This window comes from Oryctolagus cuniculus, chromosome 4 (assembly GCF_051225735.1).
Source record: "Oryctolagus cuniculus isolate XC-2025 breed Fujian yellow rabbit chromosome 4, ASM5122573v1, whole genome shotgun sequence".
NCBI classification, from domain to species: Eukaryota; Metazoa; Chordata; class Mammalia; order Lagomorpha; family Leporidae; genus Oryctolagus; species Oryctolagus cuniculus.
The window spans coordinates 99618606-100074505 of NC_142870.1; the positions used below are offsets into that span (position 1 = coordinate 99618606).

The 455900-nt window shown below is 41.5% G+C and overlaps 2 protein-coding genes and 1 pseudogene across 30 annotated transcripts; 2 read left to right on the top strand and 1 right to left on the bottom strand.

Annotated features, from left to right (window-relative positions):
* The first annotated feature begins 43513 nt into the window (after nt 1-43513).
* PEX5L (peroxisomal biogenesis factor 5 like) lies at nt 43514-308509 on the top strand. Of its 29 annotated transcripts, none has more exons than XM_089332126.1 (17): nt 116590-116802; nt 117622-117649; nt 119099-119170; nt 212563-212628; nt 215055-215159; nt 223816-223927; nt 234078-234272; nt 238516-238642; nt 240952-241048; nt 252024-252119; nt 289872-289988; nt 291881-292024; nt 295059-295129; nt 297541-297738; nt 298429-298594; nt 298981-299138; nt 302504-308509. In XM_089332126.1, exons 1-17 carry the CDS (start codon nt 116777-116779, stop codon nt 302706-302708), a joined length of 1983 nt encoding a protein of 660 aa, XP_089188252.1. In that variant the 5' UTR covers nt 116590-116776; the 3' UTR covers nt 302709-308509. The 29 variants fall into 29 exon arrangements, with proteins under 29 accessions (XP_051674771.1, XP_051674758.1, XP_051674759.1 ...); XM_089332127.1 differs by having other exon boundaries at nt 116590-116798; XM_051818798.3 differs by lacking the exons at nt 116590-116802; nt 117622-117649 and adding an exon at nt 43768-43925.
* Nucleotides 112875-112957, top strand: LOC149127061 (U2 spliceosomal RNA; annotated as a pseudogene).
* A 6969-nt stretch (nt 308510-315478) lies between the features above and the next one.
* USP13 (ubiquitin specific peptidase 13) lies at nt 315479-438226 on the bottom strand. The gene is made up of 21 exons (XM_008266542.5): nt 437671-438226; nt 410352-410477; nt 402302-402362; nt 394149-394270; nt 388486-388628; nt 386735-386919; nt 376056-376150; nt 373750-373937; nt 365881-365952; nt 365429-365522; nt 354114-354239; nt 352387-352540; nt 348587-348761; nt 342806-342894; nt 340629-340751; nt 338386-338412; nt 336293-336436; nt 333044-333210; nt 330988-331141; nt 323816-323900; nt 315479-320338 (listed from the first exon to the last, which is right to left on the bottom strand). Exons 1-21 carry the CDS (start codon nt 437836-437838, stop codon nt 320245-320247), a joined length of 2592 nt encoding a protein of 863 aa, XP_008264764.3. The 5' UTR covers nt 437839-438226; the 3' UTR covers nt 315479-320244.
* Nucleotides 438227-455900: the final 17674 nt, after the last annotated feature.

Here is a 455900-nt window from a genome sequence, read left to right on the forward strand (position 1 = left end):
GGAACAATTACCTTCATATACTGAGCATCACAAAGCAGGGATTTCAACAGGCTGCACTCACACAACCGAACCAGGTATAGGGTATTATTCGACTAGTAGTGTTGTTTTTGAGTTTCATAGTTAAACACATTAAGGACAGAGGTCCTACGTGGGGAGCATGAACCCAGTGACTCCCGTTGTTGATTTAACAATTGGCACTATTATTTATGATGTCAGCAATCACCCGAGACACTTGCTATGAGCTGTCTAGGCTATGGAAGCCCCTGAGTTCACCAACTCTGAATTTGTTTAGTCAAGGCCATATCACAGTGGAGGTTCCTTCCTCCCTTCAGAGAAAGGTGCCTCTCTCTTTGATGGCCTGATCCTTCTGCTGGGGTCTTGTTCACCAGGATCTTTCATTTAGATTGTTTTTTGCCACTGTGTCATGGCTTTCCATGCCTGTGAGACTCTCATGGACCTTTTAGTCAGATCCGAATGTCCCAAGGGTTGATTCTGAGGCAGGAGTGCTGTTTTGGGCATTTGCCATTCTATGAGTCTGCTGTGTGTCCTGCTTCCCCCACAGGATCATTCTCTCCCTTTTGATTCTATCCTTCATTATTTGCTTACACTGGTCTTATTTGTGTAATCTCTTCGACACTTACCCTACCTTTTTGATCGGTTGTGTATTTATACTTGTCACTTTACCAAGTATGCTGACATTGGTACCTGCCTCCTTGGTAAGGTTGAGTTGAAATCCCCTGGCACATTTCTAGTTCCACCATTAGAGGTAGGTCTGAGTGAGTATGTGCTGTCCTATATATCTCCTCCCTCTCTTATTCCCACTCCTATGTTTCACAGAGATCAATTTTCTGTTAACTTTTAAACGCTTAAGAATGGTTGTGCATTGATTGCAGAGTTCAACCAGTGGTCTTGTGTAGAGCAAAGCGAGCAACAACAACAACAACAACAACAAAAATACTAAAGAAACAAAATAGTAAGTTGTTCCTCAACAGTCTAGACAAGGGCTGCTCATGTCATTATCTCTCATAGTGTCCATTTCACCTAATGGGTATCATTTTAGGTGCTCGTTTAGTTGCCATCGATCAAGAACATGTGATATTTGTCCCTTTTGGACTGGCTTATTTCACTCAGCATGATGTTTTCCAGCTTCCTCCATTTTGTTGTAAATGCCCGGATTTCATTGTTTTTTTACTGCTATATAGTGTTCCATAGAGTACATATCCCATAGTTTCTTTATCCAGTCATCTGTTGATGGACATTTAGGTTGATTCCATGTCTTAGCTATTGTGAATTGAGCTGCAACAAATACTGAGGTGCAAATGGCTTTTTTCTCCCCTTTAATTCCATTTGGGTATATTCCAAGGAGTGGGATGGCTGGGTCCTGTGGTAGTGCTATATTCAGGTTTCTGAGGATTCTCCAGACTGTCTTCCATAGTGGCTTTACCAGTTTGCATTCCCACCAACAGTGGATTAGTGTCCCTTTTTCTCCACATCCTCGCCAGCATCTGTTGTTGGTTGATTTCTGTATGTAAGCCAATCTAACCGGAGCGAGGTGGAATCTCATTGTGGTTTTGATCTGCGTTTCCCTGATGGCTAGGGATCCTGAGCATTTTTTTCATGTGTCTATTGGCCATTTGGATTTCCTCTTTTAAAAAATGTCTGTTAAGGTCCTTGGCCCATTTTTTTATGGGGTTGTTTGTTTTGATTCTGTGGTGTTTTTTGATCATTGTGTAGATTCTAGTTGTTAATCCTTTATCTGTTGTGTGGTTTGCAAATAACGTCTCCCATTCTGTTGGTTGCCTCTTCGCTTTCCTGACTGTTTCCTTTGCTGTTAAGAAACTCTTCAATTTGAGGTAATCCCATTTGTTTATTTTATTTTTGATTACCCATGCCTGTGGGGTCTTCTCCAGGAATTCTTCACCTATTCCGACATCTTGAAGGGTTTCCCCTATGCTCTCAATTAGTTTCATGGTGTCGTGGTGCATCTCTAGTTCTTTGATCCATGTTGAGTGGATTTTTGTATAAGGTGTAAGGTAGGGGTCTTGCTTCATACTGCAACATGTGGACATCCAGTTTTCCCAGCACCATTTGTTGAAGAGGCTGTCCTTGTTCCAGGGGTTGGTTTTAGGTCCTTTGTCAAATATGAGTTGGTTATAGATGTTTGGCTTGATCTCTGGTGTTTCTATTCTGTTCCATTGGTCTATCCATCTGTTTTTGTACCACTATCAGGCTGTTTTGATTATAACTGCCCTGTAGTATGCCTTGAAGTCTGGAATTGTGATGCCTCCAGCCTTGTTTTTAGTGTAAAGGATTGCTTTAGCTACTCTGGGTCTCCTGTTTCTTCATATGAATTTCAGCATCATTTTTTCTAGGTCTTTGAAGAATGACTTTGATATTTTGATTGCTATTGCATTGAACTCACAAATTGCTTTTGGGAGAATGGACATTTTGATGATATTGATTCTTCCAATCCATGAGCATGGCAGGTTTTTCCATTTTTTTGTGTCATCTTCTATTTCTTTTTTTAGTGTTTTGTAATTTTCATCATAGAGGTCTTTGACCTCCTTGGTTAAATTTATTTCAAGGTACTTTATTGTTTTTGTGGCTATCGTGAATGGGATTGATCTTAGTAGTTCTTCCTCGGCTCTGGCATTGTCTGTGTATACAAAGGCTGTTTATTTCTGAGCGTTGACTTTGTATCCTGCTACTTTACCAAACTATTCCATGAGTTCCAGTAGTCTCTTATAGGAGTTTATCGGGTCCCCTATATATAGTATCATGTCATCTGCAAATAGGGATAGTTTAACTTCCTCCTTTCCCATTTGTATCCCTTTAATTTCTTCTTCTTGCCTGATGGCTCTGGCTAACACTTCCAGGACTATATTGAATAGCAATGGTGAGAGTGGGCATCCCTGTCTGGTGCCAGTTTTCAATGGAAATGCCTCCAACTTTTCCCCATTCAATATGATGCTGGCCATTGGTTTATCATAGACTGCCTTAATTGTGTTGAGGAATGTTCCTTCTAACCCCAATTTGCTTAGGGTTTTCATCATGAAATGGTGTTGTATTTTGTCAAATGCTTTCTCTGCATCTATTGAGATAACCATATGATTTTTGTTTCTCAATTTATTAATGTGATGTACTACATTGATTGACTTTCTCATATTGAACTATCCCTGCATACCAGGGATAAATCCCACTTGGTCTGGGTGAATGATCTTTCTGATGTGTAGTTGGATTCGGTTTGCCAGAATTTTGTTGAGTATTTTTGCTTCTATATTCATCAGGGAGATAGGCCTGTAGTTTTATTTCTCTGTTGTGTCTTTTCCGGGCTTAGGAATTAAGGTGATATTGGCTTCGTAGAAAGAATTTGGAAGGATTCCCTCTCTTTCAATCGTTTTGAATACCTTGAGAAGAATGGGGGTTAGTTGTTCTCTAAATGTCTGGTAAAATTCGGCAGTGAAGCCATCCGGTCCTGGGCTCTTTTTTTTTATTTTTTTTTTATTTTTTTATTTTTTTTTTTTTGCAGTAGTGCGTTTATTACTGATTCAATTTCTGTCTCAGTTATGGGTCTGTTTAGATTTTCTATATCTTCACGGCTCAGTTTAGGAAGGTTGTATTTATCCAGGAATCCATCCATTTCTTCCAGGTTCCCCAATTTGTTAGCATATATCTCTTCATAGTAGTTTCTGATGATTCTTTTTATTTCTGTTGTGTCTGTTGTTACATTTCCATTACTATCTTTGATTTTACAGATTTGTGTCTTCTCTCTCCTTTTTTTTTTTTTGGTTAGTTGGGCCAATGGTGTGTCGATTTTGTTTATTTTTTCAAAGAACCAGCTCCTGGTTTTGTTGATCTTTTGTATTTTTTTTTTGTTTCAATTCTGTTAATTTCTTCTCTGATCTTTAGTATTTCTTTCCTCCTTTTGGATTTGGGCTTGATTTGCTGCTGTTTTTCTAAATCCTTAAGGAGCATGGAGAGTTCATTTGTTTGGTTCCTTTCCAGCTTCTTGATGTATGCATTAATTGCTATAAACTTTTCTCTTAGCACTGCTTTTGCTGTATCCCACAGGTTTTGATAGGTTGTGTTATCATTTTCATTTGTTTCTAGAAATCTTTTGATTTCTCTTTTAATTTCTTCAATGACCCACTGTTCATTTAGGATCATGTTGTCCATTCTCCATATATTTGCATATGGTGTAGAGATTCTTGGGTTGTTGATTTCGAGTTTCACTGCACTATGGTCTGAGAAGCTGCATGGTATAGTTTCAATTTTTTTGAATTTGTTGAGGCTCCCTTTATGGCCTAGCATATGGTCAATCCTAGAGAATGTTCCATGTACTGGGGAGAAATACATGAACTCTGTGTCTGTGGGGTGGAAGGTTCTGAAGATATCTATTACGTCTATTTGGTCTATGGGGTCAATTAGCTCTGTTGTTTCCTTGTTGAATTTCTGTCTGGTTGATCTGTCCATTGGTGAGAGTGGGGTGTTGAAGTCCCCTGTGACTATTGTAATTGAGTCTATATCTTCCTTTAAATCCTTTAGTAATTCTTTCAGGTAGCCAGGCACCCTGTAATTAGGTGCATATACATTTATAATAGTAATGTCTTCCTGTTGGATAGATCCTTTAATCATTATATAGTGCCCTTCTCTGTCTCTTTTAATAGTCTTTATGTTAAAGTCTATTTTGTCTGCTATTAGGATGGCCACACCAGCTCTTTTTTGATTTCTGTTAGCTTGGAGTATCTTTTTCCATCCTTTCACTTTCAGTCTGCGTGCATCTTTGCTGATAAGGTGCGTCTCTTGAAGGCAGCATATAGATGGATTCTCTTTCTTGATCCAATCAGCTAGTCTATGTCTCTTTGTAGTGGAATTAAGACCATTCACATTCAGTGTGATTACTGGTAAGTACTGTCTTTTCCCCTTCATGTTTCCTGAAACGAGCTGTTTATGTATTTTGAACTTTGTTTGTGGGTTACTCTACATTCACTTTTTTTAGCAGTGAAGTTCTTGTTTTTGTATTTCTGTGTGCAGCACGTCTTTGAGCAAGTGTTGTAGGTTTGGACGTGTGGATACAAATTCTTTCAGTTTCTGTTTGTCATGGAAGATCTTTATTTCCCCTTCATTCATAAATGATAGCTTTGCAGGGTATAGTATTCTAGGTTGGCATTGTTTGTCCTTTAAAACTTGAAATATATCATGCCATTGTCTCCTTGCCTGTAGTGTTTGCGATGAGAAGTCTGGGGTGAGTCTGATTGACTTACCCCTGAATGTGATTTGTCGCTTTTCTCTGGCACATTTTAGGATTTGTTCTTTGTGTGTCACTGAGCTGAGTGTTGCCACAATGTGTTGTGGTGAATTTCTCTTCTGGTCTACTCTGTTCGGAGTCCTGGCTATCTGTTTTATTTGTGTGTTGTTATCCAGCTGCCTTTGTTTGAAGTTTTCTGATATTATTTCGTTGAAGACACCTTCCAATCCATTCTCTCTTTCCACCCCCTCAGGGACTCCTATTTTCCGAACATTACACCATTTGATTGAATCTTGTAGGTCTTGTATTGTATTGTATTATTTTTTACTTTTTTAATTTCTTCTTCCTGCGTTTGAACTGACTGTATTATTTCTGGAAGTTTGTCTTCAAATTCTGATATTCAGTCTTCTATTTCGTCTGTTCAATTTTCAAGGGATTCCACAGTGTTTTTTATATGGTCAATTGAGTTATTCAGTTCTAGTATTTCATTCTGTCTTCTCTTTAGGATCTCTAATCCTTGGGCTTGTTTTTCATTCAGCTCTTGACACTATTTCTCATTATTTCTAAGTATTCTGATTATTAATTTTCTGAATCCTTTTTCTGGCATGGTTTCAACTTCTTCTTCTTCAGCCTCTGTTATGGTTGGTTTAGCCTGCTCCATTGGCAAGTTTATATGTTCTTCTATATTCTTATTGTGGGTTTTTGTTTTGTTTTTTGGCATTCCGTCTGGGTGGTTTTTCAGGTTGATTTCCCTCTGCTGCTGTGAGTCTGTACCAATATCCAGTATAAGCAGGCTGCTCTACACAGCCCGAACGTAAACAGACAGGATGGCTGCTCTCTGCCTTCTGCAGCTCTGATTATGGGTTGGGCGGCTCCTGTTGATCCCTCAGTTCTGGATCCTGCCCTTTTACCGCAGGCGCTATTCAGTTTTGTTTTTTTTTTCTTGTAACTTGAGTAGACGGGCGTCTGGGCTTTGAGGTGCCCTCCTTCAATACCCGCCCCTGCGCAAGAAGTGTCCTGTCACTCCGCTCCACCTTTGGGCTCCGCCTCCGAAGGTTAGTGTCGAGGCAAAGACAGTTCTCCTTTAAGCCCGAATGTAAACAGACAAAATGGCTGCTTCCTGCCTGCTGCAGCTCCAAGGAGGTGCCAAGAGATACTGGCTTACTCAGTCTCTCAATTAGTACCCTTGAATCGCACACTCTTTCCACAGGCACCACTCACTCTGTTCCATTTTCTATTTCCTCCCCCTCTCAGTAGTGTGTCTCAGTGTCCGTCCCAGAGTGGGTTGGGGGAGGGGTGGTGGCAGCTGTTGCCTCAGTGATGGGCAAGCGCCCCGTCTCACCTCGGCTTCCAGCGCTGGTGTGTACACACTCCTGCTAGTGTCCTGCGCCTCAGGCGTCTGCGTCCTCCTCGCGGGTCCACCCTGTCTCCCCAGTTTCGTGAAGGGCTTCTCGCTCCCCCAAACTACAAATTCTCACCCCTCTTTGAACCTTCCCTTCCCGGACTTTCGGTGTGCTCCCTCCCTATTCCGCCATCATCCCTGCCTTCCGTAAGTTTTGATATGTTGTATTGTTTTCTTCATTTGTTTCCAGAAATTTTTTGCTTTCTCCAGTGACCTACTGTTCATTCAGGAGCATGTTGTTCAGCCTCCATGTGTTTGTATATGTTCTAGAGACTCCTGAATTCTTGATTTCCAACTTCATTCCATTGCGGTCCAAGAAGATGCATGGTATGATTTTAATTTTTTTGAATTTGCTGAGACTTGCTTTATGGCCTAGCATGTGATCAGTCTTAGAGAAAGTCCTATGTACTGGTAAGAAGAATTTGTATTCGGCAACCATAGGATGAAAAGTTCTGTATATCTCTGTTAGGTCCATTTGGTCTATTGTGTTGATTAACTTTGTTTTTCCTTGCTGATTTTCTATCTGATTGATCTGACCACTTCTGATTGTGGGGTATTGAAGTCCATCATTACTATTATATTGGACTCTATGTCTCCTTTTAGATCCCTTAACATTTCTTTTAAATATCCAGGTGCCCTGTAATTAGGTGCATATACATTTATAATAGTTACATCATCCTGTTGAAGTGATCCATTAATCATAACATAATGTCCTTCTTTTTCTCTTTTAACAGTTTTTGTGCTAAAGTCTATTTTGTCTGGTATTAGGATGGCTACACCAGTTCTTTTTTTGTTTGTTTTTGTTAGCGTGAAATATCTTTTTCCATCCTTTCACTTTCTGTCAGCAATTATGTTTTTTGGTAAGATGTGTTTCTTGTAGGCAGCAAATAGATGGGTTTTGTTTTTTAATCTTTTTTGCCATTCTATGTCTGTTAAGTGGAGAGTCGAGGCCATTTACCTTCAGGGTGACTATTGATAATGACTTTTCCCTGCCATTTTTCCATAAATATTCCTATTTTTTATTTTGTATTTCCTTTGAATTTTTACTGGGAGATTTTCTACTTTCACTTTCTTCCATAGTGATGACCATGTTTCTGTTTTTCTGTGTGCAACACATCCTTAAGCATTTTTCACAAGCCTGGATGGGTAGTAACAAATTCTTTCAATTTCTGATTGTTATGGATGGTCTTTATTTCACCTTCATTCACAAATGAGAGCTTTGCAGGGTACTTTATGCTGCATTCACAATTTTTTTTCTCTAAGACTTGGAATATATCTCACCATTCTCACCTAGCCTATAGGGTTTCTGATGAGAAGTCTGCTGTGAGTCTATTTGTAGATCCTCTGAAAGTAATCTGGCATTTCTCTCATGCACATTTTAGAATCTTTTCTTTATGTTTTACTCTGAACAGTTTGATTGCAATATGTTGTGGTGAAGATATTGTCTTGTCATGTCTATTAGAAGTTCTATGTGGTTCCTGTAGTTTGATGTCTCTTTCTTTCTCCAAAATAGTGAAGCTTTCTGTTTTATTTTACTAAGAAGACCTTAATAATTCTTTCTCTCTTCCCACACCTTCAGGACTTCTATAACCTGTATGTTGGGTCATTTGATAATATCCTGTAGATTCCCAACAGTGCTTTTTTAGCTTTCTAATTTCTTCTTCTTGTTTTTTGTCTGACTGTATAATTTTCTATGATTTGTCTTCTAAATCAGATATTCTTTCTTCTGCTTCACCAATCCTGTTAAGGCTTTCTACTACTTTTTTTCATTTGTTCTATTTAATTCTTCATTTATAAGATTTGATTTTGATTTCTCTAAGATCTCAATTTTTGTGGTATAAATTTTCTTTCATATCATGTACGTATTTCTCTAGTTCATGCATTTCTAAGTATTCCATTGTCAATTTTTTGAATTCCATTTCTGGCATTTCTTCAATCTCTTCATCTAGTATTGAAGTGTTGTGTTCTTTTGGGGGCATCATGTTGTGTTTGTAATTCTTGTTTCTTGAATTGGTGTGTTTCTTATTCAGCATTTGTGGAACTACTCATTGGTTTCTTTGTTTTTTGTTTGTTTTGCTGTGGCAGCTTTTATCTTTGGAAAATTCCTCTGTAGATTAATGGAGTGCCTACCGTTTCAGTGAATATCTAAAGGCATGTGGTGGGCGTGACCGGGGAGCTCTGTTCAGTGCTCCAGGGTGAAAGGAGTGTTCAAGGTGACACCCAGGTTAGGAGTGGTAAATCTATTTTTTTATCAGATGGAGGTTTGTTCTGCTCTGTTGTTCTATATTCAACTCACCTCTTCTCAAAGGAAACTAGTGCCTGGGTGAGAGCCCCTGTGGGTATAATATTCATCTGCACTGCCACAAGAACCACACAAAGGATCTGTGCAGCCCTCAGTGTAAACACAGCTTCCACAGTAATGTCCCTCACCGGGAACCAGGGAGTTCTGAGCATGTGGAGCCTCTCACAGTGACTGCTCAAAGTCACAACCACACCCTGAGGCCTCCCATGCTGCCTCAGTGGTTTCAGAGTCCTGCAGCCCCAGTGTTTTCACCATTTAGGAGCACAAGCCTCCCACAGTCATGCACATCCAGCCCCTTGTCATTACTCCCTACCAGAGTCAGGTGTCTCCACTCGGGTTGTTGCTGGGAGCAGACACAAGCTAGTACATTTGTTACATATGTCCAAAATGGCACCCACTCTGTATCCACTTGTTACAGGAGATTGAGGAGAGAGAAAGGTGTCCCCTGCCTTTGTTTTTCTCTTCTGGTTTGGAAGGTACACTATTCCCCACAGGGCTCTCATCAGATTCCCTCCAGGCTTTTCCTGCAGCTTTATCACCAGTGGCTTGGGCTGCTGCAGTCTGATCTCACCTCACTCTCTAAAGCTGGATGGAGGCTGTTGGCTGCTGGGGTCTTGAGTTGTGCATGGCCACATCCTTCAAGTAGATCCTCGGTGCCTCCTAATTTGCATGGAGTTTCTTCTGCGATTATCTCCCTAACTCTTCCCTGAGACTGCACTCTCTCTGCTTTTTTTAAGCTATCTTCCAGACTAGAGCAGTAAGCTCCCTCTCTACTCTGTCATCTAAATACAATCTCCTTGCATATCTTCTATTGATCACCTATGTGACCATTGTCCATTATACTTATTTTTATGGATCTCATTCTTTTCTATTGATTTGTAAATTTGTAATGTTTGTAATATTACTATATTCTCATTATTACCACCCAGGAATAAGTTTTGTTTGATATTAATATAATTACTCCATACTATCTTTTTACCTATATTTATCTGGTATACTTTTGTCATGTGCATTTTTCTATCAATCTCTCTAACAAACTCTAAAGTGATTCAGCTTTTCTAACCTCTCAAATACAGATCTTTAGTACTTTTTTATCCTATTTTTCTAGAACTTGTTAACCAGATTCTTTTGTTCCACTTTTTTTAATGCCCATATAAAAATATATCTTACACTTAGCAACTAAATACCTATATCAATATGTTTATGAGTTTCTAAACTCACTAGGTCCTTGCACCCTATTTCTTTACTTCAGATGTGTTGTTGTAGACTTGTATGCAAAAATCTCTGAGTGGTAAAATTTCTAGATCATGTGTTTGAAAACAATGATATATAGGCCATTTCTGGAAGGATGTTTTATCTGTATTTAGAATTCTAGCTTAATGGTTTTTATTCCCTCAACTATTTGAATCCATTCTTCTTTTGTCTTCTGAAAACTCTTGCTGCTAATCAGAATTCTGCCTCTCCTTTATGCTTATCTAGCTCTTTGATTTTCTGAATTTTTACTTTATTTTTCTGATAAGTACATGGTGAGGGTTATAGATTGAATTCTATCCCTGCAAAATTAATTGTTGATGTCTTAACACATAATATCTCAGAACACGGCTTTTTTTGAAAATGGGATCTTTACAAGGGTAATCAAGTTGAAAGATTACAAGTGTAAATACTAATGTAATATGCCTAGAGTCATCAAAAAGGGAAATTTCAATAAAATTTCAATAAAAAGATAGATATGTACAGAGGAAAAAATGTGAAGAGACAGAGAAGAAGGGCAAGACCATGTAAAGATGAAAGCAGAAAGGGTGATGCATATACAAGACAAAAAGCATAAAAATTCTAAGCAAACTTTACGTTGTTCTACCATCTTTCATGTATCTGATAATAGTCAATAAGCCAGTATGTGGATTGACCAGATCTGTTTTTGGTAATTAAGTCTTTCAAGAATACCCAACACTGGGAAACTGGTAAACTAGGAAATTGTTGGTTTTCTCTTTTCTAATCTGTTTCCATGATTTACAGAGCTCCAACACATCCTCTGTTTTTAAGCCATAAGTCTTGCCCTAATCTCCTGTCTTACAAGAGCCATGCTTAGTCCCTGTTGCTCCATCCCAGTTTTTTTATGTCAAAATCCAACAGCCTACAGTCTACTGTTTGGAGTTTCCCCTTGGAATTTTAGATGCATAGATAATCCTTCAGTTGGTCATTTGTTTCCATTCTATTTTTTATTTTAGGGTTAATCTATTGTTAACATACCACTAGAGTGGCACTCATATCATCTTGAACAGAGGCCATGAATTACTTTCCAACTTTACACATTTACTAGCCATATATTCCACCCCAATGATCTTTTAACTTTCAATACACAAGGACTCTCCTCATGAGCAGGGCTTGGTTACTTGATGTATATCTGACTAATCAAGGTCAATTATCCTTTCTCCTGGAGTGGAAGAAGTAATGAAGAGAAGCCTTTATTTACTTGCTTAATGAGTAACAATATCTGTTTTCCACAGACATTTTTAATGTTGTCCTATTATCTTACAACTTCCAATAAGTCTAAGACTTAGGTCATACTGACTTTTCCTTCATGATAAATGTCTTATTTCAGCCAACCTTACCAAGGGACTTCCTATTTGTTATTACTGAACTTCAATAAGAATCTGTGGTTTATTTATTCCCCCTCACACTTTGAACTGGAAATCTAGCATTTAAGCCTACAGTCCTTGTCAATCAGTTACTAGAGACCATGTGAAGAGTAAGCTGGGGAAACTGCATCTACCTACTTCTGCAAGAATTTTTTCATGACCTTGCTAAGGGAGCTCTTAAAATTCTAAAGAAATACTTTCTTGTGTTCAGGTATTCTCCCAGTTTGGATACCCTAACCAATCTTTTACAGATTTCACGAAGTAGCCACAAATCTACTCCTTCCTCCTACCAAGAAACATTACTTATTATCTCTTTTTAGACTTAAACTTGTCTCCAATTGTGCACCAGATTCCTATTAAAAACCCATCTAGGAGGTTAAAATGGTAGTAATATACTTTTCCCACTAGATCTGCTCCTCTCCTGTTCTCTGGAGAAAGAACAAGTTTCCTTATGTCCACCCAAGGGAAGCAGCCAAAGATACTAAGGAGGACTCAAGATATTTGGTTCCACTAAAACATACATTACATCTAAGTACATCATATTTACTTCTTTTATTTTAAAGATTTATTTGTTTTATTTCAAAGAGTTACAGAGAAGCAGAGGCAGTAAGAGAAAGACAGTGAGGTCTTCCATCCACTGGTTCACTCCCCAAATGGCTGCAAAGGCTGGAGCTGTGCCGATGTGAAGCCAGAAGCCGGGAGCTTCTTCTGGATCTCCCATGTGGGTGCAGGGGCCCAAGGACTTGGGCCATCTTCTACTGTTTTCTCAGGACATAGCAGAGAGCTGGTTGGGAAGTGAAGCAGCCTTGACTCAAACTGTTGCCCCTATGGGATGTTGGCTCTGCAGGCAGCAGCTTTATCTGTTATACCACAGAGCCAGCCCCCATACTTACTTCTTAGCACCTTATAAGAAGGAATCATAAACAAAAATAATAAATATCAATATTATTAGACATGTTATTGTTCATTTATCATAGGACATTGCATTTGGCAAAAATAGAACATTTTTCAGAATTGTTTATTTATTTGAGAGGCAAAGTTGTGACAGGGTGTCTTTAAGTTTGAGGTTTTCCCATAGGACATAACCTGCCTGAGTGGTTATGGGTTATCTTGGTTGGTTGTTTCAGAGAAGGGACTGTTTCTCTGAGAGAAACAAGTTATAAATATCAGTCTGCTCTTCCAGCTGTAACCAGAATATTTCTGGCTCTTGTACTTCTGCTTGCTTGATAATGGTCAAGGCTACCAAAATGTAATTTCTGCCTTTAAGTTCCCCCCCCCCCACTGCAACTCGGGGCTGTCTTCTCCAGAATTGCTCTATGAGAGGGCAGTCGCCAGCTGGCTAATAAACACTCTTAATTTGACTTCAAAGGTCTCACTGTGTTTTAATCCATGCGCCCCACAAAGACAAAGTTACACATAGAGATAGGGAGAGGCAGAGAGAGAAAGATTTCAATCCATTGGTTCACTCCCCAAATGGCTGCAACAGTCAAAGCTGGGCCAATCTGAAGCCAAGAGTCAGGAGCTTCTTCTGGGTCTCCCACATGCACAGGCCCAAGCACTTGGACCATCTTCCATTGCTTTTCCAGGTCATTAGCAGGGAGCTGATCAGAAGTGGAGCAGCTGAGACTTGAACCGGTGCCAATATGGGATGCTAGTGCCCCAAGTGGAAGTTTAACCTACTATGCCACAGTGATGGCCCCAATAGAACTCTTTTTTGGGGGAATAGACAGAAGCAAAGGTGAAAGAATCATGGGAACTTTTTTTCACTTTAGCCTGGAAACAGTTACTGTTATATCATTGTTATCTCACAATGTGTGCTTAAATGTGACCCCCTAACATATCTGGAGCTCATTTGCTGAAAATGTCAAATAAGAGATGCTCTCTCTCTTCTAGGATTACTTCAGGATGCATTCATTTATGCACAAATGTGGACAAATGACTTTTTCTTCTAGGTGAAGACATATTCCTGCAGACAACATATTTCTATCCTGCCAAGATCCTCTCTTCAGAATTTTGGCATCCATGACATCACAATCAACTACAAGAAAAGTAATTGGGAAAACTTAATTGAACACATTCAAGCCTCTTCAAGCAGAACCTAGAAGAGATTTCAAATTACACTCAGATAAAAGGTTTATCTTTTTTGAAAAACTTCTATTTAAATGGAGTTTGAAGAAGAGCTGTGTTTTTATTCAAAAATAGAGTCAAGATGGTCATGATTAATATTGTTTGGGGAATAAATCATTATAACAAAAAGTTCAGAAAGGGCCTTTGGTAGATTCTTAAAGATCCTTTCTAATTATTTTCTCCTACTCCTGAAGTGAAGGGAATTTTACATCAGCACAAAATGGGAAAAATTATAAGCAACCATGGTTATTAATAGAAAAGCAGATGGCATTGATTAAAAGAAAACATTAAAAGATGACAATCTTTGGAAATAATTTTATAATTACGTGCTATGGATTAATTTAGTGTGGAAACGACTATAGGAGAGTAACACAAATTTTTCTGAGCTTTGTAATCATAAAGCATTTACGATGAAAAAATAGCAGCCTAATCACATGATCCTATACACTGGAGTATATGGATAGATATTCTTGCAGTTGAATTCCTCCTCAATTGGTATATACTATCTTCCAAGCATTGAAATTTACAAGAGGTAAATAGCTGTGCTATTTGAAATTCTATTCTGTCTTTCAAATACCTACTCTACAATGAATGTTCAAATCCTGATCAAGAATATCATTAATGAAAATTCAGATTAAAATGAATGTTTTATTACTAATAATCTGTCCTTTGAGCACAGTGGAGTTAGTAGTATCAATATTTATATATAAGTCACAAATTGTGCAAGCTTGGGCAATTAGCTTATATCAACATTTATATTTTCAATGTTGTAATGAATTTTCCTTAGATTAAAAAAAGTAGGCTTTTGTTAAAATGCAAACCTTTCTGACATATTATAATTCATTAAGTGGAAATATTTCAGATTTTTAGATAATATCACCTTTGGCCAGGGAAATGACTGGATAGCAGAGAAAACAAAAATCTCCCCATTTTGCTCATCTTTTGTAGGTCATTCACCTTTGCAAAACTATGCATGCCTAGTTCTAAAAATTAATTGTGAATAAGAATCATCTAAGAATATTGAAAAAAATTCTGATTCCTGAATTTGAACAAAACAGAGTCTAATCAAGTAGGAGATTATAGCTCCTTTGATCATTTCATTGGACTATGGAATAATAAATGTAAAAGATTTCTTTTCCTTTTGAATTATTTTTATGGATATTAAAGTATATTATTGTTGTTATTATCAACACCTCAAGAGAGAGTGTTTAGGAAAAGCATCATTTCACTATTTTCTAATTAAAGGAGTATTATATGCTCATCATATAAAATCTGGAAAATAACAAAGGGTATAAATAATAATCAAAAATTTTCCCATACTCCACTATAAAGAAACAGTATTAACTTTTTTCCTTATTGCAATTTTTTAATTACATAGACATACAAAGGAAATTTCAATGATCGTATGTATTTAGAGCAGTGAATTTTCACAAAAATCACCTTGTAACAGAAATCAAGCTCTAAGATCAAGAAATAGTAAACTACCTACAACTTAGAAATCTTCCCAATAAATATGTACATATATATATATATAAATTAAGTAGAGAGAACATGGGAGCTTATGATATGTATTTATATTGTTCTATACAGTTATAATTCATTCAGTCTCAAAGAGATGAATATACCACTGATATGTCTTGACATAACTAAAAATAATTCCACAATGAATATTCTTGTATATGTTTTGTATTCAGATTATATACATATATTTGTTTAAATTTTTTTGTTTTATAAAAAAGAAACAAAATATATTTATTAAATATATACAGTTTTAAGAATATGATACATTCTACCCTACCCTCCCACACTCACTCCAACCCTCCCTCTTTTTTTTCTTATATTTCTTTTATTTTTTACAATGACATACTTTCAATTTTCTTTATGATCACAAGCTTAACCCTCTACTAAATACAGCATCCAACAAGCACTAAATAGAAAGACCATTGTTCCTCTAGAGTAAAGACAAGGGCTATAAATAAATCTCAAAATGTCAATTTCACTGACATACATTACATTTTTTGTCTTCTGTATGTTAGTTACCACAAATCAGGGGAAACATATGCTATTGCTCTTTTTGGGACTGGCTTACTTTACTAAGTATAATGGTCTCCAGTTATATCTATTTCTTTGTGAACGACAGGATTTCATTCTTTTTATGGCATAAGTAGTTTCCATCATGTATATATACACCATAATTTCTTTATCCAGTGATCAAATGATCGACATCTGGGTTGATTTCATATGTTAGCTATTGTGAGACAAGATTCAGTAAACATGTTGTTTGTTTTGCTGTTGTAGAGTTTTTTTTGAACTCTTTGTATATTCTGGTTATTAATCCTTTATCAGTTGCATAGTTTGCAAATAGCTTCTCCCATTCTGTTGGTTGCCTCTTCAGCTTCTTGAGTGTTTCTTTTGCAGTATAGAAACTTCTCAATTTGATGTAATCCCAGTTGTTAACGTTCCTTTGACTGCCTATGTCTCTGGAGTCTTTTTCAAGAACTAATGTGCTAATGTCTTGCAGGGTTTCCCCAAAGTTCTCTAATAATTTGATGGTGTTGGGTTGTAGATTTAGATCTTTAATCCATGTTGAGTGGATTTTTGTGTAAGGTGTTAGGTAGGGGTTTTACTACATACTTCTGCATGTGAAAATCCAGGTTTCCCAGCACCATTTGTTGAAGAGACTGTCCTTGCTCCAGGGATTTGTTTTAGCTCCTTGGCAAAAGAAAAGTTGGTTGTAGAGGTTTGGTTTCATTTCTGGTATTTATATTCTGTTCCATTGATCTATATAACTGTTTTTGTACTAGTACTAGGCTATTTTGATTATAACTGCTTTGTAGTAACTTTTGAAATTTGGTATTGTGATGCCTCTATCTTTTTGGCATAAGATTGCTTAGCTATTTGAGGTCTCCTGTGCCTCCATTTAAATGTCATATGTCGCTCCCCCTCTTCATGGAGGAACAACACTAAACCCTGCCTAGGCTTCATATCCGAGTCAGAGCACCATTATGTCGTTCCCCCTCTTCGTGGAGGAACGACACAGGACCCTGCGTTGTTCTTTCATCTGCTCGGCCCTTCCCGGGTTTGCTGCTGGTTCTTCCCGGGTTGGCTACCGTCCCTTCCACCTCCGTGGAAGGGCGGTTCCCCCTGCCACTTTCCCCACTTCCGCGGGGGAGCAGCACACAGCCGGCCGGCTCTCTCGGGGGCTGCACAGGTGTTCCTCAGGTGTTCCTGGTGCATGTTGTCTCTCTCCTCCTTTATAGTCCTCTTCCACCAATCCCAACTCTGCTACCCACACGCCGAGTACGCTGCTCTCCTCCAATCAGGAGCAGGTCCTACAGTTTATTGGTTGAACTGGAGGCAGCTGGGTAGAAGCTGTTTCCTCCTCTCCCAGCGCCATATTGTGGGAGAGCAGATGCATAGAATAAGTCTTAATTCCAGTAACTTAGTCTAGTCCGAGTTGCTCCCAGTTGCTCCCCGCAGTCATAATTATTTTTTCAGTTATGAGAAGAAAGTCTTTGGTATTTTAACTGGTATCACATTGTATCTGTAAATTGCTTTCAGTAGTATGAACATTTAGATGATATTGATTCTTACAATCAACGAACATGGGAGATTTTTCCATTTTTTGTATTTTCTATTTTTTTCTTTAATGCTTTATAATTATCATCATAGAAATCTTTGACATCCTTGGTTAAATTTATTCCAAGATATCTGATTTTATTTTGTAGCTATTGTGAATGGGAATGATCTTAGAAGCTCAATCTCAGCCTTGGCATTGTTGGTGTATACAAAGGCTGTTGATTTTTGTGTATTGATTTTATATCCTGCTACTTTACCAAACTCTTTTATGAGTTCCAATTGTCTCTTAGTGGAATCTTTTGGATCCCATATATATAGAATCATGTGATCTGCAAATAATGATAATTTGACTTCCTCCTTTCCAATGTGTATCCCTTTGATTTCTTTTTCTTCCCTAATGGCTCTGGCTAAAACTTCCAGATTATATTAAATAGCAGCAGTGAAAGTTGGCATCACTGCCTGATACTGGATCTCACTGGGAATGCTTCCAACTTTTCCCCACTCAGTAGGACACTGGCAATGGGTTTGTTATAAATTGCCTTTATTGTGTTGAGAAACATTTCTTCTGTACCCAATTTGCTTACAGTTTTCATCATGGCTGGGTGTTGTATTTTATCAAATGATTCCTCTGCATCAATTGAGATGATCATATGGTTTTTCTTCTGAGGTTTTAAATATGATGTATCGCATTAATTGATTTGTGAATGTTGACTTGTCCCTGCATTCCAGGGATAAATCCCACTTGGTCTGGATGGATGATCTTTCTGATGTGTTGTTGTTTTTGATTGGCTAGAATTTTGTTGAGAATTTTTGCATCTATGTTCATCAGGGAAATTGATCTGTATTTCTCTTTCTCTGTTGCATCTTCTTCAGATTTAGGAATTAAGGTGATGCTTGAGTTCATAGAAAAAATTTGGGAGTATTTCCCTCCTTTTTTAACTTTTATTTAATGAATATAAATTTCCAAAGTACAGCTTATGGATTACAATGGCTTCCTCCCCCATAACTTCCCTCCCACCCGCAACCCTCCCCTTTCCTGCTCCCTCTCCCCTTCCATTCACATCAAGAATCTTTCATGTCCTGTAAAGATTTCAGTAGTTCATACATTTGCTTCTGATTACTTCTATGTAATATTATGATCAATTTTTTGAATTCCATTTCTTACATTTCTTCCATCTCATCATCTTCACAATCTATTACTGAAGCGTCACTTTCTTTTGGGGGTGTCATGTTGTCTTCCTTATTCTTGTTTCTTGAATTGGTGCATTTATTTGGCATTTGTGGAGATACTTGTGGGTTTCTGCTTTGTTTTTGCTTTGGTTTTTTGTTTGTTTTTTGGTTTTTTGCTGTGACAGCTTTTCTCTTTGTACTATGCCTCTGTAGATAAAGGGAGTGTATGCATTCAATGAATCTCTAGAGGCTTGTACTGGGTGTGGTCAAAGAGCTCTGTTCTGTTCTCCAGGGTGAAGGGCATGTCTAAGGTGTCAAACCCAGGTTTGGTGTGGTAAACTCCTCTTTTTTTCAATAGGAATTGAAGTTTATTCTGCTCAGCTGAGCTCATCTCCTCAAAGGATACCAGTGCCTGAGCACTAGCCACAGTGTGTTTAATATTCGTCTGCTCTGTCCCAAGGATCACACAAAGGATCTGTGTAGTCTTCAGTACAAGTCCAGATTCCCCAACAGTGATTCTCACCAGGTAATCAGGAATCCCTGAGTATGTGGAGTCTCCCACAGTGACTGTCCAAATTCTAAGTCACACCATGAGTTCTCCCACACAACTTCAGTTTTTTCAAAGTCCTGAAGCAGAAGCCTCCCACAGTCACAGCTCACAGCCACCTCTTAGTTCTCCCCACCAGAGTCAGGCATCTCCACTTGGCTGGTTGGTTGGCATGGACACAAGCTGGCACAGCTGTTATGTATGTTCAAAATATCACACACTCTATTGGCTTGTTATAGGATGCTATTCTTTTATTTTTTTTGATATGCAGAGTTAGACAGTGAGAGAGAGAGACAGAGAGAAAGGTCTTCCTTCCATTGGTTCACTCCCCAAATGGTCGCTATAGCCAGCAGGCTGCGCTGATCTGAAGCCAGAAGCCAGGTGCTTCCTCCTGTTCTCCCATGCGGGTGCAGGGCCCAAGCACTTGGGCCATCCTCCACCACCTTCCTGGGCCACAGCACAGAGCTAGACTGGAAGAGGAACAACTGGGACAGAATCTGGCACCCCAACCGGGACTATAATCAGGGGTACCAGTGCCACAGGCGGAGGATTAGCCAAGTGAGCTGCAGCACTGGCCCTATAGGATGCTATTCTAAAATGATCTGGGAGAATGAAACATATCCCTCTTTTTTTTTCTCCTCTAGTATGGAAGGCACACTATCCCCACCAGGCTCCAAGCTGGATTGCCTCTAGGCTCTTCCTGCAACTTTAAAGCCAGTTGCTTGTGCTGCTATGAACTGGTCTCACCTTGCCTTCCAATGCTAGTGCATAGGCTCTCAGCTGCTAGAGTCCTGAGTTGTTGGTATCCATGCCATCCACATAGGTTCACCATGTCCCTCTAATTTGCATAGTTTCTTCTGCCATTTTCCCCCTAACTCTTTCCTGATACTGTACTCTCTCTACTGTTTTAAAGTATCTTCTCCTGGACTAGAGCAATAGGCTCCATTCCTATTCTACCATCTTGAAAACTGACCACAACTAATCTTTGACAAAGAACTAAAATCATCCCTGGAGAAAGGTCAGTCTACATAAAAAATTGTGCTGGAAAATTGGATCTATGCACCCAGAAATATGAGTCAAAACCCTTACCTTATACCTTATACAAAAATCAAATCAAAATAGAATATGGATCTAAATCTATGACCTGATACCATCAAATTACTAAAGGGAAACATTGGGGGAAATTCTTCAAGACATTGCCATAGGCAAAGATGCATTGGAAAATACCCCAAAAGCTTAGACAATAAAAGCAAAATAGACAAATGAGATTGCATCAAGCTAAGAAGCATCTGCACCACAAAAGAAATACTCAGTAAAGTGAAGAGGCAACCAATAGAATGGGAGAAAATATCTGCAAACTATACAACTGGTAAAGAATTAATATCCAGGATCTATAAAGAGCTCTAGAAATTCAACAATAACAAAACAAACAATCCAGTTAAGAAATGGACAAAAGTCATGAACAGGCATTTTTTTTTTACCCATTTATATTTTATTTCACTTCTGGATAACCATAAATTCTAGAACACCTTTTTTTTTAGAAAAATTTCATTTAATAAATATAAATTTTGAAAATACAAATTTTGTATTATAGCAGTCTTTCCCACCATGATCACCCTCTCACCCGCAAACAATCCATTCTCCTACTCCCTCTCCCATCCCATTATTCATTAAAACTCATTTTTAATTATCTTTATATACAGAAGATCAATTTAGTATATACTAAGTAAAGATTTCAATAGTTTGCACCCACACAGACACACAAAGTATAAAGTATTGTTTGAAGACTATCTTTACCATTAATTCTCATAGTACAACACATTAAGGACAGAGATCCTACATGGGGAGTAAGTGCACAGTGACTCCTGCTGTTGATTTAACAATTGACACTCTTATTTATGATGTCAGTAATAACCCAAGGCTCTTGTCATGAGTTGCTAAGGCTATGGAAGCCTCTTGAGTTCACAAACTCTGACCTTATTTAGACAAGGCCATAATCAAAGTGGAAGTTCTCTCCTCCCTTCAGAGAAAGGTATCTCTTTCTTTGATGGCCTGATAAACAGGCATTTTTCAAAAGATGAAATTCAAATGACCAACAGACACATGAAAAAATGCTGAGGATCACTAGCCTTCAGGGAAATGCAAATCAAAACCACATTGTTTCAGCCAGTTAGAATGGCTATAATCTGAAAATTGAAAGACAATAAATGTTGGTGAGTATATGAGGAAAAGGGTGTTCTAATCCAGTTCTGGGAGCAGGGGTATGTAAACTAGCGCAGTCATTGTGGAAAACAGTGTGGAGTACCTCAGAAAGATAAAAACAGATCTACAGTATGACCCAGCAATCCCACTTCTGGGAATTTTCCCAAAGTAAATGCAATCAGCATATGAAAGAGTTATCTGTACCTTCTAGTCCCTGCTGCTCCTCTTCTAGTCCAACTCTCTGCTATGGCCTGAGAAAATAGTAGAAGATGGCCTACGTCCTTGGGCCCCTGCACCCACATGGGAAGACTGGGAAGAAGCTCCTGGCTCCTGGATTTGGATTGGCATGGCACCAGCTGTTGCAGCCATTTGGTGAGTGAACCAATGGAAGGAAGACCTTTCCCTCTGTCTCTTTCTCTCACTGTCTGTAACTCTACCTAAAATAAAATAAAATAAAATATAAAATAAATAAAATATATAGAGGCAGCCCACATGTCCATCAAGTGATGACTAGATGAAGAAAATGTGGTGTGTATATAGGTGTGTGTGTGTGTGTCTACACATACATGCACATATTTTATACCTTTAGTGGTTTGTTTTTGTGCTTCACGAGTTTACTCTTAACAACCTGTACTTTCTTACGTAAGCCTAGGTTCAGTTACTATCAGTCTGCTTTTTCCAGATAGTAAATGCTTTCCCATTTTTCCACTTTATTTGTGGATTTTTATATAATTTTGACATTCATATTACCTATTGATCTAGTACATGCAACTAAGCCACATGGTAATAAGATGTTGGGACCACCTAGGTTTACATAGTGACATTATCAGAGCTATTAATATATGCTGTATGTCACAAGTCACCCATAACTCACTAGAAAAGATAAGACTATCAGACCAAAATCCCAAATGCAAACATTTCTGAATTTGTAGCAAAGATCATATTTACATTCTTGCTTATCCCAACCCTCCTGAAACCTTCTAATACAGTCAGATATGTATTATTATGGTGACAGAGGACAGAAAAGAGTATAGTCAGTGCTTCTCAAAATATGAATCAAAAATCTCCTGTATTATATCACTTGAAATGCCCCACCTGGAACTTCATAGTGAGAATCTCTGCAGACTAAGGCAGTAAATCTAGATTTCTATTAATTTCCCACAGTGGTTATTATGCATGCCAAGTTTGAACATCTCTTCCATAACAATATTGATCAGAATTAACTCCATGAAGCTGGGCTTCAAACAACACTTGGACTACTAGTATAATAAGCAGGGAGCATTATGAGCACAGGACATAAAATTTTCCCAACATTCTTCAAGTCAACCTCTTCTCTGTCATCATTACTTTGCTCAGATACTCCCTGGAGAGCTAGACTATTAACATCACATCCTGATGTTAGTAACAATGCATTCCAGTAAAACTCATGAATTCATTTGTAGTATAACTCTCCTTTTGGAGTACATGTGGAGGTACACACATCTATTTATGTATAAGGCTCTATGAGGCAGTGAAAAATAATGTGGAGTCATTAGAAAATTTGACTTTAAGTCTTAGATTCAGTACTTAATGTTTAGTTACATCATTCCTTACTGCCTCCAGTCCTAAGTCTTTTCTATGTGATAATTTAAATCTATAAACCTTATTTTCCTCACTAGAGATGCAGGGATTCATAGAAATCACTTCACAAATAAAAGGAGGGGCTGGCACCGTGGCACAGTAGGTTAAACCTCCACCTGCAGCACCGGCATCCCATATGGGTGCCAGTTCTAGTCCCACTGCTCCTCTTCCAATCCAGCTCTCTGCTATGGCCTGGGGAAGCAATAGAAGATGGTTCAAGTGCTTGGGCTCCTACACCCACATAGGAGACCAGGAAGAAGCACCTGTCTCCTGGCCTCGGATCACTGCAGCTCCAGCCATTGTGCCATTTGGGGAGTGACCCAACGGAAGGAATACCTCTCTCTCTGTTGCTCCCTCTGTCTATAACTCTACCTCTCAAATAAATAAATAAAATCTTAAAAAACAAATGGGGGATTAAATGAATACCAAACTCAATTCCTGAAATTCAGTACATACTGGACAAGTCTTACTCAACAAATTCTCACATAAACACATGTGAGATATAGTGTGTGGAGTCAGAATTAGCTGAATGCATGACAAACTAGCAATAGAGTTCCAGCTCTGGAAACATGTTATCAAATTATGCTAGGTAAGCCTCAACATTTCTAAGCCTGTTTTCTCATTTGTAAAATGGGTATCATAAAAATAACTATCTTGGGGCCAACACTGTGGTACAATGGGTGAAGGCCTTGGCCTGTAGCACCAGCATCCCATATGGGCACTAGTTCAAATCCCAGCTCCACTTCTGATCCAGCTCTCTGCTAATGTGCCTGGGAAAACAGTCAAGGATGGCCGAAGTCCTTGAGCACTTGTACCTATGTGGGAGATCCAGATAAAACTTCTGGCTCCTGGCTTCAGATCAGCTCATCTCTGGCCATGGCGGCCATTTGGGGAGTAAGCCAGTGGATGGAAGTCCTCTCTCTGTGTGTCTCTACTTCTCTCTGTAACTCATTCAAATAAATAAAATAAATATTGTTTTTAAAAAGTAAAAGTAAAAAAGGCATTTACAAAATCCGAATAAACAAATATATGTAAATCCCTTTGTAAAGAGTCTGATACATTTTAAACAGTCAAGTAATGTTGACCATGTTTATGTTAGTAGTATAAAATACTCAGTGATGATTGTATGATATAATCATTATGTTAATTGATGTTCATGATGACTCCATCAAACAAATCAGAACTTAATGTCCTCATTTTGCAGATGAGAAAAGGCTCAAAGGGTCTAAGAGCACTGACCATCATCGCACACCCAGTAAATGGCAGTGAAGATAGGAACCTTAGGTCTTCTGACTCTGAAGTGGTTCTACCTTCTTCCCTGCTCCTTTACCTTAAATAGCAGAAAGATTGCTTCAATTACCTAGACACTGTTTTCCAGATCAATTTTACTTTGGCTAAACCTAGTTTAGAACTAGTAAAAAAAAAATTTAAAAATTATTTTCAGAAAAATGTTTTTCATTAGGAGGGTAGTGAGAAAATCCTTAGGACTAGACAGAGGGTGCCGGCGCTGTGGCGTAGTGGGTAAAGCCACCGCCTGCAGTGCCGGCATCCCATATGGGCGCCAATTCAAGACCCGGCTTCTCCACTCCCAATCCAGCTCTCTGTTGTGGCCTGGGAAAGCAGTAGAAGATGGTCCAAGTCCTTGGGCCCCTGCACCCACATGGGAGGTCTGGAAGAAGCTCCTGGCTCCTGGCTCCTGGCTCCTGGCTTCAGATCGGCGCAGCTCTGGCCATTGTGGCAAATTGGGGAGTGAACCAGCAGATAGAAGACCTCTCTCTCTCTCTCTCTCTCTCTCTCTCTCTCTGCCTCTCCTCCCTCTGTGTAACTGTGACTTTCAAGTAAAATAAGTAAATCCTTAAAAAAAAGACTACACAGAGCAAATCAAATCCCTAATTTGTTTTAGAGACATTTAATCAACATTTCCATTTTTAAAGAGTCTAGGCGTTATCTCTATCTTGAAGGCTTCCTACTTTCCAAGGACCTTTTGTAAAACTGCATTTATCAGGTTATGTCATGAAATTAGTGTTTCTTACACACAGCTCTCTCCACTTCCATTGTCCCTACTCTGAGTATCTCATTGTAACTCCCCAAGACTAGTCTTGGGGACAAGTCTTTCTGTCCCCATCATTTCTCTACTCCACTCCCAGAAATATTCTAAGAATTAAATCATGCAACTATTTGTTTTAAATATATTCAACACTTACATTGTCTACATTAAAAATTGATATTACCCTAGATAGCCATTAAGACCTTCATAACCTACATGCTCTCCCCTCCTACCGTAGCCACACTGAACACACCAGAAGTTTTTACTTGTGTTCCCTATGACTGAAATGCCCTTCCCTTCAAGACCCCTTCATCTGGAAAACTCTATTTATCTGTCAACTCTCGGTTCATATAGAATCTTCTTTATAAGGCATTCATGCAGGACTTCATTATACATGGTAAAATGTAAAGTGTATCATGTTGCTTTAGTGTATATGATAATTCCTTCCCCTTCTGCCCTATGGCCTTTCATCTCTTGATACAATCCCCTAGTAGCTTTGATAACTCTGTCTGCCACTTAGTAGATGCTCCACAGATATTTAACACGTAAATTATTAGGCCCTGGGAGCAAGTTTGAGCAACACCTTACAGAAAAAGATCTCAGGATTGGAGAAAGAGAAAGTCAAGGATGCTGGAAACAGGAGGCAAGAAATAAATTGATTTTGTTTTGCTGGCATTCAGCTCAGGGCTTATAATCAGTGAAGGCACTCCCTCATTGTGTACATAAATCTTCTTGAACTCTGGTTACATGCTTACTTTCCCCCACCTCCCCCCAGGTAGATTTGAGTTATAAGTGTTTGTTGAGAGTCTCTAAACAAGTTCCAAAATTAATAGATGGGAATAATGTTGAAAGGTTAGCATAGAAAGTAGTTGCATAATTTAGCAAACAAAAACACAGAAAATCCAATTAATCTGAATTTCAGATAAACAGTTAATAAATTTTAGTGTATGCCTGATACTTATACCCTGTATATTATCTGCCAAATCTAATACAAAGCCATAAGTTTAATTTGCAATAAAGCATATTTTGATGAATTTATTAATGTCCCACTTTGCTTCATAAAAGATTTATACCAACTTACATGAAAAGACATAAAATAGGCTAGCAAATTAGAAATAGAAAATCATGAACAAATAAAATCTATGATTAATGTACTTATGTGTTAAATTTTGCCCTAAGGCTTCTGAAACTGTGACAAGTTATAATAAACTGCACAAATTTCTGGATTAAAAAGACTATTCCTTAGAGAGAAAACATTGCTACTATAAAGGTTTGTGGTATATAGACAATATTCTAGTAAGAACATTTGGATTCAAGTCCTGAGCCAAGCCACAATAGCTCTCTGAAGTTCAGTTCATAGTTCATCTACAAAACAGAATTATTATTGCCTGTTCCAGTTATTTACCTATACAAATTAGTGGCTTAAAATAACAAGCATTTCATTATAACTCATGACTAGGCAGATCAGGAGATTAGGCAGGCTTGAGTTCTTGTGGCATTGACGGAGGTCACAGAGTGGCCTTCAACTTGGGAATGAGTTAGTCTGAAGATGCAAAGATGCTACCATTCGTATCTGTCCTTAGCAGTGTTGTAGAGAAGACCAGGCTCAGCTGATACTGTGGTCGAAAGTTTCAGAGCACCTGGATTTCTAAAATGACACTTCAGTGGCCTCAGAGAGAAATTGTCCCAAGGGACAAGAAAAGAAAACTGCTCATTGTTAAGGCCTGGGCCAAAAAATGGATGCAGCACTATCTCCTTCGTGTCTTAGTGGTTAAAACTGTCACAAGGCCAATCTAGACTAAAGAAGAAAGGACAGAGATCATGTCACCTCTCAAAGAAGCACTGCTAAAGAAAATAAGAAAAGTGTAGTCTTCTATGATCTGAATGTTTCTGTCCTATCAAAAGCCATTGAAACCCTAACCCCCAAGGTGGTAGCATCAGGATGTGGGACTTTGGGGAGAGGGATTTGGCCATGAAGGTAAGACCATCATGAATGAGATCAGTGCCCTTAAAAAAAGGCTCACAAGGGAGCTTGTTTTCTGCTCACACCAGTGAGGACAAAGCAATAAGGCACCAGCTATGAAGCAGAGAATAGGCCCTCAGCAGACACTGAATCTGCCAGTGTTTACTCTTGGGTTTCCCTGCCTCCACAATAGTAATGAACAGATCTCTGTCCTGTAGCAGTCCAAAAGGACCGAGACACCATTTCTAATCTGCCGCTCTGTCTCTTTACCAGGTTCCTGGAAAGATAAGGTAATGTATACAAAAGTGTAGATAAATTAAATGACCCTCAGATTCTACGGTATCTGTCCTGTCAGAGTTTCTCTTAACTATGGCCATGCTAAATATAATCCTTTAAGCCAGGGTGGCAAAGGGCCATTTGGATATTTATAACATCATTCATTGGCCACAGAAAATTATCGACTTAAAAATTAGAGGTTTACTGAATTTTAATTCTTGCCTGCAGTTACCTTGACAGGGCCAAATTCATTTCCCAGGCCTTATACAGCCTGTGGTTTGGATGTTCCCTACCCCAGTAAGCCAAGGAAATATTATAAATTTCCAGGTAAATCAGATGATTAGGACCTTCCCATATACTGTGTGGAAAAAAAGAAGAACCCTAAATAGTAACAGTTCCTGGTAAGTCAGATAGGATTTACAGCTGTTTCTAAGGTGCTATGGTTGGGATCTATTTGAAGGTGTCCCCCAAGGTTCATGTATTGAAGCTTTGGTCCTTGGTGTGCAGTGTAAGGAGGTGATGTAACTCTTTAAGAGGTGGGACTTAGTGGGAGGTCTTGGGTCAAGGATGCTGCCTTCAGAAGAAACTAAAATAGCTCTTGGGAACCTTTTGGTTAGTTCTCACAAGATGATTCTTATAATAGGATCAACTCTGACAGCGAGATAGGAGGAAGCCAAAAGAGGGCCATGTCCTGGGAGTGGGATGAAAGAAGTATTTTTAGAAAAAAATACAGGGGGCTGGCGCTGTGGCATAGCAGGTAAAGCAGCTGCCTGCAGTGCTGGCATCCCATATGGGTGCCAGTTCGAGTCCCAGCAGCTCCACTTCTGATCCAGCTCTCTGCTATGGCCTGGAAAAGCAGTAGAAGATGGCCCAGGTCCTTGGGTTCCTACACCTGCATGGGAGACCAGGAGAAGTCTCCTAGCTCCTGGCTTCAGATCATCACAGCTCTGGCTGTTGCGGTCAATTGGGAAGTGAACCAGAAATGGAAGACTCTCTCTCTCTCTCTCTCTCTCTCCCCCCTCCCTCTCTCTCTTTCTTCCTCTCCTTATCTCTCTGTGTAACTCTGACTTTCAAAAAAATAAATAAATCTTTAAAAAAAAAAAAAGAAGAATACGAGGCAATGTGTATCAAAAGCTGCCAATGGGTTGAGTAATTTGAGGATTGAGACTTGATCATCAGATTTGGTGACATAGAAGTCACTAGTGACCTTGACAAAAACAGATCAGGAGGTCAATAGGAGGACAGAAGCCTGAATAGATTATATTCCAGAAAAATCAGAGAAAATAGAAACAGCATACTCAAATCTCTCAAGGAGTTTAACTGTAAGTTATCAAAGAAAATGATTGGTAGATGGAGGACAATGAAAGAGGAGGGGAATGTGGTGTGGTGTTTTAAGGTGGGAGATATTATACATGTGATTAGGCTAATGGAGATGAACAGTAGAGAGGGCACAAATTATAAGGCAGAAGAGAATGGAAAATGAGTAGGTATGAAGTGCTTCAGAGATAAGAGGAATGGGATATAGTTCACAGGAGGAAGGGTTGACCTCAGGAGAAAGAAGTTTGTCTTTTGAAATAAGAAAAGGAAAACCTCCAGGCATGGATATGAATATATTAATGAATGTAGTGGTAGGAGGGCACGGAAAATATCTTCTCGGTTTTTTCAATTACCCAGTGAATTTGGAAATGAAGTAACTCATTGAGAATAAGAGAAAGAAAGAGTGCTTAGGTCAGTAGAGTAAGACAATGGATTGACTAAGGTAATATAGATGATTTGCTAAGAGCAACATCACAATATACTTGCAATTGGTGGTCTTGAATTTAACATGAGTCTGGCAATGTCTTACAGGTATGAAAATAGTAGAAGTTTGAAACTAGAGATATATTTTTGCCAAATGATTATGACAGAGGAATAGAAGATCAGGGGAGTTACAGGTCTAATTTTCATCATCATAATTATAATCACAATAGTCATAATTTATCTGTCATCTATGACGTACAAGACACCATGATCAGTACTTTATACAATTTTCCTATAATCTTTGCAACAAATCTCAATGTTAGACATAGTTATCTCCATTTTACAGATGAGGAAACTAAGGCCCAATGCGATTATGTTTAGTATGTGTAAGATCTAACAAGCAATGATATTTTCTGTATATTAAATTAGCAATAATGATAATAATATTATTGATTTTAATTTCTCATCCAAGGCACATTAGAAATTAAAATTTAGAAATTACAATCATAATAGGGGAAAAGGAAAACATGACTGCTGGAGTCTGCTTTGGAAAATATCACCTCATATGTACCTACCCCAACCAACCAACATTAGGAGTGCTATGGACATATTAATTCACATGTTTAGGCAAAGTTTCCTCTTCACATAACTTTTGAGAGAATGAGAACAGAATAGAGTGTATGACCAGATTATTTTTTAAAGATTTTTATTTATTTGACAGGTAAAGTTACAGACAGTGAGAGAGAGAGAGACAGAGAAAAGTCTTCCTTCCATTGGTTCACTCCCCAAATGGCCGCAATGGCTGGAGCTATGCCAATCCAAAGCCAGGAGCCAGGTACTTCTTCCTGTCTCCCACGTGGGTGCAGGGGCCCAAGCACTTGAGCCATCTTCTACTGCTTTCCTAGGCCACAGAAGAGAGCTGGATCAGAGGAGGAGCAACCGAGACTAGAACCAGCTCCTATAGGGGATGCTGGTGCCACAGGCAGAGGATTAACCTAGTGCACCATGGCAACAGCCCATGACCAGATTCTTTAAACTTGAGTTAACCCAAATTATTGTAAGAGTTTTAAAACTTTTGAAAGATCTCATAAACTCAGCTTCAGAAATTCGTTACTCATTGCGGGATGGGGGGCTTGATTTTATCCTTAAGGCTCAGGGATCTGCTTTGAGAAAAAAAAATAATTCAATGGGCCTTTGGCTAGACAATGATTAGAACAAGATCCTGATTTAAATAGGCAACAAGGAGCTATACTGCTCTGTATAACAAATAAAAGGCCCTCCTCGTTGAGTATCATTTCTGGAAGCCATAATGTGTCTAGATTTAGGGACTCTGGGCTCCAGAACAGAAAATAGCTTGTTAAAGTCACCCCTAAATGATGGGGAAGAGCAGTACCCTCTACCATGGTATTAAAAAGGAAAAAGGAAGAATGCTCAGTTAGAAATAGTAACATCCAACCACCACCTGTGTTTTCCTTCTCCACTTTATGAACTTCACAAACTCAATCCCTTTAACCTCAAGCCTTTGATAAACTTTATTTAAAAGCCTCAACCTGGAGGAGGGCATCTCTCATGGTGATTATGATGCTGCCTGGGATGCCTATAACCCATTTTAGAATGCCTGATTTGAACCTTGGCTCTACTCCCAATTCCAACTTCCTGTTAATGCAGACCCTAGGAGGCAGCAGGTGTTAGGGTGCTAACTACCCTTGTGGGAGACATCGATCAAGATCCAGACACCTAGTTTTGTCCTGATCTAGTCACAGGCACTTGGGTGACTGAACGAAAAGAAATGGGGCTCTCTCTGTGTGTCTCTCCCTTTCTACCTTTCAAATAAATATTTTTACAAGATAAAAATTACAACCTTGTCTTAAAGGTTTGGGGGATTTAGGATGAAAACTATGTCCATGTGTAGGACAAAGTGTTGTGTAATTTCTACAGAAGCCTGAAGAAATGGTTTTGAGAGAGCAAGAAGCCTTCCAGATGAAGAGGAGAAGGTAAGTATTATACGGAGAACCTCAGAAAGAAGAGATAACAAGCAGGACTTCCTATTGATCAAGTAAGATAAGAAACCTCCACTGCTGTACCTATAGGCAGAGAACTGAAAGCTGGGAACTTGGGGATGGATGAATTACAAAACTCTGTATTTCTATACTACATGGTTTTAATGATATTTGCCAATATTGGTATCTGGCCCTTACAAATAACATAAATGTAGGACATTCATGCTAAAGTTAAATGCCTTTGTGAAAATTTGTTACCTAGAACTATAGATCCTATCCTCTGTCTCACAATGCCACTCGAAAGACTCAAGTGACATGAATGCTTAAGATGAGAAAAAAGGGTCTTCTTACATAGTTATTAACAAACTCCTTTCTCAGAACTCATGTCATATACTCTAGGTTTTTACCATGATAATTTTCTGGAAAAAAAAAAAAAAACCTTCCAACATCCCTTAAAAAATATGCCTCAACTTCTCATGTCCTAACATCATGAAATAAATTTCTGAGGCCTTCATTTATCTCTCTCTTCACTTATTTTATTGGCAAAATTTTATGACAAGCCTCATTTTATCAAATTGGGGAATAGGGTAACACAATGTAAAACTCAACATAAAATCATAGTGTCAAAGTGAAGACACTGGTAACATTCCACAGATGCTTAACTCCACAAGAAAAATCAACCACAAATACTCTCTCACACACAGAAGCACCTTTCATTATTATGTGTATATGATCTGCTTGTGTTTTTTTCTTTTTTTAAAACTTTTATTTAATAAATATAAATTTCCAAAGTACAGTTTATGGATTACAATGGCTTTTTCCCCACCATAACTTCCCTCTCACCCGCAACCCTCCCATCTCCCGCTCCCTCTCCCATTCCATTCACATCAAGATTCATTTTCAATTATCTTTATATACAGAAGATCAATTTAGTATATATTAAGTAAAAATTTCAACAGTTTCCACCCACACAGAAACATAAAGTGAAAAATACTGTTTGCTTACTAGTTATAGCATTAATTCACAATGTACAACACATTAAGGACAGAGATCCTACATGAGCAGTAAGTGCACAGTGACTCCTCTTATTGACTTAACAAATTGACACTCTTATTTATGGCATCAAGTAATCTCCCTAGGCTCTAGTCATGAGCTTCCAAGGCTATGGAAGCCTTTTGAGTTTGCCGACTCCTATCTTATTTAGACAAGGTCATAGTCAAAGTAGAAGTTCTCTCCTCCCTTCAGAGAAAGGTACCTCCTTCTTTGATGGCCCGTTCTTTCCACTGGGATCTCACTCACGGAGATCTTTCATTTAGGCTTTTTTTTTTTTTTTTTTTTTTTTGCCACAGTGTCTTGACTTTCCATGCCTAAAATACTCTCATGGGCTCTTCAGCTAGATCCGAATGCCTTAAGGGCTGATTCTGAGGCCAGAGTGCTGTTTAGGACATCTGCCATTCTATGAGTCTTCTCTATCTTGTTTCCCATGTTGGATCGTTCTCTCCCTTTTTAATTCTATCAGTTAGTATTAGCAGACACTAGTCTTGCTTATGTGATCTATTTGACTCTTAATCCTATCATTATGATCAATTGTGAACTGAAATTGATCACTTGGACTAGTGAAATGGCCTTGGTACATGCCACCTTGATGGGATTGAATGGGAATCTCCTGGCACATTTCGAACTGATGAAAAGATGAACATTTTGAAAAGATGTTGACTAGCAAATTTTCAGTTAACTGGAGCCTATATTTCATTGCTCTCAGAAAAAAAAAAATTTAATGAAATATCTTCTCAGCACATCAAAACCCTCGAAAGTAATTACCTCAAATATCACTAAAATACTCTTAAATATCAATGTAGCCTGCCTTCAAAAACTTCTGCATATTGCAAAGCATTTAAAACACTAATTACCTAATTATTAGATTTTTAATGAATTCATTAGCATGCACATTTGCATTCAGTACACATGCAGACTATACACTGGAAAATACAAATTACTTTTTCCCTCTACAGCACAGGAAATATACATGGTAATGCAAACAATGAAGGAATGAATCACATAATAAAAATAACATCTGAGTTAAACCTAGGCTGGTAGAACACTTAGGTAGCTTACAAAAGAAATCTCTGGTACCCTTGAAAGTCTACAACCTCAGGGAACACGTGGGGAAGATGACAGCAATAATGTACACATGTTTTGACTCTTAAAGAGAACAGGTAAAATAAGACTACAGTGTTCTATTCATCCTCTTGCCAGAGTTCAGGGGCAACTTAAAAAGTTTTCTCTAGCAAGGTTGCAAATTCCTCATATTTTTTAATTGAATAGTTAAATTGGTAGTCAGTTTTCAGTCATCTCTTTTACCAGTGATTAGTGAATATTCATATAGGGAGAATCAGAGAATATATATATATCTATGTATATATATGCACACACATATATATATATAGATAAATACATAGTACACATCCAATCCATAAATGTATACACACTTCAGTTCATATTTCTTTTTAAAATTTTATTTAATGAATATAAATTTCCAAAGTACGACTTATGGATTACAATGGCTTCCCCCCCATACCGTCCTTCCCACCCACAACCTTCCCCTTTCCCACTCCCTCTCCCCTTCCATTCACATCAAGATTCATTTTCGATTATCTTAATTTACGGAAGATCAGCTTAGTATACATTAAGTATGGATTTCAACAGTTTGCTCCCACACAGAAACATAAAGTGAAAAATAATAGATGATTTTTTAAATGATGATGAAATCAGATCAGACCTATTGTCATGTTTAATCCCAGTGAGAGTCAAGTTGGGAATTGATAATTTCTTTTTTTTTTTTACAGAGGATCAGTTTAGTATGCATTAAGTAAGGATTTCAACAGTTTGCACCCCCATAGAAACACAAAGTGAAATATATTGTTTGAGTACTCGTTATAGCATTAAATCTCAATGTACAGCACATTAAGGACAGAGATCCTACATGAGGAGTAAGTGCACAGTGACTCCTGTTGTTGACTTTACCAATTGACACTCCTGTCTATGGCATCAGTAATCTCCCTATGCTCCAGTCATGAGTTTCCAAGGCTATGGAAGCCCTCTGAGTTCTCTGACTCTTATCTTGTTTAGACAAGGTCATAGTCAAAGTGGAGGTTCTCTCCTCCCTTCAGAGAAAGGTACCTCCTTCTTTGAGGACCTGTTCTTTCCACTGGGATCTCACTCGCAGAGATCTTTTGCCAGAGTGTCTTGGCTTTCCATGCCTGAAATACTCTCATGGGCTTTTCAGCCAGATCCGAATGCCTTTAGGGCTGATTCTGAGGCCAGAGTGCTATTTAGGACATCTGCCATTCTATGAGTCTGCTGAGTATCTCACTTCCCATGTTGGATCACTCTCCCCTTTATTTACTCCATCGGTTAGCGTTAGCAGGTACTAGACTTGTCTATGTGCTCCCTTTGACTCCCAGTCCCTCCACCATGACCAACTGTGAACTGAAATTGATCACCTGGAACAGTGAGATGGCATTGGTACATGCCACCTTGATGGGATTGAATTGGAATCCCCTGGTATGCTTCCAACTCCACTACTTGGGGCAAGTCAGCCTGAGCATGTCCCAGATTATACATCTCTTCCCTCTCCCATTCCCACTCCCATGTTCAACAGGGATCACATTTCAGTTAATTTTCAACACTTAAGAATAACTGTGCATCAATTACAGTTCAGTTCATATTTTAATAGGAGCTTTTAAATTATTTACAAACACATTTTCCATGCATTAGTTTCCAAATCATTATTTTTAATAATAAGTAGTGTCTCATTATTCCAAATTAATAAATCTTCATTTCCCTCTGGTTGGTCATTTAAGTTGCTTCATATTATCCTTTATTATAAATCAGGGTTTGTATACAAATCTTAGTGAAACCAGTGATTATTTTTAAATTCTTAAAAATGGAAATACTAGGCATAAGCATGCTTGAAGCTCTTGATTCCTTATTGCCAAACCATCCTCCAGAAAATTTGCATTAATAAAAATATGCCCCTAAAATGTCAGAAAGGGTATGTCTCAAAAGGCTTTCCAAAACTGAGCATTTTCTTTCAACAGACTTTGCCAACTTGACAAGTGACAAAGATATTCTTTTGTTTAATAACCATTTGTCATCTCATTAGTTTGCTAACTTCTTAATTTAATTAATATTTTATATTTATTATCCATGTATACTTCTTCATTTTATGAATTTACTGTTCACGTTTTACCCACGTTCCTGCTGGATTGTTTATCTTTTAAAGTTTTATTCATAAAAGTTATTTCTATATTAACAATAATTGCTCAATGCCTGTCATTTATGTGGAAAAATATTTGAGGGGCTGACATTGTGGCATAGTAAGCTAAACTCCTGCCTACAATGCTGGCATCCTGTATCAGATGCTCTGCTTCCAATACAGCTCCCTGCTAATGTGCCTGGAAAGGCAGCAGAGAATGGCTCAACTGCTGACCCCTGACACCCATGTGGGAGACCCGAATGGAGTTCCACACTCTTGACTTCAGCCTGGCCCAGCCAAAGCCACTGGGACTACTTGGGGAGTGAACCAACAGATGGAGTTTCTCTCCCTTTTTCCCCCTCCCTCTTTCCCTATTGAATTTTCATCTATCCCATACCACCTCAAATCTTCTCTTGTTCACATTGAGTAAGTAAACTCCATCTTCCACAGGGATCTAGGCTTCTCCAGGAAGCTGGAAAGGAAAGTCCAACAAGGTGGTCAGGTGTTCCTTTCTTTTTTTTTTAAAGATTTATTTTATTTACTTGAAAGTCAAAGTTACAGAAAGAAAGAAGGAGAGGCAGAGAGAGAGAGAGAGAGAGAGAGAGAGAGATAGGCCTTCCATCCGCTGGTTCACTCCCCAGATGGCCTCAACAGCCAGAGATGCACAGGTCCAAAGCCAGGAGCCAAGAGCTTCTTCCAGGTCTCCCATGAGCGTGCAGGGGCCCAAAGACTTGGGCCACCTTCTACTGCTATCTCAGACTATAGCAGAGAGCTGGATTGGAAATGGAACAGCCGGGACTGGAACCGGCGCCCATATGGAATGCATGCACTGCAGGTGGTGGCCTTACCCGCTCCGCCACAGTGCTGGCCCCAGGTGTTTCTCACTCCTTTTCCTGCAGGACACAAGCTCTGGAATTCCAACTCTTTCCAGTTGGACAAGGAAAGTTGGCCAGAAACAAGGCTCTCATCAAGTTAGTTGCCTGAATTATCTATGACTCAGATACTTCACTCTGTAAGGCAAAGTGCAAGATCCAAGTGATTTCCAACATCCTTTCTGGGAAATCTTTCCAAGGGTCTCTGAGTTAATAGTGCACATGCCTGGAAAATAGCTCTTCATTAGAATTTAAAAGATTGCACTGATTTTGAATGATGAATTTCCCATTTTTTTCAAGTGGATAAAATCATTATGTCTTTTTTTATAGTTAACATGTCTCTTGCATATTTTCTCCCTAAAAATCGACTGTAGCACTTTAAAATGGCAGACATATGGAACCATGGCTGTTACTCCCACAAGATACACACTCTCAGTGTGCCAGATACTGTGCCTATCCCTGAGGAACAATCGTCTATAGGAAAAACATCTTTGCTTGCTAGAACCTCACAGCCTAGAGGAAGAGGCAGATTTGAAGTACATTATACTCTTGTGAGGTAATGCTGATGACACATGCTTAAAACTACTATGCAATCACGAACAAAGCACACAGAATAAAGGAAAATTTCACAGTGCAGCTGACACTTGAGCCAAGGCTGAAGCAAACAAATAGATCCCCTAACACCTGAAGAAGCAGCAAGGAGGAAAGTAGAAGGACAGAAAGTACAAAACCCAAAGATGTGCTACTGTGACCCAGTGTGGAACGTGCCTGAGACCGCGATCAGCTAAATAATCCTGGATGATACTTGGGGATTTCTGGAAAGAGAAGTTTGGAAGCAAAAACAGTGAAGAGCTTTGACTGTTCTGGGAAAAAAGTATAAATTACATCCTCCCGCCACTGGTGAAAAGTTGATTTATTTTAAATACATAATTTAAGTGTGTATATTCTATTTTAAGTGTTTATTTTTACTAATTTGAAATACAGAAAGATAGAGAGAGATCAATCTTCCATCTGCTGGTTCACTACCCCAAATGCCTGCAATAGCCAGGCCTGAGTCAGGCTGAAACCAGGAGCCAGGAAATCCATCTGGGTCTCCCACAGTGGTGGCAAGGACCCAAGGTACCTGTCTTCACGGGTTCTCACATTCTTTATTTACCAAAGAATGAACATTTTGTGACTCCACGTATAATCAGCAATAGCTTCATTAGTGTTTTATTAACAGAATTATATCTGAAATTTGTCTTCAGATATTTATTTTCAAAGTTTTCATATTGTTACAAATACTGCCAAATCATATATGTTCTCAATTATTACTGAGGATTTTCTACATATAAGATATTACAAGTTACTTAAGAGGAAAAAGAGAATGAGAACAAAACAATGTTCTTGTCCCCATCTTACAGGGAGTAAAAAAAAGCACAGAACTCATTAACAAAGGAAAAAGTACTAATGAAGAGAAAGTCATAGAATAAAGACTTCTCAGCAAGGGTCAAGAAAATCTTCATGAATGAAATGCAATTTGAGAACAAATGCTCTCTCATTCAAAAGGAGTGTGAAAAGATAATCCATCTTAAGAATAAAGAGCATGGGTATTCTTGGGCTGAAGTTGGGGTAAACACTATCAAAGTAGAGTTATTGTAGAAGTTTGGGAATTCACAGAACTGAAAAAAGACAGGAATCACTTGGTGGAAGAGCATTGTATTCACAAACATTCCTTTGGTTTTAAGGGATGAAAGCTACAACTCAGCCAGAAAAAAAAAGTTCAGCTAAAATTAATAAAATATTACTTTAGGCTTAGCTTTAGGTGTGATTTATTTAATGGCTCAAATTTTGTCCCCTGGAGCCTGTCCAGACTTATCCTCCCCAGGCTGGTTTCCTTTTCAATTTGGAGTGCTAGATGCTGGCAGCTTCAAGATTCCATCATTACATAACCCACGGCAGAAGAGGAACCAGTCTGTTCCCGGACAGTCCTGGGGCTGAAGCCCCTTTACCCTGATTAGCTGACTTGGATCATGTGCCTATCCCCAACTGTGACCAATGGGGTAGGAGTACACCGGTCATATGCTCTACTTACAAAGCCTGGTAGCAGAATTTTTCCCATCATGTAAACAACCAGAATCACCTCTCAAAGCAAAGAGCCCCTGAGGGAAAAAGGCCTCCTGCCAACGGAAGAGGACATGGCTTTGAGTAGAAAACTAAATTCCACAGCTATGAATAAAAAGCCAAAGTGTATGGATATTAGTAGGCAATCGGCATCCATTAAAGACTTTTGAGCTGGGCACCAATATAATTAATAATAGACTTCATGAAATTAATCTGGCTGTTGTGTATATGATAGGTTGGAGTACCAGATGGATGGAGGTGATAAAGCTAGCTTTGGGTGTGGTAAGAGATTTAGGGAATCTGTGCTGTGATAGTGGTGGTAAGAGGAGAAGGGAGGAGTAAAAAGCAAGAGAAATTTTTGTTTGCAAATGTCTTCTCACCAGGACTAAGAAACTCTGGAAAGCACATTTAATATTAAAAAGCAATATTTGGTTGCTGAAAGAACACTGTCATAAAGAATAAATAAAAGCCAATTATTTTACTGTAATTTCTCAAATTGGCTTAACAGGAGGCTAAACTCTGAAGCACCCAGCTTGTTTGTTCATTTGGAGGAACACTGCTGCCATCTCCTAGTCACTTGAATCCACAGATTTTTCTTCATTCACAATTCCCTCTGGCAGCCTGGGGTCTGTTGTGTGGGCTTCCAAATTCTTTCCAGGCCTAATGTTCTGAATACCAGCTAACCCCATTCAATGTGCCAGAGACAAAAAGGGCAAGCAGACAAACTCTCACAAAATGTTCCTCCCTCTGACTGAACAATAAAAACCAATTAGTCATTTTAATTTGGGTCTACAGTTATTTTGACTTTTATTGTCTCCCACACCATCTTTCGGCAGCAGGGTTTGAATTGTACAGATTATAAAAGAATGGTTGAATCACCAAAAAACTATTATCTCTGATTTTTTAAGTCCTCAAGAACACTAACCTCATTATTATTCAGCTTTTTCAAATATTTAATAAATCTTGAATTTTCAATACCCATTTAATACCATTTAATATGCAGGAAGAATCACTACCTAATAAGCAAAATTTAATTTGGTCAATACAAAATAGATTCTACTGCTACTTTCCAACACTTTAATTTTATTACAGTGATTAAAATTGCAGTGGTATTAGCACATTACTGCAAGAAATCTTGGTGTTCTGTTATTTTATGTCAAGTCCACTGGCAACTCAAAAACAGTAAGATTATTTTATAAATGGACCAAGAGTTGCATTCTGCCATTCTGTTACTGTTGTTGCCCAGGTACTAACACTGCAAAGCAAAAGCTAGCTTTGCTATATCTTTCTATAAATGAATAAATGTTACAGACTATAACTCTGCTCAAATTCTATTGTGTATACAAAACACATGAGGATCTTGTTGAAATGCAGATTCTGCTGCAGTAGGTCAAGAAGTAGGCAGAAGGAGGCCCAAGAGTGTGGATTTCTCTTAGGAGACGCCAACTCTAAGTAACAAGAATCTTTAAATCTAATTACAAAATGAGAAATATTTTATGGACTTGGGATCTGGAATTAAATCATGTCCATTCTAAATCTGTTTTTATTTTTGTTTACCTATCTATTTTACATATTTAAAAGTCAGAAAAATAAAGAGAGACAGAGAGAGATCTCCCATACTCTGGTTCACTCTACAATGTCCCCAACAGCTGGGGACTCCAATTTTGGATGCAGACATCCCAAGCAGTGCCTTACTGCCATGCCAAACACCTGTACCTATATCATATCCATTCTAGGCTGCAAAACAACAACATAAAATAAATAAGATATATATTATATTTACTTTCCAAATAATGGAAGCCTTAGTAATATGAATTACTCTATGTTTAGCTTTGCAGTTATAACCCAGCCACTTTTAAATCTGATGGCCACATTACAGCCAGTGAGATACAAAGCTAGGCACAGGTATAATTTTAAAAAATTCATTAGCAACTTTTCCTTCCATAATGTATGTGGTGACATTCTTTTCTTGATTCTCATTACAGCTGCAATTGTTGAAGTTTGGCACATATTACAAATTCATCTTCAGAGTTGTTTTTAAGTGATTCACGTTATTAATATAAAAATCAGAAAATTCTATGAAAGGTCAAATAAAGTAGTTAGATGTTTGGCATAGATTTTCCTTTTTATTCAAATATTTCTGGTGCAAAAAAGCAGACATATAGCTGCTGTCACTTGTCTTTGTTCCAAGTGAATCACACCTTTTCCTTACTTTTGTGTCTCCAGTTAGTTTGCCTGCCTTCTACTAGTTTAGCAAAAGGATTCCGGGGATGGGAGGAAGGGTGGACAGAAATTACACAAAAGGTGTTTTTCTATCATTACGCAGGCATAGAATAAAGTTATGCATATTATTTTCTTTTCAAGAGCTGTTACAAACAATCTAATTTGCAAAAAGGATTATGACCAACACAATTATATCAACCAATAAATATATTGACCTATTGAATCAGAATCTGCATTTCAACAAGATTCGCATGCGTTTTGTGTGCATGATAAAATTTGAACAGCTTTTTTATTTCGTATACCATAAAAATCACAGGATTCACCAGAATCCAGTTCACACCTAATCATTTTTCCCTTTGGTATATCTATTTTAATGTGAGGCTTCTTTTTGCACCCAAACACCAAATTCCTTGAGCTAAAAGTCTAGATTTGAAAGAACATTTTCAGCGTAAGTAAATGAGATGTGTAAGTTTTTTGGTGGTTTTGTGAATCAACAGTATTGGTACACTGACCCTGGAATTGAAAATCAGCAAAGTGGCTTTGCTCACAAAGCTCATATTTATAGGCTTTGCCATATGTATTTGTACCACAGACAAGATTAAAGTTCAGAACTGAGGGGAGAATGTTTATCAATAAGTGGTTGGATGCAAACTCTAAAATAGGGGAATTGTGAAATCACTGTAGAGGTTATTTGTTTTCCCCTGGGAAAAATAAAATATCCTCCTGTCAGGAAGCTTAATTGTGGGTTTCATGGGGATAGAGACCACATCTGCCTTATTCATCAGTGTATTTTATCACTTAGCACAGCACTCACATATACTAAGTTCTCAATAAATGTTAGTGAATAAATGATTAAAGTAATTAAACTGAGGCAGCTCTAATGCACTAGGAACCTACACAAGCAAATCAACACCAGACTCACCATACACAGTCCTATTCTAGGAAAGTAAATATAAGCTTAACCAATCAGAAACCAACCAAATCTAACCACATATGGACTTTCCATTGGAACAATCCAAATAAGGACACTGTTCCACTTTAAGAAATCACATCATTTTTTGTTCTTCTTCCACAGTTACCCTATAAAAGTTTTCCCTCCAAACACCTCTGGCAGAGTCCCCCACCACTTACCTCTGCTGCTGCCTGACTCATGAATAGCTGTTTTTTCAATCTTTTTAAAATTCTAATGTGCCTCAGTTTAACTTTGAACTGAATGAACCAGGAGAGAAATGCCTTCACAGAGGCGAGGTTCTTGTGAATGTAAAAACTAACTAAATGAGTTACTTGTAAATAGGATATATTGAGTTAAATAAGGCACATTGATTTCTAGCTTCAACACCAAGTGGTTGCCCTACTAGTACAAATACACCTATATGACTGTCTCTCCTTGAATCTGTCATTAGATACAATAAACATGTAATATTTTTAAAAGTTTGGCCCCACTGTTACTTCAAAGTAGTTTCAAATCAAAACATGATAATTTCTCCAAAGTTTTTATAGCAACATGCTAGTGTTTTATAATAAATAGCTTCCTTTAAAAATTTCAGTGCTTGAGTACTCATGCTTTCTATATTGAAAAACAAGTCTGTCTACCATTACAGCTCCCTTTGCATGCATCAAGTCAACAGCCCTGGGCAGAAGACTGGGCAGATATCCTCCTACTTCAAAAGTGAAGATAGAATCAGTGAGGTAGTGAGATGGAACCAGCATCTCTATTGGTTGATTCTGTCGGTGCACTGTTTAGAGAAGATGGAGAAAACAGAACGGGATGCTACTCTACAGTTTACAGTGCCTATGAGCATGTCTAATTTTCAGTACAAAACAATGAGTTTATCATGCTGGGTTTAAACATGAGAAAACCGAAGTCCACAAAAGCCAAAGACAATTGTTCATGGTTAACACCTGATGAAATCTTATGAGTATTCATTTCTCCTGCCTGCAAGTCTCAGTCTTTTTGTGTTTATTTGTTTGGTTTGTTGCTTGAGGACTAGAGAGTCATTGAATTAAATATTTGTTTCGCATTCTCACTGTACCATGCATGATTCTGTTGTATTTTGTTGTGTAATATCATTAATATGTTGTCCTACAAATCATCACCCATCACCAAGTCTAAGGCTTTGACAATACACCTTCATGTAAAAGTCTTCCCCATTCCTCTCCCTAGCCTTTCCTCACCCAGTGTCACTGACATTCTACCATATTCATTGGTCCACTGCTTTCTTTTTCTTTTTCATACAGATCAATCTATATGACTACTTGAATGCTTATTTATATGCCTAAGGAGTGTATCATTTCATTTTTCAAGTTTCTGAAAAGTACATTATGCAATATTTAGAAGATTTTAATGCACAGACTACATCGAACTATCCAGCCTCATCAACTTCAGACATAATTAAGAGCACTCTACCTATATATTATGTAGCAAAGGCCTATTCATTCAACAAATACTTATTGAGTGCCTGTCATGGCAAGGAAGCACTATACTGTACTGGAATACATCACTGCAAAAACAGACACAATACCCCCTCCTCTGACTAAAAAAATAAAAATAAAAAAGTCCCTAATCTCATGGAATCCTATAAGAGGAGAGGACAATATATATAATACACATGGGAAATACACAGCACGTTAGGTGAGTGCTAGAGACACAAACAAAGCATGGAAGGACCTTAGATTAGGTACTGTGGGTTGCAATTTTGAATAAAATGCTCAATGATGAACTGAGGTGGGGTGTACAAAGTCCTTCCTGAGCGGGAGACACAGAGGTAACTTGCGAGCGCTGATCAGAACCGAAGTAAACTCTCCGGATCCCCTACCCCCCAACGCGGCGTGCCTGGGATCCTTGCGAAATCCCAGCTCCGGGTCCATGTGAATGGCTCTCCGAGAGACCATGCCTTGGCTTCCACTTTTCTTCCCATTGAGCGTCCCCTCAGCTGGCACCAATGCACTTGGACGCACCAAGCGTTCCACAGCCGCACGACCACCGCCCGTGGGCTCTTTGCCTAGTCCGGCGAGCGCGCGCCGCCGGGCACACGCGTGGTGGAGGCGGGGCACGCGCCGCCCGAGGCCGCCCGAGGCCCGCTCCCAGGCCCGTCGTGAACGCGCGCGCGTGCCCGGCCGCGCGGTCTCTGGGCTGGGACGCGGCGGGCAGGGCGGCGCGCACTCCGCTCGGCGGCTGCGGCGGCGGCTTGGTGTGGGCGCTCACGTCAGGGCTAGGAGGAGGAGGGGGTTCTCAGCGAGTGGGGGAGAGAGACATGAGGCAGCCTAGCAGGAAGCGAGGAAGAGTTGGGCAGAGGAGTGAGTTTTAGAGACGCTCGGCGAGCAGGACCTGCGCTTGCAGAGAGCGTGGCCGGGCTCCTCGCCTCCGCCGCGCGCTCCGCGTGTCCGCTTTCAGCACCGGAGCGGAGAACAGTTCCCGGCAGCCTACGGAGCTGCCCAGGGCCGCCGCCGGCACCTGCCGCCTTCCGGGGGCTCGGGCCCCCAGCGAACCCGGCGAGCACACCGCCCTCTCCTTCTGTAGGTGCGCTGGTGAGCACCGGGGGAAGCATCTGGCGGCCGTGGGGAACCCTGAAGAAGTCGAAGCAGAATGTACCAGGGACACATGCAGGTAAGGATTGCCCGGGAGCTGGGGGCTAGTTCAGAAGCCAGGCAGGCTACCAAGTGAGGGTGGTCAAGCGCTGCCTTCAACAACTCAACAAGTGAAGTGGTGCACCATGACCCCGGCATTTCTGTGCGCTGCTCTCTGTGACACTAGACGGGCTTCCGAGGGTGGGAGTGGGAGCGAGAGAGTGGAAAGCAGCCCTGGGAACTTGGACTGGGGAAGTTTGGCGTCTATGCCTTCTCTGCGCCTGTTTCTTTAAACAGGCTCAAGGAGCCCCAGCAGAGGAAACCCCGAGCCAAGCGGGTTTCCTTGTAATCCTATTGATGCATCTGGGCATGTATGTCAGCTGAAGGGCAGACAATAACGGGAGAGACAAAGCTCTGCCTCTACCTAACTGCAAAGGTCCCTTAACAGAACACTTTGTCATTTAGTGCTATTTTTTTAAGTGCTACATTTTTTTTATGGTTTTTGCTATTCTTACCCCCTCCGGTTGATGGGACTTGGTTATCTATCTTAATAGTCACAGGGTGGATTTGAGGAATAGATTTCAAACACAGGTCTCAGGGGCTCTAATGTTTTTTGGAGGGAGGTTCTTTCCCTGGTTGTTCCCCTGGTTCGTCTGAGCTGAGCCGCAATGAGTCCAATGCAAACAACCGACTCTTTTGGACAAGATTTCTTTAACCTTGATTCCAGTTCTCATTCACATGGTTGATTCTTCCTTACAAAGGCAGGGGTATATGTTTTGGGAGACAAACGAAACCCTAACTTAGCTTCCTAAAGTAAGAAAGGAGCTCTTTCTTGTTGTCCCTAAACGCTTTGGTCATCAAGTTTGATGTTAGGGCTTTCTTTCCATTCCAAAGATAACCAAATGCAGCCAACACCATGTGGTACCTTCACTCTAGAGTGTAATGTGTAAATACTAGGAATGTTGCTTGTGTGTCATTAAGGGCCACTGAAAATAGATAAATGTGTTGTTGTATTCATGATTTAGTATCACTCAATATTTAATTTCCAGGTCCTGGAGAAATTCTTTTGGATTATTATTTTTATTAAAAAAAATATTGTATCACATTCCTAAGTTTTGTAAGAATTCTGAATCAGTACTACCAGATTTTCAAAAGCATTTCCCACATTACTGGTATAATGTCTTGAAAATTATTAATGGTATTAAATCACATTTGATTGGCAATAATTAGTGACTGAAGTATATTTTTAAATGTATGTATAAAAAAGATCTGCCTTGTTCATATAAAATCTACACTACTTGGACAGTTTAGTAACAAAAAAGAAGCATTTAAACAATACGCAAAAATTAACAAAAGATTATTGCTGAGTTTTATGCTTCAATTTCACCAAGAGTGATATTTAAATTTTTTATATTATCTATTTATTAGCCCTAAGCAGTTTCTTCACAGAAAGGTTTTGAGAGAGTCAATTCTCAGAAAATTGCTCATTCACACAAAATTTATAATTAATTACTAAAGGACATTTACAAAAACTTTGCCCAAATATTTTTGCTTGAAAAACATGTTATTGTGAATGAAGAGTTGAAGCAACAATCTGGTAAACTTATGTCCCCCAACCAATTTAACTCAATTTTCTGAATATTTCAAAGGAGGGTGTTATGAGATTTTGAATCGTCTAGACAATGTCTGAGGGTTTAATTTCATTTTGAGAGAAGAGACAAAATACAAGACTCTGCATATGCTCCCAACTTAATGTTTTTTGCTTGTGCACTGCTATAACAGCAAATATGATGCTTGCAGTAAAACTCACAAATCTTTGCTGCCAAGCTTAACTTGAAAACGTTGCTAAATAAAGACTCCAATCAATATGCTTGCCAAGATTTCAGAGCACAATACTTTTTTCCTATATATTATTGACCATTAATGTTAAACTTAAAGCTCCCAAGGCTTTAGTCGGTATGTTTAGTAAACATTCCATGATATGACCACCTGAATGGGAAGTCCCATCCCCACAAAGAAACTTGATTTATAATATGCATGTTTGCTTATGTTTTTGAACTCCAATATATTTCCCAAAGAATATTATTAATCCTGTAAATAAAATGCCACTATGTTGGTCTAGTTTGATTAGATAAAGAATGTTTTCCCATCAGAGATAGCATCACCTCTGATGTGTATCTGACTAATCAGACCAGAAGAAACATAGTCCAAACACTCCAAAATGTTTGTGGTTAAAATTGTAATGCATATTTGGTGGACCAGAGATGAGACTATTTCGTAACATTTCTGCCAACTTTGGAGTTATTTGGAAGACTGGTGTTATTTGGCTAATACCTTAAAAGAGGAATGAAATAGAAAATATTTTCAATCATTTGCTATGCCTTCTAATTCTTCTCTTTTCTGTATCCAAGATAATTTAAGAGAAAGTGCTTTGTAAATAAGCAATCTGGAGTAGGGGAAAGTGTTCAGATGAAGCCTCTAAAATAGTCTAATGTAAAAGGTCTGTGTTGCCTTTTTTTCTTACAACTTAATGATTTTGTAAATAAAATATATTAATCTTTATGCACATGGATAATCCATATACTTTATGGTAGAATTTAAATTCATTTTAGAAGCCATAAACTTTTTAAAAACACACATTTGCTTTACTCTGCTAGGTCATCAGAAGATAAAAATTGGCATCTCTTACAGATATAACATAGAGTAGCCACGTTTACTTCTTGGCTTCATAGTAAATGCCACAGGTATATTTCTTACAAGCAAAGTCCTGGTACTGTGTTGTTTTCCAACTGCCTCATCAGTTATTTCCAAGGGGAATTAATCACACGAGCAACTAAAGCAGAGGTTATTTATTTAGAGACTGTTTTAGATATAGTCCTCTTCCCCTTTTGACCAAGGGTGCTGTTAATGATTAAATAGACTTTATCACCAATTCTTACAAAACCCTAGTACTCAAGGATGACTGTGACCTAATCCCACCAACACCTCTGTATGCTCCGTACGTGAGCCTGAGATAACACTGCCTAATAGAGCAAGCTTATTGTGTATCATTGAATACTTTCTTAACTGAACTATTATTTCTGGGGTGGTATAAATACAGAGAAATATAATTTCAATTTTAAACTAAGATTTTTTATTATTAATGAGGAGTCCATAGTATTTTTTGTTATACAAGAAAAGTTATTTCATAATGCTATCAAATAAGAATCCATTTAGAATTGTAACTGATCTTTATTTTAGGCCTTCATGCAGGCTTCTTTTTTTTACTTTTTCAAGCCATATGAGGATTATTTGATACCTTCTAGTTTCACAAGATAGAAAATAAAAAATGTTTAAGTGACAAAAATTATATCATTTAACAGCTCTAAGAACTAGTCATTTTATTGTATTTCCCCCCAAATAGATTTTGTATTTGTATTTGGTTTTAATAACTTTACATAAGCTTTTAGTTAAAACTTTTCACAAAGGGGAACAGCTTTAGTAATATAAATTATGTGAATGCATTAGATCTGTCCACAGGGAATTCATTCAGATTCACTAGACACAACACGTAGAAGAAACCAGCCCAAGGTATGATTATAGAATGTTGTTTTCAGAGTTGTTAACAACAGCCTGTCATAATGGAGATGATAGTTACACCCGGTACTTCCATCTCTCTAAAAGGTGCATTTTCCCCTCCACACTTTTCTATCCTGTGTCATTCTTTATTAACTCTGGAAATACGTTAACTGCAAACAAAGACATAACTAATACCATTACATCACGTGTGCACACACATACACATACACACACAAACACAAAAACACACATACCAGAGTGGTATTTACATTCTAAAAGGAGAATATTTGAGACTAGTTTGGAGCTGGGGGGAAGGAGACATTTAGGAGAATGAAAAATGCTGGGGTTTGCTGCATTGCTTTTTGTTTGTTTGTTTGACAGGCAGAGTGGACAGTGAGAGAGAGAGACAGAGAGAAAGGTCTTCCTTTGCCATTGGTTCACCCCCCAGTGGCAGCCAGGGCCAGCGCACCACGCTGATCCAAAGCCAGGAGCCAGGTGCTTTCTCCTGGTCTCCCATGGGGTGCAGGGCCCAAGCCCTTGGGCCATCCTCCACTACGCTCCCAGGCCACAGCAGAGAGCTGGATAGGAAAAGAAGCAACCAGGACAGAATCTGGCACCCCGACTGAGACTAGAACCCCGTGTGCTGGCGCCACAGGTGGAGGATTAGCCTATTGAGCCACAGCACCAGCCTGCTGCATTGTTTTGATCAAGGGTACCTGCTGCCTCTCCCTCTGCCCCTCGGGTCACATGGCACCCTTTTAAAAAATTTCCTATGAATAATCATGAGAACAAGTAGTACAATGAATATATTATCTTAAATATTACCTAGAACTCTCTTCGAGGATATTAGTGTACAATTAAATTAGTGTTCAAAGAAGCTTCAAGGGGCCAGCATTGTGCATAGTGGGTTAAGTTACCACCTCGACTCTGACATCCCACAAAGGTGCTGGTTTGAATCCTGCTGCTCCTCTTCTGATCCAGCTCCTTGCTAATGGGTCTGGGAAAGCAGTGGAGGATAGCCCAAGTCCTTGGGCCCTGCCATCCACATAGGAAACCTGGATGGAGTTCCAGGTGCCTGACCCCGCTGTGGTTGTCGGGGCCATTTGGGAAGTGAGTCAACAGATGGAGTAGCCATCTCTCTCTCTCTCTCTCTCTCTCTCTATCTCTATCTCTATCTCTATCTCTATCTCTATTTCTGTCTCTCCCTCTTTCTCTTCATCTGTAATTCTGCCTTTCAAATCAATAAATGAATCTTTTTTTAAAAAAGAAGTTTGAACAAGACTTGCTGTGTCTTACTATATATACACAAGGAAATCATGTTTAGTTAGCTTGGGTATAATATTGAGCTGTTATCATTTATAAATTACAACAACCATGATATAATATTACATAATATTTATTTAACCTGAAAATTTCCTTCCCCAGCCAAACTGCCCAATAGATTATATTACATAGTTAACAAAAGAAACATAACATGGATTTTATGGATTTTTTTATTTATGGCTTATAAACATTCTTCCTAAAAACTTGCATTTGAAAGTAAAAATTCCAACATATAACTGTTTTGACTATAAAACATTTTAAAGTAAGAAATAAGAAAAGTTAAAATAGAACTTGTTAATTTTAAAATCCTGAATCTCTAGTATCATTACTGCCAACATTGGAAATGAGAAGATGTGCTGCACCATATAGTCACAACATCTGGCAGGCTGCTTTGTTATGCTTTTCATTGCAATCACATGTTTCCAACACAGGCATAAGCTAGAGCTGTTTAAAGGTTTTATATTTTAGAATTAATTTCTTGATAGGCTTATAGAATAACCAGTATGTATTTCCTTTATCAAAAGTGAAGATAAACTCCAGCCTAGTGTTTCCTTAAGATACTTATATCCAATCTGAGTGTGTGGGACACCTAAAAAAGATTTAATTTCAAACATGCTGATAGAGAAAAAGAGTTGGCAAGTTTCTGAAACATTCATCAGCTTTTTATTTTGAACTTGAGCGTGGAACCCACGGATGTAGAGACCACAGTGCTCTCAATTTAGGCTAAACTTCTTCTAGTAACTCCTTTCATTTCCTCCATCTCACTTATTGGTTCCCCACCTCAAAGAAGTTACCCCTGTTAGTAAAAGAATACTTCCTTTCCTAGTCTCTAAGAAACATTATTATATCTTATAAATATGTTATCTCAATATAGGAAGATAGCTCTACTGGCTAAATATCAAGACAACTGCTGATAGTTCAGAGTTGAAAGTATAATACAACATATGCCAATATTGCTTTATACGGTCATGTTTGACTGATCCTTATTGTTAACCAGTGTACCGCTTCTCCTATTAAAAATTCATTAAATAAATAACCCATATCATACTCCACATGAGGTTCCATTAAATAAATCATTTGCATTGTTTTCTTAGACAGTCACTGTTAGAAATTGCACAGATGAAAAATAATGAGCTAATTTAGATAGGAAGAGACTGTTTATCCACCATTTCACTCACAAGAAACACACAGAACTCTGCCAGCCCCTCTGAAATGGGATAAGCCCAAGCTGAGTGGGATGGTTTGCATTGCAGGTGCATAAGCATCTCCCTCAAGTCCTTGCTCATGTGTGCAGATACCACTGGAAAACCAGACAAACCTTGTAAATGAGACTGGGTGTAGCAACATTCCCCTCTCCCGCCAAACAGAATGCCATATGGTGATCTATGAATCATGGAGATTCTAAGAGAGGACTGGTACTGTTGTGATGCCAGAAACCTACCTTGGGAGTTACAATATTCCCACTCCCAAACACCCTCTTAAATATCATGTTCAGCTAGTTTGGTAGAGGAACGCATAACCGTGTTATATGAGTAATGATTAAAAGAGCAGAGGATATTTGTCTTAGAATGCAAAAGCTCAAATTTGATGACTCATCCATGTAAGTATGTGAAGGGCTGCTGTTTAGGAAAGGGATAGAACTGTTCTGTACAACCTGAGGGTTAAACATGGAATCATATGATCAGGGTCAGGTAAAAGTGTCCTGAGGGGTGGATATGCAGCCTAGTGGCTGAAATGCCCATATCCCATTTCAGAGTACCTGGCTTCAATACCCAGTTCCACTCCTGTTTCCAACTGCCTGCTAATGAAGAGCTAGGGAGGCAGGGGTAAAGACTCAATGATGGGTTGCTGCCTCACACATGAAAGACTTGGACTAAGTTTCCAGCTCCTAGCTTTTGAGAAATGAAGCAGTGGATCTCTCTCTCTCTCTCTCTCTCTCTCTCTCTCTCTCTCCCTCTCTCCCTCTCTCCCTCTCTCCCTCTCTCCCTCTCTCCCTCTCTCCCTCTCTCCCTCTTTCCCCCTCTCCCTCTCTCCCCCTCTCCCTCTCTCCCCCTCTCCCTCTCTCCCCCTCTCCCTCTCTCCCTCTCTCCCTCCTTCCCTCCCTCTCTTCTTCTTGCCTCTTTCTCCAGTTTTGGCATGATGCCCACATGGAGATGAAAGAAACTTAGGATGAAGGGAGAGCTGTTGGCTGAAAGCAAAGCATGCTTCCCTGTGCACCTAGAGGCCCCTATTCTCAGACCATAATATCTCATGGAAAAAATCCAGTGAAAAGCACCATGAGAAAGACCCTGAGCACTAGGTATATGTGAATTTGTCACTGTATGTCTGTGTGCATAAAATGATTGTAGTTGACTGAAACAATGACCTAAAAGAAGTAAAATCCAAACTTTCTTAAAGAAATATTTCTTGGTTACTTGGCAGTATGGGGTGGGCATCAGACAGAGCCCTGCCAGTATCATGATTAAAAGTGAACAGAAACAGTAGGTCAGAAAATATGGAACCCTAAGGAAATAAGAAAGAGGTAAAAATTATACTGTGAGAAACTGAAGTAACTAAAGTTCACATGAGTATTAACTGTCACAAGCCTGCTGGCCCCCCAAAATATGCCCTGATCATGGAGGGATAGAACATTTCAACAGAGTATTGTATACATATGAAAAACCTAGGCATTTTTTGGAAATGCAGAATCTCAGATCACCCTTGACCCACTAGAGCAGAAACTGAATTTTTTCAAAGTACCCATTGATTTATATGCACATTAACATTTAAGAAACATAGGTCTGAAAAACCTCCGCATAGAAAACAGTAAAAATATGTTGAGCAGCTGCTTTCACAAAAACCATGATTCTTGGGTAGCTGCCTGACATCACAGAGGCATGATGGGGGTACTTGAAAGAGGAACTGAAAAGAACACTGAACTATCACAAGTGTTCTTGAATAAAATATTCCTGTTATATTGACATTCAGTTTGTTGTAGGTTTTCCTTCTGGGTAAATGCACAGCAAACATGTTAAGTTCCACCTAAGTAAAACAAACTTTCAAATATTTGGAGAGCTATTATTGTCTTCATCCCCTTAAATCTTTTCTTCTGCAAGATAAACAGCCCCGTTAATGCAGTCATTTCTCATTATGACATTTCTAATGTTTTAATGGCTCCATGAAAGTATCATCCTCCAAACAAGATATCCTGCTCAAGATCTGACCAGTGCCAAGTAGTATGAGATGATTTCTCTCTCAGGAAAGACATCTTTTCAGATAGCCTAAAACTATGTTAGCCTGTTTATGCTAAATTGTCCTCTAAATTGTTCTGCTGTTTCTATTCTCTGAATCACTTGAGAGTTATTTCACAGGTGTTTGGTTTTTATACCAAAATAATGTTGGATACAAATGTGCTGATTAGAATAGTCTAGGTTAACAGTTCCTTATGTCTCCAACAATCATGCTACTGTTTGGGTTTTTAAAATTACTCTTTTATTTGAGAGGCAGAGAGACAGAGAGAGAGAGCCATATCTACTGGTTCACTCTAAATGCTCACAATGTCTGGGACATTGCCAACAGCCAGCAATGTTATCTGGGTCTCTCACATAGGTGTCAGAGACCCAACCATTTGAGCCATCACCTGCTGCCTCCCTGGGTGCACATTAGCAAGAAACTGGAATTGGAAGCTGGGTCAGGCACTTCAGTATGGAATGTGGGTATCCCAAGTAGCATCTTAAACACTAGGACATACAATTGCCCCATAATGTTCAGTTTTCAAATAATAGAAGTTTTAGTTTAAAAGATGCTTGATAAAGTTTTGTTCAACTAGCTAACTTCACAGATGAAACACTGAGGTTTGAAAAAGTTAAGAGACTTTGTCAGAAAGGCCACACTTATTAATCTGTGGATCTAGCATAGAAATGAAATCTACTTTTTCCTTGTTTACTATTTCCAATATCCTTTTACCCTTTATTTTGAGTTTATTTACATTCAAAAATCTAAGTGAAAAGTAAACATCGTATTAAACCACTAGATGTTTCTAAATATCCAGGTGTTTGGCATTTAGTCATGAGGAATCATATTTTTCTGCCTTTTGGTTGTGCTATAACTATTTAATATTTTATATAATCTATTCACCCACAGTGGGAATGTTTTGAAGAGTGCAATGAAGTGCTATGAAAAGTTGCATCATTTCTTTTCTTAACAATGTGCACCACTGGCAAGACTGACCATTTGGAAGAACTGAGTTGACAGATTCTTGGAAGCAGTTGCTTAAATGTACAAACAAATTGATCGGTAATTCCTAGCAGTGGATAACAGAAACCAACTCCGGCACATATAAGCAAAATGGAGATTTATTAAAAGTATATTTGAACAACTATTATGCAAAGAAGGAGTTATAAAGATAGAAAAATGATTTTACAACCATCATAGTAAAAATTGATTCAAATACGAATTATAAATGGAAGCTAAATTTGAGGATGAAGGCAGTTTGACTGGGAATAGGATATTTTTACAATGTCAAAATATCATTCTTAAGTTAAAAGAGAAAAAAAAAACAGTAACTTTTCAAGGGTAAATTGAACAACATTGAAACTAAGTAATCAAAAGCAACGTCACCAATAAGGGACAGAAGGATAACATGATGATGTGGCATCATTTGGATAATTTTTATGCCCAAAATGCACAACCTTAATCTAATTATGAGAAAACCACAGATAAATGCAAAATGAAGGGTATTCTATAAAATCAGCAGATTGTGTTTTTACAAATAATCAATGTCATGAAAAAGCTAAGAAGTGTTATAGATTTAAAAGGACACTAAAGAGATATAGCAGCTAAATGTAATACACTATTCTAGACTGGATTCTGGACTAGGAAAGAATATTGCTGCAAAGGACACCATTGACACACGCTACTAATAAAATTTGAATAGGGATTGGAGATTCGAAGAGCATTATTTATTTCAGTGTGAAATGTCCTGAATTGAGTAACTATATTGTGGCTCTGGAGAAGAACATCTTTGTTGATAGGACATACATGCGGCAATATGAAAGGATAAAAGGGCATAGACTGTGTAAACTACTCTCAAATGATTTAGAAGTAGTTATAAGAAGAATGTGTGCAAAGAAAGAAAGAGGCAAGGGAAAGAGTAAAAATAGGAAGAGAATGATAAAGCAAACACAGCAAAATGTTAAAAATCAGGGTAAAGGGTTTATGGGAGATCCATTGTTCTAAGTTTTTCTGTAGTATCGAGAGATTATTTCAAAAAACAAAATTATTTAAATGTAAAAAGGAGGGGCAATCATTGGACCCACCAGTAAAGATGCCCTCATCCCACAAGATAATACCTGAATTCAGACTCCCAACTCAGGCTCCTGATTCTAGCAGAACCTGGGAGACAGTAGTGATAGCGCAAGTGATTAGATCCCTACCATAGACGTGGTAGATCATGAACTCCTGGCTCCTGTCTTCAGCTTGGCCCAGTCCTAGTCACTTGGAGCATTTGGTGGTGAATCAGTGAATGATAGCTCTATCTCTTTCTTTCACCTTGTCTGTCTGCCTTTTGAATTAAGAAAAAGTAATTTTAAAAAGTACATTAGAAAATTAACAGATTCCTAAAAAGGCTAGGGATAGAAAAACTACGCATCAGGCAGGGGTCTCACCAAGTCAAACCCTGAACCAAGCTAATGTGGACCTCTCCATTGCTCTTACAAAAGAAGAAATATCAGAACTTGTCCATAGCAACATAGACTTAGACACTGGTTCAGCCACAACACCACTACTGCTGTTACCCATGGAAAGCCCATATTGGAGCTTCAGTTGATGCCCCTCACTGACGGGATAGATTCTCTACCATATCTGTTTCTATGTATCCCAAATCCCATGTCAAAGAGACAGATGTGTACAGTTAGTGGGATCCATTCCTTAGCTGCAAAAGTGTGTATCTACTTCCAATAAAACTCAAAAAGTCGATAATTTACCAGATTTTCAAAATGATATTATATTTGGAAAAGTTGTTTTTTTTTTAAAGCTAAATGTCCACTGTACCATGTTATATAGTAAAATACTTAGTTCTCTGTGTTGACTAGAGTCTAGTCTGCCCAGAAGAATATGAGTGAAAATAAATAATTCTCTTGAGCCTATGCTTATTTAGTACTACTTGACCTTACATAGAGGCCTCTAGGAGAATATGGTAAAACTAGAGTTATTGGCTTATTAAATTATACAACAAAGAAGAGCCAAATGAACCCTTCTGTCATTCATCAACGTCCATCTATTGCTCACTCCTATTCTTTTTGAGAAATTGGAGAGAGCCTTGTGAAAAATTCAGTAATTAATCAAGGAATTAAAATATATATCATGTACCTCAGTGATAAGAACATCTTTTTCCTCCTTGTGCAGGAATTTAATGTGGAAAACTGGACACATTAGTGTTTCATATTCATTCGAAACTTGATTATAATCAAGATGCCCTGTGCTTTTGAGTCATTAATATTGATATGAAATTACTTATATAAGTCTTCAGAAGACTTATGTAAAGCAAAATAGTGTTCTTAAGCTTGGGGGAAAATTAAATTAAAATAGAATCTTGGAGGCATAAAGGTCTTTAGAGTTCACATAGCACAGCTTTGTCATTTGACATATGAGGAAATTGAGGGCTAAGCATTGATGGCCCAGAATTCTTGAATTAATTGCCTCTTCCTAAAATTAAAAAATAAAGTAAAAAGAAGTTGATAGGATTTTTATGATAGTCACCACATATCACTTAATAATTCCTTACATTTGAAAAACAGCAAATCATATTGGTTAAGAATTTCTGCTCCAAGCTCAGAAAGTTCTAAGTTCAAGTCCTGGCATCACCACAGAGTATCTGCATGATATTGGTCTAATAAACTTATTTTAGCTTATATTTTTATTTGAAACCCAGAACAACAGAGAGGTAGGGTTGAGTGAAAGAGAGAGAAAGCATTCATTGTTTTACTCCCCAGTGCCTCTAAAAGTCAGGGCTGGACCAGGCTAAAGCCAAGATCCAGAAACTCCATCAAGGTATCCTACATGGGTGGCAGTGACTTAAGTACTTGAACCATCATCTGTAGTCTCCTAGGGTGTATATAACAGGAAGCTGAATCAGAAGCAGAGGCATGACTGGGTCCAAGGCATTCAATATAGAATGCAGGCATCTAAAGTGGCAGTGTAACCCATTGAACCATAATGCCTTCCCCTTGCTCCAATAGCTTGTCCTCTCTAACCCTCACTTCCCCTGCCTATGACATGGAGATAATAAAGGAATTCACACACTGTAATGGCATGATAAGGATTAAATGGGATCATGAAAAAGCATATAATAATAATTTCCCACTTGATGCTAATTCTGATGTTTTTATAGAGTTGGTAAATTATTCCCTATATGTCATGCGTGGAAGAGGAAGTTTAGTCACAGTGGTGCCTGTTATACCAGGATGGTGGCAGAGCCTTATTTTTCTTGTTCTCTTGTAGTTCTGGATTTTTTTCTCATTTCCTCATCCTCAAGCCTTTGCCTCTACACACACTAATTATTCCACTCAAATATTACCTACTCAGTGAGTGTTTCTCTGGACCGCCACCACCCCTTGCCCAGCAATGCATAATTAAGGATGTCTTTCTCAATGTTAGGATACTAACACTTTATATGCAATGCTAATACTGTAATTAACATAGAAATTTAATTGATTATCTTTGTCAGAATCCCCAACTACTTGTCTATGGCAAGAATTATATTCAAATAGATTCGTTTTACATATTTAAAGTCTAGGAGTGCTAGGAGCATTATATTGATGCAGTATTTTTGAATATATGAATAAATGGATGAATGGATGAAAGAAAGAATTATTGAGTGAATGAATTAATGAAATACTAAGAGTGCCTTAAGAATGAAGATTCCAAAGTACAGTTAGGATGGTATCCCTGGTCCTAAGACTCACACAGACCCAGGATCTGGTCTACTCTCATGAACTTTGGGAGCAAGTTAATATCAAGTGAAGTTTCCCCACACCTGAAAAGGAATCAATTAAAAGGGAAACCTTATAAACCTTATAATCAGATTGCCACTGTAATTAACCAACACTCCACTATGAAACAGTCTACACAGTTTAATAATTTCAACCTCTGTAATACCTGAGGACAGTCTAGGGCTGCAGACTTAGAAATATAATAGATAATTCCAAGTTTCCAACTATATTTCTAATCAAAGCCATTTAGAATTAGAATGTGTCCCTCTAAAGTTCTAGGCATTTCCTCATCACTTCAGCTAATGGTCACTAATAATTTGATAAGAATGCTAACAGGAGGTCCTTAAGACTGCAGCAAAATATCAGTTGAATCTGCTCTAAGAGGAACCATTTCTTTACACCCAGTTTTACAGGTTTCTTACACCTCCAATCCTGACTTCTACACACACACACACAGAGTTTTCCAAGGACCTAAGGAAGGAGCTGCACTCACAAGGGACATCCAGTGGATGTGCCTATTTGTGAGTCTAAATCTCGAGGTCTTCTCCTTAGGCTGCCACAGTTTCTCCATGTGAGTCTATGATGCAGAGGAGGAGTTCTTCCCACTCAGATACAGGTGAAAATGATTCGAAAACCACTCATCAAAGCAGAAGTCTCTTTGACAGGAAAGAGGAAATAACCATGACAGTGATGTGAACCATCTCTGGTCAGATGATGAAACAGCACCCTCTCTGGGTAACCGAATACACAAGGATGGCTGTTTTCCCGGGAGGACACAGTCCCACAGGCTACAGATAGGGCAAGCAGCCTAGGGGATTGGAGTTCAGACCTAACCCTTGCACAACCTGTCTTCATAGCCATATCTAGGGCTCTGAAGGGAATTTCCTCTACTAAGGATCTAGCCCATGTGTGGCTAAACTCAATGAAATCAGTTCTGTTTTATGGACTACAGAGTAGACATATTTGCTAAGGTCTTTATGGAAGTTGATCGGTTTAAAGGATTACTGGCTTTCCTTCTAGCTCTAGGATTCTGTTATTTTCAAGCCCTTAATTAGTGATATAATACATTTGGGGATGCATGATCAGGGCAGAGTTCCCAAGTTTACTACTAATCATATTATGGAATATAAATGTTGAAACTTTCCTAATATTGAAACACTTGCTATTTCTACTGAATTCAAAGCTCAACCATTCCTAATTCTTCAAACAATACTTTGGTTGGAAGGATCCTGTTGTTCTTCTCTCCCCCATCCATCACCACCCTCATTCTGCAAATAACAAGAGGTACTTTCCTATCTCTATAGCTATGCCTGCTATAGCAGATCCTTGGTTCTAACAAAATACAGATATCTCTGCTGTAACAGTCATTTCTAGTAGAGACCCATAAAAGTTCATCTTTACACTTCTTTAGTGAGGTTAACAAAGGATAGATATTTTACCTCTGTCTTGCTGATAGAATACAGCACACAGAGTTTGACTGTGTCACCAAAGTTGCTTGTCAAGCTGTTTTGGACTGAGGACCAGAATCTGGGTCTGATTTTTTTTCTCTATCATTGAGCTTCAGCAAATTCAGGCCACATCCCCATGCCAGTACCTTAGCTACTGCAAAATGACTCAACTAACAGGGACAAGAGATTTTTCAAGTTTTCTGACACATTGTAGTACCCTTGGAGGGTAGAAATCTCTGATGCATTCTTTCTACCATTTGCTCAACACAGATGCGAAACCCATGCAGCTTTGTCAATTCTCTGAACTCACCATCTGTCTATTTAGTATCTTCAGAGTACCTTTCTGTGTACTTTAGTGGAGTACTGAAAAGCAATGAAACATTCATCTTTTCTAAAAAAAAAACCTTCCTGGAATCAGAAATTCCCAAGAGGTCAGAACAATATTGAAGCTAGAGAGTTAACCAAAGCTCATAAGCCCACAGTAGAGTCACTGTATGTTGTGTATGGAGAAAGAGAGCCATGAGTATTATGTATCAACTAAGCCAAAATATGATCAGTCCCAAATCTGTCACTTACATGAATATTTTAATTTTCTACTTTATTGTGTACTTTTTTTTTACTATTAGAAAACATTCAGAAATAATAAGGTGCTGAATCAACTATTTCATGTTTACTCTAACATTTAGCTTCCATTAAATCTATTTTTAAATACCTGACTTTACCATTGAAAAATTATTTGATAGTTATCTGAAGGGATTTTCTTAACTTCTTATGCTTTTAGACATCCCCTTTATGCAAGGAACAAGAATACACAAACTTTGCTGAAAATAGACAACTTATCAATGGTAGAATCAGGTTTACTGTGGTGAAAATATGCATAACTCTTGCTAATATCAATTCATATTAAAATATCTGTTTAAATTGAAAAACTTTTCCATAATTTTTAATTTAAACTTTCAATTAATTTAAGAATTAAAGAACCAAGAAATAACAGTATAAATATCAGAATGTGATAGATGGACCAGCTAACCCAATATAAAATTTTAAATACCAAAATAAATATGTTTTCTTTCATAACTGACTTTCTTAAAATTAACATTTTAGGTATCAATTTCTACCACATTTATCAGTTTATGTCCTGGTTTTGGAATCAATGAATAACAGAACTAAAATGTTCTATATTATGTCAAAGAAGCATTACTCTAACTATTCTTCTATACTAAGAACTAAGGTACAAATATTCTGCACATCATTTGTCAAAACTTATAATTTTAGCTTTGATTTGTACTGTAAATAGTTCTGTTTTCATAAATGTTTAAATAGATAGTCAACCTGGGGCCAGTGTTGTGCCACAGAGGGTAAAGCCACTGCCCGTGACACTGGTATTCCATATGGGCGCCGATTCATGTCTCAGCTGCTCCACTTTCAATCCAGCTCCTGGTTAATGGCCTAAGAAAAGCAGTGGAAGATGGTCCTGTGTGCTTGGGTCCCTGTCACCCATGTGAGAGACCCAGATGAAGCTCCTGGCTAGTGGCTTCAGTCTGGCCCAGCATGGGCTGTTGCAGCCATCTGAGGAATGGACCACTGGATGGAAGATCTTTCTCTCACTCTCTCTCTCTTTCCCTCTCTCTTTGTAATTCTGACTTTCAAAATAAATAAATGTTTTTAAAAATATAGAATCATCTTGTTTATAGGTAAGGAAATGTTGAAGTAATTAAACTGGCAATATAATCTAGCACTTATGCTCATTCTCAGTATTTATCTACAAACCAGTTACAATCTCCCCAGCTAACCATGACTGCCACTAATTGACCACTTCTACTTGTTCCCACACAGTCAACATGTTCAAATATGGACTCCTTAGCACCATCACCAACCTTCTCTCCTGGATGATTCAGTAGCACCAACACTCACTGAACCATCCTTCCCTCTTTCTCCCTCACTTCCTGCATCAAATCTCATTACTCTGCCACTTGCTTTCTTTTTTTTTTTTTTTTTTTTTTTTTCTAATTTTTTTTTTTTTTTTTTTTTTTTTTTTTTTTGACAGGCAGAGTGGACAGTGAGAGAGAGAGACAGAGAGAGAAAGGTCTTCCTTTGCCGCTGGTTCACCCTCCAATGGCCGCCGCTGCAGCCGGCGCACCGCGCTGATCCTGGCAGGAGCCAGGAGCCAGGTGCTTTTCCTGGTCTCCCATGGGGTGCAGGGCCCAAGCACCTGGGCCATCCTCCACTGCACTCCCTGGCCATAGCAGAGAGCTGGCCTGGAAGAGGGGCAACCGGGACAGAATCCGGCGCCCCAACCGGGACTAGAACCCGGTGTGCCGGCGCCGCAAGGTGGAGGATTAGCCTATTGAGCCACGGCGCCGGCTTCTGCCACTTGCTTTCTAATTCACTCCTGCTCTGCCCTCTGTCTCTAATCTCATAGCTACCTTTGTAGATCACTTTAGCATCTTTCCCTGAAAAGCCACTCTAAGTTCCCAGTTCTTTCAATGCAGGGATCATGTGGATCTCATCACCTTCCTTGCTATAATATTAAGTTGATCATATCACTCTTCTATTTAAAATCCTTTCATGATACACCATCATCTATTAAAAAAATTAGGTGCAATGCTTAGAATAGTTATCCAGATAAAGCTTGTTAAAATGCAGATTCCTGGGCCCCACTGCAGCTCTGTTGAATTGGGCTTCCTGAGGACCAGGCCTCTACATTTTAACTCTTTGCCAGTGAACTCAATGCACACTGAAGTGTGGAAAACGCTGCCTCCAGGATGAGATAGGATTTCTAAGGCCCACCTAGCTGGCCTTCTCATCTCCAGTGTCCCCATGTGTGCAGTGGGACTCCAGCCTTACTAAATTTTGAATTGTCCTCCAGATGGAACCAATCATTCCATGCCTCTGACCAGAACACCCATCCTCACAACCCCCTGTATGACCCCTGCTTAGCCTTCAGAAGACTGGGTTAGACACCTTTCTTCACACTCTCCTAGGGCACAGAACCCAGGCAGAGCTCAGCTGCAGCTGCTCATTCATTCTCCACAGAGGTGGTTTCCATGCCTGTACTTGCTCGCTCTGGTGCCGAGCACAGGGTCAGCTCCTGGTGGGTGAGCAATATGTATTGGATAAAATCATGAATCGCTGAACTACTTCATCTTTTAATTAGTCTTCTCAGTTGATTTAAACTTCTGAAGATTCCCATAGACCAGTATAAATTGAGTATTTTATCTAAGATCTTTGAACATGAAATTAAATTATCACAAATAATTACCACTCCCTTTAAAAATAAAATTTTCCTAAGAAATGCATTCATATTTCTGTCTGGTTAAAAAAAAAGGCTATGTGAGTGACCAAACAAAGAACATGAGCCAGCAGGTGGGAGACTTGAATCCCAAGTTGGTTTCTGCCCTAACTGGTGTGTGACGCAGGGAGCACCACATAATTAATCTCTGTGGTCCTGATTTTCTCACCTACAAAATGACTAGAGAAAATCCTCCTCTTTCCCTGGCAGGATAATTTGATTATCTCAAACTAAAATTTTGTAAATTAGCATTTTGAGATATTTAAAAAGCAGTTTTAATAAATGATATCTAGCATTTATCATGTTTACAAATATTTTTAAAAGATGTTATTTATTTATTTGACATGTAGAGTTACAGAGAAAGAGAGGGAGACACAGAGAGAAAGGTCTTCCATCTGCCAGTTCACTCCCCAGATGGCCACAACAGCTGAAGCTGGACCCATCCAAAACCAGGAGCCAGGAGCTTCCTCTGGGTCTCCCACATGGGTACAGGGGCCCAAGCACTTGGCCCATCTTCCGCTGCTTTCCCAGGCCATGGCAGAGAGCTGGAAAGGAAGTGGAGCAGCTGAGCCTCAATCCAGCACCCATATGGGATGCAGGCACTGCAGGCGGGGGCATAGCTCACTATGCCATAGCACCGGCCTCCATATTTACAAATATTATAAACATAAATAATTGGATTTTGGAGGACAAACTGTTCATCCAACTTTACTATAACATTGAAGAAACATTTTATTTATTCTAATGTTTTCTACTCAGCTGTACTATTTTGTTGTATGAGTTTGGATTTTTCTTTTAGCAGTTGATTTCATGATTTGCTTATTACATGAAATGATAATCATCTGTTATTCATCATCATGAATTATATTCTTATAAGTAAAATTAATGTCATGGAGTTATTTGAGAGGATGGTCTTCACACTTTTCTTCTGGCTTTGAAAGACATGAGGAAAAAATGAGGATGAAAGTTTAAGCCAAATTGTGGCACTTCCTACCTGTATGTCCTCAGACAAGATTTTTAGCCTCTCTGAGCAACTCAAGTTAGAAAATTAAAATACCAGCAATTAATTCCAATGCTTTAAATGAATTTCTGATTCACGACAATAAGAACACAGATTAGTTGCCAATTTTTTATAAAAGATATATTTATTTGAAAGGCAGAGTGGCTGAAAGGGAAAAACAGAAAAAGAGAGATCTTCCATTCACTGGTTCACTACCCAAATGAACACAATGACTGGGCCTGGGCCAGGCCAAAGCCAGGAACATAGAATTCAAACTAGCATTCCAATATGGAATGCTGGCAACTCAAATGATAGCTTAATCCATTGTGCCACAACTCCAGCCCCTATTGCCAAATTTTAATACTGGATTCTCTGCTTAAAAAACACCTTTATAACAGGTGGACAGTAGCTTAGCTGTTAAGACACGCACGTTCCACATCAGAGTACTTGTGTTCAATTCCTGGCTTCCAGCTCTTGACTCCAACTTCTTGCTAATGATCCCTGAGAAGCAACCGTGATGCCTAAAGTAATTATGTCCCTGTCGCCCACGTGGGAGGCCTGGATTGAGTTTTTGGCTTTGGGCCCAGCCATTGGAATGTTTTGGAGAATAAACCAGAAGAAAGGAGTATATTTGTTCCTTCTCTAGCTCTTTCTTTTTTGCTATTTCTCAAATAAAAAATGGAAATATCTGTAAGTTTATATAGGGTAACCATTATTCAGTTAATAAAGGTTATATCATTAAAACACTGCCCATTGTTTAACATTATATAATAAGGTGTTCATAATGGAGATTATACCTTTAAGCTAATTAAATAAATTAGTTGTGATAGAAAGCATTTCCATTTCTTTTTATCTATCTGATTTCCTTCGTTTCAAGGAAATACAGATATTCTCGTAGAAATCAGTATCAGATACAGGCTCTTTGTAAAGTGCCTTTCCTATATCCATGTAGAATCAAAGGGAGATGATCAATGAAAATGGTAAACTTGAACCTAAAGTGATGTTTCTTCCTAAATCTCTAACATCTTCTGGTTGAGAATTTAAGTTAGATTTAAAATAAGGTGGCTCATAAGTCAAAGTTAAGACCAGAAACTAAAATTCTAACCAAAGTCAAGAGAACCTTCTTACTGCATACTAGAAAATTTAATGTCTTAGGGGCAGTGAAAGTTGAATTAACTAACATTGAATTACTAGAAAACAAAAATTCCATCAGGGTAGGGAGGAATATTTATGCATTTATTCATGCATTTTTTTAAGGTTGTATTTATTTGTTTGAGAGGTAGAGTTACAGACAGTGAGGAGAGACAGAGAGAAAGGTCTTCCATCCTCTGGTTTCCTCCCCAAATGGCCACAACAGCCAGAGCTGAGTCGATCTGAAGCCAGGAGCTAGGAGCTTCTTCCAGATCTCCCACGCGAGGGCAGGATCCCAAGCACTTGGGATCCTTTGCTGCTTTCCCAAGCCACAGCAGAGAGCTGGATAGGAAAAGGAGTAGCCAGGACTAGAACCGGCGCCCATATGGGGTGCCAGCATGCAGGTGGAGGATTAACCTACTGTACCACAGTGCCAACCCCTATTCATGCATTTTTAAGAAAGCAGGATTATGTGTGAATCACAATGTATATAAAAAACTAAAATCATAGAGACTTGAAGTTTAAATTATTGACATTATTCTCAGTTGTTACCCCATAAGACCTTAAATTTCCTATCCACTGCCTGTCAGATGCTAACCCACTTAGTAATGGAAAAGATTGTCTCTTCTTCCTTCTCACTCCTCACTCTTTTATGCACGCAATTAAAATAGACATCAATATATAGAGCAAGGAGGAATAGCTTTCTACATATTGACCTTTCACACCTGACTATGAAGTGTAGCTGTTTGAACTGATCTGTGTGGCTCCAAGGTGCCTAACAGAGTTGCCCAAAAACTCAATTGCTCCTCTCCTGGACAGCAAAGAATACCAGAGCGAGCTGAATCTGCAGCAACCTTTGAGAGCCATCCCAGAGGCAGGGGGAGCCCTTTGAGAAGCTTAGCAATTAGATGTTACTAGGCAGACAGGCAGGGGTGGATGGCAGGCTTCCTGGGAGCTGTCAAGTACTGTACTTCAAGCCTTCTGCGACTCCATGTGCTTCTCCGCAGAGCAGCAGCGCCTTCCTCGTAGAGTGGCCAAGGTTCCCAGGCCAGCAGAAGCTGTCCTCTCCAAAATCAGACCAAACAACAGGCAGTTTGGAAATGGTTGCACAGCTGCAAATACTGGCATTCTCTTTCATCCAAGCTTCTCACTTCAAAATAGTCATATTTTATTTATTTCGTAGATTATATTCATGATATCATTATCAAGTCAGAAGGACAGGCCTTATCAACCAACCAAGGCATAGGCTGCTAGTTACTCAGTAGTTACTAACTAGTTAATACCAGTTACAACTGGTTAAGAGTAAAACAGGACTAGCCTCCACTGCCACATTTGGCATTAGTTCTTTTAGAATATCTGTACAGGAGGTACACACTGGCCAAAATGGGTTCAGTTCACTGTCTAGTAATATTAACACAGACCAAAAAATGCCGGAAAAAATGCAAGCATAAAACAAATCATAAGATAGCCCATATGTGTAATAATGTAACATGAAGCAGTGTAATGTACATGCTTTGCTTTTACTCATATGAGGTCTGTGGTGCACAGGTGAGGAATCAGAACGCTGTCTTTGGAGGGAAAGGGCATTCTAACATAATGTCTATGTTCTATACAATGCCTGACACACTATACAACCGTAATAAATATAAATCACTGAAATCCAATTTGTTTTCTGGCCACACTCCCAGGAAAGCTTATCTGATTTCCAAACTGTGAGTGCTAAAATAAAATCTGAGAAACACAGAGCAGAATAAGAAGTAGATCTCTTCAGGGAGTGGGCAATTGGCCTAGCAGTTAAGACACCTACATCCTAGTCAGAGTGCCTGGGTTCAATTCCAGCTACAGCTCCTGCTTCCTGCTTCCTGCTTCCTGCTAATGCAGACGCTGAGAGGCAGCAGTGATGACCCAAGTAATTGGGTTCCCACCATCCACATAGCAGACCCGAATTGAATTCTGGTATCCCAGCTCCATAGCTCAGCCCTTGGCCATTGCAGTCCATTTGGGGAGTAAACCCTTGATGAGAACAGATACACTTTCTCTTTTTCTCTCTCTCTCTCCTCACCCTAATCTCAAATAAATTATTTTCAAAAATAGGTCTCTTCAGTGTATCTGGTATCAGCCCTGCCTGAGTTTTCATTCTTCATCTATTTTTTTTATTTAAAACCTGATGCGTTTCTCTGAAGCTGAAAAGTGCTTATACAAATCACGTTTATATAAATAAATATTCATTTACTTAGTATTATAAACAAGGCTTTATGCTATTCCTCTCAACAGGAAATTTAAATTTTAGTTGAAAAGACACAAGCAAGCCTATATAAGAAGATAAAATTTAAATAAAATTTTCATAAGATAAAGTAATTAAGGTAAAATGTATGGAAAAACATTTAAAAATGTGTGTCAGTTGTACATGGATTTTAGGCTACTCAGTTTGAGAGTAAATATACAGATCATACATACAATGTTTTGAATAAATGGTGAAAAACAGCCCCAATCAACTAGAATATATTTTTTAAATTTCCTCTATTGAAAATGCCGGCTTTTCTCGTAGTTCAAACTGACCCCAGGTTTAAAATACATTTTAGGAATGTATAAAAGGAGAGAAACTTGCAAAGGCATCCTGGGGCTTCAATCAGTAATCCATATATTCCTTTTTACAGTGTTATTTCATAGCCTAGATATTATGTGAGAAAATGTCCCTTTCCCAAAACAGCAGAGAGAAAATCATAAAAGATATTTCCGTCTGGGGATGGGTAAACATTTAAGTTTGCTAAACAGCCATTTGAAGCTATTCATAAGTCAAAAATATAGTGGTATAGTGATTCTCCCAATTTCCTTCATGCCAAAAAAAATTTGCCTCAAATCCATAAACAGATCATTTTTCCTTTTATCATGACATAGCAATTTACCCAGCAGAGAAAATCTTTTATAGATGTTAATCTAGTCTAAAATTTTGTAACTTCATGTACAAATATGCCATGTTAATGAACATTACTCACACATTTTACAAAAGAGATTTCATAATAAAACCATAACCTAGACATTTGACTTCATAAATCAGTAATGCTTCCTTTTTCAAGATCTCCATGGACTTAGCTGTGTTTGTTAACAAAACAAATGTCCCAGAGCAAAAATGGAAAAACATTTATATTTATAAAAAAGTTCAGGCATTGATGCAAATAAGTTAACCAAAATAACAGCAACATTTAAGAATAATGCTTTATAAGTAAATACAGCTTTTACATCAGAAAATAATGAAATCCACCAGTAACCTTGTGGCTGAGGCTTTGGAAGCTCAGCATTGTTCACTTCATGGATGATCAAGGCCACGTGCTTACTGAAAACATTGTCACCTTCGATCTAACTCTGTACCCAGCTACTCTCGTGGTACACTACTGTTGACAAAGATCAACAAGAATTTTCTGCATTTTTCTTTCCTGCGTGATAATCCACTGAGGTATACTCAAGGACAAAGCAGAGAAAATAAAGGTCATTTGAGGATAGTAGCTCTGTGATAGTATCTTGTGAATCTCATCTATTTTAAAAGTTCCTTAGAAACTGGAGCAGGATCTTAAAAATTCGACTAGAGAAAGACAGATATAGATATATAAAAATATTTCATAGCACCGAGCTCACACTAGTTAGTAGGAAGTTAGCTTAAACATTAAAGATAGCAATGAGGATTTCTATCAAACTTTCAATGCTATAAATTAACCATCCATCAGAATCATTCTTCTCCATGGTATGATCTGACCACATTTTCCTGGGGAGGAGATTGACACAGTAGAATAAAATAAAGGATAGAGTTAAAGACAAAAAATGGGATATTGTGTGCTGTTAGTGGCACTAGTGTTTGTTGCAGTACTTCCTTGCTTTATACAGAAGGTATTGTTTTTTTCTCATATTTCTCATGCCTATTTGTTGTGGCCTAAATCACTCTCATCTATTATTTTACCATCTCTGTAAATATAAGCCAAAATATCCTATCACACCTTTGTATAATTTCATACGTTGATTGTTCATTCTACATTTTTTTCTTGTATTTATTTGTTATACATTAGTTGAGTACCTACTAGGTGTTGAAGGAAGTCCAGACAAATTAGTTAAGAATCTCATTCCTCATCACCTTCCTCTCTTCTGATCGGATCCTCCTTACAGTTTGCCCTCCTCAACAACAGTGAAGAGAATAACCTACAGAATGGACTGAGGGTTCTTCTATCTCTGAAATTCTACTTCATGAATAATCGTTGCCACCTGAGTTTATGTATTTTGGGAACACACAGAAGTCCTTGAGAACAGTAAGAACAATTTGCCATGATTAGACATCAAGGATATTCCTGTATTTTGGCTTTTAAGAACACAGGATGATCATTTTAAGATTTATTGATTTATTTGAAAGTCAGAGTTATACAGAGAGAAGGAGAGGCAGAGAGAGAGAGAGAGAGAGAGAGAGAGAGAGACTTCCATCCTCTCCCCAGTTGATTTACTCCCCAATTGGCTGCAATGGCCAGAGCTGCGCCAATCCAAAGCCAGAAGCCAGGAGCTTCTTCTGGGTCTCCCACATTGGCACAGGGGCTTGAGAACTTGGGCCATCTGCTACTGCTTTCCCAGGCCATAGCAGAGAGCTGGATCGGAAGTGAAGTAGCTGGGACTCAAACCAGTGTCCAGATGGGGTACCAGCACTGCAAGCAGAGGCTTTACCTGCTACGCCACAGCACTGGCCCCAGGATGATCATTTTAAAGAATATCTCATCATATGAGACAATTATGGAAGTTCCTACCATGACTGGAATCCTCAGTAGAAAACTTGTTTCCTTCTGTTAAACTGAGAACATGATATCACAATTCTCACACATTCACATTTCAGTACTTCATTTTGGAGAAAACAAGTTTCCTATCCATTGTAATTAAAATATTGAATTGAAATAGCTCATTCCCTAACATAAGCCAATAAAATTCCTTAACATAAAGCCAATAAAAGCATTAACATTCCCTAAGATTTCAAAAATGAGATTTAAACTCCAAAAAATAGTTTCTAGAATGCATTCATTTGTGCACAATACTATTTTTTAAATGTGTGTGTTTTAAGTATTTATCAAAGGTTGACTGGACAGGACACAAAGTGAATAAGGTATGGTCCCTGTCTTCAGGGGATCTAACAGAGCCCACTCATCTTTCAGCAAAGCAAGTCTATCAGGATCTGCTGAGGAAGAAAGCAGAGCCCTTTCTGCTTGGAATTCCAATGGCACATCTATCTGTTCCTTCCTCACAGCACTTACACATGTGTGGTATTTCCATTGGAGATCACTTCTCACATCTCATTCTTAATAGGGATATACCTTTTTCAGGTTTCTATTTTATGTTGATACTGAATAAAATGATTTTAAAATAATTGAAATAAAGCCCTGATGCTTGCATGTAGCAAACATCTTATGGTAAGTACAGTGCAAGGTATAATAGCTACAGCTACAGGCTCAAAATCAACTTAACAAAACCAATTCAGATTTCAAGGCTTCTTTGTGTTTATTTTTTTTTCCTCTATAATAAGAAAAAAGAATTCTTCAATAAGTACATATAAAATGGGGCACATTTTTTGTTAAGAATTTTTTTTTACCTTTTATTTAATAAATATAAATTTCCAAAGTACAACTTTGGGATTATAGTGGCTTTTTCCCCCCATAACCTCCCTCCTACCCTTAACCATCCCATCTCCCACTCCCTTTCCCATCCCATTCTTAATCAAGATTCATTTTCAATTATCTTTATATACAGAAGATCAACTTAGTATATACTAAATAAAGATTTCAACGGTTTGCACCCACACAGATGCACAAAGTATCAAGAACTGTTTGAGTAGTAGTTGTACTGTTAATTCACAAAGTACAACACATTAAAGACAGAGATCTTACAAGGGGAGTAAGTGGTGACTCCTGCTGTTGATTTAACAACTGACACTCTTATTTATGACGTCAGTAATCACCCTAGGCTCTTTCATGAGCTGCCAAGGCTATGGAAGCCCCCTGAGTTCACTGACTCTGATCATATTTAGACAAAGCCATGGTCAAAGTGGAAGTTCTCTCCTCCCTTCAGAGAAAGGTACCTCCTTCTTTGATGGCCCATTCTTTCCACTGGGATCTCATTCACAGAGATCTTTTATTTAGGGTTTTGGTTTTTTTTTGTTTTTTTTTTTTTTTTTTGCCACAGTGTCTTGGCTTTCCATGCCTGAAATACTCTCATGGGCTTTTCAGCTGGATCCGAATGCCTTAAGGGCTGATTCGAGGCCAGAGTGCTGTTTAGGATATCTGCCATTCTATGAGTCTTCTCTGTATCCCGCTTCCCATGTGGATCGTTCTCTCCTTTTTAATTCTATCAGTTAGTATAAGCAGACACTAGTCTTGTTTATGTGATCCCTTTGACACTTAATCCTATCATTATGATCAGTTATGAACTGAAACTGATCATTTTGACTAGTGAGATGGCCTTGGTACATGCCACCTTGATGGGATTGAATTAGAATCCCATGGCACATTTTTAACTCTAACATTAGAGGCAAATCAGATTGAGCATGTGCTGAACTGTACATCTCCTCCCTCTCTTATTCCCACTCATATTTAACAGGGATCACTTTTCAGTTAAATTTAAACACCTAATAATAATTGTGTGTTAATTAAAGAGTTCAACTAATGGTATTAAGTAGAACAAAAAAAATACTAAAAAGAATAAAGTAGTAAGTTGTTCCTCAACAGTCAGGACAAGGACTGATCAAGTCATTGTTTCTCATAGTGCCCATTTAACTTCAACAGATTTCCTTTTAGGTGCTCAGTTAATCCTATCTTTACATGACTAAAGAGTTTTGCCTCTATTAAGCCAAACTACTTTCTATTTTATTTTGTTTGCTTGAAACAAACTCTCAGATTCAAATCTTAGACATACTTTCTGGAAATTATGAACCTCTAAGTTTGTTTTTAAAGTTTTGATTAAAGTAATAGCTCTCCTTGCCACTAATTTGGGAATTTTGTGTCTGAATTCTCTATCTTTTCTTAGCTCTAGAGTCATATGCACCACACATTGTGTCTTATTTGAAGCACAGAATTCAGGAGGGTGGTTCCTTCCTCAACTAATAGTTTCTTAAGAGAGACCTGCTGCCATGTCACAGGAAACATAAAATACATTTCATTAATTTTCACTCTGCCCTGACACTCTTCAAGGGCTTGAGCTTGGATGCATTTATCCCAGTTCCCATCTGATAGTGCAGATTCCTCAGAGCCATACATCCACAGGGTAATTCCGACAGCTTGTGATAGAATATGGCAAACAGAACTGCTGAAAAAGTTAAATGAAATTTCAAACACAATGAAAAAATTTTAATTTAGTTTTCTTCTGATTATTAAAGTCACCTGTGTTCTTTGTAGAAAATTTAAACAATAAGAATGGTGAAAAAAAGTTTTAAAACCATCCATAATATGATAACCATTAATATTTTCCTACACTAGATTTTCCTGGGATTTTTTTTCTAAAAATGGAGGTATATATCCTCAGGGAAGCATGAACTACAAATTATATTTTATTCTATTATATTCATAATGATCATAATAGCTAAATTTTATTGAATGCACTTTTCAAAAGATTCACGGAAATGCATATTATGAAAAAAATTATAGATTTCTACATTTTCTGAAACATTTTTAAGAAGTCACCTACCAGGCACTCTACTAAGCATTTCACATTCATTACTGAACATAAATGCTCCCTGAAAATGACATCAATTCTAAAAATATGGTGGAGCATATCAGGTAGAGTGAAGACTAATGGGGTCCTTAGTCACAAATGATCCAAATATTATGGAAAATAAACATTCAAGTAATAAATTAGTCATTGAAATGTTGATTTAATGGAACTGTTTTATAATAAAAGTAGGAATTCTAAGCATAGTAAACATATTATTGTTACCCAGATATGTTCTCTGACATGATTTTGATTTACTGAGACTTAATCTGGGTGTGAGAAAAAATAAAATATTGAAGGTTAAAAAGCACACACGCATGCATACACATATATGTATTGTATATAACACTTTAACATTATTAAATATATCATGAACAGTCATTGCTGTTGCATTTGCTTCATTGAAAACCAATTGTTGGCCGGCGCCGCGGCTCACTAGGCTAATCCTCCGCCTAGCGGCGCCGGCACACCGGGTTCTAGTCCTGGTCGGGGCGCCGGATTCTGTCCCGGTTGCCCCTCTTCCAGGCCAGCTCTCTGCTGTGGCCAGGGAGTGCAGTGGAGGATGGCCCAGGTGCTTGGGCCCTGCACCCCATGGGAGACCAGGAAAAGCACCTGGCTCCTGGCTCCTGTCATCGGATCAGCGCGGTGCGCCGGCCGCAGCGCGCCGGCCGCGGCGGCCATTGGAGGGTGAACCAACGGCAAAGGAAGACCTTTCTCTCTGTCTCTCTCTCACTGTCCACTCTGCCTGTCCAAAAAAAAAAAAAAAAAAAGAAAACCAATTGTTGGCCGGCGCCGCGGCTCACTAGGCTAATCCTCTGCCTTGCGGCGCCGGCACACCGGGTTCTAGTCCTGGTCGGAGCGCCGGATTCTGTCCCGGTTGCCCCTCTTCCAGGTCAGCTCTCTGCTGTGGCCAGGGAGTGCAGTGGAGGATGGCCTAAGTCCTTGGGCCCTGCACCCCATGGGAGATCAGGATAAGTACCTGACTCCTGCCATCGGATCAGCGTGGTGCGCCGGCCGCAGCGCACCAGCCGCGGCAGCCATTGGAGGGTGAACCAATGGCAAAGGAAGACCTTTCTCTCTGTCTCTCTCTCTCTCACTGTCCAGAACTCTGCCTATAAAAAAAAAGAAAGAAAGAAAAAAGAAAACCAATCGTTTGTAGTTCAGCACTTGTATAAAATAATTCATACATGTTTAATTTAATAAAAAATAAACGCTAATTTTCTCTAAAGAACAAGACTAATCATTTCTCCTAAATGAAAACAGTATAGAAAAGTATTGCTATGAAATCTACAGAAAGCTCAGTTGAGAAGCATTAGCAGATTTTCACTAAAGATGAACTATTAAAAGAAAAAATATCTTTGTAACATAATTGTGAATACAATTCTATTCTTTTTAGTTCCCTAAGTGAATACTTGTGTTTGCTGTGTTACTCACAGACACTTTTTAAATTATGTTTTAAAGATACTTTTTAAATTAATTCTGAATCCTGAAGAATAGTGATTACATAAAGTTAGGAAATATTTAGTACAATAAAAGCACTAAAAAATAATTGTTATAAGTAGTCTACTTTATTTTTTCCATATGCTATATAATCTATATGCTGGAAGTTATCTTTCTCTTCTGTAATATATATTCTATAAAATAAGTATCATTAACCTTTGTATTTCCTCCTTATTGTTGAAATCCTTTGTCTATTACCTTATTCCAATGCCCTATTAGGTGGATTATGTTCAAGATAAAATTAAACATAATTTAATGGACAGGAAGAGAAAGTGCTGTGCCTGGCCTTGTGGGAGGGGCTCTCATATTTACATAAGTTTAGCATAAAATTTCTCACATTTATATGAATTTAACATAAGATTAAACATAATTCAACCAAGTTTTTGTAATACCTGAACCAAGATCAATATTGTAGACATCAGCTTTTCTTGCTGAGTGCTATAATCATATAATTCTTCTAAAGAAATATTGGGTTTCAGTTGCACTGATTACCAGAGAAATCTGCCAGTTGAAAACTGCTGCTTTCTTTTTTTCCTCAATGAAATCTCTATTATCAGTTCGCTGCCATAAGATGGGAGAGGGATAGTTCTTTGTCACTTTCCCATAAAAAGAGAATGTACAAAAGTACTCTGCTTCTTGGAATATTATTTTATATTAGTGTTCAGATAACCCTAAATGGACTGTGTGATAGATGTGAGCATAAGCATAGAGAAGGCAAAATATCTATCCATTATAATAATATTAACAAATAAATTAATTTGGAAACCTGTTCCTCCTTGATCGTCTCAGAGTAGTTTTTCAAAGCCTAATTACAGATTGTATCACTACTCCGTGAAGGGCGATTTACCAAACCAGGGGCAGATGGGGTAAGGATGATATAAAATCATTTAAGGATTAAGTTATTTTAGGCTCCATGAGTCCCTTCTACTAGGCAAATTGCCATGAGATGATAAGAAGGGAAAATAAAATTAAGGGGCAAGTTTGCTCTCCTTCTTTAAGGATACCAACTGCCAAGTTAGATATTGAATGTTAGAGTTTCCTCTCACACAGGCAGTGCTAACAAGCTGGGTTCATAGTCATTCTTCCCTTTCAATGTTCAGTGCCTGGTTGTTTTCTGTCTTTGAAAAAGTCTTGCTTTTTTCCAGCCTTCTAGAGTTTAAAAAATAGCCCTCTAAATGTGGTGTGTTATCATTTCTTTGAAAAATATAAAAAGAGGAGGGAGGAAGAGACAAAACGAGTGAGGGAAGCTCCCTACCTGGTCCTGGGGGAGAAAAGTGCATTGGAAAACTATGTATTATCTGTCTTCAAAACCAAACATCCTGTTTCCTTTAAAGTCACTTAAGCAAATTGTGGCAAAGATCTACACAACAATGCTCTTTGTAAGTCTCTATAATAGTAAAAGATGGGGAAGAAGGAGGTCACCTTATAAAAATGTCAGGCAATCCCTGAATAATTAAGTATATTAGTAACCAAAGTCACATGTGTTTCCCCAGTCCTCTTTCCAAGAGGAGGATGCTACTGTTTTCTTAAAACATAGCTTACCCTGCCCTTTTTGTTAATTAGCGTAATTTGGCACATCTTCAGATAATGAAGCTACCTGTTCTGAATAGCTAAATCACCATTAGTGCTTAGACACTTTTCTCTCAGCAACCAAAAAGATACACACACACACACACTCACACACACATACACATGAACAAAGGAACTGGTGATCCAACTTTGCTTTTGAGGTTTCATCTCTCAGAGAATTTTTAGAATCATCATGATTTGAATTTCAATAATACATTTTAATTGACAACCAACCTAGTTTGTAGATGATCCCAAGGAAATTGTTCAAGGTGTATCAGTTTCATGTAATTCATAGTGTGTTGATGAACAGGAAGAGAAAATGCTCTGCCTGGCCTTGTGGGAGGGGCTCTCACATTTACATCTCATTTACATGGTACATCTTGCTCAAGACTACATAATCAATATGAGACCCTGTATTTGAACACAGGCTTTCCACTGACCAGTGCCCTTCCTGCTACTTCTTGTCAATTTTCTTTTTATGTGTTAATTCATTTCATAAGTGAGCTTTTTAAGTAATAATATCAATTTGTTTTTAAGGACTTCAACAAAACAAACTATTGATGCTGCAAAATTTACACAAGAAAAATGTCAGTTAGGGCAATGGAAAATGGAAAAGATGAAAAGAAATTACTTTATTGAAGTGTTTTATTAATGAAATGACAATTTTACGTAGATAAAAGTGTAAGATTGAAACTGGATAAGAAAAAAAGTGCTGGGATATGTACATTGGCTTACTTCTTTCTACCCATGGTCGCTGCCAAGGAAGCATCATCACATTCTCTCTTCCTACTGCTGTTGTGTCTAAGTCTCCTGAAGGGTCTGAAAAGCTGCAGAAGTTCATCATTGGAGGGCTGAGTTTCGAAACAACCAATGAGAGTCTGAGGAGCCATTTGAGCAACAGGGCACTCTCATGGGCGGTAATGAGAGATCCAAGCGCTCTCGCAGTTTTGGGTTTGTCACCTATGCCACTGTGGAGGAGAATGCAGCCAGGAATGCAAGGCCACACAAGGTGGATGAAAGAGTTGAGGAACCAAAACGGGCTGTCTCAAGAGAAGATTCTCTTTTTTTTTTTTTTTTTTGGACAGGCAGAGTGGACAGTGAGAGAGAGAGACAGAGAGAAAGGTCATCCTTTGCCGTTGGTTCACCCTCCAATGGCCGCCGCGGCCGGCGCCCTGCGCTGATCGGATGGCAGGAGCCAGGTACTTCTCCTGGTCTCCCATGGGGTGCAGGGCCCAAGCACTTGGGCCATCCTCCACTGCACTCCCTGGCCACAGCAGAGAACTGACCTGGAAGAGGGGCAACCGGGATAGAATCCGGCGCCCCGACCGGGACTAGAACCCGGTGTGCTGGCGCCGCAAGGCAAAGGATTAGCCTAGTGAGCCGCAGCGCCAGCCAAGAGAAGATTCTTCTAAAAAAAAAAGATGCCCATCTAACCTGAAAAAGATCTTTGCTGGTGGTATTAGGGAAGACATTGAAGAGCATCACTTCAGAGACTATTTTGAACCATAGGAGAAAATTGATGTGACAGACACGACTGAGGCAGTGGCAAGAGGAGGAGTTTTGCCTATGTGACCATTGAGGACCATGACTCTATGGATAACATTATCATTCACAAATACCATACTGTGAATGGTCACGGCTATAAAGTAAGGAAGGCCTTGTTGAAGCAGGAGATGGCTAGCATTTCATTCACCCAAGAGGTCAGAGAGGTTCTGGAAACATTAGTCGTGGTTGGAGCAATGGTATTGGTGGTAATGATGACTTCGGTCATGGAAGAAACCTTAGCGGTCATGGCGGCAGCTGAGGTGGTGGTCGTTATGGTGTCAGTGGGGGTGGTTACAATAGATTCACTAATGATGCAAGCAATTTTGGAAGCAGTAGAAACTGCAATGATTTAGGCAGTTACAACAACCAGTCTTCAACTTTTGAACCCATGAAGGAAAGAAATTTTGGAGGCAGAAGCTTAAACTGGTGGCAGCTAATATTTTTCCAAACCAGGAAACCAAGGTGGCTATGGCGGTTCTAGTAGCAGCAGTAGCTATGGCAATGACAGAAGGTTTTGGTAACTGCCAAGAAACAAAGCTTAGCAGGAGAGGAGAGATAGAGAATTAACAGGGAAGTTACAGGTCACAACAGACTTGTGAACTCAGCCAAACACAGTAGTAGCAGGGCCCAGCTGTTATAAAGAAGACATGTTTTAGGCAATACACTTATTTGGGCAAAAAACACTCAAGGACTGTTTGTGACTACTTGTGTATAGGTTATTTTAGCTTCTGTTCTTTGGAAAGTGGAAAGCATTCCAACAAAGGGTCTTAATGCAGTTTTTTTTTTTCTTTTAGAGCACCCATGCTGTTGATTGCTAAATGTAATAATCTGATCATGATGCTGAATAAATTTCTTGTCAAAAAAAAAGATCCTAAAGAAAATAGGTTTTAGACTTCTTTTAATTTTACATACTATAAAAGTAAGTGAACTTGGAGCAAACACTGTAATTCAGTTTGGCCTCATGAGACTAATTTGTTGCGTTTTCTCAGTCAATAATATAAGTAGATGATAAAACAGGATTTCTCCATCTAGGTATTCTTCACATCTTAGGACAGATATTTCTCTGTTGTGAGGGGCTGTCCTGGGCATTGCAGGTTGTTTAGCAGCATCCCGGGTGTCCACCCACTAGATTCCAATATCATCATACTTACTCAGACAGTTAAAAATATCTCTAGACATTGCCAGATGTCCCCTGGGGCAAAAATCACTCCCTTTTGGAGTGATTATTGACCACTTACTATGGGGCAGGCACTTAGAACTGAACTAAACAAAGTCTGTGCATTCATAGAATTTCTTTCTTAATAAGGGAGGCAGAAAAAAAGAAAAAAATACTATACAATGCAGTCATTACTGTTGAAAAGAAAAATAAGACAAAGGGAGTACGTAAAGAATACTGTGGAAAACATTTAAATATGCTCTTTTGAAAGAGGTGCCTTTTGAGCAGAGATCTGCAGTGAAACACACACACACACACACACACACACACACACACGAGCATCAGTGTTTCGGGTGGCGGAACAGCAAGTAGGTGAGGGCCCTGATGCAGGACCACTTTGGAAGTTCTGACCACAGCAAGGGGACAGTCCTTGTGACAGCTGATTGAGAATGATGAAAAGCGAGGTGCTGGAGGGAGATAAAGGTGAGATGATGCAGAGACTTGTAAATCAGCTCTGCCCAATAGAACTTTCTGCCACAATGAATATGATGTATAATATTGTGCTGCTCAAAACAACAGCCATTAGCCACATGTGGCTATTGAGCACTTGGAGTGTAACTATAGTGACTGAAAACTAGAACTTTTAATTTTATTGACTTAGTATGTATAATTTGTAAGTATACTTAGACACATGTGGTGAGCACGTGACCATAATGACATGGGATAGAAAATCATCAGATAGTTTTGAGCAAAGGAGAGACAATCATCTTCCAAGCATTAAAATGACAGTGAAAAATAGAAAATCCAGTAAGATTCTTTTTGTTGTAAGAGATCATACATAAATCTAATAAGAACCTCAGCTGAATGACTTATCCTGGTTTCCCACAATCTACTTCTGTGATCCATTTAATTGATTTCCACTCTATTCATTTTCTAAATTTTAATTGATTAAATTTGTGAAACTCACATCCCTTTTGGAGGCAGTCTGAATTTAATGTAATACATGGCAAGATACTATCTAAGCATAATTTCCATTAATTAGTGATTGGAAGACAAGAATTAAGTAGGCTATTATGCTTTGCGAGAACGTATGAGAAGATACAACCAAACATTGAAAGATAGAAGAGAAGGAATATGATTAGAAAACAACCCTCTACATCTAAACCATTGTAATTTCTTATTATCAGTTTAGTAAATAAACCCATAATGAAATGCAGACCACCTCAACTCTTGTGACCAAGAATATCATGAAAGTGAGCATAATATGTGAAGGTGAAGCCCCTGTGGGTGAGAAAAATAAGTTATATAAATATTGGCTCTTAACAAACTGGAAATCACAACGATGAGTAAAATTATCATTTACCCATCAACACTATGTTTGTGCAAAATGAAATGAGGTTAAGCTTTGGCAATTTGATTAATCTGAAGTATATAAACATATTAATCAAAACAGTTCTTCTACTTGTCAATCATTTGAGTGAAGAAAAAGCAGAGAATGGTTTCAAAAGAAACTACCCGTTGGTGAACGTGACTTGAAGGTTCATTTCTCCTTCCCATATTCTCCTTCCAGTGGCTCTCACCCCACCTTCCTTTAACACTTTAATTTTTAGTTGACACATAAAATTGTACAGATTTATGTATGATATTTCAATTCATTTCAATTCATGTGTACTTTATGTATTATCCAGTCAGGGTAAACATACCTAGCTCTTCAAACACTTAATATTTCTTTGCTACGAAGACATTCAAAATCCTTTTTTTTTTTTTAAGAAAAACAGTGCATTATCATTATCTATAGTCCCTTTATTGTGCAATGGAAGGTCACAATTTCACACTCCTATCCAAATTCAGAAATAGATATGTTTGTTTTGCACAGGTTTAGGGCATAATTTTGACCTCATGTAATATTTCTTAACTATTGCAGGGCTTGGGTTTATCTACATTTGTAACAAAAATAATTGATAAGTAAGAAAGGTAGTGATGAAAGCAATAGAAGACCTTGGAATGAATGGAAATGAGGTTGCTGAAGCAATTAATAAAAAATGTCACAGACTGCCGTCATGGGAAGGCTCAGCAATTAAAGCACAGAAGTTTTGTTAATTACTCAAGGTTGACACACAGAGTAATCTGGGAGCAATGAAAAAAGTATTGTTTCAGTGGAAAACTGAGTATTTTTGTGTCACTTGATTGAGGTTGTACTGATAACAGCTGGCAGCTTCTAAATTATAAACATGGTAAGATAGATGCTCATATGCCTAGATATTTCATGTCCTGTAGTGACATACCACATTTGTAAAACTTTAAATTTTGATCAGATAAGAAAGGAAAGCATACTTGTGTGAGGAGTAAATTAAGACTCATCAACTTGTTTAGAGTTAGCTGTTCTGAACTGTATATTTCTGTCCTAAGGAATAATACTTTAATGCAAAATAATTTATTTTCATTTCACCATTCTCTATGCTATTTTTTAGCTTTTTAAACTTTTATTTAGTAAATATGAATTTACAAAGTACAGTTTATATATTACAATGGCTTTCCCCCCCATAACTTCCCTCCCACCCACAATCCTCCCATCTCCCGCTCCCTCTCCCATTCCATTCACATCAAGATTCATTTTCAATTGTCTTTATATACAGAAGATCAATTTAGAATATATTAAGTAAAGATTTCATCAGTTTGCACCCACATAGAACATAAAGTATAAAATACTGTTTGAGTACAAGTTATAGCATTAATTCACATTGAACAACACATTAAGGACAGAGATCCTACATGAGGAGTAAGTGCACAGTGACTCCCGTTGTTGACTTAACAAATTGACACTCTTGTTTAAGGCATCAGTAATCTCCCTAGGCTCTAGTCATGAGTTGCCAAGGCTATGGAAGCCTTTGGGTTTGTTGACTTCGATCTTATTTAGACAAGGTCATAGTCAAAGTGGAAGTTCTCTCCTCCCTTGAGAGTAGGGTACCGCCTTCTTTGATGGCCCATTCATTCTACTGGGATCTCACTTGCAGAGATCTTTCATTTAGGTCCTGTTTTTTTTGTTTGTTTGTTTGTTTGTTTTTTTTAAACTTTTATTTAATGAATATAAATTTCCAAAGTACGACTTATGGATTACAATGGCTTCCCCCCCATACCGTCCCTCCCACCCACAACCCTCCCCTTTCCCACTCCCTCTCCCCTTCCATTCACATCAAGATTCATTTTCGATTATCTTAATATACAGAAGATCAGCTTAGTATACATTAAGTAAGGATTTCAACAGTTTGCTCCCACACAGAAACATAAAGTGAAAAATAATAGATGATTTTTTTTAAATGATGATGAAATTGGAGCAGACCTATTGTCATGTTTAATCCCAGTGAGAGTCAAGTTGGGAATTGATAATTTCTTTTTTTTTTTCTCTATGCTATTTTAACATTATTTCTCTTCCAACCAGAGAGATTCCAGTCAGATAGATTACTCCTGCAATATATTATGGAATCATATTACTGTCTTATCCTTTAACATTAATATTATGGTAGATAAACTATTCATGAACTAAACTTTTATTTTAAAAATATTTTTAAAAACCTCTGGCAAATTTTCCGAAATTATTTTAAAACAATGTATTGTACATACCACATTAACAAAACTTTTAAACAAAATTTTGTGAAAGACTTATTTATCTACTTGAGAGGCAGAGTGACAGAGAAGGAGAGAGAGAGAAAGAGAGAGAAAGAAAGAAAAAGATCTTCCATATGTAGTTTCATCACCCAAACGCTGCAATAGCCAAGGCTGTGCCAAGCGGAAGCCAGAAGCCCAGAACTCCTTTTTTCTAGTTTCCAACATGAGTGGCAGGGACCCAAGTACTTGGACCATCATCCAGTGATTTCCCAGAAGTATTAGCAGGGAGGCAGATCAGAGCAAAGCATCAGGACCCCAAGCAGCACTAGGATATGACATGCTGATGTTGCAAGCCATGGCTTAATCTGCTGTGCCACAATGCCATCTCCAAAGCAAACTTTTAACTTGTTAGATTAATAAGAAATACCAGAGCCGGAGCTGTGGTGCAGAGGGTTAAAGCCCTGGCCTGAAGCGCTGGCATCCCATATGGGCACCAGTGCTAGTCCTGGTTGCTCCTCTTCTGATCCAGCTCTCTGCTATGGCCTGGGAAAGCAGCAGAAGATGGCCCAAGTCCTTGGGCCCCTGCACCCACGTGGGAGACTCAGAAGAAGCTCCTGGCTTCGGATCATCGCAGCTCCGGCCGTCGCGGCCATCTGGGGAGTGAACCAGCAGGTGGAAGACCTTTCTCTCTCTCTCTCTGTCTCTACCTCTCTCTGTAACTCTGTCTTTCAAATAAATAAAATAAATCTTTAAAAAAATAAGAAATACCTAATTTTTAGTTCTAGTTTGTATTTCACCTTTCTTTTATTCAAATTCTTATAGTGTGATTCAGCTCAAACAGTTGATGAAAGCAACTAGATTTTCTGCTGTGTCTAGATCAGGAATGTTCAAATTTCACTGCATGAGTGAATGTCACTGCAGAGGCTTTTGATGGTGTTGTTCCTGAGGCCCCATCCTGGAGGCTCAGTTTCAATCCATCTTGGGTGAAGATAGGGATGTCGTAACAGGTAGTTCTGGTACCGCAAGACTCTGAACCTGTGTGAAATCCTCATGTTAGCTAGCTGAGTACTAAGACCCTATCTCATCTTGTTTGGTACATGTTTGGGTCCCAGAGTAGAACTGACACCGTTTTATTCATATTAATATTCTCAGCTGTTCAGACATCAGTTCAATATTTTGAGAAAGAGATTCAGCTTCCATTATTAGCTTGATCAAGAAGCTTTATCTACAGTTTGAATCTGATTGCCACTTTATTTCCAAACTTCACTAAATTGTAATGATAAAGTAAATATTTTTATTTTTGAGATAGTTTATTTTTAATTTGCATTATAATCAAAGGCTTAATGCTCTACTAAATAAAGAGTTTGACAAATAAAAAGTAAAAAGACCATAATTAAGAAGGAATATAGGCAAGAACTATAAACAGCAATCAAATAAAAATATGTTGATTTCATTCAAATTCAGTAAATTTTTAAATAATCAGTTTAAAATTATAGTAATGGGGTCAGCACTGTGGTATAGCGAGTAAAGCTGCTGTCTTCAGTGCTGGCATCCCATATGGTCTCCGGTTCAAGTCCCGGCTGCTCCACTTCCTATCCAGCTCCCTGCTATGGCCTGAGAAAGCAATGGAAGATGGCCCAAGTCCTTGGGCCCCTCCACCCATGAGGGAGACCTGGAAGAAGCTGTTGGCTTCAGACTGGCCCAGCTCCAGCCATTGAGGCCATTTGAGGAGTGAACCAGCAGATGGAAAGCATCTCTCTCTGCCTCTGTAACTCTATGAAATAAATAAATAACTCAAAAAAATCTATAGTAGTGCATCATTTTTTATTTGACAAAAATATAAAATTTGACAAGCTATATTTGCAACAATACTGTTACACCAGGCACATTGTAAGAATGATAAATATTCTTAACAACCAAAAAGGAATTCGGATTGCCTGTTGTGAATATGAAACTGCAAAAATATAATCTGAAATGTTTACTAACTTTGACCACATTGAAGTAGCTAGCAGCAGAGGTCTCTAAACATTAAATATGAGGACCATAGACTCCTACTGGTAAAATATTCAGGATTTCATTTTCCAATCAGGTTTCTTTTAGTCAGCTAAAGAGCAAAAGACAAATTTATAGGATGACCTTTCTAAACTCCTACTATGCAAATAATATTGCTTCTGTTTTGGAAAAGGGTATTCCAGATATCACTCTCTGTTCATAGCTGAAATTGTCAGATCTCTTGGGAAAGGGAAAAATATCAGATGTCCTGTATAAAAAGTCAACTGTAATATTTATGCCTCATTCATAAGTAAAAATGACTATTGTGCAAATCCTCTTCATTTATTTGTCTTACAGATTTCTGCTGGATTTTAAAAGTTTAAACACTGTTAATACCACTTAGCAGTTGGGGCCGGCACTATGGCATAGCAGATAAAGCCACCTACTACCATGCTGGCATCCATTAAGGGCACCAGTTCAAATCCCAGCTGCTCAAATTCTGATCCAGCTCCCTGCTAATGCACCTAGGACATCCCAAGTGCTTGGGCCCCTGCACCTATTTGGCAGACCTGGATGAAGTTCCTGGCTCCTGGCTTCAACATGGCTCAGTCCTGACCATTGTGGTCATTTGGGGAGTGAACCAGCAGATTGAAAATCTCTCTCTCTTTCTGCCTCTGCCTCTCATTCTCTGTAACTCTGACTGTCAAATAGATAAATAAATCTTATACATATATATATATAGAACCTTGTATATATAATCTTATATATATATATACATATATATATATAATATATATTACGTGGTAGCCAAGGAAGCCAGGATTGCCCTTTAAGGAGCATTAGGTAAGGTGTAATTATTATTTAGTTGCTTTTATTCTTCTTGTAATTTTCCAGTTTAAATTTGTAATATTTTCATTTAAAATAAGTAAAAATATTTTCCAAATTGAAGAACAGTTACATCGTAATTAAACTTGCATCAAAAATGACTCTGGAGCTTTTAGATATGTGAGGCGAAGGCTACTTTCATTTTATTAATGTCTTTTATTTTATTAGTTTAAAGATTTATTTATCTATTTGAAAGGCAGAGTTACAGAGAAGCAGAGAGAGAGAGAGAAATCTTCCATCCACTGGTTCACTCCCCAAATGGCTGCATTGGCCGGAGCTGAAATGATCTGAAGCCAGGAGCCAGGAGCTTCTTCCGGGTCTCCCACATCGATGCAGGTCTCCAAGGACTTGAGCTGTCCTCTACTGCCTTCCCAGGCCATAGCAGAGAGCTGGATCGGAAGTGGAGCAGCCAGGACAAAAACCAGTGCCCATATGGGATGCCAGCACTGCAGGCGGTGGCTTAGCCCACCATGCCACAGTGCCGGCAACTTATTAAAGATTTTTAAATAAGAAAGAACTACACCTATGATTTCCAAGCTTTAATCCCTTATTTAAGGGATTAAAATATCGGTAATATAAATTTGTTTAAATGATTGTATTTTGATTCTCTGCAGTTTGCTATTAAAATATGTGGCCAGTTTCTTTTTCCTTTTCTTTCTTCTTTATTTAGTTTCCAGGCTACATAAAGCAGACAGTTTTTTGAAAAAAATTTAACACACTTTCATTTAGTACTACATAAGCTAAGGACATAATTCAGATTGTTCAAACAATTGATTAAAACTCAGATGATTTCTATGTTTCTCATGGTAGAATGGAGTAAGCTGAGCTCCCTTAGAGATTGAGTTTTCTGAACCAGCTTGTTTACAGAGCTGTTAGGACTTCTGGCTTTATTTTAAAAAGTCTCAATAGGGTATTTGATGCCAAGCCCCAAATCCTCACTTGAATTGTGTCATTTTTCATCTCCATTAATAATCCAGAATGGATTTGATTTGTATCACGTTTCTCCATTTGAAAAGAGAGCCTCTTTGCTGTCATCTATCAGTTTCCTTGCCTGTGAAATAAGAATTTATCTAGAGATAATACTTAAGCTCCCTTCCAGATTGAACCTGCTATGAAAGCATAATTTCGATTTCTGTGGGATATTCTGTACTGCTATTGCAATTGTTTCCTAATTTAGTGAGATTATTAACTACACTTATCAAATTTGTCAGAAAAGAAGAGATTAAGTTTGCCATTACTTCAATCATCCTTTGTAAAATATCTTTACTAGGAGTCTCTCCATATTTCTGGCAGTGACAAATTTCTAGTAGCAGTAGAAGCCGAAGAAAATGTATTTCTTGATGGAAATCTCAAGAATGTGCCCCTCAAAGAATCATATTCATAGACAAATATAGATTTGGAAAGATCTTCCCAACGTAGCTGACTAGGGGTTAATTGTCCTCACAAATTTCCAATAACCAGACCAACAACCCAGTTAAAAACTGGAGATGAGATACAAGTGGGAGTTTGCTTGGGGCAAATTCCAAACCATCACCAAACATACAAAAAGTTGTTCAAATGAACTTAAAGGCAACACAATGAAAGATACCTTTTTACACCCATCAGACCAAAAAAATTAACAATTTAAAAAAATTAATTGTTGGCTGTGAAGGATTGAGGAAAAGCATAGCTATATATTGCCCAGAAGCATTGTATAGCAATTTAAAAATGAAAAGTGTGTATACTCCATTAATCAGTAATCTCACCCCTAGGACTCTATCCAGTGGAACTCAAACACCAGAACTTAAGGAAGCATGCACTAGTTGGTTCACTGTAGCATTGTTCAGAGTTAGGATAAAACAGAAGCCAAGGGTATATCCATTTGAAAAATGGTTGGAAATGTCATGGTATATCCATGCCTAGACTAATGTGTAGGCATTTAAAAGAATTAAATAGAGCTATGAAGGTTGACTGAGGTGGTTGTTTATGAAGTATAGCTGAGAGAGAAAAACAGGACAAAGAACAAGCATAGATCTTACTATTTCTAAAATAATGTCATGTAATATATATGGTTAAATGCATTTCCCTAGAAATATGTGTGTATGACTATGTATAAAATAGAGAAAATGTACATTACATTCATAATTATGCATGAATGGATAGAAGGTGTATTTAATGATATGAATTTATTGAGAAGCAGAAGAGGTAGGCAACAGAAGACTCACAAGATATTAGCACATTACAGTATTTATGTCAAGTTGAATATATGTATAAAATATATGCATAAAATATTTAATCAAATTTATTAAAAGTCAGTGATTCCAATTATATGATGTGTACATAAGGTTTAGATAGAAAGATGGGACGTGAAGCTTTGTTTTATGGGCAATGACAACAAAATTTCTTTTTACAGATTTATGAATAGTTTACTGACCAGACTAATTCTCACCAGAGAGACGATGGTTCTGGGTAACAATAGAGAAGTGACAGATCATAAGACTGTCTTCACATACTTCCCTAGAAGATGTGATGGAGTGGATTCCCACAGCCTGAAGACTTTAGATGCTAGAAGCTAGCAAAGGCCTCATAGAGGGTCAGAATTTGCATCAGTAAAATTCTTGCTGAGTAACAACCCATACAAAATTGTATGAACTTAAAATCTCACACATCTGTTAACTCCCTTATGTTTTGTGATTGAGTCAATAGTTCTTCTCATCTGGATCAGCTTATCTTGTAGCTTGTCTTGTAGCCTGATGGTCTTTGAAGGCTATACTCACTTATGTGGCAGCTGGACAACGAAATTCTCTAAAAACCTAAATGTCCACCATTAGCAAACAACTAGTTAACACTACACAGATGGACAGATGGTGAAAATGTTGTTGTGGATGTACACATATTTACAGGAAGACAAAGAGTAATATATCAGATTTAAAAGTGAGCTATAAAAATATATATTCCATATTATATATTTCAATATATATTTATATTCTTAAAATGTCCATGAAAATGGAGGTTTTCTTCATACAAAGAATTTCAAAATTATGACAATTTTTTCGTAATATACATTTTTGTTGAGTGTTTTGGAGACCCACTATATGCATGGATTTCAAAATTTTGCATCAAAATAAACTACTCTTTAAATCCCACCTTCCATGAACTTTTTGAAGTGTCCTCATATACTACTTTTATTTTTTAAAATATACAGAATTGGTAATTAGATAGCAATCAGAATAAAGCCTAGCATTGTTTTGTTGTGCCAAACACAAATTAAAGAGGGGCAAGTGTTATGGTGCAGTAGATTACATCGCTTGGGATGCTTACATCCCATATCAGAGTGCCTGGTTCAAGTCCCAGCTCCCTCGCTTCCAATTCAACCTCCTACTAATGTATCCTGGGAAGCAGCAGATGATTGCCAAAGTATTTGTGTCCCTTTCACCCATGTGGGAGACCCAGATGGAGTTCCAGGTTCCTAGCTTTGGTGTGGCTCAGAATCGCAGATGTGGGCATTTGGAGAGTGAACCAGTAGATGGAAGATTCTCTCCTTCTCTCCTTCTCCCTCTCCCTCTCTCCCTCTGCTCCTTTCTCCCTCTGTCCCTCTGTCCCTCTGTCCCTCTCTCCTTCCCTCCCTCTCTCTCTCTCTCCCCCCTCCCAAATAAATATACATTTTTAAGAACGTAAAGAAAGCCACTAGCATCCAATAATGAAGTGTCAGTTTGAGTCCTGGCTGCTCTTTTGCCAGTCCAGTTCTCTGCCAGTTGTGCCTGGGAAAGCAGGGGAGTGTGGCCCCAGTACTTGAGCCCCTGCCACCCATGGGTGAGATCCAAATGGAATTCCTGGCTACTGGTTTATGTCTGGCCCAGCCCCAGCTATGTGGACAATGGAAAGTGAATCAATAGATGGAAAATTTCTGTCTCTCCCTCTCTGTGTAACTTTGCCTCTCAAATAAACAAATCTTTTAAAAATATTTTTAAAAGGTAAAGAAAGTATTATTTTTATGTTTTTGGTATTATGGAGGATTGTGAACACTTCTTTAAAAAGAAAATACTGTGTGTTTTAGAGGAAGGAGGAGAAAGAAATAGGATAGGATGGCATAGTCATAGGAGGTAGTTAGGCAAGAGAGGAGCTGCACCTGTGTAGGCACAAGGGCAAGAACTGAGGGAAAGGGAGAGATTGGAGATGCTGGTGAGTAATTAGTTAGGCAAAGTAGCAAACACAGTGTGAAGGAGAAATGAGATCCAAATGCAGGTCAAAAGTTTCCTCCTCCCATATAAGGTTTCCTCCTAAAAATCAGGCTAAAAGGAAAAACCAAAGAACGAAGACAAGTAGAATAGAAGGGGGAAGAGAGATTGCTAAGTCCTTGAGGATCTCAGCAAAACAGCCAGGGCTTTCCGAAAAAAGTCCAGTTGGAAGAGGATCTCATTCTTTGTGGTAAGAAACAGCCCAGCGACTATGAGGACCGAGCTACTCCACAGTAGCATAGGTTGGCTGTGGATACAATCACATTGTCATGGTGACTGTGCTTGTAAAATTTGATGATCTGGAAGTTGCAATGTATCCAGGATGCAGTAAGCTTATCATTGCAATGACTTACGGGCATCCCTGATGCTATACAAAAGGATGCCAGAGGTTAAATGGACATGTCCAAGGCTCCAAGTCTGATTGAAGACAGAGTCAGTTCGGTGCTGCTTCAGTGGATGCAAAGAAACAGGCTGGCCAAAGCCCAAGCTGTTATGATGCAGGAGAATCCAGGAGGAGTTCACACTGTTCGCAGATCCACCCGGGATTGCACTGAGGATTCCAGGAACCAGTTTTCCCCAGAACCCAGATTTTTGTCCAGAATCAGGAACTACAGATCTTCTGTCCATTAGGACTATTATAAAGCTGTGAATACAGGGGACAAAAATTGTATAAATGGCTTTGCATTATGTATGCAAAACTGACTAACCAAGTATACTGATGGAAATATACCCAGTAACTTTGTGTGGTAGTTTCCTCATCAGTAAAATAGAAATAACAAGAGTGTTTATCTCGGAGGTTATGAACATTGAATAAAATAATGTAAACAAAAATGCTTAGCAATGCTTTTAGTCCAAGATAAGCACTCAATAAATTATTATTACTCACAGCAGTGAAAATACCAGAATTATAGAATGTGATGAGAAATAGGAACTATGGGAATGATAAAAGATGGAGATGGACATTTAGCTAACAGTTAAGATGCCCATTAGGATGTTCATGTCTCACACTGGTGTGCCTGGGTTCAATTCCTGGCTTCAGTTCCTGACTCCAGCTTCCTGCAAGTGCAGACCCTGGAAGGAAGCAGCGATCGCTTAAGTAGTTTGATTCCTGCCACCCACGTGGGAGAACCTAATTGAGTTTCCAACTCCTGGCTTCAGATCTGTGGCACGCCTGGCCATTGTAGTCCACTCTCTCACCCTACCTCCCTGCCTACCTCTCCCCTCCCTCTCAAGTAACTAAATTAATTAAAATTAAAACAATTATTTTAACAAGTTTAGTATTACTTTAAAATATAAGGAAAATTTGCAAGAAAGAGGACAAGATCTTTTTCTCTGTTGAAAATAACTGGATAGTAAAACCTGTATGAAATGTCTAAATGCTATTAAAGAAATGTTCCTGGGTTGGATTAAGATGGCAGGGTAGGGAGAGAGCTTACCACTCTATTCTAGGACAAGATAGTTTAAAAGTGGAAAGAATGCAATAACAGGGAAGAGTTAGGGAGAAAATGGCGGAGGAAACTCCATGCAAATTAGAAAGACACAGCAGACCTATGTGGAGGCTGTGGACAAGCAGAAATCAGAGCCCCAGCAGCTGAGAGACCACCAGCTTTGTACAGTGAGGTGAGACCAGACTGCAGCAGTTCAAGCCACTGGCAGTAGAGCTACAGGAAGAGCCTGGAGGGAATCTGGCTTGGAGTCCTGTGGGGGATAATGTACCTGCCAAACTAGAGGAGAAGAAAAACGGGAGGACAAGTTTCTCTCTCCCTGATCACCCTGCAATGGCATCCTGTGACAAGCCGATAGAGAGCAGGCACCATTTTGGACATAGGTAACAGCTGCACCGGCTCATGTCCATGCCCAGCAATCAGCTGAGCAGAGACTCCTCAAACTGGCAGGGAGAACTCGCAGGGGGCTGGGTGCTCATGAATCGAGGAAGCTCGTGTGCCAGAACTGTGAAAACACTGAAACTGCAGGACTATGAAAACACCCAGGCTGCATGGGATGACACAGGGTGTGACTGGGACTTCGGGCAGTCATTGTGGGAGGCTCCACACACTCAGGGCTCCCTGGTTCCCTGGTGAAGGACATCGCAGGGGAATCTGCTAATATTGAGGACTGCACAGATCCTTTGTGTGGTCTTTGTGGAAATGTGGGCAACTATTATTCCCACTGGGGCTAGCGCCCAGGCACTGGCGTCCTTTGAGGAGAGGAAATAGGATGAGTCTACACCAACAGAACAGAACAAACCTCCCCTCTGATGAAAAACAAAAAAGGACATTGACATTTACCACACCCAACCTGGGTGTCACCTTCACACTCCCTTCACCCTGGAGCACTGAACAGAATGTTTACCCACTACTTGCCTCTAGGTATTTACTGAAAGCAGACACTCTGCCAATCCACATATAGTCCAAACATAAAAGCCACCACAGCAACAACAACAACAACAAAAAACCAAGTATCTACACAAATGCAGAATAATAAATGCATCAAATCAAGAAACAAGAATAATGAACACAGCAAGCATGACACCTCCAACAGAACAAAACACTTCGATACAAGGTTGTGAAGAAGAGTTTGAAGAAATGCCAGAAATGGAACTCAAAAATTGATCATAAGATTACTTTAAAGTAATCAGAAACAAATGCACAAACTAATGAAATCTGTACATGACATCAAAGACAATTTCTACCACTAAATTGAGATCTTAAAGCAAAATGAAATCTTGGAAATGAAGAATTCAATAGAACAAATAAAAAATGCAGTGGGAAGCCTTAACAACAAAATTGGTAAAGCAGAAGAAAGAACATCTGAATAGAAGACAAAGCACAGGAAATTATACAGTCAAGCAAAAAATAAGAAGAAATTAGAAAACTAAAAAACACTAATGGGAATCTACAAGATACTACAAACAAAATACATACAGGATCACAGAAGAGCCATTCTGTGTCTTTTAACTGGAGAGTTGAAGCCATTTATATTCAGGGTGACTATTGATAAAGCATGACTTTTCCCAGCCATTTTTCCATAAATATTCCTATTTTTAACTTTGGATTTCCTTTGTACTTTTACTGGGAGATTTTCTTCCCTTACCTTCTTTTGTAGTGATGACCCTGTTTCTGTGTTTCTGTGTGAACACATCCTTAAGCATCTTTTAGAGCTGGATGAATGGTGACAAATTCTTTCAACTTCTGTTTGTTATGGAAGGTCCTTTTTTCACCTTCATTCATCAGTGAGAGCTTTGCAGGGTACAGTATTCTGGGCTGACAGTTCTTTTCTCTCAAGACGTGGACTCTAGCTCGCCATTCCCTTCTAGTCTGCAGGGTTTCTGATGAGAAGTCAACTGTGAGTCTAATTGCAGATCCTCTGAAAGTAATCTGGTGTTACTCTCATGCACATTTTAGAATCTTTTCTTTATGTTTTACTGTGATGAGTTTGATTACAATGTGTCGTGGCAAGGATCTTTTCTGGTCATGTCTATTAGGAGTTCTGTGTACTTGGATGTCCCTTTTCTTTCTCCAAACGTCAGAAGTTTTCTACAATTATTTCACTAAAAAGGCCTTCTAATCCTTTCTCTCTCTCCATGCCTTCAGGAACTCCTAGAACCCATATGTTGGGTGTTTTTATAGTATCCTATAGGTTCCCAACAGTGTTTTTTAGATTTCTAATTTCCTCTTGTCTTTGGTTTGACTGTATATGTTCTTTGTCTTCTAAGCCCAATATTCTTTCTTCTGCTTCGCCAATTCAGTTTTTAAGGCTCTCCACTGCATTTTTATTTGTTCTATTGAATTCTTCATTTCATTTTGATTCTTCTTTAAGATCTCAATTTCATGGGAGAAATTTTCTTTCATGTTCTGTATGGATTTCAGTAGTTCATGCATTTGCTTTTGATTACTTCTGTGTAATCTTATGATCGATTTTTGAATTCCATTTCTGGCATTTCTTCTGCCTCATCGTCTTTACAACCTAGTATTGAAGTGCCGTGTTCTTTTGGAGGCATCATGTTGTCTTCCTTATTGTTCAGCATTTGTGGAGATATTCATTGGCTTTTTTTTTTTTTTTTTTTTTTTTTTTTTGCTGCGGCATCATTTATCATTGTACTATGACTCTGTAGATAAGTGGAATGTCTGCTTCCCGTGAATCTCTAGAGGCTTGTAGTGGCTGTGGCCAGAGAGCTCTGTTCAGTTCTCCAGGGTTAAGGGCATGCCTAAGGTTACAGACCCAGGTCTGGCATGGTGAATCTTTTCTATTTCCTTTTTTTTTTTTCAATCAGAAGGGAGGTTTATTCTGCTCAGCTGAGTGCCTCTCCTTAATGGAGACCAGTGCCAGAGTGTTAGCCCCAGTGGGTATAATATTCATCCACTCTGTCCCAAGAACCACACAAAGAGTCTGTGCAATAGTCAGTCTAAGTTCAGACTCCCCAGCAATGTCTACCAGGTAACCAGGAACCCCAGCTTGTGGAGTCTCTCACTGAGACTGCTCAGACTCCCAGCCACAGCGTGAGTTCTCCCACACACCCTCAGTTTTTTTCACAGTCCCGGTACAGAAGCTTCACACAGTCACAAGCTTCTGGCCCCTGTTAGTTCTCTCCACCAGAGACAGGCATCTCCACTCAGCTGGTTGCCAGTTGCAGACATGAGCTGGTGCAGCTGTTACGTATGTCCAAAATGGCACCCGCTCTGTCAGCTTTTTACAAGACACCATTGCAAAGTGATCGGGGAGAGAGAAATATGTCCATCCCGTCCTTTTTTTTTTTTTTTTTTTTTATTCTCTAGTTTAACCTCGTTCCCTCTATGCTCTTCTGCCACGTTTTTGCCAGTGGCTTGGAGCTACTGCAGTCTGGTCTCACCTCATTTTCCAGTGCTGGTGTGTAGACCCTCAGCTGTTGGAGTTCCGAGCTGTGGGCACCCATGCCCTCCACGTAGGTCCACCGTGTCCCTCTAATTTCAGTAGAGTTTCCTATGCCATTTTCTCCCTAACTCTTGTCCAAGACTACACTATCTCCATTTTTTTTAAACTATCTTCTCCTGGGCTAGAGCAGTAAGCTCCCTCCCTGCTTTGCCATCTTGGAACTTCCTATGATGTATGTCATAATATAGTTACTTTGATAGGAATACTGTGTTTTGTAGTTTGATTTGGTGTACTCGTTGTTTGATATTTATGTTTTAATTTTTTCTACTAAAAATAAAAGAATATGTGTTCCTCCTCATATCTACTTAATGAGAAATTTGTAAGTAGAATTTTGAATATATAAACAATATTGGGAGCATTTTTTTGAAAAGTTAGACATAAATATAGCAGCTCTGTTCAAATAAGGATTAGCTATAGTCTCATTTTAAAATGATATCATGCTCACCTAGCAGATTGTAGTGATTATTTATATAACTCTATAAAACATCTATACTTTCCTGGATATGCAAATAAGATACCAGACACCATATATGGTTCTTCTTTGCTAAGATTATTGGATGAAAATTGTATTTATATGAAGATTCTTGGGTTCAATTCATAGCATGATGACATAGCATTAGAACAATGACACTTAAAAATTTTAAAAATTTCATTTTTTATGATGTGGGGGCACATCATTTTTGAAGAGTAAGATGGTTGAGGGGCAATGGGTAATGGTAGCTGTGGCACCACTAAGCTTTCATTTGATAATTAAATTATAATCCGCACCTAGATGCTCATGGCTCCCTCATACTGGGATGCCATTTTATTGCTCTGGAGTGTAGGAGGGGGCTCATTCATAAAATCCAAGGTAAAGACATCTAAAAATATCACTTAGCCCTCTCTGGACTAATCTGGTTTCTGGTACTTTGGTTTGGCCAAATATTCTACTGTAATTTATAATTTAGGATTGTTCCTCCTTCTAACCTAAATAATGAAGAAAACTGAAGACCTTGGATGTAAGAATTACTAGGGGTTTCAATGTGAACACAGTCCTTCAAATGGGAAATACGTATGAATCATGTTAGACCTAAGAAATTTTGGCTGCCTCTGTATCTGAATCCTAGGTCCCCAGCTGAGACTCTTTGCTTATGTCTGTGCTTGTCTCTGTGTGCAGGCAACCCAAATCTGGCATTCCACTCAAATTTCCAGAGATGAACACTCTGATCTCCACATTTGATTTGGTTTCCCCCTTCTCTGACCTACCATGACAGTGCCTTATTTTCATAAAAGAAGAATTTTATTTCTAGCCACTGGTTCACTCCCTATATTCTGTGACAGCCAGGGCTGGCCAGGTGGAAGCCAGGAGCCTGGAACTCAGTCAAAGACTCCTACATGAGTAGCAGAGACCCAATCACTTGAGTCATCATCCATTATCTCTCAGTGTGGACAGCAGCAGGAAGCTAGAATTGGAAGAGGAGCTAGGACTCAAACCCAGGCACTTCCGTATGAGACATGATTATCCTAAACAATAGCCTAACAGCTAAGTCAAACATTCACTCTGACAGTTATTCTTATTTTTTTTTAAATTTATTTATTCAGTTCAAAGACACAGTTAGAGAGAGACAGACAGAGAGAGACAGAGAGAGAGAACACAAATAGAGAGAGATTCCCATCTTCTGGTTTACTCTCCAAATGGTGGCAATGTCTGGAGATAGGCCAGGCTTAAGCCAGAAACAGGAGCTTCTCCCCGGGTCTCCCAGATGAGTGCAGGGGCTCAAGTACTTAGGTAATCCTCTGCTAATTTCCCAGGCCATTAGCAGGTAGCTAGATTGGAAGTGGAGCAACTGGATCTCACCCCATATGGGATGCCAGTGCTACAGGAAGCAGCTTTACCAGCTATGCCATAGCACCAGCCCCAACAGTTATCCTTGACAACATCCTATGTCACAACAGATAGGAGCACCCTCAAATTGCACATCCCCAGAGTTAGGAATATGTGTCGAGAATAATTTAGTATGTCAACTTATAATTTTTTGGACTGCTATTATATAGGGAGCAGTTGGACCTAAGGACTTCAAATGCTAAAGGGGACTATGCACTCCCTTTTCCCAGTTTTTCAGCTCTTTACCATAGGTATTAGCCAATCTTTGTAATTCATAACATAGTAGACTTATATAGTAGACTCCTGGATTAAATGAGGTCTCTGACATGATCTTATAGATTTCCCTAGATTTAATCATTTTCTACTCAATTGGGGGCACTAGTTTTGACCTTGTAATTTTCAACTTTTAGAAAATAACCTGAGGAATTTTTAGCTAATCACATATTTAAAGTAGTACTGATGTCTGAGCCCACCCCAGATCAATTGTATTAGACTTTCTAGGAGTGAGACCTGAAAATTTGTATATATTCCAACCTTAGATCTTCCTTGGGAAAGTTGCTCAACCTGTTTTTTCTTAGTTTCCTCACCTATACCATGAGAATAATAAAGTTTTCATATTTTTATAATAGAAAATAAATGAGTGTTATATATAAAACATTTAGAACGTGCCTGCTCCATCATACTCAATAAATGTTAGTTATAATTATTACAGATAGAGTCATCATGAGAATAAAATGACTACAAGTACTCAATAAGCATTAAACAGATGAATAAAGGAATTTTGTAAATATAAACTTGCCATTCAAATGCAAAATATTTATGATATTTTGTTTTGTATCTAATATATTTCTGAATATTACAGAAATTAGGATTTATTTAAACCTTGCATGATTATCATGACAAGCAGAAAATATCTGCTTAGTAACAATTTAAAATTGATGTGGGTGCATTTAAAAGGATTATGACCACCAGAAGTAATTTTATAAAGACTGTTGACAATCTCTGAACAATATATGGGAATGGTAAATTTTTGCAAATAGCTACAACTAGATAGTGAGATCTGTGAGGGTAGTGGATTGATTCACTTCTATGTTTCCTGAGTAGAGTGACTAGGACATATTAGGAATTCAATAAATAGAAGGAAGGAAGGAATTGGGAGATGAGGGCAGAGCAGGTGTAGATCAGTTAACCCATGCACCCAAAAGGAAAATTTAGAGATTTGTGCTTAAGTACACATAGTTTCCATTTTTATTAACACTGATTTTGAATGAGTTAACCTATGTGATTTGAATGCTTCCCTCTTAATGTTAACATCAGTATATGTTATTAGTACATATACTAATCAAGTAGTACAGCTGTTCTACTTGATTTAATGAACTTGAATGTATTTTTAAGTTTAAATAGTAGGCGATAGCATCAAAATAGAGGCTACACTGATTTCATTTAATTTTGTTGCTCTTCATCAAATACCACAGGGTTAGTTCAGCTGGGATGGATGGTGCTGATCCCAAATGATCAAATAATTAACTTAAATGATTTATTGAGCAACTGCTTTGTGCCAAAACTCCCATGAGTGCTGGTTGGACAGATTAGGCAAGTAGTAGCCTTGGTCTTTTACTGCACTTAGTACCTACAGTGAGACACCTTTCTTCCATTCTATGGTTCAAAATTATTCTGAGCGCTGATTTCTGTTGCTGTCTTTGAAGGCTTATGTAAGAAATTACTCATGGATTCAACCAATTCCAAGCCTAATTCAAGAAAAAAACATTCCAAGTCTATCTCCCATTCTTTGTGACATAAATGTATATTTGTGACTTAATATTTTATCTTGATAATGGCATTTTATTGTTTTTTCAGTAAAGACTCTTCCAAAATAGCAGAAAGAATATTTACCCATGTTTATTTCAGAAGAATCACCAACTTGCCAAACTGGAAATTCTGTTCTTTTTACTGATGCCTTCTTTTAGGTTTGTTACTGTGATTTGACCCCTAACTACATTGGGGTCTCCACTGTTTTTGGTAAAATCTACCCCTTGTGGTCCAAACAGAGTTCTTTTGTCTATTTTTTAATTGTTTAAAGTAAATAAATTTCATATATTTCATATATATATGCAGATTTAAGATCATAGTGATACTTCCCACTCTACTCTCCCTCCTGCCCATGCTTCCACCCTCCCTCCTCCTTACTTTTCCATTTCTTGTGTTATACTCATAAGAGATTAACCCTACACTAAGTAAAGAGTTCAATAAATAGTAAGAAGAAAGAAACACTGGTCCTCAACAGTAGAGACTAGGGTTGTGACAATCATCAAATATCAAAATGTCAATTTCACTCCTATACATTCTGTTAGTTGCCACAGATCAGGGAAAACATACAGTATTTGGTGGGGGGGGGGGGGCAGTGAGAAGAGATGTATAACCCCAGATCAATGACTGGGGTTTGCCCACAGTGGGTACAATTCCCATCCATTCTGGCACATGGACCACACAAAGGGTCTGTGTGGTCCTCAATGTGAACAAAGAACCCTGTAGAATGATTCACCCAATTTCATCAAGGAGCTCTGAGCCTCTGATGCCAGACACAGTAATTCCCCAGAGACCTAGCTACACCCCACACCCTATTGTGCAATCTCAGAATTCCCACAATCAGAGCATGCAAGGCTGCCACAGTTTTGGGGTGCAGATGACCCACCCAGCCCTGTGAGCCTGCCCCATCCACAGAAAGAGCAAAGACGTTCCCAGAGCCAACTGCCTATGGATGCTCTGACTTGGCTGTTTGAGCCCCAGAGCCTGTGACATATTGAGATGATGGGGGCACCTCACAGCCCCCCCTCCCAAACAGATTCAGTCAGTGGAGAATGTGACTTTTTCCCTCTGGTAAAATCCTCTGTTTATATATGGGCACAATAGCTTCTGCAGCCTCTACTTGTGTCAAAATGTCACCTTCCTCCCACCAGTTGCTGGGCACCCTTGTAGGGAAATGGGGAGAAAGAAACATGCTTTTCTGTCACTGGATTAGTTGGGTATACCCTGTTTCTCTACTAGGACCCCAGGCCAGACTCAAAGACAGTGTGATCCACTAGACTCTCCCTCCTGCAATATCACCAATGGCAATATCTGCCACAGTCTACTCTGATACCACCCTCCAAAGCTGGTGTCTCCTCCAGTTCCTGGCTGTGGGGGTCATGGGTGGTGTCCTTGCTTGTTGTTCCATGTCCACAGCTTTCATGCTGCTCCACGATGTCCCTCTTGTTCTGTAGAATTTCCACTGCAAATTTCTCTCCCACTCTCCGCTGGGAATGCGCTTCCTTTGCTTTTCTTCTGCTATTTTCCCATGTTCAAAAGCAACATCTTTTCCCTATTCAGCCATCTTTGAATTCCTGATTAGTTTTCATGGAGCAGGTATTTGCGCATTCACTGTAAGACAAATGAGCATCAGTATATTCCTTCCTGAGAAATACATTTTCACACTAAACTTCAACTACTTTCAACTGTTGCATTAGCATGAAGACTTAAGTTTATTGTAGCCATTTGAGTTGGTTTTTAAGAAATATTATGTTTAATGTATATAGGGAAAGTATACTTAGAAGCTTGTAGAAGACACTAAATTCTCTTCAGTATTTTATTTAATGATAAATGTATATAAATCAGTTAGCTTCTTGCTTTAATGAACAATGGTCCTCTTTCTTTTTTTAAAGATTTATTTATTTATTTGAAAGGCAAAGTTACAGCGAGGGAGGGAGATCTTCCCTCCACTAGTTCATCCCCAAAATGGCAACAATGGCCAGAAAGCCAGGAAATCCATTCAGGTCTCCCCTGCTGGTGCAGGGCCCAAGAACTTGGGTCATCTTCCACTGCTTTCTCAGTCTATTAGCAGGGAACTGGTTCAAAATTGGGGCAGCCTGGACTTGAACTGGTCCCCAATAGGATGATGGCATTACAAGTGCTAACTTATCCCACCGCATCATAACACTAGTCTCAGTGGTTTTTCTCTTAGTCACTATCACATTACTCATTGACTGACTTCCCAATGGTTAAAAAAAGACATCACAGAATTTAGCAATGTTAAAGATCACCTAGTATAAACCTTTGAAAATGAAAAAACTAAGCTCAAAAAAAAAAAAAGTTGAAATGACATGTCCTATAAGAAACTGTGATAAAAACCAGATGTTGACACAAACCAAAGTCCTCCCTACCTACTTTCCAAATGTGCCATCTGTGGTCATTCTTTTTCTGTATCCTTAATATCTGGCACCATCTCTAAAACATATTATAAAAAAAAATCCAGTTTGTGTTAAAAAGAAGATTTAACAAAGAGGTGAACTTCAGAAGGGCTAGCAACAGAGGCTCGCTGTTGGGGTTCTGCTCCATTTGGTTGACAGCAGCACCTGAATTTGGTTTGATTGGCTTTTGTAAGGTTGGGGGTGTGGGGCTGATCAGGCCAGAACCCTTACTGTGGTTCAGTGTTAGTTCACAAGAAAGCCAGTCATCTAGGGGATGCTCAGATGTAACCATGAACTGCAGCTAAGCCATTCAGGGTCTTCTTAAAATAAAGCTCTGCTGGGTTTTCTCAGAACAGCTTTCTAAAAGTTGACACAGCAAGATTGCTTCTCACCAGGCTCTATTTTTAAATCCCACTCAAAAAAAAATTTGTTTTAGCTTCAAGATTGAGTGCCCGAGCCATCATTGGTGAATTTGGCCATCTTGTTAGAGAGATTGTTTTGTGGTTACACACTGTCTACTCAACCTGTTAGGAAAAGGACGGGAATGAGGAAAAGGAGGAAGGGGAAATGGAACATACCAACTAATAGCATGTATTTAGTATTACTGAATATGGTGAGTACTATTATAAGCACACATACTAATTAAATTTTTTCCTCAACAACTCGAAGAGGAGTAAATTTAGGCTAGGAAGGGTTAAGTAACTTGCATAGAGCCATACAGCTGATAAAACTGCAGTGCTTGCTTTGAACCCAGCAGTCTTTGATTTCAGAGACTGACCTTTTATCAGCTCACTACATCTCCAAACTGGATGTTCGTTTGAAAAATTGCTAAAGGAATGTTGGCTTTTTTAATTTTTCCCCTTTTATTAGTTAATCAAACATGCAATTTTGCATTATGTCATCCCAGTTTTCTAGCAAATGGAAATGTGGCTAGAGGCAGGAAATTGAGCTGAAAGGAATCCAACCTTTGGGGTCAGAATATCTCAGATTCCCATTCTTCTCTGCCACTTACAGGTTGTGTGACTAAAAACTTACGACTTTTCATTTCCTCATTCCTCAACCAGGGAAAATATAAACAAACTATCACAGTATTATTGTAAGAATTAAATGTGATAAAATATGTAAAATCTTTATTCCAACCCAGGCAGATCATCATCCCCAAGGAGGATGACTTACTCTAATAAACCCAAATATTAATGGCTCATTCTCATTTTATGATTGTAACATAAAACTGTACAGAGCTATGTAGAAAACAAACCCTGAGATCATTTCTATGAGTGTTATTGTTGTTATTATTATCTTATTTAATACCCTTGCATATGAGTTTTATGTTGGGATAAATTTGTAATGAGACCTAAATGAATACATTAGAATTCCTTGGTTGATCAACTGTTTCCTTCAGAAACTCTTAACTTCTTGACTCTTAGAACTTGGTTCATCTTCTATGTCAACCCCCAAGCCAAATTTTACCAGCGTAGACCCTTAATGTTAGGTAGTTGAAGGGCCCTACCTGACCATCAGGAAGTCTGGCTCCCTGCTTTCACACTGTGGGCCTCCTTTTGGCCCTAGTGCTGAGTCTTCTTGCTTTCCTCGTAAGACCCAGAAGCCTGGGTCAGAAGTAGGAAGCCTTGTGTGGAACCAAAGTGGGACTGAGATAAGACAAAGTGCCTCAGAGTGGCAATAATCAACATCCCACAGTAGGGAGGGAGGGTATCATCCAAATGGCACCTCATTCTGATGGGACCGGGCAGAGGGAAGTTCAAAGTAGGAAGCCAGCCGGCGCCGCGGCTCACTAGGCTAATCCTCCGCCTAGCGGCGCCGGCACACCGGGTTCTAGTCCCGGTCGGGGCGCCGGATTCTGTCCCGGTTGCCCCTCTTCCAGGCCAGCCCTCTGCTGTGGCCAGGGAGTGCAGTGGAGGATGGCCCAGGTGCTTGGGCCCTGCACCCCATGGGAGACCAGGAAAAGCACCTGGCTCCTGGCTCCTGCCATTGGATCAGCGCGGTGCGCCGGTCGCAGCGCGCCGGCCGTGGCGGCCATTGGAGGGTGAACCAACGGCAAAGGAAGACCTTTCTCTCTGTCTCTCTCTCTCACTGTCCACTCTGCCTGTCAAAAAAAAAAAAAAAAAAAAAAAAAGTAGGAAGCCAACAAAGTCCCAAACTAAGAAAATGTGCAGAAAATCAGGTTTTGAGCTAAGACCTGAGAATTCTCAAGCTTTTTTAAATAGCTCCACCAACTCCAAATGGAAACAGAAGATGCCATTAAAGTTGGTGATGACAAGCCTTGCAAGCCATTTTGGACCAGTGCTGGACAAGCAGAAGAATGATGTGTTGACCCATCTGGTCCACCTCCAAATTTGAACACTCAGTTGAGGTGTAGGTCAATAGCATATGTCGCTCCCCCTCTTCGTGGAGGAACGACACAGGACCCTGCGCTGTTCTTTCTGTCTGCTCGGCCCTCCCCGGGTTTGCTGCTGGTTCTTCCCGGGTTGGCTACTATCCCTTCCACCTCCGTGGAAGGGCAGTTCCCCCTGGCCGCATTCCCCACTTCCGCAGGGGAGCGGCACACCGCCGGCCGGTTCTCTCGGGGGCTGCACAGGTGTTCCCTCAGATGTTCCCCTTAGATGTTCCTGGTGCATGCCGTCTCTCTCCTCCTTTATAGTCCTCCTCCGCCAATCCCAACTCGGCTGCCCACACGCCGAGTACGCCGCTCTCCAATCAGGAGCAAGTCCTACAGTTTATTGGTTGAACTGGAGGCAGCTGTGCGGAAGCTGTTTACTTCTCTCCCAGCGCCATATTGTGGGAGAGCAGATGCATAGAATAAGTCTTAATTCCAGTAACAGTCTAGTCCGGTTTGCTCCCCACAGCATATATAGAATGAACTTTGACTTCCACCTTGGAAAAGACTGCAGTTCTGTTGTTCAGACCTTCAACTGTCCCAAAGCTTTTGCATATGCCATTCAGCTATTTCTGGTTTATTGACTAAGCCCTTTCATATTTGACCTAAGAGTTGGGTAAAACCAAAGCTCTTCTAGCCTTATGTAGGATTATGTTTTTATGCTAAGTAGGAAAAATAATAATAATACAGACTACTATATACCAAGCATTGTTCTAGATGCCTTGGAATACATTATTTCCCACAGTCCATATAAAACAGAGGAAAGAAGTCTGGAAGAAATCAAGAGCTGTGCACAACTCCAAAAAGTATCTCAATAATCAGCTCTTCTATTGCACAAGAGCTGAAGTGCATTGTCTATGTTGATGATAACCAAAAGGCTAATTTTTTTTTCATCTAAAGTTAAAAACAAGCACAGAAACACAAGGTCAGCAGACCTGAATTTGATTCTGTGTTCTATCTCTTTATAGATGGACAAAGCACTTTTCCTCTCTTAGGAGCTATTTCTTCAGCTATAAATGAGGAAAATAATACCTACCTTCATAGGATTGCCAGAGACAAATGATGTAATTCAAATATAAATGTTTGTAGACTCTAAAGCTTAAACCATTAAATATAATTCATTAAATATAATTTAGATATATACTGAGTAACAAAGCTATTTATCATAAGATAATTGTATAAATTTTGACATTATGGAATGTTCCATCATAATATAAAAAATTGACATTATGTTTATTACAAAGATGAAAAAGGAAAACAAATTTTCCAAATGCAAATTGTGCTACTACCTCAGAAAAAGTTTGCATTCTTTCTAGTGTAATGGTTTAAGTGTACATCTCAGTGCCTCTGTATTCTCTTTAGAAATATTGATGATGTCCAGGAGCTTGCCTTTGTGTGGATCATTTTCCTGGATCATAATATATTCAATATATTAGAAAAGAAAACTAAGGAAAAATTTAACTATTATGTATTAATGCATGGAAAATACCAACAGTGAATTCATTATATAACACAAATACAGTATTCAATTTTTAAAAATTTACATCTTCAAAAAAGAATTCCAATGAGAAATTTGGCATTGTTTTACATTTTGCAAACCAATTTAATAAAAAGCTTAATAAAAGAAAATTAGATTCTCATCTATTTCTGCATTTAATGTCTTGCAGTATGTTTTTTCTCATTGAAATAAAAGAAAAATCTATCTTTACACAAATATATATGCTTGAGAAGGAAAGAGTATTTTAACAATCTTACATAATTATGGATATTTTTTGACAATATACCAAAGCTTGGCAAATGTGATTTCTAAATGTTTGGTAGCTATATGAAATCTGAAATCATTTCAATGTGCTTAGTATACTTTTCACAGTATGTTGGTCTGCCTTACACTTTGACTGAATCTTTAACTCATGCCTGATTTTGGTAGCCTGTCAAATATTGTTCATTTGGAAAATATTGGTTCATTGAGGAATTGGCGAACTGATTCATATCTTCCAATGTTGCCATATTTCATTAGATAATAATAAAAAACTATCATAAATATTACCACTGCTGTCATCAGAAATGCCTTTAACTACACAGAAGCTATCAAACTCTCAGTGGCAGATAAAGTTTTGTGAATCACTGATTTTCATTGAAATCTTGAATTTTGGCAAAAAAAAAAAAAAGCTGATTGTTTTCTTTGAAATAAATAACTTTCATTTTCAGGAGCCAAAAAAAATGCCAGATTCCCAAGTCTTACTCAAATATCTGTCAGTTATACTTCCAAGTTGAAAAATGGTATTGTACTGTTTCTAAAAAAGAATGTACATAAAAGGCACAGTAACAGGTGAGGGAGAGAAAGAGAGACAGAGCCAGAGAGACAGTTCGGCCAAGTTGAAGCAAGGAGCCCATGTGGATGGCAGGGACCCAACCACTTTGGCTATATCACCTGTTGCCTCCCGGGATCCCATTAGCAGGAAGCTGGATCAGAAGTGGAGTAGCCAGGACTCAAAACAGGTAATCCAATATGGGATGCAGGTATCTCACATGGCAGCTTTTAATCTGCTGCACCATAACAAGTGCTGCAGTGTTATATTTTTCAAAGTGGTTAGTCAGTTCAGTTTCCAACTAGTATAGCTGATGCCACCACCTGGATTTGTGCTAACATGCTCACAGTTTGACCAGCATTGTTTTTATGCCATCAATACAAATGTCATCACAGTGAAAAAGACAGTAACAACTTAGTACTATTATAAAAACAGCCTTCACTTCAGAGGCCCCTGAAAGATTCTCCAGACCTGCCAGGTTTCTGCCGACTTTTGTGTGCTACTGTTGTCTCTTACATGTTAAATGGATTCTTCATTCTGATGGTTTCCAAGATCTCTTACACTTTCTTAATAAAAATGCTAATGTAAGGTGGGCTTAGATGTATGAAGACAATCTGGGCATGTATTTAGATGAAAAGGTATTCAAAATCTATTATTGAGTAAAAAGAATAGTTTAGTACTTACGCTACAATCACAGGTATTTAAAACATATATGCACCGGCGCCACGGCTCACTAGGCTAATCCTCCACCTTGCGGCACCAGCACACCAGGTTCTAGTCCCGGTCGGGGCGCCGGATTCTGTCCCGGTTGCCCCTCTTCCAGGCCTGCTCTCTGCTGTGGCCAGGGAGTGCAGTGGAGGACGGCCCAAGTATTTGGGCCCTGCACCCCATGGAAGACCAGGAGAAGTACCTGGCTCCTGCCTTCGGATCAGCGCAGTGCACCGGCCACAGTGCGCCGGCCGCAGTTGCCATTGGAGGGTGAACCAACGGCAAAAGGAAGACCTTTCTCTCTGTCTCTCTCTCTCTCACTGTCCACTCTGCCTGTCAAAAAATAAATAAATAAATAAAAATAAAATAAAAAAACATATGCATGGATATATTTATGTATAAATATAAATACATACTCATGGATCTGCATATAAGCACAATAGTTTGAAATGTGTTATCCAGCTTATTTGGTGGTAATGGCACAATCAGAAAACAGATAGGGGGATTAGGGCTAATATTTTCCTTTTTGTTATAAAGCAAAACACCTACTGGGACCAGTGCTGTGATGTAGCAGGTAAAGCCATCGCCTGCAGTGCTGGCATCCCATATGGGCACCGGTTTGAGTCCCAGCTGCTCCACTTCCAGTCCAGCTCTGTGCTATGACTTGGGAAAGCAGTAGAGAAGGATGGCCCAAGTCTTTGGTCCCCTGCACCCGCGTGGGAGACCCAGAGGAAGTTCCTGGCTCCTGGCTTCGGATCAGCACAGCTCTGGCCGTCACTGCCTTCTGGGGAGTGAACCAGTGGATAGAAGACCTCTCTCTCTGTCTCACACGCTCTCTCTCTCTCTCTCTCTCTGCCTCTCTGTAGCTCTGCCTTTACAAATAAATAGATAAATCTTAAAAAAAAAAAAAAAAAACATGATATGAAAGGCAAACTTTTGTATTTTAAAAGAAATTTTAATGTTTCTTATAAGGAGAAGCTGCTACTTCTGTAATTTTGAAATGTTTTCTCCATTTGGGCATGGTTCTATCCATGGCAACTTAGCTGTTCTTTATGAATGCCTTGCTTCATATCTCTTTAAAACCCCCACACTCGCCTACCCAGGACAGTTTTACAGGAATGCTGAGTTCTGGAAAGACTTTCTGTTAAAGTCTGCATGTACTTCCCAAGGATGCATTTGAAGTAATTCAGTGCCTCAGCCATTCTTCTCTCTGTCCGTACTCTGTCTTCAATAATGTGGGGTACTCGTCAAAGACAGGAAGTAGCCTTCAAAGGAGCCCTCGTAGTGTTCTTGACTTAATAGGAGCTTCATTTTCTTCATCACTGAAAACTCTCTGTATTGTTCAAAAATTGTTTTCACTATCTATAATTTTGTGACAGCCTCCCTAATGGAAGATCTACAATTTGGGATTTTATTCTTAAAAAAGGAAATAATGCATGGATTAGAATTGCAGGTAGAAGGAGACTGTAGTCGTCTGTACTCAATAGGTTGCTGTGGTCTTGAATAAGTCTATTTTATACCTCTGACTTGTGTTTACATGATTCTAAAATCTTCCAAAATTCTGCATGTAAGATGTGATTATTTTTTATTTGAATAAGACAAATGTTTCACCAAAGACCAAGAATCCCAAACTTTGAGTAACGTGATAAATATGATCAAATCTCCTTTACTCTACCTTATCTTACTCAAACTTTTCCCCCATTGTAAAGTTTTATTCTCTGACAAATTAAAAACAAGTAAAATGCAATAGAAGCAACTTACATTTTAAACCAAGCCCCAGATCTGCCATCTCAGTTCTTGCACGAACACATTAGATTTAATGATATCTTAAATACACTTAAGTAAATACATTTCAATATTTTATACTCCCTGAGCTGCTCAGTTCTTAGATTTGCATAAAGAATTCCTGTTGTTGGTGTCCAAAAGAACACAGTAAATCCTTTCACATGTTCCATAGCAGTGAACAATTCCACATTGTATCTTTTTAAACAGATTCCCTTTGTTTGGTCAAATGGCAGGAAACACAAGAAAAGTTTAGATATTGCTTTAGGATTTTTACAGAATGCAAAAATATGTATTCTTTAATAAATACAAAATGTTTCCTGTTAATCAAAATCCCTCTCTCTCTCTTCTCTTTCTCTCCCTCTCGCTCTCTTTCTCTCTCTCTCTCCTTTCATTGACTTTATCCTAAATATTATTATGTTAAGTGAGTGCTTAGGTTGTGTCCTTTGCCAGCCTGTTCACTGCTCATTTAATCCCTGACTATAGAAAATATGGACGCTTTTACCACTTAGAGTAGCCAGTACTGAAAAAGTCGTTTCACAATACACAAGTGATGAATTAAATGTGTCACCATAGCATTGGTGTGTGAGCAGCTATCTCTGTCAACTTGTGCATTAGCAGGCCCTGGCTGTCAAGCAATGACCACTTCAGTAATTCCCAGCTGCTTGCCTTGCCTCCAGCCTTCTGTCCTCCAATCCATTTCCCACCCTTTAGCCAGAATGAGCTTCCTACAGCACATATTTAATAATGTCTCTTCTCCTGCTTAAAACCCTGCAATGGCTCCACATTGCCCTTAACAACAAAAACAAACTCTTTAACCTGATTTTCAGGATCCTCATCTGGCCTCAATTCTCCCAACCCTAGCTCTGCTGCAGTCGTACCATCCTTCAGATGCCACAAAGCCCTGCCATCTCTCACCTTAAGGTCTTTCTTCTGTATGGCTTTTCTCCACACCTACCTCCCAAATCCACACACAGACACACACTAACCCCCTACCCTACCTGAATAGCTTCTACTCTCCATTCACATGCCAGTGTCTCCTCAGTGAAGCTTCTCCTGACAAAGGCCAGCACATTCTTCACATTCCTATTCCTTTCTCATGGGTCCCTCATGCTTTTGTAATTGTTCATTTAATTACATGCCTTTCCCAGGAAGCATAGAGCTTTCTGAGGGCTAGGACCATGCCTGCCTTTTAAAGTGTAGGGCCCCGGGGCCAACGCTGTGGTGCACTAGGTTAATCCTCCTCTTGTGGCACTTGCATCCCATATGGGCACTGGTTCTAGTCCCTGGTTCTAGTCACTGGTTCTAGTTGCTCTTCCGAACCAGCTCTCTGCTGTGGCCTGAGGAAAGCAGCAGAAGATGGCCCAACCGCTTGGGCCCCTGCACCCATGTGGGAGACCTGGAGGAAGCTCCTGGCTCCTGGCTTCAGATCCACTCAGCTCCAGCCATTGCAGCCATTTGCGGGGTGAACCAGCAGATGGAAGACCTTTCTCTCTGTTTCTCCCTCTCATTGTCTCTAACTACCTCTCAAATAAGTAAATAAAATCTTTAAAATAAAATAAAATAAAGTTTAGAGCCCCAGGATTTATCATGTATATAGTTGGTGATCAAAAACATTTATAGAATAAATAATCAGTCTCTGACCTAAACCTTACAATAAAGACATACAATATACCAAAAGTAGGGCAAAATCTGTTTCATTATCACCTTATTCATGGCACCTGAGTCTCTCCTATGGGGAGAAAACAGCTATTTTCAGTCTATAGGATGCATTAACAAATAAAGGTTTGGTAATTCATGTTCACTGTAAAACAGAAATATATAAAATGCTTAAAATACAAGAATGAAATAAATATAATTCATATGCATGCCAAAGGAAAAAATGTAGTTACTATGTTTAAGAAGTTCCCCTTATCTCTTTATCTGATCACCACTAAAAGGAGGTTTTCCATTTGTTTGTTTAAGATAATTTTGTGCTTATTAAATCCTCTGGAATTTCCTATAAACATCAGCAAAGTACCAGAACGCCATGTATATTCAAATGCATTAGTGTTTATTGTTTTTTAGTAATGGGTGTTACATTTGCTCAAAAGTTCAGAGGAAACCCACAAATTACGTTTTTTATGATACTAACACATAATCATACTGAATCTAGCATCCTGAGTGATCATGTATGAGCAGGAAGCAACCCTTATTCCATTTTAATATAACTTTGCCTAAACAAATTCATGAGATACTTGAACATCTGACACTGTGATCCACTCCACTTTGCATCTTCTCAGATTATTCATACCTTCATGACTCAAAAGCACAATTTCAAGGCATCAAACAAACTCCTTTTTATTTAAGTCAAGAATGCTCAGAACATTTTAACTCAATCAGTTGATGGCAATACTTTATATAAGTGAATTTATTTAAATTTTGCCTTTAGCTTCTTTTGATTAACAGTAATATTAACAGTAATATCAAGCAAGGTGTTAGTTGGTGTTTCTGAAAAAATAGTGTATGTGACCTGGATTTGGCTGGACTCTGTTGTTTCAGTTTTTTAACTTACTGTCCAGTGGATAAGCAAGCTGTCTGTGGTCCCAGACTTCCTTGTCCCTGTACATCCTGTGGCTTACAAGAGCTCCCTAGAAACCCTTGTTCATGTTGACGATGAATAGGAACCCCAGACGTGCTCATCTTCCAAGAATTATCATGTCTAATCTATAACATTTTCGTCATGAATTTCTTAGCCATTGGAGAAAAAGGATGTAGAAAAGAATCATGGATTCTGTCCCGGTTGCCCCTCTTCCAGGCCAGCTCTCTGCTGTGGCCAGGGAGTGCAGTGGAGGATGGCCCAAGTCCTTGGGCCCTGCACCCCATGGGAGACCAGGATAAGTACCTGGCTCCTGCCATCAGATCAGTGCGGTGCGCCGGCCGTGGCGGCCATTGGAGGGTGAACCAACGGCAAAGGAAGACCTTTCTTTCTGTCTCTCTCTCTCTCTCACTCTCCACTCTGCCTGTCAAAACAAAAATTAATTAAAAAAAAAAAGAAAAGAAAAGAATGATGGAAACTCAGGTGGAGAAACTATAAGAATGGTGGTGCCATGAGAGGAAGCCTGTGAGGCCATGGCGATAGTGGTTGGGGGAGGGTGAGATGGGACAGGTCATAGGGGAGAGTAATGAGGGTTAGGTTATAACACCAGGAAATATCTTCATCCTCAGGAACAGTCAAGATTTATTGCAAGATGTCCTGGTTATGTATAGGTCCAAATGAAATTTTAAAATAGTAATAATAATCATCTTCAAAAATCATTTGAGTCATAATGGAAATACTGATTAAAAGACACTCTGTCACACAGGTAGAGCTTAGAAGTAAACAACTTTAACTTTCTCCATGAATTTTATTGCTGAATTACAAAAGTTGATTGATGCTCATCAGAAACAAGATTTCATAGGCAATTTTTTAAGCATGTCTCAAAATGTCAAAAAAGGGGCTTGCTCTAAGGAGATATGAAAATAGTAGAATAGTATATTTGATAAACAAAATGCTTATAGAAATAGCTAGTTTCTATTTTATTCAAGAAAAATATGACAATTTTATTTCACAAGGTCATAAAATCATGCTGTCCTGATCAGTTGTTTAAAATGTCAGCAGCAGGTGTGGGATACCAGGTGTGCTGACTGCCAGTGAGAAGGAAAAGGAGCCACTGGAGAAGCCAACGATAAGTGCACCTGTGTTTGAGATTGGTATGACAAGGCTTCACCTCCATCTGACAGGGCTAAAACTTAGCAAAATAAGGAATAATATCAACAAGGATCAGAAACAGAGCATAGGGCATTAAGTTTTAACCTTAAATACATTATTTTTTTTATTTTTTTCCAGCTGCAAGGGTACAGAATACACAGTTTACCCTTTTTTTTTTAAGTTCCTTGAGGAATGGAGTGTGCATTTATGTGAAAATAGTGTCCAAAACTGTAAATCAGTTGTCTTACAATCCTTCCTATCTTACTGCAACAACTACTTCATTCCTGTTGTGTGTGTGTAAGGATAGGAATAAAGCCACCAGTGGGAGTGTGTGCTGTTTCATTTGCCTTGGAAATTTCCCCAAGACTCCATGATGCTGAGATTAGCAGATGAAAATATACAATTTACAATTTTTCAACCATTAGTGTCTTCATAAGGCAGAAAACAACTTGTATACCAGTCATTGCACACTATACTTGTACATTTTACAGCTTCTAGAACCAAGTCTAGAAGAAATGAGAGGTTGATTTTTGTAGATAAAAGAAACTTCCAGTTAAAAGGAAAAATTGTACTCTAAATTTTCCACCAAAAAGATCATTTTTTGGCTTGTTTTTTTATTGGTATGTGGTCTTGTTTAGTTCTGAGGACACAGAAGGCTTAAGAAGGGTTTGTTTATTGTCCTCAAAGTAATGTGGAACATTGCTGAATCTGTCAAAATTGACGTTTCAAGTTATTTTTGTTTTCTGCCTACTTGATCTCTATATGCCACCCAAATATAAGCACTGTTCTTTAACCTCTCTGGGAGGCCACCAGCCATCCTAGCCCTGCCTGTTCTTAGGCTACCTTTCTTGCATAAACCGGAGGTGAATACTTCATAGGCAGCCTAAAGTGCAGTTGTTTCCTGTTTTTCATATATGCAGGAAACACTGATGATCAAAGGATATAAAATTGTAAGATGGAGTAATTAACATTAACTTCAACTCCCTGTCATACCATGGATTTGTCTCAGAAAGTTGAGTTGTTTGATCACTTGCTTTTGATTCAGAACTATAAAAATCCCAGCCCTTTGATCAGAAATCCTCCTCCCTAATCCTAGGGATAGGACTGATCGCTAGCACTTAATGCTGCAAATATAGCTCACTGATTTCTTTTTCAAATGAAAACAACGATTTGCTGTAGGAAAACAAATCCTGAACTTTTAGTACTGTTATTTTGGAAGCTTATTGAAACAGTGGCTTTGCTATTCTGAGTTTCTAAAGTAAATCAAATAAAATAAACCTTGGAGGAAAGGATGTGTAGAAAAGTCACAGTATGCACTATCCTTTAAAAAACGTATCACAGCAGGGACTGGCCTCGTGGCCCAGTGGGTGAAGGTGTTGCCTCTGACTCTGTCATCCCATATTGTACCTCTGGTTCAAGTCCTGGCTGCTCCACTTCCAATCCAGCTCCCTGTTAAAGCACATGGGAAAGCTGCAGAAAATAGCCCAAGTACCTAGGTCCTGGCCACCCACATGGGAGACTTAGATGGAGTTCCAAGCTCCAGGATTTGGCTCAGACCAGCCCCGACCATTATGGCCATCTGGGGAATGACCCAGCAGATGGAATCTGTCTGGGAATCTGTCTCTCCCTCCCTCTCTGTCACTTTGACTGTCAATTAAATAAACTTTAAATAGGTAAGAAAAAAAGCAAGCATAATAACATTTTAGTGGTGGAATCTAGGTAGTAGATATACAGGGGCTTACTGTAAAATTCTCTTACCTTTGTGATTTTTTTCAAAAAGAGTTTTGTGATAAAATTCTAGAAAAGATACGTAAGAAGTTTCATAACTAAAATTGTATTTGTGTGCATAAGAAAATGTTGTTGCACAATGACATGTTATTAACTAATCGTAATGGATTTTGATGTTGGGGAATTCTTATTTTTAGAAAGTTTGGAAAATAGAAAATATTTTTAAGAAACCTTGTAAACTCTTCGGGTTATTATCTTACAGACCAAGAGTCACTCCAAAGATAGAAACATCAGCATGAGGAGGGACTGCCAGACTAAAATTATACTGTGCATCCTTGCCATTTCTTACCAAACTAGGAAGTAACTGGGTTATCTATTTTCTTAATTAGGTTTAACCTTAAAGTAAAAAAATTCCTAAATATCATGGTTCATGCATATGACATTTCATGTAGTTAAAATAACACAAGACATTTTTTTGTCTTTCAATTTCTTTTCTCACCCAATAATATAACTTTCAAACTGAGTGTGTATCAAACATGTATTGTTTGCTCATGCTTGACTCAAAACTACAAAAGGGAACCCTCTGGCTACTGTTTTACTGTAACATAATCATGGCTAAAAGGGGAGGAAATCCTGTGAATGTCTTTTTAAAAAGTTCTCAAAAATATCAGATGATATTATCAAGTCCTTCTACAAATGATTTTTCCTGAAGGTATCATTTTTTATTTTTGCTTTTGTGGTCATGAAGACTTAATGTATGCTTTTTTTATTAATTAGAGAGTAAGTAATGACAGATACTGTTAGATGTATTTTGAATTTTGGGAAGGTCACTTGTTCAGGGTTACTTTTGACAACAGAGTAGAGAACTCCAAGTTTTAAGCTGGTATTTTCTTAGAAGAAAATAGAATTGTGGCAACTCTTCCCATGACATAACTGGTCTTATGACAGTATCCTTCATCTACTCTAACCAGAACACCCACTCATGAAAAACAACACAAGACTTTAGTAACAAAACCTTTGAGTTACAATTATTGCAAATATATTGTTATTTTTTTGATGAACAGTTGGAAATTTTGAAAATTGTCAAATGTATACAATATACTTAATATATGATATGGACACTTATTAAGTATGTAATATGTATTACTTATATACTATAAAAATAATCTCTAGTGTTTATTTTGAAACTGGAAAATTATGGAAAGATAGATTATTTTTCAGGATAAGGAGTAAAATCACCATTTCAAATCATGGTAGTCCTTGTTTAATAGTAAAAGATATTCACCATTTATCCTCATAGAAAGCAAGATCAGGGAATTCCCACTAAGGTCAGTGGGCACCGGTGAGAAGGAAAGGCAGGCCTTTGGCAGATGCTGCATGCGCCTGAGCTCATACAAGGGCTGTTGTTCATTTTTCAGTTAAGCTGTCGTTTCTCGGCCTTTTGGCTAAGATCAAGTGTAGTATCAGTGAAGCTAAAGTCAGAAGAGAATTTTTGTTAACGACAACATTGTCCCTTCCGGAAGCTGATTTCCCCTGTACATAAGAGAAATAGAATGGAACACTTGCAAATTGCCCTTTTAACGGTAAGACAATTACTCTCTATTTAAAAGGTCTGTTCAGAGTTCTGTCCTAAAAAGAGGGAAACACGCAAGGTGCCCTTCCAGGCCATTTGGGAGACACTTGTCTTTCTCCTTTAGTTCCTGCTTTCTCTTCTCATTGCCTCTTTGGCTTCCACCGCAGTGGTGTCTGTGGCTGTGCTGACATAGTGGATTTTTAAGAAAAGAAGAGCTACGGGACCAAAATGTTGTCAAACAACTGAGAAGGTTAATATTAAAAGGGGCATATTAAATGAAGTAAACGATACATTCATTCCACTACCCGACCACTCTTCCCACAAGGGACATAAGTAATAGCTGTAGCTTGAATCTCTACTTTTTAAAGAAATACAAGTTTATTCCCAGAATCATAATAAAGGAATAAAGCCCTGACCCAGTCCTTTTCCTGCAAAGTAGTCTTCCAATGAGTCATTTTAGTGGCAATTTTGTAGCTCTCTAAAGCAATCACACTTTATTTACTTTGTTTTTAATTATAAAAGAAATTCATTTTTATTTCAAGAAGTACTGCTAAGTATAAAGAGAAAAGCATAGATCATGCATAATTCCCTCTGCCAGGGGAAAAAAAGCCTTTAGTATTTGATATGTATTCTTGCAGATGTTTTGCTATGAATATATAGCACATAATTTCAAATCTTAAAAGAGAAGCACACTTTTTTTCCAAAGGGCCTTTGGTCTTACTTTCTTCATTCATGAATTATCCTCCTTCACTCTCTGGTATCTCCATTTTCACTTCCCTTGTTTTTGGTTTTTCTTTTATGAGTGCCTTCTTGAACTATAAACCTACTCGATACTTTTACATAAGGGCAAGAGGGAACAAACTACCATGTTCCTATTGTATTGCCCTGAATTGTTTTGTTTCCCTTTTCATTCCAGGTTTCCTAAGGAAAGTTAGTCTTTTCTCACTATATTCACTCCTAACCACCAGTGAATTTCATGATTTACTCTGACTCCCAACTTCACACCTCTGCTCCTAACGTCATCAATGATGATTTCCACAATAACCCATACAATGAAAGTTTGCTGTTCACGTTACTGTTTAGCCTCTCATCAGTCTCTGACCCTGTCTGAAACTCTCTCTCCTTTGGCTGCTTCCATTGGTTCTCCTCCTGCTCTGGCACTCACTCCTACCATCTTCCTTGACTGAGTTCTTTTATATGTTTCTTCAAATCTAAACATTCTCCAGGAATCTAACCCTACCTTTCACCTCTTCTATCTCTACTTTTCTTCTTTCATGAGCTCATCCACTCCTGCAATTTTAATTATCCCAGCAATCTATATGCCCCATCTTTGCATTTTTTCTTATAAATCCATATATCCAAATGGCTGACTCATCTTTACGCTTGGATGAACTTTCCACACTCAGAAAGTATCTGCTCAGCAAATTATCTTCCTTCTCAATTCTCCTTATTGCTACTGTATTTAATTCCTTCTAGGAAAGGATTGCTAGAGAATTTGGTAAGTGAGAATTCATTGGTGACTATTAGGAAAGCAATTCGATTGTGAGTGGTTTAGAAGGGAAGAAAAAAAATAAGAAACTGTTGCCTATGACTGTAGATCCTTTCTTTCAAGTTTAACAATGAAGAGGTAACAGAGGGATTGAAGTTGTTACTGGTGAATGGCAGGGTTCTTGTCTTCGCACAAGAAAGAATTCAGGCGTGAAACAGAGTAGTGGAAAGTAAAAAGTAGCAAAGTTTATTAGGGTAGGGACATCCGTAAGAATGGATGGGCACCTCTCCACACAGGACCTGAGGGAGAGTGCCCAGTCTACATTTAGGCCAGGGGTTTTTAAGGAGATGGGTCTCTGTCTTCACACATCTCCTCCTGAAACAAAGGATTTTATGGATGTAAATATTAAGAAGCTCCTATCTGAGTTTTCCCTTGAAGGTATCAGACAGGAGGAAGCCTAGCTGGTGCCATCCTGGGTTTAGAGGAAGGGTGAGCAGGACCCCCTAGAGAATCCAGATCCAGAGCAGGGTGTTTGAAATGCAGATACTGGGCTCCATCTGGGAGTTTGTGGAAGATTTGTCAGGCAGAAGGGGCGGGGACCCCCACCTGGCAGGTTATCAGGTAGAAGGGAGCAGGGCAGGATGCGAATACCAGGCTGCCCCTGAAACATTATCAGGATGACTTTGAGATGCAGATGCATATGCTGGACATAGACGTCTTCTCTTTAGGCCTGTTACACACACATAAGCTCATATCTGACTTCCTACCTAACAAAGTCATTGAGGAAACGAAATGAATAAGTCACCTTTATGTCAGGAAAACCAGGGAAATTTTGCAAGCTCTGGAAAGCTGCATAATGGAGAAGAGATTTAAGATTTAAGATAGGAAAAATAAGAAGATAGCAATTGAATTCTGACAACTATGAAGACAGTAGCTTCTTCCAGAAGCTAAATTATATATTCCGTATGTGACATTTGCTTTAATATATTCATGTCTACAATGTATCATTCATGGAAGCATTGAATAAATCATTAAAAATCACTAGCAATATTTATATGCAATAGTTAACCTTTACATTTATTTTGACATCTTTAGTTAGGCAAAAATTGCAATTGGTGCTAATTTGTACAATTAAATAAATCAAGTCTTCCTTTTCATTTCAATACTCCCTTTATAAATTCCATTACTAATGAGTGTGAAGAAATCTTTTAGTTGAATTCAATAGAACTATCTTAATAAACTAAGATTCTGAAATGAACTTAAGTTGCTTCATTTTTCAGATATCTATCCCATCAGATTTTTGTCATTGTTTTTTCTTACTTGCAAAACTCTCCAATAATGCATTTTATATCTGTGGCTCTATAGCCATATACTGTTTTCCTATACAACTTTAAAGTGTCATGGCTTAATTCAAGCGAATAAACTCACCTTTCTGTTCTACTTCTATGGAGGACAGAATGAAAGGGAAGAAGACAGGAAGAAGATAGGGTTAAGGAGAGATGGTCAAGTCTTCAGTGAGGAAACATTACTGCCAAGGCTCAATGCTTTTAAGGAAACTTCAGATTTACTCCAGCATTTCAGAGTTATAATTTAAAAAAATTATCAGCACTAACAAAGAACTAGATAATTCTCTCTCAGGTTGGTCAGAAAGGATTCAGAATGGTGCAGGAGGATAGAAGATGCTGCGTTAAGAGTTTCAGAGATAGGACACAATACCCAGAGACAAAAGCTTCTTCCAAAGAGAGAGATACTGTTAGTAAATGGTAACTACTTCCATTCTGTCTTCCCTCATTTCTCCCACCTTAAAGCCCTCACCAGTTTAACCCCATTGCACTAATACTCCCTCCTCTGTTGCACACAGGTGTACAGTACACAGAATCGCCCATAAGCACCAGCACGCTAGGGCTGGGGTGGAGAGGGGCCTAATCTCGTTGCCTCAGTTCAAATCCTCAGCTCCAGTGTCTGGCCAGCCGAGGTGGGAGGAGCACAGGAAGTGGTTACCCTCTGGCTTCTCCTCCCACAGAAGCCCTGCCCCCTCACACTTGGACAGTGAAAAGACTGGCTTGCTTTCTCCTTCTAGTTCGGTCCTTTGGCTAATAGGAAAACCACGCAGAAGCTATGGACTTGCTTTTTTGTGCTTGAGAAAAGTGCATAGATAGAAGACAGGGCTTCCCGGCTGGGAGGAGGGAGGAGAGCTGAAGATTCCTGCCTGGGTTGGCTGAGCTAAGCAGTCCAAGTGGGAAGCTGAGTGCTTGAAAGAGGATTATGCCCGCACTAGAAATAAGCAGTAAGTGAGTGAATGCCATTATGACTTAGAAAAGGATTAATCCCCCCGGGGTTATGGGGTGAACTGGGAAATATTGCTTGATTCTAGAGGAAAACTGTAAGGCTTCTTGCTCTGTGTCTGTCTGTGCTACTTGGAGACGAGGGGCTTCGAGTACAAAACAAGAGCTCTAAATAGTTCTCCCAGTCTTGGAAAATGCCAACTTCTGTTTAGAATAGTTGGGAACAAAAGTCTCCTTCCCTGACCTAACCCCTTACCCAGAAAATTCACAGCTGAACTGGATCAGGAGTTGCACTTAAATTGGAGTCACTGATTTGGGCATTGGCAGATATTGTAATATTAAATTATGTTCTGTGAGTGCTGACATATCTATTAGTAATGATGTTCAAGGAAGTCTGAAGTGGGGGATTAAAGAGAGAAAAATCAGAGCTTTTATGACAAGAAGACTGAGTAGCACATATGCATGGGGTTAAATACAAAAGTTATATAATTAGTAATAGATTTTTTTTAAATATTATATAGGTACAGCATTTAGGAAGACTGAAAGGGCATAGACAAAAATTAGAAAAAGAAATTTTCACTTCAGTACTTTCTGTGGCAGCCAAAAAAATTTCAGAGTGTTTACAAAGTCAAAACAATGATTCAGGAATACTTCAATTATTGTTGTACATTATTAATACTGTTGCTGGGCAAGATCTGTGGTTATCTGGTCAGCAAGTTCTGGCAATAAAGCCACTGCCGCCGGTGCAAAGAATTCTGGGATGTCTGACAGTGAAATGGATGGAAGGACTCACATTCCATCTCTGCTTAATGTCCTTTTGTCCAGAAATCGAGTCATGCAAATGAGCTACTTGGTACGTATACAGATCAATATTTGGAAAGGTATTTCTAAATGTGCTGCATTACAGGGTCTGTGGAAAATATCTTATGGCAACCAATGGACTAAAAGGATACAAAAGCAAAGTGATGGGAAGGAAGTCAGCTTGATTGAAGCCAACCTTGTTCTTTTTGTTTTCTATCAATCCTGAAATGGAATCTCAAATGAGGACAAGAATAATAGTAGAGAGAAAAATGCTGTGGCCATCTGTTCTCTTCTGAGTGGCTAAGTTCATTAATGTATGAATGAGAACTTGGATTTTACTTATGCATCCTAATACAGATTCAGAAATCTCTTTAATACAGTTAAAAGCATAAAAACAAGAAGTCTGTTTGTTGGGGAGGAAATATGTATATCCAGCTTTAAAATGTTATAAGGGGAATAACAGATAAGGGAAAAGACAATTTATCTCATGTTCACTGAAGGATGTATTTCTTCCCCCACTAAGATGGGGATACTAATATGAGACTGTAGATACAAGCATAAGAAATAATTTGAACTATCTTAACTCTAGTTGATGTAGCTAATATCTAAAACAAGGACTTTTAAAATAAGTTATTTTGGACTAAAATATATAGGAAATTTTATTTTCCCTTTGATAGTGATATGAAGAAGCAATCTGACATTACTAGTATTCCCATCAGCCATTGCATTGGGAGGTAAAAAAAAAAAAAGATATGTTATATTTCTCCTGTAGCACAGCTCAAAAATGATTATCATGATCTGTGTCCTTATCTAACGTTGGATCTTATAGATTTTGCTATGGGAGACATAGATGGAGAATGGTTATAGGGACAAATATGACAAAATGGCAGCAAGTCCGTTTGCAAAGATGTTCTGTACTCTTCCAACTTCTCCAACTGTCTAATTTTAAAATTACTTATCTTTTTAAAATTATTTCTAGGTTCTGTTTTCCAACATTTGTATTCATCTGGCTTCTAAACAAATGTTGAAAATTTGAAGATTTGTTGTGTAATAATTCTGTCTTAAAATATATAGCAAGGCACTGAAATAAAACATTTAATAGCTGGAAATGTAAGCATAGCATAATACCAAATGAAGTTTCAGTCTTTGAGAAAAATGTGCTAGGACTTTTCAAGGAATTGCTTATTTATATCAAAGTATTAAAAATCTTTTCTGAAACTTCAGAATAAAAAAGAAACATAAGAATATGGAAAAAAGAATTAAAGGCATAATTCAAATGGGAGAGACTAAGTAGAAAGACTTAATGAAAATTATAAGCCAGCAGTTTAACAATAAAAGCATTTGACTGGTGTACATGAGAGACTGACGTAAAGACTGATGCATCATGACTCATGAACAAGGTTAAGTAAATAATGGTATCTTTAAAAGGCATTAAGTGGGAATTAAGGCTATGTTTAACGAAAAGAAACTAAATGATCATTTAAAATTATTCTTTCACAAGAAAAGTAAAGAACAAGGATATGGAAAGCTAAGCAGTGATGAAGACCTCGAAATAATTGTTGATCAAAAACAGGTAAGTGAACACTTACATACATTTTCTGTTATTGCACTGTACAGTTTTGACAACCGAAGCCCTCAGGGGTGTTCAGCCTTTCCCTGGCAACTGTCCTGGCCTGGCTAACTGAGCCTGTACAACAAGACAGATTTTTTTAAGAGCAGTTAAGCCTCCACGTATGATGATGCCTGTGATCCACTGACTTCTGCATGATGCCAACATATATGTTCTGTATGTAAGAATGTTATAAATAATGCTGGAACAGGATAAGAGAGTTTCTGGAAAAATTGGAAGCTCAGCTTGATAAAATCGGTCAAAACAGCAATGATAATTTGATTGAAATAAAGATTTAAAGAATAAGATAGTATATTATTTTGAAAATGAGAAACACTAAAATTAATGCATCATGTGAAACTATATGAGTGTGATTTAGATGGAAGGATGTAAAAGATTGAAAAATTGTCAACTTTAAAACATACATATTGCCCAATTTCATTTCTCGTATTGCCATTTTGTAAACAAAACAGAAAGGCTATGTAATAGTCTGTAATACTGCCCGTAATTTGAGAAGCCACTAGCTTGGATGTTATATGGGCCCATAAGGTGAAATGAAACCTGCTTAATAGACCATAAACAATGACATTCCAGGTAATGGAAGGTGTCCAGACTACACCATTGAAATGGCATTAGCCCTTAACATCCTTGTTAATTGTGAAGAAGACAAAATAACTGCACATTTATTTAGTGTATAAGTGGCACTGAATCTGAGAGTGATGTAAACTCAGGTGTAGATAAATAAAAGAGAGTAGAAAAAAAAAGCAGGCGCTCATTTACAGAAAGGCAGCCTAAATTTGGACAATCCCCTAATCAGGCAGTTTGTTTTGCATCATAGTGATTGCATTGTGTCCATTTCTGACAGAAAGGAAATGGCCATCAGAAGGCAGCAACCAGAAATAACTGACTGAGAGACTTGCTTTTTAGGCCTGGAATAACTGAGATAACTGAAGGGATCTTCTGTACAAACTGCCAAACACAACACCTCTGTGGAAGGGCAGAATATATTGATCTTTTGGGGTTCACACACACTGCCTCTGAGTATTTCTTGTCTCCTAATCACTCTTATGCTTCTGAGTAAAACAGGGTGGGGGTATATGGATTTGCCCCCCTATTTCTGCAACTTAGAGCCAAATTTTCAGTTTAGTTAAAAAGGTAAGTGGGGCTGGATCCCAAGTGCTCTGCTGGACTGTTAATTACCACTTTAATAGTGCCAGGTTTCCTAGGACATGCAATCCATGTCTCCCATTAACCCTACCTATCAACTGGTATTCTGATTACAGGACTGTTCCCACCTGGTGAAATAAACTACTCATATATAATTGAGTATATTATAGGAACACACATCTGAACACATTTCTCTATTAAGGTGAAAAATGCGTTATTTCTTTATTTCCTCCTTAATCATGTAACATAATTTTTTTTACTCTTTATTTGTCCTTACTATCTTCTTATCACAAAGTTTTTATTTTATTACTTTTTTTATTCAATGTTTGTGTTTTAAGTACATGCTGGTGTTCAGAGGTGTGTAAAATTGTCTATTGAGATCTTCAGGGTAGGCAGCCCAAGGAAGTTATTGTTCTTTTTTTCTCATACTTTCCCCAAAATTTATATTGTTGTGACTAAGTGAATTTTATTAACTGCTAAGGAATCTTGAAAAAAAAAAAAGTAAACCAACTTTCCTGCATCTTCAGGAAACATCATGCATAGCGCTTTCATTACGCCTACCAAATGAAGGTGGGTTCAGTTTTCTTACAGTCATGGTTTCCTCTGTAGCTGCACGTTGCTTCCACTCCCATTGCCCAAATTGCTACCCTGTCACAGTGACCCAGCTTTGCTGAGTCATCCATGCCAAAACTTTTTGTTTCAAGTGATGAGTAATTATGAAGACAAGTTGGTTTTTGTGTTTACTGTTTTCCTTACAGAGTCCTTCCTGTTTCGACAGGTTTATTTGGTGTTGACGTGAGCAAATCCTAGTTGAAACAAAGTATTGATACTTCAAGAAGAGTCAAATATTTGGGAAAACACTGTAGTCTTTATAAAACATGGTCTTTAGGAAACTTCCTTGCTATTCTTTCAAGAATCTATATGTTCAGTTTATTCTCCCTATATCTTTTCAGAAACATGGTAGAAATCTGTTAGTCGATCTGCATATAATAGCAAACAGCTCTTTTAGTGAGCAATGCCAAAAGAAAATCTGAAGAAGATAAATAAAATAATTGGAATGATGTGATTGGCAAGAATCTGTTGAGTCTCATTAAATTTGTCATTCAGAAACTGTCCCTCTATAAAAGCAGGCTACATGCCCGTTTATCAGTCATGTGACTATCAAGTCTTGTACTTCTACTTCCACAGAAAGCCCGCCATCCTGCTTATATACGCACATTAAGAGCAACAGTAGCGCCAAGTTTGTAGATTTTGTTCTTCCTGGCTGCCCCATTTAATGGGATAATATCTGATTTCTGTGTTATTTCTACATGAAAACTACATGAAGTTTGGAAATGTGTGACGTTTTATTCTTTTTTTTAATTTTATTAATATAAAGAGAATAGACTTCATGTATTTCATAGATAAAATTCTTAAAATAAAAACCACACTTCCCTCTCACCCTCCCTCCCTCCCTCCATCTCCCCTCCTTCCTTCTTTAATGGCAGTAGTATTGTGCTTCTATATTTCTGAAATTTTGTTTTTCAAAATTTATCTGAGTGGTATATTAAAATATCCCAGAGAATCCTTAAATTAGCATTGATTCTTACAATAGTAGGTGCCATATAAATATATATACAGGTTGAGTATTCCCTATCTGAAATACTTGCAACTAGCAATGTTTCAGATTTTGGATTTTTTCAAATTTTGGAACATTTGCATACACATAGTGAAATATCTTGGACAATGAACTCTAAACACTAAATTCATTTATATTTCATACACATTAGCTTGAAGATAATTTTATACAATATTTTTAGTGCACTTGCATCTTGAATGCAGTCTGTCACATGAGGCTGGGTATGCAAATTTTCACTTCTCATGTTGGTGCTCAGAAAGTTTCAGATTTTGGATTTTCCAATTATAAATACCATATATTTATATAAAATCACACATTTATATATGTACATGTATAGTCATTTAAGTGCAAATGGATCACATTGGAACAAAAGTCTACATTTTTCACCAAAAATCCCCAGGATTTTTAAAACTTCAAACATAGGAAATTAAAGGCAAATTATTGGATTAAAAACTTAATGCCTCTAAAACCCAGGCACTTGACATAAAAAAAAAATGTCAAGTGTAATTAGTGAATACTTTGGCTTTCTAGGACAAATATTGAGAGACAAATTTTTAAATACACATTTGGATCATTTCTGTTATTTATGAGAATATTCTTCCCTCTTTGGAGGAAGTGAAGATCTGTTTAGGACTAGGTTTCGTGGATATGTGAGTTTCCCTCTGAAGTTACTGGCATTTCAGGGTCAGAACATTGGAATAGTCAAGTACCTTAAGTAAGGGATTAAAAACATTAACACTTTGAATAAATAATAAACTTGTTCTATTTTAAATTGCTATTTTTAACGAGAGTCAACTCAAGGCTTATGATATGCTGGGTTTGGTTTTTTTCCTAAAATACTTCAAATTCCAAGTAGGCTTAAATGCAATAACAAAGACTAACACAAAATTACAGAATACTATGATTATATGCAGGATACAGTTACAGCTTCAAGCACTGCAAAAATGAGTTTAGCATACATCCTGGATGTTGCTGCTTACAGAACTCAAGGTTGTACCTGTGTATCCTTCAGTGCAATAAGGTGGGAAAATGCCGAATGTGAGGCAGTTATCAGGAAAACGTGTCTGTTAGGTAAGAGCAATAGTTTTCCAGTGTTAGCTGCCTCCAGGTCTTGCTGGGACGCCAGTGGCTGGGCCCTGACTTGGAGGTTTCTCAGTCTGTCGACTGGGGTAGAGTTAGAAAATGTGCATTGGGAAGTCCACAGCTGCTGCAGCTGGTTCCAGACCACACTTTGAGAATCCCTGGGTCAGGCAGATAACGAATGCAATTCAAAGGGAACCGGGACGGAAGAACAAGTGAGTTGTGGCACATTTGACATTCTACAGCTTGGCATTACCCAGTAATCTAACAGCTAGAATTCTTAGACACTTGACGTGATGCTGCTGAAACAGAGTCACAGCCACTTACAAGCAAAGGTGCCTTTAAAGGGCCCATGTTTGCAGGTGGCTGAATTCCGCAAGGTAGCCTTGTGATCTTGAATCTGTCTGAGCTCAGTTTCCTTATTTGTAAAATAATAATCTGTTCTTCCCATATCCTAGAGTTTCTTTGAGATAAAATATGTGCAAGTGCTTTATAAAGTATAAATCAAATTTGTCATTTTAATTAGCTAGTATTCGTGCTCATGCTGCCTTCCACCTCTCCCATACCCAATTTAGCAAGCAGGAACTTTGAGATCTAGAAAGGCAAATGGAGTTGTCTGCATCTCTGCTTAGGTATAGAGAGAGCACTGGAAGCCAGCCCTCTCCTGACATTCAGGCCAATGCCGTCTCTGTCATCCCATTGCCCATTATTGGTGATCCTATAAATGGGTTAAGAATCTATTTAGGCCAGCACCGTGGCTCACTAGGCTAATCCTCCGCCTTGCGGCTCCAGCACACCAGGTTCTAGTCCCGGTCGGGGCGCCGGATTCTGTCCCGGTTGCCCCTCTTCCAGGCCAGCTCTCTGCTGTGGCCAGGGAGTGCAGTGGAGGATGGCCCAGGTGCTTGGGCCCTGCACCCTCATGGGAGACCAGGAGAAGCACCTGGCTCCTGCCATCGGATCAGCACAGTGTGCCAGCTGCAGCGCGCTGGCCGTGGCGGCCATTGGAGGGTGAACCAAAGGCAAAGGAAGACCTTTCTCTCTGTCTCTCTCTCTCTCACTGTCCACTCTGCCTGTCAAAAAATAAAAAATAAATAAATAAATAAAAAAGAATCTATTTAGTCTCCATGCTCTCATTAGATAAAATAACCTCCCACTGGAAATTATCATAATTTCCAATATTCACTTCCTGAGCTTCCATGAGGATAAACTTTTTCATAAATATCCCTTAACTGTTTACCTCCCTCTTTGCCCCCATGATTTTATCAAAAGAGAAGTGCCTTTCCAATCAAATATGTACAAAATTAGACCTCACAGATGACTGTTGACGCCCGCTGGCCTTTCTCACAACCTCCACATTGAGAACCCCTTCCAGCTATGAGAAGCACCATGGAGAATGACAACATTTTTCTCAGCCTATAAACTTCCTGAGAGTCTCTCTTCAAACTTGTATGAATATCCTGAGCAGAAAGCAGCAGTATCTAGATTTTCTGTGATCTTTTTTATAAAGAAAACAAAGAGACAAAGTAGAGCTCCCTTTGGACCTGCATTAGCACATAAACAGTTGCGTATGATGGCAGATCTCTCCTGGTGGTCTTTGTGGGAGTGTATCTAAAGAGGAAATTATAGGCCAACATCAAATAAAAGTGGAAAAACAAGACAACAGATCAATGTGAAAGATACTCAGCTTCCTTCTGGTATTAACAGACAGGGCGGTCCTACATCTAGGCAGCTGATGTGAGTCTCAGACTCATAAATGGCGAAAAAGATGAGGGCAGTACATGTCACTGCCTTGACCTCAGCACCATCTGGTCCCTGCTGGCCACTGCTGGCTCAGCTGTAACAATGTGGTGACTTCATGTAAGTATAATTCAGATCCCATTTACCTCTGAGATTTATAAGGTATGAGAGCCTGTCTCTCAGCACTCCCCCTGGGCACCTTCTTGGAACTCTGTACTTGGTCAGCAAGAACAGAAACCCCTTCTAGAGTTGCAAGAAAGAGACGGCCTGCGCCGCCTGGACATTGTGAGGCAGGGCACTCGGACTCTCAGAGGAGAAAGCAGGATATGCAGCCGCGGTTGCCCTGATCATTCTCGAAACAGATGTAGGCTCATTAGTGTTTTACTGGAGAAAGACACAGATGAGAAATGGTTCTATGAAAAGGAGCCAGATTTATTTGAGACAAGATCAAAGCTATTCAAATTTGCTATCTGAAATCAGCATTAAAGTAAACAGATTTACTACTGTAGCTCAATCAATTCCATCTTATCTGTGAAGCTTTTTATCATCAATAAATATTGAACAAGCAAAGGGGAAAGTATTTCACTAGGTTAAATTAAAAAACTACTGAAATGAAAGCATGATCACTCTGTATTTTATTGCTAAATATTCACTATTCATATCAAGTAATATGAAAATAACTGTTACTAATACTTTAGGGGGAAAACACATAGTAATGCAAAATATCTTACTTTGTATTTTCCTTGTAAACTCACAATGGTGCAAATTTTTTTTGTTTAACTTCATGTATTTCAACTTAGTGTATGATTCCTCTAAGCATCACATGACCCTGGGCCGATCTAATTTTTTTTTTAATTTGCAAGGTAGAATTACAGACCGAGAGAGGGACAGAGAGCGGTCTTCCATCCACTGGTTCACTCCCCAAATGACCACAATTGGGCCAATCCAAAGCCAGGAGCCAGGAGCTTTTTCTGGGTCTCCACATGGATGCAGGGGCCCAAGCACTTGGGCCATCTTGTACTGCTTTCCCAGGCCATAGCAGAGGCTGGGTCAGAAGAGAAGCAGCCAGGACTCGAACTGGTGCCATATGGGATGCCAGTGCCTCAGGCGGAGGCTTAGCCCACTGCGTTACAGTGCCAGCCCCCAGATCTAATATCTTAATTTCAGAATCTTATGACAGGTCGCTAAGGTCTGAAGGTCAAAGGTCAGAAAATCTGGAGGGTTACTATTCATAGGCTGACTCAGAGGTGGGCGAAAAAACTGAAGGTGGAAGTCGTTGTCCCGGTTTTTAGTGTTAGCTTTGCCACTTACTAAACAGGAGATTTTGGAGAAGTCTTTTAACTCTGCTAAGTTTCTGCTTCCTCATCGGTGCGGTGGAGTCATACCATCTGGCTCTGATAGTTGTGGTGTGGCTCAAGTGGGATGTCTCCTTGGAGAGCCAAATGCCCCGCTCAGCCTGCTTTGGTCAGTGTCAGGAGTAGATTCCAAGGCCACTGCTGCTTTGCCTGTGGCTCTTCCCATTGGCATCGCATGCCTCCTCAATGGTGAGTTGGAGGTGGTCTCTTCATAATGTTTCTGCTTTGGGTATTTCCACTGCCTTACTGTTAAGTCCTCTGAATACCTTCTGTGGGACACTTTCAGGTACTCCCATCTAGTGTGTGTTCAGGGATGTCAGCTCCCCCACCATGCCGGGAACTCTGTAGCGTGTCACTCCCACACAGCTGTTAAGAGGGCATGGCCTTTGCAGTCAGAACTATGAGTAAAAACAGGCTGTGGCCATGTGGTAACTGTGTTACCTTGGAAAAATCAACCAGCCTCTCTGAACCTCAGACTCTTCCACTATAAACTGAGGAAAATAAGTTCACTTCCTATGCTAGTTGGGAGAGTAAATAAGTTTCTTTATACAGATGCTTAGCCAAATGCATGGCATGTGATAAGAGCTTCCTACATGGCAGGTGCTAAGGTGAATGGGTGCTGAGAGTTGATGACAATGCCCTTGGATTTTTTAGTGTAACCCACCATCCCTTGGATTTGTGGGGACTACACTATAATGATTCCAAACAATAAAGTCTGTCTTGGGGACATAGTGGCAACCACCTCCTACAATTAGCCAGATACTGAAATGAGGGAAGTAGATTATATGTGAGAAAAACGGGGTGAGGGAGAAGGAGGGAAAGTGACTGGTTCCCGAGAGCTGCTCCCGTCGGAGGGGCTGCACCTCCCAGCTCCAGCTGGTGGCCCTCTTCCTGACGGTGGGCTCACATCACAGTACACACTCACTTTTCAAGAAAGCAATTAATCTGATGCTCTTTAAAATTTTGAAACAGCATATAATCTAAACAGTGTGAGTCTGTGCACAGTTTTGGGGTTCCAGTTTGTGACCTGTTATGCTCATGAGAGTCTAAGACCTAAGGAGAGCAGGGTGTTGACATGGGCATAGGCAAGTCTCAGCTCTCCTCTGGTTTCTCTCCTGTGTCATATTTTCCGCTTCGAAAATGAAACTAACACGGTTGATCTAATTAAAATAATTGCCATTAATGTGGAATTGGTATTAAGTCAGCTGGTATTAAACAGTATTTACCAAAGTGTAAAAAAAAAAAAAAAGTCCCCATTTTATGAAATGAGCTGGGCAGATACTTATGAGCAGGAGATATGTCTGATGTTCCTTTGTCAGTTTAGGACTTTTATTTTCCAGCTTCTACTCCTGCCAACCTAGCATCTCCTCAGTGAATAAACAAAGCGCCCACATTGGTGACTAGTAAGCATGCACCTGACTTTCCTGTAGCAGTCCTTCTTTTCCCGTTTTCCAGACAGTGCTGCAACTTACAGGACTCAGTAGAAAATTAATTTCCAAGAGAGAGACCATGAGTTACCTGAAGTTCAACAGATATCTGAAATATCACTATACAGCTTCAAGATATTAATGAGAAGCCTATGTTCATTACATGCAGCACAAAAGTAAAAGGTGGACTTTCAAGTTGGAAAAATGTGTGGAAATTAAGTCATTTTCAAATATCCAGTGGGTTTTTTTTTCTTTTTAATCTAGTAAGGCAAAGTGATGGCAGCATGTTTAGTCAGTGAGAAAGTGAATGCATAATTGAAATGACGTGAGCTGACACACTGAGTGTAAAAATGATGTGAGAGATGAAAGTAACAGGCAGAGACAGTAGTGCTTAAAAGTAGACTTAGCCATTTGGAATGCAGTGTGAAAAGAAACCCTCTCAACTGTTCATTGGGTTTCACTGTTTAAACTTTTTATTTTTTCTTGTTTGGAGTTGGTTTAGTTGATCAATATGGAAACCATAGACATTAGACCTGGAAGGAACTTTAGAAGGTAATCTAATCCAGAGATTTTAAAAATCATGCTGTATGAAACCCTTCCCCACCTACCTTAAATGGGGGAGAGGTGTCTATGCACAAGTATATGATTCCACCCTTCAAGAAGCAACTCAGGAGTGCAGGCAAGTTTTGTTAGATAAAAGGGTGTTTCTTCTAAGTTTAATTACATTGATTCTAGTTAAGTAAAAATAAGCTAAGTAAGTCATAGAATAGGGAACTAAACAGATAATACTAGCAATAGGGAAGTAGCTTAAATGTGCACACCAAGTTATTAAATCCCCGTCTATTAAAATGTGGGTGTAAGGGCTATAGTCTTGGGTTCATTTGTCCACCCCTGTAATTGGCTTCCTAAACTACAATGCTCTTTTCCTTTCTTCTAAAGTATCCCGTGTTATTAAGTATACATTACATTTAGCAATCAAGCCAGAATATTCACTTGAGAATTTCAAGTGCAAGCTGAAAGTCCATTTGTCTGATAGATTTTTTTAAATGTCATTAATATAAAGAGAATAGATCTCATGTGTTTCATAGATATAATTCTAAGATAACCATCATTCCCTCCTTTCTTCCCTCCCTTCCTCAATGCCCCTCTTCCTTCCTTTCTTTGTTTTCTTGAATTTTTGAAAAAACATAATTTCAACTTACTTTATAATCACAAGCTTAGTGCCACACTAACCATAATGGTCAAGGAGTAAAAAGCAGAAAGACCACTCTTCAACAGTAATATAGACAAGGGTTAAAAATAAACAAATCATAAGATGTAAGTTGCATTCCTACACATTTTGTCAGTAGATTTTTACTAAAAGAATGTTTATGTGAATACTTCCTAAGTCCTCATTAAAAGGTTCTCACAAACCTCACAGTTTCCCAGTATACATGAGGATGCAGTTATTAAAGATTTTAAAAGGTGACTTTGAAATCTCCTAAATTATCTCCAGTGAGATTAGCAAAGGCTTCCAGTGTGTTGACGCAGACAGGTTTTCTGCAGTTCACCTCCTGGGGCTTCTCCACCTGGGAGGGTTTCTCATCTTCCCTGTAGACTGTGAGCTGTATCCCCCATTCCACATCTGCCTCTAGTCCATCCATTGTGAAGTCTTCGTTAAATGAACCCCGCAGGTGACCTCCCTGATGACTGATTGAATCAATGCCTATTGTGATAAAGGCTTTGAAAACCAGTTGTAAGTGGAAATGTTTGTACTAGGATGATTTATGTTACAACTTCAAAACCTGGGAAAGATAACAAAAGGAACAGGCAGGTCGCACTAAATTTCTTTCTTATTTTTCTACTTAAGCAGCAGGGAGAGTTGAGAGAGTAAACTTTGTTCCTTCTCTTCTGTCTTTGTACCTGGGAACCTGCCCTGCCATTGCCTTGACCTTGTCATGTCTGTGGTTCTGCTTTGTTTCCCTTCCATCCACACTTTGCAGTCATGTCTTTTCTTCCCTGCTCAGCACCACTCTCTGATCCCTGCCTCTGGAATGTCTCTTATTCTGACACTGCATATATAAGGTTTGACAGAAATGCAGTTCTTGCAAACCTACGTTTTAAAAAATGCTTAATTGCTTCCCTTCTCTTCCTCCAAAACAACTCAGTATTCTGTCATTTCCATTTTTAGTCATTAATATTTCACATGGTCTACTCCCAACCAGAATGGGTAACACTTCCTTCCTATCTTGTGATCTAGGAAAAACACACACACACACAAGTGATCATTCAGTACAATTTGTTATTTATTCCTCATCATAGTATTTTTTTTTGCCAAATGATCTCATTCTTGAAATATATGAATAAGTGACTTATTAAAGAAATGGTGAGAGAAAGTACCATCTCAGCTTTGTGCTGGGTGTTCTGAATAGAAAAAAACATTCATTCATGACTTGTTTCTAACAAAATTATCTCATTTGTGTAATTTGTGAATAATTAATGATTTTTGTTGTAGAAAAACAGTAATCATAGAAGTGGTTTTCTTCCAATCAAGGATTGTCCAATTATCTCTTCATTCTCAGATTCTGTTTTTAAATTCTAAAAATGCCCCCAAAATTGACATGTTAATTTTTGTGAACTCTGAGGGTAGTTCCAGAAACAAATAAGTGCTGGTGCATCTGTTGATGAATTTTATTAATCAAGTCAGAATAAAACAAATCAAACTCACAAACATGGTTGGATACCCTAATGCTTCAGCTAAAGGTGTCAAACCTTGGAAAATTTAACTTTTGGGGGGCTGTTTTGTTTGTTTTTTACTTTTATAAACTTTTATTAATACAAAGAGAACAGATTTCATGAATTTCATATATACAATTCTAAAAAGATAATCATACCCCCTCCCTCTTTCTTTTCCTCTCCCACCTCCTTCGTTCCTTTTTATTCCTTAATTTTTGCAAAAACATTATTTCAGTCCACTCTATAATCATAGGCTTCATGCACGACTACCCATAGTATTCAACAAGTGAAAAAAGAGAGACACCACAGTTCCACAGGAGTATAAACAAGAGCTGAAAACAACAATTAAAATTCAAGGTGGCCGTTTTGCTCCTATACATTTTTTGTATTCTGTATTAATTTCTCAGAGAAAACATGTGATATTTGTCTTTTGTGTACTGGCTCATTTCACTAAGCATAATGGTTTGTTTCTTTTTTAAGATTTATTTATTTTACCTGAAAGACAGAGTTACAGAGAGGCTGAGGCAGAGAGAGAGAGAGATCTTCTATCCACTGGTTCACTCCCCAGATGGCCGCAATAGCCGGATCTGCACCCATCCCAAGCCAGGAGCTTCTTCCGGGTCTCCCACGCAGGTGCAGGGGCCGAAGCACTTGAACCATCTTCCACTGTTTTCTCAGGCCTTAGCAGAGAGCTGGATTGGAAGTGGAGCAGCCGGGACTTGAACTGTTGCCCATACCTGCTCCACCACAGCACCGGCCCCAGCATAATGATTTTAAAAGGAAGCTATCTGTGTATAAATGAATGAGAAATTTGACCCTTCCATTCAAACTCCACAGCACTTAGTTTAAACTCATACCTTACCCTTGCATTCAGGACTTTTATTAACAGCAGTGTCTAGGCCCCATGGATCAACACTGCTTGGCTTAGTGGTGAGCACCTAAGACATGAAGGGAACTGACAGTTGTAACTGTTCCCCAAATAAAATGCAAACTCCATGGATGGGCTGAGAGGTCATGCATGGTTATCTAGCTCCTGCCTACCCCATCATCCTCAGGTCATACTGTCTCAACTCCATGTCCATTCCTGCTCAGTACGCAGTACCCAAGGGGGTGATGTTCTTCCCCCCATCATGCCTTTGTCCTTTTTCTCCTTCGGGGCTAACATATAGAAAAATGCATCACAGACATTTTGGTGTATCCACTGGGAGTGGAAGGCCCTAGAGTGAAGGGAAGGAGGCCTCTCCACAGTTCTGATTGAGAATCCAGGGATGAGGGAGTAAGAAGGGAAAGAGCGATTTCCCTTGGCTCTGCAGATGAGTAGACTTCTTAAACCTTCCAAGTGTAGGTGGAAATCAGAAGGAAGAAACAAACAAAAATAAAACCTGCTCCTGAAGAGAGAGAAAATGGAGATACATTAAAAAAAAACCTGATAATCTATTATCTACAGAAATTTGACACATAAATAAAATTTTGCTATGTGTATTCTGGGGCATGTTTAGAAAGTATAATCATATTTCATACAGTAATACTTCTTGCAGTTCTCAAGAAAAAATGGGCTGCATTCTGCCCTGTTCCGCAGGTCTTTCTTCCCGTGTGGCAAGCTAGGGAAAGCAGTGGTGAGACCGCAGAGCAGTTCAGGGGACGCTGGTGACATTCGACTTTCAGTTTTCAACTAGAGAACTAAACAGGGAATCGTATTTTTAGAAACTGGTTCTAAGAGAAACTGTGTGAACAGGATTAAATTTTGTCTTATTTTTCTTTATTCTTAAGTAACTTAAAGTACTTCAAGGGAAAGATAAGACGCTGCTTTTGAAGAAAAAGAACATAGTTTTGATGGAAGTGATATGACCTATTCCTTTCATTTATTTTACACACAACTTATTTACCACCTAGTGTTTGGAAAGGTGTTTGCTAGATGCAGGCACACAGAGATGCCATAACCACAGTCAAGGCCCTTCGTAAGCCCACAGCAGTGTGTGAACCTGCTGTTAGCGGACAGCTAAGCTGCTGGTGCCATCAGGAGCTCCAAACTCTAAGATCTCTAAGTTGTGCATCATTTCCTCTGCTGGTCACAGTCCCAACAAAGCTATAGGATCCTCCTAGCACACAGAGTATTCCCAGGAGGAGACGTGGCATCGGGAACATATTCCAAAACTGTTCTTCAGGGCTTGCCTATTCCGTGAGTGCCTCCTGGGCTGGAAGCATCCCCATCACCTGGAACTCAGGAGAAAGTCCAGCTCCCAGCTGCAGACTCAGGGCCAAAGCCCAGGAATCAACTTTAACAAGCCCTGCAGGGGAACACACCACACTTGGTGCCTCTGGAGAAGCACGATTTCGGATTATTCCAATTTTCAGTGTCAGGAGAGGATCATTCTATGACTTTGGTAAAGACATTAACCTTTTGTTTTTTAGGCCTACAAAAGAAAGGGAGTTGAGGCAAATATCTTAAATCTGTTATCTGAATATCTCTGATTGCAAATATTCCCACCCAGCCACATTCATTAAAGCGAACTTGCACAATAATCAATCCAAAGTGTTCAGAAAGAAAGTATAAATGATGGAGACCAATAGGAAAACTTACTAACTCTATCTTTGTCTTAAACTTTTCTAATCTTAAGACCTGTTTTATTAAATGACTATGATGACACACATGTATTTAGCGTATGCTATTTGCTATGTCTCATTCCAAAGGCTTTTTGTTATCTATTGTTCATCTATGCCTCCATAGCATAGGTACTTTTCATCCCCATTTACAATACACACCAAAGCATAGGAAACTTTTTTGCAGGCAACCCTGGGTGCTATGCACAGCCTTTGTGGCAGGACACAGCAGCCCTGGGTCAAGGGAGCATCCTTTCGTTATACTTCCCTGATCTATCAGAGAGATCGGTTACACCCTTGACTATGATAGGAAATAATGGAATATGGTAAAGTCTGAGAAAGACTCCCCATCTGTATAGAAAATATATGCAAGCTTAATAAAAGGAGCAAAAACTGAGATGGGTGAACTGGGAAGTAGGTTTCCTTAAAAAATTTTTTTGAATGTCTATGTGTGTGTGTGTGAGAGAGAGAGAGAGAGAGAGAGAGATGGAGAGAGAGAAAAAGGGGGGGGGGAGAGAACATAACCAGACTAAATAGCCATAAACATATATCAAAAGCAAACCTGCACAAAAGGGCAGTTTCTAAGTCCTTGAGGCTGTGGGACACTACAAATACTAAACAACCAAGACCAGGCAGCCAGACAGCCCTATAAGGTGATCAGCATTTCACTGGGGTTGTTCTGTGTGTTTTGAGACCTCACATTTGAGGTGCTACTTACAGTAAGTTAAATCCTTACTTTGCACTAGAATTTCCTCTGTACCCATCATTGAAAATTCCCACACCTGGCACAAAATCAGGAAGTCCACCTCTTCAGCATTTGTCAAGCAGCCTTCTGTTATGGGAGTGGATCACTGTGCTCTGAAAATGTCACTCCGCCAGTGCCCTACAGAGGCTGACCTTTCATCTCAGGCTGAAGTCCCACCTGAACTGCTCACAAATATGGTACATCCCACGTCACTGGCGGATCTCCAGTGTCACTCATGCTCATCTAGAAAACTGATCTGAGAATTAATATTCAGCCTCCTCTATAGACTTTCTCCTGACACAACTCTGCCACGACTCCCACCCCCAATGCAGCTGGGGACTCTTTTTGAGACACTCCCCAAAGCAGTGCTCCAGCCTTCCTCCATTTCCCTGGCAGTGCTAGAGGACTGACAGTCATCCTTGAGGCCCCCTCTCATTGGATGTATTATGCTTATGATTTTACAAAGTCCTCCCCCAGAAATTCTGGACAAGAGAAAAAGTATAACCTATGATCCCAAGGACTCTTCCTTTTTGCATAATCTCTCATTTTTGTACAATTGCACAGATAATCTTAAATTTTTTGCCTAGTTGCAGTCAATATCATTCAATTTTGTATATATTTCTTTGTGTAACATTATGGCAGGCTCATTTTTCCACAATACAGTTTAGTTTTCATAAATTTCATTTTAATGATTGCCTTATACTAAATCAAGGTGATCCTCAGGCATTTTTTTTCCCAGTGATTTTTCCTGTCAGTGACCATTGAAATCTTTCCATTCTTTTAGGATGCAAGCTACCAGATTAAAAAGGAAAAGAAAGAATTGCAGGAAAATCATGTCCATTACTTTGATTAGACATATGCTGATTGTCCATGAATTATGCATGATCTTTATGGGAATTCGCACCATGTCATCTTTTCAAATACGTGCCGCACCTTTAAGCTTCACTGGAGATGGCACCGTGCATATTGCTTTGCTCCGTAAAACCTCTGGTTTAAACCACATTCCACGAGGCAGTTACACAGCATTCTGCTTCCCAAGGCTGATCACAGCCAAACCACAAACATGGATTTGAATAAATTCAGTTTGCATGAATTTTTAAGTTTGCCCAGAGAGGAAACTGACTAAATATTGTTAGGGCCACGAATAACTTAGGAGATAATTTGCTTTGCTACCATGTACGAGGATGATGCAGATGCTTCATCTAGTTGATGCATATCAACTAGAGTATTCTCATGCAAAAAAAAATGAACTCTAAAATATTGAAGTTTAAGGAACTTACATGATGTAAGTGCCACAAAAAGAGTCATAGAATTAAGCTTTCCTTTACATATAAGAAGCATTATAAAAAGAAATAAATTTGAATGTATTTTTGAATATATAGTTTTATAAATATTCTAGATTTTAAGTATTCCTAGGATCCCAAAATGGAAAATTCTTAAATACAGAAGCAAGGGTACAGGGAGTTATTAAGTTCCATGAGGCAGAGCTAAAATGCAAGTGAGGGTGGTAGGATCCAAGTTCCTGACTCTCCAATGACTTTCTGTCTGACCTTGAGCAAATCTCCAAGCCTTGACTTCCCTATCAGCAAAGTGATGATAGTTTGCCTATGTCTATCTCACAAGAATTCTGGAAGAATTTTGTAAAGAAAACTGTAAAAATCCTTTGAGCCACTCGATAAGATTACTTCCTGCAAATAAACCCACGATGGTATCATCTGTAAGGAAACCACCAATGCCCTGGGGTTACAAACATCTACTTGTGTGGAAGAGGAATTTAAAAATGCAATCCCCTATAGAAAAATGAACACATCCACAATGGTTACTTTGATGTCAGCGTTACTTGGGGAAAGGGACAAAGTATGGCATGAGTTTATGAATTTATAAGTGATAGAGTTACATTGGATTTCTTTTTTTGAGAGGTTGTTTAGATAACTTCCTAATCATAATGGGAAAAATAGTCACTAAGTACTTCTATTTGTATTTTAATGGCCTCAAAAAGATTATAATGCACAGTTCTAAAGAAATAATATTCATAATTTCTTCACTGTTGATTCTATTCTTTATGGACAAAATTTTTTCTGGAAAAGTGGAATATATGCTGAGGTTTCTAGGCCATACTTAATGTACAGAAAATTGTGTAGTTCAAATAAAAACAATGTATTTGTCCCCCAAGACTAGAAAAATGCCTCACAGATTAATTTTTCTTAACACCTGAGTCTTTTTGAAAAAAACTGAAAAGCGTGCAGAATTCATAGAGCCTTTAGCAAAGTCACAAAACATCTCTCCAAGCACAAAGAAACTCAATTAGCTTCAGCAAGGTGCCAAAGAAAAGAAGCTTTTCTCACAAAGTGAGTTGACATTTACAACCACTCTGTATAGTTTTTAAAAGGAATTAGGCCCTCTATCAATAAGCTGCCGTCAGAGAAATTATTTCAGGCTGCACTTGTCCCAAAAGTTTGTAACCGTAAATGAGTCCTCATTATTTTCCCTACTTAGAAATCTGCTTCTGTGACAGTGCAGGGAGGCTTGCACCCAACTTTCTCAGAACCTCCAGCCTATTAGGAAGGAGAAATAACCCCAAAATACAACTGCTAAAGTTCACGATGGGGCCAGATGATAGAACAGGGAACATGGAGGGGGTGGGGAATGTATAGGTTATTTTAAACACATACAAAAACATTGTAGACAAGATCTTGGGTTGAATCAGTCAAACTTCATGATCCAACTGTCCAGTTTAGTCATTTTATAAGAGGGGTGGGAGGAGGTGAGTTTTTCATGGTTTCAGTTATCCATGGTAAACCATAGTCCAAAAATGTTCAATTGAAAGTTCTAGAAATAAGAAATTCATAAGTTTTATGCTACTCATCCTACTGAGTAACATGATGAAATCTTACATTATCCTTCCCTGAACATGAATCATCTCTTTGCCCAGTGTATCCCCAATGCATACACTACCTGCACGTTAGCCACCTAGTAGCCATGTAGGTTATCAGATGGACTGTCACAATAGGGCAGGACTTCCATTCAAGTAACCCTATTCTATTCAATAATGCCACCATAGTGATGGTGGAAATTTGGATATTCTAAAGAGAAATCATAAAGTACTTCCCTCAAGAGAAATGGTGAAAATTTACCATAAGGTGTGTATGTGTAGGAGAAAAACGTAGCATGTGTAAGGATCAGCACTATGTGGTTTGGGGTATCCGCTTGGGGTCTTAGAACATATCCCTCAAGGGTAAGGGAGGGGCTACTGTAGAGGGAATTCACATTTTGAGTATCTACTGTGCACCAGACACCAACCTGGGAGACTTTACCAGTATGCCAGTTTTTCAGAGTGGGAAAAAGAGAAGGGGAGGGGAGGGGAGGGGAGGAGGGAGGGAGGGGAGGTAAAAAGGAATGGTGGGAAGGAAGGAAGGAAGGAAGGAAGGAAGGAAGGAAGGAAGGAAGGAAGGAAGGAAGGAAGAAAGAAACCTCAGAAGGATTGAGAAACGTGAAAAGAATCCCATGATGAGTAAACACATTGAAATTGAGTTTGTCTTCCTCCAAAGCCCATGTTCTCCTCTGTCATCTGCCCTCCAACAAACCATCAGGAAAATTAAACTGAACTGCATTTTGTATCATTTGAAATACAGTCAGTAGCTGCTGATCAATGTCCAACACCCATGGGAGTTTAAATAAAAGGGCCTTCTTTAACTCAAAAAAACAAAAAAGTCACAGAAAGCAAATAGAAAGGTGACAGTGGGTTGAAACAAACCTGTCACCTGCTGCCACTTGCCGGTTCCTTCCTGGTGACTCTTTGGAAGAAACCAAGTGCTGAATAACGGAACAGGGCAGGCAGAGGGTTCTCTTGAAACATAGAAGCGAATAAAAATGAAGAATGCATTGTCTTGTTGCCTACTTTGCACACAAATGTGACTGTATTTCACTCATAATTGGCCTAGAGACAGATTCCATGGAAAACAAAATGCCTTATATTTCACCAGGCCTTTCCCCCATCCTAAGGGGGCAAAAATCTCCTTTATTCATGGCAGTTTTTTCACTAGCGGTTCATTCCTGGGCTTGTTTCGTAACACATGAACAGTGAAGGTATCCAAGCCAGTGGCAGAAAAGACAAAAGGCATCTCTTTGGAACTTGAGAAGCAGCCATTTCCAGTACTCAGATGAGTTCATCTTCTCCTCCCTTCCTGGATGCACGGAAAGAACACTGGTGACACCTTTAAGAGTTCAAACCTGCTCTAATTTTTCCAGAGGACTAAGGTAGAGGGGAACCTGAGCAAAGCATTTTACCTTTGGGGACATTTTGATTTCCTCACCAACTTTCAGTGGCATTCGTTACTGAACATTTGTTTCCTCACTGTATTTGTGTGGTTGATCATGGTCTCTCTTTTCAGCTCTTCCACTTACATTGTGATTCACCCACATGCTATCCTGTGCCTCTGCTGTTCTATCTGGCAAGAGAGGCTGCTTTCCCCTCATTTTTTTTTTTTTTTTTTTTTTTGGTGAGACTGCTTTTCTAACGACATTCCACCATTTCCATGCTAAGTCATGGCGAGGCTGCCACCCACTCTTCAAGGTGGCTCCGTCACTGAGGACGGACATTCACAGACATGTTTCACAGCACCATGGGAGCTCACTTAGTGATAGTCATGACTGATCCAGACTTCCTGATTCTCAAAAAAAAAAAAAAAAAAGCATAATAATAATAATCTTTTAATGTTAAGTTGACCAAGAATTTTATTAAGCAATATAAATCTCAGTGGTTGTATCAGCATACAAATCAATTGAATATAGCTTCAGCAACAGAATTATTAAATAAAAATAACTATGCACAACTATGCACAGAATTTAAAGCACTTTGGTTTCTTGCTTTTCATTTCATCATAGTCATTGTCATCATCAACATCAATGTTAAACGCCCACTATGTACCACTCGGCATAAGCATTGTTCCTGCTGTTGAAGAGTGTATACTCTATGTATTTATGAAAGCAATGCCTATTCAAAGTAGCTTAAACAAGGCAACAGTTTATTTCTCTCATTTAAAAGAAATCTGGTATTAAACCATTCAGGGCTGCTACAGAAACCCCCAAAGCCATCTGTCAGATGTGTGAGCCTCTTCCAGCTCTTTGCTCTGCTGTACTTTAGAAGTTATCCTAGTCTTCATGGTCCAAAATAGCTGTCGAATCTTCAGCCATCATCTCTGAGGCCAAGGCAGCAGAGTGAGAAAGGTGAGAAAGGAAGAAAAGCGCCAAGGAACATCTACCCTTCCGGTTTTTTAGGACACTTCCTAAAAGTCCATAGGAATCTTTTTTTTATTTCATTGTCATAATTTAGTTGCATATTCAAAGCTGATTACTAGAAAGGGGTTGATCTTGGTGAACAGAATCATTGATTCTGCCTGGTACTGTATCTACCCAAAAAAGTATTTCACTAAAGAGGAAAGACTAGGGTAGAAGTCTAGCGATCTCAGCCTTAATTGTCATTCTCAAACTATTGAAAATTAATTTCTCTTCTAAATTCAGCCACAAAGGAAAATAACTGTACATCACACATGTTCCAGGTTTTTCTTAACAATTTTATTTTACAGAGTCACAAAGCCCAGTGTTGTTTCATCAAGGTAAAGGAGGGGGTAGGGGTCAGGAAGAAATGTTTGAGGGGGATATGCAAAGTCTCTGTTGTAATAATCTTCAGCATTTAGCTGAGAAAGGGGAATAGACCGTGCATTTTCTAAAAGAAAAGGACAACAGGACTTAGATTTTGTGGGATTAATAGTTTCTGTACAGCCTAATACTCTTCCACTGGGTACCACACGTACGCCTCCCACACACACTTTGTTCCAAGCCCTTTCCACTTTCACCAGCTCCCTGCCAGCCTTTCATATCCATCATTCACTTAGCCAAGAGTCCTTTAAATAATCTCCCCTGCACAATAGCCTCCCCTGCTTTGATGTCCCAGGATTTGCAAGCAGTGTCAGTGAGACGCATGTTATCATGATCAGACTTTTGTTTCTAATACCTTTATTGTGTCTTTTGAGCTAGACTGTGGGTGCCTCCACATCATTCCAGTGTTTACTGAGCATTAGCCTCACGGTGCTCTCAGGGGCTACTGTGGGCAGCAGGCCTTCAGTCAGCGCTATCACATCAGACAAAACATGGGAGAAGTCAGGAAAGAAGGGTTGTGCAAATAAGGCTTCCCTAATGCCCAGCACATTTTACTAGGAGGCGTGCCGGCACCCAGCACCACATGGTCGTGGGAAGGGACTGAGTTGAGCCTAACCATCAAGAGGCTGTCCCTGCAATGCCATTCTCACTGACCAGGAAAGTCCAGGTGACTCTGGATTTCAGGCAGTGTGCTGTCCTTATGCCACCGGACGGGGCTACCAGTCCACTGAGGCTGACAAGTGGTAGTTGAGGTGTGAGCAATCTCAGCCAAGATGAGAACAGAGCTTCAGAGCGACTGAGGTGAACCCAGTGGTGCAGGCCGGGCCAATATTGCCAGCCCTTGTCATAGTTCATTTTTGTATTCCAAGTACCTGGCATTTTCCTGCTCATAGTAGATATTTTTACATCACCTTTTAAATTTATTTATTGTAATTTTCAAGTTTTTAACAGATTCAATATAGTTTTTAGATACACTTCTAAAGAATATAATGATATGGCCTCCCTCTCTTTCACCCTTCTTCCTCCCTTCTTTCTTTTTTTCTTTCTTTTTTGATGTATTTTTTCCTTTTTGAGATAACATGTTTTTAATTTTCATTACAGACAGGGCTAAAAGCTCCACGAGTAAAGAGTTCAACAAGTGAAAAACAAAAAGACCCTAGTTTAGCAAGAATATAGGCAAGTTCTATAAACACTAATAAAATGGATTTTAGCTGTTCTGACAGGGGTGGGGTAAAATCTCATTGTAGTCTTGATATGCATTTCCCTAATGGCTAGTGACAGTGATCATTTTTTCACATATTTGTTGGCCATTTGTATTTCTTCTTTTGAAAGCTGTTTATTAAGGGCCTTTGCCCATTTATTAACTGGATTGGTTGTAGTTTTGTTGCTGAGTTTTTTAAGTTGCTGATATATTTGGGATGTTGATTCTCCATTGGACAAATAGCTTACAATTATTTTTTTCCCATTCTCTTGGGTGTCTCTTCGCTCTGTTGATAGTTTCTTTTGTTGTACAGAAGCTTCTGAGTTTTAAACCATTCCATTTGTTTGGTTTTACTTTTGTTGCCTGTGTCCTGGGGTTCTTCTCCAATAAGTCATCCCCTACACCAATGTCTTGGAGTGTTTCCCTACATTTCCTTCCAGAAACTTTATAATCTCAAGTCTTAAATTTAGGTTTTTGATCTATCTTGAGTTAATTTTCACATATGGTGAAAGGTATGGATCTAATTTCATTCGTGTGTGTGTGTGTATGTGTGTGTTTAGTTTTGCCACCACCATTTGTTGAAGAGATTATCCTTAAACCACTGTGTGGTCTGAGCACTTTTGTCAAACATCAGTTCACTGTATGTATGTAGATTAATTTCTGGGATTTCTGTTCTATTCCATTTATACATGTATTAGTTTTTATGCCAGTACCATGCTGTTTTAATTACTATAACTTTGCAGTATACTTTTTAATGCTTTATTGAGCTTTTATTTTCATTTTACTATAGTAGAGGCAGAGTTTTCCTATAAGTAAAAATTAACATTTTAATTTTAGATTACCTAAGATAGGTAATTACCTAAGATAGACAATTTTAGATTACCTAAGAGGTTTTATGGGGTATAAGCTGACAATAAATACCTTATATTTACTTTAAATGATGTTCAGTAATATATATTATGCTACAGTAACTCTCCAAATAAATAGATTTTAATGTTCTTTCCCTGTATTTTGATAAAATTTACATTTTTTTTAAAAATGAGCTACCCATAATTCGAGTCACCAAATAATTGTGTTTCTTTCTGGTTTTTCTTCAACAAATGTTCCTAAATTTTGGTTGATCAAAAGGGGAGTTTTGAATATTAAGTAAGTATGCAATATTTCAATGATGTGGTTCATTTTGCCAGACTATTTACTTTCATGTTACATAGAAGTAGTAGCAGGTCTATAGAACTTCTCAATGATATTTACTGCTTCCCTTGCATTTATATATTTGTGTTTGTTTGTTATAGAAACAAACAATTTTAGTTATAGGAACCATCAAACAGAACAGAGGCAGCTTTTCATTAATCCCTGTTTAATCAACCTCCTGTATTAACAAACACTTTCCATTTATTTAATATAATATGGTAAATTATTTCTCTAGTGCAATAAACTCTTTTTGTTAGCAGGCTACTCACTAGATTTTCTGAATAATTTTGTTCCTATTTAATTCAATGTCATGCTCACTTATTGTCAGTTGTATTTAGTCCAAACTTCTTAGAGCTTTGGAATTAGAATTTATGTATTCATTATTTATTTTTAATTATACTTGAATTGCAGAGAGACAGAGAGAAAGAGAGAGAGAAACAGAAGTATTTTCCATACCCTGGTCCACCTGCAACAAGGGCCTGCCTGGACTTAGGCCGAAGCCAGTATCTAGGAACTCACTCTGTGTCTCTCATGTGGGTAGCAGGAACCCAAATACTTGAGCCATTATTAACTGCCCCCAAGGGTACACAGTAGCAATAATGCTGGATGAGAAGCAGAACCAGGCTATCCAATATGGGATGTAGACATTCCCAGCAGTGACTTAACTGCTGCACCAAATGACCACCTCTAGAATTGGCTTTCATACTTCTATGTATGTATGTAACTTGAAGAAATGTCAGTGAATAAGTGATTTGTATAAAAATGGACTTGAGAGGCTGGCCTTGTGGTATAGCAGGTTAAATTGCCAGCTGCAACACTGGCATCCCATACAAGCACCGATATTCATCCTGGCTGCTCCTCTTCCTATACAGTTTCCTGCTAATGTACCTGGGAGAGCAGTGCCAGATAGCCCAAGGTGGTGGGCCCCTACCACCCATGTGGAAGATGCAGAGTTCCAGGCTCCTGGTCTCGACCTGGCCCATCCCTGGCCATTGTGGCCATTTGGGAAGAGATCCACTGGATAGAAGACCTTCCTCCATCTCTCCCTCTCGTTAGTAACTCTGCCTTTCAAACAAATGAATAAATCTTTAAAAAGAACAATAGAAACACAAGATAAGCACTTTAAAATTGAAATCATTTAGCCAGAATTGTTGAATCTTACTCAGCTTCAACGAACTTGGAATGACAAGAAACTATGCATCAAGAAATATGTTTAAAGACATAATGATATATTTATAATTGAAATTGTTGGGTGTTTATTTACAGAAAAGTCCTTGTGCCCATTTTACAAAATTGGTCAGTAAGTATACACTTATAAATCTTATATCCTTTTATGGAGTATTTGATATCATGCTTTAATTAACTTTGTGGATTCAGAAATGAATTCTGCTCCCCATAACATTGACTAAAAACACTCCTTCTAGAAAACATGTGTGCAATTCTAGAGGCATAAATTCCAGAGTTACAACATTACGTATCAAAAATACGTGGAGGGCAGGGTACATATTTGGCTTAGTGCTTAAGACCATGGTTGGAACACCTGCAACCATATCCGAGTGCCTGGTTCCAGTCCTGGCTCTGCTCCAATACTACTTTCCTAGTAATGTGTACCCTGGGAGGCAGCAGGTAATGGATCAAGCAGTAGGGACCCTGGAACCCGTGTAGGCTCCTGTTAGTGATCCAACAAGATCTCAGTAGAGTATTGTTACTTGACAAGAGATCACACTGAATTGTCAGAATTGTGTAGAAAAGAAACTGAGATGAAGAGCATTAGCAACTATAGGCCTTGCTATTCTCCTTGATACAGTGGCCCCAGGAAGTTTTAAATGAAGGTTCTCCATGCAGTACGCTTTGAAATCAGGTAATATGATGCCTCCAGCTTGATTTTTCATGCTCAGGACCACTTTGGTTATTCTGTCTTTTGTGATTCCATATGAGTCTTAGGATTGTTCATAATTCTGTAAAGAATGTAATTGGTATTTTGGTTGGGATTGCTTTGAAACTGTGTAGATTGCTTTAGGTATAGACATTTTAATGATAGTGAGTCTCACAATTCAAGAGCAAGGAATGTCCCTTTTTTGTGTATGTCCTGGCTGGCTTCTTTTATTACAGGTTTTTAATAGATGTTTGTCCCTTTAGATAACTTATCCATGATCACATGACTGTTCAGATTCTACCTGCTTCTCGGATTCCTCCTGCCTTTGAGAATTTGTTTGGTCTCGCATTGCATGAGGAAAGTGGTAGCTTGGAGTGGGACCATTTTGGTTTGGTTCTTTGTGCTTGGAAATAGAGTATGATACTCCAAGCTCTGCACAACAATTCAGTGTTGACACAGGCAATTTTGTGTGCAGTTCTACCAGATGTTTTTTTATAAAAATAATATTTAATGGGCTCTATGCTTAAAAAGTAACAATGGGTTTGTCTTTTAATTTTTTAAAGGGAAATGATTTCTAATGCATACATACTTCGGAATACTAGGTACGGCTTAAAATCATGCTGCCAGAATTTATATTGATATTTTAAAAGTACTTAAAATATATTAAGTGAAAAAAAAGGCAAGACAAAATTTTGGAAAGATCCAACTGTGTTAAAAATATGGTTAGCCAAGGCTGGCGCTGTGGCTCAATAGGCTAAGCCTCTGCCTTGTGGCGCCAGCACACCGGGTTCTAGTCACGGTCGGATTCTGTCCTCGTTGCCCCTCTTCCAGTCCAGCTCTCTGCTATGGCCTGGGAGTGCAGTGGAGGATGGCCCAAGTGCTTGGGCCCTGCACCCGCATGGGAGACCAGGAGAAGCACCTGGCTCCTGGCTTCGGATCAGCGCTATGCGCTGGCCATTGGAGGGTGAACCAAAAGGAAGACCTTTCTCTCTGTCTCTCACTCTCTCACTGTCCACTCTGCCTGTCCAAAAATATATATATATATGGTTAGCCAAAAAGACTAAGGGAACATTTCAGAATGCTAGCAGTTATTATGTATGGATGCTCAAATAATAAGTGATTTTTAAATTTACTTCTTTTACCATTCTGTACTTTAACAATCATTAATTCTCCCAAAAGCAATTTTTCTTTTTTATTTATTTCTTGTTTTAAAAGATTTATTTAGTGATTGATTTTAAAAGCAGAGTTAGAGAGAGACAGAGAGATAAAGAGAGAGTGAGAGAGAGAGATATCTTCCATCTGCCCTTTCATTCCCCAAATGGCCTCCACGGCCAGAACTGGGCTGATACAAAGCCAGGAGCTAGGAGCTTCTTCCAGGTCTCCCGCATAGGTTCAGGGGCCCAAGCACTTGGACCATCCTCTGCTGCTTTCCCAAGCACATTAGCCAGAAGCTGGACTGGAGGTGGAGCAGCCAGGACTAGAACCAACACCCATATGAGATGCCAGCACTGTAGGCAGTGTCTTTACCCACTATGCCACAGCGCCAGCCTCACCAAGATCAATTTTAAAAAATAAAATATTGCAAAACTGACTAAAAGTAAAAAATAAGATGTGGAATTTATCAGTTTAGAAATAATGGTATTTCATAAATCAGCAACAAATACAGCATGGGTTTCATCTACACAGAAGAGACAGTGAAATTACAACCAGGAAAGCTTGTCATGGGATTTGCTTACTCTTGTGTGGCCTTTAATTAAATATTATTGAAGACCTTTCCATGAGTGTCAATGTACTGAGTGCCTGTATTGAAAATAAACAACAGAAAAAATGCTCTAAAAAAATCTTCATTGCCCATTTATGCAACTGTGTTAAAATTGCATTTTAACAATGAGCATCTGTAGCATTAGAGACTTCAGATTAATAAACAAGTCCAGGGCTTCCACAGAAAGAAAATCTGAGGTAGGCATTCTTTTTGTTTATCCAGTGCTTTGTTTTCTCAGCGGCTGATAGGGACTGGGGATTGGGCAGAAGAGCAGAAATGTAGTATGCACCTGCCCAGTTTTAAAAGTGATAGTCTCATTTATAATTTTACAAGATTCAATTGGTAGCTTCTGCAAGGAGGAAATTTTGCTGAGCCGTGATCCCCTCCTTGGCGTCACACATCTAATTGTGTTCTCCCATGCTGCTTTCCTGTCTGTCTGCCCATTCATCTTCTCCAGTCAGATGACAACTCTGTTAGGATGCATTTCCAATTCTAATGCCCCATCATAACTTCTCACCTTGCTGACCACAGTCAAACAAGAAAGAAAGCAAGGCTGGTGTTGGCAGAATCTTTAGATAAATTCCAGATAGATGCTAACATCATACAGGAAGGAAGGCAGTTTGCAAGCAAGGATTGCACCTGCGTGTTCGTTTGTTGCTTCTTTGGTGAAGGTTGACCCTTCAATTACTTTAGGAGATGTCTGCCTCAAATGGGAAAACAACAATATAAAAATGTGGACCACACCTCAAGGTTCAGAACTGTTGACTGTAACATAAAATTTATTTATAGTCATAGAAAGTGAAATACCTTTTACTGATTATTGGATGCTAAAACTTTTTTAAAAGATTTACATATTTATTTAAAAGGCAAAGCAACAGAGGGAGAGACAGATAGAATCTTCCATCCATGGGTTCACTCCGCCTAATGGCCACAATAGCCAGGTGTTAGTGAAGCTGAAGCCAGGAACTAGGAACTCCATCCTGTCTCCCACATGGGTGGCGGGGACCCAGGCACTTGGGCCATCATCTGCTGCCTTTCCAGACATGTTAGCGGGAAACCAGATCAGAAGTGGAACTGTCAGGACTCAAGCCAGCACTCTGATACAGGATGCTGGGGTTACAAGTGGCAGCTTAACCAACTGTGCCACAACACTGGCCTCATTATATTTTGAATTAAGAAAATGTATTTGATGAATAACAATGTTCTAAATAGTAGATCTGAGTCCTGTTCTTACCAATCACCTTTTTCTCCTTTAAAAATAACTTTTAATCATAACATTTAAAATTTTGCTATTATAAAAGACAAATTGCAAACCCACACAAAAAATGTGTACTTTTTATCAGTACTGTCATCATTTCTTTCCTCCTTTGTTTTGGAGTGTCAAGCTACAAAGCAGAAGAAGCTTGTGTTGTAATATTACTATGTTATATATATATACATATATAAAAACCTGGATTTTAATTCCAGCTCTTTCACTTCTTAGCTGTTATTATGAACAAGCTTCTTAACCTCCCTAAAACTCTTTTGTTGAACTAAAAAGTAAGACATAAATCTGCCTTTGCAGTGTTGAATTTGAAATAATGTATCTTTGATACATAATGGGTATTCAGTTAATGGTAATATTAATAATTATTTCAGCTAAGGTAACTTTAATATTTATTACGCTTCCTATCTTTTAAATATCTGATTAAAGTCTTTGGTAGCATTTTTTACTGCTTTAAGAATCTCAGAGCTGCTTCTGAGAGATGAAGGAACATAGTCTGTGGAACGGAGGGAGGTCACAGCATTCCTGACATGAGCACAGGTTCTCAGGGCCTCTGTAGGGTGCCTGCCACCTCTGCCTGTTCATTTAAGTATGAGAGCCTCCATTAAGCTCAAAATTGCCCAACTAGCAAGGGGGTCCATGTCTCATACACTGTGAAGCCCCAGGTAGCCACACTGCTCAATACATATCCACTGCTACTGGCATTGCCCACAGAGTTAATAATACACATTAGATATTGTTCATTGATTTTTCTGTTACGTGAAGGCAAAAATCCATGTATATTGCAGTTCTACTTGACAGCATTTAGAGGTGGGGTCTTGGTGTTCAGGAGAGCTGCCTCCGCGAATTGAGAGTGTTTCTGGCTGTGCAGCTGTGTGCTATATGAATGGAGCAGCCCCCAGTTCCTGGGTTCTAAATTGTAAATGCACACTGGAATAATATGAACATCTTTCTCTAATACTCATGCCTGGGCCCCAACCCCAGGAACTCTGACTTAATTGCTCTGGAGCTCAGCCCCAACTCACATCACGCCAAGCTTTGCCTTGTAAGTAGCCATTGAAACCTAATTACTGACTTTACAGAGGTGAGTGCATGTGTGCTTCATGGGTTGGTTGTTTTAGCTGCTTCTCCTTCTCATCACTCTTAACATAGCTCTTCATTGAACTTTTCTATCACTGATATTTTTGTTTCTTCACTCTCCACGTACAACCTGCACACAAGGAATTTTAATTGGGAAATAAGGACTGTTATTCAGTGAATTAAGGTTCCTGATGTCCCTGCCCTGTGCCCTACATTATTCTAGGCTCTTGATTTCTTATAATCTTTGCAGCAATTTTGGAAGGTAGTGGTGGCACCCACCTACCACTAAGGAATCTGATTCGTGGAAGTGCTTAGTTCACTCACTCTGTATTATACAGCCAGAGAGCACCTGGATTCAAGTTCAGATTTTTCTAATTTCAGAATGTTTGTCTCTTTCCACTCTCTGTGAATCATGAAATCTGATACACTCGATGAGGCTACGAGGTGCTAGTGGTGGTCACACAGCAGAGTGAAGCTGGCCTGTGCACAAATAGCAGGAAAGAGAAATATGGACAGTGGCAAACGTAGAATCCATGTCCCTAGAGCATTCAGAAGCAAAAAAAAAAAAAAGAAAAAAAGTGTTCAATACTACAGGCCATCAAAACACATCTACTTCTACACTGAATTTGGCTTGCATGCCACTCACTTTTAGCCATTTTTTCCCCAACTTTGAAAAATAAGTCATGGAAGTTCACTCTGCAACCACGAAGAAGAGGCAGAAAATATACTGTGGGACACCGAATGGCTTAAGTGAAACCAGTGGGAGGAAGTAACTAGAAGGGAATTCTGGGCCGGCGCCACAGCTCAACAGGCTAATCCTCCACCTCGCGGTGCCGGCACACCGCGTTCTAGTCCCGGTCGGGGCGCAGGATTCTGTCCCGGTTGCCCCTCTTCCAGGCCAGCTCTCTGCTGTGGCCCTGGCCCGGGAGTGCTTGGGCCCTGCACCCCATGGGAGACCAGGAGAAGTACCTGGCTCCTGCCATCGGATCAGCGCGGTGCGCCGGCCGCGGCGGCCATTGGAGGGTGAACCAACGGCAAAGGAAGACCTTTCTCTCTGTCTCTCTCTCTCTCTCTCTCTCACTATCCACTCTGCCTGTCAAAAAAAAAAAAAGAGAGAGAGAGAAGGGAATTCTGATCTCCTATGTTTCATAGACTTTCTGAGCTGCCAGGAAGGCATGGACCAAATGACTCTCAGCCCTTCTGAGGGAAGTTTCTTCCCCTGGATAGAAGGGAGAAGTCTGTCTGACATTTCCTGAGCCCCCAGTGTGTGCCATGCACTATCCTGGCCTCTGTGGGAGTTGTGCAATCTATAGTCCCGTGTGATGCCTGGCATCATGCTTAGAAGCTCATGCACACCGCTTCTTTAACCCTTATCATAACCTTGAGTGGTTGGTGCCATTAACCTCAGTTAAGTGAGGAGGAAATTGACACTTGGAGAGATTGAGAAAGTTGTTCCAGGACACAAGATATTAAATGACAGAAAATGGACTTCAACCAGGAATTTAAACTCTGTTCTCTTAAATGACTGTTCCAAATATTCTCCCTCTATGTGGGCACCAGCACGGAAACCTAAGCCATCACTCAGGGTGTCTGTCCCAGCCCTGGTGTAAGCATGCTCAAGCTGCAGGCCATTACACACTCTCCCAGCCAAATCAGGAGAGAGTCAGTGGGGAATCTCCATTCTACCAGTCCCACCCCAGTTAGGAAGATGTGACTTAAGGGCTGCTGTTAACTTGGCTCCATCCATCAATTTTTCATGAAGGGACCGACTGCAAACTGGCTTCTGTTTTTCACTCTGTTATGTACAAAGCAGACTGTACAGCAGTAAATGTTCTGTGTGTAAGAATTGCATAGCTTACAGCATTAAAATTAGATATCAAGAAAGAAACAAATGGAGAGCCAGCCTTGCACAGAGATCACAGAGGCAGAGCTGAGGCCCTCTCAGGCCCAGTCCTGACTCTGTGCTTACTAGTTTTGTAATCTCACATTCCACTTCACTCTGGTGAGTTTCTGTTTCTGTGTACACACGGGGCTCACAGATTGTTACAGGGAAGCACTTTATGTGTCATAGGTGCTCAGCAAATGTTTGCATTTCTTTTTGAATAATGGAAAACTGCTAAATGTGCCTTACAATGGGCAGGAATTGGAAACTTAAGATTTACAAGAATCGGTTTCTAAGTTCAATATAGAGGTAACATGTGAGAAGATCATCTTAAGAAATACAGTTTTTTAAAAAAATTTAAATTTTATTGGAGAAGAATAGGAAAGCAGTTGACATTTATTAAGCTCCTAGTATATGCCAGGCTGCATTATACTTTCCCAGACATTTTATTTAATCCTCATAATATCTCTGTGCGATGGCCACTTTTATCTCTACTTGTGTAAATAATGAACCATAAGACTGAGTGTCTAACACTGAATTTGAACTCAAGTCCCTAGAATGCTTGAACCTTTCTAGTAAAGACCATAGTGCTTCTTGATTACCATTGAGTAAGCTTTTTTTCTTAGAAGGATGCTTTGAGTATAAATCATCCATCCTTGATACATCTCTGAAGGTAGCAGTGAGTTATTAGTTAACTCAGGGAGTTATTAATGATTAATTCCTCTTCCAACAGAGGAATACATATTTATTTCTAACATTTCTGAGGTATCCCCTCCACTCCCTAATATTTGGAATGTCTCCTGGTACAAATACACTGACGTTATAAGCCCCTGTTTTTTATATGAAAACATACATGGTTCGCACTGCAATTTGAGCTGTTTCCCTCTTACCATTTCTTTGGGAGGGCGTATTCTTCTGATGAGCTTGTTGAGAGAGTCCCATTTAAAATTAGCATCTCCTGCCCTAAATATTGGAGCTACCCAGTTTTATCAGGAGCCTTTTTCTGATCCTGTTTCCTTCTGCTTTGCATAGGAATTTGAATAGTTGGTGTGGAAAGGAAAAAGGAGATGGAGCACAATTGGTAGAATTAAGCATTGTGTTGAGGATTGTGACTGAGCCCTTCAAGAGACCTTTGTCTGACTTAACATCTAAGAATTCAAGCCTTGTTTTTCTCTCTGGTATAAAATGACGGCAGTTGGCCACAGAGGTCACATGCTTAGCACTCACCGCCTCTTCTGTCTTATTGTGATTTTCCACATAGTAGGAAAAGCATTGCTCATAAAATTCAGGCAGCATCCAGCTTCCTAGAGAATTGGTTTCCAATGAGCAGAACTGAGTTTTCATATCTAAACATTATAGCAAAGAATTTGACTAATTGAACATGAGTTTTTGTTCTCCTCATAATAATTCACTGCAGGCTAATTGTTACACATTTAAATACTTTGAATAAATGAATTAAAAGCCAGTTTTCATCTCCATTCACCCAGTTCATTAGATGATTTCATTTTAGGAAACAGGGAAGTAGATGTGAATCATTGTGCCACAAATGAGCAATTCACTCATTTATGCAACCAATGAGTATTGACTTGGCTACCCTTGTGCTGAGAGATGGAATGACTTGTTTTCCCAACGCCAGGATGACCACTAGGCACTCCATGAGTGACAGCCCAATACAAAGATGATTGCTGGAGATTCAGAGCAGACTTCATGTACCAAAAGTAGAAAATCCAGCGAGGTTCTAAAGCAGGCGTGTGTTTTTCTGAACATGGTAAAACACAAGCAACTCATGTGCAGAGCTTTAATTTTGTAAGTGCTTTGGTGTATGTTACATCACTTGATTGCCCAGTAGCAACCCTGGGTGACAGTATGATCACTATCCCAATTTTACAGATGACAAAACTGAGATGAAGGTGATATTAGCACATGGCTCAAGGACACAGCTCATAAACAGCAGAGCAAGAATTGGAACCCAAGCCTCCTGAGGCCAAAAAATCATTCTCTTCCCATCGTATCTGCTATAATTCAGATAAAAGGACATATTAGAGAGGGAAAGAAAAAGTCAGCCTAAGGCTGTGTCCTTTGGTTGCTCTAGCTTATGTGATCACATAAGTTCTCTCCCTGTTCTCATCAAGAGGCAGCTGGCTTCAGGAGACTGGTGGAGGGTGTGGTAGCTGGAAGACTTAGTTGAGAGAGAGCTTTGTCCTCGTCCATTGCCTGCATTTTGTGTGCCCCAGGGTAGGCAGAGTGTTGGGAAGAAAGTGTCCATCTCACGTGCCTGGGTATAGAAGGAGAATCTGGGCGCGGTGTTTGGCAGGCTACTCAAGAGGATTCAAGAGGGAAGAGAATTAGGGAGCCGGCGGGTTCAGCTGCCTTGCACACGGGCTGGGAGCTTTAGGCATGCGCAAGGAGGCAGCAGCGGCTCCGGCCCCGCCCCTCCACCTGCGCGGTCCCTGTCGCGCCATCATCGCTGGCTCGGGTGGCTGCGGCCACAGCTCGCTTGAGAAGGACCAGGAGGGGCGCGCCCGAGCGGCGCTGCTGCAGGTGCAGAGTGCCCTGAAACAATCAACACTTCAGAATCAGCGGCCTGGAAAGGAGCCCTTGTTTGTTCGTTGCAGACGCAGGAAAGGCTGGCACAGTCCTTTCCGGTGGAGCAGCCTGGCTGTGAAGGGTTCAGTCCGCTAAAAGACGGCCCACAAAAGCAGCGGTGTTCCCCTCCCTGAACAAAGCACAGTGAACCCCAGATCCAGGCCCTCTTCCTCCTGACAGTTTCTCTTTCAGATTGCTGACTAACGATCCTGTTATTTTTTTTTTTTTTTATTTTTTTTTAATTCTTGACAGGCAGAGTGGACAGTGAGAGAGACAGAGAGAGAAAGGTCTTCCTTTGCCATTGGTTCACCCTCCAATGGCCGCCGCTGCAGCCGGCGCACCGTGCTGATCCGATGGCAGGAGCCAGGATCCAGGTGCTTTTCCTGGTCTCCCATGGGGTGCAGGGCCCAAGCACCTGGGCCATCCTCCACTGCACTCCCTGGCCATAGCAGAGAGCTGGCCTGGAAGAGGGGCAACCGGGACAGAATCCGGCGCCCCAACCGGGACTAGAACCCGGTGTGCTGGCGCCGCAAGGTGGAGGATTAGCCTATTGAGCCACGGCGCCGGCTCGATCCTGTTATTTTAAAAGGAGAAAAGTTCCTATGCTTTTAGCAAGTGTGAGCTACACCAAAGTTTTCCATTTCATTTTTTAAACTACTCCCGACTCCCCACTTTTCCCTGTCAGATTTGTATTGAGCACAAGAGCTGGTGCGTTGGTGCAATAGGTACTAGGGTTCAAATCCAGACTATGCTTTTTATTAACTGTGATTTTTGAGCAAATTACTTCTTTGCTCCTGAGCTGCGTCCTCTGTCACCCGAAGGAAATGTTATCAACCTGATTGAGTTGTGAGGATTATGTGAAGTGCCGCTCGGCCAATTCTTGACAGAGCATCCTGCCAAGTGAAATAAGCCATGCACAAAAGGAAAAGGACTATGAAGCCACATAGGTGAGGGGCCTCGAGAAGGCAGATTCACAGAGAATTGGGGGCTGAGGAAGAAAGCCATGGGAGTTCTTGTTTAATGGCTGCAGAGTTCCAGTTCGGGAAGATGAAAGCGGTGTAGACGGATAGTGGTGACTTTTGCACAACAATGGCAGTGTATTAATGCCACTGAGCTGTACCCTTAAAAATAAAATACTAATGTTTTCTGTGTATTTTCCATAGTAAAATAAATAAATTTTCAAACATTTAGCATAGTACTCGGGCATGCAGTATGTAATAAATAAATAACTCTTCTAATCCTGTGTCCCACCCTTTGGATCCATCTAACATGTCCCTTTTCACACTCTTTTTGATCTTAGGTGTCTACCACTACTATTATACTTCAATCTACTTGAAAGTAAAGGTTCAGGGATGTTGTATGAATTATTTTTCCCACCTCCAACCCAGCAATGTCTGGCACAAGGTAAATACTCATTAAATCATTTGGAGGAAGACAGAATGTTGCTAAATACCCTTCCCCATCCTATTTTTTATGTCTGGAAATCTCTAAATGTTATAATAGGTCACTTATTCCTCCTTGGGTGCTAGAAGATCGTTATTCTGATGTTAGCCAAATAATGAGCCCATGCTATGGTAGTAGATGTTATTAGATTCTTCCAGCTTCAATAAATGAGGGGGAAATTTCTCTAAATGAGGTCTCTAGTGGTTGAATCCATGTTGTTCTTTAGGAATTATATCTTGCTCTAAAAATACAGCCATAGCAGGAATGGAGCATAAGGTTGCTGTTCCTTTAAAGGGAAATGAATACTATTTATTCCTTAGCCAGGATATAACTGGAGCCTCAATCCAGTCTATGTTCAGTATCATTTCAAGGAAACACTGGCAGATGCCATCTGCTTTGAAGAATATTGCAGATCATTAATGCAGCTTCCTGACAGTAGTGACTGGGGATGGGGGGCTCCCAAAGCACCTCACTCAGGAGACCTCTCAAAAGCCTGCTGTCAATCTTGTTCACTCTCATTAAACTTTTCCACTCACAGTAACGGCTCAAGTCAATTCCCCCCACACACACACACTTCTACTTCCAACCTTCTCTCTTTCTCTGCCCATCTGCCTCCCACATGCTCTCTGTTCATCCATCTCTTCCTCATGCACACTCCATTTCCAAAGTCCAGGCTCTTTGTGCATGGTGGTCCCCTCTGCACACAGTCCCTGGAAGCAAAATCAGGCCCCCTGCCCTATGAACAACCAACAGGAACAACATGTATTTCATCCATCTCTGAAATTCTTGTGAAAAACAAATTAGAATTGTGCACTTTGTGAAAACCTGAGGAGCCCCAAGGTTAAGACTTTCTGGGGTGCAATCATGGAGAACTGTTTGGCTATCATCTTACCACTCTCATTTTACTTTTAATCCATGCTCACATATAGAATTGTGAGTTGGTAGAAATTATAAGTGCACACTGTCTCCCACTTTGCTCAAACGATGTGCACCACCAGACTCTGCTCTTCTCAGACCACCAAGAGAAGATATGACCACCCAGACCTGCCTGGTCACCCAATGGGGATCAAGGACCACTCATGGCACAGCTGTATTCTCTTCATGGCTCAGGAAGCAGTTAGTTGAGATGCATGACTCTGGGTAGCGGTAGAAGGCTATGAATGTGAATTGTCAACCTATGTGACAGCTATGCCACTACATAAATGAGGGGCTTAACTAGGCTTGCATGTTCTAAGTCTCTTCCAGTACTAAAAGCCCACGTGCTGTGGTTAACACAAAAAGGCATATGCAGTCACACTTGCAGCCCCAAGCTCCCCTTCCTTCATGTTTCCTTTGCAACTTCTATTTCTAAGACCTAAGTATTTTATTTCCTCTCTTCTGAAACCTTACTTCTCAAGGATGTCCATCAGCAAAAATTACAGGACTCCCTCCCAGAGTTTCTGACCAATAGAGAATTTGTATTTCTGACAAGTTCTTAGGGATGCAGGTGCCTCTGATCCAAGGATCACATTATCATAACCACTGAACTGAGAAACCTGTTCCAAAGTTTTTTATGAGAGATATTACTCCAGTTCCTCAGAGAGATTATCACTGCTGATTTCTTTTGTAAGTATCCTCATTTTAAAATACATCTATTCAATCAAAGAATATTATCCTGGAACTCCCACCTGCACCAAAAGGCGGCCATCTAGAAAGCCCAATTTTCAGGACAAGGAAACTCGAGTGTAATTTTTAGGTGTAGTTTATTTCCCAAAGGAATTCAAATGGCACAATTCAAATGAGGCCCAATTTCAGGGGCACAAAGTAGTGTTTTCCCCCAATCCTAAAACCATTCACTAGACCAGTGCAGACCTTTCAGGGCTCGTGTTTTAAGGCTTGGGTGAAGAAACTACTTCTGACAATCACTATCTTGGAACTTAGCCTCTAACGCAATAAATAGACAACTGTACGCTGAAGTGCAGAAGAGATTTAAGACTGAGGTCTAATGGTTTCAGACAGTCCGGCACTGGCGTCACACCCTGCAGGTCCTAGAGCTCTTATAAAACGCAGCATGGCTCTTGAGTCAGTTTTTGAAATGGAGAGATGTTTTCTGTGCATTTGAAACACTCTAGGAAAGGAATTTACAGATCATACTCACATCCTCTCCTTGAGGCATGACTATATTAAAAATTTCTTTACTCTGGCTTAAGCATTCACCTTTTTTATTGTCTTTCTGTATAACACTTCCCCCATACACTCCTATTTTGTGTGGGTATGTTAATTCCAATACCAATTGATGCAGACAGTTTTATTAAAAATGCTATTTCCCTTACCCACCAAAGCATTAAATGATGATTTAGAGGTTTGGATTCATCCTGTTGACCTAATTACACTAAACAGCTCTTGTTGAATCTCCAGAGTAACCAGATTTGAAGGCCTTCTGGGGAGATGCACAATTTTAAAGAAATTAGTAGATTAAATGCCTTCTAACCTCCCATCCATCCACACAGGAATAGGCACAGTGCATCTTTTAGCATCTAAACTCCACTAAACATAGTGGGGAAAAGTGGAGATCAGCTTGCCCACATTTTAAAAAGTGAAAGAAGAGATTTCTTACGTGGATAGTAGGAGCAATTTCATCTTCTTTATTCTTTATTTAAGAGAGATTGCCCCCACTTTTTCTGCTCAGTGTTACAGAGTTCATCATAAAGGTGTTTATGTCTTCAGAATCAATCTTTATAATATCTAGTAAGCCTTCTGTTTTTATAGTTGTGTGTTGATGGGTATGGTAGTGGTGGTGGCAGCAATGAAGATGATGTTGCAATTGCACCTCCACCAATTGGGGCAGTTGGTTCATGGTGGTGGCAGTAGAGGTAGTGGTGAAGGTCGAGATAAAGGAGGTCATAGGGATGCTGGAGGTGTGGGGGATGGAGCTGATGGAAGTTGGATGGAGTTGGAGGTGCAGGTGCAGGTAGTGCTGGCTCTATCTTGGGCATAATCAGTGGGAACCAAACAATGCTAGAACTAATAGATACCATTACCTTTCTAAATAAGAAAATTTGAAGCCCAGAGAGGAGACAGCTGCATCATTTAACACATGAGAAACCACAGTTTCCTGCCTTCTTCCTATTCCAAATGCACAAACCCTGGTGACTATTGAGTATTTTTGAGAATTAATGCCAAAATTGTTTAACTAAGATCCCAGTATTACCAAATTCTTAGAACCAGATACTCAGAAATGTCAAGGGCATCTTGTATTCAGTTTCTCTACTGTTAACATCTTACATGACTAGAATACCTTGGTACCATGTAACCCAGCTATCTCACTCCTGGAAATATATCCAAGGGAAGTGAAGTCAGCATATGAGAGAGCTACCTGTACCCCCATGTTTATATAAGCTCAATTCACAAAAGCTAAGATGTGGAATCAAAGTAAATTTCCATCAACTCATGACTGGATAATGAAAATATGGTAGATATAAATGATGGAATACTACTCATCCATAAAAAAGAAGAATCTTATATTCTGTAACAAAATAGATGAAAACTGGAAAGCTAACATTATGCTTGGGGACATAAGTCAGACCCAAAAAGACAAATACCACACTTTCTCTGGTTTGTGGTAGCTAATATGTAGAATACAAAAAATTACATGAGTGAAATTAGCACTTGAGATTTGATTATTGTTTATAGCCTTTGTCTATATTTTTGCTGAACTGTGATCATTCTACTTTTTACTTGTTGAACTTTTTATTTAGTGGACCATTAAGCCTTTGATTAAAGTAAATTAAAAATTTATCACAAAAATTTAAAAAGAAAGGAAAGAAGGAAGGGAGGAAGAAATGAAAGAAGAAAAGAAGAGAAAAAAGGAAGGAAGGAAAGGATGGAGGGAGGGGGAGGAGAAGGGGGAGGGAAGTATCATTATATTCTTAGAGTTTTACCTGTGACCTTCATGAAGTCTGTTCTCTTTATATTAATAAGAAAAAGGGGAGAGGTAACCAATGACCCAGTACTGGTCCTTTGTGCTTTACTATTAAGTAGACTGCATATTTTCTTTGCATTTCATTGGTCTCTCTAAATAAGAAACAATATGAACTTTTTACTTTTGCAACTCAGTAAACTCTATCACACAGGATTGCTTGCAGTTCCTTGAGGGTAGGGTTTACTATTACACATCCGTTTATGTCCTTTCACCACTATTTATAAATTATATATAATATGCATGTATTTATGTGTATGTATATATATATGTATATATATATATATAGACACACACACATACATATGACCACAATTGTATGTGTTCCTTCCATTAAGAGGCACCATAAACGTGTGCTAGCTGCTTAGGTTACTGTAGTATCACATTGATCCCATTTTAGTCAAATATAATTCACCAACCTTACTCAGTCCAGTGATAGTTTTATATGCCTGGAAGATAAGTAGATAATGGGCTAACATCAAGTGTGTTCCAATTACCTTTGTTTCAGAAAGGCCTGTCCATGTTTCAGAGCTGAGGACAGTGCTGACAGCCGTGGTGGAAGAGCTAAGCCTTTCAAGATGATGTCAGAGAGAACACACAGAGAAAGGCTGCCAGTTCAGAACTATATAAATCCCTATTCTTCTTGATTGTTTTTCTTGGTCATTAAGCTCTTGGAAAAGCATATGACAGCCTGTCCCTTCTCTTTCCAAGCAAGTGCACCTACACATAATTGTGTCCAGTCCTCCTAGGAAAGGCCTAATTCCTTGGGAGCTCAGCTTCTTTTGCAAATTGCAGATTTTCTTGAAAGTTAACAGGGCAAATTAGATTACCTGGAAAGGACAAAAAGGGGAAACTCATTAGAGCCAAAGCTTAAGTTAGAAACAAGAAGTAGCTTCTTTGGATTCCATAATAATAGTTAACATTTCGTGACTACCAGGGACTGTTTTGTTTGATTTATTAACTCATTTTATCCTACAAGAATCCAAGAAGTAAATTCCTTCTTACACAGAAACTTGCTCTAACATATGTTCAAATGAGTAGATGAATCCCAGATGAAATGTATTAGCATCTTTCATCTTGAAATATGGTGAAGTACTTTGCCAATGTGTGAACCTAATCTCAGGACCCTTGAAAATAATGACAAGAGGAAAATGTAAGCAATAAGGAACTAATGGCCCATCTCTACCACCCTCATTTCCTGGCCCTTCTTCCACTCTTTTATCCACACAGATACAAACATACATACCATGGAAGTTGGGATACATGATGGCTACAAAAACAATTTTACTGCAATTTTGAATAAATAATTTGGATAAATCGTTTGCAAATGTTGATAGGTAAGGAAAGAATTAATAGGCTAACTAATATATATGTATTTCTTGTTACTAAAATATGTGCTCATAGTATAAAATAAATGATAAATACATTCAGAATGCTAAAATAGAAAAAAAAGATACATAAGCAAATCCCAAATAGTCATCACTGCCATTTTGTTGTAGTTCCTCCAAATCCTTTTTCTATGTACACATATATGTCGTTTTTCTTAACTGAAATTACACAGTATATATAGTTTGATTCTGACATTTTTTCACACACCATTATAAATTATCTTTTCTATATCATAAATTCTTCAAAAGTATCATTTGTGATACGTATCACATTGTAAATTAGAGTTCAAGTAAATCTCCTCGCCTCAGTAGATCGCTCAGATCCTCCACTACCATTCACAACCCTTTTTATTTTTAATAACCACTTAGTAACGAGATAGAGCACTTTCATCAGCTTGGCTTCCCTTTTGAGTTTGATTCATGGCCAGGTTGCTTCTGCCAACATCTGGCCCTCTGTTATCCAAAATCATTTAAAATAAACATCTGATCACTTATAATAGATAAGCACATGAACATAGAGATGCTTTAACTTATAAAATCACATGGGTAAAAAAACACTACTTTTTAAAGATTTATTTATTTACTTGAAAGTCAGAGTTACACAGAGAGAAGGGAGGCAGAGAGAGAGAGAGAGAGAGAGGTCTTCCATCCAATGGTTCACTCCCCAATTGGCCGCAATGGCTGGAGCTGCGCTGATCCAAAGCCAGGAGCCAGGAAATGCCTCCCGGTCTCCCACGTGGGTGCAGGGGCACAAGCCCTTGGGCCATCCTCTACTGCTTTCCCAGGCCATAGCAGAGACCTGAATCAGAAGAGGAGCAACCAGGACTAGCACTGGCGGCCATATGGGATGCCAACACTTCAGGCCAGGGCTTTCACCCTCTGCACCACAGCTCCGGCCCTGGTATTTCTTATTAATCTAACAAGTTAAAAGTTTGCTTTGGAGCTGGCATTGTGGCCAGGGTGTGAACCCACTGCACCACAGTGCCAGCCCCAAAAAACACTATTTTTTAAAAGTACATTAGTGCAACCCAGTGCTACTACCTAGGGCAATCAATGCTTTAGAAATGATGGTTTCCAAACCATAAAGTATTACTACTGAGCTCTTTTGTGCACTCAGCAACCATATAATCATAGTAGCAAATGGTCTAGAGAATACAATTTGTTTTTAAATTCATAATAATATTTTTGGTTAAGTAATTTTTACTGTTCCATACTATATCAATGGTAATAAAGTGAAGAGAATATAGACTTTAAAGACAGATGTAACTGAATGGAAATTCTAGGTCATCCATTAAGTAATTTCATTTTTATGAGGCAGATGGCTTAACCTCTGATATTCAGAGAACTAATCCAAAAAATAAGGATTATAATCTCTACCTCATCGTGTCATTTGTGCTAATGATTAACTGAGACAATATGCATGAAGGTTTTTAACAGTTCAGGGAACATACAGGAGTCTTCATAACTACTAATCAGCATGACCATTTCTTTACCTTAAATAGCATGGTTTACCCAAAAGACGTCTTTCTTAAGTCCCTGGTTCAATATACACAATCTTTCCAATCTTCCTCCGTATCTACACATAGACCTTGCCATACCTACCTGCATAGAAATACACTATATGTAAATGTAAAAGTTATTCTGTTGCAAACACATGTAGGATAACCTCCAGAGTGGCAGTTGTTCATATGTGTGACTTGTATGCCAGTCTGCTCGATCTGGGTAGAGCTGGTGCAGACTGGATGTGAAAGATGTGAAAGCAAGCTGGCCAGGGCATCTGCTATGCTCATTGGTTGCCAGGCTGGATTTGGCGGATCTGCCTTGCTGATCTGAGAGGACATCCCCTTCTTCTGTTGTGTCCCGTTGGGTCCTTCTGAGTTCTTGAACAACCTTCCCAGATAGAGCAGTTCTCTGCATCCGCTGCACATCAGAGTGGGCCACAATTCAAACTCTCACATTTTAGATAAGATCAGAAACAGGCTGAAATGTAAAGCAAAGTAACTGAAGGTGCTACTACGACCAGTAAATCAGAACCTCCTACAAGCAAAGTCAGAGACCCCAAGAAAGCCTACTGAAACAGGTTTTGTGGGTGTGCAGCTCTTCAGGCAAGCCTAACACAAAACTTTAACAAAAAGTGAAACTACATTCACTCAGCAAATGTCTTTCAAGCTCCTGCTCTCTATACGCCTCACTAACAGCAGACACACTGGCCTTCTTGCTTTACCTTGAAGCAAGAGAGTGAAAAGCAAAGACTTTTTCAACATAATTAACTAAAACTAAGATTCCATTTATATTTTATCAGTGTCCTTCATTCCAATTTTCAGACTACTTTCCCATTTTGATCATTCATTTGAAGTGCTTGCTTTTTTGATAATACATCTTCCACTAGTGTTGAAATTAGGTTTCTCAAGAAAGGGAATTGTGCATTGCTCCAATGCCTGCAGCCACTTAATCTAGGGCAAGCTCTCTGCAGCACCAGCATTAACAACAACAGCTGATGCAGTGGGTGACAGCTCCTGCGTAGAAGGCACATGTGCACATAGCAGTTATGCAGCAGGTAGCCAAAGTCATTTCCATGACTGGCCATAGATTATCTGGTAACAAGAGTCACTGGGTATGTGAGCAAGAACACACTTGGCTCAGAATAGCCATCACTGCTGAAAACAAACACAAGATGAAGGTGGAGAAAAGTCTGGGGTCCTTCATAAGCCAGGCACAGAAAGACAAATACAATATGATCTCATTTATATGTGGAATCTAAAAGTTTCTCTCATAGAAGCAGAAAGTAGAATGGGGGTCATGAGGGACTACAGATTGGGATAGATGGGAAGATAGAAGTTAAAGGAGATAAAATTCCAGTAGATGGGAGAGTAAGTTCAAGCAGCATACTGAAAAGCATGATGGCTCTGGTTAATAACTATGTATTGTACTCCTGGAAACTGTGACGAGACTAGATTTTATGTGTTCTCACCACAGAAAATTGTAAGTATGATAATAATGCATTGTTAACTAGCTCACTCTACAATGTATACATGCAGCAAAATATCATGTTGTACATATTCCCCACAATTTTATTTGTAAATTTTAAAAAATAGCTAAGAAAAAGTGTGGTTTCATGAATTATTTCATCAAAGTTATTTTTTTAGAATGTTAAGGATGTAAACGGAGCCTCATTTATCCTTTGTTTTTCCAGCTTGGAATACAAATCAAATCAACTGATATTTGAAATCCTTTTCTTTTGTGGCTTTTGAAATATACTTGAATGCATTTACCTAGGACTCATTCCTCAGAATAGCATAAAGCAGAATTTGGCAATACTAACCACACATGGGGGCTTCAAAAGTACATGGGGAGGGGCTGGCGCTGTGGCATAGCAGGTAAAACTGCAGCCTGTGGTGGTGGAATTCCATGTGGGCACCAGTTCATATCCTGGCTGCTCTTCTTCTGATCCAGCTCTCTGCAATGGCCTGGGAAAGCAGCAAAGGATGGCCCAAGTGCTTGGGCCTCTGCACACATGTGGGAGACGTGGAAAAAGCTCCTGGCTCTTGGCTCCTGGCTTCGGATCAGCCCCAGCTCCAGGCATTGCAGTCATCTGGGGAGTGAACCAGCAAATAGCAGACCTTTCTCACTGTCCCTCTCTCTATCTGTAACTCTACATCTCAAATAAGTAAATAAATCCTTAAAAAAAAAGTCCATGGGAAAATGGATTTCAATATAATGTGAAATTTTCATGAAATTTTGGAGTTCCTTTGTGTTATTTGGATTCATTTTATTTAAAACACGAAGATAGATCATTTGAGTTTCTTACTTTAAAAGGTTATTTGTTTAAAATGCAGATCAACAGAGGAGGGGTGGGAGACAGAGAGATCTTCCATCTGCTGGTTCACTACCTAAATGCTGGCAACAGTTGGGGATAGAACAGGTTGAAGCCAGGGCCTGTGGTGGCAGGGCCATCATCCACTGCCTTCCCAGGCACATTTGCAGGAAGCTAGATTAGAAGCAGTGTAGCCAATAAGCAAACGTTTGCTGCAATATGGGTCACCAGTGTCACAAGTGATGGCTTAACCTGCCGCAACACATTGCCGGCCCCTAGGAGTTTTTCTTAATTATAAGGTTTATGCTTGCTCATGTATAAAATCAAGAAGACATACAGAACAAAATAAAAAGTAGCCTAGGTTCATTGTCATAGCTAAGTACTTGTTGCCATTTTTTTAAAAAGATTTATGTATTTATTTGAAAGGCAGACCCACAGAGAGAGAGAGAAACTTTTCCATCTGCTGGTTCACTCCCCAAATGGCCGCAATGGCCAGAGCTGGACTGATCCAAAGCCAGGAGCCAGGAGCCAGGAACTTCTTCTGGGTCTCTCACATGGGTGCAGGGGCTCAAGGACTTGGGACATCTTCCACTGCTTTCCCAGGCCATAGCAGAGAGCTGGATCAGAAGTAGAGCAGCCTGGACTCAAACCAGAACCCATATGAGATGCCAGCACTGCAGGCAGAAGCCTTACCTGCTACAGTGCCGGCCCCACTTGTTACCATTTTAAGGGACATTTTTACACGTGTTTCTAGAATCACAAACACACACACACACATGATTTTAAATAAGTAGGATCATACTATACCTGAGATTTTGAGCTGCGTATTTTTCCTCTCCTCCCTGTATTCTGGAGATCTTCCAATCTCAATAGATATTATTCATCTTTTTGAGTAGCTACATAGCATTTTGTTTTATAGATTATAATGTATATGATTAATCCCTTACTTGTAAATATTTAGGTTGGTTTCAGGTTGGTTTTTTTTTTTTAAGATTTATTTATTTATTTGAAAGGCAGAGATACAGAGAGAAAAAGAGAGAGAGAGATCTTCTACTGGTTCACTCCCCAAATGACCACAATGTCTGGGGCTGGGCCAGGCCAAAGCCAGGAGCCAGGAGCTCCTTCCCGAAAGTCTCCCATACAGGTACAGGGGCACAAGCACTCAGGCCATCCTCTGCTGCTTTCCCAGGTGCATTAGCAGAGAGCTGGATCTGAAGTAGAGCAGCTGACACTCAATCTGATGCCCATATGGGTTGCCAGCACTGCAGGTAGAGCCTCAACCATCTCCTCCAAGCACTGGCCCAGGTTCAGTTTTCACAACTCTAAATAAGACTGGAATAAAAGTCATTGTACATGAACTTCTTTGCACTCTTCTAATCTCATCATTTGCAGAAATAACTAGCAGTGAATTGGTGAAGGAAGGTGATATGCATTTAAATGTTTGATTCCCATCACTTTTCAGCCTTTTGGCTAAAATCAAGTGTAAAACTTTATTTCCCTCAGCAAACTTCCTCCAAAAACATTATCCTTTTTGTAATGTTTGCCAATCTGACAGACAAAAATTTGTATTGTTTATTTCTGCTTCTTTCATTACAACTGAAGTTACAGAAAATTGAGTTTAGGATACTTGTGAACTTAATTGATCATCTCAGAAACCCTCTGGTTAACATTTGAGTTAATTGGACTGTGCTGAATCCAGGAAATTTTTCATTTATAAGCTCAGAAACATTGCATCTTTGAACTTCTTTAGAAAAAAAAATAGCAAGTTCCTCCTAAAGGAAACAGATAGGAATAATTTAAATACATCAGAGCATACGGCTTTAGGCATCTTGTCATTTTTTAAAGATATTTATAATCTTGAAAAAAGTATTTGGGAAAAAGTCATCCTTTCCAATGCAGTTCTATCATTATAAGTAATTGCCAAAAGCTATTTCAAAAGCAGACTGTGAAAAGATGGAAAGTCAGGAAGCCTGGGCTCTCTGTTCTAGGTCTACCGCCAACCAACTCAGTGACCTTATAAAATTGACGTCACCCCTGTAATCCTCAGTTTTCTCTGCCAAAAACTGAAAGCGCTTGAATAGATGTTCTTTGAGGTCTTTGCAGCCTAAGAGTGATGACAGTCTGCATTCTAGGACACAGTTCCAATAGGCCCTTTCTTGACAAAGATCCCAACCCTGACGTTAATTAACTCCAGCTCCTCATCTTGAAGATACAAATAGGTAATTAAAATAAATTCTGGTCAGATATAAGTAATATATTTTATTTTAGTAATATTTAACAATCTAGACCAGCTGGAGCAATGTATCTTTTGTTTGTGTGTGAGTAGGTTGGAGGGGCTAACTTTTTGCATTAATTCATTTCTCAAACACTGATTGGGCATCTGCCCACTTACGTGCTAATAGTGAAAATACAAAATTTACAGCCGGTGCTGTGGCTCAATAGGCTAATCCTCTGCCTGCAGCGCCAGCACACCGGGTTCTAGTCCCAGTCGGGGCGCCAGATTCTGTCCCGGTTGCTCCTCTTTCAGGCCAGCTCTCTGCGGTGGCCCAGGAGTGCAGTGGAGGATGGCCCAAGTGCTTGGGCCCTGCACCCACATGGGAGACCAGGTGAAGCACCTGGCTCCTGGCTTCGGATAAGCGTGGCGCGCCAGCCGCAGTGGCCATTGGAGGGTGAACCAACAGCAAAAAGGAAGACCTTTCTCTCTGTCTCTCTCTCACTGTCCACCCTGTCTGTCAGAAAAATAGAAAATACAAAATTTACTTCCTTGAATTCAACCTTTAGTAGGAAAATGGACAAATAAGCAAGTAGGTGCCATTTCTTTCTCAACTTCACATTTGTATGAGATGGCATTTCCCTATTCTTCCATTTCACTACACAGATGAAAATTATGAAAGATTTGAGCAAGTACTAAATGTCTTTCCAAAAAAAAAGAAAAAAGTTGGGCCATTTTTAGAGTAAAATTATACACTTTGAATGACAGAATCTAAAATTTCCTCTTGTTTTAACTTCTCAAATATAATTTTCAACAACCTGGAAAGCATGCAGCATGTTTCAAAAGCAAAGAGGACCAGTTGTAGTATAGGACAAGTCTTGAGGGTTAAGCCAATTAACAGGGGTTCATGTACGTAGGTAAAGCGCCAAGTTCACAGGGCACCACCTCCAAGTGCAGTCGATACCAAGGGCCAGCTTCATGGGTTCTAACAGGTGGATAGAAGCTAACATTTCCGAACCCAGAGTGGCTGAAATTAGTATCCAAGGAAGTTAGAATTTGGTAACTGGGAAGTCATTCCCTACATAGCAGAGACCCCGCTAAAAGTCTGACATTTAGCTGAATTTTAAACTGCTGGAAAAGAAATGAGAAGCTATTCAGAAAATGAAGGTTCTACAAGGCTGTTAGTAACAAAATAAAAATCAAAGGAAAGGGGCAGGCATTTACTCGAGTAGTTAAGAAACTTACGTCCCACGTTGGAGTACCTGTGTTCAAGCCCCAGCTCCAGCTCCCAGCTCCAGTTTCCCACCAGTGCAGACCCTGGAGGCATCCGTGATGGCTCAAGTAATCGGGTCACTATCACACACGTGGAAGACCAGGACTGAGCCCCCAGCTTCAGCCCTAGCCTTTGCAGGCATTTGGAGAATAAGTCAGCAGATATGAGCTCACATTCTCGCTCTCTTTCTCTCTCTCTCTCTCTCTCTCTCTCTCTTTCCCTCTCTCTGTTTCTTACAGCATATTTTCTAAAAAAAAAAAATCAAAGTAGAAAATAAATTTTATGAGTTAATCCGATGACTCTCAAATTTCAGGATGCATCAGAATCAGCAGGAAGGCTTATAAAAAAAAATAAAAAAAAAAGGAAACAGGTTGCTGGACCCCATGCCAAGAGTGACTGATTCAATAGGTTTTAATAGCAACTAAAGATCTGACTTTCTTTCAGGTTTCCAGGTGATGGTGATATTTCTGGTCCAGGGACCACACTTTAAGAACCACTATACCCTAAGCCCTAACGTGAAGTCACAGAGTTCCTACTGTTACAGAGAAAAAGGCTCCCACGGTCCTGGGATGCAGAGCATCTGCCCCACCCTTCTAGCCTTCCCTGTCCATAGAGAGAGCAGAGACGCTCCCAGAGCAAGCTTGCCTGTGAATGCTCTACCTCAGCAGTTTGAGCCCCAGAGCCTGTACTATGTTGAGAGGATGGGGGCACCTCACAGTCCTACAAGGGTGTCCAGCCACTTATCAAACCTCCCAGCCAGACTCAAAGTTAGTGGGGAGGGGCCGGCGCTGTGGCGCAGCAGGTTAACACCCTGGCCTGAAGCGCCAGCATCCCGTATGGGCGCTGGTTCTAGTCCCAGCTGCAACTCTTCTGATCCAGCTCTCTACTATGGCCTGGGAAAGCAGTAGAAGATGGCCCAAGACCTTGGACCCCTGCACTCTTGTAGGAGAACTGGAGGAAGCTCTGGCTCCAGACTTCGGATCAGCTCAGCTCTGGCCATTTGCGGTCATTTGGGGAGTGAACCAGTGGAATGGAAGATCTCTCTCTCTCTCTCGCTCTCTCGCTCTCTCACTCTCACTCTCGCTCTCGCTCTACCTCTCTCTGCAACTCTGTCTTTCAAATAAATAAAATAATTCTTTAAAAAAAAAAAAGAACCACTAACAGAATAGACTACAAACCCACACAAAGTTGGGAACTCCAGACATAGAAACGTATAGGAGTGAAATTGACATTCTGAGATTCTATGATTGTTTACAACCCTTGTCTCTACTGTTGCAGAATTCTTCACTTAGTATATGATTAATCCTATGAGTGTAAAGTAAACTGAAATCATTGTAAAAATTAAGAGAGGGAATAAGAGAGAAAGAGAAGAAAGGATGGGAGAGATGGTAGGGTTGGAAGTATCAATATGTTCCCAAATCTGTACGTATGAAATATGTTCATCTTAAAATTTTTTTAAAAAAAAAAAAAGAAGCCTTGTATTCTAAATGTGAGTTCTGCAAAGGAAGGGAAGGACTAGGGAAGCCCACGATTTTACCCCAGCTGTGTTCTTACTGATGAGCAGTAAGAGGACAGGAACAGCAAGACAGGTACTCATGGGATACCAAGGACACAATAAAAACATGGCAATGGGGTGAGTGAAGCAGGAGATACTACTAGTTTGGGAACAGACATGATGTGGATTGAAAGTTATCTATGATCCCACTTGTGGAGACCAGGGAGTGGCAGGGCCAAGGGGTTTAGATAAGGATCTATCACTGTTCTACTGAAGCTAGGGCTGTTGCTGCGTGCAAACTTGTGCTTGTCCTTTATGTATAATTGAAGTTCTGCCTGCACTCTGCACCAAACTATTGAATTTAACCCTGTGAAACTGCCCATGCTCAAAGGTTTTGACTCATAAAAAAATGACTATTTTAATAGGTATAACCTAATACAGTATGAGCTGATGGATAAATACAATATAGGATATGAATTTAAAATAAATGTAAAGTTCCTTATACCAAACCCAGCTCTCTTCTTTTGTAAAAAATAAATTTAAAATGAGGCGTCAACTCTTAGGTTTTCCATATTTAGATTTAAGTACTTTGAGGATTTTTCCATCTCAAAATTTCCATCTCTGAAACACTCTCACAAAACTGGCTGATCTGCTGCCCCCTGCTGTCAGCTAGGGGAGATTTGATTTTAACTGCATTTAGGAGGCTAGAGCTATTCTTTAAAAATAAAATTCAGGATTTCTAAACATGTCATTTAGGATTATCCCTTGTTTCGAGTAATCCTTGCTGCTGATTTCCTCCATTAGAAGCTTATTGAGCCTTGATGGGATAAGTCATTATCGCATGAGCCCTACTGGCATGACAGGCTTCCCTTTGGATGTAACTTAAGAGTTAGAAAGGGATGGAATTACAATTGGACTCTCAGTAACTCACGCTAATGACAGGGACAACTGCTTACATATTTCAGTCTTCAGGCTAATATACTGAAAGGTAATAGAATAAAGGGACTTCAAGTCTGGATCTTGGTGATTTTGCTGGCATGAGTGAGCATTTAATTACCTTCAATAGAAACTGGGGTTTGTGCTCTGGTGGTTTTATTCTCTGTGTGATAAAATAGAGCAAGTGTAAGCTGACTCTAGTCCTTTGCCCTCAATTTTTCTCTGTCACATCAAAAGGGAATGCTGGGTTTTTATAAGAATCACTGCATTTTAGAGCCAATGCAGAATTGTGTGCTGCTGGGGGTAAATGATGGTTGCTTGTGGGGATTGAAGGAAAGTACTTAAAATTTAACCCAGAATCAGTTGGAAAGCAGAGATTGTAACTCAAATACACAACCCTTCAAATGCCATTGCCTTGCCACCTACCATTTGTTCTTCAATGTTTTAAAAAGTCACTCTCAACTGTTTGAAGCTTGAGGTGGGGAGGGCATGTGAACCATGAGGCAAGGTCCCTGTGCCTTACCCCAGGGTCACCAGTTTGTTGATAGTGCTACTTTATCCTGAAACAGTGTGCCTTGGAAAAACCAGAGGTCCAAAAGGGAATGGTCAGATGCTCCCACTTGGGTCACTGCTAAAAACTTTGAGAATGGTTTTCTAAGTTGTACTTGCAATTTTACTCAGCAAATATTATTGAGCATCTCTCTAATAAAGTAGGTTTGGAAAATACATGAATACAAAAACTATCCAAAGGCTCTCAATCCAGTTTCTTATAAGGACATATAGGTTGGTTTTTCCTGGCTATTACTAAAATAAAGGAAATTCCTTTTTTTAATTTTACCTTATTTTTTTATTTTTTTATTTTTTTAACTTGTATTTAATGAATATAAATTTCCAAAGTACAGCTTATGGATTACAATGGCTTCCCCCCCATAACTTCCCTCCCAACCGCAACCCTTCCCTTTCCTGCTCCCTCTCCCCTTCCATTCACATCAAGAATCATTTCGATTCTCTTTATATACAAAAGATCAGTTTAGCATATATTAAGTAAAGATTTCAACAATTTGCACCCACATAGAAACACAAAGTAAAAAATACTGTTTGAGTACTAGTTATAGCATTAAATCACAATGTACAGCACATTAAGGACAGAGATCCTACATGAGGAGTAAGTGCACAGTGACTCCTGTTGTTGACTTAACAAATTGACACTCTTGTTTATGGCATCAGTAATCCCCCTAGGCTCTTGTCATGAGTTTCCAAGGCTATGGAAACCTTTTGAGTTCACCGACTCTGATCATATTTAGACAAGGTCATACTCAGAATGGAAGTTCTCTCCTCCCTTCAGAGAAAGGTACCTCCTTCTTTGATGACCTGTTCTTTCCACTGGGATCTCACTCGTGGAGATCTTTCACTTAGGTCTCTTTTTTTTTGCCAGAATGTCTTGGTTTTCCATGCCTGAAATACTCTCATAGGCTTTTCAGCTGGATCCGCGTGCCTTAAAACTGTGAAACTGGGGCTGATTCTGAGGCCAGAGTGCTGTTTAGGACATCTACCATTCTGAGTCTGCTGCGTATTTCACTTCCCATGTTAGATTGTTCTCTCCGTTTTTTATTCTATCAGTTAGTATTAGCAGACACTAGTATTGTTTATGTGATCCCTTTGGCTCTTAGTCCTATCATTATGATCAATTGTGAACAGAAATTGATCACTTGGACTAGTGAGATGGCATTGGTACATGCCACCTTGATGGGATTGAATTGGAATCCCCTGGTATGTTTCTAACTCTACTGTTTGGGGCAAGCCAGCTTGAGCATGTCCCAAATTGCACATCTCTTCCCTCTCTTATTCCCACTCTTATATTTAACAGCGACCACTTTTCAGTTAAGTTTAAACACTTACGAATAACTGTGTGTTGATTACAGTATTCAACCAAAAGTATTAAGTAGAACAAACAAAAAAATACTAAGAGGGATAACATATTAAGTTGCTCATCAACAGTCAGGGTGAGGGCTGATCAAGTCACTGTTTCTCATAGTGTTCATTTCACTTTAACAGGTTTCCTTTTTGGTGCTCAGTTAGTTGTCACCTATCAGGGAGAACATATGATATTTGTCCCTTTGGGAATGGCTTATTTCACTCAGCATAATGTTTTCCAAATTCCTAACAGGGATCACTTTTCAGTTAAAATTTAAACACCTAATAATTGTGTGTTAATTACATAGCTCAACCAATAGTACTAGAACAAAAAAATACTAAAATGGATAAAGTATTACATTGCACATCAACCGTCAGGACAAGAACTGATCAAGTCACTGTTTCTCATAGTGTCCATTTCACTTCAACAAGTTTCCGCTTTGGTGCTCAGTTAGTTGTCGCCAATCAGGGAGAACATATGATATTTGTCCCTTTGGGACTGGCTTATTTCACTCAGCATGATGTTTTCCATATTCTTCCATCTTGTTGCAAATGACCAGGTTTCATTGTTTTTGACTGCTGTATAGTATTCTGTAGAGTACATGTCCCATAATTTCTTTATGCAGTCTACTGTTGATGGGCATTTGGGTTGATTCCAGGTCTTAGCTATTGTGAATTGAGCCGCAATAAACATTAATGTGCAGACCGCTTTTTTGTTTGCCAATTTCATTTCCTTTGGGTAAATTCCAAGGAGTGGGATGGCTGGGTTGAATGGTAGGGTTATATTCAGATTTCTGAGGAATCTCCAGACTGACTTCCATAGTGGCTTGACCAGTTTGCATTCCCACCAACAGTGGGTTAGTGTCCCTTTTTCCCCACATCCTCTCCAGCATCTATTGTTGGTAGATTTCTGAATCTGAGCCATTCTAAAAGGGGTGAGGTGAAACCTCATTGTGGTTTTGATTTGCATTTCCCTGATTGCTAGTGACCTTGAACATTTTTTCATGTGTCTGTTGGCCACTTGGATTTCCTCTCTTGAAAAATGTCTATTGAGGTCCTTGGCCCATCTCTTAAGTGGGTTGTTTGTTTTGATGTTGTGGAGTTTCTTGATTTCTTTGTAGATTCTGGTTATCAACCCTTTATCTGTTGCATAGTTTGCGAATATTTTTTCCCATTCTGTCAGTTGCCTCTTCACTTTCCTGACTGTTTCTTTTGAAGTACAGAAACTTCTCAATTTGATGCAATCCCAAATGTTAATTTTGGCTTTGACTTCCTGTGCCTCTGGGGTATTTTCCAACAAGTCTTTGCCAGTACCTATATCTTACAGGGTTTTTCCAATGCTCTGTAATAATTTGATGGTGTTGGGTTATAGATTTAAGTCTTTAATCCATGTTGAGTGATTTTTTGTGTAAGGTGTGAGGTAGGGGTCTTGCTTCATGATTCTGCATGTGGAAATCCAATTTTCCCAGCACCATTTATTGAATAGACTGTCCTTACTCCAGGGATTGGTTTTGGATCCTTGATCAAATATAAGTTGGCTGTAGATGTTTGGGTTGATTTCTGGTGTTTCTATTCTGTTCCATTGTTCTATCCATCTGTTTCTGTACCAGTACCATGCTGTTTTGATAACAACTGCCCTGTAGTATGTCCTGAAATCTGGTATTGTGATGCCTCCGGCTTTGTTTTTGTTGTACAAGATTGCTTTAGCTATTCGAGGTCTCCTGTGTCTCCATATGAATTTCAGCATCATTTTTTCCAGATCTGAGAAGAAGGTCTTTGGTATCTTGATTGGTATTGCATTGAATCTGTAAATTGCTTTTGGGAGAATGGACATTTTGATGATATTGATTCTTCCAATCCATGAGCATGGAAGATTTTTCCATTTTTTGGTATCCTCTTCTATTTCTTTCTTTAAGGTTTTGTAATTTACATCGTAGAGATCCTTAACGTCCTTGCTTAAGTTTATTCCAAGGTATTTGATTGTTTTTGTAGCTTTTGTGAATGGGATTGATCTTAGAAGTTCTTCCTCAGCCGTGGCATTGCCTGTGTATACAAAGGTTGTTGATTTTTGTGCATTGATTTTATATCCTGCTACTTTGCCAAACTCTTCTATGAGTTCCAATAGTCTCTTAGTAGAGTTCTTTGGGTCCCTTAAATAAAGAATATCATCTGCAAAGAGGGATAGTTTGAGTTCTTCCTTCCCAATTTGTATCACTTTAATTTCTTTTTCTTGCCTAATAGCTCTGGCTAGAACTTCCAGAACTATATTGAATAGCAGTGGTGTGAGTGGTCATCCCTGTCTGGTACCAGATCTCAGTGGAAATGCTTCCAACTTTTCCCCATTCAATAGGATGTTGGCCGTGGGTTTTTCATAAATTGCTTTGATTGTATTGAGGAATGTTCCTTCCATACCCAGTTTGCTTAGAGTTTTCATCATGAAAGGGTGTTGTATTTTATCAAATGCTTTCTCGGCATCTATTGAGATAATCATATGGTTTTTCTTCTGCAGTCTGTTAATGTGGTGTATTACGTTGATTGTTTTGCACACACTGAACCATCCCTGCATAACAGGGATAAATCCCACTTGGTCTGGGTGGATGATCTTTTTGATGTGTTGTTACATTCTATTGGCCAGAATTTTATTGAGGACTTTTGCATCTATGTTCATCAGGGATATTGGTCTGTAATTCCCTTTCAATGCTGCATCTTTTTCCAGCTTAGGAGTAAAGGTGATGCTGGCTTCATAGAAAGAATTTGGGAGGACTCCCTCTTTTTTGATTGTTCTGAATAGTTTGAGAAGAATTGGAGTCAGTTCTTCTTTAAATGTTTGGTAGAATACAGCAGTGAATCCATCTGGTCCTGGGCTTTTCTTTGTTGGGAGGGCCTTTATTACTGATTCAATTTCTGTCTCAGTTATGAGTCTGTTTAGGTTTTCTATGTCTTCCTGGTTCAATTTAGGTAGGTTGCATGTGTCCAGGAATCTATCCATTTCTGATAGGTTTCCCTGTTTGCTGGCATACAAGTCCTTGTAGTAATTTCTGATGATTCTTTTTATTTCTGTGGTGTCTGTTGTTACATTTCCTTTTTCATCTCTGATTTTATTGATTTGGGTCTTTTCTCTTCTTTTTTTAGTTAGTTGGGCCAATGGGGTGTCAATTTTGTTTATTTTTTCAAAAAACCAGCTCCTCATTTGGCTGATTTTTTGTAATGTTTTTTTGGATTCAATCCTGTTGATTTCTTCTCTGATTTTAATTATTTCTCTTCTCCTACTAGATTTGGGTCTGGTTTGCTGCAGTTTTTCTAGATCCTTGAGATGCATTGAAAGCTCATCTATTTGGTGCCTTTCCAATTTCTTGATGTAGGCACCTATTGATATAAACTTTCCTCTTAACACTGCCTTTGCTGTATCCCATAAGTTTTGGTATGTTGTGATGTTATCCTCATTTACTTCCAGGAAATTTTTGATTTCTCTTTTAATTTCTTCTATGACCCATTGTTCATTCAGGAGCATGTTGTTCAATCTCTATGTGTTTGCATATGCTCTAGGGATTCCTGAGTTGCTAATTTCCAACTTCATTCCTTTATGGTCTGAGAAGCTGCATGGCATGATTCTAATTCTTTTGAATTTGCTGAGACTTGCTTTATGGCCTAGTATGTGGTCAATCCTAGAGAAGGTTCCATGTACTGCTGAGAAGAATGTAAATGCTTTATGTGTAGGATGAAAAGTTCTGTAGATATCTGTTAGATCCATTTGGGCTATAGTGCCGTTTAAATCTACTGTCTCCTTGTTGATCTTCTGTCCTGTTGATCTGTCTATTTCTGAGAGTGGAGTATTGAAGTCCCCCAGTACTATTGTACTGGGGTCTAAGTCTCCCTTTAAGTCCCTTAACAAATCTTTTAAATAAACCGGTGCCCTGTAATTAGGTGCATATACGTTGATAATCATTATATCTTCCTGTTGAATTGATCCCTTAATCATTATATAGTGCCCCTCTTTGTCTCTCCTAACAGTTTTTGTGGTAAAGTTTAGCTAAAATTTTTTAAAGATTTATTTATTTGAAAGTCAGAGTTACACAGAAAGAGGAGAGGCAGAGAGAAAAAGAGAGGTCTTCCATCCACTGGTTCACTCCCCAGTTGGCCACAATGGCCAGAGCTGAGCCAATCTGAAGCCAGGAGCCAGGAGCTTCTTCTAGGTCTCCCACACGGGTGCAGGGTCCCAAGACATGGGCCATCCTCCACTGCTTTCCCAGGCCACAGCAGAGAGCTGGATCAGAAGAGGAGCAGCCAGGACTCGAACTGGTGCCCATATGGGATGCCAGCGCTTCAGGCCAGGACGATAACCCACTGTACCACAGCGCCGGCCTCTAAAATTTTTTCTTCCCATTCAAATCCATCAACTAGTATGAGAATGCACTCAAACTATTTGCACCTAAGTAAACTTATCTTTTAATGCCATTTCCACAAAATTTTTAGCCCTTGCATGCTAGCCAGCTACATGAGCATTTCCTGCAATTTACAAATTGATCTCACAAGGTGAAGACCAAAATCTTTAACTTGTTCACAAGACCTAGCCCAGAACCACACAAACTGTCTATGCTAAAGGTCCAGGGTGGTTTTTTTTTCGGGGAAGGGGGGAGCAGTTAACACCCAATTTCTTGCAAGTCAATAATTTTATAAATACAAGAAAAATCCATTACTTAAATAAATGAAATTAAAACAAAAGAACCATACAAAATGTAAGCCCAGGTGGTTTATTATTAGATTCAACAAACACAAAACTGCTTTGTGAAATTGCTATAAAATTTTTGCAACATTCACTTTCAGTGTCTATATTTGCTTTATCCACAGCATGACCAAAAACATTTCACAATCCACATACCACATTCAGCAGCACAGTCAGCCCCTGCCTGCCTCTCCACGTCACTTCCTACCAGCAACCACATTTCTTCTTCTTAGAACATGTTACTGTCTGTACACCGAAAGTTCTGTCCATTTGGCCTGGATGGCTTCCCAACCCTGCTGTGTCAGATTAACAAACCATTCTTAGTATCTTAAGCCACATGTTTCTCTGTTCTGACATCAAACCTTGATCAGGACCCCTGCTCTGTGTCTCATTGCACCGTGCACCTCTCCTTAGCACATATCTCACCATTTGGAAGAATCTGACACCTGCACTAAGCCGGAAGCTCTAAAGGTAGAGTGCTGGCACTTAATGCTGCCATCATCAATGATGCCGCATGCCTAGGACTTTCTGCATTTCCAATAAATACTTGCTCAGGTAGCAGACAAACAAGTTCAACTGTTCCACAGCATAGTTGGGTGACTATCAATGTATTATATACTGTATAAAGAATGGTATAGTCGCTGTAAATTTTATATTATATAAAGAACTGAAGAGAAGGCTGATAGGCTCCAAACACAGGGAAAGGATAAGGAAATGGAAAGACTGACTGCCTAGCTTGATTGTATTATGCTGTGTATGTGTACTGAAGTATTGCACTGTGCTCCGTAAAATTGCACAAGTATTGCATGTTAATAAAAACTTTCAAATAAAAAAGCAACAATAAAAAAACAGGAGTTTATTAATCAAACTCTTGCTTTACAAATGAAAAGACTGACCTATGGAGAGCTTAAGCAATTTTCCCAAAATTTCCAGACATGTATATTCAGAACTAAAATCCAGATCTTACAAATTCCAACCAGTGCTTTTTTGCTATACACACTATAATGGAACATTACACAGACATTATGAAAGCTGCCTTGCATGATAAACAGTTCTATGAATTGAAGTTATTTCCACACTATCCAAGAAGTTTGCACAATTGAACAAGATTGTGTTTATAATCCATGTATTTGTTAAGCAAACATTGACTGTCAAGTACCACCCTATGTGATATGGATATGGCAGTTTAGGAGAAAACCCAGGCTCTGAGAACAGAGGCTCATTCTAAAGCACACATTTAGGGAAATATTCATAATTGATGATAAGTTTTACAGACAGAATAAGCACAAGACAAAGGGATAGAGAGTTTTGGAGTGTTGGAGGCACTACTTTTGATGTGGTCAGGAGTCCAGTCTGACCTGATTCTTGAGTTGTGACCCAATATGAAAAGGAGTCACAAAGGTCTGGTAAAAAAAAAAAAAAAAAAAAAAAAAAAAAAAGACAACAATTGCACATGCACAGCCTTGAGGTGGCAACAAGACTGGTCATCTTCCAAGAACAACTACAGTGAATGGACAGGAGGAGGGTCTGACTCCAGTTTGGAAAGGAAAGTAAGAGCCAGTCATTTTGGGGTGGGATGAGAACACTGATGTTATCTGATTGGCTTTTTCAGAAGACAATATTGTTCTGGGAGTACAATGGGGCCAGAGATACAGAGGACATTTCAACAGAACAACTTCAGTAGTCCAGGGGAAAGACACGAGCAGGGAATAGCAGTGGTGGTGGTAAGTGGTCAGATTCAAGATGTATTGAATCTACTGATGTGTTGGATACTGGAAGTAAGGGAAAGAGATCACTTCAATGTAGTTATAGATTTCGGGCTTGAGAAGCTGAGTGAACACTAGTGCCTTGAGTAGAAATATTGGAAGATTCCAGAGGAGCACTTCATTGGCTTGAAAAGGTGTAAGACCATGTGTGGAGTAAATGATACAGATTATACCATAGAGGGACCACTGCTGTGGCGCAGCAGGTTAACGCCTTGGCCTGAAGTGCCAGCATCCCATATGGGCGCCGGTTCAAGTCCCGGTTGCTCCAATTCCTATCAGGCTTTCTGCTATGGCCTGGAAAGCAGTAGAAGATGGACTTTCCCCACATGGGAGATCCAGAAGAAGCTCCCAGCTTCTGGCTTCACATCGGCACAGCTCCAGCCTTTGCAGCCAATTGGGGGGTGAACCAGTGGATGGAAGACCTCTCTTTCTCTCTCTGCCTCTCCTCTTTCTGTGTAACTCTGACTTTCAAATAAATAAATAAATCTTTAAAAAAGATTAAATCATAGAGAGAAAAAAAGTCAATATAATCCATCATAAACCTCACAATGCTGACATTTTATAGATAATTTCATCTGTGTTGATATGCTACAATTTAACTATTACATGCATAAAAGAAGATTTTGAGTGTAATAGAATAAATTAAGTGCAAATAAATCAGTGTAATAGAATAAATTAAATCATAGAAACATTAGTACTCATAGAATATTGGTATAATTTGAAGATTTTGTTTTTATTTTTCCTAAAATCAAAATAATTTTCCTAAATTTAGGGATAGTGAGTTATAAATCTCTCCTTGAAAAGAGGTAGCAACAGATACAAGTTACTTACTATAGCAATGATTCTAATGGCAAAAAATAGAAAATAATTTAAATTATAATAAAGTACTAAAGATATATCCTTATAACTGAATATTATGTAGAAATAATAAAAAAAATTCTCTATGCACTGTCATAGGACAACCTTTAAGATGTATTAGGTTGGGGCCAGCATTGTGCCGTAGCATGTTTAACCATTTCTTGCAATGCCAACATCCCATATGAGCACCAATTCAAGTCCTGGCTGCTCCACTTCCAATCCAGCTCCCTGCTAATGCACCTAGGAAAGCAGTGGAAGATGACCCGAGTACTTGAACCCCTGCACCCACATGGGAGACTCAGATGGAATTCCAGGCTCCTGACTTCAGCTTGGCTCAGTTCTGGCTATTTTAGTCTTTGGAGAGTGAACTAGTAGATTAAAGAATTCTCTCTCTCTCTCTCTCTCTCAGTAAGTGCCTTTTGCATAAATAAATAAATTTTTTAAATGTATTAAGTGGTAAAGGTAAAGTGCAAAAAACTTGATATACTGTGTTGTCCCTTGACACTAATGGGTGAGAGAATAAATAAATATATATATATATATTAAATGTATTTGTTTACATAAGGAAGCTCTAAAAGGACAGACACAGGGACTTCAAAAGTTCATGGAAATTGGATTTGAAAAATAAGTTTATTTTGGTGCAAAAAATTTTGTAACCCATACACAGTTTTTTCATAATAGGCATTTCCATGAACTTTTTAAAGACCCTTCATATGCATAGATTCCAAAATTTTTGCATCAAAATAGACTTCAATTCTATTTTCCACTAGCTTTTTGAAGTGTCCTCCTATACAAATCAATCATAGTGGTTTCTTGTGGATTGAGCAGGAAGGATGGGTTAGCTAGGCAGACGTGGAATGGGGGTGTGGTGGAGATTTTCCACTTGGTATATTTTTTTATTTCTGAAGCATTCAATGTAAGGCCTTTCAAAAAGATATATTAAGAAAAAGAATATTAGGCCAAATTGAATGAATGAATGATACAATTGTTACTGAAAACACATTATGCTGCCAATGAAACTTCAAAGCAAGCCCTTTCCTAGCATCTAAGCATCCTCCCTGGATAAAAGGAGGAAGAGTTTCTACAGCGAACTCTTCCCTCTGCTGGATTCCCCTGACCTTATAGCTCAGATTCTGCATATAACCTTTCAATCTGAGTAAGAAAGAGAGCTAGAATGTCTAGCCTCCAGGATGAAAGTGATAAATAAGTCATCTTATTATATTTGCTTGATTGCTTTCTTCTTGCTTTACCCTCTTAAGTGCCTGTTCTTTCATTCATTTATTCAACAAATATTGATTGAGCATCTCTTAAGTGCAATGTACTGCCCCATATCCTAAAATATAAATCTTAACCTAATTTTCTATTTATCCTCTTGATATTTTTAAAGCCTAAGGGGCAAGGAACTACCATCCTCTTTGCCGATGGAAAATCACACAGGGCTTAATAGGAACAGCATGTGCATGTGCCAGTCACATCTAGGAGGGGAAATCCACTTGCTTCCATTGCTTTTTGTCAGTAATGATAGGGCTCATTTTCACTTCTGGAGAAGATAAAACAGTTTGTCTCTCTTTTTACAGTGAATGCTTGTCTACTGTAGTAAAAGTATGAAGTGCATTTTTTAGCTTCGCACTCAACTTTGAAAACATTCATTTACTCATTTCTTTATCCCAGGAGCTAGGTATTGATGGTTGGAGCTGATAGAAGTATGAAGGTGGCTAAGATTTGGACTAAGAAGGTACCCTTTAGTTGGAAAGTAATGACATGCTCATAAATAACTAAAGTGATCAGTGCCTTAGGAAAGGTTCAGATAAGGAGTCCTAAAGAAATAGAAGCTGGCAAAGCAATAAGGAAGGTCTCGTCTCAGAGTTCCAGGTGGAGGTCACTGATATGGTCTAGGGCAGACCTAGCCCAGGAAGACTTTAAGCCTGTGAGAACCACATATTTTGAAAGCTGCTTCTGTACCCAATGTTCCCAGTATCATATCCAAAGGATATTTCTTGAATGTGTTTTTGAAATACATTGATAGGCCTGGTGCCTATGTAAGTTTTGCTGCCTTGAGCATGATTTCATCTGATTAGAAATAAATATAGCTCTACTTTGTCCTGCAAGTAAACTGAACTAATAACCCCCATTAGTTCAATCACATAGATGAAAAACAGCTAAACCACATTAAAAATAACAGCACTTTTCAAAACTCTCTATGCTTACTTTCTTTTAGAAGCGTTGCTTCATTTAATCCTGACATCAGATTTATAAGATAGATGGTTATTAATGTGCCCATTATACATCTCAGGAAATGGAGGATTAAAGAGATTTTTTGTGGGTTCAGTGTTGCGATGTATCGGAGTTGCTGTCTGTGATACCAGCATCCCACATGGGCACCACAGTTCATGTCCCGGTTGCTCCACTGCTAATCTAGTTCCCCCTAATGGCCTGGGAAAGCAGAAGATGGCCTAAGTGCTTGGTTTTCTGACACTCACAAGGAAGACCTGGATGGAACTCCTAGCTCCTGCCTCCAGCCTGGCTCAGCCCTGGCCCTGTCATTGCAGCCATTTGGGGAGTGAATCAGCAGATGGAAGATTTCTCTCTCTCTCTCTCTCTTTCCCTCTTTCTCTCTTTCTCTCTCATTTTCCCTCTTTCTCTGTAACTCTGGATTTCAAATAAATAAACCTTTAAAAGATAGAAAGAGGTTATATATAGTCACACAGATAATAAGTGGTAGAGCTAGGAGTTGAATCTACATCTCTCCAATTCCAAATATGTGATCTTAACCACCATGTAAGTGCCTATGCCAAATGTTTTGTGTCTTTGTTGTTTACCTGAGTCACCCAGAGAGCTTGTTGAAACACAGCTTGATAACTACCCACAGAGTTTCTGACTCAGTGGGTTGAGACTGTAGCCCAAGAATTTGCATTTGTAACAAGTCCCCAAGTGATAATGCTGATGTTGTTGGAGCAGGTACTGCTACACTACTACCAATGGTCGCTTTCCCAGTGTTCACTGGAGGAATTTGAATCCAATTTCACTGGATAAATGCTGATGCCAATTCCTCCTTTATTGGAATATTCAAAAATTCACTTGAAGTCCTTGAACAGACTAATTCACTGAGAAGTTAAAGCAAATAACCAACATATTAAACTTCCTCATTATATAATTCACTTTCTATGAAATGAATATGCAGTTCTTTTTCATTAAGGACAAGGCTGATCTACCTACATGAATTATGAAGATTTTTTAAAATTAGCTGAATAGCATTCTGATCAGCAGCATAGAATAGTTTCAGTGAATATTTTGTCCTTCCAACAGACATATGGCATAAGAGCTAAAGGCAGGGAAACTCTCATACTCTAAAAGCAGCACCAGACACTCAAGATAAGAAGGTATTTTCCTGACACATCTTTGCTTTAAAGTTTATTTAAGTTATACAACTTTCAGGTATTTCATATATACAAATTGAGGAACAAAATGATATTTCCCATCCTAACCTCCCTCCTGCCATGTTCCAACCCTTCTTTCTCCTCCCTCTCCCATTCCCACTCTTAATTTTTACAAAGATCTATTTTCAGTTTACTTATTATAAGGTTAACCTTACACTAAGTAAAAGTTCAAAAAATAGTGTGAAGAAAAAAAAAAAAAAAACACTGTTCTTCAGCAGAAGAGACAGAGGCTGTAACGATTACTGAATTTTGAAATGTCTATTTCACTCCAATACATCACATTTTAGGTACTCCATTGTCACTCCCCCTCTTCGTGGAGGAACGACACCAAGCCCTGCCTAGGCTTCATATCCGAGTCACGGCACCATTATGTCGCTCCCCCTCTTCGTGGAGGAACGACACAGGACCCTGCGCTGTTCTTTCGTCTGCTCGGCCCTCCCCGGGTTTGCTGCTGGTTCTTCCCGGGTTGGCTACTATCCCTTCCACCTCCGTGGAAGGGCAGTTCCCCCTGGCCGCATTCTCCACTTCCGCAGGGGAACGGCACACCGCCGGCCGGCTTTCTCGGGGGGCTGCACAGGTGTTCCCTCAGATGTTCCCCTTAGATGTTCCCGGTGCATGCCGTCTCTCTCCTCCCTTATAGTCCTCCTCCGCCAATCCTAACTCGGCTGCCCACATGCCGAGTACGCTGCTCTCCTCCAATCAGGAGCAAGTCCTACAGTTTATTGGTTGAACTGGAGGCAGCTGTGCGGAAGCTGCCCACTTCTCTCCCAGCGCCACACTGTGGGAGAGCAGATGCACAGAACAAGTCCCAATTCCAGTAACTCAGTCCAGTCCGGATTGCTCCCCACACTCCATTAGTTACCCCAGATCAGGGAAAACATGATATCTGTCTTTTGGGACTGGCTTATTTTATTAAGTATAGTGGTTTCTAGTTGCATCCATTTTGTTGCAAAAGACAGGATTTCATTTTCTTTTTTTTTTTTTTTTACAGCTGAGTAGTACTCAATACTGTGTATATATATATATATATATCATATATATATATATATATCATCATTTCTGTATCCAGTTTTCTGTTGATGGACATCTGGGTTGATTCCATATCTTAGATATTGTGGGGACCACAGATATTTCCCTCCACTAGAATCTCTGGGTCACACATGTACACAAGAGCCACTGGCCAAATGTTGCGCTCTCCCCATCACTGCTGCCGGTACTGCTGAGATGATGGTGTCCTGTCCCAGCCAGTTACTGTGTGCATATACAAGGACTTCCGTAGCTGCTGCCCAAGCCCAAAATGGCTCCCACCCTCTCTCAGCCAGGTGCTGGGGCCATTGTTGGGAGGATAGGGTGAGAGAAACAAGCCCCTTTTGTTTCCACTGGGTCTGTGTGTACTCACTAGCCCTAGGCTAACCACTAGGGCTCCAGGGCTGGACTACGCTCTCCCTCCAGCTATATCACCATGGGTTGCTGCAGTCTGGTCTCATCTCCATCTCCAAGGTGCTGCTGCTCCTGCTCTCAGCTGCTGGAGTCACATGTTGTGTCCATGTTTGTGCTGTATGTGCACACCTTCCACAAGGTCCATGGTGCTCCACTTCCTTCTGTGGTATTGCAGTTCCTACACTTTTTTTTTTAACTATTTATCCCTAACCTAGCACAGATCAATGTTCCCTATTTCACCATCTTGGATCTCCTTCCTGGCACATCTTAAAGAAGTACTTACCTTACATCCTGCCCCTTCCCTTAGCACTTGTGCTTCTGCTTGATGCCATTTCCCACACTTGAAATCATGTGAGTGATATCTCTCAATCCTTTCAAATTTTAAGCTCCATGAGGACCATGTTTAGCTGTCCTATTGCCCATGATCTCCCCAGCCTTGTACAGTATTCAGCTAACTTGCTGATCTGTAATCCATCATCTTATAGGCAATAATTCATAATAGTAGTCACAATTCTGTCTAGCTAGTTCTAGAGGCAACTTTTTATAGAATATACATTGTGGGAAACAAAGTAGGGAGAATTGTGCGAATGCACCATAAGACAGAAGCAGCAGGCTTTTGTTACCTGTTCCTAAATCTTTTTTCTGAAGCACATTTTTAAGATGCCTTCTTCCTGTTAAATGAATTCTGGACTGGACTATAAAGAAAACACACATTGCTTAAGGGAAACTAGAATTTAATGAGCCAAAAATGTTTTTTTAAATCCTATGAAACCAATCCAGCTGTGTGGGTATTTTGTGCCAAAAGGTGTGGGAGCTGGAGTAGTAGGAGATGTGCATGAATGTGAATGTGAATGAGATTTAGAGACCCAGATGGGCTGTAGGCTGTGTCAGGAATATGCAATGACTGTTCTCTTTGTCATGCTCCAGGTGACACAATAGCCAGCCTCCAAGGGAGAGGATTCTGAGTCAACTCTCACAAATTCTTTTTCACATGTGTCTCTCTTCACTCTTGTTGCTGTTGTGATGACACTTGGTGGATTGGAAAGTACTGGAAGAATATCCATAATGATTGAGGGCATGGATGCTAAAATCTCAGAAGAACCCCAGGCAGGTTAATTTTTTTTTAAAGATTTTATTTATTTATTTGACAGGTAGAGTTACAGACAGTGAGAGGGAAAGACAGAAAGGTTTTCTGTCCTTTGGTTCACTCCTCAAATGGCCCCAATGCCTGGAGCTGCGCCCATCCGAAGCCAGGAGCCAGGTGCTTCTTCCTGGTCTCCCATGTGGGTGCAGACCATCTTCTACTGCTTTCCCAGGCCACAGCAGAGAGCTGGATTGGAAAAGAAGCAGTCGGGACTAGAACCTGCGCCCATATGGGATGCTGGTGCCGCAGGCAGAGGACTAACCTACTGCACCACAGCGCCGGCCCCCCAGGCAGGTTATTGAACAGAATATGTTGCAAGTTGCCAGCATCAGATAATTCAGTACCACCTATGCCAACTGATACCTTAAGAAAATGTCTTAATTCTGGAAGTTCCTTAAGTTCATATCTGATTGACATAATAATACTTGTGCGATGCTCTTGTGTGGTGCTATTGGCTAATGAGGAAAGACACACTAAGAGCCTGAGAAGACTCACTTATTATCCTGTCTCCCTTAAATTTATTCTTCAGGCCTTATTTGTTATAGTATCTCTCTTTTAAGGTAGAATCTAGAAGAGCTGTACATGTCCTGAGAAATTTGGAGTTTTTTTCCTATCTTAAAGAAGCTAAAAATTATATAACTGGTTACAATTGTGTTCTTAGTGGTACTAAAGAACTTAGGAAAATAGAGATTATGGTGTTCTTTTTCAAGACTTTTGGTTTTGTATTATACTACCTTGGTTTCTCCTTTGATTCTATGTAAATATATTACATGTTTTCCTTCTCTATATTATTAATTTTGAAGTCTAAATTTTACCATTTTAATAGCAAGTAAGTTCATTCAAATACTTTCTCAGCATCTACTAAGTGCCAGGAACTCTTCTAAGTGATGAAACTCCATGAAGAAAAAAACCTAATGTGGTTCCTATGTTTATGGAACTCAAGCTATGAATACATGAAAAGTTAATTAAGACATCTAGAGGATAGATATGTATTCTGCCAACGATCTTGGGCAAACAACTTAACCTCTGTAAGCTTATGTCCTTTCTATTAAATTTGGACAGAATAATACATTCATTTTGTAAGGTTTTTGTGACAGTTAAAATAGGTCAAGCACATAGTAGCGTATGCATGTCACATAACATGATCTTTGTTAATACCCACCCCTTTTACCACTTAAGATCATAATATAGAAAAAAAAAGATCATAATATGCTTTGTTGAGATGCCTCTAATTTAAACTCTGCCTCAGAAAATAGATGTATCAGATCTACCATCAAATCTAGGGGAAATGGATGCTTATGACAAAATCAAAAGAAGTTTAAGAAGAGAATAAGAGGGCAAAAAAAAGAAGGATTAAGAAATAATAATCCGTCTGGAAAACAAAGAGCTGATTCTGAAAGGGAAGAAAAAGCCCACAGATGAGCACCAAACTCCCCCAGATCAGAGCCTTCAGTCTCTTCCCACCCATTTTGTTTTTGCTTCCAGGGAATAAATTTGCAAGGAAGGAATAAGGAGGGATAGTTCCTCCTTTTTTCTGACGGACATTTTGTCAGATCTCTCGAAGGAGAGTTAAGAAGCAAACACTTCCAACACTTATCCACTTTAAGAAAATTATTTGTTTATTGGGGGAGGGTTTTTTGTTCATTTCAAAGATAAGACAATTGAGTGAGAGTGCCTTTCCCATTCATCACAGGAATATGATACATGTATGTCTTGGCTATGAACTCCTGCTCAAGGCACAGCTACTGCTCACCTAAGGCAGCCTGTCCTGTTTCACACAACTTACCCAAGAGAAAATAAACAGCCAGCTAAATGCAGGCCCCGAAGCCTTGACATGTGAGCAGCCGAGAGGGTAAGTCAGGAAGTAGTGTCCGGGCCTTCCTTGGCTCTTACAATTAACCATCCAGTGAGAACCACCGTCCAGGGATATACCCCCAATGACCTAAGGACTTCCCACTAGATCCCCTCCTAAACACCATGATAGGATTAATTTTCACCCTCTCAATACCATTAATTTACTCCCGTGTGAGTTCAGAGCCAAACTATGTTCAAATCATAGCACTAATTCTTCCTATTTTCTCCATGTATAAAATGGTGTTGATAAAATTATACACCTTGAAAAGCTGATTTCTAGATGCTATCAAAATACATGTAAAACATTCAGTAGAATAATTGATACATTTTAGATGTTCAAGAAGCTACTAAAGGGGCTGGCACTGTGGTGTAGCTTGTAGTGCCAGCATCCCATATGGGTGCAGGTTTGAGTCCTGGCTGCTCCACTTCCAAACCAGCTCTCTGCTATGGCCTGAGAAAGCAGTAGAGGATGGCCCAAATTCTTAGGAAGATTCTGCCTCCTAACTTCAGATTAACACAGCTCCAGCCATTGCAGCCATCTGGGGAGTGAACCAGTGGATGGGAAACCTCTCTCTCTATATCTCTACCTCTGCCTCTCTGTAACTCTGCCTTTCAAATAAATAAATAAATCTCTTTTTTAAAAAAAAGAAACAATTATAGTCAGCCCTCTGTATTCACAATTTGCACATTCTATTCAGCCATCCACAGGAAGATATATGAAAAGTAAACTGCATTAGTGCTGCATATGTGTAGATGTTTTGGACTTTGTTCCCTAAACAATGCAGCGCTGTAACTCTTTACATAATATTCATATTGTATTTGGTACTGTAAGTAATCTAGAGATGACTTAAAGTATACAGGACATTATGTACACATCCCTTACCATTGTTTTTGAAGCTCTTAGAACTTGTGGATTTTGGTATCTGTAGTGGGTCCAACAACCCATCGACACTGAGAAAGGGGCTGTACCAATTTTACTACCTATAACTTGCACCGGTCTTTGAGAAGACTATTCTTTCTGGATTGCAAATGCTTCTTCTGTAAAATGGGTACATAATTACATCCAATTCAAGGAAGTGTTTGTGAGATTCAACTGGAAATTGTTGGTCACGTACTTAATTCCGTTTTGGTAGCTACTTTTGTCAACTCGATGCTCTGATGCTCACCTCTTCCTTGGGCTATGACACTTTTCAAATAAGTTTACAGCTCTGGGTAGTTTCCTTAGAAGTAGAAATTGTTATATTCATTGTTACACATCAAACAAAAAATTCTGTATTCTGAGAGGCTTCAAAGTAGAGCCATTTTCTCCAGGGGTGACACTATAAACACTCTCCCTGCACCTCCCTTATTCTTATATATTGTTCAAAAGATTGTTTAACTCGGAAAGTCAGCTAATATTCTCTGCCTTCCTCTAGGCAGAACACATAATCACACTACATTTGCACATAAAACATCACTGCAATTTTCAACTTTTTCCAGTGATCTTCAAAAGTTGTATGACTTTTCTGCACATCTCTCATCCCTAAGTTAACTTGTGTTCGTCTCAATATCACTGAACATAAATGTACTAGCCCTTCCTTAAGCAATCTTTTATTAAAGTTATAGCTTCTTCTTTTTCTTTCATTTAACCTCTATGCCACCTGGGTCTCCTTCAATCTTAGGATCAGATAAGATTGACCGGAAGCACTCCTGCACCAGGACTTTCAACACCTTCCCTTCTTCAATCTACTTCACAAGATTCCTGTGGATTCTGGGTCATACACACTTCCTGGACTCCTGCTTCTGCTTTATCAAAGTTGATTGTGGATTTTGAAAAATTCATTCAATGATTATCTTAGTGCCTACTCTACACCAGGCACTTTCCTGGGCATTATGTGTATGGTATGGAGCAAAACATTGAAAGTAGTCACTTCTCTTCTCTTCTTCCACACCCTGTCAATTTGGATGTGGAACTTGGTTCCATTTCTCAATTACAGCCAAAAAAGCTGCATCTGACTGAAGATATCACTGCAAGTATGGGCAGATAATTAAGAGCAGAAAAGAGGGAATTGGACAGAAGATCAAATTGCCACATACACACACAAAAAAAAAACACCTTTTAATTCTATAGAGGTTGTTGAACTTTTTCTCTCATTTCTCCCTTTCTATATTGCTATTATTTTAATCAAAAGTATATGTGATTTCTGCCATGCTCACAAAAGCTTTACAAAAAATATATGCTATGTCTAAGCCATAAGCTCATAAAAGCCTTTCCCTTAGCTACAGAAATGAGATCAAAAGATCACTGGCAAGTATCCCACTAAATTCTTAGCCAGGCGCCATCACCATCCCTGGTCTGTGTCTAGTTCACTGCTGGAGAGGTTTGGGAAAGTGCTCATTTTAGCCTTCTGTAAGACAGGTTTGTAAAAAGCTTCAAGAAACGTTAGGCAGGGCTACATATCTAGCTATCCACCCATCCATCCATCCATCCATTCATTCTTCCATCCTTTCTCTCATTCAGACAACACACCCCCATTTAACAACTCTGTACCCTCAAGACCCTGTGTTTATGACAACACAAAGCAATCCAAGAAAATCGTGGTCTAGACTTCAATAAGAAAAGGTGGTGGTGGAGCAAATCTGGAAGAAGTAGAATTCAGCAGATAACAATGAGTAGGAAATCCCAAGGGACGAAAACACTCTGCAGAGAAAGACCCAGCAACCTGGATCTATAATCAGTATGATGAGTGGTGCAGTAAAGTGTGCAAGCAGGGAGCTGCAGGGGAGAAGGCAGAGAAGCAGCTGTGTGGCCCTCAGCCAGGAGAGGACCAAGTGCCCCTTCCTCCGTGAACATTCCATGGTGTCCTGCAGCTGTTGCAGTGTGTATTGCCCTCTATAGGAAGTTTGGTGACCCCGTAGGAGGGTTTATATTCTAACGACCATTTTGCATTTAAGGAGATCAGCTTTCAGTTCATCAAAGGAAAGATCCTGTCCATGTGTATTTGTCAGTCCTTGCTCTTGCCTCTGCAGCCGCATTACCAGATATAAAGAAATCATATTTATAAAAGATCCCAGAGTTCTAAAGAACTGAATTTCATTGTTGATTTTGTGTAAGAGGATAAAGATAAAAACAGATACATGGGTAAAATTATACAATATTAATTAAAAGAGACCTATAAAGGTACTCAATTTTGTGATAGAAGAATACAAGTTAAATTGCTCCAAAAACTGTCAGATTGTTTACTATGAAAAAGGTTTCTGTTTTATTATTATAAATGAGAGCTTAATGGAATAAAATATCTAAACTTGAGAAATATATTTCTATTTCCAATTAAATCTTCAGTAAGAAAATAAGATTTTTAAATGAGGAAAAAATACTAACAACTTCATTTTCACTTTTCAAAGGCAAGGTCAAACTCTAAAACTACTGAACAAATTGTATTTTAAGTTCTTAGCAAAGATAGGCAGAAAAAATATTTCCTGAAATATCTAAATCTTGGCTTTAAAAAAGCTCTACAGGGCCAGCACTGTGGCGCAGCGGGTTAACGCCCTGGCCTGAAGCACCGGCATCCTGTATGAGAGCCGGTTCGAGTCCCAGCTGCTCCACTTCCTATCCAGCTTTCTGCTATGGCCTAGGAAAGCAGTGGAATATGGCCCAAGTCCTTAGGCCTGCACCCACTTGGGAGACCAGGAAGAAGCACCTGGCTCTTGGCTTCAGATCGCCGCAGCTCTGGCTATTGTGGCCAATTGGGGAGTGAACCATTGGATGGGGGACCTCTCTCTCTCTTTCTCTCTTTCCCTCTCTCTCTCCCTCTCCTCTCTCTGTGTAACTCTGACTTTCAAATAAATAAAAATAAATCAAAAAATGAAAAGCTCTACAACATAATATCTTGGGCATTCTAAAAATTTTAAATTTCTAAAAATAATTTGCAATGAGGCCTTTAAACATATTTATTATAAATGGAAAACAGACAACCTTTTTGTGTTTTTTAATTAATTACACATTAAACATTTATAAGTTATAACTGAAGCAACTGTGATGGTCCAAGGTAAAAAACAGGATGTAACCTTTAAAAATAACTGATCCACAGGACAAGCATTGGAGCAGTGGTTAAGATGACACTTGGGCACCCACATATCATATCAGAGTGTCTGGTTTCAAATCCTTACTCTGCTTCCTATTCTGGTTTCCTACTTTGTGCATCCTGGGGGGCAGCAGTGGTGGCTCAAGTACTTGGGTCCCTGCTGGCCACATGGGAGAATCAGCTGGAATTCTAAACTCCTAATTTCAGCTTGCCCAGCCTCAGCTGTGTAGGCATTCAGTGAGTGAATTAGCAGATGAAAGATCTCTCTCTCTCCCTCTCTCTCCCCGTCTCTCAAATAAAAATAAATAAATGAATAAATAAATAAACTTCAAAATAATTGATACTTCTGTGACCTTGGTGGTAACATTTTCGAAAAAAAGCCTTTAAGTATAAGAAACTAAAAAGAAGTCCTTGTGTTCTAGTGTTTTAGATTTAGTGAAATACTATAACATTTCAATTAACTAGAATTTGCATTTTTTTAATTTTTTAAAAAAATTTTATTTAAAGTTATACAAGTTTCATGTATTTCATATATACAGATTTAGGAACATAGTGATACTTCTTCCCCTACCCTCCCTCCTGCCCATACTCCAACCCTTCCTCCTCCTCCCTCTCACATTCCCACTCTTAATTTTTACAAAGATCTACTTTCAGTTTACTTAATTATAGTATGGTTAACCCTACACTAAGTTAAAGAGTACAACAAACAGTACTGAGAGAAAAAAATTGTTCCTATATGGAAAAGACAAGGGCTCTAACAATCATCACATCTCAAAATGTCCAATACATTACATTTCAGGTACTCTATTAGTTACCTCGGATCAGGGAAAACATATGACATCTGTCTTTTGGGGACTGGTTTATTACTCTAAGTATATTGGTTTCCAGTTGCGTCCATCTTGTTGAAAAAGATAGGATTTTATTTTTTTATTACAGCTGAGTAGTACTCCATAGTGTATATATATCATAATTTCTTTGTCCAGTCAACAGTTGATAGGCATCTGGGTTTATTCCATATCTCAGCTATTGTGAATGGTGCTGCACTGAACATGGAGGTAAAGATAACTCTTTCAGATGCTGATTTCTTTTGGTTTGGGTAAATTAGGACAGGGATGGCTGGATCATAATATAGGTCTATATTTAGATTTCTGGATATTGCCTTCCACAATATCTACACCAGTTTACATTCCCATCAACGATAGACAAGGGTACCTTTTTCCCCACACCATTGCCAACATTTGTCATTTATTGATTTCTATATGAGAGCCTTTCTAACTGAGTGAGGTGAAGTCTCACCATGGTTTTGATTTGCATTTTTCTGATAGCTAATGATCCTGAGTATTTTCTCAGATGTCTGTTGGATATTTTAATTACCTCTCTTGAAAAATGCCTGTTCAAGTCCTTTGCCCATTTCTTAACTGAATTGTTTGCTTTTTGTTGTTGAATTTCTTTTTTAAAAAGATTTATTTATTTATTTGAAAGAATTACAAGGAAAGAGAAGCAGAGGCAGAGAGAGAGAGAGAGATCATCTATCCGCTGATCACTCACCAACTGGCCACAATGGCCAGAGATGTGCCAATCTGAAGCCAAGAGCCAGGAGCTTCTTCCAGATCTCCCATGTGGGTGCAGGGGCCCAAGGATTTGGACCATCTTTTACTGCCTTTCCAGGCCATAGCAGAGAACTGGATAGGAAATGGAGCAGCCGGGACTCAAACAGGCTGCCATATGGAATGCTGGCACTGCAGGTGGTGGCCTCACCTACAACACCACAGCGACAGCCCCTATTGTTGAATTTCTTGAGCTCTTTATAGATACTATATGTTACCCCTTCCTCAGTTGTTTAGTTTGCAAACATTTTCTCCAATTCTATTGGTTGCCTCTTCACTTTGCTGAATGTTTCTTTTGCAGTGCAGAAGTTTCTCAATTTGATGTAATCCCATGTGTCAATTTCAGCTTTGATTGCTTTTATTTCTTGGTCTTTTCCCAGAAGTCTTTACATATGCCAATGTCTTCCAGAGTTTCTCCAGTGTTCTCCAGTAATTTGATGGTATTCTGTCCTAGATTTAGGTCATTGATCCATTTTGAGTGGATTTTTGCGGAAGGTGTAAGGTAGAAGTCTAGTTTCATACTTCTTCACATGGAGATCCAATTTCCCCAGCACCATTTGTTAAAGAGACTATTCTTGCTCCAGGGATTGATTTTAGCTCCTTTGTCAAAGTTAAGTTAGTTGTAGATGCATGAATTTATTACTGGAGTTTCTATTATTTTTTAATTATTTTTATTTTGACAATTAGAGTTATAGACAGTGAGAGAGAGACAAAGGTCTTCCTTCCATTGGTTCACTCTCCAAATGGCTGCTCTGGCTCGAGCTACGCGGATCCAAAGCCAGGAGCCAGGCGCTTCTTCCTGGTCTCCCATGCGGGTGCAGGGCCCCAGCACTTGGGCCATCCTCCACAGCCTTCCCTGGGCCACAGGAGAGAGCTGGACTGGAAGAGGAGCAATCAGGACAGAACCAGCACCCCAACCAGGACTAGAACCTGGGGTGCCAGTGCCTCAGGCAGAGGATCAGCCAAGTAAGCCACGGTGCCGGCCTCAGCCAGTCTATCTTTTAACTAGATGGTTGAGGCCATTTACATTCAAGGAGACTATTAATAAGTAACGGCTTGACCCTGCCATTTTTCCATAAATATTCCTATTGTTTTCTGTGGATTTCCTTTGCACTTCTACTGGGGGATTTCCTGCCTTCACATTCTTGCATAATGATGGATATCTGTCTGTGTTTCTGTGTGTAGCACATCCTTAAGCATCTCTGTAAGGCTGCACAGGTGGCGAGTATTTCTTTCAATTTCTGTTTGTTGTGGAAGGTCTTTACTTCACCTTCATTTGTAAATGAGATCTTTGCAAAGTAAGGTATTCTGGATTGACTTTTTTTCTTTTAAGACTTTGACTATATCTCTCCATTCCCTTCTAGCCTAGGGTTTTTGATGAGAAGACAGCTGTGAGTGTAATTGGGGATCCTCAGAAAATAATCTGGCATTTTTAGAATCATTTCTTTTTGTTTTACCATGGAGTTTGACTACAATGTGTCATGGTGAATATCTTTTCTGGTCATGTCTATTAGGAGTTCTGTGTGCTTCCTCTATTTGAATGTCTCTTTCTTTCTCCAAATCAGGGAAGTTTTCTATAATTATTTCACTAAATAGGCCTTCTAGTCCATTCTCTCTTTCCACACCTTCAGGAACTCCTAAGACCTGTACGTTGGTCATTTGATGGTATCCCATAAATTTCCAATTCTGGTTTTAAGTTTTCTATTTTCTTTTTTGTTTGTTTGGTTTTTTCATCTGACTGTAAAATTTCCAAATATTAGTCTTCTTGTTCTGATATTCTTCCTTCTTCCTTGCTCATCCTGCTTTTAAGGCTTTCGACTGCATTTTTTTTTTAAGATTTTTATTTATTTATTTGAAAGAGTTACAGACAGTGAGAAGGAGAGACAGACAGCAAGGTCTTCCATCTGCCAGTTCACTCCCCAAATGGCCAGAGCTGCGCCGATCCAAAGCGAGGAGCCAGGAGCCTCCTCCAGTCTCCTACATGGCTGCAGGGGCCCAAGGACCTGAGCCATCCTCCCACTGCTTTCCCAGGCCAAAGCAGGGAGCTGGATCGGAAGAGGAGCAGCCGGGACCAGAACCGGCACCCACATGGGATGCCGGCGCCACAGGCAGAGGATTAACCCACCACACCACAGCACCAGCCCCTCCACTGCATTCTTATTTGACTATTGAATTCTTCATTTCTAATATTTCATTTTTTTGTTTCCAGGATTTTATTTCTTTTTTTAACTTTTATTTAGTAGATATAAATTACCAAAGTACAGTTTATGGATTACAATGGCTTTTTACCTCCCATAGCTTCTCTCCCACCCGCAACCCTCCCATCTCCCACTACCTCTCCCATTGCATTCACATCAAGATTCATTTTCAATTATCTTTATATACAGAAGATCAATTTAGTATATATTAAGTAAAGATTTCATCAGTTTGCCAAATACTGTTTGAGCACTAGTCATATCATTAATTCACATTGAACTACACATTAAGGACAGAGATCCTACACGGGGAGTAAGTGCACAGTGACTCCTGTTGTTTTCTTAACAAATTGACACTCTTGTTTAAGGCGTCAGCAATCTCCCCAGGCTCTAGTCATGAGTTGCCAAGGCCATGGAAGCCCCCTGAGCACGCCAACTTTGATCTTATTTCGACAAGGCCATAGTCAAAGCCAAGTTCTCTCCTCCCTTCAGAGAAAGGTACCTCCTTCTTTGATGGCCCGTTCTTTCCACTGGGATCTCACTCACAGAGATCTTTCATTTAGTTGTTTTGTTGTTGTTGTTGTTGTTGTTGTTGTTGTTTTGCCAGAGTGTCTTGGCTTTCCATGCCTAAAACACTCTCATGGGCTCTTCAGCCAAACCGAATGCCTTAAGGGCTGATTCCGAGGCCAGAGTGCTGTTTAGGACATCTGCCATTCTATGAGTCTGCTCTGTATCCCACTTCCCATGTTGGATTGTTCTCTCCCTTTTTGATTCTATCAGTTAGTATTAGCAGACACTAGTCTTGCTTATGTGATCCCTTGACTCTTAGTCCTATCATTATGATCAATTGTGACCTGAAATTGATCACTTGGACTAGTGAGGTGGCATTGGTACATGCAACCTTGATGGGATTATATTGGAATCCCCTGGCACATTTCTAACTCCACCACTTGGGGCAAGTCAGTTTGAGCATGTCACAAATTGTACATTTCCTCCCTCTCTTATTTCCACTCTTATATTTAACAGAGATCACTTTTCTTTTTTTTAAACTTTTATTTAATGAATATATATTTCCAAAGTACAGTTTATGGATTACAATGGCTTCTCCCCCATACTGTCCCTCCCACCCGCAACCCTCCCCTTTCCCACTCCCTCTCCCCTTCCATTCACATCAAGATTCATTTTCAATTCTCTTAATATACAGAAGATCAGTTTAGTATACATTAAGTAAAGATTTCAACAGTTTGCACCCCCATAGAAACACAAAGTGAAATATACTGTTTGAGTACTCGTTATAGCATTAAATAACTTTAAACACCTAAGAATAATTGTGTGTTAATTACATAGCTCAACCAATGGTATTAAGTAGAACAAACAAAATACTAAAAGGGATATAGTATTAAATTGTAAATCAATAGTGATGATAAGGGCTGATCAAGTCATTGTTTCTCATAGTGTCCATTTCACTTCAACAGGTTTCCGTTTTTTGTGGTTGGTTAGTTGTCACCAATCAGGGAGGACATATGATATTTGTCCCTTTGGGACTGGCTTATTTCACTCAGCATGATGTTTTCCAGGTTCCTCCATTTTGTTGCAAATGACCAGGTTTCATTGTTTTTGACTGCTGTATAGTATTCTATAGAGTACATGTCCCATAATTTCTCTATCTAGTCTACTGTTGATGGGCATTTGGGTTGATTCCAGGTCTTAGCTATTGTGAATTGAGTTGCAATAAACATTAAGGTGCAGACAGCTTTTGTGTTTGCCAATTTAATTTCCTTTGGGTAAATTCCATGGAGTGGGATGGCTGGGTTGAATGGTAGGGTTATATTCAGATTTCTGAGGAATCTCCAGACTGACTTCCATAGTAGCTTTAGCAGTTTGCATTCCCACCAACAGTGGGTTAGTGTCCCTTTTTCCCCACATCCTCTCCAGCATCTATTGTTGGTAGATTTCTGAATGTGAGCCATTCTAACCGGGGTGAGGTGAAACCTCATTGTGGTTTTGATTTGCATTTCCCTGATTGCTAGTGATCTTGAACATTTTTTCATGTGTCTGCTGGCCATGTGGATTTCCTCTTTTGAAAAATGTCTTTTGAGGTCCTTGGCCTCTAATATTTCATTTTATATTTTTTTATTTTTTATTTTTTGACAGGCAGAGTGGACAGTGAGAGAGACAGAGAGAAAGGTCTTCCTTTTTGCCGTTGGTTCACCCTCCAATGGCCGCCGCGGCCGGCGCGCTGCAGCCAACACAGTGCGCTGATCCGAAGGCAGGAGCCAGGTGTTTCTCCTGGTCTCCCATGGGGTGCAGGGCACAAGCACATGGGCCATCCTCCACTGCACTCACTCCCGGGCCACAGCAGAGAGCTGGCCTGGAAGAGGGGCAACCGGGACAGAATCCGGCGCCCCGACCGGGACTAGAACCCAGTGTGCTGGCGCCGCAAGGCGGAGGATTAGCCTAGTGAGCGGCGGCGCCGGCTCTAATATTTCATTTTGATTTCTCTTTAAAATCTAAATTCCATAGGAAAAATTTTCAATCATTTCATGTATGATTTTCTTTAGTTCATGGATTTGCTTCTAATTGCTTTTGAGTAATCCTGTGATTAATTTTTTGAATTCTGTTTCCAGCATTTCCTCAATCTCTTCATTTTCACATTCTAATATTGAAATGTTGTGTATTCCTTTGGGGGATTATGGTGTCTTCCTTATTCTTGTTCCTTGAATTTCTGCATTTATTTTTAGGCATTTGTGGAGTTGATTTTAGTTTTTTACCTCTGTTACCTTTTATCTTAGAGTGATGCCTCTGTGGCTTGGTGGGATATGAGTACTTCCAGTAAATACCAAGAGGTGGGTGGTGGGTGTGGCCAGGGAGCTCTGGTCAGTGCTCCAGGGTGGGGCGAGCACTCAGGGTCCACCCAAGTTGCGCATAGTAGATCTCAATGCCCAGGTGTTAGCACCCAGTATGTTCCGTGCCACTATATGAACTTTACCAATGATCTTTGCAGTCTTCACTGTGAACACAGTTCCCTCTGCAATGACCTGCTTTAGGCAACCAGTGAGCTCTGAGCATTTGGATCTGCACCTAGTGATTGCCCAGAGATACAGCTACACCCTGCACCTACTGATGTAACCACCGAGCCCCCACGGTCTCAGCACACAAGGCTCCCAAAGTTGCTGGGTGCAGAGATTTCTCTCTTCCCGCCAGCCATTCAGCAGAGGAAGATGTTCCCCGAGACATCTATGCCTTGGCATCTTGATCCTAAGAGGCCGTGGGAGTCTCGCTATCTTACGTGGTTACCCAGTCCCCTCCCAGCCAGGCTCAAAGTCAACGGGGGCTGTAGATTGTTCCCCCAGCTGGAATCTCTGGAGCACATGCACACACAAGAGCCACTGTCCAAATGTTGTTTTCTCCCAGCCACTGCCACCGTGTTGATGAGAAGATGGCGTCTTGTCTCAGCCAGTGCTGTGCACTTGCACAAAGCCTTCTGCAGCTCCTACTCAAACCCAAAATGGCACCCACTCTTTCTCAGCTGGGCAGCAGGTGCTGTTGTGGGGAAGCTGGGGTGAGATAAATGTGCCCCCTCTACTTCCACTGGGTCCGTGGACAACCACTAGCCCCAAGGCTCCAGTCCAGACTCATACCAGCTCTCCCTCTGACTGTGTCACTGAGGGTTGCTGCAATCCAGTCTCACCTCCATCTTCAAGCTGCCACCTGCTCTGGCTCTCCTGCATTTTTTAATTCATTCAAATGTTTCTTTATCTCAAGATGGACTAAAGAGGGGGAAACCTCTTTTTCATGGTAGCTCTTTCTAACATGTGTTGACAGTATTTTCTTTGAAAACCTGGGATACTATAGGCCTCCAGGACATCATTCAGTGTACCTTTCCTTATTCAGTCATTTCCCAGATACAGTAGTCAAAGATTGAGCTGAAAACATTTTAACTGAGAGATGTAACTTGAAATCTTTGCAGCCCTTCAGATGGATGTGTGTTTAAATTTTGTCTTCTAAATATGAGTTCTTTTTGGTCTTATTGTAACTAAACATGTTAGAAGTGGCTTGGGACCACAAAGCATAGCAGGTAAAGCCACTACCTGCAACACCAGCATCCCAAACGGGCACTGGTTCGTGTACAGCTGTTCCACTTTCCATCCAGCTCCCTGCTGATGGCCTGGAAAGCAGCAGAAGATGGCTTGAGTACTTGAACCCCTGCTACCCATGTGGGAAATGCAGATGAAGCTCCTGGCTCCTGGCTTCAGCCTGGCCCAGCCCTATCTTTGAGGCCATCTGGGGAGTGGACCAGTGTACAGATGATCTCTTTCTGTCTCTCCCTCTGTCTGTGTAATTCTTTCAAAATAAATAAATAAATCTTTTTTTTAAGTGGCTAAAGAGAAATATGGTGATATTATTAATAGAGGTGGGGGAATTGAAATAATTATGAATTTCAGACATAAATTTCTATAGGCTGAAACCATAGTGAATTCAGTATTTATAAAAATAACAAGTGGAATATATAAAATTCCTACTGAGAACCTTTTAAACATTTAATGAAAAGTAGCCTTAAAAATTAGGATTTTTAAATACAAGTAATTAATTTTTTATAAACCAGTGTGTCCATTTCACTCTAATATCTGTATCTTGTAGTTGCCTTTGTCTTTGGACTTAAATAGCCATGACACATTGTTTAGCAAATTGAACCAAATTAAGCCCACATCGCTTTAAAATGTTAACCTAATCACATAAGAAAAAAAAATGAGAATTATATATAATATATGAACCTCATAGCCCACTTAAGATTGACATTATCAAATTACTCTTCAATCTATTTAAGTAGCAGGGAACACAGAGTGTGGACATAGTTCCAGAACGGGAGATATAAGCAATCATGTGTGATTCTCGGTAGAGTGGAAATGACCCAGGACCTCCATGAATAAAATGGTCCACCAAACTGTCTTAGTTCTTCAGAGTGGGACACAAGATATGAATGTGTTGCCTGTTTATAATTCATCAAACAGATCTGCAAGTTAGTAGAAATGCGTACTTTTGGATCTGATGAACATGTTTCAATAATCTCAAATCTATGTTGAATTTGTTCTTAGACATTGAAAATTCCAAGTCATCTTTTTATTGTGATTATTTAACTTTAGTTGGATAGATTTATTAAAATGGATCTATATTTGTGACTCCTCAAGTACATAAAACAGTCTGTGAATTCATTAACAATTCTAGAGTAACTTGGAAGTCTGAAACTGCAATGACAAGGGGCCATATCCAATCTTGCCCTGGATTTCTACTGTTAGAAGTCCATTAACTTTTTCATTTCCTTGTAGTGTAGTGTTATCAAATTACTATTTTTAAATAACAAATAGATCTTTCAGATACTACAGACTCCAAAATATATGTATAGAAAATAATTTGCTCTGCTAATAAGGTTTTTGCTGGTTCGTAACATTATTAGAGCATATTAAATGCCCATTTTTACATATATGATGTATTTGATCCTCACAAAAAACCTGCAAAGTCAGTGAGACAGTTATTGGTAACATTCCCATTCTCCAGCTTAGAGAAAATCCAGTTCCCCACCCAAGGTCACACAGAAAGGAAAGTGTTGTCTCTGCATCTTAAATTCCCTAACTGTATGTCCCATGCTCTGTCAACACAGACCCCACTTAGCCACAGTAACCACATCCACATAAAGCTGTATTGTCACACATAGCTGGTTAGGGCATCCCTCAGCAACTCAGCGTTGATAGGCATAAATAGCAATAATGCCTGGGAAAAGGCAGAAACTTAGCATTTTATTCCCCTTCTGGTTTGTCTGCTGAAGGAGAGCATCCAAGAAAAAAAATATTTAGAACATTGGAGTGAGCATTTGGCAAAGTGGTTAAGATACTGCTTAGGATGCATACATTCCATAGCAGGGTGACTGGGTTTGAATCCTGGCTCCATTTCAACTCTAGCTTCCTGCCAATGTGCACAGAGGGAGTCAGCTGATGATGGCTCACGTAGCTGGGTCCACAATACCCACGTGGGAAATCTGGATTGAGTTCCCAGCTCCTGGGTTCGGTCTGCCTCAGTTCCAGTTAAAGTAGATGGAAGATTCTCAATAATCTACCTACTTTTGTAGACTAGCCTCTCGTCTTCATGGGTGTCTTAAATATGGTGGAGGGGAGAATTGGGAGGTGTTTTAGGTTCTTGTTTTACATACAATTTATTTGTATTCAAGGATAGTATAACTATAAAAAATTGTTAAATTAAAATTAGAATGCAGTTTCAGTTCACCTTCACTGGTTTTTTAACTCTCTTTTTTCTTTTATTATTTATTTATTTTTAATTCTCTTTAAGATGAACAAATTTCATGTATTTCATATATACACATTTAGGAGCATAGTGATACTTCCCATTCTACCCTCCATTTCTCCCACACTCTCACACTTCCCCCTCCTTCCTTGCTTATTCTTTATCTTAACTTTTACAATGATCTACTTTTGGTTTATTTTATACTCATAGGATTAACCCTGCAAAAGGTAAAGAGCTCAACAAAGAGTAAGAAGAAAAAAATCACTTCATGAACAATAGAGACAAAGAATGTAATCATTGAATCTCAAAATGTCAATTTCATTAATATATATTATATTCCTTGTACTCTATTAATTACCACATAACAGGGAATACATATGGTATTTTTCTTTGTAGGACTGGCTTATTTCCATAAGTATAATGGTTTCCAGTTGCATCTATTTTGTTGCAAAAGACAGAATTTTGTTTTTTATGTCTGAGCAGTATTCTGTATTTTATATATATATATGTATGATATAAATACAGTATATATGGTATATGTTGTGTGTGTATATATATATATATATATATATACCACAATTTCTTTATCCAGTCATCAGTTGATAGACATCTGGGTTGATTCCATATCTTAGCTATTGTGAATTGAACTGCAATAAACATGGGGGTACAGAAAACTATTCCATATGCAGATTTAATTTCCCTTGACTAAATTTCCTGGAGTAGGATGGCTGGGTAATATGGTATATCTATTTTCAGCTTTCTGAGATATCTCCATAGTGTATTTCACAGTGGCTCTACTAGTTTACATTCCCACCAACTACAGATTAGGGTACCATTTTACCCACATCCTTACCAGCACTTATTTTTTGTTGATTTCTGTATGAGAGCCATTCTAATTGAGGGGAGATGAAACCTCACTGTGATTTTGATTTGCATTTCTGTGATGGCTAGAGAACATGAGCATTGTTTCATGTGTCTGTTGGTCATTGGAATTTCCATTTTTGAAATGGAAATGCCTGTTCAGATCCTTTGCCCATTTCTTAACTGGATTATCTCTTTCGTTGTTCTTGAGCTTCTTGAGTTTGTTATAGATTCTGGATATTAATCCTTTACCAGTTGTATAGTTTGCATATTTTCTAGCATTCTGTAGGTTGCTTCTTCACTTTGCTGAGTGTTTCTTTTGTAGCAGAGAAGCCTCTTAAAGGCTTGATGTAATCCCATTTGTCTATTTTTGCTTTGATTGCCTGTGCTTCTTGATTACAATGTGTCATGGTGAAGATCTTTTCTGGTCATGTCTATTAGGAGTTCTATGTGCTTCCTGTACTTGGGCATTCCTTTTTTTTCTCCAAATTGGGGAAATTTTCTGTAATTATTTCACTGAATAGGCCTTCTAATCCATTCTCTCTTTCCACACCTTCAGGAACTCCTATCCCCTGTATGTCGGGTCATTCAATAGTATCCCATAAATCTCAAGTATTCTTTTTAATTTTTCTAATTTCTTTTTCTTTTTTCTTTTCTTTTCTTTTTTTTTTTTTTTTTTTTTGGTTTGAGAAATTTCCAAAGATTTGTCTTATAGCTCAGATAGTCTTTCTTCTGCATCACCAAATCTGTTTTTAAAGCTCTTCACTGTATTTTTATTTGACATATTGAATTTTGCATTTCTAATATTTCCATCTGATTTCTCTTCAAAATCACAATCTCATGGGAAAATTTTTCTCCCATGTCATGTATGGATTTCTTTAACTCATGAATTTGCTGCTTCTTGTTTCTGAATAATCCTATGATCATTCTTTTGAATTCCTTTTCAGGCACTTCATCAATCTCTTTGTCTTCACATTCCAATATTGAAGTGTTGTTGTGTTCCTTTGAGGGAGTCATGTTGTCTTCCTTAATCTTGTTTCTTGAATTTCTGCATTTATTTTTAGCATTTGTGGAAATATTTGTTGGTTTTCTCCTCTGGAGGATTTTATCTTTAAACTATGCCTCTGTGGCTTAGTGGGGTGTCTGCTCTTTCAGTGAATACCCCAAGGAATGTGCTGGATATGGCCAGGGAGCTCCGGTCAACACTTCAGAGCACGGTGAGTATCCAGGGTGACACCCAAGTTGGGCATGATAAATTTCCTCTATTTGTCAACAGGAGGAGAGTATTATCACCTTTGGTGGCGTAATCACACCCTCACCTCCTCTCTTCCAAAGTGATCAATGCCCGGGATTAGTCCACAGTGGGTACAGCCCTCACCCACGCTACCACATGAATCACACAAAGGATCTGTGCAGTCATCAGTGTCAGCATGGAACCCTCTGAACTGACCCACCCCTGGCAGTCAAGGAGCTATGAGCCTCTGGCACCAGACACAGTGATTGCTCAGAGACCCCGCTACACCCTAAGCCCTATCATGCAGTCACGGAATTCCCACAGTCACAGAGAAAAAGGATTCCCATGGTCATGGGATGCAGAGGATCTGCCCCACCCTTCTAGCCTGCCCTGTTCATAGAGCAGAGACGCTCCCAGAGCCAGCTTGCCTGTGAATGCTCTACCTCAGCAGTTTGAGCCCCAGAGCCTGTAATATGTTGAGAGGATGGGGGCACCTCACAGTCCTACATGGGTGTCCAGCCACTTATTAAACCTCCCAGCCAGACTCAAAGTCAGTGGGGAATGCAAATTTTTCTCTGTGGTAAAAGCCCCTGGTTACATACATGCACAAGGTCCATCACAGCCTCTACTTGTGTCAAAATGGTATCTTCTCCAACCAGCTGCCAGGTGTCCTGGTGAGGAGGATAGGAAGAAAGAACTGTGCTTTACTTTCAATGGATTAGGCAAATACTCAAAAGACATTGTGTTCACGAGGCTCTCCCTCAGGCAGTATCACCAATGACACTGGCTGCCACATTCTGCTCTCATCTCACTCTCCAAATAGGGCATCTCCTCTGGTCCCGGCTGTGGGAGTCATGTGTGATTTCTCCACTCATTGCTTTGCATCCATCCGCACCTTCCACACTGCTCTACAGTGTCACTCTTCCTTCTGTAGAATTTCTACTGCAGTCTTTTCTCTAATCCTCCCCTGGGAGTATACTTCCTCCACTTTTCTTCTGCTATTTTCCCCTCATCTAAAACATCACTTCTTTTCTCTATTCAGCCATCTTGGAATATGTTTGTTTAATAAGCACTTAAATGGTAGCTCCCAAAGCAAATTTCCTACATCTGTTGGTATTTATAACAAGGTCCCACATTTGGAACTAATCAAGGCTGTGATTATAGCCATAAAGTTTGATAGAAAAGTAAAATAAGTTGGTACATCATCTGAATACCAGTAGAAATGTGAGTTTTAGATTTGTGGTAATTAGGAAAAGAGAAATTGTCTGCATTTAAAGCATTCATCCACTCTAGTGTTCTAATTCATTTAAACTCCTTTATGGACATCATCCTAAATTACATCTTCATACATAAATCAAAACAGCTGAGACTGTGTTGGATGGCCAGAGACAACATGTAAGGCCTGCCCCAAAATATCCTGCAGACATATTATGTGAAGTTTTTTTAATTAAACAAAACACTATGGTACATGATTAATTTCCAAATATTTTTATTTTTAATCATTCTGTGTATATGTACCTATTTGATTTCTATATTAACTACTTGAAGTCTCTAAAATATGTGATTTAATAAACTTTTTTTTTTTTTTTTTTGACAGGCAGAGTGGACAGTGAGAGAGACAGAGAGAAAGGTCTTCCTTTGCCGTTGGTTCACCCTCCAATGGCTGCCGCAGCCAGCGCGCTGCGGCCGGCGCACCGCGCTGATCCGATGGCAGGAGCCAGGAGCCAGGTGCTTTTCCTGGTCTCCCATGGGGTGCAGGGCCCAAGCACTTGGGCCATCCTCCACTGCACTCCCTGGCCACAGCAGAGGGCTGGCCTGGAAGAGGGGCAACCGGGACAGAATCCGGCCCCCCGACCGGGACTAGAACCCGGTGTGCCGGCGCCGCTAGGCGGAGGATTAGCCTAGTGAGCCGCGGTAAAATATGTGATTTAATAAACTTTTAATTTGAGCTAACTTCCTTGGGACATTTAGATTTGGAAACTAAAAAAAAGAATTTTGTTTTTTCATGAAAAATTCTTTCTAAGGAGCTCCAGACTCTCATTTGAAGTCATGGAGCTTCAACTCAGTTCAATTTGGGAAAGCACAGTTCCTGTGATCACTGGCCAACCACTCCAGGCTCAGTCTTCATTTGAATTTCTTTGGGGCAACTCTCCTTGACAATCAAGTTATGGTCCATTACAGGTAGTGAAGGGCTCAGAATTTCTTGTTTCATTGTCTGTGACATCCTTTCCATCAGATTGGAAACCACATAAGGAATTAGCTGAGAAGACTCAAAATACAATGTTGTCAGTGGATTGTCTGGATTTTTCTAACCTGTTTACTGAAATACAACTGTCACAGATGACTTTGCAGTCATTTATAGGTGGTTGTTTGGTTCCTGTATTGGTTTGCTGAGCTTTTATAACAAAGTGCCACAACTGGGTGGCTTAGATGATAGAATTGTATTTTCTCATAGAGGCTGGGAGTTTGAGATTAAGATATCAACAGAGTTGTTCTCTTGTGAGGCTTGTCTCCTTGACTTGTTGATGAACATCTTGTCCCTGTGCCCTCACAGTCATCTCTTGGCACATATCTATGTCCCAATTTCCTCTTCTTAATTCTGGTCATACTGAATTAGGATCCTCCACAGTGACTTCCTTTTAACATAATTACCTGTTTAATGAACCTGTGTATGAATACTCACATTTTGAAGTACTGGGGCTCAGGATCTTGACATAAGAATTTTAGCAGACCACAACTCAGCCCATAACAGTTGTCAGTCACAGCACACTGGAAATTGGCTTCTCCTGGTGGCTAGACTCAACATCCTGGCCTTGCTTCTGATCCTTAATTTCTGTGCCCTGTTAGTGCCTTTAGATTTAAGTCTTCCCAAACCTGTCTTTGCTTATTGGTTGCAGAGTTTCCGACTTCATCCTAATTTACTCATGGATCACATCTTTCACCTATACTGTGATGATTCTCTGTCTCTGTTACTGGTGTTGAAGTCTCACTGCCCTTTTTACATCTATTTTTCAGTTTTTGTTATTTGTCCCTCTGATGTTCCCTTGACTTCTAAATTCAAATTCATTGCATTGTTCTCTAGAAGAGTCAAAAACTGGAACTACCCAAATACCTATCCATGTCTGTATGAGTATACTGTGGTGCGTTCTGATGATGGAATACTGTACAACAGTAAGAATGTAACTATCAATACTTACTCAGTGGAAGAATGTAAGCATAATATTAGATTCTACCTGCCTCATAAGGACCATTAGGCCAATAGACCCCTGGAACTCAGTTGTCACAGTTCATAGTCAATATTTATTGGGTACTTACTATGTGCTAGATGTTTCAGAGAGCACTTTCACATAGTATATCTTATTTCATTCTCATAAATTGAAGAAGTGTCTATCCTATTTCCAGGGGGAGTAAAATGGAGTCTTAGAATAATTTATAAAAGTAAAAGCTAGGGTTGAAACTTCTGTCTTAATTTTAGTCTCTTTGCCAACATGCCACATGGCCATTCTTCTTTTTCCTCCACTGAATATCGAGGCTGTACTGGCTCCATTAGCTGGTAATCACCTTGGTCATACCTGACTACACCCTGACTGCAACTTACAAGGTGAAACTATTCATCAGCTCCCAAGGAACCCAGTGGCATTAGGAGGAACCAACCTGTACATTGCCAGTGACACCCCAGGAGAATGCCAAGATAAGCAGAGATGATGAAGTCAGATCTGAATTTTAGAATAGGAATTCCCTAGGCCTCTGTGTCTCTCTTGGAGCTGTTTTGGGGAAGTCAGGCAGATGGCATACCTTAGCTTCAGACTTTCTTGGCTAATACCTGTGAATTTGGCCTAGTTTCTGTAATTTACTTTTCCTAAGTTCTGTCGACAAAACTGGAGCATTTGGTGATGGAGGAATAGCAGGGATAAACACTTGCACCTGCCAGAAAGTGAGGAAGGCCACAAAGAAGGCTGCTGAAGAGTCAGGCTCCAAAACTGCAATTCAGGCTCATCAATTAGAAATAGAATTTGCTTTAAATATTCATAAAGAGGTTGGGTTTCAATTCACTAGCTAATAATCTTCCTCTACAATGAAAACAAACACAATGTAATTCTACCTTATGACCTTAATGGCTATCCCATATTCAATCATTTGGTAGCATATTAAGCATTTGGTCTTTCCATATTTTTTTAAATAGGAACACAGTCTCCTTGCTCCAAGATAATGACCTTCAACATTTAAAGGTCCCCTGGTCTCTTCTACTTCCTTCTAGGGAAAGAGCTTGTTTCACTTCCTTATATCCTCAAAACACCATACATTAAGCAGCTCTCCAGGCTAATGAGGGCTGATCTCACACTTTACTTTTCCTCGAGTATTGGGTTATGGACCCATCTATGCAAGTAAAATACAAGCAACAAGGAGTGTTGGGCAGGGAATTCCTTGAAAAGAAAAAACATTAATATTTGGGTCTTTGTCTTTTTACTCATTTTCCTTTTCTTAAAAATAAATCATAAAAAGAATCTATTTGCTCTGCACTAGACTGCAAAAGAAAAATCCCTGTGGTTTGTCTTAGTGGCAGCTCAGGTTGAATTAGGAATTATATTTGTAGAAAAAAATATTACTGCAGTTTAAAAACCTTTTCTTTCACTCAATAAATCTCTTATCTATGTAAAAAAAGATACCTATTTGTAAAGTGATCTGAAATTTTTGACAATGAATTATTTGACAGTAACTCTTTCATTGAGGCCATATTTTTGATGACATATTTTATGGAATTATCAAAGGCTTCTAAAATTATAACATTTAGAATTTACAATACAAAAGAAAAAGCTCATTCTATATTTACTTCATATCAAGTGCTGTTTATGCTATCCTCAGTATAAGCCCCAAGTCAAAAGAAAAAATATATTTAGGGGCCAGTGCTGTGGTGTAGTAGGTTAAGCATCCACCTGCAGCACCGGCATCCCATTTGGTCACTAGTTTGAGTCCCAGCTGCTATACTTCCTATCTAGCTCTCTGCTGATGGTCTGAGAAAGCAGTAGAAGATGGCTCAAATGCTTGGGCCACTGCATTCATGTGGGAAACTGGAAAGAAGTTGCTGGCTCTGACTTCAGATTCGCCCAACTCCAGCAGTTGTGGCCATTTGGGGAGTGAACCAACAGATACAAGACCTCTCTCTCTGTCTCTCCCTCTCTCTGTAACTCTGCCTCTCAAGTAAATAAATAAATCATATATATATATATATGTATGTATTTTTTTAAGCTAGGCCACCCTAGAAAGAAAAAGTTGTTTGCAACTGCATAATAGAGAAGCTCATCCTTGAAATGAAAATAAAGAGAGGCAAGTAGTTTAGAGCCACACTGATCAAATTCAGTCTGATAGTAAAACTTCCCCAAACCAGAGCTTGTTGTGATGAATGGGGACTGCATGCTATTACCTTGACCATCTGTGATGAGATCACTGCTAAGTAAACTAGACAAATAAGACTTAGGACATGGTGAGAATAAGTGTTTGGTCTTCTCAGAAGAGCAAACACATAGTAAATTGTTTGTGAGCAAATGGAACTGTGAATCAAAAGAATGTCTTCATCTATCCTTCAGAGCCAATTTTAGGCATCTTTCCCAGGCAATGCTTTCTTGATTTTAATGAATTTTTACTTAGATGCTTGAAATTATTTCATTCCCTTAAAAGTATAATTAAACCTTTTGTTTACTTCAGAATAACCTTATATTAATCTTGGCAATATTATGTGATATCAGTAACGTAGATGATTCTTAAGATATACCCAATAAATATACATAATGAGTGCACTTGGGTGTCTGCCATGTGCCACAGAGAACTATGATATATGAAATAATGCAAAATGGTTCAACAGAAATAAATAGGATCTGTGCTGTCCCAAAGCAGCTCATTAATAAGACATAACCCATGAACATTTTACAAAATAAAAGATTAATAAACAAGGTTCCAGGGAGGAGCTTGTTCTTCATTCGCAGATTCTGGATGGTTCCATTCCTCAAGTGATCCACTGGGTAAATCAGGAAACATGGGCAAGAATGCTCTGGAACAAAGCTTCGATTCTAATAATTATAGATGATTTTTTTTTTTCATAAAAATGGAGACTTGGAATGACTCAGCTTCCTCAGAAGTGCTCCTTGACGGTCAGTAAAGAACCATCAGGCAGAGGGGAAGGAGTTGCTGAGGCCTGTCCTCTGGCACAGAGGTCACATCTGAAGACCAGTCCTGGATACACACACACACACACACACACACACACACCAGTGCTTTCTGCCTCTGGACCAGATGCTCTAAGTTTGTGACAGGGTGCTTTAGGGATTATAAGATGCTGCCAATTGAGCACCCAATAAGATTTGTGAATACTGACAGGGAAGACTCCCTGAATCCTTAACAAACAAATAGTGAGATGAGCAGCACAGACCCAGGGATCTGCTGGGGGAGAGCAGCCATGATGGAAATGCAACATATGGAAGCAGCCACCACCAAAATATCCCACCTAAGGTGACAGAGACAGAGTTCCAGGGACAGCACAGCAGTGGCAGGTGTGCCCCATGGACTTGAGAACACAAGAGAAGAAAGACCAATTGACCCACCAGGCACAGAGGTGACAGTACTTTCAAGGACCCAGGAAAATGTTTTCATATTAATCTGTCTTAAAGTCAGAACCTATCCCTTCAAAATAACTATTTGGCAGTAATTAATGTGTAATGTCAAGTGCGGTCTTGATTACTTTTCTCTTTCTATCAAAATGGTCATTAATTATGACTCCTTTTCTGAACAGCAGAGTGGGCCCGCGAAAGTCATGATGTCACCTTGCACCAACCAGGCCAACAAAAGGTAGTTTCGTGGGTTTGGGATCCCAGTGGCTTTCTTGGGTGGTGACTGAGAGTCAAACACCATGGAGATTGCTCTCCATGACTTTCTCCCACCCACTCCCGTATCACCCATTCACAGCATGGCAGGGTGCACCAAAAATTGCCAATTGGCACATAACACAAACTGAAATCACAGGAGTTGGAAAGTAGAATGTAATTTGAGCCATCCTCATTAATCACAGAAAATTTCTAACAAAGGTGATGGCTTGAAGAAGTGTGCACCTGTCATCTAGAAAAGCAACGCTGCAAAAATAAAAATAGTAACAGAGAAGCATGTGGAGGGCCAAGTTGAAATCTGCCTTTTAAATGCCCTGTATTGTTAATTTAGATAGATGGGCACCAATCTCTTGGCTGCAACTTGACTTCCCTTATTAAGGAATCAGAAATCACATAATTTCCCTCTGTAAACAGGTCATTGAATTCCACATATGAATCTCTGCTTAACAGAGGGGATACTATCCATTCTTCCCAGTCATTTACACCTGGGTCTGTGCTCCTTCAGATCACTTAGATACTCAGAAACAAGAATTGAGTGGTGTACCACTTTAAACACTTTAAAACATTCTGTGGGAGCGGGAATGAGTTAAGAAAGAACTAGCGGCCAGTGCCACGGCTCACTAGGATAATCCTCCGCCTGCGGTGCCGGCACCCCGGGTTCTAGTCCCAGTCGGGGTGGCAGATTCTGTCTCAGTTGCTCCTCTTCCAATCCAGCTCTCTGCTGTGGCCCGGGAGTGCAGTGGAGGATGGCCCAGGTGCTTGGACCCTGCACCCGCATGGGAGACCAGGAGAAGCACCTGGCTCCTGGCTTCAATCAGCACAGCGCGCCAGCCACAACGCGCTGGCTGTAGCTGCCACTTGGGGGATGAACCAATGGAAAAAGGAAGACCTTTCTCTCTGTCTCTCTCTCTCTCTCACTGTCTAACTCTGCCTGTGAAAGAAGGAAGGAAGGAAGGAAGGAAGGAAGGAAGGAAGGAAGGAAGGAAGGAAGGAAGGAAGGAAGGAACTAGGTACTAGCTTGGCCTGAACCCTACCTAGTTCACATTGGAAGACATCTACAGGAGTACCCTTAAAAGGAAAAGGACACAAGATGGTAGGCAGAGATTGCCAGCAATCAGAGGCTACTTAAAACATTGCCCTGACATTTTCCCATGTTGTGAGTTTGAAGAGAACACGCCACTTTCTGTGACATTTACTTTCCCAAGTGAAAGAAAGATATCTTGGTTGTGCATATGAGAGACAAGAACAGCCATCAGAAATTAGTCTTTTTGTGGCCAGTTTCCCACAGGTGCTTAAGTCCAGGGTACGGAATTTGTGATACATAATTTTTATATGCAAAACTGAATAACATTTCATTTAAAACAGCATTGCTAAAATTATGTAGAGGGAAGATATCTGTTTGCATATATGTACATATAAAGGAATATATGTGATAGATTGACACTTTAGAGTTTGGTGGTAGTATGCCTAGCCTTAAAACATTCATACTAAAAACTGCTTAATCACCAGTATTGCAAAATGAAACATAAAACATAAACATAAATTTGGGGGGAAATTCATGAAAAAATCAAGATTTTTGAATTTTCTTATTTTTTTGAATTTTGACAGTGTTTTTCAATTTTTGTAATTAAGACAAAAGGAAGATTACTTTTTAAAGTCATGTTATACAGTTTTTGGTTTGCAGAGCTATCTACTTTCATAGCCATTTAATATATTTCCATTTCTTCCATCAATATCTAATAAAGAGACTAGATTATTGTTGATAGATTAAGTATAGAAATAATTTTTAAATTACAAACTCCATGGTAGTAGTAATAAAATCTGCAAGTAGGAAATTGCTTACAAATGGACTTGTGTGACTGTGAAATTGCATACTTTAAGTATTTCATGAGACCAAAATAGAGCTGAGGAAAATCTGAGTAATGATGGCATGGCATTTAATGAGAATTAGACAGATGCTAAAGCATATAAACCTAAAAAGACCTATAAAATAAAAAAGAAGTTGTCATACATGAAATGCTTAAGTTCGTTTTCTGTGACGACAAAAGAGACAAAAACATTTTATTAGAAATGTGTTCATGAGCAAAGTTATGAGTGGCAGTGCTTACTGATGGTTGCAGATCTCAGGAAAAAACTTTTCTCAAAAAATGTTTGCTTAGAGCCACTCTGTGTGATTATACTGAAAAATAGCTGCCTCTGGAAATCGGAGTGATGTCATAAACAACCCACGTTTAAGGCAGTCAATGAGGGTGGCGAGGAAACCCTCAAGTCTCCAGCCTCACTAAGGCAGAAAAGCAGATAACGATGGCGTGCCAGGCAAATCGCACCAAATCTGAGCTTCAGTGTCCTCCACTGCCAGTGGAAGATAACATCTGCATACACAGAGTCATTATACGATCAAAAAGTAAAATTACATCAAACAGCTCACAGCATGCCTAGCACATGGTAGCTTCTCAGAAGAATTTAATTCCCTTCCCTCTGAGGCGAGCCTGGAGCCAGCATCACATTTGAAGACAGCCGGTGATTCCACAGCCTGATAACCAGCCTGAGAGAATCCTGTGATGTCCAATATGTCATTCTCTATTTCCTACATTCTATGTTAACAAAGAGAAAACAAGTGAACAAATAGAGTTTTCTTATTTAATGTTAATAACACAAAAACACTTCCTATTCATCACTTATGCCTGCTCTGATAACAGAACTTAAGAAAAAGTTATTCTCAAAGATTATTTGTATAAAAACCTATTGTGTTAAGCATTTCATTGATGAGGAAACAAATGATAAACAGAAAAATATTAAAAAATTTTATACAGTAATGCACCAGACAGATAGAAATTCCCCCCTAATATTGATGCTGTTTTTCAAATAGCAAAAAATGCCTCAAGAAATTCAGCAAGGAAGTGGGGGATTGGAATATTGATGTGAAAATAAATAGGCTGAAACAATTTCTGGCATATGTTATATTGCAATAATAAGCTTTAATGTTTTGCTCTTCGGTTGTTGCTAAGAATGATGTAGAAATGTATAGGTTTAATTAATATAATCAAAAGTATATAAACCACTTACACTCTTGAGTATTTTTTTTTTTTTTTTGCTGTCTTCATGTTGTTTGAAATAGTAGATCAATACTGACCCATTAGTGGGGTTATATTTAGATCATTGAGTTTGGAATCTGAATAATTCTGAATATGTATTTCTTACAATATCTTAAGCCAGTGACTTCAAAGAAGAAAGAAACCTGCATGGTTGTATTACTTTCAGCTCTGTTGCACTTCTGCTAAGTAAAATTGTAGTCTCATGAATTGCTGAATCAGTTAACAGCCAGGTACTGAATTCTATCCCAGAAGATAAATGGACCAGGATTTAAAAAAAAAAAAAAAAGTGATTAGAAGATACCGGGTAGAGGTGACAATGTGATATGTGAGTGTGTTCACTTGATCTGGCGGTGGTTTCAGAGGTGCTGCCTGGAACCATGGAGACGTCATTGTGGCAGACCTTCCTTTTTGTTCCCTGTACTACACTTGTGAAACGGTGAGGCTCATGGGGTATTATCTCAAAGCCAAAAGGCTGTAAAGAAAGAAGTTGCTAGCGGGCACTAACATGGGTGTCATGACTCTTTTCAGGTAGTAGGTGTAACCTTGAAGAAAAAGTGGCACTGTCTTCAAAAAAGTGACCTGACCCTGGCTTTGGTGGGTTTTTCTGCAAGAAATAAAAAGCACCGCATGTGTTTATTATACATCCTTTCTAGCTGACCACTGCTTTGTTCTAGAGTTCAGCATGAAAGGACTAATTTTTATTTTGTTTTTGTTTCTGTTTTAGTGAAATGGCATGTCCGTTGCTAATTCTAGCTATTATAGTTGCACCTGTAAAAAATATATATCTCTATGTAGTTTATGGATTGGTAGCATTTCAAATAAATGATATATTGAAAATTTGGCCTGAATTTTTTTGAGATGCTTATCAATTAACATTTTCTTCTTAGCCCAAAAAAATAAGAGTTTGAATTAATTTTAATTATATATTTAACATTAGGTTTGTTCTTTTAAATATAGTAGGAATTTGAATATAAGCATGCCACTTTGTTTATTGCTATATTATTAGAGCCACTTGGAGCATGGAAAGAATTCCTCACAAATGATTTTGCTCTTTTGAAAAAAATAAGCTGCAAGAATATTTATTACAAACCATATTTAGCCTATAAATGAGTATAGATTTTAAAGGTGTACTGATCTTATAACGTATAATGTTTTATCCAAAAAAAATTTTTTGATAAGATGCTAAGCAGTTTAACAGTACCATAGCAAATCTTTTTCTCTAAGGATTCAAGTTGTATGCATCCATATTTTAGGAAGTCCACTTGCTATATTAAAAAAAAAAAACCAGCATCATTATGCATCCCCGCTTTTTATGCAAGGAATAATTAATTTCCCTTTGTTTTTTAAGAAGACAGCTATTTCAAGCAGTGTGACCATGTAAACTTCACAAAGTACATATAGAAATCACTACCTGATAGACCTAGTGAAGAAATCTCCAGTATTTCATTTCTTGGAAATAGCACATAATCATTTAGCATGCTAGTTTAAAATCTAAAGAACGCAAAGAAACAAACTTTCAGCATTGTAAAACATTCACAAATTTTAAAATCTATTAACTGTATGGAAAATTTTTCTATGTTCTGATAAGTAAAAGCTGCCACTGACTACATTTTAGAAAGTTAACACCTGAGAAAATGGACAAGGTAACCCTATTTTCTAAAGAATAAAAGCCCTGGGAAAGCCCAAACTAATGATGCAATGTTATCCTTTTTTATTGCAAGGAAACTCAGTATTCATTAGGCTCTGTAATTAATTTTGACCCCATCTATTAATTTCCTTTTCAGACAAAGAGATTCCCCACGTGCTCATTTTTGTCTCTTTGCCTAAATTTCTCTGTATGCTACATGTGTGTTTTAAGTAGATTTACAAGGCAAATACTCATTTGTCCTCTTAGAATAAAATTATTGTTCTATAGAGACACTACCCAGAGACCTAAGAAGATGGAAGGATTTTTTTGTTTTTTAAAGAATTTAAAAGATGATTTAATTTTTACATAGAATGAGATATTTCTAGTTGGATTGGGAAGGTGATATTTTGTTTTTGTTTTTCCCATTATGCTATATCTACCCAAATTTAAAAATCTAGTGAACTCAAAAGACAGAGAGCCAATGTACTGCTTTACAATCCATGATTCAGATTGGATGAATTTATAATTCAGATTGGATGAGATGATGGAGGAACACATATACACATACACACATGCACAATGCACATAGATGTGCATACAAAAAATATCTCAATGTAGTTTATGGGTTTATAGCATTTCAAATAAATGGTATATTTAAAATTTGGCTTGAAATTATATATATATAATTCATATTTATTATATATATAATATCTCAGTGTAGCAATATTGATCATCCTTTACTTACATCTGGATTTATGAGGTGCTCCAATTAAAGATAATTCTACAATTCTATTAAAATTCCTTAATCTCCAAAACAGTGAGAGTTGCACACCTTTTTCACCAAAGCTGTGATCTCTCCACAAAACAAGCAGGGTGAATACTTGATATGTCAAGCAATTGAAAAATTTTTAGAGATTTAAGGACATTTTTATTCTTTTATGCCCAATCCACTCAAAACAACAAAGACTCCCAGCAAAAACCCGCTGTGCCTATCCCAAACTCCTCACTGCCATTCAAAAAAGTTAGGAATTATTTACATAGTAATCATTTGTAAAAGAATATAACAGACCACCCATAGTGTTTTTAAATTGATATTCATAAAAAGTATGTTCATGTCATGTTAATTGCCTTCAAACATATTATACATATAAAATACTATGTTAAAATTAATTTGTCAGCCGTAAAGATGAAAAAGAAGCTAACTAAAAGTTCACAAGTAATCTTTTTTCAGATTTTGTGTGTTTTCTCCTCAGCCAAAAGCCTCAAGATTCACTTGCAGCAGCCTACTTCTTCATTTATGTTGGATTGCTCTTTAAACATTAGAATATCTTGTAATAAATAATAAGTTAAAGATTTCTCCTGACACAAGTCATTGTTGATTTCACTGTTATAGGGAAAAGGCTCTAGGGCGGCAGATAAGGCTGTTGCCATGGTGATGAAGGAGATACCGAGGGAGGAGTCTGCTGAAGAAAAGCCCCTCCTTACTATGACATCACAGGTGGGCAGACCCATAGGGTTCCTGTAGGAAGCTGACATATGTTAATATATCAGACATTGTGAATTTTAACTAGAAAAAAACTAACTGGAACCAATTTTTTAAAAGATAGTGTTAATGAAATGATTATACAAATATAAATGAAAACCAAAATTGCTAAAAAAAAAAGAGAGAAAATTCATTTAGTTACTTATTTGGATATTAATTTCCATTACTCAACTTTAGTTAAAAAAGAAAGTGTACATGTACTTGTAAATAAAAGATGTTGCTTCTTTATAAAGGAGTCTTATTAACAACTTTGGGAAAGAAATAACAATTAAGCTAATGGTGCATTTGAACAGAAACAATCCAAAAGACAAATTACTATGAATAAATCCAAGTTTTATTGTATACATATGTCAGTTTGCCAGTAGAGTATCTAAATTTTCTTAAATGTTAAATATATTTATGTTGTGACTATGCATACTACATATATGTCTATACATATTTATGGGGATGACTAATTTACAGGGATGAGCCAGAAGTCCCTGATCCTCATGCAGAAAATGGCATTTTGACCTCTCTCATACTTAGTGACCTTGACAACAAAAATATCATCGCTATTACAAGCACATAAAGGCCATTTTCAGCATTTATTGTAACAAATATAGAAAAAAATTTGCACTTGTATGCAAAGACACACTGAGACTGTGACTCCTGTATGTCCTCAGGGACTTCTGAAACACCCTGTAAAATCTACATAAATATGTATAATATACTCATCACCACTCTGTGGAACTACCAGTTTTAAATTCTTAAATGGAAAATATTTTACTTGCATTTATCTTATAATTTAGATTAGATTGTTATTTTAAACATTTCATTTTTCCATAATGCAATAGTAAATGCAGCGATTCAGTCCCAATTATATGAACACAGCTAGAATTAGAAAAATGTCCATTTACAGTCCTCATGAAAGGCATTTATATCAAAAGCTAAATTATAGCAACTTATTTTTAGAATATCAGCAAATCTCATCCCCAGCTGCTGCCAACATGTGTGGTTTTATTTTATTCTAAATACTATGTTATAAGTAACAACAATTATAACATATAATATCAAATTGAATAATTTTTAAGTTATTATGGATTCCCAGAACTTTGAGATAAATTTTATATTGTTGGGTTTTTTAATGCATAAAGAAGAGATGCTGCTTCCCAATGACAAATTTTTGCTTGATATTTACCAAATGCTCCATTCTTTATGCAGTTTACACAGTAAAACATACACAGTTTTACACTGACCTTCTGCCTATCAGAGTTAGACCTTCGCAGAATCTCACATGCAGAATATTCAGTCCACACTCCCTCAGGTGAATGCTAAGGGAGGTGAGAACTGCTTGGAGCTCTGAGCTCCCCACATAGCCATATACATCATTTAGAAGTCCCTTCCGAATTTACAGTTGGCACAGTTGTGCTCCAACATTATCATCTCAGGATATTACAATTTAGGACAGGCTCCAGTCTGAAAATTCATTTTCCTCAAAACCATGCATTGCTACATACATTGAAGTAAACCATTTCAAATATCAAAATTAACCACGAAAATCTATGCTTGAATTTAAAATTTAAGGCAAAATGATATTTTTCATCTTTTAATTCAGAAAAGAAGTTGTGATATTACCATTTTCTCACATTCAGAGCATTTGTGTGTACCAAGTTCCTACTTTAATCCCTGTCTAATGTCGCATTAACTGTTTTGAAATACTAGTTACAATACTGCATGAAGATTAGATAATCCTTTCTTTGATGCATCATATTCTTGTTGCATACTGGCCAGTTTATGAATCAGTGAGCAGATTCATAAAATGTAATGCACCTATTGTGTTGGTCATTTTACAAAATTCAATGACAATTGTGATACAATTATTTGTCAGTCAAATGCAGTTTTATTAGTTGATAAACTTTTTCCACTATACACAAGTGGCTTCTTCCCTGCTATGCACCAGTGGCGTGCACAAGCCAAAAAGAAGCAGAATGATCTGAAAAAGTGAGTACTTCCCATGACAACCACAGTATCTGGTCCATGTACCATACCACATTCCTACTCGTTCTCCTGTGTGAGTGTATTAGTGTATGTCCAGTGTCTCCTGTAAAGGCCCTTATGACACGGTACTACATAATGCTCATCTTCATCATGGGTATGTTGATGCCAGCTGCTCAGGCCATAGAGTCCAGATACGTTTGAAGCTAATTGCTGCTCTCTCAGTAGTGTCTTTGGGAAAATGATAAAAGATAAAATAGAGGAAAAATCTCTGAAACATTGAGCCCTTCCCTTATTTAATAACTGTTCACTCATAGATTATAAGTACAGGTTAGTCTTTTTCCAGCATTTCTGTATTATGTGAATATCATGGTACATTCTTCAACTTTTAGAGGGATTTAATCAAACATACTCCCTTGAAGTCATCTGTAGTACACCGAACAAATTGAACCAGGCAGAAAAGCTGGCCAGATAACCTGAACTCAGAAATTGGTGGACCCCTCAGAGTTGTCCTGGCTGTTTCACATAATTATTAATTCTGAACAAAGAATGTGCAGAGAAAGAGTAAGTCAAGCACTTCATAGAAGCTCAAGTTCATGCTGTCTTAAGAATAACACGTAAACAGTGCATGAACAAGTGTGCATTGATGAAAGAGCTAAAGAAAAAGTAAGTGAATAATCACATCTTTGAGGAAAAAAGCTGCTCTAGGCCTGTGCCGTCCAATTTGGTGTCCTGCAGCCACACGGGGCCGTGGAGCATTTGTGGCAACTCCAAACTGAGATGTGTTGTAAGCATAAAATACACACTAGAGTCAGACGATCTAATCCAAGAAATTTTTGGTGTAAATTAATTACATTAATAATTTTTGTATAGATCACATGTTGAAGCAATAATATTTTGGATATATTGAGTTAAAATATAATATTACAATTAATTTCACTTGTTTCTTTTCACATTTTTACAAATGACTATCAGAAAATTTTAAATTATGAGGCTCTTATATTTATATTGACAGCACTGCTTTAAAATGTAATAAAATGTACAAGTCCAATTTGAGAACAGAATGGAAAACTATGTGCCAAAACATTGCCTATATCGTAGGAAAAGTGTATTATCATTATGAGAATGAAATGACTTTGGGGAATATTATTCTCTCATAAAGAAACTTCAGATATTTTCATTTTGATGATATCTCCAGGGTACTTTTCTTAATTTTTTTTTTTAGTAAAGTATGTCCCATTCATTTTGCCTTTAGTGCATAGTGTCTTAAAACTGTATTCCAGATCTCTTTCTGTGAAGGGACTTTATTACTTTTCAAATTCGGCCTTTGTTTTTTTTAATCTATTCCCACCCCTTCCACATCAATATTTATTTGATTTTTGTGTCTGATGAAGATCAAAAAGAGCAATGTCCTTGATGAGAAAAACATTCTCAAGGCTACTAAATATGGCCTTCTTTGAATTTCTATTACTGTTTAGAACAACTGCCTTAGGGTTAGTACTACTTATGCTGCAAACAATGGTAATCCATTTATTTCCCCATGAATGCATTCAAATCTTATATGTCTAACTATCATGTTACTGTGGGATACAAAAAATAATTGGATCATAGTCTAGCAAAGGGAAAAGGAGATAAAACTAAGATTCTGATACTGGCTAGAGCATGGGGATGGAGGTGCTATTAAAAAAAGCACTCACCTCCTGACACTGAAGACGGATCCCGGACAATGTGCTGTTTGTAATGGGGTCCCAAAAGAGAAATTAGAATCTGTCAAAATTAGAAGGGTCTTTGAACTGATCCAAAGATGGAGAAGAGGGCAGAAGAGGCTGAAAAAAAAAAAAATTAGGTGTAAATTAACTGATACAAAGGCCATTGTAATTAATGAAGTGATTTATTTTAGCTGAGCTATGATAATCTGATTAGGCCAAAATTGCAATTGCTCCAACTCAGTTATTCCAAAAGCAAAATTGGAAGACTTTGACTCTCCTTTTATTATATTTACAGCATCAATGTACTCTGTGCCCAAAGGATGAGGTGAAGGAAGTTCGTAAAGGACTTTCAGACTGGAGGAAGTAATTCTCAGAGAAGGCCAACAAACCTTATCCACTAATGAATCAGGGTAGAAGAAAGGACATGCAATTTGGGAGCTTTGTTTAAACTTTTCCTTTATGACCTTAAAGATTAATTTATTCTCATGTAACCAAAGAAAAAAATCACAAACTTATTTAAAAATGAGGGAGCATAAGAAAAGCTATTCTAATCTGTACAAGTAAAATTAAAATGGGACTTCCACTGACTAAAATACTCATATCTAAATTCATCCAACCAGCGACACGATTTAAAATTGGACTGTTCAAGGCAGATTTTTTTGTCTGCGATTTTAGCCATCATCGTCTCATTCAGTAGTCAGGTATTGAACCCTTTTTAGATGTGGACATTGTGCTTGAGACATTGTGAAGAAAATAAATATAAATAAGATATATAATCTCTGAACTCACAGCTTGTAAGAGGAAATTTCTTTTTCTTCACCATATCTCCTATTTCATCTTCCATATCTTCATCAAAGCCAAAAAGCTTTCAGTCTAGTGTCAGTAACCTTTCCATGCTAACCATCATCTGGCATTTCCTCCTCTTAACTGGTGAGCCCTGCCACTCTCCCAATGCCAAACTGTGCTCCAGCTCGAAAAACAGTGGTTCCAAAAGTGGTTGATTACCCTGTGACTTGTGGAAGGAAGTCACTGGAGCACCTTAGACAGAGAAATTGGACAGCCATGACAATTCTGTCGGTCCTGGTACCAACTCTAGGGTCCAAAACAAGACAGTCATGGGAGAGACACAGACCTCAGAGGACTAGGAGTTGGTAGGAGAGGCTGTGCCTCTGTCATGAGCGTCTCAAGGTCTCTTGGAATATGCTACTGAGTAAATCTGAGAGTGCACCCGATGCTTTCTCCAGAAACTACAACTAAAGGTTAAATGAGGAGACATTTAAAAAAAAATCCCATTATCTTTGACAAAGCAGACTTGCCTAAAATGAGACAGGCCTCACATTGAACCATGTCTTATCTTTTGTTTTTCCATTTTAATATTAATGGGGACAGAAGTCTGTCTTTCTCGAATTCTTTGATCAAATTTAGTTTTTTCAAGGTTCACAACTAAAAGTGTCTACAGCATTCTAACACCCCAACCTAAATACATACACAAGGCAGCTTCAAAATGTTCATGGAAAAATGGAGCCAAAAAATAAGTTCATTTTTAAAAAATTAAAAATATATATAGTTTTTTCACAATGCAAATTTTCTGTGAACTTCTTGAAGACTTTTCATATGTATACAGAGTTGGGATTTAGGGAAGCATTCTTAGTCCTTTCTTTTTAAAGAAATATATATATCTTTGTATCCAAAGTAAAGAAAGTGTAAGAAAACTTACAGAATATAATTTGGATTTATCTACATAACAATTGATATAGGTTGAGCATCCCTAATCTAAAAATCTGAAATCTGAAATGCTCCAAAATTTGAAACTTGTTGAGTGCTAAGATAAAGCCACATGTAGAAAATTCCACACCTGATCTTGTGTTCCAAGTCATAGTTAAAACACAAGTACACTAAATGTGCAAGTACTGTATAAAATTACCTTTCAACTATGTATAAAAAGTATATGTGAAATATAAATGAATCTTGTGTATAGACTTGGAACTCATGCCAAAAATATCTCATGGGTGTGTAAATATCCCAGAATTCAAAAAATTCCAAAATCAGAAAGACTTCTGACCCCAAGAATCTCAGATAAGGGATAGCTAAGAGAACTCAGTAATTCTTGGTTATCTGTCAATGAAATTAGATTTTTATTCTCAGAAAAATAATGGTTATCAAAGAGATAGTTACTATGTAATACATACGTATTCACTTTTCAAGATGCCATTGTTTTGTGTGATTTTGAGTTTAGAACCTCAGACACTTTAGCCATTGGGGTCAGCATAGGACCCATAGGCAGAAGCCAGCAATCAGAAGGCACTGCTTGGTAAAGGCAAGCAGCCTGTACAGAATTCTGTGAGTGCCATATTTGATGGTGACCTTCATCTTCATTGAATGCTTGTAACATGGCAAAATTGAGGTCTCCTTTCAGTGCCAAGAGAGTGCCACAGCCTGGATGTAGGTACTGTTTGTGAAGTTAGAATCACGTCACCATAGAGATACTGCATTAGAAGGGCTATTACAGTAAGCACATGTGATTAAAAGAACAAGTTTTACCAGTAAATACACATTAATGTATAGTTCCTTTGGAAACTATTATATGTCCATAGTCTGTATGTGAACTAATTATCAATGAAATAGAGATTCTGAAATACTGATTTTTTGGAAGAGCTCACAGATTCACTCATATTTAGCCATTTCTTCATTTTCTGGAGTATTATATTCTATATCAGCACTAACATTTCTAGATAATAAAAGTGACTTTTATGCCAGGAAATATCATGAATCATGGCTAAACTCAAATAGACCATGACATTTACAAGAATTTACATTTTATCTCAGAATCATGGAAGATTCAAAGTCCCCCAACATTTGAAAATATTTCATTATAAATAGAATTGGTGGCACCCAACAGTGGTCAAATTCAAAACAAAATGCAAAAGAACTCAGAGTTTTACTTAGGTTAAAGGAATAGCCTTTAAAAAGGTTAAAACTAAAATAGACTTTAGATGATTTTCTTCTTAAAAATCTTTGAGTCTTGATATATAATAACATTTAATTCATATTAATTGAAGAAATATCTATCAATGTAACTTGAACATTGAACATTGAGGATACTTATCCCTCAATAATATCTATAAACAAGAATGAATGAAAATCAAATTGCCAACTTATGTCAAAATCTTAAACTCTGATGGAGATCATACATTTATCCATGTTTAAATAATAGCATGGCTATCTTAAAGTACCAAGTGTGTTTCTTGGTTTCCAGTTTTTGAATGCCCACCAAATGCTTTAATGCTACTCTTCTGGAAATCATAGAATTACATTTTGTCTTTCCATACTTAACATTAGGTTCCTTACCATCTTCCATCAGCTCTAACCCATGACACCACTGACCCTGTGCCAAAGAAACAATGAAGTGAAAGTGAGTAGAGTTATATAATTATTTTGATTTGGCAATACTCCAAATAACTTCATTTGTTATGTTATATGTCTCCTAAAATAAAACTTTAAAAATGGGTACTTAAAAATCTGGAGATTTTGAGACATATCCTTTTCTTACAACACATAGAAAACTGGTGCCGGCGGTGCGGCTCACTAGGCTAATCCTCCACCTTGCAGCGCCAGCACACTGGGTTCTAGTCCCGGTCGGGGCGCCGGATTCTGTCCCGGTTGCCCCTCTTCCAAGCCAGCTCTCTGCGGTGGCCCGGGAGTGCAGTGGAGGATGGCCCAAGTCCTTGGGCCCTGCACCCATGGGAGACCAGGATAAGTACCTGGCTCCTGCCATCGGATCAGCATGGTGCGCTGGTCGCAGCGCGCTGGCCGTGGCGGCCATTGGAGGGTGAACCAACAGCAAAAAAGGAAGACCTTTCTCTCTGTCTCTCTCTCTCACTGTCCACTCTCACTGTCCACTCTGCCTGTCAAAAAAGAAAGAAAGAAAGAAAGAAAGAAAGAAAGAAAGAAAGAAAGAAAGAAAGAAAGAAAGAAAGAAAGAAAGAAAGAAAAGAAAGAAAGAGAGAGAAAACTGGATGGCTATGTCTATCTTAAGTAAGGTCAATATAAAAACTCCCAAAGAATTAAAACAATTAATTTAGGAATAAACCAATTATGTATCAAAAACAAATTTTCTCTCTTAACCATAGAAATGTAATTTGAACAAATCCAGATTCAAAGAGGTACAGAATAACTAAATAGTTGGCTGCCACTGAAAATCAGAGACCCACTAAAAATGAATCTGAAAGCCTGCTGAAATTAGAGAATATGCTTAGGGAAAATAAGATTGAATTTACAGGAACCTATTTTACACATAGGTTTCCACAAACATATTTACTAGGTACCTGTAGAGTTCATGTAATGATGTTTTCTACTCTCCCAAGATAATACTTGTTATGCACTACAAAAGCATTCCAAGGAGATATAGAGGGTGGGTTTTAGGTGACTTGAGTTTTCTGAGAGAGCAAGAAAAGGCAAGTGCTAAACCACAGATAGATCCATGTGCTTGCACTGGCTCACCACATAAACAATGCCTGACCAGTCTTTACCAGAACCTGCCACCTCAGAGTTTGAAGTCACTGTTCTGGGTCTTAGGAATTTTTTGGCCAAGTGAGGAATGAGATTGGCCCTTAGCTGCTATAATTCAGTAGGTATCATTTTCTGCATAATGGAATTACAAGGTAATTCTGAAACAGTTCCAGGAGGGGAGGGAAAGGCTTGGGCTTTGAGAATTGAGGTTGGCTGCGTCACAAATACGTTGACAGTGCTAAAAGGCTCATTCCCACGCCTTGGTACTTTTTTCTTTCTTGCCCCTCCCCATGATTTATTTATGTATGTGTTTATTTTGATAGGCTTGCTATTCTCATTTTGTTGCAAGGCTGCATTTTAACCCATCTTATTCTGCAGGTTAACAAAACCCTTTGACACCTGTGTTCATTTGTTCTCAGCTGGTGAATGAGCAACAAGAGAGCAGACCCCTCCTGAGCCCCTCCATCGATGACTTTCTGTGTGAAACCAAATCGGAGGCAATAGCAAGACCAGTAACGTCCAATACAGCCGGTAATTCCTTCACTTCTAACTGTTCCTCAAGGAGAGTTGACGTCAATGCACATGTTTCTCCTTAAGGCATTTTAAGTGGAGAATGATTTTTGCAACCAATTGAAACTTTAGAAAACATACTGTTCTGAGTACACCAATAAATCATTTTTCATTATATAAGAAACTGCCATGCATATTACCCAATCAATTCTGCTGAACGTAAGAGTACAACTATGAGCACTGAATCACTTTTCCATGCGTATTTTCACATTTACTTGTTTATATCTCAAGCCATATCACATTAAGAAATCTTTAAGACAAAAGCACCTATTTCAGAGTAAGGTTATTCGAGTTCTCACTGATGGCTCAGTTACTTCAGCAAATATGCTATATAAAAGAAGTCCAATAAAATAAAAATGTATCCATCTTTTCAAGTGGATTTAAATGACAATGTCCTACAGCTTAAAGATAGACAGGGTCAGTTTTATTCTGCCATGTAAATGTGTTACTTTCTCCCTCTTACTGCTGACTTGAACATTCTTCTAGAGGTAAAAATACTCCTACGGTGATGATCAGCTGCTCAGTGCCATGGCCCATGTAGGAAGAGGCCTTCGAGCAGGATCAACCCAGTGAGCGAGTGCAGGACACCACTGGCGTGGATGACGCTTCTCCAGCACAGGCTGCCTTTCTCCATTGATTTCACTTAGTCAACATTCACATTCAAAAGCATGTTTTTCAAATAAGAATTTCTGAAATGATGTTCAGAATCAAAGAACAGAGGTTATATTGGAAAAAGAAGAAGGTAATCACATACTGTCTTGTTCAGCTTGTTCCCTTATGACCTCATCTTGCTATGGGCTTGCAAATTTTCATTTTACTTCTAAGTAAGTGATGAAAATCACAAAGAGAAGGCAATTGTGACTTTTCCACAGTGCTGAAAATTACAACAAGAGTAACTAGCATGAGATTGAGGCACTTTATGTGGGAGTACAGTCTGAATTCTGGGGTCAAACTCCAGTAGATCAAATGCAAGCTTGTGTCTATGAGCAAGTTGTTTAAGCTTCAGTTTCTCCATCTGCCTACTAATGTCAAGATCTATATCTATTAGTTAACTATAAAGATTAAATGAAGCAATTTATGAAAGTGCTTAGAACACGTAAATTCTAACTGATGTGACTGTTTCCATTGGATATTTCAGGTAAAAACCATATTCTTTAGACTTTCCTTTTCAACTGTTCCAATTTTTTTCATCTCACACCAAAGCAATCATTCTCTATATTTTACTCTGGCGTTGAGTAATCATGGTCGTACATTCTAAGCAGAACAGTGAACAAGTTCAGATACAATCAGGTCAGACACATACTCCTGATCCATGAAACTGAGCTCAGCCTTGGAAAACTGCAGAGCTGCCCCAGGAAACAGAGCCTTGTGTTTCTATCCACAGGCAAATCTAAGAGATTGGGATGTACTGAGGAGCTGGGCTTCACTTTCCAATTCTCACTGATGGGAGAACTAAGTCACTAAAGTGCAGGCCCACACTGAGAGAGCAGCATGAGGTTTGACTGCAAAGCTACTTGTCACTGTGATTTTCTAACAAATAAAAGAGAAACTTAAGAAATATCTGGAGGAGAAAAAAAAGGAATGTGTAAGTTCTTGCAATCCCAGTACCTATGGCTGCTGTGACAAAGTAGATTAAAAACAGAAATTTATTGCCGCACAGTTCTGGAGGCTGCAAACCCAATATTAAGGTGTCAGCAGGGCCAGTTTCCCTCTGACAGTGCTTGGGGAGACCTGTTTCAGGCCTCTGACATGATCTCTGATGGTTCGTTGGCTACTGGCAGCACAACTCAATCTTCTCTGAGGGTTTGCTCTGTGTGCATCACCCTATGAGCATGTCTGTCCAAACTTCTCCTCTCTGAGAGGCCGCTGGTCAGAGTGGAGATCTCCAGTATGACCTTGTCTTTAATTACACCTCCAATGCTGTTATTTCCAAGTAAGGCCATATTGTGAGGTACTGGGAATTAGGACTTCCATATGAAAATTTCAGAGCAGGGAAGGGGTTCAAAAATCAGTCTAAAGAACCCTCTGGGGGCCAGCACTGTGGTACAGCAGGTTAAGCTGCCACATGCAGCACTGGCATCGCATATGGGCACTGGTTTGAGTCCTGGTTGCTCCATTTCCAATCCAGCTCCCTGCTATGTGCCTGGGAAAGCAATAGAAGATGGCTCAAGTCCCTGGGCCCTTGCACCCACGTGGGAGATCCAGAAGAATCTCCTGGCTCCTGACTTTAGCCTGGTCCAGCCCTGGCCATTGTGGCTTTTTAGGGAATGAATCAGTGAATAGAAAATCTCTCTCTCTCTCTCTCTGTCTGTCTGTCTGTCTCTCTCTCTTTGTCTTTCCTTTCTCTTTAACTCTGACTTTCAAATAAATAAATAATCTTTAAAATATTTTTTTGAAAAATCTTTAAAACAAAAACAAAAAGAACTCTCCAAAGTAGGGGATCTGGGAAAATGGTGTGCTGAGAGTAGACTTACTGTTCTCAGCCTTAGTATTCACTGCATCTGATTCACATGAATTTTAATCCTAAAGACTCTTGTTTAATCTTTTTTTGTTTCATCTTAAAAATATATCTCAGGGCAGGTATTTGGTGTAGCAGTTAAGATGCCAACAGAGTACCTGTGTTCAACTGCTGGCTCCAACTCCTGATTCTGGATTCCTGCTAATGCAGACCCTGGGAGGCATCAGGTGTTGGCTCTCAAGTGGTTGGGTCCCAGTCATCTGCATGGAGGGCCTGTATTGAGTTCTTGGCTCCCAGCTTTGGCCTGGCCCCTCAGTCACTGCAAGCATTTGGGTAGTGGACCAGTGGATGGGAGTGCCCTCTCTCTCCCTCTCTCACCCTCTCTCTTTTAAAAAAAAAAAGTATATCTCAAGGCAGAAACATTTTTTATATTTTTAAGGAATACAGTTTCTATGTATGAGTACTTCAAGAGTTCACAGAAAAATAGAATTCAAAGACAAGTTTATTTTGTTGCAAAAAATTTTGAAATCCATGCAGTTTTTTCATAAGATGCTTTCCATGAACTTCTTGAAGCCTCTTTGCAAATCAGCACATAATAAACAATATAGGAACTACAAGTATTATCTTTTCCTAAGGCCAGTTATATAATGGGATTTTTTTCCCTAAAAACTCTAAAAGTTTGTATATTTTGCCTCATAGAAGTTCTAAGTTATCTTTTTTCTTCAGTGTATCACTGATCTTTATTGCTTTCTCCTTGTTTCTCCATTAAGATGAATTTTTGTCATGTAATAATTATAAATAAATAGCTTCAAACTGATCAGTAAAAATGTTTCCCTTTTTCTCCATTAACATCCTGAATTCTCTTTAATTCACCTATAGTTCAGGTAGTCAACTAATTCCTTGGCCTTTTTAAACTTAATCCCTAGGTGGCAGGTAAGCTAGTAGTTAATATTACTAATTTCAAAATGGCAAATAAATCTGGATTATGCAACTTTATATAACAAATGCCCTGAAACTAGTCAATAGATATATTTTAAGACAGTGACTATTATGGCACAAGCAATACTATAAAATGTGTAGCAATGACTTGTTGCTCTGTGATGTCCCAGTAAATCTAATAAATGTCTAAATCAGGATGGATTCTTTTTTTTTTTTTTTTTTTTTTTTTTACAGGCAGAGTGGCCAGTGAGAGAGAGAGACAGAGAGAAAGGTCTTCCTTTGCCGTTGGTTCACTCTCCAATGGCCGCTGCGGCCGGCGCACCGTGCTGATCCGATGGCAGGAGCCAGGAGCTAGGTGCTTTTCCTGATCTCCCATGGGGTGCAGGGCCCAAGCACTTGGGCCATCCTCCACTGCACTCCTTGGCCACAGCAGAGAGCTGGCCTGGAAGAGGGGCAACCGGGACAGAATCCGGCGCCCCAACCGGGACTAGAACCCGGTGTGCCGGCACTGCTAGGCAGAGGATTAGCCTAGTGAGCCACGGAGCCGGCTGGATTCTTTTCTAAAGAGCAAAAAAGCAGAGGGTCCTTGGTTTTCCTTTATCATACATCATCTAAAAACATTTTATCCACAAGAGTCAGCCATAATGAACAGTTACTATAGAAGAAACACTTATCACAGTTTCAAAAACATGTAATCTCATTCCTTCAAATGCAGATAATATGAATCTATATCAGAAAATATGTACCTGTATGAAAAAAGCTGTACTTAACTACATTCACAATCCTGCCACTGCCAGCTAATGAAACATCGTAGCTATAAAATTAGCATATTTGCAAAATATATCTTTTATGAAATCCAAGTGGCCATGAGCTTAATGGCATGCCTCTTGAGAGAGATAGAAATTTGAGAAATAGTTTTAATTGCATATTCCCAATAAAGTAGGAAAGGTTGATTGAATCAGTTACATCTAATTTACCTATTTGACACCCTGGCAAAATTGTACCTAAAGGACTTAGCTTTGTAGCCACTGTGTTAGAGAATGCCGACTAAACCTCCTGAGATGCCAGGGTAGAGTGCAAAGCGGAACAGAGGCCCCAGCAGCTCCCTGAGGCCACATCCGCTGCCTGTGCTAGTCGAGGTTGCCCCAGCGACCAGTCTGTGGAGAGAAAGTCACTCCAACCTGATGCACCCTAACCTGTAGTGGCATTAACAGTACTGTGCATGCAACCAAAGGGCTAAGACAGGCCTTCCTAACAGTTGTGCTTTACTCCACCTCATTCAAGCGGCCTCACTTCCCAGGGCCCAGGTCATCAACCATTTATATACATTTCCAGTGCCCTGTGGGAGCCTTCCGGCTCAATAGGCTGCAGTCTTCAGTCAGGTGTTCTTGAAGAGTTGGAAACAAATGCTTTGGTGATGTATTATCTTTCCTCTTGAGGAGATTCCACCCAATAGAATTAGGTCAACAAAAACAGTGGTGCTGAGGTTGCCAGTGATTTAAATCATGCCTCAGCCTACCCAACATGCCCAATAATCAGGAGCTAAGCGTGAGCACCGTGTGGAATCAGCTCACTGCCCCAGGTTCACACAAGGTCCAGAGAGGAGCAGAGAACACAGGCTTTGGAGGGAAGGACCTCCATTTGAAGCCTTGCATGGACACTACAACACCAGCTGCCTCAGCTGAAACAAATTATCACAAATTCACTGGCTTTTAACAGCACAAATTCACTAGCCTCAAGTTCTGGAAGTCACAAATCCTAAAATCAAGAGAGCAGCCATAGTTCATTGGCTTATAGCTCCTTCCTCCATCTCTAAAGCCATCTCCAAGCCTCCATCCTCGGAACCAGCCTGTCTCTCTTTCTCTCTTTCTCTCTCTCTCTCTCTCTCTCTCCCTCCTTTCCCCTCCCTCTCTGTCTCTCCTTTTCTCCCCTCAATTTCCATCCTCATGTCTCCTTCTGTGACTCTCACCCTCCTGACTCCCTCTTACAAGAATACTTATAATTATATTTGGCCCACAAGGATAATCCAGATTAATTTCCCCATCTCAAAATCCTTAGCTTAATTACATCTGCAAAATCCTTTTTGCTGTGTGACATGTCACAGTCACATATCCACCAGCATCCAGGGGAGGGGGCATTATTCTACCACTCCTGCTACGTGGCTGTGGACATGTTACTTACTATCTCCAAGTCCCCCATTTCTCACATGTCAAATTAGAGTATTAGAATCTTTTTCACAGAGATGTTATATGGGTTAAACAAGGCATTCGTAAACACTTAGAATATTGTATATACTCAATAAATAATTTTTGTACTCATTTCCATTCTCATGTGTCTAGGACTGCCTCAAACATGAATGCCTTCAGTAGAGTCCCCTAGTAATAATGAATAATTATTTGAATTATTATTATGCTCCTAACACTGTTGGAAGGGCTTTAGTTAAACATCTCATTCAGTGCTTCACTCTGGGAACTGGAGTTGTGCCCTTTTTTTGGACAAGGAGAAACAGGCTTAGAGAGACTAAGTAGCTTTCCCAAAGTCACACAGCCAATACATGACAAGGTCAGGATTTGAATCCAAACTATCTTAACCTCTGATGTGTGCTGCCTTATTTTATGCACAGCAACTCCATAGCATAAAGACACTAAAGTGGGTCGGAGACACTAAAGTGACTAAGATAGAACAAAGCACTACAATGGGTGACTGGGAAATACAGATCTGTTGAGCCACCACAGAGCTGGGAGTCCCGCTTTTACAGCACCCAGAAGTAAACGGAACCCTCTGGGCAATGGGATCCCACAGCCGACGACTGACATGTGATCCAGGTAGAGAGGTCTGCATGGTGAAAATGAGATTATAACTGAAAGATATTTTATTGACCTTACATGTACTTATACACATTTGTGCATGCACACACACGCTAAAATGAAATTTGTTTTCCTTGAAGACGGAAAAGCTGCCTTACTCCCTCTCTGCTTTTGAAATTTGGGTCCCCAGGGACTGTCTCAGCTTCAAAGCTTTCCATTCGCCCTCCAAGCCTCCTCTTTCATCAGCTGGGTAAAAACCAAGGCCTCTTGTGTGTGCCAAGCATTCGCTTTACATTTGCAGAGAAAAGTACAAAGAGATAGAGAGCTCAGAACAAACACAGGCAGCATCCGTCCGGGACTCTTTGCAGGGGGAAGAACTATTACTGAGCCAAGTTTGAACTCACAATTCACTCTTTCAGAAATTCCTTTATTCTGAATAGTGAGAAGCACATGCAGAATTAAATTAGCACTCAGCAGTTATTGCTCTGTAAGAAATGCACTTATTATATACAAGCAGACAATTCCCATATCATTTGTTTCCAAAAGAAGTCCAGGGCAAGTGGTTGATTCTTCAGTGTTTGTACATTTATGGCATTCCAGAGACCATCATCCACCTCCTTCCTTCTGCTGCAAGGAAATCATATTGGGCCAGGAATCCTTGCCAACAGAACAGTGGTCTGGAAATTTCTATTTAAACTTTCAAGGGATATGAAGTGTGTGGCATCCTAGCCTGTCTTGGCTGCCTGCCATCCTAAAATTGTAGACAGAAAGCCGAGCGACTTGGTTCTGAAAGCCACTTCTCCAGCGCCTGCCGGCCACAGAGTGCCTCTCACGCCTCGGAGCACCTTGGCAAGTGGCTCTCACTCCTCCGTGAGACTCAGCTGAGAGCCACAGAGGATCCCAGTCTGTTTATGATACCTTTGCCCCATAGGAGCCGCTGAGAATCAGTGTCTTTGTGTGTTCCATTAATGCCTTCTCTTTCTGTCAGTGTGTTCATCTGATTCTTGACCAAGATAGAAAGGAATGGGAAAAATTGAAGATCAATATAAAGAAAAGGAAAGATTAACTTCACAGAGTGGGCACTAAAGAATGGAAATAATGTCTATTGAGTTCCTATTTTATGCCCGGCATTTTACACACATCAGGTCATTTAATCCTCATCTTACATCTAAAAGACAGACTATGAGGCCGGCGCCGCGGCTCACTAGGCTAATCCTCCGCCTAGCGGCGCCGGCACACCGGGTTCTAGTCCCGGTTGGGGCGCCGGATTCTGTCCCAGTTGCCCCTCTTCCAGGCCAGCTCTCTGCTGTGGCCAGGGAGTGCAGTGGAGGATGGGCCAAGTGCTTGGGCCCTGCACCCCATGGGAGACCAGGAAAAGCACCTGGCTCCTGGCTCCTGCCATCGGATCAGCGCGGTGCGCCGGCCGCAGCACGCAGGCCGCGGCGGCCATTGGAGGGTGAACCATCGGCAAAGGAAGACCTTTCTCTCTCTCTCTCTCTCACTGTCCACTCTGCCTGTCAAAAAATAAAAAAAAAAAAAAAAAAAAAAAAGACAGACTATGAATTCTTCATTTTTCAAATGAGGAAGCTGAAACTCAGAAAGGCTAAGAAACTTTCCTTAAGTCACACAGCTAAGCAGAGGTAGAACCAGATTTTCCTACTTCACCAACAGTGTCTGACACTGTGACTTGGACGTGCAATCAGAAAGTAAAATGTTTGTTAAGACTAAAGCCTAGGGTGGTTGTTAGGTGCAGCGGTTAAGACGCTGCTTGGGACACCTGCAGCCCATATCAGAGTGCTAGTTTCAAGTCCTAGTTCTTCATCTGATAAGCTTCTTGCTGATGAACAGCCCAGGAAGCAGCAGATTATGGACCAAGTGCTTGGGTCCCTGCCATTCATGTGGGAGACCGAGACTGAATTACAAGCTGCTGGGCTCCTGGCCCATCCCTGGTTTTGCAAGCACTTGGGAAGTGAACCAAAAAATGGAAAAAATCTCTCTCTCTCTCTCTCTCTTCCCCACCCCCCATTTTTTTCTCTCTCTCCCTCTCTCTATCTGACCTTATCTTCCTCTATGCCTTTCTAGAGAATAAATAAATACATTCATAATCTTAAAAGACTAAAGCCTGATGCAGCACTAAGGCTCCCAGAAGGGTCCTCCAGCCATTCGGGCAGTGCAGTACTAAAGAAATCCTGGTTGCAAGCACTGCTGAGCTCTGACCCTGCCTTGAGTGCAAGGCAGAAATAGATGGAAGAGTGGTGAGACATCAACAAAAATCGGTTCCCCCCTTGCAGAAAAACTGGGTCCTTGAGAAAAGTGATGCAATTACTGCTTAAACTACGCCAGAGAAGGTTACTGCAAGGAGTTTCTTGGTCTGGTCCTTCTTCAGCTTCCCTAAGCTACGGAGGTGAAGAGAGCCTAGGTCAGGGAGCCTCCAGGCCTGCTCAGAAACCAGAGGAACAGCAGGGGTTGGTGGACAGGTGGGGTTGGAGGGACCTTGTCGCATGTGAATGCTCTACCTCTCACCATGAGCTAGTCACTTCTACTTGCACAGTAAAAGCAACCTTGAAGATTGCAAAGCTTGTCTTTTTAATCTCATTTTCCCAGTTTGCATTTGAACGAATTATTTATTATTTGTGCCTTAGTTAGAATATTTAGTACAATATAAGCAATCTTCTAGGAAGCAAAAATATAACTGTTTTATACTTGGTTATATTGAAATTTAAGTTTGCTTATTAAACAGCAAAGGCAGTAACGTGTATACCTATTCATCAACTATGGTTATAAAATACTTCTCTAGTGTGAGACCAAACAGCATGCCATTCTCTGATTGAATTACTTAATTAAATAAAAGATTATTAACAGCATTCCTTTATGCCTCATATACTTGATCACTTAAAACCAAAACACAAAGACATTCAGAAATGTCACTAAATCCCTGAATATGATAGATTGACCATCCTTTGGAAAATCACAATCCAAAATAAATTTTCAAGCAAAACAGTACACAGTACATGAACTCAGATTCAATTTTATTTTCATTTTATCAAAGCTTCATCACTGCTGAGGCCGATCTAAGTCCCCTGTTCCTGGTTTGCTTCTTACCAAATGTAGGGAAGCATGCAGCAAGCTTCTCAGTCTAACACACTATCTTTTTAAAATTATTTCTTCATTTATTTATTTCAGCAGCATAGAGACAGAGGGAGATAGGTTCTGTCTACATGTTCACTTTTGAAATGCCCACAATGGCCATGGGATCCATAGTAAGGGACTCAATCTAGGTCTCCCAGGTGGGTAGCAGGCACTCCATCACCTCAGCCATCGCTGTTGTCTCCCATGCGCTGATAGGAAGCCGAAATCAGGAACTAAAGCCAGATGTCAAATCTAGGCACTCCAATATGGGACCCAGGCATTTTAACTAGTATAATTTTGTTTTTAAATTTACTTCTTCAAATTTTTTTATTTATTTATTTGAAAAGCAGAGTGAGACAGAGCTCTTCCATGTGCTGATTCACTGCCCAAATGCCAACAACAGCCAAGGACTAGACCAGGCCTAAACCAGGAGCTGGGAACTCAATCTGGGTCTCCCATGTGGGTGTCAGGGAGCAAGTACTTGAGCAATCACTTGCTGCCTCCCACATTGCACATTATCAGGAAGCGGGTGTCAGAAGCAGAGCCAGGACCTGAGCCTAGGCACTTCAATACACAGATGTGGGCATCCCAAGTACCATCTTCTCTACAAAATGCCCATCCCTAAGAAACTGCCTCTATAAATCAATAATGAGTTAAGTAGGTGTTTCCATCCTGTCCTACAAACACAAAATCCTTCTGTACTCAACTCCAATCAATTTTTGAAAAGTAATTGCAAAGCAGAAAAAGGGCTTATCTTAACCTTTTCCATTTCTGATAGTATTGACCACAGGCTTAGATCTCCTTGACCTGAGTGAACCAGTCTCTCAAACCCAAACCAAAGGCAAGAAGTCAGAGCCTTCATCAAAAACTTCATCCCTCAAGAAAAAGGCTGACGGACCCGACCTCATCAGTGCAGATGCTGAGCAAAGAGGCCAACCTCTCCGAGCTCCCGAGACGTCATCCTTAGATTTAGGTAAGGCAATAGCTTGCACTCCTGCTGCTCAACCTTGCCCTGCTGGGGTCGAAATAACAGAGACTTTCTGCAAATGGCACTAAAACAGTGAACAAAGGAGTACAAAAGATGAATTACATGTAGGAACCTGGGCAGGACATAGCTTATTCTGTGCTTTGATTGCATAGCTATTGGGGAGCTCAAGTTTATATAACTCATGTTGATTTGTTCACTTACTGATTCAACTGACACCTATTGCGCTCGATAGATACCAGGCATCTTGTTAGTCACTGGGGTCACAGATACAAATAAAATGTGAACTTTGCTTTCTAGGGGCACTCAATCTAGTGCAGGAGAGAAAAATGTGTGAGTGAACAACTGTGATGCAAGGCGTTGGGACACCAGACCAAGCAATAGTTCACAACACGATTGGGAAGGCAGGCAACACAATGATAACAGCCATTAGTGCTGTCTCACAATTTCCAGAGGCTCTGCTCCATGGTTTGCATAGATCACCCCATTAAATCATCACAACTCTTTAATATACATGTGTGATGAACCAGGCTTTAAAATTTAATAACTTGCCCAAACTCTCACAGTTTGGTTTTTGAGTCTAGCTCTAGTTTACTTCCAAGCTTATCCTCTACACCCTCCTGAGAAAGGAAAGCTTACACCTCAGCTCACAGAACCAGTCAAATAAAGATCTCCTTCCTCTGAAGACAGTAAGGAGCCAAGTATTTCAGAAAGCCAAGGCGAATCTCCTGGCTATGACTCACTTGTGTGTGGGGGGGTGGGGGCATAGATATGTCCATAAAATGAGCATATTAGTAACCTGCCCATAAGCTTGTGAAGAATAAATAGAACATATATATGAAAAATCACTTACCATTGTGATATATGTATTACATGGTCATAAATTAATTTATTCATTTGTACAGTAAATGTTCCTCTGAGTGCTTACTGTGCTGCAGGTAAATACTATCTGTTAAGAATACAAAAATAAACAGTGTAAGCTCTCTGACCCTTAACAAACTTACAGTCTACTGGAGATATAGAAAAATTATTAAATAATTATAATAAAGTATCAACTCTATGCTGCAAAAAATGGAAGCCTATACTGTTACTACCCAGCCAGGGAGATGGAAAAGGTGTCTCATAGAAATTACTGCATGAACAGCCTTAAGGGATGGGTAGGAATTTGTCAGATGAAAAAAAGATGGACCAAGAGAGATGTGGGGATGATGGAGCAGGGCATTCCTTATGTAGAGGAAAAGGGAGTCACACACAAATAGACAGCTAAACACAGGAAGATGTCTTCCCAAGTAAATGCAAGTGCTGCAGTGGTATCAAAGGTTGGTGGCATAGTGATCTGACCAGTAGTTAGATAATGGGACTCCTTGGATAGCATGTACTCAGGATTGGAGGAGAAAGGGTGAAGTTTGAAGGGTTTAACACCAAGAAATTACAACAACAGATTCTGTTTTGCAAAAATCCTTCTCTGGTGGATGTGTGAGGAAAGGAATTAAGGCAGAGAAACCAATACAGAAATTCAGTAGTGATAAATGGGATCACCAGGTAGAGACAGATTCAGAAAAAAATTAAGACTTGGGCATTGAATGAATGTGTGTATGTGAGCATGAGTGACATAATGAATGCATCTACCTCTGTGATGGAGGATACAAGAGAGGAAAGAGTGAGTTCCACTTTGGACCTGATGTAGTTGAGAAAACTGTGAGACTTTCCTGTGGATTCATCCAACAGACAGCTGAGTATGTAGGCCTAGGACTGAGGAGAAGCAGCTGAGCAGGACATGGAAATTTAGAAGTCAGAAGCCTCTGAATGTATATTGCAATCATGGGATATACATGAGACCATCCTAGAACAGATGCAGGGAAAGGGAAGAGAACAAACCGTTGTTCAAAACAGCTGGAAACACAGGATCCTCCCTACCCTGCCGTCTCCCTCTTTGAGGTCTTTATTTGGAGGAAGATTTTATACCTATCTCTATTATTTCCTCACCATTCATATGCTCTCACTTCATTCAATTTTACAAATAAGTAAATGAAATCTACATGATTATTTAAGGATATTTTACTCAAAATATTACAATGTACCACAATAAGCATATGAGTGAACATTTTTTTTCTCTGATTCTGAGATACATTTGAAGAGGTTGTAAAAATACTTAGTTTAACGTGCCATCAAGGTGGCATGTACCAATGCCATCTCACTAGTCCCAGTGATCAATTTCTGTTCACAATTGATCATAATGATAGGACTAAAAGTCAAGGGATCACATAAGCAAGACTAGTGTCTGCTAATACTAACTGATAGAATCAAAAAGGGAGAGAACGATCCAACATGGGAAGTGGGATACACAGCAAACTCATAGAATAGCAGATGTCCTAAATAGCACTCTGGACCCAGAATCAGCCCTAAGGCATTCGGATCTGGCTGAAAAGCCCATGAGAGTATTTCAGGCATGGAAAGCCAAGACACTGTGGCAAAAAAAAAAAAAAATGACCTAAATGAAAGATCTCTGTGAGTGAGATCCCAGTGGAAGGAACAGGTCATCAAAGAAGGAGGTACCTTTCTCTGAAGGGAGGAGAGAACTTCCACTCTGGGTACGACCTTGTCTAAATATGATCAGAGTCGGTGAACTCAAAAGGCCTCCATAGCCTTAGCAACTCATGACAAGAGCCTAGGGTGATTACTGATGCTATAAACAAGAGTGTCAATTTGTTAAGTCAACAACAGGAGTCACTGTGCACTTACTCCTCATGTAGGATCTCTGTCTTTAATATGCTGTACATTGTGATTTAATGCTATAACTAGTACTCAAACAGTATTTTACACTTTGTGTTTCTGTGTGGGTGCAAACAGTTGGAAGCTTTACTTAATATATGCTAAATTGATCTTCTGTATATAAAGATAATTGAAAATGAATCTTGATGTGAACGGAAGGGGAGAGGTAGTGGGAGAAGGGAGGGTTGCAGGTGGGAGGGAAGTTATGGAGGGGGGAGCCATTGTAATGCATAAGCTGTACTTTGGAAATTTATATTCATTAAATAAAAGTTAAAAAAATACTTAGTTTAAAATCACCTTGGAGAACAGCAGTGTCATTCACAATAGTCAGGAGGTAGAAACAACAATGAATGGATAGACAAAATGTGGTTTCCACGTATAATGAATTGTTATTATTTAACCTTAAAAAATAAACAATTGCTATAACATGGATTAATTTGAGGGATATTATGCTAAGTGAAATAAGCCAGATGCAAAAGAATGAATATTATGTGCATTCATATGAGGTAATTAGAGCAGTCAAGTTCATAGATAGAAGAAAGTAGAGTAGAAACTAAAGGGATTTAGGACAGGGGATGGAGAGCTGTTGTTTGATGGGTACAGAATTTCAGTCTAAGAAGTTGAAAAAGTTTTGGAGACACATGGTGGTGACAGTTGAAGGTATAAATTGCCACTGCAGCATACACTTTTAAATGGCTAAAATGGTAAATTCTGTTATATAGATATAGATACAGACTTATACATATAAAATCTAGCACAGTGTTTTAAAAGAAGGGAGAAAAAGGCCTTGGAGGATACCAGCTGCAGACCTACCTTTACATGAATGAAAACAATGTGGACCACAAGATCATATAAATGATAACAGTTACACACCTGTAAATGAGAGAAAACCTAGCCAATTCCTTATCTGTAAGAGTTAAGCCTCAGGGAGAAGTGGTTCTGCCATTCTCTTGGCTTTCTTCATAGCTTCCTTTCTCTCTATTCCCCATTATAAATTCCCTCCTTTGGTGAAAAGTGAAGTAGTCTATTAAAAAGCTGTGAAAATGTTCTGGTTTCTTCCTACCTCATTTTAACATCAGAGCTCATATTTTTAAACAAGAGTTTCCAGTTGACATGTGCCAGAAGTTTCCCCCGTAAGAAGCTACGTGCTTCATGTAGACTGAGAGGAGAGTACTCCACGTGCACATTCTACATCAGATCCCATAGCTATAGAAATAAATTAAACAAGTTGATGTTTTAACTGTAAAAGCAACCTGATTTATCTTAACAAATCTCATTTTTATTTAGCTGCGCAGACTTAATTAATTTCCAGCCTACACTGAAAAGATAAAAATTGGACTGGGAGTTTGAAGGCTTCGTTTGAGTAAAGTTCACTTGGAGAAAACTTCTCAGTCAATAAATGTCTCTTTTCTCTCTGCACTTCATGCTCTCCCTGAACCCTGTGCCCCTTCCTCTCTAGCAGACATTCAAACTCAACTGGAAAAGTGGGATGATGTGAAGTTTCATGGAGATCGAAATAGCAAGGGTCATCCAATGGCAGAGAGAAAGTCATGCTCATCCAGAACTGGATCAAAAGAACTCTTATGGTGAGACATTGTGATACCTGGAAATGTGCCTGTTTTATGGGTATTCCTCTCCATATCCTGAAAGAGCCAGTGAGTTCAGTCAGTCCAAATACTTGGTGTCAAGTATAATTCTCTATTTTTATTGTGACCTCTACAAATTCTAAATTGTTTCAACTGGATTATCAGAAATTAAGCAAATGTAGTTGAGAAGGATTTGAGGAGGTCCATGATTTAACATTTGTTGATAATTTTCTGAATGTGTAACCAAACTGATGTGTCAAAATAGGTACACATGTGTATTCATAGAGATGTACAAGTATACTTCAAAAGTTCATGGAGAATGTAATTAAAAGATAATGTACATTATACAGCAGACTCATAGAATAACAATCACTTTTCTGGTCTGCCTGAAAAGCCCAGAAGAGCATTTCAGGCATGGAAAGCCAAGACACTTAGGCAAAAAATGTCCTACATGAAAGATCTCAGTGGGTGAGACCCCAGCAGAAAGAAGTGGTCATCAAAGAAGGAGGTACTTTTCTCTGAAGGAAGGAGAGAACTTCCACTTTGCTTATGGCCTTTTCTAAGTACTGACAGAGTTTGTGGATTTGAAAGGCTTCCATAGCCTAGGCAGCTCATGTCAAGAGCCTCAGATGATCACTGACATCATACGTAAGAGTGTTAATTGTTAAATTAACAACAGGAGTCACTGTGCACTAAATTCTTATGCAGGACCCATGTCCTCAAAGAGTTGTATTATGAGAGTTAACAGTAAAACTTGTTCTCCAAGGTTTATTTCATTTTAGTGTATCAAGTGAAGGATATTCTTATGTCTCATAAGTTTTATTTATGCCTAAGTGTCTAACTCCATTGCATGTTTTCATAGGTGCTTCCTTAATTAATGATAAAACTTATTCTCAAGGACTTACTTTCTTTTAATGTATTAAATGTAGGATATTCTTATATCTCCTAAGGTATAGTTATGTCTAAGTGTTCACAAAAGATGTGGGTGTTACTTTAAAGTTAATTAAGTTTCTCAAAAAAAAAAAATAAAGTGAAATTAACTTCAAGATGCAATGACTTTGCACAACACTTGTCTCGACTGTTGAGGAAGTTTTTTTTTTTATTTTCGTGCAAATTGTTGAACTCTTTATTTAGTATAGAGTTGGTCTTCTGCATATAAAGTTAATTGAAAATGGATCTTAGTAGAGAATGGGACTGGAAATGGGAGAGAGAGGAGGAGGAGGGGTGGGAGGGCAGGTATGGTAGGAAGAATCACTATATTCTTAAGGTTGTACTTATGAAATGCATGAAGTTTGCATTCCTTAAATAAAAGGTTTCTTTGTGAAAAAAATAAAAATAAAATAATGTACTTTTTCAACGAACTTTTTGAAGTACCCTTGAATGTCAATGTATTCAGTATATTATGCAGATGATAGTTAACTTAAAATCTGTGGCTTTACATGTAACCTTTTCTGGTTTTCTCAACCATTCAGCATCAAGTAATGGAATAGTTTAAAACTATCTGTGGATGCCCATGAGAAAATCTGGCCCCTCTTATTATTGCAACTTTCTAAAGGGCAAGGTTCTATTTCGATCTCCTATTGCCCTCACCTATCTCCCTCATTTTCAAGTTCTATATAAAGATGACATTGCACCTGAGTATGTAAGGTCCCCCCCCCGAAAAACACAATATTTTTTAAAGATTTGTTTACTTATTTGAAAGGCAGAGTTACAGAGAAGCAGAGGCAGAGAGAGAGAGAAAGAGAGAGAGAGACTATCTTCCATCTGCTGGTTCACTCCCCAAATGGCCACAACAGCCAGAGCTAGGCTGATCCAAAGCCAGGAGCCAAGAGCTTCTTTCAGGTCTCCCACGTGAGTCCAGGGCCCCAAGCACTTGGGCTATCTTTTGCTGCTTTCCCAGGCACGTTAACAGGGAGCTGGATTGAAAGTGGAGCAGCTGAGATTTGAACTGGAGAACATGAGATGCCAAAACTGCAGACTGGAGTTTTAACCCACTGCGTCACAGTACCAGCTGCATAGTGTTTTTAATAAAGCAAAATGTTCTGTAATAAAAATGGTATTACATTTATTTTCTTTTGCATGTAACTGAATTCTCAGAGACAATAACACCTAGCATATTGTTAGCTACTTAAATTCCAAATGTGATCAGTGTTACATGAGCAAATCTAACACTTCTTTTTCATCGGGATTCTGATGAGAGCTTTCTTATGATGTCTTTCAATAATCCAAATTAATCAATTGTCTTAGCTGGATTTCTGGCTGAATTTGTCTCTTGTTGTACATTAATTTCCTCTGTGCCTCCATTCCAGGTCCTCAGAGCACAGATCTCAGCCAGAACTGAGTGGTGGGAAAAGTGCCCTCAACTCAGACTCAGCTTCAGAGTTGGAATTAGTGGCTCCAACCCAGGTAAGAAAACTGACTAAACTAACTATTCAATGAATTCCTGTTCTAATATATTGTATGCATCATAAATATTTTCTTTAAATTTTTCACAAAAATGAAGTATTTTTCTGAACTTTGCATTTCATGTGCTTTCTCACCTCATAGCTGTCTCAATGCTTAAAAATATACATCTGCCTAGAAAATGTGTTAATGAAATCCCAGTGTACTTAGCACTTTCTCCTTGTTCTACCATTTACTGTACCATTATTTTGAAATATAAAATCTGTTCTGCTCCAACATTAGCACTCTTTATGTAACAGAACACAAAGAAGAGGAAGTCACACCTTCAGTTTTCATTCACATCTATACCCTGTGGAACAAGAGACTACATACGCATCAGCATCTTGTAATACAAAGGTCAATTTCATGCTAATAAGTGTATTATTATAGTATTAGCAGTAATAATGATGATAATAATAATAGATAGTGTTCATGAGTGCTCACTAAGTGTTAGGGTCTTTGCTGTATGCTTCGTGTTTTATACGTAATACGTAATACTTAAATAGTCCTGTGAGTTATTATTAGCCTCACCTTAAAGATCCTTCAAGATACTCCCTAGAGCCATGAAGTCAAAAACATTTTCCTGGGGCACATGAATCATCGCAGGTTGTGAAGCCGGCTGGTCTGTCCTCCCACGTGACCCTCAATTCCAGCATAACTACTCTGTCTCTAACTGGTTCTGTCCTATGATAAGACCACATCTCCTACAGTTAGAAGAAGGCAAAAGACAGGCGCAGTCTTTTTTCATTCCCTCAAACATTTTTCAAGGCGACAGCCTTGATGTAAAGCCACAAGGATCTCTTACAAAGTGTGTTTTATTGTTTGCGTATTCTGCAGTCTGTATGAGGTGGGACCAAGTGCTTCAGGAAAGTAAGTGAGATGAAGTGAGCAAGAGAGATTCTCTTGCGGTCCCTGGGCGAAACGGGAAAACTCAGAGGAGAAATAGCTTACCTGAGCTGAAATGAGGAACGGGTATGAAAAAGCCAATGTTGCTGACTGCTGTGATTAGAGGCTGTAATGTGTGTTACCTCCCTTGATCTTGACCAAAAGTTGAAGAGGTGAGTTCTATTATTATTGCCATCTACAGAGGGGGACACTAAGGCACCATGAGATGGTGAGACTTCACCATGGCCTCACAGCCAGTCGGTGGCGGGGAGGAAGCAGAAAGTCTCTGGAGCTCTTCAGGCCGCCAACAGTGCCCCTGCCAGACCCCTCCCCCTCCACAGGAGAGGGCCTTACTCTTCCCAGAATCCAGCTGGAAAATAAGTCAGCTAACTTCCTGAACAAACGGCCCAGCAAACCTTAATGAATTGTAAATGTAGCATGTGAGCGTATTTTCTTCCTTTATGCTATTTTTAAATGTATCTTCTCAAAAGAAAATGTATAGCCTTTATTAGAAAAACATTTCTTGATAAGTGCATTAGAGACATAGACTCGGGTAAAGTGGTACTGTTTCATAAACTGGAATCCTTGGAACAATCTAATGTAGCAATAACACCTTGATTTCTAAAGCAGAGTGGGACTTGACATAGGTGGGTTGTTCTACCCTGAGCTGGGGGGCAGAGGGACAGCTGGGGTCCCTGGTTGCCATGGAAACCCACAGTGCATTTATCTTATTATTCCAGTGACTGCAACTCTCGTGCTGGTTGTCTGAGTCCATCCCACCACGCTGTCCTGCCGCACACCCCCAGCGTGCTTTGCTTTGAGCAAACACAAAGTCCTCTGGAAAATCTCCATGAGACTCCTTGTCTTCCAAAACATAGTTGAAGAAGCATCATGAGTGCTCTCTGCCAAGATACATCTTAGTGAATACTTTTAGAGGGTTGTCGCTTATTTGCAAGGCATTTATCATTTAATTTAATCATTTTAAAGAAATATTGACTGTATATCTAGATTTGCCTCAACTGTGGAAACTCACAGTCTCCTAGTTTTAATTCCACCCAGTGATCAAATTAGCAAAATTGCATAAATTGGGGATTTAATACTACATCTGGAAGATAAAATAACTCCAGCAGAGCAGCAAGAAAACAGGCTGATTAATCTCTTTGTAATAAGAGAGAAAAGGATATGTTTACTTTTAGAAGCATGCTACTTTGAGATACTGGTACATGATCTCTTTATTCTGGTACAGGATTATGATGATGAAGGTGATATAAAAATTCAACTTAAAACTGACTCACACATCATTCAAATAAACCAATTCAGCTCATCAACACTGCTCCACTATCACTCAGATGGTTCACTGGAAAATGAAGGAAATGTTTTCTTCTCTCTCAAGACAACACCAATTATCCTAGGTGGTAGTTCAACAGATGATAGGCTATTTACAAGCCCCATTTAAAAATAATACTTCAGGGGCCAGCGCTGTGGCATAGTGGATAAAGCTTCATCCTGCTGTGCCAGCTTCCCATGTGGGCGCTGGTTCTAGTCCCAGCTGCTCCACTTCCAATCCAGCTCTCTGCTATGGCCTGGGAAAGCAGTAGAAGATGCCTAAAGTCATTGGGCCCCTGCACCCATGTGGGAGACTGGGAAGAAGCTTCTGACTCCTGGCTTTGGGGTGGCTCCTGGCTTTGGATCAGCACAGCTCTGTTGCAGGCAATTGGGAAGTGAACCAGCAGATGGAAGACCCCTTTCTCTCTCTCTCTCTTTCTCTCTCTCTCTGCTTCTCCTCTCTCTCTCTGCCTCTCCTTCTTTCTCTGTGTAACTCTGACTTTCAAATAAATAAATAAATCTTTTAAAAAAAATACTTCAGAATCACAAGGAAAACCGGAAGATCACCATATGAAGAATTCTTATTTTTTCATTTTCATTTTCAAGATAGGAAAAGAGAAAAACATAAATACAGTCTCTTTCAAATAGGGTTTTGAAGAAACAATTCAGTGGCAGGAAATTATAATAAATATTTTAATCTCTGTATACTTAAGAATAAGCTTTCTTGACACATGTAGACTTTGTGATCAGTGTTCCCTGTGGTTAAATGTTTAAGGAAACCATGCGATCTGAAAAATTAGAATGTATTTGAAGAATTAAAGAAAAACACAGAAGGAATCATGTAAAATTAGATTTTTCCATAAGTAGGTTAAGAATCCAGCTCTTGCTGGAGCATGATAGTTCAACATTTCTTTTTCAAATCTGGACACTGGAAGAGTTGCTCCAAGATAGCTCTTGCAAATCTAAGTTAGATTTCACCAGAAGGTGCTGCAGCCAGGCTCTCCAAATGCTTAGTCACAATTATATAATTTGCTGATTTTGCTGACTTTGGCACAGCCAAAGCTTCCGTTCACATAGTCATAATTCCAAGCCTGAACAATTGAAACTTCAGCCCAAATCAGAAAAAAATAAGTTTTATGTACATATGCCTTCTGTGTTGTTTAATGAGTAATGTTAAAGGAAATACATGTTATTAGCTGTTATCTATTACATACTTTATGTGTGTAATATGAGATGATATTTCGTATGTATTATTTGAAATACTTACAATAACCTTGGGAGCTAATAATATCCCCCATTCCATCGGTGAAAAATGCATCTTAGCAGAAATAATGTCCCCAAGGTGATGCAACTGGAGAGGAGTGGCCAGGATTCAAACCACACCTCTCAGCTCTAAAGCCCTGGTTCTTAACCACAGACCAGCTCCTGTCAGCCACATCTTGCTTAGCCACCCGGAATGAGTCACAAACTATTTCTCTGCTCATTGCAAACTCTGGTTATTACTTACTACCTTGAATAGTGCTGGTATGAGTCAAGTAATTTTAAAGAATATTTGTCATTTTCTTCCAGAAACTTTGTAAAACAAATTATGATTATTATCTATTATCTATTATGATGAGGCCAGTCACAATTTTGTGCCTTCCCCTCCCAAGGTCATTCACCATCCCTTACTTTTAGAAATGCTGATGTCTTCCCTTTCATTCCATTTCAGTTCAACAAATGGGTTATATGTCTACTATGGGTAAAATCACAAGGAAGACAGTGAAAAAAGATGAGTTAGATTATAAGTATCAAGATCTTTATTCTAAAAGAGACAATGAGATACACTATTAATATTAGTTGTTTTGTTTGTTGGAAGACAGTCCAGGAAGCATATCAACACCCCTTTCCTCTCTAGTCCCCTCCCTCAAACACACACACACACACACACACACACACACACACACACATTGTGCTCTCAGTGAGAACAGAAGGAAACAAAGGCAGAAAGAAAGGACAAAGAAAAGACGGCAGTAAGGACAGGAAGAAATCTGAGAGATCATTCTCAGCATAGCAGAAAATCTGGACATAGTACGTCCTCAACAAACATTTGTTGAATAAAAAAGAAAAGTAAGGGAATGCTGACCAGAGGAGAAAATAACAACATTTGTCAAATTTAACAGTTTGAAGTAACAGCTGATGATCACATAAAGGGAAGGGGAAATAGGAGAAATTTTATTTTTGGCAAGTCTAAGCTAGTTTTTCAATAGTAGCTTTTAGTTATGACTGATAGTAGATTATCCATTGCTTTTTTGAAACAAGTACTTATTTACCTTGATCTTCTGCAATGTAGAATTTTGTAGTTGAATGGAGACAAGGATCCTGTGTTGCCACACCTTATGCAAAGCTCTAGGAATTTGCTCGTAACACATGAGGGACAGCTTTTATTGTATCCTTTCCATCCTTACACGTCTTTTGACTAAGAAAAAAAAATTCTGAGCATCTCATGAGGTAAAAATTTAAATTATCTGGTTAAGTATTTAAATAATCTGGTTCATCAACTAAGAAGCAAAAAATTCTAAACACAGAGATTTGTTAGTGATTGCTAGACACATCTAAGAAACACTAACAGACAGTATTAACCAAAGTCAAGTTTTATTGCACATTTATTATGTACCAGGCACATGTGTTGGCATTCATTATTGTACTTAGTTCTTATAGGGACTCTACTAGTGAATATGCACGTTGCAGATGAGAAAACAGAGATTACTTATAATTTGTCCAAGGACACTGGCTAGTCGTAAATAGCAAAGTAGGATTTGGCCTTTGATAATCTCAGCCCAGTTACTGTGCATTTTTTTATTTAAAAAAATATTTATTTATTTATTTATTTATTTGAAAGGCAGAGTTAGAGAAAGGCAAAGAGACAGAAAGAGGTCTTCCATCTGCTGGTTCATTCCCCAAATGGCCACAAAGGCCAGAGCTGGGCCAATCCAAAGCTAAGAGCCTGGAGCCCCTTCCAGTTCTCCCACGTAGGTGCAGGTGCCCAAGGACTTGGGCCACCCTCTACTGTTTTCCCAAGCCATAGTAGAGAGCTGGATCAGAAGTAGAGCAACCGGGACTCGAACTGTTGCCCATATGGGTTGCCGGTATTACAGACAGTGGCTTTACCCACCAGGCCACAGTGCCATCTGTCGCTCCCCCTCTTCATGGAGGAACGACACTAAACCCTGCCTAGGCTTCCTATCCGAGTCACGGCACCATTATGTCGCTCCCCGTCTTCGTGGAGGAACGACACAGGACCCTGCGTTGTTCTTTCGTCTGCTCGGCCCTTCCTGGGTTTGCTGCTGGTTCTTCCCGGGTTGGCTACTGTCCCTTCCACCTCCGTGGAAGGGCGGTTCCCCCTGGCCACTTTCCCCACTTCCGCAGGGGAGCGGCACACCGCCGGCCGGCTCTCTCGGGGGCTGCACAGGTGTTCCTTCAGATAGATGTTCCTGGTGCATGTTGTCTCTCTCCTCCTTTATAGTCCTCTTCCACCAATCCCAACTCTGCTACCCACACGCCGAGTACGCTGCTCTCCTCCAATCAGGAGCAGGTCCTACAGTTTATTGGTTGAACTGGAGGCAGCTGTGTAGAAGCTGTTTCTCCCTTCTCAGCGCCATATTGTGAGAGAGCAGATGCATAGAATAAGTCTTAATTCCAGTAACTTAGTCTAGTCCGAGTTGCTCCCCACAGCCATCCCCCTCCCCCAGTTACTGTGCTTTTAACAACCATGTTATACCGTCACCCAAGGTCTTTTTTTATGGTTAAGCATATTTCTTTTAAAGAACACTGGCCTTTTTAAATGTATTTTGGTGGGAGCTCTCCAGCAATAACATAAAGGCACTTGTTTAAGAAGCTGTGAATGACTGACCCAGTGGTTAGCTAACAGAGCTGTGCAGGACAACCACAGACATAAATACAGTAATTTTCAAATCAGAATTTTGATCACAATCATAATCTTGGATAAAGAGAATAGAACACAACATTCCTTTTAAAGAGTTATTAAAGTCTTTCTTCTTTCTCATTCCCTAGTGCTTGTCGTTCCCAACAATCAACAGCTGGGGAAGCTAACCGCTTTCTTCTTTGGAGAATGTAATACTCCAAAATCCAATTAGCTTGAATCAATTAAAGTGCCACTTTTAAAACCAAGGTATTTCCAGAAGGTTGCTATAGCTATGGAGCATTTTCCAAATCATGTAAGCGAGAAAAGAAATGTCCTCCTTAGAGGACGTGCGTGCACTCCAGCGTTTTGCCTGCCTGCACGGAATGCCAGTCTCCAGATCAGGGCTTCTCTGTGTGGTCCTGAGAGACACCAGCGTCAGTAGCACTTGAGAACCTGTCAGAAATGCAGCTGCTGAGGCCTCACCCGAGACCTTCTGATTCAAAACCCCGCGGGGGAGGCCCAGTGATCTTCATTTTTAGCAAGCTCAGATGATTCTGATGCCCTGACTTTTGGACAATGTGCTGTCTAAACAACTACAGTCCAAACTTATGGGTGTGATTGCTTTGTTCACACCTATATAAATCCTACACATATTTACACCTACTTATATACAACTATTTAAATGCTAAGCATTTACAAGCATTATTTACATGTTTTCTTGTATTACAGTTTTTCCCATAATGAAATTAGGTGAGCCAAAAATTATACATCCTGGGTGAAAGATAGGCTGATCTTTACCAGATATTATATAACCTAGATTTCATTCTCAGTTCACAACCAGCATGTTGAGGCACACCGCAAAAGTGCAGAAAAGTTTCCGAATTTTTGATTGCACACTAATCTCAGTTTGAAAACTGCCTCTGTTTACATTCAGTATTTACCTATATTTTATAGCATTTATCTTTTGCCTCCTTGGGCAAATCAGCGGTTTCAAAATGTGAGATAACACTTGTCTTAGTAATAACCTAAGGTCTTTCTAGCAATGCGGAAAATAGCATTTCCCTAAATAGTAATTGTACTATCAAAATAAAATTTCATTTGCACAGTAAGATTCTATTTGCACTTGCTGTGTCAAGTGTAAAGAGGAAATGAACCATAAGCCTAGAATCCTGAGTGAGCGAACGTCTGCCTCTTCTGCCTGATATATGGTGCCCTTTCTACCCCGTGATTCATAATCCTACGGGGTCGTGAAACTTTGATGAAGGGAAGAAGCCAGAGTCAGTAATGGACTTCTGTTAGGTCAAGCTTCATAAGAAAGGCAGGTCGTATTGCACTGGTGACATGTGCCTGCTGAAATAAGGAAGTGTCCTGGGCCAGAAATATTTTAGTGCTTCCTCTTTTTTTTTTTTTTGACAGGCAGAGTGGACAGTGAGAGAGAGAGAGACAGAGAGAAAGGTCTTCCTTTGCCATTGGTTCACCCTCCAATGTCCAATGGCCACCGCGGCCGGCGCACCGTGCTGATCCAATGGCAGGAGCCAGGTACTTATCCTGGTCTCCCATGGGGTGCAGGGCCCAAGCACTTGGGCCATCCTCCACTGCACTCCCTGGCCACAGTAGAGAGCTGGCCTGGAAGACGGGCAACCGGGACAGAATCTGGCGCCCCGACCGGGACTAGAACCCGGTGGTGTGCCGGCGCTACTAGGCGGAGGATTAGCCTAGTGAGCTGCGGCCGGCCTCCTCTTTTTCCAATGCCATCCATGGGTCACTCATGACATAATATAAATGCACAATGTTTACTTCTCTTTTTTTTTTTTTGGTTGTTTTTAATGGGCAGGTAGAAATTGTATGTATTTATCATGTACAATAAGTTATCATGTACAATATGATGTTTTTTGTTTGTTTATTTCATTTTTTAAAGAAAGCTTTTATAAATATAAATTTTGAAAGTACAACTTTTGGATTATAGCAGTTTTTCCCCCATAACCTCCTACCCACCCACAAACCATCCCATCTCCTACTCCCTCTCCCATCCCATTCTTCATTAAGATTCATTTTTAATTAACTTTACATACAGAAGATCAACTTAGTATATACTAAGTAAAGATTTCAACAGATTGCACCTGCACAGACTCATAAAGTACTGTTTGAATACTAGTTTTACCGTTAATTCGCATAGTACAACACATGAAAGACAGAGATCCTACATGGGGACTAAGTGCACAGTAACTCCTGTTGTTAATTTAACAACAATATGATGTTTTGAAATATGTATACCCTACCAGTGGAATGGCTCAATCTTAGCCAGTTAACATATGCGTTGCCTCACGTGTATTTTTGTGGCAACCACATTTAAAACTCTACTCTGATTGTCAGTTAGCTTAGTAACATTGCTGTTAACTCTAGTGACCACGTCATACAGTATGCCTCTTGGACTTAGTCTTCCTTTCCAGATGAAATTTAACATCATTTGAAAAACATCCCCCCCCCCAGCTCCTTGTAACCACCATTCTCCTTTCTGCTTATGTGACTTCAGTTTTCCTAGATTCCACATGTAAATCTCAGGTACTATATCATTTCCAAACAAAAAAAATTAGCCACAATCCAACAGTTGCATTAATTCATAGTATTGCTAAACATATGAAGGCATATAGCACCATTTACAAAATATGTCTCTCATAATTTTTCCTTATGATTTATAGCAACCTGTTGACATTTATCTTTCCATCCTATTGAACAGAAATCTATTTAGTATTGTTCAATTCAATTTAACTCAATCTAATTCAGGAAGATTTTGAATTAATTATTTACTCTGAAACTAAATATGGTATTCCTGGTTTCAAAAAAATTTAATTTTTTGGACTATATCAAGGTTAATTCAGCTTCTTTTACTTCTGCAATGAATATTAATTTGCTTCCACAAACTGGAATACAAAAAATCTATTATTTTTATTATCTTGTATTAATCTGGCTCTAAAACCCTGATTGCCAGGATGGTGTGTTGGTCAATCTCACTTTTGTTTTCTTTATTTTTATTTATTCCAAAGGCAGAGAGACTGAGACAGATACAGACAGATAGCGATCTCCTATCTGCTGGTTGAGTTCCTAAATACCATCAACAACAGAGATACGCCAGGGTGACACCAGGAACCTGGAACTCAATCCAAGTGTTCCACATGGGTGTTAGGGATCCGACTACTGGAGACCTCATCTGCTGCTTCCCAGGGTGCACAATAGTGGGGAGCTGGAACTGGACGTGAAGCAAGGACTGTTACCCAAGCACTCTGATTGTGGAAGTTAACTAAGCTTTCTGTGCCTCAGTGTCATCATCGTGAAAATGGAGTTGATGATAATGCCCGTCTCGTAGGTTTATGAAAAAGACCAGATGAATCGCTGGAGAGAGCAGGATCTGGTCCTGGTCCATAGTGAGCCCAGGGCCTGCTGTTGTGCATTGAGGACCATGAAGGTGGAGGCTGGGTGGAAAGCGGCTGGCTGTGTAGCTGCTTTGGAAAGGGCCATGTTTTGCTATAGAACAGCGATTTTCAAGCACGACTGCTCTGCAGTCACTGAGGATCTTGGCAAACATCTGATGCCCCACTCCGCCTGCAGTTACTTACTGAGTGTGTCTGGGGAGGGCTGGGCCTGTTCAAGCAATTCCCACTGAAGCCAACATGGACATCCCTGCTGTGGGGCAAGCTAACACCTGGGGGCCGTGAAGTCACCCACCCACCCCAGCGCATGCTGGCTTTACAATAAAACGGCATGAGGGATTCAGTCCCTCTCCTCCTGCTCCCCCAGGCCTCGCTCATAGGACCCTGTGCTAGGTTCAGGGGTACAAAAGTCACCAGAAAGAATCCTCAGCCTCATGGGTTCCACAGTGGAGTGGGAGAAAATCCCACAGAGAGCAGCTGGATTTTCCTTGATGGGAAATCCTGGGGGAAAGGACGAGGTGGATCTCTAAATACTAGAGGCACAGACTTGCTGAGTGGAGAGAAGCTGCACAATGGAATTCCATGTACATTTCAAAACATTTTTGAAACACATTACTAATATTCTCATTACTAATAACAATATGTAAATAGATGGGTAATTGCAAATAAAAGAATCTAGGAGTAAACCTCTTTTCATGATTTTTTAAAGACATCTGTTTTGTGAAATTAGAATTAATCCCATTTTTTCTTACAACAGACTATCAGGAGAAGTTCTTCTTGAAATGTCTGCATTTAGCTAAGTTGTGTATCACATTGCCTGTTGACTCTTATCAGAAATTACTTTCTCTAAGTAACTCATTATGAAACAGAGAGAAGTAGCCTGAGAAAGGGGGCAGAGGAGAGGAAAGGCAGAGTCCTGTGCTTGGGAATCTGCCGGATGCATTAGGAGAAGGGCCTGGAAGCTGCCCTTCTGCCCCAACAGCTCTCCTGTTTGCCTGAGGCTGTCCTGACAAGCTAAAGGCTCACATATCAATTTCTACATCAAGCTTCCCCATGCAGAGCCTCCGTCCTACCTGCGTATCAGAATCGTTTGGAGAGTCTACTAAAATATTGTGGCTGGAATCTGGACACTTCAAGTGGGCTCTTTGGGAGATGGGTCTGGCTTTAACATGAGAGGGCCTGGGAGCCCTTGCTGGAAGAATCTGGCACGCAGGCTCACACACGATTTGACACCACCCCAGTTTGGGCAACCCCATGGCTGCCACGTACTCCGAAACTGACACCAATCACAGTTGCTTCTTGAATTCTAGGGAACTGAGATGAGAAAAGGAAAAGTACTTCTATGTTAATATCATACAATTCTAATATTACACATTATGTATTTGGTTTATTTCAGGCTCGACTGACAAAAGAACATCGCTGGGGAAGTGCATTACTTTCTAGAAACCACTCCTTGGAAGAAGAATTCGAAAGGGCAAAAGCAGCAGTGGAGGTAACTCTTAAAAAAAAAAAAAAAAAAAAAAAAAGATGGTGTTTTCTGTTTCATGTTTCTGAGAGTGGCATTCAAAAAAAATCAAACGTTAGTGTATTATATAATGAGTCTTTATAGATGTGAAGTAACTGTGATTGTCAGAATGAGAACCTTTGATTTCCCACCAGGGATAAAAATTGGATGTCACCTCTTTCTCCAATTATGTGGTAGATTACCAATGATTGTCTGGAGTCATGGGTCAAACAGACTCAGGTTCTGGGGTGAATCAATGCCATGCATTTGCTGTGCCCCTGTGAGGCCAGAGTCCATGCGTGTCATTTTTACCTCTCTAGTATCTAGCACAAGGTGAAATGTAGAAAGTCTTGCTGCTCCTGAGATATTGTATATTTTCCTAACTGGGTGGGAAGGGGGCATGGCTGGAACATTCCATCAAAAGGTTAGCCTCTCTTGACTTCAGCATACTTTTTTGTTTATTAAGAATGTCCAGAACATCATTGGTAAATCAAATAAAATACTTGATTTTGATTTCAATTTTCATATTTTGCCATCTTTTTTTAAAGATTTATTTTTATTTATTTGAAAGACACAGTTACAGAGAGTGGCAGGGGGAGACCAAGAGAGAAAGAGATCTTCCATCCACTGGTTCATTTCCCAAATAGCTACAACAGCCAGGGCTGGGCCAGGCCAAAGCCAGGAGCCAGGAGCTTCTTCCAGGTCTCCCATGTGGGTACAGGGGTCCAAGCACTTGGGCTATTTTCCCCTTGCTTTTCCAGGTACATTAGCAGGGAGCTGGATCAGAAATGGAGCAGCCAGGAATAAAACCAGTGTCCATATGGGATGCCGGCATTGCAGACATCAGCTTTACCTGCTCAGCCGCAATGCCACAATGCCACAAAGCTGACCCTCATATTTTGCATTAGAGAGAGAGAGGAAAGGAGAAAGAAAGATAAGCCAAACAAAGAGCAACCTCTGCTGTTTGTGTTTATCCAGTTCCTCCCTGGTTGGAATGGGGGAGTGCATCACAGCTGCCTTCACCAACACTCATCAAAGCTTGCTAGATTGCTGTCTGAGAGCAGAGCTTTCCTCTCAGCTCAAGTGTGCGCTTGTTGGAACCTTCATGTCTGCTATTGATGCAAAATCTTGAAAATTGGAAGCACTCTTGGAATATGATTTATTTACATGGCTATCTTACCGCTGGAATTTGTATGAAATGGTTATACTATGGGTGGTCCTTAAATAATTCTATGCTTGAGGTGCAATAAAATCATACTCATATTCGCAGTTTAATATTAAAAGGATTCTTTCTTTACGAGGAAAGAATTCCAGTCATAATTTCATATCACCATTCAGAAATCCAATAAGAGAACACTTTTATGCCACCACAGTGAAATCGATTCCAATTTTTTCTATTATTTTTAACCTTTTTTAATTAAAAAAAAAGCTAATGAATATTTAGTACTCTTGAGCATGATCCACTAGTAAATTTGGCTGAGACCAGCTGAGTTTAATCAAATGATTTAAATGGAAGGAACTTGTAGCTCAATTTATTTTAAATGTGGATTTTCCAGACTTAAAAGCTAATTTAAATGTATTTTTTGAACTCCTATTGTGTGTAGCACATTGAACAGCACTAAAAAGATTATTTAGAAACATAGAATCTTGGGTCAGGAAAGACATTAGAATTTATATATCCTTGTTTGTAATAAGAAAGATAATGGATTCACACCCAACATACTGAATTAGGAAGTAATAGATCAGCAAGGAAAAAATACCTTTATCTCTATCAAGATACAAATATACAGATATTCACAAACTCATTTAATCTTAATTTTGGTAGAGCCCTTTAAGTCATCTATCCCTGCCAGGCACATAAAGTTAAAAAAAAAAAAAAGTTTCTTTTCAAACATTCAAAATTTTATTACCCTGTTGCTACTTAAACACACCCAATTAGGGACAACTAATTTTGTTTCAAGAAAACCCATTCCAGTTTTGGATAGTACTAATTTCAAAAAGCTCTTCTTTATATAGTACTGAAATTGGCCTACCACGACTTCTAATTTTGCCTGGTCTTGGTTTTGCCCTCCCTTGAGCAAAGCAAAATTGGTTTCATCCTTTCTCTACAGGATCCCTACCTCAGCCCACCAAGCCTTGTCTTCTTGTCTCTCTTGGGACCTGAGTGGTTATTCCAACTTGGCTCTAAAAGCTACAGGACATCATTAGCCAAGCTAGGTCCCAGTTTCCACACCTCTCTAGTCCTCTCTAGCCACAAAATCCTAGGAGGCTGTAAATTATTTGAGATTGCAATTCACTCAGCAAACATTGTTGGCTGCATACCCGTAGTGGCTGCTGAACTACAGACAATGAAATGAACCAGCCTTAATTAGCTGTCTGATCTGACAATAGGAGGGACCAGAGGACCAACTTGGACAAATCACCAGTAAGCTTTACTTTGGTTTCATGTCATCTATTAGATGAAGGGCTTGGATTTCTCATATATTAAAACGCTATGATTTCATGGCTTCAACTGAAAAGAATGGCAAGTACAAAATTCCTAGCAAATCATAAATCCATAAGCAAACTTGCTCAGCTGGATGCCTGGTACTGAGAAGGCTCCCTAAAAAAAGAGGAGAGATGATGCCTACCAGAAGGTGTGGACAAGAGTGAAGAAAAAGTGAGTTGCAGGAAAGGTAAAATATTTACACTAAGCTGATGATAAGTCATGCCCACAAAACTTCTCACATATGTTGGTTGTTTACTTCCATACATCATACCTACCCAGACTATTATCTAATTCACAGAAGAAGACATACTAATATGCATCAAAAGGTCTTGGAAACATACATACCTATTGACTCAACCACTTCTTAGAATTTACCCTCGAGATGTTATTATAAACATTTGCAAGATTTTATCTGCATAATTGTTTTAAATAATTGAAATTTGAAAAAAAACGCATGTGTTCCATAATAGAGAATATTTAAGATTTATTTATTTGAAAGAGTGACAAACAGGGAGAGACAAAGAGGGAGAGATAATCCATTGGCTGGTTTGTTCCGCAAATGCCAACAATAGCCAGGGCTAGGGCCAGGCCAAAGCCGGGGGCCAGGAATTCCATTCAGGTCTCCCATGTGGCAAAAACCCAAGTAACTTGCCCTATCATCTGCTGCCTCCCAGGTGAAATGGCAGAAAGCTGAATTGGAAGCACAAAGTAGCTGACACTTCAACTAGCATTCTGATAGGGGGTATAGGAATCCCAAGTGGCAGTTTAACCTGCTACACCACAAAACCTACCCCCATAGAGAACTTAACTAAATTATATTATGTTGAAGTTAAATGCTATGTAATCCTTAAAAATGATATTGTAGGTAAATATTTTTGATCTTATGAAAATGCTTAGTGATGAGTTGGCATAATAGCTTATATACTGACAGTTTTACAATATAATCACCACTATGTAGAATAATAGCATGATAGCTAATGTATTAGGCATTAAGTCATAAGCATCACATGGACTATTCCACTTAATCCTCACAGAAGTCCTATGAGGAAGGTATTATTGCTACCCCCATTTTGTCAATGAGAAAACTGAGGCTTAAATAGGTTACAGACACTTTGTGACATTTTATAAGCAATTAAAATAGATTAAAAAGTGAAGTGACCTGATTATCTTCTTAGAATTATACCTATGAAATACACGAAATCTATTCTCTTTATATTAATTTTTTTAAAAAGTAATCACAGTTAACAAGACATGATTCATAATCAGACCCCAGAACCTGTATTCTGAACCACTGCACCATAGAAGTATAAAATAGTCCATCCAGACTCATTAACAATATATATATGAGTCTGAGTAATTGATAAATGATAGATGTCTACTGTTCACAGTTTTGAGAATGGACCATCCAAGATCAAAACGGCAGCAGGTTTTGTGTCTGATGAACGTCCAGACGGTGCCTTCTTGCCATGTCCTCCTCATATGCTGGGAGAAAAAAATGGGCTCACAGGCTCCCTTGGGTCCCCAGTATATAAGCTTTGACCCATTCTCCAATGCTCCACCCTCAAGACCTAATCACCTCCCCCAAGGTAATTTGATACCATCTCCTTAGGGGTTAGGTTTCAACACTCAAATCTTGGAGAAAACACGTATTAAAGCCGTAGAAGTGGCCGGCGCCGCGGCTCACCAGGCTAATCCTCCGCCTTGCGGCACCGGCACACCAGGTTCTAGTCCCGGTCGGGGCGCTGGATTCTGTCCCGGTTGCCCCTCTTCCAGGCCAGCTCTCTGCTGTGGCCAGGGAGTGCAGTGGAGGATGGCCCAAGTACTTGGGCCCTGCACCCCATGGGAGACCAGGAGAAGCACCTGGCTCCTGCCATCGGATCAGCGCGGTGTGCCAGCCGCAGCGCACCGGCCGCGGCGGCCATTGGAGGGTGAACCAATGGCAAAGGAAGCCCTTTCTCTCTGTCTCTCTCTCACTGTCCACTCTGCCTGTCAAAAAATAAAAAAATAAAATAAAATAAAATAAAAGCTGTAGAAGTATTGATGCCCAAATATTAGCAATAACTGGGTGATTGCATTTGGAGTGATTTTTATCTTCCTTCAGCTAATCTGTATTTTCCAAATGTTCTGTCATAAACATGTGTTATATTGATAATCGGGGAAGTTATGGTACTATGTTGAGATGTAAATGTCTTAGGATTTTTTTCAAAATATAGAGAGGTACTGCAGATGGCCCTCGCCAGAGGCAGTTCTAGGTACTACAAGATCCAGATGCAAATCATGCCTGGAACAAGTTGAATTTTTCCAATATCTATTTGTTGTCTGTCTTTCCACTTTAAGATGTAACCTCCCTGAGGAAAGGGCACTGTCTTGACCCCAATATCTAGAACAACATCTAATACCTACTAGATAAATATTTGTTGAGTGAATGGATGGGTGGATGTTAATCGCTTGCTTTGAATAACGTTTTTTTCCATTTCTCTCTTGTTGAACATAGAATGCCATATAACCTTCTAATATAACATACAAGTATCTTCATTTTGAGAGCTGATGTGGACAAACATTGCAGTCTATGGCATACAGATTTCTTCCCAGGATTGTGCCAAAGTGGCCCCTGGTTGTCTTGGTTCCATGTCAGACACCCATGAAAATGCAGGTAGCACCACCAATCTTGCTGTGAATGAGCACTGGGAATGCTTTGTATTTGACATGGTATGAACTTAGTTTTACGTGTACGAAACATACCTGACAATATGCAATTCCACTAATTTTTGAGCTGAAATGCCCTAAAATACAATACCTATTACTGAAGAAAATATGATTAAAACTAAGTGCCCATTTATTACATATAGTAAATGACCTTGGAATCTGTGTATGTACAAAAACTGACATTGTTCAAACCCACATTGAATTGTTGGGTCTAAGGAACTCTGTAGGAGTGAGGGATTTTGCCTTCATAATTTATATTTCTCTGAAAAACCACTATAAATTCATCCCTGCCCAAGATACTGAGATTTTAGAACACAGAGGTGGATACTCAGAGGTCTTAAAAAAATGCAGCTCCCCTGAACAAAAGGGAGAGGAGCTTCTCCTGGTTTTCTTCACAGTCAGCATCCTGAACGCACTGTCAGCTACAGCGAATGCCCAGGAAGGGTGCACAGGAAAACACAGACAGGAGAAGCTGAGAAGGAAATCCAGAGCTCAGAAAGGCCCCAAGCTGCCTCCCAGAAGGCGATCCCTAGAGAGAACTGTGCTTCATCTGCAGAGGAGAGAGAAGGTCACACGGGGATTCAGTACACCTGCAACCGCAAACCAAAAATACTTCCTTCATCACCCTTATACACCGGGAAAGAGCCAACGTTTAGCTGTCAGTCTGTCTATGTGTTTCAACCTTTAGAATACATGATTTAGTAACAAATTCAATAGATATGCAATTAAACTGTTCAGGGTACCAGCAATAATAAAAACTAAACAGGACCATCTTTTTCCTTAAGGCCAAATTAAAGAAAAGAATCGCAGATAGGGGCAAATGTTGCAGTGCAGTGGGTTGAGCGCTGGTAGAGTCCTGGCCATTCCGCTTCCAATCCAGCTCGCTGCTCATGCATATCCTAGGAGGCAGCAGGTGATGGATCAATTGCTTGGGCTCCTGCTGCCCCCCATGTGGGAGACCTAGATGGAGTTCCTAGCTCCTGTCTTCAGCCTTGCACAGCTATGGCTGTTGCAGGCATTTAGGGAGTGAACCTGAATCACTAGTGAAGAGCTTGCTCTCTCTTGCTCGTGCACACACTCTCTCTCTCTCTGATTCTCTCTCTCTGTTTCTTTCCCCTCCTTTATTTGTCTCTCTCCCTCTCTCCCCTGTCTCACTCTGCCTTTCAATTAAATGAAAATAAACAAACAGTTTTATTGAAAGAGAATCACAGATAAATGCAGACTAGGAGTTCATTCCAGCTTTTCCCATGGTATGGTTGTTAATGGTTCACACCCTCGTCTCACACCAGATTGTGAGACAGGTGGGACCATGGCTCATCCTCCTTAATGTTCTCAGCGATGTCAGAGAGGCTGGTGCAGAGCAGAGCCCCACAGATTGTTGCTGGATAAATAAATGAACACATGAACGATGTATTCCTCTGATGCATTTTGTCTCAGCATCTCTTAGTGGGTGCTTAAGATGTACTGACTAATAGAAAACGAATTCCACCTAGTTCCCATGTTATTAACAATGCTTGTTTTGTGCATTTTAAGCAATGCTTTCGCAGTTCCACTTTTATCCTGAGCAAGTATTTTTGTGAGCATATTTTTAAAAGAAGGAAGGGAATATGTAAATGAGGAAGAACGGGGAGGGACAGACAAGGAAAAGTACAGTTGCCAGAGGGAAGCACAGGAAGCACAGCTGTAAATGCTTCGGGCTGATGTGCTGAGGCTGATTCCAGGGCTGTGCTGTCCTCCTGGCCCCCGTTCTCTTCCCTTTGAGCTTCACTTGGGGTGTCACTTGCGCTAATGTAAACATCCACAGGTTCTTTGACCCACCCTGCGAAATGTGGGCCTTAACTTCCCTCCTCTTGAGAATGGGCTGCACTCGGTGACTTCTAATAAACAGCTTGAAGTGGAAGTTATCATGGGTGATTTTAAAGATTAGGTCACCGAAGGTCCTCTTGCTTCCTCCCTGCTCTTACCCTGGATCACCCCCTCTGGGAGAGACCCAGCTGCCGTGTGGTGCAGACGCTAAGCAGCCCGCACGGGGAGAACTAAGGCTTCCACCAACAGCCAGAGAGGCACCTCCTGTCCACACCACAAGAGTGAGCCGTCTTGTAAGTGGATTCTCCAGATCCTGTGGAATCTACAGGTGACTGCAGCTCCACCCAGTGCTTAACTCCAGCCTCAGGAGAGACCTTATGAGGTCAAAATCCTCCAGCTAAGCCCCTCCCAAATTCCTGAAGCTCACGAACTGCCAAGATACGTTTGCTGTTTCTATTGCTACTTATTGATGTAATTTGTTAAGCAGCAACAGGTAACCATTGCATTGCTGTACTCCGTACAGTCCCTGGCCTCATTCTGCTCCACCGCTCTCTGCCCATTTCCATCCCCAACACATATGAAACGGCAAGATTACCTGTGGAGCACAGAACCATTGGAGTCATTCCTGTTCACTGGGAATTTTTCAACCCCCTCCCCCATTTTTAACTGGTCCTCAACTTGTCCCCTGTGAGCCCCAAGGGAGCTGGAATAAATGCTTTTTTTTTTGACAGTTCGTGTTCCTTAGGAACAAGAAATCCTTGAACCAAGCAAGGATCGGATCTGGAACTTGCTTTTCCTTCTGCACAGTCCCTAGACCTCTCTTCAGGACAGCTGCCTTCAAAGCTACTTTCTTGGCCAAGGGCACAGCCCTCAAGATAACATTTTACAGGGGGATAATAAGGTAATGAGATGGGGCCTTTGGGAGTGACCAGGTCATAAGGGTGAAGCCTCGTTAATGGAAGCAGTGCCCTACCAGGGAGGCTTAGCCTCGTGACGTCCTTCATGTGAGGACGAAGCTAGAAGACACCGCCAGTGAGGAACTGACCAGACACTGAATCTGCCGGCACCTTCATCTTGGACCTCCCAGCCTCCAGAACTGTGATACAAAAATTATTGTTTCTGAGTCACCCAGTTTGCATATTTTGTGTATTTTGTGATAGCAGCCCAGACAGGCTAAGACAGTGACCTTCTTTGTCGCTCCTTAATGAGGAGAGGCCATATTCAAAACAACACCACAGCTACACCAGTTCCAGGGACATAGACTTACAGCTGCTTTCCGTGTGGAAATTCTGCTTTCCCCTGAAGCTAGTTCCCATGTGTGTACTGTGGATCTGTCAGGCACCTTAGAAATATTAAATGACGAAGTTGGAGACTGTTCTCAAACTGCTTTCCTTAATACAGGATTGGGTAAGAAACTGCTGACAAGGTGCCCCCCCGCCAGGAAGATTATCTACCTCCTGCCCCGCCTCACATTTCCTTTTCCGGTCTATGACAGCATTACCTCCTGCAGGCAGGTGGAAGGGATTAAAGGATTAAACACTATTTAAATCATTCTGACTTAGATTCAATATCCAAAAGAGAGAAAACTCTCTGAAAATACATGAGCATATTCTTCAGGCGATATTGAAGGAATGTGAGATTAGCTACTTGAGATACAAATTTCCTAAAGCTTAGCTTATGGTTAGCTAACATGCTTCCCATTTCAAATGTGGATAGCTCACCTAAAGGTTGGGTGTATTATGGGTTCATGGGAAAATGCAAAGTTCCTTGCTCCACATCGATTAGATTTTCTCCCATTTTAAACAGACAAAATTTGACTTCCAAAAACATAAGTTATGGGCCGGCACCATGGCACAGTAGGTTAATCCTCTGCCTGCAGCGCTGGCATCCCATATTGATGCCGGTTCTAGTCCTGGTTGCTCCACTTCCAATCCAGCTCTCTGCTATGGCCCGGGAAAACAGTAGAACATGGTCCAAGTCCTTGGGCCCCTGCACCCATGTGGGAGACCAGGAAGAAGCACCTGGCTCCTGGCTTCAGATTGGTGCAGCTCCAGCCATTGCAGCCATTTGGAGAGTGAACTAACAGAAGGAAGACCTTTCTCTCCGTCTCTTCCGCTCACTGTCTGTAACTCTGCCTCTCAAATAAAATAAACAAAATCTTTAAAAAAAAAAAAAAACAAACATAAGTGATAGATAAGAATTATTGTATAAGGGGCCAGTATTGTGGCACAGCCTTACAACACTGGTGATGCTTATTCAAGTCCTGGCTGCTCCGCTTCCTATCCAGATTCCTGCTAATGCACCTGGAAAGGCAGTGGAAGATGGGTCAAGTAATTGGATCCCTGTTGCTGTATGGAAGACCAGGATGGAGTTCCTAGCTCCTGATTTTGGCCTAGCCCAGACATTTGGGAGTAAAGCAGCAGATGGAGGAGATTCTCTCCCCTCCTCCTCTCTCTCCGTCTCTCTATTACTCTGCCTTTCAAAATAAGTAAATAAATAGCTCTTGTTAAATGAAGAAGAATTAGTGTAGGAAGTGGACATTTAGCCTAGCAGTTAAAATCCCATGTCCTACCTGGGAATGTCTGGGTTCGTTTCCTGTCTCTGGCTGCTGACTCCAGCTCACTGCCAAACAGACCCTGAGAGACAGTGATGGCTCAAGTCTTTGCGTTCCTGCACCCATGTGGGTGTTTCTGGCTCCTGGATACTGCCCCAGCCCAACCCTGGTTGGTCAAATATGCTGTTTCTTGGTTCTTCATATCTCTTGTAAATATGCAGATTTCAGTTTGGGATAAGCCACCTAATCTGACTACAGAAGGAAAGTAGGTCGATCACACTATCCTTCAGCTTCAAAGTGGAAAACGTTTTCATTTTCACAGAACAAGTGAAACCCATCTGAGTTCTTTCCACCAAGTAAATTCAGATGTGTTTCTGGAAGCGCAGCAGGGCATTTTTTGAACTCATTTGCGTAGCCCCAAAAGTCAATAAAGAGCACACTTGAGAAAGCTTCGTTAAAGTTAACCACAGTTAACCACTTCTGTGTCTATGACCAACTTGGTCTTCTATAGTCTTCCTTTCCAAAATGAGCTATTTTTTGATTCTAAAGCATTTGTTCTGTACATATTATGAACACACATTGAAATGTAAGAATCAGTCTGAAATAGCACCTCGTATAATGAATGGTAGTTTTAATTAGCTAGTATGATGATGCAATATGGTCTTCAAAATTAGAACCCTTCTCTCATCAGTGAAGTTTAATTTTATGAGTCCACCAAATCACAGTGATTTTTTTTGGATTAAATAATAAAGATCTACCCCATTCAAAATAACAGTTTTGCATCTTTCAGATTTCCTGGAAAGATTGAGGACACTCCTACAAATGTATACACATGCATGTTCAAATATACAGAGACCCCTATAAAGGTAGAGCAATTTCCTAATTTATTCAGGCAAGGACCTAAGCATAGTAGAAGTGAGGCGACCACAAGAGCAGAAGCAGATGCAACTTCTCAGTCTAGCCACGGAGTTCTCCTGGGTGCACACCTGTTGGTAACACAAACCTCACAAGATAGACCTTTCACACTTGGGCACAGCCTCATTATCCAGGAATAACTCACATAGTCTGTCCTGTACCCATTTTGTTCTCAAGCTGAAATAAAGTGTCAGGAAAAATGGACCCTCCTGCTGTGTTTCCATTAAGGGAGAGAATGAAAAGGCAGACATATGACCCAGTATCCCCAAACACCGTCTGTACCTTAGCTCTCCAGCTTCCGAGGAAGCCTACTGTCATTTTCATAAGAGATGATCCAAAGTTTTACAAAGATTATAAAATTCATCAGGACTCTGAGAGAAGAGTAGAAGGAAATGTAAACCAACAATAATGATTAATGGTGAGATTTAGCGACTTTTTTTGCAATTTCAATAGTGTTTTAATCATATACAATGATGTATTAATATTGTAAAAATATGCTGTTTGCTTAATATGTTGTGCATGAGAAAGTGCTGACAGGGAAGCGCCACACACTCATAAATTTTAGAGTCCTTTATTTTTGGTGGCCAAGAGTAGGCTCATGCCCCAAAGAACTCTCAATCCTAAAGCCCAAACCAGAGATTATAAAGGCAAAAACTACAAAACTGGGAGGGGGAATACATGGTTGCTAGAACTAGGGGGAATACATGGTTACTGGGGTCAAGGAAGCCTAAAGCCTATGCGAAACTAATATCAACTATAATCTTAACAATACCAGTTACAGTCATAACAGTTCCAGTTACAATCTTTACATTAATCCAGGTATTGGCCTAAATCATATGTGGGACAAATTACAATCTTATCATTAACCCAGGTGTAGACTAGCTGTTTTTAAGCATGAGCGATCATGCTTGAGGGTTTCTCTGCTTTGCCAACTGTGCTATAGTGGACTGCTATTGTCTGAGCATCTTAGATCATAGTTTCAGACCAGAGTCTCACGGTGGAGTTTCAGAACAGATTCTCATGGTGGGGGGTGCTTTCTCTGAAGATGGAGCCTTAGGTGCTCCAAAATGGAGTCCCTACTCTCACTGTGTTACTTCTAATACATACCATATGTATTATATCAGTCAGAAGACTCGGGTTCTAGTCCTCCACCACGCCTGCGCCAGCAGTCTTAGAAGTCACCTTTCTTCTTTGTGCCCTAGTTTCTTCAAATGCATCGTGAGACCATGATATTTTATTAATGGCACCTTAATTTGCCTGCTGTTGGAACTACCTGTGATCTAATTGGTCCTGTCCACATGGCCTGGGCTTTGGAGTCTGAAAAGATCCATAGGTGATTTGATGTGCAGACAGAATTGAAATCTCTGGATGAGAAGATTTCTCTGGCTGGCTTCCTCTATGATGGTCTGTGCATCTGTGATTCCTCAGGATCGCCTAGAGCCATTCCTCTGTATCGGTTCTATTTTTAGCAATTGCTAAGAAAAAAAAATTCCAGAATGTCCTAGATGACCCATTTCAATGTCTCACAACCATTTCAATCAGAATATATTTTCTTGATGTAGAATCTAAACTTCTGCTGCAGCAATTTAAGGCATGATGGGAAAAGAGAGCATCTAGTACGACTGGATTTGATGTTAAGTTAGTCACATGAATCTACTTCACCAGTTTCAGTCATTTAGACTCCTAACTGAATTCTCTCATTCCCACATCCTTACCTAACAGATCCCTTTCCAGGGCTCAGTAGTGAGGAGACAAATGCACATTTGCACTGTTGCATTGTTCCATAGTATATTTCCAGTTTCTGCCAAAATCATTCCTAGAACTGTGAAGTTCTTAAGGTTGGGATAATTTCAATGCTCTAATTTTTGTTTTTGGTGTTGCTTCATTTTGCTTCTTCCCCAGATTTTTTTCTATTACTCTTCAGTGATTGTCCCTTTTTCATTGTATCATTACTATCATTTTTGAAGTTAGCAGATTTTAACAAAACTAATTACAAAGGACAAGACGTATTCTGGATAGATGCTCAAGATTCAACTAAAATTACTGAAAATACTGTGCTACTGACAAAGCAGTTATTTCAATTTACAATTGACCCATATTCAGGAAGGATGAATGATGTGAGCACGAACCTTCCTCTTAATTGTACATTAAATAGATTCCTGTTTTAGCTCTTAACACTAACGCCAAGGCTCAATTTGTTCCTTGTGTGTGTGACCATTCAATGTGAACCCTTGTGACCTCTTGCGATGCCCAGTTATTTGCAAATGAAATTAGAAACAGTTACTCGTTCTGGTTGTAGAACTCTGATGACAGTCCTGACTCAATCGGAAGGCAGGAAGGGCTTAATTCCACGTCATGGCTCTGTCACACCTGTTTTTTTGCGGCAGCTTTGAGAACTTAATGGTGCATGTGTAATGTTGCCCCTCCATAAAGACTGAGACCACCTAAGCAGCACCATGACTCAGTAGAATTATTCCAGCTTGTTGGGCCTCTTCACATTTTTCACAGGATCTTTGGAGCATTTTCAAAAGAGCAGGAGCATTTTACGTGAATCCACTAAACTGTTCTGACTGCCAAGGAACATTGATGACGTGCATTGAGCCGTGCCGTAGGCTATTTGTCTCCTCTCCACCAGTAACAGCTACTTGTTTCTGTGGGAAAATGGCTGCATTCCTAAAGCCCTGCTGAAGGAAGTTTCTCTTCTATAAAATATGTATGTGATACGTACAGAAGGTGTCTTCTGTTTCAGTAATAGATGCTCAAAATAGGAAGCTCTCAGTGCATTGTGCCACCTTGTTCTGGGCTTGGTAAACCCCTAGAAACTGGCTCAGAGAATTTGGGGGTAATCCATAACCAAGGCAGAACAACTTCAAGTAGTGTAGGAAGTTGAATTATTCCCCGCTAATTGAGTCAGGCATTCGTGTATTTGTTCAAAGATTGTTATGCTTGGGGCTGGCTCACTAGGCTAATCCTCCGCCTTGTGGCGCCGGCACACCAGGTTCTAGTCCCGGTTGGGGCACCGGATTCTGTCCCGGTTGCCCCTCTTCCAGGCCAGCTCTCTGCTATGGCCAGGGAGTGCAGTGGAGGATGGCCCAAGTGCTTGGGCCCTGCACCCCATGGGAGACCAGGAGAAGCACCTGGCTCCTGCCTTCGGATCAGCGCAGTGCGCCGGCCACAGTGCACCAGCCGCGGCGGCCATTGGAGGGTGAACCAATGGCAAAGGAAGACCTTTCTCTCTGTCCATCTCTCTCTCTCACTGTCCACTCTGCCTATAAAAAAAAAAATGTTATGCTTGTTAATTGGCTGTTATCTGTCAGGTCCCAGGTTAGGCATAAGAGATATGGAATTGAAAACACCATTCCCACCCTCCACTTGCTCAAAATCTGGTAGAAAATAAGAACCCTAATACTAATACAACACATTAAGTACTTGTAACACATGTAAGCCCCAGTCCTCTGAGCACATATAAGAGGGGGATTCACCCGGCCTGGTAGGGACAGAGAGGTTTCTCTTAGGAGCCAGTACCTGAAGGAAGAGCCAGCATCACACACATACTTGGAACGAGTGGGAGCAGAAAGGCATTCGAAGGATATGTGCAAATGCTCAGAGGAAGAGATGAACGTGTGGCCGGAGTGCAGGTTGGGATGGAGGTATGGGGGGAGATGAGACAGAGGCCCTCAAGAGGAGGTGGAAGCCAGTCCAGGCATGCTTGCCTTCAGCAGATCTGTCCAGAGCATGGACTGTGCGCTAAGCAATTGGCTTTTGTAAACACTGGCTTTTTTCCAGCCTCATTGGCCAGTCCTCTCCAGTCTCCTTCTCTGTCACTTGTGTCAACTCTTCTCCATCTACATTTCCTCCTTAGTCTTCCCTTTCAGTCCTGTGGATATAAACACCACCTAATCCCTGATGACTCTTAATAGAATTTTTCAAGCTTGATCTCTCCTCAGAGATCCCCAATTGAATTTCCATTTGCCTATTGATGCTGACACTTCAGTGTCCAATATCCATGTTGTACTTAACAAATCTAACACTGTTTTAATTTTTTATTTTTAATTTGAAAAACAGAGAGACAAAAAAAAAAAAACAGAGAAAGAGAGAGATCTTCCATCTGTGATTCACTTCCCAAATACCTGCAACATCCAGGTTTGGGGTAGGCTAAAATCAAGAGCTGGGAACTCCATCCTGGTTTCCCCTCTGGATGCCAGGGACCCAACTACTTGAGGCATCACCTGCTGCCTCCCAGGGTGTGCATTCCCAGGAAGCTTGACCAGAAGCAGAGGAGCCAAGACTCAAACCAGGCACTCTGTTATGGAATACAGGTATCCCAAGCAGCAATTAACCACTGTGCCAAACACCTGCCCCTCAAACTGAACTCTTGATGTCATCCCCCAAAACAGTCCCTATCCCCAGTCAGCAATAGCCCACAGTCTGGTCACATCAAAATCTTGAGTGACGCTTTTGCTTTCTTTGCTGTGTCACAGTCAACCCAGCAAGAGGTCATTTGGACCAACCTCCAAACTAAAGGAGTCCAACCCCACTGGTCGTGTCCACTGCTCAAACCTTCTCCCACAGCAACCTCAGGCAGGCTGGAACTGCTGCTGCCACAGCCTCCTGCTTGGTCTCCCAGCGTCCAGCCTTTCTCCCTTAGGGTCTACTCCCACAACACTCCAAGTCGTCTGACAGCGTTACCTAAAGTCTTATTAGTTCCCTGATGAAAATCTGCAGCAATTTTCATGACAAAATAATATACAAAATACTGACTTAAAGCCCCTGGGATATGGTTCTATCCCTGTTGTCATACCCTCTTGTTCTTCCTTACTACCCCCCGTGATGTTCCAGACACTTGAAATTATATTATTCTTTTTTATTGTTACATCATTTCCCTAGACTAGAAACTACAACAACAAGGATGAATGTCTGGTATGCTGCATATTTACACTCCCAAGAATGGCACACAGGTATATATAACCACAAACTGTGTTCACTGCCAAGGAAGGACAAGGGCAGAGGTCATGCAAGTTTCTGCCACATTGGAAGGTAGAATTCAGTCCTCTATGGATGTACTCAAAGAATTATATTTTCCCTTTTCGGTGTAAGATATTAGCCCAGTAGCTACATTTGGTTATTGAGTTAGTCGTCTAGCATTCATTTTGGACATTTCTACCCTATTTTCTTTGGCAGACAATGACTAAGTAACAATGCTTCTTAATTTGTGACCTAGTAGTTAAGTTTGCAAAAGCTTGACTAACAAGCTGGGTTTTTTTTTTTTAATTTATTCGAAAGGCAAAGAAACAGAGAGACAGAGGGAGACACAAAGAGACCTTCCATCTCCCAAATGCCCACAACAGCCAGGAATGAGCCAGACCAAAACTAGGAGCCTGAAACTCCATGTGGGTCTCCCAATGGGTAGAAGGGAACCAACTACTTGAGCCATCACCTGCTGCCTCCATGGGTGTGCATTAACAGCTGGAATTAGAAGTAGGTTGATTCCAGGCACTTTGATATGTAATACAGATATCCCAAGCAGTAGCTTAGCCACTGTGCAAAATACCCACCTCTAAATCATGTCAAGTGCTTTTCACTCTATGGCTGATTTTGTAAACTAATCTTACTAATCTTCTTGGAACTGGAATTTTTCCCGAATCCTTTTTTAGAGTCAAATTCTTATGTTTCCTTACCTCAAGGTCAAAGGGATAGGAAAATCAATAACACTGCGTCATAATAATATATCCCTCCTGCTTCCACCAAAGAGAGTCGATTTTCCCTTCTCAGATGAGAAAGCTTCTTCCCGCAATAAGATTATCAGAGAGTACATTAGCTGATTAGTTTAGAGACCATAGTCTCCATAACAACCAACATGTTTAACAGCCTGTGTTGAAAACATTTTTGCCTTGAAATCCTGTTATGGGGAGGAAACTATATCAGAACACGTCCTTATCATACTGGTTGAACTGGCCTATTTGGAAATCTGGTGATCTCGCTCTTGATTTCTTGGCAAGTCATATAAACAACTTAGTTTTGGTTTGGAATTATGGAAGGTTAACATGAGTGACTCTATTTTGATTTGGTCTCATGGGACCTAACTTAAGAACTCAGTCCAAGTCAATGGCCTCCTATCAATTTTATTTACCATCATTTAATATATTCAATTAATTAAAATCTTCCCACAAACTTTTAACAACCAATTTACAAACTTTTTAACAACCAGTAATACTTGCATTGCATTAAAGAGAAATTCAATTTCATTATTGGTCATGTTGGCAAATGAATTTTTTAAATGATAATGCTCAACACTGGTGGAAGAATCAACATATAGTATATTTCTGAAAGGCAATTTCATAATAAATATCAAAACCTTCAAAATGTTTGTGCCTTTTGACTTAGGAATTCCCTAATAATCTCAGAGAAACAATCACCCACATGCATTAAGATATATGACCAAGGTTTTTATAATAGCAATAATAGGAGAAGGTAGAATCTGTTAAGATAAATCTAGACAGTGGGATACTAGGTGATCATTAAAATGATGTCATAGTCGCATATTTTTTGACATGTAAATATGTCCCTAATAAAAAGTTATGAGCTCACATGCACAGTAGGTTTCCATTTTCACAAATTAAAAATAAAATAATGACAATAGCTAATATTTATTGAGCATTTATTATGTTCCAAGCACTCTACTAAATATTTTAAAAGTATTATAAAATGTACTCTTCATATTTAATTCCTTCGTGTATGTATTTTAATTCCTTTTTATAAATGAAAAAACTGGAGTTTAGAGAAGAAAAAGCTGGCCCTTGGACTTGGAGTGCATAAGCAGTGGTTTTACATGTAAACCCAGGTGAAAAAATCTAAACTAAGATCTGCGAAAGTACTCTAAGTGGTTTTATCTAAATAGTAAAATAGTAGGCTTATTTTTTCTCTTGTTCATGTATTTTTTTCTAAGTTGCCTATACCATAGTCATATTTTTAATGTATTTTTAAAAATTAGCATTTTATCAAGAAATACCAACTCAAATGAAATAAAAGTCCTTGTTCTCTCATATTTTGAAAGAGTTTTAAGAAGTCTGTAAAATAGACTCTTTTTTTGTTTTAAAGATTTGTTTTATTTATTTGAAAGGCGGAGTTAGAGAGAGAGGTAAAGACAGAGAGAGAATCGACTAGTTCACGCCTCAAGTGGATGTAATCACGGAGGCTTGGCCAGGCTGAAGCCAGGAGCCAGGAGCTTCTTCAGGGTCTCCTACATGCTACATGGGTGCAGGGGCCCAAGCATTTGGGCCATCTCCCGCTGCTTGCCCAGGCACATTAGCAGTGGAGCAGCGGGGACTTGAACCGGGGACTATATGGAAGACTGGCACTACAGGCTGGGGCTTTTACTCACTGTGCCACTGCACCATAGGATTGACCCCTAAAATAAACTCTTAAAACCCACTTAGACCTAGTTTTGAGAATTTAGGTGATCCCTAATTTAAATCTGCTTTGATCCTCCTATTCCCTGCCATCTGGACAGTTAGTAGGCTCTAGGGAGTTCTCTATGTGAAAACAGAGCATGTTTATAGTTTATTTTAATTAAATACTTAGTTAAAGTGTGGGACTACAATTATCTCTGAAAACAACCTTTTAATTATTCAAATATTGTGAGAGCATCGTTTCAGTGCAACAATTGACCTTTACATTTCTCTGGAGTCAGCAATGTTCTTCAGATTCTAAACATCCTTTTAAAAATAAATCACAAGCTTCGTCTCCAAGAGAAAAAAGGAAAGCTGCTAAAGCTGTTTCGTCCTCACGGAAGTTAAGCAGCCGTACTTTGTGCTTGGCTAGTTAGCAACAACCATTTTCGACTTAATTGTTACACATCTCTGGGGACATGCGAATCATATAAGAAAAATATTTTTATTTAAAAAGATAATGACACCACCTCACATGCATGTAGTGCTTCAAACTTCAATCAATTGGAAAATCCCCTCCAAACAGTTGGAAATGAGAAAAGGTCATTTGATTTGGCTGAGATCACCTGCCAGAGAATGATAGCTGCAAGACAAGTGTCCACATCTTTTCAATACCCCAAGCACTTCTTTCCACATGCCTCTGAGCCCCTTGGGATCAGCTTTGTAGCCCAAGAACATAGCACAGAGTCTAGGGTCTAAAGCATATGAAATTTATATCAGATATACAGATATTCTTGGCCTGATTTTCTATAGATAAATTTTCCAACTACCTTTCTTAAGAACCAAAATTACCAAGAAAATGTACTCTTGTATCCAAATTCATAGAAATCATTTCAAATGAGACATAGTTCTCTGAACCTGAACTCAAGTGAGGCCAGGGGTCATTGGATGCCTATCCAATGCTTCATGGACTTCTCTGATGATGGTGAGTGGAAAAGCATAGACTGGAAACCAGGCAGACCCATGTTCAAATCTCAGTTCTGCACTCATAAGCCATTTTTATTGGACAAGCTATTTAATAGATGTGACATCAGCTTTCACATTTATAAAAAGGGAAGTCATGCAGGTAAGCCCATGTGAGGAATTAAATGAGAAAGAACTCAAGAAAGGGCACATTTCAGCAATGTCAGGAAACCAGTCATTAAACAAGCATTTGCTGAGTACCTGTCAGGCACTGGGTTTTTTGGCTATTAGTTCACTTACGGCAGAACTTGATAGGATGAGAGCCTTTGTGTGTGTGTGTGTGTGTGTGTGTGTGGCTGCTAACAGGGGTTTATTTGTGTACTACTTTCCAGTTTGCTGTCACATCTATAGCCGCTCCTCTCTTGATTTTTTTCTTCTCATAGAAAACTATATTTCTTTTTTTTAAGATTTATTTTATCCATTTGAAAGACAGAGTTACAGAGAGAGGTGGAGAGAGAGAGAGAGAGAGGTCTTCCATCCGCTAGTTCACTCCCCAGATGGCCACAATGGCCGGAGCTGAGCCAATCTGGAGCCAGAAGCCAGGAGCTTCTTCTGGGTCTCCCACATGGGTGCAGGGGCCCAAGCACTTGGGCCATCTTCCACTGCTTTCCCAGGCCACAGCAGAGAGCTGGATCAGAAGTGGAGCAGCCAGGTCTCAAACTGGTGCCCATATGGGATGCTGGTGCTTCAGGCCAGGATGTTAACCTGCTGCGCCACAGTGCCAGCCCCAGGAAACTATATTTCTTAAGTTCCTTTGTCATCTGACTTTTTTTCCCCAGAAACCTTTGAGAGCAGAAGGTTTGTTTAACCATAGACAACCCAATCAGACCCCAAGCATGAGCGTAGTCTTACCCTAGCCCTCTGACTGAGATCATAGGTTCACTCCTTCATTGGTTTCCTGTTCAGCTATAACAAAGCATCACAAACAAAATAAACATGTTGCCTCACAGTTCTGAAGGCTGAAAATCAGGAATCAAGGTGGTTGCAGGGTCATGCTGTCATCAGAGCTTCTGGAGGAGGATCCTTCCTTGCTTCGTCCAGCTCCGGTAGCCCTCGGCAATCCCTGGCTTGTGGTGGGGTCACTGCAGTCTCTGCCTCCGTTTTCACAGGTCCTTCTTCCTTCTGTGTCTTCGCGTGGCCTCTCCTCCCTGTGTCCAAGTTTCCTTTTTCTTATAAGGGTAGAAATCATATTGGATTAAGGGCCAACCTAAGTACCTCATCTGAACTTGATGACATCCACAAAGGCCCTCTTACCAAATAAGGCCACATTCGTAAGTTCCAAAGGTTAGGACTTGGGGGAACACAATTCAACCCAAAACAGTACCAGGTTCCTCCAGTCACTATAAGATGATAAAAAGTCATTCTGACACTTTTGGTCTCAAGAACAGTATTGCTTCAAAAATCAAGATATCCAGCCCTCTGTGATAATCACATGACTCTTAGTTCCATGTCCACTGTTTAGAGCTTCCTGCCTCCCCAAGCGAGGAGCTCCATTAGGCCTGATCCTGCGTGGTAGGGAAGCTGCCCAGTGAGCCCTCTCTCTCCTGGCTTCGCTCCTCACTTCTGCTCCCCACTCACTGTCTGTAAGCCCGCCAGGGGCATCCAGAGCAGTAGTGTGCAGGGCAAGGAGTCCAGCCTTGTGTGGTAGGTACATATATGACGTGGCATAAGCCCACTGTGGTTGTGAATGTTTAACACAAGCATATCTCTCGTTCTGCTTTTGTGGGTCTCTCCAGAGGTCCCTGCTGGGAGTATCCAACTGTAAATCCAGTGAGTCTGTCATCAGTCTTCCTCCCAGGAAGGCATTGGAGGTAGAATCCAGGATAGACCAAGGTCACCTTATGCCTTGCTGACTGAAATCTGGTCCGTGAGAAACACATAACTTTTACCATTCTCTTCACAGAAAGGTTGTCTCATGGCCTCCTCAACTCTAGGCCTTTTATAAAGGTTGTAGGTAAAATGTTGAAAAACTTATATGTACATATGTGTCTACTCATATAAATGTTTTCCATTCCTTTAACAAGCCCTGCGTAGAGAGTTGGGCATCCATTGTTTCATTCTTTTTTTCTTTCATTCTTTTGGAACTTCAGCCAAAACTTAGACTGAAAGAGTCCCATTTTAACATTCCATTATAGTTTCCTTCAATCCTGATAGAAAAGGGACTGAGCGCAGTATCAGTGACCTTGTATTTCTGAACAGAATGAACTTGGTTTGTCTGAGAAAATTAAGTGACAAGAGGCAAACAGAAGGGCTCTGTTCTGCTCTTTTGGCTCAACCAGGATAATGTTTGCCAAGTAACAACACTGATTGATCCTTAAAGCTCAGGACAGGTTAGCAATGCAGGGAGGGATGAGGGGAAACAAGGCTGCATTAATGAGAAGAGTACAACAATAGGAATTAGAAAATAAGGGTTCTGGCCCTGGTTCTATTATTAACTAGTTAGTGACCTGGGACATGTCACTTGTGAAACTCAAACACTTCAATACACTGGATAGCTCTTTAAAAACTATACAACTTTAAGATGGTAATCCTAGTAAGAAGTAATGCAGTTTTGTCCTAAGTCATCTTATTTCTTCATTTAGCAAACCTCTCATATTCACCCTTTCCTCTCTATTCCCATTGCAACCACCTGGTATAAGCCATATACTACCACACTCTTCTGCTCCACTTCCCACAGTTCATCCCCATAAGGAGGGATTGGACTAGATTCTCCTAAGAGCTCTTTATTCCTTCCTACTTTCCTTCCTTCCTTCCTATGTTCCTTCCTTCCTTCCATGATATCCAATTCTATGAGACAATTAACAGGAAGAGAAAACATGGCCAGCCCTTTCCCCATTTCTCTCCCATACTTTATTTTAGCTACCATTTAAATGAGGCAATTAGCTTAACATTAAAGATTATGTATATAGACAAATAGGTAGATACACATATACAAACTTGAATGAGAAACAAAGTCAGTTGAGTGAATATAGGGGCCTTTTGAGCTACTTCATAGATAGTTTCAGTTACTCCACAAGCCCTGCAAAGATGTAATTTACTGTTACAATGGTGTGTGCCATCTTTTTATTCTCATTTGCTCTTTTTATTCTTTCTTTTTTATTGATTTACTTTTATGTATCTCATAAATACAACATTAATGTAGCTTCCACTCCTATTCCATATATGTTGCTTTAGACAGGATGATCGTGTCCATTACTGTGAATTCTCATAGACAGGCTTCTGCCTAATTTAGCTTCTCCCCAGCATTTGACACTGTTCAGTACTTTCTTCTCTCAATGATTCCCTTCCATAGAGTTTTCTGCCTATCCACTCTTCCCCCTGCCCTCTGATTTCTTGTCACTCTGCCTGTTCCTCATTGCTGGTATTCTTGGAGTACAACATGAGGATGTCTCCTCTTCCTATCTGACCTTATCTCATGGGTGAAGTGCATCCCTTTCATGATACCAGTCACTTGCTGGTGATTCCAAAATCCACATCCCTGGCTCTGATTTGTCTTCTGAGACCAAATCCCACGTAGCTCACAACCTTCTCAGTGTTTGAACATACCCAAGGCACTCACGAACACATCTACTTCTGAGCTCCTGCTCACAACCCTGTTTCACCTTTTTTGTTCCTACGTCTAAGAATGTGATCCTCTGTGAGAAGCCTCCTCGTTCATTCTCCACACTCCCCAGTATGCGCACATCTAATTAAACCCCAAGTTCTGTTGATGCTATCAAATACATCTCAAATCTACCCATTTCTCTCCATCTCCACTGCCAACAACCTACTGTAGTCACCATCACTTCTTACAAACACAGCCATAACTCTTCGTACCTGCTCTCTCTGCCTTCCGCATGGAGAATAGGATGGAATGGCTGGCTTTGGCCAAAGTAATCTTTCTGACATGGAGAACTGAACACTGATTTTCCACTTGTGTTTAGAATAACGTCCAAACTCATTGACCTAACCTTATGAATCCTTCATGATCTGGATTATTCTTGCCTCTGCATCTTCAGCTCTGACACCTTCTGCCTTGATGTCTATACTAGCATAATAACAAATTATCAGCTCCCTGAATAGCTCATGTAATCTTCTTCATGGCTTTTGCGCACACTGCTCCTCCTACCAAGAAAGTCCTCACCTCACCTCATTACCTAACTAATGCTGATCCTTCGAATCTCAGTTGGTTCTTACTGCTTCCAAGAAGATCCTGAACTCCCAAAACTAGTTTGGCTTCTCTCCTCCGCTCCCAATGCACCCTTACTTCCACTTTTACTGCCAGCCCTTGGAAAACTCCATTACGTTTGTCTCTGCCCCACCAGACTACACACTCCAGTGACAGGACCAGCATCTGTTCTATTGCTACACCCTGCTGACTAGAACATTGCTTGCCACTTAGAAAACTTGTCAGCAATGTTTACTGAATACGTGGATTAAATGTAAGAATATATGTAATACTTTAAGAAGGTATTAACCTTTTTTATTGATTTTTTTATTTAATGAATGCATTTTTACATAGATACAACTTTAGGAATACAGTGGTTCTTTCCCCCAAGCCCCCCACCCCACTCCCATCCCACCTCCCATTCCCTCTCCCATCTCAAAAGGTATTAACCTTTAAACTTCATAAATTACCCCAGTCAAGGAAGTTCTATATGAAAAAATCCATTTTATAAAGACATTAGAAAAGCATTACTATCTTGTACATATAAGTATTTCTTTTTAAAAGTGTTCTGTGTGGCATTTCAAAATTTTTTGAATCACTTAGTAGCTCTTGAGACCAATACAGGTATATATCATTTTGTTGAAGTCCAGCAAATCTTGCCAATACTGTTGAGTAACTGAAAATAGAAGGCTTTCAGTCCACACATAGCTTCTTCTCCTTTGTTTGTCAGGTTCTGCAGAAAACTGGGCTCAGACAGTGAATTTTTTCCTGGGCCATTAGAATCTCTGGCCTGGCATTTTATTGGGCCTCTCTTCATCTGTGTTTTGATGCTGGGAATGAGGCAATGGCTGCCAAAAAGCTAGATGCAATGCCTGGTATCTTTGGCAGAGAAAATATTTCTCTAATTCTGTCCAAATTAGTCCTCACAGACCAATAAATCAATACACAAGGAGCAGAATGTGGGATGATTTGGCCATCTGGAATTTTTTAAGACATTGGTGGGGATAACAGAAATTGTCTAGCTCCACACAGTCATGAACAGCTGGATGTTAGCTCAAGTAGCATGCACATGTTCACCTTCCACACGATACCAATACTACTAGATCCAGGGCTGGGGAACTCCTGGCAGCTTTTCAGAATCCTGCCCTGCTGCTGAGTCATCCAGTTTGATTTCGGTGTCAAAGAAACAGCTTCAGCCATTTTCCTAACCCAGTAGCCTCAGGATAAGAAATCAGTTCCATGCTGTATCTTCACATCTGGTCAATCATCGTGACAATCAGGCAGTCACAGAGAAAAAGGAGGCAGTCGGAATATCAGTGCAGAGTGAGCCAGGCATTGAACTTTTCCTGGCAAAATTACTGACCCCGTTTTTTTCTTTAAATATTCAATTAGGACCGAAGGGGAAAAAAACTGTTTCCACTAAGTGGAAGCTAGTACTTATATGAGCATTAGATATAGCCAATTTAATTCTTTTTGTTACAAAGGAGATCACATCAAAACTAATCCCTCTGGCAATCTTCCCCAGCTTCAAAGGAAGAGGAAGGAGGAAAGAAATATTTTATTCCTAAACATTCTAAAGTTGCTTTCCTTGTAGCTGTGAATGCTCCCCATAGGTGGCACTTTCTGCCTTCTAAGCCAAGTGTTTTTCTGATTTTGTGTTTGAAAGGCAGAATGACAGAGAGCGAGGGAGAGAAACAAAGAGATCTTCCACGGGCCACAACAGCCAGAGCTGGGCCAGGTCAAAGACAGGAATCCAAAACTATATCCAGGTTTCCTATTGAGTGGCAAGTGTCCAGGTACTTGGGCCATCTTCAGCCTTCAGCTGTTTTAGCATTAGCAGAGAGCTGGATCTGAAGCAGAGCAGGCAGGACTCTAAGGATGCTGGCATTGCAGCCACAGCTTAACCCACTGTACCACAACGCTGACCCCTAAGCCAAGTGTTGTTTTTTAAAGATTTATGTATTTATTTGAAAGGCAGAGTTACACAGAGAGAGAAGGAGAGGCAGAGAAAGAGAGAGAGATCTTCCATCAGCTGGTTCACTCCCCAATTGGCCACAATGGCCAGATCTGTGCCAATCCAAAGCCAGGAGCCAGGAGCTTCTTCCAGGTCTCCCATGAGGATGCAGGGGCCCAAGGACTTGGGTCATCTTCTACTGCTTTCCCAGGACATAGCCGAGAGCTGGATTAGAAGTGGGGCAGCCAGGACTCGAACTGGCGCCCAATATGGGATGCCTGCGCTGCAGGCGGCAGCTTTATCCACTACACCACAGTGCCGGCAAAGCCAAGTGTTTTATATTCATCATTTCACTCAGTGCTCACAACAGCCCCATCCGGCAACTTTAAGGAGAGGAAACTGGGACAGATTCAGTAATTTGTTCAAGGTCACAGGGCTTTCAAATGTCAGAGCTGGGATTCAAACCTTGTCTAACTCCAAAAACCTGCTTTTAAGCACTATTCCCAATACGTGGCAACATTTGGATGCTATTAGTTTTGCAAGTCCTGAAACAACCATAGAACTTAAAATTTGCTGGTCAACAGAAAATAATTTCTCCATCAGAAATTTTCTCTTATTTGAGTCATTTCAGAAGCAACAATATGGCAAATCTAAAAATTGGGGGAGAAAGGTCAGGAACTACCCAGAAATCCCACCACGCTGATAAATTAACTGTTTTCACTTTTTTATGTTTGCTCTGGTCTTTTTCCACTCTCTATACATAATTACATTTAGTTTCAAGGTCATTATGAGTGACTAGTTAGTATTGGAAAGATAAATATTTCAATTGAGTTGTCTTTTCAAACAAACAAAGATTTATTTTAATTCTTCCCTTCACATTCTGGGTTTCATTTCCCTTTCCGGACCAATAAAAACAACAAAATCTTGAAGAATTCTGATTCACACAGCAGATGTGAGGATGAGAAAACCTGCTGCTTAATTGGAGATGTTTCACTGAAAACAATCACATAAAAACAGTGTTGTAAACTCCTATCCCTGTGAGCCGGTTTCAGCATACACAAAATGTATTCTACCAAGTTCTCTATTCTTGTGAAATTTTAAATGCTCACATCCTGGGTCTCTGTATCAGCATTTCCCAAGCCGTATTCTATAGAACCCTGTACACATACACACACACACACACACACGAGAGCATACATACACACACACACACACACACACATATGCATATACACACATGGTTCAAGGCAAAACATACTTAGCACTACTGCATACATCCACCCCTTACATGTTCCTTGCTAAGGTCCTGGGAATTCACAAGTGAGCAGCTTGTTTACTTCTGTAGAGAAGTTACAAATTCTGTTACTGTCAGGGCCAAGCCAGGTAAAGATAAAGACCTGGTAGTGATTGGATAAAGTGGAGATCACATGTACCACAAACGCTGCTGTATCTAGAAATGTGGTAGCAGATCTTCATGAAATATCTGAAATCTGCATTTTTTAAAGATTTATTTTTTATTTATTTGAAAGACAGAGTTACAAATAGAGGAGGAAAGACAGAGAGAGAGAAAGCTTCCATCTGCTGGTTCACTCACCAAATGGCTGCAACATCTGGGCCAGGGCCAGACCTAAGCCAGGGGCCTGGAGCTTCCTCCTAGTCTCCCATGTGGGTGCAGGGGCCCAAGTACTTGGGCTATCTCCCACTGCGTTCCCAAGCTCATTAGCAGGGAGCTGGATCAGAACTGGAGCAGCCGTGTCCCCATCCAGCACTCCTAGGGGATGGCGGTATTGTAAGCAGAGGCTTAACCTTCTATGCCACAACGCAGGCCTCTGAAATCTGGATTTCTTTGTAAAATTTGGCACCCAGGATGAGAATGGAGAAAAAGTGACTCTTGACTATTGCTGCTAAAGAAAACAGAGCTGGAGAGTTGTTAAAATAGTGGACACAGATTTTACTCAGGAACTATTGCAATAGGAAAAAAAAGACCTCAGTGTAGAGCTGGGCTCAGCTCCAAATATAGCAGAGACAAATACAGACAGATTGCCAAAAGCAGGGTGGGGGCGTCAGTGGGTGGAAATGACTCAAAGGAAACGTCCAGGATAAGAGGGATTCTGATTAAACTGCCTTGACGGGAGTCTTGCTGAAGAAAGGCTGGGAGAGCAGGTGTCTCCTGGGTGATGGCAGGGAACGAGGAACCTGATCAGACATGAGGATGATCAGATACAGAGATGGAGACTTTTGTCTGCAATGATTGAGGAGGACTCTTGTTGAAACTGGACTCTGAAACACACGGAAGCCCACGTTTGAGACTTAGTTGAGAAGAGGGCTGGAGGAGACTGACTGGCATTTGGTCAAGGAGAGGCTGTGCCAAGTCTGGCAGCCTCTAACTCAACCCAGAGTATCTCAAACTCAGTTGACCGAAGAACTCTTTGTTCCTAGAAGACTCCTTTGGAAAATGCTCACATAGACTTCATTAGCCTGCCAGACTCTCAGGAAGGCCCCCGGTCATAGGGTCCCTTCTCTAAGTCCCGTCTTCCTCTTCTGCTCCAGTCCTCTGACTGTACAGTAGTCATAATTCATTCAGTTACTATGGAGGCAGGAGAAATTACCAATCCCCCTGTTTCAGTAACTTGCAATCAACCATGACCCCAAAATGTTAGTATTCATCTTGGCTCTTTGAAGAGACAGAGACCACATTTACAAAACTTTTGTTGCAGTATAATGATTCTATTTTGTGCTGAGTTATTGTTGATAAGGCTTTGTTGGACCCCATTTACAACATAAACTTACATGGTAGGTTTGTAACTATAGGAAAAAAACACAGCAGATCTTGAGCTTTGGTACTATCCATGGTTTCAGGCATCCACTGGGGGTCTTGGAACATAGCCCCATGGATAAGGGGATGCTGCTGTACTCCAACACCTGTTGCTTTTAACAGCAATATTTACTTTACTTAAAAGTATGTACTCCAGAAAGAGCTTAAAGAGGATGGCTCATGTTGTTCCATAAGATGTCAGGGTGGCTTGAAACCTGGGGTCAAGGTGACACTCTGGAGTCACTTGAAGAGATGTTCACTCACCCGTCAGACTGTTATGCTGGTGGTCACCTGAGATGACCTGGGGTTGACAGCCAGCACACCTACAGGAGGCCTTTGTTTGGAGCTTGAGCTTCCACACAGTATAGTAGCTAGATTCCAAGGAAGAGTTCCCCAAAGCAAGAGGAGGAGGCAACCAAAGACTATCACCCTCTGTGCCTACCCTCAAAAGTCACACCAGGTCACTCCCACTGCGTTCCGTTTGTCAGGGCAGGTGCTCAAAGACAGGGCAGCAGATTCCAGCTCTTCAGGGGTGTGGCAAAGTGTGAAGAAATGCTGCTGAAGTCATTTTGGGGAAGACACAATCTGCCAAACTAGAAAAGAATAAACTATTTTGAATTCTGGCTCCGTCATTTACCACTCAAAGTGTGACATGGAGCAGCAATTTCATCTCTTTTACATTATATTTTTCACCCTATCCTGAATTACAGTTATCAACTTTTTAAAGATTTATTTATTTATTTGAAATTCAGAGTTACACAAAAAGAGAATGAGAGACAGAGAAAGAGAGATCTTCCATCCACTGATTCACTCCCTAGGTGGCAACAGCCGGGGCCTGACAAGGCTGAAGGAGCAGGAGCTTCTTCCGGGTCTCCAGTGTGGCTAACAGGGGCCCAAACACTTGGGTCATCTTCCACAGCCATTAGAATAGAGCTAGATTGGAAGTGGAGTAGCAGGGACACGAACTGGCACCTATATGGAATGCTGGTGTCGCAGGCAATTGCTTTACCCACTATGCCACAGTGCTGGCCCTAATTATCACTATTTTTATTTCATCATCAGAGGGTGAACTTCTTGAGGGGAACATCAACATCTAGATGTTTTTATCTTGTTTTACTTAATAGTCCCATAATACAAAGAACAATGACAAACACTGGATTTAGTGGATTTGTCTAACACCTTATTTTCAAAAACAAATAGAGAATTTCCATGTGGCTTTTTCTTGAAAAGACACCCCTTCTGTAACTGAGTCACACTGCTGGAATTCACTGTCCACATGCTGGCTTCCTTTGTCACGTGACTTGTCATCACAGGGAGCCTGAGACGAGGCTCAAACCCAAGCACCGTCTCCTCATCTCTTCAAGCCTGTGGTAAAGTAGCCCTCCTTTCCCAGACAGCAGCCAGGAGGCCTGCAGGAAACAACCAGCCTCTGAAAAATTAGCCCCACAAAACCTTAGTCCCAAAGCAGCAGGAAACCCTGGGCATAGCCCAGTGCACATCGGCAGCAGTTCTGTTGTGTGAATGCAGACACCACTGGAGCCAAGACCGAAGATGTAATCATGCACAATGCCATTCTGCAAAGGCATTCATTAGCTACTGAGCATGCTGAAAGCCTTTGAAAAGTGATCCCTTCCCATTTGGACAATAGGTTTTGCTGTTTGTCCTTTAATCTCCATGCCTCTTTATCCCCTTGCAAGGTGAGGAAGAAGAGGAAGCAAAGAAGAGAATGACCTTAGACTCTATTAGAAATAGTTCTGATTTCTTTCCAACATCCTGCTCAAGCCTTGTATTGCATTATCTTCAGCCTCCTGTGCCCTCTCCTGCTCTCCCATCATTTCCAGTTTTTCTTCCCCATGTTTGTGCAGTGACCCTGTTGGTGCATTGTTTGGTGAGAGCCTCAGGCTTGCTGTCCAAGAACCAGCCGACATCTGCCACCATAGCCAACTATTTAAAAAAAAGAAGTGCATCACAGAGGCAACCAGAAAAATCTGTGTTGGGTACTGGTGACAGTATTCTTATTTTTTTTTTTTACAGGCAGAGTGGACAGTGAGAGAGACAGAGAGAAAGGTCTTCCTTTTTGCCGTTGGTTCACCCTCCAATGGCCACCGCGGCCGGCACGCTGCGGCTGGCGCACCGCGCTGATCCAAAGGCAGGAGCCAGGTGCTTCTCCTGGTCTCCCATGGGGTGCAGGGCGCAAGCACTTGGGCCATCCTCCATTGCACTCCCTGGCCATAGCAGAGAGCTGGCCTGGAGAGAGGCAACCGGGACAGAATCTGGCGCCCCGACCGGGACTAGAACCCGGTGTGCCGGCGCCGCTAGGCAGAGGGATTAGCCCATTGAGCCGCTATTCTTATTTTTTCAACACTCTGAATCTCATGGTTTCCTCTCTCCATCCTGGGACATACTCTTTTTCATTTACTACTAATAAAATACCATTGACTGCCAGATTCCTTAGCCTTCAAATGTTGCAAGTTCTAAGCACTTCATATACATTGCTTCACTTAATCCTTATGATCATAAGAGAAGATTTTTTGCATTTTACAGATAACTGGAGAGATGAACCCAGTTGCCTAAGGTCACAGGACATGGGCATAGCCAGGGTTCCATCCCATTCTCTTGAGGCCAAAGCCCATGTGTTTCCCTCTCTTTACTGTTTAGATGGAGAAAGGGAAATGCATGACACATCCATTTCTTATCCAGTGGGAAATTTATTAATTTTGAGCCATCCTGTATGATTCAGTAAATCAGTTCATTAATAACCGTGCAACTAGAGATACTAAGAGTTGTCAGGACCCATAGGATCCATCAAGCTTCCATCTGATCTGGGAATGGTCTTTCCAGCACTCCTCACATGGCTCCTTGCGTCCCTGTTTGAAGATATTGTAAACCAACTTTCTGAGAAGGAGGGAGCCCATTCCATTTTAAGGAAGTTTTGTATTGCATTTGATAAAAATCTGTCCCCTGGAAATGCCATTCATTCATCTGATTTTGCTGTCTGAAAAACCAGGCTGAGCTGGCGTGCCCAGCTCTCACCACCCTTCCAAGCTTCGCTCCAGCAGGCAAATTGCTCCCCTACTCATTCTTCGTCAGCGGGACTACACCTGCTCATGGTCACTCTTGCCTGACTGAGTAAACTCCAGTTTGTCAATGATTGTCACTACACAGGCCACTGAGGACTGCACACAGAGCTCAAACTCATTCTGACCCATCCTCAGTCAGGGTGCAGCCCCAAATAGGATGTGTTCTTTGGACAGCCACATGGGATCTTTCAGGATCCAACACGAGCTGGCCACTCCAGGCCAGCCTGGGCTACAGGCCCCAAAGGACAATGAGGCTCAAAACTAATGTGCACATAATTTATTTCAACAAAATATATTTGTGGTGGTAAATACTTTACTGGAACTTGTGTGCTGGTTTTCATTCCTGCTATATAACAGAGGTACTGTCTTCTGCATATGCAGAACTGGTTGACTTTTCTTTCTTTCTTTCTTTCTTTTTCAGTTTTGATACCATGACAGTTAATCAATAGAACTCTAAAGAGGCAAAAAGAAAGGCAAACTCCTCACAGGCAGAATTGGCATGTAATCTCACATTGATCAATTCTTTTATAACAAAACCCCAGGAACTTTCTAATAAACAATTATGGCTGAACACAAAATCGAAAATTTCCTCTATTGTAACTCAAGGGTAACTAAACTAAACTGGCAAATTGAAACTAATAACATGTTTCATTTCATAAAAATTCCCTTGTTCTAAAACTAATTGCTGTTTAATTGTTCTTTATATTTTAATTTAACTAATATTTAATTTTGCACTGTTCTTGGAGTATTTTATTTTCCAGTATTATAATCAAAAAAGTGAAGGAAATAATGTCAAATATGGGAGCTGGCATTGTGGCACAGCAAGGTAAGCCTCCACCTGCAGTACCAGCATCCCACAGGGGAGCACTGGTCCATGTCCTGGCTGCTCTGTTTCTGATTCAGCACCCTGCTAATGAGCCTGGGAGAGCAGCAGATGATGACCCTAATACTTGGGCCCCTGTGACCCACATGGGAGACCCGGTTGGAATTCCAGAACCCTGGGTTCTTGGGGAATGAACTAGCAGATGGAAGATCTCTTTCTCTGTCTATCCCTCTTTCTCCATCACTCTGCCTTTCATAGAAATTTTTAAACATCAAATATGCTTTGGAGGAAATAATTTGAACTACAATTTTCGAAACTCAGTGAACAGGCAAGAGGCACCCTTGTAAAAAGTGATCTTATGCTAAAATCTTCCCTCTCCCTTATTTTAATCTGAGTCCATCTGAGTAATAAAAGAATCTTGAGGTAGGAAACCCAGTCTTCTCACTTTACAAGGGAGGAACGATAAAGCACCCAGGGGCTAAAATGACTTGCCCAAGTTCACAGGATAATGGCAGCTCTCATTACATACCTCTCTTCTTCCACAGCATTGGTACAGAATGTCAGGGTTGAAAGCATTCCAAGGCAGCAATTGAGCTAATAAGGGGTCATTAAGAAAGACATCAGGGAAGAACTGAAATTGAAAGGAAGCTTCTCATTTTAACCAAGTCTTACTTTCCCACCAAAATAACACATCCTAACAATGGAACCTTTGGGAAATGCTGTAAAGTACAAGGAGTACGAGGGAAGTCCCCATCCCTTAAATGCAGTGCTGTTGGGGCATTTCTCTACAACCTTTTCCCCAGTGTTGTTTTTCTATAATTGACATCAAACTATTTATCAAAAGCCACTGTAACTCAAGGACTACTTTATGTTATAAAGGACTCTTCATAAATACTGTTTTTTTAAAGATTTATTTATTTGAAAGTCAGAGTTACAGAGAGAGAGAGAGAGAGAGAGAGAGAGAGAGAGAGAGAGAGAGAAGAGAGAAATCTTCATCTGCTGGTTCACTTCCCAAAGGGCCACAATGGCCAGTGCTGGGCCAGGCTGAAGCCAGGAGCCAGGACCTTCATCTGAGTCTCCCACTTGGGTGGCAGGAGTGCAAATAGTTGAACCATCTTCCACTGCTTTTTCTAGTCTACTAGCAGGGAGCTGGATCAGAAGTAGAGCAGCCACGATATGAACCAGTGCCCGTATAGGATGCTGCTGTCACAGGTGGTGGCTTTGGTACCGATTTTCTTATCAGCGTTTCCCATATTAATAAGCTTTGTGGGTTCTTGCCACGTATTCTGAGAAGAATTCTGAATACTGGTTCAAATCGACCAGGCAGCATGATAAGTTTTTAAGCTTTTTATTCAGTAAGAGAAATACATAAGAGAGTGAGGGCTTTAAGGGAGAAAGGAAAGTCTGGAAATTAAGTTGGGGCCATACCAAGCAGACTAGCAGGTCAAGAGCCATGTGCAGCTAGCGCTTGGTTAAGAGCAGTTGCTAGCAGCTTATCACAGGCAACAAAGTCAAGGCAGAGAGCATGGGCAGCCCGAAGGCCACAGGCCCCAAAAGGGTGGGGCAACAAGGGCATAATGGTGAAAAAGGCCAAAAGGGGAAAAGGGCCAGGCCCACCGTGTTTCAGGCCTTTTATCCACTTCCAAAGGGGCGTGGTCATGTAGCCTGATTGGCAGGCGGCACACAGGTGTGGTCAGATAGGGGGATGAGATCACACAGGGGAGTGGTGAAGGCATGGTCGTCCAGCTCACAAACCTTATCGAGTTTATCCCATATGCTTGCATACATCAGCTTTACCCACTGTGCCACAATGCCAGCCTCTAATAAAACCATTTTAGTTGCCATATAACAGTACTTGGAGAGGCTTTGACACAATTTTATTAACCTTGCTCCTATTTTTGAATAATTAGGTGTAAGGAAAAATGTAAATGAAGACAGGGAGAGTTTCTAGAAGAAAATGTATTGACAGCAAATTAAAACACCAGGATATTCACAGCATGTACATTTGACCTTTAGGATTCTGGGTAACCTTATGTTCATTCTTCATGTTTTTCTCAATGGTACAAAAACACCAGTGAGAACATCTGTTCTTCCTGAGCATCCCCCATGTGTTTGGTAGATACATTTTCTCATTTGGTCATCATAATAAAAAGATGTTATTTATTTTAAAAGTAAGCAAAACGGGACTCAGATAACTTGAACCCAGGAAAGAAACCTTCTCCCTCAACCTTCATACTGTGTACTTCATGTTTTTATGAGTATATGCTATTGTTACCTACAAGCTGTTCTGAAAAATGGAAAAGAATTGTAAGCAATCACTCATTTCTGATGTAACACCTAAGCTTGTTACATGCTGAGTATAAAAATAATCTACCAAAATCCCAGGAAAATTGGAAAATCATTAAAAAATAAAAACCCCTCAGTCATGTCTTTAATGTTTAAAATTCAAGTGTGTTTTCAAGGTTCTCTAAAATTGATTTAAAATAGAAAAAAAACACAGTGTTAATTGCAGCTACCTGAAGGAAATCTAGATTCTGAGACTGGATGAAAATTGATTATGCTAAAAGTAGTCTTCTGTAATTAAATGAATGCTGTGCCATGCACTTTAATTAGTCAGCAGTAACTTATTTGAGTAGTAACAGTGATTCCTAGGGTATCTCATTTAATGGGAGCCCAGCAGCCATACCTCAGCTGAGGCTCTGTTTTCCAGCCACTGCTCCAATCTGAAACCTTAGGTAAGAAGACATAATCTTTTATAACTCAGGTGTGTACAATATAAATACTTTTCATTCTTTCATTCAGAAGGCATAACTTTTGAAGATTAATTTATTTATTTGAAAGGCAGAGTTACAGAGAGGCAGAGGTAGAGATAGATAGAGAGAGAGAGAGAGAGATAGGTCTTCCACCCACTGGTTCACCCTGCAGATGGCCACAATGGCCGGAGCTCCGCCAATCCCAAGCCAGGAGCCAGGAGCTTCCTCCAGGTCTCCCATGTGGGTTCAGGGACCGAAGGACTTGGACCATCTTCTACTGCTTTCCCAGGCCGTAGCAGAGAGCTGGATGGGAAGTGGAGCCTGAATTGGTGCCCATATGGGGATGCCAGCACTGCAGATGGTAGCACACCACAGTGCTGGCCCCATACAATAGGCTTTAAACTGTGCTGCAAGCCGAAATCAGAAGTGGACCCTGAACTTGAACTGATATGGGATGCCAGTGTCTCAAGCTGAGTCTTAACCCTTATGCCAAACACCTGCCCTGAATTTCAAGGATTCCTAACAGGGGAAAGGATCTGCCTTAGGAAGTATGCAAAGTCCTCTGCCTCTACATCCCCCAGGGGGGATATAGGAAATTAATAAACAATGTAAAGTTCCCCAAATAGATTTTTCTTCATGTCTAAGGCAGGTAAGTTGTACTCCCAACTTTAAGAAGTTATAGAATAATCAGAAAGCATGAAAAGTTAAAAGAACCAAGAAAAACATCTCCCATCAGCTCCTTTCATCTCTTCAGAGTGCTATTAACACGGGAGAGTGTTGTCTCCGCATCTTTTATCTAGCCATTGCATTTATATATTTGAGATCATTCTGTCTGCACAATTTGACATTGTACTAGCAAGATTCATGCAAAAAGAAATCTGGGATTTTATTGCTGACCTTCACGGGACTGCCATCAGTCATTCCTGTGTTTCCAGCGTCTCAGTTACAAGTTGTCAAGGCCTTTGCTACCCTGAGCCTTCATGGAGGGAAGGCTCCCACCAAAGGGACAGAACCTACTTCAAGGCTAGCAGTGAACATTCTGGGCATAGGAAAGGAGGAGATGGAGACTGACTATTTATTTAGCAGCTTGGGATTAATCACCCCAGCGTGGTTCATACTCACTGCACATTGGTATCCATGAAAGATAGGTCATGGTTATCATTCAGAGCAATCTGGAAGGCAGAGTTCTTGCTTCAGGTCATCCATCCTAGAGCAGACCAGGAGGATTAAAAGGTCACATTGATAGGGTTGTCACAGGACTTTGAATCACAGAAATAGAGATTCCCAAGTTAAAAGTGTGAAACCCAGTCCTAGATACAGATATGCAAGGGATATCTCTTTTTTGTTGTTGTTGCTTTTTCTTTAAAAAATACTAATAAAGTTGTTTCCAAACATAACTCTCCGCAAACTGGTAGGTAACTTAGACTGCGGCATGGACTCTAGGAGACTCACAGAGCGCTGGAAAACAAGGGCAGAGTCGACCCTCTTGTCTGCACTGCCACTGCTAACTGCCATCCAAGCCAAAGTGGTTCACTGGAATTCAGTTTCTATTTCCCTGCCATGTGGGGGTCCCAAATTGCCCCTCCACAGCTATGCCCCCCCATCAACCATCCTTCTCTGAGGCCAGGCCAGCTGGCCTGGGAACCACCTATAAGTACCACTCAGCAGACCCCACCACCCTCCATCTCTTTCCCTATCCGTGGCACTGTTCCCTAGCTCTCTTAAATTCTATAAACACTCATTCCTACTTTCCCCCTCTGGGCCACCTAACATACTCTCTTCAGGCCTAACTGAAAAGGAACCAGGGACAGCTCTTGTGGAATTCTGCTTCAGTCTAGAAACATGTACCTCCCAGGAAGTAAAAAAATAGCCTGTTTCCCTTATAGATGATGTAATGGGGGAGGGGCCACAAAGTCATAGCTTTCAAAAGATCATTCTGCCATAGAAAAGGTCTTGGAGAGGCCGGCGCCGCGGCTCACTAGGCTAATCCTCCGCCTAGCGGCGCCGGCACACCGGGTTCTAGTCCCGGTCGGGGCGCCGGATTCTGTCCCGGTTGCCCCTCTTCCAGGCCAGCCCTCTGCGGTGGCCCGGGAGTGCAGTGGAGGATGGCCCAGGTGCTTGGGCCCTGCACCCCATGGGAGACCAGGAAAAGCACCTGGCTCCTGGCTCCTGCCATCGGATCAGCGCGGTGCGCCGGCCGCATCGCGCTGGCCGCGGCGGCCATTGGAGGGTGAACCAACGGCAAAGGAAGACCTTTCTCTCTGTCTCTCTCTCTCTCACTGTCCACTCTGCCTGTCAAAAAAAAAAAAAAAAAAAAAAAAAAAAAAAAAAAAAGGTCCTGGAGAGGAATCAGTCAAGTTCACACCCAGAGCCAGGGTTCTTAATTTTTTAGCACCAAGAGGTCAAAGTTGCCATAAGCTGTTCAGTGTGGATCCTGTGAATCCTGGCTTTGACATGATAACTCTTTGGGTCTGCTTTCTCCTAGCACAGTGTTTGGCACAGAGAGCAGGATCAACTGATGTTACTTTCCCTTTCCATAGCTGACTGGCTTTCCAGATCACTGCCCAGACAGTCTCAAAGCAGTCGTGTTCATTCCTCATTCCCTAGGAGCACCCTTCCCAATGTATGCCTGGGGCCCACACTTGAAACTGCCCTATTCAGATGGTGCCCTATTCAAGGTGGTTTTACTTAACAAATTTTCAACTTTGGGGTGGTGCCATGAAAATACTCATTTAGTGGGAACAGTGCTTCAAATTCTGAGTTTTGCTTTGTTCTCAGATTAGTGATAGGAGATACAAGGCTGTCTTATGATACTGGGCAGCAAGCAGAAGCCTCAGCTCCCAATCAGTCCTTGATCTGAAAGAGAAGCAACCGATATCCTTGTGCCCTGTGTTGCTAAACTGCAATGCTTGGTAGGGTAGGTGTATTAAATGCATTTCCAACTTACATCGTCAGTTGTCGATGGGTTTCTGAGTACATAATGCCATCATAAGTCTAGGAGCTTCTATAGTGGATTTTTAGCTGAATTGTACATGTGATCCTGAGTCTTCCATAGTAGTTACTTTCCAATGTGAGAAAGTCAGGACCAGTCCACTTCAACACCTTGAGCACTCTGTACCCTCCAGAAGCTCTTCACCCATGAGTATCCCTGGATGTGGCCACTCTGGACATTTCCCTTCTCCTCTGCACTCACTTTTTGATCTGCAAGGAAAAATATTTCTCTGGGAATGAACCACATGACGTAGCATATTCTTAAACTCACCTCTCTTCACTTTTCCTGTCTCCTAGTCAGATACAGAGTTTTGGGATAAGATGCAAGCAGAATGGGAAGAAATGGCCAGGAGAAACTGGATATCTGAGAACCAAGAATCCCAGACTCAAGTGACAATCTCAGCCAGTGAGAAGGTAAGAATCTGTTCTTACAAAAGCTCACCTATTTTCTCAACCTCTTCAGATCACATTTTATAGTCAATAACTACTTTGTCAAAAATCCGAAAATTGAAAACACAACTTAATGTCAATCTGACCTAGAGGAAATACTAATACATGGAAACAGAATAATCCAATGTGTGGAGGCAGCCAAGCTGGAAGGAAACACTCTTATTTTTATCAGCATTCAGATAGTTTGGCAGCCAACTGCAGCTTGGATCCTGACTGCTGGCCAGTTGCTGAACTGGCATTTAGGGTTGGAACAAGAATGGGGCTTATCCCACAATGCCAGTCATGTGAGTCCTGTCTGTGTGTTAGCAACAGAAGTGATGTCAGTGGCAAGGAAGGAATGGGGTTTACAGCTGCTATTTCACAGGCCATCATTGCACAGCCTCAAAGAAACTTAATGGAAAAGGCGCTGCTCCCACTGCCAGGTCAAGTCCTGAGGGGATTTCTCAACGAGTCTCCCCTGATAGGAGCCCCAGAAAAGGTCCAGTGCAGTGAGCAATCGGCCGTGTTATGCAGGAAGTCCCAGTGGTTCTGCAATGGTTGGTAGTTCTCCAAAGAGCATAATAATAAAAAGATGAACAAGGGGATTTCAGAAGTTTCATGGAAAATGCATATTATGAAAAAACTGTGCATGATTTCAATGTTTTACATTAAAATAAACATCTTTTAATTCCATTTTTCCACAAACTTACCGAAGTACCCACGTACAGTAGGTGGTATATTTCTGGGGAGTAGGTAGGCAGCACTTTACAAAAATATTTCTATAAAGAGTCAGTATTTTCAAAATATTAGGGGGAAATGGTTAAAATGAAAAGAATAAAGAAAGTAGGAAAGTGGGAAAACAGATTCCAAATTATTAACAGTGGTTATAATTAGGTGTGGCATTATGAGTAGTTTTTTGTGGTTTTCTTTGTAGTATTTGGTATCATCTAGAATTTATACAAGGTTGGGGGCCAGCGCTGTGGCACAGTAGGTTAATCCTCCTCCTGCGGCGCCAGCATCCCATATGGATGCCGGTTCTAGTCCCGGCTGCTCCTCTTCCAATCCAGCTCCCTGCTATGGCCTGGGAAAGCAATGGAGAATGGCCCAAGTCCTTGGGCCCTGCACCCACATGGGAGACCTGGAGGAGGCTCCTGATTCCTGGCTCCTGGCTTCAGATCAACACAGCTCCAGCTGTTGTGGCCATTTGGGGAGTGAACCAGCGAAGGGAAGACCTTTCTCTCTGTCTTTCTCCCTCACTGTCTGTGACTCTACTTATCAAATAAATAAATAAAATCTTTTAAAAACATTTTAAAAATTTATACAAGGTAATAAAATTTATACCATTAAAATTTACTACATTCATAATTAGAAACTAGTAATTTTGGGGGCCGGTGCGGTGGCGCACTAGATTAATCCTCTGCCTGCAGTGCCAGCATCCCATATGGGCGCTGGGTTCTAGTCCCGGTTGTTCCTCTTCCAGTCCAGCTCTCTGCTGTGGCCCGGGAAGGCAGTGGAGGATGGCCCAAGTGCTTGGGCGCCTGCACCCACGTGGGAGACCAGGAGAGAAGCTCCTGGCTCCTGGCTTTGGATCAGCGTAGCTCCGGCCGTGGCGTCCATTTGGGGGCTGAACCAATGGAAGGAAGATCTTTCTCTCTGTCTCTCTCTCTCACTGTCTGTAACTCTACCTGTCAAATAAATAAATAAAAATCTTTTTAAAAAAAAGAAACTAATAATTTTTTTAAAAGGAAAAGTACTCATTTAAGTTTAAATTGCATAAAATCATTAAATAAGTGAGTTAAAAGTTGAAGAGAACTTACTGAAGGTGAGAAAGGCGAGATGAAGCAGTGGGTTGTGTAAGCCCCCGCTCTGTGTTGCAGGGATATTACTTTCACACTGAGAACCCCTTCAAGGACTGGCCGGGAGCTTTTGAAGAAGGTCTGAAGAGACTAAAGGAAGGAGACCTGCCAGTCACCATCCTGTTCATGGAGGCAGCAATTCTGCAGGACCCTGGAGATGCTGAGGTGCCATCCCCCTTCTACCTGCTGCGTGTGCCAATGAGGGAGACTCGGTGGGCCAGGCTTGTGCTGGGAAGCCTTTTCACGGTGAAAAGGCTCCCAAAGGAGTTCACTGGGCTTAGTATACTTGTTTGAAAGTTATACATAGTCACTTGTTTTCTAAGGAAGTCTCTTACCTACAGTGCCTGCAGGGTCCAAAGATAAAGGTTGAGGGCAGGAAATGAAAAATCAAAACTGCCAACCTGAAAGCTAGCAAGTTGCTTTCGGGGGCAACGTGTAGCTTTGTCTGGTCTCAGGTCACACCAAGAATCATCCTCGGTTTACTCACTCAACATTTCCTGAGCATACACCGTATCCCAAAATATTGTGCCAGGTCCTGGCTTAAGATATTGAGAAGCTGGGAAAATATAACAGTTGAAAAGACACATTTATGGTCTGTCTGGGGGAAAAGGTAGCCAAGTCAATGAAATGTAATAAATGCCATGTCCCAGGATGCACTGGATACCAGCAGAGCAGAAAGAAGGACGCCTAACCCAGTCTTCTGTGCTGTGAGTCCAAAGCTGAGTTTTGCAGTGGGGAAGATCAAAGATAACAGGAGAGCTGGGTTGTTAAGAGAGAATGGTGCATGGGTAGGCAAAGGGGCAGGAAGCCACCTGTCAGGTAGAAAGCAGAGCAGTAGAGGGAGATGAGAAGAAATAGGCAAGAGTTGCATGCCATCTGAAGGTCATGAGAAATCACACAGAGATTGTTGTCAAGAGAGGCGTCCGGTCAGATTGCACCTTAGAAAAATCTCTTTCTTGAGATAGAAAGGGTGACTGGAGGCGGAGGTGTTCAAGGCTCCCAAAGAGGTTCTGTAGCTCTGTCTGAGTCTATTCAATTTCCAAACCTCTGCAGGCCTGTAATAAGATAGTGGCAAGGGTGTAAAGGCTTCTTGTTTGCAATCTTAAGGAATCATCCAATATGGGATATTCCCAGAGGAACCTGCAGAAATTTTAGGGACAGGTATAAATGATCCTGAGAAGACAATGTAGACCAGGGGTTAATTACACTTCTAGGCTCTGCTATCCTGAGTAGACTAAAATCCCTGTCCTGCCCATTAGCAGTGTAACCTGGGACAAATCACTGAAACTCTTCATGTTTGTTCCTCATCTGCAAAGTGGAAATCGGAATTGGTAACAATCTCATTGGGTGTTGTGAGGATAAATTAGTTCAGACAAATAAAGTGCTCAGCTCAGTGTCCGGCACATCAACAGTTAGGCTTCATTGTTATTGGTTTATTGAGTTTGCATATGAATCGTAAGTAAATTAATTACTAGTTAAAGCCCTAATGTCTTGTCTGTCAAAATGACTAGGGTGAAATGAAATTGAACTTTGACCTGAAATTCTGAACTAAAATGTTGGAATTTTTAAAAGATATATAAATAGGTATAGAAAAAAATAATTACATTAATATAAAACTACAGTCCACTCCCCCTAAAATAATGTCACAGCTGTCATCTTGGATTTGTGTTTTATGAAATGTTTTCATGTATATTGCATCACTTGATACCTTAACCCTGGGAGGGTAAAGTATACATTACTATCCCTGATTCATAACTGAGAAAATCAGAGTCCTTGGTAACTAATGGACCCCAGGCAAGGGCCCAGGACTCCTGAATCCATAGAGACCCCCAGGACAAGATAATGAATGCTCTGTGGGTAGTGAAGATGACACCGTGGCCTAGGGCTGGAAAGAAGCCCCTGAAGAAAGAGCGTCTCTTCAGGCTTTTCCTAAGCAGGACTCTAAGCTACGTGGAAGGTGAAATCAAAAGAAAGGCTGCCCTATGTGTGCTTGAAAGATTAAAAAGAACCTGATATTCCGGGAGGAAATGATCAGTATTTTATGAGTCAATATTGTATGCATAATAATAACCCAGGAGGGGAAAAGCTAATACAACTTTAATGACTCTGTGTGCCTTCCTATAGCTTTGTTTTAAAATGCCTGTAACTTTGATTTCTAGAATAGGAGAATCCTACCCGCCCCAAACATTTTGAAATTCCTAAGACAGTAGTACATCCCTACCCTTAGCAAATTTGAGGATGGTGTGTTCAAGGGGGCTTCAAAAAGTTCATGGAAAATTCATGTCATCTTTTAATTCCACTCTTCCAGAACTTTGTGAAACACTTTCTTATAATGAGGTTTTTCCCATGTATATTACTTTTCTAATGGTGTAAGTCATATTGCTCTCCTAAGTGTATAGACAGAATTATGCCATATTAAAAAGTTCCATTCTAGATATTAAAAACGGTTATCTGCTTGAAGGTGTTCTTCATAGTTTTTACAATAGCAAAGGATAGGAAACAACCTTAGCACAATATGGAAATTAGTTAAGTCACAGGATATCAATCCAACAAAATTTCAATTTAAAAAGATAAGGATGTTTTAATTTGAAAAAAAGTGCTTAATACACAATATAAAATATAAGTGAAGACTATAAAATTACATATACATTTTGATTATATTTTATATGTGCTTTACACATTTTAACTGTGATTACATTAGAGGAGTGAACTCACTGTGGAGAGTTTTGCTTTTCTTGGTTCCTAAATTTTTGGTGACCTTTTCTAATAACTGCTAGATTTTCATCTCTACAAGCTAATTTCATGTTGTACATCCTAAGATGTCCATTGTAAACTTTATTCAGCTACATTTTGGAGTTATGTTTCTACCCCTTTTCCTCACAGTTGTATATTTGTTATTTAGATTTAGATTTTAAGAGACCTAATGTCATGACATCTCAGTAATTCAGAGGTTTCCATAGTACTTGATTACAGGAAAGAAAAATACTGAAAGAGTTTGGAAATAATGATGGAGAATCTTGACTTATATGCCATAAGAGAGTTTGAAGGGAGCAATGCATGTAGTCTTTTCCCTTTTTGTAGTTCTCACCTCTGAGTCAGGCTGCTCTTCTTGGGGAATCTGTCACAGGTAAACACACCACCTAAAGCCCTTCAGTAATCCTGCTTTGTCTTGTAGTACTAACATCAGTTGTTTTCATAGGCATGGCAGTTCCTGGGGATAACCCAAGCAGAGAATGAAAATGAACAAGCAGCCATTGTCGCCCTCCAGAGGTAGATGAAGCTAAGTGCAAAATCTTGGGCCTGGTGGATACTTGTTAATGGATGTGCTGTGTTTTAAATTTGTCTTTTGACCCTTATTGAAGTACAATGTAAAGATTTTGGCCAAGAGGCTAGAGTTAACCTACAGCAGGTTAAGCCACCACCTGCAATGCTGTCATCCCATATCAGAGAGCTGATTCAAGTCCCATATATTCTGCTTCCAATCTAGCTCCCTTCTAATGTACCTAGTAAGGCAATAGAAGACAGCCCAGGTACCTGTGCTCCTGTCAAAATGACTAGGGTGAAATGAAATTTAACTTTGACCTGAAATTCTGGACTAAAATATTGGAATTTTTTAAAGATATAGAAATCATTACAGAAAACAATCATTACATTAATATAAAACTACAGTCCACTCCCCCAAAATAACGTCACAGTTGTCATCTTAGATTTGTAAATGCTGTGTTTTATGAGGTGTTTTCGTGTATGTTATATCACTTGATATACTAACCCTGGTAGGTTACTATATACAATTCACAATGAGAAAACCAGGATCCTTGGCAAGGACCCAGTGAGTGTCCAAAGTGGAGTTTCTGGCTCCTGGCTTCAGCCAGGCATTTAAGGAGTGAGGTGGAAGGACTCTCTCTCTCTCTCTCTCTCCCACTTTCAAATAAATAAAATTCTTATTTAAAAAAAAGAAAGAGACAGTTCAGCCAGAATAAGCACTGAGATGGCTGATATCTATTGCTCACCCTTAACTCTGGAAAATAAGAACTTATGATAAAATAATGTTCCTAAAGCAGAGTTTGCTGAATGCAAATGAATTAATGTTTACTACCACCAAAGGAAGCCTACATTAACAACAGTTAAAATGGCTATAATGAATTCTTACTAGCTTTTTAGTTTTCTGCAGCCCCTGAAAGTTTCCTTAAAGAAAAGTGTACTCAAAATACTGACTAAAAGTTCGACTACTTTGGGGTGGGGAGGTGGAAACAGTGGGTAGGTGTAGCAGCACACCTTACTTGATTAGAGTCCCTATTAAACCTTGGAAAACAGCCTCTACCAAATATACCTCTATTTTCCCTCCCTCTTTCCTGTAAGCACTTTTAATGCAGTTCTGTAGGAAAAGTATATGTGGGTATGGGTGTATGTGTGTGTGTGTGTGTGTGTATAATGCATATGTTCCATATATGTATCTCTGTGTGTGTGTGTGTGTTGTATAAATCCTAGAGTTTTGCAACTTAGAATGTAAGAATTCTATATCCTCATAATTCTAGAGCTTTGCAATCCTAGAATCCTAGATTTCAAGATTCCATTGGTATCTGGTGGTATAATGGCTCCTGGTGCCTTGAGAATCTTTTCATACAGAGAGAATTTGGGAACAGGAAAGGTCAAAGTCAAACAAATAGTATGTAACAAAGTCATAACTTATACCCTCAGCTCCTGTCTTCAAGTCTGGAACTCTCTGGGCCAGTGGTTCTTAATCCTGCATTAAAAATCGCAGTAGAATTTTAAAAAATGAAAAAAGAAGATGCCTAAGCACATAGCAGCAGAGATTATGATTTCATTGACTGGAGCTGGTGGCCAAGAGTTAGTAGATGAAAAATCCCCCCCCCCCAAGTGTTTCCAATGTACATTCAGAGTCAAGAACTTCTCTGCCCTGTCGGATAGTTTCTGGGAGGCTGGGACCTGCACTGAGGTGTTAGGTACTGCCGAGGGCTTGCTACTGCAGTCTTATCCTGGAACAACCAGGTCACCATTATGTGGGAGGTTGTCAGACCTGCACAACTTCAGACCCTCCCTCAGGACTACTGAACCAGAATCTGAATTTTGCATGGTCCCCAGATGATTTGCATGCACTTCAAAATTCAGAAAGCCCCTGCTAGGGGGCTGTAGAATGGAATGAGGCTGAGCAGTCCTCGCCTCCTTCAGTACCCCAGTAGTCTGGAAACACAGACCTTTCCCTCTCCTTTGCAAACATTGTACAATCTTTCACTTTAGGATGTCCAAATGTGGTTCAAGTCAGTTTTCTTTGGGGATAAGGGCATTTAATATATAAGTAGTAAAACAGAAATATTTTTAAAAAATGATATCCCCTATAACTCCCTAGATTAACTACTAATAAATTTTGTGCAGGAATTAGGCACAGCTCCTGTAGTTTTAAAGACATTTATTAAAGTTACCAAACCTGGCAATCATCAGGATTAGGTGTAACATTTTCAAAACTAAGCTTAGGTCACAATTCTCATATGGACAAACAGGGTGCTTTGCAGGGACTTGACATAAACAAACTTAACAATCCTTCTGTGATCTTTAATTAACAAAATCTTCACATTTTCTGTAGAACTGCTAGATGTTGGCTCAAAAGAATCTGAAGTTGATTCCTGTTTCTCCTGTTTGAGTCTGTTTTTGCCTTCTTTCAGGTGCTTGGAATTACAGCCTAACAATTTGAAAGCGCTGATGGCTCTGGCTGTGAGTTACACCAACACTGGCCATCAGCAGGATGCTTGTGACGCTCTCAAGAACTGGATTAAGCAAAATCCAAAGTACAAATACCTTGTGAAGAGCAAGAAAGGATCTCCGGGTCTCACCCGACGGTTGTCCAAGTCCCCGGTTGATAGGTATCCTTTCCACTGTATTACAGAGAGCAGTGAACCACCCATATACAGAATTCATCACCTTAAGGGTAACTAATCAGCCTCAGATCCCGCCACCACGCGCTCCCGAGGGGTTTAGAGGACCGCATTCTGCTAGCAGAGCAGTGCTGATTAGAAATAGTTATGCTGAGACCAGATCCAATCTTTGGACGCATGACCCACCTAGTGGGCACTTGCAAACATTTATCTGAGTCCCATATGTGAAAGCCAAATGCTTTAGACATATAATTCACCTGAAGTGATGCTTCAAATTTTAGAAAGCCAACGGATTAGGAATGAGGAAAAATGAAAGTCCTTTCTTCTAGGAATTGTATGCTCTATCACAGTAAATCCTGATGTTAAGTTGTTTCTCATGAAGGCCTTGAGAAGCAGCTGTGGGGCTTTTCACTTTGGTACTTGTAGGGTCAGCTGAATTGTCTTTGTGAAGACCTTACTTAGAACAGTCTGAATCTGTGCGTGACAAAATATTTCATGAAAATCATCTATTTTTTAATATTCAGTATTCATAGTTCTCCCATTAAGCAAAGATATTTTAAGCAAAATTTTCCAATCTGTATGAAGAGAGACTTCTTGAAATAGTGTCAAGAGATTTAATAGTAAATCATTTATGCCCAGGCTATTTGAATTGCAAATCTAATTTTTTTCTCTTGGTAGCTCCGTTCTGGAAGGAGTGAAAGAACTGTATCTGGAAGCTGCCCACCAAAATGGAGATATGATCGACCCTGATCTACAGACAGGGCTGGGGGTTCTGTTCCACTTGAGTGGAGAATTTAATAGAGCAATTGATGCATTTAACGCTGCCTTAACTGTTCGGCCAGAGGTAAGGAAGCAAGAGCAGCAAAACACCCCACGATTCTCTGTAGCATGTTTTCACAGGCCACACTCTCCACATTGCCTCTACTATTTATTTCCAACTCCAGTGGTTTAAAGTGATCAGTGCTAATGACATGCCACTTTGGCTGCTAATACTGAAATGCCTGCATTAGCAACATCAATTAATGACAGCATCAAATGGTCACTACTCTAATGAATGAGAGTCGTTTCACAAAGTTTTCTATAAAAAGTTTTGAGTAATTCACCTCACATGGTACCTGTCCATGAACACTGGCTCAGTTTCCAGCTATCTCCTCTCCTCTGCAGACATATGGCAATACTCTGTCCCCGTGGCTTGTCCGGGTTGCTAGAGAGTTCTCATTTTGTCTCCAGGACTATTCATTATGGAACCGTCTTGGGGCGACCTTGGCCAATGGAGACCGCAGCGAGGAAGCGGTGGAGGCCTACACGCGAGCATTGGAGATTCAGCCAGGCTTCATCCGGTCCAGATACAACCTGGGAATCAGCTGCATCAACCTGGGAGCCTACAGGTGAAATGTGGTGACAGCCTGAGAACCCAAAGCCTCACTCAGGGTTGATGTTGAATGAACAGAAAGAGTGTTTCCAAGTAAAAATTCCTCCTGCTGTAGGAGTGTTCCCCCTCCTTCCCTTGAGGGTGAACACCAGACTTTGAGACCCCGAGGCCTTTGTCAGCAGAAACACCTGCATCTCTGGGTCTCTAGCTATTTTTTTTTAATATTTATTTATTTATTTGACAGGTAGAGTTATAGACAGTGAGAGAGAGAGACAGAAAGAAAGGTCTTCCTTCCGATGGTTCACTCCTGTAATGGCCACTATGGCCAGCACTACACCAATCCGAAGCCAGGAGCCAGGTGCTTCTTCCTGGTCTCTCATGCAGTTGCAGGGGCCCAAGCACTTGGGCCATCCTCCACTGCCCTCCTGGGGCCACAGCAGAGAGCTGGACTGGAAGAGGAGCAACCAGGACAGAATCCGGTGCCCATATGGGATAACGGCGCTGAAGCGGAGGATTAACCAAGTGAACCACGGCGCCGGCCCCATCTGGGTCTCTAGCTTTAGAGAGCAGCAATCACCAGAGCTCTTGGGAAGTCTGGGTTCCCACACCCCTCCCCTGGGGATTCTGATTTGATCAGTCTGGGTGAGGATGAGTTATCTGAGTTTTTGACATCCCCACAGGCAGCTCTTTAATAAGCATGCACAGTACAATCTTTCATTTTTAAGTTAAGAATAAAAGGAACCCTGGGCATGAATGAGGAACACTGCAAAAGGGCTTAGGAAGGTCCCAGAACCAGTTTTTGGAAAAGCAAAGGCAGTAGTCCTGGTTTCTAAATCTAATGTATTAATAGAATTGGGGCTGGGGAAACTGGTAGGTTCATGGTTTAAACTGCCTTTCTCATTCAAATCTCACCGTTTGTCGATATCATGCAGGTACACATCTTTTCTTTCTCCCACTAACAGGGCTCTGTATGAGGTTTATTTCTTTGGGTAATGAAAGTATGATTTTTTTTATCTTCCTTTTCTACTTTTTTTATTTCCTAAGTAAACAAGTATTGCTTTCATAATTGGAAAAATGAGAACTAAAGGTTAGTTTTAACCCTACCAAAAAAATGTAATCCCTTTCTAATTCTCAGAAAGAACAATGCTTTGGTAGTAATCAAACAAGCTTCAGTTAAATCACAGCTCTGCCATTTACTGATTTTATGACTCTGGGTATACAACGTGGAGTCTCAATTTTTTCACTTGTAAAGACAGAAAGAGAGAGAGAGAGAGAATAATAACTCCCTTGCAGGACTGCTGTACAGGATAAATGTATTGCCTAACAGAGCAGATGCCCACTGCTTAGACAGCAATTCTTACTCATTCTTATTATGATTATTCATCACTAGTATCCTTACTGCTATGGTTTTATTTACTTAAGTTCCCAGAGAGCTACGTAAGTAGTTGGCATTCTTTTGGCATCTGAACAATTGCCTGGCTCAGCCCTAGCCGTTGTGGTCATGTGAATGAACCAGTGAACTGCAGTTCTATCCATCTGTCTCTATGTCAAAAAAAAATTTAATAAAGAAACTGTTCATACATACGTGTGTTAAATATTTGTAAGCCGTTCACATATACACATGTATAATCATCAGGGCTCCCCAAAAGACTCTGAGTTCACAAGTTTGGGAAGAGGTTTCAAATATCTTCATGCAAAAACCTGGAGTTGTTTGACAAGGCCAACAAGTCAGAGCCTTCTGTTACTCTCCAGTCTCTCTGAGACCACTGCCACAATCCAGGGGCTGGGAGCAGCCGGTGAATGAGGGGGTTCCAAGATCTTCCTGGCTCCAGAGTCTAGGATTAGGAGAAAAAAGTGAGGGAGAGTCTCATTAGAGCTGCCACCCTGTGAGGAGGGAGCAGAAAGGGTCTGTACAGTAGATTCCTGTGGTCATTTTCTTATAAATCCTCTCTTGCATGATCACAAGAAAACCAGAATAGAGGATGATTAGAGCACCCAGTTCACTCCGTTACTCACGTTGCTACAGACAGCACCCTTCTGCTTTTTGCTGTCAGGAAGATCTAGCAATGTAGATAAGCAAATGCCTAGATAATGTGCCCTGAAATTAGAAATCTGGCCTCTCTTTCAAGGTTTCTTACCACATGCTTAATAACTACCTTGCATGATAAGAGAGATCAAGTGTATGAAAAAAGTAAAGCAGATACAAAATAAGTGGTGTAATTGAATTTAGCCAGGATTAGTTTGTCACAGAATATGATGTTGGGGTTTCATGGAGGTGCTGAAGAGAACAGACCCAGCAATTACACCTGTGCCTGAGCAGCCTTGAACTATGGGAGTTGGAAGGATCCAACTCAACTCTTCTCAAACCTTGTGTTCTTAGAATCCCTTTCCACTTTTAATGAGTATTAGGAAACACAAGGGCTTTGTTTACATGGGTTTTCTGAAGGTACTTCAAAAAGGTTGTGGAAAATGGAATTAAAAGATAAATTTATTTAAAAAAAGGTAAATTTATTATGTGCTGAAATTGTTGAAATTCATTGCAAACAGGGGTCTTCAGAAAGTTCATGGAAATACTTATGAAAAAACATGCATAGATTCAAAAATATTTGGACCAAAATAAATTTATCTTTTAATTCTATTTTTCCACAAATTTTAAAAATACTCTCCTGTTTATGATACTAGAAATTAAACTGAGAACATTTAAAAAGATTAATTTAAAATTAATAAAACCTACTACATACTACCATAAAGAGCATCTTTTACTACTTTTCCTAGTCCGTTACTGGGGAGCTGGACTGGTAGTGGAGCCGTGTCCCAGGGAGTAGCTTAGCCAGCTACACCCCAACACTGGCCTCACTCACAAGGTTTTAATATGACTTCTGTTATAAGAAATTTGCTAAGACTAAATAATTGGGATTCAAGCCCAGATGCTCTGATAATAAGTCAATCTCACTCTAGCTGCATTCTGCATTTGTCACTAATAAGAAAAACAGACTGCTTTGTTTCTGAGCAGTTCTATAGCCTTTCTCCTAAGCTCTACGTGTAGAAATCACATCTGCAAAGGGATGAAGTCTGCTAATCATTCCTGGTGCTGGGGAAACCAAATGCATTAATGAGTTAGTGATTTTGCTATTATTCTTTTGTCTCCCACGTGAAATTCTCAAAATAAAATTTGCTTTCAGCTTTTTTCTTCCTGATTTCACTCCATTTAACAATGAGTGTTCACAAAAGAATAATAAATCAGAGCGTTGTTCATCTGACCATCCAAAGTGCCATGGAGAGATGATTTAGTATTTTACACTAAAATAATTTCACCTGTTGGGTTTAAGTGTCTATCTGTAATTTGTTGCAATTTTAAAATGTGTTTTTCTACCCTCTTAGAGAAGCGGTCAGCAACTTTCTCACAGCCCTCAGTTTGCAAAGAAAGAGCAGGAATCAACAGCAAGTTCCTCATCCTGCAATCTCCGGGAATATCTGGGCTGCCCTCAGAATCGCACTGTCTCTGATGGACCAACCGGAACTCTTCCAGGCGGCTAACCTTGGTGACCTGGATGTCCTCCTAAGAGCTTTCAACCTGGATCCTTGAAGGAGAAGAAACAAATAAAAAATAATAATCCCTCTTCTGTGTAACTGTACTGAGAAGTTAAAAATTATTTTATTAAGAATTTCAAAAAGGATAAATCAGATATTCAAAAGGCCAAGGTCATATAACCCAAGGGGATTAATTCCTACAGACAATGCCGAGTCTCTGTTCAGACCCAAAAGCACAAAATGTTGTATGTAGAGTTGAGGTCAGGTTCAAAAGAAGAATTGAGAGACTCGCGAATACTCGTCACAAGTGGCAAGCATTTTGCAAAACCGTTCATTGGGTGTTTTGTCCACAGTTGCAGCTGATGACTTATCTGAGGAACTTGCTCTCAGAACACATGGAATAAGCATTGCCTCAGATTAGGGAATCCTGGCTGTTTCAGAACTATTCCCTGAAACCCCCTTTTGCAAGACTGAACATAGTTTGGGCCATTGGTGCATGCACATATATTAACTCTTGACTAAAGACAGGCATTGCTTAAACCTTTTCCAATTTTAACTTTTCTGTAGCCCTTTGATTCCAGAGAGAGAGAGAGAAAGAGAAAGCTTTGCTGGCAAAAGCAGTTTTTGCACTAGAAATTTTTGCTGTTCCCATTCAAAACTTTTCTGGGAGTGTATATATGCACTTTAATATCTTATGTATGCCTTGCTGGAGTTTTGTTTTGTTGCTCCAATTTTTACCTTGGGGGTGAAAGATTTGAGAATTCAACCTTGTTAGATCAATGGACCAAATAAAAATTCCTGAAATCGTTTTTCATAGTGTAGGGTTTTGAAAGAGTGTTTTCTTAAAACTGGTATGACACAGGGTGTATATACATTTAAAACAGATCTTCTTATGCACATGCTTTCTGGGACTCTATGAACTTAAGTTAGAAACAAGGTACTGTCTGTCTTGCCGGGAGAAAGTTTGAAGAGACCATGATTTCGGTTGAGTTTGCATTAACTTGCTTAAGCGTCATATTTTACTGGCTTTCTAACTGCCCTGCACAATAATATTCCTTTTAAACTGTTAATATTTTAAATGATGTTTCTTAAAAGTGATAAATACATTTTCCTAAAAATTATGTGTTTTCTTAGCTCCATAATAATCTGCACTGTTCACCTTCTTGCATTCTAAGTGATAGAAGATTAACATTTTCTAACTGAATCTCGTTGAATGCCAGTGGTTTAATAGGAAAGATGCATGCCCATTTGGGTCTTATTATCTTGAACATTTAGCAAGTATCAGGAATTTTCTGTTGGCAGTGGTGTTTTGTTTCATTAGCAACCTTTCACTTATTTTTTTTTCAGAATGCTGTGTGTATTTGGGGCTTAATGATGTTGAAAGATACATTTTTTAAAGAATTAGAAAAAATTGTTTGCAAAATGCTAACCAAATTTCACCAGTGTTTGTTCTCATTTCCTACCTTGTCTCCTTCCTTGTTCCAGAACCTTCCACAGAGTAGTCTAGTCCCAACTTTTTCATCATGTTCTTTGGTTAATAGTTGCTCATTTCACTAATGGTCATAATTATGTGTGCACACACACAGAATCTGATCATAGCAGTTTGGAGAATTAGCTTCTACTAAGGGTGAAATATGCACACGTGCTGAGAAACTGAATGTTAAGTGCAGGTATAAATCCCCTCCTCTGCTGCTTTGAAGTCTCCAGGTCGTGAAGAGCTTCAAGTTAACATAAAACCACAAGTCCTTGAGGCTTCTATATATTATAACAGACTCTAATTTGTAAAGATAAAGAGTTGAGGCCCTGTAAATGGTGGGTACCAGGTTGATACTCATTGTGAACGCTCACAGGGGCAAGGTGACGGCCCCAGGTGAGCAGCAGAGAGCAGTCGCTAAGCATTCATCATGGGGCAAGGGCAGCCATCCAGGCTGGGCCCACAGATCCCTTAGATGCAAAGTAAGGCTCAACAATATTTTCAAGAATGGTGTCTTTCACATTTTAGAATTCTAGAAACCCAGACTGAGAAGGTCTTCCGGGGCCAGCCTCGAGGCCACAATAGCTGACTGTTACTCCTGGTAGATCAGAATCCCATCTCTGCCTGCCTCTGTTCTTCACAGCCTTTGTGTTTTTCCTGACTGGCCAGTTAGTTGACTTGAATCTAGTCCATTAGGAACCTCTGAACAAATGACTCAAAGGAGCCTACAGGTATCCTCTGTGTGACGTCATTCTATGCCTCCAGCAGCAACTGGATTTGCAGTAATGACAACAAGACGTTGTGTTGGCCTTGCTGGTACCACATACATGAGGTCAGTAACAGTTTAAAGTCTGAATGTAGTGTAAATAAGAAATAGCTTGGTTTAACTTGGTTGCTGCTAAGTAAAAACCAGTACTAAAAAGTGAGGCAAAGTTTATAGAAATACAGCACCATCAAAGATTAGGTAGCAAAACTTAGGACAGTATTTATTGTGAACAGCACGTACATCTTTTTTAAAAGTGTAGACACATTTTTAAGGCAGAATTGCTTTGTGCATCTCATCTTCATGGCATGAAATTGTCATTTAATTTGCTCTTACCATTTGAAAGGGAAGCTGTCCTTGGTTCCCTTAGCAGGAACTCTGGGCATGCTTTGAGTTCCTTTGTGTGTGTGTGTGTGTGTGTGTGTGTGTGTATAATGAATAAGAGCCTAAGCTTTTAGAGGGTGGTAGTCTTGTACTAGAAGAGCCATGCAGTTGCTTAGAAAATGCAGAGAAACCCAGGGATCATTGCTGAATTTTCAAAGTACAACCATTTCTGTGCTGCTAAGGAGGAGGAGGGCTAGAGTAGAGGAAGAGAAGTAAAGGACCCTCTTCCTGAGCCAATTATATTGGTTACTCCTTCCTGGACCTCCTTCCAAGGTCATTGTCCTTGATCTGAAAGGCAGATCTTGTCTACAAGGCAACTTTACTAGAAACTATGAACTGTGCTTTCCTAGCCAATCTGGATTCCCATCAGAATAGCAAATTAGTGATACCCAACCGGGTAGGAATGTCCAGAACACATTCACTTTCAACATTTTATGCCTCGTTCTTCATTCTTTTATTTGAAGAGAGCTATTATGTCGAGTCTTGGGACTAAAGACTTGTAGGGATAAGTCATAACAGCAAGACTTGAACACAATTATCGCCAGTCCCATGTAGGACAGGCATCCCAAACTCTTTACCATAACTGTCTGCAAGCTCATTGGGAATATTGGTGCCCCTTCTCCATTTGCCCCTGAATCTGTTTCATAAGACTGGACTGTATTTTAAGTTAGATGTCACAGTAATGGTTATTATTTTATACCGTGAAACACTTCTAAAAGCAATCTAGAACAGGGTATTTGGAGTTGGAGGGTGTGATTCATGTGCCATCTTTCTGAGCCCTCTTATTTTAGAAATTATTTTACATGCACAAGCATTAGTTCAACTTTATAAAATAATTTCAAATTCATCCCCTATCCAGATTTTACTGCACAATTTCCTGTCATCTCAGTATTTATAGAACTGGTTGAAATTAAACTGTTTTGAACAAAGAAGTAGATACATATATATTTTTAAGGAGTGTTCATAGATGAACTCTGGCATAAAGTTAGTTTTTAAAAAAATGGCAATTTTTAAAAACCTACATATATAACCTCAGGTACAAAAATACTGCATGCATCAGTACTTGCAAATCTGCTTACTTAAATATTAACCAAAGCATGCAAGATAACTTTACTGAATGTAAATTTACACAGTGCATGATTGATTCTCATAGGTTAGCTTATTTTTCCTTCTTCCTGAACAAGGGAACATTTTCACGAATTTTGTGTTATAGTTTTTCTATTTGCTTTTATTACTTTACTGTTGAGATTGTTTTCATGCTATCACACCAAACTTTACAGATATGCACACATCTGGTTGGACAGTGTTGCAGCCAGTGCCAAATTAATTTTTTAAACACCAGTTGAGTCACAACAGATCCAAATCTAAAACAAATCCATGTGTGTAAATGTTACTAAACTGAATTGTGTTGGTTGCCTCAGAATATAAAGGTTTGTGCTTCTAATTTCTCAATAATGCATTTCAGATTTTTTCCAAAAGTTTAGGAATAAACTAGAAAAACTGACATGCTAAATAAGAGGAGGAGGTTGGGGTAATTTCAGGCACATGAAGACCCTCATAAGGCAAAGTATAAATGGTGCCTTAATTTCTAAAAATGACAGACAGGGATGGTACAATGTTACATTGAGGTCTAGGGATATCACAGCATTGTTTGTGTTGACACTGCCCAATTTATATGGTCAGTGGACTTGGACCCATGTCCCTTGAGAAACGAGTTGACCATGGATCTAAATTGAAATTCAGGGGTGGTGAGGTGGTTTCATGTCGCTCAGAACAAACTCAGAAGTGCGCTCACTGCATTTTTTTTTGTAGCCACTATTTTATGAGGTGACCAGAAATGGAAAGAGCAAAGTTTAGTAAGACAGTGGAGTCTGATGTTAATGATAGCATTGTTACTTCCTTCACACACCCTTACAGTTCCCCACACATATACGTGAGCTCAAAGACAGAATTCCCCAAACACATAGCAAGGGCCCTTGTGTGGGGGCACTGAACAGTTAAGAGGAGAAAAACCAGAAAATTGAAGTGTGAGGTTTAACAACTTCTCATGTAGTCCTTTGCCTTGAGCAAGGTTTCCACTACCTGCAACCTCTGCAGAAATACCAAAATAACCAAGTAACCCGCTCTGGAAATAAGTGCCCCAACCTCAGAGCTGTTTTCTCAGGGCCTTCTCTGAAAGAAAAAGCTAACTTGCAATGTCACAGTGTCACAGCCAAACCGTGACTGATTCCAGGGGTCACTTTAGAAACCTGCACTGAAAGTAATATTAAGATTTAAAAAAAAAAAGATGGGGTATTTCTTTGCTCAACAATAAAATGTGTATAGTTTGGGATTTATTTGTTAATTTCCTGGGCAGGGAAATGGTATGATATAAAAAGGACTAAGAGGTGTCCACACTAAACTAGGCATGTGGCATTTTCTCTGAGATATGTAACATTTTTGCATGGATACTATAAAAAGAGTGTGCCATGTGAGAAACTGTTCATGCCTGTGTTACCAGCAGCTAAAGGAAATAGACAAACCTGAATTTTTACCAATTTCCTTTCATTTTCCCCATATATCTTCCCTTCTCAATTTTCATTGCCCAGATTTGTTTACATTGGTTAAAAAATACCTGATTAATTTAGTGAACTTTTTACAAGCTATGATAAGCATTTATTAACTATTTAGAAAAGACATTTCTATATATTTTATATATGAATATTGCATATCTAATCTACAAATGTTGCTTTGAAACTAATTCTGTAATTCTCTCTCATCATGCTCCTTTGAAATCTTGAGATTTCATATTCAAGCTAAAACAGATAACAGAGAAAAAAATTTAACAGTAAATGTTTATGAAATTCTAAATCAGTACCAACCCAAATTAAGTAACTTACAGTAAATTAATGGCAGTAGGGGATGGATTTTAAAGTTATTGGCATACTATGTGATACTGTAACTGTGACTTAGTGAAATATGTATCATAGCACAACTCTGTTGGGTATTAAGTCTTCATCCTAGCGTTTCCCTGCATTGCTCTTTGAAATAAAATTGCTATTATAAAAATAACCCCTGATCATATTGATGTGTTTAATTTAATCAGATGGCTTAGAATTTGCAAAGTACCAAGATTAAGGTAGTATTTTTGTACTATTATTGGAAGCATGCCTTCCCTTTTTCACCTTATTAAATTGTATTTATATTTGTGCAATTTTAAACTATGTTTTCAAATAAACTTTGTCTGTGGCTTCAAGGTCTTTTCAAGAATATTTCAGAATAGAATTTGGGGGTCAAAACTACAAATCCAATAGAAGACAATCTGTACTACTGTATAAAAGGTTCCTTGTTAAAAATATTTATTTATTTAATTGAAAGTCAGTTACAGAGAGAGAGGGAGACAGATCTTCCATCAGCTGGTTCACGCCACAGATGGCCGCAGTGGCCACGGCTGGGCCAGGCCAAAGCCAGGAGCCAAGAGCTTCTTGCAGATCTCCCACATGAGTGGCAGGGACCCAAACACTTGAGCCATCTTCTGCTGCTTTTCCCAAGCCATTAGCAGGGAGCTGGATTGGAAGTAGAGAACCCGGGACACAAACTGGACATATGGGATGCCAGCATTGCAGGCGGCAGCTTGACCCTCTACACCACAACACCAGGCCCAAAAGCTCCTTTTATGGAATATCATGACACATGATCTTGCATAAGTTATCTTGAAATCAGGAATGCATTTTTACATACACAGCACAACTTTTTTTTCAACTTTTATTTAATAAATATAAATTTCCAAAGTACAACTTTTGGATTATAGCAGTTTTTCCCCCCATAACCTCTCTCCCACCAGCAACCATCCCATTTCCCACTCCCTCTCCCATCCCGTTCTTCATCAAGATTCATTTTCAATTATCTTTATATACAGAAGATCAACTTAATATATAATAAGTAAAGATTTCAACAGTTTGCACCCACACAGAAACACAAAGTATAAAGTACTATTTGAGTACTAGTTATACCGTTAATTCACATAGTACAACACATTAAGGACAGAGATCCTACATGGGGAATAGGTGCACATTGACTCCCGTTGTTGATTTAACAATTGACACCCTTATTTATGACATCAGTAATCACCCAAGGCTCTTGTCATGAGCTGCCAAGGCTATGGAAGCCTCTTGAGTTCACAAACTCTGATCTTATTTAGACAAGGCCATAATCAAAGTGGAAGTTCTCTCCTCCCTTCAGAGAAAGGTACCTCCTTCTTTGATGGCCCATTCTTTCCGCTGGGATCTCACAGAGCTCTTTCATTTAGGTTTTTTTTTTTTTTCTTTTTTTTTTTTTTTTTTTTTTGCCAGAGTGTCTTGGCTTTCCATGTCTGAGAAACTCTCATGGGCTTTTTAGCCAGATCTGAATGCCTTAAAGGCTGATTCTGAGGCCAGAGTGCTGTTTAGGACATCTGCCATTCTATGAGTCTGCCACTGCACAATTTAAAAATCTCCCTCCTTGGTTAATTTTTAAGAATAAAATATTATCTAACCTGAAATTGAAACTTGTGATTTTTCTAAAATAAACATATTAAGATACATTTCACTTTAGGGTATTGTTAGGGGGCAGAGGACCAGTCAATCAATAGGCATTTGAATATCAACTATGTGCAGGCACTGTGCTGGATGTGAGATGCAATTTCAAGTAAAGGAAAAATAAACTTGTCCTTGAAGAATGTAGATTTCTGTGAAAGGAGACTTAGAACTATTTTAGCCAATAAGAATTCTGTGTGCGGCAGAGTGGAAAAACAGGTAAATGATGTATTCCAAGAGTGAGTGAGGGCTCCTTTATCTATAGGTAGTCAGGAAAGGGAATTCTTTAGTGACATAGGGGCAGAGATTTGAATGCCAAGAAGCAGCCAGCCAGGGAGAGTTGGGAGGACATTCCTGGAGGCCTGGTGTAAGATTCCAAGGTTGGAATGAGCTTGGCAGGTGGCCAGGGCTGAGAGCAGCAGGGTGAGTGGGAGCTGGTGGGGGCAAAGGACAGAGGTGTCCTAAGGACAGGAAGCTGCAGCTTCCATGTTCCTAAAACATTCCCCAAACACAGATCTTAAGGAGCTGATTGGTGACAGAGGGATGGGCAGACTCAGATGAAGACAGCAATGAAGGCACCCCTTTCTCACTTTTCAGCCCCTCCTCTGATCTGAGGCAGCACTGAGCCTTGATTGAGTCTGTTTCTTCCTCTGTAAAATCCATCATACATCTTTCTTGCTTTCCTGCTGTGCCATATGAAGTCAAAGTCCATCCATGCCTTCCCTCACCCCTGGGAGAACTCTAGTCTTTTTATGTCTCCTACCTCCTCTTCTCAAATGTGTATATTGATTTTCTGAAATAATTGCTTCTCTTCTGTGTATATAAAAGCAACCCAAGAATTCTTTTTTAGAGCAATATTTTTTAAAAAATATTTATGTAAATATTTATTTATTTTATTTGAAAGGCAGAGCTACAGAGAAGCAGAGGCAGAGAGAGAGAAAAAGGTCTTCCATCTGCTGGTTTACTCCCCAGATGGCCACAATGGATGGAGCTAAGCCAATCCAAAGCCAGGAGCCAGGAGCCAGGTGCCAGGAGCTTCTTTCAGGTCTCCCACAAGGGTACAGGGGCCTAAGGACTTGGGCCATCTTCTACTGCTTTCCCAGGCCATAGCAGAGAGCTGGATCAGAAGTGAAGCAGCCGGGACTGGAACCAGCTCCCATATGGGATGCAGGAGGCAGATTTACCCACTATGCCACAGCGCCAGCCCGAATGGAGCATTCTTTATATTTGTTTACAAGGCTCCTTAAAGTAACATCTTCCTTATCCAACCCTTGAGAGCTCACATTTCCTTGCTTTCTCACCTACATTCCCTAATAAATAATGTTGCCTGGTAATCATCTCAGTAAATCAGAACTAGTGGCTAATCTGAGTACTTTTTACTGAGGAGCTAAACTACTGGTCCTCCGTGTGCCTAGTGCTTGAGCTTGCTTGCATGAGTCCAGATGGGTGGAGAGCAGGCAGTGCAGCTTCCTCGGCCCAAGCTCTTTGAAGTGGACACAAGCTAATGTTTACCCAAACCTACCACGTGCCAGATTCTGAGGCTGCTTGTTTCCTGCTGTTTAACCCCAGTGGGCACCCATGTCCACTGGTTTTGCCTTATTGATAATTTTATGCAGTTTGTAAGTAATATTACCACAAATAATGAGTGTAATAGCAAAAAAATGCACAGTGAGGGGAAACATCTCATCTGAATTAAAAAATACACAATGAACACATCTAACACTAAAAGTTGGGAAATCTGGCCCAGGAAGAAGTAGGCTCGAGGGCAGTAACCAACAAGAGAGCTAACATGGCTCCACTGTTGATTAAAACTTGACAAAATAACAAAATCTATTTGACAACACTTAGATTTGCAAAATTTGACCTAGGAAGGCTGCACCCAATAGAAATAATGGCTGCAATAAGGAATTTGCAAACAGCCAACGATAATAAGGAAGATTCAATAAGAGCTGAAAACTACCTGAAAAGTGTCATAAAATTGACACAATTAATATCAATTACACAGATTTCATTTAAAAAAATAGAAAGGAAACTCTAAAAGCTTGGAAATGCATGTGTAGTTAAATAACTATTTCACATCTTCTCTCTCCTCAAATCCCCAACTGCCCTTCCGCCCGCTCAGCTGATGGTCGGGCTTCCTGCTTCACTGGGGAAATTAACCCGGCAGGCGGGCGCTCCTGGTCTTTGCCTGCCTTCCTCACTCTGCTGCAAGATCTCTCCACACCCCTGCCTCAATCAGCTCCCCACTTTGGCACCAGGTCCCCCACACCTTTGTATGCTCAAGGGGACCTGGGACCAGCAATTCTCTCTCCTATAGTGTGAGTTTTTCCTTTTTCTATTTGACCATCTTATTTCTCACATTTAGAAGCAAAAATCACATGGCCCCATTCCTCCTCCTCAACCAGCAACCATCCTCTGCCTTTATCGTTGGCAACTTCTCTCCTCCCATGGTCTCCTGAACCCGCTTCTACAAAACTGTTCCCGTGGAAGTCACCCATGAGCTCCAAATGGATCAATCTCATGGTCAACTCTCAGTGCTCATCCTACTTCACCTGTCGGAGTTAACCGACAGTCTCAGTTCTGCACGACACATCTTCACTTGGCTTCCACACCAGGCACCATTCTCCTGGTTTTCCTCCTCCCTGGTAGTCACACCTCTCAGTCTCCTTTGCAGGCTCATCTGCTCGCTGACTTTTTATGTTGAAGTGCCTCAGGGTTCATTTTATGGATTCCTTCTATCTCCTGTCTCCCTCCACTGGTGATCGTAAACAGCCCCATTGCTTCAAATATTCATCTAACCAACACTAACTCCCAAGTTTCTATTTTCAGTCCAGAACTCTCGCCCAAAATACAGATTTGTACACCTGGTTTCCTATTGAACACCTAATAGACATCTCAAACCCTGCATGTCCCAAACTGGACTTCCAATCATCTCGCTCCACCACTAGCACCCCAACCCTTCCAAACCTTCCCTACCTTAATTAACTGCAATTACATTCTTCAGTTGCTCAGGGCAAATATGTGAGGGTCAGCCTCATTCTTTCACACTCTACATCCTACAACATCAGAAAACCCCGCTGGTCTTAGCTTAAAATATATCCAGAATATCTGACCACCCTCACTGCTACCACCCCATCCGATCCATCATCCTCTGACCTTGCTTACCACGGAGTCCTACTTCTATCCTTGTCCTCCTACCACCTCGTCCAAACAAGAATTTAAATCAGGTCATTGCTCTGCTCAAGACCCTAGAACGACTCCCCACTGAACTCTGGAGTCAAGCTGTTCCAATAGCCCTCCAGGCTTGGGTGCTCTGGCTCCTCTTTGACCCTCTCTCCCACCACTCTCTCCCTCACTCCACTCTCTGGAGCCACGCTGGCCCCTTCATTACTCCTCTGACATACCAGACATGCCACCACTGTGAGGTCTCGGCTCCAGGTCGTCTCTCTGCCAAGCACATTCTTTCCCCAAACATCTACCTGTCTGACTCCTTCACTCCCTTCAACTCTACGTCCAAATCTCACCTCCAAATGATGCCTCCACAAGGACCCTTTCTCTTGTAATCTGTCCTCCACCCGTGCTCTACAATTTCTTTTTTCCATAGCACTCAGCATCTCCTAACCAGAACATATATATAGTTTACTGATTGTTTATGTTCAGCATGTGTCTCTCTGCTGGAAAATAAACCCAGCAAGGTCAGGGACCTTACCTACTATGCTTACAAATATATTCTTAGAAAAATGAAGATAGCACACAGATCCTAATATTTATTAAATGATGAATAGTATATAGAGAGTGAAAAATAAATTCATGGAATTATCTCCAGAAAAAATACTTTTGGAAAAAGTCATTAATACTGGTAAATTCTTTAAAAAAAAAAAAAAAACTTTTAAATTGAAACAAAGGGTCAATACCTCCATAGGGTCAAAATTTAGTATGAGCTAAATGGTGATGTAAAGATGTCCTGGCCGGCGCCGCAGCTCATTTGGCTAATCCTCTGCCTGTGGCGCCGGCACACCGAGTTCTAGTCCCGGTTGCTCCTCTTCCAGTCCAGCCCTCTGCTGTGGCCCGGGAAGGCAGTAGAGGATGGCCCAGGTCCTTGGGCCCTGCACCCGCATGGGAGACCAGGAGGAAGCACCTGGCTCCTGGTTTCGGATCGGCGCAGCGCACCAGCTGTAGCAGCCATTTTGGGGGTGAACCAACGGAAGGAAGACCTTTCTCTCTGTCTCTCTCACTAACTCTGCCTGTCCAAAAAAAAAAAAAGATGTCCTATGCCCACTGGATTGTCAGGTACTATTATGCCCACTGTACAGCTGAGAAGACTGAATCTCAGTATATTGTTGACTAAAGTCACATAGGAAACACAATTTGACTTCAGCTCTGTCTCCACTCTTTTCATTATACCACCCTGCCTCTTGATCACAATGATGTTTTTCTCATAGATTTTTACAACTAGTTACATGAGGGATGAGAATAGTTCAGTTTTATATCAAGGTTCCCCACTAATTGAAATTTGTCACTGACTATATTGAAAAGCAGGACCGACATTTCATCAGTACATACTCACACTCTCCCAGTAGAGTAGACACAATGGGATATACCATGTAGGTAGCAACTGATTTGCAAACATTGTCCTAAAATGATCACAGGTCTCTGAACAATAAACAATCCTTCACTGCCTGAATCATTTCCTTCTCTTCATATCCCTCTCACCAAAACATGACACAGCACTGAAGTCAAATATTTACTTGGATTTTTAAATACATATAGCTTCATTTTTTAAAAAAACTTTGAGCATTAAATGGGTACGTTTTTGAAAGCAATTAATGATCCTATGTGGTAGGCAAAATAATGCTCCCCAAAGATATCCACATTCTAATCCCCAAAACCTGTGAGCGTGTTGCCTTACCTCATAAAAGGGACTTTGCTGATATAATTAAGGAGCTTGAGATGGAAGAATATTCTGGACTGTCTGGATGGACCCAATATAATCTTGCTCCTTATAAGAGGAAGGCAAGAGACTCCACCCAGGGAGACAAGGGGATGGAAACAGAAGCTGTAGTGAGGCCAGTGCTGTTAGGAGGTCAAAAGCCAAGGACTGTGACCACCTCCAGGAGCTGCAAGAGCCTGGAATGGATTCTCCTCTGCAGGCTTCCTGCCAACCCTTTGATTTTGACCCATAAGACACATTTTCAGGCTTGTGACCTTATTAATAAACATATTATTTGAAGCCACTGAGTTTGTGTCTGTCAGAGCAGTAACAGGAACTCTGCGCTCTGGAAACATGGCATCCTGGAAATGTTGAAGTCTCTTGGTACAACATGTGTCCATGCTGCTGTTCCCTGTGTGAAGGAAGCCACCAGCACACTGAGGGCCAGGGAGTCACAGAAAGGTCTCAGTTTACCCCCCGATGTGACTTACCATCCTAGAGAAAGTCTAAAAGACATGCCCTGGCCACGCCCCCCTGCCCAGAGGTAACACTTTGCCATCACTGAGAAGCCACTGTTGACAGGGACCACGTAGCCACCAAGAAGCCCTAAAAATAAAATTAGTCATCCATCACCTTAAGTTACCTGTCCACTGATGGATGAGAACTGTCAGTGGCATTTTTTGAAAGAAAAAAAAAAAAGGAGTCATAAAGGGACATGAGATTGTGAGAATAGCTTTTAATTTAAAACAATCGAAGCAGTAAGTCATCCATCTCTCTTTCCAACACAGGCAAATAGTCTCCCAAAACAACTGAGATAGTTTAAACAACAACTGTGACTAGTGCAAAATCATACAAAACAACCTCTTTCAGGAGCCAGCATCACAGCCTACTGGGCAGGCGGCACAGCAACAGACTCGGCCTCTGCAGAGGCTGAGAGACGCGGCACGTCGAGAGTGCAGAGATCTGCACGAGATGTCAGCACACTCGGCTTTGCACAGAGCAGACAATACCTGGGGAGGGGAGACCACAAGAGAATGTTGCCTAGAATGAGGCCAATATGCCCAGCACCCTCCTGCGGCAAACATCCTTGGCACCTGGAAGAGCTAGAAAAGTAAGTGCAAAGGGGCGAGCTCCTAGGAAAAGCCGAAAGAAGGCAGCTCAGGGCTCACTGACTTTCGGCTTTTTAATTGGGATCTTGTATGTTGGTTTTTAGGTAGAAGACTCTCTGGCTTTCTGGGAGATGTTCTGTGCCTCACAGTCCTCTTGACTCCTGCAAAAATATTTGTGTTGCTTGGTGCATCACGGAATTCCCACTCCCACCCACTGCCTACCCACAAAGCATGGGCCGAGAGCAGCACCATCCAATAGAAGTGCAACATTAGCCACATGTCCAATTTTATAATTTTTAGTAGCAATATTTAAAAAGATAAAAATAGGTGAAAATAATTTTAATATTTATCAAATGTATTCATATTTTATCTAATTAATAAGTCCAAAATAGCATCATTGCAGCATGTAATCAAGATAAAACACTGTGAAATTTTTTTTTTTTTTAAGGTGCCAAGCCTCCAAGGTCTGGTGTGTATTTTTCATGTACACCAAAATCTCAGTTGGGACAGGCTCCATGTTGGCAGATCACTGGCCACATGTGCCTACCTCCATACTGAATAGCACAGATCTAGAGATTAGTAGGCAAACTTTGCAGGATGAGTTACAAGTGGGATATTTCTTGACGCTACACGAACCTTATGTGCTAACGGAAGAGTACAGAACCTTGTTATATAACCTAGGGTTTTTTACCTCACTTGAAGAATAGAATTCCATCCCCAGGTCCCCCGCCCTGGCTGGTACCATCAGTACAGCCTGCACTGATGACGTGACTTTGCAACAGTTATGCCTCTGAGATGCACAGCACATCCTTTCTGTAACAGCTCTGTCAGCACTTATGTGCTGCCACTGAATTTGAATGCTTAAATAGCCTTATAAAAGTTACGGATGTACCTGAAGGTAGTTCTGAGGCTTTTCTAGGAGGTGCTTTAAGTGGATTTTTTTGTTCTTGAGGGAGCCAATAGCTACGTACCTCATGAACTGGAAAGCTGTGACTTGTAAGAGGGGAGAAAAATGGGATGATTACCAAAGCCAATAAAGATAAGTGAAACAGGGATAGAAAGTGGGCAGGGACACTAAAAGGTCTCAGGTCCAGCACTGAGGTGTATAAACTCTAGGGATCCAAAAACAACATTGAAACCTCTGAGTGAACCCTCGTATCTCACAGGCCTGATCCTGGTATCAACCTCAGGGAAATGAAAACAGAGGAAGGGATTTCTGAGCTTATCTGGTCTAACCCACTTGTTCTAAAGAAAAAGGCCCAGAGAGGAAACACCTGAGCCCCCATCACCTGCACAGGTGGAGTCGGTGTACAAACCCAGGAGCGCTCCCTGTGAGCTGCAGGTAAGGCTCAGGCTCAGGTGAAGGACAGAAATGACATGAGAAGGGACAGGCTCCAGTTATTCACCCCTGCATTTCCCACAACCCAAGCTGAACAACAGGGACAGGCAGGCACATTCTCTTGTGGGGGCCGGAAGGCAGCCTCGTCAGTTCCAAAGCACTGAAGCAATGTTGACATAAAACATCTTTCAGCCCCGATTCTTCCAGTAGTCTTTTCTGCATACTTTCCCTTAGAAGAAAATCCCAATCTGAACCAAAGAGGACTTCGGATTAGTTACATGGGCATTTAGATCAACTGACAAAATAAAAACCTTGATACATCACATTTTCCAAAGACACATTCATTGGGATTCTACACAAATGGATATCAAAAGATATTTACAGGAAGAAAGTGCTACCTCTCACGCAGACACCTACATACAGTGAGGACTTCACAATTATACCACCGTGCCTCTTACTGAGGACTCCTAACAGGCATATAATCAGGTGACACAATCCACATAGTAATCCAGTTTCCAACCACAAATAATCTCAACTATACACATGTGTAAAATTAAGCAATACATTCCAGACTTTTATTCCAGCAAAATGTGCCTTATATATATTACGATACACATATAAACACATTTTTAACCAAGAAAGAAACCCGTTGTTTGCTCCAGTTTTCCCCAACTCTCAATCTGAAATAAAGAATCTCACATAGACAAAACTTAGCCTTGTAGAAATAGCCCTTTGTTTTGTGAGGCAGAAAAAAAGCAGCCATAATCCACTTTCTTACAATATGTTTAGGCATCAGAAGGGCTAGATTTCCTTTTCTACTTATTGAAATTAAATAATTTGTAGTCTATAATTTTAAGTACTGATTTTACACCAGTGATTTTGCTAAGTTTTATTATAAAATTTTTGTTCAAAATACACATGCTATCTTTTTCCACATTTCAATCCAAATCCCCAACCACCCCCACCCCCTAAAAAGGTCTTTGCTTTGTAAGATCATTGAAAACAAGCCATTTTTGATGTGTGTTTAGAGTATTTATTCTACAATACTCAGCCCGAAAGGGACTGGTATTTGTAAGGCTACTTAATGTGGGGATTTCCACAGGAGTCAGAGACTCACATAAGAGAGTGGGGCTGCTATGGGATCTCCATGTCAACACAAGAAGGTGACACTGTGGGCACAGCGGAGTAGAGAATTCCTGCACCATGAGCTCCCTCCTTCTGCCCATCTCACTTGTTTCCAATGGAAGAAAACTTCAGATGGGAGAAGGCAGGGAGCATGCTCTACTGGGACCCACCAGGGCACAACACCTTCTTCCTTAAGGGTTTATCGGATCGAATCTCACTGTAGCCTCAAAGCACAACTGGAAAGAGAGGGCAGGTGTCATCACACCATTGTACAGATAAGAAGAGGGAGGCACAGGGAGGATGTGGGACTTGCCCAAGGTCCACAGCCAGGTAGGAGCAGCACCCAGGTCTCTAGGCCACAGCCTCGGGCTTTACAACCCTCACTAGCCTGGTATAATTGATGTCTCGTGAGACAGGGGCCCAGATTGTAATGAGAGCCCTGATTTTCACAACTCACCACATGTTAATCTAATGTCTCTTGCTTTAATTCATCCATTGGCTCTGTCTTATTTCCTACGGCTTCTAGAAAGAGCCTTTCAACCAAACACATTAGACGTTAAGTAGACAGAAATAAATCCTTTTGCATTTGTCTGAATAATCTGAAACAGAAATTCCAGACTCTGAAATTTGAAGCAGAGCAGTAGGAAAGCTAGAGAATGCTATGGTTCCCTTCTCACTGCATTTGAAACTCTGATCTAATCCCAGGTTGTAACTAAAAGACTAAGATAACTAGAATGCACAGGATGGTCTTTCACAAGGTCGTGAGTTTCTTTGCAGCTGAAATCCTTAAAGTGCCCAAGATCTCACTGTTGGCCATAGGCAGAGAAGCAAAAAAGGCAAGTCAGGAGGTGATACACCAACAAAGATCTAAAAGTCAAGGCAGCAAAGAGCCTGAGATGGGAAAGCTACACATCTGGGGCACTTAACATGATTCCAGGCAGTCCTCATGTGGTATGGCGAGAACAGATTAGCTATTTTAACTGAAAATAAACACTCTACTTTTGAGAAAGGGCTGCTGAAAAAAACAGTTCATTGACCTTTGGCAAAGTACAACACCGCACTGCTATGGGCATCTGGCCTTGCACCATCAGTGTCCAAGCCAGGTGAATTCTTGATAGCTTCGCAAGGCATAACACAGCCCTCTTCAATCCTTAAAATCTAGGTGGGGAACTAATTTTTTAAACTGTTCCTGAGTTATAGTTTCATTAAAATATTTACTTGCCTTTTCTACATATGCTAAATACCAAACTATGTAGCCTTTACAAGCCAGCCCCTTACAGATTTTCTAGGGGACTACAAAGGTCTCACACACTCACACACACTCACTCTCATATGCATTCACACAATTTTATTATGAAGTTTGATATGATTTAAATTAAAAATACCTCTCATTGCAGGTGCTCTATTATACAAGGATAGGTCAGAAATTATTGTGCGCAATGGAAAAAAAAATATGTCACAAAAAAGCTCAGCCCAGTTGCTGATTCTCCTGATGAAACAGAGTGGGCTTTTCATGTATTGTAGCTGAGGCCACACCACTGGCCACATAGATTGATTTCTCTGGAAGCCACTACCACAGGGCCCCAAGCAAAATAGAGGGCTGGGGTCACATGGCCACTTTGAATTTGTCAATGGGAGATGCCTCACCAGCAACAAGAATACCTTTTTTTTTTTTTAATAACCTCCTCTCCTTGAACATTTATAAAAACTATCTACAATAGTGTTTCACCACTGATACAAATTTCTTCCCAGTTCTATTTCAGAAGGCGTCAAATGATCTTGCTCTTTAAATAAACTATAAATACCCCCATGTATTCATTCATGTTTGGCTATCCCTTTTTTTTTTTTTTTTTTTTTTTTTTTGGCAAATTAAAAAGTGTATGGCTTCTTCTCGCCAAGTCGTCTGTCTGAGGTTTAGCTGGGTATCCTGCGGTAAAAGTACATGTAGCCCAGGTCTTTAGGGGGCCTTTCAGAGGCACAAACTTTGTGGTCATTGTAGATCACCCACCTGCAAACGAAAGACAGAAGCATTGAAAGGATTTAAGTCAGTGTCAGGACACTAGAAAGTAGTTATGGCATCATATGGTGCACAATACTTAAAATAACCAAAATGTTTTCAGATCACCAAACCCGAGTGTGTGGTATAAAAATAACAGAATCTTGGTGGGAAATCACATGTGCTTTTTGATGTTTGAGCCACTGAAATGTAATAGGAGTCTCTAAACATGCTGAAGTCTTTATCTCAAAATTTCCTTTGTACAAATTCATAGTGGCCTGAGAAACCGAGGCAAAGATTATGTATACAATGTTTATTTCAATCTTAGGTAAAAACTAGCTAAAAGTCAGAACTAACATGTCTGCAGGGTTAGGCACTTGGCCAAGTGGTTAAGTAGCCAGTTAAGATGCCATATCCAGAGTCAGAGTGCCTGGCTTCAACACCCAGCTCTGCTCCTGACTCCAGCTTCATGCTGATATACCCCAGGGAGGCAGCAGTGATGGCTCAAGGAAGTGGGTCCCACCACTCATGGAGAAGACCTGGACAGAGCTCTCACACTCAGTTCTGGGCGCTCTCACTCTGTGTGTCTCCTAGGCAAATTAATTAATTTCTTTTAAAAAAAATTTAAACTATGACTCTTTTTTTTTTTTTTTTTTTTTTTTTTGACAGGCAGAGTGGACAGTGAGAGAGAGACAGAGAGAAAGGTCTTCCTTTGCCGTTGGTTCACCCTCCAATGGCCGCCGCTGCAGCCGGCGCACCGCGCTGATCCTGGCAGGAGCCAGGAGCCAGGTGCTTTTCCTGGTCTCCCATGGGGTGCAGGGCCCAAGCACCTGGGCCATCCTCCACTGCACTCCCTGGCCATAGCAGAGAGCTGGCCTGGAAGAGGGGCAACCGGGACAGAATCCGGCGCCCCAACCGGGACTAGAACCCGGTGTGCCGGCGCCGCAAGGTGGAGGATTAGCCTATTGAGCCACGGCGCCGGCTTAAACTATGACTCTTTAAAAAGAAACTATGCAGTGAATTAATATACAACTATTAAAATTTCTTCAAAGAATATTTGGTGAAGTGAGAAAGTAACCACAATAAAATATGAAGATAAAATATGGATCACAACATAATATGAAAAGCAGGATACAAAATTCTATGTGCTCTATAGATACTTTAAGCAGCTTTTGTTAATACATATGTGTATTTTAATATATATATAGTATGTGTATATATGGAAATATACACACCCTCCTCCAATGAGATCAAAACAAAGAAAAATATACCAAAATGTAGATAATTGTTTTCTTAAGATTTCTAAAGTACATATTCTTCTTTTTGTATTTTAAAAAATCCATCACCATGAATTTTGAAGCTTTTTAATTATAATGCACCTATTTTCCTCTTTAAAACATATTTTTAATTATTTATGTATTTGAGAGACAGAGCATGCTCGCATTTGCTGGTTCACTCGCCAAATGCCGGCAGTGCAATGGCCAGGGCTAGGCTGGGGCCGAAGCCAGAAGTAGGAACTCAATCCAAGCACCCTACACATGGGAATCCAATTACTTGATCCATCGCTGCTGCCTCCTGGATGTGCATTAGCAGGAAGCTGAAGTCAGGAGGCGGAGCTAGGTCAGACCTAAGCACTCTAACATGGGTGTGTCAGTAGGCATTTTAACTGCCAGGCCGATGCCTACCCCAAAAAGTACATTTTTTATTTTGAATTCCTGTTTAATAATATGCAGACTATTAATCTTTTTTTAACCTAGAAACCTTTCATTGAAGGTATACAAACTTCATGCACTTCATATATCCAAATTTAGGAACATAGTGATTCTTCCCACCCTACTCAAAAAGTATTTTTAAAATAGTTATCAAGCTTGGCAATGAAAAGAATTCACTGTAAATACAGTCACTGTGCTCCACTAATTTCACTCATCAAGTTGAGAAGACAAAACTAAAAGACACACCATAAAAGAACCCAACGGAATCTGTGGAAACAGACCATTTCTGCAACAGGGAGCACGGAGGGGGAGGGGCAGGCCAACATCTACCAGAAAAGGCCAAGTTGTATGTTTCTCCAGCCTCCACGTGTCCTGAGCACTGCTCTCATGCTGGAGGACTGACCCACAGGCAGCTCAGTTAGGCAGCTGCAGGAAGGGCACCAAGGGAGAAGGTTCTGAAGACAGCAATGGTCTTCCTTCCCATAACTATCTCATTCTCAAACACAAAATTAACATCCCACCTAAGAAGCAGGAAAGCTAGGCTGTAGAAGAGGCACAGCATTGACATTTAGGGTTGCCAGATAAAACAAAGGTTATCCAGCTAAAGTTGAACGTCTAGTAAACAAAAAAATGTTTAGTAGAAGTGTGTCCCAAGCAGTAATTGAAACATGTTTATTTTATTCTGTATCTGAAAAATCATTTGTTATTTATCTGAAATTTACATTCAAGAGTGCATCCTGGTTTTCTTGTTTTATTTTGTTGGCTAAATATGGGAATCCAGTGGAGGCTCCAAATACGATACACTTTCTCCTGAAGACCTATAGTTTTTGGAAGTCACCGTGTTATGATGGTTAAGGGTGACATTAAATATAAGTTCTGACACGGCTATTTATTAGGAAAGGCCAAGCTAGTCAGCTTCCCTGAATTTCAGTGTCTTGATGTATAAAGTGGCCTTGCAAGTACGCTCCTGGGGCCAACATGATAATTTAGCTGGTAAAGCCACCTCTTGCAACATAGGTATCCCATATGAGTGTCAGTTTGTGTCCCGGCTGCTCTACTTCCAATGCAGCTCCCTGCTAAGCATCAGAAGATGGCCCAAGTGTTAGCCCCTGCTACCCACACAGTAGACCTGGAAAAAGCTCCTGGCTCCTAGCTTCAGCTTGAACAAGCCCTGGCCATTGCAGCCATTTGGGGAGTGAATCAGCAGATGGAAGATGGATTTCTCTCTCACTCTCCCTCTCTATAATGCTTCAAATAAATAAATAAATCTTTAAATAAATATATAAATAAAACAAATTTTTAATATTTCTTTTTTTTTATTTGACAGGTAGAGTTATGGACAGTGAGAGAGAGAGAGACAGAAAGAAAGGTCTTCCATCCGTTGGTTCACTCCCCAAATGGCTGCTACCGATGACGCCGCACCGTGCCGATCCAAAGCCAGGAGCCAGGTGCTTCTTCTTGGTCTCCCATGTGGGTGCAGGAGCCCAAGCACTTGGGCCATCCTCCACTGCACTCCAGGGCCACAGCAGAGAGCTGGACTGGAAGAGAAGCAACCAGTACTAGAACCCGGCGCCCATATGGGATGCCAGTGCTTCAGGTGGAGGATTAACCAAGTGAGCCACTGCGTCAGCCCCTATAAATAAAATTTTTAAAAAGAGCACCCTCCTAGAAGGCCAATGCAAGAACCAAATGAGAAGCACCCAGTAGGGTGCTGGCATATAATATAGTAGGTGCTAAATAAATCACAGATATCATTACCTTCTGAAAGAAGACTCACCTTCCTTCCTTTTTGATATGGCAAACGTAATGACCACTCATTGTAGATGTTCCCATGTGACTGATGAATGCAAATAACTCATACACTATGAAAAAGGAAACAACTTGGTTACAAAGCAGCATTTCTAGGATCAAGAGTACTACAGACCAGAATTTAAAACCAATAATAATACTGTAATGTAGCAACTGCTTAGATTTGCTTTGCTATGCTGACCACACACACTCATACTGACACCAAATTCAACCTGCAAACTTGTAACAACAGAGGCAGGACATAAATCATCAAAGTACAACTGCTATTAAATTCAAACATGGAAGGGGATTAAAAATCCCACATCCAAAGTCTGGCAGCAAATTTGTGGGTCTAAAATGGCAGTCTTGGCGCTCCCCCGCCCCCCAGCATGAAAGTAAAAATTGCTCCATCTCCCTGAGCTTGCCTCTTCATGGAGATTTAAACAAACAAACAAAAAATCTATCTGCTTCACAGAGCTGTTTCAAACTTCAACAAGCAATTCAGACCAGAACACCATACAAAAAAGTCAGAACTACGAGAAACAATAGATACTTGTGATCAGTTATAGGAAGGGATAATGCTCCACATAATATTTCTGACTTGTTCCTGAGAATAATTTAAGTGGCACTGAACTTGAGGCTTCAGCGTTCTGAACAAGGAGATAATAAACTCTAGACAGAAGGTGAGACCAGCGTTCATTCACTGACAAATACCTCCTGCCATTAAGCACAGCATTCTGTATCAAATCCATGTGGAACCAATTTCAGTTCATGTTCCTTCAACTAATTTAGACCACACAGCACAAAGTGGGTACCACATACCCGCCCCAGTCTGCTCAGTAAGCTGTTACAGACTACGATGAGATAGAACAGAAACAGTAAGCATTTACAACCTTTTACAGTCATATGATAATATTCAAATATTGAATTTAATAAGAAAAATGGTATGCATATTCATTTTTCTAGTACTCAATTTTTATTACATTTTATTACATTATTGCATTATCCCAAAGCTGACTATTACATTTTCTCTCACTCCGACCCCTAGTTTTCTTGCTTGTCACCCATGCTCATTCACTTACTCAACTGTCAATCCTCAGGCTTCAGCCTACCCTTCGGCAGCATGGCACACTATTGATCACCTCCTTTTCCTCAAACATTTATTCCCAGGATGTAACTCCCTTGGCTGTCCAGCTGCCTCACTGTATGCTCCACCTCGGCTCCCTTTGCTGTCTCCTTTTTTCTCTGACCTCGCATCTTTTCTTCCCCTCTCTGCAGACTCCCCTTCTCAGTATTCCCATCCAGTTTCATGGCAGCAAATGCCACTGTTTTCTTAATTGCACTTCTCAAATGTTCACTGCTAGCACAGAGAAATATTGGATTTTGTAGGTTAATCTTCCTGCCACCTTGCTGAACCCACTTGTTAATTCTAATAGTTTCTTAACAGATTCTTTAGGGTTTTCTTTATACAAGATCCTGTGCAAAGAGAAATAGCTTTGCCTCTTCTTTGATCATCTAGATGCCTTTTACTTCCTTTTCTTGCATACTTGCAATGGTTAAAACCTTCTGTGCAATGTTAAGCAAAAGTGGCGAGAGGGGACGCTCTTGCTTTGCTCCTGGACTCAGGAGAAAGCATTCAGTCTTTCATACTATGTGTGATGTGAGCCGTAGGTTTTTGCAGATGTCCTTTATCAGACTGAGGAAGGTCTTGTCCATTCCTAGTTTGTTTAGCATTCTCCCTTCAGCCTAACCTAGCTCAATCTACAATAATTCAGTCCTCATTAACCCAAGACAAAATCTTGACTTCTCTCTCACACTCTTTACACCCATCCATTCCATTAGCATAATCTAGCAACATTTCCTTCAAAACATACCCAGAATTCGACTACTTCTTACCTCTTCCATTAGTAACCCCTCATCCAAGTCATATCTATTGTCTGAATTCTGACCACCGAGCTTTTAACTGGACCCCCACTTCCTCCCTCATCCCTAGCGACTATTCTCCGACGGCTGCCAGATGGGTTCTTCTAAAAAAGCAAGTCAAACGGGGGTCATTATTCTGCCCTGAAAGCGTACAGTGGCTTCCTGTATCTCAGAGCAAAAGCTGACTCTGGCTGTGGTCTGTGAGTCCCTTCACCTACTCTCATTCTGCCTCTTACTCCACTCCAGCCACCCTGGCTGCTCCTGAACATACCTGGCATGCTCTAGCCTCTGAGCATGTCCCTCCTGCCTGAAACTCCTTTCTCAGAGGCCCCATGACTCATCCCTCACTTTGTTGAGGTCTCAGGTCAATGTCCCTCATCAAAGAGGGCTTCCTGCAGCACCCTAATAAAACAGCAATGCTCCTTGTCACCCCCACCCTCACTCTTGTGGCTCCTCCATTCCCCCGTCCTGCTTTACTGCCCATGTGGCATGAAGTAACACCTGCATGGCACACACTTCCTGGTGCATTTATTTACTGTCTATCTCCTTTCACCCCAGGCTAAAATGGAGCATCATAAGCACAGGAAGTCTGCTTCATTCACTAAAATACGCCAGGTTCCTGACTCCAGTTTCCTGCTAACACAGACCTTTGGAAGTAGCAGTGGTGGCTCAAACAATTGGATCTCTATTACCCATGTGGGAGACCTAGATTAAGTTCCTAGCTCCCAGCTTCAGCTCTCCCAGTTCACTGCAATCATCTGAAGAGTGAACCAATGGCTGGGAGCACTCTCCCTCTGTGTGTGTGTGTTTCTCTCTCTGAAATAATACTTTTCAATCTACCAAAAAAAATAAAAATAAAAATATAAAAAGGAGCTCTCATCCTAACAGTGCATTCAAGAATGCAGCTGAAAATCCAGCCGTGCCTGGAACACGTGCAGGTCACCCTGAGGAGCACACCCAAGCCTGAAAGAGGAGGTGGCTATTCTTTATCACTACTGACCATGAGCAGAGAGTGGGCGGTGCCATCAAGCTCCATCCAAAGAAAGGAAACCCTACTGGTCAGACCCATCTCCATTTCAAGGCCAGATGCCCTGGCAGCTGGCCCACAGCCCATCTGTGTTTTCTCCTTCATCACCTCCAAAGAAAAGTACATTAAAGAAAACCAAAGAAGAAGTGAACTGTCACACTTATAACACATCATAAATGCTGCTCAACTTGTCCAGTACAGCTTTCCTTATTTTAGGCAAGAAGGTGACTTCTGAAATGTAATACAAGAGGCTTGCAGGGGTGGGGAACCTTTTTTTTTTTTTTGCCAAGGGCCATTTAGATACTTATAACATCACCCACAGGCCACGCAAAATTATCAACTTAAAAATTAGTTTGGGCCGGCGCCGTGGCTCAATAGGCTAATCCTCCACCTAGCGGCACCGGCACACGGGTTTCTAGTCCCGGTCGGGGCGCCAGATTCTGTCCCGGTTGTCCCTCTTCCAGGCCAGCTCTCTGCTGTGGCCCAGGAGTGCAGTGGAGGATAGCCCAAGTGCTTGGGCCCTGCACCCCATGGGAGACCAGGAGAAACACCTGGCTCCTGCCTTCGGATCAGCGCGGTGCGCCAGCAGCAGCGCGTCAGCCGTGGCGGCCATTGGAGGGTGAACCAACGGCAAAAAGGAAGACCTTTCTCTCTGTCTCTCTCTCTCACTATTCACTCTGTCAGAAAAAAAAAAAAAAAATGTAGTTTGGGACTCTGTAATTAGCACACGATTATTCTTAGGTGTTTAAATTTTAACTTAAAAGTGATCCCTGTTAAATATAAGAATGGGAATAAGAGAGGGAGGAGATGTACAATTTGGGACATGCTCAATCGGACTTGCCCCAAATGGTGGAGTTAGAAACGTGCCAGGGGATTCCAATACAATCCTATCAAGGTAGCATGTACCAATGCCATCTCACTAGTCCCAGTGATCAATTTCAGTTCACAATTGATCACACTGATAGGTCTAAGAGTCAAAGGGATCACACAAACTAGACTAGTGTCTGCTAATACTAACTGATAGAATCAAAAAGGGAGAGAACAATCCAACATGGGAAGCAGGATATACAGCAGACTCATAGAATGGCAGATGTCCTAAACAGCACTCTGGCCTCAGAATCAGCCCTTAAGGCATTTGGATATGGCTGAAGAGCCCATGAGAGTATTTCAGGCATGGAAAGCCAAGACAATCTGTTAAAAAAAAAAAGAAGAAGAAGAAGAAGACGACCTAAATGAAAGATCTCTGCGAATGAGATCCCAGTGGAAAGAACGGGGCCATCAAAGAAGGAGGTACCTTTCTCTGAAAGGAGGAGAAAACTTCCACTTTGACTATGACCCTATCGGAATAAGATCGAAGTTGGCAAACTCAAAAGGCTTCCATAGCCTTGGCAACTCATGACTAGAGCCTAGGGAGATTACTGATGCCATAAATAAGAGTGTCAAATTGTTAAGTCAACAACAGGAGTCACTGTGTACTTACTTCTCATGTGAGATCTGTCCTTAATGTGTTGTCCAATGTGAAGTAATGCTATAACTAGTACTGAAACAGTATTTTACACTTTGTGTTTCTGTGTGGGTGCAAACTGATGAAATCTTTACTTAATATATACTAAATCAATCTTCTGTATATAAAGATAATTGAAAATGAATCTTGATGTGAATGGAATGGGAGAGGCAGCGGGAGATGGGAGGGGTGCAAATGGAAGGGAAGTTATGGGGGGGAAAGCCATTATAATCCATAAACTGTACTTTGGAAATTTATATTTACTAAATAAAAGTTAAAAAAAAGTAAAATTAAAAAAAATTAGTTTGGGGGCCAGCGCTATGGTGTAGTAGCGCTGGTATCTCTATGGGTGCCAGTTTGTGTCCCTGCTGCTCCTCTTCCGATCCGGCTCTCAGCTACGGCCTGGGAAAGCAGTGGAGGATGGCCCAAGTCCTTAGGCCCCTGCACTCACACAGGAGACCCAAAAGAAGCCCCTGGCTCCTGGCTTCGGATTGGCTCAGCTCCGGCCATTGCGGTCACTTGGACAGTGAACCAGTGGATCAAAGACCCCTCTCTCTGTCTCTCCCGATCTCTGCATGTAACTCTACCTCTCAAATAAATAAATAATATATTTTTAAAAATTAGCCTGATATAGATTTATTGAATTTTGAGTCCCACCTGCAATTGCCTTAGCAGAGCCAGACCAAATGATTTTGTGGGCTTATATGACTCACGGGCTGGACATTCCCCATTCATGCTAGTATGGACACTAACAGAACTACACCTCACCCTTTTCTTATCCAGTTAGGATTAAAAGAGTTTCCAAAACCTCTGTTTTACATTTTTTTCAAAAAAGAAGAAAGTTTCCCTCTCCCAGCTCTAGATCAATTCATGCACATTAAGTCTGATGAGACCATTAACAAAGAGAGGCACAAATAGATGATTATGAAACATGTGCTGCCAATACAGATTTATTTAAATCCAATTGTTATTTACTCAGTACTTTTTATGTGCTACACACAATGAGCTTCATAAAAGTAAACTGGCCTCTGAGCCGGCACTGTGGCATAGAAGGCCAAGGCATCCCATATGGGCGCTGGTTCATGTCCCAGCTGCTCCTCTTCTGATCCAGCTCTCTGCTTATGGCCTGGGAAAGCAGTAGAAGATGGTCCACGTGCTTGCGTCCCTGCACTCATGTGGGAGGCCCAGAAGAAGCTCCTAGCTCCTAGCTTCTGATTGGCCCAGCTCTGGCCACTGGGCCATTTAGGGAGTGAACCAGCAGATGGAAGACCTTTCTTTCTGTCTCTACCTCAACCTGTCTGTGACTCTAACTCTCAAATAAATAACCTTTTTTTTTTTTTTGAAAAGATTTATTTATTTGAAAGGTAGAGTTACAGAGAGGCAGAGGCAGAGGAAGAGACAGAGAGAGAGGTCTTCCATCCTCTGGTTCACTCCCCAAATGGCCACAATGGTTGCAGCTGGGCTAATCCAAAGCCAGGAGCCAGCAGCTTCTTCTGGGTCTCCCACATGGGTGCAGGGGTCCAAGCAAATGGACCATCTTCCACTGCTTTCCCAGGCCATAGCAGAGAGCTGGATCAGAAGAGGAGCAGCCGGGACCCGAACCAGTGCCCATATGGGATGCCAGCACTGCAGCAGTGGCTTTACCTACTATGCCACCACACTGGCCTCTCAAATAAATAATCTTAAAAAAAAAAAAAAAAAAAAAAAAAAAAAAAAAAAAAAACAAACTTCTATGGCCCCATAATGATGCTGCCTACCATGCTCCTAAAAAAAAAAAAAAATTGAAAATGGTCTCTGTCCTTTACAAGTTCCCAAATAGAAGGCACAAATGTCAATGTACAATGATTGAATTTCAAGTTCAATTTGACACCTCTGAGACATAACACATTACAGTGGCTGTAGGCCTAGCCTCTCAAGGCAGAGTCTAGAGGGGCGTCCTTGTTCTGCCTACACCTACCAATGTGAGCCTGGCAAGCTCCTAGCCTTCTTTATCTCAGTTTCTTCATCTGTAAAAAGGGGAGAGCAGAGGTGTCAAATGCCAGGCCAAAGAGCCAGAACAGCATCCTGTAGGCTATGACAGCCAAAGAGGCAGGAGATCACAACGATGATCTGAATCTTGCCTCCACTTTTTTAAGAGCTGTGTGACCTGGAGCAAAGTGTTTAATCCTTCTGTGCCTCTACTTTTCACTGGATGTCTGTGGGGAGAGTTCCATGTGGAGACTATCTGCTGAGTGCTTAGAACACTGACTGGCACACAGTGATAGGAATGTGTCTGCTACTGAAAAGCAGGACATGGGCCTGGGGTACCTCTTCCTGCCATCCTGAGACAGCCCCTCGGGAAATCATCAAGTAGTTGGAATTGATCATGAGAAGATCAATTCTCAACTGTTCCACAACAACAGGAATATAAACACTCTTTTTCATAAACATTTTCATGGTCCATGAATAAATCTGACCTCAAACAAATGGATGGAAGTCAAAGCTGGTGCTAAACTTAAACACACACTCTGCTAGGCAGCAAGAGTCTCAGCGGACTAGACTTTATCAGATCCCCAGTGCAAGGTGACAAAATGCACCAGGCATGAGAGGATGGGACCTCACTAACTTCTGAATGACGGGGAGGCTGGCTGTGTCGTGGTGGGAGGGAAGAGCAGGAGCTGAATGAAAAGTCACGACCGCTCAGGAAGCCTCTCGGGCAGGAACTTACTTCCAGATCCATCCTTGACTCTAGGTCCTTCAGGTTTGGCCTCAGAAATAATGTTTGCATTGGCATTATTCTCCATCTCAATCACAAAGTCACTGTCTTCTTCAAACTCTGGGTGGCTGAAGATCCAATCCAATGCTCTTTCCAGGTTATTACTCTAATAAAATAAAACAGTTTTACAATGCACACAGTCTCAGGCTTCATTAAAGCCTGACCACTTGAACCAGACATTAAGCAGATAAGGGAGGAGGCTTGAGTTCATTAGTCTTAAATGCTCTATGTGAGAAGCGACTCCACATGTGATATGTATGTTCAGCTTGACATTCTGCAAGTCCTCCAGCTAACGTCCGTGATTGGATTCAGTGGGAAATAGTTCTGAGCAGCAGATTATCATTCCAAAACCCTTATCACTCTCAGCTCAGCATTTCCGGAGCCTGGTGCTGATAACGATGGGTGTAGAATGCCAAAGGGTATGGCATTTATTTAGGTGTAACCTTTCCTAGAGCCACAGTGATTGCACACACGACCCTCTCTACCAACTGTATTTTCTGCAGATGACTCTGCAAGATATTGAGGTGCCAATATGAGTACTATGTTAGAGGCCCTACTCTCCCTAAATGTTGGTAAAATAGGAGAATTGGAAAAGAAGCAAGATTAATGAATGCCTGGATTAATGATGCCAACATTGGTTACTTAAACACAACTTTTTAAAACTGAACCCAATGCAGTTCAAACCAATGGAACATAAAAACATTTCTCTCTTTTCCTGTTTCTGATTTCACTGATGGGTTACAGGATTTGCTTAGGTATAGTCAGAAACTCCCAACAAAGCAGTCAGACAAAAAATAATAAGGCCGGCACCATGGCTCAATAGGCTAATCCTCCGCCTGCAGCGCCGGCACACCGGGTTCTAGTCCCGGTCAGGGCGCCGGATTCTGTCCCGGTTGCCCCTCTTCCAGCCCAGCTCTCTGCTGTGGCTCGGGAGTGCAGTGGAGGATGGCTCAAGTGCTTAGGCCCTGCACCCCATGGGAGACCAGGATAAGCACCTGGTTCCTGCCTTCAGATCAGTGCAGTGCACCGGCCACAGCGGCCACTGGAGAGTGAACCAACGGAAAAAGGAAGACCTTTCTCTCTGTCTCTCTCTCCCACTGTCCACTCTGCCTGTCAAAATAATAATAATAATAATAATAATAAGGGGCCAGCACTGTGGCACAGCAGGTTAAAGCCCTGGCCTGCAGTGCTGGCATCCCATATGGGCGCTGGTTCGAGGCCTGGCTGTTCCACTTCCGATCCAGCTCCCTGATAATGTGCCTGGGAAAGCAGTGGAGGATGGTCCAAGTGCTTGGGCCCCTGCACCCACATGGGAGACCTGGAAGAAGCTCCTTGCTCCTGGTTTCAGATTAGTTCAGCTCTGATAGTTGTGGCCATTTGGGGAGTGAACCAGTAGATGAAAGACCTCTCTCTCTGTCTCTACCTCTCTGTAACTCTTTCAAATAAATAAAAAATAAATCTTTTTAAAATAATAATAATAATAATAATAAATGAGGCATATGAACGTTCACCATGTAGAACAAACTCTGGTTGAGATATTTTGAGCAAATTTGAAAGGAAACAGATCATTCCAGCCACATTCCCATTAGCCAGTCAAGGGCCACTGTGGCCTAGCAACAGACCCTAGTAGGTATCCAGGCAGGACAGGCAGGAAGGAACCAGTGGCATTTGGGTGCATTATGATGTGGCAAGGATGGGTAGGTTGAAAAAAAAAAAAAAAAGTACTGTCCTGCAATAACCAGATCTCCATTGCAAAAACATTTCTGTTTACTTTGTCTAGTCATTAAGACATTGGTTGTGGTTCCATACACGCTATCAGATCACCTGGGTTAGATACCTGGCTCCAGTTCCTGACTCTTTATGGACCAAGAGGAGGTTAAGAGTTAGATGCACACGATCCAAAGTGGATCAAAGCTCACTGGAAGGTCTCAACTGCTCCTGACAGAAGTGCAAACCATCTCTGGTAAGAGGAGGGTATTCACACACACACACAGTCTCTCATGCTCACCGTTGCTCGTAGTGCCTGAACAGCCTGATTTCGCTGGAATCCCATAGAGGTGATGATAGCTACAATCTCCTCTGGTGGTTGGTTATCCAACCCAGTAGCACCAAAAATAGAGGCTCCAGCAGAAGCTGCTCCTCCATAACCAGGCATTGTCAGTGGCTCAGCAAAATCTAGAGAAAATAATCATACTCAGGACTTTTCCTTTTCTTTCTTTTTGAAATAAACAATATCTTAAGTCTAAGAAGAAAAAACATATCCACAAAGTTAAAATAATCAACACAGTCTGGCAGTGGCACAAGGATAGGCATATAGATGAAGTGAAAGAATTGGGAGCTCAAAAATAAACCCAAATCAATGGTCAATTGATTTCTTGAAGACCACTCAGTGGGGAAAGTATAATCTTTTAACATATGCAACCAAGACAACTGAATATCCATACACAAATAATGAGGAGGGACCTCTACTGCACACCATACCCAAAATTAACTCAAAATGGATCACTGATCTAAGTGTGGGAACCAAAACTATAACACTCTTAAGAAGAAACACACAAGAGTAAATCTTTTTTTTTTTTTTTGAAAGAGAGAGACCTTCTATCCACTGGTTCACTTCCTAAACGGCCATAATGACCAGGGCTGAGACAAACCAAAGCCAAGACCCCAGAAGCTACATAGGTAGCTGAGGCCCAAGTACATGGGCCATCTTTCCATTGCTTTTCCCAGGCTCTTAGCAGGGAGCTGGATCACGTGTGGCGCAGCCAGGACACCCCCTACACCATGACACCAGCATACTCTCCATGCCATGACACTGGCCCCAGGAGTAAATTTTTATGGCATTAGGCCAAGCAATGGTTTCATAGATACAACACAAAAATACAAGTAATAAAAGGAAAAAATAGATAAATTGGACTTCATCAAAATTAAAAACTTTTGTGCTTCACCACCAACAATGTGATAAGACAATATAATGGAAAAAAATCTGAAAATCATACATCTAATAAAAGACTTTTAACCAGAATATAAAAAGAATTCTTGGGCCGGCGCCGCGGCTCAATAGGCTAATCCTCCGCCTGCAGCGCCGGCACACCGGGTTCTAGTCCCGGTCAGGGCGCCGGATTCTGTCCCGGTTGCCCCTCTTCCAGCCCAGTTCTCTGCTGTGGCCAGGGAGTACAGTGGAGGATGGCCCAAGTCCTTGGGCCCTGCACCCCATGGGAGACCAGGAGAAGCACCTGGCTCCTGGCTTTGGATCAGTGCGGTGCGCCGGCCGCAGCAGCCATTGGAGGGTGAACCAACGGCAAAAGGAAGACCTTTCTCTCTGTCTCTCTCACTGTCCACTCTGCCTGTTAAAAAAAAAAAAAAATAGAATTCTTGGAACTCAACCATAAAAAGATAAATAACCTCATTAAAAATGGGCAAAGAATCTAAATGGATGTTTTTCTAAGGAAGATACACAAATGGTCAATAAACATATGAAAAGACATTCAACATCATTAGGCATTGGAAAAACGCAAATCAAGGCCCCATGAGATATCACTTCACACCCACTGGAAAGGATAAATAAAAAAGATGATAATAAGAGTCAGTGAGGATGGGGAAAAGTTGAAACTCTCATTCACTACTGGCCAGAATGCAACATGGCTCACTGACTCTGTAAAAACAGTTTGGCAGGAGGTCAACACTGTGGTGCAGTGAGTTAAGCTGCTGACTGATGCTGGCATCCCATCTCAGAGTGCTGGTTCAAGTCCTGGCTGCTCCACTTCCAATCCAGCTAATATGCTTGGAAAGCCAGTGCAGGATGCCCCCATGACTTGGGCCCATGCCAACTATATGGGGGACCATATACAGTTCCTGGCTCCTGGATTCAGCCTGGCCCAGACCATGAGGGGAGTGAACCAAAGAATGGAAGATTTCTCTGTCTCTCTCTCTCTCTCTTTCTCTCTGTCTCCCTCTCTGTCATTCTGCCTTTCAAGTAAATCTTTGGAAAAACTAAAACAAAACAGTTTGGCAGTTCCTCTGGAAGTTAAACATGGAGTTAACATAGGGTATAACAATTCAACACAAGAGAAATGAAAATATAAGTCCACACAAAAGTTTGTATGGAAATATTTATAGCAGCATTATTCATAAAAGCAAAAACATCCCAAATGTCCATCAACTGATGAAAGGATGAATAAAATATAGTACATCCACACAATGGAATATTATTCAGCCATGAAAAGGAATGGAGAACTGATTTATGCCATAACACACATGAGCCTTGAAAGCATGACCCTAAGTGACAGAAACCAGACATAAAAAATCTTATGTTGTATAATTCCATTTACATGAGATGTCTAAAATAGGCAAATCCACAAATTCAATTAGGAAATTAGTAGTTGTCAGGGGCTATGGAGAGCGGGACATTGCGGATTGACTGCTGATGGGTACAGGATTTCATCTGGGTGGACAAAAATGTTAAACTAGACAGTGATGATGGTTGCACAATGCAGTGAATTTGCTAAAACCACTGATATATACCCTTAAAAATATAGCTGACTTGTATGGTACTGTAAATGAGATATTTTTCAATGAAGTGAACAAAAGAAAAAGCTAACAGGGTTGGCCCTATAGCATAGTAGGCTAAGCCTTCTGTCTGTGGCGCCAGCATCCCATATGGTTGCCAGTTCACGCCCCGGCTGCTCCTCTTCTGATCCAGCTCTCTGCTTATGGCCTGGGAAAGCAGTAGAAGATGGCCCAAGTCCTTGGGCCCCTGCACCGACATGGGAGACCCCAAAGAAGCTCCTGGCTCCCAGCTTCAGATCGGCCCAGCTCCAGTCATTGTGGCCATTTGGGGAGTGAACCAGCGGATGGAAGATCTTTCTCTCTGTCTCTCCCTCTCTCCGTCCATAACTCTACCTCTCAAATAAATAAATCAAATCTTAAAAAAAAAAAAAAAAAAAAAGAAAAAGCTAACTAAACCATCTCCATTTCTCCATACACACACACATTTCTATTTTAGATCCTCATCATCTCTTAACTGGCAATATATCCCACGTCTTTCTAATGGTCTTTAATTCACTGGAAAATATACTTGAAAGATTAATTATATCTCAATAAAAAAAAAAAAAGACAGAGATTGTAACTTTGCTACTACAGCACAATTTGAGCTGAAAAGTCATTTTCTGGTGACACTTCCATAAGAGACATGAAAGGGCCAAGGCTTAAATCCTTGAGGTCACCTCAGACCCCAAAGCATTCCATTGTCCCCACCTACCCGGCTCTTCCATGTGAACAATGATCCAGTTGAAGGCCACCTCGGCTCCCATATTTCCAGTGAAGTACACAGCCTTCCGACACGCTTCTAGAGGGAAGCCCATCTCGGCCAGCTGCATCACCGACGACTCATCGATGTCTGATGCTACAGAGCACAACAGGATATTCTGGTGTAAAAAAGTAAACTCTATGTCTCTTCTTGCCTTAGCTGCTCTTCACCCCCACCCCTTATCCACCTGCCACCCAAAGAAGGTGCTATTATGTTGGAAGTACAAATAATGGTTTTAGTTTGTTTTGTTTTGAGCCATTTTAAATGTTAAGCCATTTGAGCTGAGTTTATATCCTTGCTAGAAACAGGAATCCTGGGGATTACCTGCACAATACAAGCACTGAAAAACAATTCTCCAAGGTCCTAGGGGGAGATATACTGTATATCCAGAATCATTTCAGCCTCAGGTCATTCTCAAAACCTCTACAAGTAGCCTCACCTGAGATGGAAATTTGAAGAGAAAAGCATTGTCTACAGGCCAAAAAGCTGTTCCTTAAATTTCACAGGAAGCTGCAGCAAGGCCTTTAAATACATCCAGCAATCACAGGAGAGCAATCAGTTCTTGGAAATGTACAGCCCAAATGTTAAGTATAGAAGGGAAAAAACACCTTTTAAAATTCTATACACTGGGGCCGGTGCTGTGGCACAGCAGGTTAACGCCCTGGCCTGAAGCTCCAGCATTCCATATGGGCGCCGGTTCGAGACCCAGCTGCTCCACTTCCAGTCCAGCTCTCTGCTATGGCCTGGGAAAGCAGTAGAAGATGGCCCAAGTCCTTGGGCCCCTGCACCCACGTGGGAGACACTGAAGAAGCTCCTGGCTCCTGGCTTTGGATCGGCGCAGCTCTGGCCATTGCGGCCATTTGGGGAGTGAACCATCAGATGGAAGATCGCTCTCTTTCTTTCTCTCTCTCTCTCTCTCTCTCTCTGCTTCTCCTCTCTCTGTGTAACTCTGACTTTTAAATAAATAAATAAATCTTTTAAAAAATTCTATATACTTAAGACATAACTGAGATAGCTTTACAAACCCAACTTGAGCCAAACACGGAGGATTTCATTTTCTTTTCCTGATATCATATAGATTTTGATAGAGCTATGTGTATACATATGTGTGTAAATATATGTTCAGTGACTATATATATGTACATGTAGATGTGTACAACTATACATATACAGTGCTCTTAAACTATACCTAAAAAGGACAAAAAGCAGGAACACAAAATATAACCTTTATATTTTCCATGTCCTAAAAATTCCATGTCCTGAAAATTCTCCCAATTTCTTGGAAATCAGTAGAATTAAGGAATAGAGATATCTGTTCTACAAAAATTATACTGAAATGCATTTACCCAAGTTCCCTCTTGTAGAAAGATACATCCTATCAAGGTCAAATTTTTAAAACAGAGACATAGAACAACAGTGATTCCAATTTGTGCTCTGTGGCATATTCTATGAAATAAATTGTTGAATCACAAAATAGTGTCTCCAGGGTCACATAATTTTTAAATCTACATTCTCTATTTTCCCCTTAGAAATTTGTAATGTGCCTTAGCATAGTGAAGGGTGAAAAGCCCTGTCATAACAAATCCCACAATAAATAAACTATGAAATTCTTCATGTAGCAAACCTTTCAACATCTTGTGAGACTTTACTACTTCCTAGATTGTACTTAAATAAGAAAAATTAAAAAATAAAAAAGGCCTACACATGCGGCCAGTGAGGGAAGAAAGGGCATCACTAGCCCCATTCACACAAGTGGAAAGCAAATCACTGTAGGTCAGGTAGTCAAAAATGGCAGAGCCAAGTTTTCAACCCAAGGTTGGGCGACTCTCAGGAGGTTACTCTCCTGAGCCACAGGGGCCACCTAATCAGCAAGGATTCATTTACATTTGCTGCTTACTCAACCCACAGACAAAGCATCACTTCCGGCCCCTCCTCCCCGGGAAAAGCTGCCCATACACAGGAATAGAACAATAGAACCACACAGAAAAATGTGTCATGCTAATCACAACTGTAGGATACCAAGAAACATTTCAAAAGATACATACGGTCTATCAATTGGTTCATCAGGCGATCTGAAAAGTAAGAGAAGGAACAGAAAATGAGACCAACCCACATCCAAGAGTTTCAGAGAAAGAAAACTATCCATCCAGAGTACCCCCGAAACTCCCCCACTCCACACTGTCACCAACCGTGTGACCCACACACAGATCTCACATCAGCCCACGTAACACAAATTCATTACAGCAATGAGGGGAAACAACAAACCTAAGGCATTTAGAACTGACAAAAATGATGTTCTGATTAGCAACTTAATGGACTAAATAATCCCTCTCCTTGAATTTCTAAGAACTCTGGTTATTACAAACTAAGGCCCCAGTCAGGAACATCCAAGAGAACAAGAGCAGCATTCATAAAGCAGCCTGAATTTCTCGGATGCTTATTAACTCTCTTCTTCCTTTAGCTTCTTTAATGAGCCTGCCGTACTACAGGACCCAGAATGTCTCGTGCACAGCTCCCTTCTCTGTAATTTAGCATTTGACCCAGCATTAGATAACAACATAATGCAGACAACTTCTTGAATCCTACCTGACACCTCCTGGACTCACCTCACCCTTCTTTTGTACCTGAATAGAGTCACCCATAACACTCACCACTCAACTGACATGAAAACCTTTGGTAGAGGGGCCTAGAGTCCTATATCATTATCAGTTCATTCATTTAATTAACTCAGTAGGAGATAAAAAGCAAACATGTGAACAAATGGAACCAGAATGAAACTTACAGTGTCAGAATAACTGAGCCCATCATCAAACCTATTTTTCTCTGACATTGTTTCAGGGCTCAATTATGGTGAGGCGACTGTTTGTCTGTTTGTTTGTTTTTGACAGGCAGAGTGGACAGTGAGAGAGAGAGACAGAGAGAAAGGTCTTCCTTTTGCCGTTGGTTCACCCTCCAATGGCCGCTGCGGCCGGCGCACTGCACTGATCCGATGGCAGGAGCCAGGTACTTATCCTGATCTCCCATGGGGTGCAGGGCCCAAGGACTTGGGCCATCCTCCACTGCACTCCCTGGCCACAGCAGAGAGCTGGCCTGGAAGAGGGGCAACCGGGACAGAATCCGGCACCCCGACCGGGACTAGAACCCAGTGTGCCGGCGCCGCTAGGTGGAGGATTAGCCTAGTGAGCCACAGCGCCGGCCCATGATTGTTTGTTTTTTCTGGGAGGACTATACATTTCCTTAAGAATGTATATATTTTCCAGCGGAAAGAACAAGCCATCAAAGAAGGAAGTACCTTTCTCTGAAGGGAGGAGAGAACTTCCACTTTGATTATGGCCTTGTCTAAATAAGGTCAGAGTTGGTGAACTCAAGAGGCTTCCATAGCCTTGGCAGCTCATGACAAGAGCCTCGGGTGATTACTGACATCATATATAAGGGTGTCAATTGTTAAATCAACAATGGGATTCAATGTGTACTTATTCCCCATGTAGGATCTCTGTCCTTAATGTGTTATACTATGCGAATTAAAGGTAAAACTACTACTCAAACAGTACTTTATACTTTGTATTTCTCTGTGGGTGCAATCTGTTGAAATCTTTACTTATTATATATTAAGTTGACCTTCTGTATATAAAGATAATTGAAAATGAATCTTGATGAAGAACGGGATGGGAGAGGGAGTGGGAGATGGGATGGCTTGTCGGTGCGAGGGTGGTTATGGGGGGGGAAGAATCACTATAATCCAAAAGTTGTACTTTTGAAATTTATATTTATCAAATAAAAGTTTGAAAAAAAGGAATGTATATATTTTAAACAATGACCATTTTAGCAGTCACAGAGTGAAAGAGAAACTCAAAATACTCCCTTACTATGGAGCAGTGACAAAATTAGGCAGGTGAGATGTGGTTAAGGTTTTTCTAACTAATACCACTGTTGAATTCCCCTATCTGATTGTCCAAAAGTGCTCCCTGGAAGGACACAGCTCCCCTAGACTGAGAACCTACTGAAACACACACCTCTTCTTCCCAACTGAGGCTGTATACAGTCCCTCTCTTCTCTCCTGGGGTAAACAGAGGAACAGAGGGAGTTGAAGCCTAAAAAGTGTCCATTGCAAACATTCATGATGGGCCTGTGCCTCTCATGAAGTCCACTTAAAGTTCAGAGACACAGCCTTGCCTCAATTCTGTGTCTCTATGGTGGGTTAACATCCCAGGAAGGCAGCCAAGGGACCCTGATGATCCCTCCACAAGAGGTGGGCAGGTTGAGAACATTCTCCTGGCATAGATGGTACCTTTTGAGTCATCAGGGATGACTATGGGGGGGCTGATGTCTGGAAGTTCTTCCTCTCCTGGCTGCAGCCCCCTGGCTCGGAGATGGTTGATATCAAGTAGGTCTGGCATATCAATGGAAACATCTGCAAAATGACAGGGATTATATTCACTGAGCTCTCCAAAAACCAACCACCATTATCAAAATCCCAGCACTGCTAAGTCTACATGCACCCTAGGCAGAGCCAGCGGACGCTTTGCAGTTCCCTGGAATAGCCCAGTGGACAGGTAGCTTCATGGAGACTGTTTTGATGTTAATGGAGAACCTGGGCAAAGTACCAAGAATTTTACACAGGAAAGAACAAAGCCAAAGATCACAAACTGTGGCCTACAGACCATTTGTGGTCTAAATTTGTTCTGATTCATTTTTTTTAATGTTGGCAACAAATTCTAACTTTTAAATCAGAAGATTTAATTTTAAAATTCACATTCCCAGCTTATTTTAAAGAACACACATCTGTGGCACACTCTTGCATGGTAACCACAGTCAGGAGCTGATCCTTAGCTTCTACTCTGGACAGCGATGACCTCTGTAGGAGTTCGCCACAGCTCTCACAGTTCCCTCTTGCCCCATGCCCCCTGAGTGTCACAGCTTTGCTACTGTGATTTTTCTGATGGCAGAGAACTGTTTTCTAACCCTTGTCTGGCCAAAGTGGGACTACTCAAGCAAGACCAAGAGAGCAAGCCACATGTTCTTACACCTAGCCTACTTCTTTTCATTTAGTTTATCAGCCTGGATGTGTTGTGAGGCATCTGGGTTGTAGTTTATGTGTTTTCTCAGATCATGATAAGTACTGAGGTTATTCTTATTAATGTAATAAAGCAACAATGACTTTTTAAAAAAAATCAAGTTGTAGCTCGAATGTATTAGTCTTTGGGTATGTACAGTTGTTATTGTGTTGATTTATTCAAAGACAAAATGCATCTGTCTAATAGCACTAGATCTGGTATTGCACTTACTCGAATATGATAATAATGAAAAATGGATTCAAACACTGCATGGATATGAGCTAGAAAACAGAACTTGAAAAATACTGTCCCCAAACCACTTGTGATTCTTGGTATATAAATCCTATTTTAAAACAACCCAAAGAACAATGTTTGGTTAAAAAAATTTTCTTTTCATTCTAGAGGGCAGCAAAACCAAACAGAAAATCTGACCAACAAAATCAGTACAACTGTTCCTCAAAAGAAAAATTACAGGTTCATTAAAGAAAGCTTTGGGACTCCATTAATTTCAGCAAGTCAATAAAATCTGACTCAAATTGTTGTTACTTTGCAGAAATTCCAATAATTATGCAAACTGTTCCCGAAGCCATTCAAAGCCTTTAGAATAAGTTGGCTTTCCCTCTGAGGTCCTTCTCAATGTCCACGGCCAGGAAGCCAAGTGATCAGCATCTTGCCCTCAGTTCTGCCCCCTGAAACTGTACTTCTTTTCCCAGCACTGAAGACAGCCTAATAAAACCCTTCTATTGACTGACAATGGCAAAGAAAATGTTCTCATGCATATCTTATGCATATCTAACCATGTTCAAGGGCTTTTAATGTTAGCAAGAAGAAAGCCCAAAATCACATCTCTTTTCCAACTGCTCAATGCACCCCACTATTTGTTTTACTATCCCTAAAATCTGAATGATTTAAGTGAAAGTCATCAACCACATCTGCCTGCCTCAGTGGCAGAGAGAGGAGAGTGTGTCTCCAATGACTTGCCAATGAGGAGTGGGAGGGAGGGGGTTCTTTGGACTGGCAGCACCAGCATCAGCCAGGAGCTTACTAGAAATGCAGAATCTCAGGCCACTCCACACCTGCTGCATTAGTAGCTGCCTTTGGTGCAGATCCCAGGTCACATACATGAACAGTCAAGTTTAGGAAGCACTGTTTATTAGATAATGTGAGGATCCTACTTTCACTCCTAGAACCTGATTATTCCCAAGCCCATTACAGGGGAAGGAGGTTAGCACGTGGTAAGTTTTGTTGTCAGTGCTGATCCTATGTTCTGATTCAAAAGAGAAAAATGGAATTAATAGAAAAAGAATGAAATGGAACTGTCTGTAGCAGCCAAATACACGGCTCTTTCACATGCCATGTGTTTTAAATGGCTAATTTGATGTTTAAGCAAAAGCATGCAAAAGATACCTACCAAATTTTTTGGGAACCCAGTCAAGACCAAAAGTGAACTTCTTTATCTGCACTACCAAGTACTCAGGGAATGAGGCAAAGCGAGATGTTCTGGGAAACACAAGGGGATTATATCAATGAAACAAAGCAATAAGAATTGTGAACACAGTTCATGAAGCACCACAAGCTTATCTGAGGCACAACTGACAACCCCACTTGATGGACGCAAGAGGAAGAACATGCAAACACAGACATACAGTGTGCACACACTCACTCGCTGCTGCTCATTCATCCTGGCTTCTTCACAAGAAAAGAATGAGAATCCTAGAAGAATGTTGTCCCTCGAAAATAACCTGGGGTCCGGTTCAAAATTACTAATTGTACATTGCTGCAACATTTTGTATTTTTGAAAGTATTTTTCAACCATTTGTTTTTCTAAAATCCTCGCTGGAATTTAGAATATACAGTACATATTTCTGGGCATGCATTCATTAAGTGCCTTTATGTTTGAAAAAGCTCCCCAAGTCCTGAAACACTCCCACTATCTTACAGCACAGAGTTGACATAAGGAGGGTTTATGGGAACTTTGACTGATGTTCACTAACCAAAATGCCAGGGCCTCATTAACTAAATACTCCTGCACTGAAATCCAGAGTCACGTGGATGTATCCTAATGGTAGACAGATTATGTGGTAAGTATCTAAAATATCTAAATCCAGGCCTTAAACTTTAAAATTTGATATTTATGGGAAATATCTTGAGTCCTCTTTAAATCTTCAGGAAGGCTAAATTCTCTGGACTAGGGTTTCACAATTGCATGCATAGACTATTCAATTTGTATGCCAAATTCTTGATCCAGTTCCAGGTCACTGGCCCCATATTTACCATTGATGTTTTTTAACAAACATCTGTGTCTGATTGCCGATGTAGGTTTGACAGGTAAACCTAAGTTTTTAAATGAGCTGCAGACAGGTACTACAGGTGCCTTTCAAAAACAAGCAATTCTGGAAAACACTTCCCTAGACCCCACTTTCCAAATCTAAATGATTGTCTTTTACTTGGAACCCATCGTCCCAGAATCCAGGAAACAAATGCAAGTGCCTTGCTGCCCCCTAGTGTAAAAGAGAAGAAGTGTAGTACAGGGACAGAGCCTTGAACACAAAAAGGGCAAAGATAAGGATTGGGGTCTTGAATGGGCAACTTCACTCACTCAAAATGTGGGAATATCAATAATACTCCTTAGGTTCTGTCTTCACAACTAAAAAAAATGTATTTCCTAATAATGCACCACCAAGTCTGTGAAATGTGCATGAAATAATATGAATTCACTTGGCACACTAGAAAGTACTGTATGTACCTAAGGAATTGGCATGTCTATCTTGTCGTGAAAGAGCAAGGATCCATGACGCCTTAGACACGGAACTGACCTGTTACTGTATTTTACTCCAGGTCAGTTACATAACCTTTCTGTATTTCAAATTCCCCACCACGAGGATGGCAGAAGGGCATGTAGGCAGTGACAGGAAGAAGCTGAAAGAAAACAGCAGCTTCATCTCCCTGAGCAACTGATTTATTATCACCCTAGCCCACACACCAAAAACACACATCACCTCTGAGTAGCTTTTGTCCGTCTTCCGAAAAGCAATAATAAACATCTTTGTTTTTTAAATATGACCAAATCCTCAATTTCACCAAAACCCAACAAACTCCATCTGGAGCTATGATATTTTAATATGTTACCTTTCTGAACTTCTCTTACATTAAGATCTGGAAAATACGTGTCAGTAAAATCAACTGCAAGTCATTGATAAATGAATGTTTTCCAGAGGCTCCTGCAGTTGCTCTCTGGTTTGTAGCTGGGTATCTGCTGGTGATACTGAGGGGAGGGTAATGTGGGAGCCTGAGTTTGGGACGCAGTGGAGGGGATAACTCAACACAAAACTTGATTACGGGTAGCTACCCACCTAAGAGTGCCAGAAAGCAGGTTATGTGTGCCTACTTTATGTCAGTCAGTGAGGTAAGCATTCTTTATTCATTCTCGTCACCTCTATGTGGTTTCAAGATGGATCACACGTGTATTAACTGCTTACTATCCATCTGCTCAAATCAATCCCAACAGTGTACATTGTATTAGTTAATTGCAGTTCAGGCCACATCAAATTTATTAGTAAAATCCAGCAAAGTTATAAATGATGCTCTGTTGACTCTTTTATTCCTAAAATTAATTCATACAATTAAAATGTTCCTTGGAAAGCTATATATTTTTAATAAAGGCCATCAGAATGCAAGATCCACCAAGATGAGGACACCTCTTGCCTCCTCTGGTCTTTCAGGTTCTGGGTCCAACAAAAGAAAAGACCAAGGCACCAACTTAATAAAATGGGAATTAAAAAAATAAAGATCTTTTAGGAATCCACTCAACTGACTTCCCCGAAACTAATACTTGAGGCATGAGAATGCATGATAACAAACAAGCAACACAGGGGTTACTACTTTAAACTTTGAATTCAACAAAACCTGAATGAATCCCAAGTCTGCCACTTACTGATCAGTCCCTTCTTTGATTCACTCATCTGTAAAAGGGGGAATAACTGTACCCACCTCCTACTACTAAGAGGATGAAAAATGATAACTGATGGGAAATGTTTAACATAAATGTGCAATAAATGACAGTTGCTTTATTATCTCTATTTTTTTTTCCTTCCCAGAAGGGTTGGTATTCAATTATTAACAATTACACGAATTATTTTAGTGTATATAAAAAGCAAATACAAGGGCGTGTGAGTCTGCAAAGATGAAGGAAAAAAACACCTTCAATGTCTACCTTAAGGGCAGAAGCCCCTCTTCAGGATTAGAGACAGTGATGCCAGCACTGCCTCCAGCCACATACTTGTTAGCAGTTGAGGAGAAACACAGGTCAGCAAGCATCACTCCTCCATTGCTGATGGAAGGGCACTGGGCAGTGACTGTGGCCCAGGATAGATGATGGGCAGGGAGGTGGACTCGGGGAAGAATCCAGATCTCCTGACCACTACCCCAGGGTGCAGAAAATCTGCCTATCTGTGGAAAGTGAATACCTCCCAGGTCCACTTTAAAAATGGGACTTTTCCAAATGTGGAGTAGGCTCCTTCCTGGCAGGGCACACACAGGAGGAGGCAGGCCCGGACAGCACATCACACCTTGCACCTCTAAACCACCATGTCACTTTCTGAAGAGCAGGAAGGGGGCAGGACTGAGCAAATGCAGAACACGCCCACTTGCAGCTGACACTCCATGTGGGACACTCCATCAGACACTCCATCAGACCCCATGATCGCTTTCCACCTCCCACAGAGAGTCGGCATCAGGGCAAACGTCTCACTGTCAGTGACGAAAGAGACTGTTTCAACCACTCGTATACTGTGTTCATTTCTTACTGCTCAAAGACATTTCTCAATTGCAATGAAGTGGAGCCGGCACTGTAGCATAGTGGGTAAAGCCGCCACCTGCAGCACTGGCATCTCACATGGGCACCAGTTGGAGACCCAGATGCTCCACTTCTGATCCAGCTCTCTGCTATGACCTGGGAAAGCAGTACAAGATGGCCCAAGTCCTTGGGCCCCTGCACCCATGTGGGAGACCCAGAAGAAGCTCCTGGCTCCTGGCTTTGGATCAGCGCTGCTCCAGCCATTGTGGCCAATTGGGGAGTGAACCAGCAGATGAAAGACCTCTCGATCTCTCTGCCTCTGCCTCTCTGTAACTCTGCCTTTCAAATAAATAAATAAAACTTTAAAAAAAAAAAAAGTTTAAAAAAAGAAAAAAATCTCAATGAAATACATTTCTCACAATTAACATGCCAGCTAACTGACTGCTACCTGCAAGGCCACACACACACACACACACACACACACCCCTGAGCAGTTCTGGGCTGAAAACTTCCCCAACGAGGGGCAGCTGATGACTGAATCAACTACTATCAATCCCCATTTGAATATCAAGTTTTTCAAAAATTATTTTAAGAACATACGGCTTCTGTTTAGTCTTTGAAATAAATTGGTTATGCTTTCCCTTTATTAATATGTGAAGCCTATCATCTGCAACAAAGCGGAATCCTGTGGGATGGGTTTCATGGAGAATAAACGACTTGGGTGGGACTGCTACTCAAGGTCATGGTAAAAATACCCAGCAGTCTGTCTCCATCACTGACTCCCCTTTATCTGAGAGCTCAGCCTTAACCTTGGAGAAAGAAGGCCAAAGAATATCTACAAGCAGTGAAATTCACAGAGCCAGACTTTCAGATCTCCCCTCATTTCATGACATGATCAGTACTTCTCCAATTAAGTGCAGACTTATGAAGGATGCTGGGAAGCACTTAGACCAAAGTGTCAAGTGGAAAAAAAAAAATGTTATGTATCTGATAACCAGCCTCACAAAGTAAAAAAAAAAAAGGGATCTTCAAAAAGTTCATGAGAATGTATATTATGAAAAACCACATGTAAATTAAAAAAAAAAACATTTGCGGTTCCAGCACTGTGGCTTGGTGGGTAAAGCTGCTGCCTGCAGTTCCAGCATCTCATATAGGTGCCAGTTTGAGTCTTGGCTGCTCCACTTCCAATCCAGCTCTCTGCTGATGGCTTGAGAAAGCAGTGGAAGATGGTCAAAGTGCCTGGGTCCCTGTACCCATGTGGAAGACCTGGAAGAAGCTCCTGGCTCCTGGCTTCAGATTGTCCCAGTTCCAGCCATTGCGGCCATTTGGGGAGTGAACCAGCAGATGGAAGACTTCCCTCTTTCTCCCTGCCTCTGCCTCTCTGTAACTCTTGCCTTTCAAATAAATAATCTTTTTTTTTTTTTTTTTTGACAGGCAGAGTTAGACAGAGAGAGACAGAGAGAGAGAGAAAGGTCTTCCTTTTCCATTGATTCACCCTGCAAGTGATTGCAGCCGGCGTGCTGTGCTGATCCGAAGCCAGGAGCCAGGTGCTTCTCCTGGTCTCCCATGCGGGTGCAGGGCCCAAGGACTTGGGCCATCCTCCACTGCACTCCCTGGCCACAGCAGAGAGCTGGCCTGGAAGAGGGGCAACCGGGACAGAATCTGGTGCCCCGACCGGGACTAGAACTTGGAGTGCTGGCGCCGCAGACGGAGGATTAGCTTAGTGAGCCGCGGCACCGGCCAAATAAATAAATCTTTAAAAAAATTTTTGCACCAAAATAAACTTAACTTTTAATTGCATTTTCCATGACCTTTTTGATTTCCCCACATAGGGCATCTCATGACAATGTCCAGGAGTCCTGACATCTGTCCACTTGGAGATGCCCTGAGGCTCCTGGTCTCCAACAGGAACACAATCAACAAAGTTCTAAAGAAATCTTTAATTACAGAATTAAAATAGATCACAATGGAATTTAAATACTGAAGCCTGTCATGAGTAATTTTATAATTGCTTCATTAATATCATTCTTGCCATTTTGGGGTCAGGGTATCTCCTGGCTGTATCTCCCTTTTGAAAAAGAGCAAACTCCTAACAGAGGATAAATCACAACTTTACATTTTGTTTAAAAAAAAAAAAAAAAGGAACACTCAGTACATTCTATAAATTATAAGCCTCTCTTACTGGACAAGTCCTACATAAATGAAATCTATGACAACCGGGGTCTATGAATCTTAAATCCATCCCACCACACAGAACAAGCACGCATAGATTCACAGAACACTCGGCCCCTCTGCCTGGCCCCCAGTCCTTTCTCAAACCTCCACCCCACTACCATCATGTGCACATGCCCAAGTACACACACATACATACACACACACACACACACACACACTTACTTCACACCAGCAGACTTGGCTTGTAGGGCGCTGCTCCAGAAATCATCCACATTGTCTGGTTCAGAGAAGGCCTGAAGGCAGGCACTAAATGGTATTTTGGCTCGCACCAGCTCAGGAAGGGGCCTTCTGTTGGCTTCTGCCTCCCTTCTTGTTAATTCATAGGCAATCAGTTCATCTGAGTAAAAGAGCAAAAGAATGAACTTGCAATCACTCTGGTCTTGAAAGGAAAGCACTCTCTGTGGACAGTCTTCCCTGAAGGCTCCTGGGCTGGGCGATGGTGTCCCACTTGCTGCCCGCCCATCACAGCTCTGGATGAGCCTGCAGAAAGGCTGTCTTTGGAATAGCCTGAATAGGCTGCACTGAGCCATTCACGGTTTTGGTTTGTATGTTTTGTTGCTCACCTTTGGAGACTGACAGGAGAGAACCATGAGATTGGTTCAGATCATGTGTGTGATGTAAATGACACATATTAGGGATTTCATTAGTTCAGGGGTCAAGCCTGGGATTACCCAAATGTCATCCTCCAAACACAAAGCCTTCATAGCAGAGGGGTGCACAGCTAAGAGTGACCCAGGGCTCACCTCTTCCCAAGCCCTTCACCGCCTTGCTGAAGAAACTGAGGCCCAAGGTCAAACCAGCCAATCACTGGCAAAGCTGGACATCAAACCCCAACCAGCACTCCTTCCACCGCCCTGTGGAAGAGGCCAGAATGGCATGTTAAATTGTGCCAAGGGACGGGCTAGTGCTGTGGCATGGCGGGTAAAGCTGGCACGTTTGAGTCCCAGCTGCTCCACTTCCAATCCAGCTCTCTGCTGTGGCCTGGAAAAGCAGTAGAAGATAGTCCAAGTCCTTGGGCCCCTGCACCCACATGGGAGACCTGGAGGAAGCTTCTGGCTCCTGGCTTTGGATCAGGGTAGCTCCGGCTGTTTCAGCCAATTGGGGAGTGAACCAGAGGATGGGAGACCTCTCTCTCTCTCTCTCTCTCTCTCTCTCTGACTCTCCTCTCTCTGTGTAATTCTGACTTTCAAATAAATAAATAAATCTTTGAAAAAAATTGTGCCAAGGGAACACAGACACACATACATACACAAGAAAAAGTAATAAAAACATTCCTGCTAACTCTAGCTGGTCTAAAACAAAATGATCAAGGGAGGGAGAGAAAGAAAGAACTACCACTGAGTTCCCAACAAGGAGGAGACCCAGTGTTCTGTGTTGTCTGGTTCAGATCCTCCAGCAGCTGTGATTACAGGCAAGGGTCCTTAGAGCACATGTGGGCCAGGGAAGCTCGTGACTGTGAGGACTTTAGTTATCCACAGTCGCATCCATGACACCAACCAACACTGTGAGCACAACGCTCAGCTATCACGGGAATGGGTCTGGAGGGCTCTCTGTGCTATCCCTACTCAAATGAGTAGATGCTAAGGGAAAACGAGGCGCACACCATGAATCTCCCAAGATTCTGCAGATCTGCTCCTGGAAACTAAACTGTAGTCAAAATTTTATGAAGACCTTGAAGGTCCTTTCTGGTCAACTCCTTTATGTTACAAAACAAAAGATGATGGGACCAGCAATGTAGCGCAGCGAGTTAAAGCCCCAGCCTGCAGTGCCATCATCCCATATGGGTACTGGTTCGAGTCCTGGCTGCTCCACTTCTGATCCAGCTCTCTGCTATGGCCTGGGAAAGCAGTGGAAGATGGCCCAAGTCCTTGGGTCCCTGAATCCACGTGGGAGACCCGGAGGAGCCTCCTGGCTCCTGGCTTTGGATCAGCGTAGCTCCAGCAGTTGCAGCCATTTGGGGAGTGAACCAGCGGATGGAAGACCTCTCTTTTTCTCTCTGCCTCTGCCTCTCTGTAACTCTTTCAAATAAATAAATAAATCTTAAAAAAAATAAATGTTATTTAAAAAAAAACTCAGTAACACCCACCAAAAAGTCCTATTAAAACATGGGCAAATAATAAGAGAATCTTCTCAGAAGAAATTCAGGTGATCAACAAATTTATAAAAAGCCTTCAAAATCAATAGTCATTAGGAAAAGCAAAAAAACTACAAAGAGGGGCAGCCCTTTGGCACGGCAGTTAAGTCAGCCCTCAGGACACCCACATCCTATGTCACATGCCTGGTTCCCAATCTAGCTGCTCTGGTTTCAATCCAACTTCCTGCTAATGCACACTCGAGGTGGCAACAGATGATGGCTCAAATATCTGGGTTCCTGTCACACTCATGAGAGACCCAGACTGAGTTCTGGACTCCCAGGTCTGGCTTGGCCCGGTCCTGGCTGTTGTGGACATTTGGGAAGTAAGCCAGTGGATGGAAGATCTCTCTCCATCTGTCTGAATCAATCTCTCTCCCTCTCTCTCTGTAACTCTGCCGTGCAAATAAATAAAAAATAATTTTAAAAAAAATGGAAACCATTTCATCTTAAAATCATTATCATAATCACTTTCCAACTCACATAATACATTGACTCCTTCTCCCAAGAAACAGGAAAAAAGCAACCAGGGAGCTGATGAACTTTACAAAAATAGCAGAAATAAGCAATCCAGCAGCTATTTTGCTCTTTTCTGCTCTAAGGTGTTTATTTCAAGAAATACCTTTTAAGTATTCTGCCTGGGAAGAACCAAATTAGACTGAAGGAAAGAGAAGGAACCTCCCCAAGAGAGCCCTACACACTGCTGTGCCTCTCCAGTCCTCTCTGCCAATTTCCAGACAGCCTTCTAATGGGCCTCCACAATTTGTCTCTGGTGAGAGGCATCTGTATTTCAGATGCCGACATTTGATTATCTCAAGATCTCTGCTTGAATGTCTAACATTAGAAAAGTACTTCTGGGACCAGCACTGTGGTATAGCAGGTTAAGCCACCACCTGTGACTCCAGCTTCCTCTATGGGTGCCGGTTCAAATCCCAGCTACCCTACTTTCAAGCCAGCTCCCTGCTGATGTGCCTGGAAAGGCAGCAGAAGATGGTCCAATGTGTGAGTGCAAACTGTTTAAATCTTTACTTAGTATAGAGTTGATCTTCTGTATATAAAGATAATTCAAAATAAATCTTAATGAAGAATGGGATGGGAGAGGGAGTAGGAGGTGGGACAATTTGGGGGTGGGAGGGCGGGTATGGGGGGAAGAACCGCTATAATTCAAAAGTTGTACTTACGAAATTTATATTTATTAAATAAGCTTTCTATAAAAAAAAAGAATAAGATGGTCCAAGTCCTTGGGCTCCTGCACCCATGTGGGAGACCTGGAAGAAGCTCCTGGCTCCTGGTTTTGGCCTGGCACAGCTACCAGCTGCTGCAACCATCTGGGAAGTGAACCAGCAGATGGAAAATCTGTCTCTCCCTCTCTCTCTCTACAACTCTGCCTTTTGTTTTTGTTTGTTTGCTTTGCTTTTTAACTCTGCCTTTTAAAATAAATAAATAAATCTTTAAAAAAAAAAAAAAGGAAAAGAAATGCACATCTGGTCATTTCCCTCAGACTTATAGCACAATTTATGAGGGATGACTTAAAGAATCTTCTACACAGATCATTGTTGATCATTTCCTCCGAAATTATATTGACTTCAAGCCAACTAGTTGGCCAAATTTACAGGAACTGAAGTAGGTTTCATCCATAGTGCCTCTGTAGAACCTGTGATGCATGTGAGTCTTCCCAAAAGAAAGTCACATGGGGACTAAGGGAAACCTGGAAGGAGACGGGCCACAGACTTCAACCGTGTACTGCTGAGGTGACGTTTCAGTGCCTACGCCATATTACCCGAGACACGGGTCTCCCCCAAGAAGACACACACAGGCCCATGTCTATTACCCTTGTTGGTTGCTGCCTCCATGGCCACTGGTAGCTGCATCAGGTAGTCCACCCTCTCTGTGTAGCGGACTTTCCGAGTCTGACAGCACTGGATGCGTTCTTCCACCAGAAACCGAAAAACATCACTTGGGTTTTCTGAGCCGATGCGGTTCCTCTGCAGATCAGATTTCCTCCAGTTAGTAAATTTATGAATATTAAGTCACAAATAAAAGTTACAACATCAATTGTAAATCTACTGTAAAGATCTGACTTTATTAAACATGTTTTCTGGGCATGACAGTTCACCAGAGAGCTTAAATCACAACGCAATGGGATGTATCAAAAGTCTGAAAGTGGAGATTTGATTAAGTAAATACCAGATCATCGTGTGAATTAATATCATGTAGCCATTAAAACCACAGGAGGGAGAGGCAGTGTGGCATAGTGGGTAAAGCCACCACCTGCAATGCCAGCATCTCTTATGGGCACCAGCTCGTGTCCTTGATACTCTATTTCTGATCCAGCTCCTTGTGAATGCACCTGGGAAAGCAGTGGAGGATGGCCCAAGGGCTTGGGCCCCTGCACCAATGTGGGAGACCTGAAAGAAGCTCCTGTATCCTGGCTCCAGGAGACCTTGGTTCCTGCAACAACCTTGGTTGCAGCTATCTGGAGAGTGAACCAGCAGACGGAAGACCTTTTTCTCTCTTTCTCAGTCTCTGTCTCTCTCTCTCTCTCTCTCTCTAACTCTGACTTTCAAATAAATAATAAAATTTAAAAAAAAAAATCACAGAAGGACTGGCAAATAGAAGAAAGGGCAGGGTGAAAGAGCCAAAGGGAAGAGAAAGGGGAAAAAAATAAAGGACTGCTCTGGGAAAATGAAGGCTTGCAGGCTATCTAAACACAAGAAAATTCTATACAAAAAAGAAATCTTATTCTCCCAGCTTCAGACTGGCCCAGCCTTAGCTATTATAGGCATTTGGTGAGTGAACCAGTGGTTGGGAACTCACTCTATCTGGGTCTGTTTCCCTCTCTTTCTCTCTGTCTCTCAAATAATTAATTTTTTTTAAGTTTCAGATTTAGAATTTTTAGATTAGGGATGCTCAATAGGTAAAATTTATGCAAATATTCCAAAATCCCAAAATATTCAAATCCTGATATACTTCTGGTTTCAAATCTTGCAGGAAAGGGATCCTTGGCCTGTGACATGGGAAGCAGCTAGAGTGGTCCATGGACAAAATGTTAGCACTGGCCATTGGCAGGGGTTGATATTAGGGGGCATCTTTATTTCTCCTTTCTGTTATCTGCATTTTACACAAAGAACACTTTTATAATAAAAAAAAAAAAAAAACAAGTTTTTTATAGGATGAAAAAGTGCTCAGTGCCTTTCAAGCAAAGAGTGACCATCTCTGAGTGGTGGCAGGGAGGACACCAAACGCCACGCAAGGCTCTCAAGGGGCTTTGTCACAGAGACCAGATTTGATACGTACGCATATATATGGTGAATGACAAATGCTCCTATGACACACAGACTGAAAGGAGCACAGAGAGACCAGAGTGTGGAAAGCAGGGCATGCGGGGAGGTCATATCAAGTGGGCTGAGCAGGAAGGCCTCCGAGAGGCTGATTCTGAAGCAGCTCGGACGGGGGAGGACTGGGGTGTTCTGGCCGAATGGGCAGAGGCACCGTGACCCAGCCACGGTGGATAATGCTCACGACCCTTTGCAGATTTTTGTAGAGCGACTCACTCACCTCCACAAGATTCACCAGGTGCAAGAAAAACTCCTGGGCATCTTGCTGTCTGTTCGAGGAGAATTCCGGGTGGCTCTTGCTCACAAAGGCCTTAAACATGCGTGGAGAGATCCCATTCTGGTGAGGCTAGAGGAGAAAAATAACATGGACTTACAATACTTCCGTCCACAGTAACAGCCCTGGGTGGCAAGCAGAGCAGGGCTTAGCATAAACCCTGTGCTTCTGATGAGAAAACTGGAGCCCATTGAAGTTAAATGGTCACAGCCAACATTCACTGGCCGTTTAGCAAGGACCAGGCCTGCGCTACCCACCATATGTAAGAGTACAATGGGACTCTTCTTGTTGACTCAAAACTAAAGACATGGCCTGATGAATATCCCACCTTCAAAAGACATACACTAGGCCCATTCTCATAGGCCTTGTTAATGGTGGCCAAACTCGTCCATCACAGCCCAGGCTAGAGAGGTGTCAGGGAGGAGGGGCCTCTGAAGGCAGTCCAAGGTCAGGGGAGTGCTGCAGAGAACCCCACAACGCGAGAGTGTGCACAACAGGTGCAACCAGCACCCAAGGGCGCAGCTCGGGAGCCCATTCTGTACTCTGGTAGGACACTGATGTCAGTTTCCCCAGGGACTGAAAGGATAGTGCAGAAGGTGGTCACACTCCCCTAGAAAGGACCCTGCATACCATGTCCGTTTACAGAGGAGGCTCGGGGCAGGCACTTGGCAAAGGTCCTTATAAAGGGGAGGCCAGGGGACATCTCTCAAGAACTACTCTCATGTCCCCAGCAAGACCAGCCTCAACAGAAGACATGGGACACAGCCACCAGGGAGCCAAACTGCATCAGCCATGAGACAAGGCTCTCCCTGCTTGTAATCGCTCCACTGCTTGACCCTCAGCTCTGGAGCAGCCAGAAGAGGAGAGAAGGCAAAGGGGCGGGGCAGGAACAAGAGAACCAGAGAATGCTGGCACTAACCCTTCTGCACGACTGCTTCCTTAGACTCCCAAGCTCAGGCGGGGAGAGAAGCTTCAAACTGGCTCCAATGTGAACTGGACTTTCAAATACTGACAATCTATCAGAAATCACTGGAAATCTAGATCTGCCTAAGACACTCCAAAGAGGCAGTTTGGGAAGCTGAGGGCCCAGTGAGAGAGCTGGGCACCTGATAAAGGTATTTGCTGAGCACTCCCTCCAAGTGTGACTCATCTAATAACTCCAATGCCTGCTACCTTGTCACTACACGCAGTGCTAGGGAAACTGTGTCTGGCAGAGAAATGCCACATAGGTCTTTCAACTCCCAAGTGGTATTGGCAACCAGACTGTCATGTAGCTAAAAGAGAACCACAAGGGACTCCAGGATCAGCTCTGTTTATGGCAAATACGAAGAAGTGGGCCCTGTTGCACACACCAGGTCTCAGAAAATGAACCTCACCACGTTTGCCTAGAGGCAAAAGTGATGCCCTCTTTGCAAACACTGTGGCTTCTGCCCTTTCACTTGGCCATAAATCTCCCCTCGCTCAGCTTCCAGGCCCCATTCTCCCCCTCTGAAGTCCACAGAACCTGCCATTGGGGCCACCAGCTGGGCTCACCACGAATGCCTTCAATTTTCTTAAACGTTCATCCTTAGCAGGAGGAGGCTGTGCCTCAGGCCTCTGAGCTCTCTTGGACATTCAGGACAGTATCCACAGTCCGAAGACCACAGTGGGTTTGCAGAATTGCACAGTCAGACACAACAAACAATGAGAAAACTCCTTTATGTATCTCGCTGCAGCCAACGGGGTGGCTCTACATATAAAACCTCTCCAACACATATGTTCTAAACTAAGTTTTCTTACGAAACTCTGACGCACTTTCTCGTCTTGCTATAAACATTCTAGTTTAGTCATTTAATGACTGCTGACTTCACGCAGAGCACTATGGGGCTGCAGCCTTCCAGGAGCTTACACTCATATATGAGAGACACATACACTTAGCTATATTTTTTAAAAGATTTATTTATTTATTTATTTGAAAATCAGAGTTACACAGAGAGAGGAAAGGCAGAGGCAGAGAAAGAGAAAGAGATCTTCCATCCGATGGTTCACTCCCCAGTTGGCCGAAACAGCTGGAGCTACCCTGATCCGAAGCCAGAAGCCAGGAGCTTTCTCCAGGTCTCCCATGTGGGTGCAGGGGCCCCAGGGCTTGGGCCATCTTCTACTGCTCTCCCAGGCCATGGCAGAGAGCTGGATCGGAAGAGGAGCAGCCGGGACTAACTAGAACCAGCGCCCACATGGGATGCTGGCGCTTCAGACCAGAAGGAACACTACAGGGCTAGCCGCTCTTAGAAAATTCCCCAAAGTGATGGCATTTAGGCAGGTGAGACTTGGATCCTGCTATAAACAACCAGTTTACACACATACACAGCTTCAAATGTGCTTCCTGTACTAGGTAAAGATCAGTTTATATCTACAATTAATTTACTGCCCGTACATTTACCTCCTGGACACTATTTAGAAGTCATAACCTCCTTTATGCACAATGCTGATGTATATCTACATGGTATCTGCTGACATAGGCATGCAATAATAATGCCTTATCTTTGCATAATGGCTACATGCATTGAATGCAGAATATTTATTGAGTGTGATAAAATGTCAGACACCATTCCAGGTGCTTGGATGAATACTTACTAGGTGCTAGGCACAATTCTTAACATTTTATACATGTATTTTTTCTTAACTCACACAATCCTGTAAGGTGATGGCAATTCTCTCCACTTGGCAGATGGTGAAAATGAGGCACAGGGTTGTTAAGTGACTGATCCAGGGTTGCATAGCTAGAAAAGTCCCTACACCCACCTTCTAGAGTCCTAACACTACTTCTGGTTTACATGCTTGATTCTCACCTGATCCCATTCTTCTGGTTGCAGAAGAGGGAAGATAACATGTCTTACTCTGAGTGAGACTTCAGAAGTCAGTGTTACAGGACAGCCAAGCAAATATTCCTCCACTCTCAGCATCATGGAGGCACCACATGGAGTAAATCTTTTCATTTTTGTGCATGTTCTGTTTAGGCATTAACATATGGCAACAGCCACTGCCTGCTGCTGATGTGTGATTTCTTTCAAGCTGCAAGCCAAAGTTGATGTGGCTGCCAGTACCCAACATAGACCACAGAAAGCAGCTGCTCTAGAAAGTTCCACAAGTCAGTAAACTCTGAAGAGTTGGCTGCTGCTCCATGGCACCATGTGGCCCAACAACCAAGCTGGGAAGCTTCAATACAGATCCTGGTGACAAACACCACAAAGACCAACCCCCGCTTGGGCTGCGGCCTACTCTCATTCATCTCCTTCCCATACCTCTCCCCTTCTGTATCTACTCCATGTCTTTGTTTTCCCTCATCTGACTTTTCTCAATCCTTAGTTCAACAGCCAAGTTATTTCTTGAAAACTGTTGGTCATTGGGAAGTCATCTGAAAAAGCTTCCTAACCAGAGAAATGCTGCCCCTCCCTCTCTACCTATGCGTCCCTCTCTACACCAGGCTGCAGCCCAGTCCTGCGTTTGAACATTTTATCTCAGACTCAGCCACACCACACTAATGCCTTGTTCTTCAGCTGGCCATCTGCCTACATCCATTCTAGCTCTGATGTCAGAGGCTGGTCTTATGAATTCTCATGTTCAACTACTGCTACGTTCATATCATGTCTAACTAGAAATGCGGGTTCTGAAACAGGTGAGTGAGTGGAATCAAGACTCCAGATCTGATCTGTGGTTACTAATAGAGTACCAAAACTGCAATGTATAGGAGTGAAATTGACATTTTGAGATTCGATGACTGTTTACAGCCCTTATCTCTTCTGTTGAGGAACAGTGGTGGTTTTTCATTTGTTTTCTTACTATTTGTTGAACTCTTTACTTATGCGTATAAAGTAAACTGAAAGTAGATCATTGTAAAAATTAAGAGAGGGGGCCGGTGCCGCGGCTCAATAGGCTAATCCTCCACCTAGTGGCGCCACCACACCGGGTTCTAGTCCCGGTCGGGGCACCGGATTCTTTCCCGGTTGCCCCTCTTCCAGGCCAGCTCTCTGCTGTGGCCCGGGAAGGCAATGGAGGATGGCCCAAGTCCTCGGGCCCTGCGCCCCATGGGAGACCAGGAGAATCACCTGGCTCCTGCCTTCGGATCAGCAGCAGTGTGCCTGCCGGCCACAGCGCGCCAGCCGTGGCAGCCATTGGAGGGTGAACCAAAGGCAAAAGGAAGAACTTTCTCTCTGTCTCTCTCTCTCACTATCCACTCTGCCTGTCAAAAAAAAAAAAAAAAAAAAAAAAATTAAGAGAGGGAATAAGAGGAGGAGGGCCGGCGCAGCGGCTCACTAGGCTAATCCTCCGCCTTGCAGCGCTGGCACACCAGGTTCTAGTCCCGGTCGGGGCGCCGGATTCTGTCCTGGTTGCCCCTCTTAGACCAGGCCAGCTCTCTGCTGTGGCCAGGGAGTGCAGTGGAGGATGGCCCAAGTGCTTGGGCCCTGCACCCCATGGGAGACCAGGAGAAGTACCTGGCTCCTGCCATCGGATCAGCGCGGTGCGCCGGCCGCGGCAGCCATTGGAAGGTGAACCAATGGCAAAAAAAGGAAGACCTTTCTCTCTGTCTCTCTCACTGTCCACTCTGCCTGTCAAAAAAAAAAAAAAAAAAAAAAAAAAAAAAGAGAGAGAGAGAGAGAAGGAGGAGGAGGCAGGGTGGAGCAGGAGCAGGAGGGAGGGTAGGAAGTATCACTATATTCCTAAACCTATATATATGAAATACATGAAATTTGTTTACCTTAAATTTAAAAAATAACTCCAAATCTAACTACCAGCTCCAAAAAAACACAAATTAAACTATTCCTCCAGGAGACAACCCTTAGACAGTCTTAGAGCAAATAATCCTGCTCTTCAGCAAGTCAATTGCTTGCAAAAAAAAAAAAAAAAAAAAATGAGGGGGATTTAAGAAAGATATCTTTGATACAGCAGGAAAAAAATCTGAATACAGACTGGGAATTGGATGATACTAAGAAATGGTTGTTAATTGGCCAGTACGCTTTTAACACAACTTTTTAACAAAACCTCAATGTCAACTGAAAAATAGGTGATACTAACAAATGGTTGCTTATTTGCCAGTGTGCTTTTAACACATTAAAAAACTTTTAACATAATATTGATGTTAAATGAAAAAAAAAAAACAGGTAGCAGAGTTGCATAGTAAATATTTATAGGTGAAAAGGAACTTGTGTTTAAAAACTGAAGGGAAAGGAAAAATGGAAAAGGAAAGGAAGGATTGAGTTTAAGGGGACTGATGGATGGAACCAGACTGGCAGAACAGTCATTATGAAAGCTAAACAACAGAAACATGGAGACTCCTTATTCTATATACCAAGTTTAAATTATTTTTCTTAAAAAAAAAAAAAAAAAAGTCAGACTCTTAACATAGTTCCTAAAAAGAAAAAAAATCCAATATTTACCTGACAGGAGAGACACCACAATCATGGTAAAAAAAAAAAAAGACAAAGAACTCAAATAAAGTACATTTCCTACTTGACCATGGGTCAGTGCCATCACCTGTTATATCCCCTATGGGCCTAAAAATCTCACAAACTGACCACAAGTCAAACCCTCCTTTCAGGAAGTACACACTCTCCTCAGGGGCTGCCTCTTGGACACCTGCAGCCATGGCTAGCCCTGACCACTAACTTCGTAACAGGAAGGCCCAAAGAGCCTCCAAAATACCAACCACCTAGGGAACCTGCTGTATTAATAGGATACAGTACTTACTCTCTCCATCAGCAGTTGCAAAACAGATCAGCTAAAATTAGAGAGAGGACTAACGGTGTTCAGAATCTCTCCCAAATGCTTACACTGGACTTTCTGTTTAACACAGCACTCCGGGCAGACAGCCAGACACTGTCCACTCACAGTCCCCAGGGCCTAAAGCTTTAATTAATAAGCAAGAAGCAAGATTGAGGCCATTTTCACACTAGAGCAACACTTGCACAGATACTTACAAGAGCATAGGAGAAAAGGGAGAACACATCTCAGCCTGTTCCTAAAACACAGAAGTGCAGAGTCCATTGATTTAAACTTTTAACCTTAAACTATAAACCTTGGAACAGTAGCTTCTGCCCTGGTCCAAACGTCAAATCTCCTAAGCCAGTGAAATGGGCAAGGGACATTCCTGAACTACTACTCGTATTTCAAACTACTACTCCAGTTTCAAAAATCTGAAAAGTTGCATTTGTCCAACCTAGCAAAACAGAGGCTATAGAAAACAAAAGTCGTTTCTCTGAAGGAGAACATTCACTTTGCTTATGGCCACCTCAGGTGATCACTGACATCATAATTAAGAGTGTTAATTGTCAAAGGAACAACACAAATCATGTGCACTAACTCCCCATGTAGGACCTCCATCCTTAATGAGTTGTACTATGAGAATCGACTGCAAATCTTGTTCTCAAACTGTGCTCTGTATGTTGTGTGGGGGGGGGTGCAAACTGTTGAAATCAGTGCTTAACATGCAGTTGGTCCTCAGTATATAAAATCAAACAAAAAAATGAACCATTATGAAGAAGGGGATGAGAGAGGGAGAGGAAGGTGGGATGGGAGTCGGGGTCAGAGGGTGGGTATGGGGGAAAGAACCACTATATTCCTAAAGTTGTACCTATGAAAAATGCATTCATTAAATAAAAACTTTAAAAAAAAAAAGAAAATAGAAATCTGATGTTCAGAGCTACAATTATATCAACTCAAAGCAGAACACTGGTTATCTCATGCTAATAAAAAGATGAGACTGACAACTATGCATCAAACATCATGAAGATGGGAAATCACATTAAAAAGTCACTTAAGAAATGCAGTTTTGGAGGACATTTGGTGTGGCAGTTGAGACGCCACCTGGAATGCCCATGTCCCATGTCAGGTACCCAGCTTCAATCCCCAGCTCTTCTCCCAACCCCAGCTTCCTCCCAATGTAAACCCGGGGAGGGGGTGAGGAGGTAGATGATGGCTCAAGCAGTTGAGTCCCTGAGACACACATGGGATACCCAGACTGAGTTCCAGCCTCCTGGCTTCAGGCTGCCCCAGCCCTAGCTGTTGTGGATGTTTGGGAAGTGAAACAGCAGATGGAGGACACTTCTCTCTCAATCTCTTCCTTTCAATAATAAAATAAATAGAATAAAATAAAATAAAATAAATTTTTTTAAAAAAAGAACTACTCTTTGGAAAACAGAATTATTTTATTAATTATAAATAATATTATTTAGTATTCACCTTTAAAATGTTTGAAAGCACTGTTTTAGAATGCATAATGATCAGTAATCTTTTTTTCTAAAGATTTACTTATTTATTTATTTGAAAAACAGAATGAGAAAGAAAGGAAGAGAGAGAGAAAGAGGGAGAGGGAGAGGGAGAGGGAGAACATGCTTCGACTGCTGCTTCACTCCCTAAATGGCCACAATGACCAGGGCTGGGCCAGGATGCAACTGGAAGCCTGGAATTCCATCCAGGCTTCCCTTGTGGGTGGCAGGAGTCCAAGTACTTGGGCCATCTTCCACTGCTTTCCTAGGCACATTAGCAGGGAGCTGGCTCAGAAGTCATATAGCAAAGACTTGAACCCAAATAAGGGATGTGTGACAGGCAACGGCTTAACCCATTGTGCCATAGGAATATATTTTTTGAAAGAGAAAAAGGGTCTATTATATAGGGGCTGGCCTTGTGGCATAGTAGGTAAAGCCACTGTCTGTGACACCGGCATCCCATATGGGTGCCAGTTCAAGACCCAGCTTCTCCACTTCCCATCCAGCTCCCTGCTAATGTGCCTGGGGAGAGCACTAGAAGATGGCCCTGCAACCATGTGAGAGATTCAGAAAAAGCTCCTGACTCCTAGCTTTGGCCTGGCCTAGCCTCAGCTATTGTGGCCATTTGGGGAGTAAGCCAGCAAATGGGAGATCTCTCTCTCTCTCTCTCTCTCTCTCTCTCTGTGTCTCTCTCTGTCTCTCTCTGTCTTTTCCTCTCTCTATGTAATTCTGACTTTCAAATCAATAAGTAAATCTTTTTAAAAAGGTCTATTATATAGTGAGAATGTTTTATCTACTGCAAATGCAATTTAATATTAAAAGTCATTCAATAAATCCAAGTAGAAATGGCAGTACCTAAAACTTTTTACAGATGAAAAATTAAGCATGCATATATTAAAAAACAAATTTCACCTTGTTCTGTGGCAAATCAATGTAGTAGCATAGTCTCTAAATGACCCAAGATATGAGACACTGGTGAGAAATCCATGTCATCTAGTAATTATTCAAACTTTAACTGCTCCGTTTTGTCACCCACCCATCAACATCCACGCAGAGGCACTGGGAACCTGAAACAAGTCCTGTAACAACTGTTTAGGGCAGCAGGATAGGCTGGTGGCTCAAAGCACAGCTACGAGGGCACACTGCCTGTGCCACTCCCAGATCTGCACCGCTGGGCTCTGGCTCGTGACGCTAGACTCCTCTGCCCAAGTGGTTACACAGGCAGAGACTGGCCCTTTGCAGGCCTTATGTGATGCTGTGATGCGATCATTTGTGAAGGCGGGCCTGCAAAGACGCATTTCTGTCACCTGATGCCAACTCATCCTTCATACTCCCCTCCGTCACACGCTCTTCTCATAATCTAGCCCCATCTGCTTCAGCACCCCCACTCTCTTCTCTTGGGGCATTTCAGCTTCATCTGCGAGTCACAAACACCAGCAGTCTGGGACGGGGCCACCTGATACCTGAGAGAAGAAGAGTCCCACGCACGGGTTCCTTTACACCAACTGTAGGTGAAAATCCCAGCCAGTGCTTCCAGAAGTGGCTCCTGTGCCACCCAGGGGCGCAGAGACTTTTGCTATGAGTTGTTTGCTCAAGTGGTAGCTTGCAATGGATAGCCCCATGACCACACGGAAAATCAGATGGCCAACTTGAGCCCGATTTTGAATTTTAGAGAACCTTCAGTAAGGATTGGATCAGAGATCTGCACATTTCCCACCCGGCAGAATAAGCCCTCCCCACCCATACCAAGACGTGCATGGATGACAGTCAGGGTTCTCCCTCTGTGGAACTAGACCACGCTACCCCAGAGCCAGAAAGAATTTTACAATGATCCAGATCTAGGGTCACAAACCCAAGTAGAGTACTGGGCGGTCACAAGTCACATGCATGTCCCATGTAAAGGAAGGGCTGCTGCTCAGCTCCATCTGCCATCGTGGGCCCGGGACCACCAGGGCTTCTGACTGTTAAAGAGAAGCTGGAAGGGCCGGTGCTGTGGCACAGCAGGTTAACACCCTGGCATGAAGCGCCAGCATCCCATATGGGCGCTGATTCGAGACCCGGCTGCTACACTTCCAATCCAGCTCTCTGCTGTGGCCTGGGAAAGCAGTAGAAGATGGCCCAAGTCCTTGGGCCCCTGCACCCGCACGGGAGACTCGGAGGAAGCTCCTGGCTCCTGGCTTCGGATTGGCACAGCTCCAGCCATTGCGGCCAACTGGGGAGTGAAGCATCGAATGGAAGACCCCCCTCTCTCTCTCTCTCTAACTCCGACTTCTAAGTGAAATAAATAAATCTTTTAAAAAAAAAAAAAAAGAGAGAGAGAGAAGCTGGAAATTCAGATACTATGTGGGGGCCCGCCAAAGCACGGCTTATACGCCAGATGTGGCATAAGTTACATAGCTTACACAGCTGGAAATAGAGCATTGGTTCCCCCTGCTAGCCTTGGACCCTGGAGGTCTTCAGATCTGTCACACAAAGGCCACTGCATCCATGGGGAAAGAGGGACAAAGCCCCAGGCAGTCAAGATTCGAAGACTGAACATGTAACATGTTTTTTGTAAACAACAACAACAAAAAAAACTCTTTCTTTCCTACCATAAAAGAACCTTGTCATAGCAACAAAACCAAATGTAACTTCCGAACATCACTAACTTGACAATTTCTGATTTCACATTTTCTCCAATGAGGAGATTCCAAAAGCACAAGAACAATCATGGAACATACACAGATGTTATTACCATTACAGAGAGGCTGAAATAAAACAGTCCCAGTCACCACCAAGGCCAATTCTGCCATTTGAACATCTCAGAGGTAAAAGAAAGCTGGACAGGCCCTTCCTACAGCTCTGAAGCCAGCATGTCCCCCGCCACCTCCCAGACAAGGTTCTTCTGTCACTGGTGGAGGTGGATAGGCACCTCTCACCTTATGGTGCAGGGTACCAACGCACCTTGAGGACCTACGTCCTCCCTCTCCCGCTCTGCTCCACCACGCTGGACATTCAGATGCTCTGTTCCCTCTGGGCCCTCTTCATCACTCTCTTGCTTCTCCCCACTCACTGACACCGCCCCTGTATGCTCCCCTTATGGGTTTCCTTCTTCTGCTTGCTCCAGTTCCACAACTAGCTGCCTTCACTGACTTCCCATTCGCACTCTGTGAACAGGTATGAGTAAAGGATAAATGACTACAAGGCAACCACAGGAGTCAAACACATTGAACGAGCTTGCCCACTAAGTCAAGACAGGATATTCCAAAGGGAGAGCAGGGGACAGTGAAGTACAAATATCCTTCAGGACAAAGCCAGAAAAAGGAGCTGGGGCTGCCCGACACAGCTGCAGAGGCTGGGCACTGCAGAATTCCAAGGGCGCAGCAGATTACAAGTCGTGTCCTCCAGAATTACGCAACCAGTAGGGAGGATCCAGCAGCCCTTGGGGCAGGCACAGGGAAATGCAGGTCAGGAGATCAAGCAGGCTGCCATCATTCTAACAATTAACAGTGACTAGCCACTGCCTTCCCAGACCACAGCAGAGAGCTGGCCTGGAAGAGGAGCAACCAGGACAGAACCGGCGTCCCCAGCCGGGACTAGAACCCGGTGTGCCATCGCCGCAGGCAGAGGATTAGCCTAGTGAGCCGCGGCACCGGCCAGGGCTGTTTCTTAACAAGCAGCCTCTTGAGAAATCCCAGCCTCCAAGAAACATATTGTGAGGGCAATATGAGGTCACCGAGGGGAACACGTTTACACTTTCCTGAGGCTTATCCTTCTAGCTCAGCTCTACTTTGTGAAGAAGGGTGTTGCGAAAGACTGATCATGATGGCACATATATAAACTATGAAGCCACTGCCACTGCAAACCCCAACCTGGAAAATTCTTACAGCGATTTTTAAGAGCATGCAGACAGGCCCCTGCCACTCTGAAATGAAGCTGCCTCAACGTGCAGCCACCCTGTGCCAAATCACAGGAAACCCGCACTCTGGCTGGGAAACGCCCTCCTCCTGAACGCCCTCCCCGCCCAACCAGGGCACATACCTTCTGTTCCTCCTTCATCACCTGTTCAATGAGCTCGGATTTCATGGGAGGCTTTGAATACTGGCCTGAAAGAAGGCCGTGTCCTAACTTAGTCCTGGCCAGAGGGAGAAACAAAAGCAAAAGGTCATTGTTGTTTTCCACAGACACGTTAAAATTACCTGTGAATTTCAGTAAACGTATGGGCTTTTAGGTGAACTATTTTATCTTGATTACTCACAAACACAATGATTTGATTCTGTTTGATGAAGATTCCATTTTCAAATTTTCCTCAGTATAACTGTATTAATTTCTTTCTTATAAAAGTAACACAGGCTCCCCTTAGAGCATTTTTTTTAAAAAAATACAAAAAATGAAGGAGAAAAAAATAACTTTTCTTTCATTTTGCAACCCAGAGATAACCACTGTGATCTTTATTGGGTACTTTTACTTAGAAACTGCTGCCTGGCACTTACATCTGTGTATTGAAATCTTGTGTTGGGTCTAAAGGAGAGTAGTCGAATATTCTGGGAAGGTTTCCTACATACCTAGAAAACAAGAAGGAACAGTCAAAACACAGCACCTGAGACAAGAACACAACCCAAACAAGCCACCATTCTCACTCACTAAGTCCATCCAGCCTTTCTGTAGAAATTAAACCCCCCACCCAAAGAAACACACTTCCTCTACAGCCATGCTCACGACCCTGCTGGAAGGGATTATGCTTCCATCAGTGGGTGCAAGCCCAGGTCGCAAGGTCCCCACCAGAGCAACCTGAGATGTTCTGATTTGAGGCCTGGAATTTGGTATCCTTTCGCAAATTCCTCATGTGGTTCTAACATACGAGCCTGGCTTGTGCCATCATGACCACCACCTCAAAAACAAATGAAGGTCACTCTAAGACCCTTCTTGGGGCTGATGTGGCACAGCAAGATAAGCCACCACCTGCAATGCCAGCCACGCTTATCAGCACAGGTTTCACAGCTCCACTTCCAGCCCAACTCCCTGCTAGAACTCCTGGGAAAACAGTAGAAGATGGCCCAAGTCCTTGGGCCCCTGCACCCACGTCTGAGACCTAGATGAAGTTCAAGGCTCCTGGCTTCGGATTGGCCCAGCTCTGGCCAATGAGGCCATTTGGGGAGTGAACCAGATCTCTCCCTCCCTGTCCCTCTGCCTTTCTCTCTCTCTCTTTTTTTTTTTTTTTTTTTTTTTTTTTGACAGGCAGAGTGAGAGAGAGAGACAGAGAGAAAGGTCTTCCTTCCGTTGGTTCACCCCCCAAATGGCCGCTACGGCCGGCACGCTGCGCCAATCTGAAGCCAGGAGCCAGGTGCTTCTCCTGGTCTCCCACACGGGTGCAGGGCCCAAGCACTTGGGCCATCTTCCACTGCCTTCCCGAGCAACAGCAGAGAGCTGGACTGGAAGAGGAGCAACCAGGACAGAATCCGGCACCCCAACCGGGACTAGAACCCGGGGTGCCTGCACTGCAGGCGGAGGATTAGTCTAGTGAGCCGCGGCACTGGCCCCCTCTGCCTTTCTAAAAAATAAAATAAATATTAAAAAAATTTTTCATTTAACCAAAGCTCTGGTTAGGCTCCTCTAAGTCCTATGTTTGTCTAGGCCCAACTTTGGGCCACCATGTTTGCCCTTGTAATCCAGTCAGGGCAAGGATCTTGCTAGGTCAGTTTAATGAAAACCCTTCATTCTTGGTCTCTGACCAGCCCAGCCTGCCTTCAGCAGTAATTCTACCAAGTCAGTTTAGCCAGAAACCCCTTATCCATGAGGTCTCCTGTTTGTAATTTTCCATTCTCTGAGCCCAACCTGCTCGTTGGTCACGAATCCCTGCTCATCCTTGTTGGAATCAGAGCCGAGCCCCGTGTGTCATCCATTGTAAGACCCGCTGTAATGATCCCCATGCCTACCCACTTGGTCTCCCTTGAATAACGTCTGCCTCACCATCTTAACAAGTGTTCGAGTCATTTTTCTCTGTAACATTAGGAATTGTTCCAATAATTTCAAAGTGAATCATACTGACAAAAACAACCACCGCTTCTTGAGAGTCTCCTACGTTATCTAGCTGAGTCTTCATTTACCACCATGCAAAGAAGGGACTGTTTTTATTATTTTCTCCATTTGAGGGATGAGAAATTGAGACACGAATTATTAGGCAGCTTCCCAAGCCCAGAGAGTGAGTGATGAAGCCTAGAGTAGGCTGGAGTGACCTGGCTTCAGAGCCAGGCTCTGAACCACTCTGCCGGCTGCACCTGCCTATTCCCTGTCCCCTGAGTGGTCCCAAGTACTCCCTTCTGACTAGTAGCCCTGATAGAGCAGTGTTGACCTTAACAGGTCTCAAATGTTAGCACAATCATTCTTTTTTCTTCTTCAGTTCGTTTCCCATTTTACACCCTCTGCCCTGTGCTGTTCTTTCCCTCTGCAGTCTTTGATTCTCTAAGCCTGAAAGCTCTAGGAAGAAGAATCCAGAAGCAGCTCCCTTTCTCTGGCCCTTCATGTGCCCTACTCTGCCCTCTCCTCTGACCTCATCTGCCACCAGTCTCGCCACCTGCCCCTCCTGCTGCACCGGGCACTCCCAGCTTGCCGCTGCTTCCAAGCCAGGCCATCTGCTGCCTGTTTCCTGGGACACTCTCCACAGACCCTTGCTGGGTGGCTCCTTCTCACGTCTGCTGAAAAGTCACCTCTCAGACTCCGGGCCAAAACAGGAGTAGCCACAACTACCACTCCTAACTCCCTACCACCTGCCTTCGGCTGAATTTCTTCTCAACGTGCACCACAATTTGCAATTACAATGATTTGCTTTTTATTTTTTTAAAAATTGTTAATTTTTTCGTTTATCTTCCAGAAGTCCACGTATACACGAGAATGGTGTCATATAAAATGTTTCAGAACATAGTCCTTACATTTAAAATATGAATATACATTCAATCCAGAATAATTTCCATTGAAATGCAGGATGGTCTTTCTCGCAACGTTGGATTGGCTTCTGCTTGCGCGTTTCTTTGTTGTATTTCCTCCTCTTTTCATAAAACCATTTAATCATCTGTTTATCTGTCATGCTGAATAGAAATGACGGGGACAGAATGTCTTGTACTGGGGGGAACTTGTTTAATTCAAACTTTGCCCAGACACTGGTCATGAGGGATTTGCTAACTAATCTTGACGGTGGACACAGCGCCTCATTTCCCCCTTTCTCGTCTTTTTGCAGCTTCCTTGTAGCTCCTTTTCCACTTTCTCTTCTTCTTTTCCTGCTCCTCCTCCTCTCCTGTTCTGCTTTCTCTGCCTTCCGTCTTCACCGTGATCCCTATGTGATTGCTCTGGATTTTGATCCCAAGATGTAGCTGGTTGCTTTTGCATGGCAGGATCTGAATGGTGGGTAGGACTTGAGTTTTTGAGAAGCCTTTTCCATGTGTCTCTGTGTGTTGGGCTTGTTGCAGACAGTCCATGTACTGTGCATCTTGGGCTAAAAACTGTAGGACAGAACTCATAGTTGCTTCAAAGCTCGTGCTACCAACGATGGCATCTTCCACAGGTGAATTCACATAGTGGTTCAGGCCAACCCAGTTACCCCATGAGCCAGATGTGCCTGTGTGACCTGACTTCTCAGGGCCTTTGAAAGCTTCAGGAGCTCTCTCCACTTCTCGTGGCTTCCAGGACACCCTCTACCTTCCCTGTGGATGGCTTCACTTTCCTATTTTCTTGTTTATTATCTACCTCTCTAGAGATTACATGCTAGGGTATAAACTCCATGAAGGCAGAGACTTTCTCTATCTAAAAACTGCATCTCCAGCACGAGAACAGCATCTGACATGTAAAAGGCACTCAGTAAATATCTGTTGAATGAATATATTCATATCATATAACCACATAACCAATTTCCATGAATGACCACCAATAACCAAATGGAAAAGGAATTATTGCAATGGAACCCTGACAGAGAACTATAACACACCAGCAGTGAGCAACAGCCTCTGAGGTGATCTCTACTGTCAGAAACTCTGAAACACCTGCTGTCCACAAACTCAGAATTTGTATCCCAAATTGTCCGCCCACATCAAAATTAACAGAGTACACTTCTCTGGCCTGGTCCCATTCAAATGACTTTTCGATATGTCACTAGGGCAACAATTTTATCTAGAAATTTCAAATGCCAAGAGCCAAACAACAGATAAACCAAACCATGAAACCAAACTACTTAGTGTAAGGCCACACTGAAGAATTCTTAGCAGTATACAAGGTGATGTATTCATTGGCTCTCTTATGATCCAGTTTTTATCATATCTTGGAACCTGATAAGATAAAAGTCTTGCAGGAAAGATGAACACTAGTAAAAAGATTTATGGTTTAAGGCAAGATTGGTAGAGAAGGGCAGAGTTATGGGGATTGAATAATATCACATCAATGAGGCCAGTGCTGTGGTGCAGTGGTATAATGCCATTTGGGCACCGGTTCGAGACCCAGCTGCTCCACTTCTAATCCAGCTCTCTGCTATGGCCTGGGAAAGCAGTGGAAAGTGGCCCAAGTCCTTGAGCCCCTACACCCACATGGGAGACCCGGAAGGAGTTCCTGACTCCTGGCTTTGGATCTGCACAGCTCCGGCCATTGCAGCAAATTTGGGAGTGAACCATCGAATGGAAGACCTCTCTCTTTTTCTCTCTCTCTCTCTCTCTCAATCTGCCTCTTCTCTCTCTCTGTAATTCTGACTTTCAAATAAATAAATAAATCTTTTTAAAAATCACATTAACATAAGAATTGATGAGAAAAGCAAAACTATCATAAAAAGAGCCATTTTACTAAAAACTTCATTCCTTTTCTCATCAATGAGGAATAGCCTCCATTACAAAATTAAATGAAAATGCATAAGTATTGCTAGACAATTTTTAAAATTTATTTTATTATTTGAGAGGTAGAGTTACAGAGAGAGAGAGGGAGAGACAGAGAGAAAGTCTTCCAGCCACTGGTTCACTCCCCAAATGGCTACAACAGCTGAGCTGGGCCAATCCGAAGTCAGGAGCCAGGAGCTTCCTCTGGGTCTCCCATGCAGGTGCAGGGGTCCAAGCATTTGGGCCATCTCCTACTGCTTTTCCAGGCCATAGCAGAGAGCTGGATCCAAAGAGGAGCAGCTGGGACTAGAACTGGCACTCATGTAGGATGCTTGCCCTGTAGGTGGAGGCTTAAAGTGCCCACTATGCCATAGCTCTGGCCCCACTAGACAATTTTTAAAGTACAAATACCTTCATTTGCAATCTGGTGGTTTTCAAAGACAAAGATGTAACTTGGCAGACAATCCATCCTGGTTGTTATCCAATTTATATACCCATATATTTAGATGTCATCGTCATCAAGAATTACTTTTAAATGGGGGGCAAGGCATTCAACCCAGCAGTTACAAAGCTGGTTAAGATGCCTGAATCCCGTATCACAGTACCTGGGTTTGTTTCCCAGTGCCCGTTCCTGATTCCAGCTTCCTGGCAATGCAGACCCTGGGAGGCTTCAGTGAAAAGTCAAGTAATGCCACCCACATGGGAGACTTGGATTTTGTTCTCAGCTTCCACACAGCCCAGCCCAAGCCATTTTGGGCACATGGAGAGTGAATCAGCAGATGGGAGTTCCCCTCTACCTCTCTCTCTCTTTCTCTCTCTCTCTCCATGTTTCTGTTATGTGTGTTTATATGTCTGCCTCTCAAATAAATTTTAAAATTTTTCAATGTAAACTAGGTTCAATTGGCATGCAAGGAACTATCTTTCCCAACTTACACCATTCTATCTTTCCCAACTCACACCAAGGCTGTCTGTAAGTCATTTAATCTTTCTGTGAGTCGTTATTTCAACTTCCAAAACAGAGACCCTGCTCCTGAACCTAGCCCTCTGAGTAAGGCTTGCTGGAGAAACAGCAGTTGGAAAAGTGAGTGCAAGTCTTCAAAACTTCATCACAAATAGAATGAAAAGATGTCTATTTTGCCACAAAAAAAATTTGAAAACCATGCATAAGGGGAGTCTTTATTTAAAAAGTTCATGAAAATGTATTCTGAAAAAACTATGTATATGTTTCAAAAAATTTTCAACAAAATATACTTAATTCCATTTTCCCCACAGATTTTTTAAAAATATCTTTGTATTTTAATCTAGTGATATTTGGTCAAAGCATGATTAGGATAAGAATAAGAATGAGCATCAATAGTAAGCTGCTCACGTTCTAATATGTACAAATGTTTAGAAAATACAATATATTCAATAATATCACATAAATTTCTAAGACTGTTGAAGCAAGCCTAAGGAGAGCTTCAAATCTCAAATTCAAACCACAGATGTGAGACACATCTTTCATTAAAGAAAAGATTCGCCAAACTTTGGAGCCTAGGAAGGACTTTTTAAATTGTAGATTATAAAGCAATGAACACATTATTGGACTTTGTTAAGACAAGAACATATTCTGAAAAACTGCTATCATCCAAAGTTGTACTTTTGAAATTTATATTTATTAAATAAAAGTGTTCTATTAAAAAAAGAACATATTCTGCTGTAGATCAAAGGAAATAATAATTATACAACACCTACTGGAAGGATATTCCTTCAACATTTTCAAAAAAGATCTTAGAGCATGAGTCATATTATATGAAGCCTCATTGTTCCCCAATCAAACAGTAATAACATGAGTATAAAACACTACCATAAGCCGGCGCCATGGCTCACTAGGCTAATCCTCCGCCTTGCGGCACCGGCACACCGGGTTCTAGTCCCGGTCGGGGCGCCGGATTCTGTCCCGGTTGCCCCTCTTCCAGGCCAGCTCTCTGCTGTGGCCAGAGAGTGCAGTGGAGGATGGCCCAAGTGCTTAGGCCCTGCACCCCATGGGAGACCAGGAGAAGCACCTGGCTCCTGGCTTCAGATCAGCCCAGTTCCAGCCATTGTGGCCATTTGGGAAGTGGAACATAGGATGCAAGGCCTCTCACTGTCTCTCTCTCTCTATTTCTTTAACTCCACCTCTCAAATAAATACATAAATCTTAAAATAAAAAAATACTACAATGCAGCACACAAACCTTTGCAAAGGAGACACACTTGCTCTTCCCCCTGTCCAAGGCCTCTCCCCAGTCCTCCCGCCCGCCCATCAGGTGCATGTCCTCCCCTCTTCACAGGGTCCTCTCTGACCACCTCTTTCCCTTTTCCTTCACGGAACGTACCATGTTTGTGACAACACAGTTTTTACTCAATGTCTGTTTTTCCAAATAATTGTATGTCCCAGGGTGGGGGGTGTAGCTCATGTTTTTGTGACCCACTGACCCACAGATACACCCTGCACTCTCAAGAGCAGAGCAGAATTCACTCTTTATTGGCTGCGTGAAAAAATAAAATCATACGTGGAAAATTAACCAACCATTTTCAAAGCCAGAAAACAGCAAGAAGAGGGAATTCTTCAAATACCGAGACAGGAAAGAAAAGGTTATCTGACATCCTTTTGAACAGCCACTATCAAAGCCATGAGGATTTGAACTGCATGTGGGTAAAATGTTGGCCTGTGCTGTTCCTAATCTGTCCTGGTGCACATCTGTGCTCCTCCATACTCAAACAAAGTGAAAGAAACCTGCTCACTCCAGACACACTAGAGATTATTTTCTAAACTCAGCAGCTAAACACCAGCCACAGCAACTGAACTCGGGCTCCCTGTCTCAAGTACAACCTAAGGAAACAAACGGCCACAGACACAGCGACTGTGGCACTGGGCATGGAACAGGGAAGGCAGTTTGGAAAGTGCCCTACATCAGTGCCTTCTGTTGTATCTAGAGGGAAAGGCCAGCTTGTTCATTTAGTTCAACTCAGACCTTTTAAAAAACGCAATAAAAGGAAATTATTAGAAAAAGGAAATGCCACTTGGAAGACAAAGCAATGTCAAACTCAACAAAAAATTTCCACATGCTCACTCCCTGTTTCACTACCTATCTCGTTGCAGACCCATACCCACTAGTCCAGTCTGTGAACACTCTCTGAGTAACAGAAAAGAAAATCCTAAATGCCCTAGGAAACTCCTCCTCCTGAATGCAGACTCTAGCCAGACATGTCCTTGGGTCCCTCCTGGTGCATCTAAAGGATTGTTTGGCGGTTTGGCTGTCAAGATTCACAATTAATATATTCTTGGTACATCGGGTGATGTGCTAAAAGCAGAGCCGTTATGAATATAACAAACCCCTAGGGTTTTTTTCGTTTACAAAACTCTGCTTATCTCCCTGATCCCATAAGGAAGAGAGGGCACCCAGGATGTGGTGGGTGATGGAGACGGGCTTCCCAACGAGGGACGGAGGGTGGTCCTGGGTGCCCTGTCTGTGGGGGCGGGGGGACTTACGCTCTCTGGAACTCCGGGATGCTGAAGATGGCCTGCATGACAGAGCTGAGATAGCAGCTGTTGCCCAGGTTCTTCAGACCCGTGTACCCGGGGCCGTACATGGGCTTCAGCTTCGTTCCCGACTCCTGGATCACTTCCCACTCACTGACCCGCGGCTTGATGTCATTGTCCCGGAGCCCATTCTCTGTCTGGGGCAAAGTCATGGCAGAAAAACCATTTTAAAAGTGCTCCCAACAAAGATCCCATGAGCTACTTCTGATAGCAACAGCTCTTTCTGCCATTTTCCCCCAATCAAGTAAAGAAATAAGCAATCTAATTAAAAGAAACTGAGAAATGGTGATGGTTGCACAAAAATGTGAATATACTTTAAACTGTGATTCATACCCTTAAAAATGGCTGAAATACGGGGCTGGCATTGTGGCACAGTGGGTTAAGTAGATGCTTGGGACACCAGCGTCCCGTATGGGCACTGGTTCAAGTCCTGGCTGCTCTACTTCCTATCCAGTTCCATGCTAATGCACTTTGGAAAGCAGCAGAAGATAATTCTTGGGCCCCTGCCATCCAAGTGGGAGACCTGAATGAAGCTCCTGGCTCCTGGCTTCAGCCAGCTTCAGGCCTGGGCACTGCAGCCGTTTGGGGAGTGAACCAGCAGATCAAAGATCTCTCTCTCCTCTCTCTCTCTCTCTCTCTCTGTAACTCTTCCAAATAAATCAATCTTTTTTTTTTTTTTTTTTTTTTAACAGGCAGAGTGGACAGTGAGAGAGAGAGACAGAGAGAAAGGTCTTCCTTTTGCTGTTGGTTCACCCTCCAATGGCCGCTGCGGCCGGCGGATCCGATGGCAGGAGCCAGGTACTTATCCTGGTCTCCCATGGGGTGCAGGGCCCAAGCACCTGGGCCATCCTCCACTGCACTCCCTGGCCACCGCAGAGAGCTGGCCTGGAAGAGGGGCAACCGGGACAGAATCGGGCGCCCCGACCAGGACTAGAACCCGGTGTGCTGGCGGCGCAAGGCAGAGGATTAGCCTAGTGAGCCGCGGCGCCGGCCTAAATCAATCTTTTTTAAAAAATGGCTAAAATGGGGCCGGCGCCGCGGCTCACTAGGCTAATCCTCCGCCTAGCGGCGCCGGCACACCGGGTTCTAGTCCCGGTTGGGGCGCCGGATTCTGTCCCGGTTGCCCCTCTTCCAGGCCAGCCCTCTGCTGTGGCCAGGGAGTGCAGTGGAGGATGGCCCAGGTGCTTGGGCCCTGCACCCCATGGGAGACCAGGAAAAGCACCTGGCTCCTGGCTCCTGCCATCGGATCAGCGCGGTGCGCTGGCCGCGGCGGCCATTGGAGGGTGAACCAACGGCAAAAGGAAGACCTTTCTCTCTGTCTCTCTCTCTCTCACTATCCACTCTGCCTGTCAAAAAAAAAAAAAAAAAAAAAAAAAAAATGGCTAAAATGGTAGATTTAGTGCTGTGTATATTCTACTACAATAAAAAAGCAAGCACATGAAAAGGATGGCTATAAAAGGGAGAAAGAGATGGAAGGAGAATGAAACATGAAGAGGATTGGCAAAAAGAAGCAAGTAGACCATTATCAAATAAAGACCCAACACAGCAAACAAAAAGGCAGGGCATTTGGACAGGAATGTGGGCTAAAGCTACGTGACTTGGGAGTGCCTTGAAAAAGGAAGGACATCCATAGAAGGGAAAAGAAAAAAAAAAAAAGCAAAGGTGGGTCTGAGAGAAAAAGAGGAGAGAGAGAAAATAAAAACATGAGGAGACAGAGGCAGCCGGGAGGAAAGGACCAACACCACAAAATGCATATTTAAATGGTGCCTCAGAGGGAAAACTATTCCACAGTCACAGTCTCCCCTGGAAACCATGGTATTAAAAGAAGCAAAGCTTTTCCATCAACAATATGGTGCTGGCTTATTCTTTCCACGCCTAGGAACTCGGCTTCCCTTCCTGAAGCTAATTAAAGTGGTGCTGGTCACGGATCATTTTAAAGGTCATCTCCCCATAACTTCTCCCTGTGGTGAACAAAGTGATTCATGCAATTGTCTATCACAGGGGACAGAAATCCTGCAACTACACTCCAACTAAACAAAATGGTACTGGACCAGTTGGCCTTTTGCTTACAACACACAAAAAAATTCTAGGCTGTTAACCGAAACAAATGCTAATGAAGTGAATGCAACCATTAAAACATAAAATCTATAAAATAAAGATCTGTGTTACTGGAACTGTACATTAAATAAACCAAACAGCTGCCTCTCCCACTCACCCCACAAAATGGGATTAGAGACAAAAGTAGACCTTCTCACCCCATGCATGTGGAGCATATCGATTCCAAAATGCGCTAAGTGCTTGGCCAAATGAGGATCCAAAACAGGTTCCTCTTCTTGAAAGGAATAAACATCTGGAGGGTGAACAGAAAACAGGCACTGAGAAATGCAAGCAAGTCATTTAATATCCAACATATATTGACTGAGCTACTATGCACCAGGCTTGAGATATATCAATGGGCAAATGAACAAAAACCTTGTGATGTTCAACTGGGAGAAAGACAGATGATAAACAAGAAACATAACAAACGGGTGTACTGTATAAAAATACACACATATCAGGAAATGAAACACTTTCAGGAAATGAAACATCTCAATCAAGAAAATAAAGGCTATCTGAAGTTAAAATAATTTAAAATTGATAAATATAAGTCCCTAACACTTGATTTTTTTTCTAACCAGGAGCACAGTGGCATAGCTCTTAAGTTTAGGAAGAGGCAGGTGAAGGAGGAGGGTGGTGGCCATAGCAGGGAGAGCCCATGAGGGGACAGGGAGGACACGCGGTCCCTTACCATGCAGGTGAATGGCTGGATGGGGGTGCCGGATCCAGGACAAAACCAAACTCTGCCGGTGAAACCCTTTGTATTCTTAGACCTTCCACCTCCCCAGCTGCCACCCCCACCACAACTTCACCCCTTCCTTCCAACTTCAGTGTCCATGCCTCAGAGAACTCTGCAGAATGTGTGGGGCTTCTCAAACATGTCACCCCATGGCTCACACAAAATGAGTATGTGTCTGGGTTCCAGGGGACCTAGGGGGCTCCAGACACCCCAGACCCTGTCTGACAGCCCCAGAGCCTGAGGGATCTGTGCCTTGGCCAGACCGGAAACCCAGGAAGTTCTGTGCTGAGGGGGGCAGTTCCTCTCCTTGGGTTAACAGTATTCCACCTTTCAGCACACTGCTTTCAACTGAACCTGGCTTTTCATAAGGGGGAGCATGGCCCTGAAGCTGCAGGATCACCTGGGAGCTCGTTAGGAATGCAGGATCCGGGGCCCCATCCCAATCTCTGAATGAGAATCTTCGTTTTAACAAGATCCCCAGGTGCACAGCAACCTCGAAGTAGCTCAGAGTTTTCAAAGCTATCCCACCCCTGCCTTCTCTGTCCTCTAAAGCAATACAATGAGGGAGAGCAGAGGCCGGCGCCGCGGCTCACTAGGCTAATCCTCTGCCTTGCGGCGCCGGCACACCGGGTTCTAGTCCCGGTTGGGGCGCCGGATTCTGTCGGTTGCCCCTCTTCCAGGCCAGCTCTCTGCTGTGGCCAGGGAGTGCAGTGGAGGATGGCCCAGGTGCTTGGGCCCTGCACCCCATGGGAGACCAGGAAAAGCACCTGGCTCCTGGCTCCTGCCATCGGATCAGCGCGGTGCACCGGCTATGGCGGCCATTGGAGGGTGAACCAACGGCAAAGGAAGACCTTTCTCTCTGTCTCTCTCTCTCTCACTGTCCACTCTGCCTGTCAAAAAAAAAAAAAAAATGAGGGAGAGCAGAGAACATTCTCAAGCCCATCTCACAGGTGAGGAAAAGAGGCTTATAAATGCTAAATTATCTTGGCCTCATATCCTGCAGGTGGTCCCAAACCCCAGGTATCTGACTCCTGCCCAGTCCCCCTCACTCTATATGAGAATATTCCTTTAGGTATCTCAGGATACCAGTAGCCTTGATGAAGAACCATTTGTAGAAGACAGACTCAAGAATCGAAATTTCTTCACTCCTAGATTTGAAAAACAAAATCTATTCCAAGGAAAATAGATAAAGATACCCCCAAGACAATAAATGAAACCCTCTCCAATGAGGTCCCTCCTCCTGAGAAAATTACCAAAAGAACAAGTAATGTTCAGACACTATTGGGGCCAGTCAGCTTTACACAGGTGCATGGGTACCTACTAACCATACCCACATATGTGGAGATGTAGTGCCCTCCAAAGGAAATTGTCTTCCTATTATTTGTAGGTTAAACACTGGCCAGTGTTCTTTTCTACTCCTCTTCCAACAAGGCCCATTTTAACTGGGATAGCAGCAATCAGATATGTTTTTTAATACAATTCAGTGCTCTCAAAACCCAAATAGACAAACTCCAATCCAAATAATAAACGTTTCCAAAAAGTTTAAATACTCAAAAGGCTTTAAAAAAAAAAAGGCATGTAAACTAATAACTTGAAACAAATGCATTGCCAATATTCTTGGCAGGAAGTGAAAACAGCATTCTCCAGGCACTTTAATTTTGATTACTATTAACTAGGGACACAGTCTTGAAAACTCAAGACGTTAAGCATGAGATCGGCACTGTGGTACAGAAGGTTAAGCCTCTGCCTGCAGTGCCAGCATCCCATATGGGCACCAGTTCAAGTCCTGGCTGCTCCACTTCTGATCCAGCTCCCTGGTAATGCACCTGGGAAAGCAGTGCAACATGGTCCAAGTCCTTGGGGCCCTGCACCTACATGGGAAACCTGAATGAAGCCCCTGGCTCCTGGCTTCAGTCTGGCCCAGCCCTGGCTATTGAAGCTATTTGGGGAGTAACCCAGCAGATGGAAGATCTCTCTCTCTCTCTTCTCTCTCTCTCCCCTCCTCCCCTCTTTCTCTCTGTCACTCTCTCAATTTCTGCCTTTAAACGAAAAAATATTAAAAAAAAAAAAAAAGAATTTAAGTCTCTAATTATCAGAGCTCTATTGTAAAATAACCAAACTGGGACAAGTGTTTGGTGTATAGTGAAGGACTCTGCTTGAGACAATCATATCCCATATCAGAACACCTGGTTCAAGTCCTGACTCCTTCCCTTCTGATCCAGTTCCTTGCTAATGTACACTCTGGAGGCAGCAGGTGATGGCTCAAGTACTTGAATCCTGGCCACCCATGTGGGAGACTTGGATAGAATTCCTGACTTCTGGTTTTGGCCTGGCCCAGCCCTGGCTGTTGCAGCCATTTGAAGTGTGAACCAACAGATGGAAGATCTTATCTTTTTCTCTCTCAACTCTCTCTCTCTCCCTTTCAAACAAAGTGAAAAAAATAAATAAATGTAATTTTTTAATCTGTGGGCTCATTTAAAAAAAGAATAAAATTACTAGAACTGAACCATTTGTACTGGCCTAGAATTTTGAAATAAGTGAAAAATCTCACTGTCCTTTGTGGTTCTCAACTCATGAGGCTCTTGTCACATTGAGAAATTAACACTTTCTTCCTACTCCAAAGACAACATGATTTGGTCAGACTAGAATTATTTGTTACCCCAATGACAAAAGCAGTTTAGTGAGTGACATGTAAACATGTAAGAAATCTAAAAGTGAACTGTGATCCTTAAACAATGCAATCATGAAGCATTTATAATTGACACATAGTCAGAGAAATATTTTGAGTGGACTCCATAGCTGAAAATGCTGCCTTGTACTCATGCAGGAGCAGGCACTGTGGTAAGTGGGGGAAGAGCCACTTGGGGAGCCAGCATCCCACATCAGAGGGCCTAGTATTGAGTCCCACCTCCATTTCCAATGCAGCCTCCTGCTAACGCACTCTGGGAGAACCAGGCGATGGCTCAGGTACTTGGGTTCCTGCCACCCATGTGGGAGAACTGCATGGAGCTCCTGTGTCCTGGCCCTGACCTGGCCCAGCCCCGGCTGGGGTAGGTGTTTGGGGAGCAAACCAGTGGATGTTGCCTCATGCTCTCTGTGGTTCAGTTTGTCATTTAACTTGAAATGAGACAGAAAAGATAAAATAAAAGTTTAATAACAGAAATATTCCATCCATGTGATGGGCATGTACGTGCAGTACATTCAACAGTGAATTTAGGAAAAAGGGTAGAGATGAGGCTAAGGCAGGAACCAGCACTGAGAATCTGTAGGAGTCAAAATGGTGAGCATCTGTGACCTCTGAATGAAGAGATTTATTTTTTCTTGGTTTCCTGTGTTTTCTAGACTTAATACAATAAGCGACTGAAAAGTGTTTTCCCCCAAAGGTTAGCATGATTCTATCACATGGTTAGGACTAGAGTTGTTTCAGCCACACAGATTAACTTGCCCACTCATTCATTCATTAATGCATCACAGTCAACAAACATTTACTGAACACCAAACATACCCAGAGCCTGAGGACAGAACGTTAACTAAGATAAGCAGGGTCCCTGCCCAAGTCTAATATTCCAAACAGTCTCAGAAAGAAATGCGGTTTTGCTGTGAGGGTGCTCAGCAGACACCTGGCTGCGGTTCTGTGATGTAACTTTAGGCTAGTTTCCTAAACTCCAGAAAATCAGACAAGTTCAAATCTTCCCCTCAGGTTCAAAAGGTAACAATGTACCTCAACAGGGACAGGGGTTTAGCCAGGCAGTTAAGACTCCTGTGTCCCATATCAGAGTACCAGGGGTCATTTCCTGCTTGCAACTCCAAATTCCGACTCCAGCTTCCTACTAAGGCAGATCCAGGAGATAATGGCCTAAGTACTTGGGTTCCTTGCAACCATGTGGGAGACCCAGATTCCCATCTTCAGCACAACCCAGCCCCACCCAGCCCCAGCCATTGTAGGCATTTGGAAACTAGTGATAGTCGTTCGCTCTCTCTCTCTCTCTCTCTCTTTCTCTCTCTGGTTCTCTCTCTCTCTTTCTATCTCTTTCTCTGCCTCTCAAATAAATAAATTAAAATTTTTTTATAATGCACCTCAAGTTCTTATGTTGGGGGTTGGCATTGTACCACAGTGAGCTAAGCCACTGCCTACAACACCAGCATCCCATATCACAATGGGTTCAAGTCCCAGCTGCTCTGCTTCCAATCCAGTTCCCTGCTAATGTGCTTGGGAAAGCAGTGGAAGATGGCCTAAGTATTTAGATCCCTGCCACCCATGAAGGGGACCCATATGGAGTTCAAAGATCCTGGCTTCAGCCTGGCCCAGCCCTGTCTTGTGGTTACATGGTTATGTGGTTATTTGGTGAGTGAACTTGCAGATGGAAGACTCTCTCTCTCTCTGTCACACTGCCTTTCAAATAAATTAAATAATTTTTTTTTTTTTTTAAGAGAAGAGTTCTTGGGGCTGGCACTGTGGTGCAACAGGTTTGGACCCCGGTCTGCGGTGCTGGCATCCCATGTAGACACCAGTTCGAGTCCTGGCTGCTCCGCTTCCAATCCAGCTCTCTGCTGTGGCCTGGGAAGGCAGTGGAGGATGGCCTGGGTCCTTAAATCCCCTACACCCATGTGGGAGACCCAGGGGAGGCTCCTGGCTCCTGGCTTCAGACTGGCCCAGCTCTGACCATTGTGACCATTTGGGGAGTGAACCGCCAAACACTGAGGAAGAGAAATGAGGAGGAAGAAGGGTTCTCGCCAGATGCAGCTCTCATCCGCTGGGATCGGTCCGCCAGGCGTTTGTACTTCTGCGCATGAAGTGCATCTGCCACAACAGGAAAGGAGGGGAACTGAGAACGCCCCAGCAATTGCATTTGAAAAATAAACAGAGAGAATGGAGTCAGAGGCCTGGATGATCACTTTAAAGATGGAATAGAACTCCCAGCCCAGAAAAAAAAACCTACAATGCAGTCAGGAAAGGAAAACAGAGCACAAAGACATCAATAAAACAGGAAAAAAGAAAGAAAAAGGTGAACCGGAGGAGTAAAGTGTGCAGGTGTCTTCCTCCGTTTGTTTGCTCCACAAGTATTCACCAGGCACCTACTGTGTGCATGGGGGCCATACCAGATGCAAGAGACATAGCCTGGCCTCCCAGCCATGCTGTCTTGGTGACCACCATTAAACAGAGTCACAGGATCCCATGAGAAGTGCTACAATGGAAGAGCAGGAAATGCTACTGAGCACACACCAGCTGGGTCAAAGCGTTGACTCCAAAGGCTCAGGTTGTGAGGAATTCGCAGGAGTATGTGCCTGGGTCAGGGTGAAGATGACCAGGGAGAAAAACCAACTGGAGAAGCCATGGAGCCGGTGCAGCCACTGTCTGGGGCAACCCTGGAAGCTGAGCTACAATCACCCAAGGCACTGAGGCATCGTCCTAGATAAATAGCTAATTCCCCCACTGGAAGAAAACCACACCCCTGTCCAGGCGCCATCCTACCCAACTCCCTTCCCTAAAGGAGTCACAAAAAGAAACAAATAAATAAAAAAGGAGTGGGCACAAACATTTGGCCTAGCAGTTAAGTCGCTCATATCCCATGTGACAAGTGCCCTTGGGGCTGGTGCTGTGGCATGGAGTTCAGCTGCCACCTGCCATGCCAGCATCCCATGGCCAAGTGCCAGTTTCAGACCCAGCTGTTCTACTTTCAGTTCTGCTTCCTGCTCATGCACCTGGGAAGGCAGCAGAAGATGGCCCAAGTGCTTGGGTCCCTGCCACCTACACAGGAGACCCAGAGTGAGAAGAGACGAGCCTGGCCCAGATCTGGTGGTTGTAGCCATTTGAAGAGTGAACCAGTGGATGAAAGATTCCCTCTCTCTCTCTCTCAGATCTGGTGGTTGTGGCCATTTGAAAAGTGAACCAGTAGATGGAAGATCCTTCCCCTCTCTCTCTCTCTCTCTCTTTCTCTCTAATGTGGTTGTGGCCATTTGAAAAGTGAACCAGTAGATGAAAGATTCTCTCTCTCTCTCTCTCTCTCTGATCTGGTGGTTGTGGCCATTTGAAAAGTGAACCAGTAGATGGAAGATCCTTCCTCTCTCTCTCTCTCTCTCTCTCTCTCTAATGTGGTTGTGGCCATTTGAAAAGTGAACCAGTAGATGAAAGATTCTCTCTCTCTCTCTTTCTCTGTTACCCTGCCTTTCAAATAAAAATAAATCTTAAAAAGAAAAAAGCACCTCACTCTGCCTTCACCTAGACAGCTCTTTGTTTGTGTAGTGATCAGTTTCTTTGTTTGTTGCTGTACCCATGGGGACCCAGCATGGAATGTGATAAGGGCCCACTTTCACTACAAACGCCACCACCCTGGCAGAGCTGGGGGGATCAGGGCTTCCTGGGAGAACTCAAATCTGAGACCTCCCGGATGAGCAGGAGTTTCTCTCTGAACAGGTACCTCCTCATTGTGGGAAAGAAAACCAGGACTGCCAGATCACACCAGCATTCAGTCTATGAGTCCACAACCTTCTTGGATTCCATGTTCACTAAGCAATCTTCTAAATATAATTCAACTTCCCACAGGGAAGGAATGTACTGGTCAAGCTGACATAAACATCCCACTCACTGGCAGTTGTGGTTCTCACTATGAACTAAAAAACAAATGCCCTGACTTTGAGACCCTGTCTCCTTGACTGCATCAGCCTGGGGAGCCTAGCAAGTGTGGAAGGCGGGACCCTCGGCAAAGGCGACCCCACCAGGAGACAGCCATCCACCCCCAGACAGGGACACCCTGCCCTCTGCCAGCATACACAAGGCTCATCGTCAGACAGTTCAGGAAACTTTATGCATGTTTTTGTTAATTTATTTGGTTTTCAAATAAACAATAATTTGCAGTTATCAATCTATTAAACAGATTTAAAGGATATAAAAACAGAATTGGTGCACCCCATAAACTAAAATGAAATGACAAGTGAAAATAATCACTTCTATTAAAACCAACTCTTGACGTAACATACACAGGAAGGAAAGCTGAATTTTGTTCAAAATATTTACCATTATTTCAGTTGAATGAATTCAAGAGCCACATCCCAGAGTGTATGATCTGCATGGTTGTTGTAAAGGTTTGTACCGTTGATGACTTAACTGTGAGTATGTATTCAAATTCTCTCAATTATATAAGATAAACCCTTAAAGCTCTTCTTCTTTCACAAGGAGAAGTAAAGAAACCTAACAACTATGGCTGACAATGGGTTAATACTCTTAACAGCTGGAGATCTTATAAACCAACAAGAACACCTACGCATACACCTACTAGAAAGTCAGCCTAAGACATTCACAACAAGAAATGAACAAATAAAAATTTTAAGGGGGGGGGGGCAGACATTGGGCCTAGCAGTTAAGAGGCTACTTAAGTCATTCACGTCCCATGCCAGAGTGCCTGGGCTTCAGAAGCAGCCCCACTACCAATTCCAGCTTCCTGCTAATGTACACCTTGAGAGGCAGCAGGTGACGGCTCAGCAGTTAGATCCCTGTCACCCACGCGGGAGGCCTGGATTTAGTTCCCGCATCCTGGCTTCAGTCTAGTCTAGCATCAGCAGTTGTTGGGCACGTGGAAAGTGAACCAACAGATCAAAGCTAGTTCACTCACTCTGTCTGTTGCTCTGTCTGGTACCAGCACCTGGGACCCTCTTAGCTACTCTAATGAATTAAAATAATTCCATGAAATTTGGAAGCAGGAAAACTCCAATTTGTGAAACAAAGGAATTTTTTTATTAAAGATTTATTTTTATTTATTTGAAAGAGTTACACAGAGAAAGAAGGAATGGCAGAGAGAGGTGTCTTCCATCCAATGGTTCACTCCCCAATTGGCCGCAATGGCCGGAGCTGTGATGATCTGAAGCCAGAAGCCAAGAGCTTCCTCCAGGTCTTCCCACTCGGGTGCAGGGGCCCAAGGACTTGGGCCATCATCTACTGCTTTCCCAGGCCATAGCAGAGAGCTGGATCAGAAGTGAAGCTGCTGGGATTTAGCAGGCACCACGGCTCACTAGGCTAATCCTCTGCCATGCGGCGCCGGCACACGGGATTCTAGTCCTGGTCGGGGAGCCGGATTCTGTCCCAGTCGCCCCTCTTCCAGGCCAGCTCCCTGCTGTGGCCAGGGAGTGCAGTGGAGGATGGCCCAAGTACTTGGGCCCTGCACTCCATGAGAGACCAGGAGAAGCACCTGGCTCCTGCCATCAGATCAGCACGGTGCACCGGCCACAGCGTGCCGGCCACGGTGGCCATTGGAGGGTGAACCAACAGCAAAAGGAAGACCTTTCTCTCTGTCTCTCTCTCTCTACTGTCCACTCTGCCTGTCAAAAAAAAAAAAAAAAAAAAAAAGAAGAAGAAGAAGTGGAGCTGCTGGGACTTGAACTGGCACCCATATGGACTGCCGACACTGCAGGTGGCAGCTTTACCCACTACACAACAGCACCGGCCCCCAAAGGAATCTTGGCGTGACCTCTCAGTTCTCAATTATAAAACAAATGAGAAATTAAACCAGTTCAATGGAAGAGCAATGGTTAATGAGAATGTCCCACACTGAGGAGAAATATCTTGGTTTGTTAACCCTTAGGCAGACTAATTCAGACATAGAAAGATAGCAGAGAAGGGCTAGTGCTATGGCATAGTACGTTAAGCATCTGCCTGCAGCACCGGCATCCCATACTGGCATCAGTTCGAGTCCCAGCTGCTCCACTTCCAGTCCAGCTCCCTATTGACGGCCTGGGAAAGCTAGCGGAAGATGGCCCAAGTGCTTGGGCCACTGCACCCACGTGGGAGACCCCGAAGAAGCTCCTGGCTTTGGTCTGGCCCAGCTCCAGCCATTTCAACCATTTGGGGAGTGAACCAGCAGATAGAAGACCTCTTTGTCTCTCTCTCTCTCTCTCTTTCTCTCTCTCTGTAACTCTGCTTCTCAAATAAATAAATAGATCCTTAAAAAAAAAAAAAGATGGCAGAGAAAAGACAGATATCTTTACATTTCTCCTAAAAACATCATCTTACCTTAAAGCAAAGAAACAAAGACTAAAGCCTGGAAAAATAGAGAAGACTGGGTTGGATGTTGGCCCAGATCAGTGTTTACTGAATGCTCTCAGTGATGATACAATAAAGGGTTCTTACAGCCGCTGCCCAATATTTAAGTTTCTCATCATCTTCCTTTCCCTCAGAAAAAGAGGGATGGAATTAACTGGATAATAAGCATGATCAAAACTAGAACAAACTGTGTGAAAGCAAAAAGAACCAGACTGATTCTGCAGCTGACAGTTCAAGTAGGAAACCATTCTGACCCGTCAGTGTGAGCGCCACCACAGCCGGATGACGCCAGGACTCTTCTCCATGATGAATCCATCTGTTCCTAAAGTGATACTAATCTCCATGATGAATTCTAGGCTCCTCCCAGGACTCGAGTGGCGGACTAGATTGCGCACATCACTTCAAAATCCTGTGTCCTGCTCTGAACCCTCAGCCAAGAGACCCACAGAAGGATAATGACTGATTAAGACCTTGCCACGTGCATGTGCTAAACGCTTTATGCACATTAACAATACATGAGAGAGGTACTGTCGGCATCTTCAAGAGAATCTGAAACGTTACTCAGTGGGGCAGGCATTTGACGTAGCAATTAAGATGCTGTTTATGACGCCTGCACTTCATATAAGAGTGCCTGGGCTTTAATCCTGGCTCAGCTCCTGATTCCATCTTCCTGCTAATGCACACTCTGGGAGGCAGCAGACAATGGCTCAAGTACATGAGTCCCTGCCATGCAATCCAGAGAGACCTGGATTGAGTTCCCAGCTCCTGGGCCAGCCCTAGATGTCATGGGCATTGAGACAGTAGACCAGCATATGGGAGATCTCTTTCTCCCCCACCCATCCCCAACACACACACACACACACACACACACACACACACCCATGTATGCCTTTCAAATAAATTAAGCAAAAAAATTTTTAAAGAAAACTTACCCCAGGCCTCACAGCTAATTAGAGGCAGCATCAGGCTTCAAACCTGGGTCCTCCAATTGTAAGGACTTGGCATCTAGTTAAATCTAAGCAGAGGCCACTGCACATCCCCACATGCAGGAAAGGCACACTCACCTGCTCCATCAGGAGTGATGGTTCCCAGCTTCACGGCCAGTGGGTAGCCCATGTCTCTGTAATGCTCCAGCGCATGCCCGTTACCCCCGGAGCTGTCAAAGAACCACTTTCCACACAGGATGGAGCCATCGGTCAGATTCAACCAGAGGTTTTCACGCAGGTCACACCTGGCACACTTCCAACCACTGGAAAGTCGTTGGAGAGCAGTCAGAACAGCCGGAGCATAACCACGAAGCAACACGGAGCAACAGCACCTATCAAGCTGGCGGTCATAGGAAAGGCTCCACGCTTCCTCGTCTGCTCTCTCCCTGAGCAGCAGGTGCACTCAGCTCCCTGCCTGCCTCCCAGAGGGAACGGCCCCTCCCAGCATCTCCAGGGTAGCTTTTACTTCAGAAAAGGGATGCACAAGTTGGAGGTAGATGGGGAAGCAATTTCCTCACAATTCCTACATAGAGGGGACTAGGGCTTCAACAAATTCAAAATACGTGTTTAAAGGGGCCAGCACTGTGGCTCAGCTGGGTAAAATGCTGCCTGATCCAGCACCCCATATGGATGCCAGTTCATGTCCCAGCTGCTCCTCTTCCAATCCAGCTCCCTGCTAATGGCCTGGGAAAGCAGCAGAGGATGGCCCAAGTCCTTGGGCCCCTGCACCCATGTGGGAGACCCAGAAGAAGCTCCTAGCTTCTGACTTCAGCCTGGCCAAGCCCCACACAGATATGGCCATTTGGAGAGTGAACCAGCAGATGAAAGATCTGTCTCTTTCTCTCTATAACTGCCTTTCAAATAAATAAACAAATCTTAAAAAAAAAATACATGTTTAGTTTGAAAGCATTATCCATATAGACAGTAAAATTAGTTTAAACAAACTCCTACTGTACTATAAACCTAAATTAATTAGAAAGGTAACCAACCACACTGAATTAAATGCCAGCTATGTGTCAGGTGCCTTATAAAAAAAGGCAAACCTAAATCTAACAAACAACTCTAAGCACCAGTATTACCATCCCCATCTTTACAGAAGGATAAACTGAGGACCACAAATAATGCTGTTTTCCTAAGATCACCCAGAACATGAATGCAGTAAGGTCAGAGTTCAACAAGTTTGGACACAGCCCTAACCCATCTGCAATTTCCCTCCAGTACCAGCCTCTGTAAACACACCTGCACCCGGTAAAAGATGCTAATGTGGCCCAAAGAGCATTCCAGCCAAAATGTGGCAAGCAAAGACAGTTGTAAGTTGAGCTTCCCTTGAATGCAGTCTGAGACAAAGATTCAAATCTAAATGCTTGTTTGGGTGGTGATCCCAGGGGAGTAGAGAGAGCCAGCCAAGAGTCGGAAGCCAGTACGGAGTGTAAGCCCATGACCACTATGGACAGGTGTGGCTCAGACCAGCTGGGGAACCATTGGGACAGACATCCCACCTGGAGGGGCAGGCAACCAAGGTATTCACCCACCCACTCCACAGTCACAGGAGGACTCTGGCTCTAATTCTGCCTGCCCATGCACCAACACAGTGGGCTTCAGCAGGCAGAGAAAGTCCTCAAACAAAGAGTGGCAGGTGCAATGGGGATTAGGTATATGGGCTGAGAATATTCAGCATCTACTACAAAGGTAAAGAACAATTTTGAGTTTGTCTTTCATAAAAGGCACCTGGTAAAATATATAACTGTTAATTTTGAGAAGAGGTCGGAAGACAAAGATCCCTCTGACTCGTTCAAGGGGTAAAGTCCATTTTACTGCTTGACTCTCACCTTGGAGGAATTCTGACTCCATTGTCCAGTTGGGTGAGGTTATTGGCATATTTAGATACTGGCAACTCATTTTCCCATGTGTCTGGGTCCTGCTTTCTGTATGGCGATTTTGAGCTGAGAACAGCATCACAAGCAATTGTTACCTATAAGACAAACCCAGATGCACATATAAAAACAGTTTGTGAGGAGAAACTTCCAGCAAGTGAAATTAAAACCTTCTTAATAAATCCAGTTTAACTGGAGAAACTCAAACAGCATAGCTACGAAAGCTAGATTCTAATTTCCTGCACTTTCATGTGAATCTAGCCACAATCGTGGCACTGACCAGGACACAAGATTACAAGGGATCAGACTTCACAGTCTGGATCAGACTTCACAGTTTCTACCACTTAGTCAACAGGGTGAAAAGTCTGAGGCGAACAGTTTACAAGGAAGAAGTTAGGTCCATAAATGCCCAGGATTTACCAGGGTGGTGTGTTTTCCTACTAACAAATGAACACCCAGATATCCAATATCCTCCACTCATCACACAATGGCATGTGCTCAGCGAACTTGATTGGAATGTAAGCAGCATGGCTCCATTTCTTAATCTGGTGCAAATGTGACCCTGGATGGGGACAGGCCCAGGTGTCTTTGTGCCAGATTAGTTCACCTCACGAACAAATCTGTGATGTCCTGCTTAGCACCAACTGACCTCAGGCCTCTGCCTTCTCCCAAACACGACAGATCCTCGCCATACACTTCTTATCCCATTTGCTTAATGCAGCAAGCTATTTCTGGCTGACTTTAAAAACTGATGTTCCGTTAGGAAGTAACATGGTGCAGCCATTTTGGGAAAGTGTGGCCATTCCTCAAATGGTTTACCAGTCACCATATGACAAAGCAATTTCACTCCTAGGTGTGCACCCAAAGGAAATGAGAATCCATGTCCTCACAAAGGCTTGTGCAGAAATGCCCACAGCAGTAGTGTTTATAATAGTCAAAAATGCCTTACCAATGATAAATAGAACATAAAATAAAATGTATGTTTCTATAACAGAATGTTATTCAACAATAAAAAGGAATGAATACTGATACATACTACAACATTGATAACTTGAAAAATACATGCTACAAGAGTGACATATTCTATGATTCCATTTACATGAAATGTCCAGAAAAAGCAAACCTATACACACAGAAAGTGGATTAGTGATTGCCGGAAGCTAGAGGGCAATAGAGTGTGGGGTGGTTTGGTAGGGCAATAAATATATTCTAAAATTAGTGGTGATGGATGGTCTACTCTGAATACAATAAAAGCCAATGAATTGGTTTCATATTCTGTCAGTAATATTTTATACCACCTGTTGGCTATTTTCCCCTAAATAGCACTGACAAGTGATGCCTCAACCAAGCCAAGGAGGAAGTTCTTATAGCCACCATCCCATCTCCATGCAGTCCATGAAAAATTCGTATGAGTCCCCATTTCCATTACATCCTTCCTCGTCCCAGCCACCATCAAGGCTCATCTCCATGGCCACCCGATAGCCCCTTTATGATCTCTCCCCTCTACTCCTGCCCACTCTTCTCCTTACCCAGTGAGAGTGATCTGCTATGAAAATTAGATCCTATCCCTCCCCCGCTTAAAGCTCTTCATGGTGATGCTGACCACTACGGACAGAACTAGGCTAGGCACAGATGGAAACAAGGAAGAGGTCCCTGACCTTAAAACTCTTAGAATCCATTTCAGACCTAGATGTTTCCCATTCATTGCTTACCGCAAGTGCTGTTGTACAATCAACCTTTCCTTTCAATGGCGAACATTCAGCCCCTTCGTGCAGAATGTCCACACAACACAGGGCCGAGCTCACCACCAGCCCCTGCCACCCTAGCTCTGGCCACAGCATCCTAGCTTTTCAGTCTTGCCTGTTATAACCTCCCTGTTTACTTCACAGACTCCCTCGATCATTTCTCCGTACTCCTGTGGATTTTCTCCACTCCTTTTAGATCTCTTATTAGTGGTCTTGTTTGCAATGCACAGCAATTCTGAACAAGATTCAGATGTGATCATCTCTCCTTTCTTTGAATATCCTTCCTGGAAACATTCAACAAATGTCCCTACACTTCTAGGCCATAGATCTACTGTTTTCAGCATATTATCTAAAATCACTTAAAAGCCCTCTTTAGAGGGTATAGCTGAGGTCAGGAGACATCACCCTAGCATACACTGTGGATTAGTTTTCCTTGGATTTGTTATGGAGAGTGAAGAGACACAGGCGCTAGTCCTGGGTTCATCCCAGTCTCTGCCAACCTCATGCACCCTGCTACAACAGAGCTAACCAAAACTGCCTCCTAAGAGTTGACTGATAAACCGTTAAAAAAATTTGCAAAAAGGTCACTAAACATAGCCAATATGAAAAATTAAATTGTGCAGCTGGCGCTGTTATATAGTAGGTTAAGTATCTGCTTGCATCGCCAGCATCCCATATGGGCCCAGTTTGAGGCCTGGCTGCTCCACTTCTGATCCAACTCCCTGCTGATGTCCTGGGAAGGCAGCAGAGGATGGCCCAAGTGCTTGGGCTCCTGCCTCCACGTGGGAGATCTGGAAGAAACTCCTGGCTCCTGGCTTCAGATCGGCACAGCTCCAGCCTTTGTGGCTACTTGGGGAGTGAACCAGTGGATGGAAGACCTCTCTCTCTGTCTCTCCTTCTCTCTCTCTGTAACTCTGCCTCTCAAGTATATAAATAAATATTTTTTAAAAATTAAATTGTATATAAAGTCACAATTATAAAATATACTTTTAAAAAGGTAACATAAATTCAAAACTTCCTCAAGTCCAAATAGTCTTGGGCCCTTGAGATTATTTGTGCCTGTGTGGCTGAACAGTGGAAATTCCACATAGGGGAATTTCTATTGTACATCTCATCCCAGCACAGCATCCAGCGACGCCAAGATGGGAGTATTTACACCAGGGGAATCAGCACACACTACCAAACCAGGGAGCCCACTGTCAAACACTGGCAAGCACACCCCTGCTGGGCTTCCTGATGTCTAAAATGAAGGCATTGGATGTCAGAGCCCAAGATCTCTGCTGCTTCCACCAGGCTGTGCCTCTGGGAACCCCGGGTCTTTCACAGGTGATTTAACTTCCTGGCAACACCTATAAAGTCTCTGAAAATGAAGTTGTTCTGGCCTGAGACATTCGAGAGATGAAGGAAAAGTCACCTGTTCAGGTGTTTTGCAGTGCAATCATTTTTGCGATTTAAAAGTTCAAAAAGAGAATCATCAAAAACAAAAAACGTAGCAAAAGAATGGGAGGAAAACACAGCGGCCAACATCTTTTATGCAGACAAATCCCATGGGTGACCATCAGAGGAGGCTTGGTAGGCATTCTCCCTACCTGCACTTCCAAATAATCTTTTTTTTTTTTTTTCATTCCAAAACTGTTTCTTAATTCTTAAAAATCCTATAAAAATCATGATACATCTCACTGGATTTGGGTTTGTACGACACCTTTCTTTGAAGTAAAAGTATTTTGGATATAGGAATAATTTGAAAGATATTTTTATCAACTTTTTTTCACAAGACTGCTTCATGAGCAAATGAAAGATCACTTTTCATAACATTTAGCCGCAACAGGTTTCTTTACACCTTTTCTGGCAACAGAAAAAAGAGTAATATCAAACAAGGACAGTAAGAACTCTCAGTATTATAGAGACATAAGCTATAGTATATGATTTCAGGTAACGGGACGAGGTAAGACCATTTTGTCCACTAACATATTTCATCCTTGGTAACAGCCACATGAGTCAACACAGGGAACTGGAGAAAGCCAAGGTAATTTAATTCTGCATGGCTTACTGAACACCATGCACTTAGTGCCGAAAGGATGTGTCACAGTCCAATCATTAGAACAGCGACAACAGACAAATACACAAATTTCTCATTTCTACGGTCTCATATTTAGAGACAGAGTAGATCAAGGCAAATAAATTATATGGTGGAAACTCAGTTCCTAATGACATGAAACCCTCAGCCAAAATGTCCCCTCTTGGCAGGAGCAGGTGAGCAGATGGCTACAGACTGAGCCACGCCATGCCCAGAAGACTCTGGGACCTGAAGACCTGGTTGTGGTTCTGGCCGAGTGTCAGGAGGGAAAATATGAACTAACCCCTCTACACTCCACCCACCCACATCCCATTGCCATCTGTGGTCTGGCTCTGGGAGGTCAAGGTGGGCACGGAGCGGAAGAGAAAAAAAAAGGAAGGGACTTGAGTGACAGAGGCAATACAGGAAAGGATGAAAATGCAGGAGAAACAGGGAGGGTCCCTGCAGTGCAGGAGTGGGGAACACCCAGCCCTCAGGCCAAAGAAGGTGCACAAAATCACTTAGTCTAGTCCTGCTAAGGCAATCACAGGCATGACTCAAAATTGAATAAATCTACAGCAGGCTAGTTTTAAGTCAATAATTTTGTACGGTCTTCGAATGATGTTATAAATATCCAAATGGCCCTTGTTAGAAAAAAAGTTTCTGGGCCGGTACTATGGCATAGGGGGTTAAGGCATAGTCTGCAGTGCTGGCATCACATATGGGTGCCAGTTCAAGTCATGGCTCCTCCACTTCTGATCTAGCTCCCTGCTAATGCATCTGGGAAAGCAGTGGAAGATGACCCAAGTGCTTGCGTCCTTGCATCCACATGGGAGACCCAGAAGCTCCTGGCTCCTGGCTTCAGACCAGCTCAAGTCTGGCCTTTGCAGCCATTTGGGGAGTGAACCAGCAGATGGAAGAGCCCTCTCTCTGTCTCTCCCTCTCCCTCTTTCTGTAACTCTGTCTTTCAAACAAATAAATCTTTTAAAGAAGAGGAAGGAGGAAGGGGGGGAAATAGGAGATGGAGAAGAAGGAAGAGGAGATGGAGAAGAAAAAGGAAAAGGAGAAGGAGAGTAAGAAAGAAGAGGAAGAGGAGGCCGGCGCCGCTAGGCGGAGGATTAGCCTAGTGAGCCGCGGCGCCGGCACACGGGGTTCTAGTCCCGGTCAGGGCGCCGGATTCTGTCCCGGTTGCCCCTCTTCCAGGCCAACCCTCTGCTGTGGCCAGGGAGTGCAGTGGAGGATGGCCCAGGTGCTTGGGCCCTGCACCCCATGGGAGACCAGGAAAAGCACCTGGCTCCTGGCTCCTGCCATCGGATCAGCGCAGTGCGCTGGCCGCAGCACGCCGGCCGCGGCGGCCATTGGAGGGTGAACCAACGGCAAAGGAAGACCTTTCTCTCTGTCTCTCTCTCTCACTGTCCACTCTGCCTGTCAAAAAAAAAAAAAAAAGGAGGAAGAGGAAAAGGAGGAAGAAGGAGAGGAAGAGGAGAAAGAAGGAGAGATAGAAGAGGAAGAAGAGGAAGAGGAAGACAGAGGAGAAGAGGAGGAAGGTTTCCCCACCACTGCAGGGTTCAGGTGTCCAAGGGAAACCACCTGGCTTACCCATCGCATCACCACCACCAGGTGGTCGCAGGCAGCTATGGGTGTGCAAGGCACAATGCTGCAGGACCCTTGTCACAGAAGTCACATGCTCGCCCTCCCCTCTTCTCTCACTTGCTACCCTCCCAGTCCCCCAGAGCGCACACACACACAGCACACGCACACACACCTGACACAGAGAGTCACGCGCATCTAGCTAGCAGCCGTGCACACTCACTGACCAGGGCTGGCAATTCCTCAATATTGGGCAGTGCTATTTCATAGTGGTCTGGGAATATGACAAGTTTGGCTTCATCTTCATATTCATAATCGTCGCTATTTAAATCGTCGTCAGTATCTAGATCTGAGGAGGAAACAAAGACAAAGAACAGGAAATGAGGAAGACAGCACCCCACACAAAGGGAGCGCTCCCTGGAGGAGCCAGGAACCCACAGGGACGCAATGCCAAAGTCAAGGACAGATGCTTACCACTCCCTCCTCCCAGACCGTCCCTCGGCTCCCCAGGATGGCAGGTCTTTCCTTCTTCCCTAAGTCACAGATACTTATTTATCAGTGACACACATATGAAGAAGGCTGAGCCATGCAATAAAGCTTTTCAGTTATGCATGTGCCAGGTTCTGAATTCTTAGAGATGTTCTAACAATAAATGGTCAATTACGATTTGTCAGGTGCGTGGCTCCTGATTTTACCAGAATGAGCTGGAATTTTTTTTTTTACAACACTGTATTCTGGAAGAAAATGCATGGGTTTAAGGGTAGATAAGCCTTCGTTCAGTTCTAGCTCCAAAACCTAGAGTTACTTTGAGCAAGTTACAAACTCTAAGCTGCATCTTCCTCATCTGTAACATGGAGATAATAAAACTTACCTCGGAGCTTACAGAGCACATAAAAGAGGAACTGGACACAGAAGATCCAGCACATAATAGGCCATCTATAAATGGTTTGAAAAAAAAATGTTGGGGCCAGCACTGTGGTGTAGTGGGTAAGTCTCCACCTTTGGTGCCAGCTTCTCATATGGATACCAGCTTGAATCCCGTATGCTCCACTTCCAATCCAGCTCCCTGCTAATGGCCTGGGAAAGCAGTAGAAGATGGCCCAAGTCCTTGGGACCCTGCATGCACATGGGAGACCCAGAAAAAGCTCCTGGCTCCTGGCTGCAGATTGGCCCAGCTCTGGCCATTGCAGCCATTTGGGGAGTGAACCAGCAAATGGAAGACTTCTCTCTCTGTCTCTCCCTCTCTCTGTAACTCTGCCTATGAAATAAATAAACAAATTTTTAAAAAATAAATAATATGTATTTATTATTCAAGTTGGTAAGAACTGTATAAAATTATTAAATAAACAGATGAGTGTCACGCTCTGTCTCTCCACTTGTCTCCCTCTGCCTTCCTCTCAGTAGGAACTGCCAGGCCCCTGCACTCCCGTAAAAACCCGAGGGGGAAACCCTCCCGTGTGGATGGCTCTGTGGTCTTCAGGCTGCGAGAAGGATGAAAAGGACGAGCTCCTCCAGCTCGCATTTACTCAGCCATCACCTCTCTGCTTGGCTAATCTCTCCAAAAGGCTAGGTGAAGGCTCAAGGAAACGTCTTGTCACACTATTTCCATGGACCTTTCAGCCTCACATTTGTGGCCATGCCAGCATCCCAGATCATGTTTGTGTGTTTAGTGCTTGGAATCAAACTGGGTGCTGCCGCCATAATTTCCTGTTCCACACTGATTTTTACATGCTCCTTGCCCTCTGCTACAGAAATCATCCAAAAAAAAAGAGCTTCACAAAGAGATGTCATTGGAAGGAAATCTTAGTTCATGCAATGTTTGAGCATCACTGGACTCCCACTAAGACTTAAAGGATCCCTCAGCACCTCTGTGAGTTCACTGCAGTACACCAGTGTGCCTCAGAGCACAATTTGGAAACCAAAGTGTTAACAGCTCCCTACTGCCCATAGGAAAAAATTCTAGGGCCCATTGCTGAGGCTCTGGCATCCCATCATACCATTTTGAGTCCCAGCTGCTCCACTTCTGATCCAGCTCCCTGCTAATGCACCTGAGAAAGGAGTGGAAGATGTGGAAGATGGCCCAAGTGCCTGGGCCCCTGCACCTTCGTAGGAGACCCGAAAGAAGCTCCTGGCTCCTGGCTTCAGATCGATGCAGCTCTGGCAGTTGGGGCCATTTGGGAGTGAAGCAGCAGACAGAAGATTCTGATTCTGATTTATATTCTCTCTCTCTCTCTCTCTCTCTCTATCTATCTCCATGTGTGTAACTCTAGCTTCCAATAAACTATCACTGGGAGAATATCTTCACACAAGGATGTACAAACAGAAAATAGTACTTGAGAGGGGAGGCAGAGAAACTTACTATTCATTGCAGAGTGTTTTTTAAAAAGATTTATTTTTTATTTATTTGAGAGGCCGAGTCACAGACAGAGAGAAAGACAGAAAGATCTATCCACTGGTTCACTCTCTGATTGGCCACAATGGTCGCAGTTGAGCCAACTGGAAGCCAGGAGCCAGGAGCTTCTTCTGGGTTCCCCAGGCAGATGCAGGGGCCCAAGCACTTGGGCCTCTTCCACTGTTTTCCTAGGCCATTAGCAGAGGAAGTGGAGCAGCCAGGACACAAACCAGTGCCCATATGGGATGCCGGCACTACAGGAAGAGGCTTAGCCCACTATGCCACAGCATCGGACCCACTGCAGAGCATATTGTAACTTTTAATTTTTTTTTTTTTTGGTATTTCACAAAGAGGAGATTTTAATCTTTTGGTCTACATCAGCCAATACTTTTACATTAATTATATATTATTAAAATGTTTGCTTTAGCCCACTTTAGCCCACTTTCAAAATCTAGACTCTGAGGAAAATTTGAGTGTATTTCCAGGAGTATTGAATCTTATAAACATCTTAAAAGGTCAGTATCATCTCTCTTGCGGAGCTGCTAGAGATTTTCCAAAAAAGGGGCACTTGAACAGGTCAAGAATCATCTGATTCCTGTACAGCTCCGAGGCGCTCACAACTCCCAAAGAAGCCGCCATCCCAGGGGCCCTCGGCAGCAGCTTCACCAGTGCAGGAACTGTGGCACATCACTTTCTCAGCCACTGTTTGGCTATCACCAAAATGTTCACTCAGAGTGGGGAAAATTATGCAATACAAGTGTTAGGTATTCAAAAAATGGTTTAAAAATCCTAAACAAACACACACAAAAGTGTGACATTTGTTGGGGAAAAAACAACCAACAAAAGCTACAGCTGTACATTACAGTAATTGCAGAGAAGGGTGACTTGATTATGGGGCAGGTTGGGTGCTCAGGAGACTTGAGCAAGACCCTGAGCCCCAGCTAAAGCCTCAGCTTCCCTTATCAATCAGTACTGAAGGTCACACCCAAAGGATTCAGTGGTTTCAATGTCACTCTTGAGCCAAAGGAAAAGGAGTTATTCGCAAAGTCCTAAAGTGAGTGGGGAAAAAAAAAGCTATCCCAGATAAAGCACTGGCCATCTCCGTCTCCTTTATGAGGGAGAACATGGGGCACCATGACATTTCAGCACCAGTGGTTTTTTTCTGCTCAAAGAAACAAAGAGAGACTGCAAGAGGGTTTGGCATTCCCTTCCTCTACATGAAAAGTCGGCCCAATGTCCCTTAGAGGAGAGGAGTTGATGTCAGGGGCTGCTAGCTGCCTCCCAATATCCACACAACCCTTCTTCCTTGCTAACAGAACCCTGGCCTACTCAGTGCAGCCCACGCGTCCACTTTATCTTCCAGTCTCCTGTGCACAAGCATGTGGTCATATGATCAAGCTCCGGCCAGAGAGGTGTACACTAAAGGAGGACCTAAGAGAAGCCTGACCACAGGAAGGCGACTCTGCTAGAAGATTAGACTTTGTAAGTCCCTTCCCCCTTCCTCTTTCCTGCACTTCAGATGTAATGGCCAGAGCCCCCACTGCCATTCTGAACCATGAAGTGACCAAGAGGTCGGTCGGTCGGTCGGTCTCTCTCTCTCTCTCTCTCACACACACACACACATCCTGGCAGACCAGGATGGGGGCCACAGCAGAGACACAGAAGAGTCTGGGCCTCTGACAAACCTGAGGCCATCACATCAGCCTGGACTTGCCATTTCCCAACAACCCCTACAGAGAAATAACTGTCTGTTATGTTTAAAGTTACCAATGTCTTAGGTTTCCTGTTCTGCAAGCCAGATGGATTCCTAATACAGCTTGTCCCTGAAATTAATTTTGCAGCCACATCAAGTTGAACACAAAGCTGTGATCATGTGGCAAGAGGAAAGCGCCTGCTCCTAGGAGAGAAGAAGCACTGGCTGAGGGCTATGAATCAGGGCTTGCAAAACCAGTGGGAGGAAGGAGCTAACTAATTTGTAAAGTACCTGGATATAAAACAATAGAGAGAAATGGGACCTGGGGCAAGTCCCAGAATGCTGGTAGCATCCAAATTTAAATTTTTTAGAAAACTAGTACAATACAACACTTTTGCAGGTCTGTGATTTTTGGTTTTGTTTTTGTTCAGTGTTAGTTTTATTTATTTGTTTATTTATTTGAGACACAAAGACAAAGAGATCTCCCACCCACTGGTTCACTCCTCAAATGCCTTTGGGCCAGGCCAAAGCCAGGAGCAGAGAACTCAATCCAGGTCTCCTACAGGACCCAGGCACTTGATCTGTCATCCAGAGATTTTCAAGGTCTGCATGGTATCATTTAATTCAGAAGTCACATTATCTTTATGGTGGAACAGTAATAACCAAACCTCACAACATACTCGTCTTTGTAGCATTAGTGCTCATCCGAAGCACTGTGGGTTTGGTTGGCTGATTTGGGTTGTGCTAAGGAGGCACAGTGAGAAGCAAGCATGCTTGTTCAGGAGAAAAACCACCTGCAGATGAGCCTCATAAAGAAAACCATGAGCTGAATAGCAAGAGCAGCCAGCCAGGCCAGGCCCCATCAGAGTGGCTGGAACGGGTTCAGAAGGAAACTCAGCCCATGACTATTTCAGTGGTTTAATTTGCAAATAATTCATGTGTCTTCATTTCAACAGTAACATGTCTGTTGCAGAAAAAGTGTAAACACAAATACGCAAAAAAAAGAAAGCAGAATCACTTCCATCTCAACACCAGAAAGAGCTACTACTAACAACCTGAAGTGCAGTGGTCTTCCAGACTCTTCCAGCCTCTTGATTATCCATGTATATGTGCATTTATTTGTATATTTTTGTGCATATACATACATGCATATACACATATACACGCATATATGTGTATGCATGCTCTTGCATACATCTACACGTATGTGTGTATATACAGAATTTTTATTAAAATGAAATAATACTATGAAAAGAATCAAAATTGTTTGTAAACAATCATCTCAGGCATTTAGGGATATAAAGCTTCTTGGTCAAACATTATCAAAGTACTTTTTCTCCTGAGAAAGTCATTATTAGAAGCATAATATAAAATATGACATAAATAAGGAAATTTTATAAATCTACCATTAGTCAACACTACAGTAATAATTTCTGCAGGCAAAATTCAATGACAGATACTAAAATTAGAAGAAATGAGATATTAGCAGACTCTCAGAGTGTCACAGCTAGGGCAGGTATTCAGCCTAGAGGCCAGTTACGATGCCTGCATCCCATACTGGCATGCCTGGCTTCAGTTCCTGGTTCCAGCTCCTGATTCCAGCTTCCCAATGATGTAGATTCTAGGAAGCAGCAGGTGATGGTTCAAGTAGCTGAATCTCTGCCACCCACATGGGAGATCTGGGTTTAATTTCCAGTACAGGCTTCAGCTCAGACCAGTCCTGACCATTGAGAGTATTTGGGGAATGAACCAGGAAATAACACCTTGCTCTTCCTCTCTCTTTCTCACAAATATATTCTTTACTTTTTTTAAAGTATCACCCCCAAGAATGTCATTAATTACACTATAAATTTACTATGGAGGTACTCCCCAAACACTACCTGAATAAGTGAAAACTTTCAACATCAGGGCTGGCGTTGTGGTGTAGTGTATTAGGTTACCGCCTATAATGCCAGCATCCCATGTGGGCACTAGTTCAAGACCCAGCTGCTTCACTTCCAATCCAGTTCCCTGTTAATGTGCCTGGGGAAAGCAGCAGAGGATGTCCCAAGTGCCTGGGCCACTGCATCCACGTGAGAGACCTGGAAGAAGCTCCTTGCTTCTGGCTTTGCCTGGCCTCAGCCCTGGCTGGTGTAGACATTTGTGGAGTGAACCAGTGGATGCAAGATATATTCTCTCTCTCTCTCTCTCTCTTTCTCCCTCTCTCTCTCTCTGTAACTCTGACTTTCAAATAAATACATAAATATTTTTAAAAAGTTCAACATCACCAGTATGAATTGTAAATCAGCATCATATCCCTGATATCCTGTACAAAGAAGGAAACATTAATTGTACCTCTGTAGTATATTACCAAAAATTTATAACTTCAAGTTTTTCACGAGCAAACAGAAGACCATCCCAAATAGAAGTACATCTTTTTTTTTTTTTTTTTTTTTTTTTTTTTGACAGGCAGAGTGGACAGTGAGAGAGAGAGACAGAGAGAAAGGTCTTCCTTTGCCGTTGGTTCACCCTCCAATGGCCGCCGCGGCCGGCGCGCTGCGGCTGGCGCACCGCGCTGATCCGATGGCAGGCGCCAGGAGCCAGGTGCTTTTCCTGGTCTCCCATGGGGTGCAGGGCCCAAGCACTTGGGCCATCCTCCACTGCACTCCCGGGCCACAGCAGAGAGCTGGCCTGGAAGAGGGGCAACCGGGACAGAATCCGGCGCCCCACCCGGGACTAGAACCCGGTGTGCCGGCGCCGCTAGGCGGAGGATTAGCCTAGTGAGCCGCGGCGCCGGCCAGAAGTACATCTTACAAGATAACTGACAAACATTCTTCAAAAGTGTCACAATTTTAAGATAAAGAGAGACTAAGGAACTATCACAGATGGGACAAGATTAAGGAAACTTGACAACTGAACACAATTTGGGATCCCAACTCTCGTTCAGCCAACCCACATCTTCTTCAGCTGGAACGTACAACACATCGCACATTTCCAAGTCTCCTGAGCTGCCAGAAGTCTTTGTGGAACCCAGTCCTTGACAGTGGTATCTGCAGCACTTCTGTGTGCTGTGTGTTACCGGCAGCATGGAAACCTTGATGCTCTTTTCTGCTTCCTGTTGCTTAGGATAGAGTCAGTCCCCAGACTGTCCCTAAATGTCTCATGTTGGAGATGGCAGAGACCAAATGTGGCAGTGTAAGCCAGAGTGCAGCATTTAGGCAAGAGGAAAGCTCTGGCAAACAGTTGACTCTCATGACCTTGTTTCCCAGAGTATGTTGCAAGAAGCTTATCTTGCAACATAGTACTAAGCAGCAGCCAGACCACCACAAACAAGGAGGGCTGCAAGAAACCAGTGTGAGGGCTGGTGTTGTAGTGCAGGGAGTTAAGCCACTGCCTGCGATGTTGACATCCCATATGGGCAACTGGTGTGAGTCCCAACTGCTCCACTTCTTCAGTTCCATGCTGATGAGCCTAGGAAAGCAATGGAGAATGGCCCAGGTGCTTGGGCCTCTGCACCCATGTGGGAGACCCAGAAGAAGCTCCTGGCTTCAGCCCAGTCATTGTGGCCATTTGGGGAGGAGTGAACCAGTGAATGGAAAATCTCTGTCTCTCTCTTTCTGTAACTGCCCTTCGATTAAATAAATAAATAAAATCTTAAAATTAAAAAAAAGAAACCTGTATGAATCAGAATTTTGAACATCTTGAACATACAGTGCATAAAGATTTATAAGGCAAGCAGGAACATGCTCCCATCCCCCATATTCTACACCCTGGATACTCCCCCAGCCATTGCTATAAAAGTCCTAGGAAACTGATTGCAGGGAGGCCGTTATTTTAGGGAACTCAACCTTCCCACCATCTACTTTACTTGTCACAAGTAAATAAAGCTTTCTTCTGGGCAAAAAACAATTAGATCCCAGATTATATTCTGTAACCCAAAAGAGACATCAATGGGGGAAAAAATGGGGAACATTGAATAAAGTCTATAGTTTGGCTAATCCTTAAAAAGAAAAAGAAAAACTGGCTGTTATTTGAAACCAGCAGAAAAACAGATCAAAAGCAAGATCACAAATACTTTCTAGTCACTGTATGTATAATTGCTTCAAAGCACTAACTCCAACTAAAAGAGTTAAAAGCATCTTTCACCACTAGGAAAATGCAAAGTGGAGTCAGCGCCTCTCAATTTAAATTGTGCCTCTTACCTTTACATTGTAGAGCAATAAATAAGCTTTCGCCAAATCAAACATGCATATGGGCATACACAAATACAGACACACACAAAATGTGGGCACACTCTTGATAACTATTTACATTACCTAAAAATATCTTGGAATTCCTCCTTTTTGGTAAAGCACCACCAGAGGCCCCTCTTACCTTCTGAAAAGAAAATGAGAAATGATTAAAATGCAGCCTAAAGAATAAGCAATGGGGAGGGATGAGGACATCTCAGAGGTTCCCAGTGTTTATAAAAAGCCAAGAGAAATATTCAACCTGGACTAGAAAGTCCAGAATAAACATGAACTTGAAGCAGGAGGGTGAAGGAAGGGCAGTTCTATTACTCCACCTGATTATTTCCACCGAGTCATAAAGAAAGCACTTCTGGAAAGGGAAGTAGAAACCAGGGGCCAGGGTGAAGTGGATGCTTGAACTTCCATCAGCAAATGCTCTCCAAAAGGCTGGGGTCCAAGCCTGACAGTGAAGGACTCAGGAAAAGATGATGGTGGCTCCAAAGACTAAGAGCCCTACGTTTCTCCTTACCCAAGGGCTTCCTAGTATTTGGTCCTGGGCATGCTCAGCAACTTTGTTGAAAGATTTAATAAATACTTTCAGATAGTTACCGATATTCTGGTCATGTGAAACCTCAATGCAGCTTCTCGAAACACTGGAGAGCACCAACAGGTGGCCATGATCGCCACCTTTCACATTGTGTATTTCTGCCAATAGTAGAATCCTCAGCAGTGAAACAAATGCCTATCAGTGCTTATGCAAGAGAGCATCCATGTGATGCTCACTTCAGTAATTTTATCCTCAAATAGAATGATGATAATTTTTGTTTGAAATGGCCAACGGGATTTCCATGGTGAATCAGTTTTTTTTTTAAGTCATGAGAAGTCAGTTTTTTTTTTAAGTCATGAGAAGTCGTTTCCAAGTGAGCAGGGTGTGCAGGTCCAACCCTAGCACGCTTCCAAGCAGCCACATGCGTCAAGGCCGTGCCGTGCACTTGCCTCGTCTCTAACTTGTCTTCTCATCAATCCCAAGTCTCCTACATTTTATTATTTGATATTGAAGGTTGACCCATCTTCGTGATTCTCAGCTTAAGTTTTTACAGCTGCTACTTTAGGTTTACAGTCCACATCTTAGGAATCTCGAAATTATTGACCACATGAACCTAAAAGAATACAGTTCTTCCCTGGTCTTCTCTGTCCTCTCCTTTGCATTCATTTGCCTCAAATAGAGATGAAATGACGCCTGTGCCAAAGGCACATTTAACAATCTTACAGGTCACCTGAGATCTCTCTACAGAACTTGATAGTGCCCTGTAAGTGTTCCGATCTCACTGCCCCCTCCATCCCTGAGGGAGAGGGACTGCATAAAGATTTGCTAGAACATGAGTCTCTCATATCATAGGATTTCACACACCTTCACACCTCAGACTTGAGTGAGATCCACTTCCTCTCGGATAAAAGGGGTAAAAAAAAAAGACTTCCCTCCCAATGCCATCACTCTCCTCCAACAGCAGTCAATACTAAAGAAATCAACAGGGTTACAGAAACTAAAACTTTTTTGTCCAGAAAATATGACTGTGCCATATGTCAGGTTCTGTGCTGGAGCTTGGGGTACAAACCGAATGAAGATATAGTCCCTCCCTTGAAGAGCTCAGCAGCATAGTAGGGCAACATATATGAAAGCAAACCACAACAGGTTCTGGTGAGTATTAAGAGAGGTTCAGCTGGTGCCGCAGCTCACTAGACTAATCCTCCACCTGCAGCGCCAACATCCCAGGTTCTAGTCCCGTTTGGGGCACCAGATTCTGTCTCGGTTGCTCCTCTTCCAGTCCAGCTCTCTGCTGTGGCCAGGGAGTGCAGTGGAGGATGGCCCAAGTGCTTGGGCCCTGCACCTGCATGTGAGACCAGGAGGAAGCACCTGGCTCCTGGCTTCAGATCGGTGCAGCATGCTGGCCATGACGGCCATTTGAAGGGTGAACCAACGGAAGGAAGACCTTTCTCTCTGTCTCTCTCTCTCTGTCTAACTCTGCCTGTCAAAAGAGAGAGAGAGAGAGAGAGAGAGAGAGAGAGAGAGGTTCCAAAAAATGCTATCAGTTTCTAAGGAGGAAATGACACGTTCATCTAGGGATGACTGGTCAGGTAACAAAAGCAATAGTCTTGGCATATAGCAGCTATTTGTAAATGTTTGGTGGATTGGTGGGTGGGTGGGTGGATGGAGAGATACATAGACAGGTGGATGGATGGATTAGTTCATGGATAGATGGATGTATGGTTATGTGAATGAATGGGTATATGAATGCATGTGTGTGTGGATGGATGGATGATGGGTGTATAGGTGAGTGGATGAGTGGATGGATGAATGGATAGATGGCTATTCTGGCCACAGGGAAAACAACAAGTAAAAGAAAGGGAGAAATAAGACATTCTAGACAGAGAAAACAGCATGGACAAAGGCATGAAATCACAGTGTGTTCCAGAAAGGAGACATAGTTTGCTGAGTCTGTATCACAAATGTGGTGGTGTAAGAGTGGGGGTCAGGGCCGGCACAGTGGCACAGCAGGTTAACGCCCTGGCCTGAAGCGCCGGCATCCCACATGGGCACTGCTTCTAGTCCCTGCTGCTCCTCTATGGCCTGGGACAGCAGTAGAAGATGCCCCAAGTCCTTGGGCCCCTGCACCCACGTGGGAGACTGGAAGAAGCTCCTGGCTCCTGGCTTCGGATTGGCGCAGCTCCAGCCATTGCGGCCATCAGGGGAGTGAACCAGCAGATGGAAGACCTCTCTCTCTGTCTCTCCCTCTCTCTGTAACTCTGTCTTTCAAATAAATAAAATAAATATTAAAAAAAAAAAAGTGGGTCATAAGTACTGTAGAGTCACATCGTGAGCACCATATAATCACATAAAAGACAGGGAGACACATCAGGGATTTAAGCCTCATTGTGCCACAAATGCACAGGTAAATGCACTTGGAAAGATCATCCTGGAGGAGTTATGCAGACTGGTTGGGACTAAAGGATAGGAGATTGCGCAGGAGGCCACAAAACTAGTCCTTTTAAGGGATACTGAGCCCCGGCGCCGCGGCTCAGTAGGCTAATCCTCCACCTTGCGGCGCCGGCACACCGGGTTCTAGTCCCGGGTGGGGCGCCGGATTCTGTCCCGGTTGCCCCTCTTCCAGGCCAGCTCTCTGCTGTGGCCAGGGAAGGCAGTGGAGGATGGGCCAAGTCCTTGGGCCCTGCACCCCATGGCAGACCAGGAGAAGCACCTGGCTCCTGCCATTGGATCAGCGCGGTGCGCTGGCCGCAGCGCACTGGCCGCAGTGGCCATTGGAGGGGGAATCAACGGCAAAGGAAGACCTTTCTCTCTGTCTCTCTCTCACACTGTCCACTCTGCCTGTCAAAAAAAAAAAAAAGGGATACTGAGCACTCAGACAAAAACAGTAGGGATGGAGGGGACAGGATGGATTTCAGAGCTATTTGGAAGGCCCAGGTAAAACTTGTTATATGCAAAACACAGAAGAAAAGCAACCCAAAGGATGTCCTCTGGAATTTAAGAAGAACCACTGTTAGGAAAGGATAATTTATTCAGCCTGGGCACCCTGAACTGCAGGTATTTGTGGGAGAAGAAAAATCCAGGATGGAGTCAGATGGTCAGACATTCAGATCTGGACAGATACTAATTTGGAAGTCATCAGCATAGAGAGCGGTTGACCAAGGATATATATGTGCATGAAAACCGCTGATGAGGAAGAGCACCTTTCAGGTAAAGAAGACAGGATGGCCAAACGGCATCCTTGGAAATGCTGACAATTAAGGGGTGAACAAAGGAAGAGACACTGGTAAAGAAACTGAAAAGGCAGAGAGATGTCAAGAAACAATGGTGCTGAAGAAAACAGGGGGAGGGCAACAGTTCCAAAGGAAAACAACACAAACATTCAAATACAGTGACATCAGGGCTAAAATGTCCCCGCCAAGTGTAGCAGCTAACAGCTCACTGACACCTGGGGCAGTTCCAGTGGCTGACCAAGGTCAGACAGACTGCAAGGTCGAGCCCTAAAGGGACATGCAGCAGAGACCAGGAGAACAGAAGCCTTAACTGAAGGATGTAATGACTCAAGGAGGACAAAAAGAGTTTCATGATGTGTGCTTTTTACAGGTGGCAGAAAGTGAAAAAGGCAAGGGAGAAGTTACAGCTATAAGAAGGAGTGGAGATAATGAAGGAGCAGGTTTCCCAAGGTAGGAAGACCCAGAACCAACTGTGAGTAGAGAGAGAAAAGACCTTTCTGCAGGAGGAAAACTAAAATGGAACAAAACACCTGTGAACTTTTGAGACACACCAAAGAAGTTACTTAGTTCTCATCCTAGGTCCTTGTTTTCTTTGTTAAAGCACAAGTCAAAATAATTTTCTGAGAATCTGCTAAAGGCTTGAAGAAAGCATCCTAAGTTTACAGTGGCCACTCAAGGGATTGGGAAAGGACAGAGACTAGCAGTTTGCTGGGCAGTGAGAGGGCTCATCTGAAGAGAGGAGACCAGGAATTTGACAGGGTTTGTGGGCCTTCCAGCGATCTGTGCATGGAAATGGAGCGAGACATCAGTGTATGCACAGGTTGGCATTGCAAGAGATAATTCAGGAATTAAGCTTGCAAGGATAGGGCTCAGGTGAGGCTACTGTTGATAACAGGATGTTCAAAGTGTCCCAGTGTGAAAAGAAGACTTAACAACTCAGAGGCATGGAAGTGGCAAGAAAGTAGAGCAACAACAAATTGAAATAGGAATAAATGAGCAAAAATGAGAGAGATGGTGGCTATGGAGTGAAATATTTGACAGTTTCAGAGGCAGGCCTCATCACACAAGACCGCCAACACACCACAGTTCTTGTGACCCTGAGAAAAGTAATCTAAGTCTGTGGACCTCAGTTGTTCCTTTTTCAAAAAAAAAAGCTTCCTAAAAATTGCATCACTTTACACTAAGACATACAGGATTTCAGATTAATTACTATACACCACCTAACACAAGTAGTGAATGTAAATATAATAGGTCAAAATTACATTGTTCTGAAGCTAAGTGTTGAGTTTATAAGCTTCTCTGACCTCCTGGCCTGTCTTCCTCCACTTTCTTCTGCTCTCATCACTGTCCAGTACTGGAATCTCTCCTTTGATAGAAAGAACACCAAACATACTAGGTGGGCTAGGGCGAGCGATCAGAAGAAATTCACATCAACATCAACTGCTCAGAAGACCCTGGATAGCTTACAAACTAGCGAGACAATGTAATATCAACATTTGAAAATTACTAATATCCCCAAACACCATCAAAGATGAAATAAATGTCAAAAATCAAAGAGGGATAACATTAGTAACAAGAATTATAGGATATCTTTTAAAAAAGCCAATAAAAGGGGCTGGCACTGTGGTGCAGCAGGTTTAGCCACTGCCTATGGTGCTGGCATTCATTATCGGACACCAGTGCGAGTCCCAGCTGCTCCACTTCCAATCCAGCTCCCTGCTAATGTGCCTGGGAAAGCAGCAGAAGATGGCTCAAGTCCTGGGGCCCAGGCACCCACATGGGAGACCCAGACAAAGCTCCTGGCTTCAGCCTGGTCCAACCCCAGCCACTGAGGCTATTTAGGGAGTGAACCAGTGGAAGGGAGATCTGTCTCTTCTCTCTCTCTCTCTGTAACTCTTTCAAATAAATAATCTTTAAAAAAAATCTTAAAAGCTAAAAAAAAAAGTATGAGTTCTTTACAGAAAATTACAAAATATCATTGAATAATATAAGAGACCAGAATAAATATAGAAGTATGCTATGTTGAATGGTTATTTAATAAATATTTATGAAGTACCCACTATATGCTAGTCACGATTAGGTGCTCAAGACACAGCGGAGCAAAACAGATGGAAGTTCCTGACCCTCTTGGAAATTACACAATGAGGTGATTACAGATGAATCTATAAATACAGTGTGACTATGATCAAAATATCAACAGGATTTTTTTTAACTTGATGAACTGATTAGAACATCCATTAAAAAAAAAATCTCTAAAAGTGCCCCAGGAAAGTAACAGGGGAATAAAATGAACATGCAAAAAGTGTTTCTAACACCAGAAATGAAGGCTTGCCACACCAATGCAGAGAAACACAGCACACAAGTGAGATGCCGAAAACAGGCCCATGTAAAAGGCAAGTTAAAGTACTAAATAATAGGGGCCAGCATTGTGGCAAGGCAGATAAAGCAGCTGCCAGCGATGCCAACATCCCATATGGGCACCAATTCAGGTCCCGGCTGCTCCATTTCCAATCCAGTTCCCTGCTAATGGCCTAGGAAAGCAATGGAAGATGGTCCAAGTGTTTGCATCCCTTTACCTACACAGGAGACCTGAAAAGAAGCTCTTGGCTCCTGGTTTCAGCCTGGCCCAGCCCCAATCATTGCAGCCATATGGGGAGTGAACCAACAGATGGAAGATCTCATTCTGTCTCTCTTTGTGTAACTCTGATTTTCAAATATACACACACACACACACACACACACATATGTATATATAAAGTACATACACACATATATATGTATATATAAAATACATACATATAAGGTGATGCTATAATATACATATAATACATACATATAAGATGATGCTATAAACCACAAAAGGTTGTAGTAGTTCTACTAGTAGTTGGACAATTAACAATCAATATGGGAAAAAATCAATTTCTGTTCTTCATACAAACACAAAACTAAAGTATAAATGGATTAAAGACAGTATTAAAATACACTCACACACACACATGTTTATTTAAAGAAATAACTTTATGAACTTGAGTTGGGAAACAATTTTTTAGCCAAGATACAGAAAGTAAAACTCCTATGTAAAAAGTTTAGTAAATCTAATTACAACAAAACTTAAAACTTTTACTCTACAAAGCCATTTATAAACAAAAGAAAAAGACAAGCAAAGGACTGTAAGAAAATTTTGTATGTAACAGACAAAAGTTTGGAATCCAGAATATAAAAAGAACTCATTAAACATATGGAAAAAAAAAAAAACGGCTCACTGAGAAACAGGCCAAAAATAGAAATAGGCAAATCAAAGAAGAAATAATTTAGATGGACAATAAACATATAAAAAGATGATCAACCCTCACACAAGAAAATGCCAAACATTTAGATGCTGCTTCATAACCATGAGGTTGGCAAAAGTCAAAAGCCTGGCCAAGGGATGGAGAGGGCGTGGGAAACTAGGACTTTACAACCACTGCAGAGAGGAGTGTATGCTGGTGCCATCACTCTGGGGAGGCATTTATCTTCATCTGGTAAAAATGCAGATAAGCTCACCCAGGAGCCAGCAATACCACTTCCAGATATATTTCCTAAAGAAATCTTGCCCACTGTACCCCCAGGAGGAATGTATAAAAATGTTAATTGTTGCATTGTGTGTAGTAGCAAAAATTAGAAACAATCTAAATGTTCCTCAGTGGGAGAAGAATAAATTATAGGGTGCTCATAAAATAGATTAAATGATTAAAATGAATTAAAGTATATCCAGATGCATCTCAACATAGAGATTCCAAACTCAAGGTTCAGTGGGGGAAAACTCTACACAGAATTGCATGTAACAGTATTATAGCATTTATCTACATCTTTAAAACACATGAAGTCATACTATATATTGTTCATGAATACACATATTTGCAAATAAAATATAATGATGTTCATGAGAATGAGAAATTCACAGCAGTGGTTACTTCTGGAGAGAGAAGGGGACAAACAGGACTTGAACTTCCAAAAAACAATGTTTTTTAAGTCTGAAGCAAAACTATCCAAAAATTTTTTATTACTGATTTTGGTACCCATGAGTGTCTCTGACATTGTTTTCTGTATTTTTTTGTCTTTTTATACTTATACATTTTCCCAATAAGTCAACCCATGCTTTCTTAATTCCAATCAGGGATTTAAAGAAAGAAAAATAAAACTGGTTAAGAAAGGGTTGGGAGGAAATCTAGGAATTTCTGCTCACAGTGCTACTTCTGTTTTCCACCACTGACCAGAAATCGAAAATCATGTGGGCTCAGGAGAAGCCCCATGTGACAAAGCCACTAAACAATGTCAATGTCAATGCCACCAAGGCCAGTTCTCCAAAAGTGGTTCTCACCTCTCTCACGTGTCTTTTCAGGTGCATGTATACACTCTGTCCAGTTTTTCGAAAATGTCTTTCAACGTGTTCCCTTCCAAAGGCCAAAAATGTATTCATGCATACATAGAGTCCACCTTCAGAATTCTAGAAAAAAGAGACAGGTACAGCATTAGACTAGGTCACCTGGCCAAGTAGAGTGAACACAGGAAAAAGGGAAGGCGAAGGAAGACAACCAGTGCTGACAAAGCCTGACAAAAGCCACCATGGCTCTTGTCACCTGCAGTGACCCTTCACCCACAGTGGCAGCTCCCACCCCAGTTCTGGCTTCCGGGTGCCCAAGTACTCAGTTTACCAAACACTGGCTACATTCACAGTCAGGGGCCCTGGAAAATAAACCTGCTTGTCTAAGCCTCCAAAATGAGATAAGGAAAGATAAGGGATAGCAGAAAATTGGCAAGGGATCCAATTATAGCATCACTGTGATATTTCACCATCGTTCTTCCTCATTCATCGATGCAAGTCCTTAGGAGCATCAGCTTTAGATCCTTTTAACGGGACAGGGTTCTACAATGTTCCCTCATTTACTGACACGTGAAGAAATTATAACAAATAAATACATATTATCTTAGTGAGTAAATAATAAAGGATGGAGTCCCATCATAATTGCATCCTGATATATACCACTTACTGTAGGCAGCATATTATCTGTAATGCTTACCATTGCAAATCGCTTAGTATTATTTCCATTTTATATACTTTTTTAAAAACTAAGGATAAGTCACCTGCCCAAGGGCACACAGCTTAGAAGTATCAGAGTTAGACTTGAACCTATTTCTCATCTTATCCCTCCATGCCAGATTCTGAAGTACAGAACATTATTCAAAGACCTGTTGTCACAATAAGCAAAGATGTCCTGTACATTGTAGACATCTGACTCTACCCCAGTTTCATCTCTCCCACTCCCTCACTTGCCTATCATGATTCTCTATAAGCTTAAGCTGCAAATTAGTCATTTTTTCCTCAAAGGAAATGGACTTGATCAAGCTTCAGTTAGTATTGCCCTGCAAAAAAAAAAAAAAAAAACTGAAGCATCTGCAAAAATTGCCAAAAACATCTATCAAAATTTCTTTCTTTTTTTTTTTTTTGACAGGCAGAGTGGACAGTGAGAGAGAGAGACAGAGAGAAAGGTCTTCCTTTGCCGTTGGTTCACCCTCCAATGGCCGCCGCGGCTGGCACGCTGCGGCCAGCGCACCGCGCTGATCCGATGGCAGGAGCCAGGAGCCAGGTGCTTTTCCTGGTCTCCCATGGGGTGCAGGGCCCAAGCACTTGGGCCATCCTCCACTGCACTCCCTGGCCACAGCAGAGAGCTGGCCTGGAAGAGGGGCAACCGGGACAGAATCCGGCGCCCCGACCGGGACTAGAACCCGGTGTGCCGGCACTGCAAGGCAGAGGATTAGCCTAGTGAGCCGCGGCGCCGGCCACATCTATCAAAATTTCTATACTGAACTTCGGTAGAACACACATTACAATACCAAAAGAGACATTGAGGCCCATTATAAATACACCAAAAATATCTTTTCTGTGTAGCATATTCATTGCAGTAAGGGGAGGAAGGGAGGAGGGAAGGAAAGAGGGAGGGGGAAATCCCCACACCGTTTTCCATAATGGTGATATAATCTACATCCCCACCAACAGTATATAAGAGTTTCCCTTTTCCCCACATCCTCATCAGCATTTGTTAATGTCTTTTTGATACTAGCCACTCTAATAGGGGTGAGGTGATATCACATTGTGGTTTTGATTTGCATTTCCCTGATGGTTAGTGAGAATGAGCATTTTTTTTACATGTTTAGTGTCCATTTTTATTTCTTCTTAGCAATGCTGAAAGCTACAAGATAACAGACAAAGGTCAATTCCAATTTTGTATACTAAAAAAAAAAAATTGCAAGTAAAATTGTTAAAATCTGGGGCCCGCACTGTGGTATAGCAGGTAAAGCTGCCACCTACAGTTCCGGCATCCTATAGGGACACCGGTTCAAGTCCCAGCTGCTCCACTTGCAATCCACCTCTCTGCTATGGCCTGAGAAAGCAGTGAAGGATGGCCCAAGTCCTTGGGCCCCTGAACCCAAATGGGAGACCCGGAAGAAGCTCCTGGCTCCTGGCTTCAGATAGGCCCAGCTTCAGCCATTGCAGCCATTTGTATAATGAACCAGTGGATGGAAGATCTCTCTCTCTGTCTCTCTCTCTCTCTCTGCCTTTACCTCTGTCCACTCTGTCTTTCAAATAAATAAATAAATTTAAAAAAAAAAAAAAGAAAGAAAGAAATTGTTAAAATCTGACTGAAAAACCAGCAGATGGAAGACCTCTCTCCCTCTCTCTCATACGTACAGCATACAAGCGTGCTTCAGGAGTTTTTTTCCCTTTAAATGAGATCCTTTGAATAAAACTGGAAAAGTTCTTCAACTAGAGACAATGCATTATATTTACTTGATCAATAGATTACACATTTTCAAAAATCTTCTAAAGACGTATTTATTTTTTGAAAGGCACAGTTACAGGGAAAGACAGAAAGACATCTTGCATTCACTGGTTCACTCCCCAAATGGCTGCAACAGCCAGGGCTGGGCCAGGCTGAAGCAAGGAGCCAGGAGCTTCCTCCAGGTCTCCCACATGGGTGCGGGAGCCCAAGGACTTGGGCCATCCTCCACTGCCTTCCTAGGCGTACCAGCAGGGAGCCGGATTGGAAGTATAGCAGACAGGACTCAAAATCAGTGCCCATATGGGATGCCATTGTTATAGGCAGTGGGCTTAACCCACTGTGCCACAGCGCCAGCCCCCAAAATTTTTTTAAATAAACTTTTTCATTCTAACAGTTATAGCTCTTAAGACAAAATACTGAATCATTATAAAGGTCAGTTATTTTTCAAGCCCATTCAACTGAAAACTACGTATTGTAATCAAAATATATAATTGCTGTATTTTCTTCCAATAAAGTGTAATTTGGGCCAGCGCCGTGGCTCAATAGGCTAATCCTCCGCCTTGCGGCGCCGGCACACCGGGTTCTAGTCCCGGTCGGGGCGCCGGATTCTGTCCCGGTTGCCCCTCTTCCAGGCCAGCTCTCTGCTGTGGCCAGGGAGTGCAGTGGAGGATGGCCCAAGTGCTTGGGCCCTGCACCCCATGGGAGACCAGGAGAAGCACCTGGCTCCTGGCTCCTGGCTCCTGGCTCCTGCCATCGGATCAGCGCGGTGCGCCGGCCGCAGCGCACCGGCCGCGGCGGCCATTGGAGGGTGAACCAACGGCAAAAGGAAGACCTTTCTCTCTCTCTCTCTCTCACTGTCCACTCTGCCTGTCAAAAAATTTAAAAAATAAATAAATAAATAAAAAATAAAAAAATAAAAATAAAAAAAAAAAATAAAGTGTAATTTGATCAAAAATTTCAAACCAGCGGCCAGTGTTGTGATTTGACACATTAAGCAATGTTGGCATTCCATTTGAGTTCTAGCTACTCCAGAAATGTGCATGAGAAGGCAACAGAAGATGACCCAAGTATTTGGGTCCCTGCCATTCATGTGGGAGATGAGTTTTGGTCCTGGCTTCAGCCTGGCTCAGTCTGACTGTTGTGGCCATTTGGGGAGTGAGCTAACAGATGGAATACCTCTCTCTCTCTCTCTCTCGCTGTGACTCTTTCAAATTTATTAATTAAAATCTTTAAAAACCTTCAAACCATTAAGACATACAGGAATAAGTATAGGGTTTGTAACAGAGGTCTTGTCTCCTGCTAGCTACATAGCCTCAGGTAGGTACAGTATGAGTGTGGGCTTCACAGTCCTCCTCCATAAACATGACTCTAGCAATAACTCCTACCTCACAGGGTTGCATGAAGTTCAAAGGGAATGAAACATACAAAAGGTCTTTCTGAGCCATAAAACATCACAAAAATGTTGGTTATTAGTTAGTATGGGCTAATCATCATTATCACAATCATTTTATATTTCTTATTTAATTGGGAAAAATTGGCAGAAGGAATAAAAAGTGAGCCTGACAGCCACTCAAGCTGGAAGTCACAAATATTAATCTCACAGAAAAACCAAGAATTAATGATCAAGGGGTCGGCACTGCGACATAATGGATAAAGCCACCGCCTGCAGTGCCGACATCCCATTTGGGCACAGGTGCGAGTCCTGATGCTCCACTTCTGATCCTGCTCTCTGCTATGGCCTGGGAAAGCCGTAGAAGATGGCCCAAGTCCTTGGGCCCCTGTACCCACGTGGGAGACCAGGAAGAAGCTCCTGGCTTCTGGCTTCGGATTGGCGCAGCTCCAGCCATTGTGGCAAATTGGGGAATGAACCAGCGGATGGAAGACCTCTCTCCCTCCCTCCCTCCCTCTCTCTCTCTCTCTCTCTGACTTTCAAATAAATAAATAAATCTTTAAAAAAAAGAATTAGTAATCAAAAGAAGAACCAGTGTTCAAGTACAGCATTGTTCTGAAGAAAAACACAGAACTGCTCTATGATGCAAGAGTTCATTATGTCTATGATAATCCTAAAGTCTTTGCTCGCTTCACTACCAAGAGATTTTTTTTTTAACTTATTAGGGAACTTGATAGAAATTTAACATGCCAAGCATTCAGTCTCAATTTCTGGAGTCACATGATATTGCCACAAAATCCATAATCAAAGAGAAAAATTCTTTGATACTCAAGGAGGAATGGCCACCTGGGGAAGGAGTCCACTATAAGCATCCATGGGCATTTTTCTGGCAGATACACAGATTGGCCCCTGAAGAAGGGCTCGCTCTTTCTCACTGGCATGCTGAGCTGCAGGCATGGCCCAAAGGACTTGCCAGTCATTCCAAAAATTCAGGCTACACTAAGACAGAAAGGCTACCCCACGTAGAACAAACACACACTTCGGTCCAGTGATCGATGCTTTCTTCTCTCTTGCCTTATTAATATTAGTCCCCTAATGCACTTTCTTTCACACACACAAAGTCAGCACTCCACGGCACGTGCTCTGAACAGCTTCTCTCAGTAACGATGACAAGTGTATGCTGATAGAGCTCCCCAGCAACCTTAGGACCAAAGCACAGAGAATGGTGTAGAGCCGGGAAGGAGAGCTGAACTAATAGACTCTGCAGAGTTTCAAACCCTCCACCTTGTCTTCTCATTACCCAACCACCTTCACATTAAGATGAATACCCCAGAAAAAAAGCAAAGCATCCGCTTCCATAAGGCCAAAAATGCAGCTGAAAAATCAGACGACAGAGAACTAGACCAGCTGACAGTGAATGAATGCAACTAGAAGTTTAAGAAGACACAATACTAAACAATACCTGCTTAAGGTAATGGAGGATGAGCCACTCCATTAAAACAGATGGCAAAATGAAATTCAAATCGTGTTGAGTTAATTTTTAAAACTATATGGTAGGGGCCGGTGCTGTGGTGCAGTGCATTAACACCTTGGCCTGAAGCACCAGCACCCCATATGGGCGCCAGTTTGAGACCCGGCTGCTCCACTTCCAATCCAGCTCTCTGCTGTGGCCTGGGAAAGCAGTGGAAGATGGCCCAAGTCCTTGGGTCACTGCACTCGAATGGGCGACCCGAAGAGGCTCCTGGTTCTTGGCTCCTGGCTTTGGATCGGCGCAGCTCTGGCCATTGCGGCCAACTGGGGAGTGAACCAGCGGATGAAGGACCCCTCTCTCTCTGCCTCTCCTCTCTCGATGTAACTCTGACTTTCAAATAAATAAATAATTTTTTTTTAATTTTTATTTATTTATTTATTTATTTTTGGACAGGCAGAGTGGACAGTGAGAGAGAGAGACAGAGAAAGGGCTTCCTTTGCCATTGGGTCACTCTCCAATGGCCGCCGCGGCCGGCGCGCTGCGGCCGGCACACTGCGCTGATCTGATGGCAGGAGCCAGGAGTTTATCCTGGTCTCCCATAGGGTGCAGGGCCCACGTTCTTGGGCCATCCTCCACTGCACTCCCGGGCCACAGCAGAGAGCTGGCCTGGAAGAGGAGCAACAGGGACAGAATCTGCTGCCCCGACCGGGACTAGAACCCGGTGTGCCAGCGCCGCAAGGCGGAGGATTAGCCTAGTGAGCCGCGGCGCCAGCCAATAAATAAATCTAAAAAAAAACAAAAACAAACAAAAAAAAAACTATATGGTAGCAAGGCCAGCACTGTGGCATAGTGGGCTAAACTTCTACCTGTGGTACCGGCATCCCATATGGGTGCCGGTGTGCCGGTTCATGCCCCAGCTGCTCCTTTTCTGATCCAGCTCTCTGCTATGGCCTGGGAAAGCAGTGGAGGATGGTCCAAGTCCCTGGGCCCCTGCACCCACATGGGAGACACAGAAGAAGCTCCTGGCCCCTGGCTTTGAATCAGCCCAGCTCCAAGCTGTGCAGCCATTTGGGGAGTGAACCAGAGGATGGAAGACCTTTTTCTCTGTCTCACTCTCTCTTTCTCTCTGTCTATAACTCTACCTCTCAAATAAATAAATACAATCTTTTAAAATTTTATATATATATGGTAGCATAAGAAAGGAGATTCAGAAATATATTTGCTCTATGATAATTGCTTAATACATGTCAAACTACAAGAAAAACAAAAATGAAGAAAAGAATTACTAATAAAAGTTCCTGGGACAATTAGACATCAGTATAAAAGAAAATTAACTTAGTCACACATCTTATACTTAACACCATAATACAGTCCAGACAGAGCCAAGAGATAAGAAATTTTTTTAAAACTAGAAAAGGCTACAATAGTATATTTATTCTGTTTGTGAAGGGGACAACAATTTTTAGCCAAGAAGATAAACAGTATCATGAGAGAAAATGTAGTTGAGTCTAAAAATGTAAACACTCGTGAAAAAGTTTCACACCACAAAATGTAATAAAAACAAACAAGAAAACCACAACAGAAAGGGGAAGATGTAAAGTATAATGAATAAAAGGTTATATAGAAACTATTTATAATCTGATAAAATTACAAGACATCAACATACAAGCTCAACTCCATAAGAGGTTTTTTAAGATCATTTGATATGGGTTTTTGGTTTTTTTTTTCTTAGTGACAGAGAGAGAGTTCATCCACTGGTTCACTCCCCAAATGCCTGCAATAGCCAGGGCTGGGCCAGGCCAAAGCCAGGAGGCTAAACTCCATATAGGTCTCCTGCAGGGATGGCAGGGACCCAAGCACTTGAGCCATCACCTGCTGCCTCCCAGGGTATGCATTAGCACATTGTATAGAAAGCAGAGTAGCCAGGACTCAATCTTAGGCATCCTGATATGGAATATGGGCATCCCAAACAGCAACTTAAACTCTGTGCCAAACATCCACCCCAGATCATTTGGTTTTAAACATGTGATAATATTAAAATCAATCTTGACATTCTCATTGCTTCTTGAAGTAAGCAATTAGAGCAATTTTCAGGCATATATATATGCTTACTGAACAAGCAAAAATTATTAAAACTGCATAGCCTAAAGCCACAGAGAAAACCCATATCTCCATTCCCACACTATAAATCTGTTCAGTCTTTCTAGAGAGCAATCAAACGGTGACCCTTTGACTTGGTATTTCCCCTTTGCATACAGAATTTAGGAACCCAAACAGAGAAAAAATGGAATTTGTACAAAAATATTCACAGATGCACTATTTTAAGGAAAAGTTACAATGGTCCCAAATAGAGGAGCTAAAAAAAAAAAACTGGCACATAAACAACAAAATGCTATCACTTGTTTTTAAAGATTTATTTATTTGGAATGTAGAGCAATGGGGGTGAGGGGACAGAGAGAATCTTCTGTCCACTGGTTCACGACCCAGATGGCTGTAACAGCCAGGGCTGGGTCAAGCTGAAGCCAGGAGCCTGGAATTCCATCCTCTCTTCCACAAGGGTGGCAGGGGCCAAGCATTTGGACCATAATCTGCTGCCTTCCCTGGCACCCCGGCAGGAAGTTGGATCAGAAGCCGAGCAGCGAGGACTCAAACCAGCACTCATGTAGGATTTCAGTATTGCAGGTGGCAGCTTAATCCCCTGAGCCATAACACTCGCGATATCACATTATTTTAAGTGGCAAATTTATAAATTGTGTGTGACATGTATAGAAAGGGTATATAGAAAAATAATGCTGAAAAGAAAAATATTATTAATTTAAAAAAAAAAAAAAGAACCTGGCCGGCACCGCGGCTCACTAGGCTAATCCTCCGCCTTGCGGCTCCGGCACATCGGGTTCTAGTCCCGGTCAGGGCACTGGATTCTGTCCCGGTGCCCCTCTTCCAGGCCAGCTCTCTGCTGTGGCCAGGGAGTGCAGTGGAGGATGGCCCAGGTGCTTGGGCCCTGCACCCCATGGGAGACCAGGAGAAGCACCTGGCTCCTGCCATCGGATCAGCGCGGTACGCCGGCTGCAGCGCGCCGGCCGCGGCGGCCATTGGAGGGTGAACCAACGGCAAAAGGAAGACCTTTCTCTCTGTCTCTCTCTCTCACTGTCCACTCTGCCTGTCAAAAAAAAAAAAAAAAAAAAAAAAAAGAATCTATGCAGATGACAGATGGGGAAGGGATAAGGGGAAAGGAAGTCTGTACTTTCAACAAAGACTTCAAGAAAAACAAGAATGTGATCAAATGGCTTTTGATTGATTTCAGCTCTGGACTTTAGGATGCACAGACTTCCCTCCCACTACATTCTTGCTTGGCCTAAAGTGGTCCTTCTCAAACTATCCTCGGGAAGGATGAGGTTGTTGCATTGCAGAGTTTGTTTTGTTTTGTTTCTATTCATCAAGGAAAGACATGAGGTCCCACTGCACACCATTAGTTTACAGCTGGAGCCAGATGCAGACTGACTTACACATGGAAGCGCCCCAAAACCCAATGGGTCTATTCCCTGTGCAAACTAAGCCACTAACCATGCATCTGGACATGGCTGCAATGTCAGGTCTCAGTGGGGGCACCAGTCAGCCAACCACACTTTGAGCAGCACCAATCTGTCAGGTGAATTCTGTCCAATGCTAAGAGTGGCTCACCAACAGGCAGGAGTCTCATTAAGCACCTTCCGGGGACAGGTCACACATGTCAATGCCTGCAGGGCTGGAGGTTTCCCAGATCCCAAACCCTGCCACATCTGCCCGTTCAGTCCCCATTCTGACAGTCTAGCCCCCAAATCTGCTTTCATCTCACAATCGTTAGTACTGGGTTCACTGGAATCTGTAGCTGTAGTCGATTCATTTGTGAGCTCACATGGTATTACTCCAACATTTCAATATACACATGGCAGATACATAGTCATTCATTGATGACCTCACGTCGTATTACCCCAGCATCTCAATATATACACACACATCCATGTATTATTTTCATTGTATTACCCTACCTACAATTCAGAAGTAACATCAAGGACAAAGTCACTTTCTATTGCCTACCAATTAAAACAATTCTAAAACACTGGTGAATATAAAGGTCAAGGTTATGAGATGTTTTGGAGTAGCAAGTGAACTGTCATTTTAAATAAAAATACATGACATTGTCAATCAGTAGGTGTTCAGAGAACTTTGTTTACCAGGGTGTTTTCTTGGAGACCAGCCTCCCGCTGGAAGGCAGGAAGGGAGAGAGACTGCATGAACGAGATGCTCAGGAAACAGTCGCTGCGTAACCCTTGTTTTGAAAACTCCAGGACAGTGTCTCCTGTGGAAAACAAGTGGTCATTGCCACAAAGAGAAACATGATGTAGGTAGCTGGAGTCACAACAAATCCACAACCAGGACAAATGACGTGCTACCGCAGGAGAAGAGCATGACTCACTCACCTTAAGGGGAAGACAAAGGGATGAGAGGATAGAATTTTCTAGAACACTGATTTGGGGGAAAAAGGGAAGGAAAATAGAAAGAAAAAAATGCTAACTAAAACAGCTGCTTGGAATCATGAAAGAAGTGACCTGAGTGCCCAAGACAGATCTGTTTAATAATCTATAGTACGCCCGTGAACGGTAACATTCTCTCGCCATTTAAACTTACTCCGACTTTCAAATGAATAAATAAATCTTTAATTAAAAAAAAAAAAAAAACTCAGTTCCTCAGTCACAGTGGCCCCATCTCAAGGGCTCCACAGCCAGGGGTGGAGAGCGGCTACCCTACCAGCCAGTGCAAGTACAAATCAAGTCCATCATCACAGCGGATCCTCTCAGGGAGTGCTGAAAGGGGCAGGGAGAAGAGGGCCGCAGCTCACTCGCAGAGATGGGGAAACTGGGGCAGACTCAGGATATAATTTCAAGCTGGTACACGCTAGCATAGAAGATGACAGAGATACGGGGCCACATGGGAAAGAACAGGTCAAGGACAACTCCTGGCTGCCCTGACGCACTGCTCCCCAAGACCATGCTCCTCTCTTGCTTTCACCAAGCAACTTCCTACCTATGAATTCGCCCTCTGCGGTTCTCCCATCTCTGAATGGCAGACGTGAATGTTGCAATAACCAGAGCACAGATCTCCAGTACCTTCAGGATTCCAGAGTGAACCACTCAAGAGTTTTAAAATGCAAAAAAGTGAAAACGAAGTGTTTGCATAAGAGAAGCAAATAAGCAATATGAAAGTAAAACAAGGCTCCAAACCAACTGCAGAAAGCCTGCAACACACAGCAAGGGAAAAGGTAATAGAGAAAAGGTGTCATCATTGGAAAATAGGCTGCACAGCAGGGAATGACCACTAGGTCACCACTAACAGGGAATTACCAGAATACAGTACTTGCAAAATCCAAAACCTGGCTTTCAGCAGCAAATCCATTGAAAGAAATCTGTCCACATGAGCGACATGGGAAAAAGAAATGTATATAATCTCAAGAAGGTGTAGGCCTCTCTGATAAACACTGATAAAGCCTGCATAGGGCTACGAAGTATTAAGAAAAATACAAGGGCTGGCGCTGTGGTGTAGCAGGTAAAGCCACCTCCTGCAGTGCCAGCATCCCATATGGGTGCCAGTTCGAGTCCCAGTTGCTCCCACTTCCAACCCAGCTCTCTACTATGACCTGGGAAAGCAATAGAAGATGGCCCAAGTCCTTGGGCCCCTGCACCCACGTGGGAGACCTGGAAGAAGCTCCTGGCTCCTGGCTTCAGATCTGCGTAGCTCCAGCCATTGCAGCCAATTGGGGCGTGAACCAGCAGATGGAAGACCTCTCTCTCTCTCTCCCTCTCTCTCTCTCTCTCTCTCTCATCTCTTTGTAACTCTGATTTTCAAATAAATAAATAAATAAATCTAAAAAAGGAAGAAAGGAAGGAAGGAAGGAAGGAGGGAGGGAGGGAGGGAGGGAGGGAGGGAGGGAGGGAGGGAGGGAGGAAGGAAGAGAGGGAGGGAGGAAAATACAAAATGGCAATGCAGTCCTGACCCTTGCTGCCTGGTCTGACTTTGGAGATCCCCAACACCCTTCCTATAAAGTCTTCTCCGACTGGAGCTGCACAGCCTGGGCCTGCTACAGGCAGAGTCCAAGCCCTACAAACTCACTGCTCCACTGTGGTGTCCCTTATGAACTCTTCCTCACTCTGGTTATTGTGAGCAGTGAGGACTCTGTCATCTGCCCCAGCTGGGGAAGGGATGGGGAAGCTACAGCGACACACTCAGGTCAAAGGGGCACAGAGAAGGCCATCAACGGATGAAGTTTCCAAGTGGAGCAGGGCTCAAACGAAGCCATGACCCACAGGAGCAGTTTCCAGCCTGAGGGTTAACAAGAAATACTAAAACCTTTTATGATTTTCTTATTTTTATTTTATTTTCAAAAAGAGATGTTTTCTTCAAGATGCATTTCCCTTGACTGGTAAAAAAGGAGGAGGAGGGGGCATGCATTTGGCACAAATGCTAAACCGCTTCTTGGGACACAGATATCTTACATGAGTGCTTGGTTCAAATCCTGGTTCCTCTGCTTCCAGTCCAGCTTCCTGTGCTACTGTGCACCCTGGGAGATAGCAGATGGTGGCGCAAGTTCTTGGGCATCCCTGCCACCCACATGGAAGACCCAGATAGAGTTGTCAGCCCAGTGCGGGCTGTTGTGGGTAGCTGGGGAGTGAACCAGTGGGTGGAAGATCTCTGTCTCTCTGCCTTTCAAATGAAGTGAAAAATTAAATAAATAAATATACAAATAAGTTTTTTAAATGATGATTGGGTTTCCTGCCTACCACTTAAAGTCTCTCACTCTGAGCTGAATGTGAGTATGAAGATAGCCCCAAACAGAGTTTCCCTCACAGAAGCCAGTATATATGTGAACCTCTAACTTCCACCACAAGGCCCAGCCTTGTGCAGAATTACCATGTCACAGGTGTCCCTCTTTGGCAACCCCAAGACCCTATAAATGCATTTCACCCCCAAGAAAAGAGCAAGCACCTTCTGCCACGGAACCCCTGGCTAGGAAGTGAGAGCAGGAGCAAGGAGAGTTGCAGAGAGGGAAAGCAGGAAGCAATGGGCAACGGGAAGCCAAGATTATAAAACCCTGCAAGGTAGGAACGACGGGGGAACCTCAGACTCGGAGAAACCCAGTGAAATTAAAGCACTTGCCCAAGTCACGTGGCTACTAAGTAGGAAGAGGGGGGTTTGGCCCCCAACAGGCTGCCTGGTGCAGCTGAGAAGCAGATGTCATTCTGGAGGCAGGAGCCAGGTGGGCGGTTGTCAGCAAGCACAGCCGTCGTTGTGGCGGTTTGGGGAAAAGAGCAGTTTCCTACTTTTTTTCTAGGCTGCTTCATTCAAGGAAAGCAAGCGGAGCAGGCAAAGCAGAGCTGCCCCACTCAAGCGAGCAGCCCCCACCAGGAGCCCTGCCAGGCTTTCCGGAGGGGACGGGAGAGCAGGCCAGGCCGGCTCCGGTTCCCAAACCCAAAAGAAGAGTTGGAGGCCCTGGGAGGTGGCCGCTCCAGACTCACAGCCAAGACTACAGGTACTGGGCTCCGAGTCACCAGTGAAGTAGCTGCAAGGCTTAGTGGTCCCCCCAGCCCACCCACCTTCATCAGCTGTGTCCAGCCACTAAACTGCGTCTGTCGGTGCTCTGCAGGGTGGGGGACTTGACGAGACAGCTCACACCAGCTCGGGCTCTTTCCAAAGCCTCAAGGCTGTACATTCAATGGCAGGACCACCTAAATGGCATGTACGAAGCAGCAATGCACCAGTTCTCCCCAAAGGCTATTACACAGAAATCGTTGCACCCCTGCTTCCCGTACCCACTTATCCATCTGCAGGCCATTATGCTCTCTGCCTCCTGACCAGTCAACCCCCCGATACCACTAATAGATTACCAATGCTGTTTCTAAGAATTGGTGGGGCAGAGACATCTACGTCCAGGCCACAGCTTCTGCAGTCCATGTAAAGGCAGAAAGTTTTCATATTTGCAACTCAAAAGATCTGCCAGACTCTTGGCCAATCATGCATGTAGTCTATGGGGCAGGTTTATTCCAGAGGGATTTTATTTCATACAGCAGTTAAGTCTGCATGTATCTGGTCTATAACGGCTCATGCAATGTGACGATCTGTCCAAATGTGTTACCCTGGAGGAAATACTGCCCCTGGCTCCTGAGTTTCTCTAGAACTTGAGCCAATCCAAGGGACTGTAGGGAATATGTGCTAATCACTGCTTCTTCCAAAACTCAGGAACCCGGAAGTGGGCTCCGAGGCTCTTCAAAGGGAAGAGCTAGTCACAAACGCACAGTCTCTAAGCCAGGGCCTGCAGTGCACCGAAATCCTGGCCTTGACCTTTGAGCTCTGGGCATCCCAGAGGGGCATGCCCTCTCTGCACACTTGCTGTAAGGGCCCCAGCTTCCTCCATTGCCAAGGCTACAAGCCATGAGGTCCTCCTTAATGCCTCCCTACTTCCCTACTTAGATTCTCTCATTAAGCAGATCATATCTTTCATCAAACTTTACTGGGTTTATTACCATCTACTCCCACAAACCATAAAGTATTTTCCTAAGACACATTTGCCTTGAACTTTCTGAAAACCCCTCATATGCATGGATTTCAAAAGAATTCTGTGCCAAACTAAACTTACCTTTTAATTTCACCGTCTGCATTTTGAAGTGCCCATGTACTTGCTAATTAACAAAACACAGAATGGTTCCTTTTTAGGGACAGGTGTTTAGCCTAGCAGTGAAGACATCTACATTTCCTATCTGAGAGCCTGGGTTTGATTTCCAGCTTTGGCTTCTAATTCCAAATTCCTGCTACTGCGGACCCTGGGAGAAAGCAGTGAAGGCTCAAGTGGCTGGGTCCCTGCCACTGATCTGGGAGACCTGTATGGAGTTCTTGGCTCCCAGCTTTGGCCCAGCCCACTCTGTGCCATTGTGGACCCAGCAGATCTGAATTTTCTGTCCCTACCTCCTTCCTCACTCTGCTCTCTCCTCCTCCCTACCTCTTCTCTCCCTCCCCTCTCCCTCTCTTTCCCCCACTTTCCCTCCACCCTCTCTTTTTGCCTACCAAATAAGTGAAAATAATTTTTAAACTTTTCATTTTGAGAGCCCACCACCTATAATGCTGGCATCTCCCATGGGCACCAGTTTAAGTCTCAGCTGCTCCACTTCCAATCCAACTCCTTGCTAATGTGCCTGGGAAAGCAGCAGAAGATGGCGCAAGAACTTGGGCCCCTGCACCCATGTGGGAGACTGGATGGAGTTTCGGCCTCCTGGTTTTGGCCTGGCCCAGCCCCAGCCACTACAGTGAAGGAGTGGGGAGTGAAGCAGGGGATGGAAGATAGCTCTCTCTATCTCTCGCTCTCTCTCTCTCTCTCCCTCTCTTCCTCCCTCTCTGTAACTCTGCCTTTCAAATAAATAAACCAGTCTCTTTAAAAAAAAAAAAAAAAAAAAAAAAAAACTTCTCATTTTTAATCTGATCACAGGAAGAAAATACTATCCCTGCACCTGAGGCAACATCTCTAGTCCGGAGGCGTGTTCTGATTCATTAAATTCTTGTCATTGTTGCACTGCCCTGATGTTCCAGCCCTAAAAATAGTGCTCTTATTCACATGCTCCGTGTGCACGGGGACAAGGGGAGCCCTCGAGTGCTACGGTACTGAGCATGAGCTGCCCTGCAGACGGAGGCCTGGTCTCAGACGGCCACAGAGGTCGGACCTCGAGTCACCTCCCTGAGGGGCACAGGTGGGAGGCATCACCTCCACAAGCCCCCCGGGAATACAGAGAATCTCAGCACACAAAACAATCACCCAACACACCTTCCCCTGGCTTTTCAAGAGTCAAACATGACTTTCCAGATGATATGACCAAATGTCAATACCGCATTGGATCTAATTTGATTTTTATTCTAAAATAAATTCTCGCGATCTTTAAAAAGCAGAAAATCTGCAAAGATGTGTAGCACAGGTTCACAAGGTAAACAATTGTTAGTCCTCTACTCCTTTCTCTTCAATTCTCCAAGACTGCAGCCCTTCCACATCTTACAACCTGCATCCACCCCATCCATGACAAAGATGTACAAAGTGTTCTGGGGGCCGACACTGTGGTGTAGCAGGTAAAGCCGCCACCTGCAGTGCCAGCATCCTGTGTGGGTGCCCATTTGAGTCCTGGCTGCCCCACTTCCAATCCAGCTCTCTGCTATGGCCTGGGAAAGCAGTAGAAGATAGCTCAAGTCCTTGGGCTCCTATACCTGTGTGGGAGACCTGGAGGAAGCTCTTGGCTCCTGGCTCCTGGCTCCTGGCTTCAGATTGGCACAGCTCCGGCTGTTGCGGCCATCTGGGGAGTGAACCAGTGGATGGAAGACCCCTCTCTCTCTCTGCCTCTGCCTCTCTGTAACTCTGCCTTTCAAATAAATAAATAAACCTTTTGGGAAAAAAAAAAAAAGTGCTTTGAAAACCACAGGCAGTGTCTAACCCAACTTGAGGTACGGGGGTACCTGGTAAAGGACCCTGGAGCTGGCTTTACAAGATCAATGGGGTATTGCCAGGGGAGGAGGGTTTGGGAGAACAGGCCAAGGGCAGAGCAAGGGCAAGCACACGCAGGGGTAGGGCGAGGAACACTATAGCATGGAAAGTACACAGCAAAGGGAGAGGGTAGTGAGGACACTGGCAAGGAAAGGTGAAGCCACAGGTGCAAGGACTGGCTACACTCTACTGGAAAGGTCTGAATGGCACAGTGAGACGCTCTCAGCATTCACATACCATGACCAGACAGACACACTGTAGGAAAACAACAGTACAGTGTGATGGAATGAAGGGAAAGCAAGGTGGCTGGTTAGGCGGCTTCTGCCAGAGTCCAGGTAAGAAATAAGGGGAGCCTGAGTGGAGTGAGGGAGACAGGAAGCTGTGCCAGAATCTGGTGAGTAATGGGCTATGATGGGCAAAGATGGAGATATACTCGTGTCCACAGCAGCACTGTTCACTGCAACCAAAAGGTGCAAGCGACCCAACAGATGCATGGATAAACAAAATGTGGGCTACTAATACAGTGAAACAGTATTCAGCCTTAAAGCCAAAAGAAACTCTGAGGTCGGTGTATGGCGCCGCAGGTTAGGTCACCACTTGCAACACTGGCATCCTACAGGGGAGTTCTGCTTCTGATCCAGCTTCCAGCTAGTGTGTCTCTGAAAGCAACAGAAGAGGGCTCGAGTACTTGGTGGTTCCTGCCACCCACATGGGAGACCAGGATAGAGCACTGGGCTCCTGGCTTCAGCCTGACCCAGCCCCAGCTGTTGCAGCCCATTTGGGGAACAATCCAGCAGATGGAGGATATCTCTATCTCTCTCCCCCCGCCAATCCATCACTCTGCCTTTCAATAAATATAAATAATAAATAAATAAATAAATAAACCTTTTAAAAAGAAAAAAAAAACAGGAAGCCAATTCTGATATGCACCAATGCCAGGCACAAAACAGTAAATACTTTATGATTCCACTTGCATGAGGTGCCTTCAGAACTCAGAATCTCAGACACAGAAAGCAGAACAGCGGCTGCCTGGGGCTGGGGGAGGGAAGAACGGGGAGTTATTATCTAATGGGTGTAGAGTTTCAGAGTTTCAGTTCTGCAAGATGAAGACAGTTCTGGGAACAGATGGCGGCAGTAATGGCACAACAATGTGAACGTACTTCATGCCACTGACCGGTACCCTTCACACTGGTTAGAACGGCACGGCTTTTGTTAGGTGTATTTTACCACAATTTTAAGAAATCTGAAAGAGAGGAAGTGGGAGGTAGAGGGGACAATACTGCACATCTCCCAAGCTGGGCAGTCAAATGTGTGATGGTGCCTTTAACTGAGCTCCAATCCACAGGACAGGGAGTGCTGGGGAGAAAAGAGAGGTGTGAGTGCCACAGATGTCCAGATTCAATAAAGCAGAGAACACACACTTCCCAGGAGGCCTCCGGACAGGAGTCTGCATCCTCTCTTGTATTCAAAAAAGCTTTTAAGATGGCCCAGCTTTAAAGGTAATTAAACCATTGCCAAGAAGAGATTGCAAGTGACTTCTGGATTATGATTTTAGAAAAACAGGACTTCAGGTTGCACAGGGCAGATGGCACACAGACAATTTCACTCCTTTCTGAAACCCCAAGGAAGGACAATAAAGGGATTTTTCTTTAAAGCCATAAACTCCAGAATAATCTGGAAAGCTGGAATGCAGATGGACAAGTGCTGCAGGACTCCGAAGAGCTGACAGAGCTGAATCCTAGGCCAGCAGCACGGAAAGCCAAGATCCAACCTAATGATACCCCCAGAATTTCCAAAGGACTCTAGAACTGGCAGCTCCTGGAAACTCTGGAAGTTGGGGTGGAACCAGGGCGAAAATATGGAGGAATGGCTGAAACTCTGTCTGGATAACAGAGTCCCGAGCCCGCCTCCACCCCAAGAGGTCCCTCCCCTACCTGGCAAACCACTGGAAAGTTATTCTTTTAAGCATGTACAAACAAAGCTCTCAGTACAGGAGGAATGGGCTGAGTTAAGAACAGGGGTACCGGCCAGCACCGCAGCTCACTAGGCTAATCCTCCGCCTGCAGCGCCGGCACCCCTGGTTCTAGTCCTGGTCAGGGCACCAGATTCTGTCCCGGTTGCCCCTCTTCCAGGCCAGCTCTCTGCTGTGGCCAGGGAGTGCAGTGGAGGATGGCCCAAGTGCTTGGGCCCTATACCCGCATGGGAGACCAGGAGGAAGCACCTGGATCCTGGCTTCAGATGGGTGCAGCGCACTGGCCGTGGTGGCCATTTGGGGGTGAACCAACGGAAGGAAGACCTTTCTCTCTGTCTCTCTCTCTCTCACTAACTCTGCCTGTCAAAAAAAAAAAAAAAAAAAAAAAAAACAAGAACAGGGGTACTAAGTAGCCTTTTAGCCTAGTGGTTAAGAGGCCACATCCCCTATCAGAGTATCTGGGTTGGATTCCCAGCTCAGGCTCCTAACTCCACCTTCCTGCTAATGCAGACTCTGAGAGACAGCAGGTGCTGGCGCAAGTGATTGGGTTCCTGCTACAATGTGGGAGACCTGGATTAAGTTCTTGGCTCCCAACTTCAGCCCAGCACAGTCCCAGATGTTGTGGGCATTTGGAGAGTAAACCAATGGATAGGAGCTCACTCGTACTCTCTCTCTCTCTCTTTCTCTAATAAATTGATAAAAACAAACAATAATTGAAACATAATTCAAGTACCATCTGGAACATACCAGGATCAAAGAATGTATGTGTAACATGTAGAACTGGTCAGAAAATAGACACCATTCTAAGTATCTCTGGCAGGAAAGGATTTAATATTGAAACTAGAGGCTTACAGAATCTCAGAACCGGTGTGAGAGCCAGGGTCAAAGAAACCACCAGTCATTTTCAGGAACTCGGAATGTGCACGCTTCACAAAAACAAACAAACAACAACAACAACAACAAAACTGCATAGATGACCTCAGGTCCCTACCACTGAGGTGGCCCGAGTGCCAGGAGGACTCCCAGAAGCTCCCAGAAAAATCTCACCTATGCCAGGGGGACATACATGAAGTAGCAGCTTCTCCTTTTCTTTTGCCTTCCAGAATCCTGCCATCCAAGGATTCTGGGAAGTGCAGCGTCCAGGTGCACAGCCCTGTTACGTGGAATAAAGCTTAGCAAGGCAAGACAGGGTTGAGAACCAACAAGCAATGTGTGGCCAGCATCCGATACCCTCATGCTGAGTCCCCGGAGGCCTCTTCTGCTACTCATCTCCCTAACACTTACTTTACAAGTAAGAGATTAGACTAGAAAAGTCCCCTAACTGGTGAATGAGACACAGTAGCACCCTTTATCCACAGGGGATATTATGTCCCAACACCTGCAGTGATGCTAAAACTCCAACAACCACCACACCCTATCTATACAAGTGTTTCCTATGCATACATACCTGTGATAAAGTCTAACTTATGTACAATAAAAGATTAACTGCAACAACTAATAATCAAATACAACAGTTATAACAACATGCCATCACCAAAGTTAATAACATAAATCTTTATTTCTAGAAATTTCCATTTAATGTTTTCAGACTGCTGGTGACTATGAAGAGAGAAACCACAGACAAGAGGGGACTACTGTACTAACCTTCCCGCGAAGAATCAGTCCAGCCAGATCACCCTACAGTGAAGCTCAAAGTCAACAGAAGAAAAAATTCCAACCTCTGAAACAGCCAACAATTCCCAGCCCAAGTAGCTCCAATTTTTTCAAAAGGAGTCAAACTCCCCAACTTTTAGCTTCCTTCAAAAAGAATGTGCATGTGATATATGACATCCATGGCTGGGCTAACATTAAGACAATCACAACACGAGGCCACAACAGACACTGACCAGGTGAAGAACATGGTTGCAGCAAGCAGGTGTACTTCTCTTGCCTACTAGAACTCGGACATTCAGACGATGGCCTGGGAACCCCATGATGCCCCAAAGACCCTCTAAGGGATTTGGGAGCTCAGACTATGTTCATAACATGAAACTATTCACCTCTCAGCCCTCCCCACCAATTCTCTCACAGAACTCACTGGTATTTTTCAGAGGCCACATGCCATCCGATGACATCATCACCCCAATAGCTAAAAGAATGCAACTGTACAAACTATCTTAATTTTGTCTCAGTTTTAATTTCTAATATTGGTAGTTGCTAATTACCAGCAAGTAGAAACTGCACAAAAGCTCTTGGGGTCCTCAAAAATATTAAGAGCCTAAAGAGGCCAAAAGGCTTGAGAATCATTGCTCTGGAACAATTTTTCAGCTAGATGCTAGGAGCAGGGAACTTTTGACATGTGAAACTGATTCGTTTTACTTTAAGTTCACATCTTCAAAGGGTCAGGAGAAGTCTGTAAGCTCCTAAATTTTGCTTTACTATTGTATGTCAGTGTACTCATTAGGAGGCAGATTTTTCCACACAGATCCTAAGTTTTCCTCATGTAGTAAGTAAGCACCATGATGGGAAGTCTCTTTGCCTGGATGGCAACCTGACTGCACCATGGTACAAAGCACAAAACCTATAGGCACTCGACCATGCACACTAATGACCACAGCAGCTTGCTTCCCACTAGCCAAAAGGAGGAGCCAACCCATATGTCCATCAGCAGATGAATGGATACATAAAATGTAGCACAGACACACAGGGAATATTATTCAGCCTTCAAAAGGAAAGAAATTCTGACACTTGTTACACCATGGATGAACCTTGAAAACCTTATGCTACATGAAAAAAGCCAACACAAAAGGCCAAATATTGTGTGATTCCATTTATATGAGGTGCCAAGAATAAGCAAATGTATAATGACAGGAAATGTAGAAAGGTGGTTACTGTTACGAGGGGTTGAGGAGGGGGAAATGGGGAGTATTCTTCTAACAGGTGTACACATTTGGGAGGTGAAAAACCAGAGATGGAGAATGGCGATGGTTGCACAAAACAGTGAATGTGCTTAAGGACCCTGAGTTGTACCAGCGCAAAAGATAAAAATAGTTGGCAGAGGGGCGGGGAAGATTTGAATTCAAATCCCAGCTCTACCTGTGGGACCTTCATACTTCAGTGTCCTCAGCTCTAAAACGGTCAAAATCATCTACAACATCAGATTCTTGTGAGATTTAGACGAGTTCGAATAATGAAATAGAATTGCAATCAGCACCTGGGAAGTGCCCTATCACTGGGTCTCAAACTGTGGCCCGCTTCAGAATCACCTGCAGAGCTCATTAAAACACACGCTGCGGGGGCCCCACCTCTGGCAATTCCACTTCAGAGACCTGGTGGGACCCAGGACTTGACCTTTCTAACAGGTCCCAGGATCTGCTGGTGCTGCTGCCCCAGAGAGCACATGGTAAGAATCACTGTTCTAGCCACCTGCTAGCTGCCATTTCTATGATGGACAACATTGGAGACAGGACCAGCACATTGATAGAACACTTGTGTAAGGAAAGACAGAAAGACAGAGGATCCACTGAACCTCCAACATGAAGTTTTCCCACGAGTAGTGGGAGATCTCCAAACTTTCCCGGAGCATATCAAACCCAGCCACGACCACCAGGTGGACCACCTATCCACCAGAGCTCGTGCAGACTCCCAGGAAGACAAAGCACCAAGCGTTTCAGCTCAACATCACCCAGCCATCTCAGTTCTTTAGAGAATGGGGGAAAGCCCCTTCTTCCAAGATTGCTCTGATGTGAGCAGGTTTAGCTGCTGTGAGCAGCTGATCGCCACACCAGGCGTAAAGCCGGACAGTCCTAGCTTCCGCTGCATCGAAGAGCCCTTGTTTCTCAGCTGCCGCTGGCCAAGGGAAGCCTGCTGAGCCTTTGGGCACGAATCCAAGCCTGGAAGAGTGAGGGTGTTTCCACCACTGGAGCCACACTTGACCAGTGGGTACAGGAGCCGGTGAGAAATACCGCCCTCCGCGTGTGTCAAGTGAGGACTCTGACGCATTCCACCAGTCCCCACGCCGTCCCTGGGATTTAGCACCAGCTGCCCACTGTGGAAGCCAGCTTCTAGCTTACTCCTGGATGGGCTTTCCTTCCCTCTGCCACCATTCCCTGGGTCACTATTCTACCTCTGTTCCCTGGGATACCTTTCCAAAATAAAGTGCCTGTCTCAAAGCCTTGTCAGCCTCCGCATAAATAACCAAGAGAGAGAAAGACTTACATATGGAAGAGCCAGAGCCTGGCCTCAACCTAGAAACTGGAGAGCAGCAGGACAAAGCACACCCAGGTGACGGAGGTGCTCATCACCAAGGAGATGGCAGAAGATTCCATGGTGGTCTATGAGAGCTTGTAAGTGGAAGTGAGCACGAAGACAGTTCCTCCACTTAACCACAAAGAACTTTCTACCTAACACCTGACAGCCACACTCAGGCTTACAACTAGTGCTTGGCTCTTTTCCCTTCCTCCCTTCTTTTTCCCATTTATTTTTTTAAGATTTATTTATTTATTTCAAAGTCAGAGTTACAGAGAGAGAGGGAGAGACAGAGAGAGATCTTCCATCTGCTGGTTCACTCCCCTCCCCAAATGGCTACAACAGCTGGGAGTAGGCTAGGTGGCAGCCAGGAGCCAGGAGCTTCTTAAAGGCAAATGTGAGGCCGACGCTGTCGTATAGCAGGTTAAGCTGCCACCTGCAGCTCCAGAATCCCATGGGGTGCTGGTTCCAGTCCCAGCTGCTCCTCTTCTGATCCAGCTCCCTGCTAATGTGCCTGGGAAAGCAGCAGAGGATGACCCAAGTACATGGGCCCCTGCACCCTTGTAGGAGATCTAGATGAAGCCCCTGGCTCCTGACTTTGGTCTGGCCCAGCCCTGGCCATTGCGGCCATTTGGAGAGTGAATTAGCAGAAGGAAGACATCTCTCTCTCTCTCTCTTTGACTCCACCTCTCCCCCTCTCTAACTCCACCTTTCAGATAAATAAAGAAATCTTTTTTTAAAAAAAATATAATGATTACCAACTAGCGAGTAATAGTTTATATATTAATGTATTTCATCCACAAAATCACTTGAGATAGGTTCTGTTACTGTCTTCATTTTACAATAGAGAAACTGGGACAGAAGAAGTTACATAGCTGGGTGATCTAGCCTGGATACAAACCCTGCCAATCTGGCTCTCTCTTTCACATTTGTCCCCACAATCAATGAAGTCCCCACATTCTACATGATAAGCCCATATGATTCTTTTCCCATTGCTTCCTATTTGTATTCTCACCATCTGCAGAGTGTATAACCCCATGTAATTCACGTGTTTCCTAAACATTCACTGAGTTCCTGGTATAGATTCCAACCTCCAGGAAGATCACACTCAAAGGCAGAGGGGCGTATGAGTGTGTTGCTGGGGTTCCATGGAGATGCTTATGAGATCTAGCGGAGGTGGGGATAAATCCAGAGATGCTTCAGAGGAAGAACCAATTGAATCGAGTCTTGAAAGGAAGCTCCACTGGGAAGGTGCTTTACAGACCTTGTAAGATGGACCAAGTCAGAGAGAGGTAAGCCTACACATGGAGGTGGGAGGCTAGGCCTTGGGTGAAAACACAGAGGTAGGTGAAAATATAAATTTTCACTCATCCCTAAACACCTGCTATGTGCTACTAAGCCCTCGAAGGTGGGACAAAAGGAAAGAGAGGATAATGAATGAGTTCTGTGCTGTCCACTCAACATTCACATCCCATAAAGGTAAAGAACAGCAGAGGTCCTCACACCCAGCCTGAGACAAGGGAGGAACATAATAAAAATTTGTCAATCCATAGACTTCCCCCAACACCTCCTCAAATCACATGATTTAAGTAGTTCTCCATAACAGACCATATAAAATCAAGAATACAGACATACCTTCCGCCTAGTAGCTAACACACCCTCATCCAACACAGAATTACTGTGTTCAATACTCAGCTCTGGCTCCTGACTCCAGCTTCCTGCTAGTGCAGACCCTTGGAGGCAGCAGTGATGGCTGCAGTAATTGGGTTCCTGACACCCACGTGGGAGAGTCAGATTGAGTTCACAGCTCCTGGCTCCAGCCAAGTGAGTCCCAGCCATTGCAGGCATTTGGGGAGTAAACCAGTAGGTGGGAGCACTCGCTCTATCTCCTCTCTCTCCCTCTGGCTCTCTTTAACTCTCTAATTAATGAATGTGTTTTAAAAAAATCAAGAGCAGGGGCCTGCGATGTGGCGCAGGTTAAAGCCCTGGCCCGAGGCGCTGGCATCCCATATAGGCGCTAGATATGGTCCCAGCTGCTCCTCTTCTGATCCAGCTCTCTGTTGTGGCCTGGGAGGGCGGTATAGGATGGCCCGGGTGCTTGGGCCCCTGAGCCCACGTGGGAGTCCCGGAGAAGGCTCCTGGCTCCTGGCTTCAAATCAGCACAGCTCCAGCCATTGCGGCCATCTGGGGAGTGAGCCGGCAGATGGAAGACCTCTCTATCTCTACTCTCTCTGTAACTCTGTCTTAAATTAAAAAAAAAAAGAAGAAGAAGAAGAAGAAGAAGAAGAATAAAAAAAAAAAAATCAAGAGCAAATGTGTTTCCAGGATTGAAGGTCACCATCATCTACTCTCTATTAGTTCTGACCTCACTACCTGTTCCTTATCACATCATGCTTTTTCTTACAAGTACATTAAGGCAGGTGTAAAAAAAATTCACACTTTATTTGCTTGCACAAATAACTTCTCTTGTCCAGAATGTTGGTCTCCTTTACTTTCTTTTTCTTTTTTTAAAAATTTTTTCCTTTATTTTCTACCCATCTTTATAAGCCTTTTCAAAACTAGCCAGTGCAAAGATTTTTTTTTTCATCTAACTGGTTTTAACCTTTTCTCTACCACATCCCCATAGCATTGTGAATTAAAGTTTCTGGCATGTTTAGCACCAATGAATGTTACTCCATATGGTTTGTAAGCCATTCATGTATGAATTGGCATAGAATTGGCACAATGAAATGTTGGGTAAGAACCACAATGGAAGACTTCACTATAAGGCACTGTACTTTAAGATAACTTGTTACTGGGGCCAGCGTACAGAGGGTTAAAGCCCTTGGCCTGCAGAGTCGGCATCCAATAAGGGCACCAGTTTGAGTCCCAGCTGTTCCACTTCCGATCCAGCTCTCTGCTATGGCCTGAGAAAGCAGCAGAAGATGGCCCAAGTCCTTGGGTCCCTGCAGTGGAAAACCCGGAAGAAGCCCCAGAAGCTCCTGGCTTCGGATCAGCTCAGTTCTGACAGTTGTGGTCATTTGGGGAGTGAACCAGCGGACAGAAGACCTTTCTCTCTTTCTCTCTGGCTCTACCACTTTCTGTAACTCTGTCTTTCAAACAAATAAAATAAATCTTTTAAAAATATTCTTAGGCCGGCGCCGTGGCTCAATAGGCTAATCCTCCACCTTGCGGCGCCGGCACACGGGGTTCTAGTCCCGGTCGGGGCGTGGGATTCTGTCCTGGTTGCCCTTCTTCCAGGCCAGCTCTCTGCTATGGCCTGGGAGTGCAGTGGAGGATGGCCCAAGTGCCTGGGCCCTGCACCCCATGGGAGACCAGGAGAAGCACCTGGCTCCTGGCTTCGGATCAGTGTGGTGTGCCGGTCGCGGCAGCCATTGGAGGGTGAACCAACGGCAAAGAAAGACCTTTCTCTCTGTCTCTCTCACTGTCCACTCTGCCTGTGGAAAATAAAAAAAAAATAAAAATAAAAAAGATAACCTGTTATAAAACCGTTTTCTCTTCCTCCCTGAAACACAGATAATGACACACACTGCTCCATCAGCCTTGTAAATAGTCCGAGTCTCCCCAGGAACTACTGTGATACAGACGAAATCATCATTTTACACTGGCCAGGGTGCTCCGGAATAGTGCCTGACACACAGGAAGCTCCTGTTAGCTGTGTGTGGAAGTGAATTAACATAATCAGCTTCCTTTCACACCTGCCATATAGTAAACAATGTGGTGAGCATTTCAAATTACGAAGTTTGTAAGCAGAACTCCAAGCGCACTCCAGATCAAACATGGAGAAAGTCATGTTGCCCATTTTACGTGCTGTGCTACCCTAAAAGACTTCCGTTGCTTTCTTGTTCCTGGAATCCCCCATCTGTCAATTGCTGAAGTTAAGACCACTGTCCCCCTCCACCCTAAAGAGCGAAGAGTGGGAACCTGCCTGACATCGGCTACAAAGTCTGAAAATGGCATTTCCCAATATTTTGCGGATAACAGTAGCAGTACTGCCGATGGTCTCTTTCAACATGCTAAGCATTAAGGACATGATTTCAGTCCACTGGACGTGAATTTTTTTAAAGAAAAAAAGTCATCAACAAATGGGATAGATTTTTCTTCCCCATATGATCTGGAATTAACACACACACACACACACACACACCCTAAATGTTAGAGGATACCAATTCTGAAACTCTAATGTATACCAAACAAAAACGCCAAAATCAACCCAGAAGATAATAAAGGAAACTTTGGGAAATATGCCATACATTTGGGGTTTCTTCCCTCCAACCAACCCTCTCCACGCTGTGAACTGCATGTTAGACCATTGTTCTGAAACCTATGCACCTCGCCATGCACCCGGATCTGCCCCATGACACATGAGCTCTAAAGTGGGTGGATAAAAATAACCTGGTCCTCAAAAAGACATGAGAAACGCCAGACAGCTGAGTCACTTTGAAGCCCATGTGGACTCCTGAAAGGGACGTTCACTCTCCTCCTGCCTCTCCCACTTTCACGCACAACCAGGTGAACGCAGGCGCCATCCGCCCCTGGAGGAGGGCGGGGAGGCGTCCTCACTTCCCCCTCCAGTCTCTGAGGTCACGACTCAGGACTGAACTTTTAATAATTTATGCCAGTGAACGTCAGCCCCAGTGACTCACTTGGGAGGGAAACGCGGGACGGCTTGGGAAAGCCATCATAATCTAGTAGAAACACCCCCCCCCCATTTCTGCACCTTCAAGGTTTCCTCTGACATTCTAATGGCAAAGGAGGGAGTGGGAAGAAATGGGAAGTGCAGGCAAGAAAGCTCAGGGGGAGTGGGAACCCCTGGGCAAAGCAACGGCCCCATAAACGGAACGGCTGCGTGTGTGTGCAAAGGGGGCACCGAGCCCGGCTACCCTCCCGCCCCCGGCCCTCGACCCGGGAGGACGCCAACAGTCCACAGCCTGCGGTTCACTACCGGGAGCTCCTCGGCTCCAGGCACCTTGGAGACGCTGATGGGGCTGCGGGCAGGCTGCTGGGAACCCGGCCCTTGCAGCCCAGGAGGCTGGCGGGGCAGACAGAGGCTTGCAGCAGCCTTGGGGAGCGCACCAAGTGTGCACCCAACTGCAGCGCCCCTAAGCCAACTCCTTCGCCCGGAGGAGAAAGAGGAGGTCCCCGCGGCCACTGCGCATCGTCTACCGCCAGCTTCACGTGCGCAGTGGATCGGCGGCTGCCGCAGGCCGCCGGCTCCGCGACCCTCCCCCGCGAGGCGCCTCACTTACTGGGGAGTCGTAGGAGAAGGCGCACTCGTTCTTGTAGACGCGGTCCCCGGAGCGGGGCACGCGGATCGTGGGCATGAGCGGTACAAGCAGCTCGCCGATGTCTCCTGCAGCCATCTTCCTGCCACCGCTGCCGCCCGGCATGCCGAACAGGGCGCCCCGGCGCTGCATGGCCGCAGCGCGCACCGAGCCGAGCCGAGCCGGAGCCCGAGCGCGGGTCTGCCCGCGGCGGCGGCGGCGGCGGCGCCAGCTAGCGAGCGGGCGGCAGGGCAGGCGGACGCGCGGGCTGCGCGGGCGACGGGAGCCGAGCCGAGCGGGCGGGCGGCGAGAGCGGGCCGCGGGGCGGGAGCGGGCCCCCGGGGCCTGGGGCGGGGGGAACGCTGCTATTTTTAATCCAATGGCGAGTCGCCGGCCCAGCTGCAGCGTCAGGCGGGGCGCCGGGGAGCGCCAGCCGCAGCGCGCCGGGGAGGGGGCGCCGGAGGGGGGCCCGCGCCCAGGGCCGGCTCAGCGGCGGGGGCGGAGGGCAGCCCCGGGGCGTCGGCGCGGGAGCCCCGAGCCGGCTGGGAGCCAGAACGGAGCGGGCTACGAGGGGGCGCTGCTCGCCCAGGCGGCGGGCGGCTGCCGCGGGGCCCGCCGCGGTGTTTTCCATCCCAAATCGCCAGCTTGCCCAGGGGCAGCTCCTAGGAGGCCCACACAAAGAACGGGAGCAGGGGTGGTCAAAACCGCTTGTTTTGAAAGCAGTCGTAGACATGAGCCACGACTTCCCTGGATCGGACCAAGGTGGGATCTGGCACCTAACGCGGGGCCCAGATCTCAGTTGGCGCCATGCATTTCGGTGTTCTCTCCATAAGCCTTGTTCCCCACTTTTTTAACATCTAGATCCCAGTAAAAAGAGATTAGACTGGGATCCAGCAAGGAGAGAGGTCTGGCGGAGGAGGGGGGGGTGTGGGGGTGGGCAATAATACAGGGTTTTCTTAGGTGGGGGCGGGGGTGTGTAAGGCTTTTTGTCCGGGTAAAAGGAGGACTTCTGTTCCTATCTTCTTAATATCTTCGGTGTGACTCAAGGTCCCAGAGTCAAGCATTCAGTGTCCTGATTTGAGGATCTTACGTGCAGACATACGTGCTCATCAAGTTCCTCAAAATAAATAATGAATGGGGTTGGGTTGGGAAGTTAATAATTTACAAGCATGGCATGCCTCACAGCGTACTCGCATTTTCTCCAAAGATTTGTACAAGATGGGTTCCGAGCCATTTAGGTTCCCTAACTGCACCCAAGATACTTCCAGGTTAGGGTTCCCAGTGATCCCTGCCAGTTAGTGGAACCAAGCAACAGTGAAGGCAAGCGCTGATTCTGTAAGCCTCTCACGGATCACCTAGCCCTCGAAGTCTTGTTTTCCTACATGACCGCCCTGTGGCCCTCCTGGGTTCTCCAGGGAGTCTCCCGACCTCTCCCTGGATTCCATGCTGTCCAGCAAGCTTCTGGCATGCCACACATTCTTGGCACCCTGACTCCCACTGCCTGATGGCACTGGAGGAGGAGAGGTTGGTGTCAAATCCTTAAACACTGCTGCTTGGCTCCTGATTGGGCAGCTACTCCCAATTCTTACTATGAATTCCTTCTCAGCAGCTTAGCATCTTCTGGGAGTATGTGTGCCTGTTTCAGGATCATGAATGATGCTTGCTCCAATTACAGAGAAAAACCTGATTCAAAATGTTCAAAACTCTAAAAAATTTAATTTTAAAATAAATGCTGAACAAATCAACATGACACCATTTTTCAGCTTTCAGGCTAATAAAGATAAATTGAGTTGATCTGGGTTTGGGAAGTAGACCCTCAACATACGTTATTGAGGGGAATAAAGACAATATGTCTCTTTCAAAGGAAATTTACTAACACCAACCATAATTTTACATGCATGTTGTTTTTTTCGTTAATTCCTCATTTAGAGATTTATGCCACAGATAAATTCAGACTGCATTCAGATATTTGTTGAGGCCCTTTTTTTTTTTTTTTTTTTTTTTGGACAAGCAGAGTTAGAGAGAGAGAGACAGAGAGAAAGGGAGAAAGGTCTTCCTTTTCCCGTTGGTTTAACCCCCAATGGCCGCTGCGGCCAGCACCCTGCGCTGATCCAAAGCCAGGAGTCAGGTGCTTCTCCTGGTCTCCCATGGGGTGCAGGGCCCAAGTACTTGGGCCATCCTCCACTGCACTCCTGGGACACAGCAGAGAGCTGGACTGGAAGAGGGCAACCGGGACAGAATCTGGCGCCCCGACCGGGACTAGAACCCGGGGTGCCGGCACCGCAGGCGGAGGATTAGCCTAGTGAGCCGTGGCACCAGCCTATCCACATCTTTTATCAATGTGCTTGGGTTAGTTTCAGTTCTGCTTCAAATTCCAACTTCCTGCTAGTGCACACCTGTACTTGGCTCCCTGCCACACATATTAGAGACTTGGATAAAGTTCCTGGATCCTGGCTTCAGCAAGGCCCAGTCCCAGCTGTTGTGGACATTTGGGAAGTGAACCAGCAGACTGAACAATTTCTCTCTCTCTCTCCTCCCCCTCGACACACACACACACACACACACACGAAAATACATTTTAAGAAGCTAAAGATCCATCTGTAGGAATTAATTAAAATACAGTTCCACAGAAAAGAACAAAGTTGCTCTCTGAGTGGTGATGTGGAACAGTCTCTAAGTCACATTACCAGATGAAAAGAGCAGTGAGTGGTGAGCAGATCAACATTTAAAAGTCAGGAATACATGCAAGGCTGATAATATGCAGCAGGCACCCTGGCACACCCTGTATGCTGCCCACCTTCCAATTGTTGGTGCCCGCGGTAAACATGTTTAATGATGCTTCTCAAAATATGCATGTATATGCATATGTATGTGTGCATACTTGTTTGGCTTTCAGATGTCCTTGGAGGAATACCAGAGAAACTCCCAGAATACGTGAAGAAGAAAAGAAAGCCTGAGGTTAGTGGGGTACTAACTTCTACTCTACCTTTCTGCACTAGTCAAAAAAATTTTTAAAGATTTATTTATTTGAAAGTCAGAGTTACTCAAAGAGAGAGGAGAGGCAGAGAGAGAGAACCAGCAGTCTTCCATCCACTGGTTCACTCCCCAGTTGGCCACAACGGCCGGAGCTGAGCCGATCCAAAGCTAGGAGCCAGGAGCTTCTTCCAGGTCTCCCATGTGGGTGCAGGGGCCCAAGAACTTGGGCCATCTTCCACTGCTTTCCCAGGCCATAGCAGAGAGCTGGATCGGAAGTGGAGTGTGTGGGATGCCGGCACCACAGGTGGTGGCTTTACCCACTACGCCACAGTGCCAGCCCCATCAAATTTTTAATATGTGCAAGTATTGCTTTAAAGATTAATTAAAACTCGATTGTAAAAACACCACAAGTTCAATCACCAGTAATAGTAGCAGAAGTTGGAGACAACTGCTACATCACTATAGCACAGCATCCCAGCTTTTTCATATGCTAGCATACATGGACAATGACATTTGTACTGCTCACTGAAGTAATCAGTCAAGGATTCTTTCTGTAGCCAGAGGCTGTTGGTATGGGGACTTCAGTCACCACAGGCCCCATTTGTGGCCTCCCACAGGGCTGAGGAAATAACCACACCTGAAGGCTATCTCTGCACACCAGAATGCCAATTGTGTGCCGGATGGAAAGTTCTAGTCAAAATGGAAAAATGGAAACCATATAAACAAGGAGCAGCGATTAAATTAGGTACATCTACTGGAAGATGCTTATATAACTCATAATGATCATTATGAAAGTGATTATTTTAATATGTGTGTAGTATAACATATAATATATAATAATTATACAATATTATTGCAACAGGGTAAAAATAGGCATGTATTTGAATAAGACTGAAAAGACATGTAAAATTTAAAAAGTTATGCTTGGGTCTTGGTCACAGGACTTGACTTTTATTTTCAAAATGTCGCCAATGATTTTGCCTTAATTTTACAACGTAAGAAATTACCAAGACAAAAATGTTAGTAGAAGAAACTTTACTGATTGAAGATACTATCTTAATCATGATGTTTTGGGGGGGGGGGAACTTCTAATTCAATTACTAGAGCTTTTAGGCTTAATTATGCAAATTCTACATATGAATGTTTATCTGGACTACTATACTACTAGGCCAGTTTCTACATATAAATCTCCATTGATCAACAACAGTAACGTGATGAAGACCAGTGTTGCAGCACAACAGGTTAAGCCAGCACCCCATAAGGGCACCAGTTTGAGTCCTGGCTGCTCCACTTCCAATCCAGCTCCCTCATAATGTGCCTGGGAAAGCAACAGAAGATGGCTCAAGTGCTTGGGTCCCTGCCACCCAGGTGCAAGACTTGGATGGAGTTATTAATTGTTGGCTTTAGCCTGGCCCAGTCCAAGCTGTTGCAGCCATTTGAGGGGTGAACCAGCAGATACAAGATATCTCAACCTCTCTCTCTCTCTCTCTCTGTCTCTAATAAATAAAATAGGCCTTTAAAAAACAGAGTGGTGATGAGTAAACAATTTTAACTTCCAGCATAAATTCAATGCCTTGCCACAGAGGTATCTCGGAGCATGTGATGGCTAAGAACTGACTTTGTCACATCAAGTCATTTGGACTGCCATGTCACCAGTGCTCACAAGCTGCCTCCCTGGATGCTCAGGGTGGAGTCTGGGCTCTGATGGCCTCTGCTATATGGCACTCATCATCTTTCAGACTTCTTCTCCCTCTCCTACACTTCTGGTAACATCGACTTATTGTTCCCTTAGGAGAAATGAACTTGCTTCCCTGCCTTAGTTGAAAGCTCTGACCGCTCATTTCTATCTTCTCAATCCTTTCAAGGCTTAGTGTTTTTTCCGTGAATCCTCTTCTGAATCCTCAGGGACCAGTCTTTAAAAATGACAGCCCTTTTTGCCTGGACCCATTATTGGAAACTGCCTTATGACATCTTTTGTACTCTTTGTCTTGGTTCCATGCCTTACACCTCTCTATAAAGAAAGCAAACCCTTTGAAAGGAGCTACATTTATTTCTTAGTATCCTTATGGAAACTCAGCATTTGCAACTATTGCCTTCTTTGGAAGGTTTTATTTTAGGTGCACAATAAGTACCTACCAAATTAATGACTCACACCAGTGACGTTGTAGCAAATACGTTCTGCCGTCTGCTTTGTATCTTTTAGGTAAAATTCATTGCTGCACAAATGGTATTCCAAGAACTAACAGAGGTTACAATAAAATATCATGTGAATATTAGTATGACTAATGCCAAGAAGGGGAATTAGGGAAATTTACAAAGAAAAATAGATACCTAAATTATTTCAATTAATGGAGTAACTCTTGACCTCAAACGTCTTCCAGTAATGTGCAATAATTCTATAAAGCTGTATGTGGTGAGAGCTTGTTGTAGAGGTATAGCCATAAATTTTTCTATTATGCTAGGTAACCTCTGCAAGAAGCACTAGTTACTAAATGTGGAACAACAGGCATGGGTTAAAAAAAAGTATCTATTTTCTGCTTGAGAGAATTCTATATAGCCATAAAAACCATGTAGTATAAGAATATTCATTGACATAGGAAAATTATCAGTATAATGCAAACTTCAAAATCAGGCTACCAATGAGCACAGGCACTAATACTTGGTTTAGGTACATATACACATATGCATATCCCTAGCATTTACAAAAGACTAGATTGGAGTAGTTTATATATTTTTTTCACAGTGGCTACCTGGGGATGATAAAATCATTTTTCTTCTTTATTTCTGTGTCATCTAAATCTTTTTCACTAACCATCCATTTCTTTTTGTGAACAAGGAGGAAATGTTCGCTTCTGTACTACCACTGGTCATATTCATTTTCCTTTCCATCTTCTCTTTCATACCTGCTCACCCATGCACCACTCATATAAAAGTAGGTAGGTTTCTGTTGTTAGGTTTGTAGACAATCTGCCTAACTACAAGACAAGGTCCCATTTGAATGAGCAAACTCCTGGAGCAGCACTTAATATCAGGATGAGGTAAGCTGTTACTCAGCTTAAGAAGAAATCTGAGAGGCTTGTTCACCTTTTCAGGCTTCATGATGTGTATACTCCCCACAGCCCTTCCAGGAGCCTGACTAAGCTACTCCCAGGGGTAGGCAGACCACCTTGCAGTCACTTTAACAATACTATCACTCCTCATGCCCACTGTGAGAAGTAAACATTTGGTTCATTTTCAAAGCAAGATGTTTAGCTGTGAGACAACTAGCTAGCATGTAACAGCTTGCAGATGTGTGGAAAGTTATAAGTAGCTAGATAGCATTAATAGGTTACATGTACCCAGAAAGTTCTTAGGCAAACAGGATGTTACTAGTAACCAAAACAGCTAAAGCAAATGCCAGGAAGATTGTAAGCCTATAGTACTCAGCCAATGAGGAACTAGGGGAGGGATCTGTGTACCAGAGGATAAATTGCTTGATGAAATTGCACCAGGTGTGCTGGCCCACCACACATGCAATCTTGAAAGCTCATTAATAAAGTTTCACTTTCACTGCACTAAGTCCATCATTGAAGTGCACCTGGGAAGTTGTTTCTCAAACTCACCACCATTTATTCTCATGCACACCCCAAGAAAATGTCCTCCACTCAGGTATAGAAAAGCTTAATATAAATACAGCAATAAAACACTAGTCCAGGGCCAAAGGCTACTTTTCTGATTTCCCAGTAAATGAGCAAATAGCTGTTTAAATACGATACAGATTCCCTCCAAAATCCAAAGATGCTCACCAAAGATTATACCTCATCCTCAGTGGTGAAGAGCTGACAAGGAAGGACTTAACCTTAATCTAGTTTCCTAGATTACCTTAGTTTTCTAGATTACACACCCCACCACCACCACCACCAGAAATTTGACTGAGATGGCAGGTCCCTCCCTGTATTTTCTCAGAATTTATCTCCTCCCACCTCTGACACAGGGCATCACCTACTCCTCCTCTCTAGATCCTACATTGTCACCACTTAGGAATCAGTGTGAGGTTCTTTTTTTTTTTTTTTTTTTTTAAGATTTTATTTTACTTGAAAAGCAGAATTACAGAACAGGCATTTTTCAAGAACAGGAAATCCAAATGGCCAACACACACTTGAAAAAATGCTCAGGATTACTAACCATCAGGGAAATGCAAATCAAAACAACAATAAGGTTTCGCCTCACCCTTGTTAAAATGGCTCTCATACAGAAATCAACAAACAACAAATGCTGGTAGGGAAAAAGGTACCCTAATACACTGTTGGTGGGAATATAAACTGCTACAGCCATTGTGGAAGACAGTATGGAGATACCTCCGAAATCTGAATATAGCCCTACCATACAACCCAGCCATCCCACTCCTTGGAATTTACCCAAGGAAAATGAAATCAGCAAATAAATAAGAGTTATCTGCACCCCCATGTTCATTGCAGCTCAATTCACACTAGCCTGCTGGGGTGGAATGAGGTGAAAAGGTCATATCAAGATGGCCACTGAGGTGAAAAGGTCATGCCAAGATGGCCACTGACAACAGAAACTGCCTGGCAACAGGCCGTGATTGGATGGCTTTGGAAACCACATGACAACAGAGCCTGACTGACGGCAGGCCATGATTGGATGGTTTCAGAAACTGCCTGGCGACAAGAGCCTGACTGGCAACAGGCTGTGATTGGATGGCTTTGGAAACTGCCTGGCAACAGGCTGTGATTGGTTGGGGCATAGACCGCCCCTTGACCGGATTGGCTGATCTTGGCTATATAAGCTGTTGTACCAACTCAAATAAATGAGTCTGCAGGCTGCTTGCCTCAGGCCTGCTTTCACCCGACTCCCGGGGTCTATGTGGTGACTCCGCGCCTCTTGCCCCCACCACGCTCCTCCTCTCAGAAACAAATCCACTGCAACATTGTTGAGAAATCAACTGCAACAGCCTGCACCAAATATGTGTTGTAGCATAGCAAGTTAAGCTACTGCTTGAGATACCCACATAACAGAATGCCTGAGGGCGAGTCCCACCTCTGCTTATAATCCAGCTTCCTGCTACTGCACACCCTGAGAGGCAATAGAAGCTAGAACAAGTACTTGGGCCCCTACCACCAACGTGAGAGACCTAGATGAAGTTCCTGGTTCCTGGCTTTGGTATGGCCCAGCCTCAGCTGTTGCAAGCATTTAGAGAGTAAATCAGCAGATGGAAGATCTCTCTGTCTTTGTCTCTCTGCCTTTCAAATAAGATAAAAATAAATACAATGAAAAAAAGATCATTTCAGGCTATAAGTTGTGATACAAAATCATAGAATAGGTATGCCCTTGAGTAAGGGAGTAAAATTGTGTAACCTATCTCAGCTGATGGCAAATCACTTGTCCTGATAGAGAAAATGCTTTCAGCAGATCACAGTTACAAAACAAATACCAAGAAATACATGTGTTCTTCAAAAAAAAGTTCACAGAAAATATGCAATATCCTTTAATTCCATCTCCATCAATTTTTTGAAAACTACTTGTCTGTTCAATTGCTTCAGTAAGCAGACAATCTCTGGAATATCACCTAATTGAAATCACTACCTTGTTAAGTACCATGGTCCATCATTCTTCGTTTGATTTGAAACCAGGAAGTAGCATGAGAGTAGGGTGAGAACCAGCAAGTTGATTTCTTCTTCATCTTTAATAATGACATAAATTTCTACAGTCCCACTGGGATTGCAGTTTTGCTTCATATTTCTATGAATATAGAGAGGGAGAACACCAGTTCATCCTTTTGGCCCTTCCTTCCAGGGTAATTGTCAGTCTTCAGGTCAGGGAGGCAAGATGGAGATTCTGGAGCTTACTAAGGCTGTATATTCCAATAACACTTTGGATATGGGGTACAAGCCAGAAAAAGAGCTTAGGACCCCATTAGGCCTCCTAATAGATGGCCTCAGGTCTGAGCCCAATTAGGGAATAATTTAAAACAATAGGTACATTCAACTAACGTATTTTTGAGAGCTCTTTAACAGGAGCTCCTCATGCCTGACAATCTTGGAGACTTCCTGGGAACAAAACCTCCTGCTTCACCTGTACCCCAGCTATGAGAACATCTACCTTGGCTGGCACAGAGTTCTCTTCATGCAGCCACAGAATAGAACAGTGCTATTAGCTTGAGCTCATGCAACCACAAAGCCCAGAATATATATAGACTCCTCCTCTGAGCCCTCTTGGAACTGTTGCTTCTTGAGGCACAGCCCTTTCTCCAGGAAGTAAAACTTTGCAATAAATTGCTGCTAACCAGTCATGATTGTCCTGTGAGCCTTAGCCCACCAAATATCACCCCGTGTAATGTGTAGCCCCCAATCAGCCTTCATCCTGGCCAATGCAGTGGCACCCTAATGGGCTCCACTTTTTATTTATTTTTTTTTTTAAGATTTTACTTATTTATTTGAAAGGCATAGTTACAGAGAGGGAAAGGCAGCAGCAGCAGAAAGAGAAAGCTTCCATCCGCTAGTTCACTCCCCAAATGGCCGCAACAGCCAAGGCTGGGCCAGTCCGAAGCCAGGAGCCAGCAGTGTCACCTGGGTCTCTCATGTGGGTATGGGGACCCAAGCACTTGGGCCACCTTCTGCTGTTTTCCTAGGCACATTAGCAGGGAGCCGGATTGGAAGTGGAGCAGCTGGGATTCAAACTGGTGCCCATATAGGATACTGGCATGGCAGACAGTACTTAACCTGCTACGCCACCATGCCGGCCCCAGTGGGCTCCACATTTATCCAGAGACTGTTTCAAATAGTCTCTAAAGTGTTTGGTGAGCAAGTCAGTAGAGGAGCAGCTGTAGAGAAGCTTAGGAGAAAGGGTCACGGCACCCATATTTGATAATACTGTCTCATTTTTTTCTCAAGGAACCCAGCCTCCTCCTTTTTTAAAAAATGTATGTACGTATGTATGTATTTGAAAATCAAAGTTATAGGGAGACAAGAAGAGACAGAGAGAGAAAGATCTTCCATCCACTGTTTCACTCTCCAGATAGCCTCAATGGTCAGGGCTGGGCCAGGCCAAACCCTAGACCCAGAAACTTCATCCAGGTATCCTATGTGGGTGGCAGGAGTCCAAACACTTGGCCGTCTTCTGCTGCTTTTCCCAGGCCATTATCAGGGAGCTGGATCAGAAATGAAGCAGCCAGGACAGGACCCGGTACCCATTTGTCATGCCTGCATCACAGGTGGCAGCTTTCCAGCTGTGCCACAATGCCAGCCCCACCAGCCTCCTCTTTAACCAAGGAGTTCTTGGTATTCCAACGCATTTCTCTCTCTGACCATGACTCTCTAGTCACCACTTGATTCAGGCCTCTGCTGGCTAAACTTGGAGTTGGAAGAGTGAGACATGATATCTTAGTGGAATGCCCACTGTTTACATTCCCTGGAACCCCAGGAAGAACCACAGCTAGAGTTGTCTGTGAATGAGCCACCCCTGAGATCTATTCATCACATTTGGACTGCTGCCTAATTTCATGACCATGCCAGCTTTGCTCCTGGCAGCAAGCCACTACCACCCAGGACATCCCCCAGGACTCCTGTCTTCCCCACAGGGATCAGAAAGCCCACTTGATGGGCAGCTCCTGTCACTAGCACTCTGAGTCAGTTGGGACAATTAGTAAATTGCCTTTAAAAGATTCTGGGGCTGGGCCGGCGCCGTGGCTCAATAGGCTAATCCTCCGCCTTGCGGCGCCGGCACACCGGGTTCTAGTCCCGGTCGGGGCGCCGGATTCTGTCCCGGTTGCCCCTCTTCCAGGCCAGCCCTCTGCTGTGGCCAGGGAGTGCAGTGGAGGATGGCCCAGGTGCTTGGGCCCTGCACCCCATGGGAGACCAGGAAAAGCACCTGGCTCCTGGCTCCTGCCATCGGATCAGCGCGGTGCACCGGCTGCAGCGGCGGCCATTGGAGGGTGAACCAACGGCAAAGGAAGACCTTTCTCTCTCTGTCTCTCTCTCTCACTGTCCACTCTGCCTGTCAAAAAAAAAAAAAAAATAAATAAATAAAAATAAAATTAGAAAAATGTTAAAAAAAAAAAAAAGATTCTGAGGCTGATTAGAAACATATTTGATAGATCAAATTCAGCATCTCTTGTCTCTTCAATCCCATCCTCTATCCAATACCAAGGGACTTCTAAACCTTTGTCATCATTTAGCAGGAGCCAGCTTTTGTTCCAGGTTTGACTGTGTGACACAGTCACAGCCCATGCTAATACATTCTACATGCAGCATCTGCTAGGTAAATCCCTGTCTGTCAAATTTGACCTGATTCAAGTTCCTATTTTGCCCTCCTGGTCAAACATCCTCAAAAGTTATTCCCACACATTGCCCCATTTTGTAGATTTCGCTGATTCTTGTGATTCCCTTCAGTATAAATGCTGAACTTTTTCCACTCTGATTTGACCATTTGCCCTCAGACACCACACTGAATTAACAGAGGACAATGGTTATCAGTAGAAAACTCTGAAGGTTTGGACAATGGGAAGAAATGCTAACTTGCTCCTGGGAAGGCATTATGGATTCAAGTTCAAATGGGTTTCAGGATTTGGGACCCTCCCTGTCCCCTTATGCTCTTAATTCTCTTTTTTGGTTATGCAGTCCTACTCTTTTCTCATCAGTGCTATAAACTGAACATAAAAGTATTTATACAAATAGTATATTTATTGGTAAGATTTGATTTATGGGAATTTCATTGTACAGCTACAAGCAGAAAGCTTTTTTAGCATAATCACACAGTCTGAGATTCATTCTACTGCTTGAAGAATTTAAAGATTTGAGATTGTCCACCCCTTGCATCAAACTGTACAATGTATTTTACTTATGTTTCTATTCATTTATCTTATTTATTTGAAAGGCAGAGAGAAAGACATACAGACAGACCTGCCATCCTCTAGTTCACTCTTCAAATGCCTACAACAGTCTGGACTGGGCCAGCTCAGCTCAGGGAGCCAGGAACTCAATCTTAGTCTTCCATGTAGGTGGCAAGGACCCAACTCCTTAAGCCATTGCCTGCTCCCTCCCAGGGTGAGTCCTGACAGGAAGTCTGTATTAGGAGTAGAGCCTGGATGTGAAGCTAGACACTACGATATGGGATAGGGTATCCCAAGCCGCTTCTTTACCATTGTACCAGACACCTGCCTTTCCAATGTCTTTCAAAAGAGAGGATTGACATTGAAGATCCCTGTCCCTCCACCCTCCAAGGTGTAGCTGATGATATCTTTCCCCAGAGCATTATGGCTCAGGGCATATAGTCCCAAACTCCACAGAGGATACCTTGATTGTATTGTATTATGGCCTGCTACTTTCTATCTTGAAATCTAAGTGGAAGTCTGTTTTCTATCCCATTTTGAACTGAGAAGTAATTCCAAATATCTCTAGGATCCTTGAGGATCTATTGCTTGCAACACTTTCTCTGAAACCAAAAAGGTTAGGATTCTTCTGTTTTAAGCAATAAAATCTGACTCTAAGATAACTAATAAGAAGGGGTGTCTGAGAAGAGGCGTGGATGACTTTCCAGTATTAAAGGATAGGCTGTACCATCAGGAACCAAAGTTCCAAGAATCACAGAAGCACAAGAGTCACAGACTTTCTTTCCATATTCCGGCACCAGTGATGCGGCAGTAATTTCATCCCACCGATACGTGACTCAGGGATCCAGATCCCTGGGAGCCAATCTATTTGGCTGAGTCCTGCGATTGGGAAGAGGCCATTCTGCAAAGAAGGGCCACTGATGTGATTATAAACAGCGATAAATGAGTAGTACTCCAACCTTGCAGAACTGTTACAAGGATAGGGAATGTTTGTAAAGCACTTAGCCTATTTCCTGGAATGTTCTAACTGTTCTTATTATGCTCCTCATTGTCCACAAATATGACCCCTCTGTCCTCCCCAGAAGACTGACTGCAGGTGAATTTAGAGGAACTGTTCCCTCTGTGCATACATTTCTAACCAAATCAGTTTTCGCAAAGTGCATTAATCACTTAATGGGCATTCTTGCTTTCTTATTTTTGCTGACGATGAATCCAGGTTGGAACACTCTATCACTCACTCAACTTTTCTTATTTTTTTTTTTTCAGATTTACTTATTTACTTTGAAAGAGTTACAGACACAGGAGAGACAGAGAGGTCTTCCTTCTGCTGGTTCATGCCCCAGATGGCCACAATGGCCAGCACTGAGCCAGGTCAAAGCCAGGAGCCAGGAGCTTCATCTAGGTCTCCCATGTGGGTGGCAGGGGCTCAAACACTGGGCCATCTTCCACTGCTTTTCCCATGCCATTAGCAGAGAGTTGGATCAGAAGTGGTGCAGACAGGACAGAAACCAGCATCGCTATGCTCAATATACAATACTCAATATACCACAATACTCAATACACCAGCCCCTTACTCAATTTTTCTAAATTCTGCTTCCCCACATTTTCTAGAAAGTCTAAAATATACTTACTCTCTGTATTATTCATTAGATAGTAATGTATATTTTTATTATTTATTTATTTTTTTAATTTTTTGACAGGCAGAGTGGACAGTGAGAGAGAGAGACAGAGAGAAAGGTCTTCCTTTTGCCGTTGGTTCACCCTCCAATGGCCGCCGCGGCTGGCGCGCTGCAGCCGGCACACCGCGCTGATCCGACGGCAGGAGCCAGGTACTTATCCTGGTCTCCCATGGGGTGCAGGGCCCAAGGACTTGGGCCATCCTCCACTGCACTCCCTGGCCACAGCAGAGAGCTGGCCTGGAAGAGGGGCAACCAGGACAGAATCTGGCGCCCCGACCGGGATTACAACCCGGTGTGCCAGCGCAGCAAGGTGGAGGATTAGCCGAGTGAGCCGTGGCGCCGGCCATGTATATTTTTAATCAGCAAATCGCTTATCTAAAAGGCTGAGAGAGAAAGAGAGGAAAGAGGGAGAGAGAGAGAGAGGAGAGACAGATCTACCTGTTGGTTCACTCCTCCAAATGGCTGCAACAACCTAGGCTGGACGGCTGGGCCAAACTGAAGCCAGGAGCCCAGAATTCCATTCAGGACTCCCACATGGGTGGCATGGACTCAAGTACTTGAACCATCATCTGCTGTTTGCCAAGCATATTAACAGGGAGCCGGACTAGAAGTGGAGTATCCAGGACTTGAACCCAGGCACACTGATTTGGGATGTGAGCATCCTAAGTGGCAGCTTAAGTCACTGTGCCACAAGGCCCTCCCCATACTAAAATATATATTTTAAAAGATTTATTTATTTGTTGGAAAGGCAGAGTTACAGAGAGACAGAGAGAGATCTTCCACCTGCTGGTTCACTCCCCAAAATGGCCAATGTTGGGCCAGGCCAAAGCCAAAAGCTTGGAAGTTGATCCATATGGGTGGCAGGGACCCAAACACTTGGGCCATCACCTGCTGCTTTCCCAGGAGTGTTAGCAGAGCGCTGGATGTGAAGTGCAGCCATGAGGACCTGAACTGCCCCTTATATGGGATGCCGGTATCAAAGGCAGCATAACCCACTGAGCCACAATGTCATGGATTTTTAAAAATTTTTAACTGGGGCTAGTGCTGTGGTGTAGTAGGCTAAGCCTCTGCCTGCTGCATGGACATCCTGTATGGATGCTGGTTTGAGTCCCGGCTGCTTCACTTCACATCCAGCTCCCTGCTAATGGCCTGGGAAAAGCAGCAGAAGATGGCCCAAGTGCTTGAACCCCTGTAACCACATGGGAGACCTGGAAGAAGCTCCTGGCTCCTGGCTTCAGATACGCCCAACTCCAGCCATTGTGGCCATTTGGGGAGTGAACCAGCTGATGGAAGTCTTCTCTGTCTCTTCCTCTTTGTGTCTGTAACTCAGCCTCTCAAAAATAAATAAATCTTTTTTTAAAATGGTATTTAAGTACTCTGCAAGCAACTTGAAGGAAGAGACTACTTTAACATATTTGTATCCCCAGGCCTAAGCCATACTGCAACATACTCAAAAACAACTGTTTGGTTTTATATTGAGAAAAGATTGCTGATTGCTTTCTAATATCCATTCTCCCCTTTTTCCATTTGAAAAAGAAATCATGCAATGTTCATGCAAGGTAAAAGAAATCATGCAAGGTAGCAAACTAAATTTCCCAATTTTTCATCTAGAAGCGTCTTTATAGTCTAGACACTAAATTGTAAACAGAAGGTATTATGCCTTTCTTGGCAGCTGGATGGTAACGCCTGGAGTTCCAGCAGCCATCTTAGACCATAAAGTGACTCTAAGGAACCCAGGTGTGTCAGAGCTGAACATGGAAATCCCTGATGACTTCTTAGAGCCACACACTTGTCAGCCTTGGCCTCTACTGCTGTGTGAAAGAAAAACAGCCTTACATGAAATAAAAATAAAATTATATCTTACCTAATTTTTGAAGGGGGCTGCGGTTAATGGGAGACACAGTGTTATAAGTGGTTTAAAATAATCTTTTCACTTGTTACTTAGTACTAGGGACAGTTAAGGACAGATAGATGCTGATTCAGGATGATTTGATTAACAATTTGTTTCCCTGACATTCCTGTGAAAGTGACATGCAGGAGAATCCTATATGAAAACCCTAAAAAGCTCTTAGGACTTCCTAACTTGTATAGTAGGCTGGATAGTGGTCCACAAAAGCTATCTATATCCTATCTGTACTCCTGGACCCTGTGAATGCTACCTCATATGGCAAGAAAGGCCTGTGTCTTGCAGGCATGATTGAAGACCCCATGATCCTGGAATGGGGAGATTTTCCTGGAGTGTCTGGGTGGGGGGGCCCACAATGCAATCACAGGTATCCTTGGAAGAGAGAGACTGAGAGAGACTGGACACAGACAGAAGAGGAAATGGCAGTGTGAGCACAGAGGAATAGAGTGACGTGGCCACAAGGCAAGGACTTGAAAGAGGCAGGAACGGATTCTTCCTAGAGCCTGAGGAGGGAGCAGCCCTGCCACACCTTGTTTTTGAATCAGTGGTGCTGCTCTCCGACTTGGCCCCCATGGCTGTCAGAGAATGCATTCCTGTTGTCTTAAACCACCAAGCTTGTGGCAATTTGTTAGCAGCCATTGGATACTAATACAAAATCACCATTCTGCATCTCTCCTAAGAACACCACTACTACAAACTGCCTGGAGGCTTCCCAACTCCAACCTCCAGATGTGCCATATGTGACCAATCACACATTTTCAAGATGTATTTGGTAAGTGTACGTGCCCATGCACTTTCCCTGCGCCTACCTAAGACACGATGCTCCACAAACAACTGCGTAACACTGGGGAATGTACAAAACAAATTTAAGGAACAAACTGGTTTGGCCAGAATCAGGGGCCCGGGAAGTGTATCACTGGAAAGAATATGACGCCGCAGGCATACTGGAGAGCGGCAAGGACATGTGCTTTCTCCCCACAGGCGATGGAGAGCTGTGGGAAGTTGTTGAGCAGGAATGCGACAGCCATGAAACAAGCTTTTGAGGAAGATGAGGCTGGTGGCATTGTGTTACAGGTTTCAGGGGGATGGCTGCTGTTGAAGGAGCCTGAAAGAGGGCACTGCAAACCATGCAGGTGGCTAGAAATGGACGAACCAGGGAGGAGGCAGCGGAGAACACGGTTTGTGAGAAAAGTTGGCAAGTTACAATCAACACGATGTGGTTCTTCCAGCTTCTGCGTCCCAGTTCTACGACCCAAGATGATTACATAGCTGCTCCACAGCATTCCTTCATCTGTAAAATGTTAAGAAGATAAAAAAAAAAAATACTTCCTGGAGTCAACATTGTGGTGCAGCAGGTAAAGTCACCTCCCGTGATGCTGGCATCCCATATAGGCGCTGGTTTGAGTCCTGGCTGCTCAACTTCCAATGCAGCTCCCTGCTAATGGCCTGGGAAAATTAGCAGAAAATTATTCAAGTGTTTGGGCTCCTGCAGCCCATGTGAGAAACCTGGATGAAGCTCCTGGCTCCTAGCATTGGCCTGGCTCAGCCAGCCCTGGCCATTTGGCCACTTAGAGAATGAACCAGCAGATGGAAGATTTCTCTCTCTCTGTCTCTCCCTGTCTGTAACTATTACTTTTTTTAAGATAGATTTATTTACTTATTTATTTATTTAAGAGGTAGAGTTACAGACAGTGACAGGGAGAGACAGAGAGAAAGGCCTTCCTTCAGTTGGTTCACTCCCCAAATGGCCTCAATGGCCAGAGCTGTGCTGATCTGACACCAGAAGCCAGGTGCTTCTTCCCAGTCTCCCACGTGGGTGCAGGGGCCCACACACTAGGGCCATCTTCTACTGTTTTCCCAGGCCATAGCAGAGCTGGACTGGAAGAAGAGCAGCCAGGACTAGAACCGGCGCTATATGGGATGCCGGTGCTGCTGGTGGAGGATTAACCTACTGCATCACGGTGCTGGCCCCTAATTATGACTTTCAAATAAATAATCTATAAAAAAAAACTTCACATGGATAAAAAAGATTATATAATAATTTCACTTTCCTTCTCTTTCTTCTCATTCTTGTCACCTACTCTATTTTCATTTTAAACTCAGACATCTTCCAAACCCTCCTAAAACAATGAAATGATAAAAGCCCACACTAGGAGACAAACTGCAGTCTATGAAGAAATAAAGATGTGCTAATGAAGCTTCTGGCACGTACATGCGGTGCCACTAACTATAAAATGTGTTGTATTATTGGAAAGTCCCATGTCATGGAAGAAGTTTGCAAGAACAATTTAAATATCTGTATTTTCCCAAGAAAAACACCTGTCCTATGAAACTGACAAGAAAAGAAAGAGGCAGAAGACCATTAAAGGAAAAGGAAGAGCAGAAAAAAGGAGGGGAGAATAATAGGAAAATGGCAATTTGATGAGACTCTGAGTATACCAGTGATTACTTAATGTATTATCTCATTCAATCCACATAAAACCCCTAAAAGTGGGACCTCTTATTATTCTCCTTTGCATATATAGAAATGAAAATTATATAAATCAAAACACTGGCCCAACATAACACATGTAGAAAGTAAAAGAGCTGGAACCACAAGGCCTAATACCTGCTCTGAAGAAAGCTGTAGTTTGGTAGAAGGGCAGGAGATAACTATGTGACACATATGAAGAAACCAGATAAGGAGTTTGGAATCAAGGTCCACGTGCTATATACTACAGTGTTTGCTCAAACTCATTTATCCCGGCCCTACTCTTCTCCTGCTTACCTGTGGGAGAGTATTTTCTCCACCCCTGAGCTACTGAGAGCACTCCTTCAGTCTGGATTT

Excerpts from the sequence above, each read along its gene's own strand:
- PEX5L (XM_070072468.2), top strand. The coding sequence starts at position 117,557 with ATGTCTGACAGTGAAATGGATGGAAGGACTCACATTCCATCTCTGCTT. Across the intron at positions 119,171-212,562 it reads TAATTGTTGATCAAAAACAG|GTAGTAGGTGTAACCTTGAA; the intron begins GTAAGTGAACAC and ends GACTCTTTTCAG. Across the intron at positions 215,160-223,815 it reads TCCTTACTATGACATCACAG|CTGGTGAATGAGCAACAAGA; the intron begins GTGGGCAGACCC and ends ATTTGTTCTCAG.
- USP13 (XM_008266542.5), bottom strand. The coding sequence starts at position 437,838 with ATGCAGCGCCGGGGCGCCCTGTTCGGCATGCCGGGCGGCAGCGGTGGC. Across the intron at positions 402,363-410,351 it reads TGAAAAGACACGTGAGAGAG|AAGGTAAGAGGGGCCTCTGG; the intron begins GTGAGAACCACT and ends TTTTCTTTTCAG. Across the intron at positions 394,271-402,301 it reads GAATTCCAAGATATTTTTAG|ATCTAGATACTGACGACGAT; the intron begins GTAATGTAAATA and ends TTTCCTCCTCAG.